Raw genomic sequence first — 540,634 nt, 5'->3', positions numbered from 1 at the left:
AACCTAGACAAGAATCTTACACGCGGTATAAACTTGTCAGAACGAAGAAGGGTCGCCTCTTTTACATCTGAAAAGCCAGGCAGAAACCTAGAGTAAGATACAGGACGAACCCGCTCCGCTGTGCTGCGAGCGCATAGGTAGGAAAGCACACAAAGACACGAATTAATGTGATGGGATCAAATATTTTCCCAAAAATGACAAAGGATAACGTTGGATACATCCAGTGAGATAAGAGGCAGAATCAATAATCGAATCAAGGAAAATAGGTAACGTCCTTTATCCGCGCCCTGAAATCAAGACAACGACATGCCCCCACGGGGTTGAGTGTGACCATGAAATCGACTGTGGCGAATGTGGTCCACTGGCAGGTGACTTGGTCTTTCTCCGATGGCGGAGAGATACGCCTGAAGGTGGGAATGGTACAAAAACAAGAAAACAAGAAAACAAGAAAATGGGAAATGAGAAAATGACGTCGGCAAATACGAAAGTTGAGGTTGAATGATTCAAACATGGCGAGACCTGAGATGGCCCATTACGTTTTAAGACTATGAAACGGATTCAAAAAACTCCAAAGTTCTACTTTCCACCCCGACTACAAAATCGGACATAAAAGGAGAAGTAAATAGTCCATTTGAAATGGGATACGACAAAGAGACGAGAAACTTGCTGGAACGAAGACCACAAAATCCGAGAACGTTGATTCGAATCAAACAAAGACAGTCAACAACTGCGGCGCGTACGATTGGCTTCGTATTCGGGGGACCCTGAAAAAGACCCTGTAAGCAAATTGGGCGGCCGCCAATATGGCGGGTGCCGCTCGGAAAACGGCCCGCGTAAGGTTGCCCGGCACGTCCCTGTGACGTCATATGTTGATTAACACCCTCTAAAAGCAACGACCAACGACCAATGACCAATGACCCAACAGTGAACAATAATCAGAAAAGCACAGCAAAACCAACTCAAAGGGCCAATAATAAACCTGTTTTACTCCATGGAATAATAAGACCGATTATTTGGTCTTGATTCATGCGACGTGCGGAAAACGCAGGGTAACGGAGAACTCGCACCGGCCCAGGAAGCATTCTCCCAATCCATATCCTGCCAGGCCATGTGTTTTCGCCCCTCGGTCAAACTAGGCTCTTTCTTGTGTCCCTTCCTGAGTCTACCTCTAGGCTGCACATCCTATGAGCCTATTTTATACGTCATTTATGGTCCGGGACACAGAGATTGTGACTGGCCCTGCGTGGGGGATATGTTCTCGGAACGAATATCTCCCCGCAAAGCCGCACCTAATCTGATAATCAAAATGAGCCTCATCACGACATTGCCCCGGCAGCTTGGAAATGTAGCAAGACTATTATTGCTTGGTATGGATTTCTCACTCCTGCCGGTCAGCCGACGCCCTGTAAACCTTCAAATCCGGTTTTTGCATCTGTTCATAAGGATACGGAATCAGGCAGTGTCTCCTTGCCGAGTTTCACTTCTACTCATTCCAGGAGATCCTGAGATTCCTCGTCAAGAGGTGCTAGTTCCTTGATTTGGGGTTATTTGTGTTCACCCTGACATATTTTCCTCACAAAAATCGCCGATTACGGAGATTCTCATTGCTTAATGGATCGTGCCTCAGTCAAGTAGGTCATGACAGAAAAGGAACTATCCAATACTCATGGTCGGTGTGAACTCGTGAACTCCATGTCACATCTTTCAACTTTACCAATAGGCAACCGAGTGGACAAGAATAAAGCAAAAGACAGACTAGAATGAGCTGACCCATTATGGCCCCCTTTTTCTATGATATGATCGTATCTCCCATTCATTATAAAAAGGAGCCAATCCTAGGACATAAAGTGCATAGCTTCCCGAGAACTTATTTTTTTTATTAGCAACACTCCTCGCTTTTCTTTCGTTTCATCTCGCCTTTCATCATAATCGTCGGTTTCATATTCTCAATATCGCACAGTCACATTGTTGCAGGGATTTTACTATTTGCACTTCGTCACCCAACGACTAGTCGCAAAACATTACAAGTCTGCTGAGCCTATGACCTTGCATCGGTCACTAGCCACTCACAAGTCACGACCAACAAGTTGCCATATGTCTCCTCACGTCATCTCAAGTCACTGAAGATACCACATTGTCATATTCATCGCGTGGCTTTTCTTCTAGATACGACCGTTTGTGTTGCATCTTCCCGGCTACAATAAAGATGTCTATAACACAACAATCCCAGGGCATCTCACTAATTAAGTATGACAGTCTCCTTTATGTTGTTACACAAGATGAATGTCGATATTTTCTTGGCCGGCAAACATATGTTGTGCCCTGTTGTCCAGTCTCTCGTCACCGTCATTGGTATCTTTCAACTAGCTAGACGAAGAATTGGCGTGCAACGTCCTACTTACACTTCCTGTCTTCTAAAAGCGCACTTCATCCGGCCCCCTCTGCTCTCCCTACAATCGCGACAATTCCAGAGGCCAATGCACTCCAAATCCCCGCTGACTTACAAGAGATCATCCCTACAATTCCTGCAACCCCCAAGCTCACGCGACTCCATTCCTTCTCGGCACCCGTGAATCTCCCTGGGCTGTTTTCAAATGCCCAGCATCTCCCACTGGACTGCGCTCCAGAGACGCTCGGCTGCTTCTTTCCGTCGGTGCCAGTGCCCCTGGACCACGGTTATTGTCTTCGTCGGTTCTTGGAGACCGAGCCTGCACCTATCGGCTTTTGTCCAGCTCGCACGCGTGACGAAGCAGCTGACCAAATGTACGCTAAGCTTAGAGCCTGCCTCGCCGGCCTTGACCGACGCCATACAACACCGAGGGACATCGATGCCAATGCTCAGAGTTGGTGATTTTATGAGTCCTTGCTCGTCCATTTTTTTATATTTTACCTTTTCCGGTCCTTTCTGGTCTATTGCATGTCTCGTTCTTTGTTTCACTGTGTACCGTCCAGAAATATTGCTTCTTTCGAGGTGGATTTTGCATTGTACGATTGGGTTGCTGCACCTGTCTACCAGTACATCATACTTATGAAGCCTTCAAACAAATCATTTTTGTTTAAGAAATCAATACAACTGGCCCACTTACACACCATTTTCATCCTTTGAATCTCGAATCCTTTCCTGCTGAAGCCATCTCGTGTTGCATCTACTGTAATCGCAAGCTCCTCTGTGACCCACACTCATTTTTGTAACGCAGCCGCATGGCACCATGATGACCCATAAATGACGGCTTATTCTCTCAATACTACCCTCTGCTGCCTTTTGCTACTCACTATCCTACGAAAGTCTCGGCGCAGCATTGTCCAGGGATCTTGGTATGCTTTCAACTGCCGTAAAAAGGCCGCTTTGGTACCAATGTTGTGGTGGTCGGTCCGGGAGACCGGAGGCAATTGATGGTTTAGCCGCCCGACGGCAAGTCTGTAGGCGCGCCGCTGTCAGAACTCTACTTTGCTCGTCGCTGACGGCGGAAATTCCTCTGCAGGAACCGTCGTGTCATTGTGGCAAAGCAATGCGAGGGGTGTGTGAAAGGTCATACCTGTACAGATTACGAAAAAGAGAATCCTGATGAGTGCCAATAGAGGGGGAAATGGAATGGATGTGTCATACCGGAGGCCACTGACCTTATCCACCATCCACATTCCAGATAATTTACTATTGCGTCTCTTTTAAATCTGTTTCCTCGTATTGTGTGCATTGAGATTGGCTCTTGTCGCTCATATGATCCTGCCTTTACGTTGGAGCGGAAAGAAAGCGAAAGAAATAGGGTAGATCAGGCAAAAGAATTTAGAAGTACATTTGGAATGGGCACTGTTGTGTGCCTGTATTCCCTGAAAGGGTAAAACGTAGTGTCCTGTTGAGTCCGCTAAATTGCCCTTTACTTTCCTTTTTTTTTTTTTTTTTTTTTTTTTTTTTAATTTACAAACGAACCCCTCATTGTTTCTTTGGCTCTCACAATAAACGCCTCACCGGTTCGCGTCTATTAACCCCCAGAAAGTTCTTTGGTTTCAACAGCTAAAGACAAGTGATAAGGATAAGGAGGCAGGGGTGGTGGCCCTTTTCTTGGCAGAGCTCGTGACAGGACGAAAATCGCAAAGGAACCGAAGCCCCTTAGTTGATCGCCGAGGCAGACTGCCCTGTCGTTTCCCCCTTTTTAAGAATCTGACAGCCAAAGCTGGCCCCATTTCTTCGTTCTTTCGTAATCACTGCGTATGGGAACAATTCTGGGAGCGGAGGAAACAGTGACAACGTACAAAACACAAAATATGACGTAAGAAGATTATGATGGGACTGTTTGATTTCGCCTGCGAGTGAGATACTAGCCAGCCAAAGTAGACCCTTCTAGGCATCATCTGTAGAGCGCACCTTTTTTGCTATTCACATTTGTTTGGTTGAAAAAACAGCCAATGACAGCTGCAGGACGGAAGCTACGGAACGACGTTGCAATTCCTGGCCATGGCCTCGGAACCAAATGGTGCTTCCCTCTTCATCGAATTGGGTGCATGGGTGAAGGTCCTCCATTTGGTCTAGCTCCCAGACTTGCAGATATCTCGCTTGCAGAAAGCACCAGACAATGAAGAGGAAAAAGGACAAACTGCTTGGAGAAAGAGAGGGGTTGGACTTCGAAATGGTGTGAGACATGCGCCGAAAGATTTTCCGTCTTTTTGGAAAGTTTTACCGAGAAATACAGGATTGATGGACTGGTCTGGCCCTCCTACGACGTTCGAAATCGCAGTTGGACAAGGACCCTGACCACCTTTTGTGCCTAGTAAAACAGCGCCCGCCCTCGCCGCCCTCCACTGTCCTGAACAACGGGTGGGAAAAAAGACGCACAGGGTGGCACGGCCTTCACAAAGTGGAAAAAGTCGCTCGGTACAGGATTTTTACTGCATCGTTTGTGCTCTTGCGTTTTGCTGCATGGCCAAGTCATTCTGTGGTTGCTATTTTGTGTTGTTGAGACTGCTCAGAGCCTACTCCCACAAAACTTGGGTAATTTATCACTAACAAATGCCTATACGAGAAAATACGAGAAAATACGAGCGCTTCTCATCCTCTCGCGCAAAACCTCCTCGCCCGGCTCCTCGACCAGGCAAATATAGTCGCTTTGCGCACGACTGACGACGTCGCGCATGATCTGTGCACAGGCAACAAATGCGGAATCCCAGTGGCTTTATCGGTTTGCACCTAACAGGCCCTGTAGGGCTGGACGCCAACGGCGACGGGCGACTTTTTGTGTTTTTCTATTTCCCATTTTTTGTGCCCACCGCGCCAAGACGGGCCAACCCAGTGCTGTTGGTTTCTGTTAGCGATGGCGGGTAACCTGAATGGCGCACTAAACGTGAAGTAAAATATTAAGAAAAAGAACGACAATAATATCGATCGACCTAGCTGGTCGTCGGGTTGCACTGGGCCGACAGTCAGACCACACAGTAAAAGACGCCGTGCTAGGCAATGTTATCGACCGCAATTGACTGCAGCATCGTGGCCCGACACCACATCGACTTACACACTTTTACACCACATTCGATTCATCATCGCCGACTTTGGTAGATTTTTGATCATTGCTTTGTATGACTAATAGCATCTTTTGGTATTTGTATATCAAAAACTATTTGCGGAACTGGCAGTGAGCTATGTCTTTCAATGTTGTGAAGTTCGACATTTGTAGATATCTCCTCCCGCATCTGACTTAACTCCGATCAGAAATTTTGTTGTCTAGATGTACTTTGGATGGCAAAAGCTCGTTGGACGAGTCCATGTCCTCCTTGGCCAGCAGCGTTGGTTGTGGCAGCTGCCGGGCCCATAGCGTCGCATATCTGCCTTGCCGTGTGTCCGTATTTTCATTTGCTACATGGCCATGGAAATATCCCGCGGCTCCGGTCCACGCCGGTGCACAATGGTCCACTCGTCCATCAGAGTAGGGCGTTGCTTGACGCCGAGGGGCAGCTGCTTGATGCTCGTCAGCAGGACGCGGCACGCCTCGAGGCGACCGTAGAGGGCGACATTGTTGCGTCCCTGTCGGCGGCACTGCATATCAAGAATGTCGAGTACACCGCGGCCGGCGGCATCGCGGGCATGCACATTCGCACCGTGGTCGAGAAGCGTAGTCAGCGCGATTTTGCGGCCAAGGCGCGCGGCGACGAGAAGCGCGGTTTCGCCGCGGCGGTTGCGACCTTCGATACGGGCACCTGCCGACAGTAGCGTCTCGAGGATCGCGACAAGGCTCTTGGCCTTATCCTCTTGGTCGTCCGCAATATGCACAACAAAGGCAGTCAGCACGGTCTGCCCGCGGCGGTCGTAGTGGTTCACGTCGACGACGATGGGTGGCGACAGTAGGCCTTGCACGAGGCGAAGGCGCGTTGCCATCTGTGCACCGTCCACTGACGTATGCAGCAGGCTCTGTGTGGACGTCGCTCCACCAAGAGCCGGGTTGCTGACGTAGGGGCTGGTGCTGCTATACGTCGGCCCACCACCAAGACCGTCGCCGACACTTCCGCCTTCGCCGCTGAGGAGCAGGCCATTCATAAAGCTGCTGCTGTTGCTCGTCGCAGCGCTGGGATCCTTCTTATCGAGTGTCTTCTTTTTAGGCACCTTCCGGCCCGCGCTCAGTGCGCTGCGGTGTTCGTCCATAATGCGCTTGTCCACAATCGCCTCGGCCATGCAGTGCAGGCCATTGCGACCTTCAGGGTCCTCTACACTCGGTTGGTTGTCCGATGCCGTGACAGTACGCAGCAACGACTCGTGGTGGCGGATAAAAGCATCTTCGCTAGAGAACACGGTTGGGACGTTGCCGCCAACCAGTGCATGTGTGGCCGTCGGCGAGGGCCATGCGCCGTAGTCGTCAGCGCCGCCACTGCCGCTGGCCCCCATTATAGCCAGCGGTACATGGGCAAAGCCGTCGCGCCGTAAGAGCGCCGCGCGGTCGTAATGCTGGATGATCGTGCTCGTTATAATATGCGGGTCACTGACAAAGGTGCCGAAGCGGTGGAAGAAACTGCGGCCGTAGACATCAGTCGCGTAGATCAGGTGTGCCATGGCGTTGCTGGGCCCTGGGCCGTTCACGTCATCTGCCGCGTCGGACCCAACATTGCCGCCAGCTGGCGGCTGACGCGTACGGCTCCGCAAATGGGCGAGAAGCTGGACCAAGGGTGCGTACGGCTCATGAAGCCCCACAAACCAGCTGGGAGCCAAGACATGCAAAAACGTCTGTCCGGCTGTGTTGGCCGCCAGGAGCGTTGCATCGTCACAGTTCAGGACCATGGCCAGCAGCTGCATCTGCAGACCGTCCCGCGATGCAAACAAGTGCAGCATGGAGTGGCCGAACCGATCGCGGCGTGCCAGTTGATGGCGCTGCTGCGTAGGCTCGCGAACCATCGCTTCGGCCTCGGGCGTGAGCCGGCCGTCACTGAGGACCCAGAACGAGCCGTCTTCGAGTGCCACAGAGCCGACTGCATCTGCAATCGCACACCAGCAGCGCTTTTCGCGCGGGACCTTGGCGTTGGCTCCTCTGGCACCGCTCCGGCCCCGTCTCCGGTCGTTCTGGTCCTCCTCGGCCTGCCGTTGCCGCCTTTCTTGCTCGTCACGCAGAAGTTGCTCCTTGTTGTGGAAGGGACAGTTAGCGTCGTCGCGGTACTGGTACGCGTTGAAAAAGTCACCTGGGAGCACAAGACGCGGGCTTCCGGCGTTGTCACCGCTGGCGCCCAGAATCGTCGTCGCGTGTGCTGTCGTAGCTGTCGTAGCTGTCGTGGTTTTCAAACCGGCTCCAGAGCCACCTGCCCGCCGCATAGCACTACCGCGCACATGCTCATCGACGTGCCCATCCGGGCTTGCACCGGCCACACTGGAATGGTTGCTACCACCGTGGCTGCTCTGGCCGCGCTGTGTAGTGTCGTCATCGTCGCCTGGCTCGCCATACACGTCCACGTCGCTGTCGAAGACGCCAAAACTGCCGTTGCTGCTAGTGCTGCTGACGCTGTTGCTACGAATTTTTTGTGTCCGCTGGCGCCAGGGTTTCCGAATCCGGTGCGAGTCCGCGCTGTTGTCGTTGCTGCCGCTACGAGGGCCCGAGAGAACAACGGACGGCGAAGGAGACGACGGGTCGTCGGATCCGTTGCTAATCGTGAATCTGCGCAGCAAGTTGGCGATTTGGTTTGCGTAATGAGTCGAACAACCCGATAGGCGGTTTTTGAGATCTTGGATCGTCTCCGTGCTGACGTCCGAGGACGCGTCCGAGTCTGTTGAGTACGCCGCGGAGCTCATGCGCCGCTGCCGCTGGTGGTCACTGAGTAGGGGCAAATGGCTGCTCGTGATACCGCCTCCCAGTGTGCCGAGGTTACCGTGTCCATCGATGCTGCTGTGCTCGTTCGGGTGATAGGGTTGATGGGGATGGCCGTGCGCTGCGTGGGGGTGCTGATATTGCTGGTGCTGCTGCGCGTGTTGTGGGTGTTGGTGAAGGTGCTGTTGTGCATGAGCCGCATGTTGCTGCTGTGCATGGAGCGGTGCCATGCTTGTTTGGTGCTGTGCCAGGTCAAACGAGTTGCTCATGGTGAGACGGGAGGCGGGATCTGCAGCCTGACTCTGGTTATCGTACACATGGCCCCAGCTACCGCTCATAAACGGGGGGACGTGATGTGTTGTCATCTGTTGCATGGAGAGGGGGTAGTGCTGATGCGGCTGCGGCTGCGGCAGCGGTGGTGCTGGCTGCTGTGGGTACTGCTGGTGGTAAAAATCATGGTACGGCTGTTGCTGCGGTTGCTGTGGATGGTGCTGGTGGAGGTTTGGGGGCGGCGGGAGATATGTTGCCGACGGCTGGCTCGGATACTGCTGCGGCAAGTGATGAGGCTGCGGAGGCATCTGGTGCTGGGGCTGCTGGTGGTGGTGCTGCGGCTGCTGATGCTGAGCTTGGTACGGGTGCTGCGTATGCGGATGCTGCTGGTGGTGCTGTGGGTGCTGTGGGAGGTGGCCAAGTCCCGGGCCGTGGCCTATCTCGGGCTTGATGCCATGGAGCATTGCGTCTTCGTAGCCCGATGAGTGGCCCATCGGAGGTGGAAGTGGCGGCTGCTGATATTGCGAGTTCAGGTGCTGATGTTGTTGCTGCTGCTGCTGCTGCTGAGCCTCGCCGTGCTTCTTCCACGGCCGGCGCTTGCGCTGGGTCGACCCGGCCAGCAACTTGACGCGCTGGTTCATGTCCTCACGCGACTCGGGGCGTAAATAGCGCGGATCGTGGTCCAGCATGTTGTGAATTGTCTTTTGGGCCGAATTCTTCCTGCAGATAGCAATAGAGTGTGAATAACGCCGTTTTAGGTTTTGTCTTTGAGGCTCTGCCAGCCTTGGTTTGCTCGAGGTTTTTGACAGGGGGCCTATTTCGTTCAAGTATCTGATGCGGCTTTCCTTCGTGCCGTATCTTGCCGGTTTTGTTGGCAGTTCCGTCGTCATGTTTCTTATACTCGGCTCCGTAGGATCAACCCTTTGCGCATTGCATATGATTTTGCTTACCTTGGCTTAAACACGTCGTCTTCCAAGACTTTGAGGATCTTGTCGACGGAGAGTGTTGAGTACATGTACAGCCGCACCAGCTTCCGCGAGCGCGTGCTTGTCCATTGCGGCGGCCGGCCGATGCGGCCCGGAACTGTGCTGCTGCCCTTGCCACCGGCGCCTTTGCCGCTGCTACCACCGCTGCCACCGGAGCCAGCGCCCGCGCCGGAACCGCCGTCCAGCTCGCGAGCCGGAGCGTTCGCTGGCGCCATGACACTGCTCTCACACGCGGAATGCGCGCAGTTCGAGACCGGCCCGAAGCTCTTGTATCACAGCAAGGAAAACGTGAAACCTGGGAAGGTCGAAAATGATTCGAGACACTGCAAGCACAATCACAACAACAAATGAGTAAGAAAAACGAAAACGCAAGAAAAGATAACAACCTCAAGTAACTTGAATAACGCGCATTGCAAGGTAGAATAAAGAAAGCCAAGACTGACCCGTTGACGGGAACGAGAAGGGTATTCGGGAGGACATACACACCCACGCCAGATAATAAAGGGAGAAAATGCAACGAGTGGCTTCAAAAGTTGACAAAAAATGGTGACGACGGCGCTCTGTTGGTTGGAAAAGCCAAGAGCGGGCGGATATGTTCTGTCCGCTGCGATTCCGTGTGCTGTTTGGCCCGGTGTTGGGCGGCTGTTTTGGCGTGGGGAAGACGGATAGGAAGGGAGGGACGTTCAAGAGAGTCGAGGAAGCCAAGGGGAATAAAAGTATAAGAGGGTGCACGTAAGAAAGAAGTAATGCGACAAGGCAAGCAGAAAAAGTCGGGTACAGCAGGCTTAGTTCTGCGGGACGGGGGGCTGGATATGGCAAAACGACAACGAGTAGAAAAAGACGCGGGAGGTCAGGCCTTGGCCGGCGTTGATGTTCGAGACGGTCCCAAGGTCGAAAGTTGAAAGGGATGGTGGAAGAAGAAGTCTAGAGAAGAGGTGGGCGACCGAGAAATAGAAATAGAAATAGAGATGGGACCCTTTAAGGGGGCGAGGGGGGAGATGAACGCAAATACAAGAGAATTGGCAAGAGCGAGAGGACAAGAGCAAGTGCAAAGAATGTGTGGGGGAAGGAAAGAGGAAAAAAGGCACAAACACGAAGGAAAGTGCCGCCCAGTCTCGCAACAGCTCCAAGACCCCAAAGGGTACAACAAAAGAAGGTAAAATGGAACCAGCAACCAACGAGATTTGGTGAAAAAAGAGGTAAAATAAAGCAAGAGCAAAGGACAACGCCGCCAAAGAAGACAATGTGAGCATAATACGGAAGGTGCAGTTGCATCCATCGAAAAGAACCGCCGGTGGCCATGACCAGACCAACCAGGAAAGAGCGAACGATGTTTTGAGGCGAAGGTTGGTTAACAAGGCCCAGAGGGAAGGAGCGGAGGAACAATGGACCAGGCCAGGATGGCCCAAGACAATGCAGGGTAAACCAAGATCGGATAGGTGTGCATGGAGCTACATGTTGAAAGGAAAGCACAAGACAAAAGAGACAGAGAGTTGTTCTAGAGGCCAGGGCCGGTGGAGGCTCCAAGAGATTTGTGTGTGTCGGGCAGGGTGTGTGGAGTCTGCAGGTAAAATACGACACATTTGTCGTTTTTCGGTTGCGGTTTTGGTCTTGTCGTCTTAGTCTCTTAGTCTTTTTTGCCCTATGGACCTTGTGAGTTCTTTTGGCGGCGTTTTTGTTCTTTCTTTTATTTATTTCTCTCTGCGTTATACTTGTTATTTTTTATTTTAGTTTTTGAGTGTTCGGGGTTTGGCTCTTTCCTCGTCGACATACCTTCCCAATTGTCCTGTTTTTGCCCTGGATGGCTGGGCCGTGCCTGGCTTTGTGCCTGCCTTTGTGATTCCTGCGTGTTTGCTGTCGTTCTTCGTTCCTGCCTTAATTGGGCGTATGCTCATTTGGTCGCGCTTGCCTTCCTAGCTATGAAACTGGGGGCACAGCGCAGGCAAGTCGCATTTGGCTTTTTTGTTTTTGCCTGGGACTTGTTAAACTTTAGCCCTCTTTTCAAACTTTCACAGTTCCTTTTCGCCACTCTCTCCTGTCCTTCACCGGTCGGGCAACGAGCTATTTGTTCTGTTAGTCCCCCGTTGTCGAGTTATCAAGCTCTCAAACTATCCAACTATCAAACTAGCTGTGACATGTGCACCCGAAACGTGCGCCTCTTTTTTACTTTGCGCGTCCCTCTGCTTTAGTGGTCGGCGATGACGAAGACAGCTGTGGCGAAGGCAACCGATGCGCCAGAGGCGCCGACAGCAGATGTTCAACGCCAGGTGCCATGTTCTGGCAGTTGCGTTCTCTCACAAAGCCACTTCGGCACAGCACCGAGTACGACATGCACAGGCATCTTTAGTTTCGAAATTTGGACAGGCGCGTGCCCCTCTCAACGGTTCGGGCGCTTATTTGCGAGCAAAGTGAAGTGGAGGCTGTAGCCAAGCCGGCTGCGACAATACAAAATAAAAATAATACTGATAATAAGAAAATACGACGTGAAGAAGAAAAAGAAGCACACTGGGAAATTTAGAAACAATTGGACGGACGGGCGAAGCGGGCAGCGGACAAGGTGGCTGAGGAGGTGGAAGAGAAGAGAGACATGCGCGGGAGAAACAGGTGCGCGGAGAAGAAAGACAAAGCAAAAAGTGGAGTGTGGGCGTACGAAGAATGAACAAAAAGGGAGGGGATAGAAAAAAAGGACGGAGAGAGGGGGGTGTATGGGAAAGAAACAAGCAAATGCGCCCGGCACTCAAATGATAATCATTAAAGAATGGTGGGAAAATAGGGGAATGAGATCGTACGACGTAGGTCGTAAACCGTTGGAACTGGGAAGAAAGAACGAGAGGGGGTCTCGATCGATCTAAAGAATCCATCCACACGGGAGGTCGACGCCCACATACAGACAGGACCTAGAATGGACGTCAGACATGCGAGGACAGCTCAGTACCAGAAATAAGTCGTTGACACGTTCATAAAAGTACGATACATGTAAGAAGCGAAACCACAAAGGTATTCAGCCGCAGAAACACCGCAGGTCGCCGTCTAACCTGTGAGGGCCCAAAAAAGAGAACACGAACTGAGAGCTCGACTCGAATACGACATGACAGCTGCTTGTTTGTACTTTAAAATTGCATCGAATACACAGCACGCACAACTGTACGACTGCACGACTGGAGTGGCAGGCAACGGGTAGCATATGCAGCACCAAGGAGTCAAAGGACAGGGCGAAGATGGAGAGGGGTTAGGTTGCGATGAAGGCGCGTAGTAATCGTAAGTATGAGAGGAGGAGAGCAGCAACATGGAGTGGGAAGGACCGAAATATATCGGGAGCAATTAGATGTGGCAGCAAGACCCGGTCGGGAGCCAGATGGCCAGCCTATCGCAGTTTTTCGTCGGCATGAACAAAAGAACACCACAAAGTGTAGGTAGGATTGCGTTTTTTTGGTTCCTTTTTCTTTATTTTTGTTTCTGTTTCTGCGCCCGCCTTTTAATCCTGCTCCTGCGGGCCCTATGCAGCTCATGCATGTAAGCCTGTGCGGTCAGGCCTGGCTGGGCCAAGACCATAAGACCATGCCAGTCGAGACCCCAAAGAGTGATTGAGTGATGGTCGTTCGATGAGCGACCAAGAAAAAGAAACAAAGCGGAGAAATGACCAACAGGCGGCCAAGCCGATGACAGACGGAACGAACGATGTGCTGTGTATGAGTCCGCGTGAGCGTTTGCGGTGTTTAGCTAACTAGGCGTCAGAGGTGTCGAACTGCAATTACAATGGACAACATATTTCGTACAACGTACGAGTGGGCCAGAAATGGGGAAATTATCCTCAGAGGCCAAATGCAAAGAACCGGCCCCCACAAGAGGACAACGTCGTAGAGTGCCAAAAGCCAAAAGCCAAATCAGGAGGCAGCTGGTAAGGATGCCGAACAGGGCAAGCTCGACAGGGAAGAGGGGTGATGAGACGAGGACAAGAACCCGGAACAAAGCCAAAGTATGGAGGTCGTCGTACCTTAGAAGAAAGGTAGGAAAGGCAAAGACATTGCTCCCCAGAAAGCCCATCGTCCAACTTACGGCGGTTCATCAATAACACAATAGAATGCAATAAAAGCAGTCACGATAAGAGAAATGACGAATGGCATGGGTTTCTCCAGGAGGCTAGGTCGCTGCTTAGTTCAGTCGTAATGCGGTCGGTCGACCTGCCAAGATCAAAAGTTGGAGGAGAGGGGCTAGGTGGGTAACGAGTCAGAACCCTTCTTGTGGTGTTAACATAAAAAAGAGAGGAGAAACCTAGCATGGGACAGCAATGAGAACAGACGAAACAGCCATCAACCTTGCAAATTCTCTATACATAGTATACTCGAATGGGCAGCATTTTCCTTTTGCCGGAAAAATGGCGAACCAATTTCCTCTTCACAGTTTAAACATCGAGCAAGTTTGTTGGCACGAAAGAGAAGGCGTCAGGGCGTCCACCAAAGACACTAACGAAAATCCACAAACCTTCTAGTCCAGAGTGAAACCCGGCACTAGTGGAAAATCAAACTCTGACAAAAGGAAAAAAACGGTCGAAATCGTCCACAACTAACACTGCGGGAAAGCCAGGGCCATCCTGGGTCTTGGCATTCGGGAGAAGCAGAAGATCTGGAAGGCAATGCGTCGCACAAAACATCATTGCCATGCATACACCGTACAGATGTCAGATTTCAAGTTGTATTCTGACCCGGTGTGGTCCTCATGCCACGAGGGCCAGGTGGCAAAAGACGATGGCTACCCCCCCTCCCCCCTTTCCAGCCCGTCAGCACATGTCAACCATCCACCAGCTGGCAGCATCGAAACACACATCGGTACCGCCGTAGAGGCACATCCACCATGACCACGAACCACCATAAAAAGGGGGTGGAAAGGGGGCGAGAGGGTGCAGAAACAGGGAATCAAGTACGAAATACAATAATGGAAATGGACAACCGAGCTGAGGATGGTCAGCCAAGTGTGCATACCTTGCAAAAAAAGGAAACGAAACGAAAGCACACCGGTACTTGTCAGGGGTCACCTTTTCTTTGTCCTTGAATCATTTTGTTTTTTGTTTCTGTTTTTATTTTTGTTTTTGGGGTGTTTTTTTGTTTGGATTTCATGACGCCAGTCTCTTTTGGAGCTGCCCAAACGGGCGAAGTCGTAGCCAGATCGAGATAGGGCGAAGCTAGTTCACGGCAGGAGGATGATCGTGTTTTCTTGTTTTCCTGCGTGTTCTTCCGTTTTGACTTTTCTGTTGTTTCGTCCTAGTTCTTGTCATTCCCTTGCGTTGATTCGCTAGTGCCCCTGCACTGCTTTGTATTTCGTACTTTGGTATCTCTCGCATATGTTTGAAAGTGCCGAACGCCTTTGACGATTTGTCGCCCTGCCTTCTTGCTTTGGCCCCTGAACTCAGCTGTTGTGGTAACAATTGACAGGTGTCGCCTTTTTGCCTCACGTTTTGTCCTGTCCTAATGTCAACATCCCACGTTTTCCATAGCTTTTTTCTACTGCCTAAGAACGGAAATCGGGGCTCACTGGTCGATCCTGTGTGTAGAAAGTGAGCTGCAAGCATAAAAGCAATAGCCTTCATGTGCATCATTTGCGCCACTGATGACCAAGTATGTTGTCAAAGAAAACAAACATTGGCAGCACCGTGGGTGACATTGCGCAGCACAGGATACATAAAGTCTGTGGCCATGTGTCGCACGGAATGAAGTAGTACGTCGTATTACTAGACTGTCATCGTCGAAGAAATGTGGCTTGGGGCCAGACCTGGCCACGCACGGCCAACAGACATTGCGAAAGCCAACAATACAGAATACAACATGGCACCAAACAAAGAGCGCTAGGTCGTAAGAGCGGGGATAAGAGGAACAGGGCAGGCCATGGCAAGGCAGACAGGGCCCAGCACGCCAAGACCCAGTGCGATGGGTCCCGGGAGTTGGGTTAACATGGTGTCGTTTGAAACAAAATTACGGAGGTAATTACTCCAGACTAAGTGATCGTCCAAGGCTGCTACGACGATTCCGTATGGTGTTCCGGGAGGGCGTGTAAATTGGGGACGGCAATTCCAAACATGTCCAGGGAAGTTCCGTCTTGGTGATCTTGCTATGCATTGCCAGTGACGCAGTTTGCGGCTGTGGTCGGGGAAACGTTTAAAAGACAAGCGTGCGAGAGCTGGATGGGCAATACTGGTGAACGGGATTGCATCCCATTGCAAGTAGAAAGGTTGTCTTGCAAACACGCAGAACGTGGAGGACGAAGATTGAGCAGCCAGAAGCATCATAGTGGCGAAAATCGTGACGACACGAGCTGAAATAAATAAAGGAGAGACAAGATGAAGGGCATGCAACCGTTTATCTCGGGTTACATTATTGTATTTGTTTTTCAAATAAGTAAAGAATAAACAGAATAAAATAACATGTTGTAGAATGGTGGTAAATGAATTACATAAATAAAACGTAAAATGGAGCAGACCATCGGTAAATACGCACCCACGATGTAAAAGTCACGTCAGATGGATGGGATTCTGCAGGGCATTGCATACTCAGTCACATGCATATGCATTGAATAATCCTGGCTAGGGGCAGGACCTCAGTAAACACATACAAGTCGGTAGTTAACTGTTGTGCCATTAAAGTGTATCTTGTTTGGCACGTTGAGATCGCTTGAGAGACAACTCCCCAACCGCTTCAAATGTAGCCTTCATTCAAGCCTTCAAAAGGGGGTCAAGGCTACAGGAACAGATTCGGTAGTGTGATGTAATTGCAAGCGGACCTGGACACACACTTGCACAACAAAAAGGAGGTTAAATAAGTAAAGGGGGGGACAATAGCGTCTCAAAGCGTCTCAAATGGGAAAAATAGTTGCTGGTTGGGGGAGGCAATCGGGAAAAAATCACACGCTAGCACAAACTTGTGCATTTTCTTTTCTTTTCTTTACCACCCCTACTTCGGAGACTGGACTGGCCAACCTCTGTCAAAGCATCACGAGAGATGAACAAAGACGTTACTGTCGTGGGTGGAGTTTTTTCTTTCTTTTTCTTTCCTTTTATTGTTTTGTAGTTTATAAACAAGAAAGAAAAGAGGATACGACGAAAAAGAAAATAACGGGAAAGAACCGCCACAAAAAGAAACATTTCGGTGAAAACGGTGCAGGGGAGGACGATAAGCCCAGTAAAACGTGTCAACAGCAGAAGTACAATGTAGATCCGCCTGTCAACCACGACAGAAACCAATTCCACGCTACCGTACAATAGCTTTGTGTGTCAACCAGGAACAAAAGCTTGGCCATCAAAAGTCTAAAGGCCACCGTCTAGCGTCTATCTGGCATAGCCACGGTTGGTCTTGTTTCAGGGTTGTCTACCTCGGTGATAAGACGACCAAAAATAACAAAATTACAAAACTTTAAAAAACAGGATTGAAAACTAGGCTGGAGAGACCCCCGAGACAAGAGCTAGAATATCCCACTCGACATCGGCGACCAGAGACTATGAAGTGCAACCCAATCCGTGGTGCCAATACCTTAGCCGCCCTATTGCGCCACTTCGCCAGGGGGTTTGCGTCCCGTCTCCTCCTTGCGAGCTTGCCATCCCAGTCATTGTATCCTTTCCCCGGGCGGCATGTTGACGATCCCTCTTTCATTCCCATCCCCTCGTACGATGCAATACACCATCACGGCTGCCTCTGTCCGTACAGAGTACAGAACGTGCACTGCCGTGGTACAGAGCTGCAGGGACTCTTGCGCACCCCAAGAGCAAAGGCTACTTTCGGTCCGGTTTCCGCTAGTCGTCTGGTACCGCTCCTTTCCTTGCGTCCTGCAGTTGCATCTGGTACCGTTCACGTGTTTTTGCCCATCTGATCGCGCTTTTGTCTTGGCACGATCGCTCCTTCCTTCCACTTCTCTCTCTTGCCGGCGCTCATTCCCTGGGAGCCTTCCCAATACCTGTAGCCGCGCTAAACACCAAGAAAATCACGTGGGAAACCCTCTATGCTTCAGGGGAGGAAGGTGCGAAGCAGCGCACGGCTTGTTGATTTCTTTTGGTCGGTTTCGTTTTAAGCTTTTTGGAGCTAGTACGTGGCGGCTTCCTTTTTTGTTGACCGCTCCCCTCGACTCCCTTCCCTTTGGAGCACAAATGCGTCCTAAACCGCCGGACCGCACCTTTGAGGATTTCCTTGCCAAAACAGACTTTGACGTCTCGAGCCTTGAGAAGAGGCTGTATCAACGTTCAACCATGGGGGCATTCGTGTATCGACGTTTCGTTGTATTTCGATGGTGTTCCAGCAGTGCGTACTCCTTACCTTTTTGTTTTCTTTTCTTTCTCCGTGGCACCAGGGCGAGCCAGTCAGATAACCGGAACGGAGGTACGCCACATATTGTCTGGGGATTTATTAAATACAGTTCCAATCCGGTAGTGACCGCTTCTAGAATGCAGCCAGAAGCCACTTGGCGCCCCATTGCTCTTCCGCTGTCCTTTTTCTACATCTCTTGCTTCTTCTCACAATAGAGAGTCAATCCAATCTACTTGTTGGCTCGAGCCCTGACATTCGCCGTACTTTTTCAACTCTGTATGTTGTACTTACTTCTGTACCGACGATTGTCCCCCACCTCCGACCATCCATCCACTGTCATCCTCTGGTTCATCCCTTATAATCATTTTCCATCTTTGGCTTCCTTGGGTGCTTGGTCGCCAGCCTTCGGATACCTCAGCATCAAAGAGAAAACAAAAATTATTAATTTTAGAGAAGAAACACGAAAAAGAAAAGGCGCCCGACCCCCTTCAGGTCGAGAAACAGGCCTGTTTACCGACGGCTATCAAGCAGGGCAAAATTCGGGGTGTAAACACGGACTTTTCCATACCCTGTACCTTGTATCCTGCTGTGGTGATCCTCGCCCAACTTTTGTTCCTCGGATGGTCTCCATACAGCTCGCTCCTTTCACTTTAACTTTGAACGTTCCCTGTACAAATGACTGCCGTGGCCAGCACCACGTAATTGTGGAGACGCTGGGATATGAGCTCCAGGTACGGACTACCTTGCACCTTTGTTCTCTATCCTCCGAGCCATGAAATTATTTCGTACTTTGCGTAAAAAAGCCGCTACTTGGCCCAGAATTTTTATGAATTATTTTTTTCACGAAAAAAATAGTGTAAACAAGACAGACCAGAAAAAGCCTGCTTCGAGCCATTTTAGTCTCCTGTCAGTGCACTACATACCAAAGTAGAGCCACCTTTCCGGCAGGGGTGGCGGGGGGGAGAAGGGAGGGGGGGATGGAAGTCAGAAGCCAAAGTCAAGGAGCTTTATTACGTCGTTGTGAATGTCGCACCGCATAAAAACACCACTTTGCGACGCAGGCAGCATTGGCAAACATACAAAGTACACGACATGGCAGCAATGACGTATACTTACTTCTTGTTAAACGTACTTTGTAAACATAGGCCTGGCCGACTCGTACGTTTACAAGGCGCACGCTGTCTGCGGAACAGTACGAATGTATGTTTCTTGGCCTTCCTCTGCCGATTCATGGAGTTGCCCCTCTATTCGTGAAAGCGACCGCGTTTTGGGCGGCGGCATTTTCCGTATGTTTTTACCTAAGCAGTTAAGAGCCGGCGGGGGTCCCTTACGACTACTTTATTTGCTCTTCCAGGGCCCATGCTATTTTACCCTGCAACGTGGTTGAAAGTTTTGCCACACATCGTCGTACAAGCATCCCAGCGAGCCAAGGATCCTTTTGGCACGGGCGACCACGACAGCAAATACCGTCTCGTGCTAAGATTGGGCCGTTAATACGACGAATACAAGTCAACCATTTCAGGAGCAAAATAAACCCAATGATGCGCGAAACCAGGCGCAAGTCGCAGTTCTCGTATGATTGTTCTGCAGTCGATGCTCAAAGAGGCAGCTGGTAACAACAAAGCAAAATAAGAACCTGTTTGTGAGAGCTAACTTTCTCATTCGGCATCATTTGTTTGCGTTTTGAAAGGAGGTTGAAAATGGACATCGAATGGAAACACGGGATGGTGTTGTGATTTTGATTATCACGAGTTTTCGTGCTCGTGTTTTTCTTCTCCTTTCTTTCTGTTCCCATGGCAAAGGATCATCATCATTAAATTCATTTTTAGACCACCTTGTTAGGCACTATCAGGCAGATACTTCGTGTTCGTCATTCATATGATTTTGTTGCCCCATTTCTCATCCGAGTTTCTTTGAAAATGACATTTTGCTGCGTCGTAACTGTCTTCTCTGTGAGGGCGTATCTTGGGAGCAAAAGACTCGCAAAAGCCGCAAAATTAGCCCCATACCCTTTTTGACGTTAGGCCATTATGGGGCTCCAAAGGTCCCCGGTTGGTAGCTAGCTGTTTTGGAGATGTCTTCGCCTCTGTCTCTTCTTGCGGTTCCGCAGCCTGAAGACATTAGCGTGGCCACCTTTCTATGCAGATCAGCCAGTATAGGAAGAGTTGAAGATGGCTTGTTCACCTGCATAGTGGCCCGTATGAACTCTCATTCACAATTGTTTTTCTTCAAAAGGACGTTTGACAAGACACGAACGCAGTAGTTGGCAAGAACAGAACCACTACTGCGCTTTTCATTTTCTCATGGATTAAGCAAACCTTCCTCAACACTCTCGCTATGCCAACTTGGGCATCCCAACACAAGACTACCTGAACACTGTACGATGTAAGGGATGGCCTTCGACCCAACTTTCGTCGCAGTGTAGAACAGCGAGCCTAGGCCACTTGATTTGCTGATTTCGGTGAGACGAAAGCCGTAGTCTTAACCCGGACGATCAATATTCTACAAGCCCATTCACGTATTCCTGATGCTTGGCTGGTGAAAACTTGTCCTGGTACACCTGTGACATCTATTTGAACAATGCTAGACGAGTGTGCCTCATTTGTGAAAACAAGTCAACACCTGTCGTGTACTGAACATATATGATAGATACTCGAGGTACTTTATAAACATGAATCGGATGCATCAAAGGCATCATCACCGTGAACAACGTAAGCGCGAATTCCAATGCAAGCATCTTGATTTTGTCCCAATAACAGTTATCAGTACGGGAACTGGCCTGGCATAGGTCCATTTACTCCACAGTTTCCATTTGGTACCAGTCCTGTCCACAGACGACCATCGAGCCGGTGACGACCAAGTGGGGATGCAGATGGAGCTCAAGGTAGCAGTTGAGCAAGTCACAACCCCACCTGAAGTCCAGAGAGGTACGACATGTACGAATTACAGAATAAAGACAAAGCAGCGCCCTGGCGCCTCCCTGGACTCGGCAAAGGGCTCTCGGCTCTCATGCAAATATGGGGCTGGCGAAACGGCCGTCGAAACGACGGTCGAGGGCATCAACGCAGGGCTGCTGCGGGAGTGATGCGTGATGTGCGATGGAGAGACCCCTCGGAGACCCATCGCCCGGGCTACGCCTCTCACAGGATACTATGTAATTAGGTGCTCATTTCGCTTCCCTTGCTGGGGGACGCCCTGCGTCCTGGCTGCAGGTCAGATGGCCTGTCTTTCGTTCCATCTGGTTCGAACGTCCATTGCTTCATTCGGTGAAGCAACTTTCTCAGTCCGTATTTGTACCCCGTCAGATGCCAAAACGACCTTTTGTCGTTGACTATTAAGTGGCCATCTTGTCCCCCCCCCCCCCCCTCGTCCTGGCCACCGTTCGCAAAAGCCCTCTCGCACGTCCCCGCTGCCTGGTCCAATAGTCACTCTCCCCCTCCCAGTGCATCACTGCATCTCCCGATGCCAAGACTTTTCAATCTGCAACGCCGGCGCTCGTTCTGCATTTCGGTTTTCGCCTTGGCGCGGTCCTGTTTCGGCGACCTGTTTCGTAGTAGCGTCGTTTACGTTTTGCATTCTCTTTTGTTTACTGAGTCTGTGTTTTTGTTCGTCTGCTTCTTTCCTCTGGCGTTGGCGGCGACGTCGATGTTGGCATTATTTTCTAGGGACTTAAACGTCCAGATGACGTGCCGTACGCATTTTTTTTTCTCATATTTCCGTTCACCTCGCCCACGACAATTGACCTCCCCCCAGTCCCGGCAGCGTGGAAAGCGGAACCCTTAGTGTGTGGCAGTGCCGGCCCCTATTTCAGTACAAATCATCTTGTTTGAAGTTTGATGGGCTGGAGATGGTGATCGGTTGGGCTGTTGGTCTTGCTATCTCTTGGCTTCCCATCATTTCCCAGTCAGTCTAAGCTCGACTGGCCTTCTGGTTGCCTCCAATCTCTCGTCTTTTGGACGAGTCGACGGGGGAGACAAGAGCGCAATCTTAGGGACCGTGGAAAACTTGTGACGTTCTTGGACCCTTCCTTGAGACGAAGCACCAGGACACCATCCCATTTTGAAATCGTCCCGAATGGAAACAAACAAGTTTGGCCATACCTCCTCAGCGAAGCTACCCCCCTCCCTTCTCCACCTCCCCTTTGTGCTCTAATACATGCATGTCGTGCACCCTCTCGAGCCTCCCCTGCTAACGGTGGGAATTGTGCCACTAGCATCCAGAATGTGGACAAAGGCTCATAATAAAAGCCATCACGTCTGTGCTTATGGGGCTGGGGTGGTCCATAAACGGCCCTAGTCCATCGCTATGATTTGCGAAGCTTTGCTACTTGGCGTCCCTTAGGACTAGGTCCCTGAGAGTTTTGTTGCCATTGTGTTACTGTGCAGCGTGTGGTCTGGGCTCGACCGCTGGTTGACAGCTTGAAGGAATAGGGGCAGCATGGTTTTCCGAGGGTACCAACAGCCCTGCAACGTTTTCTGAATCCTTCGCGCCCGCCTTGTGTCAGACCAACGATGCAGCATGTGAGCATATGGGGGCATCCAACGTCGCAAGGTAATTAAGCAAGTATCCGGTATGGGGCATGGAATTCGTCTCCCCTCTGCAGTAGGCCTACATGGGAGACATACGTAAGAGGGGTGAGGTAATAACAGTACTTCGTACAAAATGCCCGCAAGGCATCAGTAGAAGGGATTGACACAGAATCGTCAGGTAAAGGAGAGAAAAGTAATGAGGGTTGAAACATACCGAAGCAGGCTATTATCAAAAGTGGCAGGCGCTGAGTTAAAATAAAGTTAAAACAGGGAGGGAAATTCTGGGCAGGTTAATGGCTAACATAATTCCATGCACAAACCTGCTCTCCCGTCACATCATACCACACACTGTTCCTTCATTTGTACAAAACTGGTTCACGGTGCCATATTTTTAGACATAGGGAATAAAAAGAAACACCTAGACAATAATACTACGAGGAGCAAGACAGGGGACAAGGGCAGAGCAGCAAGAGGACAACAATGAGAGGAGACTCGGTGCCATGCCTAATGCGAGCAATCCCTGACTGTACAAACACCAAATCTGGAAGGCGGGAAGCCGACTGAGAGTACGATATAAGACAGCGTAGTCCACCCTTCCGAGCGTCCACGCTCACCCCGTGGCCACGGCACTGATACGTAAGACAAATCCGGGTAAGCAAGTGAAGCCTAGAAGCAGGGAAGCGCATGCTCCGAGAAATCACACTTCGCCGCCTGGCTCCTGTCCCAGGTGTGTATTTTACTTACATCTTACGTCTTACGTCGTATGTTGGAAGCAGGTCTGCGTATCATACCGAAGACACCGAAGCTGATTGTCATGACAGTGACGGCTGCCTGGTCACAATGGAAATGGTGGGTGTGGGTGTGTCTGGACTTGCTCAAAACACCCTGCTGCAGATCAAGACACCAATCCATTCTACCCAGTAGCTTTCCTTCCTGCAGCCCTCACTCTAGTGCTCTTGCGGAAGGCGGACACACCCACACATGTCGTACGGACTACAGAACCTGCACGATTGTAGACAATGGAATATGGGTGGTTATAATTTGCTCATCCGGGTCTAGGTCTGGGGGCTAGTTTCTCCTTTCGAAAGTGTGGGATTTGTTCCGAATTATCACACAAGATTGCCTTCTCGCTGTGCCATTTGTTCATGGTTTGAAGCTCGGTGCTCTTGAGCCCCAGCGTACTGCTGATCATGTAGTAAGACATGCATCACTTTAGTCGTCTCTCGAGCTCTTCTGACTGCCTAGGGCCCCGCGCAGGACGAGAGCCCGGGGACGAAGAGTTACAGGAAGGAGGGAAGAGAACAAGAATAAAAAAGGGATCCGGTGGCTGTACATCGGGCCACGACAGTTGAGCTTGCCGTACCTCGGTGCCAACGCTCTAATACCTCCGAAGTCTCAGCTTGGGCCCCTTTTTAAACCACGCCTTGCGGCTCTTTTCGGGGCTGTTGGCCGTGCGCAGCGCATTTGGAAGGTGTAGACGCCTTTGAGACAACTTGTTATGGCATTCCACAATTCGTGGCCGCCAATGGCTCTGTTTCCCTCGACTTGGTTTTTAAAATGTGCACAAATTCCTCGCTTTCCCCTAATCGGCATCCCGATGCCCCCTAGTCTGGACGGAAGGACGGTTAGTTGCGACCGTTTTTCGGGAGTGGCTACCGGCAACCGAAACGCCACAGAGAAAAGCATCAATGGAGCACGAGCTTGTGGCTGGCCAAACGTTTTCACTGACCAGAAAGGATTTTGGGAGGACAAGGTATGGATAACAAAGAATCTTACAAACAAGCAAAATAGCAAAGAAGAAACAACAGCATCACTCGGAATACCAGATGGCCAGATGGCCTCACTACACGAGCGGCTTGTAGCCAGGCGGCTCAGTGTGCTTGACTTATACAACAGTATGTCTACTGTACGACATGATTACATTTCCTTTTGGCGGGCCAATGCTTTTCATTCTGCCGTCCGTGTGTGGACCGTATACGACAACCCCATATAGGCAAGCCTGCTGCTCCCCTCACGTTTTCAACCCTGTTCTTTCGAGTTGCCGCCTTAAGAAGAAGGAGACGAAACAACACTTGATAAGCTTGACCAGCGGCCTAGTGAATGCCGTGGGGTGGCAGAACAGACAAGAGACAGGCCAAAGTCGTCCAAGGCCAGGTGTAAAACACAGACGACGCGAGTCCAACGACAGACAAGCCACATTTAGCGAATGCAACGGGCAAGCGGCATCGCGATATATCATATCAGATGCTAGCGCACGCAAATTCCGGTCAGTCACGAGCCAAGCTGCGATAGCTTTGCACCTGGTTCAGCCCAGTCGGCCGGATGCGGCTGCTTCGATCATGGCTGAAAATCATGACCTGCAGCCAATACTACAGTCCGGAGATCCAAGTACTACTCGAAACCCTTCAGCTCGCCACTGAAATTGGCTTTGATGTGACGCTAGTTTTTCGAGTGCTTTTTTTTAAAAGAACGCCGTTGTTGCTCCATTTAGAAGTAAATCTTGCTGGATGGGTGCGGAGGATCGTGCGCTTGAGGGTGGGACCGCTCGGCAGATGGCAAAGAAACCATGTGAAGAAGGCAAAACAACGATACGAACGCAATAATCGATTTGTTTGAACCGTCTTGCAATAATGCCATCATGAACAACGTGACAAAAGAAGGGGGGTGGGGGGGAGCGAAATATTTATCGAAAACAGAATGCACACAATATCACGACACAGTGTCAACCCAGGGTTGCATTGGACAATTACGAATATAGTTTGCAGGATGGCGGGCAAACGGAAAACGGCAAACGGGTCACAAATAAATCCAAACAATCTCACCAAAGTTTGCCCTGCCAGGCTGTAAGCTTATTACGTCTGACTGGACCCTGTTTTTCACTCACAACAGGAAAAGCGCTACAGGGAAGGTGCGCGATTCGTGCGAGGCGGGCGGCACGTGCCGATAGAGCGCTGTCGTTATCGCGATTAGATAAGATACAAAAAAGGTCTTGGCAGGAGCGCTAGTCCAAGCAAAATGTGCAGAAAAATGGTCGCAGAAAACGAGGCAAGCACAACCGGCAAACCGCCGACCTCTTGCCCTCGACAGACATCACCGTCGCACCTTCCTCCGAACCCCATCCCGACCCGCCAAGATGGGAAAGCGCAAGGTAGCTGCGCTCGAGAAGCTTGATGCAGATTTGTACGTTGCCCCCTTTCATCCTCTGTTCCCTCCTTTCCCTCTCATCGCCAACCATCAAGACCACCACATCAAGCCATTGCTAACCATCATCAGCGCGAGCCTGCAGTACAAGATCCGGCGAGACCCAAAGCAAGTATTGCCTTATCGATGACAGTGACAGCGGAAATCGCCACCACGGTCCTCTGTCGACGCCCTATGGACCAAATCTAACCTCTCATAGGTCGTACGAAGATGAGTTCCAGAGACAATACGAGCAATATGGTACGTGACGCCTTGCATGCCTAGCTCTGCACGTTGTTCGCTTCCGGGGCACATTTACTAATTTACCCGCCACCTCCCCCCTCGTAAAGTCTCCCAACGGGATCTCTTCTTGACCGCGCCGGCAAACGCCTCGCCGGACCAGATCCGGGCCTTTCACGACCTGATCGACCTGCTCGCCCACATTGCCGACTGCTACCCCGAGGCGCTGCGCAGCTTCCCGGACGACCTGGCCGCCATCCTGACCCAGCACCATGCCGTGCTGCACCCGGAGCTGCGTGACAAGATTGTCGGCAGCTTCGGCCTGTTGCGCCGCAAAGACATCCTGGACTCGCCCGCCTTCGCCCGCACCCTCTTCCCCATCCTCGTCCACACGCCCAGCAAGACACTGCGCACGCTGCTGTTCCGCCGCATCGTCTCGGACCTGCGCAACGCCAACAGCCGCACCAAGAACCACAAGCTCAACCGCACCGTGCAGACCGTCCTGTTCAACCTCGTCACGTCCGACCGCACGTCGGCCCGGCCCATCTGGGCCGTCAAGATCACACGCGAGCTGTGGACCCGCCAGATCTGGGTCGACGAGCGGCCCGTCGAGGTCATGCGCGAGGCCTGCCTGGGCGACAACGAAAAGGTGGTCGTGTCAGCCGTGCGCTTCTTTCTGGGCGGCGACAAGGCGCGCGAGGAGCTCGAGGACGACAGCAGTGACGACGAAAAGGGCAAGAACAAGTACGGCGGTGTGCTGGGCGGCGGCGCAGGCGGACCTGTGGATCTCCAGAAGATGAAGCAGGGCAGTCTGCACAGCAAGAAGACCAAGAAGACGGCCAAGCGCCTGGAGCGGGCCGTCGACAAGGTCAAGAAGATGGAGCGCAAAAAGCAACAGCCACAAATGCTCAACTTTTCTGCTCTGGTGAGTCTTTTTCCTTTCTTTTTTCACCTTGCATCGCTGTCTGCTCCTCACCTTCTTTTTTTATCTTTCTTGTTTTTGTCCCCTTTCTTTCCCTTTTCGTCACTCCTCCGGGCCGGTTCCCATTTTGTCCCCATTTTTGCGCATGTTGTTTTAGGTGGCAGTCCTGCTATTTTCGGAGGAAGAGGGAGGTGCGCTCGGTCGCATGGAGCACAGACAGGGCGAGCACAGGGCAGAAAGAACGGACTACCTGGTGCCCCCACCCCTTCCAGCTCACACTCACTCTGACTCTCTGTCGATCACTCTGATTTACCAGTAACTAATTTTCATTTTCGTGCAGCACCTTCTCCACGCACCGCATGATTTTGCTGAGGCCCTGTTCACGCGCCATCTGCAGTCGTCCAAGTGCAAGTTCTCGCTGGACAGCAAGCTGCAGATTCTCCAGCTCGTAACGCGCTTGCATGGCCTCCACAAGCTCATTATCCTTCCGCTTTTCAGCTGGTTTACCAAGTACTTGACACCTCGTCAAACATCCGTCACAACGTTCTTGGCCTCGCTAGCACAGGCGGTCCACGACCAGGTGCCACCAGATGCCCTGGAACCCTTATTGGCCAAAATTGCCAATGAGTTCGTGTCAGAGGCCTCGGCGGCCGAAGTGGCCTCGGCCGGTCTGACGGCGATCCGCGAAGTCTGTCTGCGGCAGCCGCTCGCCATGAACGAGACCCTGCTACAGGACCTCGTGCTTCTGCGCAAGAGCAAGGACAAGAGCGTCATGATGGCCGCGCGCGGCCTGCTGTCTCTGTTCCGGGTTGTGGGCGCCGAGATGCTGGCGAAAAAGGACCGCGGAAAGGAGGCGACCATGGGCCTGCGGAGCGGTGAGATGCACCTACGCAAGTTCGGTGAGGAGGCCACGGGTGGCGGCATTGAGGGTATTGAACTGCTGGAGGAGTGGAAGAAGGCCGAAAAGAAGCGGAAGCGCGCAGCTGAGCGGGCCGAGAATGGCGAAGAGGACGCGGAAGACGACGACGACGACGACGATGATGACGACGAAGATGAAGACGACTCGGACAACTCCAGCGAGTGGGACATGTCAGACCACAGCGACGACTCGGGCGGCTGGATCGATGTCAGCGAGGACGAGGCCCCTGCTAAGCTGCCGCCGATGAAGAAGCAGCGCAAGGGCAAGAAGAGCGCCGATGCCGACGGCGACGAGGAGGACGCTGAAGAGGTGGGGAGCGGCGAGGAGGATGATGAAGACAATGATGCCGACAGCGAGGAAGACGACGCACCCAAGGAGGCGGCCATTTCCAAGCTCGCTACGACGACGGTGCTGACGCCCGCAGATCTGGCCAAGCTGCGCGAGCTGCGCATGGAGGCCAGCGTGGAGAAGGCGCTGGGCAGCAAGGCGGCGGCGACGGCCAGCCGCTACGCAAAGGCGGTGGCGGCGCGGCACGCAGACGACGGGCTGACGGCCGAGCAGATTGAGCTGGCGTCGACGCTGCGCAAGGCCACCAAGGAGGAGCGCATTGCCAAGGCGCAGGAGGGCAAGCCGTCACGCGAGTCGCACCAGTCGGTGCAGGCGCAGCGCAAGGCCAAGAAGGTGGCCGAGGGCAAGTCGCTGACCAACCAGGAAAAGGCGCGCAAGAAGAACATTTTTATGACCATGGGCAAGGCGCGTGCCAAGAACCGCCGCAGTCTTGTCGAGACGCGCAAGGCACTGCAAGCCCACGTATCACGCTCGAAGCGCGGCGGCCGCCGAGGCAACTTGGGCTAGGCGGCACGAAACGCATGATGGTGCAACTACATGTACACTTAATCAAGGATACCACAAAAATGGGGAGACGTTGGAGAGGGGACTGCCATGCCGCCCTGGATGGATGTGACTATAGAACAGAGCTTATCCCACCACCTCTGTGCAGACAACGTTAGGTGCGCTGGCGACGGCCGCGAATACAAAGCGGCGGGCTTCATTCCGGCGTTTATATCATGAGTTCTTTCCTAGCTGCGTCTGTTTCTTCTTTCATTGTGATTCATTTCTATTTTTGGGGACCTGTGACTTATGTTTCTTATATCTATCTGTGATGTTCCCACGAATGTCTGTTTATCCGTTTGCCTTTGTTGCCGTATTTTTGTTCTTTGCAGTCACAAGGTTGTCATTTGTGCTGGAGCAATTGAATACGAAGACCAACGCCAACATGCGACAGTTGAGAAGAGGGAATGACCAGAAAGTACAACGAACGAGTGCTCCGAGATCGACGGACGCCAAGAGACAGATCAGTCCACATCTTGGGCCGCAAGAAGCGCATCGGCAGCTGCAGAATTAGACCGTGGAAAGGAAAGGATCACGCGGGTCACCAAGAAAAGGGGTCGGTACAATGCAGACTCTGAATGTGACACCATGAAGACACGAGCGACTAAGCCATGGCATCAAGAGTGATAACTGCTGCCCGTTTTGAAGATTATCATCGCCAGTATGTCCCACATCTAGGTTGATACGGAATGGGATGTAAGGCAATAAACAAATACAGACGATGCATATACGGGGATGAGAGACAAGGGGAGATGTACCGGAGACGGGGGCCGGGGCCGGGCCTTGCCCTTATCTTACAACGCCATGTATCCCGCGGTCCTTTCCAAAGGGCAGAAAGCAGGGGCACGCACAAGGAGACGCCAAGTAAGCCAAGACCTCGAGTTCGTCCAAGTTGGTGTGATGCGGACACATGCCGGAGACGCTGTCGCGAGTGAGGGCGACAAATGCATGAATGGAGCGCAGAACAACAGTGGACGACACTGATCCGACGAGAGACCCCGGGAAATGTGATGGCCAATGGACTGTCGATAACAGAGCGGGACGAAAGGCGCAAAACAAGGCTTACCAATGCTTCTAAGTCACTAAACGATGGCCGGCACGAGATTGTGCGAACAGCTGCAGCGAACAGGAGACCACCAGACCATCAGGGGCTGGGTGGTGGCCACCTTTGGGACTTGTGGACTTGCAAAGCCATCCACCCACAATACCAAATGCGACGGGTTCTTCGGTGTCCGATCGTTGCAATATACGCCGAGCTCTTCCTCAGCAAGGAGGCGCCAAGGCCTAAAAGACGGGCCGACAACCAGGTCTGGCCAAGAGAGAGCTCGAGTTAAACGAAATGATGTCGTTTCGAATGGAGAACAGAGCGTGAAGTCAAACGATACAGGTCGTACTGCCGGATTTCATGCAATTCACTGCCGAGCGACTAGATGGCGGCCAGTCCAGGAGACCCTGGCGTGGTTCAACGGTATTGTCCGTGCGGGAGACATTGTTGTCAGAAGTAAAAGGACAAGTCGTGCGCGAAACAGAAAATACAAGGCTAAACACAACTAGACATAAGCCTTGGAGGTCCATAGCATCATAGCGTCCGTTCGTCACCTGCATCGCCGTCCAGATGAGGCCTGTGCTTGGAGTGTTTGACGTACCGAATGCCCTCCTACTGGACGTATTTCGTGTGCAGGAAGTAAGATACAGTCTTTCCTTCGCGTGGGCCCTTTTATATTCTACCTTCTTCGACATACGCCGGTGAAGCCAGATACGTCGTACGGAATACATTTTTCTTTCTCCGTTCCCCGGCTCCCAGAGGCAAGTTCGCTTGGTCTTCAGGACCTTCCAGTACGAGTGGTACGGACTCTAGTCCTGACTCTCGTCCTGCTTGGGCTTGTCATGCCTTTTTCCACTTTGCTGGACGCCGGTCAAACTAAGAGGTAGAGGTCCAATAATTCAGGAGACCACTGGGGCCCCTCTTTGAAAGACGAAATTACGACAGATCGAAGAGACTGGAGAGAGCGAAGTGGGAACGGAAGACGCAAAAGGTGGTCGATTCGCTAGTTGTGGATTCATGTATAGGTAGCCAACATCTGCTTAGCGGTCCTTGGAATCAGAAGGGAGTTCAATCACAAGAGCAGAACCATGCGTTGTATGGCTTTCCTGGTTTAAAAGTGCCTCTGTATCTCCATGGCTCTCGGGAACTGTGGGTTTTGGATTTAGCCCTCTTTCTGAACATGTAGTATTACGCCGATTTTTGCCCAGTTCAGCTGTCTTCCCCTCGCATGCCGAGTGAACACCGCCAAGGTCGTCGTAGGTCCTGTGCTGGTCCTGTGCATGGGAGCGAGAGGTCCGCTATTCATCTCGTTTCGTTTTGGTAGTTTCGCTTATATGTACGTCGTAGTACATTTCAAGTTACTGCGGTCGTGTGCTAATGACCTCTTGGAGGCGCCATATCCGATGTTCTGCCAGACCTCATCACAAACACAGGGGACTTCAGCGAGCAATGGCCCGGGAGGGTTGCTCAGTGCCAGGTGGCATACATGGGGCACGATTGCGGTACCGGAAATGGAGAGAAACAGGCGGGAGTATGGTCGATCCAGAGATTTGCTGATTGTGCGAAACGTGGTGAGTAGGGGCCTGAAGGTGGCTGATGTGCCATTGGGAGAGACGAGGATGATGGGCTCTGCGTGTGAGCTCTGAGAGGCACCAAACGGTCGAGACATTCAGAGACGTGGACATAAATTGATCGGTCAAACAAAGCGACACATAATGGTATCAATCGCAAGGCGGCGGTCAGCGCAGTGTCTCGCATCGCCAGACATTTGAGAAAACAGTCGAATTCGCAACGCCGAGCGAAAATATGTTGATGTATTGGGCCTTCCCGTCGCTCTACTCGAAGCAAAACATCATTATGTAAACCGAAGATCGTCCTATAATCCATGGTGGCAAATTGAATAGACGCGATCCCGGAAACGAGTATCGGAAAACATGCAGGTCGCAAAACCGAAAGGCATACGGATTACGATCAAAGCACCGTCGCGAGTGTCATCGCGCGCGTCTCGCGTGGCTTGTGGCTCCGAAGGCAGCCGTGTTGGTTCGGCAGCGCGGTATACTGCAAGTGGTGAACATCGGCGAACGGCATCAGTATTGGTATTGTGGCGACGAATGGCACTGCTGAGCCTGTCGCTATGTCAGATACGCCGTGTTATTTCTATTCCGATACTTCGCATAATGTCACCATGGCGACAACCAGCCATTCACGACCTGTAGCGATCGAGGATGACGATGGCGGAAAAGGTTGGTAGCTGATGATGGGAACTGGCGAAAACGAGAATCGCCCAGTCTTGCGAAGCATCGGGAATATTGCAAGAGCAACACGGCTAGAAAGCCTCCAATTCACGGTGCAATGCGATGCATTGGGCCATTCCGAAACGTAGTCACCGTCGGGTCTCCAAAAACAATGTGTTGATGCTCGAAGGCGGGAAATGGGTTGGCCGGTGACATATAGGCCAAGTCCGAGGCGGTTTCGCCCTGTGTCGGTCCGCACGTCCATCATTCGAGCTTACATGGTCGTCCCCTGATACTGATAGCCTCAGGGGACGGTCGCGGGTGCATCGCGGCATTTGTTGACATCGCCACACCGCATCCAAATAGCTGCGTGTCGATGATACGTTAGGCGACTGATGGTATTACAAAGTTATACACTCTAGCGCCATTTTCGTGCCACGTAGACGTTCCTATCAAGTAGTGAATCGTAAAGTCATTTCCTTTTCATGACATTCTAATGTCACGTTGTAAAACTTTGATGTGACACAAGTAGAAAGCCGGGATTCCCAAAGTCCAAAATAAGCATTCCATGCTGCTTTTGACGAGAACATCGTCATCCCGTCGCCGTGATCTCGTCCCAGAGACGCGGTCCCAATGACTCAATCCCGCCACTTGCCAGAGAGAAACCTTCCCTGCGGATCCATCCCAAACTAATATGAATATGACATGGACGGAAAGACGAAAGCAAACAGAACAACAAAGGACACGAGTCGTGTCCACAGAATAAATCAGAGAAACCATGCAGTAGACTCCGTCCGAGAAGTGACATGAAGAGAGGACCAAAAAATAAAGAACAGAATGCAACGCCGAGGATATCCCGAAATGACAGCAAATGTAAAATGCGACATGCAATGTGTAGCATGCGATGGGCGCCGTGCGATGTGCCGGGGTGGAGAAATGAGAAATGACGAGACGCACAACGGGTCAAAACAGCCCAGAGTCCGCATCTCAGTTCCACCGGTTCCGCGTCCAGTCGTAGACCGTCTCCAAGTAATCGGACCACGATTCGCCGGACAGCGTGGGCACGTCGGAAATGCGCTTGCCTGTGATCTCGTCCGCGCCCAGGAACGCCAGGTCCATCTCGCCCGCAAATTTGGTGTAGTGCTTGTTTGTGAACTTGAGCGTGCCCCGGTGCTCGCCCGTCTGCATGTTGTTGTCCACAAGGCCCCGGCCGCGCCAGCGCACGTAAAACTTGAGTGGCGGCCGCCCGCTGATCACCGGCATCGGCGTCGTCGGCGTGCTCGGCGTCTCGGGCGCCGTGGCGCTGTGCACCGGTGTACCCTGGTGGCCTGGGTGCTGTCCTCCGGGGCTGCCGTGCATGCCGCCCAGGCCGCCGCCGCCGACAAGAGCACCGAGGCCGCCGAGGTTGCCCGGCATGGTGGGAGGTGGCATCCCAGGCATGCCGGGCATCCCGCCCATGGGCTGCATCCCGGCCATGGGTGCCAGGCCCTGGCCGGGGCCTCCTTGTGGGTGCTGTTGCTGATGTTGTGGATGCTGCGGATGTTGTGGCGTCGCACCGGGACCCATCCGTGCCTTCTTGCCGGATGCCATCTGCTGCTGGACATCGCTGTGTCGGCCCGCGCCGTTCGGGGGCTGCTTGCGCTTGCCCGCCGCCGACAGGTCGTCGCCAGCCCGCCGGTCCGGGTCGTCGCCCGCGTCGAGGCGCCGCACATGGCTCGTCAACTGCTTCTCGTCGGCCGACAGGACCATGACGCCGAGGACAACGCCAAAGTGGAACGTCGCCTTGTAGACGCCCGGGGTCGACGTGGCCGCCACGTCGAGCGTCAGCGTGCCGTTGACCGACCACTGGTCCTGGATCTCCTTGCTCGTGATGACGTAGGCGCCGGCAATCGTGGCCGGCAGCAGGTCTTCGGCCTTGCGCGTGCTGCCTTTGGGCCGGCCACGCGGCCGCTGGGCATTGGGATCCCGGCGCGCGTCCCACTCGGCCACCATTTCGTCGCGCAGGGTCTCGACATCAGGCGTCATCTTCCGGAACTGCACGACAAAAACACAGTCCGTTAGTACAGCTGTGCACTCAGGCGCACACGTACGTCATAGACGCTCGTATGGAAAGCAAAACGGCATCCAACGTGTCACTTACATTCCCAGCTGTCACCTGCTCGCGGAAAATGGCCATCACCTCGTCCGACGACGATTGATACGGCGGGGGAATGCCGTAGAAGCGGAACTGTGCCAGCATAAACTTTCGTGACAGCGTCCGTGCCGCCTCCATGTCCGTGATCTTCTCCATCTTGGGGGGCCGGCCTCGGCCGAGCTTGATCTTCCACTTGTCCGGCTCGCTGGGGTAGCAAAGCCGCAGCAAATGCTGTGGCCGCTCAAAGGCGACGCCGTCAATTGTCGAGAACGTGCCGTCGTACTGGAACCCGTTGCGCCGGATGGGTTCCGGTTTGACCGCGGCCGGTGCCTGCACCGTCGGTGGTGGTATCGGCGTTTCCATGGTGGGCCCTGGAGCTCGAGCTCGAGCTCTCTTCTTGTGTTGTTTTTCTGTTTTCGGCTAAACGTCAAGCTTCCAACCTTTGTCGCGCGTCGGCAGCAACAAACGGGGAGGGGCGACAATTGCAGGATGGGATGTTGACGGGGACGACGTCGGCAGGAGGCTCGAGTCTCCGCGCAGTCAATTGCCGAGCGGAATTGGCGAGGGGCTGCCCAGAACGCGATCAGCAATATCACAATACAACAAAAATAAACTTTCAAGATGCCGAAGCTGTAGAGCTGTAGTTGCTTTTTTCGATTTATTCTTTTTTGTCTTTTTTTTGCTGCAAAAAATAATGACGAAAAAGTCGGGGGCTTCTAGCAAGAACGATGGGGGAGAAAAGGAAAGAGCGTTGGGTGATGGGACTAAAAAAAAAAGTGATAAAAAATTGCGAAAAAGGGCGGGAGAGGAGAAGCTGGAAAAAAAAAATCAAAAAATGGGACCAGCCACCAGGAGCAAGGGGGGGTCGAAGGGAAGGAGCCAACAGCAACCTTACAAAAAGTGGGGCCATTGGAGCTTTGGGTTCACCAAAAGGCTCTCCGAGAGCACCCAATTGTTAAAATTAGCGCACGGCAGATGAGTTTGTATCCCCACGAGTGAGTGAACGAATGGTCCAGCTCGCCGCGGTTTGGCGAGAACGGCAACGAATAGATTGCGTGGAGAGCAATCCGGACAACATACGGACCAAGCAGAGGGCGGATGCCAGCTGAATGGACAGCGGCAAGGTCACACGACTTGCACCTGCCGTTTGCTGTGTTTTCATTTAATCCGTCAGAGTGCGCGTGTCAAGCAGAGAAGGAGCGGATGCGGTAGTGTATGCGACAAAGCAGTCGACAAGGCGGCTCCTTCTCTTGCAGCTCGCATTTGTACATCTCTCCCTTCTTCAGACCGCACCGTTCGATATCACGTGGTGGCCTGCTTCTTCGTCACATACCGGCAACGACAGCTTCAGTCGACATCATTCGTATGGGTAAGAGACAATTTTACTTTTGATGAAATTCTGTATGCCCTTTTGAACGCTTCTCGCGGTGTGTGTGAGTTGCGTATGTGCTTCTAATTCAATTCGTTGATTTTTTGACTTTTTTAATAAATCTGTCATTGTTCTCGAACTTTGGAAAATATTCATGTAACAATTATCCACAACAATACGAAACTTGACATATGTATTTATATATTCGAGAATGAAAATAGGAACAAACTGAAAAGAAACCTTGATCAAAAACACATTGGACAATACCTAATCCCACATCATAAAGTATAGCAGATATCGAAACTAACAAGTCATCTGCTGACAGTCACGTCTCAAAATGGACCGGGAACACAGTTTACCACTGAATTAGCTCATCACATTTCCAACGACATCATACGCTTCTGCTGGGCCGCCTCTTAAACGTGCTCGATATCTCGGCCACTGCGGATATATCCATGTCGAGAATATGCAACTTGAGTCAACATCCCCAAACGAGTTGTTTCTCAATGATACTGATCTTTGCTTGTTTCACCCCATGGCAGACTTGCTAGAGTAGGAGCGCGTTCTCGGAGGCCGCCAGTTTACATCAGCAAGTATATCTTACAAGCATCAGATAACGGCGATGAGGAGCCCCATAAAGGCACGCCAGAGTCTGCCTTGCTGCTACTCATGTTATCCTGGGGGTGTACGAAATAGCAACGCGGGACTCGACTTACGTACTCCTTTCGACGACGACGTTGCAAGGAGCATCCACGCCATTCTCGGGCATAAGCATCTCATTCTACATGTTGGTAGCCCCCCGACATGGGACTGATACTTAACGGGTATGCTTCCGTATACGGAAACAAGCCGGGGACGGGGGTCTTTGTCGCCCTGTTTGACTTTGTGTGCTCACAGAGTGTGGGTGCGTGCCTTGGGTCAACAGTGGTTACGACTGAGCAAAGAAAGGGCGGAGAAAGCCAGGAAGGCTTGGGGATGGGAGGCTTGGATAAAATGGCTTGCACTGCACAAGCTCCAAAATACGACGTGTTACGAATTACGTAGAGGAGTTTTGCTGTGCGTTTCCACCTTCCTTGTTGGGGACGGCTAGGCAGCAGAATTCTCGATTCCATTTCAGCGGGCGTTCCCTCTATTTTTAGAGAGGGGCTTCGGCCATAAGAATGTGCTAGTTCGGACTTGCGACTTTGTCAACAGGGATCAGCAAACAAGGGCCAGGTGCTGAAGGCGCTACCTCACGACGTCAAGTCGTTTGCATTTACGCTGGACCCTTTTCTTCGTGTTTCAAAGGTCATGATGGAGGCAATTCTAAACAAGTAGAATAAAAGGACGAGACGGTTAAAAAAATAGAAACCAAAAACAATGGAATCGGCGAGACACAAGCGGAGTTATTTTCTGCATGACATCCACTGATTAGGTGGGAGGTGAAATAAGCTTGACTCTTTACTCTGGCTCTAGAAGTCGAGAAACGAGAAAATTGGGCACAATTGGCGCCTGTAAGCGTTGTCCCATAGGCGGCGGAAATTGGGCTTATCATACTCTGGGCGTTCTGGGTCTTTAATTGAAGAGAAAGCGAAATCCGGCGCCCAGTCCATTGGACACGGAAATACGTTTAAATATTACATGGGCCCTAGAAGGTCAGAATTCAGGGCGAAACGACTTTGACCAGGGGGAGCAAACTTTGTCGTTTTTGGTGTACGATTCAGACTATTTGTCGGCAGGAGGGACAGGCACCTCCTGACACCCTTCTAGTTTACGCCGATTCACTGTGACTTACAGGCCAGAGGTAGGGACACCTTTTCGCAGGGCATCCTTGGCGTATCTGATCTGTTTCATAATTTTGTTACTCGCTGCTTCGGCGAGGGCAGTATCGAGTCTGTTCGTTTGCTCATGACGAGAATCGATAATGGCCTGCTAAGACGGGCGTGAGGGCATTGGCAACGTGTCCGGTCGTCCGTCACTCGGATTATCTGTAGAGGTCGGAACGAATAGCGTATTACAGCAAGAAAACTCAGCAAAAAAGGACGCGAGGACCATTCCAGCTCCATAGCTACGACGGGCGGTGAGATATTGTAAAGGCAGTGCATTTATGTGCTTGTTGTTGCCAGCACGATTTTGCTGCGAGCGCATTCAATGAGTGGGTTTCCTGAACTGGTCTGGAGTTGCCACCACGGCGATAAAATCCGCGCTAGTGAGGTCTCGCCCTGCTGCTCTTTCCCTTCACTCTCGGAAATACGGAGTACTACTCGGACTAGTGGCCTGGGAGACTCCGCCCTGGTGCGGATCACCCCTGCTTTGGTACGGACTTTACATCGGCATTTACCGCGTGGCTCTGACAGAGGTTTGTTGTTGCGGCAGGAGGGATGGAGGTCAACACCAAGATGAAGAAACGAAAGACACACGCTCAATTGACAAAGAAGGCTCACGAGCTGGCTGTTTCAAACATTGGCAACGCGGTGCCGAGTGCTGATGCCAGACAGACCTGGCATCTCACCTGTCTTACGACGTCGTTGCCCAATCTCTTGTCTGCTGCCAGCGCGGTGGCTGTGCAACACTGCTCATTTTACGTTACGAACGCGTTTGCAATAAACTCCACTGCTTTGCTAGGATGTGGCAGTACTTGACTCAGCTGGATTGCCACAGGTACAAGTATTTCACATTACCATAGTACTTGCCCAGTTTGACAAGCTTTTGCATTTACGGGCGTCGGGCCCTTCCCATTAGCAACTACTTAGCACCGGTATTCTTTGCTTGTCTATATTCGTGGTAATTTACTGGCTCTTTGTTTTGTGTCCTGCTCAGAGTTCCTAGGGGGATTTTGACAATGGTACTCCGTACTGTATGCCGTACATGTTAAATTGCCACCAAGAAACCTTCGGCTGTAATAAAAAATACGGAGCAACAGTCCGGTGGGCGAATTGTAGAAAGGGTACAAACTCACGCAACGAATTCAGGCGCGCCACCGATGTACAAAAGTTATTCATTTGTGCCCGGCAAGGGATGGGGGACAAATTAGACAAACAGCGCGAACGCGTGCCGCCGGTTGGATGGCGAGGTGGCTTAAAAGAGATGACAATAGCAGCAGTCAAGAGGAACGTGACTGCTACGTCTGGGCATATCGCATAACATAGCACGATCGCGGCAGTTTTCTGCCTTTCAGAAACACCGAAACACATACGACGTACATTTAGCTACCCATATGGCTTGACTTTGCCAAACGTTTTATAGTTCTGTTACACTACGTGATGCCCGTGCCGTCTTCTTTTGCAGGGAGAAAAGTAGCATCGCGAAATACAAGCCAAGATTGGCAACCAGGGCTTACTTGACGTAGTCGCTCTCTAAAAAATGAACAGCCCCTGCCGCGATTAATGACATCGAGTTTTGCCAGGTGAACTAATCCACATGCAAGGGATTCAATGATTCGCCCCTCCTGCCCATCTCATAGGATCCTGGTGCAACATCGATAAACAAATCTCGTCCTCGGCATCCATCTTCAAGAAACAGATGAAACAACCTAGAAAAGCGACGACGAAACCAATCAAGCAGGAAGCGGAGCGCGTAGCGAAGAACCAATGCTGGCTTTCCAGGAGCGCATCCCGCACGCATGTAAAAAAGGGGCAGTCTGGCGGATGAGGCCTCGTCATCCCCAGTGTCCCGTTGCTGGTCGCTGTCGTCATTCGCCGACAATGGTTGACCGTTCCGCACGATGCGCCAAATGAGGTTGAGAATGAGGAGGTGGAAAAAGGAACTCGCGAGCGGAACAGGTACATAATTCTGGCGGTACTTCTGTACTCCCCCAAGTACCCCGTATTCTGTCAGCCAGTCTATGTGTCTCGTAAATGGGCACAGTCGGTGCTGGCGCCGATTCTCTCCCGATGCATTCGATTTGTGGTTCTGGGCACTCTCCGCATCTGTGTGTTTCTCTCCTGCCCTACCGGGAAGCGAGAACGACGCGGCAGTGTCGTTGATTGGCTGGATCGACACTGGCTGTACATTTGGCGCCATTTCGTGCATGTACTCTTCTGGTGTATGCTGCGCAAAAAGAGACTTGGCCTTTTAACCGTTGCCTAACGTCCTTGCTGCTATTTGGGGCTGTGAACAAGAAAGAACGATTAGGTGGGGCTCTGGGAGCAGCGAACCAAAGAGGAAAGGGCGCTCGCTGGATAATGAGGAAAGAAGGACGCGTCATCAGCTTGTTTCCTCGCGCCCCTGGTCAGCCTGCATGCTGCACAGAAGGGCTCCTTCCGGTCGAAACTTCCCTGTCTTTCCCTCTCAGCCTTCGCTCCTCCCCTCTTCCCGCTCTTCCCTGCACTTTTTACAGCACTCGCCGCCGCCTGCCGCCGCTGTCGTCCGCTGAAGGACTGCCTGGAACCTTCATTTTCACTGGTTGCGCCTCCTCTGCCAGCCGTCGGCCTTTGGCTATTGTCCGTCGGCGTCAATCTGTTCTTTACTTCCGTTCCTGCCCCAGGCCCAGCCCATTCGTCCTCGTTCCCTCGCCTTCCCCCGACTGCTCCACAGCCTCCGACACACCCCTCTGGCCAAGCCAGGCATCCAGTTCCCCCAAACGACTCTCCTGTTTCTCTTTTTCCTCACAGAATCGCTGCACGGCCTTGTTCGCACCCACTTCCATCCATTTCTGCCGGCCCAACTACTCTTTTGCATTGTCCCGTATCCTCTTTTCATCCTCCATCAACCCATTCTCCTTGTTCTGTTTCTGTTTCGTTACCTTTTCCGTTTCCTTTCATCACTCTCCCATCTACTTTCACCATTTCCATATTCGCATTACGGCGATTCTTACTCTTGTTTTCATCACTGCCGACGACAAGCAGGCTCCGAATCATCGTGGCTTTATCTTCGTACGGCTTCTACCCTCGACGGCAACGCCAGTGATTTTATTTTCGACTTGAGGATCGTTGTGAAACGACCTCGCAGCCTCCCCGATTGACGACGCGCTTTCGCTACCTCCTGTCACCGTCTTCCCTGGTCGTCTTCGCCTGGAGCAACAATGAGCATTAAACAGGAAGCCGACGCACACAGCAACTCGATGGCCGACAACATGTCATCGGCCGCGTCCGCCTCGGGCCAGCAGGGCATGATGGACCCCATCGACTCGCTCCTTGACCTGTCCGAGTACGACAACGCCAACCAGTTCAACTCGCCCGCCCTGTCGACGGCAACGTCCAAGAACTCTTTTGTTCGCACCACCGCGGCCTCGACGCCGTCTTCGATGCTGTCTACCAGCCAGCAGATGACCGGCCCCAGCCATCAGTATGACCAGTACAAGCAGCAGACCGGCTTCGTCCCGGGCGCTCTGGCCAACACGTTTGCCGTGACACAGAACAACAACCCTCAGATGGTTGGTTACAACAACGGCTTCGACATGAACTTTATCAACATGAACAGCGCCGACGACATGTTCGACTTCAACACGGCGCCCAACGGTGCCTCCGTCAGCCCCTCGGACATTGACCTCGAGTTCGAGTCGCCCACCGCCGATCCGTCCTTCTTCTTCGCTGAGCAGCAGATCCCCTCCGCTCCGGCCTCTGTCATCGTCCAGACCCAGGAGATGCAGTCGCCCCCTGTCGTCGCTGCCAACGGCGGTGGCTCGCAGGCTGGCAGCGTCGGCCGTCTGTGGCCTGGCATGCACCAGCAGGCCGCCATGGCCAAGGCCCAGGCCCAGCAACGCCAGCAGCAGCAGGTCATCCAGCAGCAGCAGCAGCGCCAGCGCCAGAGCGTGTCGAGCCAGGGCCAGATGAAGCCCGAACAGCAGCCGATGCCGCAACCTCAGTCCCAGCGGGCCAAGGCTGGCCAGCCGTCGGACCCCATTGTTGAGCAGAAGATCACCCAGCTGCTGAGCTCGATGCGCGCTAAGCCGTCGTCGCCCAACTCGTCGATGGGCGGCATGGGCAACATCTCCCGTCTCAAGAAGGATGAAGAGGACATGGATGAGGACGAGCGCCTGCTCGCGAGTGAGGAGGGCAAGAAGCTGAGTAGCAAGGAGCGCCGCCAGCTCCGCAACAAGGTGTCGGCACGCGCCTTCCGGTCCCGCAGAAAGGGTAAGTTGCACACCCCGACGAATTTCGCGATGCACACGTTTGGATACGATAGGCTAACTGAGCAACAGAATACATCTCGCAGCTTGAGGCGGAGATTGCTGGCAAAGTCACCGAGAACGGCGACCTCCGTGCCCAGAACCGTCTGCTCGCCGAGGAGAACAAGCGCCTGTCGGACCTGACCCGCATGCTGCTTGGCTCGCCCTCGTTCTCCGACTTCCTGGACCGCCTCAGCGCCAACCCCGCCCTTGTCCCGCAGAACCAGGCCCAGGCTCAGTCCCAGGCTGTCCAGGCCCAGGTGTCCTCCCAGGTTTCCTCTCAGGTTTCCACGCAGGTTGCGTCCCAGGGCCAGGAGCGCCAGCCCCCCAAGGATGCCAACCCGTATGCGGCGCAGCAGCAGATCGGTATGGCCATGATCCCGGAGCAGAACATTGACTTCTCGATGCTGCACATGGAGGCCGAGCCCGCCTTTGCCTTCCAGCCCCAGGTGTACGCCGTCCTCGAGACGCCTGACGTCACGATCCCCTCGATCGACACGTCGGTCCTAACGGGCAAGCTGTCCAACTTTGTCGGCTGCCAGGACGAGGAAGAGAAGGTGGAGATGCCCATCATTGCGCACCCCGTCACCGATAAGGTCGCCGAGCCCGTCCCAGCCGTTGCTCCTGCGGCCGCGGACGCCGCGTTCGACAACGACCCGGCCTTTGCACTGTACCACGATGCTGCCGTTTCGACTGCCTCGACCGCTTCTGGCCCCGCCGACGCGCCCGCTGCGGCCAGCAAGCCCCTTTCGCTCAACACCGAGGTGATGTCGGATGTTGACAGCATCTTTGGCGGTGTCGAGACGGAGAAGGCTCTCTCCCGTTACGAGCTCGTCGGTGCCGCGTCCGAGGAGGAGGAGGAGATCATGACTGAAGCCGAGGAGTCCCTGGCCCTGGCCCGGATAGCACGGATCGCCCGCAGCATCCAAACGACCGCATCAAGGCTTGACATGCTGAACGCCGAGTAAACCGAGACTCTTCATTTTTGTGTTTTGTGTTTGCAACGTAACGTTTCTTCGGGTTTGGCATTGTCATGTTTTGCTTTTGCTGTAACGTCAAGCAGCGTCGGCGTTTCGATACTTTTCTTTTGGGTTTCCATCTCCTTGCAACACTCCCTCCTCTGTCGTGGCCTCGGTCACCAAAGTTGAGGTCGACATAGACCGGCTCCGCAGCTCCTATTTTCCTTTGTCTGAGCCCTCCTGCTTTCTTGCATACCGATGGGACGACACGTCCCTCCCCCCACCCCATTTCGTTGTACAAAGTCATTTGGTTTGTTTCTGTTGCCCGGCGTCGTTGATTCAAAGAAATTAGGTCGGATATGATTCTCGGGATAGGCTTTTGCATTTGTGTGTTTTGTTCTTGTATCCTCCGCTGCCGATGCATTTTGTTACGTGTTATCGTTTCTTGCTATTTTATCCTTGCTCATGTTTGTGGTGGCTTGGCTACCAACGGGGAGCTGTCTCCTAATGGCAGAACCTTACCCATTTACTGTTTGAATTGATGATGATGACATTTTTCAAAGACACGATATACTCGAAGTTTGCGTGATGGCAATATACTCCGTACAGTGACAATACAAATCCTTTAGCTATACTGCGCGTAGTTATGTTCATGCGTTGTGAAGGACTATGCATTTATGAAGTTGTCATCTTGATGGAAAGCCATGCTTATGGCTGTGACGTCAATGTGTTGAGATTATAAAATAATCAACTTAAGACGAGCGCTTGAATAATATTAATACACCTTGGCAATGGCAAAGATCAGACGGGCCATGTACTCTTGCAGTACTAATAGCACTAAAAAGGTACATTGGCGATGATAGCCCGCGCCATGCCAGTGTCACCTGTCAGGACAGCGGAGAGACTAACAAAAAACGTGTCGATTGAATTCCAGTCGAACTCATGTCACGCTTCAATGCATCGCGGAAATGCGACGTCCAAATTCGTAAAGATAATGCTCATAGAGTTGCATCGCTTTCATCTTTTGCAGAAACGCATTTTGACGTCTTTTGGGCGGCCCATTGAATGGACGCATTTGGCGAGGGTCCTTCCCTTTCCAATTGGGTGGTGCCATTGACCTGGCAACGGTTGGTGAGGTAAACAATCGCCTGCAACCACCACCAGCGCCACAAAGGCCCCTGTAACTACGAGCCCATGGCCCAGTTTGGAACATTATGCACGAGCCAAAGAAAACAGAACAAGGAAAGAGCGAGAGAGCCTTCTACGTCGTTGGGCTACCTGCCCCCTAAGTGCACCTGAGTTACGTTCGTCCAATTTATTTCTTTGTTACGGCTTCTCATCTCCAGTCTGTTTGTTCTTTGTCCTTGCACCTCACCAGATACCCTTACTGTTTTTTTCGTCAACAACATTTCGCATCCCGTTCTTTGCTTGTTTTGCATTTCCGTTGCCAGAGCGCAAAGACACAGTAAGACACCATAAGAAATCGAAACGACCTTCATCTTGCCTTGACCAGACCAGCGACATAATACCTCTGTTCTTTTCTACCCTCTTTCTCGCCAGCCTGCTGTTTCTTCCCACTTCGATCTGGGCTTCAACTTTTATACCACGTACAGCGCACCATGGCCGACGACATCGTCCTCAACGACGACATTACCGGCCACGAGGCGGGGGTGGCGGAGGACATCATTCTCGACACGCCGGCTGCCGAAGAGACAGCACACGAAGAGGCACAAGAAGACAACGCCAGCTCAGGCAACAACCACGGCGTGGCCAATGTTGTTGCAGCCATCGATGCCTTCCTTGCGGACCCGAACGACTTGGGCGAGGAAAGCCACGAGCCGATCGTTTACCAGAGCCACAGCGACGAGCACGACGCCCACATAGAACACAATGTGCAGGCAAAAGATGATTGCGAGGCTGATGAAGCAACGGCGCCAAATGTCGACGAGGGAGACGTAAACAATGGTGCAGAAGCACACACTGGAGAAGCCACAGAAGATGATGTGGCACAGGAAGCTGAGGAACTGCACGAAGAGGAGCATAACGACATGGAGGAAGAGGAGGAACACGACGAGTTTGATACTATTGACGCTTCAGAAGACACTGCCAGGCCCCTCGGTGAAACATTGTCGCAGCCTACCATAGAGGACTGTGACGCCACAGACCTCGAACGGGAGGAGGACGAGGGCGACGAGGATGCTGAGGCCCCTGGCGTCGTCGAGCATAATGAGGCAGACGTGCCCATCGCGGCATCCGCACTCTCTAACGGCGAGGAGTCAAATGCCGAGTTCCACGATGAAGTTGGGGGCCACGAGGACGAGCACGTGGAGCACAGCACACTCCCTGACGACATGGGCGAAAACGAACATACGTCGCGCCGCAGCTCGGCATTTTCGGCCCGGTCGGCTGTCTCGGACCGGCGTACATCAATGCGCACCGAAGCTCTGATCCAGGCTGCAGCACGGGCTGTTGTGGCCAAAATCAATGAGAAGGATGCCACAGGCGGCCATTTCGACATCGAAAGGGCCATGTCGGAGTCTCACGGTAGCATCATTGAAGACGCCGACCACGACACGACGACGGACGAAGAGGGCGAGAATGACCACGACGGTGATGCTGAACCCGACGACGACGATGTGTTTAGCGACCGCAGTCCACGCAGCTCACTGGGGTCGTTTGAGCACCACAGCGGCGCCAGCAACAACGGCATCGATGAAGGCCCAGAAGCACATCAGAAGATGGACCTTCACAGCACGGTCGAAGACGCCACCGACGTTCACGAGAGCGAGGATGAGTACGCCTACGCAGAGGACACTGGAAGTGTCGCATACCATCGCGGGACCAGTCACTACTCACCGCGTATGTCTGGCGTGTCTGGAATTTCCCGCATGTCCCAGTACGAGCAGCAGCACGAAGACGATGAGGAGTACAAACACGACGACGAATTCGTTCACCACACCATCCGTGGAACGCCTCGGGCTGCCTTCCGTACGCCATCGTCTGTGCGGGCTCTCCAGATGTCATCTCCTTCGCCCTCTGTTATCTACGGAGTATCTCCCCGATCGGCTGCCCGCCGCCGGCGCCTCGGTACAGGTAGTGGCCTGGATGACGGCCAGAGCATGGGCTCAGTTGGCACATATTCGTCACTGCCCGGATCACCGTCTAAAAGTCAGACCCCTACACGCTTTAAGGTGTTCCGCAAGCCGGAACCAGCCCCGCTTGTTCTTCTTCACGCGACGCTCATGCCGACGCGCTGGGTGTGGTCGGATGTCTTACGAACGTTCGACGAGAACATCGGCCACAACAAGAACGACGTGTCTCTCCATGACGGCGATGACTTTGCAACATCGTCGTTTGAGCCAAGTGCCGCGCTCAAGCGACTCCATAGTGCATGGTGTCAACTGCAGGAGTACTCTCTTGGTGCCGACACTGTGGCCGAGCGAGGTGTCTTGCTACCTCACCCGCAGAACGACTACGAGGTGCTCGAAGAGAGACTGTTGGAGGCGCTGGAGCTGCCCGTCCGGCGGCGGGCTCGGATTCTCGAGTGCGGCCATTATCTGGGCCCGGCGGACGACGATGAGGATGACTGCGAGGACGAGGTTGAGGGTGATGAGAGCGATGGCTATTACAACGACCACAAGGACGAAGGCGAGGCCAACAAGCGCCATTGGTGCACGACCTGCCGGTCTGATATCCGTTATGAGTCGCTCGGTGCCGAGCGCGTTTTCCGTGTCAAGGTGTACGCCAGCAATGGCCTGATGGCGGTGGGTGCGTGGGCGGCTTGCTGGAGCGAGATGGAGCGTGTTGATGTGGAGATTGAGCCCATCGTGGCCGACGCAGCGCTTCTCCGCGAGCTTAACCAGCTTCGGAGCCTGCAGCAGCAAGAGGCGCTCCACAAGCAAGAAGAGGCGGATGCCGCGGTCCAAGCAGCCATGGCGGAGAACGAGATCGACGAGGCGGGCATGCACGGCGATGATTTGCTTGACGAGCCCGACGTGCACGACCTACACGAGGATCGTGAAGAGCACCAGCCCTTCGAAGCGCAGAAGGACATCTCGCAGTCCCAGTCCCCAGCCATGGCTGACCATTTCCACCTGTCACCTCCAAGTGCCATGGCCATGTCGCCACCGCTTCGAGATTCGCCGGTCGAGCCACCCGCACTGACCACCACGGACCGCACGTCCGATGCCAACCGCAGACGACGTGAAGCAGAGGATCGCTTGCGTGAGATTTATGGCCGGACGCCGCCGCATACGGCGCTCGCAGGAGCGCAGACGTCGCCGTCACGCCACGTGGAGAGCACGCGATTGTCCGATGTACCCGAAACAATCGAAACCGCGGCCAGTCGAGACATGGGTGCCGGAACGTCTCCGTACGGTCCATCGCCACCATCGCCGAGTGCCGAGGCCTACAGTCGGCGTGAAGAACGCCGGAGCCGTCAATCGTCAACAACCGACCGGGCCTTTGGCAACGACACGGACGGTGCTGCACCCCATGCCAGCCACCCCCATGCGCCGTACGAATCAGCATCGCTGCCGGAGCTTCTGCTTGCAGCTATCCAGGTGTTTTTGCGCGACCGTAAGCACGTCGCCATAACGGTGCTGAGCGTCATTGTCATTGTGCTGGCCACACTGCGGTCACCGGGCGCAGGCGACCAAGGCTTGCAAGCCGTTCAAGCACAGGTTCCTCCGGCTACGGACTTTGGTTTCGCACCGGTGAGAGATGCCGGTGATGCCCGCATTGGCGTTGAACAAAAGGACGTCGAGGCGGCGTTGGCGGCCGAGACGAACTCCGAATCAGCGCTTGCCGAGATGGTTAGCCGTGTCGGGTCGCCGGACATTTTGGTCGAGACAGTCGTGGAGAAGATGACAGTCAAGGTGTACGAGACGGTGACTGAAACCGCAACAGAGACGGCCACGCAGACGACGGTGGCTACTGCTACGTCCGAGGCAACCGTTGATGGCTCGGCGATGGCGGAAACAGCGACGGTTGAGGCCATGGAATCTTCGGTCGAGCCGGCCCAGCTACCACCCGCCACGTTCATGTCAGCCGGTTCGATGTCTGCTAATGCGAACGCAGCATCACTCTTTGCTGCGGCAGATGTATCGACCTCGGCGGCCAACCCGACTGCTGTTGCTGCGGAGGTGTACGACGAGCTGTAAAGCAAGTACAGAATTCACAGGGTGGTGGTCGATGGACAAGACGTTCCGAATAATACGAATTTGAGATGGACGGCCGCAATGATCTAGTTGGTATATGTTGGCCTTTTAGCTCCTTTTGGTTTCTGTTTACTAGTTCCTGTTTGAGTTTTTCCTGTTTTGCTTTCCATTGCCTAGCCAGCTCGCGAGTTTGGGATTTCTTTTTATATAGCAAATGCCAATTTTATATTGCAATTGACACAAAATACACATCTTCGCCAACATTGTAGCTTTATTTAATCAGTTCGCACGAATGTGAATTGCCCAACGCCCAAACGTTCCCGTCGTGGATCCGATACGATGAAATAAAAAGTACATGACCGCTTCCAAAGTAATATACAGTTCATTAAGAGAAGAACGGTGAGGCCCGAGGCTCCTTATCGTCCAATGCCCGCCACGGTTCTTACCACTCTCGGGCCAGCGTCTTGACGGAGCCAATCATGAGGCTGACGACGATGCCCATGCTCACAAACATGCGCCAGCGTGGCGTCCACAGTCCTTCCTCGCGCATCAGCCAGCTCATGCTGCCGAGCGGAAACATGAAGCCAATGACCATGGCGCGCACCATGGTGTCCAGCATGTTGGGCAGGCCCGTGTCCTCGACAGGCGGCATGCCGTCGTCGCCGCCGCCCGCACCGCCGCCGCCACGGCCAAACGCGGGCGCAGCGGCCGTGCCGTTGGCGTTCTGGTCATTGTCCAGCCAGTTGTCCTCCATGGTGCGCAGCGCGTCGGGCGACGGCATGGTGTCGGGCGTGAAGCGATTGGACTGGATGGTGTTGAACTGCAGGCGCAGCTGGTTGACCTCGGCGGCGGTGAAACCGGCTTGCAGCAGGCGCTCGAAGCCGCGCGGGGCCGGCATGGTCGTTGTGCTGCGGCCGGCGTGGCCCGCCTGTGGCGGATGCTGGGTTTCCGAAGACGGTCCAGCATGGTTGCTGCCGTTGCCGGCGTCTCCTCCGCCACCGCCACTCGCGCCCCGGCGGTGGCTGGGTTCGAGGCGCATGGCACCGCCCCGTGGCCCGGGCGTCGAGGCGCCGGATATGCCAGATACGGCGGATGACCCGCCGCGGTTGTGGTGCAAGGCGGCTGCGGATGCAGCTGTGGCAATGGCTGCGGCATCGGCTTCGGCGGCGAGGTCGCTCTCGGGCAAAATGTCGCCGATGCTGCAGTTCACGTAGACCCGGCCCACCACGCCCTCGACCGGTGACGCCGACGGTGGCGTATCCGTCCCTGCCCATGGCGCGGCGGTGCTGGTATTTGTGGACTGATTGCCAACAGGCGTCGAGGCAGCGGAGGTCGACACCGAGGGCGAGCGGCCGGCGCGCGGAGGCGGCGGCACAGGACGCAGGACGTGGCCCAGGATCACGTCGTCGGCCAGGATCTTGCCGGCGTAGATGATGCGCAGGCGTCGGCGGTGGGCATCGTGGAGGGTGGGCGAGGAGGACGGGTGCTCGTTTTCTTTTCCTTTTTCGTTTCCTTTTGTGTCTGCAATCACCTTGTTGTTAGCATCGGCCGCGGCTTGCTCGAGCTGCTTGCGAATCAGCGTCTTGAGGCCAACGACGGTGACGCGGCCGGGGTCGGGTATGTCGATGTGAACGTCAGGGAGGGAGAGGAAGCGGGCGGTCAGGTGCAGTGGTGGCGTGCCGCCGAGACGCTGTGGATGTGGTTGCAATGGAGCGGAGAGAAAAGGAGTCGATAACGATGATGATGATGCGACGGAGGGAAATGGCGACGAGCGGCCCGGCCGGCCAGCGGCTGCGCGGTCGTTGTCGTTCATTGCTGCGGCGGTACGTATGACGGCAGCAGGGCCCGGGATGCGAGGGCAGTCATTGCGTGGGATGGCCGGTGTGTTGATGAAGGCAACGGCTGTTGTGGTGTCTGATGTCGAAAGTGGCTCTTTAGAGTATGGAGAAGCTACGGCGTAGCGGTCGATGAATGGCAGCAGCACGGATAGGGGAGCTGACAATGACAGCTTGGGCCATGTTGATTAGTCATTTGGCATGCCCGGTGGCCCGACTTGCGGAGGCAAATGCAGCCCGCTAAACAGTCCCTGGGATCCAGAAGGCAATGGCGTGCCAAACTGCAGGTACCTTAGCGGCGCTAGGGCCGATGGCGGGGGAAGGAACGAGAAAAAAGTAAAATCCAATGTCGGGCGATCAAACCAGAAAGAGACTCTGACTCAATCGACACAGCTATTTGACGGACCACATCGTACGACGCACGACGAGACGCCAACTCGGTGTACGACTTGAATACAAAAGCCATCGAGCCCACCGTCCTTGTGTCCACACTGTACCCTCTTGACTACTGTCCATCGCCTCAATTCTTTCCATCCTCTCAACTCCCCAATTGCTGCAATGTCGACGTTCGGCGAGTACTTTCGGGTGACGACGTGAGTTGAGCCAGTCTACAAGCTGTCTAAAAGCTGTCTATAAGCTGTTGCGTTGCCAAGTCGCCAGCCTACTAACCGCCGTCTCGTGTCCAGGTATGGCGAGTCGCACTGCCGCTCGGTCGGCTGCATTGTCGACGGCTGCCCGCCGGGCATGCAGCTGACGGAGGACGACATCCAGCCGCAGATGGACCGGCGCCGGCCGGGACAATCGAGCATTACGACGCCGCGCAACGAGGCGGACCGCGTGGAGGTGCAGTCGGGCACGGAGTTTGGGGTGACGCTGGGGACGCCGATTGGGCTGCGCGTGATGAACAAGGACCAGCGGCCCAAGGACTACGGTAACTCGACCATGGACCTGTACCCGCGGCCCAGCCACGCGGACTGGACGTACTTGGAAAAGTACGGCGTCAAGGCGAGCAGCGGCGGCGGCCGCAGTAGCGCGCGCGAGACGATTGGGCGCGTGGCGGCGGGCGCGATTGCCGAAAAGTACCTGCGGCTGGCGTACGGCATCGAGATTGTGGCCTTTGTGTCGTCGGTCGGCAAGGTGCACCTGTTCCCGCCGGGCAGCGAGGACGAGGACGACATGACATCGGCCGCGGCCGGCGCGCGCAACCGGCTGCTGTCGACGATTGACCGCGCGACGGTCGACGCGTTTGCGCCGGTGCGGTGTCCCGACGCCGACGTCTCGGCCGCCATGGCCAGGTACATTGAGGGCTTCAAGGACCGCGAGGACAGCATCGGCGGCACGGTGACGTGCGTGATCCGCAACACGCCGCCCGGGCTGGGCGAGCCGTGCTTCGACAAGCTCGAGGCCGTGCTGGCGCACGCGATGCTGAGCATCCCCGCGACCAAGGCGTTTGAGCTGGGCTCCGGGTTCGCCGGCTGCGAGATCCCGGGCTCCGTCCACAACGACGCCTTTGTGCCCAACCAGCCGCTGCCGGCCGGCACGGCCACGCCGCCGGGCGCGGCGGCCACGCGCTCGCGGCTGACGACCAAGACCAACTACTCGGGCGGCGTGCAGGGCGGCATCTCCAACGGCGCGCCCATCTACTTCCGCGTGGGCTTCAAGCCGCCCGCCACCATCGGCAAGGCGCAGACGACGGCGACGTACGACGGCTCCGCGCAGGGCGTGCTGGCGGCCAAGGGCCGGCACGATCCGTGCGTGGTGCCGCGCGCGGTGCCGATTGTGGAGGCGATGGCGGCGCTGGTGATTATGGACGCGGTGCTGGCGCAGCAGGCGCGGCACACGGCGCGGCAATTCCTGCCGCCGCTGCCGCAGACGCTGCCGGTGGCGCCGCCGGCCGACAACGGCGTGACGGAGGAGGTGAAGCAGTAAGGGCAGGGGAGGGCAGCAAGGTGGGCAGCAAAGAGGACAGCAAACAGCAAAATGAAGAGTGGGGAGGGACAACGCAACCAGATAAAATGGGACAGAGCAATAGACAGTGGCGTTTCTTCTTGTAGCTTCGTGCGGCGCACTGGCCATCCATCCCTGCTTACCGATCGCACTCGCTCATCGTTCTCCTGGGGCCATGCCGGCCAGGACCTGACGGGACAATGCACTCTGCACGTCGTAATGTAGCCGCAGTTCGTGGTGTGCCAATGCTGTCCTATGTGCCTTCTCTGCAGCACTAGTTCCGCCTTTTCCATTCTCTCTTGGAACTTCCTTTTATGGTATTCTTAAACTTACACTTTAACCTCGCGACTCCTTTAAAAAAGAAGAAAAAAAGTCCAAAAAAAAAGAAGTACAAGAAAAGAAAAGAAAAGCACCCACTGGCATACTGGCATCCCATCCATGAAGGGCGTCCGACGGCCACACAGCAAGTCCCGATGGGGCTGCCGTGCGTGCAAACAGCGGCACATTAAGGTGAGTGCACAGTCACCAACGGAACACACGACATGAAGCTTACGACTGACTCTGACTCGCCAGTGCGACGAGAATCGACCAATTTGCGTGAATTGCAGCGTTGCAGGCCGGCCGTGTTCCTTTACGAGCAGTGTGCCGTCGGTGCCGTCAGTGCCGTCGAGAACAGCATCAGAAACAGCAACCTCGTCACGTCGTCCGTCTCCTCTTCCGCCGACAGCAACGGCAGCAGAGTCTACGCCACCGTCAGGTCCCTTTGATCCAACATCCAGAACACAGACAGCGAGTCCGACGGCTGTACCCCCGCCCAGCGACAATGACGGTCCGTCTATCCCACCCGCCAACATGGTCGAGCTGGAGCTGATGCACAACATTTACACGAGCGACCTGAGCCTGATGCCGCGGCTGTCGAGTGCAACGTTCCACCGCCTGGTGCTGAACCTGGCGCCAAAAACGCCCTTCTTGATGAACGAACTGCTCGCGTTCTCGTCGCGCCACCTTGCCGAGACGCGGCCGGCCCAGGCGGCGTACTATCAGCACCAGGCGCTGCAGTACCAGACGCACGCGCTGCGCATCTACAACGAGCAGCGGCACGCGGCGCTCACGTCGCCCGACAGCTGCCTGGCCGTCTTCTTCTTCAGCTGGCTCATCGGCCAGCACATGTTGAGCGACGTGCGCGCAGCGGGCGAGACGGCAGGGGACAGCCACGGGACCCACGGGGCCCACGGGACCGGCGACGCGGCCCACAGAGACACGCTCGACCGGTTCATTGCGTACATGCACACCTACCGCGGGCTGCGCGCCGTCACGTCGGCCACCTTTGCCGTGCTGATGCAGACGGACATGGCCGACCTGATCCAGGACGTCATCCGGCGGCTGGACTTTCTGAGCGACGGCCTGGAGACGGCGCCGCTGCGGGACGCTGTGCGCGCGGCGCTCGCTACGGACGGCACCAGCTCGGCCAGCTCGGCCAGCTCGACCAGCTCGGCCAGCTCGACCAGCTCGGAGCGCGAACGCCGCGGGTTCGACGCGGCCATTGCGCGCTTGCAGTGGGCCATTGACGCGCGCAACGACGCCCGCCGCCCGGTGGCCAGCCGCCAGGAAGACCTCGTCATGGCCATCTCCATGTGGCCGCTGGTCCTCGGCCGGCGCGTGTTTGCGCGCATCGTCGACAAGATGCCGGCCGCGCTGGCCGTGCTGGCCCACTTCGCGGTGCTGCTGTTCTGGTGCCGCGACATCTGGATCTTTGGCGACGTGGGTGCGCTGCTTCTCGAGGACATTGCGCGGACGATGCCGGCGGCATGGCAGGGGCTGCTCGCATGGCCACTGGCGATGATCCAGGGCGCACGGAACGGGCAGCAGGGCCGAGATCGTCGCGGTGGCCACGGCGGGGACGACGACGGAGGTCACGAAGCGTAAGATGAAAAACAACATCGGACGAATATTTCGAGGCCGGTTGCGAGGCGAAAGGGGCAGAAGCACACCTTCTCATCGTTATGGTGCGATATTTTTAGATGGAAAAAGACACAAAGTTCATACTAAAAACGTGGCACGCGTCAGAAGTTAATTATAAAACAAGCCGGAGCTGAAAAGGACAAAGGAACCGAAAGGAGCCGAGAGGGATCGGCAGATAGTTAGAGTTAAATGCTGCTAAGAAAAGATTAGGCAGCGAGTATAACAGAACGGGACGAAGAGCCGATGGCACGAGCCAGTCGGCCAACGCGCAGAGTACAAAAGACCTCGACGCCCTAACCCGAGACGACCCAAACGATGCGAGCGATACGAGACAAAGGGGAAGAGATCTGGCGAAGCTGGCCACATTCTGCCTGGAACTTTGGAGCCAAGAAATAAAAATAAAAATAAAAATAAAAATAAAAATAAAAATAAAAATAAAAATAAAATAAAAACAGAAGAGAAAGACAGGAAGACAACCATGCTTTCCCACAATGTCTCGATGCCAGCCAATCACACCGTGGCGTGTCCGCGGTTGCCAGGCTTCCAGATTACTATTTTGGGTTCTGATGGTCTCTGGACCCCTGTCTCTTTGTGTCAGTTGTAGCGCTGTGGGGCGTTTCCGCTGATGCGTTGTACGAGTATAGGATGTAAATTGATTGGCCAGCTGGCATGTAAGGCGGGTCTCTATTTTGGCTCCGCCGTCGCAGCATCGAATGCCATGTCTCCTGGGCAGTGCTTATCGGAGGGTCTCGCCGGCGCGGCAGACGTTTGTAATACGGGCGAATGTTCAGGGGCATCAATGCAAGCTCACGATGTCTGCGAGTCAGCGATCGCGACGATATATACCTCGGGGCCCAAGCCATGCTGCGGACACCCTTGTTTGAACACTTCAGCATCTCACGCCGACTCCTTTTGTTAACTCCTTTTGTCTTGTTAACGCCTGCGATCCTTCCGCTCCTTCGACTTCGCTTGCTACCTATTTGATAACGATCTGGACGACTCTCCTTCACTACGTTCTTTGATTCTTTCCGTTCAACCGCTTCGTCCCGCCATTCCACCATCATGGCCAAACTCTTGCCTCTCGACGGCGGCGACTACTACGCCTGGAAGTATCTGCCGTCGCTGCCCGCCTCCGTCCTCTTCTGCGTCCTCTACGGCATCCTCACGATTGCCCACTCCTACCGTCTGTACATCAACCGTCTCTGGTTCTGCATCCCCTTTGCCGTCGGCGGTTTTCGTAAGTGATCCCCACTGCCCCGTCTGTCTCCGCGTTTCCTGACACCCATCAGTGGAGGTCGTCGGCTATGCTGTCCGCTCCGCGGCCTACTCCCGCACCAACCTGCTGCCGCCCTATATCGTGCAGAGCCTCTGCCTGCTCCTGCCGCCCGCCTGCTTCGCTGCCTCTGTCTACATGGTCCTCAAGCGCACCATCCTCACCGTAAACGGCGCCCACTACAGCATCATCCCCGTCAAGTGGCTCACCCGCCTCTTTGTCACCGGCGACATCGTGACGTTCTGGGTCCAGGGCGGCGGCGGCGGCCTCATGGCCAGTGACTCGCTCGCCAGCACCGGCGAAAAGATTGTCGTCGGCGGCCTCGTGCTGCAGGTCCTGCTCTTTGGCCTGTTTTGCGCCACCGCCGTCGTCTTCCACCGCCGCTTCAAGACGCAGGCCGTTGGCGCCGTCCGCAGCAGCAGCAGCGGGGCCGGCGCCGACGTGCGCTGGGAGCGCATCCTGTGGATGCTCTACGGCGTGTCCGCCCTCATCATGGTCCGCAGCATCTTCCGCGTCGTGGAGTTCGCCATGGGCCAGGACGGCTACCCGCTGTCGCACGAATGGACCCTCTATGTCTTTGACACCGTCCCCATGTTCGTCGTCATGGTCGTCTTTTACATCTGGTACCCGGGCAGCCTCGACCCGCACCCCAGCAACGGCCGCGGAAAGCACCTGCACAGCCGCGACGTGGAGAGCAACCGCCGCCACGCCAGCAACGGCGCCGAGACGGACTACAGCCAGGGCTCGGTCCAGATGGAGCCCTTCAAGCCCGACGAACGGCGCCGCTAAGTAGCGTAGAGCTACAATGATACGCCCTGACAGGAGAAAGGAAACGAGACTCGTTGCTCCAAAAGCAAGACGGTAATGTGGAGGAAGGGTATCGTAAATGGCGCACTCTTTAGATATGAATTTGCTTACGTTTGTTTACCTTTATTTGTTTCTGCCTGGTCTGCTTGTTGACCTCCCCGTTTGTTACTTAGATAGAAATTGTGTTTTATAGGAGCATGGACTGATTTTGGGAATGGTTCTGCTGGATATATTACGAACGCCGAGAGTTTCTATACGCGTACACATCACGTGCGTCCATAATAATGCAGGCATTTTCTTAGATAGCATCATGTGACCTTAATTAAGTACATCTAGGTCGAATCTCGACAAACTTTGATTTTCTCTAGGATCTCCAAACCTGACAGGGGTGTGCTCCACACATACGGCTCTCGTGCATGTAGACAAGTCCAACGGACATATTCAAGACGTCAACGTACTAGGACGAGGTAAAGACTAGCAGCATATTGAAACCGCTGCACAATGTAAGATCGGGAAAGTAATGACCATATCTCGATCAATATACAACCGTTGACTTGCCGTGCCAGTATTCTGTACTGTTTGCGTTTTGTTGCGGTTTGCGCCTCATGTGCCTTTCACAATACGACACAAAGCACAGATTCTTTCGTTTTACATTTTACAATTTGTACTATGCACCCTCCTCAATGAAGGCCCATCTAGACGTATATGGTACATTCTGCGCACACTCACACCTCGTATCTTTCGAAACCTAATACGACAGGGGACTCATGTCCAATCCCGCAACAGACAGTTTGAAGGAGTCGTTCCTGGAGCACGTTAGTCATTTCTTTCCATGCAGTAACATTCCGCAATCTACAGCATCGACATACCGTGAATAGTGGCCGGCGACATCCAGGCTGAGCCGCCCGCGGATGCAGTCGTCAAAGTCGACGTCGGCCGCAATGATTCCATCCGCGTCGTCCCACTGTGGCCCGGCCAGCACCTCGCCAAAAGGAGACACAATCGCGGAGCCGCCGCGCGTTCCGGGGACATTGGGCGCAGTCTCTTGCGCTTTAGTTTTCTCGCGCGTATCCTGGCCCCCGGTTTCTCGCGTTGGAATGGTCGTCGGGCTAGGCTCAAAAACGGGTTCAAAAACAGGTCTTGCTTCAGGCGCCGTGTCGACAATGGTTTGTTCGGCCCGTGCTGTGTTGGCCGAGTCAGGGGGACGACACAGTACAATCTCGTTGTCGTCTTCGTCAAATACCGACGACCGCCGGCGTTCGTGCTTGTGGCGCTCCCAGGCTTTGTCGACCGGCAGGTGGGGGAAGGGCGGCAGAGGCACGGGCGCGTCGGACGACAGGCCGTGTATGCCATTGGCGTTTTCGTCGGATGCGTCCTCCTCGCTGTCGATACCGTTCGTTACGATGGTCGTTGGCTCCACATCTTCCTCCGCCACTGTCTCGCACGACAAGACAATCTCGTTGCCATACTCGTCGTAGACAAACGACTTCTTGCGGCGTCTGGGCTTGCCCATGGGCGACGACGACGTATAGTCGACAATCTTGGTGTTGATTCCCGAGTTGGATCCGGGTGGCCCCCCACTTGTATTCGTCGTCGCCGTCGCCGTCGATGGGGCGGTCACCGTGTTACCGTTTGCCTGTCTGGTGGGCAGCTGCGTTGTTGCGGATGATGCCGCTGATGCCACTGATGCCGCCGCCGCCAGGGAGCCGCCCGTCTTCGTCGTCATATTGGACGTCACCACAAAACAGCGGCCCTCGATGCCAATGGTGCGGACCAGCGACAGCCACGCGTCGCTCCCGTCGGCCGTCGGCGCCAGGTACAGGTTGACGTTTTGCGCGTACAGAGACTGCCGCACGAGCGGCATGTAGTTCTCCCAGCAGATGGCGGCGGCGAGGTTGACGCGCACGCCCTTGATATGGGCTGTGACGGCACGCAGCGACGCGGGGCCGGCCGCCGACCAGATCAGACGTTCCAAGCCGGTCTTGGAGGGCTGCCGATTAGTACGAGAGCCATACCGGAGAGGAAACGAGACGAAGTGCAGTGGCACGGACAGCAGAGGTGACCTACCGGTTGAACTTTGCGGCGCTTGCCGAGGACGCCTTGGGTCGGACAGACGTAGACCACGGCGCAGTAGAGGCTGCCGCCGGCCCTTTCGATTGCGCCCACGACAAGAAAAACACCCGTCTCGCGGGCAATCCGTTCCAACGTCTCGCGCGTTCCGTCGCCCGGCGCCGTCGTCGACTTCGTCTTGTCGGTTGCCTGCTCCGGATCTGCCGCGGTCTTGTTGACCCAGGCATCGCCACCCCCTGCGCCAGCATCGCCCACGACATCGCCAAAGTCGACGGCGCGCTGAAAGTATTGCAAAAAGGCCTCGCGGCCGTCGGCATTGTCTGCGCCCAGGGTGCTGCCGAAACGGACGCCGCGCGGGTAGCCGCCGCCCAGGAACGCTTCCGGCAGCAGCAGGAGATCGATGCCCTTTGTCGCAGCCCGCTGGGCGAGCGTCTCGAGAAGGGCCAGCGACGCCTGGGGCGAGTCCGCGGGCGTGGGCGAGCAGGTTCCCAGACGAATCTTTGTCATCGTGGAGGAGATTGTCGGAAGGGACAGACGAGAGTCAATGGTGATATGACGTGGAGGTAATGGGCTTGTCTGTTTGACAACAAGGACACAAAAGAAACGAAACGAGAAAGACGAAGAAATGGGAGAGGACGAAGGATCAGCTGCAAAACAGCGAGATCACCTTCCAAGGGGGAAACCCCATGGAGATTCCATGCCTTCCGAGGGCAGGTGCGCACCTGCTACTAATCAGGTTTTTCTGGGTGAGATAACGGGAGCAAGAGGAAGGAGCCAAGCTTGACGAAGCTGACCACCTACGACACAACGTTTTAGCCACTTACACACGCCCTCCAAGTCGACCGGTCGCTCTTACCCCGCCCCTGCTGAGGCTGTCAGATTGGATGTAGTGGACGATTTGGTGTGGCGTGAGACAGGACTGTTGGGGGAGATGGGGGCTACCAGTTTAGCCTAGCGGGCCTAGATTTGCAGTACATGGCTATGGGTGGGTTGCGGAGCCCAGAATCCGGGGGCGACTAGTCCTAAAGAGTGAGAGAGTGGCCCCCATTCAGTGGCGTGTTGCTGAGCGATGACGACAACACCAGCGCCCTGATTGCATCTGTGGAATTCAACCGCGCAGTCACCTTTTCTGCTCGACACCGTCCAGGGGCCTCAAAGGGCAAGTTGTCAGACAAGTGTGAGGACTACTTGGAGGCATAAGTGATTGGCAAAGCTACCATTGTTAGAATGGACGGGTGCACTCTTCCCGGCATGGCCAAGAGAATGTGGTAAATTCAAAACTATGCTGCGTTTTGTTCATATATGCCCCATATCTTTTGTAGACGTGAACCGCCACGTACAATCTTACGCATTCCGTAACCGGGCTCCAAGCACCGCCTTGCCCACGCTGCTGTCGTTGGCCTTGCCAATCTCGCCCGTGATCCAGGCGCCAATGTCGGCCACCGCGTCCAGATCGACGCCCGTGTCCATGCCCAGGCTCTCTAGGAAGTACACCATGTTCTCGGTGGCCACATTGCCCGTCGCTCCGGGGCTGTACGGGCATCCGCCCAAGCCGCCCACCGAGCTGTCAAACGTGCGGATGCCGTGCTCCAGGCCGACGGCCGTGTTCACCAGCGCCTGCCCGTAGGTGTCGTGGAAGTGCAGCGCCACGTCTTCGTTGCGGATGCCCGCGGCCGTGATGCTGCGCAGCAGGTCCTTGGTGCGCGGCGCCGTGCCCATGCCCGTCGTGTCGCCGAGGGCAATTTCGTCGGCGCCCATTTCCAAAAAGTCGGTCGCAATCTCGGCGACGCGGCGCGGGTCCGTGTCCGGGCCCTCAAAGGGGCAGCCCAGCACGGTGGAGATGTAGGCACGCACGCGCAGCGGAACGGGCGTGCCGGATGCGGCGGCGTCGTCGGCGGTGGTCTGCTTGGCGGCGCGGATGACCTCGCGGAAGCGGTCGAGGGACGTGGCAATGTCGCAGTTCAGGTTCTTTTGCGAGAAGCTTTCGGTGGCCGCCGCAAAGACGGCGAGCTCGACGGCCGGTAGAAACGACGACGGCTTGGTCTCGGCACCGGCCGTCGCCTCGTGGCTACCCGGGGATGCGGCCTCGGCATGAGCCTGGGCCTGGGCCACGTCCGCCACGTAGCGGTCGGTGTGCTGCTGCAGGATGGCCGTTGCGTTGGCCAGGCCTTTTGTGTTGGGCACGAGGAATGCGTAGGATATTGGCACGGGCGACGAGAGCCGGTGCTGCAGGATGTGCTCGAGAATCTCCGCCGAGTTGTTCATCTGCGGCACCCATTTCGGCGCCACAAACGAGCCGGCCTCAATGGTCCCCAGGCCCGTCTTGGCCAGCCGCTCAATCAGCTCGATCTTGGTCGCCAGCGGGATCGCCCGCTTCTCGTTCTGGAGGCCGTCGCGCGGGCCGACCTCGACAATGTGCACGTGGTTGTCCGAAGCTGCCGCTGCCGCTGCCGCTGCTTGGGCCTCGCTGGCCGTCGACTGGGCTGTTGCAAATCGCCGCACGCCGGTGCATGCAGCTCTTGAAAACGGTGCAGCCGATGATGCCCGTTTGCAGCTCTGGAGCGCAACAGCGCGTGCAAGCGACTGCGTAGAAAGCCTCATTCTCAGCGATGTGTGTACAGAGTACGTCTGAGAAACGACTGAAAATATAAAAGAAAAGAAAAAAGAATAGGAAACAGTCGTACGTCAGGTATGGTATGGCTGTGAAAAATACAGAGAAGGTTCTCAATACCGCCATGCTATCAGTGTAAAACGCGGGCATCCCACTTTCTCCGTAGGGCAACTATCGGCAACTGGCTCCTCTCGGCTCGCTGTGCTGGAAGGTGCTGTTGCCTCCTCATTTGCCCCACAGCGAGCCCACACGTGATGCCAGCGCATAGAATCGGCAATTTAGGTAAGCAATCGGCTCAGCAATACACTGTAAGATATGCAGCCAGACAGCATCGACCAACAGCCATCTAGGATGCTTCTATGGTGTTTTCTTGTACACAAAAACTATGTGCTAGTGTAGTTTGTTCATTTGATTCTTGTGGTGTATTCTGGCTTGGCCTTGCACCTCTCAACGTCTGTCTTGGTTGATCATGCAGGAAATTAAGCTCCGCTTCCCAGACTGGAGGTAATTGGGACACCTGAAAGCAATTGCAAAGGGCTGTCCGGGGTTGAACTATGCCAGTCTATTCTATAATCGTAAAATTCTCCACGGGCATCATTGTGATTCGTCAACGTCGTGTCGAGTCGTGCCGGGGTGGGAGCGGAGCATGCCGTCGTTGGACAAGCGTAGTGGCCGTCCTTCTGCCGGCGACCACTGTGCTGTCTCTGAAACTGCTCATAAGGCTCTGTTTGCAAGAGTATGACAAACGTCCTTTCATCATGCTTCACCGAGTTGTCTTGCCTTCCCAAACCAGTTAGGGTTCTTGTGTCGATGCAAGCTCAAGGCTCCTTTGCAAAAGTGTTGGCCACAATGAGCGGGAAACATGCAGTGGCTTCCATGTACACCTGTCTGTGTTAGTTGTCATTCAGAAACAAGGCGGAAATCCAGCTCGTGGAAATTCATCCTTCACATGCGAATCCCTAGACACTCACCTTGACTGCATCGGCACCAATCTTAATCTTGCCCCACGACACTGCCTCGTCCGGCCGCGCGCCCGCGTCGCTGCCGTCAAACTCTTGCGCCGTGTTGATGTACACCGCCGACTCGGCACCGTTGCGCATCAGACACGCATTCGCAATGTGATGCTTGACCACGCCGCCGCCCAGGATGATCATGCCGGCCCGCTTCGCCCGCACCGACATCGTGTTGATCTTCCGGATGTCCTCGACAATGTCGATGCGCAGCTGCTGCGGCGACGCCTTGAACGTGTGGAAGTACAGCATGTCGCCCAGGCTGCCGTCCGTCAGCGCCGGACAGAACACGGGGATGTCGTTCTTGTACGCCCAGTAGTACACCGACCGCTCGTCGTTGATCTCCTTGCCGAGCCGGTGGATCACCTTGGAGGGCGTCCAGTGGAATGCCTCGTCGTCGCCGGCCATCTTGGCCGTCTCCTGTTCTTCGAGCATCTTGTCCAGGATCGGCACCACCCAGTCCTCAAACGCGCAGTAGTTGTCGTTGGGCACCACCAGGTTGCCGATTCGGTTGAGGCCCCTGCTGCGCAGCCCGGCGCCGTCCGCGCTAAACGAAGACATGTACGTGTCGCCCAGGCACTTGATAAAGTCCTCCTCGATGCCGCCCGCCGTCGTCACAATCGCCGACACGTGCTTGTGCTCGACCAGGTACCGCAGCACGCCGCGCAGGCCCGACGAGATCAGGTTCGACGTGTACCCCAAAAAAATGGTCGTGCCCTCGCCGGTCTCGGGATCCTTCCACGCGCGCATGCCGTTGATGATGCGGATGGCGTCCGCCACGGCCGACGCCTGGAAGCCCATGAAGCGCATGCCTTGGTACAGGTCCTCGGCCGTGATGGGCCGGCCCTTGAACTTGTTGAAGTCAAGCTCCTCCACCTTTTGCGCGTCGTCCGGCATCTGCGTCGACTTGACGAGAACGGCATCCGTGGCCTGCGACGGCGGCTGGTTGTCCGCCGCTGTGGCGTTGGCGCCTGTCGTGGATTGGGCTGTTGATCCTGTCATGGTTGCGACTCGAGCGACTGCGGTGACTCAGATGGACATAAAGAATGCAAAGACCAAAGATGGGGACCCAAAACGTCGCCCAGATGCAGTCGTCCCAGAGCACATGCAGGTAGTCGTCGTCGTCGATCTGGCAGTGCTACGAGCGATGTCGCCCCAAAACTTTTTTCTTCGCTATTTTTGCAGGTAATTGCCTCTTTGGGTGGTGGCCAGGCCCTCCCTCGCTGCAAGTGCAGGTGCGGCCAGCCTTTGTACCTCCATTCTTTGTATTTCGTACCCATGTACCTTTTCTCGAAATAAGTGGGTCATCTTGACTTCCGCACCTGCCTGGCCAATAGCCTCGCGCCGCCACTCTTCAAGAAGAAAGAATGTTCTTGCCAATTGTGCAGATGTTGAGACTAGCCGACTGGGTAGCCCTTTCCGGATTAGCGCAGATACCACCGCGCGTGAGGGCCACAACAGCCGAAACTGGGGGTGCAGGCCTGTGATTGGCCACCCACGCATTGGATCGCTTCGAACGTGGGAAGGAGCGTTTTTCAGGCCTTGCCCGTCAAGTTTGCTGCCTCACAGCGATTCTCACGGGGCGTTTTTGCATCCTGCAACCTCAAAACGCCGAAACCTTGCCTTTTGCATCACGCGCCCCCTCGCATCCAGGAACATATCGGCCGTGCCGCGAAAGCAGAGCACTTCACCATCCTCTTTTTAAGACCTTATCAGTATCCGTATCACATACTGTTCAGCTGTCAGCACCCAGCCCTCTTGCGAGCGCCACACCGAGAGTACGTCTCCGCCCCCCTTTTGAAGACAGATCTTTCATCAACACACCTCCGACAACGACAACAATATCGCCTGGATATTCGCCCGCGCACCCTACCTGTCGCCACAGACACGCTTACGGCCATCGTGCTTTTTCGACTCGACAACACGACACCCTGCTCCTGGACTGCGCTCCGGCGCCGTGGATGGGAACCTGCCCGTCTACCGCGAATGAGGGCGCAATCCCGGCCGTCCCCTGACTGTCTCGATGTAAGTCTTTCGTTGCTTGCGTGCAATATCCTGTTGTGGCCTCATTTATGCAGAGGTGTGGTGCGGCCGTCGAGATGTGTTGTGTTGGTTCAGCGAGCATTTTCTGGCCTCTCACAGTAGGGCTTCGTTATTCAGCGACATAGGGCATAGACATCGAAGATTTTTTCACGCACAGTTTCATCGCCCGGCAGACGTCCAGTCGTCTCCGCCGCCGTCATGTTCCCAAATCTAACAAAACTCGACAGGTCGAGATATACAGGGCGCTATGACAGCGACCGTCGCTCGAGGTCTCCGCCGCCTATGCGGGATCGAGACCGGTCGCCCTCGGACCGCTACAATGACCGAGGCGGACAGTACAGTGACAACGAACGCCGCCGCCTGTCGGGCGAGACCCGAAACAACCAGCCCCCCTTCCAGTCCAACCGCGACAGCTTCCGCGATGCGAACTCGCGGGACCCACCACGCGGGCCGAAGTCGCTAGGCGACCTCCCTGGCGCGCCCCGTGGCGGCGGTTTTGGGGGCGACTTTCGAGGACGCGGCCGTGGTGCTGGCCCAGGCCGTGGATGGATGCGCGAGGACAGCCGCGATAATAAAGGTCCGCGCGACCGGGACGACTTCCGGGACCGGCGTGACCCGCCGTTTCGAGACGACCGCAGTCGCGAACGCGAACGCGACCGCGACTGGCGAGATCCCCCGTTTCGAGGACGATGGAACTCGCCGCCTACCATGGGTCGCGGCCCACGATCACCACCAGGACGCGGAGATCCGCCCGGTCGCGGCGACCCACCCGCGCGGGGTGACTCTCTTCGTGGCGACTCGCTTCGCGGTGATTCTGTCCGTGACTCTGTCCGCGACAACGTGCGTGATAACGTCCGTGACAACGTCCGTGGCGATGCGCCTCTCCGCGCAGAGGGAAGCAACCGCGATCCACGCGATTTGCACACCCCGTTGCGCGACGCACGCGACATTCTAAGCACACGCGACATCCGCGAGATTCCCCTCGGGGGGTTGTCCGATACCTCTGACCGGCCCATGGGAAGGCGAGGGTCACGCGACGGACCACTGTCGGCTGGCTCGTCGTCGTCTGACCCCGTCTTCAACTCAGCGCAGTCGTACCGTGGCTCCACGCCAGGTCGCGGTCGCCCAGCGCCTGGCAGAGGACGACCCCAGGGTGACTGGGAACAGCGCGGACGCGGTGGCCGCGCTGGGAGTATCTACGATGATCGCGATCGTTTCCCGCGCAGCCGGTCTCAGGAAGGCCGGTGGCCGCGCAACGACCGTGACGACCGCGACAGCTACCGCTACGGCCACGATGACAACCAACGTGCCCGCGACCGCGACGACCGCGACTCGCGCGACTCGCGGGACATGCGCGATCGCGATGGGCCGTGGCCAAAGCAGGACCGCAGCTCCCTGCCCCGCGATACCATCTCCCGCGAGCCTTTGCCGCGCGATTCTGCTTCCCGCGACCCTCCCTCTCGTGAGCCGTCCGCTCGCGAACCTCCAATCACGCGTGATGCAGCACAACCACCGGCATCACCACCACCCGTCGCCCCCTCGGCGCCTGCGTTTGGCTCGATACCTGCGCGGCCGCCGTCCATTGCTGAGGCGTCCACTGGAAAGCCAACATCCGTGGCCACGCCCAAGACAGGAAGCGATGAGAAGCAGGCAACCTCGTCTACGACGCAAACGTCGACAATCGCTTCGTCTTCGGATACGTCGTCAACCGTCCCGGCAAAGCCACCTCCGACGAGCGGTGCCCCAACCGGCCCGCGTCTACAGCAGCCGCTGCCACCCAAGCCCCAGCGCGCATCAAGTGTGCAGTGGGTGAACCCGGGCAAGGATGCAGCAGGTGCTGCGAAATCTACCGGTGCTGATTCTCCCAAACCCGGCCTCTCGCCAAGTGCAGTAGCGGACCAACCACAAGACAAAGACACTGCGTCGCCGTCGTCCAAGGTCGCCACAGAAAAGTCAAACAAGCGCCCGCGCTCTGACGAGAACAGTGCGGCGCTTTCTTCCGACACACCGATGCTCGACGCCGACCAAAGCGAGCCTGGTGAAATTGCCGACGGTACTCCGGCCTCACGTCCAGCTGCGGAGAAGACGGCACGTTCGCCTCTCCCGACTCCCTCCAATATATCCGATACCAAGAGGCCAACCGGAATATTTGCCCGGAACGCCGCTCTTGCACGAGACACTGCCGTCGCCAAAGCATCACAGCCGAAACCAACCAGCCTGGGGTCTAACAAGCAGGAGAAGGAAAAGGAAACAGAGAGAGACGAAACTGTGACGGGCAAGACACCACAGTCGAACACGCAGCCGCAGCCAAGGCCGCCAAAGCCATCCGAGACGAAGCCATCCGAGTCCCCTAAGCCAGCCAACACGCCCATCCTGGCCGAGAAGAGTAAGGAGAGCGTCAAAGCTGGTGCGCCAGCCGTCAAACCAGACGAGCCTGCAGCCAAGCCAGCGCAGCCGGCAGAAGTGAGCAAGGATGCGCCGAAAGAGTTCGTCAAGGTACAGGAAAAGCAAGACAAGGAGAAGAAGGGAGAGAAAGAAACGGACAAGGCGCAGAACAAGGATGGCCCTGTCAAGTCATCTCCGCTGCCTACTGTTTTGGCCCCTGCCTCTTCTGCTGCTTCGGCTACGGCCCCGAAGGCGGAGCCCTCCAAAGTCGCGGTTGACCAAAACCCTGCGGTCGACGTCGACGCACTGATGGTGTCTGTCCGCCGCGGGTCGCTTGCCTCGACAGCTCCCGATCGCACGTCCGACTCCGACGAAGAAGACATGAACGACTACTTTGACGTCGAGATTGAGAAGCACGAGATGCAGCTCAAGAAGCTCCGCGCTCAGGCTGAAGCTATCCCCAAAGAGGGCGTCGCCCGTGCTGCCCTGCTAGAATCGTTTTTGGTCAAGGATATGCTCGAAGCGAACATTGGGCTGCTGGATGTCGTTGGGGCGGTTCCGGAGGACACCCTCGCCGCCTGGCGGAAGGCTGACCAAGCGTCGAAGAAGATTAAGGAGGAACCGGCAGTCTCAGCTCTTCCCACCGCCACCCTTGCCGGTGCCTCGCCGACGGCAGCAGGCAAACCCGCTTCCGATTCAACTGCCGCAAAACCGCCAAAGGCGCCGGCGATCGGCTCCGAATCGGCTGCGGACAAGATGGACGTCGACAATGCTCCTGTGACCGCATCGTCAATGGCCGCCAGTAAACCTCCGATTCTGTCTCCTACCGCCACCACATCACCGACGGCGAGGGCCAAGTCACCAGTCAAGACAGAGAAAAAGCCCGCGGTCAACGCTGCGGAAAGCAGTGCCAGTGCCGTTCCCACACCTGTTCTGCCGACACAGAGCCCTATCCCCGCAGCATCAACCGATGGCCTACCGACCAGCAACGGAGTGCAGCCCCAGCTGCAGTCGTCGACCGACTCGCCCCCGGGTCTCGAGCAAGCACGCCCATCGAGCCCGTCACAGCCCGAGGAGGACGAGGACGCTACCGATGTGGACGAAGTCGACCTGTCGTACCCCGACGTGGCGCGGTTTTATATGAAGACGCCGCCCCTGGAGGACCTGCCCGACTACAGCTGTTCGCCATGGTACGAAAACCGGGCAGCCCTCGACGAAAACGACACGACGCCCGACATGGACGACTTTGTGCTCAAGCATATGCGGCAGCTCGATCTCGTCAAGACCGAAGAGCAACAGCAACAGAGGAATCAATACCACGACAACTATGTCAAGTACCTGCAGTTTACAGAGTCGGACGACATTGTTGCCGTCAAGAGCCGGGATAAGTACATGGGCATTCACGGCATGGCCGAGATCCCCGCGCCGGCCACACCGCCCGCGGAACCCGCGCGGCCCGAAGGCCGTGGCACCGGACGACGCTTTGCCACGGAACGAGACCTCGAACGTGTGCTTCAGGCCTCAATGCGCGAAGAAGACGAGCGTAAGGAGCGCGAGCTTCGCGCACAAAACGAGCGCTACGCCAGCAACAAGGAGGCGACGATCCCCGGCATGTACTGGACAGACGAGGAACGGATGCAGGCGCTGTTTATCGACCGGTCTGGCTTCCTGCCACCCGAGAAGATGGTCACATCCTGGCAAGTCTTGCCACCCGTCATCAACTTTACGCCCGAGGAAGTGGAGCTGTTCGAGAAGGCGTACCTCGAGTTTCCGAAGCAGTGGGGCCGCATTGCCGAGGCGGTGCCGAACCGAGACTTCCATGCCTGCATTCAGTACTATTACACGGTGAAGAAGGAACTGAATCTCAAGGAAAAACTCAAGCGCCAGCCCAAGCGACGCAAGAAGGGCACGCGCGGCAAGCAGCGGTCGAGTGCGCTGGTCTCGGAGCTCGGCAACCCCGACGAAAACGAGGACTCGACGGCCAACGAGACGGGCGAAAACGGCGAACGGCGTCGGCCGCGACGCGCGGCTGCGCCGACATGGGGCTTCGAGACCGCGTCCGCATCCGCTGCCGAGTCGGACAGCGCAACGCCTGCGGCCACACCCGGCCGTCGCCGTGGTGGCGCAGATGGCACCGAGAAGCCCGACGGCCGCAGGAACCGGCGCCGCGCTCCCAAGGACAAGGACAAGGACAAGGAGGCCAAGGACGGCGTCAAGGATGGCAAGGATGGCAAAGACGCCAAGGACGCCAAAGACAGCCCAAAGGACAGCAAAGAGGGCAAAGAGGGCAAGGAGACCAAGGAGGCCAAGCAGCCCAAGACGCCGCAAATCCTTGCACCCACACCGCCCGGCACGGCCGCCGGCTCGGGCAAGTCTGGACGCTCACGGTCCAACTCACGCGTCCAGGGCAGCCCACGGCCGCCAAGCGAGCAGAGCCAGCAGCCGCCGTCGCAGCTGCAGCAGTCGCTCATGCCGCCGAAAGTACAGCATCGCAAGGACGGCGCGCCGGCGACCATCACGCCGATCCCGGCACCCAATGCGCCACCTGCCCCGAGAATGTCGCACTACTACGACGGCCCACCGGGCACTCCCAACAGCGGCATGCACCCTCCTCCTCTTGCAGCGGCGCAGCCGGGCACAACGCCATTGGGCACTGCAGATTCGAAGGCAGCCGGCGACGCGAGCAACGGCCGTCTCGGCTACGGCGCCATGGTCGAAAAGGCCTTGACGCCGGCTGCGCAGAATGGCGACATGCTGGCACCTCCGTCTTTGCGGCCGGAGCAGCCGCCGCCGCCGCTGCAGATTGGCCTCAGCAACTTTGACCCCAACGCGCATACGAAGCCCTTCTACCGGCCCCCGATCCCGCAGACATCGAGCTACTGGAGCGTGTCCGAGTGCAACGACTTCCCGGCTCTTCTTCGGTCATTTGGCACGGACTGGTATGCGATTTCGGTGCATATGCAGTCCAAGACGCCCGTCATGGTACGTAGTCGTGCACGAACTAAATGCACAATGCCAGCGCGCACGCGACATTCGTTTTGCTAATTCGATATCACAGGTCAAAAACTACTATCTTCGGCAGAAGAACGAGAAGAAGGCAGAGTGGGAGGCGATTGCCCACGAGGCCAACTTCAAGAAGCACCGAGGCGAAAAGATGCCATCGCCGCCGCCGCCGCCGCTTGTACCCCGGAAGAGAACCGACACGGGTGGTGTGTCGCGCATTTACACCCCGCCCGGTTCCGCGGCTGGTATTCCGGCCAGCAAGACGGGCGATGCTGTCGAGGACGTCAAGGCAGAGGGCGGTGCCGGACCGTCGCAGTTTGGGCGTCTGATCCCGGCTGTGCCCATCGCACAGGCACCACCGCCAGCACCCCATCTGCCGTCCCAGTCAGGCGGCGGCGCAACCCACCAACCCCCCACGACGTCTACTGTTGCATCGGCAGCGGGTGGTGCCGCAGCACAGGTACCACCCCAGATGGGTCAGCCAACACCGCCGTCCCACGGCAAACGCCAGCCGCAGCCAGCCGCGCCCGTATCGGCGGTGCCTCTGCCCCAGCAGGCACAGGTGCCACCGCCCACTGTCGCGTACCAGCAGCACCAGCAGCACCAGCAGCACCAGCCGCACACACAGCACTCACCACAGTCCATCCTCATGCCGCAGGGTGCGACGGCAGGTAGCCAAGCCATGTCACCGACGGCGCGGCCAATAAGAGGCCCCACGTCGGTCGTTCCGCCACCGTACGGTGCAGCCTACCACGACAGGGATGCCGTGAACGAACAGCAGATGCGCGCAGGATCTGTGGGACCGCCACCGCCAGGCCCGCAGCAGACGCCTGTCGGTGCTTCGTCTGGCAGTGGCGGTGTGCGTATGGCCCCAAAGCAGCCGCCTCCGCCGCCACCTCCACCACCACCCTCGTCTGCAGCCGTTGCCGCCTCCTCAGCAGCAGCCTCGGAACCCCTCGGCCAGCCACGACCCACGACGTCCTGGGCCGATCCGACAAGCGACGCGGTCGACGCGCGCCTCAACTCGCTTGCCCAGCGCCAGCGCCAACAGCAACAGCAGCAGCAGCAGCAAATGCGGCCCGACGATCCTGCGTCGTCTCGCCCGCCCGAGAGTTCTGTCTACGATCCGTACGCGTCATCCACGCCGGGCGGCCGTGCACCTCCTCATTACCGCAGCAACGAACCCGGCCCGCCGCAGTCGATGGGCGGCAGCCGTCCTGCTGACCCGATGCGTGTTGCGCATACGCCGCCGCAGCCGTACGGCCAGTCGCCAGCACCGATTATCCAGCATCAGCAGCCAAGTCGCAGTCTGCTCACCGAGCCGGTGCACCCGCAAGTCATGGGTGGCGGCGACCAGCGCCACGGCCGCCCGATGCACAGCGGCATGCACGATGTGTACTCCAGCAGCGTGCCGCCGCCGGCGTCGACACCTACGCCCACGCCTGCCGCGGCGAGCCGGCCAGCCAAGACGTCGAGCCTGATGGCCCTGTTGAACGATGACCCGCCCGCACCTAAGAGGGTAAGCGATGTATCGTCCAGCGCGCCACAGTCGTCGACACCGCCGCCATCCATGGTGGGTCGCAACCCGCCACCGCCACCGCCAACCACGCACCACGACCCTAGCAATCCTGTGTACTCTCCGTACGGCCGCAACCCGGCGCCGCCGCCGCCTCAGTCTCAGTCGTCCATTCCTCCGCTGAAGCCGTACCCACCTGCCGCGCACAACTCTCCTCAGGTCCACAGCATGGCTGGGCCAGGCGCGCGGTCCAGTGTCTTGTCGCCCGTCGAGTCTGCTACCGCCGCCGACCGCGACTACTACAGCCGACACCCGTACCAATCGCAGCAGCCGCCTCCTCCGTCACAGAGCTATCCGCAGCAGCCATCGCAGCAGCCTGGTGGCTACGGCGTTGGATACGGGTCGCAGCCCCCGCCGCCGCATGCAGCCTCGCCTACACCGCAGTACCCTGGCCACCCTCCGCCGAGTCGCCGCGATCCAGTGCCGCAAGGCAGAGACGGCGGCTGGTCGCAAGGTCCGCCGCCTGCACCCCACTCTCACCACTACGGAGCAGCCGGCGGCCCGTCCCAGGGTCCGCCTCCGGCGACGTCATGGGGCGCGCAACAGCAGCAGTCACAACAGCAACCGCCGTCGCACCACCACCACCTCAGCAGTGGTGGTATGCGGGACGATCGTGGGTCCTACGCACCCCAGGACCCTCGGATGCAGCCGCAACAGCAGCAGCAACAGCCGCCGCCGCCGCCGCAACACGCGCACTCCCACTCCCATTCGCACTCGCACTCGCTGAGCGGTCGCTACCAGCCGTCCCCGGTGCCGCGGTCCGTTGAACCGGCGCCACCTCCGTCGCAACAACAGTCCCCTTACGGGCGGTACGGCGCCGGCCCACCAAGCGGCCCGGGCGGTCCGGGCGGCCCTGGCCAGCCACCGCCACCGTCGCGTGACCCGCGCGATGCCGGTCGCTACACGCCTGTCGGCTATGACAGCCGGGGTCCGCCGCCGCCACCACCCAACGACGGCCAAGGACCACCGCCGGGGCCGTACGACCCGCGCGACCCGCGCAACCGGCACCGGCCGCAGGACGACTACGGGCGGTACCGTTAATTTACAGCCTGGAAAGACTCAAATGTAGTCTTTGTTTTCCCCACTGTCGTATTCTTTAAAATTTTGTGTTTATTTTTGTTTTCCTTGTTTCATACGTTCAGCTCTGCTTTGCTACAACGGCATTTTCATTGCCTTGGTCGACTGGTGGGAACGGTGTTTTGTTTTTCATTTTCTGCCTTTTTGCATTTGGTTCGTGGTTCCTATTGTATGTGTAGCTGTCTCTCGTTTTACCGAGTTTATGTGTTTTGCGAACGGTGTATATAGCTCTTGAAGAACAGCAGATAATTATAAAAAACGATCTCTATTCTTCACCTTCATGGTGTTGGAAGCGCTGCGCTGGTTTGTAATCACAAGCGGTGGCATCTTCGAGCCAAGCCTCGACTAACACACCTCCAACCGAACCGAGTCAAGCTATTTCGCCTCCATTGTCGGCCTTACCCCTCACAGAAGCTTCCCCGAAACGCTCCTCTTTCTCCTCTTCGTTCATTGTTCCGTACCATCCGATGCAACAGCCGGGGCCTGGCCCAACACGATTAAGTACGGCAATTGGAGGAAGCAGAGCAGCCAGATGCAGCCGAAGTAATCCCACAGCCAAGCAACCAGACACAAGACACGAACGGGCAACGGGGTCGTAGCCAGTCATCCTGCCGCGTTTTCAATTGTAATCATTTATACACCCGGGCCCTGCCCTTTATACACCCGGGCCCTGCCCGTATTTTTTTTTTTTTCATCCTGCGCAATGCCATCTCTTGTACAGCAGTTTCGCACCATGGCCGCATCTTTTGAACAAGTCATTGCTGAGGCGGTGGCCAACCGTACAATCCCAGGCGTCGTCCTCCTCGCAGAAAACAAGTCGGGTGGGTAGTCGTCACTTCTTCCAAGGAAGCAAAGCGAAACGGTCTAACAATGCGAAAAGGCTCGCTTCACTATGAAAAGGTTCTCGGCCTGAGCTCGGTCGAGCCCGGCAAGGAACAGGCCCTTGCCATGGACAGCGTCTTCTTGTTCATGTCCATGACCAAGCTCGTCACATGCATCGTCGCGCTGCAGGCCGTTGAGCGTGGTCTGTGGGATCTCGACGCCGACGTCGCGCCGCTGCTTCCAGAGCTGGCGGCGCTGCCGGTCCTCAAGGGCTTCTCGTCCGACGCCGACGATGCCACGCCCATTTTGGAAGCCCGCGCGGCGCCCATCACGCTGCGCCTGCTTTTGACACACAGCTCGGGTGTCGGCTACGATTTTTTGACGGCCGACCTGATCCGCTACCGCGCGTGGCTCGTCAAGCAGCCACCCGCGGCCGGTCTGGAACCGCCGCCCAAGATGAGCCATGCGCCGCCGTCGGTCGAGGAGCGCTTCCGCCTGCCGCTGGCCTTCCAGCCGGGCCAGGGATGGACATACGGGGCAGGCATCGATTGGACAGGCCGGCTGCTGGAGCGTCTTTACGCCAAAGTTGCGGGCCAGACCGCCGGAACGGGTGCTCCCGATTCCGCCGCTCTTTCCGCATCGGGCGAGTCCAAGCTGCCCTTCGTCCCTTTCGAAGACATTGTCATACGCGACATTCTGACGCCGCTCGGCTTGCCAGCCGGTGCTCTGACATTCCATCCCGAGCGCTACCCCGATGTGATGGCGCGCGTGTGGCCGTCGCTGCCCGGGCGCGAGGGTGGGCCCGATAGCCCTGTTGTCCACGGTCCCTCGTTTTACAGCAAAGCGCCCGCCGCTCTCGGTGGCCAGGGCATGTACGGCGACATTCCGTCGTTTTTCGTGTTTCTGCGGTCGCTGCTGCACGACGACGGCAAGCTGCTGCCGTCCAAGTCAGCCACGACCGAGCTGCTGTTCACGCCGCAGCTGCCGTCCGATGCGTCGCGCCAGCAGCTGCTGCGCAAAACAGAAGACTCGGCATGGATCACGGGCGACGTCCCGGATACAAAGGAGTACGACTGGAGCCTGGGCGGCTTGCTGGTCACCGGAACGTCGCACCCGGTGCGGCGCAAGGGTGCCGTGTTCTGGAGCGGGGCGATCAACCTGACGTGGATCCTGGACCGCGAGGCCGGCCTAGCGGCGGTGTTTGCGTCCAACTTCCAGCCGCCGGGCGACCCGCAGGCCAAGGCTCTGATGCGTGCGTGGGAGGCCTTTATCTATCCGCAGGCCGCGAATCTGTAGGGGAGAATCAAGGTGCACGCGAGGTTCTGTCACGATAACGAATAACAGGCAACAGTCAGTAAAACAATTTCATGATACTTGGCATAGCTAATTCAGTCTCGAATGATATTCCAATCATCCCCCTCTCTTCGTCTTGCCACGCAAACCTTCGCAAACTATGCTGCCCGGGGGACTAAAACTATTCCAAAATAAAAAGCATGCGTACAATATGAAATAACAACAACCGTAGAAAGCTGGAAAGAGGGAAAAGACGCTCGCAGTGTGAGGCTATGTAAGAATGCGGCAGTCAGAGGAATACCCGTGGACGACAGGGCGGCAAAACGACTGGAGAGAAATAAGGAAAACTAAAAGAATAAAGGGATAAGGATAAAAACGGGGGTATATGTGCTTTAACGTCCATGGACCGGCGTCGACCATTTCCTTTCTATGCCACGCAATGTCTGGCTGTGAACAAATTCTGACCTAGAAGAATGGACCGCGGGACTGCCTTCGCTCTCATTACACAGCAGCGGCCGCTGTTCCTTCCTGCCCAGGCCCATCGCCATTGGCCGCCTTGCCTTCCGGCTCGCCCTCGTCTCCGCCGACCTCTTCCTTGGCTTCTTCAAACTCTTCTTCTTCTTCCCCCTCCTCATCCTCGTCTTCGTATTCTTCTCCTTCTTCCTCTTCTTCCTCTTCGCCGCCAATGGGACCGTTCATGCGCTCCCACACCTCGCGGCGGATGCGGTCGTCCTTGGCCTTGCGCGCCCGCTCCACCTCCTCGAAGCCGCCCGACTTCTTGAGCTTGCCCTCCTCGACAAAGCCCGTCAGCTCACGCAGTAAGGGGTTGCCGCGCCGGCTCTCGAGCTCCTTTTGGCGCAGCTTCTCGGCGCGCTCAATGGCCTCGAGGCGGTTCTCGTGGTTCGGCTGCAGGGCGCGCACCTCGCCCAGCACGCCCTCCTTGGCGGCATTGGGGTCGACCATGCCAATGCCCTCGCCAATGGTGCGCAGGCCGCGCGACAGCTGCCGCGAGATGAGCGACATGCCGCCGACGAGGCCGCCGTTGGGCGAGCCGTTGACGCCGCCGGGCCCGCCGGTTCCGGGCGCACCGTTGACGCCGGCGTCCTTCATCTGCTCCTTGGTCGCCTGCTCGACGAGCGCAAACGTCTCGGATGCCTTTTCCAGGTCGTCCTGCAGATCGACCAGCAGATCCTCGGCCAGCTGCAGCTCGTCGCGGCCCTTGCAGACTTCCTCGAGCTCCTTCTCCCAGATCTTGGTCCAGATGGGCTTGTCGCGCTTCATGCCCTCCTCCATCTTGGTCAGGTCCTTGGCCAGCTGCGTAATGTCCTTGGTCACGAGCTCGAGCTGGCGCGGCAGCGGCCGCACGCCGCGGTGCACCACGTCCTTGCGCAGGTCCTCGACCAGGTCCTGCAGGTCGTCGACCTTGGTGACCAGCCGGTCCGACTCGGCGCTCAGCTTCTTGCGGCCGGCCGCCACAACGGCCTGGCCCTGGCCGCCCTCAAAGTCGGGAATGGCCGTGTCGGCAATGGCCGTCTTGACATTGGCCGCCTTGTTGCGCAGCGCCGTCATCGAGCTCTCGACGTCCGACTGGAAGTTGGAGTACGTCTGGCGCAGCACGGCCAGGTCGCGCCGCAGGCTCTGCACTTCAGCCATCTGCTGGTTCGAGAAGCGCTTGCCGAGGCTGCCGACGCCGCCGCGGGTTATGGCGGACGACGACGGCGCGCTGCCCAGGCTCGTGGAGCGCGGCGAGTCGGCCGGCGGCGTCATAGGCTGCACCGGTGCGGCCGCCATGCGGGCCATCTCCTTGGACGCCTCTTGCTGGCGGTCCGACACGCGCTGCAGCGCGGCGCCCTGCTCGTCCACGTTCTGCTTGACCTGCTGCACCATGGACTTGAGCGAGCCAAGGCCCTCGTCAATGTGGCGCTTGACCTCGTCCAAGGGCTCGACGTTGAGTGCCAGCACCGTGCGGTCCTTGATGTCGGCCAGGTCGTCCAGCTCGTGGCGCACGCCCGAGATGGGGTCCTGGATGTAGATCTCGGGCAGGTCGGCGCCGTTCTGCTGCGTGTTCCAGGAGAACTTTTCGATAAAGGCGAGCTGCAGCCGGCCAATGGAGAGTTCGCTGTAACCCTCGGGCAGCACGAACTTTTTGACCTTGGACTTGTACTGCAAGAAGAGGGTCAGCTCCTTGCTGGCGGGTTCGGGTTCGGGCTGCGCCGCAGGTGTCGGCATAGGTGGCGGTGAAGCGTCGACGCCCGATGTTGGCGGTGCCTGGCCAACCAGGGCGGCTTGTGCGGCATTGATCGACCGGGCACGTTCCCGCAGCTCGGCTTCGGTCCGAGGCTCGCCGCTGTCGGCACGCCGCCGGACTGGCGATTGCTCGTCGCCTGAGGACGTGACGGGCAGGGCAGGCATGAGGTCGATGGGAGGGCCAGTGAGCGTGGCGCTGGGCAGCGGGTACTTGTCGTCCGGTGTCTTGGCCATGGGGCTGTCGTCGCGGCGCCTCATGTCGGTGGTGATGGCGGTCACGGCGTCTTTACCGTCCGCGCGCGTGTCGCTGCTCAGGACGCTGCGCATGGGCGACGAGTCGTATCCACCGCCGCCGATTCTGCCCATCGACTCGTTGCTGCGGCCGTTGCGGCCCTGCACGGCACGCATCGATTCGCGAACCTCGCCGCGGCCGCGGTTCGGGATGGGCGTGGTCTGCGGTGGCGGCATGAGCGGCACGCTGCTTGATATGCTGCCACCGAGATGTTTTTGAAGGTGGTAGGTCGAGTAGCGTCGAGACGCGCGGCGCTCGAGGTGGTCGCCGTTACGCTGGAGGGCCATGAGCGCGCTCTGCTGCGACTTGGGCGGGGGCGGCGGAGGGAAGGCGTCGATGTTGAGCTCGCCCATAGAGGCGCTGGTGCCGAGCGAGTTGGAACTTCCGTCGGGATACGCCGGGAGAACGGGCATCGACTGCATGGTGGCGCTGGACAAGCTGGACTGCTCGGAGTTGACGGAGCCGCGCGACTGGTCGCGTGGTGGGATGAAGCGGCGGTTCGGGGATGAGGGCTTGACGTCATCACGGCTGGGCGGCAGCTGTGGTGCTGGTTGTTGTTGCTGTTGTTGCTGTTGTTGCGACTGCGGATATCCCTGGGGGTCGCCGTAGCCGCTATCGATGCCCTCATTCAACAGCGTCGTCAGGCCCGACCCGGCGCTCCCGGACGTGCTCAAGCTATTGGCACGGGCTGTCAGTGACTCGGTGGAGCTGGCGGTGGTACTGCTCTCGCGATCGCGGGCCTGCTTTTGGCGCAGCTTCTGCTGCTTGCGCTTGAGGCCGTGCAGAAGGTTGATGATGATGTCGCGGATGCGGGGCAGGTACTTTTCGAGGCTCTCGCTACTGGCCTCTTGGCTGAGGGTGGATTCGAGGATGTTGCGCAGCAGCTCGGGGACGTTGCCGAGATCGGACGTGTCGACGTTGATAGCGGTAAAGGCGCGACAGGCCATGTTGAACTCGTAGCCGAGGCGGACGTAGACGTCTGAGACCTGCGTGTCGGTGGCCTGGCCGCGCGACCATTGCGTCAAAGTCTCGAGCAGCTGTTTTGTGGCGACGAGGAGGTGGGTGACGCTCTTTTCGATTTGGGACAGGGGGACGCTTGCGTTGGAGCCACTGGCGCCGGGGCCAGAGCCGGGGCCAGAGCCGGAGCCAGAGCCGGAGCCAGAGCCACTCGAAGTCTTTCGGGGAGCCATTAGTATCTGTAAGAAGAAGATAAAAGACCAAGTGAACGCGGTGAATGAAATTGTGCGGCGAAGAGTGCATGCCAGCAGCCACGATGCGTACGGAAAATACCGTGGCATCAGCGCCTGCCAAGCACGAGATTCGCTGGCGCGGCAAATAATGAGTCGGTATAGCATGAACGTTTCATGTTCAGGCGAAGGACGAGCAGTGTCCGTCCGCAGGATCGCCACCCAATACCCAATGGGGGGGCTAACAGAGCTCAACAAGCATACCAAAGGCAAACAGAAAAACAAACAGTAACAAACGGCAACAAAGAAAGAAGAAAAACGGCACAAGGTACAAGATAGAACTCACATTTGCTCGTCGTGCGCCGGAAGAACCGGTACCTGGAGCGCTTCCGCTACCCACTGACCGACTCGACGGAGATGGCCGTGGCAGACCAGGGCCACCCATGCCAGCACCGGCCATGGCGGGCGACATGACGCGCGCGGGAATGTTCGATGGCACGCCGCCACCGACGCCGCCTTGGCCGTTCTCGGCGCCCGGCGAGCGCCGATGGATTTGGCGTTGCATCGGGCCGGGACCCTGCATCGGTAGCTGTGTTTTGCGAGTGTAGTACGGGGGGGTGTCCTTTGACTTGGGCCCCGCCGGAGGGCGGTGTGCAGAGATCTGGTCGAAGACGCAACGGCAAAAGGCAAAAGTCAAATGGAAGCGTTGCGGGTGGACAAGGATCGACGGTCTGAAGCAAATCTACGGCTGGCTGTCTGTTGGTTAAGCGTGCGAAAGCGGCCCGAGACGGGGTAGGCTCAGTCGTTGGCAGGACGCGGCTTGAAACGAGGCGAGCAAAGGCTGGTATTTGAAATGCAGCAAGACAACGAAGCGACGCGGAGGGTCGTAAAACAGATAGATGCAGCAATACGAGACGATGTGGCTGTGAGAGTGTCGGAGTTGAGTCTCTGATGAAAGTCGAACAGGGGGGTTCGTCGGGTTGCTGGCTGGTCTGCGATGTCGCTGCAATCGAAGGGACACGAAAGAAACACGAGAGCGAGGCCGACGGGCGCGACGAAGGGAGGGACGAAACAGAGAGTCGTTCGTGTTTGGGACACGCGGGCGGCGACGGATTTGCGAGGGTTGTTGTTGTTGCGGAGAGTCAGACACGAAAAACGAAAGGGGGGCCAGATGGAGGTCGTTTGGACCTGGCCTGCTGCGTTTGGCCTGTTGGCCCCAAAGCGAAGGAGCGTTTGGGGAAACGGTGTGACCCACGGCAGGAGCACCTCCACCACGCCTTCCTTGCTCAGGTTGACTTCAGCCCCTGAAAAGCGGGTCCGTTTGGCCAGTGAAGACCGCCACAGAGGGGTGGCTGGGTTGGGAGCTTGGGCCATGCGGGGATTATGTAATGAATTTGGGGGCCAGAACACGCCGAATGGCCTGTCGTACAGCGTCCTGTCGCTGTGTTTACAGGGGCAGTGGCAGGAAGGGGCAGAGGATGATCTTGAAGAGAGGTGACTGTTTACACGGTGTATATTGCGGTGCAAAAGGGGATATCAGTGTAATGTTGATTAAAGCAGATGAAGGAACATCATACCGGCCTGTTAGTCGTAGGATTTTTTTAAAGAAAAAATTAATAATAGTAAATAAATAATAATGATAAAAAAATATAGTACTGGTATCGAAAATATCACAAAACAAAATCACCAAATATAAATATGAATCTTTAAAAATGAAGGGGAAAGAAATTCAACTGTTTTGTACAGTAACAAAATGCCAGAAAACCTGTCTTCTCGTCAAATAGAGACCAAAATACCAGACACAGCTAATGCAAGACACAACAAATGCGCTCTCTACCAAGCCTCGTCCCAAGTGCAAGTAAACAATGCTATATAGTTCAAACACAACAAGAGAGAAGATTATACAAAAGCGCTCCAAAATACAGTATCATTTCATCATGAAACACACAAGAACACAAGAACACAAGATCAACCGTTGCTCACACCTTGATTTCCTTCTTGAGACACTTCTTGTACAAGAAATAGTAGGCGTGGATGGCAGCCGTGGCAAAGGGCGCCGCAAGGGCGGGCATGTGGAAGCGCACATGGGCGGCCATGACGGAGGCGACCACCGACTCGGGGGCACCGGGCGTGTAGAACCAGGCGAGCAGGAGGTCGTTGGTCAGCTTGGCGACCTTTTGGACGCGGACGTACATTTCGGTCTCAAAGTGGTGAACGGCCGTGTCCAGCTCGGCCGGGTGGCGGACGGCGTTGGAGGCACTGGAGGCACTGGCCACCCCGAGAATGGCGGCGGCCAGCTTGCGCGCGTCGTCCATGGCGACGTTGACGCCCTCGCCGGCAAAGGGCGTCATGAGGTGGGCGGCGTCGCCGATGAGGGTGAGGCCGGGCTGGTGGTCCCACTGGAAGCCGACAGGGAGTGCGTAGAGCGAGCGCGGCACCGTGTCGCCGGCGGCGTACGTGACGCAGTCCTGCAGGCGCGGGTCAAAGTCGGCAATGAGCTCGGGCCGCGACAGCATGGCGGCCTTGACCTCGTCCAAGCTGGTGGGGTCGTAGCCGCACGTCTCGGTCCAGTTGTCGGCGCGCGTGGTGCCGTCCGGTCCACCCAGGAGCGGGACGTTGGGCGTGTCGCTGCGGCGCGTGGCGACGGTGACGTGCAGCGAGCCGTCGCCCATCTGCTGGATAGCGGCCTTGCGGCCGTCGGCCTGCACAAAGATGCTGCCACGGTGCACGAGCTTGGTGAGGGCGGGTGCCGTGTTGGCGGCGTCGGGGATGTGCAGCTCGTTTAGGGCCATGCCCGAAAACAGCGGCTTCTGGTCGCTCAGGGCGGCGCGCACCTTGCTCCAGGCGCCGTCGGCTCCGACAATCAGGTCGAAACCAGAGGCCGTCGTCGCGTCGGAGAAGGTAATCGACGCCTTGGTCGCCGCTGTCGCCGTGGTGATGGACTTGACGTGGCGGCCCCACTGGATCATGCCGGATGGCAGGCTCTCGGAGAGGATTTGGCGCAGGGAAGAGCGGTCGATTTCTGGACGCTGGCCCATGAGATCCGTTTCGCTGGTGGGCTCGTTTCCCTTTGAAAAGAAGCTGTTGAGGTTCTTGTCGCAGACGAGCATGTACTCTCCGTCGTAGCGGGCGTGCTTGAGGAACTCGTCCCAGAGGCCGGCCTCCTTGAGGGCAGCGAGGCCCGTGGCCGTGTGCAGGTCGAGGGTGCCGCCTTGGGAGCGGTAGTTGGGGCTGGCCTCGCCCTCGTAGACAGTGGCATCAATGCCGCCGAGGTGTAGCAGGCGAGCCAGTGTGCAGCCAGCGGGACCAGCGCCGATAATGGCAATTTTGAGAGACATGTTGAAGCGGTGTGCGTGTGAAAGAAAAGAGATGTGATAAGGGATAGGGGTGATAGCTGGGAGAGAGACAACAGAGGTAGTCTTATATGTTGGACTTGGACCAGGTTGTGTTCCTGTGTTCTTTGTTCTCAAGTGAGAGATTGCCGTTGGTGCATGTTGGAGATTCGATTTGGGTCCTTCGTAGTGATAGCTTGAGACGGGTGGCGAGCATACTTATATGCAGTTTTACGACCTCTTCCAATTCCTGTTGAGCAAACACATGTCAGCTTCGACGAGGATGAACATTATGCCAGCGGTCGAATCGTGAAAGACCGGCGACGACGAGGCTGGATTCCGTTTTGATACCCTAGACCCGTAAGGCTGCAGCATTTGCTCGGGGAAACGAGTCAGCCATGCCGCATTGGTGTTTTGGTTGGCGGAATGGCCATCGCTAACGGAAAAAGACTGCAACCATGCGGTCCGTGTCTGGTAGAGTGTTAGTGAAGCTCTCTTTTCCTAACGGTAGTAGTCGAGTGTGGAACGAACGATGCGGAACGATAACGAGGCCCCACTTTTACTGTTAACGCGAGGCTTCATACAAGAGGACAAACCGACCGACGGGAATTACGGGTGATGCCAGGGGTGCTTGTAGGGGCACCAGTGAGCTACGGCGAGCGACTAAAACCCCGCGTCAGTTACTGTGTGGTCACTGTGATGTGAACTACTGGGCAGACCGGACTTTTGGCGCTGGAAGATAAAGTCCGGTCTTCTGTTTGCAACACTTCGGTAGCTATCCGTTGGTGTTAAGCAACTCAGGCAACAGCCTTGTCTTCCTGAAAGCTTGGCACGCTGCTCTGTCGTTTCGTCCCCGAGATGAGCTGACCTTTGAATAGACGTCGCCAACAATACAACGGAGACAGATGCATGCATGAGACAGACCACCAGATGCGTGTAGTATTGCGTCCTGCCCGGACACGCCAAACATACGACAGGATAATGAAACATAAATTCAGGGACCAGAAAGCCAAGATGAAAGCCAAAACCAGATATCCAACAGTAGGCCAAGGCACTGTACATGCTAGTAAAAGAGCAGAAAAAATCACGTAAAGACGACCCGGACGCCATGACCATCCATTACCCGCCCAAGAACCCTCGCTCCTGGTTGCGCGCCAGCTCCGAACTTATGGCATCCAGCTTGACGCCCACCAGGACGCACTCCACCGCACTCTTGCCTTTCTTGACGCTTTGGATCCGCAACCGCCACAAGCCCGTCTTGATCGTCCACGCCGCGCCTGCACCGCCGCCCGCAGCGGCGGAACCACCGCCGCTGAGCGCGGCATAGTCGACACGCTGCCGTTTGCGCGAAGGACCGGGTTCGCCGCCGCCGCTTGGAGACAGGATGGCATCCGCAGCGTCCGTGTCGTCCGCCACCGTCTCCGGCAGCGCAAACGGCCGGCCGTCGAGCGTAATGGCCGTCTCGGGCTCGAGCACGACGCGCACCAGGTCGTCGCTCAGCGGCGTGTTCCCCGGCGAGGGCGGCTGGCTGCTAGCCCCGCCCTTGCGCATCAGCAGGCCGAGCGGCTGCGTGGTGGGCGGGAGGTTGAGCTTTGTGGCGACAACCTCAAACAGGCGCGCGATGCGAATCTTGGTGTCGCGGAAGAACTCGGCGCGGGTGCCACGGCGGCCGCCACCACCACCACCGCCAGGCGCGGGCGAGGCGGCCGCGGGTGACGAGGCCGGCGGGAAAAAGTGCAGTTTGGTGTTTTCGCCGCCAATCTCGAGCACGAGCTCGGCCGGCTTGTCGTCCACAAACGGCCGCGCGTAGTTGACCCAGCCGGCCAGGGGGTCCCCGCGCGTCGGCTCGTTGGCGACGGAGACGCCCGACTTGAGCACGTCCTCGACGCGCAGCGCCATCTCGTAGCGCAGCCGCGCCTGGTTGTAGGTGAGCGCGTGCGGGATCAGCTTCTGCTCGAGGCCCTTGAAATTAAAGTAGCGGCAGTCGCGCAGCAGCGTCTGCCGGTGCGTCTCGTCGCGGATGTGCACGGGGTAGCCGCGCAGCAGGTGCAGCAGCTCCTCAAAGGTGTCGGCCGACCGCCCGGGGACGGCCGGGGGCAGGATCGACGGGGGGCGGATCAGACCCTCCCGGTCGAGACCGGGGAACAGGTCGTCCGGGTTGCTGAAGAAGATGGCGAACCCGAGCGAGAAGTAGTTGGGCAGGTTGCCCGGGTCCTGGAACAGGTCGCGGGGGATCTGGAACTCGCGGTGGCCAATGGACATGAAGATGGACTCGTCGTACAGCTGCGAGATGAGCCGCGGCAGCGAGTAGAACTGCGCGTCCGCAAACAGCCGCACAAAGTGTGTGCCGTCGCGCGGCTGCACGTGGTAGCCCTGCAGGTGCAGCGAGATGTCGCGGAACGTCGCCGGGTCGCGGTCAATGTAGAGCGTGCGGATCGCCGTCCCAATGTCCTCCACGCCGTGCGCCTCGGCCGTCTTGATCTGGCAATCAAAGTACTGCGAGAAGTACGACGGGGCATCCGACGACAGCGACGCGCCCGACAGCTTGAACAACTCGCAGCCGATCTGGATCGGGAACACGCGCTCGTGTGGCAGAATGTTGGGAATCCGCGCCGCCATCTGCATGGATGACTCGCTCAGCCGTGGTGCCGTGACCGGCCGCCCAGAGGGCACGGTTGTCGGTGCGGCGCCGCCGTGTGTAGGAGGGAAGTTGGTGAGCTGGGCCGTCACGGGGTGGCCGCCGTGGCTGCTGTTGCCGCTGTTCATGTTCGGGGTGGTGCCGTTGTTCGTTGGCAGGCCAGGCGTGGCCACGGACCCTGGCGTGGGGTGGCCGGTCGAGACGGACCCGGCCCGAGGCGTCTGGTGCTCGCTGCTGAGGGACGACATGGCGCGGAGAAGGAGTCGACTGAAGAGACGACTGGAGATTCGGGGTTGGGAGATGAGTCGTGGCGATAGACAGTTGACTGGACGTAGAGGCGCCCTAAGAAGCTCGTCGTCCGCGCTGAGGTCTAATTAGGCCGAGACGCGGATCTGCGAGCAGCTGGATGGCGTTCGTGTAATACAAGCATGGCCTGAAGGGCGCAGGCGCACGCGGGCGGCGTCGAGGGCGCACACTGAGAAAGTCGCGCAGTGATACTTTGTACGTGATGTCGTTTCAGCCGCGCGAACTCGAATATTGTTGCATCCTTCCTTCCGTGCCTCGTCTCACGTCCCGTCGATAGAAACGGAAGGCGGTTGGATGGGGCGCGGGAGTGAGGCGCGGGAGTAAGGCGCGATGAGGAAGGCGCCAAGTGCAATCGACGCTAGTACAATTTAGGAATAGCGCATATGTTATACCGGTGGAAGGAACAACCGTGTAAATTGAAGCATCGGAAAGCGGAGTGTTTACAGCACGATGAGCATTCCGCGAGAACCAATGTATTAAATGAGGTCGTACACTGTCCTACTACGCAAGGAAAACGCCGAGAAAGGGCAAAAGAGACGATGAAATCATCTGGAAATACAACCCGATATCCTCCCAATAAACCAACCGTTCGCAGAGTAAACAGAGCAGTAACCAGCGGGGAAGAAGTGCAGCAAGCCAGGGTAAAAGTAAAATACATAAAAGAATGCAAAAGACAAATCGGAAACAAGGTATCGTTGGATCGTCGGATCGTCGGAATCGTCTTCATCACTTCTCCTCATCAGCCTTCGCGGCGGCCTCGCCGTTGACTGCGTCGTCCGTGACGGCAGTCTTGACGGTCGCGACAGACGTAATGAGATCGGTCGATGCCTCTTCTGCCTCTGTCTCGCGCGGACTGGCTAGCGGACTGGCCAGCGGACTCGTCAGGCTGCCACCAATGCTACCGGTGATGCTCTCGGACCGCCCGTGGCCAAGGAACCCGCTGCGTCCACTACGACCACTGCGGATGCTGGCCCCGTCGCCGGCCACACCGCCGCCGCCGCCGCCGCCCAGACTCTGCCGCGCATAAAAGCTATTGCGGTCGCCACCGCCCAGCATGCCTGTCCCCGTGGCGCTGTAGATGCTCGTGCGCTCGGCGGCGGCTGCCACCGCGGCGGGGCTCGCCAGGCCGGCGCTGGCGACGCTCATGCGGCTGTTGGTCGCGTGCAGCGCCACCGGCCCGCCGGGTGCAGGGCCTTGTGCGTTGGCATTGCTGCTGGCCGACGTGCTGGGCATCAGCGCCGACGTCGACGACGGGCCCTCCATGTTGGCCGACAGCACCGACAGCGGCAGACTCTCGCGGCTGCCGCCAAACAGCGACGACGGCGCCAGCGCGCGCACAGACGCGTCGGTGTCAATGGACCGCCGACGGCGGCGCTTGCTGGACGACGCCAGCGTCAAGATGGACGCGTTGTCGGTCAGCAGGTTGTTGGCGGTGGCCGTCGAGTAGGTGGCCGGGTGGCCGGGGCCGGCATTGTGGGGAAGGGGCGTGAGGTGCGAGGGGATGGCCGACGCCGGGGTGCTGGGGAACGGCTGGTGGAACTGGATGGTCTGCGTGCCGTTGCTCTGCTGTGACGCGGTGTGGTGGTGGTGGCTGTGGCCGTGGCCAGACGGCGGTCCGAGGTGGTTGCTAAACGTCATGCCGACGCTGGCGGTGCCGTTGCTAGCGGCACCTCCGCCGCCGCCCCCACCAACACCATTTGCCTGGCCCATAGCAGCTGCGGGAGCCAGCGATTGTATTGTTGTCAATGTCGTCGTCAGCGAGCGTACCGACGGCGCCGGCGACGAAAATGTGCTGTCGCCGCCGCGCCGCGATCCGGGACCGTTAATCGTCCGACTCGTGCCTGTAATCGACGACGCCGCCCCGGCACTGGGTGCCAGCACCGACCGCGGCGTGCCGTGGTCGGTCGATACGGTCGGCGCCACCGACAGAGCGCCCGCCGTGGGTGGTGCCCGGCCGTCGTCGCTGGCCGACTCGATCAGGCTGCTGCGGCGGCTGCGCCCAATGGACATGGAGCTGGGCGTCGCGCCGCTGTGGCCCGCAAACGAGGGTTGGCTGCGGTGCGGCCCGCTGTAGTAGTGCTCGCTGCTCTCGTCATTCTCGTCCTCGCCGTCGCTGGCGAAGCGGTTGGGGTTGTCGATGACGCCGAGGCGGCCAGACAGCGGGTAGGGATTGTTGTTCTTGGACGGGCGCTTCTTGGTGGCTGCCGACGACTTGCCGAGGTGCCGCGCGGCACCCGAGGCGGACGAGGACGAGGACGCGCCGCCCTTGAAGTGTGCGAGCTTCTTGACCCAGGTAGTAAATGGCCGCCGACGAGCCGTGCGGCTGTGTTCTGTTTGCGTCTAGTCAGTATCAAGACAGCTCCGTGAGAGACAGTTGCTCCAGGGTGAAGAGCCGTCTAGGGCCTACCCTGTGAGGTTTCTGTCACCGCCATCCGTCTGGCGCGATGGAGTGTCGCGGAAAGAGACTGGAGGCTGACTTCGACCGTCGTAATGTCGCGATGCCGTGTTGTGATGTCGCGATAGTCGTCGATAAGATCAATCAATCTAGGGTCCTCGAGGTCGCTCTATAGCGTGAAATGGATAAAGGACAGATGCAAACGTTGGCTGGTCGGTCTAGCGGTAGATCTGGGCTGTCGTCGCGCCTCGGAGTCGTGGAGAAACGGGCCAAGTAGGGCGTGAGAGAATGCGTGCCGACGGATGCAGATGTAGAATGCAGGATACACTCTGGAATGCAACTGTGACGCTGCCGCCGGAGAAATGCCTGGTTCAGCCTAAACTAGTTCACAGGGACCGCTGGACAGGCGAATGGGGTGCTGAGTGTTTACTGTCCTTGTGCGGGTTTCAGGGGTTAGGGGCGACGACGTCAGTGGTCTATTAGCGCCACCACGGCCAAGGGCCCAGGCGCGTCGATGAGCTCCCTCCTCCGTTCGGGCCCCGCACGTGACGCATTTTTGGTGTAGTTAAGCGTGCACATGTCGTGGCGATGTTGACAACTCGCAAACGTTGCTACATAACCCCATACCAGCAACGTTCACTCTGTGAAACGACCTCTTCTCCGCTTACAGCAATGTAAACGCACGACATGTCGATCCAGCGGTTGCCAGGAGCTGTTGCGGCACAGATCAAGTCATCGGCCACCGTTGCGTCGCTGAATGCCACAGTTTTGGGACTCCTCCGCAATGCCCTCGATGCAGGTGCCGTTCGGGTGACCGTGTCGGTTGACTATGGCCGCGGAAGCTGTGTTGTCGAGGATGATGGCGCGGGTATACCGCCAGACGAGTTTCGCGTCGACGGCGGCCTTGGCAAGCTCTACTGTTAGTCGGTGCGCGAACTTATTTTTTTTGTTTACTTTGGCAGCTACTGACCGGCCAGATACATCCAAGTATCCACCGTTAAAAGGCGCACACGGCCGATATGGGACCTTCTTGGCATCCGTTGCGGACCTCTCGCTGCTGACGATCGTTTCACGGGGCCGTGGCTGCAGCTCGGAGAGCACATTGACCATACACAACGGCAAACTGCTGCGTCGGCATATAACCGATGTGTCAAGCCAGACTGTTTTTGCGTCACCACATGGGACCCGGGTCACAGTCCGCGATTTGTTTGGATGCATGCCGGTGCGTGCCCGCTTGCGACCGCTTCCTGACTCCGCTGCGTGGAACCGGGACTGGGACGACCTGATTCGGTCCGTGGCGGCCCTTCTTTTGGCATGGCCGGGGAGCATTTCTGCTACGATTCACGACGAGGCCAGCGACGCAAGACGGACTCTACGAGGTGTCCAAGAAAATGAACCTGCTGTTCGAACGGCCCATCTGTTGGCACAAGCCGGCCTTTGTGAGAGAATGGACCCCGAGTCGTGGGTCAGCGTCGGAGCTTCTGTCTCCGGCGTGCATGTCTCGGGTAGCGTTTGTCTGGATCCGGCTGCTTCGAAGCGTGCCCAGTTTCTCCGCATCGGCGTAACACCGCTGTCTGCGGCACACCCAGCCGACCGACTGTACAGCGAAATCAACAAGATCTTTGCCGAGTCGGATTTTGGTGCGACAGACCTGACGAAATCCGACGAACGAACGACACGCGGCCCTATGGATAGTTTTGTGCGTGAGCAGCGGCCTCGAAAGGCCGTCGACCGGTGGCCCATGTTCAGTCTTGGCATCGACCTGGATGGGGATACGACCGCGGATGTCGTGCTGGACGACCAACGACACGATTTGGCAGTTATTGCCAGCTTGCTGCGAACGGTCACTGTCGAATTTTTGAAGACACACGGGTTCTATGCAGACCCTGCGACATGTTATCAATCTGGCAGCACTGGTGGAAGCCCGTCTCGGAGTAGAGAAGGCACGCCGGGCTCACCGACAAAGAAACAAAAGACCGCTGAGGTGCGTGGGAAAAGAGTCCCACCGCTTCTCCCGAAACGAAGCAGAGATGCACAGTCATTGTTCTCATCGTGGCCGCAAACAAAGTCTGCAAGATCCTCAAAGACGAAGTTAACACAGGCACAAGTTATCGCCAATCCCGAAATAGAAACACGTGGCGGAAGCGCTGAAGAACAGAGCATGTTCTTTGTTAAGCCTGATTCGCTCCACGAAGAAGATGAACACACGGGCGAGGCTTGCTGCGATACCTCTAGAGACATGAAAGAATGGGACGAAAGCACATTGACCAGCGGCGACCTCAAGTTCTCGCGGGCCCGTTTGGAGGCGGCCACCATTATTGGCCAGGTCGACCAAAAGTTTATTCTCATACGAGCGCCGCCGGAGACGGACGATTCTGGGCCTCTGCTCATCCTTGTTGACCAGCATGCGGCAGACGAGCGATGTCGCGTCGAAGCCCTTTTACAGGACTACTTTGAAGAGCGCCGACATGAAGGTGCCATTGCGACGGTCCTGTCACGCCCCATGCAGTTTGAACTCTCGACCGACGAACTCTCCCTCTTGGAACGGTCTAAGGCCTATTTTCGGCACTGGGGTGTGGCATATGATATGCTGCCGCCGAACGAGACACGCGAGGCAGATACAACGGTTCTACGAGTGACGGCTCTGCCTTCATGCATCGTTGACCGCTGCACACAAGACCCTCGCCTGGTCGTAGATCTCATCCGCAAAGAGATATGGGAGCGCAAAGAGGCAGACCTGGACTGGAGACCGGCATCGGACAGCAACACACACTGGACCGCCCGATTTTACAGGTGCCCACGAGGCATCCTGGACCTCATCAACTCGAGGGCGTGCCGAAGTAAGTGCCTCTGCTTCCCTGCACCGAATTCAAGTAAGTTGTTTGTCTAACTTCTTAGGTGCTATTAAATTCAACGACGCTCTGACTCGCGACGAGTGTGTCGACTTGACAGATAGGCTTCGTCGCTGCTCGTTTCCATTCCAATGTGCACACGGCCGGCCGTCCATGGTCCCACTGTTGAATCTTGGCCTCGACGAGAGCTCAAACTTGTACTGAGAGCTGACAGAGGCTGAAAATAGCAAGCCGTAGAGGCTGCAACAAACGACGACATAACGATATATACCCACATATAACTAGATAGTTTGAATATTAAAAAACATACAATTTAATTTCCGGATACATTGGGGAGCATTTATTGGCATAAAAGAGACTGCATCTTGTTTATATGAGTTCTTTTCGTAATAACAACAACTGAGTGGAGAGAGTTGGTGTTACTTGATGACTAAGCGTCGCTTTGGACAGGCGGCCTTGTGTGCTGGGTGGGTCTGCTAACGTCACTTTCAGCACCCAAGAGCTAAGCTCCCAACGACAAGGCAACCACAGCCGCCAATTCCAAACGACCTACCGATGACCTCCACAACCACAGCGACAAACAAACACCGAATCGGCATCGCTACAAGATAATGTGACCATGGCCAACTCGGTACGTTGCGAGCGCGAGCCGAGCCCTTGCACAATCCCACAAATGATGGCACGCTAACCCGCACGCAGTGGAAGTCGTTTGACTTCTTCGATGTCAACCAGGCGAGACCCGGCGACGACGAGGCGCGCAGCTTCTTCGAGGGCAACGAGATTGCCAGCGTGTGTTCCGGATCCGACAGCTTGTTCCTCGGCAGCTTCGATGGCTACGTGCGCATTGTCGGCCCGAGCTGGAAGATTGTGCGCAGCTTCCTGGCGCACGACGCCGGCAGCATCACCCACATGCGACAAGTCGAGGGCACGAGCTTGCTGGTGACTGTAGCGGTGCGTCGACGAGAGGGGGCGTGCTATGGAACGAGTGGGACGGGCGGCTAACTCATTTGCAGGAAGACCTGAGCGTTGAGCCCGTGCTCAAGGTGTGGGCGTTGGACAAGCCAACCAAGAAGACAGGACTGCCGACATGTCTGAGCACCATCCAGATCAACAACGGCAAGAAGCAGTTTCCGGTACGTACGCAGCCGCCATGGACTGCATGACACAGCCACTAACCGCCGTTTGACCGTCTGACAGATCTCTGCCTTCACCGCCACCCCCGACGTCTCGCAGCTGGCCGTCGGGTTTGCCAACGGCTCTGTGACGCTCATCCGTGGCGACCTCGTCAACGACACCGGCACGCGCCAGCGCATCATCCACGAATCCGAAGAGCCCATTACGGGCGTCGAGCTCGACGTCGACGAGAAACTCACCACGACTCTCTTTATCGCCACGACCGGCCGCATCCTCAAACTGCCCATCCTCGCCAGGGGCAAGGCCCAGCCGCCCAAGACCGTCGAGGACACGGGCTGTGCGGTCGGGTGCATGACCATCGACCGGCGGACCAACGACATTGTCGTCGCGCGTGACGATGCCATCTACTACTACACAATCGACGGGCGGGGCCCGCCGCGGGCGTACGACGCGCCCAAGAGCATGATCTCGGTGTACGACGACTACGTGGCGCTGGTGTCGCCGGCGTCGGCCTTGGGAAGCAGTGGCGGGAGCGGCGGCGGCGACAAGGGGGGCGGGCATGCAGGCGCAGCAGGCGGAGCAGGCGTTGGTGGCGGCGGTGGACACGCCCTGCGCAGACGCTTGGGCACCTCGGCAGCGGCGGCGGATGTCCTCTTCAACACGTCGACCTTTGCGCTACTCGAGACCGACCTCAAAGTGGTCGCGCACTCCGAGACGCTGCTGTCGCCCGTCAAAGCCATCTTCCAGCTCTGGGGAAGCCTGTGCGTGCTGACGCTCGACGGGAAAGTGCGGCTCTACCGTGCAAAGTCGCTGCAGCAGCGCCTCGACATGCTGTACCAGCGCAACCTGTACCACCTGGCCATTGAGCTGGCGCGCAAGTCGGGGCTCGGCGGCGCCGAGCAGAACATTATTTTTCGCAAGTTTGGCGACTACCTGTACCAAAAGGGCAGCTACGATGAGGCCATGGTGCAGTACATCAAGGCCATCGACAGCACCGAGCCGTCGCAGGTGATCCGCAAGTTCCTGGACACGCAGCGCATTCACAACCTGATTGAGTACCTCGAGGAGCTGCACGAGCACCACCGCGCGACGGCCGACCACACGACGCTGCTGCTCAACTGCTATGCCAAGCTCAAGGACATTGACAAGCTGGAGGCGTTTATCAAGTCGCCGGGCGACCTCAAGTTCGACCTGGACACGGCCATCGCCATGTGCCGCCAGGGCGGCTACTACGAGCAGGCCGTCTACCTGGCGAAGCAGCACAGCGAGAACGAGCTCGTCGTCGACATTCTGGTCGAGGACGCCAAGCAGTACGACGACGCCCTCGACTTTATCTGGCACCTCGACGCCGAGACGGTGGGTGCTCCGTTCCTCCGTTCATCTTTTTCGTATGGTTTTGCTAACAATGACAGGCATATTCGAGTCTCATGAAGTACGCTCGTGTGCTCATTGAACACTGTCCAAAAGACGCGACACAGCTGTTCATCGACTACTACACAGGCAAGTACAGGCCGAAGCTGGATGTGCCGACAGCTGCGGGCGTAGCAGCCGCTGCAGCAGACGCGGGTGGAAGCGGCTTTGCCTACGGCGCGGCCTCGGCCGTCTCCAACCTCGCCGGCCGCATCACATTGCCGTACATCTCGTCGTCGTCTGCAGCCACGCCAGCAGAGGAAGCCAAAGCAGCCACTGCCACGGATGCTGTGGCAGGACCGTCGTCAACCGACGCCGGCAGCACGCAGGCGAAAGCTGCAGCCATGCTCGTCTACAAGGTGCCGAAGCCAAGGACGGCCTTCTCGTCCTTCATCGACCACCCGGACGAGTTTATTGTTTTCCTAGAGTCCTGCCTCAAGGACAAGAAGCCGCTGGCCGACGACGACCGCACCGACTTGTACACCACACTCTTTGAGATGTACCTGCAAAAGTCGTCCGAGAAGAAGGGCGCCCAGCACCGCGAGGCGTGGGAGGCCAAGGCCAAAGCGCTGATCAGCAAGAAAGGCAGTGGGGAAGGTAAAAACGACGGCGACGACGACGGCGACGACGACAGCGACACGCCTGTGCCGATTGAAAAGGCCAACGTGCTGCTCCTGTCGCACCTGTCCAACTTCCGCGACGGCACCACCCTCGTCAAGGAGCAGGCCGGCCTGCTGTTTGACATTTTCCGCTCCTACACCGCCGCCAAGGACACGCGCGGCGCCCTCCACGCGCTGCACAAGTACGGGCCCGAAGAGCCCCAGCTGTACACGGCGGCGCTGGCGTACCTGACGTCGAGCACGCGCGTCCTGGACGAGGCCGGGCCGGACGAGCTGGCCGCCGTGCTGGAGCGCATTCACAGCGACGGCCTCATGGCGCCGCTGCAGGTGGTCCAGACGCTCAGCCAGAACCCCGTCGCCACCATGGGCATGCTCAAGCCCTACCTCCAGGAAACCATTGAGCGCGAGCGCCGCGAGATCGCCGCCAACCAGCGCCGCATCACGTCGTTCCGCCAGGAGACGGAGCAGCGCCGCGCCGAACTGGCCGACCTCGAGGCCAAGCCGGCCGTCTTCCAGGCCACGCGCTGCAGCCAGTGTGCGCTGCCGCTGGAGCTGCCCATGGTGCACTTTTTGTGCAAGCACTCGTTCCACCAGCGGTGCCTCAAGGGCGATGGGCGCGAGAGCAGCAGCAGCAGCACCATGGGTGGTGCCGCCGGCGACTACGGCGCGGGCACCAGCTCGTCGACCGAGTGCCCGCTGTGTGCGCAGGACAATGCGACGGTGCGGGCCATCCGGCGGCAGCAGGAAGAGTACGCAACGCGGCACGACCTGTTCAAGACGGAGCTGGGCAACAGCGACGACCGGTTCGGCACCGTGGCCGACTGGTTCCAGCGGGGCGTTATGGGGCCGGCGGGGGAGTAGCGCGCAGTATTGCCAGCGTGCCTGCGTCTCTGTATAAATATATATATGTGTGTTGTTTCTTTTGTATTACAATGAATGGCCTGTCTATCCTTTCTATGCTTTTAATGCTTGTGATGTTTGTGATGATCCGTATCATACAAGTCGTTTCGTACACGGCCGCCAGAACCTAATAACACTGCACGCCAAACAGCTCGTTCAGCCAGCGGCCAGTGGCCGATGCCCTCGCTGTGTCGAGTGGAACAGGGCTCGCTTCGCCCAGGACGGCCCGCCAGTCACGGATGCCGTACAGGAGACGGTCTTCGAGGGCGGTTGCCGTCGCCTTCTCGATATCCGAGCTATTGCTGACTGCCGCATCGCTGCCAGAGGCATATGGGAGGCCCGTGATAGTCACCTCTTGTAGCCGTCCGTGGCGTGCAGTGAACGCCAGGTCAAAGTGCGGAGGCACATCCAACGGCCGTAGAGGGCGCTCGCGCCGGTCGTCTTCTGTGGCTTGCGTGGAGAACGTAAACTGTGGCGTCTGCCCAAACAACCAGTCGGCGGTCTAAGAACACTCTGTCAGATATGCACGGTCTCATAGCACAAGGGCAGGCGGTATCTCTTACCATCAACTCGTTGTAGCCGCTGGCCAGCTTTGGGTCAAAAGCAAACCCGCCGCGGCCACCACTCTCATCCGCCGCCATGGCGTCGACATTGATGACCGTCTTGCTCGCCGCCGGGCCATACATGCGCTCAAACTCGGCAGCCACCGTCGAGCCAAAATGATCGTGCGGATCATGGGCGCCCTCGACGTCCTCGCCCACCAGCGTCACATTCCGCACGGGCGACCGCACAGACGCCACGCCGCGAGCCTTGAGGTACGGTGCCGCGGGAGGCGCACGCAGCAGGCCCGACACAGCGGCCAAGTCCGCTCCCAGCAAACAGGTGCCGTGGTGCAGAGCCCGTCGGTTCGTCAGCTTGTACGCCGATCCGGAGATCTTGTACTCGCCGACGTCGTCCGCACTACCGGACCCCACCACAATGTCGTGCCGCTCGTTGACCCGTGCGCTGGTGACACCGAGCGTCTGCAGGGCGCGTGCAACCATCAGTGCATGCTGGTCGCGGTCGAAGCCGGCCGCCGGAATGTGCACGCTCCAGTTGGCATTGCCGGCGTCGTGGTACACCGCGCCGCCACCGGAGCGGCGGCGGACCAGCTGCACGTCGCCGAGCGGCGGTGCTTGTGGAACACCTGTGGGCCGTGCCCGTGCCGACAGCTGGTTGAGGTTCACCTCGGCCCAGGGGTTCTGGTTGCGGCCGATGACGACGCACGGCGCATTGCGGTACAGCAGCAGCAGGCGGCTCTGCGGGTGCGCACGCTCAAAGAGCCGGTGCTCAATGGCCAGGTTGGCATACGGATTGCGGCCGACCGAGTGCACAACATGCACAACAGGCTGGGTCTGTTCCTCGTCCGGAGGTTGGCTGACGCGGTCGAGCAGTCTGTCGAGCTCGCCGGCGCCGGTGGTCAGCCATCGTGGTGCTGATGGCTTTGCTGCTGCGGCTGGTGTTGCTATGGATATCGGTATTGGCGCACGCAGCCGTGAGCACACCAGCCAGGGCGCATGCGGTGGCCGTGCCAGCAGGGCCGCCATTGGTGCTGCGATGCAATACTCACAAGAGCCCAAGAGAAAGCGGGGATCCACTCTGGTCGTGGTTCCCGAACCGCCGGAGCATGTCCAGGAAGTCACGGCTGCAGGTGCGGGTTTATTCCTTCCTTCCCAATACCAGCTCCAACAGCACACCTTCATGGACAAAAGAGGAAGGCGGTGTGGACGTCCACTTGGTATTTACGTCGTATCCAGCAGAGCTTTCCCACTGGCACCCCACTTTCGTACCATGTCGTCTGTCCGTCTGTTTACTCACACAATGGGCAAGCGCGTTTTCTGCCATTGACGCGCACGGGCCAAGAGTGGGTCCTCTGTTTACTGACGATGTCTTCCGGTCCACCCTCTTTCGCTCTTTCCCCCTTTTCAGTGGCCAAACGCGCCTTGCCTGGTTGGGCGTGCCACTGTACATCGTTCGCAGTGCAATTTAACGCACCGCACGACGCTGAACGAACGGCACTCCCGTGCCTTCCCACTTCGTCCTCAGGCCGCATGGCAGCTGCCCATAAACAAACACGGCGAAATTAACGCTGTTGCCTGCTAAAAAGTTGCCGCCACAACGTCCCTACCCCACATGTCCACACCCTATTCTCGGGAGCCGCGCTGTCGTCCCTGGGTCGTCAGGGGGTCTCAGCTGCTTGAACAGTGGTCCCAACAGCTGGAACAGCACCCTCCACCCCCCTCCACCACCACATTCCTGCCGCCCCTCTTCCTCCCTTGGAAGCTCCTTCCCCCCCTCCTCCCCTATCTGGCTACACTGGCTACTGGTTCCTTCCCCATCCGAAATCAGTTCCCCTGATAGGTAAATAAACCAGAAAAAGAACGGAGAGGCTGCACTGCAACCGCTCACAACACAAACAAATTTTAAAATCAGGGGACCATAAAAAAATACGGGACGCCATATCCAGACCGACACCACATCTCTCGACAGCCGTCCACCGCCCCAAAACCCAGTCCTCTGCATATTATCTCGTCCTCGTTCCTCTCCAGGTCTCACAATTCCTTCTTCAACACCGACCCCAAGATCCCTACAAATATCCAACCATGCGTGAAATCATCAGCATCAACGGTATGTCGTCTGGCCTCTTTGCCCTCTCTTTCCCTCACCCTCTCTCCGGAGCCTCGTATTCAGCCGTGGCGGCCGTTTGACCGCGCCGGGCGCGCGTTCCTGCGATGCTCATCGGGTTTCGGGCTCGGCTGGATTTGCTGAGGGTTCTGGCATGGGGAGGTGACCGCCTTCACCGCATCTTGGCCGTCCCCGGTCTGCATATCAACCACCATCACAATCTCTCTTGTGTTTGGGCACTTGAGCATCTGTACTGACTGTGTCTTTGCAATCTAGTCGGCCAGGCCGGTTGCCAGATCGCCAATTCCTGCTGGGAGGTACGTGTTCCGCCGACGTTCCGAAAATATCATATCACGTTGAGAAATTTTGTCGACGAAATAACGGTGTGCTGACAAACCCAAACAGCTGTACTGCCTTGAGCACGGCATCCAGGTACGTTTGTTCCCGTTGTGTTGCGCTGTGCTGTGTTGTGTTGACCCTTGCCGCTCGGCATCGTCGCCGTCGACCTCTTACTGACACGTCTCTCGTCTCTCGTCTCTTTAGCCCGATGGCTACCTGACCGAGGAGCGCAAGGCTGCCGAACCCGACCACGGCTTCAGCACATTCTTCACCGAGACCGGTACGTCCTCTGGGTTGAACTGTCGTGTGCCATGTTTGTTGGCATCGCTCGTGTATGCTGACCATATGTTGCTTCCCGTCCAGGCCAGGGCAAGTACGTCCCGCGCACCATCTACTGCGATCTCGAGCCCAATGTCGTGGACGAAGTCCGCACCGGCACCTACCGCAGCCTGTTCCACCCCGAGCAGATGATCACCGGCAAGGAGGATGCCTCCAACAACTACGCTCGTGGCCACTACACCGTCGGCAAGGAGCTGATCGACCAGGTCCTGGACAAGGTCCGCCGCGTCGCCGATGGCTGTGCCGGCCTGCAGGGCTTCCTCGTCTTCCACTCCTTCGGTGGCGGTACCGGCTCGGGTTTCGGCGCCCTACTGATGGAGCGCCTGTCCGTCGACTACGGCAAGAAGAGCAAGCTCGAGTTCTGCGTCTACCCCGCCCCGCAGACCGCCACCTCTGTTGTTGAGCCGTACAACTCCATCCTGACCACGCACACCACCCTCGAGCACGCCGACTGCTCGTTCATGGTGGACAACGAGGCCATCTACGACATCTGCCGCCGCAACCTCGGCCTCGAGCGCCCGACGTACGAGAACCTCAACCGCCTGATTGCCCAGGTCGTCTCGTCCATCACCGCCTCGCTGCGCTTCGACGGCTCGCTCAACGTCGACCTCAACGAGTTCCAGACCAACCTGGTGCCGTACCCGCGTATCCACTTCCCCCTGGTCGCCTACGCCCCCGTCATCTCGGCCGCCAAGGCCGCCCACGAGGCCAACTCCGTCCAGGAGATGACCATGTCGTGCTTCGAGCCTAACAACCAGATGGTCAAGTGCGACCCCCGCAACGGCAAGTACATGGCGACGTGCCTGCTGTACCGCGGCGACGTCGTGCCCAAGGATGCCCACGCCGCCGTGGCCACCCTCAAGACCAAGCGCACCATCCAGTTCGTCGACTGGTGCCCGACGGGCTTCAAGCTCGGCATCTGCTTCCAGCCGCCCCAGCAGGTCCCCAACGGCGACCTGGCCAAGGTCAACCGCGCCGTGTGCATGCTGTCCAACACCACCGCGATTGCCGAGGCCTGGTCGGCCCTGTCGGCCAAGTTCGATCTCATGTACTCCAAGCGTGCGTTCGTCCACTGGTACGTCGGCGAGGGCATGGAGGAGGGCGAGTTCTCCGAGGCCCGCGAGGACCTGGCGGCCCTGGAGCGCGACTACGAGGAGGTTGCCACCGACTCGCTGGAGGCCGAGGAGATCGAGGCCGAGTACTAGACGACGCAATGTGCAAGGGACGGTTGTGGAGCGTCTTTTTATTTTTGACAAGCGGAAAAGAGACGTTGACGTCGACATGACCTTGACGCTGGCCTTTTTTATACAATGTTCGTAATAGCGAAAAGAGGAAGATATATAAACAGATTGGCCTTGGCAGGTGTTCATTTCTTGATTCTTGCCATTTCCCTTTTTTTTCAACTCAACCTCTTTTCATCTTGTTGCGTTTTTTTATCTTCCCTGTTTTCTTTGCTTTTTTGTTTCTACTTTTCCCTCTCTTGTTCTTGATTCCACCATTGAGTCTATACAATTTCTCCGTTGCTCCGTCCGACGCTGTGAAGGTGCATGAACACTCACGCATTATGCCGCTTCTCGGCAAGGCTGGACCCCAACACGTAATCCCCGTCATATTTGCAATCATACGTCGTGTAACCTACATCAGCAAAACCAACCCGCGCCACACCCAGCCTTGTCCACCGTCGCGCCAACCGGCTGTCATTCCATAACCTGCATGCAACAGTCGTTCATCACAGAAGATTCCTTGGTTTTGAAATTGCCTTGAAGTGTCCTTTGAGATGTGAATGGAGAGGTCAAATCGCTCAGCCTCGACCACCGCTGAACTGTGTCTCTGAATGCCTCTTCGGGTACCGTGGCCGAGCTGTGACATCTGCTGTACACCCAACTCCATTGTCGGATGGTGCCTGCTCACTGTACGACGTATACTCGGTTCAGACGCATTTCCTTTGAGGAATCATTTTGACCTCCAGGGCTCTCTCTAAGATACATACCTATTCCACTGTAAGATACCTCCACATTTCGGCCCTCGCGCTAATACAGAGTGCGTGCCTGCTGGAGAGACGCTAGAAACGGCCGAACCGGCTCTAATCTCCTGTCCAATGGACCGCCCCAAACAGGCTTAGGACGCTCTGAGTGGGAAGGAACACACGTCCCCCAGCACCCCAAAACGCCCTGGCGCACCAACCAAGTCCCAACCGGACGCACCTGCTGCCCCTGCGGCGCCCGTGTTTGGCTGCGTCTGCGCGCCTGCCGCACGGCACAATTGACAGGCTGCGACACTAAGGTCAGCAAGCAAGCAGAGGTAAAGAGAGTGGGAAGGCGCCGCCGGCGATCCTTCCTGGATGACCCAGCCATCTCCCAAAGCCACTTCCCTTTTCCGACATCGTGCATTTTCCCACTCCCCCAGTCCTCCATTTCCCTTCCCTCATCTTCCTCATTTCTCTCTCCTTTTGGTCATCGTTCTCAGCCTATCTTTCAACGTGCCCGCCCAACGACCGTTTGCAGAGACGATCGCTTGCCTCTCTGCCAAACCGTTGCTACCCCTGAACGGCAGCTGGCTTAGCTTTGGCGGCCGTTCTGCCAGGCACAGCTTGCCCTCTTCTTCAGCTTCGATCACCATCTCGACGAGGAGATGCCACTTTGAGGACCCGAACCCTCGGCCACTCGTCTCTTGCTCTCTTGGTAGGCCGTCCTCCGAACCGCTCCGGACGGCGATCTTTCGCTTGCTGGCTGGACATCTCCTTCCGACGACCAGCCCGCCTCCCGGAGATACTGGGATACATCAACTGTCAACCCACTGACACTACCAGAGCTTAGCTCACCCAAGGGCACCAACCATTGAGCTTTCGCTGCCTCCTGGCTACCCACTCTTTTTACGTCCTTTCTTCCTCGCTCGCCCGACCGATTCCAACGAACGCACGCTGTGCAATTTCGAACCAACAAGCACCACGAAAGCCAAGCTTCGACACATCCTCCTTTAACGATTCAGAATAATACATTGCGAATCGTTGTACAGCGTCGCCCGATTGGCATCGTTCTCTCGTCACTGAGCTTCGGCGCCCCCTTGCCCGCAAATGGCTTCCGAAGGCTCCGACGAGGTTGGTAAGTGACGTGCACGACGCCCGGAGGCGCTGTGGAAGATCTCTTCTCTCTTTTCGTGCAGTGCCGCTTGGCTAACTCGCTCTCTTCCCTGCAGCTACGAACCTCAACCTCACGATCGAGGAGAAGCAGGTCTATGGCCAGCTCTTTCGCCAGGCCGACCCCGAGAGCGTCGGCATTGTGATGGGCGAGGTCGCCGTCAAGTTCTTTGAGAAGACCCGACTCGACTCGCGCATTCTTGGCGAGGTACGATGAGTCCCTCTGGCTGTTCTTCTTTCGTCGTGTCTCTAACGCATCTAGATTTGGCAAATTGCCGACAGAGAAAACCGCGGCTTCCTGACACCCGCCGGCTTTGGCGTCGCCCTGCGCCTCATCGGCCACGCGCAGGCTGGCCGAGAGCCTTCGCCCAACATCGCTCTGCAGCATGGCCCCCTCCCCCGCTTCGAAGGCGTCGTCACTGCTGCGGGCGCCCTTCCCTCGCAAGGGCAAGGGCCGGCTGCCGGTCCGCTCTCTGCGCAAGGAACAGGAGCGGGCGCGCAGCAGCTGGCAGCACAGGGCACCGGTCCTGGTGCCGCGACCCGCGTGCCGCCACTGTCGCCCGAGAAGGCCGCGCAGTATGCCCGCGTTTTCCAAGACCAGACGCGCGGCGAGTCCGTCATGTCGGGCGACGTGGCCCGGCGTATCTTTGAGAAGTCGGGCCTTGGCATCGAAACGCTCGGCCGCATCTGGCAGCTGGCCGACACGGAGCAGCGCGGCGCGCTCGTCCAGACCGAGTTCGTCGTTGCTATGCACTTGTTGACGTCCACCAAGTCGGGCACGCTGCGCGCCCTGCCTGCCATGCTGCCGGCTGGCCTGTACGAGGCTGCGACACGCGGTGTGGCCGCAGCGTCGCCCGGTCCCGGCGGCACTATTGGTGTTGCTGTCGGCAGCCCTGCGAGCCCTGTCGCCCGCCAGCAGAGCCCTCTGGGCGGCGGTTTCGGCGCTGGCGGGATCCTGCCCCCGCCCCGACCGCCTCCATCTCTCGCCAGCTGACCGGCCAGTTGACGGGCCACGCGCGTCCTGCGCCGCCCAACTTCTCCAACAGCCCACTCGGTCGCGCAGCCGCGCCCGCTGCGGCGCCCGCTGCCACTGGACCCGAGTGGCTCATCACACCCGCTGAGAAGGCGCGTATGGACCCCGTGTTCCAGAGCCTCGACAAGACACGCAAGGGCTACATCACCGGCGAGGAAGCCGTGCCATTCTTGACACGGTCGGGTCTGGACGAGGACACGCTCGCACAGATCTGGGACCTGGCCGACGTGAACTCCGAGGGACATCTGACGAGCGATACGTTCGCCGTGGCTCTGTATCTTATCCAGCAACAGCGCCAGCGGACCGACGGCACAAGCGCCCTGCCTGCCAAGCTGCCCCCCAACCTTGTGCCCCCCAGCCTGCGCAGCAAGGTCGGGACGGCCAGCCCAGCGCCCGCGGTCGCCCCGCCTCCTCCTCCGCCGGCGCAGCCCAAGTCGGCGATGGACGACCTGTTTGGCCTCGACACGGGCGCGTCCTCGACACCTTCTCTGCCGGCTGCCCCGGCAGGTGTGTCCGACCCGTTCGCCACCAGCAGCAGCCCTGTCCCGCCCAGCTCGCCTACACGATCGCCCACCGTCAACACGACCACCTTCAAGCCCTTTGTGCCTTCGTCGTCCTTTGGTCGTTCCCTGACGGCGCAAGTTACGGGCGACTCCAACAGCTCGGCGCCCTCGGCAACCGCCAAATCGGCACCACCTTTGCCCCAGCAGCCGTCGGGTGCGCAGAGCGCGGCCAATGACCTTCTTGGCGGCGACGACGGCGAGGCGAGCCGCAACCTGTCCAATGACACCGCAGAGCTGGCGAACCTGTCGAACCAGATCGGCTCGCTGTCCAAGCACATGCAGGACACGTCCGCGCACCGCTCGACTCTGCAAAACGAGCTGAGCCAGACCAGCACCCAGAAAAAGAACTTTGAGCAGCGCCTGGCCCAGTTGCGGACCCTGTACGAGAAAGAGGCTCGCGACGTGCGTGCCTTGGAGGAGCAGCTGAAGACGTCCCGCAGCGACACCAAGACCCTGCAGACGCAACTGTCCACGCTGCAGGCCTCGTATGCAGATCTTCAGACGCAGCACCAGACGATCTCGTCGGCGCTGCAGGCGGACCAGCAGGAGAACGCGAGCCTGAAGGAGCGCATCCAGGCCGTCAGCGCCGAGGTGAACCAGCTCAAGCCCCAGATCGAAAAGTTAAAATCTGAGGCGCGTCAACAAAAGGGCATCGTGGCCATCAACCGGAAACAGCTGTCCCTCGGCGAAAGCGAGCGCGATAAGCTGAAGACGGAGGCCGACGACGTGACGCGCCAGAACCAAGACCTTGCCCGCCAAATACAAAACGCCAGCGTCGTCTCGAGCGCTGGCTCCGCGGCCGCCAGTCCCTCCGTTGCGTCGGCGTCGGGTAAGAACCCGTTCTTCCGCCGCACCGGCAGCTCCGACATCATGGGCGTATTCTCGTCGCCTACGCAAGGCCAGTCGCCGCAACAGCTTGGTGAGCAGTCATTTGACGACGTCTTCGGCCCCGGCCCGGCTGCTCCCGCTGCTGCTGCTGCTGCCCCTGTGGTCCCTGCTGCCCCTGCCGCCGTGAACGCGGTCAAGCCGCAGTTTACAGGCGCTTCCACCGGATCCTCGTCATTCTCTGCCGTGACGGCGCCGACGTCCGAGACTGCGACACCGGATATCAACCGTCCAGGCACAGATGCCACACCGACCGCCGCTGCCGCCGAACCTACCAGCCAAACGTATTTCCATCCCCTTGCGACCACGACCACCTCGCCTCCACCAGCCACTGAGGCTGCCGTTGCGCCGCCTTCTGCGTCCCCCAACGTCGCGTCCCCGGCCGCCAGTGTGGCGTCGCCTGTCCCGCCTGTCGACAATGCTTCCGCTGCCGCGTCTCCCGCGCCAGTCGTATCCAAGGATGTGCCTTCTAGCACCTCCCATGGTACCGAGGCACAGACGTCTTCGTCGTCGGTCTTTGGTGGCTTCGGTGCCACGGCCGCTGCCGCTGCAGCTGCTGCCGTCACGGCAGCGACGGCCGGCGTTGCGGCTGTTGTTTCCGGCACTGGCGATGCGACGTCTCCCGGGGACGATGCCGACAAAGGCAAGTCTGTATGGAGCCAGGGCCACGTCGCGAACGACAGCCTGTCGGATCCGTTCTCGGCAAAGGACCAGCAACAGGACAAGGCCAAGGAAGACTTTGAGTCTGCCTTTGCCAGCTTTAAGGCAGCCCGTTCTGCCGAGCCGTCTGGCCACGACGACGACGCCTTTGAGGTGAAGTCGCCTGCCGGCGCTGCCGCGCCCAGCACCGCTGCGACCGCGACGAAAGCTGAAGATCCCGTCAACACAGATACCTCCAAGGCCTTTGCCAATTTCAACACGGAGTTCCCGCCGATCTCTGAGCTGCACAACGACGAGTCCGACTCGGATAGCGATGGTGGCGGCTTCGACGACGACTTTGCGCCTGTGTCGCCCAAGAACAACCAGAGCGAGAAGGCACCAGAGACAGCGCCAGCATTGGCAGCCGCTACGGTCCCGGAGGCCGCGCACGGAGACCGTTCAGGCCCCAAGGATGCCTCTCCCGCAGCGGCAGAGTCTACTCCCGCTGCTTCGGACATCTTCTCCACCCCTGCTGCTGCCACGCCCAATGTTTTCAGTGCCCCGGCCCCGAGCGCCAGCTTGGATGATATCTTTAGCGCACCGGCAACTTCGGCTCCGGAACCGGCCCCTGCGGTCGCGTCAACTGCAGCACCCACTGCTGCGGCTACAGCACCGGCAACCATGGCCGCCTCGGACGACGACGCGTTTGATGATCTTGACGACGACTTTGAGGGGCTCGAGGAGGCCCGCGAGGGATCGGCCGACGACGATTTTGCAAACGTCAACCGCTCGGCGCTCGACGACTTCCAATCCACCTTTGAGTCGTCGCCCACGGGCAAGTTCGACTCGCAGAACTCGTTTGGCGGGGACAGCAGCTTTGACTTCTCTACGCTCGGCGCATCCTCCGCGTCGGCCGGCACAGCTGCAGCTGCCGCGCAGGCCGTTAATGGTACCAAGGCGGCAACGGGTGACGCGGGCGACTGGTTCTCGTTTGCGGGTGACGAAGCAAAGCCGGCCGCGGCATCGGCTCACGCTGACTCTGGTCCGTCTGCTGCCACCGACGACGCTGCCCGACCTGCCACCCTCAACCGGCTGGACACGCAGAACAGCACAAACGACGACCCGATCCTGCGGCAGCTGACGGGCATGGGCTACCCGCGTGCCGTGGCCCTGAGCGCGCTGGAGAAATACGACTACAATGTGGACCGGGTACGTCAAGCGAGCGGCGATGGCTCCAGGCATTTTCCATGAAGGCAATCATGCTAACGGTTTTGGTTCACAGGCTGCTAATTTCCTCGCCAACGAGTCCTAGGCCTCTGGCAATTTTCGTTTTCGTTTTCGCTGATCTTACTATTCATTGCCATGCCCGAATCGTCAATGCTTCCGTGCTTATTGACACACGCTCTCTTACCTGATTGTTGTCAACAGTGCTTTTCTCTGCGCGTCCTCGTCACTTTCGAGTTTCATTTTGTTGTTGCGTTTCTGCGTTTCTGCGTTTCTCCATTTCTGCGTTGCACGTATTTCTAGCCAAATATGAGTCTTTTGCTTTTGAAACGTTGCCCATCCTATTCTAATTATCTTTTTTTTTGTATTATTCTCTTGTATTACGCTGCTGTTTGTCTCTGATCTGGATTTCGACGGACACTATGCACCCCGTGTATACTCAGACCGCCTTGCCGTGCCCTCTGTCTTCGCTATGTTGTTTTGGCCTCGACATTTGTTGTTGCAAGTAACTTCTTGTTGTAAATAGCTATTGGACCCCCCAAAATACACATTGTCTCTACTAATAACACCTTTATTTGCTTTGGACATGCCAACAGTTTCTTCTGCATGTATTTTCCTCTCTCTCTTTCATTTCTATTTTTATTTCCATTTCCATTTTCTACGATCGCTTTTTCCAACATCTCGTAGTTTCTTTTGGACGTTTTGCTTCAACCGGATCACTCCATCGTTTTCGGCTGGATCTCACCCTTTCAAACAAATGTCCGTCATTTTGCCCGGAACTATTGGCTGACATTGGCGCGCTATGGTTCTGTTGAAAGAAAGGTCGGCAAAAGGGCCATGTTGGCGCCGTGGCGTCTTGTGTGCCTGTGCCTTGCAACTCCCTGGCTTAAAGGTTCCAACGATCAAGCCAACGAACCAATGCAGACCAATAGTCAATATTTACATCTGGCCAACGCCAATGGCGACAAAGAAACGACACTCAATCTAGCCCGAGCCAGCAAGGTTCGGCCACCACGAGCATCGAACTTTCAATGGAAAGATGAAAACGGGACGGAAATGGACAGGAAAAGGCCGAGACAGACGCGGAGAGGAGGTTCTGATCCCGTTCGGGACAGGCACTCGACTCGACGACGGGAATGACCACTGTCTCTCACCTCCTTCACTGCAGTCGTATCACGGGCTCTCCAGGAGCAAGCCGTCGACTGCCGAGCAGTTTCAACATTCAGGGACGAAATCTGTTTCTTTTCTAGTATCCCCTTCCTGCTCTTTGATGGTCCAGCCCGACTACCATTACTAGAAGAGACAACCAAGGTCCCAACCCGGATTACACGACAAGCCACCGGTAAATGTCACGGACGTTGCCATGTCTGGATTTGTCCATGTATCCGATCCTTTCGGCCACGCGTCACCTTGGCATCGACGGAGTTGGGGGTGCTCGACGTTCCTTGTTTTCTTGTTCTCTTGTTCGCTTCTTCTCCGCTTCTATTGGATGTGCCTCTGGTTGGCTAACTGGGGTTTGTGCCGGTTCCGACCTTCACATCCTCATGGACAAAGGTTGGGCCGCCGGGGGATTTGGCAGGGTATTGAGATTGCCAAATGAATGAGAGGAGACGAGTGCTAGAGGCGTTATGGCCCAACCGCAGTGCCCGATTGAGCGTGATCCGGCATACGGTGTCTTTGTCGTCGTCTAAAACGGGAAGCATTGGCCATCTAGGGCATGATGGAAGGACAGAACGCTGTCGGTGTATAAAGGACGCGCAACCCTCCCGTTATCGATGTTCTCCCTTCGACCATCCTTCCCTTGTCATCCCGGGAAAGGCCCTCTCACCACGTCTACCACCATGAAAGTGTCCGTTCTCTCCCTAGCCGTGGTCGCTGGTCTGGTCCAGCAGTCTACTGCCGGTGGTGGCGACTATGACCACTGCCGTCCCGTATGTCGTCCCGATCTCGTCATTCATATGTTTCCAAAGCACCATACTGACACCTCCAGAACGCCTGCAACAACGCCGTCACCAACCGTGGCAGTCCGCCGCTCAACTCGGCCGCCAAGGACGACTGCCGTTCGTTCTTTGCCTGCAATCCTGTCACCACCACGGACTGTCTCAATACCATCACCGTCTGGGATACCGTCTCCAAGGAGCCCGTCACGAAGACCCTCGCCACCACCACGACGTGGGTCACTCTGGGGACCAACGCCTACACCGACGTCGAGACCAACACCGTCATCGGCGTGACCAAGACCCTCTTCGACACGGTCACGGTCGCCACCGATGTCGTCACCGTCACCAAGTTTACGCCCACCGAGACCAGCAAAGAGACCACGACGGTGTACACAGGCCAGCCACTCGACCGCCGCGACCGCGGCGGCGAGGTGGGGAAGCAGCCACGGCTGAAGAAGCGGAACAACCGGTGCAAACCTTCACTGCCGTCGTCGTCGAGCCAGAGCCCGTCGAGCTCCTCGTCTCCTCCTCCGTCATCAAGCCACAGCCAGTCGAGCCAGTCGTCTACTCCTCCCACGTCGTCGCCATCGCCGCCGTCGTCATCGCCGCCGTCGTCAAGCCAGAGTCTGTCGAGCCCCTCATCTCCTCCTCCTACATCGTCGTCAAGCCACAGCCAGTCGAGCACCTCGTCGCCGCCTCCCACGTCGTCATCACCGCCGTCGACGTGCCCCTTCCCCGTCCCCACATACGCAGCGGCCTGCGGCGACGCTACCCACTACGCCAGCGCCTGCTCCTGCGGTGGCGTCAAGGCCACGACCACGACGATCACGGTCCAGGCCACTACTGTCACACGCACCACAACGGTCACGCCCACTGTCACAGCCACGTCGACCAAGACCAAGACAACATACACCCGCGTGACCACGACCACGTTTGTGACCAAGATTGCGACGACAACGATGTTGAAGGAACAGGACGTCACCAAGACAAGAACCCAGACGATTCGGCAGACCAAGACGGTCACTGCGACCACCACGCTGACGCTGCCCACGTGTACCAACAAGGCGATTACGGCCACAGGCTATACGGGCGGCAGCGGGGGCAAGCCGCCGACCAAGGACACGCTGCCGTTCAACGTCCGCTGTTTCACGCTGATCCAGCCGACCAACTCCGACTGCAGCTCGTCGTGGTCGTCGGAGAACTCGGTCGGCGCGTGCGCGTCCAACTGCGCAAGCAACAGCGGCTGCGATGCCTTCATGTTCCAGATTGCGACACGCCAATGCACGCTCTTCTACAAGCTGAAGACGTACAATCTGGTGGCCAACAACGGCTACGTATCGGGGCTGCAGCCGTGAAGAGGCAGTGGGCTGTGGAGTGTGGGATCTTGGTTCGTGGGGGCGCTGGATGGGTTATAGTATGGGATATCATGTACGGTCGTTTTAATATCGATGTCTTCCAATATACGGTGACTTAATGACGATGCATTTGTCGTTGACTTACATGATAATTGTGGGGCATATACAGTGTACATACAGTATGTGGACTGTATGTGCACATGGCAAGTTTGCCCCACTGAAAAGTTGGGGAAGGCGCCTGTACGATTTACTTTGAACCCAAATTACAAATTAGGCCGTCGCAAACCTTTCACCAACACCGGCTGCCAAAAAAGAGATTCAACTACATCGCAAATCCCACCACATCTCAACACCCCCACATTGCCACAATGAGCGACGACGACGAGCTGGCCATCTACGATGAGGTCGAGATCGAGGACATGACGTTTGACGCGGCGCGCGGGCTGTACCACCACCCGTGCCCGTGCGGCGACCGTTTCGAGATTGCCCTGGAGGACCTGCTGGACGAGTCCAACGACATTGCCGTGTGCCCGAGCTGCAGCCTGATGATTCGGGTGATTTACGACGTGGTAAGTGCAGGCGTGAGGCGTGAGGCGTGCAAGCGTGCAGGCGTGCGGGCGTACATGCAAAGCGGGCAGATATGTCGGGCCTGTAGAGAGTTGCAATCGTCTTGCTAACCAACCCAGGAAAATCTTCCCAAAGGCCCAGGCAACGGACCAGCCAGCGAGACGCTGGTGGTGGCTTGAAAAAGAACAAGTACGGAAAAACAGCGGACGACCAACGAACATACACATGCCGAGCCGCGTGTGAGACAGAGAGACGTGGTGGTAAGGGGGGGCGGTCATGTCAGTGGGTGTCTTAGAAGCAATGGGCCATCCGACTCGACACGCCACCAAATGTCGACGACTGTCGCTCGCTTCCGCCAAAAGCGACACAGCACTGCTCGGCCAAATCGACAAAGAGGCTACGACATATGTTGTGTCTGTAAGATGCGCAGGACATGTGGCGACGTCCAACATCGGACAGCCACCAAAAGCCGTCAGAGTCGACACACTACATCACCCAGGAATGCCGGACGGTTTCTTCACAAGACTACGGGCGGGCATGATCCTGGTCCCGCTTTACGCTCCTCCAATGCGCAACGCCGCTGCCGGGGCCCGTTGTATGCGGTCACCACCGATGGCCCGCGTACGTCAATATTAATTTTGTGCCTCGCATCAAAGTCGTCTGAACCGCGCACAACACACAGAATGTCATGCACAACTCCAGCGACATGAGCAATGGCCATGGCAACACCACGTCATGTTTGGAATGCAGGGCTGCGTGCACGGCGAGAGATGGTGGGACCGTCTTGACGGCAACCGTATTCTAGTGGCGAGACAAACAACAGGCCTCTAACGACTGCTTGCGCGACGGATTGGGAGAGGACAACATGAACAAAATGAATGAGATAGTATTACTTGCATCATTGGGCCAAAACCTGTGTCTCCTTTCATTCCCCTCCCCACTTCGCCTCGTAACACGACGTCTGCCAACTGCCTCTTTGCTGTTACCCAACGTGCGTTTCATTATGCAAAGTCTGCCTGTGCTTTCTGTGCCTCCGTGTTGTCCTCCCTCGATGTCCGTTCAGTATCACACTGTCTGAATGGCAGACGTCACGCACCGTCCGGCACGCCGCCCTGGCCACCGAACCCAATCAACCTACACAACAACCAGTCCCAGCATCGCAAGCAGGACCATCGAGCCCAGGGCCGCCCGGTCCAGCACCATCATGGCATCGGCGCCGGCCGTCGGCACGGTCGCCGGCGAGGTCGTGGTGGCCGTGCCCGAGCTCGTCCGCGTGCCCGTGCCCGGGTACGGTGTCAGCGAGGGCGGCGTCGTTGTCGTCGTCGCCGTTGCCGTTGCTGTTTGGCCCGTCGTCCACGTGGTCGGCCAGGCGGGCAGGACAATGGTGGTGGTGGACGTGGCCGATTCGGTGAGGACGATGGTGGTGTAGCTCTGGGCCGCAGCCGTGGCTGCCATGAGAGTGGCGGCGGTGGCGGCGGTGGCAGCGGCAGCAGAGCAGGGCTTCATTGTGAGAGAGTGTTGCTTTTGTGCCTTTATTGTCTGCTTTGAAGACAATCTTGGTGTGAACGAGAAACAATTGTTCGAAAATCTGTGTATAGCAGTTTGTAAAAGCTTATAAAACGAGTGAAGATTTTCTTTTCGGAGGTGAGGAGAGAAACAAGGTAAAATGAGAACAGAGAGAAGGACAAGAGACGAAATCCACGAGTCGGTATGGAGGCATATATACGTCCAGGATACGATAGTACGCGTCAAGAGTGCTTCCTGGGACCAGAGACGCAGAATGGAAGGCGTCAGAGGCGGCACAAAATAACACAAATTACACGAAGAAAACAACACAAATAACACAAAACTTGTTCGTCAGTCGGCACACGTACGACGGCAAACAAGACGAAACAGGCCGCGTTACCGGGCCTCGGCGGCAAGAGGAGGACCTGCCAGCGATAGGCCTGGTGGAAAGGAGACGAGACACAAACAAGACACACAAAGCACAAACGAAGCACAAATACAAGAGACGGGATGCTTCCAGGTCAAACGTGCACGACGATGGACGATGGACGGTTTATCTTGTCCAATAGTTTCTGTGCACAGGGAGTACGGCAAGCTGCTCAATGAAATGAGCAGAGAAACGAAGGGCGTGTGACTATGTGAATGTGGTGGCTGGTAAAAACAAGCTGGGTGTAGAAAACATTTTTAAGAAAAGAATAAAACAAAGAAATAATACAACTGAAAGTAACGATACAGAACAGGCAGCAAAACACCACAAAACCAGTACCCCTACTTCGTGTCTAAACCGTGCCATTGTCCAGAATTGCAGACAGATGTACCGGGACGGGTTATATTTATGTTCAAAAAGTCAAGACTTTTTTATTATTTTTTGTTTCCATGTATTTACTTTTTAGTTGTACAGTGTATTTCTTGTTCCTCTTCCTTTTACATTGACTGGCGTCAAAAAGTAATATGAAAACCAAAAAAGGTTCTTTTAAAATCGATACAAAACAAAAACAAAACAAAACAACAAAAGAAAGAAACAAAGTCCCAACACTCACCTCGTATTTTCTCATCTCGCTTCTCTGATCAGCACTCGTCCCGCCTGGCAGGTTTGTTTCAGGGCGTTCTTCAGCGGGCCCCGCACCGTGCTCCTGCAATAGCTTGCCGGCACACCCCCACCCAGATCACAGCACGCTAATAATCGTCAGCCTAGCGCCAACATTATGCTTACTTACGACGCCCTCCACCCACTCCAAAACAAGACAATCCGCATCGCCACATTTCCCCAGATTGCATCCCGATTGCACTCCCATTGCACCCCCGTACACACCGATTGCGCCGACTCGGATCCTTTGTTCGCGGTAGTCCATGCGATACGCCTCGTCGGCATCTTCTGCTTCTCTGTTACCAGTTGATAACCTCAGCTGCACGACGACATCCCCTCGAATCTCCTCTGACCTCTCAACGTCTCAACCTTTCGATCTTGCCAGTTCACGTACCACAGCCTCCGCCCGTCGACATTGCCCCCTCTCAATCGTACCCGACTGGCGGTGTACCACGATCACGGTCCTGTCCAATGCGCCACACAATGTGACGGGGTGGCCGTGCCGAGTCGACCGAAGCCATCGCCAGATTGCACGACCTCGACCATCCTCTCTTCGCTCTCTTCGTCCCTAACCAGCATCGCCATCACATCCACCCACCATGCAGCCTGCACGGCCGCCACGAGGCCCTGGAAGCTTCTCGCCGCTGCGGCCGCCATCACCGACGCCAACCTCGGCCGCCCTGGTGGCAGCGACGGCGGCGAACAACTCGTCTCGCGCCAGCCTCTCGCCCACGTTTGACCAACCGTCACGCATGGCACCAACACCGCCGACGCGGCCGCGCCGTGACTCGCCCGTGACCAGCGATGAGAATCCCCGTCTGTCGGCGCTGCCCCCGCCCTTGACGATCAACAAGGTGCGCCAGCAGATGCCGACACAGCAAACACAGCAAACACAAACACAGCCGCTACAACCGGGCATCGCCGGCAGTGCCAGCACATCAACGCCACCGACAGCCGCGCCCCCTGCTCACAGCAACTTCTCCCGCCCGACGCCCGTGACGGCTGCCGTCGCTGCTGCCGCCGCCGCGCGGCAAAATGCAAACGCCAACGCCAACGCCGCCTCCACTGCAGCGGCCGCTTCGGCCGCCTCGGCTGGCGCTGCGGGACTCAACGTTGCTGCCGGCGAGACTCTGCGGGCCGTTTCGCCGCTGCCACTGACGCTGCCGACCGCGAGCAGCTCTTCCAACAATACCAACACGGCAGCAGAAAAGACGGCCACGGCCGCCCCCACGAGCCCCATCGCCTCCTTCAAGCCCTCGCACGCGCGCAAGCACTCCCAAACCGCCGGCCTCTTTGACGTCTCGCTGCCCTCGACCAACGGCGGCGGAAGCCTGTCCCAGGTCATCAATGCACAGCAGCAGGGGCAGGGGCAGCAAAACGCACGGCCGTCGTCCCGTGGTGGTGTCAACACGCCGCCTTTGCAGGAGCGGCGCGAGATGAGTGCGAGCCAAATCGCTGCCCAGGCGGCCGTCCTCCACCACAAACAGGGAACGGCACAAGGCCAAGGCCAAGTTCAAGGCCAGGGCTCGGCCAAGCTGACGCCCCAGCAGCAGCAGCAACTGCAGCAAGCGCAGCAGTCCCACATGGTGCAGCAGCAGCAGCAGATTCAAGGTCACCCTGCCCAGCATGCGCAATACGCCCACTCACAACCGCCCTCTCTCTACCAACAACACTCTCTCCAACATCAGACGGGACCGCCGCAGCATGTGCCGCAACACTCCCGCCAGCGGTCACAGACGGTGCCCGCACCCGGCGAGTCGTACGAAGCCGCTGCGGCCGCTTCGAACACCAGCACCATCAACAAGAACAAGCGGAGCAGTGGTGGACCCCTGGTGCCGCCAACGTTGAGCTTGACCGAGGCCAGCGCCCCGCGCGAGAGCGGCTTCGGCGACCAGACGTACCACAACGGCCTACTCGGCAGCCACACGTCGGCCGCGCAGACGGCCGCCAACGTCGTGTTTTCGCGCGCGGGCGGGCCGCCGTCGCCCAAAATGGCACAGCAGGCACAACATGCACAACATGCACAACATGCACCGCTACCGCCTCCGCCACCGCCCCCGCCCGTCCCCGAGAAAAAGGCCGAAAAGTCCAAGGTCAAGCTCTTCTCGCGGCCCGGCAAGATCTCCACCAAGGGCGATGCAAAGGACAAGCCGCTGCCCAGCCCCAACAAGATGGGCATTTCGTCGGCCCTCGCCTCGCTGCAGCGCGCCAACTTTAGCACCACCAGCCTCGACTCGTCCAGCCAGTCGTCCTTTTACAGCCTGGGCAACTCGTCGGCCGCCACCATCCGCGCCGCCGACAGCGGCATGGGCCCATTGGGCATGGGCTTGGGGCTGGTCGGGTCCAGCAGCAGCGCGACGCTCGGCGGCAGCGGTGGTCTCGGTCTTACGAGCACGGCCGCGGGCGGCGCTCCCACCTTTTATGAAAAGGACAGCACCGCGAGCACGGCCGGCGGGAAAGACGGCAAGGACAAGGACAAAGAGGGCAAAGAGGGCAAGGAGGGCAAGGAAAAGAAGCACCACTTCTTGTCCCGCCAGAAACACAAGCTCAAGGACAAGGACGACTTCCATTTGCCGCTGTCCTCGGCCGCCAGCAACTCGCGGCCCACCGACCCCAACGCCCCGCGCAGCCTCTACAATTTCAGCTTGCCGCCCAACAGCCCCGGGCCGGCGTCCACCACCTTCAAGAGCATGAGCGGTCTGGACCTGCGCCATGGTGCGCGCGCCTTGCGCGACAAGAAGAAGGACAAAGAAGACAAGGCCGCGGCCGCGGCGGCCGCGGCCGCTGCTGCCAGCGCCGTCAACATCGCCGCCAATGGCGACTACACGCGCGCCGCGAGCATCGAGCTCGGCGGCCTGGGCGGCGGCATGGGCGGCGGCGCTGGCAGCGTCCAGGGCGACGTCTGGCCCGGCCCCGGCAGCTATGGGTCGGGCGGCGCGGGCCTGCTGGCCGACTCGGCCGTCGACGCTGCCAAGTACGGCTCGAGCAACCTGAGCTACGACGACGCCTGGCCCTACCTCAAGGCCAAGTTGCAGGTCATCTTTGAGGGCGAGGACCTGCGCATCCCCGTCGAGCTGCTCAACCGTGTCGTCGTCATGCACATCCAGTACTGCATCCAGCGCCGCTCGCCCAACATCATCCTCGAGGACCTGCGCGACCTGCTGACCATGGGCTTCGCCTCCCTCGACCGCACCCTGCGCCAGACCCCCGAGGACCGCCTGATCCCGGCCCTCGTCGAGCTGTGGCTCTTTACATTTACGAGCATTCTGCCGTACATGCAGGCCGTCTTTTTGCCGCTTGATCTCGAGTTTGCCGGCACGGGCACGCTCCTCACGCCTGAACAGGCGCGCGATTTTTGGGGCGGCGTGACGGCGACGTCGGCAACCACGGCGGCTGCAACGGCTGCGACGGCTGCGACGTCCGCGACGACCGCGACGACCGCATCCCCCGCCGTCGCGCCCGTCTCGGCCGTCCTCGATGTCCGCCGCCTCGTGCTCGCGTCCTACCGCGACACGGTCATCCTGCCCCGCTACGACACGCTCAAACCCATCTTTTCGCGTCTCTCGCTCGAGTTCCTGCCCCAGTCGCTCGCCGGCATGGCCATGGCCCGCGCCTCGCCCACCATGATGACGTCGCCCAGCAGCATGAGCATGGGCATGGGCATGAGCCAAACAAAACCCATTCCCATCCAGCAGCGCCCCGGCCGCTCCAACTCGTCCTTGGCCGCCGCCGCCGCGCACAGCTACGGCAGCTTTGGCAGTACCACCACCAGCAACGACCGGCCCGGCACGGCCATGTCGTCGCTGGACCCGAGCGGGACGGCCACCCTCAACCTCAACGGCAGCAACGACACGGGTGGTGGTGGCATGGCCAGCGGCAGCCGGTCCCGCGCCATCAGCAACGTCTCCTTTGCGAGCAGCAACGAGCCGCGGCCGTCGTTTAGCTCGTCCGTCAGCGGGGGCGCCCTCACGACGGTCACGAGCGTGAGTAACAGCAATGGCAACACAAACGGCAATGGCAACGCCAACGCCAACGCCAACGCCAATGGGGGCGGCCCCCCTCCTTCGTCCGGCGGCGCCAGTCTGCTCGGCAGCGTCCGCGAGCAAAACGTCGAGGACAGCAAACAGGTCACGGAAATGGTCGGCCGCATGCTGCAGTGCATGAGCGTGCTGGCCGGTGTGGGCGTGGCGGGCGAGTCCTCCTCCTCGGCTGCAGCGACCAACGCCGCCGCCCCCGACGGCGACGACGGCAACCGCCGCGTCGAGGAGTTGAGCCGTCTGCTGAAGCTCAACTGGCTGGGCCGCGGCCGGACGGGACGGAACCGGCGCGGCATGGTCGGAGGACGGGTGAAGCGAGGCGCGGGGCTGACAGGGGGCGGTGCTGGCGGTGCTGGCGGTGCTGGCAGCGGGGGCGAGTCGTTTGCGACGAGACAAGGCCTGAGTGTGGCCTAGGGAGCCTGGGGCCTGTTTCAGAGACGACGTAGTCCAATCTAGGTGTGGATTCTTTTGATGTACAAACACAATCTGAACAAGAGTGAAGTGGATCGCATGTTCGTAGTTATGGACACGGTCACGAACAAACGTATCTCCTGGTTTGGTATTTGGCGTTGATTGTTTACGGACAGTACGGACATGGAAAATATACAAGATACTGATGTCTGGAGTTTTTGACAAAATTAAGGGTTTTGAATTCATTCTATACTGGAGGTGAATCCCACTGCACTCCATTTCCTTGTCTAATTCTGCTGCCCATTGTCTCATTTTCATTTGCCACATCGAGCTATATCGTATGGCACGTCGTGTCGGGCGTCTCGTCGTTTAATCATGCATTACTTAAGAAATCTATTGCCGAGTGTTAGCAAGCGTGTGTCAGAACAGGATGACACAGACAAACAGCAGCACACCAAACACAACAGAAATGATTGGGTGTGGTTCTTGATCAGACATCCAAGGAAGATGCTTTGCCCTCATTTGCATCCAATAGAAATTGGCTCTTCTATATGTAGGATACTCAAGTGGAAACTGCGAATGTAGGAATAATTTTCATCATAAGAACCGGGAGAGTGTAGATGAGGAGTGAAGGTGAATGTATGTCGACGGGTGACTGCTATTGTCTTGCTCAAATCGCAAAGCATCAAAAACAACTGACCTAGTTTCATACACACGACGGGTTGGCGTTTGTCAACCCGTCGTCTTCACGGCCCAGCCGTGGTCGTACGCCCCTGTTCTAGTGCAATTGTATTCGACACATCTAAAAAGACTATCACTGGTCAGCAACGTTCTCCTCTCCACACGGAAAAAAGATGATGTGCAAAAACGAGCGGCTCAGACGTAACAATACTGGCACGTAACAAGCTACGATCCCGTAGGAACGAGCCCGGAAACAGACAAAATTTCTTCATGGGCGATTCTGTTGGGAAAAGAAGACATGTGTTTTGGAATGTCATCATGGCCAGGGAGGGACAGGGGACATGTGTAGAAGGTGACGAGTGTCGTGATGGATGTCGGAAAGGAACAAGACTCACGATTTGGTGGCAGCCAGAGTCGACACAGCTGCACAATCTCGTTATGCTCGAAGCGGGCAGACAGCTCGTCTGCCACCATACAGCCAGCTGTGCAGCTTGGCGTCAAACTCTGGCCAGTGGTGGTTGTTGTGTTGAGGAAAGTGAAAAGACGAAAGGAAGGAAAAAAGGTACAAGCATATTTGGATGCAGAAAAAATTTATAGCTGGGCCCGCTGGGGTCTCTCGCCAAAGCAAATATGCTGCCCCACTTTCGCTCTTTCTTCCCCTTCAGCATGTCGTACCTTCTGAGCTTCCTTCTTCGCGCCGTTAAATTTGGCCAGACCCGGCAGAGGAAAAATAGTTTAGCCGAAGTAAAGATGACTAATGTTGACCCACTTTTCTCCGTGTGTGGTCTGACCCACGCTGCCACGCTCGCCACGCTTTTGAATTTGGCTTGGAGCATCGGCCCGCTTCCTGCAGGGCCCAATATGCCTGTTCCCAGCCACCCGTATTAGGCCTCAGGGCCTTTGCCTTCTGTGTTGATCCAACAGTGTGTTTTCAATGTCGATGAGTATCACACAGAAAAGGATAGTGAAAATAGAGAGGAGGAAGAAACAGCGGCGTAGACAGTTGAACTAGAAAGGAAAGAGCCTCGGATCACTTTGAAAGATACAATACGCTGTTCGTCGTCTGCAATACGTCTCGAAATGGCAGGTACCCTTTCAACAAGCACATTCATGGCGCCTTCCAAATCAGAGAAACGCGTCATACGGAGTACATAAATCGTACAGTTGTAAAAACGCGCTTGTCGAGGCCGCATCTGGGTTCATTTCCCATTTCCTCCAGAATGGGGCCGTCAGCAGAAACGCAGTACATGAAATACAAATTATGTGCGACGTGCGGAGTACTCCGCAGAGATTAGAATCTCGCAGTGTGAGCGTGTCCAGATTTCGAGTGCGAGCATCCGCTCTTCCCTCTCCATTCGCTGTTCGCACCTTCTCTTCTCGAAACGACGTCTAACCGCATTTCTTTCCCACCTCCACGTTCTTCCGCAATCGCGGAATCCCTCGTCGTGGCCTTTGATTTTGGCTGCTTTCTTCTGCTTTCTCGGTTCTTCCTCATCCTCCGTCTGTTCACATTCTCTGACAGAAACAAACCTCTCGCATCCCCCCTGTTTGTCGCGGATTTCTGCATCCCCCTCCTTGTCCCGTCTGCTCCCCAATTGCGCCTGCCTTGGGTTTGTCCTCCAAAAACAGCTCTGGTGGATCCCGCCTGCCGTTTGTCGTCGCAGCTTTCTGCGGCCCAATCGCTTGTCCGTTGTTCGCTCTTGCCTTCTCCATGCTGCACGAAACCATTCTCCTGCTTCTCGCACAATCGCGACTTCTGTATAACGAGTCTTCGCTCTGTGTCGCAACTGCCATTTCCCCGTAAATCGTACCTGTGGCGTTATATGACATCCTCTGCGCCTTCCTTCAACAAACTCTGGGCGTCGTCGTCAATTGTCACTTACGACAGTTACGCCTGTCAACAAAAGGCAGCGACCAAGAGTAGCGCACATGCGCACAGTCGCCCCTTCCACACGCACTGCCGTTGGCTCGCTATTGTCGACTTCCTTTTTTGCCTCCGCATCGGTTGCACCACGAGAGTGAAAACTTTTTGCTTCCTCTCCATGTCCCGCCTTCCCCCCTTTCCTCTCCTTTTCTTCGGCTTCACAGCTTCACAGCTTCACATTTGATCTCCTTTTCTTCCGCTGCCCTCGCCATACAGTTCCCCAACCTTCCCACGCCTCAGGGTCTGCAAAGAAGCCGTCGTCTCTTGTGGGTGTTACCTACCCTTGCTATTTTTTGTTAGTGGCCGCTGGTGTCGGCTCCTCTAGAACCGAATCGTCGCTGTATCTTTTTACGCCATCAAACTTCCTAGTCAAATTTTGGGACTGGCCAGGCCTCCACCCTTTCTTCTGACCTATCTACTGTCGGCTTCGTTGCCTCCAGACTTTTGTGTTCCTGATCCTCCCTGGTCCGTCTCGTGCGCTTCCTCTCCCGCGCACCCGCAAGGCCCCCCCCCCCAATCTTCCCGCAATCCCATCGCTTGGGCGCTATTCTCCTCCACTCACCTCCCTAATTATCCCTCCTGAAGCTTCTCTTGAGGCCCTCTTTTCTTCACTTCTCTTGCTAAGCTCCTACTAATTCTTCGGTCTTGCGCCCTGAGGCCCTCTCTTTCGCGCTTTCGCGGGCGATCATCGCCTTCCACTGGCCGTTCGATTCCATATCGCCCACACTTTCTTCCAATTTCTTTCCACCCAGCTCCGCTCTTCCCCTTGCATCCTCTTCGCTGACTTGGTTGCTTCTCTTTTGTCGCATGTTTCGTCTTCTATCGCGGGAAACTTGACGGTCGCTTTGACTTCCTTTTTTTGGCGCTCACTGGCAGACCTGATAAAATAGAGAAAGGAGACGAAGAAGCGCCAACGGGCCAGTTACTTTGTTTTCTCTGGCACGATTTTTTTATCTTGAATTCCTGGGCTGCCATTCACTGCTGGACTGAATAGGTCGTCGCGTTCCCTTTCAGCCAGGTCTGGCTCTCAACCCCTACCTACCTTTCCTCTTTCTCTCCCCCCGTCTTTGTTTCTCACGTTTCGAATCCCGCATCACACACAAACTGTACCGCACCCCGTGGCGTGCTTTGGCAGCCATTTTTCTTCTTCGAACGTCGCCGCATTCTTTTCGTTTCGCAAAACCATTGTCGTGACAAAAGTGCGAAGAACCTTTGCGAAGAACCCTTGCAGAGCCAACACGCCCTTTCCTGCGACAAACTGCCGAAAGCTCACTCGGCACCGTTAGCGAAGCTGCAAAACCGCGACATCCTTCGGGTTTCCAGGACACCATCTGGGATCCATTGTCAGCGTCTTCGTCTCTCTTTTCTCTGCCTCCATTGGCGCACTCTGCGAATTTGCATATCGCGAAACGAATTCGATTCCATCTCCGGCTCGGTCCCCTGCTTATTTCCACCGACGACAGAGGTAGCCCGCCCCGTGTTTCGTCCGATCCTCTCGAACCTTCCCAACCCACACCCTCGCATGCGATAAGTCCGACGGCGCGCTGCATCACCACCTGTCTTGTTCTCGTCGCCCACATCGCCTGCCGACATTGCCTCGCTGCCTATTTACCGTTTTGGGGACGATTAGGCCGCGCGCGCGTATACAGCAAAGATGGCGAGTATGGGACCCGCGTTCTCACCACACCCGAACGCGATGCAGCAGCATCCCGGTGTCCCGCAAGGACATCCCGGCCTTGCGCCCGGCATGGCTCATAACCCCAGCCAGCCCGGTCAGCCCGGCGCCATCCCTCAACACCTCGCCGCACAGATGGGCGTCTCGGGCCCGGGAGGACCCCAAATCAACCCAGCCGCGATGATGGCGGCGGGTATGCCGCCGGGCGTCAGCGGACCGGGTGGCCACAATATCCAGCATATGAGTCCTCAGCAACAGGCTATGCTCTTCCAGCAGCAACAAATGAGCCACATGGCATGTACGTTCTCCACTTGTCTCGATGACCAACGTTTTCCGATGATGGCTTTTCCTCATCGCCCCTCTTGCTCCAACGTGTCAGCGTACTGATTGTATTTAGTAGTCAACAACCCAGCGCTTCAGGCACAGCTCCAACAACAGAGACTGCAACAGCTGCAGCAGCAGCAGCAGCAACAGCGCCACACGCAGCAGATGATGATGCAGCAGCAGCACCCCGGCATGTACAACCCGAGCATGATGCAGGCCAGCCAGATCGCGGCTCTCCAGAGACGTATGGGCGCGCAAGGGGGTGCGCAGGACCCGCGTACTCAGGTATGTCGAACCCCATGGATCTGTATCTCGTACAAATACATAAAATACATAAGGCCCATAGCTAACCATGATCCAACTTGGTAACTTGGTAGGCCATGATCGCCCAGCAGAACGCCATTTCGCAACACCAACTCAACAACCAAGCACACAACCCGAATCAGCTCCAGGTCCAGCAAGCCCACCTCGCGGCCATGCAGGCTCACCAACAGGCACAACAGGCCCAGCAAGCCCAGCAAGCCCAGGCTCAGCAGGCTCAACAGGTTCAGCAGGTTCAACAGGCGCAAGCGATTGCTACGGCCCAACAGCAAGCCCAGCAGGTCCAGCAGGCACAGGCCCAGCAGGCGCAGCAGCAAGCACATCACCAGCAGCAGCAGGCTCACCAGCAGGCCCAGCAGCAAGCACAACAGCAAGCACAACAGCAAGCTCAACAGCAGGCCCAGCAGGCACAACAAGCTCAACAAGCCCAGCAGGCCCAGCAGGCAGCACAACAAGGCGGCCCCGGCCAGCCCGGCCAGCCCGGTCAGCCCGGTCCACCCGGTCAACCCGGTCAGCAAGGCCAGCCAGGCCAGCCAGGGCCGTCGGGCCAGCCGGGCCAGCAGGGCCAACCCCAGCAGCAACAACAGCCTAGTCAACCTGGCCAGCCGCAAACACCTCAACAGCCCGGCCAGCAGCCAGGTGGCCCGCCCCCCCAAAACGGCGGACCGCAGGGTATGCAAGTCCAGATGACCCCGCAGATGGCAGGCCAACCCCAACCACAGCAGCAGGGCCCGGGTGGCCCTCAGCCGCCCCAGCAGATGCCGCAACAGATGCCGCAGCATGTCACCCCACAGATGCAGGCACAGATGCAACATCACATGCTGCAGCAGAACCCTCTTGCTCTACAGCAAGCACACCACATGGCCGCTGCCAATGCCGCGCTCCAGCAGAAGCGCGAGCCTATGCGGATGCAGTGTCTGCTGCGGCTGACCCAGTTTAGCGAGTCTCTCGGCTCCTTCCCCGGCTCCAAGGGCAAGGAGGATGTTGCGTACTGGGTCGACTTTGTCAACCGCTTCTTCTCGCCTGTTGGTGTCTTCCGCCACTCGATACACATTGTCGATGGCGAGGAAAAGACCAGCAAGCAGTACGAAATCCCCTGCTCTGCTCTGGCGCGGTACTTCCACACGTACTTTGAGAGCGGTGTCAAGAAGATGCAGTTCGTCATGGACAAGGGCTTCGTCGAGAAACCCATCCAGAGCGACCGCTTCTGTGTCGAAAACTCCAAGGCCAACTTTGTGCAGTGGTTTACCAACGGCTCCCAGGTTGTCTCGAGCGGCTCTGTGCGCGTACAGTTTGATGCCGAGCAAAAGTTTGAGCTGTTCGAGTTCAGCTGCGAGGACCACGAAGAGTTTTTGCCGCGCAAGATGGTCATCCAGGCTGCGCAGCCTGGCCACAAGTGGGTCAAGGAATGGCGGAGTATAAATCTGAGCGACAACAAGCAGTCTCCCGAAATGAGCAAGAAGGGCAAGGTCAAGCAGATGAAGTCGCCCCAGAGCATCCCCCCGGATTTTCAGCTTCCCCACTCGAGCATCAAGGAGAGTGTTGGCATTACCGAGGCCGTCAACCAGTTCCTCGAGGTATGAATTTGCTGTCGCTGCATTCGAGATTGTTGTCGGCACATGGTTATGAACATGCTTATGAATACTGACTTCAATATCTAGGTCGTGGAAGTCATGGGCCACATGACACCCCTCTTCAGTTACAGCCACGAAAACCCCAGCTTGACGGCCTTCAGCACCTTGGACCAGTACGTCCAGAATGTCATCCGGACTCCAGCCAACAACATGAACGTCAACGGCCAAGGCGCATTACCGCAGGGCGGCCCACGGACACCTGGCATGGGTCAGTTCCCTATTGGGGCCAGCCCGCACGCCGCGCACCTCCCCCCGCCGGGCTCACCTCATGTTGTAGGTAGCCCTGCACCCGGCACCATGCCGGCACCAGCCATGCACCCGTCGCAGAGCCAGCAAGGCACCAACTCCAACGGCCCGAGCGCAAACACTTCGCCTGCCGGCACGAAACGGAGACGGCCGTCTGGTGTGAAGACGGAGGACGACGTGAACGGCGGTCCGACGTCGGCGCCGACACCGGCTGGCAACCCGCAAGTCAACGGTCTGCAGGGCAAGGCGAAGCCACCAACACCCCGGATGCCTAAGAAGCAGAAGGTCAACGCGTCATAAATACACCACTGTCGCGAGCTTACTGTGCTGTTCATCTACCTTGCCGGGCTGTCGTGTGCCAGGCGGGTGCTTGTTGTCAGGTCTCTTTTGCTATTTATTTGTTTTATTTTTGGTTGTTACATGTGCTTTTTACTGGGATTTTTACCGGGACTGCAGGTTGTATCTTGTTGCATACATGGTCTTGCGTGACGGTCTTGTTTCGTTTGCACCTCTTATCTGTGATTTTGCATCTTTGTTTCTCTTTCCCTGGTCGAGTTTGTCCTTTGTACCCCATGTTTTCTTCGCGCTTCAGACGATGGCGGGAACAAAAAGGTCGGCGTCGGTGTATCTTTGTTCATTATTGTCATTTTATGGGAATTTCCGGTGGGCTTGCATGACTGGCTTCACTGCTTCTTTTTTCGTCTTCTTCGTCGACTTCCCTTTGCACACGAATGCGACAGGCCTCCCTCCTTTCATTTTCGAATAGGTTGGATATGTGGAGGAGGTCGTTGCCTTGCATTTGGCTGTACGTTGTTTTGTTTCTATGCCAGTTTGATTCATTCTGTTTATTTCTCACTTTGCCTTTGCTCGTTCTGCCATATACTGCTCCCTCGTCTTTTGTGGGGTTCATGGCCTATTCCCTTGCCGTTACTCTATGCTTTTCCTCAGTTTGTTTACAAGGTCGCTTTTTCTCGGGTGGCTGGATCTGATTTCTGTGTCCTAATTGCCTGGTAATGAAAACCGTTGGTCTGTTCTCGCTCTCTCTGATCCCACTTTGAAGTGTTTGCGTCCCTCTTTGTCTCGAACGAGCATGTTTGCTTCCTTTGTGCTCGAATCGGCGATGTATGATGAAAACTTGCGCGCTTATCAATCTAATTAATCAAAAGAATGGTTCTGTGAGGTTTTCTTCGTGATGCTAGTGTCGTTTGCAGACTGAATTTTTCATATGAGATGTTTTAACAAACTGTGACATATCACAGTTTTTGCATGACTTTTTTTTAAAAAAAAATTATGCTTCTGGACAAATAAATACGTCAACTCTGTGGGTATTTTCAACACAGGGGTTAATAAGAAAAAACGGCATATGACTTTTAAAAGTACCTGTCCGACTATTCAAACAATACAAAAGCCTGGTAAACGATAACTGCCACGATCACAGCATGGACAAGGCTGCGGCGCTAATTAGCCCAATATGATCTTCGCGACTGGGAGCTGTTAATCGGTCGTTTTCGCTGTTTGTTACGTTATTGGAGAAACTCTAACCACGTGATTCAAGCTTTTCGCTATTTGGATGCCAGACGACAAAGAAAGCGCGTTAGGATGCGTATTTGTCTAGGAAATGTTGTCATGTGTTGACAGACGTCACGCGGAAGAAAATAACCAAAACATGAGACAGAGAAGGCCAAGGGTCTCTCTCTCCATGTCAATAGAAGGGTTAAGGCCTGCCACTCCCTACTCTTGTTACGGATATTTGGTTGGTAGTTGATACTGAAGATGGAAAAACACAGCATACATTTATAAATATTTAAAACGAAAGGACACAGACACAATAGGCTGCAACAGGAGACCGAGCGTGACAAGGCTGCAAGGGCTAGGCAGCGGCAGCGGCAGTAGAAAATGGATAGTGCAGAAAATAACGGCATCCACCCACTTGGCGGTGTAGCTCACCGGCTTCCGAAAAAAGTCCTGAGGCTGCAAGGCGGCAGCGGTGTCTGCGGCGGTGAGAGGAGAATTCTTCTCGGCGTCGACATTTGCTGGCTCTCCCGATGCCGGATTGTTCGTTGCCGTTAGGCAGATGATATCAAGACATTCTTGCTCTGAAAAGGCTAGTCATTGTTCGAGAGCGAGAATGACACGAAAGCGACGCGAAAGCATCGGAATCACAAAGAAGGTGTGCAGTAGAAGAATAGCGATCAAAGACCAAAAAGCAAATAAATCAAGTAAAAAAATATAGTGTTATTCCTTCAATTTCCCAACGCCAGAGGTGATGGTTCGGCCCATGGGCTCCCCGTCCCTCGTCATAATAATAAGAAAGATAGCATTGCAAACATGAAGAGCCATCAGGTACGTCATCGCGATTCAGCAGATAATAAAACCCAGGTCAAGGCCGTTCGTCGCGATACAAAGACACGGAATGCAGACAAGCTAGAGGGGTAGTATCATGCTCAAATCTCCTCGCCGAAGGTGTTCTCGCCGGAGTACTGGATGTAGAGGAAGCTGGGAATGTGTTAGCATTATGATCACAACCATTTCAAGGCTTTGCAGGGTGGCTGGGGGGGGAAGACATACCCATCCTCGTCCTTGTGTTCCTCGTAGATGCTAGACATCAGCGCAGCGGTGGGCGGCAGGGTCTCGTCGACGAAGATGAAGATGGCCTTCTCGGGCGCCAGCTTGATGCGCTTGCGGATGACGTAGACGAACTGGCCGACGGTTAGGTCTGCGGGCACGAGGTACTTCTTCTTGTCGATGGTCGCAATCTCGCTCTTCTCGATCTTCTCGCAGATAACCTGGCGATGTTAGACAACGGAGCCGATACAATAAAAAAAATAAAACGCGAATACATGGCGACACCGCAAAGGGAACGGGCACTTACGGGAATCCGATCCGCGTACTTCTGGCGGATGCGCTCGGCCTCGGCCTTGCGCTTCTCAAAAGGGTGCTCGTCCTTGAACTTTGAACGCATCTTGACGGGCGACGGGTGCAGTTTTTCGGAAATGGTGACGGTTTGAAAATGGTGGTTGTTGAAAGACGGAGGAAGTGCCCCAGGAGCGAGAAGCGAGGAGCAAATGGCGGGCAGAGAGATGACGAGATAGGCAGCGGACGACAAAGTGGGGTCGGTCCCAGGTGCTAATGGTGTGCGGGTCGCGGGGGTCCAGGTCGGGAGGGTTGTGAGCGGACGACAAAACAAAAAGCCAGGTCGACTCGGTGGTGATGATAAGGATGATGGGGATTGAGATGTGAAATATGATGAAGGAGGAGAAAAAGGGAAGAAAACGAAAGAGAAGAGAGAAAAGGGAAGGAGAGGGAATGGAAAACAGACGGCAGGCGAGCCCCCAGGATGACTCGGTTTTGGACGGTGGCTCCTTCTTCTTGTTAGCCAACAGGGCGGGAAACGGCAGGCGCGGGCCAGGTGATACTGGGAGAATGACGAGTTGGTAGCCTAATCCTAACCACAGGGCTGGTTACAGTGGAATAGCGGACAGAAAGCGGGGGAAGATGACGCGGGCGCGTTATTAACATGCGCCTGCAAGCACGGTTTAGGGGGGGCGAGGCGGCGATGGACAGGCACGCTCGCTCGACCATCCACTGAACGCCCTCTGGCGTTTGCGTGACTGGCGACGACATCCCACGCAGCGGCAAACGCCATTCACGCTGCCTGGTGCCTCTTTGCACAGTGCCAGTCTGCGACCTGTGATTGGCGCATTCATACACGTGACCCACTCGACCTCTGAGAATCACATCGAAGGCAGTTCTGTGCCACCATTTGCTCAGTTGGTCAGCAGCCCAGAGCACTCGACGCGACGTGTCCGGTGACAAATGCATGTACGATTTCGGGCGAGATGCGAAGCATGTACGAGTCGTAGGTCTTGAGTTTTTGAGAATACTGCCAGCCCAGCCTGCCATGACGATGGCCTCGCCATCGAGGATGAGTCTTTGGCCGGCGAGTCATCCACAATCGTGGCTGGACGAGGCGAAGAGGGAAGTCTAGAGCCAAAGAACGCGCAGCCGTCACGACTCTGCACAGAGACCCTCATGAGGCCAAGCCTCATTCTTCACATAGCTAACGCAGTCCTCGGGGAGGGCTGCAGTTTGGGGTGAAAACGCAGACGCATAGATGCATAACAGCTTGAAGCCACATATGTAGCTAAACGGGCGCGGCACTTCAATGCACGCCACGCCGGGACCGTCCACCAACACACCACTCTGACGACCTAAAAGAGTAGCGGCTATTGGCAAATGGCCAGAGCTCAGCTTTTCCGACTCCCATGTCACAAAACATCCGATCCTCAGCAGACGTGGCCCGCTCTCGCCCAGCCTGTACAGGGACGTCTCTGGTATTTCCCCGGACGGACAGACGCATGAGCGCCTGTTGAATTCGGAGAAACAAAGAGAGCACGAAACGAGAAAGGGAACGGCAATTGGTCGACGTACGGACGACGCCATCGTTCGGTTTCTCTGCCCATTTGGGACCTTGGCCGCCGTGGTCTCGCCATTCTTTCTTTCCCCTCAGACTGTCTGTGTCTCTTATAAAAGGAATTGCATCGCCATGGCGTCGACACGGCATGCGCTGCGTCTTGCTGCGCAGAGCAGTAACACCGCTGCTCGACTCGCTGGCACCAAACGGGGAAAAAGCTCGAACTTCTTCACGTTTTCCGCAAACAGCACAGCCCGGCGCGGCTTTACGTCCTCGCCGTCTTCCCTAGCATCCTCTGTCACACCTGCGACCTCGATCGCGGCCGCAGTAGCTGGCCTTGCCCTTGGCGGCGGCCTGCTTGCATACAACATGGTGGGCTCCTGTCTCCGCTTCCTTTCATGCCATCGATGGGATCACACAACCCAGCTAATGTGACCAGGCCGTCGAGGAACCCATCCGCTGCGACACGCCCACGCTGGCCGAGCGTGACGAGCAGACGCGGCGGGACAACAACGGCACCATCAACGAGCAGTCGCCCATGCGCCTGCGCATGGAGAAGTTCATCAAGGAGCAGCAGCAGGCCATCATCAAGGGCCTCGCCGAGATCGAGAACAGCGGCGGCGTGGCCACGGCGGGCGGCGCCGTCGAGGGCCAAAGCGACCGCCCGGCGCGCACGTTCCGCCAGGACGAGTGGCTGCGCAAGGAGGGCGGCGGCGGCATCACGTGTGTGATGCAGGACGGCGTCGTGTTTGAAAAGGCCGGCGTCGGCGTCAGCGTCGTCTACGGCAAGCTGCCCAAGGCCGGCATCCTGCGCATGCGCGCCAACCACCGCAACCTGGGCGGCGCCGGCAGCGACGCCGACCTCCCCGAGTCGCTCGAGTTCTTCGCGGCCGGCCTGAGTCTCGTCGTGCATCCGCGCAACCCCATGGCGCCCACCGTCCACCTCAACTACCGCTATTTCGAGACGGCTAACCCGGACGGCACGCCCTCGGGTGCCGACGGCACGGGCGTCTGGTGGTTTGGTGGCGGCGCCGACCTGACGCCGAGCTACCTCTTTGACGAGGACGCCATCCACTTCCACCGCACGCTCAAGGACGTCTGCGACCGCCACAGCAAAAGCTACTGGCCCCGCTTCAAGAAGTGGTGCGACGAGTACTTTTACAACAAGCACCGCTTCGAGAGCCGCGGCGTCGGCGGCATTTTCTTTGACGACCTCGACGAGGCCTCGGGCGGCGCGCCCGGCGAGGGCCCGGCCGACAAAGAGAGCCTCTTCTCGTTTGTCCAGGACGGCCTGCGCGCGTTCCTGCCGTCCTATGCGCCCATCATCGCGCGCCGCAAGGACATGCCCTTCACGGACGCCGAGAAGGAGTGGCAGCAGATCCGCCGCGGCCGCTACGTCGAGTTCAACCTGGTGCACGACCGCGGCACGGCCTTTGGCCTCAACACGCCCGGCCCGCGTGTCGAGAGCATCCTGATGAGCCTGCCGCTGACGGCGAGCTGGAAGTACATGTACGAGCCGGCGCCCAAGAGCCGGGAGCAGCGTCTGTTGGATGTGCTGCGGAACCCGCGCGAGTGGGTGTAAGGCAAATGGGATGGTTATGAAATAAAAAGCGTATTTATGTCAGGCTAGGCAAATGTTTCAATGAAATTATAAGACAGTGGATATGAGACTGAATTCGTGAGGGTGTTGTGGTTTGTAGAGTTGGTAGGTGTAGCGAATTCGGCGTTGGAGGCGATAGTGGAGCACAACGCCATGCGGCAGAGTTAACCCACCGCGTAAAATAGCAGCCAAATGTACGATCACAACTTACAGCCGTACTCCATGCCCACACCCAACAATAACGTACACGGACGAATGGCAACAGCAACGGCCAACAATACGATGATGCTGCTTTCACGACGACATGGCTGATCGTTCCGACATGGCATTGCCGGTGCCGCGGCAAGTCCTCGCCGAACTCATTCACTCAATCGCCTCGTCCACAATGCCAGGCAGCATGGACGGCCACCTCCCGCTGCTGGCCACGCTGCACGTCCTGTTTCCGTCACTGGTGCTGCCTGCCTTGGACCTGCTCGACCGCCGTCGCGTTGTGCGGTGGGGCGGTCGTCGCGAGCAGCCAAAAGGAGCCGCGCCAACGTCCACCGCAGCCTCCACCGCTGCCTCTGCGTCTTCTACACAACCCTCTCTCTACCAGATCCGCGGCGGCAGCGACCGGCCACACGTGGTCCACCTGCGGTCATGGCACTGCACGTGTGCCTTTTTTGCACTCCAGACCGCGGCATCGACGGCGTTGTCGTCCAAGACGCCAGGCGGCGCCGAGACGAACCAGGCGGCTCAGCATCATCTGAAAGACGCCCTCTCTCACCTCCCGCTGGCGTTTAGCACGCCGCCTTGCAAGCACCTCTTGGCGTGTCTGCTGGCCGAAGAGTGGACTGTCCTGCACGCTTACGTTGTCGCCGGTGAAGACGACACGACAGATACAAAAGACGACTGTGCTTGCTCGCCTGAAACGTTGGCAGGTATTGTGGCGGGCGTTTTATGAGAAAAGGTCGGACAGATACGACCCAAAATGTATACTAGTACTGGACAGATAATTGACGCATGTAAATTGTACAATGGCATTTGGTTTGGTGTAGACGAATCTGATGCGACGACCCTTGTGCACACCAGACACGGCTGTTTATGATATTCCGCATGTCCGATCCCGTGACGCCCGCATCCTGGCAAACGCCTTGCTTCCGCGCCTTCCGCATCTTCCGCATCTTCCGCCTTCTCTTCTCGTCTACTTCTTCTCCTTGTCGCCCTCTTTTGCGTCGCCGTTGACGCCGTTGGCCTTGTCGTCCTTCTTCTCGCCGTCCTTGCCGTCCTTGTTGCTGCCCGACGCCGCCGCGCCGTTGGGCCCGCTGCTCTCGCCGTTGGCCGCTGCCGCCGCCGCATCCTTCTTGGCCGCGTCCTTTTCCTCCTGCTGCTGCCGGTTCTGGATCTTGTTCTCGATCAGGTCGTGGAACGCCGTGATGGCACGGATCAGCGAGCTCAGGTAGATGGCCATCAGCTGGTCGTTGGTCTTGACGCTCATGGCGTAGGCCAGGTCGCCCTCGCCGCCGCCGAGCGTGGTCGTGGACGTGGATGTGGACGCCGCGGCGCCCGCACCAGTACGGGACGAGGGGGCCGCGGCCGTGGTGGACAGGTTGGGCAGCAGGTTGAAGACGTCCTGCAGGTTGCCGAGGATGGCGTGGTTAACGGGCAGCTGGCCGTCGAGCACCTTTTTCAGGTACGTCTGGATGTCGCCGAGGCGGTGGTGCAGGCCCTGGAGCGACTGCAGCTGGCTGGTGACGCGCGTCGACAGCGTGCCGACGGCGACGTCGCGGATGTCCCGCAGCAGGTGCTCGACGCCAATCTCCTCGGCCTCCTCGGCCTCGATGATGGAGGGGGTGTGCACAAACGTCTTGGCCGTGGTCGTGCCGTCCTATATGGGTCAGTCATGGTTCAGGGACGCATTCTGTTAGATTGGCGTGGTGTGTGGTTGTGTGGCTGCGTCCGCCTCACGGCGCGGGTACTCACGTCCTTGATCTCCTCCACGGCAAAGTAGGCGTCTGTGGGCACGCCCGACTCCTTGGGCTGCACGTCGATAATCACCAGCAGCGGATTCGGCGTGTATCGCTTGAACAGCTCGTTGATCTCCAGGTCCGACGCCCGCAGCTTGGGGCCCGAGTGGTACCAGCCTATTAACTTCTCGCGCGCGTTGATTTTCTTGAACATGTCGTTCATCGCCTCGATGTAGTTGTGGTCCAGGTACCACACCGACGGGTCCTTGTCGTCCTCCTCAAACGGCACCGCAAAGCTGTTGGACACCCGCACGTTCTTGCCGTCGTTCTGCCCTAATAACACGCCCACCACCCGCTTGTTTCGTGTCTTGGTGGCCGAACTGCGGTTGAAGTGGTCCACCGCAGACAGCAGCACCAGCGGCGCCACGGAGACATTGCGCGTCACCAGCGACAGCGTCTCGGCGGTCGTCGACGGCATCGTGGATGAAAGGGAGGGAGAGGTTCGTTGAGTGGTGGATGGAGGGGTTGAGCTTCAGGGTGGCTTCAAGGCAGCAGAGTCAGATCAATTGAGGTCAACAGACCAAAAACGAGCCACAGGGGGTATGGATGCAGCAGCCCGTGTGCTCTTGGTCGCCGTGGGTCGGGGTCGTGGGGGTTCGTCGTTGTTTGTAGATTGTCAGGAGTGTGGCGTCAAATCTGGCGATGCTGCAAAATCATGGTCGTGGAAGGCACGAGGCGTCGTACTGCTGAGGCTGCCTTTGGGACAGGGCGGTTGGGAGGTCAGTTCCTGATTCGGACTAGCGCACTTTGACCAACGGATCACACAATGACTAATCATCATAAACACGTGACTATCTGAACAAGCACATCCCATGGATCACGAGGGAACGACCACACGAAGTAATTACGTCGTAGTACGGTGTTGCAAGTTGAAGATGCCGACCGAATAGTACAATGCTCACATACAATGCTTACCGGCCAAGGCTGTGCGACCTGCCCAGGCCTGTATGGTGTAAATTCACAGGCGAATTTGGCGCACGAATCATACTCTTCCATCTGTGCCCGTTTTTGTAGCCGTTTTCTGTCGGTGTCCCTTCACCCGGGGGCCCTAGACCATATGGAACATCGACGGACAGAAACACATACGCATAAGAAGAATGCTCAGGCTTGAAGCTTCTGTAAGATGCCTCGGCCATGAGGGACAGCTGCAAAGTGGGAGAGCTCGGGTAACTGGAGCAGCAAGGTTTAGCCGGAAGTGGCGTGAGGTACCTGTCGTGACCATCCTTGTACCTGTGGCCGGGATCTGCGCGCACAGGTACCCGCAGGCCGGACGCGAGTACCCCCACCTGCCTTCTTAGTTGCTGCGGCGCCTGTAGCGGTTGGCGCCTTCCTGTCGTGCCCTGAGCCAATGCGCTAAAACACTTTTTTCTTCGCTCCTTCCCCCGAGATCGCATTGGCTGTTCCTAGGTGGACTGCTCCTGCCGGTTTGCTGCGAGTGTTGTGTCTCTTTCTCTGTGTGGTGTTTCTCAGCACTCTCCACTTATTCCGTGCTCTCTCCGTCTTTGTTCTTGCCTGCACTTTTGCTTCGTTTTCCGTCTCTCTCTCTCCTTTTCCTTTCTCGATTTCTTCCTCTGCGCTCTTCTTCACATTCACGCCCACGACCAATTCCTAGACTCCTCGCTGGTTTTTTTCTCTTGTCTCGCCTCCGACTTCCCCTCTCCTCCCCTCCCCTCCCTTCGCCACATTTCTCCAACAATGGGTGTCATTGAGGACCAGGTGCAGCACCTGCACGATATTGTCGCCCGTCTCGAGGGCCGCATCAAGGACCTCGAGAGCCGCCACCTGGGCGGCGCCGGTGCCACCAAGACGATTGACGAGGTCCGCATGATCCTCATTGGCCCTCCCGGAGCCGGTACGGCCTTTTCCCCGACCCTTTCCGTGTCTTTTGCGCGCCGCTTGACGAAGCTGGGCAAAGAGCTTACGATCGCTGCGAACGTTGCAAACCGCTGCGACAATGACTGACTGTGCATAGGCAAGGGCACGCAAGCTCCCAAGATCAAGGAGAAGTTCGGCTGCTGCCACCTGGTATGTTTTGGGCCGGCGCTGAGGGCAATTGCGCTCTCGTTGCTGTTTCTGTTGCTGTCCCTGTCGCGTCTTTTGCTAACCATCGTTTTGCTACCTACAGGCCACCGGCGACATGCTCCGCTCGCAGGTCGCAAAGAAGACGCCGCTCGGCCGGGAAGCCAAGAAGATCATGGACCAGGGCGGCCTGGTCAGAGACGACATTGTCATTGGCATGATCAAGGAGGAGCTCAACACGAACCCCGAGTGCAAGGGCGGCTTCATTCTGGACGGCTTCCCGCGCACCGTGCCCCAGGCCGAGGGCCTCGACGCCATGCTCCGGGAGCGCAACCAGACCCTGCAGCACGCCGTCGAGCTGCAGATCGACGACGCCCTGCTCGTGGCCCGCATCACCGGCCGCCTCGTGCACCCGGCGTCCGGCCGCTCGTACCACAAGCTCTTCAACCCGCCCAAGAAGGAGATGACCGACGACGTCACCGGCGAGCCGCTCATCCAGCGCTCTGATGACAACGCCGAGGCCCTCAAGAAGCGCCTGGCCACCTACCACGCGCAGACGGCCCCCGTCGTCGAGTACTACCGCAAGACGGGCATCTGGAAGGCCATTGACGCCTCGCAGAAGCCCGGCCAGGTCTGGGACACGCTCCTGCAAATCTTTGACGGCGATGCCAAGAAGGCCAGCAGCACCGGCAGCTCCATCCTTCGCAGGCTGAAGAACTAGTCGTCTCTAGAGGCATTCAATTTTGACGCGGTTTTTATTTTTTAATTTTTATTTATTTTGGGTCTCACCATCAAAAGCGACATCTACGAGCTCAAGCATACTGGATTCTCTACATTTCCTCTTTCTCTCCTGAATATGGATTTGAATCTTGGGGCGTGAGAGACAAGAGAATGGGACTTCCGATGGCTGTGCAAATAAGCCAACACCACTTACGAACAAAACGATTCATTTGGGCATGGACGGACGGTGAGCGAGGATGGGAACGGTGGAAACGTTTCAACGCATCCATGCGAACAAAACACAATCCTCGAGGCGGTTTGGGCAGGGTGCAGGGACAGGAAGGGAACCGTGGACAGGCTGTCTTTGCAAGATACGGAGCAACTGTTTCCATGTCTCTACGGCTCTGCTGTGTATTTTCTGTAAAAAAGCAAAGCTTCGTCATAAAGGAGCAGCGAACGGAGTGTAAAAACAATATAAACTGCTACTTAACTTAAGTTGCGGGCAGCAACCGTAACTAACACACCGCACGCGACCCGCGAGACGAACCATACACAGCCTTTTATGCGCCCGAGGTTCTGCACCTAAATCGGATGCTGCAGAGCTCGTCCAACCAGACCTGCATGATGATGCCCACTCCTAGCTGGAGAAAGCTCCCACCAATCAGCCCAGGCGGCATCCGCCATCCAACCTCTTTCGCCGACGTGAAATCGTTCCAAGGTAAGAGGCGCATGCTTGCTCGCTGACGTCGGAGAGTGGGTTTCTGATATCAAACGCATTCTCAATTTACGCCGTATTATTCGCACTTCCTTGGCACATATTTTTCTCAACATAATTTCCCTCCAAAAAAAATGACAGAGCCTGCCTCTGCCTCCACACCGGCCCCCGCGTCCCCTCCTGCATCGGGAGGCGCGGCCTCACACTCTCTTTCGACGCTGCCCCCGCTCTTGTCGCGCCTCTCGTTACCACGGGCCGCACCGGCGTCCCTGAGTGCCGTCAATGCCGTCAGTGTGCCAGGCAACAGCAGCGGCGCGCCGGCGACATCGGCCGTCGCTTCGCTGGCGACACGGGATGAGTCGATGTTGCGCGTCGTGAGGCGCGCAGATAGTGTCTCGACCACGACCGCTCCTTCGTCGTCGACAGCGACACCGTCTACCACGTCGACTGCAACAGTCTCTGCTGCGTCGCCTAATGCGGCGCCACCGTCGTCTGTGTCGTCCGTGTCGCCCGTCGCTGGAGGCCCTTTCGGCCCTCTCGTTGCAGGACCAGCAGCGCCCCTGCTTCCACCAGCAACGGGCGCCGCACTCGCAGAGCCCCTGGCCCACCAATTTCCCCCCACGAGTCGCCAAGGTACTGGCCCGGCAAGTGTTGCGACTGCACCGGCCGCCCTGACGTCGGCGCCGCGGTCGATGCAAGCCGCGCCGCCGCCGCCGCCTCCGCCGCCCCTTCAGCGTCTTCAGCCATCCCTCCCCTCTGCCAGCGCCCAGCGCCAAGTCGCCGAGGCTCGCCAGGCCCTCGACGCCAGCATTGCCAACCTGCTCGACTCCCAGCTCCAGAGCCGCGCCGTCCTCATGCACAATAACATGCGCGCCATCGAGGGCCAGCAGCGCGACCTCGGCAAAGCCGTGCTGGGGCTGCGCAAAGCCAACGACGGGCTGGCGCACCTCGTGCACGAGATGACGGGGCCACTCAAGGAGATGGGCGACATGCAGAACTGGACCGAGATGCAGTTCCAGGGGCTGTCGGCCATCGAGGAGACGCTGCGGCTGGTGCGCGAAAAGCGGGAGCGGCGCGAGCGGCGCGAGCGTGCGGCCGTAGAACGAGAAGCACAGCGTGCGGCGCGGCGAGCGGCTCGACAGGAGGCAGGGCCTGAGGCTGGTGATAACGGCGACGGCGACGTCTACAGCGACGGCGGCAGCAGCGACAGCGGAACGTATTGGAGCAGCAGCTACTATAGCGGCAGCAGTCGCAGTCGAAGCCGTAGTGTAAGTCACAGCAGGAGCCGGAGTAGAAGCCGGCAAGCAAGTCCAAGCCGGTCGAAGGCTCTTGACGAAATGCCTCTGGACAAGAAGGGCAAAGGAAAGGCCAAGATTGAGGATATTGTGGAGAATGTTCGTGCTCTCCCATCCTCCAGCAGACGGAAAGAGACTGTGCCCAGAGACGAGCAGCCAAAGACCAGTCCCCTTTTAACAGCAACAACGCAAGACAAGGGAAAAGGCAAGAATATGGAAGTGGACGAGGTTGACGACGTGGCCAATGCTACCACAAATACGGCATGCAGCTCACAAATCCATGAAGCGGTACCCGATGCAGAGCCAAAAGAGCCTCCAGCACCACCTGCTAAGTCAGACGATGGCAACGGCTCGCCGGCTGCTACTGAGAGAAACGAGACGGACTCAACTCAGCACACCCCAGAAAGTGGTGTTCTCAAGACAGATGAAGCCAGCGTACCGACTGCAGACGGAAGCAAGGAAAGCCATGTCGAGGCATCGAACGAAGTACGGTCAAGAGAGGAGCAAAGTCCGGCTGACGAGGCAGCGGCAGACGCCATCGCCGACGAAACGAAAGACAAGGGCCAGGAACTAGAGGAAGTTGCCGGCCGACCAACACAGAAAACAGATATTATGGAGGTGGGGGGAGACGCTGCAACCGAAGCCAATGAGGCGCCAACGGACGGTGTCTCTCTTACAGCACCAGACGCGCAAAGTGCCTCAACGGCCGACGCTGCACCAGAAAACACCCGCGTCAACGACAAGCGATTGGCTGTGGAGAACGCCCCGAGCTTGCCAGAGGAGTCGAACGCGGAGCAAGATGCACACGAGAAGCATGTTGAGCAAGAAGAGGACATACCGAGAGACCATGAGCAAAGCATCTCCGCGGTGACGGAGACAGCACAGTTGAAGGTGACCGAAGAGTCGATGGCATCTGAGACTTTGTCGGTAACAGACGACGCTACGATATGATGAGCAAGATGGATGAGTAGAAATGATCTTCGTGTATTAATAGTAACGCTTATGCACTTCGTTTTCGAATGTATAATGATAAAAGTCTGCTTTGCAGGTGTCTTCCATATTCTCTGCCTTTGGCTTTTTGGCTCCGAATGAACGGCCCCTATTGATGTTATGAATCAAGCACATCAGGTGCAAACCTCTCACAAAAAGCGCCCGTATGCCCCCGGGGAAACTCCATTTTTGGTACCGTAAATCCGACAGTAACGCCATTATCTCTCTGTCCGTTCTCTCAGGCACTGATTCTGGGCCTGGTCCAGTTGCAATGGCCTTTTGTCCGCTTCGCCAACAAAGGGCAACCCTCTGAAGGCCATCGTCGCCACGGCCACTTAGATCAGGCCCGGAAGCATGGTGTACTTCTTCTTCTTGTACTTGTCGGGGAACAGACGGCGCAGCGCCCGCTCCTTGTCCCGCGACCACATGCGCATGTAGAGCATGCCCACGCTGATGAAAATGACCACCACAATGTCCCGCGAAATCAGAATCACACCCAACCACGTCAGAATCTCAAACATGTAGTTGGGCGACGTCACCAGGCTGCTGCCAAACGCGTTGGGGATCTTCTTCTCCGTGCCGCCGGGCGACCGCAGATGCGCCAGGTGCCAGTGCACCGAGAAGTTGGAAATCTGGCCAAACACGTACAGGGCGATGCCGACATAGTCGAGGGGCGACGAACCAAAGCCGGAGCGCGGCGGGGAAGCCGCCGGGAACTGGGACGACACGCGGAACGGCGACAGGGGCGCGTAGAGCGACCAGGCGCAGGCAAAGCCGGCCAGGAGCCAGTAAAACGCCGAGTTGCGGACGATGTTGCGGGCGGGCATGGTGTTGGCGGCGAAGCGATGCAAAAACGCCGTCTCGAGCTCACGCTTGACGAAGTGCAGCTGGAACAGGATGTAAACGAGCCGCTGGATGTCGGTGATCGGGTCACTGCGGGACGCCGTCTGGCCGCGGCTCAAGGCCTGCGGCAGCGGGATGATTGGACGCAGGTAGAACAATAGGGCATGGAAGAGGAGCGGGCCTGCGTATTCGATAAGGTACACCGTCCGCCATCCAACCTGAGCACCTGTTATTTTGTATTTCTGTCAGTAACGGGGGACATACAACTACACAAAACAACATAGTTGCCACCGCAAGGAAGCTCCAGTTCGTACCAAGATCCTGCACCATAACGGCCTTGGAGGCCACGACATTTTCCTGGGCACCCAGCACGGCGCGGCGGTCCCGGATGATCTTGCGCGTCACTGGGTCGAAGATGCCAATGCGGTTGTAGTCCCTGACGCCCGAAGCCTTGGCCAGCTTCTGCTGCAGTTCCTCAATGGTGGTCGACGTCGTGATGTCGATCGATGCTGGTAGCTTCTTGATCGTGCCGGATTTGGCGCGGTTGGATACCGCGAGTGTGAGTTTGTCGGCCATACTGTCTGGACGCTGAATCGGCACACGCACGGTTCGAAGCTCGTGTTGTTGGAGTTGGGGGTGAGATAATGACGTGGTTGTGGAAAACACAGAAAATTAAATGAGAGAAACGGAAGACGAGAAATAGGGGACAAAGCCCCAACAAAGCGTTGCTCTCAGAAGCCGATAAAATTGGGAACCTCGGCGCCTTCCTATTATGTTGGATTCGATTACTGAGCTGTTCAAAGGGGCAGGCACCTGCCATTGAGAGACGTTAATTGGCTGTGCCTGACTTTTCATCTCCGTTCTGTTGAGCAGGAGCAAGCCAAACGGTTAATGGCCGATCGGTCCCAACGGCAAGGGCGATCGTCCCTTGTGCCGGTGCCTGTGAGAACTAAACAGCTACTACGTTGCGGCGTCAGCCACTGAAGTTGCCCGATACGGTGTAAGTCGATTTGTGGTCAGCGCATGATGTCGTGCGCTCTTTCTCTGGCACCTGCGACGCATGTTTTGGCAGGGCCATAGTTAATGTTCATGGCAGAAAGAGCGATCAATTCATTTGCACCATTTCACACCATTTTGTTTAAAGAACACAAGTGGTGCTTTCCCTGAAGATAAAATGGCACAAGTGCGGACAGAGAAGGAGCCACCAAGGCAACAGTTGCACCGGCTTTTAATAAGACGAGAATGGAGATGGCGGTTGCTCAACGGCCATGCAACTGCACTGACACCTTTGTTCACGCCCCAACAGTCGTCAAGACAACTCAAACGCATCGCCAGGTCAAGATGGCTTTGCCCGCGCTGCAGGCTTTGGGCCGCACTCTGTCCATGCGACCAGTTTGTCAGACCGGCGATGGTTTCGAATATGAGATCGACCACATAACTGGCCGATGACTTCCGGCGTCATGGATCACCAAAACAAAGGCGCCCACACGCCCAACCGGTTCCTATCGGTGCGCGGCCAGAGGACAACAAGCTCAGCCGCCAGCAGTGCCGAATCGAGCCCGCACTTTCTGTCTTGGCGACAAGCTACCACGCCCTCTCGGCCCAGCGTGGCTGGCCCTGCAAAGTCGCTGGCCACAGATCTGTCTGGTGGTGCCCGGCTTCCACAGTACTGGCCGTCGTTTGGTGATGCAGTGCGTCAGAAGGAAGCTGACGATGTCGTATTTGGCATCCGCAAACGCACGACGGCTGCTCGTGCCACAGTCATCGATGGCCGACCAATGACACTAGTCACGCGGCCGACATCGCTGGCACGGCGTCTCCTGTCTGAGCCGGGAGCCACGGGCGCCGTCTCGCCAAGCGCGGCTCCCACAACCGAAGCTGCGACCGGCCAGGCGCGGCCAGGGAAACCGACGCGGCTGTCACCCACTGCTCTGGACTGGGCTCCGCGGGCAAACGCCCTCTCGCCGCGGTTGTCGTCCCTTAGCTACGCTGATGTGGCTAGGATTGGAGATCGACGCCCACCGCCCCCGCCGTTTCCCATCTTGCGGAAGCCCAGAAGTCCTCGTGCGAGTTTGGCGAGCACTGGCACGATTGTCCGACCAGGTGCCAGCAGCAGCAACACAACCGGCAGCAGCAACGATAGTGAGATGGACGACGGCCATGATTCAGACAAAGAGAGTAAAACCACTACCCTGGAGATGGAGGCCACCAAGACTGCTGAAACTACCCAAGCTGATGAATTCACTGAGCTCGCTGTGCGTATCACGACTTCAGACGACTGTGAGACGCGCGATACGTCTCCGTCATGCCACGGCTTGGGCAATGCTCTGGGCGACGGCCTCGGCCTTCTAGGGAAGAGTGCAGACGAGAATCTTACCATCGGTACCTCAGACGATCTTTTAGTGAACCGGCATGATGCAAATGCCGTATTTATGAGCGCAGACGGAGGCCGCGGGAGTCGGCCCAAATGCCCCGTAAATATGTCTGCACACAAGGTCACGCCTACTCTCAGGCCTCATCTGCGCACGCAGCCGTTTCCAACGCAGCAAAAGTATCTTCAATACAGGGCCCCGACACACGTACTCGCGAACCACGCACCTGCGCGAGCACGGTGCACGCCTCCCAGAATCACACCCACACGGCACCGACCGTTGACTAACACGCCAACGAGAAGCGCAGCTGCCACTGCCAGGACGACGCCTAGCAGTCATGGGCAGCGCGCACCCAACTCGCCAGGTCCGGTCCTAGCCGCGATGAAGTTTGCGGAACTGCACCATAATGCTCAACGATACGGCTGGGGCGCTTCTCCCTTCTTGCCCAAAACGGACGTCGAGTATGAACAACTTATCCAAGAGCTTCGCGACCGCCAAAAGTGCCACCAAGAAGCGAAGAGATGGCAGGCTGTTGTGATGCAACAGGAGGCGGACACAGAACAGCAAGGTGCAATGACGGTGCAAGGGCGTGCATCTCAGCCCACCCAGCCCAAATCCGCTAAGCAGTTTCACGGTGGCAGAGACGTTCTCGAAGGACAGGCACGTCTCGGTGCGGCCTCGACCATGCAGCCTAGTTTCCAACCAACCGATGGATCAACCACAGTGCTCGGGGTGCACACAACATTCTCCGACAGGCTTGTGCCGTATGAACCAGACAAGGGTCTGTTCTATTCCGAGTGGCACTTTGCACCGTGGCCCACCACAGATGAGTTTTGTTGTGCTGGTCGAGTCAGTCCTCACAGGTTTCCATGGCCGCATGGCCCGGTACCGTCTGGCACCACGAGTTTGCGCGGCGGAAACCAAGGCAACGGCGGTCAGTACTACGAACCAGAAATATACATCCAAAACAGATGGGACTGGATTCCACCTCATGAGATTGTCGGTCTAGTCAATGAGCCGTCAGTCGAGATTGAGGTTGCCGACGTCAACGGCCAGTTGCAAAACCTAATCGCCAACATCGACAAGTTGCTGATATAAACATCCGAAGCGTGACAACGGAGCTCAAGGTCAAAACGGCGTAAGTGAAAATAATTAGAGGGCGGTCGTCCATGTTCCTACGACAAGCCGAGCCGAATCCAAAATCGACTTTGGACAATGCTGGTATGCATTGCGCTCGCGCAGTGGAGGTTATAAGGCTGAATATTGTTAGCACAGTCCACTGTACGGAATACAACTTTACATACGGAATACATTCATACTTGGCACAATTCATCGTAAAGGACCAAAATGGGATCCGCCGTTTTCAGAAATTACATAATCTATCACATGACCAAGTTGCATCGCTAGGTTTCTTGCCCCGCCCGTCTCAAAAAAAATCGAATGTGTTTTGTGCGCACTAGTTTTTGTGAGGGATCCGCAATTTTCGCTGTCCAGCACGGAAAAGTTTCTTGTCAGTTAATTTTCGGCCTTGCAACGTCGCTCCTCTCTTCTCTTTCCCACCCCAACCATCACGACAACACCGCCCATCGACAACCAGGCGTAAGGTACGTCGAATACAGAAAGCCGCAATTGATCTCGAGGACTCGATCGAACGAAAGACGATACCTTCCTGGTCTTTTGTGCTTCGCCCCCGTCTGTTTGCAATTGTCTCTGACAACATCCGCACAAGACGTTTTTGCTAACTTTTGCGTCTTGGTTTTCCTTCTCGACAGACATTCACCATGGGTATCTCCAGAGACTCTCGCCACAAGCGCTCCGCCTCCGGCGCGAAGCGTGCCTACTACCGTGCGTCGAACCCCCGTTGATACCGTTGAAGACTTCGATGGAAGAACAAATATACAAGTGTTGTTTGGACGAGGATGTGATACTTTCTTTCGAAAGCCCGTATCGGACTTGGGAAAAGAAGAGGGGAGAGGCGACGACGAGGAGAGGCACATTTCTTCTGAGACGTGTTTCTTCTCGGCCGTCGTCCCTCCCCGCTACCCTTCATTTCACCGTGGACATACGTTCTGACCTTTGCCAATAGGGAAGAAGCGCGCTTTCGAGGCCGGCCGTCAGCCCGCCAACACCCGTATCGGTGCCAAGCGCATTCACACCGTCCGCACCCGTGGCGGCAACCACAAGTACCGCGCCCTGCGCCTCGACTCCGGCAACTTCGCCTGGGCCTCTGAGGGCTGCACCCGCAAGACCCGTGTCATCGGTGTCGCCTACCACCCGTCCAACAACGAGCTGGTCCGCACCAACACCCTGACCAAGTCGGCCGTCATCCAGATCGATGCCGCTCCCTTCCGTCAGTGGTACGAGGCCCACTATGGCCAGCCTCTGGGCCGCCGGCGGCAGCAGAAGCAGGGCACCGTTGAGGAGCCCGCCAAGAAGTCCAGCTCCGTCGAGAAGAAGCAGGCTGCCCGCTTCGCCGCGTCCGGCAAGGTCGACAACGCCCTCGAGCGCCAGTTCGAGGCCGGTCGCCTGTACGCTGTCGTCTCCAGCCGTCCCGGCCAGTCTGGCCGCTGCGACGGCTACATCCTCGAGGGTGAGGAGCTTGCCTTCTACCAGCGCAAGCTGCACCGGTAAATTCGGCCCGCTCGGCCCGATTTGCTTTTTGCGTTTGAGTTGATATATGGAACGATGGCGTGCGGCGGTGCAAAAGAACCTACGACAACGGCCCAACAAAAAGGAGACAAACCCAGGCGTTTGGGGGAACGGGGATGGGATTCCTTTGGTTATCTGCACACACAGTTGAACTATGACCAGAGCGAACATGTCCGGACACACGAAAACTCATTGAGCAATGCAAGCGGAACAAGAGTGACGGAGGACGACCGACGGCGTCTCGAGAGGAGGTCATCCCAACCGGATGGAATATTTCCGGCCGGCGCCTTTTGTTGCGGACGCTGCGGCGCCTCGTCTTCTTGTGCCCATTGCCCTCTTTACTTTATACCGTATCGTCTCATTGGAGCAATGCAATAACCAAAAAAAATTGCACAAACTACAAACGTCGTTCTTGGACTGATTTGATTGTGATGTCCTCGTTCTTTTGTTTTGCGCCGCTCTCTCTGTAGACGTAGCTGTCCAGCGCTTCAGTGACGTTAAAACTATTTCCAAATAACAGGTTTCTTTCAACTACCCCTACCCTTTGTCTTCCATTCTGTATTTGTTGGCTGCCTGACGGCTGACAGAAATGAAAAAAAGTCGCCCCCCTGTTAAAAGGAGGTTGATCCTTTGCTTGCATAGGATAGACTTTGGTGGAACCACGCTTGCGCACACCGCATGGCCCCTGATTGCATAGGCTACAAAGGCGCAATGAAAAGGACCACAGGCAAACTCCCATTGGCATCCCTTTTGGTGGATGCCGTATGTTGCGGAGGCAATATGATGCAATTTATGCTGCCCACCTTGAGGCCCATGAATAAAAGGCAAGATTGGACGGAAACCTGTTTGGATTGGCACTCAGGTGTCCCTCCGTGCTTCTGGGATCTGAGATCTAAAATCTTCATGTCCAAATGTGTGATGTCGTGCATGGTCTTGATTTACGATGGGATCGATATATCGTGTGTGAAAAGTAAATCCGTTGTTCCTCTGCAGACAGACACAGCACCGAATGAATCACGTGTAGTATTTCTCTTTGTATTCCTCATTCGTACATTGGTCGCAGCTTCCACTTGGAAAGCCTTCTTAAAGTAGAAGGCGTTCCTTCCTTTGTCCTTTGCATGCCAACGCTGGACGGCGGTGCGCCGTTTTCTCTGCTGTAACGTCCTCTCCTGACGGTGGTTTGTTGGCCTTTTCTTTGACCCCTTTAGTTAGGAAGCGGCGACCTGGTAGTGCTGTTTCGTTGTTTCTGGTCCCGCAAAAATGCGACGCTTGCTCCTGAAATGGGTGGGTCGCACTTGCCTGTCCTGCTGTGCAAAAGACACATGCGTAGTCCCTTTGACAGCAAGGGGAAGGAGCACCTGGATCTCATTTTGGTGTGGGAGCAACGGCCCAAGAAAGGAAAGAAGGGCTGTGTCGCGTTTCCCCATTTTGAGAAACAGGAACGAACGACTATTATTATTTGATGATTTTCTGAGGTTGCCAAAAAGCTTCAGCTTTCCTTCCCCCTCCTCCGTTGCTCACGCCGCTCTTTTCTACCCACACAACATCTTTGCCTCTCCCGACCGCGTGCGAGAGCGGTATTGGTGAAATAAGTCACCCATCCAGTCTGTCTCGCTGCAGCCGACATTCGTTTTCCCTTCGCAGCCCTCTCCCGTCTGTCGTCAGTTCGACCGCCTTTTGACCATTTCCGCCGTTTCTCGCCCTTTCGCTACTCTCCCTCAATTGTCAACATACTACTACTGCAACGTTCTGCCATAGATCGTCGAATTTGAATCCCGTCTCGCCCGTCCGTCCCCCTCCCCCGATCGACACCACGCATCCTCTATCCTCCGCCACGGCAGCCATGTCGGACCGCAAAGACGAGCTGGTGTCGCCCGTTGAGGTGACTTCGGTTGATACGTCGCCTGACAGCTCCGACCACGAGACGGTAAGGTCACACTGCTTCGTTCCTTTCCTTCTGAACTGTTTTCGGGCATATCGTGGAGTGGTGGCTGTTGTTGCAGGGGCATTACGTGTCTGCCTGCGTTCTCTCCTTGTCATTTTTTTTGTGTTTCCGCCACCCCCAGCGTCAATCCGACGTGGCCGGCAGCATGATCTGCATTAAATCGTGCACATATAGCCCGGCAGGCCTGTCTACGCGTTTGCATGAACAAGAGCTCAAGAATTCTGTGTTCCATACGTGGCGTTGCTGGCACAACTTGTGGGACAGCCGAAGCCACCATCTCGCTTTTCGTCTTCTCTGTATAGGGCAGCGTCGTCGTTTATCCAACGTCCTGCCCAGCCTCTGTTTGTATTGATCGCTGACGTCGTACACGGCCTTGCCCACAGGACACCTTTGAAGACGCCCAGGATACGTCTTCTGTCCGTTCCCTAACCAACCGCAAAACGTCTCTTTCCACTTCACGACTCGCAAAATCGTCCACGTCCCCAGGCGCGGATCCTGGCAAGTCAGAGCTCGAGAAGGCCTTCCAAAAGATCCGTGGCCGCCAGAACCCACCTCCCGGCGAAGACGACAACAACGCAGCAGACGACAAAGAACGTGGTGTTTCAAAGGCTAGTGAAAACGCGGCCGTCGAGGCTGAAGAAGACACTGCTCCTTCGCCACCTTCAGCCGTCGCACCTGCTGCTGACAGCGTAACAAACGGCCTGGCCAACGGGAATCGACGAAAGTCATCGCCCCTCCCCGATCTTGACGCCGACAACTCTGCAGAGCTTGATAATGTCAATCTTGACGACGACCACACTGCCACCAAATCCCCTCCTGCTGTGCCAGAAAAGGACCTCTCCTCAAAGACGCTGTCTCTTAGCAGCTTCACAAGCGTCATTCCCTCCATCCCGTGGTCTCCATCCAATTCCAGCGAGACAGCCTCCAAACCGCCTCCAATCTCTCCCTCCATCCCCCCGGTCGGCGCCCCGCCCCCAGCCGCGACCCGGAAACTGACCAGTCCCTTTTCGTGGCTGTCGCGAAACACCAGCAAGGACGCACCCGTTATCTCACCGCCTCTCTCCCAAGTGTCGCCGCCCTCTGTGTCCCCGCGGAGGAATACGGCTAGCTCTGTGGCCACCCTTACGAGCAATCCCGAAATGATGCTCAGCAAGCTGGAGGAGGAGTCCGATCCCCGCCGGGGGTCAGGGCGCAGCAGTTTAAAAGATCGGTTCAAGATGATCCGGCAAAGAGAAGAAGCGGGCGCCGGTGGTGCTGGAACATCTTCCGAAGAGGAACGGACCGCAAACACGGCTTCTGCAGAAAGTGCCGGCTCGCCAAAACTGGGCGCTGTCGGCCTCGGCATTCCCGTGTCGTCATCCGGCGACGAGCACGTTCCCGCATCGCCCATGCCAGCCAGCCCCAATCCGAGCCTAGCTCCAGGGACGGTGTCTGGCGCCACAGCCGGCCCGTCCAGCAACGGCGACGTTGCTGTGGACTGGGATCTGTGGCAAGCCGTCATCTACGAAGGCCCTGCCGCGGTCGCACGCTCAAGTGCAGAAGAGCTCAACAAGGCCATTGCCACCGGTATCCCAAACGCGATCCGTGGTGTCGTTTGGCAGGTTCTTGCCCAGAGCAAGAACGGCGAGCTGGAGGCTGTCTACCAGGACATGCTTGCACGCGGCACTGAGCGTGAGAAGGAGCGCCAGAACAGCACACCTGCACCAGCAAAGGACACCACGTCGTCTGCTGCATCGTCGATTCACTCCGGTGACTCCGTGTCGGCCACGAGCGCCAGCAACGGCGCCGCCAGTGGTAGCGCTACTACGGCATCTATTGTGGCGGAAAAGGAGAGTGCCAGCGTCGTGGCTCAACGTAAGAAGAAGGAAAAGGACGACGCGGCGGCTCTGCAGAAGCTCGAAAAGGCGATTCGCCGGGACCTTGGTGCACGCACGAGCTACTCCAAATTTGCCACGGCCCAGGGGCTCCAGGAAGGCCTCTTTGGCGTTTGCAAGGCCTATGCTCTGTTTGACGAGGCAGTGGGCTACGCCCAAGGCATGAACTTCCTCATCATGCCCATCCTCTTCAACATGCCCGAGGAGGAGGCGTTTTGTCTGCTGGTCCGCCTCATGAACCAGTACCACCTGCGCGACCTGTTTATCCAGGACATGCCAGGCCTCCACATGCACCTCTACCTCTTTGACCGTCTCTTGGAGGACCTGGAGCCGGCGCTGTACTGCCACCTGCACCGGCGAAGCATCTCTCCGCACCTGTACGCCACCCAGTGGTTCCTGACGCTCTTTGCCTATCGCTTCCCTCTGCAGCTTGTTCTCCGCATCTACGACCTGATTTTGTCCGAGGGCCTCTCTGCCATCCTCAAGTTTGGCATCGTCCTAATGCAGAAGAATGCGACAACCCTCCTGGGCATGTCGGACATGTCGCAGTTGACGACGTTCCTCAAGGACCGTCTCTTTGACGTGTACATTGATGCGAGCCCCAGCGCTGGCAGCATTCTCGAGAACGGCTTCTTCGGCAGCTCCTCGTCCAGCCTTGACAAGGAGGTGTACCGGGCGGACCAGTTTGTGCGCGATGCGTGCGAGGTCAAACTCACCCCGGAGCTGATCAAGACGTACACGGCCGAGTGGGAGGAGAAGACGCGCGCCGAGAAGGAGCGCGAGGCCGAGCTCGAGAACCTGCGCACGTCCAATGCCAGTCTGACTGTCAAGGTGCGCCGGCTGGAGGAACGCATCCAGACGGTCGATCACGAGCAGGCGGCGCTGGCGACGGAGCTCGTGCATACCAAAGTGGAGAACGAAGAGCTGCGGGACGAAAACGAGAGCCTCAAGGGCCAGGTGCGCGAGCTCAAGGTGGTGATTGAGCAGCAGCCCGACGAGCTCGAGCAGGCATGGAAGGCCGAGCGCGACGATCTCATGAACCGCAACTCCAAGGTGCACGAAGAGAACCAGCGCGTCGAGAAGGAGATGGCCGAGCTGGAGGAGCAGCTGGTGCAGACGAAGATGCAGTACGCCGAGGTCAACGCGCAACATGAGACGTTGTTGCGAAAGTGGTCAGATCTGAAGCGGCAGTTTGCGTAAGGTCGTGCTTCGTTCTCTGTTTGACACTGCTGTTCGACACTGCTGCTCGACACTGCTGTTCGACAGTATCATTCAACACCCTGTCACGCCTCCCACCGTCTACGTTGTCCAGTCCGTCTTCTTCTTCCATTCTGCATTATCATGGACCCGGCGTTTACACGGCTTTTGCGGGTACTGGAACGCATCGCCTCGCCACCGCCGTAGCAGCAAACAAAATACAAACAGCACTGCCCGTGTTTGACACATTGGCCTCCCTTTCTTCTTCTTTTTCTCTGTGTCTATTCTACACTTCAATGTCACGTTGGTGGGCCTTTGTTTGCATGTTCTGGCAACGCATTCACTTCATGACAAGAAACCATTGTACTTGCTTGCCTTGCATTTTTTGGTGTCGACAGTTTCTTGGGCGTATTAACCGTCATTTTCGGGGCCTTTTGTTTTTTCGGTCTTTTTCTGCATTTTCTCTTCTCTCTTCGTTTTCCTCGCGGTGTTTTTCTTATCGTCGTTTGTGACGGAGACACGACTGTTATGTTTTTCTTTTTGTACTTGTATCACAGAGGAAGAAGAAATAACGGGAATTGAAGACAACGTTGGCATGAACCCCATTTCTGAAAGGTGTACCAAATCACAAATTCAGCTCAGACCGAAACGAATACATGATATTGGCACTACAGAGTTGGTCTTTTTGGTCTATTTTTGTTTCGAAGATGAAAGGGGCAACTCCTCACTTTCCCCACATCCGTTATCTTGGCTGCTGAGCACAGGGTCTCGATAACACCTCACACACACGATCGGGTGGCTCCGACGGCCAGCGAGAAACCATCTGGCAAAATGTAGTTTCTTGCTACACGAATGCAAGATGAAGATCCATAACGTCCTATTTCCACAGCCAGACGGCAGTCCCGAGCCGTTGTCGTCGAGACTATGGGACATCGACCTTGTTGACGGTGTTGTCGAATCGATTGAGCCGGCAAGTCGCCCGGCGGATGCGACCAATACAGATGTCACCAAAGACACCGTCGCCAGCCACCTTCTGTTGCCAACACTCTGCCACCCGCATCTGCATCTCGACAAGGCCTATTTATTGACCTCGGGCTGCTGTGGCGCCGATGACAACGACTCCGACGGTGTCGACCACCCCGGCTACGCCGATTACTCCGACCTCCTCCCGCAGACGGGCTCGTTTGCCGAAGCACTCGAGACTACACGCGTGGCCAAGACACGCTTTACAGCCGCCGACCTGCGCCGTCGCGGGCTGCAGCTGCTGGCCACAAGCTTTGCACAGGGCGTGACCGATGCGCGTGTCTTTGTCGAGGTGGATGCGCAAGCGGCCGGCCGCGGTACGGTAGCCGTGGCCGTGGCGCGAGATCTGCAGCAGCTGTTCCGGGGCCAACTCGCGGTGCAGGTGTGCGCGTTTGCACAAGAGGTGCTCTTCACGGGCGCGGCGGGCGCGGCGAACCGGGCGGCCATCGAGGATGTCCTCGCAGCCGACCACAGGGACGGTGCAGCGTCTTTAGCGTCTTTAGCGTCTTCGGCGTCGACAGCGTCGACACCGTCACAACCGATGCAGACGATTGCCGTCCTGGGTGCCACGCCCTATGTCGAGGCAACGCGCGCCCTGTCGCTGCAAAACATCGACTGGGCCGTCACCACAGCGCTGCAGTACGGCCTGCATCTGGACCTGCACTTGGACTACAACCTGAAGGCGTACACAGGCGACGGCAGCCGCGAGGACGCCGCCAACGAGCCCCTTATTTTTGCCTTGCTCGAGGCCCTCATTCGACACAAGTGGACAGAGAGGGCGCGACACACAAGAACCGCGGGACGTGGCGGCAAGACGCAAACGACGACGCGAACGGTCGTTGTCGGCCACATGACACAGCTCACCTGTCTGTCGCCGGCGCAGCTCACACGACTGGCCACCATCATCCGGGACTACCAACTGCCTGTCCATTTTGTCGGCCTGCCCACGAGCGACCTCTACATGATGGGCCGGCCGCCGCCCGGGCCGGCCGCAGCAGCGTCGACTGCGCGGCACACCCTCCCCCGCGGCACGCTTCCCATCCCGGCCCTGATCCGCGACTACGGCTTGCAGGCCTGCCTCGGCGTCAACAACGTGGGCAACGCCTTCACGCCGCACGGCACAGGCGACCCGCTGCAGCTGGCCTGCTGGGGCGTCGGGCTCTACCACGCCGGCACCGGTCCGGACGCGCACCTGCTCTACGGCGCGGTCAGCTGGCGCGCACGCGCGGCCATCGGCATGGAGGCGGGCGACACACTGGTGGATTGGGAGACGTGCAGCCGACATCCGAACGACTGGCTGGGCAAGCGCATCGGCCCGGCCCTGGCCATTGCCAATCCGCGGTATATACCGTTTTCGCCACAGGCAACGGGGCTGTCGGCGACCGCAGCAGCGGTGCTCCATCGCATCCTGTCGCGGCCGCGGCTCGGCTTCCGGGATGTCGTCTGGGACCCTCCCGACGTTTCGCTCCGAAAAGTGGTGTGACCTTGTATATTTCCCGAATGCCCGCATGGGGCTGTGCAAGCGTGTTAATGCAACGAATGCGCATCCATACATTCTGTGGTGGTTGGAGATCGACAGGTCGTTTTCAGCCGCATAAGGCAGCGGGCCACAGAGCGTCTGTTCGCAATTGATTCGCACAGTTTCTTTAGCATGTTCATGCCACGAGTTGTCGTTCAAACATCCTGTCCAAGGTCACCGACATACGCTCAGGTTGATGGCAAACAAACACGTCATATGTGGTTGGTAAACAAGCAACAGATAGACCATTCCCCCATCTACCTTCCAGGTCTGATTAAACAACGAAATAATAGATGCAAAAGCGTACAATAATATGCTGTAAATCATATCTCCATGTCTTCCATATTCTCCATCTTTTGATGCAATTAAAAACTATTCAACAATATGTTGGATCCTGAACTTCCCGCGTGTTTCCCTTTTGAATACAATTGTGTGCCAATGTAGCTTCCGATCCCGGTCCAAGACGTGAAACAAAATCCCAAGACAAGAGAAAAGAGAAAATGAAGAAAAGGAAAAAAGAATAGAAATGCAGACCGAACGCAGAAAGGAATGAACAACGCCCTGGCTATGCGAAAATGAATGTATGCGCTGGCACCATCGTGTGCCGCGTGAGATATGCGCCGGAGAAAAGGCAAGACGCAGATGGAAATAAAAGAAAAAGGTGAACCCCAAGAACACAAAACACAAGAAGACATTAAGGAACCTGGCCTATAAACCTCGTAGAAATCAGGACAATCGACAGATAACCAATATCCAAGATACATGGGGAGTTCCAAAAATATGAGATGATAAGCCAAAAGACAGAGTTTGACTTCGTTGTGCGGGAGAGGAATGAGAGCTGAGACAGCACAAGGGCCAGAAAGTCGACAAGCTGCTCGCTTTAAAAAGCAACTTTGTTGCCGTTGTTAAGGCGGAAAGGTAGAGGTCCGAGAGGACCAGGGCTGAGCATGGAGGACGGAGTCATGCTGCCGTCGGGATGGCCTGACAGAGTACTATTGATGGAGTTGAGCCCCGACGAGCCGGACGTAGATGAAAATGTGCCCGTTCGCGACATGGAGATGCCTCCAGAGGAAATGAGGGTATCGGCTCGTTCAAAGAGGTTGCCGGAGAAGACCTTGTTAAAGGACGCACTCTGAGGTGTGGACGGGACAGTTGCCTGCACGGCAGGGCCGAGAGCGGCACTTTGCGGCGTCATGGGTAGCTGGACGCCCGGTTTTCCATCGGCACCGCCGCTGAGGACGCTACTGCCTCCACTCAGGGGGGTGGTCGTGTTGGCCAGCATGTTCGACTGCCTCAGAGTGTAAGCCCAAGGCGATCGCAGAATGAGTCGTGTCGTATCCTTGATGCACTGGTGCAGTGGGCGAAGACGCGCTCGGGTGTCGACGGGAAGCTGGATGGCGGTCTTGTCGTTGCGGACCATATCGGCAAAGCTGTACCACGCATCAAAGAAGTTCACACACAGGCTCCAGAACGCATCCTGCCAACGGACGCCGGGCTCCTTCAACTTGATGCTCGACAACCGGCTCTTGAGCGTCTCAGTCTGCTGAATGGCCGTTGCACAGCGGCCGAGGAGAATACGCCAGTCGCGTGTGACCTGTTCGGGGGCTCGCTGCGTCATAGCGGCCCGTAGCGAAGACGCATACTGGCTGTTCAAGCCCGGAAGTAGCCGTAGTGCGACATCGCTGGACTTTTGCAACGCCAGGTAGATCTTCTCGAACATGCGGTCTTCTTCCGTGAAGTCAGCTGTCGGTGCACCGCGGCTGCTCGTCGACGCAAAGGACTCGCCCGACCGGGGCGTGGCAGATGTGATGGTCGCAGTTCGGCCGGTGCCGTTGATGAAGGGTACGAGACCGGGCATCGGAACGTCGGTTGCTACGCGTAAGTTGCTCGGGTTGTGTGAGACGCTACCGCCTCGCACTCCGCGCACAGTGGCGAGGCCCGGGCGTTCTGCAGTTGGCGTAGACATCACCGAAGTGTCGCGGGAGTGGGGTAGCGGTGGCGGCATGAGAGGCTTGATCGTGTCTCCCACGGCAATCGCATTCTCGGATTGTGAGGCACGGCTGGACGACGGGCCGGAAGCTGACTTGCGGTATCCCTGCGTCGTGATGGTGCCGGCCGAGGCAACGCGAAGCTCCATGACGCTGTGGTACAGCTGCAACAGCAGCGTACGCATGTATCTGGGGTCACCATTGTCGAGGAACAAATCCACATTGACTTTCAAAAGCGAGCAGATGTGGTCGTAGGCGTGCAAAAGCGTGACGCATGCACTATGCACAATCTCATTTTCCAGATTGTTCTCGCCTGTATCAACGGCAAGCTCGTAGCGCTGGATCTCACGCTCGAGCTGCTGCACGTGCGAGTTTGTGTTGTACACGACAATCTCGAGGCTGGACCGACGCGTTGTTCCGTCGTTGGCGAGACTCATAAGCATCTGGATCATGGGGTGGATCTGGAAAACCGAGTAGAGCACGCCTTTGGCAGCCTCCACAACGGGATCACAGAACTTGGACTCCCGGCGCCGCTCCGGAAGAATGGAGAGACGGCGGACATAGATCGGACGTTGCATGGCAATTTCTGACATGGGGCTTGCCGGGCTCTTTGTGTCAGAAATGGCAGCCGCGGTACTTACAGGGTTGCCTGTCATGGCAGATCCATGGCTAAGACCGCGGTAGTGACTAAAGCGGTTGTTGGCTTCCGTCTCGTCGAGTGTGCCTAGCTCTTGGGCCTTCTTTGATACGATGCCCATCCGCCGGGACCGTTCACCCGGACGCTCGCTACCAGACCGATCGCCACGAGGTGCCGGAAGCAAGGTCGTTTCGCTGTTGCTGCGAACACGTTCATTTACGCTTCCAATCGTTAACGGCATGACACCAGGGCGTCGAACAGCCGTGTTCTGCTGAGACAGTCCCCGGTAATGCGAGCGCGTCGGGATGGGCGGCGGTCGAGCCATGTTGGGTGAGCGAAGGTCGCCAACTTCGGCGCCATTGACCTTGATTGGGAACCGTCCACTTGTGACACGCTTGGCTGGGAGAAGGCGGGGCGGGTCAAGCGGGTCGGACGAGTCGTCCGTCGGCGTATCCGACAAACCGCCCATAGAATATGAGCCACCGTTAGGTGTGGTGCCGTTGCCAGATCCTCCACTGGACGAAGGACCGGAGGCTGGTCCATTTGCCTGGGCGGTGCTCGTGACATAAGAGACAGCTGTGGCAGCAGCTTCGGAACGCCCATTGAGCATGGCCTGCTTCAAGAACTTCTTCACGTGGGAGGTAACGGTGACCTCGGTGACCTCACTCTCCTTGAGGTAGCCTTCATTGGGCGGGCTGCTGGCCTGGACTTGAAACACTTCGGGGGGCGGGAAGCGAATGGGGTTACCGTCGAGCTTGAGCATCTGCAGCGACGCCATGTCGGCTAGGCACAGGGGCAGTTCCTCAATGCGATTTTTCTGGACAGCAAAGACCTTGAGCGAGGTCAATTTGATAATTTCGGGCGGTAGGACGCGGAGCTTATTGCGGCCCAAATCGAGAATTTCGAGGGATCGGAGGTCGCACAGCTGTGGGCACGGCATTAGCCACTGCATGCAGAGAGAGGTACGATCGAGGCGAGGAAGCATAAGAAGCACAAGGAGCATGAGAGGATAGAGAGGGGGCAGAGGAGACGCGGCAGGGTACTCACAGGTAGTGGAAACTCCCGAATGTCGTTATTGCGAACATTGAGATACCGCAGCGAAGAGCACTCGGCGAACCGTGCAGGGAAACCCGTCAGTTTGTTGTGAGACAACGCGAGCCTGCAGAATAAGGGTCAGTTTAGTTTAACAGTCCAACATACAATGTCCGTTTACTCGTGGCCAGGTCGTCTCGAACGATCATGGTGGTGTGATCCGCTGGTGTGGCGGTCACACCAAGTATAAGTCCCAGCTTACCGTTCCAGCTTGTTCATGATGATGTCGACGACCTCGTCAGGCAGCCGCTGTATATTCTTGCGGCTTAAGTCGATGGTGAGACCCGGCTTGAGCTCATTGTTGATGTCGGCGCTGTCACCTGCCTGCTGATCGGTATGCCGCAATGCGTCCTTCATCGCCTCGCGTGCCAGTGCGATGACCTGGCTCGCGGCGATCGGTGCGGATGCAGTCAGCGAGCCAGCACCGCGTGCGGATGGCATTGTCGGCGGTGGCGGCGGTGGTGGCGGCGGCGGTGGTGGTATCGGGATGCTCGCAAGGTTGACATTGCCTCCAGCGGCGGCGGCAATATTGGCTGGTAGGGGGGGGATCGGGATGTTGCTGCCGCTGGAGCCGGGCAACCGGCGGTTCTGTGCTGGGTTTTCGGGTAGTCCGCGACCGGTTGATTGTGTGCCAGCGCCGAGAGGAAGCCCTGGCCGGTCAGAGCGATCTGGCCGGTCCATGGCTGCGTATGTTGTCGAAGAGAGCAGGCGGGGGATGACGGGTAAGGCGGTCGAACCTAGGAGGACAGCTGTGCGGAAAGCTGCAGCTCGTCGGTCGGCAAGTCGTCGAAAGCACGAGGTCGGACGTTCGTATTTGGGGGGAATATCGATGAGAAGGTCGGCGATTGTAAGCGCAGAACAAAGTGACCGAAGATACGTAGCTCGTCCTTCTCAAAGGGGGACTCTTCGATGATGACTATGCCCCTATTTCGTAGATGCAGCCAATACCAGACAGACTGCTGCACCTGGTCTGGTGCTGAACGGCGATCTGGCGTCCCGTTCAATCGCCTGGCTGTGTTCAAAGGCAAAGGGCAGCGAGAAGACGAGAAGAGGCTTGTCTAAGCCTGCAGGCGACTAATGAGGCCCATTCGCGACAAAAGCTGGACTAAGAGACGCATGCGAGTGGATGTTTTTTGTCGATAGTCGGGCGGTGAGTGGGATGGCGTAGGGGAGGGGAGAATGAGGGAGAATGAGAGTGATGCAAGAGGAGAAACGCAGCGATGGGCGATCCGAAAAGAGAAAATGAGGAACAAAGGGGAAAGGGTTAAAGTGCAGAATGTAGGCTGTAGAACGAGGCGGAAGACACCAACAACAGACGAACAAGGGACGGATATTAAGAGAGCACCACTGCCAAACAGCAAAGCCTGATCCGGGAAGGAAAGTGTGCTGCTGGAAGAAAGGACAGAAGGCGCAATGGCAATAAACCAGACCGCTGCAGATTTACCGGCAGGAGCGAGGCGGCCTGGGTGGAAGGGGCAGGAAAGGTATCAGAGTGTAGAAAGAGCAGAGCCAGCGCGTGTCAGCCAAGTAAAGCAACGGCGACCGTTTGAGAGAGCACGTAGAAAACGTCTAGTGCAGAAGGAGCGAGTTCGCTTATGACAGAATACGAATGTACACCAACAAACTGTCGCAAATGGGGCCAGCGCAAAGGCTCGAAAGGAAGGAACGCCAGAGTGGAAAGAGAAAATGCGACCAAAACGGCAGGCAGGCGACGTTTGGGTAGCGTGCTCCCAACCGCAAAAAATGCCCCTGGAAAGGGGCGGGGTGGAGAAAAAAGGAGTTGATGGGTAGGCTGAGAGACAAGAGACAGGGGGACAAACGGGCCCAACAGCGAGTGGACATGCGGCAGAGCTTGCAGGACACTGCATTGGGCTGTTTAGGGGGACGATTTTCGCGCTAGTGCACGTTCTGGCCCATAACGCTGGGAAGGCACGAAGGACAGGACAGGGCAGGACGGACAGGAGTCGACGCGCTCGTGCTTGGTGCAATAGCAGTGCGAACCTGACGGAAGCTCCTTCCCCAGTTTTCTCCATTGTGTTTTCACGTCTTGGCGTCTCTTGGGGGCCTTTCCGGGCTCCGTAGAGCCTGCATTATAAGGAGTAAGTACGACATACAGTGTATCCTTCTAGTGTCCTGCAGGTACAATCGCGCCGCGCCGCTGGCCTGCAGCCTCTACACGCCCTGTATCACGCCGTATTACGCGGTATTACTTCGTAGTCAGTGTTGGGGGCATTCGAAGTGGTGTGAAGGTGTGTGGCTGTGGGTGTCTGGGAATGTGGTTAAAGTGAGCGCTCAGCAGGTGAAGAAAAGGCGGGGCTCTCGTGCTGCAGCGCGGAGCGTTTTCTGAAACGTGAAACTTTAGAGTGGCCCGATGTGGCACACACACTCTGCGTGGACGTGCCCCTGTGACTAGCACGCTGTGGATGCAAACTCTCCTCCGCTCCTTCCTGGAGGTAAACGTGATTCATGCAAGGTAAGGACATGGTGAGGGAAAGAGGCGCTGTCGGCCTATTATCTAAACGGAGAAGGAGCGAACGAACACACTGAGGGTTGTGTGAACAAGGCTGGCTCGGCCACTGGCTGTTTACGTCGTACATCGTAGATTTGAGTGATGCTGTTTTGTTTGGCACGGCGCACGTTTCCTCGTCGTATCGACGTCCCCAGGCCACAAAACGCGTGGGTGGGCGGGGACCAGGCTTCCTTTGTTGTATGCGAAAATGCGACACTGCGGCCCCGCCGGGTTTCGCTACAGTGTGCGTGAAACAATCCCGCGCAACGGACAACGGATTGGAGTAATTTGCAAGCTCTTTCGCTTCGTCTTTCGCTTGTTGACTTTGCCTCTCGCTTGGCCGTGGCGATAACGGCTGCATCCGGGGTTGGGATATTGAACAATTGCGTTGACGACGACCTCGTCACCAAAATCAATACCGCCATCCAAAATGTATGCACGCGAGCGTCGCTGTTGAAAAAGAGCAGCCATGAAGGTAAGGCAGCCACGTCTGTCACGGATGCGGTTTCCGGTTTCAGAATATTCCGAATGCAGGTCACAATGCGCAGGAGCGGCTGGCTGCCAACGGACAAAGCACCATCCCGCAAACTTGTTTTTGCTCTTAGTTGTAGCAGCTGCTCTTTCCTCTTTCGATTGTTCGTATCATAAGCAAAGCAACTCGGAGAGAAAAGGGAAAGCAAGGCTGTGTCCATAGATGAACGCAGTTGCCAGATTAGGAAACCGGCTGATCAATGCGATAAACATGTGAAATCCGCGAGTGATCATCTCAGGTATCGAAACTTGCTAAATTAGGAAACAGCGTGATCGTGCGTCCCTGTTTCCTCCCAAGATCAAAATAAAGTCGAAACATTTTAGTTGTCTCCCTACAAACGAGGAGAAACGTCAAACATTCCCAAGCAGGGTTCTCGGCGAAACATGAACCAGCGAGACACGTCCAACCAACATCAAACCCCGGCTCGTCCTGCAACCCAAGCTCCAGACTCCCTTGCCTCCTGATCATGTCACCCCCACTGCGTCGCATCAGCCCGTTTGTCGATGTTGACTTTGCTCTGCGGCGCCAGTTCAACAAGACGTCCTTCCGGTATGTATGACCACCCGGTACTTTGTTACTTTGTAGCATGTGCTACCATGGACATGCCGCTCGGGCGGACCGTATCCGTCCGTATCGTCGTCGTACAACGGCTACCAACTAACACGCCCACGCTAGCCCGCCGCAGCGCTAGATCATTGTTGCCGCCCTCGAAGGATACGATGTGGTCGTACAAGCGGCAACCGGCTTCGGCAAAAGCCTCTGTTTCCAGCTGCCGGCCGTGATTAACAGCGGAGGTGAGATGGGGACGGCCGGTGGGTCATCGTGGATACCGGCATACTGACATTGCCCTGACAAGTCACCATTGTCGTCGCACCATTATTGAGTTTAATGGTGCGTTGCATCTTCATCATTTGTGTTTACTGGTGGTATCGTGCCGTGGCAACAGGACCACTAACACAAGCAAACCACTGCTGGCAGATCAACCAGGTGGAGGCTCTTCATGCTGCGCGGATCGATGCACGCACACTCAACGGCTGCACCCCGCCCGCGGACAAGGCCGACATCTACCGCGACCTGGGCTCGGCACACCCACGCACACGCCTGCTGTACGTCACGCCCGAGCTGTGCTCCAGCAGCCGGTTCCGCCGGCATATGCAGCTCGTGCACCGGCAGTGTGAGCTGGCCCGTGTGGTGATTGACGAGGCACACTGCATTTCGGAATGGGGCCACGACTTCCGGCGCGATTTTGCGCAGCTGGGCTGGTTCCGCGCATCCTTTCCCAACGTGCCCATCATGTGCCTGACGGCGACGGCCAACGAGCCAGTCCTGCGGGACATTCTCGACACGGTCCGTCTTGCCCGGCGCGATGCACCGCAGGGCCCGCGCTTGAAAATGTTCCGCCTGTCGCCGTTTCGACCCAATCTGCACTTGGCCGTGCGGTTCCTCGCCAGCAATGACGATGGCGACCAACATCGGTTCGCAGACTTTGCCACGTGGTACAAGGACGCGCAAAAGAACGAGCTGGCGCGGCATCAAAGGCGAAAACGAGGCCGGCTGCTTGTGCGCGCGGCAAGCACAGCCAGAGAGCCGCCGGCCACCGTGGTCGTATCTGGCATCATTTACACGTTGTCCAGAAACGAATGCGAGCTGCTCGCGACGGCTCTGCAAAGCGAAGGCATCGGGGCCCGGCCGTTTCATGCACAGCTGTCGCGGGACGCCAAGGAAGAGACAATGGCACGCTGGCTGAGCGACGACCCGGACTGGGCGGTCATTGTCGCGACAACGGCGTTCGGGATGGGCGTCGACAAGCTGACGGTTCGCTTTGTTGTGCACTGGCGACTCTCCAAGTCGTTTGAGGGCTACTGCCAGGAGATTGGGCGTGCTGGGCGCGACGGCCTGCCGGCCAGCTGCATCCTCTACTACAGCCGGGGCGACGGCGAGCGCATCTCCAGTTTTGTGGCTCGAAGCAACACACGAGCGATGGCCAGCAAGCACCACGCCGCCCGGCGAGCGAGCTTGAAGCGGTTGGTCGAGTACTGCGAGGATACGGACGGGTGCCGCCATGCAGCCGTGTGTGCGTACTTTGGTTTTGCGCATGGGGCGGCATGCCGTTATGCCTGCGACTGGCATACCGATGCCAAGGCTCTCAAGGCGCAAAAGAGAAAGCAGCTGGGCGAGGAGGCGTGGGCGTCGGGCGCAGTGTTTAGCCAGGTAGACGAATGCGACGACATTGACGGTTGAACGTTTGGCGTGGTGTCGCAATGTTACAAGGTGCTCCTTGTCATCCTGCCAGTTGCTTCACAGCCAGCAACGCCTCCGCTCCCTTTTCTCGGAGAGTGGTCTTGTTGGCCTCCCACTCGAGCCAGATGAGTCCTTGGGCCACGCAGTCGGCCAGGTCGTCAATCTTGCTGAGTGCTGGTTGTTTGGTAGACGTAAGCGTAGGGGGGGACTTTGGTGTGTCGTCTTCCGCCTTGTTCGTCGCGTCTTTGGATCGGCCACGACCACGACTCTGCTTTGCATCCCACCGTACAAGGTACGCATCTACCATGCCACCAATGCTCTCGTCGTATGCGAGAGTAGGACCTGGTGTGCGGAGTAAGCCCGCCACGAAGGCTTCCTTGACATCCTTGATGTCTTTTTCCTTGGTCTTTCTCGTGGATGGTGGCGGCGGCGAGACGCTGCTGCCGCCCATGCCGCCCTGTAAGAGAAACCGCGATGCTCGCTGTGGGCTGACGGCCTGCACAGCCTGGACCGTGTTTTCAGCCGTCGACCGCCGCCCCAGCTGCCGGTACGCAAAGATGCCGTGCAGCATCGCCTCCAGCGAGTTCACCCGCACCGTCCACTCGAGCACGGCCGCCGCGCCGCCCGACCGGAACCGCTGACGCTCAATGAGCACGTGCGTCGGCGACAAGGGCAGCAGCCGGTCGCGCACGAGGCGCGCGGCCGCAGCGGCGAGAACGGGCGACGAAAAGGCAGAGGTACTTACGACAGTCGTGCTGTCTCCCGCTTCCGTGTTGTCGCCAGCGCCAATCAGGGACAGACGCTCCCATGCCACGAGCGTGGGCCGGGCACGGTGGTCTTGGCCGGGCACCGGCGCCGCGACATGCAGCAGACAATACGCGAGGTTGCGCACGCCCATGTCAATGGAGAGGATGCGGCGGGGCTGCGGCGGTGCTGTCTCTCTTTTCTGTGCCGGCATCGCTTCGTTTATCGCGGCTTCCAGGTCGGCGCGCAAGACCGCGCGTGTTCCAGATGAGTTGCGGCCGCACAGAACGGCCAGGTCGCGGAGCGCCGTCAGGCTGAGCGGTGGCAGGTGCGGGTCTTGGGCGGCTGTGTCATCATGTGGCTCTGTGGTCTGCTTGACCTTCTTCGTGGGAGCACGCTTCTCCTTGGCCTTGGCTGTCGTTACGAAGCATTGCCTTGCAGACGGTGGCGGAGCGATGCGCGAACATCGCGTCACGGCCAACGACGCGTCGCGAAAGGCGCAAATTGGCGGAAACAGCGCCTGCATCGGCCTCCTGCCCCGGCTCAACGAAGCCATGAGCTGTGGCGTGTTGGGTGGCAGGCAACGATGGCGGTCTTTGTCGCAGCCAGGTAGGAATTAATGTGGTGTTGGTTTGTTAGTTGCATGTTGGCGAGCTAGTCCTTGACAGAAGGCAGATCCGGGGCGACCAGCAAACACCGAATTGTGCTTCACTTTTGTTCGAAAAACCAACAGGATATGAATAACACGGCCTAAGCACATGACAACATATGAATATTCTCTTCTATATTGACTTTTTATTTTGCTATTGAATTGGAGTGCAAATATGGTATTTTCGTTATATTTTTTTTTAAAAAAAAACTATAATAATAAATAAAAATATCCACAAATAATGAGATAAAGAGATCGTATAATATGACCAACCAAATTACGAAATATGGAACAAAATAAACACAGTTATAGAATCAGAGAGTAAATATTCTAATAAAGCTCTTTAAATCAGGTTCAAATAATAGAAGAACACAGTTGTTTCCTGCATCGGCCTCTGGATAGATCCCGTCCAACTGTCAACCGACGATCGCGATGGGTACAGGACTCGGCCGGTTTATCGAGATCGACCATTCCAAATACCACGCAGTGGCCTCGTGATGTTCACGTTGTTGTATCGTCGACACTGCACTGCTGTACTTCGACTTGACGTCACATTAGAAAGGTTCCAAATAGCCCCCAGATAGGCTTTTACAGGCACGTTAGTGTCTCGGCGTTTCCGTTCGAGAGCTAAAATGCACTCAATACAGCGGGATCGACCAGATGACAAAGCCATTCGGTTGAGTTCGGCGAACAGCGGACGCCCCAACATCGGCGCCGACCAAAGAGTAGGCATTTTGCGTATTTGAAATTTCTGGTACACACTCGCCAATTGACCCGCCATTGACAACAACAGGGCGTCGGCAGACGGACGATTCATTCCAAATCAGTTGACTGAGGGCTGCGCTCCAAGTAGTACGGCCTCGGCCGTTCCTTCCTCGCTTGCCAATTGCCCACGAGCGTAGCTTCCTTGGCCTTCGATTTGGCTTCGGCCTGTCGTTTTGCTCGATCCCGCCTTCCAGATTAGAAATACAAGCGCCAACTGGCGCAACACGAGCTCGCACGTATAAAGGCCCAGCTAAGGCGACCCCACCATCGCAGATGTCGTCAGCGTCCGTTTGTGCAGCGCAGCGCTTTTATAAGTTCGCCTCGGGCACCCGCATAAGCACCAGCACCAGCACCAGTACCAGCGCAAAGCAATTGTTTACGACCAGCCGGCGACCTTTTGCTTCGTTTTCGTCCACGTCGCCTTCTCCCTCCACTGTCGTGACCACCCGCATGCGGCCCTTTGCGTCGCTGGCTCGAGCTTCAACATCTCGCTCGCTTCTGCCCTCATCCCCGTCCTCTCGCCTCGCCTCCCTCTCCCGGCAGCTCTCCTCGTCTGCCCGCACCATGGCGCCCATCTCCAAGGAGACCGACTACCTGGTCATTGGCGGCGGCAGCGGCGGCCTCGCGTCGGCGCGCATGGCCAGCAGCAAGTTTGGCGTCAAGGCCACCGTCATCGAGGGCGCCCGCCTCGGCGGCACGTGCGTCAACGTCGGCTGCGTGCCCAAGAAGGTGACGTTCAATGCGGCCGCCATTGCCGAGGCGCTGCACGAGGCCAAGGCGTACGGGTTTTCCGTCGCCGAGACCAAGCCCTTTGACTGGCCGACGTTCAAGGCCAAGCGCGACGCCTACGTCAAGCGCCTCAACGGCATCTACGAGCGCAACCTCGGCAACGACAAGGTCGAGTACGTGCGTGGCTGGGCGCGGCTGACGGGCCGCAACGAGGTGACGGTGGCGCTCGACGAGGCCGACGAGGCCGGCCACAAGGAGGTGACGATCCGCGCCAAGAAGATTCTGGTGGCCGTCGGCGGCCGCCCGTCGGATCCGCCGGCGATCCCCGGCGCCGAGCACGGCACCAACTCGGACGGCTTCTTTGAGATTGCCACGCAGCCCAAGAAGGTCGCCATCGTGGGCGCCGGCTACATTGCCGTCGAGTTTGCCGGCATGTTCAACGCGCTGGGCACCGAGACGCACCTCTTCATCCGCGGCAAGACGTTTCTGCGCACCTTTGACCCGCTCATCCAGGAGACCGTGACGGACAACTACGCGAACCTCGGCGTGCACGTGCACCGCGAAACGCAGCTGACGCGCGTCGACAAGGACGCCGCCACGGGCAAGCTGACGCTGACCTACGGCGACGGCCAGACGCTGGCGGACGTCGACCACCTGATCTGGGCCATTGGCCGCACGCCGCTGACCAAGGACATTGGCCTCGAGGAGCACGGCGTCGAGCTGGCCGACAAGGGCTTCATCAAGGTCGACGCGTTCCAGAACACGACTGCCGAGCACATCTACGCCCTCGGCGACGTCACCGGCCCCGTCGAGCTGACCCCCGTCGCCATCGCCGCCGGCCGCAAGCTCGCGCACCGCCTCTTTGGCGGGCCGGAGTTTGCCACCCTGCACCAGGACTACACAAACATTCCCAGCGTCGTCTTTGCGCACCCCGAGGTCGGCTCCATTGGCCTGACGGAGCCCCAGGCCGTTGACAAGTTTGGCAAGGACAACGTCAAGGTCTACAAGACCAACTTTACCGCCATGTACTACGCCATGATGGACCCCGACGAGAAGCGCCCGACAGCCTACAAGCTGGTCACAACCGGCAAGGACGAGAAGGTCGTCGGCCTGCACATTGCCGGCCTCGGCAGCGGCGAGATGCTGCAGGGTTTTGGTGTGGCCATCCGGATGGGCGCCACCAAGAAGGACTTTGACAACGTCGTGGCCATCCACCCGACGAGCGCCGAGGAGCTGGTGACGTTGAAATAGGGCGAGCTGTGAAGGGACGATGAGTTGCATGAATCTAAGAGAAGCATAAAGTAGCAGCAATAGAGAAATATAAAAGAGATATACAATGCGACCTTGACAGGTGAGATGTGAGCTGAGACGCCTAACGAGCGCTATAATTAGTGGATGTTCCGGAACATAACTCGCTGGCAGCTTACCAGTGGACATCACATGAAGTTGAGTTGGCTCATCTCGACCACAATCGGTATTTTGGTTTCAATTTGCATCTTAATTACTCATAACAATAGTTAAGAACGTACAATTCTTTTTCAGAATCAGAACACGCTTTATTTTGACATTGGAGCTCACTTGCTGAGGCGCTGTTGTCTTGCGCCCCGCTATGCAATTACACAGCATGCAGCTTAGTGGTTGACACGCTGTTTCCACTTTCAGCCATCCATCGCGACTGCCAACCTGTCGACCTCTGGCTTCATTCTTCCACGACGACATACAAACATACAAAAACAATACAAGCACGACACACATCCGGTCGGCCCTCGCTGGCGATGGTCTGATTTGACGAAACGACGGCGACGACAACGACAATCTCTTCCATTCGCCCTCCGCCCCCCACCCGCGTCAGCTCCACCATGGACGCACCGCTCGTGAAGCTCGCAGACTTGCTGCGGCATCCCGACGACCTCGACAAGATCGCAACGCTCAAGCTCGACTTTGCGCGGAAGAAGGCGGCCGTCGACAGCCAGCTGCGGGCGGGGCTGCGCGACCAGCTGGAGACGACGCAGAGCGGCATGACGGGGCTGTCGGACGGCCAGAAGGCGGTGCAGCAGATCAAGGACGAGATGATGCAGATCGACAAGCTGTGCTCGGAGAGCCAGAACATGATCAAGGACTTTGCGACCATCAACCAGGTGTCGCAGGCGCACCGCAACTTTGGCGCCGTCGAGGCGATGCGGCGCAACCTCGAGACCTTCAACGACCGCCTCAGCGTCGTCGAGCAGATGCTGCGGGCCGACGACGCCGACCAGGAGAACATGCCCAACCTGCTGCCCATCCACTACGAGCTGACGCAGCTGCGCAACATCCGCGACGACGCCATGGAGCAGATCCAGCGCGCCGACGACACGAGCCTGCAGTCGACGCTCGAGGACTACTTTGAGCGCCTGGACGGCGCCATCGACTGGTTCGACGAGCACGTCGGGCTCGTGGCCACGAGCCTCATCACGCTGGTGACGGCCGAGAACAACAACCTGGTCGTGCGCTTTGCGCTGGTCATTGAGGCCGAGGAGAAGAGCGACCAGCGCGTGCAGGCCCTGCAGGACGCCATGCGCGACCACAAGGAGATTGCCTCGCGCTTCCAGGGCATCACGGACGGCGCCAAGACGGTGCGCGGCTACAAGGGCAAGTTTTTGCAGGCCATCGAGGCGTACGCCGAGGCCCAGTTCGCGCAGACGCGCGAGGCCTTCCTCGACGATCCGTCGCGCCTCGAAAAGGAGCTGCGCTGGTACTTCAACGACCTCAACGCCGTGCGCCTCGGCATGGTGCCGCTGATGCCCAAGAAGTGGAACATTATGCGCACGTACACGCAAATCTACCACCGGATGATGCACGACTTCTTGGTCGCCCTCGTCGACGACCCGGACACGAGCTCCGCGCACACGCTCGAAATCATCAGCTGGCCCGAAAAGTACTACAAGAAGATGGCCAAGCTCGGCTTCCCGCAGGACGACGCCGCGCTGGCGCCGCACGTGCTCGACAACCGCGAGGCCGAGCTCGTGCGCGAGTTCCGCCAGCTCATCATCAAGTTCCTCGACGAGTGGATCGAACGCATCGGCAAGCAGGAGCGCAAGGACTTTGCCGAGCGCGCCGCCGTCGAGGGCGCCAACCTGGACCAGGACGAGTACGGCTACTTCCGCACGCGCAACCTCGTCGACCTGTGGCGCATGCTGCGCGAGCAGATTGACGTCGCCGCCAACTCCCAGCGCACCGACGTCGTCGAGGGCGTCGTCGACGCCATGTTTTTGCGCCTGCGCACGCGCCAGCAGGCCGTCCAGAAGATGCTCGACGACGAGGCGCAGCGCTACGAGGCCGGCCGCGTGCCGGAGCTCGAGGGCTACCAGGCCCTGCAGGACTGGCTGGTGGCGTCGGCCAACGACCAGATTGCCAGCATTGACGACCGCGACGACGACGCCGCGGGTGCGGGTGGTGCAGCCGGTGCAGCCGGTGGTGGCAGCCGCATCTCCTACCTCACCAGCTTCCGCGACAAGATCGAGCCGCTCGTGTCGGCGCAGTACATGGAGCGCGTCGACGCCGAGGTGGCCGCCCTGCGCGACGGCTACGTCGACCTGAGCACCTGGTGCATGACCAAGTTCGCGTCGCTCATCTTCGTGGTCGACTTCAAGGCGGTCATGCCCGACTTCTTCACCCCGCGCTGGTACGGCGCCGCCACGGGCATGAAGCAGATGGTCGCCACCGTCGACGAGTACGTCACCGACTACCGCCAGGTCCTGCACTACTCGCTCGTCGATGTCTTTGTCGAGATTTTTTCGGACGAGCTGCTCGTCCGTTACCTCTCCGCCGTCCGCAACAAGGGCGCCAAGCTCAAGCGCGCCGACCCCTTCCAGGACCAGATCTTTGCCGACGTCGCCGCCGTCTTTGAGCTCTTCGACTCCATGCCCACCGCCGAGGCCGCCGGCAGCCTGAAGCAGACCTGGCGCGTCACCGAGCAGTTCCTGGCGCTGCTGACCGTCGGCAAGGACGGCGTCGCCGAGGCCTTTATTGCCTTCAAGACGGCCTACTGGGACCTGCAGATCAGCTGGGTGGAGGCCGTGCTGCGCGCGCGCGACGACTTTGAGCGCAGCATGCTCAACATTGTCAAGGCACAAGCGGCGCAGATCTACGTCGAGCGGGGCCCCGAGACAATCATGAGCAAGGTGAAGTAGATGGGATGGCCGCACGACGCAGGGCAACGAGGCCACGAAGGCCAACTGTACTTATATACTGGACATGGACACGGAAGCGTTGCTTTTCATATTGATTTTGACTGAATACTATGTCACGTTTGGGATTCCATCTTGCGCACAAACAGATGCATTCATATATGTATTCATGTATTCAAATATGTATAGAGTATACAAATGCGGTGCAGTGAGCACACCATGATGGTAAAACGACCCAACGATGCGATGGTATATACTGGCGTTTTGCATGTGCCAAGAAGTGCAGAGAATCGTAACCAACTCCGGAGAACCGATGATGCGAGCGAAATACACATGTGCAATGCAGGCACAAGCCACAAAAACACGCAATGACAGAACGGCAAGAAGCAAGGGAATGACTGTGAAGAACCGGGGGTATCAGTGAGGTCTAGGCGAGATGAAGGAAAACGACGAATGCGAGGAAACAGCAGAGTACAACAAACACCAAGTAGTAAACCAGCAACAATGCAGCCCAAACAAAAACAGACAACACGACCGCCACGAAACAAGAAAAATAAGACACACAAAAGGACGGTGATTGGGGGACACGCGAAAAATTCTAGTTGGTTGATCCCGCGTCGGCTGGCGTTGTCACTGCCGTCTCCGTAGCCGCGGCCGCCGCCGTGTCGCGGGCAGCCAGCTTTTGCTGCCGCATCGCCTTGGCTTCGGCCACGGCGGCCGCGCGGGCGGCCACGAGTGCGCGCTCGGCGTCCATGGCCACGGCCCGACGGGCCTCGACGTCCTCGCGGCGCACCAGCTTGCGCAGCGCCTCGGACGCCTGGACGAGACCGTCGATGCTGATGGCGTGGTTGGTCATTTGGTGGTTGATGTAGGTGTAGATCTCGGCGGGGGTCTCGCAGCGCAGCAGGGCGGCCTCGTTGAGCTTGAGCAGGGCGAGGGCGACCTGGAAGAGGAAGACGCTGCCGTCATTCAAGCAAAAGACAACGTCCCAGACGCGGAACAGCACCTCGGCGGACAGGCAGTCGGTGAAGACGGACAGGAACCACTGGAAGGTCATGGTCTCGAGGTCAATCGACAGCGCGTCAAAGCGCGCCGACAAGCGCGGCAGCACGTCGGCGACGTACGCGCGCAGGACCTGCTGGTCGGCGCGGCTGGCCGCGAGGGAGTGGTCGTAGTAGCCGACGGGCAGGATGGTCTCGACGATGCTCGCTAGCAGCCAAAAGGCGTCTTCGGCCGAGGGGGTGACGAGCAGCAGGTTGGCCGCAATCAGGTTCATGCCCTGGCAGTAGCCGACGTCCGGGTTGCGCCGGGCATAGGCCAGGAGCACCTCGTTGAGCTTGGCGGTGCCGGGGCCTTCGCGAAAGAAGATGTTGTCGGTCAGCGTGCGGTGGATGTCGGCCTGGATCTGGGCCACGACGTCGGGGTCCTCGGCATCGGTGGCCGGATCACGGCCCGCGACCAAGTCGTCGTAGGCGCCAGGGACGCGCAGGCTGGTGGCGCCCGTGCACTCGGACCAGACCTTGGCGCGCAAAAGGACGGGGATGCCGCCCAGGACCAGCGCTCGGAACTCGTTCCACTTGGCGCGGCCGAGCTTGCCCTTGTTGCCGAGGCCAGCGACGCCGACAATCTCGCCGTCGGCCAGGCGCGTCTCGGGCATGCTGGCCCGGGCCATCGCCATGGTCGCTTTGGCGCCGCCGCCGCCGCCGTTGCTGCTGCTGCCGCTGTGGATGTTCTCGGCGGCGGCCAAGGCCATCATCTCGCCCTCGCGGCGGCGCTCGGCGCGAACTTTGCGCAAGAACTCGTTCCAGCGGACAGTGCGCTCTTTTTGGAGTGTATCGTGCAGATCGCTGAGTTGCTGGAGCAGTAGACGGACGGGCTCGACGTCTTCTTTGGCGGGCGTTGGCGGCTCCGCCTGCGACGACAGTGCAGGCCGTCTCTTTGTGAGCTTCTTTTGATCGGCAGCCGTGTCGGCGGTGTTGGTGCTCGACGCGATGGAGTCCGTGTCGAGGCCGACAGCGGCAGCGCCGGCGGTCGTGCTTGTCGTCGTGGCCGCAGTCGTGGCGGCTGCCATGGCGCCTGTCGACGGCGGTACAAAGCCGCGGCCGTCCGAGGTAATAAAGCCCGGCGACTTGGGCCCGGCCGCGTCACCCGAGACATCGCCAGACAACGTGCTGCTGCCGTCTTCCGTAATGACCTCGATGCGCGTGTCGTTCATGGCGGGCGTGTGAGAGAGAAGCTCAGTCGGGAAGGTGGCGATCTTGAGGTAATCCTGCCAGCGCTTCGGACCACCGCCGGGCGCAGCAGACGTCTGAGAGTCCTTGTCGGGTCCTGGTGTGGAGGCTAAGTTCATACTGGGCGGGCGGTGTGTACTATCTGCGTCGTGGTCATTGATGCTGTCGTTCTTGAGCGAACTGGCGTCGCCCGTGCTGGCCTGGTCATCGTCGGGGACGCGGACCGCCGTGTCCACTGCATCGTCGTCATCACCACCGCCAACGTGTGGTGGTGACGGACGGCCGTTGCGGCTGACACGCCCGCCCGCGGTGTCGAGCATCTCCGAGTGGCGGCTGCCGCGTTTGGCATGGCGCGCCACTTGGGCGACCTGTGCGGCCTCCCGCTGGCGCTTCTTGCGGCGCTGGTCGTAGATGAAGCCGAAGCGGTCAATCAAGTGGCCCGAGCTGTTGTAGCGGTTGTACATGTGGGTCAGAGTGGGCGGCTGGACGTCGAGCGGCAGGATCGTGTCCATCTCGACCGGGAAGTAAGTCGTCCTACGCATAGCGGCCCCGTCGCTGGACGGGCTGGCGTCCATCATCTCACCGCCCCAGCGCTCGTTGGCGGCACCGCTGCCGCCGCCGCCGCCGCCACCACCACTGCCCTGGTGCTTGTGGCCGTTGCCATTGGTCTTGTTTTTGCCGGCACCTGCGCCGCCGACCCCGCGGCTCGGGATCGCCTGAGGCGCGGCGCTGCCATTGAGTGCGGCCACGGCTCCGGCGCCGTTGAGGACGGCGGACGACGTGGAGCGGCGCATGGCCATGAGCGACTTGGACCCGACGCTGCCGCCGTTGTTGTTGCTGTTGTTGTTGTTGCCACTTTGGAGAGTGGAGGCTCGTGTTGAGCGACCAAGAGTGGTGGATGGTGGTCCAGGTCGGCGGTTGGCAGCGCCTGACGCGTTACGCAGAGACGCGGCTGCCGAGGCGGACGTGCTGTCGCCAGAGTCCTGCGGTGTGTCACTGCCGCCGCCCACAAGACGCAGAGCGAGGCTCGCCAAGGACGGCTTGCGTCCCGACTGCGATGTGGCAGCCGAGGCGACACTGGACGCGCGGCTGGTGCTGCGGGTCGGCCGTGTGCTGTCGTCTGTTGTGGCATCTGTGGGAGCCGCTGCATCGGTCGGTGCCGTCGGCGGTTGGAAGAGGTCGTCGCGAATGGTCGGCCGCCGCTCGCCACTTGATGTCACACGAATGGTCGCCGTCCCTCGTTGTGTGCTTGGCTGTGTCGGAGGCGTCTGCGCGCCGCCGCCGCCGCTGCCGCTGCCGGCTTTCTTCGTCGTGCCGCCCCAGAGGTAGTCCATCCAGCCCTTGGTCGTGCCGGCCGACGTGGCCGTCTTGTTGTTTCCATTGCTTTTCGTTTTCAGAGTCGATGACGACGACGCCAACGCCGCCGACGCCGCCCGAATGGTCGCGTCGTTGTAGTAGTAGTCGCTGCTGACTTGCCGCGGGCTGTGGTCGTCGGACATGGCGTCGCCGAGCAGATCGGACACGCGACGGGCGTGCGACGCCGGGATGGACGTGTTGGCGGCCGCCGCAGCCAGGCGCGCCTCCTGCTCCTGCTCGAGCGCGCGGAGGCGCGTGGCCAGGTCCAAACTCGACAGACCGCACTCTAGAATGATTTTGCGCAGGAAGCGTTCGCGGTCGGCGGCGCGGGCGCGCAGGGCGGCCACCTGCGTGTCACGGCGGGCCAGGTCCTCAGCCAGCTGGCGCACGAGAGCGATGGCGCCGTGCTTACCAACGAGGCGGGCGATGTGGGCGTCGTCGGCGAGGTGCAGGTCGCCGTAGTTGATGGCGGGGGCGTCGCTGTCGTCAAAGAGGGCGCTGCGTGCGGCGGCGGACGACGACGACGAGGCGGCTGGTGGGACCGCAGCGGCGACAGACGACGTCGACGCCGTAGACGTGGACGGACCCGTGACAGGGAGGAGCGCCCGGCCGTCGTCGGCCAACAGACTGTCGACAAGCGACGCCGTCGAGGCCGTCGGACCAGCCAGACGAGGCCGTTGTGGCGTTGGCAACAGCGGCGGCGATGCGGTTGACGGCGCTTTGGGCGAAAAGGACGGGAACGACGTCAGCGACTTATTGTCCTCCGAGGTTACGCTGGCCGAGCTGGATCCGGCGTGCGGCTGCGGGTTCTGTGACGACGAGCGCGTGGGTACGCGGCTGCTGGTGCGGCGGCTGCCGCCTCCGCCGCCTCGTCGTATGGAGCGGTGGCTGCGCGTGGACGAGGCCGCCGACGTCTGCGAGACGGAGCGAGCGAGGGGTGCGGCCGTGGCAGCAATGGGTGTGGTAGTGGGCGCCGTTGGCGAGGCAGATGCTGACGCCGGGGGAGGCGATGCGGACGACAATGATGATGTCGAGAGCGAAGACGAGGTCACCGCGCCGCGCGTAGGCTGGGACACGGAGGCGGCGTCGTCGCGGTCCATGGCGGTAGACCCGTCATCGGAGGTGGCCCAGCCGAGGAACAGGTCGAGGCAGACGCAATCTGGGACGGGTGGCCGTGATGAGGGAGCAGAATGCAGGTGGCGAAGATAGGTCGTGATGAAGTTGGCTGACGTTGAGGACGATGTAGGCGATGCAGGGCGTTGTCTGATGATGAGACGAAAGGACGAGATATCGGTCGGCCGTAGGGAGCGTCGGGTGCGCGTGCAAGGGAGATACGCTGGCGTGTGTTCTGTATTTATTGTGTTGGGGTCGAGTGCTTGTGTTTTGTGGTCTTTGGATGGGAGGAATGAAGAAAAGGGCAGACGTCTCGAGGAGGCAATTCAGACAGTTGAGACAGCAGGAGCTTGTCTGCTGCGTCGTAGTTTCGGCCTAAGAAGGCCCCACCATTAGGAAGGACCCAAGCAGGCAAAGGTCCCCACTTTTTACAGTGGAAGCGTACATATTTCAAGGCAGGTGCATAGCAGGAAAGAGCAGCCGACGCACGAACTTTAGGCTGTACGACAAGGCAATTACACAGTATTGGATAGGGCAGGCGCGACCGGGCGGTCTTGTGAGCATGATGACAGAATACGCCGTGCATCACCGAATTTTGGGAAAAGTCGTCATCCCTTGCGTCAAATAATTATTTTCGCCGTCTGTCGTTGCTTTTACTTCTTCTCCCAACGGGTGTCCCTTTTCAAATTTCTGCTTTCATCTCAGTTGCTCCCTGGGATCAAGGGGCTACGGAATGCCTCGCCATTTGCGACGCGCTCGTTAAAAGGAAAAACAATGAGAAAAATACATACGGGGGTTATAAGCACAAGAAAGCAAACGTCTCCCTTGATTACGGTTCTCAGCGACACTGACCAGCTCACTGAAGTGTTTCTCGCGCATCGCAGCGAGACATGTCCAGGTACGGAAGAGCGGGATCAACCGCGCCAGGGAGATTGGTCCTAGATCCACAGTGGTTGCAGGAGGGAGGAGTCGACTTCAGGTGAAGGCTGCAGGTGCATTCCAGGACGGAAGCAAATGCAGGTCTGGCATGTTGAAGACGGTGGAGACGAATTCTGTGCGACCAATACCTCGCATAGCGTGTCGTATTATCATAGCCATAGCCTTTATGGTTGTATGGTACCATACCGAATAGCATCCCTAACGGTCATCGTTCATCTTACATCCAACATACAGTATTTTACCCCCATCACGACGACAGCCATGCCATGTTGAGCAGGTCAAAGTCCGTGTCGAGCATAAACTCGTTGAGATCAATCTCCATCGGGAGGAGCTGTTGTGGCGGCCGTGGAAAGACACTGGCACCTCCATGGCCACCGGGACCACCGCCTGGGCCAGTACCCATGGCCATTGTCATGAGATGCGGATGGGAATGCATATTGCCGGGGTGCGATGGATATCCTTGGACGTATCCAGTTGGTCCTTGGCTCTGGCTCTGGCTCTGGCCCTCGCTCTGGCTCTGCGATTGGCCTTGCATTCGGCTCTCATTTTGAGTATGAGTCTCGTTCGGATTTTGAACGCCATACGGGCCAGCGGGCACCGCATGCCCAGTGTGCGGACCGCCTTGGGGGATGCCGCCGTTGCCTCCCCCACCGCCGAGACTCGGATTGATGGGCACGAGCACGAGCTGCGACAGGTAGCTGACGCACCGTTCGACGACGCGGTTGCCGCGGTCCAGGTTCTCGAGCGCCTCGATGGCCATGCCAAAGTACGGCAACGCGGCCTCGACAAACTCCCAGCGCGGGAGCAGCCTGCTCAGCGTGGCCGACGAGGCCGCCAGGTCCGCGTCGCCGACCTGCCTTTGCACGTCACACCGTGCCACGTGCATGGCGGCAAAGATGGCGAGGGCGGCGTTGAAGGTGTAGAAGAGCGAAAAGTTCCAGGCACCCAGCAAATCGCGCCGGGGTCCGTCGGCCAGGACGATGGTGTGGACGAGGGAGATGATGGCCTGGGCAGAGTGGATGCAGGCCTCGACGCTTCCGAGGCCCATCTGGAGGAGTTTGGACGTGGAAGATGAAAATGAGGAAGAAGAAGAAGAAGACGAAGAAGAAGTGGACGTGGTGGACAACGACGTGTTGGCTCCTGGCTGTGGCCGTTGGCTCTTGCTCCCGCATGTCTCCAGTAGCTTCTCGAGGATGGGCCGGTGGGACAGAATTTGCAGGTTGTGGTACCGCACCGAGAGCACGACGACATACCGTGCCGAGATCTTGTCGTCGGCCTCGATTCCTTCCAAGTCTTTGGGGCCCACGGGCGCGTCGTACACAGACAGCTGGTTGGGCGCCAGCTGGGCCTTCCAGGCCTCGAGTTCGGCCTCGACGCGCAAGACATGCGAAAAGAGCGCCGAGTAGTCGGCATACTGTCGCGAGGAGGGCAAGGAGGGCAAGGTGGGCAACGAGGGCACCGGCTCCTCGAGGCCCAGGTTCTGGCCGTAGCAGGTGTCGATGATGTGGTGCAAAACGTTGTAGAGCTTGATGGTGGCCGTGAAGTACAGGCCGTCCATTTGGGGGGTGGTGGTAGCGGAGGGCGATGCCGACGCGTTCATGGCAGCTGGCTCCGTGTCGGTCTGCATGTCGTCTTGCCCAACAATCTGCATGTCCGTGATGGGCAGCTCCAGCGTCAAGTAGCTCTCGTGGATCATGGCGGGCCGTCCAAAGGTCATGGACAGCGTCCGGTCCAGCAGGATGCACCCGAACCACACGCGCTTGCGGATCTCGCACTCGAGCGGCGGGAAGGCCCGGTTCGTCTTGGGCGACTGCAGGCCCAGCTGCAGCGCCGTCGTAATGGCCAGGCCGTGCACCGTCCAGGCCTGCACCGATTTTTGCGTGCCCTGCAGGTACTGGCCCAGGATCAGCAGGTACTGTACCAGCTCGAGGCTCATGTTGCGGCGGGCCTCCTTGTCGTCGCACAGCGCATTGGCCCGCTGGTAGTACACGTCGGACTCGGCGATGCGGCGCTCGGCCGACACGGACGTGTCGACGTGGAGTGTGGTGGCCATGGCGAGGATGATGTTGAGCAGGCCGAGCCAGGTGCGGCGGGCGCTGGTAAAGTTGCTGGTCTTGAGGGCAAAGTAGGTGGCGCAAAAGGTGGCCTCGTGCACATAGGGCAACAGGCGGCCCGTCTTTTGAAAGTACTCGCGGATCAGGCTCCAGGTGCGCGCCTCCGAGGGCAGTGCATAGATGTTGACGGGGGCCATGGTCGGCGGCGTCGTCGTGCCATGGGCATGCCCACCGCGGCGCGCACCGCCTCCGCCTGCTGGCCGCGACACACTCATTCCGCCGGCGACCTCGTGGGCGCGGCTGGTGGGCGAGGGCATGGCCTGGTGCAGGTCGTCCATGCGGGCCATGGCGAGGGAGATGTGGCGAAGGAACGCAATGTTGCTGCTGGGGCCGAAGTAGCCCCAGTCCTCCTCGTCGGCGAACTTGATGGCGCCCATGCCGTCGATGGAGTCCTCGGCCGTGTCGGGGACGCCATAGGTGCCGTTTGTGGACGCAGCTGTGGTGGAACCGTCAGCGGTTGCGGAAGATGAGTTGTTTGCTGTTGCCGTGGTGGCTGGCGCTGTGGTTGCTGTCGCAGCTTGTGAACTTGCCACGCTGCCCGCTGTGCCATCTTGGCCAACACCGCCTTCCTCGTTGGTATCGCGACCTGGACCATTGTCATGATCGCGGTCGTCGTCGTCGTCGTCATCGCCAATGTCGTTCCGAGACCGTTTGTTACGTCTTGGCGTTGGTGCCTCGGTCTTGTCGGCCTTGACTTGCGCCAGACGCAACTCAATATCCGCCAGTCGCTGCTCCAGTCGCTCGAGATACGACCGGCCCACGGTCAGGTTGTTCGCCACACCCGCCTGCTCATAGACACACTCGCAGCCCAGCTCAGTGCACAGCGAGCAGCGCGGACGGCGGCCATCGCAGCGGGACTTGCGGTGCCGGCAGTTGCCACAGGCGAGTGCCACGCGGCGGCGTTTGTTGGGTGGGGCCGCGGCCGATGACGTCGACTGTGGAGATTGGCCGGCGGCGAGTTGATGTTGCGGATGTGGCAGCAACTGTTGTGCCTGTTGTGACGATGAACTCAATTGCTGTGCCGCTTGTCCCCGTAGACTAGGCCGGGACCCAGGCCGAGCTGTGGACGCCAGGCGCCGGCTTGGGGACGACGCAGGACCCGCCATTGTCAGAAATGGCACGGAGACAAGCACCCGTGCCGTCACTGCTCCCAGTATGTGGCACTGGTCGTGCTGCCGGACAGAGTGCAGAGTGCAGAGTGAAATGGTCTTAGTGAACACAAGTCATGGAGTGGTTTAGGTGAAGCGTAGCATCGGACGACGGATGCGCGTTTCGCATCGGGGAGTGAGGGAAATGTGGAGCGAGAGGAGAACGGGGAGTTTTTAAGGTGATGGGCGAAAGGATGTCGGGTATTGGAGTATGCAAGAGAGGAAAAGGTCAAAAGGATGCAGAGGAATGTCAACTGTGAGATGCTTCCGCCCTACTCCAGAGATGGAAAGAACGTGGTTGCGCACCTTCCTCTCCGCATTTTGCTTCCCCGCAACATGGAGAAACTGGGCATGACGTTGGGGGAAGCTACAGGGTTCGCCGCAGGAAAGTACAGAGTACCACTCGTGGCAAAAGAGAAGGCACGACGCAGGCTTCGATTGCATGGGAATTAGACGGCAATCAGGAGGAAGGCGCAGACGGTGAGCCACCGGGGAGTTAGGAAGCGACGTATGCACCCCAAAACAGGCAAGACCTGGTATTAGTCGGCGAGAGTCGGCAAATACGCCACTTGTTGTCGGATTTGGGTTCTGATGTGCGGGGTTCCGGTTCCTGGCATCCGCTAGCGCTTCCGCAGAGGGCTGAGTGGATTGTGAGAGTGAATGGTGACAAAATGACAAACCGCAGCCCTCAGATCATAATACCTTTCAAGACAATGAGAGAAATAGTTGATGTCAGTCCAGACTGGAACCTGGGGCATGTCGAGTTTGCCATTACGAACTTGCCGCGTGAATTGGCAACAGCAGTACTATTAGACCTGTGGTCTGCTCACGTGACCCGTTGACCACTGTGGTCGGATATTGCAGTACACCATCTTTGTGCGTACCAACGAGGAGCTATGTGACTCTAAAATATTATGTGCAATGATTATGTGCTACGATTGTGTTCAAATTTGTGATAGATTGGCAATACGAAGAGACGATGTGAGCTTTTTGATATGCCTCGTTGAAGTGTATGACTGGACAGCTGGCCTTTGACTCGCCTCTTGATCGTTCTTACTTTTCAAGTGCAGCCTGTTCTTTCTGCTATCGTTGCCCTTGCCGTCTATTCTCTTTCTTAGGCGGCGTGACGTCCAACAAATAGGGATGTGTGTCTCTTAGTTGGGTGGGGGAGGGAGGGGAGACGTTTAAAGAGGTGCGTCTGTTCGGGTGTTTTCACATGTTAACTCGAGCATCTATTGGTGCATTTTGTTTCCATTTATGACACGTCTTCCTGGGTTGTTTTTGTTATTGCGATCAACAGCCCTGCTTAGTAAATAGACGAGACACCGTTGGCCGTCAGTCCCCGCCTGACCAATATTATAAATAATCCCAAAGTCAGAGCTCTATATGCCAAAAAAGTCACCGAAAACAAGCCGCTGCACACCAAGACGGGCCCTTTTATGGCTCAGGTCCATATTTCGATCATGTTCAATGACCTCCTGCGGGTTTGTGGCCATGGCACCACTGTTGTTTGCACGGAGAAAAAGGCGCAACAATGCCGTAGGCCGTGTTCGTTTGGCCGTACGGAGACAAAATCCGGCAGTCTACGACCGAGGACGAGCTGTATGCGCTTTACGAAATGCTTCGTAAGGAAAGAGGGTAGCCAATACAGGAGACGAATACGAGCCATGGCCACTTTCCGTCGTCGCTCTTCCATATCGCGTCTTTTGCGGCGTTTTTTGGCAATTATTGACATCACGGCCTCGCATCAAGGCCTCGCGCCAACCAGGTCAATGCGTCTTTTTCAATTTGACGTGCGGGACAACAATGATACGGTCCATGCGGACGAATAATGGTCGAAAGCAGCCACAATTGTGGATAAAATTAGACTGTATTGTCAAGACGGCGTAGTCGGTGCAGATTGCGCGGCTAGTGCGGACGGAAATCGGACGAAGGACAACAAAAACGATGGGCTGAAAAATCGACTAACAACCAACAGACCGGGATTAGGGGCCGTGACGGACGAAGGCCGAGATGAAACGACGGACGACGCGGACGGACAGCAGGAAAGACGGTCTTTGTGATGGCTTTGAGATGTTTTTTTCCTTTGCGCATTTTTATAGCCATGCCGTCGCCAGGAGAAATGTCGTAATTAGTAATGTGCAATAGCGAAATAGGTACAGCATAGACGGTAGATTACGGCATGGACGAACCTGCAAGCGCTTGGCCGTGAAACTCCGTGACGGCTTGCTCATTTTGCGGCATACGACGATGGAGGTGCTCTGGTCCTGGGCACGGTCTGGAGCGTCGTCTCGAGCGGTGTCTCGCGTAGCGTCCATGGCATAGCGACGACGTATATGATGGCCGCGTTCGAATCTCAACAAAGAGGTCGAGAGAATCCGCCATCACTGCATCCTCCACAGCTCAGCAACGCACTCCACACACATCCCACTTGTCAACCCAAATATCCCTCCACAATGGCCCCTCCGACCAACCTCACCACCGACCAGTGGCTCAGCGCCGCCGCGTACCGCCGCACCGTCTACACCCTCAAAGACACGTCGCACGTCCCCGACGCCCGCATCGAGGAGATTGTCAAGCAGGTGCTGTCCTCCAACCCGTCGCCGTACAACGCCCAGGTCGACCGCGTCACCATCGTCTTGGGCCCCAAGCACAAGCAGCTCTGGCAGATCATCATCGACACGGTCCAGCCCGTCCTCGAACAGGCCGGCCCCGGCGTCTGGGACGCGATGCGGCCTAGGTTCGAGGGCCACAAGAGCGCCTACGGGTCGGTGCTCTTCTGGGTCAGCGACAAGGCCCTGGACGACGCCCGCGAGACACACAAGATGGCCGCCCAGGCGCTGCCCCAGTTCGCGGAGCACGCCAGTGCCATTGCGCAGATTCTCACGTGGACGGCGCTGGAGCTCGAGGGCTTCGGCGCCAACCTACAGCACTTCGGTATCTTCCCCGGCGTGTCGACGGCGCTGCAGGCGTTCTTGGGCCTGCCCGCCGACTACTCGCTGAAGGCGCACATCAACTTTGGCGAGGAGGCGGGCGAGCACCCGGCGAAGCCTGCCAAGCTGCCCCTCAGCGAGACTCTCAAGATTGTCACCTAGATTTAGACTTACGAGTACATACCTAATAGATAGACGTGCACTAATACGCAAGCTCTCTTGGCCTTGGTTTGGTACATGCAATCGATGAATCGTGAGAAGAGAGTATGTGGAGTACACAGTTGAAGAATGCACTGTTCTACTCGTGACGTTTGGTCCAAGGCAGTTGTGTCGTAGTGCTGTTCCTCTGACCAGGAAAACGTACTGTATACGAGTTACTTTCTGCTACAAGTCTTAATTAAGCCTTTGTGTTGTCCATATATTTTGCCGAGCCAATATCCCAGCAAGGATAGCATACTGTAAAGTAATAAGACGGATGGGGCGTATGTGGCTGGTGTGCGCCAATGCCTACCGCTACATAACGTGGCTGAAGTTGCATCGCATCACCTCTCCCCTCTCCCCTGCATCCTCGCTACTGTCCTGTCAACAAACCCTCGCAAATTCTGTTTTAAACGGTCCAGATGAGTGCACCGACGAGAACGGGGCAACAGCCGCCAGACTATGTAGTCGACGACTTCCCAGCGGACAAGGAGGGAGAAGAGGTCTGTTACAATTTCGTTCTGTAGTTTTGTGCGTGCCCAGCAGAAGAAACGAAACAGGTCGTGGCAAAATCTTGAGCTTTTTCTTTTCTTTTCTTTCTTTAGCAGAAACGACTGATAGCAATGACTATAAAACATATGCTCGACAAAAGCTACCCATCATCGCCCACCCTATAACTGCGCCCAGGCCCCGCGCGTCCAGTTGTGCACAAAGGCCAGTAGCTCGCGGTGCAGTACGTCCTTGTGCGTGTGGCTCAGAAAGTGCACGCCGCCGGGGCACGGCACCAGCCGCGCGTCGGCCGCGTTGGCAAAGAGAGGCAGGTCGGCCGCGGCCTGCTGCAGGGAGAAGACGGCGTCGGCCGTGCCCTGCAGCCACAGCACGGGGCAGCGCACGCACGGCAGCCGTGCGCGCAGGCTGTCGCGCGTCGCGAGGGCCACGGCGGCCATGATGATGCGCTGCTTGCCGGCCGCGCCGTGGTAGTTGCGCGCAAGGCTCCTGGACCAGACGCCGCGGATGGCCGGCGTCACGGTCGGGCCAAAGCCAATCTCCATCAAGAAGTCGCAGTAGCCGTCGCCCGGCACAAAGTCCGCGTCGGCGGCCGTGTCGGCAGTGGGCGCGCCGGCCTGCGCCACGAAACCGGCGGTAGCAGCAGGGCCGTCCCAGCAGCCGAGCGCGCGGCTCTCGGCGGACTCGGCATCCATGGACGAGCCGACGGGCACTACACCCAAGACGCGGGTGGGCGCCAGCAGTGCCAGGCGCACAGCGATCCAGCCGCCCTGGGACGTGCCGAGGGCAAAGAACGTGTCGACCCCGAGCGCGTCGAGCAGCTGCAGGGCCATGTGCGCCGAGTCCCAGTAGGTAAACGTGGCGCCGGCGCCCGACCGGGCCATTGTGCGGCCGTGGCCCAAAGGCTCGACGGCGACCAGGTTGGCAGACGCGCACAGGTCCGCATTCTGGAACTCGGGCTCGTAGTAGTCGGCGGTGGCCGTGAACGGGTTGAAGAGCACGACGGTGGGCTTGGCGCGGTCAATGGCCGGCTGCGACAGGCGGTAGCCGACGTCGATGCCGCCGAGGTGCGGGACGAAGAGTGTTTGGGTGGTAGTTGACATGGTGGTGGATACAAATGGGTGAAGACGACAGAAGGAGACGTCGATGATAGTTCAGGGACAGAGGAAGTGAAAACTAGAAGACGAGTACCTGTACCGCGATAGATAAGAAGGCAAATACAGAATGGGACATGCACGGGTCAAAGGAGCAGAGTGTCCATTGGTGAGGAGCTCGGAAGACAGACTCACAGGTAGACAGTGCTCCATAGCTCCGTGTATGTCACAGGTGTTTGGCAAACAGATCAACTGCCAGTTCGGTATCACACGCCACTCTCGTCATCGGCCCGCGTCCAGAAGCCGCAAAGGCGACCCGAACTCCCCGACGGCGCCACACTTGCGACTTACACCAGGCCTCCACTTTTATTTACTGGAAACGGCCGACGCCACCAAAATCGTGCAGCGGAAGCTGTACATGACGACGTGGACGAGGTGGGCGAGTGTTTTATCCAATATTTATTCTTTTTAATAGAGGCAGTCCTGTTCGTTGCCCGTGTCCATCAGTGCTCTTCCCACTTGGGTCTGACTATACAAACAATTCGACGTCTTTCATTCTGTTCACATCTTCCTTCACCGACCTACCGTCCATCCACATCACACCACACACCACACACCTCACATACATCACACAATGCCCCCTCTCAACATTGGCATCGTCGGCGCCGGCATTGGCGGCCTGGCCACGGCCATTGCGCTGGCGCGCGCCGGCGCCCAAGTGACAGTCCTCGAGGCGGCCGTCGAGCTCGGCGAGATTGGCGCCGGCATCCAGATGACGCCCAACGTGTCGGTGCTGCTGCAGCGCTGGGGCGTCGACAAGGAAATCGGCGACAACCTCGTGCGCTTCGAGGAGCTCAACATGCGGCGCAAGGACGGCACGCCCGTCGGCCACACAAAGATTGCCACGCTCGAGCGGGCGCTGAACCGGCCGTGGTGGGTCGTGCACCGCGCGCACCTGCACGCGGGCCTGGTCCAGGTGGCCGAGCGGCTGGGCGTCAGGCTGCTGGTGAACGCGGCGGTCACGGCGCTGGCGTACGCGGACAGCCCGTCGGTGACGGTGGCGTCCCGCGCCGGCACGTTTGTGTTCGACCTGGTCGTCGGCGCGGACGGCGTCAACAGCACCACGCGCAAGGCCCTGTTCCCCGACGCGGCGCCCGAGCCGCCGACGACCAACTGCGCGTACCGCGCCATCGTGCCGTACGAGCAGATCCGCAAGGACCCCGTGGCGCGCGCGCTCGTCGAGAAGCTGACCATGGAGGTCTGGATGGCCGACAACGCCTACATCATCACGTACCCCATCTGCGCCGGCACCATGTTCAACCTGGTGCTGTCGCACCACCGCCCCGAGAAGCTGCGCACGACGCAGCACGACGTGCCCCTTGCCGAGCTGCGTGACGAGTACAAGGACTTTGACCCGCGCATCCGCCGCATCGTCGGCATGATCGACCGCACCGCGCGCTGGCCGCTGCTGGTCGCCGGCCCGCTGCCGTCGTGGTCCTCGCCGCGCAAGAACGTCGTCCTCGCCGGCGACGCCGCCCACGCCATGGTCAACCACATGGCCCAGGGCGCCGCCACCGCCATGGAGGACGGCGCCTTTCTGGGCGCGTGCATCGCCGCCGTCGTCGCGGGCCGGCTGCCGCTCGACGCCGCCGTCGGCCTCTACGAGCGCGAGCGCATGCCCAAGGCCTTTGCCAAGCAGCAGGTGTCCTTTCTCAACGGCGCCATCTGGCACCTGCCCGACGGCCCCGCCCAGCAGGCGCGCGACGCCGTCATGGCGCCCGAGCTGCAGGGCCAGTACTTTGTCAAGAGCAGCAACCTCTACGGCGACCCCAAGACCGTCCTCGACGTGTACGGCTACGACGCCGAGAAGCACGCCGCCACGGCGCTGGCGGCGCTGCTCAACGGCGGCCGCGAGCCCGTGGACGCCAGCACGGGCATTGCGCCGTCGCTCGAGGACGAGTATGTCAACTGGTTCCAGGCCGAGGCGGCCAAGTTGTGAGGCGAGGCGAGCGAGGCGAGTCAAGGCCAAGGCGAAGGCAGTGTGCAAGACATGACAGACTAGGATTCTTGTTGTACCTGTTAGGCAGGCTTTCACACGTAAATTTAATACTACAAAAGTGACACATTTATGATACTCTATAAAGTTTAACAGGTGACAAAGAACGTGTGAGTAGGAATGTGAGTGACGCAAACCCAATACTGACTCTATTCAAACAGCACAAGAGCATGCTTTCCCGTCGATCTTGGCTGTCTTCGCAAAAGAACAGACCCAGTCGCAACATCACAAAGAGAAGTACTAGTTGGGAAAGTTCACTAACGTTATCTCCCCGAATTTGGAGACCTTGGCGGCTGCACGATTAAGCCCCGGTCCTGTCTTTCATATCCAGCAATCACCTGCCCTCACAGCCCTGCATCGTGTGCTTGCCCAGCCTTTTAGACCCGTTTGGTCCTGTCAGCGGTTTGGGCTCGACATCCAACAGGCAATCGGGAGTGCAGCCGAGGAGACAGTTCCACGTCCTATTGTTTCGGCCCAGCTCTGCCGCATCGATGTATACTCTGGTCTGTGCTCTCTACCTGTCGTCGACTCCCACAGACTAAAGACTGCGCATCATGGTTCACGGCCCCAAACCAACCCCAGACCGACCCCAGACCGACCCCAGACTCCTGCACAGTCGGTCATCCCACTTTCCCCGAACCCCAACATATACACCTGCCCCGGTCTCTCTGCCCTGTGCACTCCCATCCAACGCTTCCCTATCGACGCGTGACCAGCCAGGGCATGCCAATCGACACATCCTCCCACACTCATCTCATATAAGAACCATCTCTTTCCCTTTATGGCATCCCCGTTCTGGACTCTAGATCTTGCGCTGCCGCAGCGGCTCCTTTCCTGTTACCGTCTCCATCATCCACCGCCAATCTTGCGCTGTCTCTCTCATTTCGTCCATTGTCCATCGCCCATCATCCTTCGTCCATCGTCTCCCATCCTCCCTACGCTTCCCTGGTCCTACCATGGACGACAAGCAACGGTCGTCGCTCGACGAGCAGGAGCTCGCGAGGACAGGCATCAATGTCGGTGTTGCCGAGACACGGTCCGCTGACGTCGACATTGACCACCAGGCCGAAAAGGCGCTCGTCCGCAAGATGGACCGCTACATTGTGCCCGTCGTCATGATCGCGTATCTCCTCTGCTTCCTGGACCGCACCAACATTGGCAACGCCAAGCTGTTTGGCCTCGAGCGCGATCTGCAGCTCGTCGGTGCCCAGTACAACGTCGCCGTCGCCGTCCTCTTCATCCCCTACGTCCTGGTCGAAGTGCCCAGCAACCTGCTGCTCAAAAGGTTCACGCCGTCCAAATGGCTTGCCATGCTGGCCTTTCTCTGGGGCATCGTGTCGACCCTCATGGGCCTTGTGCAAAACTTTGGCGGGCTCGTGGCCTGCCGTCTGGTCCTTGGCCTGCTCGAAGGCGGCCTGTTCCCCGGCCTCACCGTGTACCTGACGCTCTTCTACACCAAGCGGGAGCTCGCCCTGCGCATCGGCTACCTGTTTGTCAGCTCGGCGCTCGCTGGTGCCTGCGGCGGTCTGCTGGCCTACGGCATCGGCTTTCTCGACGGCACGCGCGGCCTGTCCGGCTGGCGCTGGGTGTTTGTTCTCGAAGGCATCCCCACGGCCCTGTTCGGCGTGGCCATGTGGTTCTTGCTGGCCGACGAGCCCCAGACGGCCTGGTTCCTGCGCGCCGAGGAACGCGCCCTGCTCGTGGCCCGGCTGCGGCGCCAGACGGGCTTCCACCAGGAGCTCGACCGCGCCGACGCCCTCAAGGCCGTCAAGGACTGGAAGGTTTGGCTGTTTGCCGCAGGTCAGTTTGGCGTCAACTCCATGCTGTACAGCTACTCGGTGTTCCTGCCCAGCATCGTGAGCGGTCTCGGCACGTGGACCAAGCCGCAGTCGCAGGCGTTGACGGTGCCCTGCTACGTGCTCGGCGCCGCCAGCTACCTCGTCGTCGCCCGCCTGTCGGACACCCACCAGCTGCGCGGCCCCTACCAGATCGCCGCCGCGTCCCTCTGCATTGTCGGGTACGGCGTGTCCATGGCCCCCGCCAGCTCCGCCGTGCACTATTTTGCCACCTTTCTGATCTCGCTGGGCCTGTTCATCGCTGTCGGCCTGCCCCTGGCCTGGCTGCCCTCCAACACGCCGCGCTACGGCAAGCGCACCACCGCCTCGGCCATCCAGATCATGGTCTGCAACTGCTCCGGCATCGTCTCGCCCTTTCTGTACCCTGCTGCCGACGCGCCCCGCTACGTCATGGGCTACAGTGTGTCGATTGCCCTGCTGGCGTACGGCATCGCCATCTATGGCTTTTTGTCCTACTACTACGACCGCGTCAACAAACGCCGCGCCGCCGGACTGGAGGACCACAAGATCGCAGGCATGTCGGACGACGAGATTGATGCACTTGGTGACGAGAGCCCGCGGTTTGTGTACACAATCTAAGCAAGAGGTAGAATAACAGGTTGATTAATATTGATCATTGCTCATTTGCTCAGCACGTGCTACTCTTGTACTGGCTGTAATCACCGCCCCTTGCCGTGCTATTATGTGTTCAATGCCCCCGGACTGCACGTATGTTCGTATGTTTGCTGGAAGCTGCCCTGCCCCTCCGGGTCTTAGTTTTCCTTGTCGTCCGCATCGACCATAGCCTCGAGGATCTGCTTGCCCTCCTGCGCATCGGCTTCGTCCCATGGCTTGAGACCGTACGACTGCATAAAGCCCGTCCAACCACCGTACGACTTGACAATCGTCCGCTCAGCCGGCGTCAGAGGCGGTTCTCGACGATTGTTAGCTTTTGCCTTTGGTGTGGGGGCGGACTGGACGAGACGATTTCCATTGACTCACGAAGAGCGTCGGATGCAGGCATCGCGTAAAGAGTAGTATCAAGTGATTGGACGACGGGCGTTTCTTAGATAGATTCGAAGATTGCCTCGAGTGGTGCAGATGGCGAGGATGAAGCGGATGTGTGGCTGCTGCGAAAGTTGAGGTCACCAAAATGTTGTTAGGATTTGCGGTGAGAAGGTTTCATTGAAAGTTGGGGATGGCGGTCAAAGTGGATACCGGTAGTCTTGTCTGATCTGCCTTACAACGATACGAAACGGGAAATAACAACAAAAAAGTAAACACGGAAGCGCAGACAACCAATTGAAGAAACTGCGACTGTGATGATAGGACAACATCAGAGTTCAAGCCAATTAGATTCTAGAATGAACAGACTGATTTGCACTTGCCGTAAAGAACCACGAACGACGAAAAGAGAAGGCGCCTGTCACAGCAACAAACGGAAGGAACGGCATGCAGGAAGGGGCAAACTGCGTTACCCCTTCTCAATCACCTTTTGACGTCCATAGAACTGAAAATCCGACTTACTCCCCTACAAGCGACTCTTCACCCTCTCGGCACCCAGTGTGATGGTCTTGACCGTCATGTACTCTTCAATGCCGTACTTGCTGCCCTCCCGACCAAACCCGCTCGACTTGACACCGCCGAACGGCGCCGCCGCATCGCTGATTACGCCCGTGTTAAGGCCAACCATGCCAGCATCCAGGGCCCGAGCCACGCGCCACGCCCGATGCACGTCCTGGCTGAAGACGTACGCGGCCAAGCCAAACTCCGTGCTGTTCGCGAGATCGAGAACCTCGGCCTCGGTCGTGAACCGGAAGAGACCGGCCACGGGACCAAAAGTCTCTTCCGATGCAATCTGCATATCAGAGGTGACGTCGGCCAAGACGGTGGGCTGAACAAAGGAGGCCGTCTTGCCACGGGCCGTACCACCAACCAACACCTTGGCGCCCTTCTTGACGGCATCCAGCACGTGTGCCTCGGCCTTGGCGGCGGCTCGGGCGTGAATCAGCGGACCGTGTGTTGTACCGGCCACCGCGCCGTCTCCGACGACAAATTCGCCGCGGACACGCTCAGCAAGACGTGCAGCAAACCAGTCGTACACGCCCGCCTGGATATACAGCCGGTTGGCGCACACGCATGTCTGACCGGTTGCGCGGAACTTGCTGAACAGCGCGCCTTCCACGGCTGCTTCGAGGTCGGCATCGTCAAACACGATAAACGGCGCATTGCCACCAAGCTCGAGCGACACCTTTTTGAGCGTGCTGCCGGGCGTGTTGCCGGCGCACTGCTGCATCAACAGCTTGCCCACGGCCGTCGACCCGGTGAAGGACACCTTGTGGACACGCGGCGACGATGTCAGCGCTGCGCCGACGGCGGGCGTCTGCGCTGCGCTGGCCGTCACAACATTCAGCACGCCCCGCGGCACACCTGCCCGGCGGGCCAGCTCGACCAGTGCGTTGGCCGTAAAGGGCGTCTCGCCGGCGGGCTTGATGACGGCCGTGCACCCAGCGGCGAGCGCGGCAGCGGCTTTGCGGGTAATCATGGCCGCAGGGAAGTTCCACGGCGTGATGAGCACGCACACCCCGACCGGCTCGCGCACTGTCAGCACCTGGCGCGCACCAGGCCGGTTCGCGGCCGGCACCGTGTCGCCGTAGGCCCGCGGGGCCTCTTCGCTGAACCACTCGAGAAAGCTGGCGGCATAGACGACCTCGCCGCGGGCCTCGGCCAAGGGCTTGCCATTTTCAAGTGTGAGAAGCAGAGCGAGGTCGTCGGCATGGGCCATGACCAGGTCATACCAGCGGCGCAGCAGACGGGCACGCTCGCGCGGCGCCGTGTCACGAAACGCCGGGAAGGCTTTGGCGGCGGCATCAATGGCGCGGTTCGCCTCGGCAACCGAAAAGTCGGGGCAAGCGCCGAGAATCTGGTCGTTGGCTGGATTGACGACGTCAAAGCTGGCGCCCGACGCGGCCGTCACCCAGGTGCCGTCCATGTGGCCCTTCTCGATGAAGAGGGAAGCATCGTTGAGCTGCACGTTGTTGTCAGTGAACAATCACTCATTGACCATAGAGAAATGCCCACATGCCTTGGATAAAATAGGATGTGAAGCCATGGTGTTGAAACGGTCTCGGTCAATTCAGTATGCGTACCCTTTGACGCCGCATCGAGTGCTTCGCGTTCAATATTTACAGTCTAGTATGAACACTAGACACTTACACGGACAAGATGACAAAGGTCGACTCGGAATCACGGGCCCCAAACATCCGGCAACAGCGGCCGTCGGCGGACACCATCGACAATTCTACTGCTCATTTCTTTATTTCCGTCTCCAGCGGGGAGGAGGTTATGGTCACATTTCCCCAATAGTTAGTTGGCGTTGGCGCCGTCTTCCCGTCGGCAACCAAAGCCTCCCGATCTCCCCGATATGGCAGGGCTGGTTTAAGCCGCCATCTCCACAGCCATTGGAGATCAATATCAACTCAGTAAATCGTATAACAACGACAGGGTCACTGTTGACCGAAAAGAGGGAAACAAATCGAGGCTGTTGACCTACGGGACTTCAATGCTCGGTCAAATAGGAGACTGTGAGCAGTTGTGAAGGTCGTGTAACCATGTCGCACACCGCCCTTTCAGCCACCCTCGCATTGTATTCCGTATTAGAACTTCAGGTCGCAAAATCGTACGTACTGGCGCGGGGCAGGCATGTGCTGTTCATGAGTTGTCGGTGCGGACGAAGCCTCGGAGTGGTATAACCATAGGTCGACTTGCACATCGTCGTTCTTGGGACTTGTGTGTTTGTTTCCACTGCACTCTGGGGAGCACTAAATTACGTGACAGGTGGCGACAGGTAGTAATCGACTCCCTGTGGAGTGTTAAAATCGCACTAAAATTATTCCGCTCCACTATTTCATTGTTTTTATGAGACAACTCACAAACATTATAATGAGAAAAGAACTGAGCTGGACACCATTTTCTGTGTGCGAGTCGACTACCGCGTCGACTGTTAAGTCTATCCATAATACATTAGGGAACGACTCTGCCTACCATCTGAGTCATTGCCCTCATTCCATACAATTTCGCCTCACTACCTCTGCAGTGATCATGAATCTCATGTTGTCAGTCGAGTCTGGGGACAATGACGCCTTCTACAGGATACAGCGAGCTGATCGGGGGATCGTCTACGTCGCCGTCTTTGGTGAAGACTTTCTTCCCGGGCACGCCCGTAACCACGGCCCCACGGTCCTGGCTGAACTGGAGAAACTGGACGGGTGGAACACGCCCTGGACGACCCTCACGATCCATGTGGGCAAGGGAACGACGCGCTGCGACCTCGACAAGACCCCTGTCCCCTCCGTTCCCAAGACGTATCTTCTCGACGACTACCCCGTCTACCGCTTTGAAAGCCTCCGCCTTGTTCGCAAGCACAAGTCGCGCACCTCCGAGGTCGAGATCGACGGCAATGTGTACTTTCTCAAGATTGCACGTTTTCCCCACGAGATCCCATAGGTCATCCAAGAACTCCAGAGCTATCATCGCCTGATAGACTGCCCTGTCACCGCCAAGCTCGTCGGCTATGTGTACGAGATACACGCGGACCGCGTCATTGGCTTCTTGACGGGAAAGCTCGAGGGGCGCGTTCCCAATCTCGGCGATCTGGAGGCGTGCAAGACCGCGCTCGATACCCTTCACCACTACCTGATCCATGGCGACCTTGTCAAGTACAACATTGTGGTAACGCAGCAAGGACCCAAATTTATCGATTTTGAGGATTCGGTGCTTCAGGGTACAGATACCTGGAGCAGCAGTGCCCGAGACGCGGAGAGGAAGATTCTAGAAGCTAAACTAGTCGACGAGTCGGGAGCCGGCCGTCCTTGGTAGTTAAAGTCCATGCTGGCCCTTCGCTAACCACGAGAATCATACCCATTCCATGTGTTCGTTAATGATAATAACACTCGGCGCATGCGTACTCGTCTTTTCTTCCACTCTATCGAGAACACTGCACTGGCCTCCCTTTTTTCATGCTCCGGGCACTTTACAAATTCGCTGTTCTTATCATGGCCACAAGTGTAGTGAATATAAAATTGCGTGCAGGTACTGCGCTGGTAGGACATCGTAGACAGAGGCTTTGACTCGTTATGCTTGTGCTGTGTAAATATACACAATCTACAGGTATGTTGTCAGCAAAGGCAAACCCCATGTTACCAGCAGAATCCTACTTACGAGGGTTGTAACAGCAGTATCTAAATTGTATTGCCACGTTGTGGAGATGTGCACTAGTTGGAGACAAAAGCATCTCAACATCAGAAGAAACATGCAGTATGCTCCGGTCCATAGTTGCCTCAAATGCCCCGCGGCTTACCCCGCCCGTGTCGGCCGCCACGGTACACTCGAAGAAGACGAGCATGTCACGTTTGGTTTATGGCCCCCACGATCACGCAAGCTGCACCGAGGCAATGCATGGCCTCGTGGTGGCTGAGATTTCTATATGCCCAGGAAACGATGAACAATTGTGGCTAAGCCACGCGAGACTCGTCGGCAGGTGATGAGCCAATCCCATAACCTCGTATGGCATCCTCCAATGAGGGCATTTGATTGTTGTCTGAAAGACGGATAGGTTGCTGGGCGTAATTCGTCCCGTATGGATTGCAGAGTGATTGGTGCGTATGGGGCGGACTGATACGCCGCATGATCATCCTTCATCAAGAACTGTTCCGTTTTCCTGTGGCTCTGCGTTCGTTACGTACAGTATTTGTTCAAACAGTCTTCAACACGGAGCGGTCTATGAGCAAAAGCCTTGGTTCGTAGCTCAAAATTGGTGAGACCCAAGCACCGACATAAGTAAATCCAACACAAACAGTTCGATACGAAAGCGTCTTGGGACGAAATGATACGAAGGAAGTCGAGGCCATCAGAAAGGAGGCACAGGCGGGTCTGGAGCAGATTCTGGCCGGCTGGGAATATAAGCAGAAATGTGTCAACAATCTAAGCTGTGGCTAGAAGCGAATTCCTGTGTCTTCTACGGTTGCTTCCTATTTTATATCTTTGTTTGTGACCCCCACATTTGTCTTCTCTGGCCGCACCAGGCCGACGGAGACTCCTGGCTCTTTCGCGTACACGCGCAGGCCGACGATGCAGACGGCATTCCACGGCGAGTCGTCGTCGTCGGCGTGGCCGTCCTCGTCACTTTGCTTGTCGCTCTTGTCGCTCTTGTCGTTCTTGTCGTCACCCTTGTCGTCGTCCTCTACAAACGGCCATCCTTTCTTGCCCATGGTCTTGCGCAGGTCGATGGCAGCGGCCTCGCCGTCGCTGTCGTCCAGCAGATCGTCGCTGTCGTCGGCGTCGAGTTCGCTGTCGGAAAAGCTGGGCTCGGGAAAGGCCACTGGCTCGGGGCCGGGGTCGACGTCGGGGAGAGCCTGGCCGTCCTTGTTCTTGTCTTGGTCTTCCTTGTCGTCCTTTTCCGTCTCCTTCACGGCCACGTCGTGCATCTGTTTCTCGCGCCGCAGTCGAAACTCTTCTCGCGCCGCCACCCACGCCACGCGCGCCGCGCGCAGCCGCGTCAGCTCGGCCTTGTGCCACGCTTTGCGCGCCCGCACCCTCGCCACTTTGCGCGCGCGTCGGTCTTCCAGCCGCTGGTCTTCGTCGACGACATCGCCTCCCTTGGCGTGCGCCGCATCGTACTGCTGTCCGACCTGCCGCAGCTTGGCCGGGTTTGTCTCGGCCGTCATGCACACGACGGCCGCCTCTGCCAGCCTGCGCCGGTCCCGTCGGGCCGTGATGTGCGGGCGCACCGTGTACCGCCCAGCGGCGGGCAGGACGACCTCGCAGCTGACGGACCGCGTCTCCTGGGCGTTGGGCGCGTGCGCGCTGGACAGGACCGTGCCGTTGGCCGACTGCAGGACAAAGTGCAGCGTGAACGCGTACTGCCCGCGCAGGCCGCGGTAGTAGCGGTCGTCGAACTGGGACAGGACGACCACCACGAGCCCGGCCGTCTCGACGTCGACAGCAAAGTGCGTGTCCGCGTAGCCGGCGACCCAGCCGACACGCAACGACGTCCACAGCGGCGGCGCCGCCGTCCACGCGTCGTCCAGCAGGCGCGTGCGGTGCAGGTAGCCAAACGTCGCCAGCACGTCCTCAAAGGCCATCCAGAACACGCCGTCGTCACCAAACGTGTGGCCCAGTGTCTTGAGCCAGTACGGCGTCCACTCCTTGGCGCCGTCCGCCCAGGGCCCGTGCCAGGCACCCATGTGCGTGGCTTCGTTGCGGTGGCCCCAGGGGTTGCGGATCTGGACGAGGCGGACCGTCGCGGCGCCGTCCTCCAAGGGGGCCTCGACCGCCCGCAGCACCGAGTAGCAGTGGTTGACGGCAAGGCCGTTGTGGTTGGCCCGGACGCATCCACAGCCCATGACCGACAGGCCAAACACAAAGTCGCTGTTGCGCCCGCCGCCGTCGTCGCCCATCTCGCCTGCCTCGCCCGCCAGCTCCCGCCACAGCCGGTCCTTGTCCAGCACGCGGCTCGCTGGTATTGTCGTGCTGACGCCGCCCGTCAGGTCCTCCATGCCCTCGCTGCACCAGCCGCCCGCCAGCGCGCCGTAGTCGCCGTGCGCTTTGGCAAACGCCTTCTCCAGCAGCGGCAGCCACGTCTCGTTGGCGTCGGCGCATCGCGCAAACGACAGCGCCTCCGACCCGCGCTGGAACCGCTGCCGGTGGTCGCGCGCGCGCTGGCCCGACGCGTCGTACGTCTCGGCGCGGAAGTTCGCGTGGTGCACGTACAGCTGGTCGTCGACCACCACCGGCGTCCACGCGCCGTCGCGCACAAACACAAAGCCGTAGACGCCGCACCGCTCGTCGCGGGCCACGCACACGCGGCGCATCAGGTCCGTGCGGTGCGCCATCGTTGCCACGGCGGCAATCCACCAGCAGTCGCCCACGCGGCCCTGCTGCACGTCGGACGACGAGAAGCCGCTGTCCTCGCTGCGCTCGCTGGTGTCCTCACTCCGTTCGCGTCCGTTCTTGACAAACACTGGCTTCTCAAAGATCCAGTCCACGCGATGCACCGCCGGCGGTGTGTGCAGTGGATGCAGCGCATTCTCTTCCCCGCCGTCCGCCGCGCGCCGCCGCACCAGGCCGCGCAGACAGTTCTGGTTGGGGTCGTCCTCCAAGTTGAACTCGGGGTCGGTGAACTTTTCATTCGTGCGGTGGCATGCGCTGACGATGCGGGCCACGGCGGCACGGCAAGCAGCTGCGGCAGCCTCATAGGAGGTCGTCGGCGTTGGCGAAGGCTCTGTGGGCGTCGACGGAGCCGACACAGCCGCCCATGATGAGACCGACGAGGTCGAGGAAGTCGATGAGGAGGACGAGGCTGCCGGCGTGCTCACACCTGCAACACCCGCCACCGTCGCGGCAGTCCATCCCACGACATCCTGGGCAGGCTGCAGGCCCCACTGCTCGTACAGTCGCCGCGGGAATATCGACGTGATCCTGCCCGGCTTCCGTGCGTGGAAGGCCGACCAGAAATCAGAAATGCCCTTTTGCGGCGACTCGTGCCGGTTCGTCTTGCTGCGGATCGCCGTCGTCGTGAACTTGGTGGCGATGAGTGCCGACGTGGACGAGGGTGTGTTGGTGGGTGTGTCGGAGCGCGTGGCCCCGACGGTGTAATCGTCGACGGCCATTGCAAATGTGCCACTCCAAAACAGAAAGGTAAGAGGCGGACGGTGGAAGATAATGTCACAACAGAAGAGACAGACGCCTCTGTCACGACACGGGGAAAGAGTATTGAGTATCGAGCAGCGAGTATGCCGAGCAACATCTGGGAAGACGCTGGGAAGACGTCAAATATATTGTCGCATGTCCAGAGGTATCAACCACACGTCAGCAAGCGAAATAGCTCTCCCCTTGCAGCTTTGTACCCCTGACTACTCGTTAGCGGCGCATCGACGACTGCCGGCACCATGCAGTACCGAAATGAACACAGAGCAGAGTACAAGCAGGACACATAAAACGGCAATTTCAATACGCGAAATCACCCGTCGTCCCTCATATGCGAGATCGACCATGTCATCAAACGACAGGCAGACTACCAATGACAAACGGCGTCGACCGGGACACAGCATCCAGGATCTGAGATGACAAGCTGTGCAGAGAAGAAAAGCGACTGGTCGACGGGCGTTGGAATCCGCAAAGAGTATGATCAGTGTCACATCCTCACATCCTCACCGCCCACAAACGATCCATACGACGTACTCGCCGTCCCCAAGTCTCGTCTCACCGCTGCCGTGGCCCATCAAGGTCGCCATCAGGGTTCTCGTTTTGCCCTTGTGTCGGTTTATCCTCGTCCCCGTCGCCCTACTGCAGGTCCACAGGCCCGGCTAGGCAGTGATCCGAGCCGTGGTACCCTTTCTAGCCACTCTCTTATTTATTTCTGTCGTCTCGCATCACATCGGACAAATGTGCTGTCTATGGCCCGTGTCAATGTAGTGTATTTCCACATTGTGATGGCCGAGACGGCAGATGTCACGTCTTCAGTGACTTTGGTAATTCGTCATCTGGCAAAGAAATCATGCTATCGTCTTATAAACGTATCCTGCAAAGACAAAATAATAATATTAGATTAATACAGCGAAGAGGACAGCTCGGTCACAGCAAACATCTTACTATCTGGCCTTCCACCGACCGTCACATCCACCCACCAACCTACACACGAACAATCACGCTCAGGACACCGTGTGCCGGGACCGCAGCAGCAGTCACGTCGCCGCGCGCGTCGACCGTCACCGCCACCGGCTCCAAATCCCGCGTCTCGTCCGTCGCCCAGGCCTCGGCCGAGACGGCATTCGCCACGCGGCTGCGCACGCTGATGGACACGTCCACCGCGCCGTCGTTGATGGCCACAACGGACACGCTGCCGTCGGCGTTGTGGAACGCAACCGTGCGCAGCGGCGACGCGCCCTTGGCCACGCAGCCGTCGACGCCCGTCGTCTTGACGGCCACCCGCACGGCGCCCGGCCGCGCCGCTCGGCTGAACTGCGCAAACGCCCACAGCCGCTTGGCCACGGTGTAGGTGCCCGCCGCGAGGTCGACGAGCACGAGCTTCTCGTTGTTGTTGCCGTTTGTCTGCGTGTCCTGCGTGGCCACCCACCACAAGAAGGCGCTCAAATTGCCCGTCGTCAGCCCCGTGTGGAGGTGCTGCGCCCACGTCAGCCCGTCGCCTTTCAGCACGTCGGTGTCGTTGGCAGCGGCCGCGGCGGCGTTGAACCAGGTCGTCGACCAGTTGCCGCCGAGGTCGGCGTACTCGGACATCCACGCGTGCTGCGGCTGCTGTGGCCGCGTCGGCAGCGGCGTGTCGACCTTGGAGGTGTAGAGGTGCGTCGTGAACACGTCGACGAGCGGCGCGGCGTCGGCGTCGCGCAGAATGGCGTCCGACATGTTGCGCTGCGTGGCCCAGCCTGTGGCGTCGCAGCAGGCGATGTGCACCTGCTTCTCGAGGCCGTGCGCGGCCAGCACCGCGTGCAGAATCTTGATGAAATCGGCCGCCATCGCGCCGTCCATCAGCATCGAGGCATAGGCGGTCCTGTGTGATGTGAGACTCGGTGACGCGTTGCCATCGGATGTGGGGAGACAACAGAAAAACTCACGTCAAGTCGGGCTCGTTCAAGAAGCCAAGGTGTGTAATGTTGATGCCGTGCTCCTGTTGGGGTCAGCTCGCGTCGAGCTTGACTGACAAAAAAAAACCAACGCGCACTTTTCCACCCACCTTGTACAGCTGCACGTTCTCCACGAGGTACTCGGCATACGCCTTGCGCCAGTCGCCCGAGGCACACACCGGCGCGCCCGGACTGCCGCACAGGTACCCGCCGCCGGCATCGTCGCTGTTGTTCTTCATGAATCCAGGCGCCGACCACGCGTCCGCGTAAAACGTCTTGACTCCGTACGCCGCCGCCTGCTGCGCCACCCAGAACTGGCCCGAGTCGCGGCCGTCCCACACGTAATGCGGCGCCCCCGCCGGCCCGCCGGCCGGTGCGTCGGGCTCAATCGTGTTCATCCAGTCCTGCGTATTGTTGGGACTGCTGCCGATGCCGTTGCGCAGAATCGAGAAGCCGGCGCCCGACGTTGCGTTGAACAGCAGGTCCACCAGCGCGGCCCGCGTGGCCTCGGGCAGGTCGATGATTTGGTGCGCGCGCTGGAACGCCTCGCTGAACCCGAACCCGTCAATCGTCTGGTACGTCGTGGCCGTGTCGACCGTCAGCCGGAAACCGTCCGCCGGCGCGGGGGCCGCAGAAACTACGGCTGCCAGGCCGGCAACAGCAAGAGTGGACAGCGTGTGCATACTGAAGGTGGGCCGATAGGGCGTGGTGAAAGCAACAGTCATCATAACAATGACGAGCAAGTGGCGGTGATTGTCCGTTTTATTTCACAAGAGTATCCAACACCGTCCGTACTCTCGGATCGTCATTTACTGGGCCCCCTTTTTTCCAGGAAACCAGTTAGCTCCGCGAACCTTTTGTTTATTTTTGTCTGTCGTCCGTCGACCACGCAATTTCTCGTGCGACGGCTAAATTGACGGGCAAAGAAAACAACTGCAATTTACTGCATCCAGACAAACGTGTGCTCGCTACCATTCGTCGGACCCCCGTCAACCCAGGCACAATCATATGTACCTGCAGGCTGTCCCGTCTTGTGTGCCATTTCTGAGTGGCAGTGGTCGCCGGATCAATCCCTTTGGGCGGAGAACGTGCCACTCGTCCCGCCGATCAGCAAACACCAAAATAAACCAAAAAGAACGTGGCAGGATGGCGGTGACGAATGCTCTTGATTGCATGTCTGTTGGATGGATGACAGGAAGCGGCCGAGGACATGTGTTGAGATGAGTCGGGTCGACGTCCACACAATAACAAACCATCATAAGACGTCTCTTCGTTTCCGGGAAGAAGGCTAGACTGCACAGACGTCGCTTGGATCGTCGCATGCTGTCCCGTCTTGCCTTATACAACCAATCTAGATTCGGGTGGAGACCGATAACAAGAGCTGCGTACAACATATAGTCCATGGAAATCCTGATAACGACGGCAATACGCGCCACTTTGCTACATCTCGCACATAGTACCTGCATAACTCAAGATGCACCGTAGCCAATCAATCAGCCAATCCCCATGCGTCTCTCAGGGGACACGCTCCTGCTTACATAAAATCGAATCCACTGTTACATGTATCCTCGTCACAACGTGCACGTACAGAGCGTCGCGAGGTTTACGTTCACCGGCATTCCAACATTCCATTCACAATGTCGCCACTTCCAAGGGCATTCAGCGCGGTGTCTCGTCGCCTCCAGTCGGCGCTTGGGCGTAGCTACCGGTCTTGCGGAACAGGCCGGATGTATGTGTCATTCAGAACCTCGCTCAACAGAGACACCACGCCCAGCATATCCGAAGAAAACATAGCACGATATGCCTCGGGAGGCTTCCACCCGGTCCGCATCGGGACCAAGTTTGACAACGGAAAGTACCGTGTACTAAGAAAACTTGGGTTCGGGGTGTATTCGACTGTTTGGCTGGCTCACAATACACAGTACGTGACCAGATATTGGTAGTGTGACCGGTGGTGATATGCCTGAATTAACACGTTGTTTTGAGGACGAAGCAAATGGTCGCCCTCAAAATCTTGACAGCAGATACGTACGATGGCAAAAAGGACTCATACGAGCTTGCCATATTGGATTGTATCGTCAACAAACAGAAAGCACATCAAGAACAGCAAGAAAAACGGGGAGATCCACAAAGTAAACATGTTCTTGGGCTCCTCGACACTTTCAGGCACGAGGGTCCAAACGGCCAGCACGTATGTTTCGTGTTCAAAGCCATGGGGCCAAACTTGGGCCAGCTCCGAGACTTGTTTCCGCGCCGCCGGCTTCCTGTGCACCTGGCGAAGCAAGTCGCACGGGACCTTGTGACGGCGCTCGCGTTTCTTCATGATGAATGCGGAGTTATCCACACGGGTGTGTCCCATACCAGCTCAAAGGTATATCGTGAGAAATGCGCGTACTAACCCATCAAGACATCAAACCGACAAACATTCTAGTCGAAACACGGCCGAGACAAACGACATGTTCCAGCACGCGCCGCCTGACGTCTTCCAGCAAAAATCAGCGCCACTACCGCCGCCGCACGACTACTACATGGCGTCGGAGCCGGTGGCTTCGGCGCACGAGGATCTGACAGCCGCAGCCGCTGTCTCAGGCATGTCATTCCGCCTCGCTGATTTCGGCACTGGTGCGTCCTGTCAACCCAGAAACCTCCCTCCGTACCATAGCGCATGCACTCACCATCAACAGCCTCGTGGACGACCAAGCTCCTCTCTGAATGGATCCAGCCGGACAAGTTGCGGGCGCCCGAGGTCATTCTCGGTGCTGCCTGGGACAGCAAGGTCGACATTTGGAACTTGGGCCTCGTTGTGCGCATCAATATCACCCACGGACAATCACAAACACGTACTGACACTAAGCGTACTTGCAGATATGGGAGCTGACGACGGGCCAGCTTTGCTTCGACGGACAAGCCACTGCCACAGCCGCGTACTCGTCCGAGGCGCACCTGGCGCAGATGCAGGCGATACTGGGGCGCGTGCCCGACACGCTGCTGTCCCGTGCCAGCCGTCGTGACCGGCTCGAGAGCGGCATATCCTTTCCGTCGCTTGCGCTCGAGAATCTGTGCGCTGGCAGTGGTGCTTTTGGTGAAGGCGACGGACGCAAAGACGACAGAGAGGCATTTGTGGCATTTGTACGAAGCATGTTGGATCTGGAGCCGCACAACAGACCATGCGCACGGGACCTGCTAGAATCCAGTTGGCTAAGAACAACCACGATAGAGTAGCGTTGACGTTGACGTTGACGTCCAACGTTGCATGTTGATAATTCTCTTCCCTCTGTGTGTTTATATAGCAGTGCCGGAAGCAGATGGCCTTTCCCAAGTAGGCAATCTCATGGGCTACGTACTGTCGGAGCCCAAAAGGCACAGCCGGAGCCCCTTGGAATGTCCCATGGGCCTCGTTAGAGGCTGTTCTTGACCTTGCCCACATCGTCGAAAAGGAGGTCATCTCGGGGAGAGGTGACCAGCAAAAGAATCATAAACGCAGCCGTCAAGCGCATCACACGCAACTGCTGTAATGAGGCTTTTGTTGCCTTTTTCTGAGCTTTGTATTCTTTCAGAATCGAGTACGTCTTTTAAATTCATATTTGCGTTGCTTTCCCGCCCTCGTCACAGTGTTCTGGTACATCACCATTTGGCGTCCGCGAAAGTGGGGCATGAAATCCCAAAAGCTTCACATAATATCCCTCACTGGCAACTCAAAACACACATTAACATGCGCAGTCACACACGCCACAATGTCATCCAGTACGTCTAACGTCGTTCAGCACCTGAAAGAGGTCCTGTCCGGCGCCACCAGCGACCGCACAGCCCTCACCACCTCGGTGCTGCCCGCACTCCTCGACAGCATCGCCGCTGTCGCCTCGGCCCTCAGCGATGCGCACCACGTCGCCCTCGCCGGCGGCACCAACGCCTTTGGCGACGACCAGCTGAACGTCGATGTGATGGCCGAGAATCTAATCCGAGAAGCACTCGCTCGCTGCCCCACAGTCGCCACGGCCAGCTCCGAAGAGGACCCGATTGAACGGCCCATCTCGTCCGTGTCCGCGTCTTCGTCCGAGGTCTACACCGTGGCCTTTGATCCACTCGACGGCAGCTCCATCATTGCGCCCAACTGGACCGTCGGCACCATTGCCGGCGTCTGGGACGGGGCCACCGCCATTGGCTCGCGCCCAGCCGACGCCCAGATTGCATCCGTGCTGGGTGTCTACGGGCCGCGCACGACCGCCCTCATCGCCCTGCGCGTTCCGGGCGCGGCCAAGCCCGTGTGCATCGACGTGGGCTATGGGGCGGCTACGGGCGCCTGGGAGCTTGTCCACCCCGAGGTGACGCTCGCCCCCGCTGCCGAGGCCCGCACAAAATACTTTGCCCCCGCCAACATCCGCTGCTCCGCCGAGCTCACCCCGTATGGCGACCTCATCGCCCACTACATCGCCAGCAAGTACACGCTGCGCTACGCCGGCGGGCTCGTCCCCGACCTCGTGCACATTCTCGTCAAGCGCCACGGCATCTACCTGTCGCCCGTCACCGCCGCCAGCACGCCCAAGCTGCGCCGCCTCTACGAACTGTGTCCGGTGGCGCTGGTCCTCGAGACCGTGGGTGGCAAGGCCGTTGATCCCGTTTCGGGCGAGCCGGTGCTGGACACGCCGCTGGCCGACACAGACGAGCGTGGCGGGCTGGTATGCGGCACCGCCGAGGAGGTCGACAAGGCGATGGAGTGGTTGACGCGGTAATTCGTGCAACGGTGTGGCAGAGGTGAACATCAACAACTCTACTAGAAGGATCGGGCACAACAAGGATAATCATATGATATACACCACACACATACACTTGCACGGTTCCTATTTGGGCCGAGCAGATCCTACAGCCATAAATATATATTCGTACTACTGCAAAAAACAACGGGGTAGCAGAAATTGTATCACAGTTTTACGGACCATGTAACGTCTTATGTTCTATTTCGAGGTGCAAATGTTGAATAAGGTTTATTATTATTATTATTATCCGCCTTTCTCAGCCACTCCTGACTATTGGCGACTAGCTAGACAAAACCCTCTGGGGAAAAAACTGTCACAGATCTAGGTGTGTAATCTTTCTAGTTACGGTTGCGTGCGGTTGGCTCGAATAGCTACCGAGGAGGTATAAATAAACAGAATAAAACAAAACAGAATCGAATAAACAGGACAGAAAAGAGCAAGGGAAGCAGATGGCGTAAAGAGTGTAAGGAGAGTCGGTGTATTGTCTAGTGTGTCGTCACTCTAGGCCGGCGACGGCGACCGTTCAAGCTCCCTCGTTAGGCTATACTCCGGGAGCCTGCCGCTCCGGATAAGTTAACGGAGGAGTGGTCGGGCCGTGAGACCCGTTTGAAGTCGGCGGTTTAAGTCTGTTAGTGTTTACGGTTAGTCTGTCGGCCGTGACGGTGCCGCCGTGTAGGATAAAAGGACATGGGCCGGGGTCTCGTCTCTAGCGCCGTATATATATGTTGGTGAGTCGACGGCGTCTCGTCGGTAGAGGTACGCTCGTAGGCCGATGTGGCCGGTGCGGATCTGTGTAAGGAGACTGCTTTCGGCCTTCGTGAGGTGTTTGTGGCGGCGCCGTACAGCCTGTGAGTTGAATAAGGTTTAAATGCCTTTCTATTACTTGAAATTCTTTACTATTCATAATTTAAAAACAATATTACGTATAATGTGTTCGATATGTAAAAATAGATGCGAGCTTTTATAAACCGTAATCTATCCTCAAACGAGAGTCAACTATGCCTAATTAACCCACCGATTGACCAACACATATAACCAAGGACATTATACACCTCTTAAGTAAATGCAACTAGTCAATCCACAGGTTCCTCGTCGACCAAGGCGACGTGTATCTCAACCTCATACTGTCGCGGCATCAGAATCCAATAAGGTCACGTGATCCGCTGTGTCATCTCGGTGACGCAAATGCGATCGCACGGACCAATGAGATGCTCCCGACTACGTCAAACCCAACCAGAGCTCCTGCCTCTGACACGGACATCTGTTCTCAAAGCTCTTTCCCCAACTAGTCACCAGATGCACTTTCCCAACAATTTATGAATATACGGAGCCTCTATCCAAATTATCTATTTGCATCATCTCACCAAAACGCTTTTCTCTTCTATGTCCGTCACCATCACCATCGCATCAACATGACCCACCGCCTGTACGCTGTCCTCTTCATCTTTAGTGGTTAGTCTGTCACGCTTCCCCACAACTCAGGACAGTGTGGCACCCTGTCTCCGCTACAGTTCACCATAGCGAATCATTGGCGCGTTGGTTTCTTTCTTTCGTCCGCTTCTGGCCCCAAAGCCTCGGTGTCAACCCGAACGCCTCCCAACCCACGCCAAGCATTCTTCACAAGAGAAAAGGCCGCCGTCGCATCGAAACGCAAGTCTCTACGCCCCTACACTTGTCACAGATTCTTCACCACCGTCGCGATGCCGCTTTGGCTCCGTGGGACTCACCAGCTCTGACGACTTGACGAGACATTGGGTTCCGACGACCCACACAATCACAAGCAAAAAGCAGCAGACGGAGCCTGCGACGCTTGCCCCTCCATCCTCCACCGCTACATCGTCTCGTCGAACTGCTCAAGGGGGACTGCGACGCCCGCCATCGTTCCGCGCTGTGACGCGCATCCTCTCTCGTACTTCTCTCCTTTGACTCATTCTGCAACAGTCACGATGCCGCCGCCAAACACACCCGAGGAGTTTTTTGCCGACGAGTACCGCACTGCTGTCCACAACGCCGGCCGCAATCGCTCACGGCGCTACCCCAACCTGCCTCCACACGATGAAGACTCTGCCGAGAGCGACGAGGCTGGCGGTGTCCTGGATTTGGACTCACATCCCAATACCAGCCAGAGCGAGAGCCGACGAAACAGCATAGAGCGCCGCATGAGCACCGGCCAGGCTAGCAGCCACAGCCGCGACAGCCAAGACTCGCTGCCGTCCCGACCAAACGTGTTACGCGGACTGATGGGCCACATCGCCCTCTCGCCCTCGCCGAGCACCATTGGCCCCGGACACCCGGGGCGTTCAGGAGACGAAGCCAACACCAGCGCAGCTGCGGCCGACGGCCGACGACTCAACATGGACATGCTGAGCGCGGACGTGCGCAGTGGATATACGAATGACGTGGCGGAGCGCGGCAGGTTTCCAGGCCGTCCATGGAACACCAACTACTCCATCTCGAGTTCGAACACGGAAGACCATACAGAAGAAGGGCTCCCATCGCCGCCCAGCATACCCTGGCCAGCAACGGGAGGAACAGGAACAGGCGAGGCAGGTCGGCCGTTGGAGATGCTGCGACGATTACGCGATGGAGACGGAAGTGGCAGCGGGAGCAGAGCAAGCGGACGGAGCGGTGCACCACAGCTCGAGATACATGCACCTGCTGCACCTGCTGCACCTGCGACACCCGTGACACCCGTGACACCCGTGACGCCCGCGGCACGACTGGAGCGTCGCCGGCCAAAGACGCCCAAGCTCGACTGGCACGCGCTCGAATACATTGGCACATACGACGAGAACCTCGACTGCCCCATTTGCCGCGCGCCACTGGTCAAGCCTCAGATAACAAAGTGCTTCCATATATTTTGCGCCAAGTGCCTGACGCAGTCGCTACGCCATAGCAATCGCTGCCCCATCGACCGCAATCCCATCCCGCGGTTCTCGTCGCGAAACGGCCCCGTAATTGCCCGGCCCGCGCCGCATATCATCTCCAACCAGCTCGACAACCTCCACGTGCGCTGTCCCAACCGGCGCTGCGACCACACGTCGGCTCGCGCGTTCATCAAGGACCACTATAAGACGGAGTGCCCTTTTACCAAGATCCCCTGCCCCGACCCAAACTGCGACAAGCTGGTTACGCGCCGCGACAGCGAGGACGGCCGGTGCCTGCACCAAGCCATCGATTGCGAGTACTGCGGCAAGCCCGTCGAGCTCGCCGCGCTCGACGACCACTACGACGCCGACTGCAACCAAAAGGAGCTCATGTGCGAGCACTGCCTGGCTGCCGTGCCCCGCCACCGCCACGGAACACACGTTATGGAGTGTGGAGAGCGCCGTATCGAGTGCAAGTTCCGCGCGTCCGGCTGTTCCTTTACCAGTAAGAAGAAGGACTTTGGCGACCATGAGCGGACATGCCTGTACGGTATGATTATGCGCATGAACCGCGCCCACCGCGCCGACATGGACAGCATGGAGACGGTGCTGCAGGACTCACAAGACCGGGTGCGCAAACTCGAGGCAGAGATGGCCGCCCGGCCGGCGCAGTCACCGGCACCGGGCCTGGCTGCGACGGTGGCTGTGGCAGGAACTGCAGCACCACAGACCGAACAGCCACCGCCAACAACGTTGTACGAGTACCCGTCACAGCATCCCAACCTGCAAGGGCACGTCTACTCCCAGACACAGCCTACGCTGGAACCACACCAGGACCTCAGCAGCTACTATGACATGGCAGCTGCCGGCGACAACCTCGCGCCGGCGAACAGTAACAACAGTGGCGGCAGCAACGTGCCACATCCCGGCACACCGCCTACGGACGGCGCACTGGTTCCCGCCACGGCAGCCCTTGCGTCCGATGACGCAAACAGCGACGAACGCATGAACCGCATTGTTGCCTACATTGACATCTTCGATGCCAAGGTCGAGAACCTCGAGCGCTACCTCGGCGAAATCGACGCGCGCCAGGCCCAGATGTTCATGAACGAGCTCGGCCCGCTCAAGGAACAGATTTTGGAGATGCGCAACACCATGGGCCATATCAGCATGTACGTGCGCTGGCTGATGGAGTCGTTCCGCCAGACCACGAAACGATCCGTCGGCCTGCGCGGTGGCGGCGCCGCCGCTGGTGACGACGGCGTGTCGAGCGGCGGACCGGCCGCTGTGCCGCCGAGTGCATCGAGTGCTGCAGCCGGTCCGTCTACGAATGGAGCAGCCACCGGCCCCGGCCCGGGCCCACGGGGTCCTCCAACGGTGTTGCGTGCCCCGACCAACAACACGGCCATGCCGCCACGCCGCATGAGTGACCGCGAGAATCCCCCGCGGCTGTAAGATGGGATACGAGACTAACAGGTCTTTTCTCAAGAGCATTGTTACCTTTGTATTTGGTTGCATCATTGTCATTATCATTATCATTGTCTTCATTGCTATGCGGGCAGAAAGCCGGATCATGGGCTCCATAAATATGACCCAGATTGTATGTCGTACTCGGGCCATATGGCACAAATACAAACTACTCATCTTTTACTTTTCAAGTCGTAGACATTCATGTTATTACGGTGATGGTTGGCGTTATGTGCGTCGTTACGCACTGGCGGCTATAAGTGGAGCATTACTAATGCGGACAGCACAACTGTCTTCTGTGAGCTTCTCCGAAGCTCGATTTCAGGTTCCGCGGGCGGGGCGAATTTGGCCCAGGCTAGGTTTGCAGCCACACCGCCTTTACAGGACCCTTTGCGAGCATTAGGCATATTGCCGGCCTAAAACGCCCTATTTCGGCACCAGTAACATCGCTAAATGCTGCCGCTGTGGGCAATGTGAACAGGCCTCAGCACCCTTACAGCTGCCTGCTGAGAGGCAACAAGGCCGCTAAACAGGAAAGGTGCGGGGCACCACCACCACCAACAGCTAGGCTACCCTGCGGCGACATCCCGTTCAACAGTCCTGCCTTTCCGAGAAGGCATCGCGACAGGGAAGCAACAACTGGTCCCAAAGCCAAGGTACCTTCCCTTCTTTCTCTTCACAGGCAACAACCCCCCCTTCCTTCCCGACAGGACACAGGACCCACTATCACCAATTTGCATCGAACAGCGTGATTCATCTCAAAGCAGATTTTTTTTTTTTGACATACACTTGTTCGACGTCTGCCCGTCTGCAGCGGAGAACAACACACGACAACCCCAAACAAGCTGTTCCAGCCTCACACAACAAGCTGTCCGGTCCGACAGACGAGTACTCTTCTTTCGACTTCTTCACTCTCGGGTCTTCCGCATCACGGCCACTGTCTCCAACTCGAACCTCGACGTCGAATAGTCCAGCTGCGAACTGCCGCAAAGGTCCGCATTTCCAGAACGCACCATCGCCCACATGGATCCAAACGAGGGCCAGGAGCCCACGCTCCCCAGTGCCGAACAGGTAGGTTCGAAGTTCCCTGCCAACGGCCCCTCGGGCGGACTCGACTAACATTGTTTTAGATGCGGGCACGGCGTCTGGCCAAGCTCGGCGGCGGTGCCTCGTCGTCCTCTGGCAACGGCGCAGCTTCGTCCTCGTCCACGTCCACGTCCACGTCCGTGCCCCAGGACGGTGCAGCCACCTCCACCTCTCCCAAACCGGCAGCGGCAGCCTCGCCAGCGTCACCAGCCTCGTCCGCCGCCGCCGCATCGACGCCTACACCCGCCCCGGCCACAAGAAAGATCACAATCACACCGAAGCAAACCGCCGCATCAAGTTCATCAGGTAACGACCAAGACCATGCTCGCTCTCGCAGCGCAGGCCGCGAGGCATCCCCTTCCAAGCGCCCCCGGCTTGCCCTTGCCGCTAACACCCCTACGGGCGTGCCACAAAAACAGCAGGCCTCGGCCGCACACCCAATCGCCAGCCCAAAACCCTCCACGCCGGCCGCGAACCCTGTGTCGGCCGCCGACGCCCTCGCCGAGTGGACCGACACCACCATCTCGAACCTCCTCCACGTGACCGTCTCTCCGACCCAGACCAAGAACCGGCACGGCACACCGCTGACACTGCTCAACGACCTGCGGTCCGAGATTCTCGACCGGGCGGGCGGCGAAGAGGCTGTGACGGCCAGTGGCAAGCCGCTGCGGTTGACGGCGGACGACATTGACGCAGCGTTCCAAGAGGCATGCTCGGCCTATACGGACAAGAAGCCGCTGCTGGACTACCTGCTGCCCATCTACAAGACCGTGACAAAGCAAATCAAGACACGCATCACGGTGCCGCAGCGGGTGGCCGTGCTGCAGGAGATCAAGCGGCTGTGCATGAGCAACATTGTGTTTGCCCTGACTATGCCAGAGCTCTTTGGGTGCGTGCCTTTCGGTCCTTTTTTTGTTTCTTCGTTTTTGTTTTTTCGTTTTTGTTTCTTCGTTTTTGTTTTTTCGTTTTTGTTTCTTCGTTTTTGTTTTTTCGTTTTTGTTTTTTCGTTTTTGTTTCTTCGTTTTTGTTTTTTCGTTTTTGTTTCTTCGCTTTTTGTTTCTTCGTTTTTTGTTCTTCGTTTCTTTTCCTCTGACTGTTTAGTCGCGAACCAAATCCGTCCCACGACACACTCATGCCGAACCTCCTCCGCGGCATGCGCTCCGACGACCCGCTCAGCCTGGACATGGACTTCTTGACCGACATTGTGGCGCGGTTCGACGAGGACGAGGACGGCATACTGCAGGGCGTCTTCACCAAGTCCATGATCGACATCAGCGCTAAGCTCGCGACGATGACCATGGACGACGAGTACCCCAGGTACATCGAGGCCATGATGACGTACACGCGCTTCAAGCCGCTGCTGGTCGCCGTCGCCCAGCACCCGTACTTCCAGATGGCCCAGTCGGCGCCCAACATTGAGCGCTACACGATCCTGGGGCCCTTCTTCCGCATCTCGCCGCTGCAGCCCGAGGTGTCCAAGACGTACTTTGGCGGCTCGCACAAGACGGAGCCGACGCGCAAGGAGGCCGTGTACGGCGCGCTGCAGCTCACGCTGAACCAGCACCAGTCCGACCTGCACGCCATTGCCATGGCCTTTGCGCGCGCCGGCGACGGCCCGCGCAACAAGCTGCTCGACTGGTTCGCGTACGCGCTCAACGTCAACCACAAGCGGCGGGCGCTGCAGGTGAACGCCAAGGAGGTGGCCTCGGACGGGTTCATGATGAACGTGGGCGCGGTGCTCGACCGCATGTGCGAGCCGTTTATGGAGGCCAGCTTCTCGCGCATGGAGCGCATCGAGATTGAGTACCTGCGGCGCCAGCCGCGCATCGACATCAGCGACGAGACCAAGCTCAACGCGGACCAAGCGCAGGCGGACGCCTTCTACGCGACGACGGCCGCGGGCGAGTCCAAGTTTGTCAGCGAGCTCTTCTTCCTCAACATGGCGTCGCACCACTACGGCGGGGGCGCGGCGGGCCAGAAGTTCAAGGACATGGACCGCGAGATCAAGCACATGGAGGAGCAGCTGGCGATGCTCCAAGAGGAGAAGCGCAAGCTGGTGGCGGCGGGCGCGCCGGCCACGCACCGGTCCATGGCGCTGGTGGAGCAGCACCTGCAGACGTACACGGCGGCGATTGACCGGCACGTGGCGTACCGGTACTCGCTCGAGGCGGTGCTGCTGGACGAGAAGATGCAGCAGCGGGCGCTCATGTTCATGCGGTACGTGTCGGTGTGGCTGCTGCGCGTGGCCAGCGGGTCCGACTACACGCCGGACAAGGAGCTGCAGATCCCGCTGCCGGCGGCGCAGCCCGAGGCGTTCAGCTGCCTGCCCGAGTACGCGCTGCAGAACGTGGTGGACCACCTCAAGTTTCTGTTCCGGCGCGTGCCGCGCATCCTGCCGTCGGCGGTGGGCGACGAGATGGTGGCGCTGTGCATCACGTTCCTGGAGTCGTCCGAGTACATCCGCAACCCGTACCTCAAGTCGTCGCTGGTGTCGCTGCTGTTCTCGGGGACGTGGCGCATGTACCACCTGGCCAACGGGGTGCTGGGCGACGCGCTGACGAACAGCGCGTTTGCCAACAAGCACCTGCTGCACGCGCTCATGAAGTTTTACATTGAGTGCGAGCAGACCGGGGCGCACACGGCGTTTTACGACAAGTTCAACATCCGCTACGAGATCTTCCAGGTGATCAAGGCGGTGTGGCCCAACGACCTGTACAAGCGGCAGCTGACGCAGCAGAGCAAGACGAACCGGTCCTTTTTCGTGCAGTTTGTCAACCTGCTGCTCAACGACGCGACGTACGTGCTCGACGAGGCGCTGTCGCGGTTCCCCAAGATCCACGAGCTGCAGCGGGAGCTGCAGAGCGCAAGTGCGGCGGGCCTGCGGCCGGACGAGCGGCAGCAAAAGGAGACGGAGCTGAAGCAGGCGGAGAACCAGGCGCAGTCGTACATGCAGCTGGCCAACGAGACGGTGTCGATGATGAAGCTATTTACGGAGGCGCTGAGCGAGGCGTTTACGATGCCGGAGATTGTGTCGCGGCTGGCGGGGATGCTCGACTACAACCTGGTGACGCTGGCGGGGCCGGCGTCGCGCAATCTCAAGGTGGAGAACCCGGAAAAGTACTTTTTCAATCCCAAGGTTCTGCTGCCGCAGATTGTCGAGCTGTACCTCAACCTCGGCGACAAGGCCAGCTTTGTGGAGGCCGTGGCCGACGACGGCCGGTCGTACAAGCCGGCCATCTTTGAGAGCGCGACGCGCATCCTGACCAACAAGGGCCTCATGGACCCGGCGAAGCTGGCCGCGTGGGACGCGCTGCGGGCCAAGTTCGCCACGGCCAAGGCGCTGCTTGACCAGGCCGAGACGGACCTGGGCGAGATCCCGGCCGAGTTTGAGGACCCGATTATGGGCGACCTCATGAAGGACCCGGTCGTCCTGCCGTCGCGGCACATTGTCGACCGGTCGACGATTGTGCAGCACCTGCTGTCGGACCCCAAGGACCCGTTTACGCGGCAGCCGATGACGGCCGACGACGTGGTGCCGGCGACGGAGCTCAAGGAGAAGATTGACGCGTGGAAGGCAGACCGCGTCGCGGCGGCGCTGGCCAAGAACAAGGAGAGCGGCGGCGCGTCGACGGTGACGGAAGCGATTGCCTCGGCTACGAATACGGGGACGGCGTCCACGGCGGCCGTGCCGTCCGGACGCGAGGACGACGGCGACGCCATGGACACGACCGAGTAATGGCACTACCAGGGACGCAAGGGGGGTCGAGGGAAGCCGATGATCGATGATGGGCAGGCCAAGCCCGATTTGTTTTGGTTTTGAATTTGATTTTCATGGGGCACGTAGCCCGGCTCATTTTCTTGGTTTTGCTGTACCTTTCATTTTGGTATTCCTGTTGCACCATGTCACTCCTATGGCAGTTTTTGTGTCGTGTAATATCATCATCGTGCGTCTTCGTCCACCCTGTGACGCGACAAGGACACGGGGTGTGATGCACTGCAAAGTGTTTTGCACGTAGTAGGACGTTTGACGTTGACTTGGACTCGTCACATGGACGGTTTGCCCTGTCGGTGATCCTCTCCGAGGTCCATCTGCTCTCGACGCTCGTTGCCAGTGCATAAGAGTTTGCATCGTGGCATCATAGCATCATGGCATCATGGCATTCCTGGATCGCATCATCAATACGGCGTTTGTGGCGCGCCTTCTTTCCTATTCGAGATCGATGCATGCCTTTGTGAGGTCCAATTTCTACATTTTCTCACGACGTCTTTACGTTTTCGTTGGGGATGAACGGCGTTTGCCATTGCCGACGACAACAGCCGTCGACGACTGCATCGCGCATCGCGCATCCGGGACGCTTCCCCTCTTTCGCCCAGCCGGAGGCGGCCGGTGCCTGGCGAACGAAACGCGCATGTTTTATGCTCGATGCTGCACGATGGCGATGCTGATGGGCGGCCGGCTCCGCGTCTGAGCACGTTTGCTTCGGGTTTTTCTTCCTATTTGGAATGGGTTTGGTTTCGGAGCTCTTTTTCTCGTTACTTTTTTCTTCTTTTTCTATTTTCTTCTCTTCTTCTTTATTCTATTTTCTTTTTTCTCCCTTGTTTTTCTACTTGTGCTTTATTCTTCCGTCTCTGGGCATTGCGCCCTGTGCTCCAAGCATCGAGTGACGATCTGGCTTGTTCCACAATGCTTATCCTCGCCATGTTGGGACCGGCAATTGGGCCGAAAATAGCAAAAAAAATCGATCATGGGGAGAGACTAGGGTAGACCGGTCGACGTCCGGCAAGGCTACGAACGGGTCTAGGCCATGGTCTCTTGGCGTGTCGGCCATTTCTTTCAACAAGGCTATGATTTTGCGGCTAGTTGACGATCTGTTTGAGAAAGGGTCATTGATGCGCAGCCCGTGCAAGAAACGATCAGAGCAGGTTGTCCGTCGAGACACAAAACGTACAATGTCTGACTCTGACACGCCGGGAAGCATCTCCCTTTTCGTCGTCGGACAGAACATCTGGACCGGGCGGCGAGTGGAAAGTGGGGAACGGAGCCGTTGTTTGGCAGTGGATCGTGACGGCGCGAGATGCAGCTCAAACTGGAATTGGCGCTTGTGGTCAATTGGCATTTTGTGTCCCAAGAGCCAAAAGCGATCGGTGTGAGAGTGGTTGGCCGATCAGAGACAGCAAGGCTGCGTTGGCCGAAGCAAACTTGGAGAACTGCCAGGACCATGGCGGCCCAGACCGCAACGGCGATCGGCCGCCATGGAACTCTGGACATTCGGTAACCAAGAAGGTCAAGGTCGACAGCTCGGGCGATGGCAAGGCAACATGAGAGGTGTCGTCAAAAGGCAATGCGGTTGAACTCGGCACTCAGCAGCGAGTGGGTGTAGGAGCTCGGGGTTCCAAGGTCGACCTGCGTGCATTGCGTTCGCTAGCAAGGAATTGATGTAGTCGTTTTTTGTTCCTTTCTTTATTTTTCTTTTTTTGTGTATTTTTCCTTTGTCTTCTTCCTTTCTGTTTGCTTGTCAGGTCCAGCCGTTACTGTCTTGGCTCCATTTCTTAACACGGAATAAAGGAACAAAGTGTTACAGGAACAGCACAGGGACAGAACAGGAACAACTGTTCCTCATGCTGACCACAATGTCACATCGTCTGAGAACGGTATCCCTCGGTTCGTGATGCGGTTTGAGTATACGGCGCACGTAAAAGACACAAAAGCTCCGATAGTAGAAAATCTGTCCGCAGAGGACACAATAGGAGAAAGGGCCCACACAGTCGGACGGGACCTGCAGCATGCGGGACGTTATGCATACGACGTTCTGTGATGAGGTACAACAATGTCGAGGATGTGCCGGGTGCCACCGCCACTGCGGATGCGTAGACGGCTGTGTCTCTGACCTATATTCCGGCGCAATATATCTGCAGGATGTGAACTATGGGGGCACATCTATGGGGAGAAAAAGACAATAGCCATTCCCATGGCGAGTCCCATACGTCCAACGATCCCACTTTGTACGGAGGCTCCCATTCTAGGCGGCTCTGGATATTGCGGCGGGCTTATGTGCGTGTGACAGGAGGTGGTCTGGTAGTGTCGCATCGGATCCTTTGCTTTCTTTTTCCGCAACGGTTTTGGGTTGTTTCCTTTGCGGGTGGTTGTTTTGGTTTCGGTTTCCCTCGGATAAGTTGTTTCTTTTGTTTTGGTGGTTTTCTTGATGTACAGTTATTTCTTTTTGGTCTACGAATGTACGATTCGTTTCATTTTCGTTATTTGTTATTTTTCGTCATTTTGATTTTCGTTTATTCTCGTCTGCCCCGCCTGTCCTCGCCGTTTGCTTGGGACGTGCGCGTGTGACCAAAACGAATAGGGGCAGAACGTCGTAGTCGCAAAAGGCACGTCCGGACAGAGAGGACCACAATGGGGCTTTGTGCAGCATCACGACTCGGTATATGCAGGGGTAAATTGGGAGACGAAGCAGGCTTCTCGGTTGTAGCGGTACTTGTATGAAGCAATATGTCGTCGTTTTTGGGAACGTTTTTATACAAACTTTGGAATAATATCGTCGTAATGGTTGAAAAAAGAGGCATCTACAACGTACGGCAATTTGACAAAACATGCAGGGGTTACCAGAGGAAGACCATGGATAAAAATAGAAGCAAAATCCGAAATGGACGAGGATGAAGGACAACATCACGACGACAACTTAACTTGCTTGCAGCGCATGTCACCTGGTCCACGATGCACAGCCCAAGTCTGCCAGTCGCACGCTGCTGAGATTAAAGGCGTCCTGCGTCGAGACAGAGCCATCGACGATCAAAGCGTGCAGGAACGTGTGGCTCGGGCAGCAGTCCGTCGTCACGCCCACGACGTAACGGGGTCTTTGACGGACGTCGGACATGTGTGCCTGTCACCTGCATGAGCTTGGTCTCCAGTCGATGCTATGTCTTGCGACCGTGCTCTGCAACGCATCCGCTGTATCTCATCTCGTTCGTCAGTTGCCACGGCTCTTACTCAGTATGTCCACTGTCGATGCCAATGGTGTTTGTTTTAGCTTTCGGCTTGCTCCAACGTGAAACGATCCTCACTCTGATGTCCGCCGTCCTTTGCATTTTTCTATTTTGTTTGTCTGCCAAAGAGTATCAACTCCCCGTCCAGCAGCCTCATGCACACAGAGTGTCAATGCACCCATCCTGCATGGCTTCGGATAGACGGCAAAGCGGACGTTCTTCTCTTTGCATGTCGCAAGGCTCAAAGCCCCAAATTGTCAACATCGTGAGGGTGTGGCCGCTGTTTGGACGGCTTGATACGCCTCGTCTCGGTCGAATTCAACTCTCCGGATGCCGGTCATCATTCAAGCAGGTCCAGACGCCAACGAAAACCCGATGAAGATGCGAGGGGCGTGCAAACAAAGCAAGTGGTGTGCTGGTGTGGTGAAACGCACGAGTCTGCCGAAATATTGGATCTGGCTGCAACGACCAGGCGTGCATTTGGTCTACCCCATACACAACTCACGACGTGCTGCACAGTATTTGTGCCATATAGTTTATACTCTGATATAGTTTATACTCTGTAAATAATGTATGCCGCCTCTGCCGATCAACTGTTGAATCTGTCTCTGCTGTCCCTTGACATCCACAAAGCAATGTACCATCTTGGCGATGCATGGTGGTGTCGCCCCAATGGAGGATATGATGTGAAATCTCTCGCATCAGTATTAAAAAATAACGATAAAATAAAAACTTGCGAATAAAATTACTCAAGGACAATCCAAGACTCGACGACCGTTTCACATGGCTCCGCTCGTATCTGGATGTATTGTGACCGGCGGTGCAGTTCAGTTACATCCGTATTGCTTATACTTTGTCCATCATATAATTGTGTGGCTCCGGTATCATCAATACTCTGCCATCATATGCCCTCCTTATTTCCCTTATTGCATAGCCTCACTGGCGACAACGCAGTCTCGTGGCAGCATATCACATATCACGTAAATTGTACAGGCCTCCGGGCAGTGCTGAAGATCCGAAGATCACCATGTCAATGCTTGTCATACTTGATATGACCAGGAACAGAACCAAGCATCGGTCGCTCTTTGTTCCTTTTGTTCGGTATTTATTTTATTCGAATATGCTGGTATCATTAAAATATCATTTTTTGCCATGCTACCGATATCATAAACGAATATGAGTTCTTCGGATCACTCGGTATGCCATCTACGACGTTGGCCAGGTCACGTTTCTCCCTATTATGCCAACGATGTTGTCGCCAGCTCCGTATACCGTCTTGGCCAGGGTGTCTAGGCTACCCATCGACGGACTCCTACCATGACACACCTCGGTGAGAAACAAAACTAGCAAATACGTCGTCTCGGTAGGCACGTAACCGAGGCCATTCAGCGTATGTCGTTGGATACGTAATTCGTACAAAGTACGACGTCCTTCTGTACAGTTTTTATTCAGGGGCATTCCTGGCCCTTGGGACCCCACACCGATTCGAGAGCTGAAAAATTGGTGGGAAGGGCTGCATTCGGTTAGGGGTGAGCGAGGCCGACCGTCACGACAAGGAGATGGTGTGTAATGCCCCTGGCTTGTAACAGGGATTATCGACGACATTCGTCTCTTCGTGCCATCTTTGTTGTCTGCCAATGCTTGACAGAGCCCCGATCCACTGAGCTGAAAGAAGCCCCAGAGAGAGAAAACGCGCGATTGCACAAATTACGCCGAGACAGACCAAACGAGGTGTGGAGGATGCCAAATACTGTCACAGGCTAGGGCGTTTCGGTCAATTGCTGCAGCGTATTTCGTAAGATGCCTGGCGACGGTCCGAGTATCATTGGATCCGTCACCACGGAGGAACGTCGTAGACGAAGTTGGTTTCTTTGTGAGCCAGACCCGATTTCTGGGCCAGGAAACGAGGCCATGTCTTGGCAGGAGAGTGACGACGGACAGTTTGTGGTTTTTGCATTGTCATGGACGGAGGAGACAGAGATGCTTTCTTGGAAAATGACGCGCCGGATTCCTGGAATCCTGGAATGGTGGCAGTCTAGCGAACCCCGTCCGGCCTTGTCCCGAGACCAGCACAATGGGCGCCTGAGGTGAGGCCCGACGGACAGGACCAGATGTAGCTAGCCGCCGCCGCGCCGCTCAACCCCAACGGCCCAGAAAAGGGCTACAACAATGTGTCGGGTTATTCGGGCTGCTGTGGACATGTGTAGAATTCTGGTCGTGGGGTTTCATGAAGTGGCCCGGAGTGGCGTTGACGACAACGGTCGTTTTGCCTTGTTCGGATTTTATTCTACTTTCTCGACAGACGCCGGTGGCGTACGACATACGATGTCCAGCGACGGACGACCTCGTATCCGAAGCTCGGCCGGGCCTGGGAACGACGTAGCCAGTTTTCTTATTCTCTTTTTCTCTTTCTTTTTTTTTCTCCTTTTCTCGGTCCTCTTCTGCTCAGCCCTAGCTCTCTCGCGTCTGCCCAGTTTGTTTCGTCGTTGGACCCTTTCATCTACTTTGTTTTTCTATTTTGCATGGCGAACAAGGCCACCACGTTTCTCAATTCGCCTTGTGCTCAACCCTGTGGCGCTCCTGGTGATCTAGTCGAATTGACCCAGTTTACTGCCCGATTAACGTAAAGGCTAGCCAGGCGAGCCAGGCTAGGCTGTTTTGACGAAGCTGCATGAAGATATAGCAAACGGCATCCAAAGGCCCACGGCACTACGGCGAACTAGTTTCAGCTTCAGCTGTTCAGTCGTTCCATCGTGCATCGCGGCTAGCAAACAGTCTAGGAGACACAAGAACTGAAAAGAGGCAAAAGAAACGACGGAAAGAAAGGGGGTGGTGATGGAGAGCAAGAGAAGAGAACAGAACGACAAGAACACATGATGGATCGACACGACAATAAGAAAGACATCGTTCGCGGCAATGTCTTGTCTTTGGACAGGAAAGCGGCTAAAGTCCCCGATGCATTCCGTCTCAAAACGATCCAGACGGTCGGGACTGTCCAGAACGCTTGTCTCAAAAGTACCTGTCGTCGGCGACCGTGAGGGTGCTTTCGTGTGGAGATTGGCTTGCGTCAATATGATATGGCCGACAGGCTATTGAAAACTACGCATTGCCGCAAACACACAAAGACAATGAAGAGCCCAGATCAACGTCCGACAATGGTCCTTTCCTGCACCTGACGGCGACGTCCTCAACTGAGACAGCAGAGTATCAAGACGGCGTCCAGTACTTTTCGGTGGAGGTCGGGTGTACGAGTAGGGGTGTATCATGAGAAAATAATATGCATAAATATGCGGGCAAAAAATGAATAGAAAAATGAATAAAACAACTCCAAACATCTACCCCTTCTTTCAATTAGTTTGTAAGAGTCTTGGCATGGCGAGAGCCAGAGGGAACAAGGGCGATGGGTGTAAGTCATATGGAATAAAGAAAACAAAGATACAACATCATCGAAATGGATCCCAAACGCATCGCCGACGATCTCATGCCATAACAAGGAAGAGACGAGCAAGAAATGGCATCAGATCTGATGCACAGCCTCTGGCTCGGGCACACTCTGGTTTTAGTCGTTCGTTTGGTCTTCAAAATCAGAGCATGACGGAGATGAATACCAAATATGGTGTCGATTGTCGTTGGCATCGATGGTGTCGATGGTGTCGAAGGTGTCGATGGAATAAATGGCATAATGGCATCGACGCATTCTCTTCTAGCAGGACCACGAAATAGAAAGCGTGTTGGACATGAACATGTATTTAATCCGCAATCAGTATATCCTGCTAACCGGATGCAAAGGGGCGTGTCTTGTCGATGTGTGCTGGATCGACATTTCATGTGAAGACACTGTCACAGAACAGTCACGAATGTTCACTAATGGTTGTTGAAATAAGGGGGAAGAAAAGAAAATAGAAAAAGAAGAAAGAAATAAACGATACGAAAGTACGTCCAAACATAACAATCTAGCCAACGGACGAATCCAGGTGAGCATCGTCTGGCGCCGGCGATGTTGTCGGAGGAGGTGAAAGAAGACTCTTTCCTCCTAACGCATGAATAATTCCGTGCGTAGAATAGCCAACGAGAAGAGACAAAGAGATAAAAGGAATATTGAGGTGGCGTGCAAGTTGTCCGGCCGTCCGTGACAGTAAAGATAACAAAGGCGAGAATGGAGATGCACGACACCCGACGTCTGCAGTTGACCGCAGACGACGGGTCGGCGGACATGGCCCATCACGTTCTTTTTATCGATTCGTATTTGTTCTATTTTCTCATATCATAGCCAAGCGAAACGATGCACCCGTTCATGACAGGCTCCCGAACAAATGAGACGTCGGATGAGGACCACGATCGCTGATCAAAATACGGGACCAAGGCAAATCAATATAGACATACATCGTGTTCGTGCCACCGTGGCGTTTGAGACATTGAGGCACCGGAGACATTGTAACTGCGTGGCAGTCATGCACTCTGAGAAATGTGTGCCCCATCCGAGATACTGTTCCTCAGCCACGTGCCTCGTCAGGCACAAAGATACATAACAGGAACAACGAAAACATTGTTTCACAGCATCGTAGCCAGGAACGCCATGTACGACGTGAGACTGAAGTGCTGTTGTCCTGCCAAACAAAGGTTTTGCAAATGTGGTGCAATTGTGGTCATTGTCGGGAGTATCGTTGCTTGCTTTGTATCTCGAAAACGCCATTGTTTGCTGCCGGTAGCAAATAAAATAAAAATACAAGAGTCCTATTTACCAAAATGAGCCACCATCTTCCTGATTGCCAAACTGCTGCCCAGTCTGTATTCTTTTTCTTTTCTTTCTTTTCTTTCTTTGGAAAACGTGCAACACCAAGTCATTCACACCCTCTTGATGTCCCCCTATTTCATCACACTCACTGACCGCCATTTTCCGCATTCGTATCAATATACTCATGCAGTGTGCATGCTGTAGTGCACATCTGTGCCGTGTGTGCTGAGCGGTGCAGAACGGCAGAACGACGGATTTGAAAGGGGTGTGATGTGTTTTATGGAGGTGCTTCACGTCCTTTGCTTATGCATCCCATGTGCAATCAATTCCCAAGGCAACGACACAATCTCAAGTACGCCTGTACGCTTGAATTCAACTCTAAACACATCTTAATGAGGCTCAATGGACATTGATCAACGGCAGTCAACAAAAAATAAAACAAAAAATAAAATAAAAGACCCGATATGCAGTGATCCGGTCGTGGAGGCATGGCTGCGCGATACAATGTTCGGAGGACGGAGGTCGGCATTGTACGCCGTGTTCTGCTAGCGGATTGTTCGGTGAGAGGACGGACGACTGGGGTGTCTCTCGTATCGGCTCGTTGCGCAAGAAAAGTAAAGGGAAAGATCGCTGTCACCAACACCAACCTCCGTTGCAGAGGACAGCGTCAGCGCCTCTCACTGCTATTTTTTTCCTTTTTTCTTTTCTTTTTCCTTTTTTCTTTTCTTTTTTCTTTTTTCATTTATTTCTTTTTGTCCTTCTCCCTCAATCCTTCGTGGCGTTCGATTCACGTCGTATTCCGGGGAACAGATCCGACCAGGGGGAAAGCCGTCGACGAAACGGAATAAAGAATGCTTGCCAGGATAGAACCTTCGTACTCTGTACATGTACTTGTCCATCACTGGCCGTCCGTAAAGAGAAAAGGTGTGGACAGGGGAGGCATGCGAGCAGGGGTCGAAACGACAGGGCCTGGCCTCGTCTGCCTCTCAACGCACGAGGACATCCAGCGGCTTGTCTCCGAGATGTCCACACACTCGCAGCAGCAACCACCAAATTTAGCAATGAAACGCTGTTGGATCAACGGTCGTGGGAAGAGTGCGCGTTTCGTAGCGGACGATGGACAGAGTTCATACGGAATACTTGACAGAGTAATCGTATTACGACAGACCACTCACCACTCGACCTTTGGATCATGTGCGGGGAAGTGACTGCCGTGCTCGACCTCTGGTTCGGATTCTAGTCATCATCGTGGTCATGTTTGGCTCGAGGTACGTCCTTATAAGTTCCAAGGACTTTGTCTGTTTTATATTAAACGTTTTTTTTTTTTTCAGGTCCTTTCTATTTGTCTCCCTTTTCTCGATCTCACAATTTTGTATATTTTCATTCCATACTTCTGACTGTCTCCAACTACACATCCCCCTCTCGTATTCCTCTGCCTGTCGACCTCGTCGCCGGATAGTGTGCCCACTAGCGGAATCCTCAGAGGCCTGCTGAACATGCCTCACGACTACACAGTATCACTGGGACCAGGCTCCGCCCTCCACCTGCAACTAACGGCATCACTGCATGGCTGCATCACTGCTTCACTGCATCCAACAGCATCCTTTCTTCCTCAGGCCCCCTGTCTGCCCTCCATTGCGACGTTGTCACTCACAATTACCGGCGTCAGACGATGACCAAGAATGACAAAGATGCACAGGGAGATGCTAAGGAGATGCTAAGGTGATGCTTAGGAGATGCTAAAAGGAGACGCCAAAGAGGAGATGCTAAAAACAGCGGAAGCGATGTCTCCCACACGACGCAACCCCCTCACCCCTGCCGGTCTCTTTACAGCATCTGGGGTTGCTTAGTTTGCTGCCATTGCCGCGTTTCACGATTCCTCTTTTAGGATGATGAAGCGCACGAAGGAATTACGAAATCGTTACGACGTGCATATTCACCGTGCAATACTAATGCTCCGAACATCGTGGACTTGACGGGCGCCCCGCGCCTGCTAGCCGACCCTCCACGGCGCGCTGGAATAGGTAAGACGATGATTCGTACAGCATACGGTAGAAGGAATGCTTTCCGGTGTACGCAGTAAGGCGCTTTGGGCTGCTCTCGATCGGGGCAGCCGTCGAGACGAGATTGGCGTGAGAGACATTGGTTCTTGGCGGGAGTCTCCCTTTTTGTGTTCTGTGTGGCGATCGTTGTGGAGGCAGTTTATTGTCGTGACTTAATCACGAAGATAAAACGGGAAAGATGAAGAGGAAAAAGATGGAGACGATGAAGAGAAAGAAGATGGTGTTTTTTATTAAAAAAAAAAAACCAGAAAGAAAGAAAGAAAGAAAAAAGAAGAATAAAAAAGAAAAAAGATTGAGAAAAGATCAGGTGAAAGGGGCAAACAGCCATCAAGAAAAGAAATCACTTCCAAGAACGTCGTACTCGATACACCCACATCACTTCGGTTCATGCGGACAATCACGGGCCTCACACCATGTTGCCCACAGCCCACTTTGACTTCGTCTCATGTTCACCTCGTTGCCAACGTCAATAGTTCCTACAACGTTCCCCTCTCCTCGTCATTAGCAATACCACTGTGCGGAGTCCATCGTACGAGTAATTACGACATATGTCGTCCAAATAGCCACCAAGGCACGCTGTCAGCCACACCAGACTGGCTAGTGTTTAGTATCGTCACTTCGTGTGCTTTTGGGTTGCCTGGTGTCTTGGCCTCGATAGTTTCATCTCCTCTTCGCGGCCTCGTGCCGTTCTAGATCGCAGCAAATGTGTCTTGTGGAGGGTTTTGGATTTTGTTCATCTGGTGTGGCTTGGCCTTCTCGCGCCGATGCGCCGATGCCCTTCGTCAAACAGTAAAATAGTAAAACACGACGCTATCACGTTTTTGCACATATTTTGCATCTGGCGCTCGCCACATTTCCGCAGGTCCACATTGTCCCGTTTTTGGCTCCGCTGTACATGTGGAGAACAGCGACGGTGTGCAATGGCGCGCTATGCTGGGAGCCCATACGGACAGTGTCTGTTTCTGGACTTTTTGAAGCCATCGAAGGGGATGTTGAGAATAGGAGCGTTTGGCAACAAGCTCTGGTTTCGCGCTGGCACAATCCAGGTTGCATCAGCGTCCACAGCGCTCGGTTCACATGTTCGCAAATGTTTGTAACTTGGAGTTTTTTGCTAAAAAAAAAGAATTTCACATTTCTTTCTTGACAACAACATAGGCGACAGGCAGGCAATACTCGAGCATAGGTTGATTGACAACCTGTGACCAGAATGTGACAGACTGCGAGCCCTGGCTGGCCCTGCTTGATGAGGCTTGCCATCGAAGTATGTCGTACGTGTTGTCTTTGTCTTTTACTATCGAAGGCATACTCCATATTCCGTATACTTCGTACATTGATCTTTTGACAACACCTTCGCGCGCTAGGCCAGGGTACCTGACGCGATCTGCGGTCATCCAGGCATGAAGGAAAGGAAAAGAAAAATAGAGAAAGACTTGTAGGACGATACATGAAATCACAAAACTGCCGTGTTCAAGATGTGCACCGTCTGACGATTGAGACTATCTACGAAGTAATGGAATCATACCAAAAGAACACAGGAATGTCGTCACACGTCGTCACAGGATCAGCAGCACATTAGCAACAGACATGCACGATGTATCCCCAAACGACACACCGGTACGGGGCCGTCGCGCATAAACTAGACCAGACGGCAAGGGCAACAAAGTGACCTGTCAAAAAAAAGAGAAACAGCCCCTACCGTTTTGTCAACGGCTGCAGAGCACGGCTAACGGCTTTTTTCTTTTCTTTTCTATCTTTCTTTTTTCTTTTCTTTCGTTCATTCTTTCTTTTTCGTTTTCGTCGTTTATTCTTGGGCATGTTGTCGAACAAGAATACAGTGTTGTCGTCATGCCAGCAGCCAGAGCCAGGGGTCCTTGGTCCTGACATGCCTGTCTGATCCGTACATGTTGCCCAATTCTTCTTCATTTTTCGTTTACAGCGTGTACAAGAGCATTCTCTCCAAACAAAAGAGATACTCGGACGATGCCTGCCGGCGTTCCAGACCATTGTCTGTTGACTATCTTCGTAAAACCAACAATGGCGTGCAGAGTAGACGACAAAAAACAGACCTAAATTGGACCAGAGTCGAAACGGGTCTGGAAATGGTCATAACACAAGCAACCGGAGGGCGACTCTTACGCAATGCCACTGTTGAGTATCTTCCATGCGTACTCGGTTTAATGAGGCGCATCATCGTACAGCGATCGACACGAGTCTATCTCATCCTCACATACGACAAGCGCTGTGCAACATGGGCGCCTTTTGATTCTGTTTTTGGCTTGGTTACCCGCCGCTGTCAGTTGTACGGACGTGGTCAGACTACGAAACCTGGCGGCAGGCACCGTTGCCCGATGGACTGAGATGTCCATGACCGCTCTCTTCGGGTTGTGGGCTCGGGACTGCGGGCGACAGGCCATGGGTTGTGACGATGGCGACGTGCGGTCAGACACGGAGTCGTGTCTTTCTTTCTCTTTTTCTTTTTCTTTTTCTTTTTATTCTTTTTTTTTTTGGTCAGAGCGGCCCTTGCGGATCTGGCCGGCTGATCATCAATCACGTTATTCAAGTGGAGAGGAAGAAGGACGCGAAGGAAGGACGACGACGGGGGAGACATTGTAAGAGCGAGAAAGACAGCGACTGGGTCGCAAAGGGTGGTGGTGTATTAGTTATTAGTCTTTTGTATCATCACCACAAAGGGAGATAATGCGGCTGGCAGGACGAGGAAAGAGGGGAAGACAAGGTCCTTGCGCGGAATTCGCATTGCTGAGCTGAGCGGTTGGGGTTGACTGACAATGAGAGCACTTGAGTGGCCAACCAGAGAGACTGGAAAGGACAGTCTAGATTGCGTGGTGAACGGGTCTACATAGATGCAACCAAACAGTAGCAAACTTTGGTTGCGCACAGAACAAGACTCCGTTTTTGCGCTGGCAACGACAAGAACAGGGTCCAGGCCAGTTTGAGTGGCCATTTTGAGGGGAAGACAACTGGGGAAGGACATATATGGACAGGGGATGGGTAGTAAGATGTGGAGGAGGAGGAGGAGGAAGAATAGAGGGGTTGGGGTTCCAAGATAAGAGGAGGGAGGGGAAGGGATAAATACAGAAAATCAAACAGAAAGCATTGTCACAAAGCAGTGCCGGTGTATGGCTTGCAGCTCGGTGGTTCAGTGCTAAACCTTGGAGGAGATTCCATCAGGTGGCAGTAGGCGGAGGCGCGATGATAACAACAGAGCAACAAGAAGGTTGCAGGTTGAAACTGGCTGCCATGGGAATGTCTCACCAACTGGACAGGGCATTGGACGGGCCTTCTGGACATGGAATAGCAAACGAATGGCAGTCGTTTAAGCCTCGACATGTATTTCTGCGTCTGAGCACAACTTTATGGTTCTAGGAATACCAGGGACAAGGACATTGCAAAATTCGAAAGGATAGAAAGCAGAGCAGATGATACAACGACGACGGAATGAGACTACAACCCCGCGTCGAACTGCAGTCGATGACGGGGACTCTGTGGCAAAAGGCAACGGAGAGATTTCGCATCACGAATGCTCGTCATCACAGAAAGGAGGCCATCACAGCCTCAACAGAGAACAGAGTACGATTTACAGACAACAGACAACAGTGAACAGAGAACAGACCACGAACAGACGCTAACAAAAGAACTACAATGAACCAGCATTCACCAAAGCCTGGGCCAGTCTTGCGACCGGTCAACAATCAACAAGGCCAGCCAACGCTGCAAGGCTTGCGCCAACGGGCCAGACGCACACAACCTGCCACACAAATTGCCATCGCGACCGTCTTCCACCTCCCATGCACTCCCCCTCACCACCCTGGTCCCTTTTCCTTCAGCGGTGTGGAGCAGCGTAACATCGTCTTGATCTCTATTTTGTCACTGTCTCTGGCCGTGCGCAAGCAATGGACGGCACGCCGCGAGCAGGGTACCCCCTTGTCTCCCATACGATGTAATACATGTGTATGTACGAAAAAAAAACGTATGAGCGTACATATACAGAATATCACGCTTGGCTCTATTGGGAGTGTTGCAGAGGAGAAACAGACCCCACCCGTGCCGCTACAACTTAGCTGTGCCCATTTTGTGAGGCGTCGTACGGAGTTCGTTTTAGTGTCTTGACGGTCAAGCCTTTGCTCAGCATCTCCGGGGTCGCACATTTGTTCTTGCTGTTCTTTTTTTTTTTTCCTCTCGTTGTTCAGACTGCCACTAACGTAACAAGCTTGAATTAAGTCGCATCGAGGTCGTGCGCAATTTGTGGAGAAGACCATGCGAACCAGAGAACGGACAGCTCGATAACAAAAAGAAAAAAAGGACGAAACAAAGGAAAATCCTTGCCGCTTTGTGTCCAAACCGGCGGCCTTCGACTCCTTTATCTTCTTCGAGTTGAGCCACTACCGTGTTGGTAGGACACCGAACCAAAACTGGTGAGCGCTGGTTGCTCGATTCGTCATTGCTGTTCCCAACAGACGGGTTAGATGCACAAGGCCTGTCCCGACAGACGTTTATAGAAATAAAAGGAAACGAAAAACGGGCAACAAAGCTCTGCCGCCGCAACGGCACGAGGCGAGCCTCCGGTCGGCAATCGCGTCTGTTGCGTGATGTACGAGGACAAGACGTACAAGAAGAGCGACACAATCAGAAATGAGGATATGTCGGCCGCCATATATCTGCCAAGTGATCGGAAGCCGGCAGACACACACATCGACAATTGGCATCCTGCCTGCTGAACTCTTGTCCATGGGCAGTCAGGCAAAAGCATGACACAGCGACAGCTACACCGTGTACCTGCATAGCTGTCCAACAGACGAGCATACACGCTGCCAGTTGCAGGAACATGTTGCACTCGCCAAGTGCGCCGAGACGATGCAAGCACATCAAGCAGACAGCATGCGACGTAAAACCAGGGCGGTCTGCTCATCCCGCGCGATGCCCCCATCCTTTGCGTTGCCCTCTTTGTCCTTTTGTCTTTTCGTTTTCCATCTGTGCCGTCGTTGCTTTTGCAAACTCTGCTGCAGTAGTGTCTCTTTGCGGGGCAATACATCTTTTGAGACCGCTTGGAGACCGCCTTTTTATTCTTCGTTACTTGCCTCATGGCCAGCTGATCGTTCATTTCGCATCCCTTATTCATACACTCTGTGACTCTGTGCCGCGTCTGCATGCGATCTGCATAAACAGAATTTTCATCCTTTCTCGTGCTTTGTGTTGCGGGAGGGGAATTAAGAAAAATAAGAAAAGGACAAAACCCTGTATAGCATGCTTTATTGTTGATTTTGAACAAAGTCCTAGCTTTGCCAAAAATGGCACTGTCCTGCAAGACTAGGCCCTGTCAATCTCGTTACCCCATTCCTCACCTGCATCGGAGGCTTTTTGCGACTTGCCTCTTTTTGCACCTAGTCTTTGCTTAGACATGCTTTGACATGCTTTTTTCTTGTCGTATTTGTCCTCACTCCCCCGGTCAAGCGACTATCGCGCATGGATATGAAAGAGGGGACTTCAAACGACGAAATCAACTTCTGCCAGTCTCTTCCCCCGTACTCTCTTTCCCCTCAATCCCCCTCTTCCCCCTACTCCCTTGCCTTCTGCCAGTCGGGAAATAGGTTAGGTTTCTTCTTTTCCAGCTTCTCGAAGGTCAAGAGAAACCCTCTCATGGACCCACTCCCCAGTCTGAACAAAACAAGAAACTGTTGTAGCGCACCCTCGAGGCCGAAAATCAAGGCCAGGCCAACCGGCATATCAATGCATGCTTTTGCGTACGTCGTAATTGCACTGTAATGTTCGGACAATCGTCTAGCTCACCTGTGGGCATGTTGTTTAAAAGCACTGTCGTACTGGGCGTTGCCGAATAGTTGAGTATCACCCACCGTGCTTTTTAAACCTTTGCTCACTGGCCTCTGTGGAATTTGGTGTTGGATTTGACGACCATAAATGGACGACGTAGATGGAAGTTCGGGAACAACAGTCGTACGATGTAATTTGGGGTTCGCTGTCAAAGGCTATCCCGTGTGGGTTCCGTTCTTACCGAGTTGACAACCATTATGGCAAGTGAAAAGTACCCGACTATTACTTAATAGAATTCGGATTAAAGCGACTGCTTTCCCCAGATTGACACTGCATCCCGCCTCCCGTCCCAGCCAAGTGCGGAGTGAAGGCACCTGCGAGACGAACGGGCCTATAATGCATCGGATTATATCACGACTGCATGCGTTCGTCGAGATTTTTCGAGTTTCCCTGTTTTCTGGATCGTTTTGTGTTTGGCCATCACGATATTTGCAAGGAACGTGTGGCCGCGTGGTCGCCAGGGTCTGGGACAAAATAGGAGGTGGGCGACCGGCGAGGCCAGCCTTTCGCAGGCCGCAGACGCTCGAGCATATCCGAAAGGAGGCAGGACACAACCCCTCTCCCACCAAGTAAATCGGGACAAGAGAGAGAGAGCGAGTGAGAGCGAGAAAGAAAACGAAAAAGGAGAACAAAAACGTTGGAGGTCAAAGAGGCACCCGTAGTTTGGTTCGTCGAATTTTCAAGGTCTTTGCTGAACCCTGACAGCAACTGCAGATGCTCAGTACTGATTGCCAAAGAAGTGTCTGACAATAATAACCCCACCCCCTTTTCTAGAGAAAACAAATAGACAAAGCGTGTTACATTTTCATCTTTCCTTCCTGCACGTCGTTTACTTCTTCGCCACGCCTCCTCCTTATGCATGTAAATAGAACTCGCGATGGCCAGATTCGCCAGACATTGCATAGACACGGGACACGAATGTGTGCAAAGGCCCCAAGTACCTGGCGTTGCAATTGCCACGGCGGCAGAAGAGGTAGCAAGAGGTATAAGGACGAGGCCGGACAGCTAGTGACAATACCTTTCTAAGTTGTCAAAACTTGTAAGCAAGGCGCTGGCTTAACATGATATTTCGCTGTGGTTGCAAGCAGAGCCGGTGTGAAAGAAGAAACCAGGCGAACGAGACGAAGCAAGGCTCCACAGGCCAGGTCGACTTTGCACAACAGCAACAAATGTTGTCGGAACTTGCCACCCTTCATGTTAGTCTCGCTCCGATGTCGACAGTTTCGGTGCAGTTTCAGATCCAAGGTCTCCCATTCGCAGAAATTCTGTTGCGTTGCAGCATCCACTCACACCACCTGAAGTGACTTGAAAGCGGTGTGATCAGAAAACACAGCAGACGCAGAAAATCCACAGCGTGTGTGGGGTGCCACGGCACAGCGTGCAGAAATGATGGCAGTGTGACCAGAAAGGGACGGGGGGGGGAAGAGTGCGCTAACAGGTTTGTCTGTCTCCAGCACCCATAGGGTTGTAGGTGCGACACTGGAGCAACACATGCGCTTTAACTCGCAGCTGAAGACAAAACAGTGCCCAGCCAACAAGTGTAGAAAAACTACACACACAGTGGCAGCACTGAAATTATTGCAGGCTCGGAAACCGTCGATTACAGAGCGTCTCCACGACCCTGAGAGAAAAACCGGTGAAAACCGCGGAAAGGACGAAAAAATGGAAGAAAATAGATGCAAATGTGGTGAAGAGAATGCATGGACAAAACAAGATAGCGGAGCCAAGCAGACGAACAGCTCGTATGGCGTTCGACGCTGCTCCGCGTGCAGACAGGCCTGCAGGGTGCCATGCAGCGGGTGGCGGTGGTAGGTTACTGGCGGCTGGTGATAAACGGCATTGACCATACTCCTAGAACATATTGCACGGCAAGATGCCGTTTGCGTTGCTGCACTGTTCAAGGGCCGCAGCAGAAGGCCGCAGCAGCAGGCCGCAGCATGTTTCCTCGGCCGCCACAAGCTGCACCCGGTCGGCGGGTGGTAGATAAGAGATGTGGGAGATTTGAGGCAACGGGTCGTGCCATGCGAGGAACAAGTGCACCTCCAACCGAAGGAGGCGCATCCATATTGGGACGAAATGGGAGGACGTCCCGCACAAGTTGGTCCGTTTCGGTTTTGGGTGGACAAAGCAGACCAGGATTCGGCTTCTCCCGTCTCACACGAGGGCGGACCGCTGCTGTCAGGCTTCGGAAGGTCCGGGCCTTTGCACAAACGGCACAGCATAGCCAGAGCACAAGGACAAGAGCGAAACGGGCCTTGGGCCTGTGTCGTTGTTTTCCTATGCCTCTCTGTGTAAAGTGAAAACAAGGGCGCCCACTGAAGCACTTGTATGTTTCTCTGATAAAATTCGAGCTCTCTCGGGCTGCACAAATGCTGTTCAGCACATTTGGCAGTAAAGAGAATAGACAGCGCTAAAATTCTGTGCCATGCGGACGCGTACCTCCGTAGTCATGACACTAAGACTTACTGTGTACATCAGGGAGGAGTCGATGGCGACAGCGACGTGCAAGAACAGCCACTGTTCCTGCAAGAGCGGGAGGATGTCAGTGCTCTGCAGCACAACCTTGTATTTGCGACAGGGGTAGGACGTTTTTGACTGGGCACTCGACAACGCAAAGTGGATGGGCAAACAGATCATCAGACGTCGAAAATAAGAGCCACTTTACCGTCTCCGGCGTGGCAGAAGCCATTTGTGTACATCGTAGGTCTGTGCTTGTTCTGGTGTTTGCGTGGTCCTTCTTCAGTTTGATCAGGAAGTGGCTGGTTGTTCGTCGAGGATGGTCTGGTAGTTGACTCCGCCAGAAAACAAGTCGTGGTACACTAGAGGCTGGGATGGTAAGGCTAAGACGAAATGGCTGTGGATGAAGCATCACAGTAGTCACAAATCAAAGCGGCCTCTGCTGGAAGCAAGTGCGACAGGCAGACTGAAGAACACAAAACGGCGGCACAGCGTGGCGGGCGAGACAAACAACGACCCTTGCCATCCTTGATCCCCCGCATCAACCAAGAAACGTGAGAGTTTGGATAGGGAAAAGTCACGAACTGGCGGAGAAGAACGAAAGAAAACGAGTTTGAAAGGGCAGAGTGCCGCACATGAGTGGCTTGAGAATGGAGGGGGCCCTTCAAAAGCTTTGCCAAGATCTTGCTAGGACTGGACAGAACCACAAAAAAAGGAAAATGACGAGAATCGAGGCAGGTCTAAGCATATCTCTAGCGCTCAATCATTGCGCTATGTAGCCTTCAAGAGTGGTTGTGCTCTGACAATGGTCAGCCACTTTGACATTTGAAGCATGCAGCAAGCTTGATTTGTACTGATAGATATTGTAAGTAGTGGTGGAGAGGAAAGACAAGTAACATGGCAGGGAGGTTGGGTTGAGAACCAAACTCTGGTCAACAAAGGAACGGATGCCCTCGATGTTCTGCACGAGGACGAGCGCAAGTGCAACACAAGGGAACCGAACGAGGTCAGCGCAAGTCGCAAGCGGCGGTAGTTGTGCGTGTCCAGGGGATGTGTACGTGAAAGGGGAGCGTGTTCGAAGATGGTGGAGGCATCAAAATAAAATGGTAAGAAAAGAAGTTGGAGAGTGCAAGCTGGCACTTGGTAAAGATCGACATGAAATGGGCAGAGAAGGACCTGATAGGCAAGCGCGGCCATCAAGTAACAACGGCAGGAAGCATGGGTATCACCTTTGAACCACGCAATAACTGTAACAACCTTCTGGAAGGTGCAATGGAAGATGTGGATACGAAGAGTCGAGCGGGCCTGTCTCTCTATTTGCTCGTTCTTGCCTGGCAGCAGGATTGGGAAAGAGCAGCTGCCAGAGCGTGCCTTCTTCTGGCAAACACCTCACGCGAAGCTTAGTTTGGCTCCAAAACGCGCGGTGGGCTGCTGCCAGATACGGAAGGAAGGACCGGCAATACCACAATTGGAAAGGTCGATGCGGTGACAACCAAACAACAGTATTGGCTGGCCCTTTCCTTACAACGAAAGCCTGATGCGAAGCACAATGGGAACCCCTGCAGAGGCAAGTGCTCCAGAAGTGCAGCGAACAGTGCAGCACTTGTCTCAGCGCCAGGCCGCGCCTTCCCCCAAGTCGACTCTATTTCAATAGTAGTACGACATAAACCTGTGGTCATGTTCCGAAATGTTGATGTTGTTAGTGCTGTCTTTTTCCCCTTCTCTGTTTCTACGATCTGATCATTTCCCGCCTGTCGAAAGTGAGATGCCGGACTCGTCGTGCAAATGCCCCCGTTTCTGCGCTGAGGGGAAGATCCTCGTCTGAGCGCCGGCAGTGGTGACGGCAGAAGCACAGAATGGAACAAAAGGGCGACGATAGCAGAATCTCAGCTCCGCGGATCATTGGCGACCTTGCAGATGGCACCTTGCGCAATCCACGATATCAAGACTGGCTTGGGGACTGGGACACCCTCGACAGCGAGTGGAATGTGATACGGTCCTGCAACACCTGCAAGTCAGCAACTCAACGACGGCACCCTTTACGACAATTACTCTCGACATGAACCATCCACGCCTACTGGCCAATGATGCCCTTGCCGCTCCTGAGTTGTTCAGTGCTTGTCGTCTTTGCGCCTTCTCTCCTCCGTATTTTCCTTCTCGACGCACGGACGCTCCCTCTGTGCCGTTGCTGCATGGCATGGCCTGGCCGCGGGGGTGAAGCCGTCTGCGTCTCTCTGCTGTTGTGGACTTCTTTGCTCTGTTCTCACCGCATGCAAGCGCCGTAGTACTCTATCCACGACGCTGTTCTTTAGCCAGACTCTGCGGAAACGGTGCAATCAAACCGGCTTTGCCTCTCACGCCGGGCTGCATTTCCCGCCTTCAAAGCAATCAATTACAGGCCATTCTTTATATCCAGGCATTTGTCCCGGGCAACCAAAGCAACAAACATTGTCAGCATACAATATACATTGTCAACAAACTCGTCAACAGACGCTTCTGGCCATACAAGGGCGAGCCCATCACTCAACCGCCGCGGTGATAGCAAGGGCGAAAAATTTCAGTGAGAGCACTAATGTTCCGCCACTGCATATTCCCTCCCACCCTACAAACTCTAGTACCATTGGGCCATCAGCGTCCTCTGCAATACTCCATTTTTCTCAGTCTTTTCTTCTCTCTCAGCCAGCACAACTGGTCGAGAAGTGTGTCTTGGCATCAGAACAAGGAGGCCCCAGCATGGTGTGCAGCCAGCCGTAGCTGCAGACGCTCAAACACAAATGGAGTGCATCTACGGAACGCGGAGTCATGAGGAGACAAAAGGAGACAAAAGGAGGCAAGAGGAGGCAAGAGGAATCAAAACAGGCACACACACACACACAAAACATACACCTCCTTCACACACTCAAGTTGCGATGTTTGTCTCAATATGGAAGGCAAGGGGCCTGCATCTTCCTACTTCTTGCATCACCAGCCGTCCCTCCCTGCCACGCAGAATGTACAATCTTGCAAAAAAGAGGCGAGGACGGCTCATTCTCATGCACCCCGCCTTTTGATCCATAAAAAGAAGGCAAATGGAAATGAGAACCGAAGCAGCAGGTGGCATTGAGAGCGGGAAAGAGGACGATCGAAAAGAAGAAGAAATATGAAATGCAGACAAAAAAGGACAAAACGTACGATGTGAGCACATCACCATGACGAGGCTGGTGTTGATCGGCATCCCACTCTGCAGAAAGACCTTGCCACTACCTGCTGAAAGCCTGGTTCGGGGTTGGTCCTGTGGCTCATCTTTTGGTGTAATAAGACAACTGGGCAAAGAAAGACACCAGACTGCAAAATGCAGCCAAAAAATTGAAAACTTACCGGAAGCACGGGATTTGCGACGGGGCTGTTGCGGGCTTTTGGTGGGCAAGACAGGGCCTTTTCGGCTGCCGTTGCGCAATTATCTTACCAGTCAGAGCTATGGAGATCGTCCACCTTAAGTTGCCTTGCCGGCTAGGGGAGACAAACACAGAGTAGTCCTCCGGTCGACCCGTCTCGTCAATGTGTCGCGTTGTCCAATCGAAAAACGAAATATCCGGATGGACAAAGAAAGAGAGTCAACATCACTGTCGGACTGGCTGCCCGGTGTCTATCTGACAACAACAGGCTGTGTTGCAAGATGCGGATACACTCTGTGTGCACGACGTAACCATTACACATACAGCACGCATGTCCATCTCCTGCCGTGTCTCGTTCTTTTCGGTTCACTTGGTTGTGCTTTTCTTCATTTTGTGCCGTCTTTGCAGCCGTCTGCCGCACTTGCAGGTGTCTCCAGCCTGTCTCCAGCCTGTCTCCAATGCTGAATCGGTTTTCAACTCCTGCTTTTCACCGTTTCCGCGTCTACCTTCTCTTTTTTTCCTTCTCGTGACGGTTTTTCATTTCCACACTTGTTCTCAGTTGTCCCGCTCTGCCTTCGGAAGCTTGGACCGCTCTGCACACTGCAAGCTGCACCCCGTACTTTGTGCTGTACTGTACGGAGTACTCTTTGGTGTATGTTTCTGCCGTGTCGGGCACTTCCCGCCTTGCAGTCTGCACTGCTGTCCGCGACCTCCAATATTCACCTCTTGCTCCCGAAAATATTGCTTTAATTTCGGTTGGCTGATTCAAACGCTTTTTCTTTGGTCGCTTTTCTCCGCGTTTTTGTCCTGCAGCCGATTCTTTACACCCCTTGTCTCGACTACGGCATCGTGCCTGAAAGCGGCGCGTGGAGGGGGAAATATTGCTTTTCTTCCGATTTCATGACAAGCCAAATGCATACGCGAGAAGCATTACCCCATCTTTTCTGTGCCGCTTCTGGCTATCCCTTTTTTGACGTCAAAAATAACGACCGTTGTAACGCAACATGACGAAGCAACCACGGGCCTTTTTTTTATCAGACTCGTTTGGGAGAGCCCAATTTCCAGATTCTGTGCCCCAGAGGTGCTGCACGAAATGGGTCATGTGGGCTATGAGGTAAAGGAAAGAAACGAAGAGGGGATACGAATTATGGGCGGAGATCATTCTCACTGTACGTCGTTGAGAACGAAATAAACATGGAATAGCAAAGATTGCACTTTTATGCGGACACAAAGACAGCGGTGGCCCTTGATGTCGGGGTCAATGCCGGCGGCAGTGTCATTCAAACTCAAAAGTTTGATGATCTTTGCTCTATTTGGTATTAACATGAGCCCGCACACAAGTCCCGAAGCATTTGGTGTCTACGACATGGCATATTTTCTAACGGCACGATCCTACTAGTATCTTGGATGGGCGATTTTCTTTTTGTTGTTGATTTTTTCAGCATAGATATTGTTCGTCGACTCATATTTCCTTTCTTCTTTCGGAAGAACAACCGAGAAGAAGAAAAGCACGTCGCTGTTTCATGATTCCTGTTGCAAAGCATTAAAGTCATCAGCCCATCTCTACTTGAAGCAAGATCTCCGGCCGTGGGGCAAGCCGCAAATGCAGGGGGTGCTGCAGTTGTCTGGAAAGGGATAAAGTGTAGCAGCCAAAAAAAAAAAAAAAAAAAAAAAAAAAAAGAGCTGAAGCGCTGAAAAGGCTGAAATCGTCAAAAGGGCGACCAAGTGGAGCCGACTAAGAAGAAGCAGGCCCGAGAAAATAGGGCTGTCAGAGCAAACTGTCGAAGAACTCATGTTTAGGACGAGTAACGGGTAAAGATACTCTCGGTTCAAAGGTCGTAAGGAAATGCATAAAGAGAGAGAGAGAGAGAGAGAGAGAGAGAGAGAATTCATAGAATATAGGAAAGAAGGAGAGGGAGAATGAAAGAAAGCGTATGAATATAAAAAAAAAACTACGAAAACAATATTAAAAATAAATCGGTAGTGATATTAGCAGACCCCGTTTTCTCGGCGTGTTTCCACCAGCTGCCCTGTTCTTGGTTCGTCTTACACCACCCTACAAGGCCACCCTTACTGTTTCTGGGTAGAACAAAAACCTGGGGAAATTAGACACAAGCAAGCGAAATACCTTTGACTACACGTTTCCGTAATTCACCATCCTTAGTTTTGTATGTTATGCGGTCGTATGGGCAAGGGACATGTTTAGGAACGGAAACAAAACAATCTTGCCAGGTCCGTTCTTAAGATGGACGTTATGAACAAATCATGAGAATGGCTTAATTGATGAGCATTGAGACCGGGTAACAAACCGAAAACCCACTTGAGGTAATCATAACCATAATCATAATGTGAGAGACAAATAACTACGACCAACCTTGGTTTCCAACAGACACCCCTTTCTTACGTGAGTGTTTGTCAGTTGCAGCTGCCGGCGCATGACAGAGGCGCAGCTTGCTAATCACGGACCTGTCCAAAGTTTGAAAATCAGCGGAGAACCGGTATTGCCTGCCATGTGGCTGGTTCCAAGAAAAGATGAAAAGTTCAAGATGAAGATCGCTTCTTTAGGGCGAGAGTTTCCCCCCATTTTACTCATATGTCGAACTATATTTCTCCTTTGTGTGATAAGTACAGTAACGTGAGGGGAGAAGCAGAAATTATAATAATAATAATAATTTAAGTACTCGTAAAATAGAAATCATGCCGAAATCATATACGAAGTAAACATCCATCAAACATGGGTGGTCAGAATAAGCCAAATGAACGAGATTGTAAACCAAGTAGACTTTTTACATTTAGCTTAATCCATGTTGTTTGACGGAGTCGATCGAGATGGAGAAACCAAATAGGCGAGTGAACTAAACAAGCTGAAATAAAACACACCCAGCGAGTGCAAATGCAAAGTTCGATGATGTGGAACTGACGAAATGGCCGCCAGAAATCAAAAGAATTTCGGCAATAATGGAGACATAAAAAAAGGTCGGTCGAAAAGGGCGAGAATGTCTCAGGGATCGCGCAGGACAAAGAGGCTAGAAGGCCAAGCACGCAAGCTAGAAGCATCATCGAAGCTTAAAAGGAGAACAGAGAGGCAATTATGATGGCTGTTTGCATGCCTCCATTGGTCTACGTACGCCCTTTTCCTAGCCATCCACGCTTAATCTCGTCAGGAGGGTAGGAGAACAGTCGCTGAAGCAATGGGGCCGGTGAAGACCACGTTGACATGAATAACACTCAGGGGCACTGAAAAAAAAATATCAGGAGAAAAAGATGCACGGAAGAGGAGAAGATACGCGCTCTCTGTCGCCTTAGTGAGGACATGAAAGGATAGAGACGCTTTTTTTTCCTAGGATGTCGGGCATCCAAGAACACGCACATGACGAGCAACCCCCCCCCCCCCCTTGCGCAAACGACCCCAGCCACTGCATCCAACGACGCACTCCAACCCCGCCATCAATTGTCTCTCCCCTCGCCCACGAAAAGGCCCAGGGGGGCAAACGAAGGGACAGTCCAGTCCGAGTTCTGTGAATTGTGACAGGCAGGCAGGACATAGATAATCCAAAAGGGGACGTTGAGCAAGGGGCTTTTGTCGTAGGCGGCGTGGAGGGAAAATTGGGAGCAGCGTCGACCCATTGAAAAGCGTTGCACTGACCAGACACACCTTTTCCTTTTGTTGTACGAAGTACGCCGTAATACTCTGCACTTGCAGGGAGTCCTACTTTGTGTTTTTGTACCCAGTATCCGGAGTGGGGTTCGTTGGATGTGACTAAAGTGATTCAACACAACGGGCGTATTCTCAGGAGTCCCACTGTGTTGAATGTCTGGCACAGAAAGACAAGTCGCGGTGCTGTGGGAGATGATAAATGCGAGGCACCTCTGTTCTCGATTTTACCACAATTTTCATCTCTCACAAGCATTTCCTAGCGGCCGTTCAACAAGATATTCACGTATGCGGCCGTATCTTGCCATTGTTAAATGCACTCGTAATTCGACGTTCTACCCTATTAATAGCCAATGCATCTTTATCTCGGCTCTTTACGGAGAGATCCACACGGACACAAGCAGGAAAGCATCTCCGACGGGTGTGTCAAAAGAGGGGAACGGTGCATTCTGTATCTTGCAGGTACATACACATAGGCTTCGTTGTTGCGTCGTAGATATAGCAGAATCTTGATATATGCAATATGCAATATGCAACTCTACACACCGCAGACTGCCACCATGCGTCGTAATGTAAAGGAACAGCGTTGTAGTGGCTGTCATTCCAAGCCTAGTGACGATTTGCTCATCCTCTTGCGGAATGCTCCGTCCGTTCGTATCTGTTTGCTGTTGTGTTGCACTTCGGAGTATTATTCGCACCGGTAATAAATCAGGGGGGAAAACAACAGAAACAAAAAACGAGGAGTACATCGCAAACGTGGACAGCGAAAATAACGGACGAATAGGGAGGATTCGGCACCGAGCAAACAATGGGGACTGTGACGGGATTTTTGTCTTGAAAAACGGGGTTTACAGTCGAGCACTGTGGATAATACAAATAGCACTATTGTTATGCTAAGAAAGAGTGGAAAATAGGCTGCAAAATTACAGCCGCCGACGGAAACACAATTGTCAAACCTGGAAATCCTCCCCTGTGTTTTGCCAATCCATTAATGGTCTTGGAAATGAATATAACTTCGTTTTCTGTTAACACGGAGTTGGTTTTTGTTTTTGTTTCCCCGCTTGGTATTTGTTCTTCACTTTCCGTACTTTCCATCCCGCGGGATATGTTTCTTTGTTAATATCAATTGAACCGGTCGCAATTGTGTTTCGTTTTGGAGGATCGTGGGTTCTTTCTTAATTACTCTGCTACCTTTTGCTTTTGTTTTGCTTTGTCGCTTGCGGATCGAAGGCAGGTCACCCAGATTCCCGTTTCTTTCCTTTGGCCACCCCTTTGCCGTGATGTGTGATTCTTCCTCTCCGTGTCCCAGTTGCAATATATTTTTCTTGGAAATCTGATCGCCCATTCCCGGGTGATTGATGTTTCCAAAACACAATGAAAAGTTTCACAAAAACACCAAAGTGCAATCTATTCATAGAAAATCACGACCGACTCGTCACGTTAATGGTAAGGGGCTGAAGCTGTCCGTCTTGTTTGATGTATTTTTAATTGAATTTTCCTTTTTTTTCATATTTAGAATCCCCCTTGCTTCCCATGCCTTGTTTCAACGGGTGTCCCTGAATTGAAAACCTCTTGCCGAAGAGCAAAAGTGTGACGAGGTGAACTTGCAGTCACAGTGGCCATGCTCTATCACGCTATTCCTGTCTCGTGTTTCTGCTCTCGTCTTAGTCGTACGTGGTATTCCAATGTGATCAACAGTCTTGGAGGAATGCATTTTCACTGTCACCGTGTTATCCGTTATCCTCACCGCAGTTTGAGACTGCGCAGCACCTTACTCCAGCGACGAATCCATCCAATTGGGGTTTAGCGGCTCAAATACCGACCATTGACGGTTGCAGTTGACCCCGGCTTTGAAACAAATGGCGTGCAACAGGAGGATGTATTGGTATCTTTGGAATAAATACTGGGTACGACGTAGGGTATGTATCTTGCAAGCGAGAGCACCCAAGCGCCAAGTATGTTAGCTGTTGGTGGTTGGACCCTACTGTTTGAAGCAATGATAGTAACCTTTTTATTTTTAGTTTGTTTGCCAGATATCCTCGTGGCAGCTAATCCGTGATATGGGACTGTCGGCCGTGTCCATTCCCCCACTGTTGCATTTCGTGGTCCAGGGAGAAAGGATGTTTATGTAACCAAGAAAAGTAACAAATCTACAAAAGAGTAAGGAAAAGAAAAAGAGTTTAAAACAAAGACTGCTAAACCTGGCCGAAGTATCCCGCAACAAATTGGCACAAATAATCTTTTACCTTTCTTTGTGCTCCTATCGATACCGAAACAATAAAGCCTGGATAGATCACGTCGTACCTTCTCCTGCATTGCCGATCTCATTCACACGTACTTTTGTATCTTACCTCTGTCTCACCACCTCTCTTGTCACCGTACAGAGCGTATCGACAGCCGGAGGATGACGAACCCTATCCATGGTTGGATCGTCTTCCGTTCGCGGTGCCACCCCGAGCTGCCGAGGACCCTGTTAATGTTGGTTGACGGTAGCGTTTTTCTAGTTAGTGACGTGCTAACCGTGACCAGGGCCCGTGACGCTATGGCGTACGGGCGGACAGGAAAAGTTTCACCGAATAAGACTACCGTTGCAGGTGTCAAAGTGTCCCCGTACGGAGTACTCAGTAGCATTGTTATGGTAGCTTGCCATTCTGAGATATCGTCACCGTTGTTAGATAACAAAAGATGTCGTCTCGGGAGTTGCCAGGTCCTGTTTTGTTCTAACTCTCGACTGTTTCGTTTTGACAGCGGTCGGGAACATATCTTACAATACAGGCGTAGATTAATTGAATGGAGAATAGGGTGTCGATGTAACGAAGAGGTGGGCAGAGACAGAAAAGGCTGCTTTCAAAATCTAGACAATAGAATGCGGGACAGAAACAAAAAAAATGGCAGAGACGGCAAAAACCAAAACTCGGTAAAAATTTGAGAAAGTATCAAGACAAAACGCGGCCACGAAGAACGGAACAGAATACAGAATCAAACCCAAAGTCAGAATCAGAGTCAAAATCAGATCTTTTGCCGCTCGCTTGCCGCTTCTATTCTACTTTTACCCCTGAATAAATTGTCTTTTGTTGGTGGGCTGATTATCAACGTTGAGTATCCCCGACGTAAGTGGTACGTTTACTCCATCACACTCGTTGCATGTTGGCCTGCCTTATCACCCATTGATGCCTCAGCTGGCCCCATTTGGCCGTTGTTCAGCCTAGATGGCCCGGTATTTCCTATCCTTCGTTGTTTTGATTTACTTTCTACGTTCCCGGTCTGTCTTTGTTTGATTGTAGTTGACTTATTTTATTTGTTTGGATGTATTTCTGCAATGTACATTGCATTTAAAAATCAATTTTCGTTATTTTATGTTAAAAAATTGATAAAATCAGTCATGGAAATTTTAAATACTGATGTTATTGTTTATTCGCAGAACAATGTTATTGACTTCGTTTTTTTTTTTTCCTTCTTTCATTCTCAAGACATCCTTTGTAGTTCTGGGATATTAGGTCTCTGCCTTCGGGGTTTGCAGCATGTGTAGGCCGCCTTCGTTCGGTTTCTTGATTTAAATTACCATACACAGACCAGACGTTTCCCGTGCGGCTGGCTGATAGTTTGGATGCACCCGGTGATGTTTCCCCTGAAGGTGTTAAGGCCTCGTGTATCGTCGTGCAAAAATGTAGGGTGAAAATGAATGACATTTCCAACGTCTAAAGCACAATGTCTCAATGATTCAGTATTCACATACCACGACACCCTCCAATTTGAAACTTGAGAACCGGTACACACTATCCAACTCTAAATCCACCACACCTTAACACAATCTTCTGCCTTTCTTGCGTCCACTTGAGCTTCTCATGTCATATTCTGACGGTGTTTGTTTCTCCCCTCACTTTTGTTCCGGCTTTCGCGAGCTCCACGAGCCCTTGTGTGCCCTGAGCTTTCCCGCCCGTCCAAAAACCCGTCTTTCTGCCCACTCTCCACTGAGTACTGACACCATTGTGCGCCCCCGTTGCAACGCTTCACCCCTGGCCGGACAGAAGAGCAAGGAACAGTTGGCCCCTGCCTCTCTTGACCTCTTTCGGGCCCTGGTGTCAGCTCTGATGTAGCCTTCGCTTGCGTTTTTGTCCAATACCTGTCACTTGGCGGAAATTTTACGTCCTTACGAATTGCATTTTTTCAGGGCATTTTTAACATTGTCTTTGCGCAATACGGTGTGTTGCAGAGTACGGAGTTCTCTTTCTTTAACCTGGTCATTTTTGCCTGCACGCTGCACACTGCATGCGGTTACGGCTGAGACCTCAGCGCTACTTTTCTCGGCCAGTCTGTGTTTGTAAGGCGCTGTCTTCCTTTCCTGGCCTTCGCCCTGCCCCTTTGGGCCAGAATCGATACTGGCTGCTTACCATCGGCAGAAATCCCCACATCCCGACCTGCCATGCATGCCCTGGACATCCGCTCCGGCAGGTACGGTACATAGTCCTCGCCATGACGTCCCGTAGGTATATCGCCCAGGGCCTATATGACACCAGCGCTCTGGCTTATATAGGTACATCGCGCTGGGAATCTTGCTTTGTGTCCTGTTCCCTCTGTTGCTTTCCGCGTGCTCGTTTCCCAGACACTACTGTTGTCTTCCGTCTGTGTTCCCCTCTTTTTCTCTGTTTTGCGTCTTCTGCCCCCGTGTTGTTTCCCCTTTCTGCTCTTCTCGTCCCACCGTCTGTGCCGTGTCTTGGACCCTACTCCTGCTGCAGCGATGTCATATCGATTCTGCGGACGGTTGATCCCATTTTGTTTCGTCGTCTGCTCTCTACTTGAAAACAGGTCTGTGCAGGCTCGCTCTGTGCTTTGAGTGACCGGAAGGATGCCGGAAACATATCGCTGAAATAGACGAGGCAAAGTCCACGTCCTGTTGCGTAATGATGCATCGGAATGTGGTGCGTTATACGACGTTCAAGATGCAAAATACAAGTTGCATTGTGCTCCCGTCGTACTTTCCCCTGCGCTACGCAATCCTTCGTACTATTCCATACTCAGTGCGAAGATGCGCAGAACGTAGCTTACAGCAGGAACGAACCCCCTATGTCACCGTCGCCTTTTGGGATTTGTACGTTCGTAGACAAGGAAGGAACAATGTGCGTCTTCTCCAACGGCATCAGAAACGCAAATGACAGAAAGAGCGACGCTTCATATCTATCAATCCCCAATTTGAAGTGCGTACCAGCTTTTCGCGTGGCGCTCTTTCCTCCTACGTGCATCTCAGCCTGCCGCACCTTCCCACACCGCGTTGCATCATTCGCCAATTGCACTAGCCAATTTGTGATTCTGCAAACAAGGCAGGAGCACATGCATCTTGCTACCTTGGCCATATCGCAGGCGTGCAATACTCTATTCTTTGCGCCTTGTGGAAAGAACGACCCAGCTAATTTGCTTATCATGAGAAGGAAAGATTGCCCCAACGTAGTCCATCTTTACCGACAGAAAGCACCAAGGAGGAGCCCAAACAACAACAACAACAACAACCACGCAAGAGTCAATCGCTAGGCACCAAGGAAAGCCACATACGGCACCAAACAACGCGGCAGGGACTCTGGACAATACGAAGAAGGATAGGAGGCAGCAACGGCCACAACAGCAACAGCGGCAACTACAGTCATGTACTCGGCCACAATGGCCTGAGCGGCACTGCATACATTGACCAACTTCGGGAAACGAAAAAGCACACGGCAATAGCACGAGGAGAGGTAAAAAAGCAAGAACTAGAGGTAGGACATGCTCTCTTGACAACTACCGCGTCTCCGTTGTGGAAGGAAGTCATTTACAAACAGCAAGGCAAAAGGTGGTGTTGACAGGGTTGATGTGTCGACCGGGGGAGCCTTGGAGAACAAGACCTCACAATCGCCCCAGGTTGCTGCCCGACCTTCTGGCCTGGTTTACTGGGCAGTTCTTTTGTCCCGTCATGCATCGCACTGTCTTTTCTGTTCCAAGCCGCCATATCAACTCTCAACAAACTTAAACAATTGCAAGAATGCAGGGGTCACCTGCCAGAGACAGAATCCGTGACGAAAGACAGCGCCAAACGAAAATGTCAACGACAATAACAGAAAAGGGAACGAAAATGAATCCCCCGCTGCTGTAGGACCCGTCACCGGAACGCTCGCTCCCCATTCCCTTCACAACAAGTGACTTCTTTTGCAGACGACAACAATTGTCCCAGGGTTCAGGGCGGGCAAACAGGCAGGCAAAAGAGAGTAAGAGAGAAAGCCAGGAGGAGGCCAAAACGGCTGCCTCAGAGGGGTGTGTTTGGAAGGGGTGTGGGCAGCTGCAGGGGTGGAGCTCACACTCTCCTCTCTTCAACAACAGCCATACACCCCCAATAGCGGCAAGCTGTTCTCGTTTTGGCCACCTACCCTTGCACCTTACCCGACTCTCCCTTTCCCGCCCAGCCTGCTTTGCCATTTTGAGAAACAACACGGCACGACAAGAGGGGACTACCACGCGGAAAATGGAAAGTAAAAACGGAATTAATTCATCCCCCCCAATCCGATCAGCTGTGGGCGGGGCCAGCCAGACAACACCAGAGACCACGAGAAAGACAACAGAGCCAGAGGACAAGAAAAGGTGAAGCCAGGTGACAGGGATGACCCTGCTCCTGGATGCTTGACCTTTTGTCGCCTCTCCACTCACATAGCGACGGTGGGCTGATTTTTTTTCTTTTCTCTTCTGGCTCTCGACTTAGGTGTGCGTCTGGTTGCTCTCTGGATCTCCTCGTTTGTGGTCTTCGAGGCCCTGTGGACTCTTGCTTTATTGTCCTTTACAGAGGGCCAGACTCGTTGCTCATCCCCTCGCGCACGCCTCAGGCCTCGTGTAGTGCCTCTCTTTTCATATTTCGTCTTGAACCAAATTGGAGGCATCTTTGGTTCTTGACCCGGCCTCCCCAGAGTGAGTTCTTTGCTTGCCCTGATGAGCCGCGATGCCCGCCCCGATTACGTATCTTGTGTCTCCTCCCGGCTGTCTCTTCTGTGCCAGTTCTCGATTCAGACAAAGTCATCTTTCCCCGCTTTTGGCACACTGGCCGGCACGTTTGTTGGGCAAGACACAGTTGCCATTCTGCTCTATGCGTTCAAGTCAAGTTTGGTTGACATGGGATATTCAAAGTGTTGTTGCTTTTGATTTCACAAAGATTTCACAGAGATTTCACATTCGGCTACTGGCGATCTTCTTAGTTTGTTGCAGACCAGCCTCGACTCTCTTTTTGATGCTGATGTTTATTTGAATTTTCACTCCCTGTTTTTGCATTTCAACGCATTCGTCAACGACGACCGTTCAAACAATTTCTTTTGCATCGGCTTGCCTCCTGCAACACGGCACAGAGAATCCATTTCACTAGACCTGCATTCTGCATCCGCCTCCATGCCCTCCTGCCGTCTCTGCATTCTCATCCTTTCCGTGATTCCTGCGGTGGACTTCTGTTTTAGGAAGCCCCAAATGCTTTTGTTCTCTTCGTCTCCTTTGACCACGCCTCTCAATTTCTACCATGCAGGTGTGATGCTTGTGCACCGCTCAGAGATACAGAGTAGAGGTGTGCTCACAGAGCGGAATTGTCTTCTCCACACTGCAACCAAACCCAGATGGTCTTGGCAGATATAACGATACTCATATGTCACTTTGTAACAGGGCCAAACACAAAACAGAAAATATACGATACGAAAACAACCACGACAACCGCAAAAACGCCGTTGTTGGCGCGCTGCTCCCATGCTCCATGCAACTTCTTCGTATATCACAAAACGAAGGACAAATTCGAGATGCATCCTCCTGGTCTTCACACGCAACGCCGTCGCCCGTTCGTACTCGTGCTGCACGAAGTCTTTTGCAGTGCAGCAGCGCGGTCGACGCTCGAGCATTTTGTTGCCTCCTCCAACCCCTCAATCAGGTCTCTCTGGTCTGTGTCTGCTGTTCCTCCATGTTGTGTTGCGCCTCCTCTGTCGCCATCGTTCTCCACCCCAACCAAGAAAAGAGCGTCCGTCTTTCAGACTTTCTCCGGCCAGAACGACGCAGTTTGAAGCTCAAAATAGTCAATAAAACTGCGGCCACGACGTAAAGTCTGATGAAGTCAACAAAACCCAAGGAAATCAAAAGAAAGAAGGACAAGACGAGGAGGTGAGTCTGCTGCATATCGGTTCATCTCTGTTGTATTATATCAAAGAGCTGTCATCAGCGTAATGGTATTGAGTGAGACATGTTTACTTCTGCGTACAGCGCGTTTTCTGTGCCGCAAGGCCAAACACACTTCTTGTGGCTGCTCATTTCCCTTTTGTCCTTTACGTCGCTGTTTCTTATTCTAGTCTACGACGTTCTCTGTTTCTAATATCGATATGTGGTGTGATATAGCTTTGCGAAAGAGGCAACACATCCCCAGAACAGCGTTTACCAAGCATTTCCTCTTCACTTACACCGCCCCCTGGCTCGTGTGGCTAGCATTCGCAACTTTTACCTGGCAGGGAAACATCTCCAACTGCCACCGCGACGTGCCGCCTTTTCCTTCAACGGCACATGCCTGCAAACGACTTACGCAGGCAGGACAATGAGGCATCTTGCAACCTGGCGTCCAGATCCTGGGGCACGGTTTCGTGTCCTCGTGTCTGACTTGACCTCGCAGTATACAATTTTAAAATTTCGACCTGCGTCGTGGACCTTCAGATATCCTGGCTTTGGACGTCGTACGTACACATAGGACACAGACGTCTACGGCGTGCAGAAGCATATGAACAAGCTCTCCCTTTTCATTTGCTTTTCTGCGCACACCCCTCGCATCGTCGTTTTTGGCCCCCTCTCTTTTCCTCCCCACAGTGGCCTCTAAGCTGCGCTTTTGCATTCTGTGGCCTCTTTTCTTGAGGGCCAGACGCAATTCGTCCTTGTCTTTTCGTTCCTGCATCTGATCTCGCTTTGTGTTATCCTCCACCCTCCACAACAGATCGTCTAACACCGATCAGCCTGGAGTTGAAAGAAAGCTAACAAACACGCCCGTGGAAGATGATTTCTTTGTGAGGCGGAACAATGTCGACAACCGGAGCCAAGAAACAAAAAACGATGGCATGCAAGGAAAATGAAAAGTAAAGAAAAACATATCAGGCCAGCAAAAGAAGCCCACAGATTGCAAAGACAAGACAACAAGACAAAAGGTTCGGAAAGCAGTAAGTGCGGCTTGGAACCGCGACAGCCCAAGCCCAAGCAGGGGACCTCTCCACTCTACGATCCTCGCCCGCCCGCTGTCCGCGACTTGCACACAACCATCCACCCCCCCCCCCCCCCACTCATCCTCGTCTCTCTCCGAAGACTCCACTAGATACACTTACCCCTTCAAACTTACAACGGCTACTGGCGATTGTCCCTGGTCTAGCCAGCCTGCTGCAAGTGCCTAACGGCTTTCGATCTGCTACCCTAGCTGCAAAAGCGGCAGGGGAGTGAAGAAAAGGTAAAATGTTCTCCGTACGAATTACAATGGTCAAGAGAATAAAAAGGAACAGGCCGAAAAGGGTAGTGTGTCTGTGCGCCCTGGCAACCTTTCGGGTAAGTGCCTTTTCCCATTTATCGAGTCTTTCTTTCGATTTTTTTTTGTCACCACCCCCCCCCCTCCAATGGTACCTTTTTTATTCAGATTACTTTTCTTTTTACTGTTTCTTTCCATTGCTTGAGCTTGACCCTGAACCTCGTTCCCTGTCCCTCCTCCACTTCTTTCTGTTCCTTGTTGTCCAGCTCCCTTCTTTTTTTATTTTTATTTTTTTTATTTGCACACCTCTGGAGCCCATCTGTTCTTGTCTTTCACCTTTTTCCTTTTCAGTCACCACGTTGTACCTCTTTTCTTTCTTCGACTACCTCTCTCGCTTGTTCGCTGGCTCTCCTTCGTCTCGATGAATTCATAAAGAGACCATCTTCCCTCCTCCCCCGTCTTCATCGATCTCGAACCCGGCACCCTCCACCTCCCGGAGATCGTCTGATTGCCTCTGTCCATTCAACATAAGAACATCAGCTCCCCTCGTCCTTTGGTCCCCTTCACCTTGGGTGTTGTTGTCCACTTTGTTGATTTATTGTTGCACCTTGTTTCCTCTTCACAACTTACTTCACTTCTCCGGACACGCCGTCGTCGCTGCTCGCCAGAGACTTTTTTGATATACTCCCTCGGCGCACGTATTTCTTGTGTCGTTGTCGTTTTGCAATTCTCCTTTCCACTTCCACTTCGGTTCTTTTGGTCTTGTCCTCCTTCTTCACGCTCCCGAGCTGGCCTTCAAAACAAGTCACCCTTGCATCCCCAGTTGATCATCTCGTTTGGACATCTTGCCATCTTCTTTCTCGGTCTTGCCTGGCTTTGCAGATTCTACTGATTCCCGGAACGCGCAAATCGATTCCAGTACGCCCACTTACCCGGAACGGCCGTCGCTTGACACCACTTGGAGCCTGCTGGATCTACTCACCAGAGGCGTTTCTGCTTGGTCGCACTCTGGTCGATCACGCTTCCCAGCCCATCTTGAGCAGTAGTGTTTCGTCTATCCTGCACCAGCCCCTTTCTCTTCCTGGCTCTTCTCAGTTTTACTCTCTGGATTTTGCCATTCCCGGTTTCTCACTTGCCACCACCTGTCGTCGAACGACCCACGAAGTCGCCGTTTCTTCCCTTTTGCTGTTCTTATCGCGCCATCCTGTTCAACATATATAAAACGCCAACGCACACAGTCGTGTTTATATAAAGGCCCATCAAACGCCCTCCACGAACCGTGCCACAGACACTTTAGTCCGTGACCGTCGACTGCTTTTTGATCACTTTGTCACCCAAACTATCAGCAGAAACTCACGTACCGCTTCCTTTCCTCCCGTTCTCACCCAAAGACATGGAACTCATGGAGCTCGTTGATCACGAGCCCGCGCCTCGCCCATTCCGGTGCGACTGGCAGTCTTGCAACAAGGTACGTGAGGTGAGGGAAGAGACTGAGTGCGTGGTGAGAACGTTGCTCGTCGGCCTAACATCCTCGCAGAGCTTCAACCGCAAGTCAGATTTGCAGCGGCACTACCGCATACATACGAATGAGCGGCCATACCAGTGCAACACGCCTGGCTGTGGCAAGAGCTTCATCCAGCGCAGTGCCCTGACTGTGCACATCCGTACTCACACTGGCGAGAAGCCGCACATGTGCCAGCACTCCGGCTGCAACAAGCGTTTTTCAGACGTAGGTCGCCCTGCATGAGTATGACTCTGGAGAATGTAAAACGCCCCGGGGATCGTGTCGCTGACCACCGAGATTAGTCGTCGAGTCTGGCTCGCCATCGGCGAATCCACACCGGCAAGCGGCCGTACAAGTGCGCCCATGACGGCTGCTTGAAGAGCTTCTGCCGCAAGACCACTATGGTCAAACACCAGCGCCGCTCGCACCAGCGCGGCATTCACTCGTCGGAGCTGGACGACTGCACATCCGAGTCGGGCAGCGACGAGTCGCCGTCCACCCCCAAGAGCAGCGCCATGCACTGGCCGGCGGCACCACAGGGCATGGTCGTCAACGGCCTGCCGCACCACGCCCACGGCCTGCATCGCGCCCAGTCCTTTGCCGACTTTGGCCAGAACGTCAGCTACGGCATGCCACAGCACTTCGCCACGGCCGCCCAGCAGCAACAGCCCCACCACCGCCACAGCTTGTCCGGCGGCCAGCATGAATACAGCCACCCGATCCACGACCCGGCCGCTGTCGGCGCGGTTGTTGTCACGACCATGGCGCCACACCACGCGGGCATGCCCATCCTGCACCGCGCCGCCAGCCTGCCGCAGCATCCATACTATGTGACGGATCAGAACAACCCGGGCGTGGCCACCATGAACACCAACTCGCCCATGTCCGCTGCTGCCCCGTTCCACCACCAGATCCCGCGCCAGTCAGTTGAGCGCATTGCCGTGGAAATTCCCTACTCGGCGACGCCCGGTCTGGCGGCGTCGATCCAGAGCAGCCCCAGCAGCTTCTCCACGTCAGGCCGCAGCCCCTCAACACAGGACGGCTTCTATACGCACCAGGCACCGCAGGCAGCTACCTATGCACTGCACACCGCTTCGCCCATCGAACACCATGCGCCCATGGTGCACTATGCCACAGCACCACCCAACCAACAGGCTCCCGTTCCCCAGCCGGCGCCGCAGCACCACGCCGCGCCGACGTCACAGCCGCAGCAGCACGCGGGTGAAGAGCAGTGGTACAACAGCGTGCCGTACCAGTCGCCAGTCGAGGTGTCTGTGCCGCAGATGGCACAGATTCCACCGTATGGCTCGACTGTGTACGACCCGTGGGGTGAGGCAAAGATTGAGTTTGAGACATCTGGCATTCAGATGCCAAGCGCACGCATCGAGCAGATGTAAACCAAACCACCTGTGTCGTCTATTTGTCTGTCAGCAGCAGCAACACACCAATGAGTCTCTTGTTTCTCCATTCCGCATAATATCTTCCCACCTTTTCTCTTGTCGCCTTCCGTCTCCGTTTTTCATCTTCATCGCCTTCTTTGTTATATTTTTGCGCCCCATCACAAATACCCCAGAGGATCTTACCTCGTGTAACATTATTGTTTCTTGTTCGGCCTTGCATCTGCATTTTCCCGCCTTCAATTCGATTTCGTCCTGCTCGCTGTGCTCTGATCGGATAGTCGGCGCTCTTTTGCTGACAACTTTTTTTTCCGTTCCCTTTTCGTGTTTTTGCTTTGTGCCGCTGGCGTTGCTTTGATGTCTTTCCTTTTCGGTAGTTACCCCTATTGCATGGCAATAATGACAGGCGGCCTCCATGACGAATGGCCAAGCGCTTTGATTTTCGTCTTCGCTTTTTCTTTTTCATTGTACTTTTTTTGCTTCCGCTGTTTGCCGCGTATTTTTGCATTTTGCATTGCCCCCACTTCCCACACTATTGCATAATTCTGTCCTTTGGCGAGAGAAGGAGACGGGCCTGGCGTTGCGTGCGTTGTCATTTTGTGTGTGTGTGTGTCGGTGTGTGTCCGTCGACTGTCGGCTGGTTAGGAAGAGGGGATACTGGCGTCCATTCTCTCGACATACGTTTCTTGTTGTATTTTGTTTTGGTCTTGCTATGCGTGTTTTCTCAGTTCTGATGTGACGCCACGAGCTATCCGAAGTTATTTGCTCTGTTATGACGACTTGGAAATTTGACGGCCAGCGATCTGTTTGACATTCCTCCTCTTATCACACCTGTTTTCGTTTCTTGTTTTGTTCGATGTTTTCCTATGTTGTGCTCGACTGGGAGGGAAAACGGTTGGTATCGGCATATGACCTGGAAAGGGGAAACTTGGAGCAACTCGGGATTGCGAAGAATAAAAAAAAAAGAGATCAAAGAGGGAAATCAGGGAACAACAATCATCATTTCGGCCGGCCGGGTCGATGCCATTGGGTTAATGTTAGTGGTGGGAAAGACAGAGACGGCGGTAGCAATAGGTTGAAGGTATTGCGTTTGTCTTTTTTTTTGTTTTTTTGTTTTCGTCGAGATCGCCTCTCGATGTGTATCATTACCATTTTGCTTTTTAGTTGAATATTTTGAATATGTTACATTCTTTTGAATGCCTTGTCGTCTCAACTCTCGCTGTATGTGTTGTTCGTCTGGTGCCTTGCTCTTTTCCAAAGTGAAAAGCAACATCGTTCCAGGCTCTGCTTGCTGTTTCTGTTGCTCGTTAAGTGGATGTGGCTACAAAGTACGCCCGCAATACTTGCGTCATGGTAGTTTTCTTGGTGCATACTGGACAAGCTTTTGAGTCGGCTGTGATGGCGTATATCCAATCTGAGAGGCAGTTCCGGGGACGGGTCCTCGAGCGGTGCCTCTTCACTTTATACAAGTTTGTCTTTTTCCTTTCGTCTTCTCTCTCTGGAATATTTCCACTGTCTTTGTTGTTGTCTTATAGGGGTGTGTCCGTTTTGTGTAAGTGGCGCGCAAGGGCTGTCTGCATTTTCATTTGTCGCTCATGTTGTCTCGCGAAGCGCCTTGCATTTGGCGACTGCCGGGCTGAAACGCCTTGCCTGAGAACACTGATTCGGCGATGGCGCTCTGAGACTTCATTCGTCGTGAAAATAAATATAGAATACAAAACAGCTGACGCACGCGGTTGAACGCAGCCCCGTCCTTAACGAGGGATGCGATATCACACCAAAAAAGAGGCAAGGCATGAATGTGTAAATAGAGGGCGGCTGCGGGGCTGCACCAACAGGAGGACGTGGTAATAACACTACAACCCGCACCGGGAAATCAGTTTGCATGGCATAATGCTCTTGATTAACAGCCCCGGATGAGGAGTGGCATCGAGAACCGCAAGAGACGATACGTATGTAAACAACATGTTTGATTTGATTCTGAGTTCTCACTTCGTAAGCACGTATTTGAAGCAGCGGATGTGGAATAAAAGACAATGGCATGAATATATAGTAAAATACGGATCAAATCATAGAGCCCTCCACCTTGTTCAACCAATAGCGATTTCCAGTTATTGAATCCCATTCGAAAAGGTATCAAAGGTAGTCAATGATAAACACGGCAAACACGACAAATATATCAAGAGGAAACTTCGTTTAGAAACGACAATAACAAATAAAAAGCAAAGGCATCTGGCCCAAACCTAGTTGAAGTGGTAGCAGCCATACCGACCAAATGAAATGCATGGACAGTAGGAAGAAGACGGCGGGGCATAAGAGTGGAAACAATTGAAATGACATTGTCGAATTCTGACAACACAAAGCGTAATGGTACACCATTAGAAATCATCACTGTCCAAGATGGCTCGTGACGGGAACAGACTGTCGTCAGTGCCGCTGTCGTCCGTCGACGGCGTGTTGGTTTTCGTTTGTGAAGCGGATGGCCGTATCGTTAGGCTCGACGAGGCGGTCGATGGCGATGCATACGAGAAGAGCTGCCGCGGAGGCTGCGTCGAGGGCATACTTGTCACGGTAGTGGCCGTGCTGGCCGTCTCTGCCGTGCTGCTGCTGAGAACGCTGGCTGTGCTGGTGCTGACTGTGGACGAAAAGGAGGCCGTTGTTGTGGCGGGTTTGCTGCCGGGCCCTGCTTGCTTGGGGTTGTGGTTGTGGTCGTGGTCGTGGCTGGGGCCGTGTGGAAGAGGACTTGCACATCGCCGCGGAGCCGTCCAGGACCGCAAGGTTGTGCCCCTTTCCTCTTCCTCGTCGTCGTCTCGCATGAGCAGCGGTGGCAGCTCCAGGGACTCGATGCTGTCCACGTCGTCCTGTTGTTTTGGTGGCGACGGTGGTGGTGGAAGGGCCCGCGTCGGCGGTGGTAATGGAGGCAAGATGGCCTCTTCCCTCGTCATACGCGTCGTGGTCTTGGCGCTCCTTTGGCCGGCGGACGGTACCGAAAACGCCGTTGCCGGCATACTAAAACTGCGCCCTCCGGGGCCGTACGAGTGGAACACCGGAGGAGCTGGCGGCGGGTCTGGCTTGACAAGACCCGGGATCTCAAGAGGCCCCTCGTGTGGCCGTTTGGGGCGGACCGGGCTGACAGGACCGCGCATAGTCATATTCGTGCTGGACGTAGCTTCAGAGGAACCTGTACCGCACGACCCTGTGATGCTCGCCAGCGGCATCATTGGCTCGAAGGCGTCGGTCGTCACTGCATTGCCGTACAGACTGGTCGCCGGGATGATGGTCGACGATGCATTAGTCACGGTCGAGTAGCTACCGTAGCTAGAGCGCAGGCCACGGGCTGCATTGCTGCAGCCCAACCCGTCGGCAACACTCGTGGAGAAGATGGAGTGTGGGAGTGGAAGTGGAGGGAGAGGCGGCACGGGCTCTCGATCCGCGTCACCGTCGGCGGCTTTTTGAAAATTGTAGAAGCCGTGCTTCTGGTCCTGCCTCTTCTGCTGTTCTGCTCTCTGCTGTTCCTGCTGCTTCGATGGCCGGATCGTCGGTGTCCGCTCGCGCCGCGGCTCCAGCTTGTTTGTCGTCGGTGCGCAGATGGGCGAGCTGGGGAAGTAGTAGGGCACAAAATTGCCGTTGTAGCCATAGTAGCCGTAGTAGCTGCTGCCACTATTGGCGGCCGATGCACGGTTGCGGCTGTGGCCCGGGCGGAGGTCCTCGTCGGCATCCGTATCTGGCCGACCTCGGGCACTCATCTGCGTTGGGCTTGGCGGCGGCGACAGCGATGTCAACGGCGGTGAGATGCTGCGTTCCCGCTGCTGTCGGGCAAGGAATGTTGGAAGGACACTGCGTGCGACACGCTCGGCTGTCCGAGGCGGCGTGCGAGGGTCGGGATACAACGTTTGCGATGTCCGTGTTTTTCGTGCTTTCCAGAATGCGGCAGAGGAACGCGAGCGTTTTTGTTTTGGCGATGCCTGTGTTGTCGACTGGCCGTCCACCACGGACACACCCCGTACCGAATTGCACGAATTGGCTGCTGAGATGAGCGGCGTCGGCACCTCGTCGCGATGGGTGCCTCGACCGTGGCCGGGATGGAAAAGTGTCGTACGGACACGGGCGGCAAGGCCGATGCTACCGTCGTTGCTGGCACCGTGCGAGGGTCGACGGGACGGGCCGTCCCCGCCGGTCCCATTTCCACATCCCCCTCCGCGGCGATGCTGGTACGACTGTTGGCCGAGCATATTGCTGCGTCGGCGGCGCAAAACGCAATGGACAATGCCGGCGATCAGAAGGACTGCCACGACAATACAAACGACAATAGCGGCCTTGACGCCGGCGGATGGCCCACGAGATAGACTCGAGGGTGATTCCGAAGCGCTGCTGTCGTTGTCGGTGCTGCTATTCGCTCCGGGCGATCCTGTTGCTGCTGGCGCCGAAGCAAGGTACCCCAAGGATAAGGAGGTTGCCGCAACGGGTGTTCCGGCGGCTGTTGTCAGGTGCTGGCTGTTTTGCGGCGTGGCAAGTGCCGTGCCGGCCGCAGCGGGGCTTTTCTGTCCATTAGTGGTGGTGGTCATGGCTGCGGTCGGTGTTGCTGTTTTTGTTTGCGTCTCGGTAGCGACGGCGCGGTTGCGGCAAGGGTTGGCCGACGGGCCGGCTGCGAGCAAGCTGCTGCAGTAGTAGTTGGCAGGCGGTGGGCCTGGGTCGTAGATCAAGGAGAAGCCGATGCTGGCAAGTTAGCGCAGTTGCACATGGACAGTACGTGAGAAAGGAACTCTACCTTTGGCACTGGTTGATGATCATATCGACGTTGGCTAGAATGGTGTCAATAAGTGGTGCTGCCACCCTGTTCAACCACAGTCAACAACTACTTACGATCCTGGCCGGCACCGCCGCGGCTGTCAATCCAGACGCCGCAAAAGGCCGAGTCACACCAGTAAAGCTGCCAGAGCTCCTGTTGGGCAGCCGTATTGGACGAAAGGAGCGAGCAGGTATCAGAGAGCGATGGCGATGACGTCGAGGACGAAGACGAGAGAGAATCAAGGAACCCTTGACGGCACGCGTCGATGCACTTCTGCGCGTCGCCGCCGTCGTAAAAGGTTGTCGACACACACCGGCGGAGGGCTGGGCGGGGAGATGGCGAGATTGGCAGTGAAGATTGTATATTGTCTTGATCAGAATATCGAACGCCGGCCAGGGACTTGCTGTCATCGGCATCGATATCGTGGGCATCATGGACGTTGCGATCGTTGATGCTCTTGCTGCCACTCCCGTTGTTTCCTCCTCGGTCCAGGGGACAAAGACACTGGGCTGGTGTCTCGGGTAGGCCCATTGTTGATGTTCTCGGCCGTTAACCAGGCCGTAGGGGTTGGTGATGAAATAAACAGGACACGAGTAGGTGGAGAGAAGGAAAGGTAAGAGAGGGGGAAGAAGACAAGGGGAGTGACGGGGGCAGGCGAGAGAGGTCAGGAAGCGGACGGAGATGTGAGGGACGCGGGACTCAATCAGCAACAGCAATCACATACAATGGAGCAATGTTTTGAGACAGGAGAGACAGTCAGGCAGGAAAGCATAGAGGCAGACAACAAAGGGGGTGGATTGCAGATAGATTGATCCAGTAGCGAAGGAGGATGAACGTTGGAAAAATGAAGCGAGGGAAAGTGAAGACAGGAGAAAAAACAAGTGACAAAGAAGAGACACAAAAGGGAGCCAAAGCGAGCGAAGAGGTGGATATGTTTTTATTCACGTGTAACGAAAGCCAAAGGGCTGATGAAGGGTGGGAAACGGGGAGAACGGGAAGGCGGACAGTACGACTGGCATGGCCACTGGACCAAACAAGAAACAAGAAACCTACAAACGACACACAAACCGGGAATGACAGCACATGAATGCACACGACGGGAAACATGGGCTGGCCCGAACATGTGTGTTATGAACAGCAGGCAAAGGAAGTCAGTAGAGGCGAGTTCGGCGGAGTGAAAGACTGGCAGGCAAATAGGCAGAGGAATCGATCTGATCGAACGGACAGAAAACAAAACAAAACATGAAAAAAGAAACGACAGAACAGCAACAGAGCAAGCTGAACATGGGACCCTAACAAGTACAGGCGGGCCAAAGACAAGAGCAGAAAGTCAGGCGAAGGAGTAATATAACTACGAGAAGCAGGGAACATGGATCGACCTGTCAGGTCAAGCGGTCAGGCGATATGAAAGCAGAACAAGAAGCATCCAAAGACATGCGAAATCACAGAATCAGAGAAATCAGAGGAAATAAAAAAGTCAGAGACACCAGAGACAAGAGGCGGTGTCTGTCCAAAAGAGGCAGTGTGGAGCGAGAAGGCTATTTCCTAAGCGAGAACCAACACGAGCAAACAACGGGAGAAAACAGGAAACGAAGGGTGGTTTGTCCGGTGTAACGGGCTATGCCGTCAGTGGCAACTGTGGTCCCGGGCCATGTCACCGGCGGTATGTCAGGGGGGACATGGGAGAAACAGGCAGACAGGCAGACAGGCAGATATTGACGTCCGAGACAGCATGAGAGACCGCAGCGTGAGACAGGCAAGAAGAAGTCAGTAGGTGGTGAGAAATCAAGACGAGGAAGCTATATAAGAGGGGGGGAGAGTGACCCTTCACGAGGCCACCTTCAAGGAAGTTTGTGTTATTACAAATGGCCCGGGAGTCAAATGCAAAACGGTATCATGAAAATCGTTTACCGACGCTGTAATCGTTACTGTTTGTGTTTGTAGACGGCACAAAATTAAGTGGAGAGCGAAAGACAAACGGGAATGCAAAGGCAAACCAAACATAAACGCAGACTGTAAACAGCATGAAGGGGACAGAAATGTCTGCATCCGAGCGTTGCGTACAGACTACATCCAGGCAAGCAGAGGCAAGGGAACCGTCCGTGTAACACGGCTCTGTGCGTTTCCGTCTGACGAGGTCGAGAGGAAAGCAGAGACTGGCCGTAAAGTTCATTCAAGGGGGGGGGGGGAGGAACGAGCATTGAAAAATTCACAAATAGGACACAGACAGGACACAAACAGGAAACGATAGTACTGTACGACATACAGCCACTCGATAAATGCATGCTTCCGTTTGCGTTGTCTTTGGCTGACCTCGATACCTGACGTTGGCGGATGTAAACCAGGATAAGCCTAACAAGTCAAGGCGATGACACGGCTGATTTGTTTGTGTAAACAAAGAACAAGCATCTGGACGGTGCCCTTCATCTTCGTTGCTTTTTGTGTACAACAAAGGAAAGGGAGAAACGCCACATCGGCACACAATCGCTGCAAGGTACGAGCTGTACCATTGTCAGCTAGTCGTCGCCCCGTTGCCTCGTTGTGTTGTTCCCCTCGCATTTTCCGATTTTCGCTGCGTTCGTCTTCACCGCACCACGAGAAATCTCCCTTTGAAAAAGCATGCTGTGCAAGACGAGCTATTTCGGCGTGCTGCTGGACGACAACGGGGAATAAAGAATGGGCACTGAAAGGTGACGGGGACAAAAAATGTGTAATTTGGGCTCATCGCGGTGTGTCCAATGATTGTGCCGACTAGGCGACCTGCCACAGAACGGCGGGCACTCTTATTTATCCTGTATCTCCCACTTCTCTTCTTTCCGAAGGGCGCAAGGATATTTCAGCCAGGAAACCTGACAGACCGGGCAGACAAAACAAACAGGGGCTTGCGATCTCGCTGTCAGAAACAGAGGACGGCCAAATGACAGGTATTTTGTTTGTCAGTCTCTCCGACGGTGGCAGATACTGTGCCTCGTTGTGTTGGGTCGTGCATTACTTCGGCCTGGTTGTTCCTGGGCGAGCAGGCCGCACAGATTCTGACAAAGTTCGTGGGACAAACCTAGGTAGGAGTCTTTGCATGCTATGGCAATACAGAGGACACACGTCGCATCCAGAATAGGAGCGTCGAAGGTGTGTGCCCATGCAGGAAGCCTCTTGAAGTCCGGCCGCCGCTGGTCGGGCCCTTTTGGCCGGCTTCTTAATGGGGGTCGCAGGGCGGAACTGGTCTCATGCGAAATATTAATGAAAGGGGCCGTGTGTTAGTCGCACCGACATTCTTTGGAGTCTTGTCCAGATCTCTTTCCCTTCTTTTCTTTTTCGTGACGTTGCTTATCGTAATCTTCTTATTGACCCTATTTCTATTCACGACATGGAAATGTCGCAGTGGAGCGCCGCAGATGATTACGAGTGATTGAAAATGGTCGCGCACGGCGGGTGGATGTCCTTGTCTCTAGATCTAGATGGATCTAGACAGGCTCCATCACAGCCATTGGTTGATACCCGAACCCCTTCGGCCAGGATCCTGCATTGTGTTATACTCACAGTTATTTCGTCGAGGCGACCTTGCTTGGCGATTGGTCTAAAGCAAACGTGAAAGGGCCAGGGCAGACATGCAGTCCTACCAATGTCCACGCTGCCGGGAACCAGCCTCGGGCTTCTTTGGCCCCTGGTCTCTCGCTTTCACTATTTTGGTCTTCTTCTCCCGTATGTGTTAGAATCCTTCCAAACAGAAGAATACAAGAAAAGGCTCAATAATCCTCCCCTCCTCCCCTCCTCCCCTACCCTCAAGCTCGTATCTCTCGTCATACCACACCTCCGGCTGCTTGCTCCTGATGGCTGCCTTTGGTCGCGTTTTGGTGGGTTGACGGGTTGACTGTGTCCAGGGTGATTTCCCTCGTGTGGATGAAAACAGCGGTCAAGAGAGACCTTCTAGAAGGCGACGATCGTTGGCATTGGAAAGCTCCAGACGGCCGTCTCATACCACAATCCGCACGTCAAACACACAGTGCCAAACGCCCGGTGCAAACGTCTTGACCTGCTCGACGTGTTCGACGACGGCCACGCACACACCCGGCACCTCGCTGGCCCACATCGCAACCCGTGCCTGGATCTCCGCCTGCCGGCTGCTCAGCTCCTCCACACCGACATTTTCATGGAGGTGCAGCCAGCCGGTCCTGCTACTGCTGCTTCCTGTTTGTGATGGACGGCCCACGACAGCATCAAATGCTGTCCGCCATGTGTCGCGACTCGTTGGCAAAAGTCCACAATTGGCGTGGACGATGTCGCCGAGCGTCTGGCCTGGCGGTGAGGAAGACGCCTCGGATGCTGCTGTGCGCAATTCGGCAAGCCGCCGTGCTGCATGTACGTTGTCCTCGACAAAGATGACAATCTCGGGCTGCTTGTTGTCGCCATTCATCCTGTCCTTTTCAGTGTCTTCTGTATTACTCGTTTCGTCTGCATCGTCCTCGTTTGCCAGGCTCGAAAACGCCACATCGGCCGCTGGTCGTGCCAGGTCTTCCGCACGCCGTACGACGCGGGCCGACCAGCCGTTGCGCGCCGCTCCTCGCCGTAAGGCCTCCGCACTCCATGGGTTGAGTTCCCACCCGAGCACGCGCAGGCCGCGCTGGGCATACGAGAAAACAAAGTAGCCGATGCCCGCGTAGAGGTCGACGGCCCAGCCGTTGTTGGGGTCGCCATGCTGCCAGTCCAGCAGCCGCGCCTTTTCCTTGATGTTGCCCCGGCTGAACATGGACCACCGAGGCGCCCAGGTCTGGTAGAGGCCGTTCTGTTTGGTGCTGACCCAGAAGGCGCGCCGGAAGTCTGTGGCCGTCGGTGGACCACCGTTTTCCGTGGTGGCCGGGCCAAAGTCACCGTAGAGCAACCGCAGGCCGGTCGGGGACCGTAAAATGTTCTCTGCATCGTCTGTGCCGCTCGTACGAAGCGGGATCCCCTCATTGACGGCCAAGTGTGTCAACTGCGCGCTGTTGACGTCGCCCTCGCCCAATTCCGAGCCGCGCGGTGGCGGTGACAGCGCCAGTAGAATGTCGCGCCACAGTTGGTCCTGCTGTTCGCGCGACACGGCGGCCAGCACGTTCTGCCATAGCGGCGCCGCCGGTGACGTGGGCGAGGCCACGGACGCTGTCGAAGTCGATGCCAACATCGACGTGGAAGTCATTGTTGGTGCAGCACCAGCGTTGAAACCGAAGCTGAAGCTGCCCGTCGGCAGCAGCACCATGGGCTCGTAGACCACCCAGCGCTTGGGCGCCTGCGCCACCAGCGTCTCGATCGACCGCTCTGGCAGTGACACGTCCGCCAACAGGGGCTGCCCGGGCAGAGTCGGCAGCACGCTTGTCAGCCAGCAGCGCACGACGGCTGCGAGTCTGCTTTCGGGCTTGGGCTTCTTGGGCCGGCCGTCCTTGGCATGGGCACGCCCGTTCAGCTGCCTTGCTGGTGTCCCTGGTTCTTCTGTAGGCATAACATCCATGTCGACCTCCATGCCGTTAACGACGCTCTCTTTAAGGGACTGGACAGTATGTATCTCGTCCATGCTATAAAATGCCGTTCCTAGCCAGTAGATGTGGATGAGGGTCAAACTGAGCCGGTGAATAGTCTGGTGATGCTCTCATCTCGTATGGTGTTGGGTTTTTCTTTAAACGGACCTGTTAGTCGCCGCACCGTCTACTCATTCCCTGACGCTCTAAATAGGCGTGTCGTTTGTCATTTGACATCGCATTTCAAGCTTCGACTTTGGGCCCTGGATGTTTAAGCCCGAAAAGTTTGGGCTTTTTGCTTTGAAGCTTAGCGTCATATCAAATGGTAGCGGCGAGTCAGTGAATATTAGTGTGGGGAAGGCGCCGGAGTGTGTCTCCAAGAGAGGGGAAAGACCGACCGACTCCACGACTGAGGCAAGGGAAGGTGCAACTGAACTGAACCAAGCCTCGGCTCGCCGAGTTAGGCAAGAGCTGGTCGCACTCTAAATAAGAACAAAAAGCTGGGGTCGCCTCCGAGTTGCGAGTTGCGGCACTCCAAAATGTAGAAGCGTCCTTTTTGTTTATTGTTTTTATCTGTTCAGCCTTTGCTTTTTCTTTTCCCATCGTCCACCGATACCAATTGTCACAATGGCTCCCAAAGATTACCCGCCCATCCACCAGGTCGCGCAAGACTCCACGGAGCCGCGTGCCAAGGGCAAAGTCGTGATCATCACCGGTATGCAGCTATTTACCCGCCTCTGTGCCTCAACGTGTAGATGAATAGACAGACATTAGTGGTGCTTGTGTACTTGTGTCCCGCGTGTGTATAGCTGTACTGACCCGCAAACTTCCCAGGCGCAAACTCCCTTCTCGGCATTGGCCGGGCTTCGGCGCATCAGTTCGCCCAGAACGGCGCCCTTGCCGTCTACCTCTGCGACTTCGCCGACGACCATCTTGCTGCCCACAAGCAGGACCTCGACCGCCGCTTCCCATCCGTTGATATCCACGTCCGCAAGTTTGACGCAGCCGACGAGGCCGCCGTCCGCGACGTCATCTCCGACGCCCTGCAGCGCTACGGCCGCCTCGACGTCTTTTTTGCGAATGCCGGCATCCTGGGCCCCCAGACCGTGTTCAGCAACGTCGACGCCGACGGCTTCATGCAGACCTTGCGTGTCAACACCCTGGGCCCGTTCCTAGCGGCCAAGTACGCCGCCCCGGCCATGCAAAAGACGTCCGCCGCCAAGCCTGTGGCCGGCGGCAGCATTGTCATGACAGCGTCCGTGGCTGGCATGCGGTCAAACGCCGGGTCGACGCCGTACTCGGCCTCGAAGGCGGCCGTCATCTCGCTGGCCCAGACGCTGGCGTTCCAGCTGGTCGGCACGGGCGTGCGCGTGAACGCCGTTTGCCCCGGGCTGATCGAGACGGGCATGACGTCGGTTGTGTTTGAGGCAGCGAGGGCGCGCGGCACACAGGGCAAGATTGGCCAGCTCAACCCGCTGCGGCGCGGGGGCCACGCCGACGAGATTGCGCGTGCGGTGCTGTTCCTGGGCAGCGACGATGCGAGCTACGTCAACGGCCAGGCATGGGCGGTCGACGGCGGCCTGAGCGCGGGCCACCCCTTTGTGCCAGGTAAGCTGGCGTAGGCCATGGTGTGATATAAAGGACGAAGCATGTTGTGTATTTGTATTTTGGAGTTTGTTCTTCGTCTTTTGGGTTCCTATTCTGGCCTATCTGCAAATGGAAAACGCCGAGACACCCTGCTGTACATATATGACACCGGCAAGACACCGGCACTTCAGCATTATGCGGTACGCATGCGCATTGCACCGTCACACCCATGTCCTCCTCTATCAACACTCTTATAGAGAGTGCTGCCGCGAAGTGGAATTCTCGTCTCGTCGTGTATTTCTCCAATCTCCATCACCGCTACCATCTAAATTAGACCCGGGATCACAGCATAGCGACGGCCCACCTGGTCGGCACCGAAGCGCTGGATATACCACTGCCGGCCTTTGACGGCCCGTGGCAGCATCGCAAACACCTCGTTGACTACAAACATGCGCGCCGGCACACAGCCCCAGCCCGCCGCCATGTAGAAGCCCGTCCACTCCACCCACTCCACAAAGTAGTGCGGGTACAGCATGTACTTGAACAGCCCGGCCTCGGGGATCTGGTAGTGCTTGCCCACCTTTTCAAGCGGCGTGCCGTCCTCCATGGCTTTGCGCGCGCGCCGCTGTTCCTCGCGCCGCCGGATCTCCCGCAGCTCGTCGTCGTGGTAGTAGTTGGCCGCCAGTCCCAGATAGAACACGGCAATGCCGACCACGAACTGGAGCGTGGGCCAGGGCGACAGCTGCGCGTCCCACTCGGCAGCCGTCGTGGGCCCGTAGGCGGCAAGCCAAGAGCCTATGCTGGTCGCGTTGAAGAGCTGGAAGATGAGGCCTGCACACCACACCAGCAGGTGGATGGGCGACATGGACGGCGCCATGAGCGGGTACATGATGGCGCGGTAGCTGTAGTGGATGACAAAGAGGCCGGCGAGCACCTTGTTCTGCCAGGGCAGGTCTGAGATGCCCTGCTCCTTGGTGAGCGTGCCCATAATGTAGACCAGCGTCAGGAAGCCGGGGCTCTCCATCGTCATCCAGGCGATGCGCCCGGGGATGTTGAAGCGGCTGTCAACGGACGTCTTGCCCATGCCGTACCAGCTGATGATCCATTGCAGCGAGGGGAACTGGCGGTCAGCGGGAAATGACAGAATGCGGGTGGGGGGAGGGGGGGAGAGACCGCCAGAGCACTCACAATTGGGTAGAAAGTCCACAGTCTCAAGATGAAATCGTAATGCTCCCGCGTCGGGGGGATCCAGCCCTCGATGAGCGCCATAGTAGGCCGCGGAGTCAGAGAGTCACAGGGCAGGGCCAGCAAGTGGCCAGTGCGTCTCGGCTAGCTGCTGCTCCCGTCGTCGTACACGCGAACGGAAGTGGGAGGTTGAGGAAGTTCTGCTTCTCGTGTAATCTACGAGAAGCCCGGCTGGCCCAAAACAAATCCAGGACACAAAAGCACCGGCAATGTCGAGTAAGCGGTGTCCAAGAAGAGAAAGCAAAGCACGAATATTCAAGAGGTCGTAAACATATACCGGTCAAGACGCCGGTTGTTGCCAAAAGGAGCGTCGCCAATGTCCATGGGAAGATGCGGCCGCAAATATCAATTTTTATGCTCCACGGCGAAACGCACCCAGACGTCAGTGCCTTGTTGCGCCAATCCCAATCGACGACAGAGACTATGTGTAAACATTGTTTTGCGCCTGCCGTCATGGGGCGGCCATGCACTGGAACAAAGTCAGCTAGCGCAGGTCTCGGCAATCGCGGGGTGCTAAGTGGGCTTGCAGTGGTGTCGTAGAAGGCAATCCGGTGCGGTTCCCCCCTGGAAACAGAACCTTCAGGCCTAATTTTGGCCACGCGACCAGCTGCTATCTTATGTTCCTAATTAAAGTACTTCTCTCTGCAGTCCCTCCAGCATTTTCTTCTTCTTTCTACTTGCGGGCTTGGTGAGTGGCCTCGATGACAGTCGCAATCATTATGAAGTCTTGACTGCAGCGTACAAGGCATAAGTGATATATTTTATTCGTTACACTTTATCCACCATAACTCGTGGTTCAACTACAGGAGGACCTTTCGGACCAAAGCACGTGACAGTCCCGGATACGGATCCTGTGACACAGCACGTGAAAGGTACAAAGTACAACGGATGGAAGGTCAAAGAATCCGACCACAAAGACAGCGCAAGGACGGGCCAGCATGCGCTAACGGTCGGAGTATTGGGCGATGCGGATTGGCTGGCGCGATGAATTGGCCAGCATCGTGCCTTCTGCCTGTCCCAACGGTTTCTGGTCTTGTCAGTGCCTGCGTTGCGCCTTCCGCTTCCAATCGATTCCGCCACCAGCGTCAGTGTTTTGGCACTCTCACGAACGCTCTTTCCATAACAAAGGAAATGTCCTGCCTACCTCCTGCCCTTTGCCGGCCCTGGAATCATCGCCAAGTATTTTGCTGTGCGACCACTGAATTTACTGAGTAACAGTTGTCTTTAGCGGACCGGGCACTGCAACTTAGGCCTTCTGTAAGCCATTTATGGGCACTTTGCTGCTGGCTGCACTTGCCCCAGCGGACCTGGCCAGGCCCAGTCACGATTATTACGGAACAGGCAGAGAGCCGAAATCGCGTCTGTGGAGCAACCGCCGCCCCCGGCCTCTGGTTTTTCAGCTTCCTTTGCTGTCCTTCGTCAACCTTCGTCCGATTCTCTTCTCTCCTCTTCTCTCCGTCCTCGTCCCCGGCCGCCAACAACCACCCCAGGACGACCCCGACGAACAATATCCCCTCCCCTCTTTACGCATCGCCATTTTACTTTCCGGTTCATTTCTCATCTTGTATTTTTCATTTGTACTTTTTGGCCGCTACTTCTTTGCATTTTGCGACGCCTTGCATCAACTTTCTTTCGTTCCTTACATTGCCCTCTGGGGACCACTCTTCTCCAACATACGGCCTTCGCTTTGCGACGACGATCTGTACGTTTGCCCGCATCACGCATTCTTTGTGCGCTACCGGCCTGCCTGTGGGCCCCGACAATCCGTTTCCGGGCCGAGCAGCAGATGCTTGCGTGTGCCTGCACCTTGCTTGTCCATGTGACTCTTTGCCTGTTGTTTTCTTGCTAACCATTGTTGCAGAACGGCTCAACTGCAATCGCCAACCTGCTTCCTACCTCAGGCCATACCATTTTCGCTTCGTAGAGTGCCCAAATCTCGGTAGCGTAATCGAGGACAACACGGTCGCCGACATCACCGGCCGCTGAATACGCCGCGCACCGATCGACGACATCGGCCCTTCATTCCGACTGTCCCGAACACAGCAAGGCTATTGCGCGTGTCTACCGAACCAGGCCGAGTCAACCAACGCCCGGTTGTTAGTTCCAGACATGCCGCAGGTTATGGGTGCCAACCCGATCCTGCGTCTCGCCGTTACTGGCGTTGCGCAGGCGGGCGCATCGAGACTCCTCCAGACAAGGACAATATCGACCTCCACCTCCACCGTACACCGTCTTTTCCGCCCCACAACGTCCACTGCCGGTCAACAGATGCGCTTTTACAGCGGTGCCTCTGGTCTGACGTCGTCGTCTCTGCGTGCGTCAACCGGCTCCTCGTTCACGTCAAGCCGGACCGCCGTGCCCTTCACGCAGGCCGCGCAGCACATGATGGCCCGCTTGCAGCAGCAGCGCCGGAGTGTTGTCCTGTCCGGCGGTATCTCCCGCAACCTTCTTGAGAACCGCGAGGCCGCCGCCAACCGCAACCCGAGCAGCGCGTCCGCCCAGAACGCCTTTTACCAGGTCCTCCTGAAGGCGAACATGCCCATGATTGTGATCGAGCGTTATAACTCGGGCCGCTTCGGCTCCAACGAGGCCACCACCGAGGCCTACCACCGCGCCCTGGGCATGATTAGCTCTACGCCCGGCGCTGTTCCATCGTCCGTGGCCGATAGCTCGGCCGTCGTGGGCGGCATGAGCGGCTCCGGCCTGGCTGCCAACAACTCCCAGCTGTCGGCCACCCAGCTGCAGGCCGTGGGCCAGGCGATTGCCGCGCAGCACCGTGGCGCGTCCATTGCTGTGAGCAAGGGCGCGCAGGGAACCGGTGCCAAAGATGCGCCGATCCACGTTGTGGTCGACCAGCCGATTGGCGACGTGCTCTTTCGATGGGTCAAGTTTGTCCTCTGGTTCTGTCTGTTCACGTACTTTAGTTTGGTCATGATAACGATGTTGATCGAGGGGCTGAACACGTTCAAACGTCCAACGGGCCGCTCAGACAACGAGGTCAAGGCCGAGAGCCAAAAGACCCGCTTCACGGATGTCCACGGCTGTGACGAGGCCAAGGAGGAGCTGCAGGAGCTCGTCGACTTCCTCAAGAACCCCGCCGGCTTCTCCACGCTCGGCGGCAAGCTGCCCAAGGGCATCCTGCTGGTGGGCCCGCCCGGTACCGGCAAGACACTTCTGGCGCGTGCGGTGGCCGGCGAGGCCGGTGTTCCCTTCTTCTACATGTCTGGCAGCGAGTTCGACGAGGTGTACGTCGGTGTGGGTGCCAAGCGCGTTCGCGAGCTCTTTTCGAGCGCGCGCTCCAAGTCGCCTGCGATTGTGTTCATCGACGAGCTGGACGCCATTGGCAGCCGTCGCAACTCGCGCGACGCTGCGTACGTGAAGCAGACGCTGAACCAGCTCCTGACGGAGCTCGACGGCTTCGAACAGAACAGCGGCGTTATCATCCTCGCTGCGACCAACTTCCCCGAGCTGCTCGACAAGGCGCTGACGCGCCCTGGCCGTTTCGACCGCCTGGTCAACGTGGATCTGCCCGACGTGCGCGGTCGCCTGGCCATTCTGCAGCACCACGCCACCAAGGTCAAGGCCGCCAAGGACGTCGACCTCAACTCGATTGCGCTGCAGACGTCCGGGCTGTCGGGTGCCGAGCTCGAGAGCATCGTCAACCAGGCGGCGATCCATGCGAGCAAGGCCAAGTCGCAGTCGGTGAGCAAGAAGGACTTTGACTGGGCCAAGGACAAGGTGATTATGGGCGCGGAGCGCAAGAGCATGGTGATCAGCCCCAAGGAGAAGGAGCTGACGGCGTACCACGAGGCGGGTCATGCGCTGGTGAGCTACTTTAGCCCGTCGGCGCCCAACAAGCTGTACAAGGTGACGGTGCTGCCGCGCGGTAGTTCGCTGGGCCACACGTCCATGCTGCCGGAGATGGACAAGTACTCGTACAGCGTCAAGGACTTTTTGGCCATGATCGATGTGTCGCTCGGCGGCAAGCTGGCCGAGGAAATTGTCTACGGCAACGAGATGGTGACGGGCGGCGCGTCGAGTGTGAGTTTTCCGGCTCCTTTTTTTTTTTATTATATCTCTCTCTTCTGCCATCTACTTAACTGACATTCCACCTTTAGGACCTCGAACACGCCACGTCCATTGCATACCGCATGGTTACGCAGCTGGGCATGTCGGAAAAGGTTGGCCCCGTCCAATTCTGGAGCCGCTACAACCAGCTGAGCTCCGAGACCAAGTCGGTCATTGAGGCCGAGGTCCAGAAGACGCTGTTTGAGGCGTACGACCGCTCGCGCAAGCTGCTCGTGTCGAAGCGGAAAGAGCTCGACCTGCTCGCCAAGGCGCTCCTCGAGTACGAGACGCTGGACAAGGACGAAGTCCTCAAGGTCATCTCAGGCCAGAAACTGGCCGACCGCATCCCCGTGCCTATCGGGCCCATGCTGGTGCCCAAGACACCGGGCCCGCTGGACGTGGCCATGCCGCCCGGCCTCGGCCCAGACAGCGATGACAATAAGGCGCCGCCGCCTCCACCGCAGACCGCCACGCCATGATCAAGGGAGTGGTGGCGGTGATGTGAGGCGAGTGCATGGTGGGGGTGGCAGATTTCTATGTTGTTGGAAAGGACACGGCGAGGAGATGGGGTAGAGCGAGTGATGCGCGAAACACGACGGAGGGCTGCGATTGTAAGGCCAGGTCGCTTGGCACGGGCTCGGGCTACGAATCGAGGAGAAGACGGGACACGGGGCACTGGGCCGAAGAAGGCCAACCGTCTCTGTTGTCCAAGCGTCTACACGTGTAATTTGTTCTTGTTCTTGTATCAGCATCCCATCATACAACATCTTTTTTTTGTTTCTTTTTGTTTCTTTTTTATTCTTTTTCTCGTAATTGTTTCGTTCCTGTCTTCAACTCAATCAACCGGTGCCTCTTTCCGGATTTAATGTCATGATACGGCCGTAAAATGCCTTTTTAAAATGTCAGCACGTCAGATTCCAAATAGCGATTGATTGCAAAAGAGTGTTTTGGCGATGTATGTAGGCGCTCTATGTTGTATGCGATTTCGTGACCGGAGTCGAATATCGGACGGCGTTGGCTGTGGGCTGATCACAAAGCCGCCGAGCCGTCGGCTTTAGTGAACGGCTGTGGGTGTCTTTCATTGGTAAAAGCGACAGCAGCACTCTGCAGCACTCTGGATATCGCCGATAGATACGAGCTGCGGCGTTTAGGGGATAAGGCGCTGTGGTGACTCAGTGTGCAACAAGTCCACCGCTGGCTGTTAGTGAAGTATCGTCCGGAACGCTGTCTTAGCAGCTATACGGCAGGAGCGAGCCTTACGTCCAGCCATGCCACCAGAGCAGATGTCTGTCGTCATTCACTTACTTTGCACACCAATTGCGCAAACCGCTCGAATTGGCAGGACCGGATCCGGGCCTTTCCTGTTCCAGACTACGAAGCCCACTGGCGTCAACCTGAGAGGTGCTTCCTGCCCACGGCGACGATCGGGGAGGCGGGGCAAGACAAAGGACCAACAAGTTGCCGCCGATAGAAGGAGCAGCCGCCTCGATTCAGCTTTCCGTAATTAAGAAGCTAAAGACCGCAGCTCTTGCCCGGGAATTGGGACTTGGGACTTCCTGCCTGTAGAAAAAGTATAAGTAGAGACGACGCCGCTTCCGATTGCTACTTGATCTTATAGCTCCAGACATCTCAACAGACATCGTCACATTAACATACCAATCCAATTTCTTCAGTCTCAACCTCTTGTCACCCACCCGCTTGAGCCTCGTCTGATATCGGCCCCGCTCTTGACAGCCAGCCCTTCTCAACACTAATTGCTGACACGTTCCGTCGTAGCCATGACCAAAGTTCTTGTGACTGGTGAGATTATGCTACCCCTGTCAGATTTGCTTTTTACACAATGCGGCCTCCCTCTCGTTACTAGCAACACTAACACGCACTACCAGGCGGCTCCGGCTTCATCGCCGCCCACATCGTCGAGCAGCTCCTCGCCAAGGGCCACTCGGTTGTCACAACCGTCCGCACCCAGGCCAAGGCCGCCAAGATCTACGAGGCGCACCCCGAGCTCGGCAAGGACCGCCTGCAGATTGAGCTGACGCCGGACCTGACGCAAGCCGATGCCTTCGACAAGGTGGTCCAGGTGCCCGGCATCGAGGTGGTCCTGCACACGGCCTCGCCCTTCCACTTCCGCATCACCGACCCCGTCAAGGATCTGATCAACCCGGCCGTCATGGGCACGACGAGCGTCTTGAAGGCCATCCAAAAGTCGGCGCCGCAGGTGCGCCGCGTGGTGGTGACGTCGTCGTTTGCGGCCATTGTCGACGACAACACGGTGAACGACCCGAACCACACGTATACGGAAAAGTCGTGGTGCCCCATCACGCTCGCGGACGTCGGCGCGAACCCTGGCAGGGGCTACCGCGCCTCCAAAAAGCTGGCCGAGAAGGCCGCGTGGGACTATGTGCGCGACAACAAGCCCAACTTTGACCTGGTGACGGTCAACCCGCCCATGGTGTTCGGCCCGATTGTGCACCACCTCGACGACGTGTCCGGCATCAACACGAGCAACGAGCGGTTCGTTGATGCGATCACCGGCAAGTGGAAGGCGGGTGGTGCCGTGCCGAGCCAGGGCCCGATCCGGATCTGGGTGGATGTGCGAGACGTGGCCAAGGCGCATGTCCTGGCCGGTCTCGAGAAGCCCGAGGTGGGCGGCCGCCGGCTGTTCTGCACGCAGGGTTTCTACACGAACAACGACATCTACCAGATTCTGCACAAGAACTTTTCCGAGTACAGCGAGCAGCTGTCAGGCGTCAAGCTCAGCGAGGAGCCCGAGGAACACTTCCAGTATGACAACTCGGAGACGCAGAAGTTGCTGGGCATTGACTGGATCCCTCTGGAGAAGAGCGTGGTCGACTTGGTCAACAGCGTCAAGCCACTGCTGAAGTAGAGGCACAGAGACTCGGGATATAAGGTGTTATGCTCAAAGGAGCGAAAACGGAAATTTGCAAGCAATATATACTGAATACGTAAAACAACAATGATCATTTCTCATAATTTTGGTTTCCGGCATGTATTATCTCATCACTTTCGCCCGTATCCTGTATCCTTCCCTATGAGTCCACCTCCATCGGTTGCGGCTGGTGTTGTGCCTGTTGCAAACCAGATATCTCCTCCAGCATGCCCTTCCGCCATGCCTCATATTCCTGCTGCTTGGCCTCGCTCAGGAAATCATACCGCGTCTGGAACATGCTGTCGGCCCGCCACACCTTGGTCGGAATGCTGACGCCACCGTAGTCTCCATCGTCAACCTCACCGTCTCTGCCCTCCTCATCGCCGACGGCCCCGTCGCCCTCGGCATCGCCATCCCCGCCGCTGGTAGCCACGTGCAGGTTAGCAATGTCCTGGTACCAGTCGCTCTGCAGCCACTGGTGCTTGGACACAACGACCAGCGCGTCGCGGAACGTGCGTTTCTGCAGGTCCTGCCAGCCTTCCCAGGCGCTGTCGTCCCGCGTGCCCACCACGCCGCGCACCTTGTCAAACGCGCCCAGGATCGCCTTTTCGTCGAGCTGGAACTGCCGCTCCTCCAGGCCACTACGACCGGCGCCGCCGGGCTGTGTGCCTGTGTGCTCGCGCCACGAGGTCATGCAGTAGAGGTAGAGTGCCGCCACAAGAGCCGTCAGGCTGTCTTCGAGCCACTCTGTCATGTCTTCTTCGTCGTCGTCGTCGTCGTCTTCTTCTCCTTCGTCGTCACCTTCAAGGCCCCTCCGTGGCCGGTTCTGCTTCTCTTTGGCTTCAATGGCCACGTCCCGGTGAATGGCAGCCAAGCCGGCAGCGATGGTCGGTGCCAGCTGCGGGTGGCCCAGCTCGTGGCAGATGTAGCGCACGGTCGGCCGCACCCACGGCGGAAACTGGGACGCGGCTGCAGCAGGCCGTACGCTCTCTCGTGGCATCGCCTGTCCCGCCGCAGACTTTGAAGGCGTGTTGACCTGATTTGTGGCAGTCGACGCGACCCGCCTAGGTGTATTCGCCCCGCTCGGTGCTGGCGACCGTAGACTGTGGCCCGGATCGATTCGTGTACTCGACGCCGCCGCGCGCGCACCCGGAGCCGGCGCCAGGATCGTGTTGAGGTGTGTATATAAGCGCTTGTAGAGCCGCGGCTGAATGGGGGGACGCGGCTCGATCGGAGGCAAGTTGAGGCTCGTCTTGAGGCTACGACGTGTCAGTACTCCAGACCATGTCTTGGATCGCAACTTGGGTGTGGCTCTTGTTCACCCACCGATCGCATGCAATGTGCGCGCACGCGTAGGACCGCGCAATCTCCTCGTCGGCCTTGAGCGTGCTGGCGCGATGCCGCGACTGCGCGAGCAGCGAGCCGGCGAGGTCCGTCAGCTGGGGCGGGAACGGGCCATTATGTGTCGGCAGCAGCGACCGAAGAGCGGGCTCAGCTGATCGGTTCATCTTGGGTGGTTATGGAGGAGTGGTTGAGCGTGTTAAGGCGGTACGTCGTTGAGGCTTGATCTCGTCTGCTGGCCACATTTTTGCTCCATGCGCGCCTTTTCACACTTGGCATATTCAGGGACGTGTTCCAGCGTCCATTCAGCGCGTCGCGCTATGACGTAGCGTGGGAGGTCCCCTAGATTGGCCCAATCGACAGAGCTCCATTCCGCTAAATGCCACCATCCGGCGCTGTCCTACACCCACACAGCTCACCCAATATGGAAGTCCACACAGGCTGTCGATAAGCAAAGACAACACTAATGGCAATGTGCAAAGGAAAAGGGGGGCCGCCGTTACGTCTTTCCACCTGGTCAATTTATGAGTGCATTTGTTTCCCAGCATCAACAACATCACACAATCCCGCCCACGATGCTACCATTACGACTTCTTGCGGCGGCAAGCTTCTTGGCCGTGGCCATGGCGCACGGCGACCACTCTCCCAGCAAAAAGCCCGAGGTTGGCGAAGACGCAGACTGGATCACAAGGCACATGGCAGGTGAGTCAATGTCAACAAACGATGCGCGGCGATAAAAGGAAACAAAATGACTAACTATTGTATCCCCCGGATAGAGGAACACCACATTGCCGACTTTGACGGCGACTCCTTCTTCACGCTGCACGATTTTGACGGCGACAGCTTCTGGACGCCCTCCGAGATCGAGCGGACCTACGGCCTCAACGACGCATCCAACGACGGCCTGGCACCCGAAAAGCGCGCGGCCGTGGCACCCGCCGTGCTAGCACTCTTTGACACGGACGGCGACGGGCGCATCAGCCGGTCCGAGTGGCGCAAGGGATTCATCGAGGACGGCAAGACGCTGCCAGACGTCGGCACGGGCCCCGGCCACCACGGCGACGACGAGTACGAGTACGAGATCCACCACTGGGAGAAGTACCACGACGAGAACACAAAGATCGAGGACCTGACGCACCCCGAAGACATTGAGCACTTCAAGTACCACGAGGAGCTCGCGGCCAAGGAGGAGGCCGAGGAGGAGGCACGGCGGGCGCGGGAGGCGATGGCCATTGTCTGGAACAATGTGCCGACAATGTTCCGGAAAGCGCGGACGCAGACGTAGTAGCATACAGGATGTTGGCATGGACGGGAGAAGGAGATAGGAGAGTGCCCAGGGAGTAATTTCTTATTTTACAGTTGCGATTGGATATAAAGACGTATAAACAGCGTTCTCATGGATAATAGAAACATGATATTTCGTATGCAAGAGGGCCCCCGGTGAGAGGATGAAACCAGCAGACACAAGACGGTAAGTAATGCAGATGCAGACCAGCGCCCGCCCACGCAAACATACAGGAAGAGAACGGGACGAAAGAAAACCAAGGAAGAAACGTCAAGATGCTACGACTGGCTCCGGCCCAAAAGCCCGCCTACAAAAAGTAGTCGCTCGGCCCCCTACGGTTAAAAGGCGTGTGGCGGAACTCGTCGGGTACGGCCGAGAAAATACGGAACTTGGACTCCAGGTTGTTGTCGACCGTCATGATGGACGCAACATTACCACACCGATAACAGTAGTTAGGTGCTGACCAGACGGTAACGACGGACTTTTCGGCGAAGTGGAACTAGAGTCATTGTTAGCAAGGCGCCATGGTTTTCGGCAGATGTATACCCACACAAAGACAAGTCACAGAAGGACTGAACCCACCTTGTATCCCTCATTGACCAGCTGGTGCGCACGCGCAATAGTCTTGAGCCCGTTGACGTGGTTGAACTCGTGCGCCACCTTGTCGCCAAACAGCCAGCCAGCACCGCGCGGACTGACTGCCCACGCCTCGATATCCTCCGGGTCACTCCACACGAGGTCGCAAAATGCGCCTTCGTGCGGGATCTCCTGGGCACGCGCGACAACACGGATCTGGTCAATGGTGCGGATTTCCGGCGACAGACCGCCGTGCACACACAGCACCGTACCGTCCACAATGGCCGCCAGCACAAGGAAATCAAAGACTTGGCAGCACGCCTTCCATACCGACGCGTTGCCGTACTTTTGCTGGCACTCTTCGTAGAAACCATACACCTGCGTAATCTGGCGCGACTCGTGGTTGCCGCGGACCAGCACGATGCGGTCCGGGTACTTGGCCTTGAGGCACATGAGCAACGTAAACGTCTCGAGACTGAAGTAGCCGCGGTCGACAAAGTCGCCCAAAAACACAAAGCGCGCGTCGGCCGACTGCGATGAGCTCGATGCGCCCTCGGTCGTGTTGCCTGTGCGGCTGTTGTCCGCATCGCCGCCGTTGGCCGCATCGACAGCATCCCCCGCCGCCGCTGATGCGGATGCTGATGCGACACCGTCCGCTCCCTCTGCCTCGCCACCGCTACTGGCTTCGCCGTCGTCGTCGAATGCCGCGTCGTCGCCACCGCCAATCAGGCCCGCGTGCAGTTTCCTCCGTAGCCGCGGGTTGCGGATCTCCGTTGGTGGCTCAATATCCTCCGAGGTGATCACGGCAGTCATCGTCCTAGGTGCCTGCACGTCTGTCTCGCCCGGCATGCCGCCCGCTACGCGAAACAGCTCCAATAGATCGTAGAACTGGCCGTGAATGTCGCCACAGATCGTCACCGGCGTTGAAACAGGCTGAATGTTTGACTCTACGCAGCGTCGTCAGCATTTACCATCTCCCGCAACCAAAGGCACACTGTACGTGCTTCAACACTCACCCTCCATCAGCACTTCCTTCACCATCTCGCAGAGTTGCTTCATGACGGCCTCGGGCAGGTAGTGGCACTGTTTCGCCTCCTCGAGCCACTCGTCCAGGCCAGCGCCCGCAGTCAGCTTCGCCGGCCCTGGTCGTGGAACGTCGGCCATGTTATGTGTGGTGTTCAGAGTATCAAAAAGAGGTGTCGTGGATCCAGTTCCGCATGGGTCGCCGCGGTCCGTGCGTCTCGATGGCTGTCAATATCGTCGTCAACGTTTCGTCGTGATGTCTGAATCGATTACAAACACCGTATCCTTGAGGAATGATAGGGACCTGTAGCGGTACAACACGCAGGTAGCCGTCCAAGATACAAGTATTCCGAGTCTCGTCGTCTTTGTGTAAATAAAACTAATTGCCGTCCGCAGCCAGTCGTTCTTTAAATTAAGGCTCTATACGGCGTTGTCATCGATATGCTGTTTGTTGAAAGAAGTGGAAACCCGCAAAGGCATTGCCACTTTGGGGCCTAAGATTGCTTGTTTTGCTGGCGATCTTGAGCGCTGAAGTGCCTACCGCGCTAGCGCTGAGCGTTGCTCTGGCTCGTGGTCAGGCCTGGCCGAAACACGGGCAGACGGACTCGTCCTCGTGCCTTCCCTGTCAGTACCCTGAAGAGAGTTTTGAGGGGCAGAGGCTGTCGGCGAATCAGTTGATCCGCTCTGAATAGGCAGTAGGCGCTGGGCTCCACTCAGCCTGCTCAATACGTCAATTTAGGCCACTTGCGGCAAGAGCACGTAACTAACAATGGCCAATTTTCACAGTGAACAGCTCCTGCCCAGCTCCGTCGTCGTAGCGGTCGGATCCTGCTATTTCGAGCCTTTCGGAGAACGTCATGCTTCATTCACCGGCTCACGCTATTTTCACAGCCTTTGCACCTCCCGTCTCGTTCCAGTTCCTACGCCAATATATGAGAGCTTGACAACGCAACCTACACGGACTCCCGTGCTCGCCACATATGCTGCTATCACGACCGTGAGCAGCCCCGTCCCCAAATGTCGGCGCCCCAGGTGCTGTCGCGCAAGGCGAACGGCACACAGCCCGTGGCCGCCAGCAAGACAGCAGCCACGACAGCATCACAACCTACAGCCAGGGAAGCAGTGGCAACGACAACAATCTTACCGGCCGACGATGCTGGCAAACCCGCAAAAACCAAACCGGTCCAGGAGGGCGAGAAGGTGGTGATTCGTCGGCTTCCCCCCGGTCTGACCAAGGATGAGTTTCAGTCCATCCTGGGAGACGAGTGGAAAGAAGGCAACGGCAAGATTGGCTGGCTTTCCTTCCATGCCGGCAAGGTGTCCAACGAGTACGTATTGGATCCAGGTGCCTTCTTGTTACAGCGCAAGTAAAGTGTCAATTTACTTACTAGCCCAGTCATTCCAAGCCCTCCAGCCCCGCCTACGCAACCGTCCACGTCCTTGACCGGCAAGACCTCAACGCCCTATCCGACGCCGTGCGCACGGCCTCATGGTTCGACAACCGGGAAGCGTCGACCTTTATTGGTCCCCCGTCGGCCGAGTTCTCCTTGTACAAAAAGGTGCCTAGCGGAAAGCGCCGTCTGGACAGCCGGCAAGGCACTATTGACCAGGACCCGGAATTCATGGCTTTCTTAGAGGCCCTGGCCAACCCGGCTGCTGCGGCCGGTGGCAAGGACGGCGCGTCGGCTGCAGATAACAGCGACCCATCAGCCGCAGGTGGCGGCGACGACGACGGCAAATCGAAGAGCAATGCTCAGTCCACACCCCTCATTGACTTTTTGCGCGAAAAGAAGGCCAACAAAAGCAAGGAGGCAGCCCTGGCCAAGGCCGCTAAGCGCGACGGCAAGGGCAAGGGTGCGGCAGGCGACGATTCAACCAAGAAGGGTCGCGGCTCCAAAGATAAGGATGGTGCCGGTGCCGGCAGTGGGCGCGGCGACCGCAAAGAACGGGAGAGCCGGTCCGGCCGGTCTAAGGGCGGCACATTAAAGATTTTAACAAAGAAAGCCGGAAGTGCATCGGCCGCGCCTAGTGGCCCGACGCCGTCTACGGCCGCCAACAATGCGCTGGCCGCCGCCGCGGCAGCACGCGACGAGGCACCCAGGAGCCGCCGTGCGGGCATTCTGGCTGCTGCCCGCATCCTACAGCGCGACCTGGGCCTCAGTCCGGGTAACGCTCACAGACGAGCACGGGCCGCTGCTGCTGCGCAGGCCACGGCGCAAACTGAAGCCGACTCAAAACCCAGCGGAGCTACCACTGGTAAAGGGGACGGCAAGGGACAGAAGGACGACGGGACCACTACGCCAGGCGCCGCCTCCTCAAATACAACTGCATCGGCCTCCAAGACAGCAACAGCCACAGACGCTTCTGCACAAGCCTCTGGAAATACGAAAGGCGGGTCACGCGACGAGCGGTCCGCTCGCGGGTCGAGAGGCAAGAAGAACGAGTCAGGCAAGGGACGGGGTGGCTCGAATGCGGACAAAGGATCTGATAATACAGCGCCTCCCGCGCCAACACCTACGAAAATTCTCTTGAAAAAGAAAGACGATACTACCACAACAGCACCATCCACGACTGCAAATACGAATGTACCTTCCCCTGCGGCAGCTGCAGGGACAGCGACGTCTTCTCCGGCCGCGACCAAGGCTGGCAGTGGCAGCAAATCTGAGACCAAAGAGAAGGGAGGCAAGGCGGGTGATGGTGAAGGTGGACGGGCCAGAAACAAGAAAGACGGTGGCGCCAAGCCGCAACCGGCACCGTCCGGAACCGGTGGGCCATCGGCGTCGCCCGGTCCCACGCGGGCTTTTGTCAAGCACGCAAATCCGTCGCAGGGCGTGACCGAGGGATTGCTCAAAGAAGCCATGCTCGGGTTCGGCGCCGTGACCTTTGTCGAGATTGACCGCCGCAAAGGTTTCGCCTTTGTCGACTTTGCCGAACCGGCCAGTCTTGCGCGGGCCATGGCCGCATCGCCCATCGCGATTGCGCAGGCCACTGTACAAGTGCTGGAGCGGAAAGACCGCGACGCCAAAAAGAGCGGTGGCAGTGGTGGTGCTGGTGGCGGCGGTGAAAAGGGAGGCGATCAGGGGCCGCCTTCCAAGAAAGCTGCCAACCAGTCATCGGCTGCCGCCGGCGATACGCCTGCCGCAGCTGCTGCTGCCGCTACTGCTTCCACGTCGGATCAGGTGTCCGTCACTGGAAGTGTAGCGGGTGGTGCGGACTCTGCCGGCGCTGATAGCAAACGGCCACCCCGCCGTCGGGGCGGACGCAAGCGCGGAGGAGGAGGAGGTGACGACGGCGATGGGAAAGAAGGCGGCGGCGGTGCCAACGGTGCCAACGGTGCCAACGGTGGTGGTGGTGGTGGTGGCGGCGGCGGCGGCCACCGCAACAGACGCGGTGGAAATAAGGCGTCGGCTGAGGGTAGTGCCCCGAAAGCTTCTAATTGACGGCCTCTGTCTTCAACTCATACAATTAAAGTAAGTCATGCAGCGGCATGAGAAACATCCGTATAAAGTCTGAGATGCGATCATAGAAGGACATAGTCCCTTACGCTTTCCAGCTTCATTATCAAATTCCATGAGCCTAGCAGCAGTGTTACACTTTGCCCACGAGGACGCGTTGCATTTCAAGTCAATTGAAAGAAATCAAAGTCACTGGAGTTGAGGAATGGCATCGTAGGTTTCACTTAATGCATGGCCCCGGTAAGAGCGGGCCGCATTTAGTGAGGGTCTAGTTCAGTTCATCGCTTAGTCATACTTTGTCTTCATCCTTCCTCCATGGAACACCTTACTCGTCAACGAAATGCATCGGCGACGACACAAACGCGCCGAATAATTACTTCAGTACATGCTCGTTGCCACAGAGCCCTGCAGCTGCGTCGCCTGGCGCTTTCAGTGCACTACCGCCGTATGCCCAGCTGTCAACCTGGGTTTCAGTGGCCGCGGGCCTGTTGACCGTCGGCCGTTTTATTGAGGCTTTGATTCGACGGTTTGCGGACGTTTGCGGATGTCTCTTCCAGTGACCTGTTTTATTGGCCAGCCTCGTGACTAAAGACCTTTAGTTTAGTCAACGAATAAGGCTGTGCTACATCAAGCTTGTGTCGCCTTTGATTCAGTGGCCTCGTCGTCCACCGCTCGTGCTCCTACTGGAGGCCTTGTCGTCAACGTCGGTGGAGGAAAGGCGAACAATTGTAGACAGGCAATGACACAGAGGCGTAGTAAATGGTAGTAGTAGAAAAATATAAAAGGAGCTGTCGCCCATGAAAGATGTTCATTTTGCAGACGCAATGCCTCTTTGTGGTCTTCGTCCAAATATCAACCCCTTGCATCGTTTCGACGAGGCCGTTGTTTACATTCTGTCTCTCCCTCGTGCCATCGCTGCAATCAACAGCTGAGAAAGACAAGAGCAGTGAGTATTCGTTACCAGGCCAAGAAGCATGGACAAGCCAATTGTTATGTCGCCTGAAAGAAACTAACAAAGCAGGAAGATTTACAAAGAAAGGAGAGCGAAATCATCAGCCCGACGACCAGGAAGAAAACAAAAAATCCTGCTGCTGCAGATCAGGAGCACAAAGAAATATTGGCTCCCTAGACTTCGCAAATAGCAACATCGCCTCACAACACAGCTCGGCACGGAACAAAGGGTAGCAGCATCCTAGTGCCCGGAATATCTCCCTCGTTGTGCTTCACTTCAAAGACAGCTTCACTTCATTGTCCCTCGCCTCCTATCAACGCCCTTTTCTCTCCCGTCGTGCTTCACTTCGTTTCGAGGGCAAACGATCAGCCAAGGGATATCCAAAATACACTCATCATCCCAAAAACAAGACAAAAAAACCATATACCTCCTCCGTCTTCCGTCCTTCTTTGTGTCTATCGATTCTATAAGACGCGACTTCATTCACCTCGTCGTCCTCTTCCTCGATTGATACAAATATATCTCAACCCAACAACAGTCTTCCAAAGCTACCTTCCCATCGCCTAAAAGAAGCGTCAACAACAACCGACATTGCCTCGAATCTCAGCTTCATCACGCTCGGCATCCCAGTCCTACTTACAATCAAGTTGCTCACTTGGTGTATGTCTGCTTCTCCAAGCAAATTTTGGTCGCTCATCTCCATTTTCAATCTCTCAAACCACCATTATGTCGCGCTGGGCCTTTCCCTCCTCGATGTGGTCGACGTTTGCCGCTTCCCGCGACAGAACCTCAAGCCGCGTCTACTCAAGCAAGCCCTACCGGGCCATCTATGAGGCTCCCACAGCAGCTCCCTACCGCCTCAAATCACGGGTCTCAGTCTACAATGAGCCTTTTGGTTGCGGCAAACCCTACTATAGCCAGCCAGTCAGTTCTCTGTACCCTCCGTACAGTGGAAACTACGGCAGTTTTGCGAGATACGCCGGCTACGGCGCCTCGGCTCGCAAGTCATACGAGCCCACATACACATCCTCCTATCCCAAGCCCTACTACACACTAGCTCGGGAAGTCTCTGATCATGAGCGGTCATATCGCCACTATTCATCTAGCCGCGACAAGAAGCCGTCCACGGCCAGAAGGTCGGTCCGGTGGGACGACGAGACTTACAACGGCCGGCAGTATGATTGGGATCGCCGCTACGACCGCTACGGCGGTGAAAGCAACTATGACTACCGCCAGCGCCACGACCGCTATGGCCAGCCCATCTCAGATGCGCGCGGCACCTCGCCTCGGGTCACGGCCGCTGGTGACACCTACACCTACACCTACGCTTCGGCGGCAGCGGCGACCAAGCCCCGGGGGAGCATGTACTACAAAGACGAGGCGGGGCGCCGCACGCAAAAGGACTTTGAGTACGGCTACAAGCCTCGGTCCTCCCGGCGGTCCAAGTATTGAGTGGCACCGAAAACGGGCTGCTCATTACGACGACTTCCACCGAACGACAACAGCAAGACAGAAACAGAACGACGACATTTGAGATGCAGAAACAACGATAGAACAACAACACCACCGACAACGGTTGATAGACAGCACCAACATATGGGCGACTCCAGAAACGACCAGAAACAACAGGCCATCGATGACTTTGACAGAACACAACGTTGGACGACACAAACGAAACAACACTACGGCAGGCGAGGAAACAGCTATTGGGGGTTCGAATTTGACGCTTTCAATTTGATTCGATTTTTTACGGAATTTGGATCGTCTCCTGAAATTTTGCTTTTTTTGCAACATTTTTGCCTGTCAACGCTGGAACTGTGTCGTATCTCAGTTCATGACTCGCTCCTCACAGGCACAGCCTACCATTTTCGCTCTTAGGTCTAGATGTACTGTATTCTTGTTCAAGCTTTTTATTCTATTTGCATTTCCACCTGTGTTGCCACTTGCAGAAAACTTCACTATTCATGTATCACTCTTATTTCTGCAACCAGATAGATCACCAAAGCAAACAATATTTTGTCGGTTTGAATAATTCAACGCACCCATTGTCAGGAGTGTAAATCTCGATGTAATACGTAATCGAATCTAAAATGATTTTATGACTGTTCAAGTCATGATTACTAGAAGTAAATTTTGCGGCCTAAATATGCGGCTAAGCGTGTCGTTCGACTCTTTTTGGTTACCAAGTTGACAGTATTGTTGATATCCAAAAACCGAAAATCTAGCCACAATAAGTCCCGAAACACAAGCATCCATGGTTAAAATCAGTAGAAGCAGTCAAGTTCGGGCATTGTTAAGACTAGAGTTGAGCACCGATGAATTGACGCCATGGTCTGTCTTATGGCGAACAATTTTGGTGGCTTTATCGTGGCAACGAAGACAATATGCGGCTATTCAACACGTAACAACGGTCCGAGGTAATTTGGTTTTCGTCGGAGCCTGTATCAATGAACAAGCTCTACTTGATCAATTCCGTGTCAACAACGCTACTGTGCATCGTCACCATCGGCTCGTCAGTCTTGCTAGGCTTTTGGTGTTAAACGGCAGCCGGCATCCTCTCTGCACATCGCCAGCACCGTTGAAGTCCTAGTTTGAGCCACGAAAACGAATGAGAACCCCGCGGTCCTGTACAAACAGCCAAGCAGCACTGCATAAGAAGAAGCAGTGCTTCCGGATCGCCTCTAGGAAAACAAGGATCGAACAATGTCATGAACGTAAATAGGGGACAAGACCCCACCTGTTTGGCAGACGGCTACCAGAGCACACCCAGTTCAGATGGCCATACGACGGCATCAAAGAACCTCGGAGGCAATCGTAGCATATGGCGACATCTCGGTAAATGTCATAGTCGACTTTTGTCACATAGAACCGTTGAATTGCGGGTGAATTACGGGCTGGGAAGGGCAGGTCCGATTGCAAATGAACCCCGAGGCACTTTCCCGTTCTTGGACACTCGGAAGAGAAAGGCGAAATCGCGGCACGAGTCGCAGAGTGGGAGCCGAACAAACGCACAGGATGGTGATAAGAGATCGCACGTTTAATTTGCATTTTGCCGTGGATTTTGTCCGATTAGTCTCTTGGGGTGATGTGGTACTTGCACGCTCTTGCATCTCACATTGTTGCCCAGCGTACCGTTCCTTCCTCTTTCGGAGTTCGCATCATTGTGCCTGTATTCATATCGCAACACGAGGTCGTTCGCACCTTCCCCATCTCACATGCAAGTCGCTGCGCTGAATTCTTAAAATAGGGGCTTGAAAGTGAAGGTGCAACGAAGGGGAAGCGAGTTTGTGTTGGCTAAAGCCGTTTATTTCAGCTCCTCCTTGTCGATATAATGCTAGCAAGAGAGCGTCGTAATCAGCGGTGATGCTGCTCTTGTTGCATCGCTCCTTCTTTAATTGAAAGGCGTGTGAGGCGCGAATAGACGGTCGTACTGAGTCATTCACTTACACACCTGAATTGGCAAGTGGGGCATGGCAGCAAGCTTCCTTCCTCGCTGGGTGCCGGTGGACGGAGTAGTGCAAGGCGGGCAGGTGCGACGCACGCAAAACGGTTTGCCCAGGACGGGGTACAGAAATGCAGACACAAAATAGCAAGCAACACAAGTAGCGTCTCAGCCCTGTATGGTGTACCTACGCAGCTACGTCGGTCGACGAACAAGTGTCAAGTATTACTTCGTTAAGCCTTAAGTCTACCCCTCCACACTTTTGCGCCAAATTGGTGCCCGTCCGCCGTTGGTTGGTCCTGTACCTTCGGGAAGGTCCCTTGCACGCCAATCAAGACAAGGACGAGACAGTTCGACCTACAATCCTGTTCCTGCCAAAATATGTACGAGGGGTCGAAGGAAGGTACGATGCTACGGAAGTTTTAGGGAAACGAGGAAGCTGCGTCCCACAAATGGCACAGATTTGGGGACAAGGGGGGAAGAAAACGCACTGCGAAATAAGGAAAGAACGAAGCACCTGTTCTCTTTCTTTTGCAAGGGAGGAAAGAGGGAAGGAGAGAAAGAAAGACACAAAAAAGGGTGACGGAAAGGGAAGAAAAAAGAACACAGCGGAAGCTCCAGGAAAGAGCAAAGGGTGCGTGCAGAGTGCGCAAGGGAATGAACGATGAGGAAAGGACCCGAAAAAAACGTAGATCAAATTACCGAGGGGAAGAAAAAGAGAGACACGCGGAGATGCGCAAAAACAGAAACAGGGGCTGCGGTATCAACAACGAGGAACGCCCGCAAAAGAATAGAAAGAAGACTGCGACATAGAGAAGTGAACGCACGACAAACACGCCCGCAAACGATACAGTGTGAACGGCTGATAGACCCAGGGCCTGCTATCTTGTCACAACAAAGGGTTGTCTTGGTTGACAGGCAAAAAAGAAGGAAAAAGAAGAAGAAGAATGCAGAATGGAACGAGACGTGCACGGACGCGACAGGGGTTGCCGAAACCAACAGAAGAAGAGAGAAAGGCAAAGAGTCAACAGCCTAGAGGCATTTTGTCACAAGCAGACGCTCGAACAAAACCACAGTGAATCAGCAATCCTTCAGAGGACGACATGCAGAGTATAGTAAATAGCGGCACCCCTGCGCCAGTGCACAATTTTTTGGCCAGGCTACTGACCGAGTTCGCTGAGGTGAGCTACAAAGCACAGAGGACATGGAATGGAAAAGGTGGTGGTTGACGGGACTCGTCGACCAAAGGCGAACGGCCAACCCTGAATAGGAAATTTCGAGGGGAAAAAGGCGATCGAGGAGGAGACGACACCGAAGCGACTCTGGCTTGAGAACTGGGATGCTCCGACAGCATCCTTTCTTTCCATGTGCGCGAGCTGTGATAGGTTCACCACGCCCATTTTCCCCAAGGCAGCCGATGGCGCTTCACACCCTCTTCCCTCTTTGCTTCCCCAGGAACCAACCATTTCCTGGCCGTCCGAAGGCACACCGTCCAGGCAGACACGCGAAACTGGCGCCAGGAGCCAAGCATGACGGGGCTCTGATCTTCGACGAAGTGAACACAGAGGGGCAGCAATGCCCTCTGAAGCACAGCAACACAGATTAATAAGAAGCGATGGACAGCCCCCTGGTCAAGGCTCTTGCTTCGCCCCGTACACCGTTGTGAGCCTGGCCAGAACCGACCTCACAAGGCAAACGTTTGGTCGTTGGAACACCTCTGGTCTGCCGGATGCTCGCAAACAGCAAGCCGTTTCTGGTCGAATCGGACCAAATAAAAGGCAGCAGCAGCCGCTCGACCGTTGTTTTCTTTCTTCTCCCTCACCTGTCGTCGACGGTCGTTTGAGCTGTTGACGGTCTCGACTCAAGATCGCAGTGGGACAGCACAAATCCCAACACCTCGCAGCCACCAAAACGCCTATCTCCCACCGCCCATCCCTGTCGCGGGCCCTCCCAGTTCCCTGCAGGTTGCCTCCACTCCTGTGCGGCATCCCGGCCCTTCCCTCTTCCCTCAAAGCCCACCACACCCTGCACAGTCGACTCGCAACACTTTCTCGACTTTGTCTGCCGTGATCCAGTCGCCTTTTTTCCCTTTCCGAGCAGGCTGTCCTGTCCTGACTTCGCCCACACCTCATCCACACTCTCGCGCAATTGTTCCCGCACCCCCCCACCCCGGCTTCCTTTCTCCATCACTTACAGCCAAACTTCTTCTTCCGGAAGAAAGAAAATACAAAGGCGCCGCTCTTTGCTCCTGCGAGCTTGTCGCTTGTCCGCTTGTTCTCCGAGTGACTCGTCTGCCTGGCGGTTTTCCGTCTCAACAATCTTTTATCTCTCGCTCGATTCGCTGACTTTCAATTACTGCTTCAAACCAAATTCATACTATCATCTCCCTTTCTCATCTTCTTTCTTTTTACATGCATTTCTTTTCTCTTTCATCCTCACTTACTTTCAGTCCAAAAGACCCAGAAAAGGGGCTCCCCTGGTCTCCTAATAATACTGATTTTTTTTTCTTCGCCGCATTAGGCTCAATCCCTGTCTTATACGTTGGAGCCCAACCACTTTATCCATTCGCAGCCTTGCCGCGTCTGCACAGCCCAACTGCGCACTATTCGGCGCCCAATTTACCATTTCCCCTGGTCCTGGCCCTCGCACATTTCTTGCTCACCTTCGTGCTGTCCTTATTGGGACCTCGAGAGTGCTTTGAGTGCTTAGAGTACGGACCATCAGTACTTCAAAAATATTCGAGTTCTCGCTACTGTTGTCGCCTTTTTCGTGCATAACCGGCCAATCCCTCCGTCAAGTTGCGCTGGTCAGTTGTTGTCCGTCTGCCCAATTATACACGCTTCTTACAATCTGCCTTTTTTCTTTTTCTACTCACTTTCTTTTCTCTTCCTCTCGTTCTCTGCATGCTTTCCCCACACCTGTTTTTTCTCATTCTATAGAAAACCTTCTTAAACCCTTGGGCATCTTTGCAGCTTGCAGCTTGCCTTTCTCCCACCGAGTTTCTTCTAGTTCTGCATATTTCCTCCCCTCTCTTGGCTGCACTCTTTTTATTCCATTTTTTTTTGGACTCTCTTTCTCTGCTTACGCTCACCAACCATCTGTCTCGCTGCGTTTGTCCGACCATCCAGTAACAGCCACGCCATCTTGCGTCTCGATCTTTCAGTGTGGTCGCCATTTTTTCGCCGCGCACAAACAAACCACACCATTCCCCAAACACACGTGCGACACGACGCATCTGTACATACACACGATCGGCAAGGAGCAAATCCCAGAGAAAGGGCACGCCCTAAACTAGCTCGCACACCCGTTGGACGAGAGACTGAGGAAGATTGAGCGAGAGCTAGAGAGCGAGAGACGGCTACATACGCATCCACCAAGCCGAGCTTCTACAAGATCACAACGACACACCACCAACCCACGCTTGCCTTTGCGGCACACCATATTTAGGATCTGGACTATCCCACTTTCGGACCACTGCCGTCAGGATGTCTGGAAGGAGAGTCAACTTCCGCGAATCGCCGCCGTCGAGCGCCGTGTCGTCTCGCTATACGAGTGACTCGGGCCACGGCTCGACGACCGACACACCCAGCAGCCACCAATGGACCGACCTTCCCTCCCTCCAGAACTACTGCCGCACTCTGCTTGCGGAGAGAGAAGGCTGGAAGAAGCAGGTCAACGAACTGGAAGACAAGCTCGCAGAGGCCGAGGCCAAGTGGCGTGCCGTAGTTGAAGCCAATGACAAACTCGAAGGCGAGAAGAAGACACTGTCCAAGGAGAACGAGGAGAACAAGAAGTACATTGACAAGCTCGAAGACACCATCCATGACCTCAACATGCAGCTCGCGGACTCCAACGCACGCCTCAACGAGATGCAGCACAATCCTGCCTATGCAACACCCGGCACCAGCCCTCACCACCTCTCGGACCACTTGGGGCATGCGGACGCCAAGTCCGTGTCTTCGAGCTCGAGACACGCCAAGGAGGGAAAGACATCGTCGTCGTCCAGCAAGAGCAGCAGCAATGCCGGCAGTGGCACCAGCTCCGGTGGCAGCAGCCACAACAGCTCGCGCGCCAAGGTTGGCAGCAGCAGCAGCACGAGCACGGCCAAGGTGTCACGCTCCAGCAGCAGCCGCCACAACGGCAGCGACCACCAGTCCGCCAAGGACCAAAAGGCCCGCCTCTCACAGCGCTTCGATCCCAAAGACGACGGCCTCGTCGGCAGCAACGCGTCCGCCTCCTCGGCCGCCTCTTCCTCGTCTCAGAAACATCACAAGAGCGGGAGCAGCGGCAATGGCAGCAGCGGTAGCAACGGAAGTAGCACCAGTGCCGAGAGCGGCGGCATGCGGCCGCCGTTGCGAACACGCCGTGGCAGCTATGTCGAAGGATACGGCCCTGGGCCAAGTTCTCTGGCAGCAGCCGGCTTATCGACATCCCAGCGCTCGCCCATCTCGCCCAACAAGGGCGTGCCCCGCTCAGCACAGGCACCCAGCGTCATGACCGTTGCTGGGGGTCCTCCACACGGTGGCTACTACACCCACACTGGCTATGCAGCGCCGCCCCCAGTACATCCGTATGCTGGACCGCCAACATCGTCCTCTGGGCTCATGTCGCCGCGTGGTGAAATGGACAAGGACGGCATGCGGCCAACTGTCCATCTTTTGAACGAGATGACCCTCGACCCGGCCCAGGACCCGAACTACTACAACGCGTATCCTTCCGCCCGCGATCCGCGCTACGATCCCCGCCTTTCGCGCCGGTGACGACGACACTGATAGTCATAGTCCTACGTTTGTTTATACCTGTCACAGTTTACGCATGCAACTACGCGTCGCACTTTTATTCCGCTTGGACCGCTGGAGCTTATGCTTACGCCCTTTTTTTCCTGTTTTACTGTTGTATTTTTTACCTGACTTTTCTTGTGGCTTCTTTTTCGGCTTTTCCATTTCACAACACCCGTTTGCTTGTCATATCCCCCATTTTCGAGTGAGACTCTTTACATTCGGTGCAACGCGAGTGGCCGTTGCATTTCGTACGACGAGGACGACAACGGCAACGTTCAACAACGACAGTGTAACAAAGGCAGGGGTAGGATGTGATGGGGAGAAACAGTGCAGAATTGGTACACAGCGGCGTTTTTTTTTTTTTTGGTCTCGGTTTGCATTTTTCACCATTATAACCTCGATTATAGACTAAGGGGAAGGCATGTACAACAACCATCACAACCATTTTCATGTATTCGGTTTAAGAGGATGGCGAGGTGGAAGGCCCAAAGTGGCAAAGAGAGATACCACGTCATGTCATGTTGCTCCATAAGATGTCAACCATCTACAAAGGGATGCTTCTTTTTTTCCTTTTTTTTCTGTTACAATACCTGTCCGCTACTGACGTTGTTTTCATATTTTTGTACTGATGGTTGTTTTGCTAGAGGATGGACGTCAAGGGAACATACAATTAGATAAGAGGAGGAGCACAGAAGATAGATTATGGGCCTTCAAAGGTCGCATTTTCTTCACAGCGGAAATCTAAGGCCAACGCCATCGCTTGGACAACTTTTATACGGATACCCCACAGGATGATTGTCATGTTGAAAATCGGCACAAAACCTTCAACACTCAATTTTGTGCCCATTCTCACTGACATCAAGTGCCCTTTTTTGGTTCACTCTTCATAGACGCAAAGGCAACTTACACCGAAAATGGCTGCCTTCGTTGGCTTGCCACACCAAAATACAAAACATTGCACTAAATTTGTCATATTCACGGCCCCCGGGCAGCACAAGTGAATTATGCGTATCATTTGATTTTCTTCCGTCGCTGCCCATAGCCTTGTGACTGTTCGTGCAGGACGCCTGCCCAGGCAGCAGTAGCTGGCCCACCCCCCCTCGATAACAAGTTTCCGGCGCCAGCCATATCAACCGCCCCCCCCCCCTTCTCGCATATCCAGACATGTTGAAATCGTCCAAAGAGGGAGTCTTTTGTCGGAATGCAACATTAAATTCCTTCGGACCAAAAAAAACAAGGAGATCCATCGCCAGAGCCTGCCGTTCCCCGCTCAAATCGTGGATTGTTGACATTCTGACCAGCTGGCCAGTCATTGGACAAATGTAAACAAAAACTGCCGTGTCGGACGGGTTCGAGCCGTCTTTTGCGTCTCTCTTGGTAGCGACGCGATGGGTCCGCCTAAAGTGTGCCAGAAACCAAGGAACCATGCCAGGCCCAGCAGTGGCGGGCGCCAACCAGCAGTCCGTCCCCAAGACAGCGTCCGAACATCGGCCGGATTCACATGCCGTAATGCTGTCTTCACGTTGGGACGCGTCAAGGGGACGATCTGTGTTGCATCGGCATGACTTGATAATATTTGATGTGACCATCACAAGATCTTTCGTCGTTGCCTGGTTTGCCGACGACAAAGTGCCACCCGGCATGATGGCATGATGGCATGATGGCATGATGGCTCGTCGTATGTCAAGTCAGTCTGACCAGTCGTTCACCTGGCAAGGTAAACTTGGATTGCACGAGCAAAACAGTTCACCTCTCGCCAGGTGAATGTAACAATGCTTGTATCGTACTGCAACGGAAAGTTTGCACTTTGACCTTTATACCGGTAATAGAGAGATAATGAAGAGCAAAAGACAGCTTTAATTACGCTTTATGGGATATCTAACATTGTCTTCTTAAGCAAAATAACTGCCCTTTGTTTGCGAGCATAAAACTATTGTGCACAATACTGTGTTTTCAGTAAGAAACTCCTCTCCAGATACCGCCTTTCCAGTCGCCGCTGCCAACAACCAAAATAAAACATAGGCCAGAATAAACCACACCAACGCCGATCAAAAGACTGAAAGAATAGTAAACAAGATAGAGGACAAAGTAAAACAGCAAAGCCCCCAAATAATCATCAGTAGACATAATACATGAAACGAAGAAAACGGTACCCAAAAAGTACATAGTCGTAAAGACAGAGAGGCTCGAGGTGCAAACCAGAAAAGAAGAGTAAAAGGCGAAAAGACGATATAACAAGGCTCGACAAAGGTGTGGTAGCCAACGGGATAGGACGAAAGTCAGCGTTTTTCAACTATCCACTTCAGAACCTATGTCGTGCCCCTTTGGTGGACGCCTTTAATAGGCGCGCTAATTAGGAGGCGAGGCCAGCAGCCGACGCAAGACAGATTCTTCCGAGGCGTCTTCCTGTTGCTCCTGCTTTAGATTCTGCTGTTGCAACATCTGCTGCGATATGGGTGTAGGTGCCTTCACAGCAGTGGCGGGAGTAGCATTAGGAGCTACAGCGGGAACAGGTGTCGAGTTGGTAGCGGCAGGGGCGGATGCAGCGGCGTTGGGAGCAGGAGCCGGGGCTGGTGAAGTTTTGTTGACGGCAAGACCGGAAGCACCGTTAGCGGACACTGCAGAGGCGGATGGCGTAACCTTGGGGCCTTCGGTGTGAACATGTTGCTGAAGCATCCAAAGACGATCCTCCGGTTGCTGAGGTGTTGCCTTGGATGTCGCTTGAGAAGGCGTTACGGACGCCACTCCAGAGGAAATAGTTGGTGCCATTGATGGTGGCGCCGTGAGTGGCTTTGCCGCTGTAGATGTGACCGTCGATGGCGTAGTAGCCGGTGCGGCCGATGTCGTCACCGGTACCGTTGTGGGAGCTGCCGTAGAAGGATGAGATTGCGGTTGGGGAGTTGAGGGAGATGTAATCGACTGCGCAGTGGCGTTGGGAGACGGTGTGGAGTGCGCCGGTGCAGGAGATTGCTGGCCGGCGGGCTTTGTTGCTTGCACCGGCCGAGAAGCCTGTGCAACCGCCGGAGACTGAGGCGTCAGATTGCGAATCGGCGAGGGTGAGGACTGCATGGGCCGATGCTGTTGCGCGTGCTGGGGGCCAGGAGAACGGCTAGGACTAGTCGATACCTGTCGACCGGCGGCCAGGCGCTGTGCAGAAGTTAACATTGTCGAGGTCGGCCGCGCTGCTATCGCCGCGTTGTTGATGGCATTGTTGATTGCCGCCGTCATGCCCGCCGTGAGATCTGCGGTAACAGATTTAATCGAGGAGGATGTGGTCGACAAAGAAGAAAGATGCTTGTTGCCGGGTTTCAATGGTGGCCGGTCAGCAACGGAACCGTTGGTCTGTTGCGCGGCGAGAGCCTGTGCCGTGGCCGGGAAGCCACCACGGGCAGCAGCATTGACAACATCGGCAGCTGTCACCGGAGCGCGTTGTGGCACGGCACTACCAGCACCGGCACCCCCAGCCGTAACAGTGGCTGTTCCAGCAGTCTGCCGTGGGGTCAGCTGTGCCTGCTGGGACTGTCTCTGCTGGAGTTGTTGCAGCTGCTGTTGGACGGCCGGCGAAAGCTGCGTTGCACTGGCGAGCCGCGGAGGCAGGTTGCTCGTCTGCGGGTTGGGGGCAATGCTCTGCATAGCCGGCGGAGCTCCAGCACGAGCCGGACTGTTTGTGGCGCCGTTCGGTGCAACAGTGGCTGATCGGGCGCTACTGTTGGCCGCCGGATTGCCATTGGTTGTGCTATTGTGGGCGACACTGCCAGCTCTCACAGGGGTTGCAGCGTGGGAAGCGGCAGGAACAGGTGCGGTGGCAGGCGCCGTTGCAGGCGTCTGCGACGGGACAGACGCGACAGGAGCCTGGTTCTTGTTGTCCTGTAGGCCGCCCGCAAGAGTCATAATGCCCTGCACGCGTGCCTGCTCCTCCTTGTTCGTAGCCCGCGCCCGCTCTTCGGCCTCCTTACGGGCGGCCTGGCTGGGAGCACGCGTTTTCAGCTCGCCGGTCACACACTTCAGGTAGTACGGCATTTCCGTATTGGCCTTGAGGAAGAACAACTTGAGGTTGCGCGCCTTGTCCTTGAGCTGCACTTGGCTGCGATCTTTCAGAATATCTGATATCGTACCGTTGGCGCCAAATAGTTGGAGGATTTGAGACCAATGGGGGCCCTTGACCATATCAAGACCCGCCATGAGCGCCTGTTCCTCGTCGGGAGACCATGGCCGCCGCGTGCTATGCAAGCCTTCACGCCGTGTGTGGCCTTGCGTCTTGGATGCAGCAGCCTGGCGGGCCTGCTGGTAGAGGATGGAGCTCGGAGACGACTGGTTTGGCGGCAGAGACCCGCTGCTGCCGTTGCCGTTGTGGTTGCTCACCGGCGGTTGCGGTGGTGGCAATGGCGGCGCCGGGACCTGCTGGAACGGGAAGGACGGACTGCGGTTGTACATAGCCAGGTTGTTGGCAAACGTGTTTTGCATACTCGATAGGGCGGCTAGAGAAAGAGAAGAGTCAGATATAATGTCCTGAATCTGAATGTAGTTGTGGATGCCGCACGAAGAGATCTGACAAGAAGTTGGCTTACCATTGGCTTGGGCAACAGGAGACTGGGTCTGCTGCGCGTTGTAGGCCGGTGTCGGAACAAGTGCCGGCGCGGGAGCAGGCTGTGGCTGCGCGTTCTGCGCGTCTTGGCCCAGCTTCTCCTTGATGAGCTTCGTCAGACCCGTTAGATCCATTGCGCCGTCGGCCGAGGCGGGCGCAGGAGCCGTCGGTCCGTTTGTCGGCGGTGCGACGGTGTGCGCGCGTACCGATGGGATCGTAGACAGGGCCGCCGGCGTCGAAGCCAGAGGGGGCGCGGCTGGTGTTTGGGATGTCGAACGGGCAGCCGACCGTCGCACGGCTTCTTGGATGAGCCGGCTGACACCCTCCGCCATCGGTGATGCCTCAAGTGCAGGCTGGGCGTTCATGCCGTTGGAGGAGTCGATCACCATCGGCCCGGCACCACTGGCGGCTGCAGGGGCTGTCGATTGTTGCGTGGTTGCCGACGGTGATGCCGTGAGCCCATCTGATGACGCCATAGCAGCCGACAGCATCGAGGCAATGCTGTCGCCCATGGCGGTGAAGTCTTTCCCATTGAGAAGAGATGAATCCACATCGTCGCCCGCAATGTCGGACCCGTCACCGTTGCCATCGTCGTCGGATGGGAACTCGATGCCGTGGGAATCAGCGTAGCGAAGAACGACATCTTCGTTTGCACGTAGGTAGGCGCTCAGCTCGTCACGGAAACCGTCGAGGGTGTACTGTTCCTGGAGTTGTTCTGCGGTGTGTTAGTAGTGTACCAGAAGGCCAGCGAAACTGGGGATGAATGACAATTCAAAAAAAAAAAAAGGAAAAAAAAAGACACGCACGCCTTGATTCATCCGTCTTTGCCGATTCGAGCAGTCGTTCCTTGGCCACCATCATGTCCTTCATAAACTCTCTCTCGTACTCAGTCAACGGCGAGTCGACGTGCATGTTCTGCAACTGTTCTTCGAGGTTAACGGGGAACAGGCGCTCGAGAAACTCGCCCCGCTGCTCCTCGTTAGGCAGCCGAACCAGCTCGGCAGCCAGCGTGCGATATTTGAGGCTGAGAAAGAGCGTGGCCAGGTCCTTGTTAAGGGCGTCGGCTTCGGGCAAGAACGTCGAGAGGAAGTAGTCGTGCGCTTCGATGAGGGGGATGTCGTCAGCTTCAAAGATGCTCGCGGAGATCGTGGCCATGTTGGCCATCAGAATCGTCTCCTGGTCGCCGGCCTCTTTGATGTCCAAGTCCTCGGTGCTCAGAATCGCGGCTGTCTCTGAAAACAGCTTTCTGGTGTTGCGGAAAGCAGACCGCAGCAACTTATACACACGCCGTGTTTCTGTCGCTTCACCATCGTGCGTTGGGTCCAGGCCGGGGTTCTCGCTCAATGCGTACAACAGTTGCACCGCCTAAGGTTGTGTTAGTAAGCCCATGGGGCAAGAGGCATAGGGTGCGGAGATAAAACGAAGTGGAGGTAAACGTACATAACTACCAAGCAATGGCAGGCCCATGGATCGACTGATGTACGTGGGGTTTTGAGCAAAGCGCATCTTCGCCGACTCTCGTGACGGTGCGCCCATATTATTTGCGCTAAACCTGGACTCCCCACCAGGAGACGCGATATCCCTCCTTGAGCTTGCCACATCTTTTGTCGGGGCACTGAGTCCCGGCGTCTTCGAAGCGGCTGCTGTTGACACGATCGGCGCCGCCGCCGGTGGTCGTGGAGGTGACTTGATGGCTGTAGAGGAAGCAGGAAGCGATGGTGTTGAAGTAGCCGGCGTGGTCGTTAAAGAGATTGGAGCGGAAGGTACAGGAAGGGCGGGATTTGGAGCTGCTGGAATGGGCACTGTCGCGGGCACCGCAGGATTCGGGGGAGGTGGGGGTGTAGGAGCTACTGGAGTGAAGGAGACGGAAGCTGCTGGTGCAGAAGGAGCTGGGGTGGGTGACAGTGTGGTGTTCATGGAGCCAAGAGCAGACTTGAGCATCGCTTCGAGGTCCATCGCCGGCGGTGCAGCGGATGGTGCAGCAACAGCAACAGGTGCTGCTTCTGCTTCGGGAGGCACCTCCACCTTGGCCCTCTTGGCCTCGCTGCCTTGGTTGCCATCGTCGCCTTCGTCGGCTCGTGGCCGCTTAATTGCATTCTGAAGAGACTCCAGCAAGCCCGCGCCTAGTACGGTGGACGCCGCAGCGAGGCTGTCATTGGTGGGCTCGGTCTTGACATTGAACGACGGAGCTGGAGCTGGCTCAGGTACAGAAGTAGTAGCAAGTGCAGAGGCAGGAACAGGCGCACCAGGCGGTGCCGGTGGAGCGGGTACTGTCGATGCGACCGGTGGTGTCGAAGAGGACGGTTCGAATGGCGCAATGGATGCGGCCCGGGTATTGGCGGTGACGTCCGATGGTGCTGGTGCTGCCGGTGCTACTGATGCTTCTGTTTTTCCTGTGTCTACCGTGTTTGAAGGAGCATCTGTTGTGGGGAGAACCGGAGTGTTGGAGGCTGGTGCGAAAGCTGGGTCGGGGGTCGGAGCTGACTCGAGAGGTTGCGGCGTCGTCTCGACCGTCGCCACAGGCGGTGAAGCCTCGGGGACGGCAGCGGTGCTGCCGCCACTAAGTTCCGTCATGCGAACAGATATCCAAAGCGCCGCCGAAGACAGCAACCAAGGATGGATACAATAAGATAAACAAAGATGTACGAAGGTGTGCAGTTGGAGTAGGCGAGGAGGACGGGATTGCGACGGAAGCAGTCCCTCTTGCGCCGGCCGCGGAAACTGATGAGATAACGGATTGGGATGCCGGGGACGTGCAGCGCCAGGAAGAACAGATATCGGTGGTTCGGATCCGATAAACGAAGAGAAGGTGGATTGTGCCGAGCCAATGCTGTGGACGGTCAATGTTGTCGTCGGCGACGCGATAACGGGGTGCCGGCAGGAGCGAAGTTGGATGCGCGGCAGAAAAGCAGAAGGCGCCGGAAAATTAAAATTTTAAGGTTTTTCCGTGGTTAATCCGGGATTGCTGCCCTTATTTCTTGCCCCAGCGCTCTCCCCGCCTTCTGATACACATCATGACTTGAGATGAGCGAAAACGACGTAATGACAACTGGTCCCGGCGAAAATTACCCCATACCCCAGATCATTGGTTTCTTTTGGGCGACGGTAAATGGAGACACGAATAAAGCGTCGCTGGCGATGAAAAACTCTGTACATCTAACGAATTGCACCGGTCAAGGAACCAAAAAAGTACAAAGCACTACGAGCAACATACACTCGATGGTATTACGGGACGTAGTTACAACAGTCTAGTACATGTCATTGGCTTTGACAGTGCTGATATTCCAGAGACGTATATAAATGATATGTCAACTCATAGCAATCAGTTAAGCTGAGTTCTGGTCGTCGTTGGTGGTATCGTGTGCTTCATGAACTGTGGCGGTGCATTACAGCCACATCTCAAGTCACTACTAAATACAGTGGCAAATACTATGTACTGTAATATGCACTGTGCTTCACAACACTTACACCAGACTTCCCAAAACAGCAAGGTTGCTCGATGGGGAACTCAGGCGGAACCTGTGGAAGAAGTCGTACATGCGAGGACGCTTAGGCACAGTTGCACACCATCGTCTCGATACGAGCCAGAATTTTGCCGGTTGTGCGGGTTCGTACTTTGTATCGTGCACGACGTCAATACCACGTCTTGCCACAGTGCCCCAGCTTCTCCGGATTTGGAGGTGCTCAGATCGATCCCAGGTGCCTGGAGACTGGAGACACGGAGACTGAAGGGCTGAGATGGGTCCGCCGGTGGAGGCAAGAGGACGAAAGGCATGGGCGGAGAGATGCTTCCTCCTTACGAGACCAAGGTGGATTATGAATGGCCTGCTCGAAATGGAAAAAGGAGCGTGCTGGGACCGGCCAACCCATACGCATGCATGCTGGAAGCTGCCAAAGCTGAAATGGCGTCTGATGATGGACATAAAGTACGGGCAACCTGTCAACAACAACGCAAGCACAGCGGCACGTTCACCTTGTCGACTGAATCCCCGCATCGACGAGCTTCTTGAAATCCGGGGAGCATTCTTAGACAAATGGCTGGGTAACTGGAAAGGAAATGAGATCAGCGACAAGAGCCAGGAGAGAAGACTCAGAATACTTTTTGAGAAACAGGGGAACGTAGACAAATTGGAAAGATAAAACAAGCAAGGTGCCCAGTTAGGCCTGCAGGTAGTAGACGGTATGTGGTTTGAATTTGCAATGCTCAAACAGGTTACACTAAATGGCAAAGCAGGACAAAAAAAAATAAGGAAGACAGCCAGTACCATGATTGACGGCGCCAGCTTTTCCGTTGACCGCAGAACAGTTTCAGTGTTTCGGTGACAAGGAACGTAGCAAGTCCGGTGAGATTCGGGCTTCCGGAGGGGGTGGGTTGGGGAAACTGGGGGACAGAGGAGTGGCCTCATGTATGGCGCGTCGGCAGCGGCCTGTGGACAAATATAAGCGCCAGGGAACAATTACTGTCTGGCAACGATCATGCAGGTTGTGCCATTGCCTAGCCATGGCGTGGTGCCGGTGGGATGATCCGCACTTGGTCGCCGTGGTTTCTTCAAATGGAAAAGATGGAGCCGGTGAAACGGGCATGCAAGAAAATGGGTGCGACTTCTGCGACATACGTCGAGGAGCATACCTTGCAGCACAGCAATCTATGGCCGCCTCGCGTATTTCACCAAACTTCCAGATGGCGTCCCTCGACCGTGCCTTCCATGGCCGTATGCTTACGGTGTCCAGATTATGCGGGTAAGGAATGGGGGAGCAACAGAGCGTTCGTATCGTGAGGTTTGGTACCATGTTAGCCATCACTCCTGCCTTTCCATTGCAAAAGAGCGTCTCCGTGTCTGTGCAGAGATGTTCTGGCGGGCCATGGCGCTAGGCCATGTGCAGGCTGTGCTCATGGCAAAATGGCTGAAGGTAAAACCCTCCCTGTTTTTGCATTTATTTTTGACTTATTTTTAATTCAGACGGAGCACGACATAAAGGACGGGGGATACAAAGCATGCCTCCTCGGCTGTGGGGTAACTTCGCGCTAGGTCTTCTGTGAGTACCTCTTTTGGGCCTAGGAAGCGGCCCAGGGGGTGTGGGCATCCTTCGCGCCCTCGTAGTCGTCAATGTCGGAGCCGCTCTGTACTATGTCGTCGCTGTCTATTGCCCCGAAAGCGTCCCATGACTGCACCGACACCCAAACGGTAGCAAACCAGAACTCGTCCAGCAGCTCACAGTGGCACAGGATGTGCGCCGGGCACACTTCAGGGCACGCGAACATGCGAACAAGAGAACACGAGAACGAAGAACAGGAAGCCGCAATCAAGAGCAAGCAATACTATACGTATTCTCTTCCATTAGTGGGCTTCCAGGCGTGTTCGAGCTGGAATCGAGTAAACAGACACGACGTCGAGGCCGATCAAGGAATATCTCACGATGCTTACCGCCTGCAAGAAGACCAGAGCGGCCAGGTGCACTAGAGATGTAACGATGTGCTTGCTGCAAAATCCCAACATTGTCAGTGTTGACGGATGGAAGGTCATCTCCATCCTTCGCGGAACTAACCAGTGTGCTGCGGAGCCGTTGTAGCTGGTTACCCCCGTTGACCGGACGGGTACCCTTCTAGGGGTTAAGCAGGTCAGCGGTAACGCCGCGGACGTGCTGTGACTGGATTAGAGAGGCTGGGGGGGATGTGATTGCAGGTGCTAGCGGCAGACCAAACGATCGATGACGAGCGAGGGGGGTGTCAGCAAATGGCCCGCACCTTACCAGCAGAGGAGCCAACAGCCAAACTCCCAGACCAGGAAACAAGGGATCTACAGGTGCGGGGAGCAATGGAGCCACGCATCGAAATGGAAAAAGCGCACCACTTGTTTTCCGTGGAGGGCGGAAGGAACCAGTTCATTTCTGTACCAGTCAAATGAGCAGATCTTCGATGGTATCTCGGCCAGCCAAACGGCTTGGACAAGACGGATATTTCACGGAGACGGTGTAGGCCAAGAAACCACCATTACGTTGTTGAGCGGCCCATGCGTCATTGTCGCCAGTGTCGCCCCAGAGCGCTCCAGTGGTTATAGCGAGGAAGATGCTGCCTGCGACAGGAGATGCCAGCGTAGTAGGCGCTATAGGGGCAGTTGGAGGCGACACCCCCCATAGTGCATGCCACAATGTGTGCACTAATCTTACCTGTGGTTGGCGACTGTGGGCAGCTCTCTCGCCCCATTACCCCGAGATGGCCGGAGGGGCGAAACGGTCCCCGGCATTTTGCGGCTTAGAAGCGTGTGTAGCTTGGAGCTGCCCCGCTTCACGCCCAGGCAAGCTTCTGCGACTGCCGCATCTGCATGCTTGCGCTGTCGCACTCTTTGATCCGTGTGGCCTTCATCTGCTTGCTTGGCGTCACCCGCTCGTGCCTGCACCTCCACCTTCCGTTTTTCCTTTTTACCTTTTCTGTCCCTTTTCGTCCTTTTGCCTTCCTGCTTCACATCCAACTCCATCTCCGCTTGCCCCTGGTTCCATCGTGCCCCCAAGTCCGTCTTGCATCGAGCGTATATAAACGACTCGTCTCCTCTCTCGGCTTATTTCCAGATTGTTCCCTCGGTTCTGCTTTCACTCTCCATACTCTCGCTCGCCACTTCCATCTCCACTGTGTTTTCTCCTCATCTCATTTAGCCTTCCTTCTTCATACCCGTCCATAAAGCATCCCAACTCTTTGATACCCCCTTCCCATTCCCTCCTCCTCACTCGCACGCACTTACATACACACATTCACAATGTCGGCTCTTACCGCTCAGCTGAAGACGCCCATCACGGGCGAGCTGACCTTGAACACGGGCTTGTGAGTTCTCGACTTTTACGGTTTGCACCACCATTGCAAACTGCCTGGCAGTGGTTTCTAACCGCAACCCCTAGGTTCATCAACAACGAGTTCGTCCGTGGTGTTGAGGGCAAGACATTCGAGGTCATCAACCCCTCCACCGAGGAGGTCATCACCTCCGTCCATGAGGCCACCGAGAAGGACATTGATATCGCAGTCAGCGCTGCCCGCAAGGCGTTCGACAACACCTGGAAGAAGGTCACCCCCCAGGAACGCGGCAAATTGCTGCTGAAGCTCGCCGACCTTGTCGACAAGAACCTGGATCTTCTTGCTGCCGTTGAGTCGCTTGACAACGGCAAGTCCATCACATATGCCCGCGGCGATGTTGGCTCCGTTGCTGCGTGCCTGCGCTACTACGGCGGCTGGGCCGACAAGATCGAGGGCAAGACCATCGACATCTCCCCCGACATGTTCCACTACACCCGCGCTGAGGCCCTCGGCGTCTGCGGCCAGATCATCCCTTGGAACTTCCCCCTGCTGATGCTGGCCTGGAAGATTGGCCCCGCCCTGGCCACGGGCAACACCGTTGTCCTGAAGACGGCCGAGCAGACGCCTCTGTCCGCCCTCGCTTTCGCTCCCTTGGTCAAGGAGGCCGGCTTCCCCCCTGGTGTCCTGAACATTGTCTCTGGCTTCGGCAAGGTCGCGGGTGCCGCCATCTCCTCGCACATGGACATTGACAAGGTCGCCTTCACTGGCTCCACGGCTGTCGGTCGCACCATCATGAAGGCCGCCGCCGCCTCCAACCTCAAGAAGGTCACCCTTGAGCTGGGCGGCAAGTCCCCCAACATCGTTTTCAACGACGCGGACATTGAGGATACCATCAACTGGGTCAACTTTGGCATCTACTACAACCACGGCCAGTGCTGCTGCGCCGGTTCGCGCGTGTACGTCCAGGAGGGCATCTACGACAAGTTCATCGCTGCGCTCAAGGCCCGCGCCGAGCAGAACAAGGTCGGTGACCCGTTCCTAGAGGAGACCTTCCAGGGCCCGCAGGTGTCCCAGCTTCAGTTCGACCGCATCATGAGCTACGTCAAGTCCGGCAAGGACGAGGGCGCTACCGTTCTTACCGGTGGCGACCGCCACGGCGACAAAGGCTACTTCATCCAGCCCACCATCTTTGCTGATGTCCGCCAGGATATGAAGATTATGCAGGAGGAGATCTTCGGCCCCGTCGTCGCCGTGGCCAAGTTCAAGGATGCTGAAGACGCTATCGCACTGGGCAACGACAGCAACTACGGCCTGGCCGCCGCCGTCCACACCAAGGACCTGAACACGGCCATTCGCGTCTCCAACGCCCTGCGCGCCGGTACTGTCTGGGTCAATGTAAGTTTTATTTTTTTTTCATTCCGTATGGAACTAGACGCCTCCAAGAAAACGAATTACGCTAACATCATCTCTTCCCTAGTGCTACAACGCCCTGCACCACCAGCTGCCATTTGGAGGCTACAAGGAGAGCGGTATCGGCCGCGAGCTGGGCGAGGCCGCGCTGGCAAACTACACCCAGAGCAAGTCGGTTGCCATCAAGCTCGTATAAATGGACGATTTTGGCAAAGAATGGCTTTTTTGTGAAGTGATATGGCATGAATCACGATTACTTCCAAGGTAGTTCATTTTTTACCAATAGTAAGCAAAAAAGAAATTGGCACATGAAACCAAAAGGACAAAAAAAATTACCAGCGCTCATTTCATTTCTGTAATCTTGAACGAAGTCATACCTCGATGCAATATGTAAGTTGGACGTTTTGACACAAAATTGAAAGAACCCAATTTGTTTTCCACGACGAATCGACGTACATGCTCTTGTAACCATGCCTGTCAGATTTTGGCGCATGTTCTAAATGCACCAGTAGCTCCCGCGACAAATTACTACAAACGGAATGGCATGAATTAACTGGAGGAACTGTGCCTTGAAATATCTTTTCGTAGGTATTGGAATATGCAGTGTCCCCAAATGATAACACGGTTCTTGTATGAATGCCATAACGCCGTGATTTTAGGATTTAAGAAAAGTAAACTATTTTCATATCATATTCGCTTTCATTTCGGTTTGTATCCAGCTTATTTTATTGTTTTTCATTTCTTTTCATATGTGTAAAATATTATATTATACGTTTCACATCTTAAAAAAGAGTTTTATTTTTTAAAAGAACCATTTCACTTTTCATGTCACAATGAGAGATATCCCATCCTCGTTTTCTCTTCCTTAAAATGCCAACATTTTGTTCTTGTCTTGCCGCTGCAAGAAAAGGCGATCCGCTTTCGTCTATTTCGTCGCTTTCGTGACAGGTCGAACCGAGGAAGTGGGACCAGTACTCGTCTCGCCCCACCCAAGGGGCCACTGTAAAGTCCCAACCTATGGTTCAAGCCTGAGCGTACTTCACAAGGCGCCCCGCACTTTAACTTCTATGGCGCGTGTCGCGTCATTTGCCAATGGAGGAAACCGCACCACACAGTTGACAGCACGCGATCTATATCTAGCAGACCACCGAGAAACAAGGCAAGGACGACGAGATTGCATTACACAGCTGCCACACGGAGTGCTCGACACAATTCTTGCGTAAATCATTGTCCAACTCTGGATTCCAATCATGTCAAACTCCCGCGCTGCATCCTCAATGGGCGCGTCGCGTTCTGTCGGCGCCGGCGCGTCAACATCGGCCGCTGCCCGCAAGTCCTATTTTGAGCAGCAGCGCGAGCTTCTCATGGGCGAGATTGCCATGGTACGGATGGCCCCCGCTCTCCCGTCTGTTTCGAGTGTGATCCGCTCGTCTAACATTGGCAGTCGTTTGAGCAGGTCCTCGCAAACATCAACAAACTCAACCGGTCGCTCGAGGCCGTGGTGACGGTGTGTTCGAAACACGGTGTCCCTGCATATCGCTCCTCGGCTAACAAAAACGAATAGGTCGGAAACGAGTTCTCGGCAGTCGAGGCATTGTGGTCGCAGTTTGAGAGCGTCATGGCCAAGGACCCAGAACCAGCGGCTGGCGGCGAGGCCGACGAACAGGGCCACGGAGACGGACACGAGCACGAGCACGACCAGCAAGATGCGGAGGCCGAAGAGAATCACAACAACCAAAGCGGTGACGACGAAGGGGAGGCTGCGACACAATTGCACGACGAGGAGGCGTCAGGCGGCCGAGGACGCACACGAGAAGACGATGTGAACTTTGACTATTAGGTCAAAGGCGAAAGGTTGACAATTGTCAGACTACGTTATTTTACTTTGGTCCTTTTTTCTTTTCCTTGGGCAATATCCCTGGTTATAAATGGCGTTTACGGACTTACAGAACGGCAAAGCCACGGCGTAGCCATCCGATATGGGCATGCGATTTGTTATGGTGATCACTTTAGACACGGGGATTTGAAAATCAAAATCAAAATTGTTATATTTCATGCTACAAAGGAAAATAAAGCTGACTCAGGGCAGACCTTCCGTCCACTTAACAGTAAATCTCCCTTCCTCAATTGTACATCACAAGCAATACGGCCATCCAAAATTGTTCCCAACCCCAGAAAACAAAACGAGACGCAGTCGCCGGCAGATGATGCATGAGGAAAGAAGCCAAAAAAAAGTGCTCTTCCATGCGAGCTTGGCATCAAGCAAGCAAAGTGAACGAATAAAAGCCGCGGAGCTCTTCCGTCCCCGTAAAGAAAAGTGACGATGCAAGAGATGAGGAAGAGGTCCGTGTAAAAACAAGAAATGGCTGACTGCAAAATACAGCTAGGAGGTTGGAATGAAAAGAAATATATGGAGTGCTGTTTCGTAGTCATATCATGCTGAAATGTGGATCATTACTTTGGTGCTGGTGCGCGTAGTGGGGATAGTGCCAGTGGTGATTTGTGTGTGTGTGTGTGTGCGTGTGTCTGTTGTTTGATGTGTGTTGGTAGAGTGTTTTTTTGTCAGCAAAACCTCTAACCGCGAACTGTGCCTCGCCGTCTCTCCGTACACGGCAACATGCCTTCGTCTCCGTGTTCGTCGTCGTCGTCATTGACATTGTCGTCCGTGCAGCAACTGCTTCCAACTGTTTTGCCGGTCCGCCATATCTGGGCATGCTGCCAAGCTCGCATATATCCGGTACCCTACAGTGGAATGCAGCGTCTCTTCTTCCGCTTCATCGGCCCACCAATGGGAATGTTGCCGCTGCCACTGCCAAAGGTGACACCACTGCCGCCGGTGTTGGAAGCACCAGTACCACTGGCACCATTTTTGCCGCCCCCGGCCGTCTGCGCCTCGATGTTTCTGCGGTCGTTGGCGACAACAGTCAGAAGTGCCTGCTCAAAGATCTCGTCGACGCCCTTCATCTCTTTGCTGCTGCACTCCATGTACTGGGCACCCATCTTCTTGGCGACGGCGAGACCTTGCTCGGTAGTCACAGGCGTCAGGCCTTGCGTCTTGAGCATGTCGATGCACGTCTTCTTGAACCTCAAGTCAGACTTGAGGCCGACGAGGATCAGGGGCGTGTACGGGCAGAAATGCAACACTTCGGGGTACCACTGGTTTGGTTAGTAGGAGAAACACCAGCAAATAGATTTGTAAATGTAGTAAGCGTTAACTCACTTTGTCCATGACGTTCTCGAGTGAGTTCGGGCAGTCGATAGCAAAGCACACAAAAATGAGGTCGGTTTCCGGGTAAGAGAGTGGCCGGAGCCGGTCATACTCTTCTTGACCGGCTGTATCCCACAGTGCCAGCTCAACCGTCTTGCCGGACGGCGGGTGTGTTGGGTAGGTGATGTAGTTCTCAAAGACGGTGGGGACGTATTTCTGCGCGAGGTTAATGGGTGCCTACGTTCATGCACTCGGATACCGGAGACGTTCGCGACCTACCTCGGGGAAGTAGCCCTGGCTGTAACTGATGAGCAGACATGTCTTGCCACAGCCGCCGTCGCCCACGACGACAATCTTCTTCGAGTACGTCGGCGGCTCGGTCATGTTGGTCATAGCTGTAGCAGACGACTCGCGACCGGAAGACGACGAAGTTGTGCTAATGGTGTTGCTGTCGCTCGTCCGCGCCGTCCGAGACTCAAGGCGGTCCGTAGTCGGCCGCCGCTGGATGCCGTATTCGTATGTGTCGCGCGAAGATTGTTGATAGTAAGAGTTGCGATATTGCGAAGCCATGGTGAGGCGGATGATGGGTTAAGGTGGGTGGATGGAATAGAAAGGAAAATGCGAAACAAAAAGGCGAAAGCGCCACCTCTGCGCAAGACAGGTTAACTGTCCCGGGTCTCTTTCTTGCCCTTTGTCACGCCAGTGTGCGATGAGTGACTGGACTCACAATCGCGTACTCGAACAATCGATAATATAAGTTTCTGTTTGGTGACCTCGGGGTTATTGGCGAGATAAGGAAAAGGGAACGGGGCGAGTCTCGATCATCAGAAAACGGCGACCGAAAAGTCCACAATGCTGAGCTGTAAAGAGATTTTCTCGTCAGGAATGAAGTGGTCTTGGAATTCAGAGAGAAAAGGGAAGGAGTGAAGGAGAAGAGCAACGAAAGGAAAGAGCGAGGTCCACGGCAAGAGCAGCTTAACGTCGCAAAGTTGACTTTTTGCCTGTTTCGTGTGTTGAAACGCACTGTAGCACGCGTTAGCCGGGCAACGGGCTGCCGTTGTTAGGGGGTGATCATTGTCGATTGCCGCCATCCTCCCTTCTGGCCCGTGCACCGCTGCTGACTACATCAATAAATGGACCCGCAAAAATTTAAGTGGTTTTCTCGCGGCACGTGCAAACTTCACCTCGCGTACGACATACATAAATAGAACGCGTCCCGCCGTGAATTTCGCTTTTTCTTCCACCTCCACCACTTCAACCAACGTTAGCTCTCCCGCAAACTCAGCCTTCACAACGTCCGAATTCCAAAACCTGACCATGGCGAGCGAATACGTAACCCTCGTCTCTGCCGAGGGCTTCGAGTTCGTCGTTCTGCGTGCTGCTACCGATGTGAGCCCCATGATCAAGCGGATGCTGGACCCAAAGAGTCCGTTTGCTGAGGCCAGGTCGGGTCGGTGCACGTTTCCTGAGATCAGGTTAGTCCTTTTCCCATTCTACGTTTGTTCTCTCACCTTCATGTCCATTTGCCTCTCTTATGCAGTTCCGTCGCCTTTCGTGATGACACAAGTGGAAACTGTTTGAAAGAGCCATTGACGACATTGTCTGCAAAGCCAGCATTGTCTTTAGGTTCTGTATGACATATTTAACCTACACTTGATCTGAGGCGTTGCCGGACCCGACCCGTTGACAAGCGTAATCCACAACTAAGCAAGACGAACCAACTGCTGACAGCGCCGCACAGTACTCCCATTCTCGAAAAAGTCACCGAGTATTTCCAGTACTGGTACAAGAACCGCGACAAGGAGGACGTGCCCGACCTTGATATTCCAACAGAAATGTGTCTGGAGCTGTTGATGGCAGCTGACTACCTCGGCATGGACAGTGGGTGTTTCCTGGTATATATTGTCCTTTTTATTTCCATTACGAGAAGCTGACATTTTCTCAGAGCTCGGCTGAACGCACAGAAAAGCAATCTCTTACCAACGCCGTAATACGCCACGATACATCGTCACCATACGCTTCTCTTATACTCATGCATGGCGTGTGATACTGGTTAACCCTAACTGAGCCGGCTGTTAAGGACAGGCGACCTCGCTACCTGTTTGCCATCCTCAATCTGCAGTCAAGCCATATGATGCATTGGTTTCCATGGGGTTTCACGCGCCGGGCACAGTACTCCCCGCGATCGTGATTTATGTTCCAGCACAGCTCATCCTGAAACGCTACTTTGTAGACGACGAGCGCGCTTGCCTGTTAGCCGATCGTTCATCGTCACCATCAATCACGCTTTCAACTGTGCAGGCACTTCGGCCGGCGGCTGGCTTTGGCTGGATGTCTGCTTTGGTGTGTCTGCCGCGTGGTTGGTGGGAGAGGAAACATCAGTCCCCCACACTCTGCTTGTCTCCTTTTCCGTGGGGATCTCGCTTTTACGAAAGGGACACATCCGTGTAAGATGTGTAAATTTGAATTCGATGTGAATGACACGTGCTTAGGCGACCCGCTTAGATTTTCTGTTTAGACATTGAATCGATTTCTTCCAAGTTCACGGTCCATCTTGATGCTCTATGTGAAGTTGACCAACACGCTTTTTAAGCAGTAAACCCGTCTTGACCCTTTTATTGTTCATTAACATCCACACACCTAATAATACCCGCCTCTTCCACGACCCCGGCCGCCGCCTCGGGAAAATCCACCACCGCGGCCTCCTCTGCCTCTTCCTCTGTAACCACCACCGCCGTAGCCACCACCGCCGTAGCCACCGCCTCCATAGCCACGGTTGTCATCACCGCCGTACGGGCGCCGGGGCTCCGAGGCCCCTGGCCCCCGCTGCTTCCTCTCGCCCCGTTCCTGCTTGGTTGCGTGCCAAATGTTGGGCACTTGGATCAACTCGCAAAAGGCTGCCGTATGCGGGTTCGTGTACTCGTTTGGCTGACCCTTAGCATACGTCTCCGGCTGACCGGGCTCGGGCGCGTGTACAGGCGCCGTGATAGCAAAGTTGTGGGGTACTGCCAAGAGGCCTTTGGCAACAATGTTCTCGTCTACCCATGCACGTTCCGTGTCGATAAGCGTGCGGTAGTGCGCCTCGCCCTGGTCGAGCGGCACTGGTACGTCCCTCTCACCAACGGTCAGGTCCTTGGCAAAAGCACGTGTAATGGCGAGCCACTCTGGGTCATATTCCAGGCGGAAGCGAGGCCTTGTGCTGGCAGCTGTCTCAGCAGCGTCGATTGCGTCGGCTGCCTCGCCACCCTCGGCTGTGTCGTCTTTCTTTTCAATTGGCAACTCGACGGCCCCGACCGTGACACTAGGGTCCGCAGGACCAATTTCGCACAGCTGCAGGAAATGACGCCCTGGCAAGCACTTGTCCAGGGCCAAGAAGTTGACCTGGGTGTTTGTGATTGTGGGCGGCACTGGCTGGCCTGGCTTCACGTGAGGGCGATTCTGGTATTGCTGCTGTGATGGGAGCGGGCGCTGAAACGAGGCCGGAAGCTGTGCTAAGAGCTCGCTCGAAACGCCATCAATGTTGGGAAGAGCGGCTGACACCTCTTTTTTCTCGTTTTCGTTCAGTTCAGTCGATACTGTAGCGTCCGGCTTCTTCTCGGCTGGTGCCGGGGCACTGTCAGCGCCTTTGTCGTCATCACCATCATTGTCGCCAAGGTCCAGATCGATCTCATCTGGGTTGCCTGCATCGGCAGTTTGTGTCGGTGGTGGGAGTGAGCTTGTTTTGCGTGGCGTAGTCGCTTCATTAGCAGCACTCGCTCTTTCTTCCTTGAGGGCCTGCTGAGTCTGTGCGGCCCGTACGGGGTCTTCCATCTCTGGTGGGTCGAACTGTTTGATAGCTGCAAATTTGCAGTGCATATGCGCCGAGAACCAGAACCGAGGCCGCAGCCGGTCTAGGACGTACTCGGCCGCCGTATTGCCCAGCGTACCCTCCATGGACTCACGGCGGAAGTGAGGCTTCATGCGGTACAGCTGCTCATTGTCGCCGTGCCACTCAATCGCGCGCGGCCAGTCGTGGCTCATGCCAATGTCGACGGGCTCACGGATCTGCAGCAGTTTGCGCACGTCACACTCGCGCACATGGTAAAAGCTCTTGATGTCGTCTTGCCGGAACGGCAGGCGCTCGTGATGTGGCCGGCGGTAGTCTGACCCTTTCCAGATGCCGCTCATGCCTGCCAGCCGCAAAGGACCAAAACGCAGCACGTTGGCCGCGCCCCAGTAGTAGATGTTGGGCGCCACCCAGCCGCCGTAGAACAGTTCCCAGAGGTAGCCGGCAGCCTCGTGGTTGCCACCGATGAAAACGGTCAGGTACGGCGCCTTGCGGGCGCCCGAATAGTAGAGATGGAAGTCGCCCATCGCGCGGTACTTGGGCGGCACAGACATGAGGTTGAGATCTGACGCATTGCGCGTGGCCTGGAAGTCGCCGCCAATGATGACAAGGTCAACACCATCCCAGCCCCGCTCTGCGCACGACGCGTCAATAGCACCGTAAATCGCGTCAAGTGCACCATGACCCTGTGGTGGAAGAGTTAGCGAAGATTCTGCCAAAGATGTGGTGAACCCTGGAAAACATCACGAAAGGACTCACGCAACCCTCAATGGCCACTCGCACCCCACCGACCTCGCGGAGGCCAGGAAATTCAGCCATTTTCAATATTCGAAAGCAATTACTGACGTCAACCTCATATCGTTGTACGTCGTTGAGATGCAGAGGTTGTTCTTAAAAGTGTTTGCGTTGTTGAGCTCTACAATATAGGCACGTGATCTTAAAGTACATGTCCACGTGATGTCCATTTTGGTAACACACGTTCCAAGCATCTGAGTCAACAGTGACTCACGATGCAGCCTAGAATCCAATAAAAGCGAATCACAGAGCGGTATTTTGATTTCATTGATCATATCTTGCGCAAAAAGTCATGGTTTATGTGACCACTTGGTGTGTGGTGATCCTATATGTGTGGCTTGCTTCCGGGTTGAGAGGTTGGCCTCATTTGTGACTCGGTTACGTGAGATGGCTGACTGAACTCGGAGAACACCAAAATACAAATTAAAAAAGAGACCAGTAACTGTCGGAGGAAGCGGGGCCTCTCATCCGCCCTTGTCTTTTGGAAAACGTAAAACTTTGGGGTCCTATCCGATGGTTGAACTTGCAGCTTCATTGGGCACCTTTTGTCGACAATTGCCCTTAGAGGAGTAATGCCATGCATCCAAAGAACGGAGGAGGCAAGAATGGACGAATCAGAATAAGTTTGGATGCAAAAACATGAGCTTAAAGCCCGCAGTCGGGGTCGTGTCCGGAGAGTCGTTACAAGACGTTCTGAAGGCGGAGACTTCCACTGTCGCAGAGTGCGGGGAAGCTGGTCAGACTGGTCCGCTGGCCGCCGGATGCCGCCGCTGCCCTTCTCTAAGTGCAAGCCGTTCTGCCGTATCTTGTACTTCCACAGCCGAAATGCTGCCAAGAGGTACTTCCGAAAGATCACCTGGACGGGCTTCTCAGCACGACACGACAGTGGCTGCTTATCTAGAACCAGTGTGCTGCCAACGGCCACCAACGGATCTGCAGGCGAGCTTTCGCTGTATTGCGGCCAGTGTTTTGGGTACTCCTGCATTTGTACTTTATCTAGCTGTCGGTCGTGATTTCCTCTTCTTGTCTTTGCCACTTTCGAATTCCATTTCAAGAGGAAGCTGCGATTGAGCACGCTCTCCCTGCCCTTCGTTCCTTCTTTGTCGACCTTCATCCCACCAAATCTAGAAGGAACTAACAGCAACATCTCCTCTCTGCTTTCCTTATCGACGGTCATCAATAGGCTGGATCTGAGCGGTGTCCTCAAATCAGTTATCGCGGACCTTCAACTTCGCTGCAATGGCCCCTGGTGCTATATCGCCAGAGCGTGGCCCGACCGAGCCTGTCGGCAGCCTGACGACAACATTCGACGACAGGCTTCGCTTCTATCTCAATGGCACAAAGGTCGTCCTGGACGAGATAGATCCTGAGCTCACACTGCTCGAGTACTTGCGGGGAATTGGGTTGACCGGAACAAAGCTGTACGTGAACAAGGCTGACAGCGAACGTCAGTTATAGCTCCATTCAGCACAGTGGTACGGAGTAACTGACATTTTTTCTCCAGAGGATGTGGCGAGGGCGGCTGCGGTGCATGTACGGTGGTTGTCAGCCAGTACAATCCAACGACGAAAAGCATCTACCATGCCAGCGTCAATGCGTGCCTGGCACCCCTGGCTAGTGTCGACGGGAAACACGTCATCACGATCGAGGGTATCGGCAATGTTAACAAACCGCACCCGGCGCAGGAGCGGGTGGCCCAAGGAAACGGGAGCCAGTGTGGTTTCTGCACACCGGGTATCGTCATGAGTCTGTATGCGCTGCTTCGCAACAACGATACCCCCACGGAGCTGGACATCGAAGAGGCCTTTGACGGCAACCTGTGCCGCTGCACCGGCTACCGCTCGATCCTCGACTCGGCACAGACTTTCAGCATCAATGCCACGTCGGGCTGCATCAAGGCTAAAGCCAACGGTGGCAGTGGTTGCTGCATGGATGGGAAAGAGAACGGGGGCGGCTGCTGCAAAGACAAATCGGAGAGCAAGGGCGATCAGCCCATCAAGCGGTTTACGCCACCAGGGTTCATCGAATACAACCCCGACACGGAGCTTATTTTCCCGCCTGCCTTGAAGAAACACGAGTTCCGACCCCTGTCTTTTGGCAATAAGAGGAAGCGGTGGTTCCGTCCAGTGACCCTAGACCAGCTGCTCGAAATCAAGAGCGTGTTCCCCCAGGCCAAGATCATCGGTGGCAGCTCGGAGACACAGATCGAGATCAAGTTCAAGGCCTTCGACTACCCGGTGTCGGTGTTTGTCGGCGACATTCCCGAGCTGCGAGAGTATGCCTTCAGTGACACTCACCTCACCATCGGCGGCAATGTCGTGCTGACAGACCTCGAGCACCTTGCCGAAAAGTCCGCTCACGAATACGGCCCAGCTCGTGGACAAGTGTTTGCTGCCATCAACAAGCAGCTAAAGTATTTTGCTGGCCGGCAGATTCGCAACGTTGGCACACCTGCTGGTAATCTTGTGACGGCATCGCCCATCTCCGACCTGAACCCTGTCTTTGTGGCAGCGGAGGCCGTCGTTGTCGCCAAGGCTAAGGATGCCTCAGATCCCACCGGCGTGGCGGTGAAGGAGATTGAGATCCCAATGTCTGGTTTCTTCCAGGGATATCGCCGCACAGCTCTGCCGTCTGAGGCGGTTCTTGCATCCATTCGCATTCCAATCACTCCCGCCAAAGGCGAGTACTTCCGAGCTTACAAGCAGGCCAAGCGCAAAGATGACGACATTGCCATTGTGACGACAGCCATGCGCATCCGCATCGATGAAGACGGTGTCGTCCAGCAGTGCAACCTTGTGTACGGTGGTATGGCGCCGACGACGGTGTCGGCCAAAACGGCCAACGCATTCTTGATTGGTCGTCGCTTTGCCGATTTGGAGACGGTTGAGGGTGGTATGAATGCTCTTGAACAAGACTTCAATCTTCCCTTCTCTGTCCCAGGTGGAATGGCGTCTTACCGGAAGGCCCTAGCTCTCAGCTTGTTCTACCGATTTTACAACGAGGTCATGGCTGATCGGCATGGGCACGAAGCTGTTGATGGGCCGAACGGCGTGGATGGAGTGAAGGAGCCGAACGGTGCGAGCGGACACGAAGCGGTTGATGGCGCGAACCCCACGAATGGCGTGGATGGGGTTGAGAAAAACGCACACTTTGACCAACAAGCTGTGGACGAGATCGAGAGAGAAATCTCGACAGGTGTGACCGACAACGACGCGGCTGTTGATTATGCGCAAGAAATTGTAGGCAAAGCCAACCCGCATCTTGCCGCGCTCAAGCAGACGACAGGAGAAGCACAATATACAGATGACATCCCTCCTCTGAGCAATGAGCTACACGGCTGCCTCGTTCTGTCCAAGAAGGCACACGCACGCATCTTGAGCATCGACTACGGAGCCGCGCGCGATGTTCCAGGTGTGGTGGAGATCATTGACCGCCATCACATGCCCAATGAGGCAGCAAACCGCTGGGGCGCACCCCACTTCGACGAAGTGTTCCTCGCGGAAGATGAAGTCTTTACGGTCGGCCAGCCGATTGCAATGGTCTTGGCCACAACGGCAGCACGTGCCGCCGAGGGTGCGCGGCTCGTGAAAATTGACTACGAAGAGCTGCCAGCCATCTTTTCGATGGAAGAAGCCATTGAAAAAGAAAGCTTCTTCGACTTCCACCGTGATCTGAAGCGGGGTGAGGATGTAGACTCGGCTTTCGAACGCTGCGACCATGTGTTTACGGGAACCACGCGCATGGGAGGACAAGAACACTTTTACCTCGAGACAAACGCGACTGTGGCAGTGCCCAAGCCGGAGGATGGCGAGATCGAGATCTTTTCCAGCACCCAGAACGCGAACGAGGCTCAAGATTTTGCTGCACGAGTCTGTGGCGTGCAGGCCAACAAGGTGGTTGTGCGCGTCAAACGCCTTGGTGGTGGCTTCGGTGGCAAAGAGACCCGTTCGATCCAACTCGCTTGCATCGCGGCTCTGGCGGCCAAAACTACACGTCGTCCAGTGCGGTGCATGCTGACCCGCGAAGAGGATATGGTGACGTCCGGACAACGGCACCCTTTCATTAGCAAGTGGAAGGTGGGCGCCAACCGCGACGGCAAGCTGCAAGCCCTGGACCTGCGTCTCTACAACAATGCAGGATGGTCGTGGGATCTGTCTGCTGCCGTGTGCGAGCGGGCGATTACACACAGCGACGGCTGTTACAACATCCCCAGCGTGCGCATCCGCGGGTGGCTGTGCAAGACGAACACGATGTCCAACACGGCTTTCCGCGGATTCGGTGGGCCCCAGGGTCTGTTTGTTGCCGAATGCTACATGTCCGAAATCGCCGACCGGCTAGGCATGCCGGTGGAAACGCTGCGTGCCATCAACATGTACAAGGATGGCGAACTGACACCGTTCAACCAGTCCATCACCGATTGGCACGTCCCGCTCATGTATGAGCAACTGCAGAAGGACACGGACTATGCGAGCCGGCGCACAGCTGTGGAAAAATTCAACAAGGAGAATAAGTGGCACAAGCGCGGCCTTGCGATCGTCCCGACAAAGTTTGGCATTTCCTTTACGGCACTCTGGCTTAACCAAGCCGGCGCGTTGGTGCACATCTACCACGATGGGTCTGTTCTGTTGGCGCATGGCGGCACGGAGATGGGCCAAGGTCTGCACACGAAGATGGTGATGATCGCGGCGCAGGCCTTGCGCGTGCCGCTGGACAGCGTCTTCATTAGCGAAACGGCCACAAACACAGTCGCCAACGCGTCAGCCACAGCGGCATCGGCCTCGTCCGATCTCAATGGGTACGCCGTGTACAACGCATGCGAGCAGATTAACCAGCGTCTAGCACCGTACCGTGAGAAGCTGGGTGAGGGGGCGACGATGAAAGACTTGGCGCATGCAGCCTACTTTGACCGCGTCAACCTGTCGGCCCAGGGCTTCTACAAGACACCCGAGATTGGGTATTCGTGGGACGAGAACAAGGGCAAGATGTTCTACTACTTCACACAGGGCGTGACCGCCGCCGAGGTGGAACTGGATACGTTGACTGGCACCTGGACGTGTCTCCGCGCCGACATCCTGATGGATGTTGGGCGCACGATCAACCCGGCGATTGACTATGGCCAGATCCAGGGTGCGTTTGTGCAGGGCATGGGCCTGTTTACGATGGAGGAGAGTCTCTGGCTGCGCAACGGGCCCATGGCGGGCCACTTGTTCACACGCGGGCCCGGCGCATACAAGATCCCCGGTTTCCGCGACGTGCCGCAAGTGTTCAACGTCCAGCTGCTCAAGGGCGTCGAGTGGAAGGAGCTGCGCACAATCCAGCGCAGCCGTGGTGTGGGCGAGCCGCCGCTGTTCATGGGCAGCGCGGTGTTCTTTGCGATTCGAGATGCGCTCAAGGCCGCCCGGGCCGAGTATGGTGTGGTGGCGAAGACGGTGGACGATGCGGCCAAGGACGACCTCGACAGCGACCAGGGTCTGCTCCGCCTGGAAAGCCCCGCGACGCCGGAGCGCATCCGGCTGGCCTGCGTCGACCCCATTATGGAGCGGGCGCGGGTGACGGCCAAGCCCGGGGAGAAGAGCTTCTTCATCTACATCTAGTTATGTGGCTCCAGGGGACCGGTGGCTGCCGCCTGCCTTTGCAAATATTTTATATTATTGGTCGTACAGAGTGGGCGCAGGTGCATGCGTCGCTTTCCACATGTATGTTGTTTAGGGATACGAAATTGCAAGAGCTATCAATAGGGTCAGAGTTCGGTGGACTCGGCTATGCCGTCGTCTCTTAGAATTGTCGTCTATTGATGTGTTGGATTGAATGTGGTCACTAAAACAGTGCGGGAGTGCGAGTAGGGTCCTTTCACACGGAGCGTATTGAAGGCGAGTTGGTTCCTGCATGCACAATAGCGGATACATCTTCCGTGCTAGTCCGCCATAGCAGTGTCTGGTCTGCTTTGCTCCTCCGCACTCTCCCACATCTCTTGCGAGCGTCTGCGACCACATGCATGGAGCTACGAAGCTGCGGGCTCTGTTCGGGCGAGAGGAGGTATCGAATGTAAGATGATCCAACCAAGTACTGCTGCCACTGCCAACTTATGGCGAGGTAGACAAACCGGCCAAATTAAAGAGAGACGTTTGAAATGTAATTACCAAGCACTCAAGCACTGTGCAGCGGAATAGAAGTATCTAGCTGAGGAGAGCAGATGTAGTCAAAAATGGCCATCAGAACACGCGGTTGCTATTCTGCACACCACTGCGTCCTAAGCAACGAATGCACTTTCCTCCGCAAGATGAACAGCTAAAGGCAGGAGGGGGGTTTGGCTACTTCCTTGTCTGCCCCCTGCCCGCGGCTTCCTTGCTTGTGACTGGCTAGCTCTTTCCTACTTTGCCGCCTTGCGACTTTAATGCCTCCTTCCCAGGGCCGCCAAAGCCCATTCGCTTGTCCTAGCGCCCCGCATACCGATTGCAGTAATACAACAGAGAGCAGTGAAGGGCGTGCAGGTGCGATTCTGTCCTAGCCGGCTGAATTTTTTCCTGCTGCTCACGCGAGGCAATTCCTGCGCCAAATTTCGATGCCGTCGTTTTCCCTCCGCCTCTTTCAGGTGTCAGTTGAGGGATGGACCATTGTTCTTCTTTAGCTTTCTCGGCCTGCCTCGCTCGCTTTCGGCCGTGCTTCCCATCCGACCTACTTGTCACTGTGGACACCAAGTCAATTGGCTTTTCACGAGCAATTTGACCGTTTTTGCGACAGCGACGACAGCAGCCAAAGTGACGTGATAGTCTTTATTTGTGCATTCGCGCATTGCCGGCATTGCACTTCGACAGTCCATATCCGGTATTTCAACGCCCGACAGCTGACATGCGTTTGGCAGCTTGACGTCTGACGCCATCGTGGCTGGTAAGGTCCAGCATCACCGAACCCAATAAGCGCCTCCGGATTAATTCCTCATTTTTATTTTATTCGAACACCTTGACGCGAGTGTGATCGTCACAGGTTTGCCGCGCTCTGTCTTTCCGATTGGATTGCCAGCTGCCTCGCTCGAGCGTTCCTTGTTCGCCCACACCCCTAACCACCTGCAGCCAGCGCACCACGCGTGCGACGGACACAGACACAGACGGCCCGCCACAGCCCACGCGCAGACCAGACGGGCAAGGCGCATTCTGAGTTGTGCATCCCATAATTTTGGGTCTTTTCATTGCATTCTTTGCGTAACCATCCCTCATTGCCTACAGGGCAAGAGACCCAAAGGGAAAGGGAACGCCAGGGAGCACGAGGCAACAGCACTGTGTTGCTGAATCACCCGCAGGACACGGCGCGGCCGCAGAGAGCCCACAACACCAGGCCAGCGAGGGGAGGATCCATGGGAGCCCGGCGGTCTGCGTGGATACACCAGGCACCGAGGACACGAGCCACCGCCAGGCTACGGCCGGTACGATAGAACGGGCGGGGGCATCGAGAAAGGGCTCCGCCGTCGCATCGTCGACGAACGCTACGCAACGCAGAGCATTGCACCGAGCGCCCATACGGCCACACAAAAACACAAGATGGACAGAGATCTTTTGCACAAGACGGCCACGCGCATCGCGCCCGCTGGCGAGACCAAGACCGAGAGTAATGGCAACGGCAATGGCACCGGTAAAGGTAGCGGCAGCAAGGCGGCGTCAAATAACGACCATGCTTCGGAAGCTGCCGCGGCCGACAACAACAACGGCAACGGACGCACGCCAAAGAAGCGCCGCAAGGTTAACCATGGTGAGTAATTGTGCGGCGGGAAAATGTCAGGAGAAGGCGAGGAAAGTGAGCGCGCGTGTGCATCCCGAGCTCAAGACGCAGTCTTCTCAGCCGTGTGCCCTTTCTTCGGCTGCTCACTGACCCCTGGCCTCGTATCCAGGCTCGCCCCCTCTCCACAACATGTCTACTGCTTTACTGGCTAACCCCTGCCTGCAGCTTGTGTATATTGCCGTCGATCTGTAAGTTTATTCTGTCCCAATTTGAAGACTGCGCCAGGGGGGTTGGGACCCAGGACTGGACCTGGGAATGGACATGGTCGCTCCAGTCGAGCCTCCTTGGGCTTTTTCCCATCTCATTCGATCTGAAGGCCCCCCGGACCGCAAGGCGGGAAAATGCCAATGCTGCTGTACCGTAGCTCTCCACTGGCCGCCTCGGCTGTCCCGCAGAGCAGCAGCTCATCCGAAGGCTGGAGCCTGCCGCAGTCATGCCACCTTCGAATCGCCTCATTGCTTCGGTTTTCTGTATTCGGAGACAGCTTGCTAACAGGCATTCTTCCATCTGTAGCATATGACTTGTGACCTGGTACGTGTTTTGCTCAGTATTGGCTTTTGTTTTCTGCACGCTCCGTCGACCCTTGATCCGGGATGTCTACCCGTCGACGCTGCAACTTGTGCTCAAGCATTCGCAGCCTGCAGCCCCCTTCCCTTGCTCCGTTTGTCCTCCCACACCTGTTGCTTGGTCTTCCGACTGCGCTCCATGCGTGGCATTTTGCCTTCTTCCCACTCTGCCATCCCTCGTTGCAAGCCGATTGCTTGCTGGTTGATTCGCAGTGGTCATCTACTAACTTCGCCCAGGAACGGCCATGTACGAGATGCATCAAGCGCAACATCGGCCACCTTTGCCACGATGAGCCGCGCGAATCCGAGTCAAAAAAGTCCAAGAGCACCGTCGGCGACACCTCCGTGGCTGACGAATCTGAGGACTTTACGGATCCTCGCGCCTCGTTGAGCACGGCGACTGGCAATCCGAGTGCCAGCACCAGCGCAAACGCAGCCATGCGGCCGCCGTCTTTCGACACGGGACGCGAGGCGGCCAAGAATGCCTTTGCTGCGGCTAGCGTTCTGGGCCAGGCCAACCCAATGCAGCTTGTGCGACCCAGTGCTGTTTCTGGAATCCAGCCCAATCTCATGTCTTCCAACGACGTGAGCCAGTGTATGTTTTTGCCTTTCTGCCGTAGTGTTTGTAGCATCTCCTGTTCTACCCTGGTCTTCCTTCTCCTTCCGTCAAGTGCACTGTTCTTCCCCGTAGCCACAGCAGGCCCATCGTTTCTCCTCCCGTTCTACACCCCCTTGGACGAATATGTTCCCAATTTTGCTATTTTTTTGCTTATGTTAAACACGTTCTCCCCCGGCGTGTCCTCTCAAGCACCCCCTTTTCTTCGTTCACTGTCGGGTTTGGTGAATGGCCGGGATTTTGTTAGGTGGTCCTACTGCTCCTGTCTTGCTGTGCTCCGTTCCCCGTCCTTTTTATTTTTGACCTTGTTCCGCGCGGTTCCTAACTCTATTTTAGTTGGTGGGTTTTCCGATGCGTGGTTGACTGCACAGAACCATTTCCACGATATGCACGACCATTCGGGCTACATGATTGTTCCCGAGGTCAGCGGCGAGCTGCAGTTCCTCAACGATTTCCTCCAGAGCAGCATGGTCGATGATGCTGCCTATGTATCAGATGACCAGAGCAACCAAATGCTGCGCAGCGCGCCGCCCGACGTTGCCACAAATTTCTTGACCAGCGGCACTGGCAGCAGTGCAACCGCAACCGCAAGCGGAAGTGGAAGCGGAAGCGGAAACGATGGAAAAGCAAACGTACAAAACGACAACAGTGCGGCTCTGGCTGGCAATGTCCTCCTCCCAGCGAGCGCTCTGGGAACCGGCGCCGGCGCAGGGTCTATGCTCCCGCCCGACCGGGCCACGTCCGTTGCTGCTGCCGCTGCCTCGGGTGCCCTCGACATAAGCAGCCTCACAGATGCGCCTTCAACACGCTCTGCCGCTGTGGATAAGGCACGCGAATACTACTTCCAGGCCGCCGACCCATCCGGCAACGACACCCCCGAGCAACGCATGTCCGACCTGCTCAAAGCAAAATACGACGCCGGTCTGTTAAAACCGTTCAACTACGTCAAGGGCTATGCACGCCTGCACACCTACCTCGACAGCCATAAGATCGCGCCAGCGTCGAAGCAAAAGATTCTGCGCCAGCTCGACCGCTTCCGGCCCAAGTTCCGCGAGAAGATGCAGGCCCTGACCGACTTGGAGCTCATCTACGTCGAGATGTGGTTTGAGAAGACGCTCATGGAATACGACCGTGTTTTTGCGAGTATGGCTGTCCCGGCATGCTGCTGGCGCCGGACAGGCGAAATCTTCCGTGGGAACAAGGAAATGGCCGAGCTGATCCACGTGCCTGTGGAGAGTCTGCGTGACGGCAAAATCGCTTTGCACGAGATCCTGACGGAAGAGTCCATGGTCCGCTACTGGGAAGAGTTTGGCACCATTGCGTTTGACTCGGCCCACGATACGCTCCTAACGGCTTGCTCCATCAAGAACCCCAGCGATTCGTCCAAAGATCCAATCATCAAATGCTGCTTCTCACTCAAGATCCGGCGTGACGACCATAAAATGTACGTCTCGTATTGTCCTTGCTCTATTCAGCCAATGTTATCAAATATACTAACTCTTGTTTATCTTAGCCCAAGTTTAATCGTTGGTAACTTTCTACCACACGATCCATTGATTAACTGATCGAGAACGTCCCCCTTGCGGCCTCTTTTCTGTCCACTTTCTGTTTCATTTATTGCATTTGTCGGGTTTATTTCTGTCTTTTCGTTTTGTCGATTCCCCTACAAAATTCTCCCTACTTCACCTTTCCGAGTACATAATCTCATTCTCCGCACTGTGTTCTTTCTCTCTTCCTTTCGTGCAAAGGGCTTGGAGTCCACGGGCTTTGGCCAGGTATAATTTAGGGCGGCTGGTTCTGCACTCTTTGTATATCCCCGTTTTAAAATGACTTCGTTGTCATATGTTATGCTTTCCTTTGTGCTTTGCCTCATTCGCATCAAAAAGAATCCACTATACCTTTCAGGATTTATATACTTTCACTCTCCGTCATTTTCTCCACTGTCTATGTTACCTTACTGTGTTCTCTTCCGTCTCGCTGGCTTCAACATTCTGGCTCACGCACCTCTTATATGAATCTCTGTAGAACCTAGAAAGGGGTGTAGCAGCCTCGCCCTACAATTAAAGGAAGTTTCATTGCCTTTTTTATCCTTTAGCTGCTCCACATTCAGTGCGATAGCTCACGTGTTCAAAAGTTTGTGCTAAGGAAACCGCGATCAACCCGAGACGGCATTAACGAGACTCGCGACTGCCACTTCGGACCTTGACCACAGTCGCTGCTTCCTCATGGCTCGTATTTTTAAAACCGAATTTGCATAGCCTTTGTCCAACCCCCTTTTTTTGTTCCACGATATAAATTCGGTAGTTTTTCTCGAGAAACCTACTTCATGACCTGAAGCCTTATCAACGCCGATCGGGGACGTCTCGCGATCATGACAGAAACGGCAGTCGGCGCAAACGTCGTGCAAACCGCCGGCTCTAAACGCAAAAGGAGTCACATTCTAGGTATGGCTGCCAGTTTGAGATCTTCTTTCATTGAGGACTTTTCTGCCACGCTGACTGACCGCCCCTGCTAGGCGTCATATCTGACCTCGAGCGCCGCCTCCCCTCAATCAAAGGTGATACAGTAGCGGCGGCGGCGCTTGCCGACTCTGTTCGCCGCCAGATTCTCCAGAAAGATTCGAATCAGTTCAACGGTGACGAATCGGCTCATAGATCTGCCGTTCTCCTGTGGAACCTTGTTATTCGACTCGAACGCGACGCAGAAAAGACCGCAGTCCCTACTGAGTACAAGAATCTCCTTCTCCACAGCCGAGTGCTCTCTTTTGTAGTCATTGACAAAAGAACGAGCTCTGATGCAGCCGGTTCCGTGGGGAAGGAAGAGCCATCCGTTGCGTCACTTGTACTGTATGCTCTCAACGTCGCAGTACGGGCAGCAAAGGCGTGCATCGGTAAGTTCATGTCTCCTCGAACAGTTGGTGCTTCAGACAATTTTAACTAGGCTCAGATGGAGAAGACACGGAACTTGGCCATATGGTCCTCGAGAGGGTTACAAAGTACAGGCAAAGATTGGCCAAGCTTCTTGCCAGTTGTGATGATGACAACTCCAAACGTCTCAAGCCAAAAGCCGACAAGCTTGGGATCAGTCACCTGGCTCTGCAGCTGACGCAGGTAATGGCTTCTGCTGCTTATTTCCCGGAATACGATACTGTCTCCTATGCTGACTCAATAGTTATGGAGAGAAAATCGTCCCGTAGATGCCGACCGACTGTACACAGAAGAGATGAGCAACTTGAGAGAAGACTCATTTAACACCGAATCTCTAGAATTCATGGCTGCGGCACTCTTCCGCATCGGAAAGTCGCTCCTCTCCAAGAGGGATTTTGCGTCTTCCGTCACATGGCTAGACCGAGCCAGAGAATCACTTTCCAAAATGGACGAGACTACGTTGTCTTCAGGCACGAAGGAGCTCCGTCTCTCCGTCACATATTCGCTTGCTATTGCATGTCTCGGTCTGCAAACACCACCCGGAAACATGCGCGCCAGGGAGCTCACGCATGGCCTACGAACTGTCGTCACGAGAGACAACGATAGCCGGGTACAACTGATCCAGCTGGAGCTCCATGCGTCATCACTATCAGAAAGCTTCGATGCTACTGGCTATGCCGACATCCTCCTCCAAATGATCGGTGCCTTTAAGTCGTCTTTGGATGAATTTAAGCTGCTACACTTTCACATTCAAAAACTGCACAGTAAAAGCCCGGGCCTCGGATGCAAGGTCCTCGATGAGTTCATGCTATCTTTGCGCCATAGGGACGATGTCATGGAATGGATCGAAAAGTTGATCATTACGCGTGTCTGGTTACTTGCACACCAACGTGAAACAAAAGAGGAACTCGATGCAGTTCAGAGCGTTCTGTCCAAATTACGAATATCGATTGGAGCCGACACGGCCTCTGCAGCTCAGACGGTAGGTTCTCAATGATCACTCCAGAAGTCAAAATGATACTAACGTGATTGTGCAGTTGATATGGAAGCGCATAGAGCAAGGGTACCAGGAGAGACTTTTTGCAACGGCTATTCAATGGTGTCGCCTTGCCCTGTGCCATATTTTTGAGGCGAGTGGGCGGGCCAATAGGACTCTAATCGAAAGGTTAGATCTTCTCGACTATTGAAACTTACTGAGGAGACCTTTTCTAAATCCTGGCTTTGTTTTAGGAAACTTCTCCTGTGTTGTATTGAGATTGGCGACATAGACACAGCCAAATCTGTGTTTGTCAGCATGCCAGAAGCGTCCCGAGACGAGCCAATGACAAAATACTTTTTGTTCAAGCTGGCCATCAAAGCGGACGACTTAGAGATGGCGACCGACTGCTTGAGAGGAATAACCATCTCCGCAGAACGGATGAAGCTTCTTCACGCATGTGTTCTCTGTGCAAGGCACGAAAAAGCACCGCAATTTATGGTTCAAGCAATGAAAAGGCTGGCAGATACAATCAACCACGAGCCTTCGAATCAAGTTCACGCACCGGCTCTTTTCCGCTGCACGATCCTCATGCTTCGGGACATGGTAGATGGTGCAAACAAAGATGGATGCAACCTGGTCCGGGATGGCGAATCTACGAAAACATCACAAGCAACCCAAGACCTCGCCGACATTTTCAACGGTGGCACGTCATCCAGCCCAGAAACTCAAACTTTTTTAAATAGTAAGCTAACAGTATTTCACAGTCGTCTATGCCGTGGAAAGTGATCGGAGTGCTCACACCGAGGTGGGTAAGGCCCAGTTTACTATGGATGAGCTTGAATGGTTTTGCAGAGCGGCGTACAACCTGGGCCTGAAATATTCGGGGACATTGGACCTGCGGCACACTGTGGCCATCCTGGAAGCGTGCGTAAAGATCACCACGCTGTTCCCAGATGACCAGGAGATATGTGCAACTACCGATATATCATCCAAACGACTCATATGTCGATTCCTGATCGCATCTGCATTAGCTGCTCTGGTGAGGCGACCATCTATTTCGGAGTCAGAAGAACAAAGTCTCAAAGATTGTCAAGCCATGCGCGAGCATATTCGGGCATTCCATACTCAGCTCAAAAAACAAGGGATTGGCGGAAGCGCTCGTTCATCAGACCTTTTGAGAAAGTCGTCCGTACTAGTTGTGTTTGATTTTGAAGGTGCCATCCGTCTTGGCGACTGGGACGATTTGGAGGATATCTGCGAAACAGCCGCCTCCTGCCTTGACTTGGACACGCTCCGCGTTCTTGGAGACTCTCTTCTCCGGTCCCAAGTTCATGTACCAGGTGAAAGTGGGTGGCATATAAGCTTTGCAATTCCCAACATTCCCTTTATAATTTTCCTTGGTCCTGATGTTGTCGCTTTACTGACAGTATATTATAGAATTCGTCTCAACAATGCGCCTCATAATCGGCAAACTACACAAGGCGGGTAGCTTCAACGGTGACAAACTCGTCAAATACTACCGTTGCCTGTTCCAGGCGATTCTTTACCGTGGCCATGATGCTGCCTTCCAGGTAATAGAAGAGGTCAAGGAGATGATCCGAGCCGGCTTGAATTCCGAGGTAAGATAGCTTGCATTGGGCGCATGTTTACAGCGTACTTCCCTAAATAAAATTGAACAGTTGGCTCTCAGACAACCTTGTGCTAACCACAGATACCCAGGGTGCAACAAGTTGGCCAGAGGATGAGCTTCAGTTTCTTGCGGCGATATCGTTCAACGAAGGCATCGACTGGTTCGCTGTTGGCCGCGAAGACCTTGCCCGACAGTGGGTTCTTTCAGCAGCCAGTTTGGCGGACCAGTGCCACGACGGGGGCGCACTCAAGACTTTGATCAGCGCCAGGTTCGGACTTCTCAATATCGGTGACTTGGAGATCAAGGAGTCCATCGAGCGAGACATTCACGAGACTGCTGATACAAACGGCACAGCGCCTGATGACGACTCGACTTTTTGATTTTGGCGTTTCTGAGGTCGGAATTCAAGACTGGACGACCTACTCCGTTTATTCGAGCCTGTCAATTTCATATTAGCACTCTTAAATCAGACACCGACGTCTCACTGCTTGTCTAAAAAGGAAATTGCTCGTGTGAAGACTCTGCGGTCAACTTAGCAGCTCGACAAGGGTACGGCTCGGCCGGCAGAGCGGGTGCAGCCGCAAGCAATCACACGATCAAAAGGTCCTGCTTCTCCAGTATGTGGTAGTCGCAAAGTATGTCGTTTTCCCTCAACGCAATAATTTCGATTCGCGCCCCGTGAAAATATGCGACGCTCGCTGCACAAGCCAGGATCCAAAACCGGGAACCCCACCTAAGAAGGATCGCTGCCGCTGCCGTTTCCGTTGACCGAATGCTGCCGGGTGGGGGCGCATGCATTGGCTGACAACCCTGCAGACTCAAGACACAGGAGAGAAGCGTACCTCGAGTGGCTGTGAGTGGCTGCAAAGGCATCCAGCGTGTCTCGGTACTCTGCGCTCACCCCCACGGCAGCCCCTCTGAGGCGCGCAACAGCCACTTGCTTACACGATGCATGTTTCCCGGTTCGACACCACGGCCGCCTGGGTGAATCCGGAATTTAACGAAAGGATCAGAAACGGCTGACAGTATGTCTGGCCAGGTTGCTCCTAAACATTTTCGTTGTTGTCTTTTTGTTATGTAAGAGGCATTCTGTGGAGCGTTTGCAGTGTACTTTCGCCGTGATGTCTCATCCACCATCAACGCGTCGACATCGGTTCCGCTTGTGTGTTACACGTCGTCCCAGTCAAGGTGCCAGTTGTCTCCTCTCGCCCCATTCCCCACGCCAACGGGTTTTACATCTGAATCGTTTGACCGACCAGGTTCGAGGAAATTGAGACAATTATGCCGCACAGAGTGCGTTGTTCAGGTTTGCTCTGCTTTCTTCCTTTAGTTTTACGCGCATGGTCGGAATCGAAGCGCATGTATTCTGTAGTTGTAGTTATCTTACGTCAGTTCTTTGTTTCCAAGTTTCTTCAGTGAGCGACAAAATATGACTCCCCAGCTTGCAGCAAACGTACACAGTAGGACAAACATTACCCCATCTACAAGCTTTCCAAATTTAGCAGCTGCCGAAAAGGCACCGGCCAGGCCACCACAGTGAAACGCAGTGAGCGGAATTAACGCCCTGCAGGCCAAGCTGCACCTTTGCCAGCTCAGATCTCCCGCTGAGAATGTGACGCGACGGCATGGGCGGGATGTCATTACGACGTATTACACGGTACGACGCAAGTACATCTGGGGTCGATTGACTATGCTTTCTTTTGTTTCCCGGCTCAAGCCCGGATAACTGTCATATTTTACATCTTGCTCTGTGGGGGTGGTTCAAATAGAACGTGATTTTGGCCGCACACCCGACGTCCAAAGCGGTTGCTGCTCACGTGTTGTACTGCCTGGTACTTGCCATGACGAAGCATTTTTGCCCCTTGCTCACTTTCTTGCCAATGATGCTATTGGTTTGATCGCGCCTGCCCTGGCATGGATCTCACTCTGCGTACGACGTACATGTACGGCTTAATTTGTGCTCCTCCCTCGGCATGCCCAAGTTACTGGAACACGGTGCCGGTCGCCTTGTTTGTGGTGTGGTGGCAGCAGGTAATCTCCATGCTGCATTACGCAGCCTCCTCTTTCCGTGTTGTGTTCTCGTAAAATACTTTCTCATGTCGATGTTGCACTTTTTCACGGTTAACCAACGTCCGTCTCCCTCCTCGGATCCTTTCCTTCATGACAACTATAATACATAAAATAGATATGTAAAAAAAAGACAGGGAGGAGGGAAGAGCCGGTGAAAACCCTACTGAATCGTCACGAGACCTCGTCTGGTCAGTAAAAGAACTTGATCACTAAATACAGAACATTTTGTGGCCCGCCTAGGTCCGGCCGAACGCCACCACGCACTATGGGATACTAGTCGAGTTCATCCATTCACCTTTGTACTCGCCTTGTCTTTTTGCAGACTTGACGGTCCAGCTCAGGACTGACAATCCGTCCACTCCGAAACACGCGCTTGTGCTTGTAAATGTTTTTCGCGCCTTTTACGACAGACGTGAGGGTCACGCTTGCCAAAATAGTTCAAGTCCGAGAGTATTACAGAGCGAGACTGCGATCGAAAAAATGCACTATTAGCAAGAACAGATCTAAGGAAGGCGCAACTAGCAGCCATCTAAACTCTTAACCTTGGAAGGCGCAGAAAATAGTAGGAACCAAGGAAAACCCTCCGTCCCTCGTTCTTCCTTTGTCTTTCATCTTTTTCCAATCCTTTCTTCCTTCTCACACATCTCCTCTCTGATCAACGTCTCCCATCCTCCCATCCTGCCACTTCTCACAGGATCAGCTAAGCCATTTCCTCTCTCTTCGCACCCTTTCTCTGGACCCTGGCCAGAGCCCCCGCTTTCTCGCCCCTGCCCTGTCTCCTCCCACGCCCACATCCCACGTTCTAGGCAAGCTGTCTTGCGACCATGCATTAACACAAAAGCCATTTCCGCTTTCTTCACCGACCGCTAAGGACCGCCTGTAGAAAAAAACATACAGCGACAAACAGCGATCTTTAAACCCAAATTTTCCCACCTCAACGGTCAACGGCTGCCCATCTCTCTCACTCATCACAAACCACCACACATCGTCTCGTTCGAATCCTTCTCGCTGTCGAAAAGCTGAGATCGGTCACCTTTTCGTTCATACTTTCCATTTATACCTCCTTTATCCCTTCGATTCTGGACAAATTCAACACGATGCTGCTCCAAATCTCTTCGCAGTGTCCTCTTTCCTAGGGGCGAGCAGATGCTCGACTTTTCAAGCTGCTCTCGCTTTGTTCTCAGAAAACTCGACTCTGGTTCAAAGCGTTGTCCCCAAACTGAACATCTCCATCTCGATCTTCGCTACATTGCGTTGGTTTCTGTTCGTCTTCTGAAAGGCTTGCCGTCCAACTCGTCATCGTCCGACCAACTCCGACCGTCTTCCGCCTTCCATATTGTCTGCTCACCCCCAGATCTCCGGCTGTGAACGTTTCGCCTTTCCACCTCACTTGTTCTGTCTGATCCTCTCTGCGCCATCTCTCATTTCAACACATGGCGACCAACGCCGACGACCTGCAACAGTCCTCTGTCTTCGACCCAATGGAGCATCACGACATGACCATGCTCACGCGACGGAGCACGCGATCATTTGTTGAAGACGAACTCGAAGCCGACGTACGAGAGCTCCGGCAATCATCCACAGAATCCGCCAAGAGTTTGGAAAGCCAGATCAGCCAGCCATATCCATCCAGTCAAACGAGTCAAACGAGTCAGACGAGTCCGTCGAGTCAGTCGAGTCAGTCGAGTCAGTCGAGTCAATCCAGCCAGTATCTAGACTTGATCTCGAGCGCAGGACAGCACGGACTGTCAGTACGCACTTACATGGACTCGAGCACGGGCGCGTTCAGTAGCGTCGCCAGCAGTCGTGCCAGCACCGTCTCCTCCTCCTACTCCTCACTGTCAACACCTTCCAGTGTAGGTGGCGACGCGACCCCGGTCGAACTTGACGAAGGTAAGCAAAAAGAAATGAAACGACTGATGGTCAACGTTCCTTCTGTCGACCTGTGCCCACTAACACGATAAATCAGATGCGTTCCAGAATCTTGACCTTGACATCCCAGAGGTATCGCCGGGAGCGCCAGCCAATTTTGGCTTTGTGATGCCGGGCCTGTTCCGGGGTAGCTACCCAAAACCAGAGAATTACGACTTTCTCGAAACACTGAACCTGAAAACCATTGTGTATGTGTACCCAGCCATCTCCAAGACATGCTCCTTGTCAAGCGGGCCGTAACTAATCATGCATGCAGCACTTTGGTGGATAAGAACTACACAGATGAGTACCGGGACTTTATCGACCGGAATCACATCACCCACCACATGTTTGCAATGAAGGGCACGAAGAAGGAGGATATCCCACTGGCGACGATGGAAGCCATCCTGAACAGTGTCCTTGACCGTCGAAACTATCCGCTCCTAATCCACTGCAATCAAGGCAGACACCGGACAGGCTGCGTGATTGCCGTTTTGCGCAAGATTGCTGGCTGGGACCGCACCGCCGTGACAGACGAATACCGCGCCTACGCAGGCAGCAAGGTGCGCGAGTGTGACGTGAACTACATCCAATCGTTCGCCTTGTCCAGTATCGAGAAATTGCTCGCCAGAGACGACCTCGACATCGACGAGCTCATTGTCAACAGCCGAATTGGCGGATCCTTGGTCGGCCGGCCCCCTCCGACCACGGTTGGATTTCGTGTGCCCAACTTTTTTCGCGCCAGTTTCTTTTCAATGACGGTGCTGCTCATCTGGATGCTGTCGGGATCCAAAATGTCACCGCCAGCACGGGCATGAGCGCTCAAATGCAAGCCGACACGGATCGAGGATTCAGGTCACAGAATCGAACAATCCCCGCGGCTTTCTGTATACCTATTCGGGAACGAAAGAAAGAAGCACGGAGTTTCCTGCCTCAGCCCAATATTTAGAGGGGTTGTCCTTCATTATGCTCTTCTCTATCCCTTTGCTTTGTTTCAGCTTTCCTTTCTGTTTTTTTATGTTTCATTTGCTTTCTTTCTGTCTTCACCCGTTCGGATCTGATCACAGTTCAGCATCAGAGACGGTTTGTATCAACGAGGAACCTGAGAAGACGTATCAAGAGCTGAGCAGTCTTCCTTCCGTGAAACTTGGAGCAATACGACAAGAAGAAAAGGCGGTTTTAGTTATCTAAGCATCCTACGGCGTTGGTGTGGTTAGATTAACGCGCAATGCGTGCCACTATTTTGTTTTTGTTTCTTATTCTCTAGAGTTAACACTTTCTTTTTCCTTTTTGTATTCTTGTATTTTATACCCAAACAGTCCATGTGACATTTTCTTTTGTGATTTCCATTTTGTCCTGGGACGTGAATATAAAGTGTACGATATACATCACTGGAGCATGGCATGCGCTCAATTTTTTTTTTTTTTATTTATTTTTTTTTTCAAATTTCAATGCGTCACATAGGTGTGCGCCGAGCGTTTTCAAAGTGGGTTTTTTTTTTTTTTTTTAAAAAAAAAAATTGTATTCCTACATCTTTACACTTGATATACACGCATTGCCCGTATATGTGGCATGCCTTTCTTCTTTCCTTCAATGACATGTATCCTGTAGTTTTTAAATGTGCCGTCCAGTTCCTATGATGTCCCATATCCTGTCCTGAATTCCCAAAGATGTCCATCTCCTGTGCCGCGAAGGTATAGTTCCCGCCGTCGTCTAGCCACTTGCAGCCGAACATCGCATGTCGCCGCGGCTCGATTTCTTTCCGACTGTGTCAGTTTCCCCACCGATTCCGCTCGACACGCGCCTGAGCCTCCTTCACCCGGTCACCTGTGATGCCGTATTTCACTCCCCCAGCCACACAGTTGACGGCACCAAGGCCCATGGCCACCGCGCTCACGGCACGGCGCGCGGGCGTGTTGGTCCGCCGCGTCGACGTTCGCAGAGACGCAGGCGTCCAGGCCCGGCTCAGGAAGCCCGAGCCAGACGACCGCCGCCCCCGCAGCGACAGCAGAACGTACATTCCGCTCCAGGCAGCCGCCATACCCGCGGCGTCAATGGCGTAGCCGGCCACGTTGACATAGCTGGAGAACATCAAGGCGGGGGCAAACATGAGCGGGAACGGCTGAAGGGGCCGTGCATGCAGAGCAATGATCAGAGTCGCCAGGCCCATCGACGGGATCGACGACGCTGTCCCAAATGTCAGTTCAGAGCCCAAAAGGGAACGGAAGAAAGGCGGACACGAAAAGGTACTTACATCCCCAGGCATCGAGCTTCTCGGTGAGTGAGCTCGACTTGACGGCTTCCACCGCTTTCTCGGCTTCTTGGATAACCGACCCGGATTCTTTGGGAGCCATTCTGCCCCTTCTATACAATTTGTAGCTTTGAGTTGAGAACCAATTGTGATGAGAAAGGTGCAATCACGGTCTCGTGCGGCGGAAATCTTTGTATCTTGGAATGGACGGGACGAGTGACGTCGGTTTCCAGAGGCACATGAAAATCCACGCTCTCGGCTGAGTAATCGGCCCCTCTCAGAGTTGGTTGCACGGCTCGTCTCTATTGGCTACTCGGCCGACCCAGGCCACAGCGCAAAGCCCACTGTAAGACATTCGGACGACAAGCGCATGTTTTGTCTGCGCAGGTCTTGTCTCTTAATTTGATTAATATCATATTATGGACTAGAGACTGCGACTGCGAAGCACTCGATATGATTTTCGAAGGGTTTACCAAGACAGTGCGGAGTATTTCAGGCCAGGGCCTGTCAAACAGGGCTGTATTTTAAGTCAAGCACAGGCCTATCGTTTCCGTCCAGGCCACTGGTCACCTCATTTCAGGGTCAGCGCAGCACGACTTATCGCTCCACTGTTCCGTTCATACGGGACTAGCTGGCATAATTAAAAATATTCGCAACTAAATTGGGAAAAAACTAAGATATGGCGAGCCGTGTCCTCTTCTAGCGCACCCAACCAAAAACACCAAACGCCTCTCAACCGACAGCCCTTTTCCGCGAAGCACAGAAGCCCAGGAGTCCAGGAAGTCCAGGAGCCCAGACAGAGACGCAGCGGGATCGATTGTCGCCTTTTTCCCTACTCTGGTTGTCTTTTCACCTATCAGGTCCATTCATGCCGCACCACGACGACACGACAACAAACCGACGACAGCGAAACCCCTATTCCTATTTATGATCACCAAACGACGCCAGATAAACGAGCGACATACGACCGGGTGCCATCATCGTCGACGCGGAGAGGGAGGCAAAGGCCGCAGGAACAAAGACCGGTCCGCTGTAACGCGCCGATCGCTACTTGGTATTCGCCAGCCCTTCCCGCTTTTCGTTATCTCCCATCTCGTGTCACAACGATCCTCGGCCCACAAACGGTTTACCCTCTTCCATTCTTGCCCCCCTCAATCCTCCGCTGCCATGCCCAGTGCATCAGCGTCCGGGGCGGACGCCTCTAACGGCGGCGAAAAGGCGCGCCACCGCGAACACAACCAGGGCAACCAGGAGCGCAAACACACACCTGAGCAGGCAGCCGCCGTCTTGCGCATCCGCCGCTGCCAGGCCACGGCCTTTTACGAGATCCTCGACATTCAAAAGACTGTCACCGACGGCGAGGTGAAGAAGGCCTACCGCAAGCAGAGTCTGCTCACCCACCCGGACAAAAACGGCCACCCAAACGCCGATGAGGCCTTCAAGATGGTCTCGCGCGCGTTCAGCGTGCTTGGCGACAAGGACAAGCGGGCCAAGTACGACCGGTTCGGCACGGACCCAGACTCACGGTTTGGCGGCATGGGCGGCGGCGGTGGTGGTGGCGGCGGTGGTGCGGGCATGCAGAATCCTTTTGCGCAGGCTGGTGGTATGGGCGGCGGCATGGGCGGCATGGGTGGCGGCTGGGACGAGGAAATCAGCCCCGAGGAGATGTTCCGGCGGTTCTTTGGCGGCGGTGGCGGGTTCGGCGGCCCATTTGGAGGTAAGCCAGGCGAGAAAAAACACATGGCCCAGCGGGCCAGTCGTATGATTAGGCACAGCATGCTAACCAAACACAACACAGGCTTCGACACCGGCCCCCAATTTGTCTTCAACATGGGCGGCGGCCCCGGCTTCCGCGTGCACCAGTTTGGCGGCGCACGGCCACGGACGCGGCCGCGGCAGGCCAACGGCCAGGCCGGCCAGGCCGGCCAGACGCAAGAACAGGAGACAAACCTCTTCTCGACCCTCATGGGCATGCTGCCGATCCTGATTCTCTTCATCCTGCCGCTGCTGTCGTCGATTTTCACGGGCGACGGCACTGGCTCGCAGCCGGCCATGCCACAAATGGTCTTCGACGCGCCCGAGCCGCCGTGGACGCTGGGCCGTCGCACCAAGAGCAACGTCAAATACTTTGTCGACCCCAAGGACAAGGCGTTCGCGCCCTACAAAGACAACGCGCAGAAGTTGGCGCAGCTCGACAACTACGCCGATGTGACGCTGGTACGCACCCTGCGGCAACAGTGCGAGAACGAGATGCGGCAGCGGCAGCGGCTGGTCGACGAGGCACAGGGCTGGCTGTTTCAGGACGCCGACAAGATGCAGATTGCCAATTCCTACGAGATGAAGTCGTGCCGGCGGCTGGAGAAGATGAATTATGTGGTGCGGTAGCGGTAGCAGAAACAATGGTCTGAATGGCTAGAGTGACAGCGAGAGCGAAAGCGAGAGCCATTGAGCAAGGGCATTTTCCGTCGTCGGTTTGCAGGCATTTGGCGTTTTGTTTTGATTTTCCTTTTCCTCTTCCTCTGTTTTTGTTTCAAACGACTTTTAAAACAACCTGTTGTAATTTCTTACCACATTCACGAGCTGTCTCCCCATGGCATCTGCAATTCCCCCTCCACCTCCCAAGGCCCTTGGCCTCTGCTTCTGTCTCCCACGTCTACTGCTTTTCTTCCATTGCCTTCTCGGACAGCGTTCATGTATGCTCCTCTTGTCATTGCTAACTTTGTGTCCATTATGATCCTTAACCACTTGGCCTTGTCCTTTCGTACGTCGTTTACCGACTGCCATGGTTGACAGATATTCTTACGCTACGAGATATTAATAGACCACCGCATTTTCCTCGGCGTCTTTCGAGCAACTGGTACTCTGTACTCCAAACACGCGGCGTGTGGATAGGTAGCCATCTGGTCGGAACATGCAGCCAAAAGAAATGTCGTCTCCACGTCTCAGCACCTGTCAAGAGACTGACAGGAGGCATGCATGCCAGCAACAGAGTTCCCAAAAATAGGCCCAACCTAAACCCAAACGATCCAGATACAATTTAACTCAAAATAAACCTCACGGCTCTGATCGTACTCCGTTTCCGGGTAGGCCCCGTCTTACGTCGCCGTGTTTTCCTTATTTTCCTACTTCGCTGTCCACGTTCTCTGCGAGTCTTGAACCCGCACTAGCATGCGCTATTTGCACAGCCAATTGTGCGGTGGTGTGTATAAGTCACTATCGCGCCAGTATCCTTTTTCTGTTTTGCTGCTGCCTAAAACGGAAGAAACGTCAGCCAACGAAACTTTGGCCACAAAGGCAGCAGCAATTGTGCAGTCCCGCAAGTTGAGACACTCGCACAATCATAAATCTGAAGCAGCGCCTCATTTCGTGCGTCGTTCAGCTTGCGTCTCTCCCAATTGACGATTTATCTGTTCTGACCAACTGGGCATCCGGGCATCCCATCTCTGGGTTTATCCGCCACAGCCAGCTCCTGCCACTTCTCCCTGCAGAGGGGTCGCTCTTTCCCCTGGCAAGGAGGGCGCCGAGAGGCAAATTCGACAAGCAACTGCCCAGCCTCGCGCCTTCCCGCTCCTAACCCAAAAATCGCCCCCAATTGCGAGGCATTAAATACAGTGCACGAGACGTACTGGGAGCAGTTTGGGAAAACGCCTACTCGCCCGGAATTGTCACTCTATGTGGCTTGAACGGTGCAGTTTACCCAACGTACCTTTCCTTCTTCCCCACAACCCTCGAGCTTCCGCCGCTAGTCGCAGCTGCCAAACCCGCGCCGCCAGCGGTAACTAACACCTGTTTCGCGCTCCTGCCTCGAGCCCTCCATTGTCCATTCCAAACATTCCTCGGCCTCTAGGAGTCGTTCCTCTTTCTCTCTTCCTCTCTTCCATCATCTCAACTTCTCGGCATTCGAATACTTTCAAGCTTCCACCCCGGCCTCCATCTGTTGCTTTGCGACGCAGCCGTGCGGGTCTGACATCCAATCGTGCCGTCATACCGATCACCTGTACCCTGCACACCATCCCCACTCACAGCCGCCAGCATTGGCTGCTTTGGCGGCGGTGACGCAATCAGGACGTCTTCCATTTGACGCTGTTTCGCACTCTCGAAAGCCACTCCCTGGCAACCAGCACAGCCATATACGGCTCGGTTTCAGTCGCAGAGCGACTACGTATCTGCCGTGGAACACTTCAGAGAGCTATTTTGGAAACAACGACGCATGCGACCGGGAACGTTTTTCGTCCGGCAAAACACCACCACCCACTCTGCAATCCCCTCTTCCTTCCCGCCATCCACGCCCCAACAAATGCCCAACATGGTAGTCCGAAAGCCATTACCACAAACATATGATGGCACCGGCTCCGGCTCGCCTGGCGGTGTGAACAGCGACAGCGTGCCGGACGTTCTGCGGCCTGGTCGGAATCCGCATCCCAACGCATACAGCCCAGCTCCGCCTAGTCCATACTCCAACTTTCAAACGGACGAACAGTCGGCCTGGGCTCAGCCGGCACCGCCAGCAATGCCGCAGGGCATCACGAGTCAGAACGACAGCTCGCAGCAACCAACACCGCAGCAACAGCCGCCGCCGATCCCGACTGCGGTCCCAACGATTCTCTTGCAGAGCGCCACCGGCAGCAGCACGGCGTCCGGCTTCTCTGAAACGAACCCCTTTAAGCGGAAGGCGGTGATGTCCGCGGAAAGCCCAGTTCAGAGTCCTGCTGTAGCCGTCCCTCCATTGCCTTCCGCGCCTGCGCCGCCGCCGCCGCCGCCAGCATCCCAACCTCTCCCGCCGACAACAAGCTTCTCTCAGTTAAGCATGGACGACCAAACCGGAAACCCGTGGCAACCCACGCCAATCGACAGCAGGCGCGGCTCCCAGGCCCCAATACCCGTGATCCCTGAAAACGAGGCCGTAGGGGGAGGCGAGAATGCGTGGGCATCACAGAATGCAACTGAGTCGCCATTCAGGCGACCCTCGCCAAATCCAGCAGCTTCGAACCGGGACTCGAATCTGATCAGCTTCCCTCCCGACGAAGACGCCGACATTGCTGGCTGGGACGAAGTGGCCTCACCAGTCGCAGCACCAGGAGCCGGTGCAGCAAGCTTGCCTCCGCCCCGGCCACCATTTACGCCTCTGAATGGCAAAGAGACCGCTAGCGACAGCAACCCTGTCTTCGAAGACAGAAATGCGTGGGACGACCTCGGTGCTCGGAGCGGCCAACCCCAGCCGTTGCCAACCAACCTCGTCACCGAGCCAGCGGGGGAAGGCTGGAACCTGGTCGACAACGAGCCGGTGCCTGGCCAGCTCTCCCGGCAGAGCACCTGGGAGAACTTTACGGATGATGAAGAGGACGTCGAACAGCCAAACAGCAGCCAAGCCAAGCCAGCCAAACCCCCCCTCAAGCCCAAGCCCAAGAACAAGAACAAGCTCAAGGAGAAGAATGTCGTCCCCTCAGTGCCAGTGGGTGCAGTAGACACCTCTGCGCCTCTGATCTCAATCGACTCACCACCACCAACAAGCAAACCGGATGAGCCAGTCCCGGCCGCAGCGCCAACTGACAGCCTGCAAGCAGTCTCCCAAGAAGCCGAAGAACCAGCTCCTCTTCTGCCTCCGAGGAGCATGCTGGATGTCGATGGCGATACACCGCCACGACAGCCGCCGCGTCCCTCGCAATCGGCAAAGGCCGAGACGTACCAGGTCAAAAATATTTCGTGGTACGACGTCAGTGCAAGCCAGAACCCCCGGGTATCGCCCATCCTCGTACAAAACGCCAATGGCCCTTGTCCATTGGTCGCCCTGGTCAACGCCCTCACTCTCACCACCCCGGCCGACATCTCCACGGCTCTTGTCGAGACATTACGGTCACGGGAGCAGGTCAGCCTGTCGTTTCTCCTTGACGCCGTGTTTGATGAGTTGATGTCGTCCCGGAGAAGCAGCCGCAACAGCGACCTTCCTGACGTTGATGAGCTCTACAAGTTCCTCAAGGGCCTCCATACGGGCATGAATGTGAACCCACGCTTTATCCCGACACAGCAAGTCATCACTGCTTTCCGCCGTACGTCTCTCACCCACCTGCACCCGACAGAGCGCGACGATATGATCCCTGGCACGTTTGAGGATACCCGCGAAATGCAACTGTACGCGACTTTCAGCATTCCGCTCATCCACGGCTGGCTCCCAAAAAAAGGAGACGGTGCCTATGAGGCGCTGAGTCGCCAGGCAGCGTCATATGAGGACGTCCAAAATCTGCTATTTCGCGAGGAGGAGCTGGAGGAAAAGCTCAGTAGCCCAAGCGGCGACGGCTTGACAGAGGACGAACAGCAAGTCTTCCAGGACATTCTGGAGATCAAGAATTTCTTGCACGGCTCCGCCACTCAGCTAACACCATTCGGTCTCGACATTGTTGCCAAGGCTATGCGCCCAGGCACATTTGCCATTCTTTTCCGGAACGACCATTTTTCAACGCTTTACCGCCACCCGCAGACGATGCAGCTTCTGTCGCTGGTGACCGATGCTGGCTATGCAAGCCACGACGAGGTCATCTGGGAGACGCTCGTCGACGTGAATGGGGAGCACGCCGAGTTCTACTCGGGCGACTTCCGTCTCGTGGGTAACAGTATGCAGCAAAATGCTTCGTCTGGGACAGCAGGATCCGGTAGCCGACATGGTGGGAGTGCATCCAACAACCAAAACGGCTGGACAACGGTGCGCGGCCGTCGCCAGAACCAAAGCGAGCAACACGAGAGCCATTCTCCGCTGCTCTCCAACGATGAGCTGTCGAGACACGAGCAGGAAGATCGTGATCTTGCACTGGCGCTTCAGCTCCAGGAGGAGGAGGAGGAGCAACAGCGCGCTGATGAAGCACACCGCAACAGTCGACTGTCGGAGCAGTTTATCGAACAGAATGCTCGGCCGGCCAACCAGTCGCGCCGTCCTAGCAACGCAGCGGGTGGCGGGCGGTACAACAGCTCACAACCCGTTCCGGTTTCGTCCCGGCGCAGCTCTGCTGGCTTCCCCCCCGGCAGCCTCCTTGACAGCAACCCCAACCACCGTCGCACTTCGTCGTCCTCCGCGTCCGGATCGGCACTCGGGTCCACCATGTCAAATGGCCAGCGGATCGGCCAGTACAGCAGTGGGCGCACGCCGTCACGATCCCCGTCCCATCAGCAAGTCGTCCGCCCACTTGTGCCTCCCACCTCCACGTCACGCGTAAACACACGCCCCGCGGTCAACCGCCCAGCCGACAACGACGAGAACGACGAAGCACCGCCATCATACGAGCAAGCTGCGAAGCTGGCTCCGTACCATCCGCCGCCCGGCGCTCCCGGCTCAGAATCCGCAGCGGGCGGCAGAAACAGCGCGGCTGGAAGCAGCAGCAATCTTGGCGGCAGCAGTCGCGCGTCCATCTCGACACCGTCGCCTCGACCGCTTGGGGGCTATGCTACAACCTCGGGACGACAGAATTTCGCTCCAGGTACCTACAGTGCGTACCAGCAGCAGCAAGCTGCGAGAAGCGACCGCGACTGCACGATTATGTGATTTGCTACGAGAGCCAATGACGAGCGTTCTATTTTCTACATATACCTTTTTTATTTGTTTCATATGTTTTTCATTTTCTTTTTTGCATTGATGCCGTCGAGAACCCACTGACACTGCCATTCATCATTCATCAAGCTTTTTTGCATACTACAAAATACAATTCACCCATCTTGTTATGAATTCACTTTTTCGTGTCCAAAGATTTGACCAACGTGACATGCGTGTTTTATTCCTGTTACCGTTTGCGTCATCTAAACCATAAAATACATGAAAGAAAGTTGGGGTACGAAGAAAAAGATGAAAAACAGAACGCCAAAACCATCAGACGGAAATTTTTCAAAACCGAAAACAGGCGCAGGGCGCAAAAGGTATGTCGGAACGTCCTGTTCAATGTTCGCCAAGATGAAAAGAAAGAAAGAAAAACGTCATAAAAAGGGTGTGAAGAAGTGAAAGTTTAGGATGACAAAAAGCATCAGTCCTTATTCATGATGGGCAACATACTACTCGGCGGTTCGCTGTCCGCGGCGGCGGAGCTTCCGCAGGTGCGCACGCGACGCGATGGACGGCGAGCTAGCGGCTTCAATCTCAAACTTGCCCTGAGTCCCGCTGTGGCACACGGTCCCGGGAGCCATAGCCTGGACAACACTCCACTGGCCCGAGGCGCAGCGCTGGAACGACCTGCCGTCATGGATGCACGCCCACTGGCCCTCTTCTGAGCAGGGTGTACCGGCAGTGGTGGCACCATTTGTTGACGTCGACGATGACGACGACGATGAAGACGAGCCATCGGCGACGGCGGCGGCGGCGGCTGCGGACGAACCAGCGTTGCTAGCAGCAGCAGACGGCGACACAACCTCGCCAGCAATGGCCTGGGGAGAAGCCTTGGCGGCGGGCACAACGGCAGCCTGCGACGTGGAGGCAGGGGCTGGGGTGGCAGCAGCCGATGGAGGCACCGTGACGAACACACCATCCGAGTTTCTACAGGGTCAGCGGAGGTCCAAACACGGCATACATATATATGCAGAAAAGGTGCGCGAGAAGTGTGCGACTCACTGTGGCTTGGAAGCTTGTGCGGCAGAAGGCACAACATAGCCCTGGTTGCCGGACAAGCCGCTCTCGGAGGCGCTGCTCTGGCAGCCGGCGCCCTTGGGGGGGATGACACCCTGGGTCGACCTCACGTCCAGGTCCGGACCGGGCTGCGGGAACTGCACGTCACGGCTGTCGACGGTGCTGCAGCCGTTGCCGACATTGGCGACAAACAGCTTCGGCCGGGAGCTCAAGGGAGCGTGTGCGCCGCGCTTCGGCTTGGCGGCAGCGCCTGCTGCGCCGGTAATCGTCACGGCAGCGCAGTTCATGTACATCTCGCGGTTGCCCAGGTTGTTGAACCACGTCCACGCCAGCAGCGCGTCGCCCTGCGGCGCATCGTACGGGATGGCAAAGTCCAGGGTCGTCGTCCCCGCGCTCGCAGGGCACCCGCCCTCGATGGACTGCACCACGGTAAACGACTGCCCGCGGTCGTACGACACGCTGACCTGGCAGGACCCCCCACCGTGCGGTGCGCCGCCGCCAATGGTGAGGTTGGCGCTCTGGCCGGCGGCAAAGCTGGCCGTGGGACGGCCCTGCGGCGTGCCGAGGTCGGCCACCTGGTAGTGTTTGCACGGGTAGTTGGAGCCGTCGGCGAGCAGGGGCGCGGTCATGGTGTAGTCGATGGAGCCGGGGTTCGAGTAGGGGTTGTACTTGGAGCGGAGCGGCGGGGGCCAGGTCATCTCCATGTGGGCGGCGGCGATGGAGGCCGAGGCCAGGACGACGGTCAACGAGGACAGCATTTTTGCAGGTTGTTGAGATAGACAGGACCGGACGGCGGTTTGTTTTTGTTTGTTTTGTTTTGTTTTGTCTTGTTGTACAAATCTGTGCAGACAATCTTGGAAAGGGAGTGTGGATGTTCGCTGAGCCCGGCTCGGCGAGGTGAACAACGGTATTGAAGTGGACGTCTTTGGCGGCCTTGCTTCTTTTAAAGGAGTGAACGAAGAGTGCAGCTCGTCAAAATAGAGAGTCGAAGAAGCAAAGGAGTGTGTGGTGGAAGCTGAAGAGCTAGAAGCAGTCTTGGGTCTACCAGGATCGATGCAAAGGACTCTTCAAGGGGAAAGAAGAGAAGAAGAAGAGAAGAGAAAGAAGGACCGGAGAGAGAAGGACACCGGCGAGAATGGTGGAGAGGCACAGGATCAAGGCCTTTTTGTATCTCTGGGCATGGACTGGACAACAACCTCCCGAGCCTCTCTATAAGGAAAGGACGGTGAGTTTGCTCGTTATTGCATCGGCATATATGCAGTTGTCTTGTACACCTCTCCCTTCTCACTCTTTTTCTGTCTTTATCTGCCCGGACCCGGGCCTTCTTCCACCTACGCTTTGAGCCCTCTCGCATGTTTCTACACCTGCCATGCCTCAATTCCCCGATGGGAAAATGGGAGGTCAGGGGTCTGAGGGTGTCGGAAACAGGCGCGGGATACGTTCGTCGTATTCATTCATCGGCGATTGCGCCGCTCGTACCTGAAGGTGGCCTTTTATCCGGCCACGAGACATGTGTAAAGTGGCAAACGCCAAAGCCCTTCGGGAACAGGAATCACAGTAGACGACGATAAAATACAATCAGCTGGGTGGGCGGCATCGGGCGGTTGAGGTGGACAATGAGGCAAATAATACGGCATCCCAATTAGTTGGTCAATGGGCGGAAAGATGGGACGGGAAGAAGGAGATCTGCAAGCTACCGGAAGATTGACGGCGATTAACAGGGGAGAGGGGCAAAGAAAAGAAAACACTTCTGCCTGCTCAATTGATTTCTGGTCGCGTCCCGAGAGGCCGTCTTTCCATCTGTGCCCTAAGCCTCCATTTCGAAATTCATGCTTCGGGCCATTGTCCCACACAAGGACAAGGACATGCACGCGGTGCTTACACGGCAACTGGCACATAACACCGACAGTGTGGTGCTACAAGAAGCAAATAAGAGTCAGAGACGCTCCCAAGAGATACAGCCGTGGTGTAAACAGACATGCATGTTGTAACAAATGCAAATCCTAACCTTGAATATGAGAGTGTTTTTTGTTAGGTTCGCGTTTTGGTTCTCGGTTTTGCTCTTTCGAAGAAAAGACGCACTCCGAAATTATGTGCGTGATGACAGTGAATAAATGGTCGAAAAGAAACGTGACAGTATTGAAACAAGGACAATGAGACAGACATGCCGACAAACGCATGTGCTGGTATACCCCGTTTGTTTTGCTACGCTTCTCGAGCATATTATAGCCACCAGGAAACTCACCTTTACCCGGGGGTGCGTGCGCGGGCGACGGGCGACGTCCTATTTACAGTCAGAGCCAAAAACAGGCAAACGAAAGAGACACATGTAAGTCGAGCGGCTTGCCGACTTTCGTTTACGAGTTGTCAGCAGACGGCTACTTGGAGGAGAGAAGCCGTTTGAGGTTCTGGCAGCCGGAAAAAAGGAATGATGCCAGGACTGTGACTGGTGAGCCGACTCATTTTGGCTACGGGCTACGTGTACCTGACTAGACCTGGTCTTATTGCTTAATTATGTCTGTACCTTTTTGCTCTTCTCTATTTCATCGCCTTCTTTCATCTATTTTCGGAGACAAGGTGCATTCGGCCCAACAAGACACGGCATCCAGATGAGCAGAATCAACACGACACTGTCGACAATCAAGAACGATACATGGGATCGAATGGACACGCGTCATCTTAGCACCGGCCTGGTAAGGAACAATGTTCGGGACGCAATAGCCAAGACAAAAGAAGCAAAGCAAGAAGCGTTGTCGAAGCTCTTTGTTGCAGCACTTTGTCGAGGCTCTTTCGATCCCTGCGTGAGATCCGATCTCAGGACGCAAGGCCGCCCACGACAGCAAACAGATTACAAGCTTCTGAGCCAAGTCCATCGTTCTAGGCCCAGACACACGCCCCGTGCCCGTGTCGGCTTGTCCTTAAGTGCTTGCAGACGGATATCACACATCCGTCCGAGAAAGTTGGCGGGATATATGAGGGAACGGGAGGCCTGGTCAGCGACCTTGCATCTGCATCCCGACGAACACGTCTAGGATAAACGAGACTCCTGCGGCACTGCAAAGAAAATGTGTCTGTGTGAAGGCTGCTGTGCCTCTGTTTGGACAGCCGCGGCGATCTCAACCTGACAGCCCACTGCGACTTCAAGACACAGCGGCAGGAGGGGCACGGGCGACAGCTAATCTAAGTGTTGCACCTCCGGGGAGACGGCGCCTCGCCGGTTCGTATTTTGGCTGTGTGAAGTGTGAGTATGTGAGGGTGTGTTTGTCATCTCCAAACGCCATCACCATGTGGCGATGTCGTCAACTCCCGAGCAACATGAAACGAACAGTTTCTTTGTCGACTTTACGTCCTGAAACTATCATCCGTTGGTCAGCCTCGCATAGGCAAAGCATCTTTCACCCGCGAAAAATACCATGGGATAAAAAGAGCAAGGAAAAGAAAAATTAAATAAAAAAATAAAAACAAAAAGAAAAGCACAAAAAACGTACAGCAGCGGGTATTCGCTGGTCGTCACCGACCCAACTACTAATCCGCCGATTATTGGTTTGACTAGGGGAGAGCGGACGGGATCCCGTATTTTCCAATATCTATGGCCGTACGTAAAAGATGAAGCTTTGAATTGGGATTTTAAAGTGTCGTGATCGTTGAGTGAAAGGTTAGAACTACGTAGGATCTGTTATACAGCGAGTTTTGCTGATGTGGTGAAGGCCTTAAGTGTGTAGTTACTCGTAAAAAATAAACCATAATAGATTTAGCAAGAAAAAAAAGATGTATTATATGGTATTTATAATTAAGTTTTTTAAGAAAAACAAAAGAAAACAAAACAAGAAAAACAAAATGGATCGGAGAAACGAAACCTTTTTGGAAAAGTAAATGGATTATACAACCGTTGCTACGAGAGAGTCCAGCAGCAAAATAAAACGGCTCAGGCATGTCATGTTATTCTCTCGGTTGCCTTTTCCATTCATTCATAGTCCTCTTTCGACTATTTCGTACTTTGCCAACGTTACGTATTTGGCACAAAACGAATGATATGGCCCGATCCTTCTCACACGCGACAAGTCGCTGCTCTGCGATTCCAGCTCTCAACAGCTCAGCTCAATGTGGCTGGTCCCTGAATCCTGGCACACGCGGCAGTATGGATGGATCCCCGTTCTGTGCTAGTTCCCGCGGCCGGCGCCTGATCCGCCTTGCCCGTCTTCGCCCTTTGCCTATTGTGGCTGTCAGCGAGCATCTGCACCAAACGGCCTGTTTCGTGACTTGGGATGAAGTGACGCGTCAGTTCGTTTGGAAGGTCTCCTCGGGCGTGTTTGATCGAGAACGGCGTTCGACAGAGGGAGTATTTCGTAATCTGCGAGAAATACGCGTTTTGGTAGCACCGCCCGTCAATCCCAACCGCACAGATCGACCGGTTGTTTCACCAAAGCTGGGGATATGAATACCAGAGAACACTTCTCGGAACAAACTCAAACAAGTGGACCCAGGCAGCCTTCGTGCCCAGCGAGCGCGCCCTGTCGCGTTGAGGCTCACCAACACACCCACTAGCTGCAAGCACTTTCAGGGCGAATGCCAGGGGGGCTTTGGCGTCTGTGTGTGCTAGCCTTTTCTCGACCGTTTGGGTGATTTTGACATGGATTTGCGACGGGTACATCGCAGCCCTGCAATTTCCTCAACGACAGAGTGGGATCGCCAGACACAACATATACCTGAGACTCAACAGGCAGCAGCACAATGAGAGACCGGTGCGCAGCAAAGTCCTGTGTCCATGTTCCGAATAGGTGCCGGTGAGGCTGTCCGTGGCGAAATGAATATGCCACTGGTAGGCGGAGGACGGGAGACGGGAGGCGGGCCACGGAAGGCGGAAGGCCATACGCGTGAACAGCCACAGCTTTTCGGCCATGAGCGAACATGGAGTGAATGTGCACAAACATTGTGCGCCTATCGAAAAGCGATGCCGTAGCTATTTGGTACGAGGCGAGCAAAGTGCAAAAACAATGCACTCCTACGGCTTGGGCCAGATCTTGGATAGGCACTTCTTCCCTCATCCAGGCTTTTGTCGTCGTGTCTGGTTACTGTGTAGCTCCTTCCAGATTGGTGGGCAACTCGGGGTCGCTCCTCTCGAATCTGGATTTCCTGCTAATTGCTGCCGTGCCCCAGATAAACGATAACCACACAGCTCTTGCCCTGCCGGAGGACCCCGAATTCTGCTTCTCCGCGTTTTGATCGCACCTTCCAACCCAAAATACCACGCGGGACGACGAACAAAGGGAGGTAGGAGGGACGACGGTACTCCGTACGCCGTATAGAAAATACATCTCCGTACACTGTTGATTGACTTGTACCTGCATTGCCTCGTACGCTGTACATTTCCTTCACTTCTTTGTGTGCACAGCCCGTTGGGCTCCAACCCTTTTTTGGCCATCTTGTACCGGGTTTCAGTGGTCTTGGATAGCTCTTCACACAAGCAGAGCTCAACCGACCGACTAACCGTTCGACGAGCCCCGCGTTTTGCAAGTGACTGCCTTTTGTCTTGCTCGTCCCTGTTGATGCGGTACTACTAACAGCAGGAACGACCGAGAAGCGAGTGTAGATGCAGGGGAAGTAGCAAAAGAAACAAGGACCTACAAAATGCTGCCCGGTGAAATTGGAATCGGGAAAGAGCCAGATGGAGAAACAACGATCCGTGGCCCGCGCCAAATCCCAGGACAACGGTTGGTCGCACCTGCGTTTGTGTTCGTTGCATAGCGAATAGCTTCCCTGCGGGCAGGTACAGGTCTTTCCGTTGTAGGCTTTTGTAGTGCACTTTCCTCGTTTTCAATGCTGGTTGCACCTTCTATCTGTTGCGACTGTAGCGCATTTTGTATGTTGAATGGTGATGCTCCTCCTCCTCTGTCCCGTTGCTCTGCTTGTTGTTCGAAAGCCCCACTTTTTTCCTTGGTGAGACACGAGACTCTCTTTCCCGGTCGGCTCCCAAAAAGTTTTTTGCACTGCTCTCCCCTTCCCATATTTTGCTCTTTCCTTCGCTGTGGACCCACCCTTAACTCACCCCCAGTCGACTGCCCCTTCCTTTCTTTTACTTTGTCCCTTGTGAGTCGTCAGGCGCCATCGCCCTCGTCGTTCTGTACCTCCCCCTGTGTGCGCTGTCTGTCCACTCCAAACGGCTAGTTTTCCCTCCACCTTTTTTCCTTCCCTCTGTGTCGACAAAATAAAAATAAAATATAACGAAAACACACACTCCACCTTGCCAGGACCTCATTTCTCACCACCTCCCCTTTTCCCTCCTCGTCCTCTTTTCCCTTTTCATCGTCGCGGTTTGTTTGGTTCTTACTTCTTTCCTCCTTCGGCTGCCTCTTCGCCGTCTTCTCCTTGTTCTCCAGCTCGACTGATTCGCCTCAGTGGCAGCAACTGCAGTTCGCAGCACGACATTAAAGCCCGAGCCTCCCGTTCTTTCTTGTCTTTTCCCTGGCCTCGACCTCTTCCTCCCTCCTCGTCTTCGCCCATCGTCGCCAATCCGCTTTCTCGCCGTCGACTCCATCTATTCCTCGACCCCCTCGCAGACATCGCTCTCCTGTCTCGGCGCATACGCTCCTCCCTCCCCTAGCGTCTATCCCGACGACGCTTTTCGGCCTCGACTTCCTGCATCTGGTCAAATCACGCCCCAGCCACACCTTGTCCGCCCCCCGTCGACATCTTTCGCATTCGTCTGCACCGGACAGCTCTGGACCCTCCAAAAGCGTACCGTGCGACTTTCCGTTCATTTACCCTTGTCGTCCTTGGCGCTAGATTCTTCTCTTTCGCGCATTGTTGCTTGCAGGGAAGCTTCTCGTCGGTTTTACCACCACGTGCTCTGGGTTTCGAACATGGACATATCCATCGAGACGCTCTCTTCGCCCGAATATTAAGCTAATTGCATCTGCTCTGACTTGGCGGAACCTGTTCATTGTTGCAATTGACACCCTTTCCTTCACGTCTTTCTCTCGATATCGTTCTCCCCGGAGATTTACTTTTTGTATTTCACCGGTGCTCTTTTCTTTTGAGCTCCTTTCTTGCGGCGACGGATCTCCTGATCACGGGGATCGATACCGTCTCGACATTCCTCCTTGACTGTTTAGAGCACCGCGTTGCTCTCGCGACCGGTTGGACTTTACAGTTTCTCGAGAAACGACGCTTCTCTTTTCGTCACGACTCTGGTTTTGACTTGACTCATCTTCCGTTGAGAAAAGCTCTCTGCGACCAAGAGCCTCTTATTTGAGGTAATTGTTTTGTTTTATTTTCATTTTCAGGCCAGCCTAATCGCAATGGGCCATTGGGCACGAGTCCCCAGCAAAGGCTGACGGCATGCTTGTCTAGGTTTGATCAATCGCCAGGACCACTGTGCTTTGGTTCCACCGAAACGTCCGGAGATACCAACAGCAGCTACAAACGCGACTCGTCCAGCATGCCTCCCCAGCGCAAAGATGGCCCAGGAGGTGGCCCCAGTGGTGGACCCGTTAGAACACCCAATGGTGAGTACCGTTTGACTCCGTTCTTCTAGAGGGCGGTAGTGAATTTTCCCCTTCGACGACTAACCAGGTTCGCTGCTTTTATTAGGTGCGCGATCGGGATTTCGGACGGACACAGCCATCTCAAACAACCGCGCAGGAGCCGAACGCAACCTGACTCGGTGGGTTGCCGATAGCCCTGCAGCCCTAGATGGTGCCCTCGAGAGTTCCTCAAACGCAGGTGGAAAGTGGGACCAGTTTGCCGCGAACGAGCGCCTCTTTGGCCTGAAGACGGACTACAACGAGAACTACTACACAACGGCCATTGATCGCAGCCATCCCCAGTACTCGGAGCGCCTAGCCGTCGCAGAGCGTGCCGCCCGCGAAATCGAGGGATCGTCGGCAACTACTGCTCACGTGGCTGAAGAGCGTGTCATGGATTTTGTTGCCGGTGAAGGCCAAGGTGACGGTGATGAGGAAGACAAATACAGTGGTGTACGCAGACAGCAAGACTTCCCCCCTCTGTCGGCGTCTGCACGGGGAGAGGCCAAGTACACGCCTCCCGCACGTCGTGCCCCGACAGCCCACTCGACTGTGGTTGGCGCGCCAGTCGATCCGGCCATCATCTCATCGCAGATCAAGGGTGGCTCTTCGCGGAAGCAGCAGCAGCAGCAGCAGCAACCGCCGCCGCCGCCAGCTGCCCCCAAGGGCGAAGAGAACAAGGCATCCACAGCTAATGCACCGCGTCCGGCACCCCCTGCCGTAGCGTTGCCGCAACAGTCAAAGACGCCCGAGCCGAAGGCTGCTGATAAGGTCGCCGATGGAAAGCAGCAGACTGCTCCCAAGGTCGCAGACAACACATCCGAGCAAACCAAGTCTGCAACGACCTCAAAGCCCAACAGCAAGCCGTCGACACCAGCAATTTCATCTGGAACTTCTTCGCTGCGTGCTACTGCGACACCGAATCGTACATCGCTTTCTCCTAGTGCCAAGGCTTCCGCGTTCGCGCCCTCGACTTCGGCTGTGAACAGCCCCGCGCCTCCCAACGTTGCTGACAATGTCGAGAGTGCTCTTCTGAAAGATTTCAAGGACTTTGCTTCGCAGCAGCGTCAGCACGCAGAGAAGGCTCGGCACAACAAGATCAAGGCCGATGCTCAGGTTAAGCTCCAGGAACTGAGAAGATTCGCAGATAGCTTCAAGTTGTCGACCCCCGTGCCTAACGATCTCATCTCCATTATTGCCAAGGATCCCGAGAAGCAACGCCAGATCCAGGAGAAGGCGCTACAGAACGCCGAACAGCTTGCAAAGTCCAAGACAGAATCTGCTGATGGCCAGCGCGGTTCAGCTTCGTCTGCCGGTTCCTCCAAGCCCCCAGCCGCTCCCTCGAGCTCTGCAGCCTCTGCCGCGGCGTCGACAGCCTCTAACAATGCGTCGAACGCTACCACCAATACCTCAACCACGCCCAACCTCGTGCCTCCGTCCGGCCCAGGTGCGGCTGCTGGCGGTGCTTCTGCTGCAGACAATGCTCGGCCGCCTGTCAACAACAGTGGTCGCCCACAGGGTCCTCCCCACTCTTCGCACAGCATGTCAAACCGCCACCCCAACTCGCGGGGTGGATACATGCAGCAGAACTTCCGCCCGCAGTCGCAGCCCTATCGCGGCGATCGCTCTGGTCCGCAACATATGTCGCAAGGTCACAACACTGGCCACTTGGCCGAGCGGATTAGAAATTCTGAACAAAACCAGAACCGGTACAACAAGAACTTGAACAACCATGGCCCCTCTCATTTTGGCCCTTCTGGGGATGCCCGCATGCCGCCCACTGGGCCTGCAAACCCAGCTGACAGCAACTATTCCCGCCGCCTAAGTGCGCAGCCGTCCGGAGCACACACACCCCAGAAGCTGAACCCTACTACGCACGAGTTCCGCCCGAGTCCTTTTGCTGCGTCGTTCAACCCGACTGGCCCTAGTGCGGGATCCAGCCCGCGTTCAACGATCAACCCCATCACAACCGACCATTCAATCCCGATGTCTTCGACGGCGACATCAGTGCCGACCATCCCGTCTCCTCGGGTCCTTGGCACCGTCCTTATTCGCCGTAAGACTCAGAACGTGAGTGCGGACAAATGCGACATCTTGACCATGGTTCGGTCCATCAAGCCGCCGCCGGGACGCAACTGGGACGAGAATAATGGCCTACGCCCGTCATTTGATACTCCCCTTCTTTGGCGCCAGATTCAAGATGACGAGAAGCAGGACTCGACAATGCATCTCAAGTACACCGAGTACCTTGAGCGCGTTGCCTTTAGTGCGGCTTCCAGAGCGACACCCGTCCAAGGACACGTGGTGCCACATAACATGTCTCAAATGCCGCACCAGCATCAGCTTCCGGCACACATGCAGCATCACGGCGGCCACATGGGCCCGCGCCCCAACCAACACATGCCACCGATGCCAATCCACGGTGGTGGCGGACCTCACGGGCACATCCCCCAAGTGTCGTTTAACGGGAGCGATGACCATCGGATGATGGCATCGAACTCGGCGCAGTCGTATGCTTCACCGCGCATGTCACAGGCCCCGATGTACCCGCAGCATGCAACCCCACAGATGGGCTATAACCAGCCGGCTATGCCATTCATGCAGAACGGACCCCAGATGAACCAGTTCCGGAACTACTCGAACAATCCCCAAGGGTTCATGCCACCGCAGTCTGGACCGATGATGCCGATGATGCCTCCACAGCACTTCGTTGCTGTTCCGGGAGCTATGATGGGTGGTCAACAGCAGATGGGCATGTATCCTGGTGGCGCCCAGTTCATGGGACCTCCTGGCGCTGGCGGTGCTGGAGGTGCACCTCCACCGCATCAAATGGGCGCATCCAACGGATATCCCAGCCCCGGGCGGCCTGTCGCGCCGATGATGGGCCAACAAGGATCCCAACAGGGACAACCAATGTACGGACAGAGCCCCAACACACAGTACCAGCAACCTGCCTTTAACCCCCAACACCAGGGACAAGGTGGTAAGCTTTTTTGATTATTTGATTGTTGTCTTCCTTATCTCTCTTTCTGGGACGACACAAGGACGCAAAGATGCACTTGCTAACATGCCAGGAAAACCAGCCATGCGAGGAGGATATAATAACCCCGGCGCACAGCATTATGGGAGCAGCCCTCAAGGTTTACACCAGCACGGGCCGCCCCATCGCAACGGCAGCGGCCACTTTTCGAGCAAGAATTACCAAGGGCACAACATCCACAATAATTCTTACCATCACAATGGCGTGTCTCAACCCCAAGTCAATCATACCAATGGCCCACCGGCTGCGCATCAGAATCGCCCGACCGGCGACGTCCCGGAAGAAGCCAAATGAGGCGCGTTGCATCCAACCCAATGAGGCCTTTATTTTCTTTTAAACTTATCTCGCCTCCAACTGGCGAGTTTTTTGGCTTTTTTGATGTTGGTACCGCATACTAGCTTCAACTAGATGTCCGCGTATCTCCTTGAGAACTTTATGGATTTTTAGTCTCCAGTACGCAGCAAGTCAGCGGGGCAGGACAACATGTGTCGCTCCCTGTAGCATTGGACAGACGGCCAGTGAACGACCACAAGCGAATTATCCGCGTCGTCGAAATTTGGGCCGCTGGTTACCCTGACCTCGCCGTCGTCTGAAGCCTTGGAGGGCGGACTCTCAAGGACTTCCCAATGCGCCTGCTAAGATGGCATGCAATACAGACAAGACACCTCTTCTGCAATGTTATCGACACAACAATATTTTGGCCGGCGTTGCTGAGTTACTATTGAAAGTCACATTATTCTGTCCAACCGCCTGGACATATTGGCATTTGCGAACTGCAGCTTCTGTACTTCGCAGGCATTTCAACCAACGCTACTGGCATTGCCCAGGATGCCCTTTCACAGCCATTCGGCACACGTTTTTTTATCCAGTTGGAGAGGCGGTTATTGAAGGCTTGTAAGAAGGAGATGCTGAAAAACATCGAAAAGTGGGAAACATGATTCATCTGTTGCCTGCGCAAAAACACTAAGAAAATGCAAATCACAAAAACAGGAGGTAGGAATGCGGAATAGAGGCGATTCGGAACGATGGGCAGGACCAAGTACAGGTGCTACGGCGGTTCAAAAGCGGGAGTCCGGTACGAGAATGAAGGGAGGGATGTGGGTGGGATTCTCGGCGCCAGGCTTGCGTGTCGTCGGAGTGGTATATGCAGCTGAGCGGCATTTGTGTCTCTACGGCATGTCTTTATTGACTTTCGTTGAGGGAGTTCTGCTGTTGCTTCATGACTAGAGGGGAGTCAAGGAGAAAGGAAAGAAGAAGAGATTAAGCGGACAAACCCGACAATGAAAAAAAGTATGATATGGAGATGGCGGTAAACGACATGCTTAACGTGTCATTACTTGTTCTCGCTCCGTATCTAAATTTAACCACTCCTATATTTATAAGAGTCGACAGCTGGCCGCCGTTTCTGCTTGCCAGTCCTCTTGATGTCTGTCGCTTATGTTTCCTCTGCCCTATTGAAGCCTAGTTGCAGCTAAGCAGAAATGGAATGGACAGTGCCTCAGTGCATTCCCAAGCCACGTGGGGATCGTCGATGCCGCTCTACGCCATGAGGATGGCTAAAAGTAGTCAAGCTCAACTTGATTTTGTGCCTGTGAGCTACAGTTGTTGAAGTGCTGCGACTATCCTCATTCGACGAGCACATCCATTGCATCCAAAGTCATGTCTATCATGCGGGGTACGTAAAACAAACTTGACACCTGGTTGCAAGAAAAAACAAGTTGAGTAAACCAGCAGACCCTCCCGTTCGTGGGACTCTTTCGCCTACCCCTCATGAATTTTACTGGACGACGTCATTCCACGCTGTGATACAGCGAAGTGGACCTGTATCCTGTTTGGTGATGCAAGGAAGAATTGTCCCATCATTAGTTAGTGAGGTCATGAAATCCGCCCTCCCCAGGTTTTGTTCCGTGCCAATATGTGCCTGGTGACGAGGAGACGAGGTAACCTACCATGTACGTTGCCCGAAGTTCTGTTGTTGAAAGACAGCATCGTCATTAGCCAGCCTCGTGCCAAAACAAGTCACGTATAATTGGTGCAGACGCGTCTGCTACGTCAGAGTAATCTATCAATCCACAGGATAGTGAAGACTTTGGCGTGTGCTTTGCTTCCTGCTTTCCTTGCAGAAAATGATGTAAGAAACAAACACTGACCGACTCGATTTTGTTTTTGTCAGATGCCAAACATCTTCCCACTTAGTTTAATTCTTTGGATACAGTCCTACATCACCACATCTCGCCAAGTCCCAAAAACTCCAAAACTAAAACATCAAACAAAACCAAACATCCTGTACAATGTAAGTTCGCTAAAAGGACAGAAAAACCTCTTCCTGTATAGGACAGAGTGATCCACTCATCTAACACATACAGGGGCCTCTTCAACCACAAAAGCCATCCCGACTCGGCCACTACCGACGCCAAACCCGTCGAGACGTCACGCTTCAACACACAAGATCCTTCGGTCCGCACCACCGGCAACCCGATGCACCTCGATATGAACAACAATACGGCCGTTGCCAGCGGTGCCGCGGACTACAGCAACCGCGACAGCAACGTGACGCGCAACGACGCGAACTTTACTGACACGCGCCACCACATCGGCCCGACCCACGGCCACGGCGGCGACCACAACAGCAACCATCATTCCAAGGCCGGGATGGGCTTGGGCGCTGCCGTTGGTGGCGTCGCTGGTGCGGCGGTTGGCAACCACATGCACGACCACCACCACAATCACAACGAGCAAGGCCTGCACCATAACCGCGGCGGAACCATCCCCGGTGGTCCCGGCATGGACGCTGGCATGACCGGTGCTGGTGTCGGCGGAGCTGGAGTGGGCACGGTGGACCCGACCACGATGATCGCTGAGGAGCACAACAACTTCCCCGGCACCAATCCGCATCCGGACCACTCGGCTCTCAGTGGCCGCGGTACAGGCAGCGGGCTGGCGTTCCCTGGTCGCGAGTAATCACGGCTGGGTTTGCAGTCTTGAATGATGAGAAATGATTGTATGATAGTGCGACATGCTTCAAGGAGAGATTCTGAAGAGGCGACGGCCAAATTCAGAGGCACTGTACGGATAGCTTCAATGGATAATGTCAAAGAACAGTTATAATGAAATGCCTTTCAATATTGGAAACCAAAAGTGTAACCCGAGTTACATGGCCAAGCGCTGATGAATAATAGTAGTAATAAAGTGTGAGCTTGTCAGCTTCGTTGGATCCTCCAACCATAATAACGCCTCGCTAAATGTTGACTCGTTTTTGAGACCGATACATTGATATAATATAGCAGAAATTGTAAACGTAAAACAAACAAAACAGCAGTGCCACACAAAGAGTCGGGAAATGTACACACTACGGCGCCACCGGTGAACTGATGTCGATTTCGACATCCGCAGCGGCCCGCGTCTGGCCAGCTACTGCGTTGATCGGCCCATAATGGCCGTGCATGTGCTCGGCTGCCTCTGAGACGACATCGAGTTTGGGTGCTTGGGTTGGCTGTGGCTGGAATGGTTGCGGATGCTGTATTGACTGGTGATGCACCTGCTGGTAGATGTTGCTGCGGTCACGGCTGTGGCTCGGGGTATGACCTGGCGACTGACCGGGCGAATGAGCTGGCGTGTGACTTGGCGTGCCATTGTTGCTGTCGTCGCTCCAACTGCGCTGGTGACCCGACATGAGTGGTTGTTGCTGCTGCTGGTGTTGGTGCTGCTGAAGCTGTGTGCCGGCGCCAAAGTTACCCATACCGCTGAGGGCGCTGATGTTGCTAAAAGGCCGCGCTCTCTGGGGTATTTGGCCTTGATTTTGGTAGTGAGACGCTGCACCCGCGTCTTCTTCTGGTGAATGCAAAACACTGGGCAGCTCTGGGATGAACCCGCCGTCCACGCCGAGTTCTGCCGGCTGTAGGGGTGAGCCGACGACGACACTATCCCGCGCTGATCGTTCGCTTGCATCACTGACGATGCGTGGGCGGTGATATTGCTGACGTTGCTGGCTCCATACTAATGCCGGCGGCAGCTGGCCCTGAGAGTCTACGCTTGTCCGGGGATCTGAGCTCATCGAATACCGACCGGGCCGGTTCTGCACGCGGCCTGGGATATCGAAATAGCCCGTGACAGGCTCCCTGTCAACGCCGGCATTCGGCGACGAAAAGTCTAGGCTGGCTTTTGGAAAACCTGTATTGTCCGGCATCGGCGGGGTCGACCCGGAAAGGTTGCTCATCCCGGGTGGCTGACTAAACGCCGAGTTCCTGCCGCCATCCAAGTGTGTCTCGGCCGCTTGGTTCTCCAGAAGATCATCGTACTCCATTTGATTTATCTCGGACGGCGTGGGAAGGTGGGCCGCCATCCTTTGCTTGGAGTTTCGTGTGCCACTCTCGCCGCTGCCGCTGGCACCACCAGCGTCGATGCCACCACCACTCAGATTGGGACCACCGCGCCGTCCACCCCGTCTGCCTGCTGAGCTAGAACCGCTGCCTCGTTCCGCCTTCTTCACGGCCTCGGCGGTCTTGCGAAGGTTCCGGATAATAAAGAAGGCAGCCACTAGGACGACGAGCAAGAGGCCAACAAGGCCACCAACCAAGCCGCCAATCTGAGCACCTGTGAGGCCGGACGAAGAATTGTCCGTGGTTGTTGCATTGTCGGCGACAGCCACTTCTGAGGCTTTTGCTTGTATAGCAGGAATGAATTTGGGTAGGAAGACGTTTGTATCGGTCGGGAGGTCGGTCGGGGCTGTTGGGATTTCGACCGTAGTCGAGGTGACGGTGGTGACAGCCGCCTTTCCATTTGCGCTCGTGGACGTCGTGAAGGTAGCCGTGAATACAAATGTCGCCGGGGTCGTCGCATAGCACGCGTTTAATGCACAGCCCATGGTAGTCTCGCAACATCCGAAATTGTATGATGCCGGGCAGAGGTAGTAGCCTGTTGGACATTGTTGGGTGCTGGATACGCCGGTCGGTGCCGTGCAGTCGTTGACGCCGCAGATGTAGCCTGGTAAAACATGGGTTAGAATTCCTAGCCCATTCCGTGAAAGCTTGCGCATTGTTGACATACCGGAGGGGCAACAACCGCCCGCAGCCTCAATGCCGCAGTTCATGTACCCAGCACGGCCGCATGCAGAGGCTGTCAAAGCTAGAGCCGTTTGCACACATGAGCTGACTTCGCAGGCATAGTCAGTAGGACAGCACCCGCCACTTAGTGATCCTGGGCAGAGCGAATAGCTTGTTGGACAAGTTGACGTCGCGGCGGCCCGTATTCGGAACTGCAACTCCGTCGTAACGTGGATCTTTTCGACCCGGCGCACAACCTCAGTGTCCCATAACTTTTCGACCACATTGGAAGCAGACGCTGCTGGCGCAAGATCGGTGACAAATAACCATATGCCAAGCCATGCTGGCCATGAGGTTCTCCCCCTCGACATGGTTGCGAGGGACAGGATCGGTGTGAGGTACAAATCGTATTTTGTTTGCGGAACCCAGTCGTTTAAAAGGGAGTTTCCCTCGGTTGGTGATTAACTGAAATCATAGGTTACTGCCGGTGCACAAGCCCGCCGTTGCGAGGATAGGAAAGCGAAAGTGTCTAGCTGGGACCAAGACGGTTTCTAGGCTGAGAGCTGCAATGACCCGAGTTATAAGTGCAGACGAGAATCGAGCAGCGACAATGAAACGTATGCGACGAATGCGACAAATGCGACAAATATGATGAAAATGGTCGAGACAAATGGGCAAGAAAGGGTAACAGGAACCCCCCAACTGTTAAGAAGACAAGATGAGAAATGGGTCCCAAAGACCCAAAGAAAAATATACCAGGCTGGCAGACAAACCAAAGAGCCGCAAAGTGGGTGATGGATCAGCCCGACCGCAGCAGGGAAGCCCACAGTAGTAGGGCAGAACAGCGTGCAAGATGCGTGGAAATGTATGGAAGGGAGCCAGAGGGAGTCTGAGAGAACGTGAAACGGCACAGCAAAGCCACGTCTTTAATTCGTACCGACAAATGCACCATCGGCAGCTGCAGCGCAAAGGACAAGGGAATGGAAAAGAATCAGAAGGCCAAGCATGTCCCGGAGACCCAGTCAAGAGGCTGCGTGCTGGCAATGAAACGGAGGCGAAGGATCTGGTCCGTTAAACTAGTAAGAAAAAAGAAGTGAGATATGTAGGAAGTCCCTGAAAAGAAAGGACGGGCCTTGTCCCTTGTCTCCACTGCCACTGTGGCTGGGAGGGAAAGAAGGGGACCGGGGGGGGGGGGGGGGGGAGGAGGAGTGGCGGGCTGGCTTATGACTGAACGGGAAGGAGTGGCCGTCAGCGAAAGGAGTTGGCCAAAGATACACTGTTGTGATGGTGGCTGAGGAAGGAGCGCACCGTTTTCGTTCCTTCTTCTTCTTGCTATCCTGTAAGTCCGGTCGGCCGTCTTGTGCCAACGTCGCTCTTCCCTTTTGTTTCTCGTGTCCTACCACACCTTCTGTTCGAAGTTGATCTCGAGTCGCGGCTGCCAAATTGCTGGCCCTCGTGGGTTGTAGCTGGCCTTCCTTCCTGTCTCGGTTTTGCAATGCGGCCCACAGCAATGGAAGGAAGGTGCCATCCAACGGGGATCACTTGTTTTTCTTTGCGTTCATAGGGCTGTCCCTATTTAGGCAGTATTGCCGGAGACCCTGGGGAGAAGTAGCGGGGGACTTGCGAATATTGTAATGAAGCTGTACGAAGTAGGACGACGTGCGAGTACAGAGTAGTACTCCGTTAGAAATACGACAGATACGGCGAGAGACAGAGCCATTGAAGAACGCCTAGCCAGCACGAAAAAAGGAAAAGTGTTAGAAGCAGCGAAGGTGATCATAAATAAATAGTACCTGCAAACAGCGACCAAGACGAAGGCCGGACATAGCGTCCAGCAAGCCATCGCATTTTTCTTATCTCCTTTTCTTTTCCTACTCCGTCGCAAGTCAACAGGGGGAGAGTCGGCGCAAGCCGCGCATTTCTCAAAATGGTTTGTCGGAAGGGTGTTCCAACAGGTGTTGCGCCGAGCGCATCACAAATGACGATGGGGGCGGCACCAACGGACACAAAGCCGTGCGCGGCACCCACGAGCAACGCGCACAAGACTTGGTACAAGACGATGCAGAAAGTGGTATTTAAGGGACCAGTTGCAGCGACTCCATTCCCACTCAGCGACGTTGATTCGCCTCGACTTTTTGCGAGAAAGAGACTACAACATACAGCCGCATAAGTTGCAACAAAGGTAAAGCGGAATGCAGATGACGGACACGGAGTACTCCGTACGAATAATACGACGAGGCCTCAAAACCTGCTCGCCTCCCTCTGTCCAGTATGGTGCGGCGGCTGCATCTGCGATTGGACGTCTGACAGCGACCTTAATCCAACCTACAGAAGCCTAGGCATATTTTACACACCTTCTGTATTTTCCCGCATTTTCTGCCCATCCTTTTTACCGTTGTCCCCGCTTTGTATCCTCTACTCCTTGCTTTTCGTGAGGCTCTGTTGGTTTGCGATTCGTAGTCTTCCCGCGTCTCTTCCCTTCCGCTGCCCGGAGTAAACGTCGACCGAGTTTGCCTTTGCCGGGCCCATGTCGACTGTGAGAGCCCCTAAGGCAAGGCCGGGCATAGACCAAACTGACCACAGCTCGTCGCAAAAAGGCTAGTCTGCATCCGCCCAGCTTCCATCACCTGTCTCCCTTGAGCCCATTGTTTTATCTTGTAGGCAAGGGAATCAGAAACGTCCAGAAAAACCCACGCTGCGCGTCGAATGGAGTTCCCTATGTGCCTGGATGTCGTAATACTTGTTTGTGTCAAAACTCCCTTGCCATACTACGGCCAATAGCGAGCCTCGGGGCGCCACGGCGCGGTCGGCAACGGACGCTAGAACGGAAAAAGCCGAAGTTTTGCGGGCTCGTGCGAGCTTTCTTGGGTTTTGTCAACAGCCACCGATAACGCGGGTTAAGTAGTTGTCTTTTAGCCCCCTTGACCATGGCCAGTTCACGGGCCAGAAACACATCGGTCCTTCCCCAACCCTGCCAACAGATGCTTTCATAAACAGGCCAAGTACAAGGCAAACGCACCGAATGTAGACATTGAAGGGCACCCAGGACGCGCCGTCACATTGACTAATTGCCATGGCCATATATTGACTTGGGAGGTCTTGTCTATTTCTATGTTCAAAGTGTAATTTGCCACAAAATCTCTTGCACCTTGAGGTTACAATGTACGTATTTGCGTATTTGCGTCAAGAGAATGAGATCAGCCTGCAGAGACTGACGGGTGGTCATCACTTAAACGCCTGATAGCTTTGGATCGCTAAGGGTTTTGACTTGATCGGAATAGGTGTGGAGATGCCCGGTGTCGCCCTTGTTCTTGAAATTGCAATTCTAAAAGCGAAAGATGCGTGGGGGCTTCTTATCAGTCTCACAATAGCACGTGTAAAATATTTTACCATATAAACTGCTCGGCTGCTGAGAAAACATGGCCTGTCAAGTAACCTATGGGATCATCAATGAAGAATATGATGAAAGTCTGTGCTGCGTTTTAATATTGATGATGGCCAAGAGGTTGTTTAGACAAATAGCCGGGAGACAGCAAAAGCCGATACCATTGTCTGACACGCCCCGTCGAAGCTCGACTAGCTGGAGAAAAGATCTGAAAGATCACGTTCTCATGGCTATTGGTGAAAAGAATGACTTGGATCACCAGGTATGTCATTGTCTGCCCCCACAAATTACCGAAACATACCACGGCCCATATCAGGTTTCATTTCAAAGTATGAAATGGCAAAATATGTGGTCGAATCTCGATGTGGATGAGATGCTGGGGGGAAAAGCAGGCCCATCGACACCACTCAACTTCCGACCGTCACGACACGGATAGAACCAATGCCATCAGGTGAAGACAAGTGCTTGGCGTTGGGTTATCGAAACACTGTAACAGAACTACGGTTCCATGCTCGGGCGATCATTTGTGGGCAGCCACGAATCAGTATGATGTTGGCGTGTGCAAACAGTTAAAGCCACAGCCCGTGCCATATTTCTGGGATCTCATGGTGCTTGAGCGGGTGCGACGTTTGTATGTACATAAGCAGATATGTTTTTCCGAATACTTGCACAGTAATGACGTTGAAAATCCTCTCGCCGCACGTCGTATTCCAGAACACCGTTGCATTCTTTGCGTACAACCGTTTTTGGTTGATATGGAGTACGGCATGTTGAATCATCCGATAAATAGGCCGTGTATGTTGTAGAAGTAAGATACAATGAGGCCCGGGCACCTTCGCTTGCAGCAGGTGGCAGGGCAGCATTCGGAAGGACAAATGCCGAGCTGGACGGACAGAAGTGACAGAAGACGTATCGCCAACTATGACATGGGGGGCTATGGTTCGAGCCGTAATGGCCAGGGTATTACCAAATTATAAAATGAGACGCTGCTTCTTGACATAAACCCTCTTTATGTGTTGATGTCGCATCTCATTCGTCGCTCATTCGACGAGAACACTCAAAAGAGCCGGGTGCCATGCTGTTCGCAGAGCACATATTTCGTCACACGCGGCACTGCATCAAAACGCCTGCTTTTGCATCTGGGTAAAGACAGCGGGTGCATGCTCCTGCGCCGTTGGCTCTTTCACGGCGGTGTGCAATGCACTCATCGTCCTGTCATATTTTTACCTGCTTCCCGCCATCTCAAGTTTTCTTAAGAGTGTAGATTAATTCCTGCACCGTCTGCGCTATTTCTACACAGCTTCTTGTTTCAGGAGACTCCATTGTCGGGCTATCAGGCATAAATCGTTATTGTGTGGTTTATTGTTTCTTATACTATTTCAGATGCAAACCCTTTGTGAAGACGCGATCATTTCCACACCGCCCGCTGTGCCCAGTGTGCACATACCCCTGGTTAGGCTCGCGCCTTCCCTACTTCGAACACCCGCCGTCCCGCAACCCTTACGTCTTCCTTCCAACCCTGTATTTATCCTGCTCTCGTAAGCTGAGAAAGTAGGTGCATTGTCTGGTTGTATGCAGACATCGTGCGTACCTTCCCCACACTCGAGTCTTTCACCCTCTTCCTACAATCGAGTACAAGTACAGGAATGTTCCGAGTTATGTCCCTTTCCCTCATTTGCCTCCCCTGCCTCGTTCTCCAAGGGCCGTTCAGACGTCCCGCGACAGCTTGAACCTTTCCGTCTCTTCGGTTCTTCTTGTGCATCTGTCCTGCTTCTACCGTCGTTTTTGTTTTTTGTCGTCGGTACAGTGGGTCTATTGAAGAGAGGGTTGCTCTTGCCTTTTTTGTTACTCCCTCTTGCCTCCTGCTGGTTTTTCTTATGACTTCTCTGTTGCTCCTTCCCTCTCACACAAACTACGCTATTCCGTACATCATTCTTTCAGCCTGGCCAAGCCTCATCTCTCTCGTCGACTTCTCCTCCAGTCTAACATCGCCGTCGCCGTCCACTTTACTGGATTCAAAGGGTACGAAGGTGGCGTGCTAATCAGTCCCAGATGCGGCATTTTCTTCTGCTCGTATCCTCATCCTCGTCCTTCGTGCACACCGACAGCCGAAAGCCTTGTTGATCGTTTCTCGTTGCCATCTCTATATCCACCGAGTTGCCTCCATCCCCAAGGATCCCTCCATCCCCAAAAAATCCGAACTACCGCGTTGCCCACTCGCCAAGCTAGGTTTTGGGACCGTTTGGTGCTTGCCTCGCTTGCACTCACCTTCTCACTAAACAGGCCTCCTCTTGATCCCCATTATTTCACTCCTCTCTCCACATCGCCAACATTAGTGAGGGCCCAAGACCAGACGTTCTTTTCTCAGTCCGCCTCCTCCGGATATGATCGCCTCTCATTGTTCTTCTTACGCCATTTCTAGAACTCCTCCATTTCAAATCCTATGTGCCCTGCTTTTCTCCTCCAATCACCCTTACTCCCTTCCCCGGATTTTATCTACTCCGCACCGTGGCTCCAGGGGATCATCATAGCCCTGGCCCCGCGCGACAACCATTTCCGCATCTCCACCACGTCACCGATCGTTTTCGAACTGTCACACTTGCTTCTCCATTTCCACAATTTTGTGCATCCGCTCGTACCATTGAAGTGCATCTGGCTTTCTTCCCGCAAGACCCACCATGGTCTTGTCATGACTGGGAACGCCGAATAGTTCGCGATGAGCACCCTTCTCAAACCCTTACCGGCGCCCAAACAGATACGCTTTGTCAACAATCAGGGACAGCCGCCATCGAAGCGCCGACGCGTTAATGCAGCGTGAGTCCACAGCCCCGTGTCTTGGTGTCTTGGAGACAAATGAGCGTACCAAAACCAGACAGAGAGGCGTGAGAACAACGTCCATGCTGACCACTTTCCTTGCGTTGCCCCAATACAGATGCCTGACGTGCCGTAAGCGCAAGACGCGCTGCGCCGGAGAGCGCCCGACTTGTTCAACCTGTGCGAGCAACGGTCATGAATGCCTTGGCTATACAGACTTCGCCGAGAAGAAAAAGGAAATAGTCGGCGCCGCCAGGACCGGTTCCTTTGAAGCCGGATCCCGAGAGCGTGGCTCAGCAACAGACGCCAAAAGTGAAATTGACGACGACGATAACGACTATGACGATGAGAACGATCCAGCCGAGCCGAACAATGACCGACAAGGCGCCACACCGAGTTTCATCTCTGCTGGCGACAGCAATCCCATGTGTGATGGTGGCGGCGATGACGAGGCCGTCAGCGATGGTGACGCAAACTACAACCAGGCTAGTCCGAAGCGGCGACGGAAATCCTCGTGCAAATCTTCGCGGTCGGATCCTAGCCAGCGCGTCGAATGGGAGTCCACTGTGCGGCAGTCGTTCCAATCACAGCAATCGCAGCAGACGCAGGCAGCACATTCACAACAGCGACGTAATGCACAGACACATGCCAGTAGTCAGCGGTCACAGCCGAATCCACGGTCTGTATCGTTTCATGATACAGACCAAAAAAGCTCTGCACGACCGTCGCCTCCTCAAGCACAGCAACACTCACATCAACGCCAGCACCAACACCAACACCAACATCAACATCAACACCACAATGAAAGCCACCGAGTCCCCTATTTTCGCTACTTTGGCCCGACTGCTATTGTACCTGGCTACAAGCAGATGGTTGTCGACGTGTCCGTTCGCGACCGCCGCCGTAGTCGTGGCAGCAGCTTTTCAACAGTCTCCCCAAGCACTACTTTAACGGATGGCGCAAGTAGCCACCGTGGTCAGCACGGACAGAACCGCCATTCACGCTTTGACCCCGTGTTCGAAAGCCTGGAAGACTTACCTGTCTACGACCGCAATGACACTGCTCCCGTCCATCCGGTCATTATCAACCTCCTCAAGACCTTCTTCGTTCATCTCGGGTGCAACTACCCCTTTCTACGCGAGGATCGAGTTTTGAAGATGGTACGTGAGAAACGCGTGGAGGCCATCCTTGTTGATGCCATGTGTGCTCTTGCCGCACGCTTTTCTGACCTTCCTGTGTTTACGAACGGCGTTGATACGGACAGTGGTGGCGCCAGCAACAGTAACGGTGCTGGGCAAACCACCGCCGATGGTCAAATGGCCCGCTCAGAATATGGCCACGTATTTGCACAGCGCGCCAAGGCGGCCACCGTCGACACCTTCCCTTGCCCCTCTGTGGCCGCTGTCCAAGCCTGCCTCCTTATGGCCTACGAAGGCTTCGGTGCTGACCAGGATAGTGCGTTATGGATGTATCTGGGACTCGCTATCCGCATGGCGGTGGATTTGGGCCTTCAGAAGAAGGTGGGCGTCACTCCACAGGGTGAAAAGGATCCTTGGTTTATGCGTACCTGGAACGGCAAAGGCGGCGACAACGACGATAGCGAGGACAGCGACGACGTTGAACCGACGTACAATATTGACTCTGGAAGGAAACCGGCACACAACAGCGATGCCATGCACGACGGCGAAAGTGTGTACGCTTCTGCAGAGCTACATGCAGCAGAGCAAGAGCGTGCCGATACATTTTGGGCCGTTTTCTTCTTGGACCGCGTCATCTCGTCAGGTACGGGACGTCCCGTCACATTTCGAGACGACGATTTTGAGCTCGCACTGCCTGAGCCCACCTTAGATCCACTTACCGATTGGCCCGCACCGTTCCCCATTCTGGCACAAATTATCCATCTATATGGTCGCGTGTCCGACGTTTTGAACAACATCCATAGTGCCGACGATCTCACACACGAAAAGATGCAACGGCTCGGCCATATGGAAAACGACCTGACGCAATTGTACCAGAGACAAGACCCGCGGCTCAACTTCAACGCGTCCAACTTCCAGGCGTATGTGCGCGCCGGACAGGGCACAACGTTTATCTTGCTCCATTTTTGGTTCCACACTCTCATTATCATTCTACATCAGCCTACCCTCTTGGCTCCATTTGGAGGCCTTCAGCGCACACACCAGCTCTTGCCGAATAGCCACGAGCTCTCTATGTCCAGCGCCAAAACTATTGCCGATATCCTCGCGTTTGCAGAGCTCATCGACCCGAAGAGCTTCATAGGAAATCCCTTTACGTCACAACCAATGTACATTGCCGCTTGTGCCTTTTTGATGGAATCCGTTGCGAATGCCTCCCAACCGGCGTCTCGGGGTACTACACCACCGGTTGCGGATGCCCAAACTCGAGGCGCTGGATACTCTAGTGGCGACACTCGGACTGGAATCTCGTCAAAGCACTCGCTTCTTGCATCGAATGCGAACCAGAATTACCAACGTTGCTACAAATCACTACAACAACTGCACCTTTATTGGGGCGGCGTAAGGTATATTTTGACGGCACTGGATCAGAAGTCCAAGGGCATCTGGGATTGCGAGACATTCACTACTGAAGAGCTTGAGAGCACAAAACAGCCCGCCCGCCGTGGCTCCTTTAGCCAGATGCCGCGCTTCGACAATCCCTCCTCGCCAAATGCACCACCCATAGCTTGGTCATTGACAGGAACATCGAACTCTGCAAATCCTAGCTTGACCTTGCTATTTCAGAGCCACACAAATGCTGCTGGACCTGGCGCTTCCAGCTCCAAGGCCCAGGACACGACACCGCGGCCGAAAGAAAATCAAAAGCAACGCAAACAAGCAATTCAACAAGCCCAGCAGAGTCAACAAGCTGGACAGTCGAGCAGTCAAAAGCGTTACCATTCGCCTCAGCTTGCTTCCGCTGCCACTCCACCGGGAAACATGATATACGATCCGATCCGACAGAGTATTCCTGAGGCCCCGCCTATGTATCCGCCAGCCTACCCGCAAACCAACATTTCGGCTCTACGGTACTCGACGGACCAGTCTGCACATCAACAAACGCAGCAATTCCAGCAGCAAAGCTCCACACATCCTGTACCCCCAACATTCACCGATAGTCAACTGGCGGAACAAGGCCATGATCGCAGCGCGTTCAAGTTTGGCGATCTGGACTCACCTAGCCCAGGGTCGGGGCAAAATGGACCGCATGGACTGTATGCTGCTGGTAGCAATATGGTGTATTCTGGGCAGCATCAACCACAGTTCCAGGTACCGCAACAGCTGCAACCGAGTCAGCAGCAATTCAACCACCAGCAACAGCAGCATGGCCAGGATCAGCATATACACCAACAAGACTTCTTGCACCAAGCATCGCATCAATCACAGCAGCCTCTGCCTGCCCCTGTGCAATCGTACAACACGCCCTCGTCACACCATTCGTCTGGTTATGAGGGCGCCATCCTGCAAGGCACGTCCCCGTCCAACAACGGGCTTGCACACTTTGACCAGGCGAATGCGAGCGCGAGCGGGAACAGTCCTCGCACGACGACCGCTCTTGGTCCCCTTGACGGCAGCGGGATGTACCAACCTGACCTCAGCCAAGGCGGCCTCATGGGCGGTGGCCTGTACTCGTACCTCGAGGCGGGGCCTATTACCGACATCATCACGTTTGACAGCCAGGAAATCGACATTAGCTCCCTAACACTGCCGACGGAGTTGATGCCCCAGTGGCTTGAGTACCTCCCAAGCAATGTGGTAAATCTCTTTGATGACGGTACAAACAGGAGCAGCCAATAAATAACACCTTTTGGGCTTCTCGTTCTTGCAATGGAGCACTTTTTCTAATAAGTTACTATTTCTGGATCACTTTTTGTTTGGTTTTCTTTCCAATTTTGCTTTAATATTTGCTTGTTACGCAACAGGATTGGGTGTTATGGATGGGATGGGATAAAAGTATCAGATACCTCACTTGCATTTGTTCAGCGGGCCATTTTTTTAAACTTTTCTTGAAAATAATATTTCTTCTACTCTTTTCACGGCAGTCTTGAACACTGCATCAGTTCTATCACGCAACACCAGATCACAATTCGGATGCAAATTTCGAAAACAAAGGGGCCAGTTAATTTGAGTAGCTTGGTATACATCATACAATATTCATTACAGCGATCCGGCGAACTGCGGTTCTCTGCCTCCTCATCTGTCCGTTACGCCTCTTCCCACTCGGCATCCAGGTCCAGATCAATCTCATCTCGCAGCAGGTCATTCAGCGCCGAGCCGTCCTTGAGGTAAATCCACTGGCCGCTAGTACTGTCCCCGCTGGTCCCTGCATCGAGCACCCAGTCGTACCGCTTCGGCCCGGATATGGGCGACGACAGCCAGATTTGCTTGTTGGGCGGCTGCTTGTTGATCACATATGTCCGCGAACGTGCGCCAGGCTCGCTCGGCGAAAAGGACAGCGTCAGCACCCCCGAAGCGTACTCCACATCGACATCTTCACGGGCATCCTGCATGTCCTCCAGGCGCACAAGCAGGCGATCAAGGTACTCGTCGGCAAGAGCATGGTACTCGGACTCGGTCATGCCGGCAGGCTCGGCGGCGGACTGGGGTGTGTAGGCGGACAGGAAGGGTGCTGCGGCCTGGGGCGGTTGTGCGAAACGAACGGCCGTTGGGCGGATGGGAGCAGGCGACGTGGACGAAACGAACCGCCGCGAGGCAACCGAGAGCAAGGCCAACGGCGCATGTCGGCTCTGTCTGCAAGCACAGTGGGAAACGAGAGGCCGCGTGGAGGCAGGCGTTGGGGCCGCCGAGGCAAGTCGACGGACGATTCGAGACGACGCCGAGTGTGCAGGACGCGGCATTTTGCTAGATCTCTGTGTGTCGTGCCTAGGAAGGAGGAGTTGAAGTTGCAGTCATGCGTCCAAGGCGGGAGACGCAATTTTGTGTCTAGGAGTTTCAGCGTCGGAGCGGTGTGGTTTGTCGAGCTCGCGTGAGGTTTTCAGAAGTGGTACGTTTTTTTGCAGCTCTTTTGCATGATATGAAAGCAAAACTGATGGGAAGCACCTTGCTGGGTGAGCCTAGCTGACAGACCCACTTTTTCCAGGCACAGCGCACTTTTCGGTATGAGAGCCCCGCGCCTGCCCTCGATTGCGACATGTCACACCTGCATTTCAACTTGCCCGCGCCTGCTAAACACGACATTCGACCACAGCCCGATACGCGATCCCTGATGCACCGAGCCGCCATTCATCGAGGCTCTACCTGTGCGCGCCAGTTTCCTACGGCGCAGCTTCGTGCACCATGATCAACGCTTTCCTGGTCTTCAATGGTCAAGGCCAACCCCGCCTGACCAAGTTCTATACACAGCTGGTAAGCTTCACGACGTTGCCCGACAGAGTTTGCCGTACCGTTCTAACTCGGCTGTCCTCGCTCCCCCGATTGCTCTTGTTCAGGACACCAGCATACAGCAGCGCCTGATATCCGAGATCTTCTCCCTCGTTGCCAACCGCCCACCCGGATCGTGCAATTTCCTGCCGTTGCCGCCGTTGCTGGCGCCGCCATCAGGCTCGACCGGCGGCAGCGAAGCGTCCGACTCACCCTCCCTCGTCACGTACCGCCACTATGCCACGCTGTACTTTATCGTCATCTCCACGGCCACCGAGTCGCCGCTCGCCCTCATCGACCTCATCCAGGTGTACGTCGAGTCGCTCGACCGCCTGTTTGAAAACGTCTGCGAGCTCGACCTCATCTTCAACTTTGAGTCGATGCACGCGACCCTGGCCGAGATGATTATTGGTGGCGTCGTCATCGAGACAAATCTGGACCGCATTGTGGCGGGCGTGCGCGCCCAGGGCGCCGTCGCGAAGCGGCCTGTCAACAGCGGCAACAGCCTGACCAGCAACGGCAGCAGTGGCACGGGGATTGGCGCAACACTCGGCATGGGCGGCAACTTTGTGTGGCACGGCCGGTGAGGTCGGGCGAACCAGAAATGGGACGCAAATAAGTCATTGTCACTATAATACATACAGCCATACAGGATCGGAAGTCAGGTGGGCTGGACACGCCCCGTTTCATGCAAAGAGATGGGAAGTGGGAAGCCGGATATGATCCAATAGCGAACACAAAACATTACCGCCGCGAGAGCCTAGGAAAACAAAAAGCGCCAGAATGCCAACGAACTATGATATGCAAAAGGGGAAAGAGGAGGAAGACGAAAGAAATCGCAGTTCACTTCCCAGCAGCTGCATTTCCCCGTGCGCTCTCATCGGCCTTGCGGACGGCACTGTTCTGCCCTCCGCCCTTCATCAGACCCAGCGTATTCCAGAACCACTCGCGCACCTGGCATTGGATCGGTTAGCTTGATATGCATGTATGCATGGGAATGAAACTGGACACGTCAAGCAAGGGACAGCAATGTCCGGTCTGGAGTGTCGAATTGAGAGGAAAGGGAATCCTATCCCAGATGTAAAGAAGAATAGAACATACCCCGGCGAACGGCTGAGGGCCGTACTCCCACTCCATGAATAGGACGCAATAGATGACTACGACTTGACACATGTTAGCTGACATACGACACGGTGACGCTCCGTCTTCCCACCAGACGACGTACAGGTCACGCTGAACAGCTGCGCCAGCTTGATAAACTTGACCCAGCGAGGCCGTGCCGAGGCCAGTGCCACCCGCCGCTTGAACCGCTTCTCAAACCGCAGCTGCTCCTGCGGCGACAGCCGCGTAAAGTCGGGCGGCCAGACCTTTTTGTTCTTGTACTTTTGCTGCGCCAGAGGCGGCCGCACATCGTCGTCATCGAGACTCGAGTCATTGGGGTTCCGGTATGTCGAAGCACGGCGGAGTGCCAGAGCTGTGGGCACTGTCCGCACTGTCCGCGCGGTCGGCCGGAGCTGGGCCGGGCGCAGAGCTGGGCAGAGTGTCGACCGTGCCGCCAGGCGGCCCGACTGGGGCCCTGCACGGACAATGGCCTGTTGCAAGGCTGCCGACATTGTTGGAGGCAGAAGTTGTCTCGTATAAACCGAGCGCAGGCGTGCGTATGCAAATCGGTCTACTAGGACGTCGGAGCACCAAGGCGAAACTGGTGTCCATAGGCTGGTCATCAAATGCGCCGAATACAAATATTTGGAGATGTGCCAATAGCGTACTTTGCATATAATATGCACTATATGCACAGGGTCCCCGCACCCAAAGGACCCAAAAGGAACTAGAAAAGCTTGGAGCCTTTTGGCCTTTTGGCCTTTTGACCTTTGCTCTCTCAGACGCCAAAGCATCACTTGTACGAGACAATCACACCCCTTGGCCTCAGACCACACGCGACCTCTGCACCTCACAATGCCGAATCCCGTACTCAAAGCTGCCTACAGCGCGCCGGACCACAAGTCCTTTACCGCGAGCCAGGAGCTGTCAGCGGCACCTGCGGCAAGCCCGACCTTGTCCACGGCGGACAAGACGGCGTACCTGGCGGCTCTCCGCGGTGCCGTCACCGCCGTCCAGGACAACGTCAACCGTGAACTGACTGCGCGCATGGTCATTGACGCGCAGGCAGCCAACCAGGCCGCCGTCGACCAGGCCGCCGAGAAGGAAGAGCAAAACTACGGCGAAGAGGTCATGGACGAGGACGAATAGTTTTTGCTGCATTTAACAACCAAAAAAAAAAAAGGAAGGCGAACATTTATGCCAATGGCTCGTCATTTATATTGATATATACATCTACACGCCGCCACATACACGCGCAACCACGTACGTATACATACATTTGTACGGCAAGACTATCACCATCGCGACACAGGCACTCGATCAACGCCACGACGGCGTCCGATGGCTGCTGTTCTGTCCCGCCCGGTTCAGGCAGCCGTAGTGCACCACTGTGTTGTCGGGCAACACGGCCACCACGCTGCCGCCAATCCGCTTGTGGCAGACACCGCACGCACGCTCTTCGCTGATGGCCACGCGACGGTTGCGTCCACCGGGTGCCACCTGCCCACCCACCCCGCCCGTGGCATAGTCGTCCCGACCGAGCAATAAGCTCGCCTGTGCTGCCAGCACGGCCGTCTGCCGCAGACCCTTTTCGATCCGGCCTTCGTTGACGACGCTGTTGGCCGCCCGCATGCGGCCTCGGAAGTACGAAGCTAGCTCTGCCACGGGCAGGCTGTCCGGGATGAGCTGTAGAGTCGATGAGGCTGGGAGCCGCGAGCCATGCCGGGACAGGAGGTCGAGTGCCGGTGCCAGTTGCCGCTGCTGTTGTGGTGGCGGCGTAAGGTACAGCGACAGCAGAGTGTGGTAAATCGACGGTGCCGCTGCCTTGTCTTGATTGTCGCCAGACACACCGTCGTTTGCGTCGTCTCCCTTTGACGCGGACACGCGCCGTGACTGGTTGTTGTTGGAAGACAGGAGCAGAGGACCAGGGGAGGACATCGGCACCGGTTGCGCTAGCTCTTGTGCCTTGTGGACTTGATTGCAGTATCTGATTATGTTAGTTCAGAGCCCAGCTTGAATCAATCGCCACGGCGAGAATCAACGAAAAACGTACTCTTCCGCCTTTGCAAAGTCTTTCATTTTGAAGACATAGATTTCGAGTGCTTGCTTGTGCTGGTCCATGTTGCTCAGCACTGTCGCCTGGGCTTCGTAGAATGCCGCGTCTAGGGAATGTCAGTAAAGAAGTAGGCCACAGAGACGGTTATTGCGAGGTATTCGGGCATCAACTCACCATCTCGGGGTATCAGGCCAAACGCCCGCAATAGACTGTACTGCTTGCTCTCTTTGAGGAACACAACGAGCCGCGCCATGCTTTCCTCCCACGTTTCCTCTTTGCTGCCTTCACCATCCATGTCACTGTCCGATGGGTCTTCCTTCGCGCTGTTCTTCCCCTGGTTCGTCTCCGCTCTTTCTTCACTGTCTTTGAGCAATTTGATCCACTGCTCGATCAGCCTGTTATGAAAATCGGGCGTCAGGTCGTTGAGCTCACTGATGATGTGCTCCAGGTATCGCAGCTCGAGCCGCGCATCGATTCCCGCAAGGAATCGCACTACACGGTCGCGTGGCAATGTCTCGGCGTTTTCCGAGTCCGCTAAGAACACGTCCATGCCGTGCACCGGGTCGGCCCGCAGTGTCCACGCGGAAAACTCAAGGATCAGATCAATCATCGCAGGCGGCAGGCTCTGCAGGTATGCGATGGTGCGCTGTGGCCCTCGTAAGGTGGGAGGCACAGACACGGTCGCATCAGACGCGTCACCCGACGCCGACGTCTTCACATTCTCGCCATACACCTTCTTGTCTTCATCGGTCTGGCCGCCAACATCGCCAAACCGCTTGAGCAGCTCGAGAGCTGGCCGGTGCAGCCGTTTTCCGTAAAAGAAGTCGACGAGCTCGTTGAAGCGGTTGTTTTCCAGCAACCGCTCATTGACAACATCCGGGTCACAAAAATTGGGAATGCGGAACAGAGAGCTGGCCAACTTGGGCCGGATCAGCATCAATACGCGGAACATGGTCGTGTCAACAAGCGTAAATATGGTACGGAGTCGAGATTCACGGGCCGTGTCATCGTCCACGTCGGCTCCCCAGTCGCTGTCGTATTGCGGCGGGGCAGAGCCCTCTCGCCGATTTTCCGTGCCCCGCGGCTTCTTGAGCTTGCCCGTGGCCGGATCAATAACTCGCTGCAGTCGGGCACGCGTGCCGGCAAGGTAGCTGTTCAAGGCTTCGGCGGCACTGATGAGCTCCTTGCCTTCGAGTGGAACGTATCCGTTGGCATGGACAACTGGTGGCTGCGTTTCAGCTTCGTCTGATCCCGGCACTGCCTGCTTTCCCTTGACACTTGCGCCGTCCGAGTCTGTGCTTCCTTTGGGTGCCGAAGCTACAGAAGCTGTTTCGGAGTTGACTTTCAGGGATCCCCAGAACGCCTTCGTGAAACCACCACCTAGTGGCAGCGAAGAGGATGCTTCAGGCTGCGGTGCCGACGTACTCGCGTCCGTGTGGCCTGTTTTGCCGTTCGTCTGGTGGTTGCTATCACTGTTGGGAGGGGCAGTGTTAGTGTCGTCGGCATCGTCCTCTTTCACTGTGCCGTTCTTTGCTGGGCCGTTATTGCCCCCTTCGCCGTCTTCATCTGCGTCGGTCTCGTTGACCACGGCAGTCTTATCGTCGGACATGTCACCAACGATGGACCGCGGGAAGAACCGAAACACCCGTTCAGGTGGCGCATGTACGTCTTCCTCGTTAAACAAATCCATTGCGGCAAGGTATTTTTTCTGGCGGAATAGCTTTTCTGCCTTTTGCATCTTGATGTCGCGTAACGTCTTTGACTTGTTGCGCAACAACGCATCTTCAAGCAAGCCCAGCAGGCTGATAGCCTCGTCAAGGTGGCCTTGCGCCACAAGCGCATCGATCTGGCTATCGTACCCCGTTGCGTCCATTTTCCAAATCCCACGCTCCGAGGATACGTGGAAGCCCTTGCCTGCATGGGCGAGACTGACAGAAGGTGGTGGCACATGCAATTGTGTGGCATTTGGCACGGCGATTGTCTGTAGGAGGCTGAGTGTGCTCGGGTTGCGCACCTCGAGCGAACCCTTGGTTGGTGGCTGGAGTGCGAGAATGTACGGATAGCTGTAGCCAACGCTCTCCGGTGCCACTGGCCAGGGTATTCCTCTCCGATCGACAGGCTTGCCAGAATCTGTGATGAACAGCGTGTGTACGTCTTTGGCCAGGAGCATCTCACCGTCCGCTAGCTTCGCGGCCAGAGGTTTGGGCATGTAGTTGCCAAGGCCCATATAGCCCATGCTGGCGCTGCCGAGTGCGCCAAATCGGCTAACCGCCGAGACACCACCAGAGTCGCCGCCGCTGCCTCCATTGGCCCCAGAGGGTGTGTTGCCGACAATCTCCTCGACGTTTCGGCTCACCACATCGACGAGCACGTACCCGGCGTTCATTCCAACAACCAGCTTCGTAGCACTCGCCCACGTGAGGGACCGGATGGTCTCCGAGAGGGTGATTTCTGCAGGCGCCATAGAATCGCCACCTCCGTCGGCAGACACGATCCCGTCCTGGGCTCCCCCGCCACTGACGCCGACACCGCTTCCGCTGAGCTCGCTCGCATACCAGCTCCAAAGCAGCAGACGCCGCTTAACAGCAACAGCCAACCGCGAGACGATTTCCGGGATACCCGTTGCCGGGTCCTTTATGATGTTGCTCGTGACAGCAAAAGCCGAGGCATTTTTGGTTCCGGGCAGCGGCGCGGCACCTGGCAGAGGCGTGAACGTCTGGAGGTCGTGGAGCGAGACGGCGTAGTTGGAGAGTGATATAAGGGTGTTGGCCTCCTTGATAATGGCGAGCTGCTCAATGGCACGAGGAGAGAACTTTTCGAGTTCGCGCAGGAGGTGGGTAGGCTCGTTGGCGGTTGTGGGGGACGTATTCGCAGCTGCAAAAGGAGCATTGTTGTTTGTGTTGTGATTGGCGTCGCCGCCACCTGCCGCGCCTCCCACTGGCAGTGCGTCCGCTGGTGCGCCCGACTGCTCGTTGACGCGGTATATGCGCAGGACGCCAGTGTTTAGACCGACCAATAGCCGGTCACCGTACGCGACGAGCGAGTCGATCTTGGCTTTGTTGCGCGCCTTCAGCTCGACAATTGGGCGGGCGGTGAATGCAGAGAGCATGACGGCGAGTCGTGGCGAACGGCGAGCACGCCGATGCCGGGTATCAATAGGGGAGGAGCGGAGGCTGTGATATGAAGTCGACGTCCAACGCGGGCGTGTTCAAGGCCGAGTGGTCGAAGAACGAGAGAGGAAGCCGAAGAGGGACAGCCCACGAGTTGTTGTTCGGTGGGTCTATCAGCCAGACGCGGCCGATGCGGCCATGTCGCGCACGTGCGCAGTGAGGTGGATATGCGATCGCAAAAGTGATCCAAAGCGTATTTGATACAGGATAGGCAAGTCGCTGCAGGGCCGCTGGTGAAAGAGAGCGATGTTTTGAAGAACAAAGCCTCGCAGTTGTTTGGAGGGAATTGTTGGGAGGTGAAGTGAATGGGAAGGCTAGGCGGCTAGAGTGGAGGCAGGAGGTTGAGCAGCTATTGGGCGGAAGGTGCACTGGGATGCTCCTCTGTAAATTGGGTACTGAGTGGTGGTTACTGCCGAAGTGCGACCAAAGTGCCTTAAAGGGCAACACACGTCATTGCTTAGGTGAGCCTAAGAGCGCTGGAGCTCGGAGCCAAAACAAAGCTCTGCCATCATCCACCATCACGAAGGACTGACAACGTGAATGTTGAAATTTATAATGTTAATATGAAAGCGCTGCAATTCAGGTACAAAAGAGAAAATACAGAAAATGCGAGCTCCAGACTCATGAAGCCGCCGGATATGGGCCAATTCTATCAGCGACCTCAATGCGCTCTGGGTAATCAAGCTTATGCTAAAACATCTACATGTAAATCAAAATCCGAAAGCTGTCAAGGTACGTACCCAGACTTCTCGCTTGGGTCTCTCTCGTGGACAAAGGAAAATTGCTTCCTGTCGTCGCCTACATGCCAGTGATGCGCATCGCTGCGTAACCCAGTGTCAAAACAACAAGAAGCGTGAGGATGCTACTGGGGATGCCTCGCGTGATAAAGTGCTTGACCTGCAGGTAGCGCTGGCCAGCAGGGTCCTCCTTCATGATCGCCGTCATGTTGGGGAAGCCGCTGGTCGGCAGACCCATGGCTGCGCTGCACATGAACACACCAGCCATGACCAGGAGATTCGGATGCGGCTCGTCCATGTCGGCACCGACGTTGTTGACCAAGGGAAGCAGAATCAAAGCGGCTACCGTGTGGCTAATGAATGTCGCAATCACCAAGATCAGTGTCGAGAAGACGACCAGCACGCCATACAGGCTCATGCCCTGCACCAATTCAGTGATGGAGGCAGCAACCGTGTCCAGCAGGCCAGACGCCTTGACAGCCTTGCCCAAGGCGAGGCCACCGGCGGCGAGGATAATGATGGTCCAGGGGAAGTTGTTGAAGTCCTCCTTGGTGAGTATGCCGATACCGAAGAACAGCACGATGGGCAAGATGGCCACGACGCCCATGTCGCCAAACGAGTCCTCGAGCTGGTGGCTGGCACACCACAGGCCAATTGTCACAATCGTCACAATCGTCACGAACCACTGCACGCCGTTGAACCGCTCGCGCACGGGGCGGATGGCCACGATCGTGGTGCCGCGGCCCGGCCGGAACGAGACGAGCAGCAGCAGCCAAATGAGCAGAATCGACACGACGCCCACAGGAATCGAAATGAAGAACCACTGAAGCCATGGGGGCTCGGGCTTCATGATACCGATCGCGACAATGTTCTGCGGCGAGGCAATCGGCGACAGCATACCGCCGATGTTGCTGGCCAGGGCGATGCCCATGATCACGGCCTTGGACATGTTCGAGTCGGACGGCAGGTTGCGCAGCATGGGCTCGATGATCGAGAAACACAAGACCGGCGCAGCCACGTTGCTAATCAGCATACTGGCAAAGGCAGCAACGAGCATATTGGCCAGCAGGACTGTGCGCGGCTGGGTGCCGGCCTTGCTCAGCACAAAGGTAGCAATGCGCTTGTCGATGCGGCACTTGGAGATGGCGGCGGCCAGCGTGAAGCCGCCCAGCAACAGCATGATCACAGGCGTCCACATAGAGGCAAAAATGAACGACGCGGCGTCCTTGGAGCTCAGGCGCTCGTATGGCTTGTGGTCCGTACGAGCCACTCGCAGCACCACGCACAGGAAGGGCACCATCAGCGACGTCACGAAGAGCGGGATCGCCTCGGTGGCCCACAGTAAGCTGACAAACACCAGCATGGCCAGGCAGTTTTGCTGCTCGGGCTCGCCAGGCAGGATTGGCGAATACAGCAAGACGAAGAAGATGCCCACAATGGCCAACAGCGTGAGCATGGTGCTACTGAGGAGCCATGCCGGCAGCGTAATGACGCGGCCAAATGGCGTGCGGATGCGGCGGGTGGGAGCAGCTTGGCGCTCCTCGTCGCCCTGCAGCAAGAGGTTGCCTGCCGCATCCTTGGCATCATCGCCGCCGGCTGCCATGAAGCCGAAGCCACCACCAATGCCGCCGCCGCCGCCAAGAAGCGTACGGCCAAGACTGGCAGCTTCGGCACGGCGCTCGATACCAATCATGTCACGCCACACCGTATTGCGCTCCCACACAACGTGTTCGCGGAGATGGGAACGAAGGTCGCGCTTGGCCGTGTCGGCATCGCCGCCCGTGACCACCGTCGTGTACGCAGCCTCCATCTTCATGATGTTGTCGACAAGCAGGTTCCAGGCCTCGGGTCGGAAGGGATAGGCAGACTCGACGACAGTGGTCATGTAGCGGGCACGCAAATTGGTGTCGATAATCTTATCAAACTTCTTCAGCACCTTCTGGAAGCCCGTCTTGTTCAGCTGCAAGTACGATTTGAGCTCGCACAGCTGCACATAGATGCTGATAATGCGTTTCTTCAGCATGATGCCCGATGAGAAGAGCACGGCATCTTCGGGGTGGTCCTCGAACGTTGTGCTATACCGGCGCGACCGTGTAAACTCGGTAGACGCAGTCATGTCGGTCGATGCGATCAGGTTGGATATCGGCCGTCGGCGGCGGCGATTGGAGGCGCCAAAGCTGAAACGGCGACGGTGTTGCTGCGCCTGCTGCTGGGCCTCCTGCAGACGGCGCTCCGTTAATGCTGTGTTCTCATCGGCGTCATTGTCGTTGTCGTCAGCCGCATCCGAGGCATCTCCATCGTCGGTGGAGCGTCGGCTGTAGAAGCTATTGCGGTCCGCAGATGTTGGGCGGGCCGACGACGGCCCAGCAGCCGCGCCGGAGCTGGACGCTGCGCCAATCTCGGTCTCGGACGTGCCGTTTTCGCCGACCTCGCCATTCTTCTGCTGCTGCAATTGTTGCTCCTCTTCGTCGAACGCACCGATGTCTTGCAACAGTTGATCAGCCTCATCGAGTAGCTCGCGCTCCTTGAGTGTGTAGAACGAGCAGATCTTTTCGAGTTCGACATCAAGGGCGCGGGAAAAGACGGTCTCGGGTTCGGTTTCGTCGACAATCAGGGGGCGCGACTCCGCGTCATCGGTAGCCGGGTGGGTGTCGGCCTGGTTGACCGACCGTTCCAGCTGATAAATTCTGTGCATTCGTTAGTACAGGTCTCTAATAGTCCCCGCTCCATTCTTTTCTTCGGTCACGTAAATCCGGGTTAACATACAACTTCTTAAGATTGCTGTACGCAATGTAGTGCGTGCTCCAGTCAGGGACGGCATTGAACTGAATGCTGTGGGAGAACTTCATGGCGTCGTCGTCGTCGGGCCGGTACGTTGCACGGCGAGAGGGCGGTAGGCGTTGTCGACGGCTGCGACGGCGTCTTCGTCCGTCGCGTGAGAGTTCGTCGAGTTCGAGGCTGCCAGCGAACGTGCTACCGCCTTCGTTGTCGAAAGGAGACGGCCCTGTCCTCGTATTCGTCTTCGAATCCTCCGTCTCGTCGCGTCGATCGGCAGGGTTGGCGGTGGTATCAGCAATCAGTACGCTGCTGTGAACAAGCGTCATCGATAGAAAGGAGACGAAAAGGAAGAGAGGAAGAAATGGCGAAAATGGCGGGAAAGCGGAGCGACGTTAAGGAAAAGACTAGACCACCGGTAGGCCAAAAGCTAGACAATGAGGGGGTGACCAAATCGGCGAGGATTTACTTCCTCTAGCTCCGCCGACAAGCTCAAGATGTGTCCAAAGATAGTCGTGGTCTCCGCCAGTAACTGTGTCACAAGTTGGGTTGACACAATTTTTGGCTTGCGAGGGCCATTGTGCCGTGATCCTACTTAATATACGCCGTTCTCACAGCACACCCTCTTTCTGCACCTCTGGATCCGGAGGCGTTAGGCGTATGCTTGGCTGCGTCCAAACAGGGGTTCGGTCTTGCTGGTTTCCCCAAGATAGCGTGGGCCCGTGGGGCAATACCCGTGGGAGATTCGCTGGCGATGAACTGTGGCTTGACAGCAACAAGTCGTATGACTCGGTGTGTCAGGCTGAGGGTGTCAGTTAGGTACGCGAAAAGCAACACAGCCCGGTCGCTTGGCGTGGAATGGGCCGCTAGTCGACATGTTGAGCGACGCACGAGAAATTGAGGAGGCACGCTGTGCCACAGAGGCTGAAATAGGCAAACAGATGCGTGCCATTTACCAATGTGCATTTGTGATTTTGTGTCAAGATATATTACTATTATTTTCGTTCAATCAAAGTGACGTATTAAATGAGCAAACGTAACCAAAAAAAGAGCAGAAGATGACGAGACCAAAAACACATGGACAGGCACAGCTACATAGCGACGTCAATGTATAAAAATGGGTATATATGGCGTTTGGAACTGGGTAGGAGACAAACAAAGCAAACGACAGGAAAATACCCAAAATGGCGTCCCAGGCCCGAACTGAAATCAAAGAAAAAAGGGGTATCTGTTCCAGTTCCGGGTACAGTGTAAAAATGCACTGGCAAAATAAACAGCGCTGCAAAGAAGCATATATGGCGGCATATATGGCGGCATATATGGCGTTAGATCTGCTTTGTGGACTGCCCGACGGAGCCGACGGACAGCGAGTGGCCGTGGCCGCCAATGCTCGCATTCGTGTTTCCACCTCCGCCGTGAGCCACATAACCCAGGCCAAGCACACGCTGGAGGCTGCGGCGAATGCCACGCTGGCCATTGATGCCGGCGTCGTCTTTCTCGTCAATGGGAGGCGAGGTAGGCCCGGCACCAGCAAGTGTTGCAGTTGTCGCCGGTAGGATAATGTTACCGGACGACGGCTTGCCACCGAGAAAGTTGGACATGCGGCGAGTGAGGCCGGGCGACGGAAGGCCACCGCTCCCAGCATCACCAACGTGGTTCGCCGTGTCTCGCTTGTCTTTCTGGATTTCTCGCTGCTCATCACGGCGCTTCTTGCGCAGTGCCACAGACATGGCAGCAACAGCTGGTGCCGACATCTCGGTGGGGCGAGGAGGCCACTCGTCGTCGCGTTTCCATCCAGAGACACATGAGCGGATCATGTCACTCAGGTTGATAGGGCACGATGGCTGCAACGAGCTCGAGACAAGCTTGTCGTAGAGGCTAAGGTAGATAGCGGGCGTAATTGACGCACGCATAGGATTGCCAGGTGGTAGCAAAGGGGGGGCCACAGGAATGATAGTTTCGACAGAATAATCAGGGTGAGTCCGGCTGGCACGTGAGGCACGACTACGCGTGAGCCCAAGTTGCGCCGAGGCGACGCTGGTACGCGAGGCCGACTGCTGCAGCATAGCACCGTCCACGCCACCGCCGCCACCGCAGTCTGACGTCATCGGAGTGGTAGCGACCGTCTCCTGGCCAGCAGATTGCTGAGATTGATGAGAATGCTGGGAGTGCTGGGAGTGCCGCGAGTTGGATGTGACGGGGGACAATGGCATGGTGCTCGACGCTCTTCCCGGAGGGCTGTTCGACTGGGCCGGTGCCGTTGGCGTTGTAGACGCAGAATGCGAATCCTGGCCGTTGGTCTTCCCACCAGCAGCGACGGCAACAGCATTGGTGTGGACGGCGGCAACCGGTGCAGGCTCGGATTTTGTATGGCTGTGGAAGCGGAAGAGCCCGCGCCGAGGTGACACAGGCGACGTGGGTGCAATTGGCTTTGCGGGCTTCAGGTGCACGGTGCGGGCACCGGTCCATGCATCACGGCGGGCAGTGAAACAGGCGAGTCCCTCGTTCCACACAATCTCTGCTCGCAGGTCGCGGCGGGCCTTTGCCTTCCGTTCGTCGGCCGGTATGTTGACCGCTGTGCCCACTGCGTCGGGCGAGTCGAAGCGGAAGGGCGAATGTACATATGTCGGCATTCTCTGGTAGTAGGCTCCAGGCTTCTCGTCCTCGGACAGATCCGACGTCCACTCCGCGCGTGGCCGGAAGTGGATCGCATCCTCAGAGACTGTACTGTAGACAGACTCGGCGTCCGAGTCGAACTCGTCAAAATTTGGTTCGTCCCCGGCTCCAGCTTCAGCGGCAGCGTCTGCAGCCACAGCTGCCGACACAGCAGCCAGGGACAACGGTGCGTTGCCATCCACGGGCGAAAGTGGGCTGGCGAACGTCTCGGACGGGTCAAGAAGCCCGACCTGCTCAGATCGTACCAACCGCTTCTGTATGGCCCGGGCCCGTGCCTTGGCCGCCCCTGTGTAGGCACTGCTCACGTCCGCGGATGGCCATGCAAAGTCCCAGTCATTTAGAATCTTCTCCGCGAGGTACCGGCGAACGGCCTCCTTCTGCTTCGCCTTATCGCGGCTCAAAAGGTCCGGGTCACCATAGTCCAGAAGCTCACTGGGTTGCTGATCTTCGGCCAGGTGGGCGCTCTGTTGCTGGCTACTAGAGTGGAGTTGACGAAACTTGGCGAACGGGGACTTTGGTGACTTATACAAGTCGGAAAAGACCATCTTCGGCATGGAAGCGAGTTGCGTGGTGTGTCCGAGATGATCTGGAGGCGGAGAGGGCGACGACAACGGAGGTTGAGATGAAGGAAAATGATGAAAAGGAGGAAGTGACGAGGAGATCACACGCAAAGCTTGGTGCGAGGTAGGAGGGAGGTAGGGGGAAGATAGAGGCGGCGAGGAGGAGAGGGCTGGAGAACAAAAGTGGTTTATTATTGGTTGCGCCAGGAGTATGGGAGGTTGTGCAGTTGGAGGTTGTTCTTGAGGTGGCCCCAAGAGTGGTCCTTGTGGTGCGGCTGCTGCAGCTGCGACTGGTTCTTGACGTGACGCTAACACTTGTGCGGGGTTCCGGTGGTGCTGGTGTGTCGAATAGTGGATTGCGTCCGGTGCAGACGCCAACAATGGGGCCCGTGCAGGGGCGGGCTGGTCCAGGTATTTGAGCGAAGGCTGTCGTGGGTTTTGTGGGTTCTGTGGGTTTGGTGGGTTCCGTTGGTGTGCAGGTTCGAAAGCATGTGGTGGTGTGACTCTGGCAGCTAGGAACGGAAAACGACGAAGAAAGCAGAGACGGCTAGATTAGCGACGTGCCAAAAAAAGGAAGTGAAAAAGGCGACAGTGACAGAGGCCAAAAAGAGATAGTAAAACAAATATTAAAAAGATGCCAAAACCAGAAAAAAAGAGCAAAAACGGAACGACGATGTTTTCCCGACGACTGCAAGACCAAGTGGCCACGAGACCAGAGCGTCACAATTGACAGGCGGAATGTGATATTGCCTGGCAGACAATACGCAACGCAATCTATGTCGTTCGCCCAGTGCTTGGTCGCGCGCAGATTGATCCACAGGACGGGAGCGTCAAGCTGCGCAGCTGGCTGGGGTGTTGTGGCTGATTCAGGGCGAACAGTTGGAGAGGGGATGTCTTGGCGAAGGGATAAAGACGGTGAATTGTGTGTACTTGTGTGTACTTTGTGTGGGAAGAGAGGTAGGGTAACGTGAACGATGGGAGGAAAAGAATTGCGATCCAAGGGACGACGGGACCAAGAAGACGAAAAGAAAAACAGACGCAAGTGGGGATGTGAAAGAAGAGCCAAAAAGGAAGGGGAAAACGATGGGCGAGGCCCAAACTGGCGTCGCCAAGTTCGAGACCCTAGCCACCATGCCGGTATGCGGAAGGAGGGGGAGACTTAACGACGAAAAAGGGAACGAACCAACCACAAGTGTGCATTGGACTGAAAGGAAAAAGAAGAGGCCGTAAAGAATACGAGGGCAAGAACGCTACGCTGAACGACAATGGGAAGGAAACGGCAACAAGAAGACGAGAGGCCAAGATGGGAAAGAGCAAGGCAGCAAGAAAATTAAAGCATTGAACAAGTCACGTACGCATACGGAGGACAGACACGAGACACAAAAGAAGCAAGCAAGAACGAAAGAATGCTGTAACAGAAACTTACACGCATCAGCCAAGCCATTGCCCAGGCGTGTTATGCCCTCGCCAAGTCCGGCGCCGTCCATTGCGTCGATATCATCATAGACGGCGTCCACGCCAGAGTCGCCTTCCTCGGCGTCAGGGGACAGCATGATGATGGGCCCAGTGTCAGTGGGCTGTTGTGGCGGTTGGTTGTCTGGCAGGCAAGGTTTTTTTGTGTGGCAAATGAAAGGACAAAAGGGACGATAGGGGCGAGGGACGGACACCGACAACGCAAGCCGTCTCTGTGCACAACAGGAGGGGGAATGGGGCGATGCACGACAATACGGAGTACTATACGGCGTCAGCAGGAGCGAGAACAAAGGAACAAACGTTGGGTTGAGAGGTTTGGTTTGTTATTTGAGACACTGACGCCTGGGGTTAGTAGGTCCGTGATGTTTCTTCTCGCTTTTCTCTCACTCGTTTTTTTTGTCTCTGCTTTCGTTAGTGGGTGAAAAATTCGGGTGATCAAATGGTCTGGCCCAAGCGGCCCGCCCACTATTATAGGGGAATGAGCAACGGAGAAAGCCGACCCAGACAAACTCCAACTCCGAATGCCTCTCCAAGCACGACAGGACTGTAATGAAAATAAAAAGGCAACACAAGACCAACTCACTGCCTGACCCTGTCAGAACCATAAACAGCGGAGAAGAGCCTGGCCAAAAGCCCGTTCTCGTCTGCAGTTTTTCTTACGTCGGCTGACGGCCAGAGTTATCAAGTTGGAGAAGTCAGCCCCAAGCACCGTGGACGAATGGGAACTGTAGGCTGACTTGCATACATCTGTCATTGCCTGTTCACTTAGTAGCGATTGTTTACGAACTGCGTCTGGATTACCATTGTGCGGCGAAAGCTCGTTCTACTCCATATTGCTCCCAAGTGTCGACTCCAACCACAAGTCTGCCTCATTGCGTCTCTTTTGGTGTGCGATGCAACTGTAGAATACGACTACCCCTGTCTATTTTTGCCTAGTGTCACACTTGCAGATGAGGTGCCAACTGGTCTGCCGCCGGTAAGAATTCGAACCTTGCGGACGGGGGAGCATTACTAAGGAAACTCCGTGCAATGTTCGCTGAAAACCAAAACGTGCCAGGTCCGATTCGAAGATCGCGACACTACGGCTAACAAAAGTTGCATATGGAAAATGACCAGATACGCATGTGTCAATGCCCTGTATATTATGCCAAAAAGTACTCCATCGCAATACAATAAAACCAGTAGAACAATGGAAAGAAGTGCCCAAAGTAGTGACCTGCAGTGCCGTCGAAACTGAGTCGAGTCTGGTATTCTCACGCGCAAGCCAATACTGGCCCCGTCGTAATCAGCTATGACACCTCCTCGACCATCTTCTGCGGTACCGCCCTGCTGCCGGCCGGCGGGGGGCCAAACAGCGCTCCCACGGGCCCGTCCAAGACCTCATTCTTAACACCCACGCGGTTGCCCTGCTTGTTGCTGGTCCACCGGATGAACATCGCTGCGGAACGCCCAGATCCATCGGCCGCGCCCTCTTCGTCGTCGGCCTGTGCGTTCTTCTTCGTTGTCTTTGGCGCCTGACGCTTGAGCAGCTTATTGATCGTCTCGGCCTTGACTTCTTCGTTGCGCTTGTCGCTGAGGTTGCGACGTCTCCGCGCCATCTCCTGCCGCCGCATACTTAGTTCCTCCGCTGTAAATACCTTCTTCACTTGGACCTCTGCACAGAACTTCCGTTAGCTTCTGGCCGACAGAGGGGGTGGGGGGTATAAAAATAATAAAATAAAATAAAAAGGCCATTCCTGGGGCTGGCACTTGTGGTGTACGATGCAACTTACCATCGGACAGCTTCATATATTCCTGTGGTGTCTCCTCGAAACGAGCACGTTGCCGGCGCGTCATTTTGGTCAGGTCGGGGGTTCCATCGCGGCTCCCATCACCGTCTTCGCCGTCGCTTTCGCCCTCGGCATCCTGCTGATCGTCGTCGTCGTCGTCGTCGTCGTCTTCGTCGTCTTCGTCTTCATCATCCTCATCGCCCTCAGCATCCTCTTCATCACCTGCCACCATCTCTGTCTCGCCTTCGACATTGCCCTCGTCATCGTCTTCACCTTCGGCGTCCTCGTCGCCCGCTACCTCGACAGAATCGTTAATCTCGCCTTCAGGCACGCTCTCACTTTCGCTGAGCTCTTCGTCATCGTCATCATCGTCCTCTTCTTCCTCCTCTTCTTCTTCGTCCTCGTCATCGTTTGCACGGCCCCTCTTTCTGCCGGAGCCGCTTGCTGCCGATACCCGCTTGTTGATGGCAGGCTTAGCCTTGGCCGCTGCAACTTCTGCCTTTGCCTTTGTGCTTCCCGGCGTTAGCGGCTTCGACACCGTAATTGCAGGGATAGAGTCCATATCAACATCGCCTTCGGCGTCCTCGTCGCGCAAGTCATCTGCGTCGCCTTCGGCGTCGATGTCCATGTCTTCCGCCTCGCCCTCGGCATCCATCTCGACATCGCTTGCGCCAACGCGAATCTCATCCTTCTGCTCTTCTTCCTCATCCTCCTCCTCCTCGTCATCGTCGTCGCTCGACTCGGACTCGATGTAGCGCTTCTTCGGTCCGCGGGTCGGCCGGCGGCTATGAATGACATCGTGGCTTTCGGATCGATCACGGTGGTCTGTCACGCCATTGCTCTTCTTGAGCCGCTTCGCAGTACTGGAGACGCGAACAGACGAAAGGTTGGATTCGGCCGAAGGCGCGCGCGCGGTGGCCCGGCTATCGCCTCCCCTCCTTGATCGTGACGGCATTGTGGTGTCTCTATCGGCCATGTCAGTAATTGCCACAGACGCGAGTCGGGCCGCAGTTCTTCGCGGTCGGGATGCCATAGTATGCGAATTGATATGAACACGCAAAAAAATGTCAACCGGGCAGTGTAGATGAGAGAATCTGCTAAGGAAGCCGCCTTTTCGACATTGGGTGGAAGGTTATGGTGCAGGGCAAGAACGGCTACTATAGAAACCGGAAGGAAAAGGCAGTGAGGCCAGAAAGGGGATCAAATGCATGCCCAGGTGAAAACGACAAAAGAGCAAACTGCGACTCCGAGTTGGAGGGGTGGGGCAACGGCCGTGAGATAGGCGTAACTGCCGCTGGTTGTAAAGCAATATGATAGGGGCCAAATGAAGGAGCAACGACGAGGGAACAGGCACAGAATAATACGTCCGATATGTCCCAATATTCCACAAAATGGATAAGAGCATAAGAGGGCGGTCTGTTTCCAAGACGGGCCCCAGTGGAACGCCAGTTCAGTGCACTCGTTCGTTTGTGCAACGACGCGCTGGTAGTGAGAGCATTCGTGCATCGACATTCAGCCAATTGCTCATTTCTCCCTCAACACGCCTGGCTCTTTGATGTCCTGCCGTACGTCGCAAGCCATTTCGAAACAACGAAGATCCGCATCACATTGCATACGTACGACCATGGGATACAGGAGAGCCATACAGCCCGAACAGACGTAGGAAAGGAAAGGTAGAGGGAAAGCGAAAATAACGTGACCGAAGGTGCAAAGGTAAAAGCATCTGGCTGTGACACTGTCACCAACCGTCGTTACTAGTACAGGCGAAATTGGAGTACAGAGCGAGACTTGAACAGCAATGGGATGGACGTCTCACCAGAAAGAATGAAAAGGAGCGAGTCTGTTCCGTAGGTATCAACCCAGAGTCGACAGTTCACCAAGGCAGGTAAACTTGGGTTTGCGCTTACCCCTGCTTGATTTCAACCGTTCATAAGAGGCCTGTAAACGTCTAGAGGCAGTACCGGAGTGACCGCAGGGCTCTGAATGGTCCAATGGCAGTCTAACTGTTCAATTGACGGAAATATAACATCAATGGCTTGGTTATCGACGTATGAAGCTGGATGCACGCATGCGTTGCTTGGCTTGATTTGAATGGCCCAGATGGTGGTAATATCGCTTGTGCCGTTAGACTGCCCCGATTGGGATTTCTTTGGGATATGCGCTGGTTGGATTTGCTCTTCTGACGTGTGACGCGCAATGTGTTTTTCGAGACTTGAGCGTGTTCGATTTCGAGATTCGGGCTGTTGGAGACCTGCTCCTCATCCAAAGCCCACGTCGTCCAGAAAGCTAAACTAGCACAGGGCATTTTGGGACCTTCTTAACACCTAAGATATCAGGCAGAAACTGCGCGCCTTCCCCAAACTTTCGACTTTCGGGAACGCCCCACAACCAATGGGGCCCAGTCTGCATCCCAGCACAGCACAAGCCTCCGCAAGCCGAGGCTACAGCTGCAGCCAAAATACAATCATCTCGGCCGTGCCCCTGCCAAATAAAGCACCGCGTGCCAAACAAATACTTCGCATCTTCCTTTCATCTCTAGCAACACAAATTCTACCTCAGACACGTCGCAATCGACAGCCATGGCCGACTCCGATCCAAAAGACCGCCCCATACCGTCGGCGCCCCAGGAAAGCATTGCAGAGTCGGCAAACGATGTTTCCGCGACACATCCTGAAACGGCACCATCTCAAGAGGAATCGCCGTCCTTCGACGCAGCCAGTCATGTGAGCGCTGATGGCGAATCCGAAGCGAATCCAGCCTCCCCGCTGACTGAACCGTCACCGCCGACCCTAGAGCAAGCCCGCATCTTCCTTCGCGATAAGACCGTGCAACACGAATCGCGACCACGTAAAGCCGCCTTCCTAGCCAGCAAAGGCCTGGCATCCAAAGAAATCGACCAGCTGTTGGCCGAAGAGGATGGGCCGGCTGCCACGACAGAAGTTGCGGTGACGCCGCAAGAAAGCAGGGGCCCTTCGGCCGAACAGACGCCCTCTCGGCCCCCGATTGTCACATACCCAGAGTTCATGGCACGTCCGCCACAGCCACCACCACTCGTAACCCCCAAAGTCTTCCTCGGTGCTCTCTACGGCAGTGCCGCGGTCTCGTCGCTTCTCTATGTGACAGCGCGCCTCGTCCTTGCGCCCATGGTTGACACTCTTACCGAAGCGCGCGCCGAGCTGCACGATACTGCTGCAACCAATCTGACCCGCCTTCTCGGCCAGCTCGAGACGGTCGTGTCTCGAGTGCCCGAGGCCGCCAAGGCCAGCAGAGACAGCGGTGCGCCAGCTCGGTCTTCTCTTGCTACTGCCTCTACACTAGCAGACGACGACGGTGCTTCTACCGCCGAAACCAGCGGCTCATATGATGACCCGACGGAAGTGTTCCACCGTGACATTGGCGTGCAGACGTCGCTGCCTCCAAGCCCGAACTTGGCACCAAAGGTCACTATGGACTCTACCGTGCCATCGACGTCCACATCGTTGAATGCACCGGCCGCGGACTCTGCAAACGAACCCTCGCAGAGCTACTACCAAGCCGAGCGACTATCTAACTTGGTAGTGTCGGTTCGTAGCTTGAGTCAGGGATGGGCCGGTCCTTCGGATGTGCTTTCTGAGATTCAGACGACGGTTGATGTGTTCCGCGAAGACGTTGATAAGCTGTCACGCCCTCCTGCATATGCGTATGGAGGCGGCTTTGGCAGTAGTATATACGGCTACGGAAGCAGTATTTCCACAATCGGCAGTTCCAGCAAATACCCTGGCTACGTGACTACGACGCGGAACGAGCCCGATGACGAGATTCGCAAGGCCAAGGAGAATATCCGGCGGGTGAAGGGCGCGTTGCTTACGACACGAACATTCCCAACCGCACGGTGAAGTTTCCTCCAGTTAAGGGTTCACGACCGGGGCCCATCAAACAGCAGCAGTCTTAAAATTGTACAATAATACTGGGCAACTGGGCCAGCCTTGATTGCCCCCAGATAGTGCATATTACCATTCCTATATTATTTTCGGTAGTCATTCAGTGGTACCAACTTTGAACGTTTTGAAGAAGCCTTCCCAGCTGTCAACGCGAATGTGGTCGTATCCACGACCCTCATCGACTTGTTCACGATACCACTCTGTTGTAGGACGATACTCAAACTCCATCTTTGTCGCTCGTGGATTTTTCATCCTCGCTTGCCGTGTAGCATCGTAAAAGCGGTTGCGACATTTGGAAGATCCGATATGCCGCATCCGCTCACCTCTCGGTGCATGAAAAACAATGTTCGTATTGTCTCTTTTCCCCTTCGCGTCCGTCATGTCCTTGACGTTCTCACTTTCAACGAATCCTTCCTCCCTTGGATCGTCAACCATCAGCACCTCTCTATAGCCTTTAGCTTCGAGATACTTATGGGCCGAGGGCACGACGTTCTTAATATCGCGTGCCATGTGATCCAGATACTCCATAGTCGCGTCGAGCTCGTTCATGGGCGAAGAAATGAGCTTCTTGTATTCTTTTCGTCTGCAGGGCTCGCCCCCGATGTATATGCGACTAAGTGGTAATTCTTTGTTTTTTTGAGGACCGAACTCTCGGACGTAATCAACCACCGCGCGTTGTCCAGCAGTCAAATCCCTTGTCTCGTGGAGCATATCTCGGCCTTGAAACTTGTCCTTCGCTCGGGGATCCCAGAAAATCAGCTCCGTTTTTTTGAAAGGCTGCAAGTGCGGTAGTTGAGGGCGGTATATGACCAAAAACGGATGTCTTGGCAATGAGGAATTGTCTCTGTGCCCCATATGTAGCTTGTCGCTCGAGTCGTCGGTCAAGTAAAAGAATCCAATGTAAGTTCGAACCTTGGAGTTGATGAACGGCCACGTAAAAGAAAACCAGTCACGTATCGTGTGTAGTCTTGCATGCAAAGAACCAGATCGGAAGGCCTCGTCTGAATTCTTCCACCAAACGGCAAAGCCGTATAATTTCCAAAAACTGCCATCTATGTTGGAATTCATCAAATGATCAGTAAAGGCACCCGGAGAGTCATTGGGAAATCGTCGGCTTCGGAGGGCCTGCAGCGACAGCTGCGGCTGGTCCTCGGATAAAATTGAATGTGGCGAGTTCCCTGTATCGGAGGGTCGGGCTACCGATTCCACCTTCTCATTTATTCGCTGTTTCGCAACATCCGGGTCAGCAACCGTTTCTGGGTCGAAGTTGGGCAACGTAATCGTGCGTATTGCGAGTCCCGAATGATTGTACTTCAGTGCCATATCAGTGCCCACAACTTGAAATAGTCGGTACTGGTCAAGACGCGATAATGGCCACCACCCAAACCAGTTGACAAGACTTTGTTCGTCGTTCCAATCAATGGCATTGTCAGCGAAAGCAATAGGAAGAAAAAATTCTGTCTCGGGAGTTTCGCAAATCTCATCGGCCAGAAGGCACGTTTCATAGCGAAGGTGGCAATCCACTTCTTTATCAACATCTCCTGTTGAAGCGGAAACCTCTCTGCGATTCGAGCCCCCCTTTTTAGCCCTGTCGCCGAGACGTTCGTTCCGCTCCCGGTCCTTTTCCTCCGCAACGGAGCGGAGGAAAGCACATATATCCCATGCAGTTACCAGTGTCACGAGTATGTCGCCGGCTCGGTGAGCATTGGAAACCCATCGAAAGAGGTCATATGTGCGGCGTGGTTCAGACACAATAAAGCTTGGTGTAATGAAAATAGCCAGCCCGTGAGGAAATAGCTGCGTCCAGTTAAATTTCCCAAAATTCATCAGCTTTTCGCCCCGTCCATTAGCATCTGGCTCGTCGAGGTCATATTGTCCTCCAGAGGAAAATACCGGTGGTGAGAGAACAGACTGAGACAGTGCCCAAAATTTACAGGCCCTGTTCTCTGCAGAAACAAGACTATAGAGATCGGGAAACCGGCGGATAGCGTCTAGAACTAGTTCGTGAACAACGACCGCTCCGTCATCCGAATCCAAGATGATTTTGTCACGGAACGCCATCCAAGCTCCTGCAATCGAGCTATCGAAGATTGCACAGTTGGGATCCCTGGCACGTACCCAGAGAGCCAGTTGTCGCATGTTGGGAGACAGCGAGGGTGGGAATGCCAGAAAAATATTTTTTCTGATCTTTTCTGATTCCTTGCGGCGAGGAAATAGGCGAGAATATAAGCCAGGGTCCAACCCACTGAACACTTTCATAAGATGCTCCCTCTCGCCCACATTCGGTGAAATGTTAACTCCACAAGCAGCAACATTGGGAGGTCGCAGAAAACATGATCCGTCGAAATATGTTTTGAACACGACATATCGAAGAGGCGCAGCTGTTTGTCCGGCCTCGGGAATAGGGAAGCCGAACTTTTCCTCATTCCAATACTGGCATCGTGTGGGATACAGCAAAATTGCAAACATGGGCCTGAGAAGAAAGAGGCCGGAATTCATCACCATCAGCCTCTGACCTATATTGTCCAAGCTCTCGCTGCTGGGTGTTGTCTGCGAGCTTGCGTTGACGTCACCGGAAAACATGTTTCTTTCTCGAATGCCCCCCAGTTGCTGTAGGAGCGTATCTGCTAGGCAAGAATAATCGAAACGTAAAACATTGTTCCCAAACACCTCGTCTAGAAGAAGTTCAGAGCTCTGAGGTTCTGCCATAACACTGAAGACAGCTTCCACGGGTACTTTTTGCGACCCTGATAGAAGTTTCACGGGTCGGTCGGGCATTGGTATCGCTACCTTCCCGAGTCCAGCGTCCACAGCTACGCTGCCGTCGTCGTCGTCGTCATTATGGTCTGTAGTAACAAAAGCTACTGCTGGTGGTGATGTTAACCGGGTGCGGTTGGGGGACGGCGAATTGCCGTCGCCGCTTGGATCAGAAAAGTGAACGGACTTTTTCGGTTTGGGCACAGCTCCTTGGGGCCGATTTGTGGTAAGGATAGATCGTGATGCACCTTTTCCCGGCTCCACAATCGAGATGGGATCCAAACCTGGACTAAATGGAGGAGGTTCATCAGTCACATTGCCTTCGCGGGTCACTACTTTCGCTGAAGAAGTAGTTGCGATAGGGGGTCCCTGGGAGATGGGGAAGAGACCAGACAGCAGCGATGGTTTTATGATACCATCCACTTTGTCTCTCTCAAGTATCTCGGCTTGGCGAAGCGTGCGTCGCTTCGTAAAGAGTTGTTGGGGCTTCGAGGGATCAGACATGGCGGTAGCGAGATTGGCCCGGGTGCGGATCTTTTTGCCGCTGATGAAAGCATTACCTGCCGCTTGGGGTGTCGTTGCAGATCTCCGCGCCGAAAAAGATTTTGGGTTTGGGGGAGCTGTTTCCAAGGTCTCCGTCACTTTACTTGAGGAGATCGTCCCTTTGTTTGTCGGTACCCTGGACTCTTTTAGAGTCCGCCCCGAGGGCCGTGGGTTGGATATGCGATGAACGGCTTCCGACAGCCCCGTAGTGACTTTCGCGGTATCTGGCGTACTGGCTTTCGTTTCACCGTCTATGGACTTCCGCTTATCGTTTCGTTTCGACTTTCCTTCAAGGATAACCGACGCTGCCAGAGATGTAGTAACCCGGTTTGTTGGACGCGATGGGCCAGCCTCAACAGCATTTTTGTGTTTGGAGTGCAATTTCGGAGAAGTGTCAGCTTTGTCCTTTGTTAAAACGGTCTCCTTCGTTTTCTTCTTCTTTTTCTTCGTTGACTTTAACGCAGCCGGGGTTGAGATGTCGTTTAGTACAACAAGATCGTCGTCATAATCGTTGGTAAGTTCTGTAAGCTGCAAATAAACACCATTCACGATTTCCGTTTCCGTTGTGCTGGGTGCATCCGCAACAGAGGAGAGTGCGGCTTCAGCCGTAGCAGTACCTGCAATACCTGCATCGACTTGATCCGCAGCAGACTCTCTCAGAGTCGCCTCGTCCCTTTCCAGAAACGGATATGTCTCAGGCAAGCCACGTCTTATCCGCTTCATATTTCGGCGACGATGCCTGTTGTTTCTTTTTGCGAGAGCCCCGAAATACAAGTCGAGATCAAAAGGCTCGTAGTCCGGCCGCTTCCTTTTCTCCTCCCACATATCGGTAAGCAATTCAGGACCCATGTTCTCCTCGGGCTCCCATGTACACTTCTCAAGTGGATAATTGGCCCATCTCACGAGATACTTCGTGCCGCCATCCATGTTGTCATCCTGTGCCAGAATGTCCTCCACAGTATACTCTGCGTCCGGGTCTTCCGAGTCATATGGAGTCGACGTGACTGAGATACTGTCGTCGCTGTCGTCTGTTGTGACACTGACAGATTGCTCGGCTTTTGTGCTTGTTTCGGTACCCGAGTCTGCCAAGTTGTATTTGATAGCCGTGTCGCGTGCCATTGTTGATTTGGATTCGGCTTTGCCCCCCAGCAATGCTAGTCCGCTCATGGAAGCTTATAAGCTGCCTCAAATTCTAGGAAATTGATGCAGTGAAAGTTAAATATTGACCAGATGTCTTTGGGCCACAGTAGCTCTACACGTAATATGGACGAGATTCTAACCCTCTGTTGATTTTTGTCCGGTGTCGTGCATAAAACAAAACGACAATAAAACACACAATGAGATTTTGCACCTCATGAAATGGCAGGAGGAATGATTGTTTTGACTTGATCTTGACGGTGCACGTGCTTGAGCAAAGCGTGTATGGGCTTAACGCAAAAGAGAAATACGTATCGTACTAAAGGAGCAAAAAATGAAACTGCAGCCTTGCTGAGGAGGCAGCTTTGAGCATCCCAGCGTATTACGGCATATCAAGAGATCGCCCCGGCATCAAAATTTCCGAAAATACGAACGAATGAGCAACGGAAGATAAAGTCGCCGGCTATGATTAAAGTATCAAATTACTTTGGCCAGTAAATTTCGAAGACCTTCGGTCTCGTTTCGAAAAGGAACAGCTGTTATTTACTTAAGCGATCGTTAACTTGACGCCCCACCAGAACTATCGTTCGTGGTGGGGCGTATCAAGCGACTGACATCCCCTCGTGAACAAGGGGTGTTTTGGCTGCCCACTATCTCATCTAACTAGTCCAGCGACCCCTAATTCAGCGACAAAGTGGCCCATAAATGTTCCCCGGAGTGCGTGGCATAGAATTCTGTTGCCTGCAGGCTGCTGATTATATAGCATTAGCACTGAAGCGCCTTGTAAAATAGCACCCTTCAGCTTTGCGTTCTGGAGCCACCCAGCCCTGCCGAAAGCAACAGCAAACAAGCCCTTGCGGTCCAAACCTCTATTTCTCCTGCAAAGAAGCCGAACCTCACCACCGCTGGAACATCCACAATCCGCAATCTACCATTGCATTTTCAACCGCACTCCCTCCAACCCACCCTTCGCTTCATTCACGACCACGCCCGCGCGACCAACGTTGACGACCTTTGATCTCATCAAACTGCTTTACGAATAACAGCGACCATGGCCAACGACGAATATGATGTGAGCAGCACAACCCCTCCCTTTGCTTCCCCTAGATCCCTCGGTTTGCTCCACGCTTCGAAGGCGCCCCTTTTCCTACACTCCCACCGCCTTCCCTACTCCAACACGCGGTCAATGCATGTCGCGGTTGCATTCCAGGCTGCCGGCCATGTACGACCATACGACATTACGACGTGACGATTTTTGTTCGCTTTTGCTAACTCTGGATCGTGCAGTTCCTTTTCAAAGGTGAACCTACTTACCCCCAGACTGTTACATACAAAACGAGAACCATGACGAACCCATCTGATGACGTCGGATACATCGGCAGAGGACGGCGGGGCTGTGTCTAGAACTCGCGTCACGGCCTGCCATGACAGTTTGCCGTCCTGTGGACCTGGCGCTAACATTCTTTCTTCATACTCTTCCAGTCGTCCTAATCGGAGACTCAGGCGTCGGCAAGTCCAACCTGTTGAGCCGTTTCACTCGCAACGAGTTCAACCTGGACTCCAAGTCCACGATCGGCGTCGAATTTGCCACCCGCTCCATTCAGGTTGATTCCAAGACAATCAAGGCGCAAATCTGGGATACCGCTGGCCAGGAGAGGTACCGTGCCATCACCTCTGCTTACTACCGTGGCGCTGTTGGTGCGCTGCTTGTCTACGATATCAGCAAGCACCAGACCTACGAGAACGTCACACGGTGGCTAAAAGAGCTGCGAGACCATGCCGACGCAAACATTGTTATCATGCTGGTGGGAAACAAGAGCGATTTGCGGCACCTGCGTGCCGTTCCCACAGAGGAAGCAAAGGCTTTCGCAAGTATGTTATATCCTGAGCTCAAACGTGATGGGCTTCCCAGCGTTCGGTACTAACCGTAGCAGGCGAAAATCACCTGTCGTTTATTGAGACCTCGGCCCTTGACGCCAGCAATGTTGAGCTCGCGTTCCAGAACATCCTGACGGGTAAGTTACCACCTCTCTTTCCTTGCCCTGCCCTATGTTTGCCAATACTAATCCTGCCGCACACTTTCAGAGATCTACCGCATTGTTTCCAGCAAGGCTCTCGACAGCGGCGATGGTGCCCAGGCCACGATCGGCGCCGGCACCAACATTTCACTCAGCAAGCCTGCCGAGGACGCCTCAGGAAAGGGCGGCAAGTGCTGTTAAGCCCTTTCCTGATATTTACGGCGAGGGCGCACAGTGCTCACGGTCGACAATTTACGCCGGTCATGTTGGAAATTGGGCAACTGGGCATAGGAATGAGAATTTGATCCGTGGCGTACTGCGAGTTATCTGCTGGAGATGACGTGCATCCTATTATCTACCGTCTCTACCGAGCGGTTGGATTGGCTGACGAGAAAAGACAGCGCAGGGGCGTGTGTGGCCGCAACAAGCTGCCCGTTATGAGAGCGGTCTCGGTTGTCGCCATTTTTATGTCTGGTATTTTTTTTAAAACTCTTTCCGTTCATGTTTTTCTGTCTTTCCCTTCGCTTTTGACGTTCATTTCTCTTGTCAGGTTGGCTTCTGTTTTTGTTCCCTCTTTACATGCATACTGTTCTTTCGTGTCCGCTCTTCCAGTAATGGGGTAGAAAGTCAAAGCATCGGTTTATGATGAAATAGCCGTTAAAATATTAAGTTGCCAAGGATGTGACAAGGTTTTTCAAGGGTGACACTTTGTAATATGTAATCCCCGGTATGCAATTAAACCATGCACGTATATGGGAATAGTCTTGCTGACCGCTTTCCTTTAATGTACTAGCGTACTTTAGTCCTGCCGCCAAAAAGAAAAAAAGTTTAGCAGTAAAAAAAAACGGCGACAAAATACTACAGCACTGTACGACTCTGGAGCCTTGTTTCTGTCACTGGTAGACAAAATCGAAATACTTCCCAAACAACAGCCCTCTGACCTCCCACCCAGATAGTCGACCAAAATGGCTGCCGTGTACAAATCTTTGGCCAAGGTCAATGGCGAGAAAAACGACGCTCAGAGCGACGCTCGCAAGAAGAACCGCCAGCGCGTGCTGATTCTGTCTTCACGAGGCGTGACATACAGGTTCGTATTCCCAGAGAGGCCGAGAGGAGAGGCCGGTCGCATAGAGGAGCCAAAATGAAATACAGTCTAACCTGAGAAGACACCGTCACCTCATGAACGACCTCGCCGCAATGATGCCCCATGGCCGCAAAGACGTCAAATTCGACTCGAAGTCGAAGCTGTTCCAACTCAACGAACTAGCCGAGCTCTACAACTGCAAAAACACGCTGTTTTTCGAGGCGCGCAAGGGGAAGGATCTTTATATGTGGATGAGCAAGGTTCCCAACGGCCCGACGGTGAAGATGCATGTACAGAACCGTGAGTACTCAGACGCCATACCCTCCTGCCTCCTCAGCTAATTCCGACCGATGCTAACCGTCTGGCGTAGTGCACACAATGGAAGAGCTTCACTTCACCGGAAACTGTCTCAAGGGCTCTCGCCCGGTTCTTTCTTTCGACACTGCTTTCGACCAAGAGCCACACCTGCAACTCCTCAAGGAGCTCTTCCTTCACATCTTTGGCGTCCCACAAGGAGCGCGGCGCTCGAAGCCGTTTATCGACCACGTCATGGGCTTCACAATCACCGACGGAAAGGTGTGGGTGCGCAACTACCAGATCAACGAGGTAGAGGCCAGCAGAGTAGCAGCGGGTGCTGATTCTGATGAGGACGCGGCCAGCAGCAAGTCCAAGTCGAAGGATTCCAAGGACAGCAATATTGACCTTGTCGAGATTGGCCCCCGCTTTGTTCTGACGCCCATCGTCATCCAGGAAGGTTCGTTTGGTGGCCCAATCATCTACGAAAACAAGCAGTTTGTCTCGCCCAACCAGGTGCGCTCCGACCTGCGGAAGCAGAAATCTGAGCGACACAGCGACCGCACAGACCGGGAGCGCGAGCTTTTGGTCAAAAGAGATAACCTGGGCCTCCGGACAAACAATGAGGCAAAGATCAAGCGAAATAGTTTTGACGCCAAGTCCCTCTTTGCATGAGAGAATAGCTATGAAATAGAGGGCTGGGAAGTGGATGTCGGAGGTGGTGACATGTTGCAATGATAATTTTCTTCATGGCGTTTCCGAGGTTTATTGGCTTTAATTTTAAGATTTTCTGGTTGCTTTTCCCAGATAGAGGTTTAAAACAGCATACCCGGGTAGCAAATAATTTTGTCATTCAACGTGAAAGCCATACGCATGGGCGAAAGGCCCACGACACTCATACTTAATTTCATCCCATACGTGTCACGTGTACTATTTCGACTGAAGTGGTTCCGTCGGTTTCCTTAGGCAGCCCGCCGTAATTTAGTGTTCCCGTAGACGGCCGGACCCACACGACCCCAGCCAGAGCTCGTTTCGCCTCCAGCTCCAACGCGTGCTTTCCCCTTTCTCGCACAGCCGCCCTCGGCCCTTACTTCTTGTTTACCAAACAACTCTTGTAGTTATCCCATCACTCGTTTCTTTCAGCCATCTCTGCATCACTTCGTTTCGCCTCGTTCGAGACGGAGACCATCGTCCATCCACGCAACCGACTACCGCCTAGTTCTACCGCCTCGCTCCACAAACAATTCACATTCACGAATATGGCAGCCGCGCCTTTGCGCAACGTAGCCTTAACGGCATCACAAACAACAACAATTCCGACCTCAGTCAATATGACGAGCGTCAAGAAAACCAAACAAATCAACGACTTCAACACCGGCATCGTGTGCTTCCTAGATAGCCCCAACGGCGGGGTGCGCAATCTTTGAGTTGCAACACGAAGAAGACGGGTCGGACCTCTCGATTCACATACATCGAGACAAGCTCCGAACCGTGGGCGGCTTTTCCATCCCAGTTGCTCCTTGTCCCCTCGATCTACAATCGTGGGGAGAAACAATAATTCTGTTCCATTATCATCCGTCTATTGCTTTTAAACCCGACCTTTTACACATTGTTTCCCCCCATTTTATCTTTCAATTCATTTTACAGCCTCATCGCAACTTCCAACACGTTCAATCGACAATCCCGCACTGTGTGTTTCTTTCCGCGACTACCAAACTAGACATATTTTGGGTGGTTAGCATCGCTGCTATCTTGCAATTGGTGTCTTTCTCTTGTCTGTGACCACCACGGTAAATTGGGAGAACACTCCAGAAGAGCAAAGCGGAAACGGCATCCAACAACCGGCATCGAAGCACGCGACCAAGACGCCTAAGACTATATCACCAGTACGGTTCCGTGTGAATAATCTCATTTTTTTGTAAGACAATCCCTCTGTTTTCACAGGAGTTTTGCCACATCATTCAACTCTTGCCGGGCACAATGTCGCTCGCAGTTTGCATGTCGCCAAACCGGGCGGCACACTGCGCATCCGAAAGTCCATTTGGGAATCCTGCTGGCATAGGGAGCATTGGGTGTCTTCCACCTACGTCAGTCCCAACTGGCGCGGCGCAAGAGACAAAAACTGTCCTCGACAGGACACCGGTCGAGGTTTTAGTGGAAGTGTTTCAGCATCTGGACATGACGTCCGCCTTCAGCCTGGCTGCTACGAACAAGCGGTTCTCCGGTATATTTGCAGAAAATCGAACCTCAATCGTGCTACGGATAGCTCAGGAGGAATTCAGCCCATTCGACAGTCTACTTCAGGTTGTCAAGGCATCACCCGCCGATCTGATGATCCCGTGGGGTACGTGGCTGGACAAACGTATTCGCCGCCAAAACACAGTTCTCAGTCCGGGTGGCACGCTTCCGAGGCACTGCCCAGGCCATACCGCCGCCATAAAAATCTCGTGCGCAGAAGCAAGGGTTGAGAAGTCTGACATCAATCGACTTCTTTCGATTTGCCGTACCGTGCGAGGCTGGGAACGCATTTTCCCACAGCACCGCTTCAATGCGTCGCCGCTGATGACACGGAGCCTGACATCGCGGGAAAATTTTCGCCTGCGCCGGGCCCTCTATCACTGGATGCGCTACGCATATTATTTCCACGGGGACCTGGTGCGCCCCAACGTCTTCGTCCCGTCGGGAAGAGACATCCGTATCAACCAGCTCCGTTCATTGTCAAACAGCGAACTAGGCGAACTCAAGGATCTTTGGCGTACAGTTGAGGATATCATTGAGCTGACGATGTGTCCGTCGATTGCGAATGTACGCATCGGTGCTGTAAGTACTCATTCCACCAGCGCGACAAATTCCTCCTTTGTAAAGGGCTATCGCAGCTGACAATGTTGCAGGATTTTGAGCTCTCCGAGAAGGATGCCGCGCGTATTGGCTGGGGTGAGCAGCGCGAGAACCGCATCGTCGTTGCTACTATGAGCAAGTTGTCTCCCGATGAGCTGCTCTACTACATGGAGAATAGTCACAAGTTTACCAAGCTACGCCTGATCCAAGATATCCGTCAACGCCACCCGCATTTTGAGTTTGACACGGAGAGCCTCACTATTGCTCTGTCCTGTGTGATCCACGAACGCTGGCGCAGAATGCAGACGGAGTTTCCCGCAATGACGCAGCCATCGAGCGGCACCCTTTGCCTGCCAGTGTACACGCGGATGATGGGCCAGTGCCACGGCGGCATTCTCGACTGGGATGATCCGGCAATGGAGGCCTACTGCGCGCGTATCGGTGAAATGATAGGTCTCAACCTCGACTGGCGCCCAGAAGAGTCCTTCTTTCGTTCACGTCCCGAGATCCCTACAGGCCTCCTGAATCCATAAGATCACGAAAAATGATGAAGGATCCTCGTCAATGCGATGGCCCTGACTCGTGAGAGACCTCAATTAGAGGTTCCCATATTTACGCAGTCTTGTCAACGTTCCTGTATGCGGGAGCCTTCTGTGCCTTTTTTTATTTTTTATTTTTTTTTGCTACTTGGTCCGCAATACATAGAAGAAGATGTATAAACGTAAATAAAAATACTAGACCGATAAACCAATTGTGGACTCTTGTTATACAGCTCAGTGTTATATGTGCTTTCATCTGGCTTCCGGGGGCGATCTGAGAAAATATGTGTTTAGCGGCTCAGGATTGGCTACAGTGGCGTGCATCAGCATGGCCACTAACTCCCAACCTCACCAGGCTGTCTGGATACCCCAGCCAATTTAGGCCTGGGTTGCCGCCAGCCTTCCCACGCGCCTTCCCACTCCGACAGCACTCGTTGGTTTCCACTCGTCGCCAATTTCTAACGGAATTGCACAGGATCTAATCACCATCCCCAATCGGCCTTTGTTGGTTCAGCACAACAACCACAGTTCACCAGACCCCACACCTCTTGACGGCGGTCTGTGAAAAAGACACCCTTTCCGGACGCAATCTTTTGTCCACTGCTGTCTTACAATAACCAGACAGACCGTGTGCATTCGGCGCAGGAAGCATATATGAAAAGGCGAATGGCGGCCGCTTTCCCGTGTTCAAATTTCAAAGACTTCAAAGACTTCAAAGGCTTGATCCGCTTCGTCTCAACAAAAGACCTCGGTATGTTGCCCTTTCTTATTTTTGTGACGGGCTGTCAGTGGGTTTTAGCCCTTGACCGGCAGGCCTTCTCGTTGTTCTTTGGGACCAAGTAGGAGAGTTCTGCGTTCGCGAGAGGAGTTGCATCTCTCGCAGCCGGTGCTGCTTGTCGCAAGCGTGTCTTGCAAACAAAATGCTTTCCTCGATTTGAACCTCAGTTCTTTTTCAGATTCAATCAGCCATGAAAGCAGCCCCCGAGACACAAACTGCTCAATAGATGCTGACCTTCACAGCCCCGGAACGCGCACTGTCTTCGGCAGGTTTTTTTTGGCGCCCTCTTTGTGACCGATATTCACAAGAGGTAGAAGGCGAAATTCGTCTTCTGACGCTCTATAGTCCGTTAGAATTTCCTTGACGCGGGTCCCACAGGCACGCTGGGATCTTAGCTATCACAGGACTTCTTGTTTCCAGGGAGAGACTGGGCGTCTCTCCCTCATTTCCCTATCCTTCTCTGCTCGATACCTCTGGCGCAATGGCTGGTGCAGACAATGACGTACTGATGGATGGCATGGACCTGCCGCAGCCTCATCGTCCTATTTTCGGGCTGGCCGGTGCTGACACAAACGGGTTTGTGACCAAGTCGAATGGTAACAGCAATGGAAGCAGCAACGGCAACAACGGCGGGAGCAACGGCCGATCAGCCGCCGACGACGAGGATGAGGATGATGACCTAAACGATGAGGAAGACGATCCTATGGGCTACCCCGTTGACTTTAAGCGGCGCGGCCTTCTGCCAACGGGTTGCTGCTACGATGACCGCATGAAACTGCACGCCAATGCCGATTTTGGTGCAGGTCCTCACCACCCGGAGGATCCGGCACGTATTTCAGAGATCATGGGTGCCTTCAAGCGTGCTGGTCTTGTCTTCAGCGGATCTGATGCTGACCTCATCAAAATCATCCGCAACTGCCCGACAAAATACATGTGGCGCATTGCTGCGCGAGACGCGATAGAAGAGGAGATCCTGCTGGCACACCATCCCCGCCACTTCCACTGGGTTAAGGAATTATCTGAAAAGCCCACGTATGAGCTGCGCATGATTAGCAAAGTCATGGATGAGGGACGCGACTCCCTCTATGTCGGCTCCATGACGTACGAAGCATCGTTGCTGTCGGCCGGTGGTGCCATCGAAACGTGCAAGTCTGTTGTGCGTGGAGATGTCAAAAACGCATTTGCAATCATCCGACCTCCTGGCCATCATGCCGAGTATGACCAGCCCATGGGCTTCTGTTTGTTCAACAACGTGCCAATTGCCACCCGTGTCTGCCAGAAAGAATACCCCGACCTTTGTCGCAAAGTCCTCATCCTGGACTGGGATGTCCACCACGGAAATGGCATCCAGAACATGTTCTACAACGATCCAAATGTCCTGTACATCTCCTTACACGTCTATTTAGATGGCCAGTTTTATCCGGGCGCACCCAGCGACCCTTCCACACCCGACGGTAACATCGACAAATGCGGTGCCGACGCAGGCCTGGGCCGCAACATCAATATTGGCTGGGACCAGCAGGGAATGGGTGACGGCGAGTACATGGCAGCTTTCCAAAAGATTGTGATGCCTATCGCCAACGAGTTCAACCCTGACCTTGTCATTATCTCGGCTGGTTTTGATGCTGCTGCTGGAGACGAGCTGGGCGGTTGCTTTGTCACGCCAGAATGCTACGCGCACATGACGCACATGCTGATGTCTCTTGCATCTGGAAAGGTTGCTGTCTGCCTTGAAGGTGGCTACAATCTCGCGGCCATCTCGGCATCGGCCCTTGCGGTGGCCCGCACACTCATGGGCGAGCCGCCACCGAAGTTCGAGATCCCAAAGCTGCGCAAAGATGCCGCTAGACTTCTTGCCCGTGTCCAGGCTCACCAGGCCCCGTACTGGGAATGTATGCGACCGGGCGTCGTTGATGTGCCCGATCTACAGTCCCAGGGTGCGCTACGTCTACACGATGTCGTCCGCTCTTTCCAACGCCACATGTTGTCGGTAAAGCATGGCATGTTTCCACTCTTTATTCAGCGCAGCTCCATCTACAAGTCTTTCGAAGACCAGGTTCTTGTCACGCGCAGTTTAAGCACTACCAAAAAGATCATCGTCATAATACACGATCCGTATGTTCGGCAAAAGCATATATACTCATCCCAATCGAAACCCCAATCACTAATTCCTCTACAGGCCAGAACTCGTTGCACAACCCGATGTCTTGGACAACTCACTTGACTCCCACAACTCATGGATGGTATGTATATCCTCAGCCCAAATCTAGCTACTTTGTTGATTTCAAGCCACTAACTTGACTGCTTGAAGAACGATGGCGTTATGCCGTATATTGACTGGGCCATTGAGCAAGGCTTCGGTGTCATTGACATCAACGTCCCACACTACAGTAACCAACCGGAGGTGAGTTTTAACCGCTGCGATACAATTCACTATATCAGCATGGATACGGTGTACGCAGAATGGCTAACATCGAACCAGGACAACGAGTCTTTCATCCCACGGATAAATGAGGAAGTCATGCAGTCTCAGATCCAGGAGCTGGTTTGTTACATCTGGGATAACTACCTCCAAATCTCCGAGACTGCCCAGCAGATCTTCCTTCTTGGAGTTGGCAATGCCTATCTGGGCGTCAAGGTCCTCTTAGTCAACCGCGGTATGTACCTACTCAAACCCCGGCGTCGATCACGTCCCTTCCATTCCTACTTTGTGGCTGTTTCTAACCAACTCCAGACTGCAAATCTCGCATTGACGGTGTCGTTAACTTTGTCAACGGCAGCCTTCGGGCTGTCAAGAGCGACGCGGACCCAGACCTGACTCAATGGTACAAAACCCACTCACGCGTCTACGTTGGTGCCGATCATGCTTGCTGGCAGACCAGTGAGTTCACACGTAAGATCAGCAAACGCCGCTTTGGTGATGTTGTCCGCAGCCCGTTCATGGGCCTCAACCGCATGCTGAAGGAGCACGCCGACGATGCTCACGAGTGGATACTTGAGCGCCTGCCCGGAACCGAAGGCAACACTACCGAGGACGAGAGCTAGAGTCTCCAACGTAACGGGAAGCTTCGTGTTCGCCGTAAAGGCAAAACTCGTACTCGGCGTGGCAGAAAGGTCCAGCGCAATTAAATCAGGATTGTTTTTTGTTTTTTTCTGGTGTTACTTTAACTCTACTAGCTGTCTTCGCCTTTTTTTGGTCTTTTTTTTCTATTTTACACATAGTTGGACTGTTTCCGGACTTTTTATTATATGCGCTGTTTCAAAACAGGTCATTATTTTCTTGTTCTTTCGTGTCAATGATTCTACTTTAGTTCACGAGTTACAAGTACGGTACCTTACATAGGATACAAATATGTTACCTTCACAAACCACGAAACATACATCGCAAAAACAATACATACCGCAGCATCGAAAAGAAACGGATAATGCGCCCCCCCCCCCCCCCCAAAAAAAGTATCAGGTCGATATCGTTTGAGGGTACGGCATAGTAGTAAATAGTGCAATCACGTGACTAACTGCCGCATTACATAATTTTTGCGGCGATTCCAGTTTTGCTAACTTTGCCATCACTATCGCGATAAAACCTTTCCGCGTCACACCTTTGGACTAAAGTTGCGGCATCTTGCGTTTGCATTTTTGATCTTCTCCCTACGCGTCATTCAACTGATATCACCCCTGGATACCCTAAGCTTTTCATCATTATATTTTGAATCACCGATAATATTTTAATCGACACCGTTATTCGAGCCTACGACGACATATCCTTTCGAGCGCCATTGGCGCGACTGGCCCCTTTCTTTTTTTTGCAAGGGCATCACCACCCACCGAATAACCCAATATGGATAGGGATAGAAATAACGGACGAAGGTAAGTCGTTATACTGTCCCGTTTGTATGCTCTTTTGCGTGCAAGTGCATTAATGTTTCTATTAATGCTAACCGCGAGTCCTTGCAGATTCGACGACGGCGAGGTCACGCGCTACGGCGCAGGCGAATCATGGCGACCGTCTGCGAGAGAACGATCGCCCTGGCGAGAGAGGAGTCCAATTAGGGACCGGGAGCGCATACGTGACTGGGACGGCCGCGACAGCCGAGACCGGCGAGCATCGCCACCTCCCAGCAGCGATAGCTACATCCCTGGGAGATCGCCGCGACGGCCACGATCGCGTAGCATCGACCAATATAGGATATCAGAGCGTGCGCGAGAGTCTGAGAGATGGCGGCCAGTCGAGCGAAGCCGCAGCCGCCCCAGGAGCCCCGGTATGCGGCACATTGGCAATGGTAACGACATACGGCGAAGCCCGCCGCGACGGTTGTCCCCCAGATATGTCTCGCCACGTCGTGGCGGCGACGACCGCGGCAGGATACTGGACCGTGACCGCGGACGGTCTCCACCGCGAAGGGATGCACCCCCTCTGCGAGATATGAGGTATGTCCCATGCAGCTGCTAAGTACTTACCTGGCGCTTCTTATACTGACTGGCACTCAAGACGGCGGTCTCGAACACCTGACCGTGGCCCTAGGAACAGATCCACAACTAGACGCTCGCCGCCCCGATTTCGACCGCGCTCGCGTTCGTCAGAGCGACCGCTTGGTGACGACCGCATGGGCGGGCCTGTGCGACGCACCTCTCCTACAAGAGATTTCGGAATCTTTGCTGGCCAGCCACTTTCGGCTATTGGCTCGCGTTCTGGGTCTCGTCCCAGCTCGCCCCGGAGAAGCCCAGTGGGGCGGCAGCGCAACGATCGTTCCCGGCAGGCGTCGCAGACGCCTCGTTCACCTCATATGGGAGGCCTGGCAGGCGGCGGGCCCAATGCCCCGACTGGGTCTTCTTACAGCGTAGGTGGCGGCCGAGATGGCTATTTTGACTCACCCATGTCCCATTCTCAATTTGCGACGCCGGCTGTTCGATCTCCACCATCTGGTCCGGCCTCTCTCCGTCATCCGCAGAGCGGCCCCAACCAGAGCCGGAAAATGGCCCCCTCCCCAGGCCCGTCTACGCCGTTGGCTGGCCGCCCAGCCCAAGGACATGGCCGCGGCGAAGTGTCTCCTCTCTCAGCTTCAGGCCCGCCGACAGGTCCTCGAGGCTACGGCCAAGGTCGTTCTGGTGGTGCAGGCGCCGAGCGAAGCACCGGCAACAGCGGAAATTCCGGGATCGGCCCAGGTGGCCCGAATGGCCCATTCACGCCTCGCCAAGGAGGTCGCGGGAATGGACCATGGGTTCTTTCGGCCGGGTCTGGGCGCCGAATGAGCTCCGCAGGCCCGTCGCCAACTACGGGAGGGCCTAGTGGCGGCGGAGGCGGGGGCGGAGGCATCCCTACCGGGCCCCGTGCGGGACCGGGTGGCCCGCCTGGGTCATCTGCCAACGGGCCTGAAAGGCCCAGCGGCCGCCGTAGCCGCGGGGGCTCGCCATCCCTAGGTGGCGGATCGCGGCCATTCAACCCGCCCACAGGGCCAGCATCACAACAGCAGGGTAGTCAGCAGCAGTCCTCTGGCGCAGCGATGAATGGTGATCGAAACAACTACCACCGTGATCTGCGGGATCGTGACCGGGAACGGGACCGTGACCGGTCTGGTCGTGGGTCGTTGGCCATGTCTTCGTCGACACAATCGGTTGCGCAACAAGCCATGGCCAACATGCCGGTGCTTATACCGGGTGGAAAACTAGACCCGTTGTTGCACATGGGCATCCTGCCTGAGATCGTACCCCACTACCAGAGATTACGAGAGGAAGAGGAACGGCTTCGGTCGGAGTTGGACGTGAAACAGGACCGCCTCCGCAAACAACTGCGCTCATGGGATAAGATGGAACGTGAAGCGCGAGCATTTGAGCTGAAGAGTGAACTCAGCGAGAAGAGCCTCAAAACGATTGCGGGCGAAAGCATGGGTGGTGCTGCATTTTAAAGATACCTGTTACTTTTGGTTTCATTATCCCTGGTCAGAGGGTGAAGGGAGCTGTAATCTTTACATGTACCATAGTAATGTGCACGGCTTTTGAGACCACCAACCTGTCTAAATTACGAAAGGCTTTCTTGTCACAGTAGGTATCGCGAAGTTGGTCACCGAGTTTAGGCTGTTTGCGGCAACGGGTCTTTTTTGGTATTTTTCTATGTGCTCACATCTCGAGTACACACCTGTTGTGCGAGTCGTAAAAAAGAAAAGAAAAAAAAAGTTAAAAAGTAAAAAAAAAAAGAGAGAAATATGGAATCTAAGCTACCGGGAAACAGTGCTGCCAATCACCGCAGCACACGCACATTTCGCGTTTAGGATGACCTTTTTAACTCGTTTATGTTTCAAAACCAGAAAGTTGTTGTTTCCCGTTCCTCGTTGCGTGTCCTGTCTCTACGACCATGGTTGACTGAGAAACCTTAGATCCGTGGGCTGATCCGGCCATGTAGCTAATGCGAACTATCGACCTTGGCTACGTAGCTGATAAGGTCAACAACGCGACGGCTGTAGCCCCACTCGTTGTCATACCAGCTGACGAGCTTGACGAAGTTGGGGTTCAGGGAGATACCAGCCTTGGCGTCGAAGATGGACGAGTTCAAGTTGCCGTTCAGATCGCTGGAGACCACATCGTCCTCGGTGTAGCCGAGAATGCCCTTCAGGGGGCCCTCGGAAGCCTCCTTAATAGCGGCCTTGATCTCGTCGTAGGAGGCACCCTTTTCCAGGCGGGCTGTCAGGTCGACCACGGAGACGTTGGCAGTGGGGACACGCAGGGACATGCCGGTCAGCTTGCCGTTCAGCTCAGGGATGACCTTGCCGACGGCCTTGGCGGCACCTGTGCTGGAGGGGATGATGTTCTGGGCGGCGCCACGGCCACCGCGCCAGTCCTTGGCGGAGGGACCGTCGACGGTCTTCTGGGTGGCGGTGTAGGAGTGGACGGTGGTCATGAGACCCTCAACGATGCCGAACTTATCGTTGATGACCTTCGCCAGGGGAGCCAGGCAGTTGGTGGTGCACGAGGCGTTGGAAATGACGTCGGCCTTGCCGTCGTAGGTCTTCTCGTTGACGCCAATGACGTACATGGGGGCATCGGCGGAGGGGGCCGAGATGATGACCTTCTTGGCACCGCCAGCCAGATGGGCCTTGGCCTTGTCGGTGGTGGTGAAGACACCGGTGGACTCGACGACGTACTCGGCACCGGTGTCCTTCCAAGGGATAGCGGCCGGGTCGCGCTCTTGGTAGAAGCGAACGGACTTGCCGTTGACGTTCAGGCCGTTGGCCTCGACCTTGATTTCACCCTTGAAGGCGCCGTGGGTAGAGTCGTACTTGAGCATGTAGGCCTAGAGAGGAAAGCGATTGGGTCAGGACGCTGTCCATCTCACTCATGAAAGGGTTGATTTAGGCGGGGAAAGGGGAAACGTCTTTCCCCCCTATTGCTACCGTCGATTCGCAGCGGGCAAAAAGAAGCGGAAGGTCGCGACTTACAGCGTAGTTGGTATCAATGAAAGGGTCGTTGACAGCAACAACCTCGACGTCACCGTGCTCGATGGCATTGCGGAAAACGATACGACCAATGCGGCCGAAACCGTTGATACCAGCCTTGACAACCATTTTGACTTTGGAATTAAGTTAGCTAAAGAAGCTTTGATGTGTACGAGATCAAAAGAAACCGAAAAGAGAAAAGACGGGAGAACAATGAGCTTTTGGAAATGAAGGTGTTTTGCAGATGGGAGATGAAAAAGAAGGCGAGGTAAAATTAAAATTAAAAAGAAGACCAAAAGTCTCACGAATCAAGCGTAGGAAAGTCCAGGAAAAAGCAACAGCCTAGCCAGTCGTCACCAGGTCAGACACAATGTGACGAAAACACAGACGACAAGAAATAGGAATGCTAATGTTGTTGGAGTCGCCGTTACCAGGTATTTTCGGGTTGAAGCTGAGCCATTCACGGGTGCCTCCGGACGAAATAGCCGCAAAAAGGACTGGCCAGGTCTTCGAGCTCGGCTAAGAAACGAAGACTGGATCTGGGACCAACGGAGAAGGAGGGGAAAGGGAAGAACGGTTCCTGGGCCAGGCTGTATTTGGCGCTGGCAACGGTCCCGGAAGTGGGGAGGTCAAGAAAACCATCATGTATAAAGATGGGGTGCGCTGCTGCTCGGTTGCACCCATGCCTGACTGCTCTAAAGCCGAGCGAAACTCGAATCGGAGCCGTCAAGAAGGTTGGCTGCGATGCGAGCTCCAGCAAAAAGCTGTACGTCGGTATGGTCGCCCGGCCGTCTTTTGATCGCGCGTCTCAATACGTGAAGTAATAGTGGAAGCTGATCGATCGATGGCGGGGTAGCAACGTACAGGGGGAACACGCCAAATAGCAACAACGCGCGACGAGGGGCCAAAAAAAAAAACAGCCGTAGCAATAGCCAGCACGAACAGGTGCTGGCTATGATATGTAGAACGTACCTTGAGTTGGTGCGAGATCTTCAAAGAGCTCAATTGAATATAGTGATGGGATACAGGACAGAAGAGTTGATGGAGAAGAAGAAAAGCAAGAGAAGAGAGCAAAAGAAAGGAGAGGAAAAAGGAGAAAGAGAAAGGGGGAAAAAGAAAAGGAAAAGGAAGGAGCGAGGAGTGGCATGAGGGTCATGAAATAATATACCTCGCCGTGGTGCGGACCTGGTGCGTACCTGCCTGTCTCGCAACAAGCAATGGGTCGTCATGGGCTGCAGACGTTTCTGTGGTGGAAGTCGGCATGGTGGGGTTTGTCTTGCCCCCAGGAGAGCTGTCCCGCAACTCGCCACTTGGGACAGGAGGGGCAACACGACGAGTCAGATGCTACAGGCGCCTTTCACTGCCTTGCGAGCTGCTGCGCATGGCGCTCGTTGTATCTGCATCCCTTCGGCGCTCCTACCGGACTACGGACTCTTTGTCTCCCCTGACTTACTCACCACACGCTCCGCGGCAGGAGTCAAGAGACATCCCGATCCAAGCGTCCCTTGACAAGCTTGTGGAATGAGACCTTGTCGGACTGGTGCTTCTGCATGCTTCTCCGTCTGCCATATACACCGTCCGTAATTACGCTGTCAGTCGCAGACGGGGAAACAAGAGCACTCCAAGACGAGCGAGGCCGACGCTCGTTGCCACGCTTGTCGTGGCTTCCAGACTGGAAACATGCGTAGGACGTATTACCACATACACTCCGTAATCTTTCCCATACCTTTCGTTGCACACAAAAGAACGAGAAATATAGCGAGTAAGGCCCGGATTGGCCTGACTAGAAACAGAAACAGCGCATCCGGGGAACAGTGCAGTGCCCCTCCTGACCTTTGGCAAACGCGTCAAAATCGAACGGTGCCTCCCAACAGCTCCAAAAGCGGCAACAGCGTGCAAATGCATGACGCCGGCAGCACGGTATGGGCTGCCACCGAAGAATACGACGCAGAGGATCTATGAGACGATCATGGCCCAGCGGCCAGGCCAGGGCGACAGTAGAGCAGAAAGTAATGCCGCAGGAAGTGGGATGGACAGCAAAAAGTCGCGCTAGACGGGGTAGCTTGGCAGCTTGCGAGCTTTGAGAAGAAGGTTGCTAAAATAGGGCCGCGGCGGTTGGCCCGCAAGCGATGCGCCTTTTTCCCATTGAGCTGTCTTCTTTTTTTTTTTTTTTTTTTCTTTTTCTTTCCTTCGACGTGATGTGTGACGTGGGTGTGCACAAGTCAAATGACACGGGATGGACCACAATAACACGGAATTCCATCCACCAAGTCGCTGCGACAGAACTCTTGAGATGGTTGCCCAAAATAAACATACTCTGAACGCTCAAGTTGCCTGGTCAAGCGACCTTCAAATTTTTCGCTGCGGACGACGGCATGCTACTGACACATGGTGGATGGCAACAACGGAGGCGTGTGGATTACAAACGTGCTAAAGTGAGCGAAAATGATGCAGCGTCTGATTGTTAACAGACAGTATCCGGCGCGCCACACCGCTGTGACTCAACCATCCAGCCGCAAGCCATCCCGGTTTTCCCGCTGCGAGAATCGGGGCTGTCAGTACCAGCGAGGCAGCGTATGAGCGACGTCGGTGGCTGGTGATGTGCCGCGCTTTGTGTGCAGCGTCGTCTCTCCATATTTTCCTACCTTGGCCATGTCCATCTGTTCGCCTCACCGTCGCATTGCGGCTTTTGCTATTGCTACTAATTGGCTTTTATAAATTCCAAATTGCTCGTACTGGCAGGCTGCAAATCCCGCCGGAGGCTCTCCCGTGCCTTCGCCAATGTGTCTTACGTTGTGGAAGATGCGATTTGCGATTTGTGCCACAACGCCTGCCCCCGTAACCACGTGCGGTAGGATACGCTCGCCCTCGCTCTTCAAACACCGAGACGCGTTTGTTGGTCATACTGAATTGGGGACCCATATAACGGCTGCAGCGAGGCTGTGACCAGGACAATGCCAGCCCGGTGGCGTTGTCAGGTAAGGTAGAACCGTTTGGGTTCTTACGAACCGGTTTATCGTATCTTACCATGTTTGTTGCGGTGTACATACCAAGCTTGGACCTGGTCGTCAAGCCATGACCGGAGCCATGACCTGCGTCTCGTGTCGTCGGGAAATGATTGACGGCATTAGGGATAGTCTTGTCTTTTCAAAGTAGCGATATATAGCCGGTATAATAGCGTGCCTGTTAAGTCCCGGGTGGTAACACGATATTGGATTGCGTTTTTTTGTTTGTCGATGTCTCTTGTACCTGGATGAAGCTTTAATGTGACCTCATCACTCATTCCATCCATATCCTCCTTTGCCTAGCTGTTACAGCGGCGGGTATGCGCTTCCCGTACCACAGTCTTATTTTAGTCATCTTCTTTCACTTTTCGAAGCCATCGGTTTAGAAACTTGGCCTGAAAATCTTGCTGTCTCCAATTTCCCCAGTGGCAGCCTGTCGGAAACACCCACTTTTTGGTCATGTTTCTGGTTGGTACAATAGCCCCTCCTCACCGTCCTAGGATGCGTTATCAGGCTTTCCACCAACGTTTATCAGCGCGAGCCAATGGAGCTTCTACCCCACACTGGCCTGACGGATAAGAAAACGGCCACCACCGATATACAGTCTGCATGCTCCGACAACCGTATTTGAACAAAACCCCATAAACTGGTCCTTGCATCCGTCGCTTGTTTTGCACCGGAACTCGCCATCTACCAACCGTCGCCATGTCTCATATGCACTCCCATGATGGTGGCATCACCATGCACGCCAGCCATGGCCACGACTTTTCCGTATCGGCCGCTGAGCACGGACACAGCCACGAGATCCTGGACGGTCCCGGTAGCTTCCTGGGGCGGGAAATGCCCATCGTCGAGGGCCGGAACTGGGAGGACCGCGCGTTCACTATTGGCATTGGCGGGTAAGAGATACGCCCCTGGTTTTTGAGCGCCTGCTTTCGTGCTCCTGGTTTATGCTCCCCAACTTTCTTATTGACACCCTCTTTGCGCCCTCCAGGCCCGTTGGCTCTGGCAAGACGGCTTTGATGCTGGTCCTCTGTAATGCTCTTCGCGAAAAGTACAATATCGCTGCGGTGACAAACGACATCTTCACCCGCGAAGATGCCGAGTTTCTGACAAAAAACCGTGCTCTGCCGGCAGAGCGCATCAAGGCAATCGAGACTGGCGGGTGCCCCCATGCGGCCGTTCGCGAGGACATCAGCGCCAACCTGGCAGCCCTCGAAGATCTGCATGCCGTGTTCGGAACGGACCTGCTGCTCATCGAGTCCGGGGGCGACAACCTGGCTGCTAATTACAGCCGAGAGCTGGCCGATTTCATCATTTATGTGATTGACGTGAGCGGCGGCGATAAGGTACCGCGCAAGGGCGGCCCGGGCATCACACAGAGCGATCTTCTTGTCGTCAACAAGACCGATTTGGCCGAGGCGGTCGGTGCTGACCTGGGTGTTATGGAGCGCGATGCCCGCAAGATGCGCGAGGGTGGTCCGACTGTGTTCGCACAGGTGAAGAAGAACGTCGGTGTCGACCACATCGTGAACCTCATCCTGAGTGCATGGCGCGCCAGCGGCGCCGAGACTGTTGCCAAGGCTCGCGGTGGCCCGCGGCCAACTGAAGGCCTTGAGGCGCTGAAGACTTAGACGCAGACGCAGAAATCACGATACGCTTTACTTTTTACAATATTTCTTTTGGATTCACAGTAATCGCCGCTCTGTAGTTTTATTGGGAAATGCGAAATTTGGAGGTTCATTATTGTGCGTTAAAACTTTTTTTGTCCACCGTCTATGCCTATTCCTGAAATGTATGCCAAATCATCTTCCTTTCCGCCCTTTTATGCCATGTCTTCGTCCATCTCATCGCCGTCCGGCTGCACTAGATTGTCGGATGGTGTGGTGGAGGCCCACTCTTGGAAAGGTATAGCCTTCCGTGGCCACACCCGCTTGTACAGACTGACACCAACACTGTCCTGCGGGTTGATGCGGCCATCGAACGTCGCCTTGAAATAACCGTGCGTGCCGAGAGGCTCCTTAATGTAACCACTCCGGCCTCTCTTCGTCCACAACGGCAAGGCCTTGAACCACTCAACGTCCTCCCGGTTGAAGAACATGTACCGGATGGTCACGATTTTCTTGTGGATGTGGTAAGGGTGGCCGGTAAGGACCACACGCTTTGCGACCACGCGCGACGTTGAAGGCGGGAGGGCCGTGCCGGTACCAATCAGTCTCATGTTTGGGGGGGCGAAAACGCCTGGCAACAAGGGAACGGTGCTGTTCTTCACACGCTTGAAAAAAAGTGTGGGCACGGAGCCCCAGGTGACGGGACCGACAAAGCTGGCCACGGCCGACTGGCCCGGGTGCAGGAACCGGGAGAACTTGTGTACATCGTTGGGTGTAACTCCGCTCTGCGAATAAAGAGGGTTGACGACCAGGCGCCGAGGACCGCATTGGACAATGATCTCCTCTTTGGACTTGATCGACCGCGGCTCTTCCGCACTGAGGTTGATGAGGAAGTTGACAACGGTCTGCTTGTTCTCGTGCCGGAACAGAGAAAACAGCGTCACAGGTTTACTGGGGCTGTAGGCTGCCTGAATCGTCTCTGGGAGGACGCCTTTTGCAAGATGCACACTCACACGCGTACCTGGAGCAACGCCGCCAATCAGAGCCTCACGAGTCGACCGGATACGGGACGCACGGTAGTCGGGAATGCGCAGTAAGCGCCGCCAATCTTCGGGCTCATGTGGGCGGTCCTCCTTCTCGTTCCATCGGCTGGAGCGAAGACTCTTTAGGCCACGGTATCGGGCCAACCGCTGGTGCGCCAGAACATTCGGGTGGAGCTCAATTTCGTCAGGGTACTCCAGATCGTCCTCCGCCTCCGATCTCTTCTGCGATCTGTAGAGCGCGAGCTGCTCAGCTTCTTTCTCGTCATCCTGTTCAATGTACGCCTCCGATTGTGGGTACTCGGACGGTCCAGCGCCCGGTTCGGTCGGTGCATACTGGGCAATGCCCTCCATGCCGTCGGCTGGGTGCGCCTTCTCTCCATTGTCGCCCTCATTCCCAGCCATGGCCTCATCTTCGTCGTCGTCCATGTCGGAGCCCGACTCGGATGTCGCATCGTCGAGAATCCAGGCAGACTGGTACTCCGACGTGCCCTTGGGAAGTCGTCTGGCAGGCAAGGTCTTTTCATCTTCTTCCTCCGAAAAGTAGTGGTGATCGTCGAGCAGCACACCTTTACGACTCGCAGTAGCGGCTGACCGACCGTCCATGTCGTCGGCGTCCATTTCATCATCTTCGCTATCACTGAGCACAGCGCCCTCTGGAGCCAGCTCGGCCAGATCATCGCGGTCCTCGCTGGCGACATCTAGCACGCCCTCTTCGCCTTCCAGGCCATCCACAGACATGGGCTCGGCAGCGGCAGCCTTGGGCTTCCTGTGGTCGAGGTTTGCCGCTGTGATCTTGTCGATTTGGAAAGTACCCCAGTCACCAACCTGCACCAGGCGGTCGGCCTTGAGACCGCGGCCGCGAATGACGCCCGTCAGCACGGCTGCCGCATCGTCGTCCGTTGAGCCGAACTGAACTTCCTCCACAAACATCCAGCTGCGCTCGTCGCGCCAGTGGATTCCTTTTGGTGTGGAGCTGCACAGTGACCGGATCAGGTTGGAGCAATCTTGCCGGTTGTCGAGTGCAAAAAGCTTCTCTTGGTCGGGATGGAAGTGCCGCATAAATGACTTGAGTGAATCGAGCGTGCCCGAGCGCTGCTTTGCAGATTCGATACTGTTCAGGCCGTGCACTGTGGTGAACAGTGTCGATAGGCCCTGGCTCTCCACACTGCGCAGAATTAGCTCGCCGCGCTCGTCAACCTCTTCAGTGGCAGAAATTATGAGCACAACAAAGTCCGCAGCACGCGCAGCGTCAATGCTCGCAAGTATATCGCGGTCGGATGGAACGACGATGTACTGAAGTTGTTGCTTGAAACGCTCAAATGGAACACGCAGTGCGCCCCCCGTCGAGTTGATCGCTGTCTCGATATCGAGGCTGCTGTTCAGAGCCTGAACAGCGGCAGCAGCGTCACAGTCACCGCACAGGGGAATAACAGCAACATTTCGCGGGGCGGCATCACGCCCCGAGAAAATAGAGGACTCGAAGCGATGCTCCTTCTGCTTCTCGAGTTGACGCTGGCGATTCTGGTTACGACGGTCCAGCTTGGACATGACTTGTTGGTGGGGAGTTCTCGGTCTCTCGTCGGCAGTTTTGCCTATATATTTGTATGTTCATATTAGACAAAATTTCTCCTTATTTTCTTCTTGGTTTGCTTTCTCGTTACTAACCCTTATGACGGCGGCCCTTGCCAGCAGCCTTGAATGGCTTGTGACTGACTTTCGTCGTCGACTTGTGGCTGTGACCAGCCATAGAGGATGGCATTTTGTTCGAATCCCGACCTTTCTAGTATGTTTGAGTTTGTCGTTCTAAGTATATTCCTCAAAAGTTCGACGGATATCTCCCGAAAGGCTATTTAAATTTGTATTTGCCGACTGCGTGTTATGATAACGTTCCTCCTCGGCGACCTGCCTTTTTTTTTCGCTCTTTAAAAAAATATACCAGTAAAGTGGCAGAATTTTTGGCTGGTAATAGTTGATGTTTTGGTGGGGTGGTATTGGTTATCGATAAGCCGATAACATGAATTGCTGATAAGAATTTTTTTATGGGGCGGAACTGTTTCCCAAACTTTTCAAGCAAGTCGCCATGCTCTGCCGCTCTTTTTGCCCATCACAACCACACTTGACACCGTCAGCACGATGGACGAATCTGCAAACCGGTCACAATCGCCGGCAAAAAAGACGATGGCGACCATTTCGGGCACGGGACGGGTGACAAAGACGGGTACTGTAGCGCGCTACGACAATGGAGCCGAAAAAGTGTATGATTTGAGACTCGACCTCCGGTCCAAAGACGAGCATGAACGAATACGGCGACACAAGCAGGCACAGAAAGAATACGGCCGAGGACGACAGATCGACATCAAGAACATCAAAGACAAGAAGCTCAAGCGGAACCTTGGCAACCTGGAGACGCGATTTCAACGCGCAGCTGACCAAGCGAAGGACTCGGAACTCCTTCTCGAACACGAGGGTGGATTCCTAGAGCCCGAAACCGAGTTGGAGCGCACATACCGGGTGCGGCAGGATGAGGTGGCCCGAAGCGTGGCAGTGGCGGCGGCACAGAAGCGGTTTGACCTCAAGCTTGACCAGTTGGGCCCCTACCTCTGCGAATTCACGCGGACGGGCCGTGAGCTTTTGCTTGCTGGACGTAAGGGCCATGTTGCAACGATGGACTGGCGTGAGGGCAAACTGGGCTGCGAGCTGCAACTGGGCGAGACGGTGCGCGACATTCGGTGGCTGCACAACAACCAATACTTTGCGGTGGCGCAAAAGCGCTATACCTACATATACGACCGCAATGGCGTGGAGCTCCACTGCTTGCGGAAACATGTCGAGGTATCGCACATGGAGTTCCTGCCGTACCATTTCCTTCTGGCAACGATGGGCATGTCCGGTCATCTCAAGTACCAGGACGTGTCGACGGGACAGCTCGTCTCCGAGATCTTTACCAAGTCAGGCACTCCTGTGTCTCTGACGCAAAACCCGCACAACGCTATTCTCCATACCGGCCACCAGAATGGCACCGTCACACTTTGGTCACCGAACTCGTCCGAACCCCTGGTCAAGATGCTGGCACATCGTGGGCCAGTGCGCTCCCTCGCGATCGATCGCGAGGGTCGATACATGGTCTCGGCAGGCCAGGACTGCCGTATGAACGTATGGGATATTCGCATGTTCAAGGGCGAGATAAATTCCTACTTTACAAACGGTCCCGCAACGTCGCTCGCCATATCCGACAAGGGTCTTACGGCCGTAGGCCACGGAACACGGGCGACGGTGTGGAAGGGCATTCTTTCGGGCCCCGGCGCGACTGCTGAAAAGGTGCAAAGCCCTTACATGGCCTGGGGTGGCGATGGCAAGACAATTGAACGCGTGCGCTTCTGTCCTTTTGAGGATGTGCTCGGCGTGAGCCATAACGCCGGCTTCTCCTCGTTGATCATTCCTGGAGCCGGTGAGGCCAACTTCGACGCTTTGGAGGTGAATCCCTACGAGACGGCCAAGCAGCGGCAGGAGGCCGAAGTCAAGGGCCTGCTGAACAAGTTGCAGCCGGAGATGATCGCATTGGATCCCAACTTTATCGGCAAGCTGGATCTCCGCTCGGAGAAGCAGCGGCGGGCAGAGCAAGACCTCGACGCGGTACCTGTGGACATTGCGGCGGAGATTCGGAATAAGGCGCGAGGCAAAAGCACGGCTCTGAAGAAGTACCTGCGGAAGCAACGGAAGAAGAATGTCATCGACGAGAAGCGCATGAAAGTAGATGAGATCTGGAAGGAGACCCAAGCTCGCAAGGACGACAAGCTGAAGGAGGCCAAGGCCGAATTGGGCCCGGCTCTGAGGCGGTTCGTCCGCAAAGAGTAATGTGTACAGAAGCCTGCGGCTGTTGCTCTGTGTTGCTTTATAGCTTTGTCTTTCTGGCGTTCTTGGAGGGGCCGCAAAAATAGACTTATGTGCTATTTAGTCATAACATACCCATTTTAAATGTAAAAAGTAGTGGTGCAAAGCAAGATACTCCTAACGCTATAATACGGCGGACGTAGTATTCATTTTTGTGACTTGAGTTGGCTTTTAGCATTGTATCTTGTCAATTCCACATGCTGCCCCAAGTGGCAAGTGATAACGATCATTTTCACGTGGGTAGCGCGTCACAGAGGCGCTGGCAACCGAGCGATAGCCCCCCTGGAAACGCCACTAATTGGTGTCCAAGCCCCTGGGCCTGGCCCTGCTCCTTTCGCGCCAGACAATCTGGGCTTGCCAATGTTCCTGGCCGCTATTGCTTTGCGTTGGTGTTTGGAAAATGGCACAAAAGTTGTTATAGTCGACGCACATACTAACCACAATACCTCAACCACGACACTCATTTTCCACTTTCCCACTCTAAAACGCTCTCCTGGACGGCCGCATTTCCAGAAGACCTAATACCCGGACGATTCGCTCTCGACAATGGCTGCGTGGGCTGACCGAACCATGGCTAACCCGACGGCGGTGGCCATCAGCACGAGTGCTGTCGCGTTTGTGACAGGTCTCCTCTTTGGCATCTACTCGACCCGCGGCTACCTGATCTCGCCCGAGTTAGCCGAGGAGCGGCGGCGGAACCTGACCGATCCGTTTGAGAGTGAGGCCTCGGACGTGGACGACGGTATCCTGCTGGACCATGCGCCAAACTGGGCCAATGGCGACGAGGCTGATGTACGGGACGGCTTGCGGGCATCCAGTGTAGCGGGCAGCAGCACGAGCAGCAAGAAGAAGAAGAAGAGCAGCAAGGACAAGGAGAAGGAGAAAGCGCGCCATACCCACAGCCACTCGGGCGACGAGGAGTGCAAACTGGTGCTTGTTGTGCGGACAGATCTGGGTATGACAAAAGGTGAGTTGTGGGAGGGTGGCTGTCCTCCTTTTTCCAAGTCTAAATATTAAATATACGACACACAGAGGCTAACAAAACCAGGAAAAATTGCTGCCCAATGCGGCCATGCCACGCTGGCTTGCTACAAGATCCTCCGCCGTGCTGCCGGACGCGACCCGACATCGAGTGCCGCCCGTCTGCTACAGCGCTGGGAGCGCCGTGGGCAGGCCAAGATTGCTGTGCAGGCCAAGGGCGAGGATACGCTTGTGACACTCATGGGTATTGCACATAGCCTAGGCGTGACGGCCGAGGTAATTGCCGACGCAGGGCGTACACAGATCGAGTCTGGGAGTCTGACCGTGCTCGGTGTCGGCCCGGCGCCGAAGAGTCTGGTTGACAAGATTACGGGCCACCTGAAGCTTCTGTGAGAAAAGGTCGTGGGCAGGACAATGGAGAGGATGCTGCGCAGGCGCTCGTACGGCGTCTCGATATGTCGACGGGTCACGCAGAGCGCGTTTCCCATGCCTTGGAGGCGGCGGACTGTTTGTGGTATGCACACGTGACCGCCATTTTTCAACGACAGTCCATCGGAGGTGCAGGTTAGCCACCTGCCGATCTTGGCCACTGGCCTCGAGCCAGAGTGCCTAGCACCCCGCTATTTGCAGGTGGAAACGCCCACCCTAGGCAGTGATAGTGGGCGCAATGCCCGTAGCAGATAGCTTCGGGGGAGACGATGTGTTACTGGGTGTCCAGAGTCATTACATCTTCTATTCCCCGTTTAAATACGTAGAAACCAATCTGACGTATCTGCTTCACTTTTACTTCCGTGACAAAGTGAGCGTTTGCCACCCAAATCCTCCCGCTGTCCGCACATTTCCCACCATGGCCACTGTCGACCATAGGGCCATAGTTGTTGGCATCAGCGGCTGCTCGTCCAGCGGCAAGACGACGCTGGCAAGGCTGCTCCGCGATGTCTTCCCAAACTCATTTATTCTCCACGAAGACGACTTCTACAAGAATGACAAGGAGTGAGTGGCCTCGGCTGTGACTGTATGCCGCCCCAGGCTCAGATTCAGCCTTTCTTGTCAAATCACGTTCTAACGCCCGCCGTGCAGCATTCCCATATCAGTCGATGGTCTTGCCGACTGGGACTGTGCAGAGGCACTCTCACTCCCCGATATGGAGAAGGCGCTCCTCCACATCCGCACGCAGGGTGCTCTGCCGGTCAGTCGCAACTCTCATTTGTCATGCCGCACAGATCATGGCGACCGGCCATGTCGAATCTCGACGCCCCCTCTTCCTCCACCCCACCCCTCCCCTCCATCTTGTATACAAAGCTCTCCGCTCACACCATCGCATCCGCAGCCCTCTCTTTTCTCTAAGGAAGACCAGAACTCTGTCGGCAACTGCCCTGTTCCCGATGCTACAATTGAGGCGCAGAAGGCCAAAGTCCAAGCCTGGCTCCAACCGGGCCAGCCAGGCAACAAGCTCGTAAGGGGCGGCGAAGGCGGCAACACTCCACGGATTTGCTTTTTCGATGGCTTCCTGTTGTATTCAGAGAAAACACGAACGTCCATGGAGCTGATCGACGTGCGTCTGTTCCTCCGGGTAAGCCACGCAAAGGCGACGCAGCGTCGTGAGGCGCGGGACGGCTATGTGACCCTCGAGGGCTTCTGGAAGGACCCGCCAGGTTACGTTGACAAAATTGTATGGCCTAACTATGTCGAGGCGCACAAGTGGCTGTTTGACAATGGCGATGTGGAAGGCACCCCGAACAAAGCAACGCTCGAGGCAAACCGCATTTTGACCCAGCTGGACAAGAGCATCGACATCGATATGGTAACGACGCTGGAGTGGGCTGTGGACACACTGATACGCGAGCTGGAGAACAAGTACTTGTGAGACGTGGAGGTACGATGCATCTAACGTGCGCGTTTGTGTCCGGAGACTGTTACTGTCCCCAGACAGCGGGGGATAAATGGAGGTGCGTAGAAGGAAAATAGGGTAGGCCCGAACATCGCATGTAGACGTGAGATACGACCAATGTGAGCGCTACCGACACAGCGCTGTACTTACGTGCTCCCACTCATCAGTGACAGTGACATGGTCAAAACATGCGAGCAAAGCGCAAACACGGTACAAGTGCGACGTGCGATACTTAAGACAACCGGCAACTCGGCGTGAGAGCGTTGAAATGGACAAACCATCAATCGTTGTTGACAATTATCCGCAGAAATGTGTAAATATTTGTGACCAGAGTCATGGTTTTCCCCTAACCTCATGGATCGACGATCGTCGGAAAACGGCTTGGAATATGACGGTCTCGAGCCTTCCTAGTCCGCGTCGCTCAGCTTGTTACGGCGAACTCAGCATCTCTCCAGGACGACTCGATTGCTCTGGGACCTGTCGATAGGAACTTGACACCATACCGCCGCCGCGAGGCAGAAGAATGCGATGTCTCCATAGGATGTATCGAACTGCCGCAGTCATCGACTCTGAACTCGCAGGCCCGAAAGCGCGGCAAGCAGAGGACGGCTGGGCACAGGTCCGTGATTGAAGAAGAAGGAGAAGAAAGAGGGAAAAGAAGCTCAGGAAAATTTGCGGCGCAATATTTATGATGGAGCTCTAGACCCATATTAATTTTTTTTTCATAGTGATTACGAAAGACGATTTGTTTACCGCATCACGTGTAACGAACGCTAACCAGCCATTTCGTTATCTTATCGGTCGGCTCTTGTAAACAGCTTCTGATGGGGCGAATCTACAGCGGATCTTTAGGCATACAGCGAGGCAAAGTATCAATATAGTGACGACCTCTCCTCTCGACAACCGTGACGACTATAATAAAACCTTCTTTGCAAGGACTTCAACGGCCTCGTTCAACGCGAAGCTTGCATCTACCCGATCAATAGAAGTTCGATACAATATCATTATCATTTAGTCCAACACAGCTGCCACCGCTATGGATCTCGCAACGCTCGAAGAGGCAAACCGCCTTCGAGAGTCTATGGGCCTCAAGCCTTTGCCCATTCCAGGACAGGAGCCACAGTCGAGAAACAGCGATGAGGATGACGACGATGATGACGACAATGACGATGGCGAAGAAGACGACCCCATGGCAACACTTGAGGGCCGCCACGCGGCAGCCTTTGACAACTTCAAGCAGGTGCAGGATGCCCAGTTGGCCAAGCGCCGGCGCGAAGAGAAGGCAGCTGCCGTGAAGCGTGCACGCGAGAAAGCACAACGACACGCACTTCTCGAGGGCAAGACGCTGGGTGACCTGGATGATGAAGACGGTGTCGATGCTGACGGTGACGCCAAGGCGTGGCTGCGCGGACAAAAAAAGCGCCAAAAGAAAATTGGCAAGGTTGAAGAGCAGCAAAAGGCCAGCGAAGCTGCGACGGCCGAGGAGGAACGGCGGAGGCGACGGCGAGCTGCAGGTGCGTCGAGCGAGGGCGAGGGCGATGACGACCTTCCGACAGGTGTAAAGGTGGGACATGACATGGCGTCGCTCCTGGACGGCGACGACCAAATCCTCACGCTCAAGGACGCGACAGTATTGGACAACGAGGATGAGGGCGATGAGCTGGAAAACCTTGGTTTACGCGAGGAAGAGCAACTTCAAGAGCGTCTGGCATTGAAGAAAAAGCGTCTTAATTATGACCCTCTGAATGATGACGAAGGCTCACACACGATACTTGGCCATTACGACGAGGAGATCTACGGCAAAAAGCGAAAGCATTTTACGCTTGACCCAAATGCGATCCTGGGTCTAGGTAGCGGGAGCAAAGGTGCTACACCGGGCGCCTCCAACACAGGCGCGGCCGCTACCAATGGCCAGGCTGCAGAGCAACAACACCTGGCTATCGATGACATTCTGTCTGGCATGCCTTCATCTGACTACCTCGACGCGTCTGAAATAAAGATGAAGAAACCAAAGAAGAAGACGTCCAAGACCAAAAAGACACGAACGCGAGGTGGAGATGATGACGAAGGCCTCTTTCCGGCTTCCGCCGCCGACAATGAAGGCAACAGTAGCGGCGCTGTCGATTATGCGGAGATGGACCTTGACGATGGGATAGAGCTAGCGGCCAAGAGGCGAAAGCGCCGGGCCATGGATGCAGAGGAGCTTTTCCGCGATGACGACGAACTGCAAGCCTCACTGGCCCTGCAACGACGTGAAGCTCTGAAAAAACGGAAGCGAACTCGACCAGAAGACGTTGCCAAACAACTACGAGAGGAGCCTGCAGCGCCTGCAGAAAATGGCGAGAATGGCGATGATGGTGACGCCACCCCTGCAACTGGCGGCCTTGTCATTGACGAGACGGCTGAATTCATCAACAACTTGAAGCGGCGAGAGGACCGTGAAGATGATGCCCCACGGCCCAGAAAACAAGCCCTAGCATCGTCAGTGACAACCATGGAAGAGAGCGATTACGAGGATGTTGCGATGAAGGATGGCGGCGCGGACGAAGAAGACGCACGCAATGAACGGGAGGGCAGCAGTGCAGCCCACCACGACAACGGCGGCGGTCTTGAGGAGGAGAAGAAGATTAGTGAAGGCTTGGGCGCGACGCTGTCGATCTTACGGGGACGCGGCATTCTAGATGACGAAGGCGGGGACGACGGTGTGGGTGCCTCCGAGAGGAACGCGCGCATGCGGGCGCACCAAAAGTTCGTCACAGAAAAACGGGTACAGCTCGCACGGTTGGAAGACGAAGCACGTCGCAAGCGCGAGCATGACCGGACGTCCGGCCCCATGTCGCGTATGTCTGTGCGTGAGCGCGAAGAGTATGCCCGGAAACAGAACGCACAGCGGGAGTTCCAGACGTCGCGCATGCTGCAAGACATGTTCAACAAGAGCTACACGCCGAACTTTAACCTAGAATACGTTGACGAGCACGGCCGAGAGTTGAACCAGAAGGAGGCTTTCCGAGGTGCGTTTTTACCTTATCCCGCTTTCATCGCCACCCCCCCCCCCCCCCCTTTTTTTTTCTGGCAAGATTCAAATGCTAACATGCACATAGCTCTGAGTCACGGATTTCATGGCAAGACCAGTGGCCGTGGCAAAACGGACAAGATGTTGAAAAAGATTGAGGTTGAGAAGCGTCACATGGCGGAGGGCATCTTGGACGCCAGCCAGAATGTCGGCATGAGCTCTGCAACGGCACAGCAACTCAAAAAGCGCAAGGAGGCGGGCATTCGACTAGACTAAGGGGTTACGTTCTGGTCACGGTCTTCCTTTTTCTATCAAATTCTACTAGTCTTCTTGTAGGCAGTACGTAGTGTATATTGATCAAACCCATTCTGTTTTTCATTTCCACAGTCTCTTTGTTTGTGACTCTTCAAGTTTTTGTGCCTTTTTCCCCTGCCTACCAATTTAAATATTGATATATCGCATCTTGCGCAAAATGACACTAGAAGTAAAAGAAAATATATAAAACATAGCCGAAGAAGACTAAAAGATTGCTAAATGTTTACACCTCTGTCTCGATGTCCGGTGCACGCCCGGTAAGCTTGCCGACGTTCAGCACCCGGCGGACGGCAAATGTCGCCTCGTCCTTGGCAAACTGCATATTGCGCATGGGTTTCCTGTTTCATGTTAGTGCCCAAGACTCTTATGTATGGACTGGTGGTCGCTGACAAGATTGTATGATTCTTACCATTGCATTAACCCTCGGTGGCGGCGATGCAGGTCACGGTTTCGGGACTTGTAATCCTTGTACTGCTTGATGGGGTTGCTGATGCTGCTGATGCTCTTTCGGCGCGATCCTGACACACTTGTCCCATCTACGCTCTTGGAGCTATTCTGTCCATTGCTGCTGCCAGCGCCATCGCTGATCCCCGACGACAAGACACCGCCCGAAGGTCCACTGTTGGTACGACCGTGCCTGGCACTATTCGCCGTGGACGAGGCGTCGTTGATGCCCAGATCGACAGAATCGCCTGAGGGCTGAGATTGGTGGCCACTGCTTCGAGCGCCGCGCATACTTCTGTGCCGGCTACTCCGACTAGCGGCGTCAGCTGCGCTGCGACTACGCAGCTCGCCATCTTCGTCCTCTTCGATTTCGTCCTCGTCGAAGTCGTCCTCATCGAAGTCGTCGTCGTCGTCGTAGTCGTACGCATCCTCGTCTTCGTCATTGCCGACGTATCCAGTAGCACCGAGACCGCCGAAATTGTTCGTTTCCTGACGGTTTGGTCCGCTTGGTACGCCATCGACATAGGCGCCGGTCATATTTGCGGCGGCAGTATCCCCGGCAGTGGCACCTTCGGGGCGGTCTGCACTTGTGCCAAAAGCATCTGACCAATCAGTGCCGTCTTTGGCCAGCCATTTTTGCTGGTCACCCTTGGAAGCCGACGCAATCACATCCCGGCTCTTTAACAGGGACTCGTTGTGCATCTTCTGTACGTGCTTGGGGATCTCGGCCTTGACCACCTCACCACGGACGCCTTCAGCAAAGCATGCCTCCCAAGTCTCGACGGTCTCACGCGAGTCGTTGTCGCTGATGAACTTGAGGTGCTCGAGGTCCATACCGGGCTTGAAGCGACCGCGGAACTGCAAGCGGCCGACCTCTTCAATGTCGATGTCTGGGATGGAGCGGTAGTTCTCCTCGGTTATATAATTTTGAGAGAGGCGCAGTGGGTTGTCGCATTTCCAGATGGGAATGTCGAAGCTGGTTTCTTCGTTATCGACAACGTCTTGCAGCCAGATGCTAGCATAGGCAACCTTACCGCGGCGACCGACGGGATGAAGCTCAAAGAAAATAGGCGACCGGTAACGGTACTGAACGGGCAGGCGCACACGATTGTCGCTCCTGGCCGCGTGGTCCTTGCCCTCCTCGTCGATGCCGCTAATGTCCCAGCGCAGACCGTGGCCGGTCTCGGTGCGGCTGCTCTTATCGCTACGGATGTTGGCAGAGCTGCCTCCGGTGCGCAGACGCACCTTGACGCGAGACGACGGCGCATACTGTGTGGATGTAATGGAGTCGGAGAGGAATTCGAAGGTGCCGACCTCGCCGAAGCCGACTTGGGAGGGCGGCAGCGTCAGCTCGACGGAGCGGAAGAGCAGGCTGATACGGATGCGCCCGAAGCCAATGCCGCCATCGAGAGGATACCAGCGTGTGCTTTGGCTGCCGGTCAACAGTACCTCGGATAACTTCAACGGCACGACGCCAATGATTGGGTCGTGCTGGCGGTGGCGCGAGTCGCGGACGGTGACGGTGGCAATAGCAGAGCGCCAATCGCGGATGAAGCGCTCAGTACCGGCCTCAAAAATAGGCTTGGACGACACGACCTTGGTGCGCGTCTTGTACACGAGCTCGTCGTTGATGATGATGGTGCAGTAGGCACTCGGCAGCCTCTTTCCCTGCTCCTCTTTCAGTTCACCAGCCTCGGGCCGCGCAGGCTCGTACTCACGGCCCTTGCGCTTGCCGTTGGATCCTTTGACATTCTCGAGCTCTAGACCGACCACCTGGTGTACAACGACACTGAGGACGCCGCTAGGCCACAGAGGGTCAGGCGGTGTGTGGACGACTGCATCCTCCTCAGGGCTGGTGATGACGCCATGATCGTCCTGGAACTTGGGGTCATCGCGCAGCTCCTTCGGCAGTGACGGGTTCTTTCCGTCGGTGCGCAGTGCGCGACGGAACTGGGTCTTGCTGAAGTAGCCCACCTCCCAATGCAGGTCACCCGGCATACTGCTCTCGGCCTTGACACCACGCAGACCCGAGACTTGTGGGAACATCTTGCCGGGATGGGAAATCAATTTCTGGATGCTCAGCTCGACCTTGCCAACAACATCATCAGCAGACGAGCGGTCGCTGTCCCATAGCTCGATCGACAGCTGCTCATCCGCGCGGATAATGTCGGGTGTGACGATCAGGGCAGCACACTCCTCAAAGACGGGGTTGAGATCGTCCTGGATGACACGCGTGCAGTACTGCGGCTTACCAAACTTGGAGAAGGCCACGCAGATGTACGGGTCGGAGCCGCCGCCCTTCGACCCGCGGGCATCCTGCTTACTGAGATCGGTGGCCTTGTGGATGCGAATGAACAGTACGCCGAGCGCGGTTGTGTCCTTTTGGATGCCGTCGCCCTGAAGCATCTTACCAATGTCCAGCGTCATGGATTTGGGCGCGACATACATATTGGCAGCCGTGGCAATGGTCCAGTTGACAAAGTTGGAGATCAGGGGCAGGTTGAGCACATTGGCCCCCTTCTCTACCAACGGAATGCAGCTGGCCTCGATCTTGGGAAGACCCATCAGCGTGAAGCTGAGCGTTTTGACAAAAGGCGGCTCGGGCGAGAAGGCCACACGCAAGCGAACCGTGCAAACCAGGCCGTTGAGCTCAACCCAGATTGGGAAAGGGACGCCAAAGAGGCCCCGGATACCCAGGTAGAAAACCAGCTGCATGCCCATGTTCTTGGCCTTTGAGGCAACGTCGCTGCCTGAGGGCAGCGAGTGGTAGGCGACGGTGGCCTCAAGGTTGTAGAACTCGCCACCCTCCTCCTCAGCTGCGGCCTCCTGCGGGTCCTTGTTCTGCTGGTTCTCCTTGCGGATCTCTTCCTTGAGGTCGCTGACATGAGAGTCGGGAAGAGCACGCAAACTCAGCACGCGGATGGGATTAGAGCCTTGCGAGATGTCGTTGACCTTTACGTTATCCACGACTCCCGGCACACTGGCCTGCATGACATCCTCGAGCGTGTCGGCGACGCCGGCAAACATTTCCGGGTTAATCAGGCCCCAGATGAGCGCGAGGGCCGAGTTAAGCCACTCGACCGACTCAGGGATCAAATTAATGACAGCCGTCTCGCCCCGCTTCTGCTCGCTGGACCACTCCATGTCGCGGCCCTGGCGAATGAGGTCTTTGAACCAGAGAAAGATGCCAGAGGCCACACATATGGCTAGTGGAATCAAGCCCAGCAGGCGTCCGCCAAAGAGCTTGCCGACGAGCACAATGGCCATGAAGATGGTGGCGCACAGCACATTGGCACGCGCCTCGAGTGCGACGTACATGGGCTCGAAGCTCACGGAGGGCGTCGGGTGGAAGAGCACATTGGTCTTCTCGCCGTGGATGGGAACATCACTCGTCGAGCCAGGTTCTACCGGATCGGGCGGTGCTGTGATGTCCTGGTTGCGGCGGTACTCCTCGCCAGACTGCGTGGCTTCGGTTTTGACCGTGGTCTCCTTATCGAGGTTGGCATTGGGCACCGAAAGCACGGGATTCTGAATGGACTTGAGCAGCTTGCCATCCATGTCGTCAATCTCGACCTCACGCCCGGTGACCGGGTCGGTGACAACACGGCGTCGCTTGCCGCTGACATCGTTTGCCGTGTGGTCAACCGTCTCACCACCTGGCTGGCCAGCTTGTTGTTTCTGCAGCCGAGCATCGATTTGGGCATCTCGTTGTTTTTTCTCTTGGTCGAGGTTATCCATAAACTGCTTGATGTTGGGGATGCGGTTGGCCCCCGAGTAGTGCTGGCCCGAAGGCACTATCTTCTCCTGCGTGTTCGACATTGTGTCTCAGAATCGGCGGATGGCAGAATGCCTGGCAAGGGCTTTGTGAAAAAAAGAAAGGACGAAGAAAACATAAAAACGAGGGGGAATGGCAAGTTTTGTACAGGCGCCGGCAATTGGCACCAAGTTAGATACAAAAGCAAGAGGCCCCAAAGAAGGAAGGAGCAAGTCGAGGGGTGATGAGTACGAAACTTGGCATGTCCCCGTGCTGCCACGCAAAAGAGCGACCAATGATTTCATAATTTCGGCTGCCGCCGATGACGAACTTAGCTTGCTTCGCCAGGGAGCTTCCTAGCCTCCTTGGAACGCTTCGTACCAACTGCAGAAAATGCCCGGGCTTGTGCATGCAATAATACTTTTCTTTCAGGCTCCGTCATGATAGCAAGCGCTAATTGGCAAAACTTGCAAAGATTGGCTGCACGTCGAAAGTTCAGTTGGGAAATATTCGTACGAAGTAGGCATCGGACTGTTTCCTTGCACTGTTTCTCAAATGCTACAGCGTTTGAGAGACAGTGCAAATGCTGGTATGTACATACATATTGTGGGCTATTAGTGAGTCGTCGCCGATCGGTTGCCGTTCTAAGCATGAAAGTCTAGCTCGTCCATGACGTCACTGCCACTTTTATGTGGGACAAAAACTATGGGAATTATTGAACCACCACTATATCACTACAGTGCGACACTGTGTGAAACTGGCTTCAGTAGCACTCGGCTTGCAAAACAAGCCATCCATCAGCTTGACATTGACATCTCGGCTAAGTAATAGACTAGCAGATCGCTTCCTAAGATCTTTGCCAAGCGACAGAACTCGATCGCGATACAATTGAAGCCTGGACCTGGCTCACTAGGCACTAGGTAGGCACTAACCGCTGACAGGTTTGCCCCGTCAAGTACTACTTCCAGGGGCAGCCTTGCGCTTTGCTGGACAGCATCGGAGCAGTTCGTTCGGCCAGTGTTCTCTATTCATTGCATTTACGTCGCACAAGTTTTGTTGCAACGCAAGAAAGCTGCCCCCGCCGTCTTGTCATGTCAGTCTCACCCACTAGCAATATTTATGTAACAACGGCCGCAAGGTAGCGAGTGATCTCGTACTTTTTTAACGTGCTCATAGCAAATATAAATCAATAGATGTAGCTCTTAAAAATCAAGCAAAACCCTTCAAAACAAAACGCCTGCGCTGTGAACAATGCAAAGTGGCAAGAAAATCAGCGCCTCGCTAAATAACAAAGGGATGGTCGGCCTGGCCCCCCATGCCTCCTCTCGAACTCCATATCTTCGCTTTCCATCTCACACGACGTTGCACGCGTTCCTTATCCCGACAAATCCCATGGTGCCGTTCTTACGCGCCCAGCTGTGGCGGCTGCTGCCCGAAACCAAGCACCTTGCAATTGGTTGCCAAGTATGGTGGTGGGCGTCTGCATGTCCATGTCGGTATCAGCAGCGTGGGCTTGGTTATGGTCGATGTCGTCAAACGTGCTGCCATCAAGGCCGAAATCGTCGCCGTCGCCGTCGCAGCCGGACTCGCCCTCGCTGTCCGTGGCATACGGGGTAGGTGTGCTCTTTCGTTTGCGTGCATCTTTGGGTTTAGACGGCCCAGAGGGCACAACCACCTTGTCCGCTTCCGCAGCTGCGGAGGCCGCATCGCCTGTGACAGGCATTGTACTCGGCTCCGCTGCGGAGGCGTCTGAGTCTTGCATGTCGACATCCTCATTGGAAGCATTGGCAACGACCGATACAGGGTTAAGGCTGTGTGCAAAAGCGGTCGTCTGTAGTGCCAACGGTGTCTTCAAATCCGCATCGGCGTCGGCTTCCGATGGTGTTGCCAGCGCGTCAGCTTGCGACGTCGTTGGTGTTGCCGTAGATAAGGCGGCTGCTTCGGCCATCTGAGCAGCTTTGAGTGCTATCATAGCACCGCTCAGCGTTGCCTCTTCCTCCTCGTCGTGGCCCAGGGTCCAAACCCAACGGCGTTTCTTGTCCCTCCGTGGTTGTTTCCGTTTGCGGATGCCGCCTGGCGATATGGGTGTTGTTGCCGTGCTCGTGCTTGCACTGCTCGTGCCAAGACCCGCCATGCGCCGACGCATTTCTTCAAACGGCCCTGGCGTCGTGCCACCATCACGGATCTCGTTGCCAGTGTAGGCCAGAGTTAAATCCAGCACGGTGTCGGCGTCGTTCCCTGCAGGCGTGGATGTCATTGGCGAGGAAAACGGCGAGGAAAACGGCGAGGCTTCTTCACACAGCAGGTCAATGTGCGATTTCGTGTATAAGTTGGTCGTGATGGTCTGTGTGAGGGGCGAATTATACATGACGCGCCGAGAAGCCTTCTCGATAAGCCGCTGCGACTGCCGGCGGGCAGATGTGGGTGACAAGGCCGTAAAAGGTGGCAACGGCGAGTTCCGCAGGATGCTGTGAAGCGTTCGCGGGTGCACATATGGTGCCGGGCGTCTGGGCATCGAAATAGCTGGCACTATGACCCGACCGTTTGCCGTGGCGGCCGCTCCCGTTGTAGATTGTGAGTGGGGCGGTGACGAATGCAGGTTAGAAGGAAATGGAGTATCAACTCCTGTCTCGGAACCGGTAAAGCTGCTCTCGCTGCAACTATCTGTGATCGCCGTGTCGGCATCTCCATCCACCGGGCAGCCCTCTTCAGATCTGATAAGGAAGCTTGCATTGCCTGTGTTTCCGTCACTTTGACTATGCCGCCGTACGTCGTCTGGTGAAAAGCAGAACACTTGCGGCTGGGCACTTGTCTGGTCAATAGGCCCGGCAGAGAGAGGCGGCGTAGCCGTCATCATTGTACTTGGAAAGGCAACATCCTTCGCCACTGCAGGAGACATTGGCCGTGCGGTCAGGGGCGTCTCTGGAAACTGAGTTGTCACATAAGGCGTGTGCGCACTGTGGTCCAGTCCACTTTGGCCAGGCATTTGCAAACGCGGCAGTTGAGGCAGACTCTTAGCGGTCATGTTGATGGCCGTGACGGGCTCCGCCGTGACTGGTGCCGGTGTCGATGCTGATCGATCGATGGCCGTGGAGTACACATTGGATAGTGTGTTGAAAGATGTCGGCGACCGTGGATTGACAACGGCCGCAAGTGTTCGTGAGGTCCGAATGCTTGGGCCGGTAGATAGAGCCTTGATCTGGAGAGAAAGTCGCGGCCTCTTGGGGGGGCTATAGCTCGACATTGCGAAGAAGTAAACCGGGAGTCGAGGAATCGCGTTGGGTTGCAAATACGGCAAGGCAATGTGCGAAACTAAGAAATTTGAGGAAGAAGACTGCTCAAACCGACGAGGAAGTCTGACCAGTCTAGAAATCGAAACTTGGACGACGACTGCTTCCACGTTAAGAAGCCGTAAGAGACCGTCTGATCAGTAACGGGCCAAAACGAAACATTAACAAGTGCGCATGAAAAAGAAAAGAAAGAACAAAAAATGGTTCGGCAGTGAGGCTTGGGCGGTTCAGTAATCGGCCAACGGACGCAAGTAATAATATTCCGTACAAAGCGGCAGCAAACATCAGAGTTACTGCGATGGTTTGTCCCTAACGACCAAGAGCCAGGTAGCAAACCTGCGGCGCCAGCTAGGCCCAAGGGTTATGGGAGGCAGTGTGCGGCGCTGGGAGATATCCTTGAACTCAAAAGAAGGGGAAATGAAAGGGGAAAGAGAGGCAACATAAAACAGCAGAAAAACCAGCCGGGCGGGGAAGAAATCATACAATATAATAAATCAGAGAGGAAGGAAGAAACCAGCGAGAGCGGAAAGACGTCGTTCAGATAAGACTGGGCGAGACATGCAGGGACAGAGTGGCACATACATGGAGACAGAGAAATAGAGAGACGTCCGGCAATATAAGAAAGGTTGGGGCAAGCAGAGAATATGTAGGTGGGAGTCATATGCTGTGGATGTGTTGGGACAGGTGCAGCGGCTATGTAGGATGCAGAGGCCAGATGCAGCTTGGGCACATTGGATGTAAAGTAACCGTGCAAAAAGTGGCTGTCAGCCCCCCGTCCACCGAAAGAAAAAAGGAAAATCTGGGAAAATCTGGGAGAACTTACGAAAATCGAAGAAAATCAAAGAACACACCGCAACGCCGGGACCAGCGTGATCAAATTCCAAAGAGAGTGAAGGAAGACAAGGAAGAGAAGGAATATTGGAGATGGCCGGGTCCCCAAAGAGGCATGTCACCCGCGTCTAAGATGGCCCTATCACTAAACCCTTGTCGACTAAACAACGACCAACGTCCAAACAACAGACGGGGGACGAAGCCAAGCGCCAGGCCAGGAGCCCATGGACGCACGTCTATTTGCACCACTGGAGCGCATGGTTTAGACGCGTTCCGCAGGGGCCAAACGACCTGGCCGGGAATCGACCAAGAAGAAAGACAGGAAGAGTGGGGAAAATAAAGAATTGGAAGAGCACAGACCCCAGAAGGAAGAGGCGCGAAGGATTCGAGAACGGCGGGTATGCGTGCTAGGAAAGGAGGAGGTGGAGAGCCTGACGAAGGCCGGCGAACGATTGGATATTCAAGAGCGAGACGAGAAGCGAGGTGTGGGGAGCGTACGATGTACATAAAGGGCGCACTCCATACAGATACGGAGTATATGCAAGTATGTTTGTGTATGCAAAGGAGGAGAGTGCTGCGAGAAACGACAGATATGGGCGGCTGGATAGGACGGAAGAGAGAGGCAAGTCTGTATCCAGGCAGCCAGGTCATCCTTGACATCAGAAGCACGGCCTCCTTCGTTATTTGTTGTCCTCCGATTCTGTCCACATTTTCCATCACAGGGCCTGCATGTCATCAAAATCAAAATACCTCGTTCGAAACACACGACACTCCATACATCGTATTTTGAAGAGGGATTGCTGGTCATGCCACCCAAGGTCTCGAAGCGCCCAACCCTTGCACGCTGCCCCGTCCTGTCTGATTTTCGTCTTCCTTTTCCGTCCCTTTCTCCTATCACTTTTGCCCTTCCTTGCACACCAAATGAACACTGGATACATGGGGGGCCTTGTGTTTTTTGGGGCATGTTGGGGTGAGCTGGGGCCACCAGGATGACATTTGAGCCAACGAGGGTGGCAGATACGACGCACTAAGCTAGCCACTCAAACGCCAGCGTCTAAATTCGCGTTCCATGAACACCGTACGTCGGACGTCGCAGCGGCTGCTTTGCTTGGATGCAGCAAGTTTCTTGTTTCGTTCCTTCTGCGTTGATTTGGGTTGAATCTCTCTGCTTGCTCGTTGAGTTTCCCCCGGCCTAAGCTGCCTATCGCGCTCTCGACCCTTTGCCACAATGACCTTGTTGCCGCATGCTGGCTGGGTCTACCTTACAGGCATATGTTGTGATCACCCATCGGGTTTGTATCTTGGTCCCTCGTCCCAGCTCTCAGACGGCTGCGGCGTGAGTTTTGTCCCTGTTGCTTCGGCTTGGGAGAGTTCCTTTCGACTGGTTCTCGGGATTTTTGTCGACCCCGCCCCTTTCCCAGCACCCATGTTGGGCACAAATCAAGACGACGATTCTGTCTCAAGAGCTGCGGCCATTTCGGCGACCGTCCACACCTTTCGCCTCTCCTCTATTCTTCTGTGTTTTGACATCGATTCTCAGTCCAATCCGATGGGTCGCTTTCGACACTAAAACATTAACCGCCGTCTGAAAGTACATGAGACACAGCCAGAAGGATCGGAGCGGAGCATGGCGTTGCTCTCGTCACACTCCATTCGTTGCATCGTTTCTCGTCACATCACCTATCGTTTCGTCTAGCCAATCCGCGTGCGCCTGCAGCGCGAGAAGCGCCGTGGCGGCAAAGGATTCGCTTGGAATGGAGTGAATGGCTACAGTCGCCGGCTTACGTCGTATTGGGTCTAGTGTCCCCTTTCCCCTGCAGTCGCACCAGCCAATTGTAAGCGGCCTTGCTTGTTGCCAAACCCAAAGTGGATGTACTTCTGTAGAGAATATTGCTCCGCAGTACGTCGTACACTCGCTGACTCGGTCCTGTCTCTGCAAACCCCATCAATCTTGTGTGTTCGTCCTTTGCTTGTTCTCTACCGTCCCATCCCAAACAACTGCAATTGGCTGGTAGACGACTGGGCAGACTCTGCGGCTACAAACTATGGAAAGACCCACACAGCCTTCATTGCGGCGTCGTTTCGAGGTGAACAATTACCGACTTTCGGCTGGCCCCGGTGGACCGCCATTTTGGCCGATTGTCTTCACGATATGGCGGATGCCAATTCGAAGTGGCCCTGCCTGGCCCCCACAAACGCTCTTCAGGCTCCGCCTCGCCGCAACGACGGCCGCGTCATTTTGCACTTTGACTATGACTGCTTCTACGCGCAGGTTGTGCAGAATCGCGCGCCCAGCGGTGCTCTGATCGGTCGGTGCGTCGGCGTCACGCAGAAAAGTATTCTAGCAACAGCAAACTACGAAGCGCGACGGCGCGGCGTGAAGAAGCTCATGCGCATTGCCGAAGCTCGCCGCATCTGTCCGGACATTGTTCTCGTCGATGGTGAGGATTTATCGCCGTTTCGCGACGTGTCTAAACAATTGTACCGACTAGTGAGGGATGCCGTTGGCCCCACGTCCCCCGTGGAGCGGCTCGGTCTGGATGAAATGTTTGTGGATGCCACTGCTCTCGTGGATGCGAACCTCGAACGTATCCTGGCTCATCCTGACAAATTTCGTCCACGAAATGACTTGTTTGTCATGTCCGACGGCGCCGACGGACCTCAAGGATTCATGTTTGATACGAGCTCGTTTGCCGGCTGTATCGTCGGAGACAAGGATAAAGGTCTGAAAGCTCACGTCGCGCCGTCAAAGGAAGGTTGTGCGAAGATGGACCTCCGTCCTAATACACGCATGCGGTTGCTTTTGGGCTCGCACCTTGCTGCGCATTTGCGCCATCGCCTCGAGCATGATGCCGGCTACACAGCGTCAGCCGGCATTGCCACCAGCAAGCTATTAAGCAAACTCGCGGGAAAAGTAAACAAACCGGCAAACCAAACGACCCTATTAAGTGCTGGATGGACTGGTGATGTGGAAGCCAGTGTCGATACCAGTGCCGACACAGATGTGGAGGCGAATACCGTGGTATGGCAGTTCATGGATCCACTTCCGCTGCGCAGCGTGCCTGGTATTGGTTTCAAGACAAGCAGTTTACTCAGCAGCTATTTCATCTCTTCCCAACAAGACGTACGTAAAGGAGAGACGGACCAAATGGCCCATCTAGGAGAAGACGGCGACGAGCGACGGCGGGGAGGAGACGACGCCACAGATGAAGATGACTTTTCTGTGGTAACCGTTATGGATATCCGAACGTCCCCCGGCATGTCCCCTCGCCTTCTCGATTCCATCTTGGGTGGCAACAGCAACGAGCATCGCCACAGCACTGCGAGCACAATATTGGCCTCAACCGGTAACATTCCTACGGGGTTGCGCGTATGGCAACTTTTACATGGCGTTGATGAGGCTCCCGTCCGAGGCGGTCGCGATTTGCCCAGTCAGATCAGCATCGAAGACACCTACACTGGTCCCCGCCAAGGGGCACTGCGGCCGGATGCTGCCACAGCCGTTGCCAGTGAGCTTCACAAGCTGGCCACATCACTGCTACGGCGCATGTATGTGGATCTTCTCGAGCCCGCGCCGGCAGGTGAAGTCAGCTCGAGAGGCACACAAAATGTCACATATAGCATGGCTGATGGTATCCGTAGCCCTCACTCATCCTGGTTGGTTCGGCCACGAACATTACGCTTAACGCTACGACCCCAGGTGCCACAATCGAGCGACAACAAAGAGCCAGGCAATTATTTTACGCGAATGAGCCATAGCCAACCGCTGCCCGGTTTCATGCTCAGTCTCACTTCAACACCCAAGCAAATCGTGGACCGCCTAGTAGCGGGGAACCTCGTACCAATGTTTCGAAAGCTGGCCGCATCAGTTCAGATGGGAAAACGGACCAGTTCCGGGTCTACCTCCGGACAGAGTAGCGCGGCCTGGACCGTTAGCTTATTGAATGTTTGCGTCACCAATATGACCCCAGTCGCTGGTCGCGGAGGCGATATTGCTGCAATGTTCAAGCGGCAACATAACGGCTCAAACAATGGTGATAGTCTTGATAATAGCCTGGGAAACCACGACGGCCATCGATTCGAGTACAACGACGACCGCATCACTGCTGGTGACAATAGTAGCGAAGGCGACGCTAATGATGGAGATGACGATGGCTGGGGTGTAGAAGAAGATGCTGGGGAGAGCCCTTTTGAGAGATGCGAGAAATGTGGCCGTTTTTTGCCCTTGTTTGCTCAGGCAGCACATGCTCGGTACCACATTTTAGGAAACTGAAGAGCAATGGTGTCTTTAGAGCTACCCTTTACTTCAAAGAACCTAGTCAGATAAACAGTGTAAGGAACCACTAAAGCAAGAAGCGAAAATAATAATGTAAATTTCCACATCGAGCACAAAGCCCATCGGATCATATTTATACTACACAGAATCGGTACCTCAAACATCTGTAGCAGTTCACCGATCCATAAATTCCTTGTCTCCAAATTCCCTTGCCATAAAGATCATTAAGTTAAACGGAGTACCCAAAAAAGTAAGAAAGAGCCAAAAAGGAAGAAAAGAAAAAGGCAGGAGATATGAAATCAATGGCCGGTTGTCCTGTCAACTAACTATGCGTTCTATCTTGCAAAGGCAGTGTTTGGCATGGAACGGAGCTGGTGTTCCAGCCTTTTATTTCCCTCCAGGAGATCCGATAACCAACCGGCAGCCGTTGTCAAAACAAGACTCTTGCTCAAGTTACCGCCCTGCAGTCCCGGCACAAGAATGCACAAATCTTCAAAGCCAGTTTTGATGAGGGTACGGCGCTTCTGTTCGCTCTTGATATGGTTTTCGCGCTTCTGTTCCTCGGTCAAGTTCTCGCGAGGTGGTTTGGTGGGGGCAGCTGATCGTCGGCGCTTGCTTGGTGTAGAGCCCGCGCCACCGCCATTGGCGCCGGTGTCGTCCACAGATGTTGGGTCGGCGGCAGCCGGGAGCAGGTTTGGCGGGGATGCAGAAGCTTGGGATGGAGGATGGCCGTTTGTAGCAGTCTTTGCTTTGCGTTTTCGCAGTTTTCCGTTCTTCGTAAACCCGGCGCCAAAATCCGCAGAGTCACCGTCACCTTCCCCTGCAACACCGTTGGCCGACAGCGTACTCTTGTCGTCGATGTCCTGATCGGCCTCATCACTCTTTGTGCCTTTTCCCTTCCGTCGCTTACGCGGCGGTGCCATGGCAAGTTGTCCGTTTGCATCGACGTCACCCAAAGATGATGCTGTTCGTGTCTTCAAATTCAATGCTGTAAATGAAGATTCATACGTTGGAGACGACGGCCGAGTTGCGCCTGTACTGTGGTTTGGCTCCAAACACTCCATAGACTTAAAATGAACGCTCATTAAAGCCTCAGTCGTCTCCTTGTCAGACCGAGGTGTAAATTGTTTCTGTGCAAAACTTTGATCTGTGCCCCATAGCAGCCCTTGCCGGTGCACTGTTGGCGCCATGGGTGAGAGGGCCACTTGTTGAGCGGCAGTTCCGTCGGCCGAGAAGATCAGACTGGAAGTTTGCAAAGAGCCTAGGTCACTGCCCGCGCGGGTTGGTGCTCTTGGGGAGGTTGACAAGCGCCCCGCACCAAGTTGTGAGCCACCAAGTTGTGAGCCACCAAGTTGTGAGCCACCAATGTGGCCAACGGGCGGTAGCAATGCCGATGGCGATGCGGCAGATGTTGCAATCGATTGCGACGAGTCCGGTGCTAGCGCAAAGTCGCTGATACTCTGGTGTGGTTGGGACATATGGAGGCGCTGGCCGTAGTTAAAGCTAGAATGGCGTGTGCCGTGTTGCCCATTCAGTAAGAGTGTATTGGCAGCTGCAACGACATCATCGGATGGAGACTGGTCGACACCAACGTTTGCCCCCGGTAACACAAACGACTGCCCCGAGCCGGAAGCAATATGAAGAGGGAGGGCGGGTGAAGAGTTGGATCGAGAAGCGGATGCCATCGCCGCTTGGTGGGGCGCCAGGCGCGAAGAAGACATTTGCCCAGACCCAGACCCAAACATTGGTAGGTTGTCGAAAACATCTTGGGGCAAGACATGGTTGCCCAGAGACGCGTGCTGAAGGTCCTGGGGTTGGCCAAACGACGAAGACGATCCTACGAATTGGGGGATGTCAATCCAGTTTTCTGAGTGAATGGCATTGCCTGTGACGTTGTCGTTTATGCGGTCGTCGGACTTCATAATCTCGAACCAATTATTGAGGTCATTTTGCTCGGTGTCGGAGAGGAGCGGGGCGCCGGGTGCTGGTTCGGGGGCGTTCTGGAGGAAAGGAAAGTCGTCGCCAAACGAGTCTGTAGGTGTCAGATGAGCGTATGTAAGACGACAAGGCAATGAGGGTACAGAACAAAAGGTGACCTACACCCAAAAAACATAGGCGACTCTGAGTCTATATGCCGCCCGGAGGCCATGGCTTGGGGCGGTTGCTGTATGCTAAGCATGGGTTTGACGTCTCTCAAGACTGAGGCGGCTAGAAGGTGAAAAAGTGGCGATTGTGCCCCGGATTAGCAATAGTGACAGGACAACAGGCGCGATTGGAACCACGGTGACGTGACCTACAGCGTATGTTGAAACGATAGGAATGAAATTTGTGTTATCCTGGCAGCCCACGCAGTCTCGGCGATGACTGAGGGCTGAACTGTCCGGCAGGGCCGTACAACGCAGGGGCCAGAACGACAATGCTATGGCATAAATCCCCGGGTCGTTGGACAACGGTGTTGAAATTGTGTGTCGCAGATGATGCGGCGCGAATAATGCAGGTTACGTCGCAGGGAGGATGCAGCGTCTGCGAAGAAACGCTCAGTGCACAGTCAAGGATGGCGAAAGAATCTGGCAGTCGTCGGTGTATGTTTGTCGAGTGTCAGGCGCAGAGGCAACAGCAAACGGCGCTATGAAAGATCCAAAACCAATCCCGTCAAAGAACCAGCCCGATGATATGTCGCTGGCGTTGTCTGAAGCCGGTGCGTATCGTCGTTGATGTAGAGAGATCGTGAACTCGCGCAGGTGGTGGTTCGTCTTTTTGATCAAATGGATTCCATAAAGAATGGGGGCATGGACGACTGGGGCGGACGGGTTGCGAGCTAAAAGAGGGATAACGTCGTCTCGGGGATGAAGATGGCGATGGTATTCAAAGAACTACCAGCAAGCATAGGTTGGTATTGATAGCACAGTCGAGCCACGAGAGTTGGAAGGTGAAGAAACGTGAAGTGCAAACGCTGTCGCGGGGCGAGGAAAATTGTGCGCATGTGAAAGGTGAACGGGAGGTGGGCAAGACCGAAAAGATGGGGACGAAGACCACACTTGCTTTGTCGTGCGGGTTTTGCGGGTGTGGAGAGGGCGCGGCAAGCGAATGGGGGGCGGTCTATTAACACACGGAGTGGCACATACTCTGAGAGGCCTGAGCAATGGCAAGCACCTAATGTGCTGTAGTACGGCCAAATTAGTTGGTAATTACGACAAAGTCGTCCTTGTTTTGCTTTTGGGGAAGGCACTGGGAAATGGAGAAAACCGGGGGCAGGTGGGGGCTGACAACACGGAACTGTGGGTGGGCAGCCAGCAGTGGTCGAAAGGCCGTTTCCAACTAGGGAACCAAGCGCATCGCAAAGTCTAGCACGCTTCGGGCTAGCCTCATCCGCAGGCCTAAGAATAATATGGAGCACTTTATGGGGAACCAGCACGCGGTATGTTTGAAAAAGGACCCTAAAGTAAAACAGCCCAGACAAAGACGTGCTACAAAGACGTGCTAAACGCAGCCCCGGACTTGAAGTGGGCAAAGGCCAGCCAGCGAGCCGATAAGACACACGACGATATTCTCGTTGCGATCGCGGGTACTTTTGTCTATTAGCTTCGTAGGGAGACACCGTGTAACGAACCAAGACGTACGGAGAAGGACGGGGAGGAGAGTGGAGGAAGGCGGCAGGCGGCTCGCAAGCCCAGACTGGACTGCAGATCGTGCGGGAAGGGAGGGCGGGGCGATGGCAGAGTGTTACGTGCGCCTGGGGAACGAAAAGGCAAAGGCGCATTAAAGATCTGGCGTTCTCCGCACCATACTCGCTAAGGCACGGATTCCCGGTACAGGGAAGGTCAAGGCCAGATCAAGAAAAAGAAACGGAATGCACTCGAAAAAGCACACGACAACGAAAGGGCGGCAAGGATGACGAACGGACGAGCCCAAGAGGACCAGGCAAGGGCAATATCAGCTAATGTTGCAGCACGCAGGGGTTGATGCACGGACAGACCAAGCCGGCAGGGCAGAGTCTTGTCGACCAACAGCCTGCGAACGGGCAATAAGAGAATCGAAGGAGAAAGACGACAAGGACGGTCCCTCGATCGTCGAGGTTGCAAGAAAAAGGTAAGAGGCGCGTCGAGGACGTATGAGTGTCTGGGCAATATGGCAAGTAAAGGCCAACGCAATACTTGATGTACGAATTGTAAGAGCACGTCCATCTCATCCGAAGTATTTTGTCAGATATGTCTTGGTAAGGCGGTTCGTAGGACGTTTCTTCAAGGGGCCTACTGTCATCTGTGGATATTGCGGGGAAGCAACAGATCCTCTGCCCATGGGGCATGGACTGGTAGGGCACAAAAGTCACTTGGGGAGACGACACTTTCATCCCGCTTTCTCCCCACGCCAAAGCATGCATGAAAGGCGGCGGCATTACCTCGCACACTTGAAGGCGAGCGTGGCCTTAGCGGCCCTTGTCACCAGGCTTCACATGCTTTCGGCTCGCCTCCCTTTTGACTCCATGTCCCCGGACACCGATTCATACAATACACCGGGTACGCGTCGTTCTCCAGGCACGGTGGTCGCACAGCTCCCTCCCCAAGACATATGTTTTTTTTGTCATTTTTTTTTGGTTCATAATATCCAACTGATTTAAAACAGACGGGTTGGCTCTGGCGTATGTGGCGAATTCAAGCACTGTTTTGCAGAGCCCCTCGCTGGCTCTCAATGTTCCCGTTTTCACATGCCACCGAGAGGAAACAACCGCTGAGCCGACGCTTGCCGAATTAGGGAATGGCGTCTGTGTGTAATAATACCCGTCAAATGCGACTGTTTCTTCAGCTGCGGAAGTATGAGCTACTTTGGTCCCATTTTATTTGCATGTACTAGAGACAGAAAGAGTTCCAATTCGTCGACGCGCTCAATGCTGACATGGGGTTGTGGCCACAGCTCCTACGACGTAATTACTCCATGCTCCTTCATACGTTGGAGTTCAAACGACGAACACTGTCAATATTGGTTTGGCAAATTATGCCGCGGGAGGACTCCTCCTTGCTCGGAGTAACTTTTTCGACAACGAAGCGCATGATCCACTTCTCCCGTAGACAACGACAGGAGAGCTCCTTGTCAAGCCGGTGCCCGCCGTTAAGTCCCGAAACACCACAACCTGCCGGGCCTGCTTATTGGAACCCGTCCCCACGCCTAGACGCGACGCAGCTACGAAGTAGTGCCCCCAAATGATGGAACTGGCGCTTTCTTTCACGTGCCAGCCGTGACGGAAAGACGACCCAGTCCTCGACGAGCATCATGAACACGGGACCACAACCGTAAACCACACTCATACGGCAAACGAACTACGACGAGCATTACGCTATCCGGCATTGAGGCCGCTTCGAACGCTCTCCCAGGTCACGGCGTGTCTTGCTGCCACAATTGCTATTGCTGCCGTGGCACTTCCCTGCGAACTTCAATGTGAGTTGCACACATACACGTACATTACGCGTGTGCGCACTTGACGCCACAGTTTGCTCGTGAACGCGTCCACGGTCCCCCCCCCCCCCGCCCGCCTGCCCTGGCCTTGCTTGGTACATCGGGTCGGCCCCGAGAGCGCCATATATCAACCTGGGGAAAAGGGGCGGCGTAACACTGGATGGCCGCATTGGGTACATGTGAGCATGCCCGTACGGGGTCAGACCCAGTACCGACCGCCCCTCGATGCTACTCTAGTCCGAACTGTGGTTTCTTGCATCTTTGGGGTTGTTGTTGTTTTTTTTTAAATAAAAAAAAATTGGCTCTGTTTACGAAACTAACTGCTACACAGACTTTCTTTCCCCTTTTTGCTTTACCCTCACCCTCCTCCCACGATACGGGAAACATGTCTCTAGCGGCCCATCCGGCCGCACCCTTTGCGGCCTACCGGTCATCGCAAGGGCCGCGAATACTTGATCCTCCACCATGGTCCAACGCAGCATCAGTCCCGCAGCATGGCCGCTCCAGAGCAGGCCTAGACGCAATCATCCCGCCTCAGCTTCATCCCCTCGTGAGGGCCTATCTACTTGGCTATGCATCTAGTGTCGCCCCGCGTCTTCTCACCGTATTCCTTACATACTTCACCGCGCACCGCCGCCGGCGTCGGGGTCTCCCCCCAGTTCAGTCTGAAAAGGCGTCCTTTGCATATCTGCGTGACTCGGTGCGGCATATTCTAGGTGCTGGGCTAGAATGGCGGCGCTTCCCGGCATTTTGTGCCACACTTGTTGGCGGCAGCACACTTCTCGAGGTACACCACAGCTCTGCTTCTCTAGCCCCGTTGAGTTTCAACTCTTTCCCGTAAACAAGCCCTATCTGGCTTGATGCACATGCTAACTCGGGCCCTACAGGTCCCTTTTTGTAAATTGCTGGCACGGTCTGCCCCGGGTCTCTCCATTGCCGCGCGCACACGGCTCTCTCGTTGGCTTGCCTCGTTTGTCGCTGCCTATGGCGGGCTACGTCTCCTACAACTGGGGCAAAGGCCAGGACTCACGAGAACTGTTGTTGTTAATTCCGACGTTACTTCTACAGCTCAGTCAGACAAAGCCGATGGCACCAAGACAACGGCTACGGCCGGTGCTGCCACACCGGCCACCCCATCTACCAACGCTACCATACCATATGCAGGTCGCACCCTTGATCTGACGCTCTTCGCTGTCACGCGCGCGGTCGATGTCATTGTGGGGGAACTATGGGCACGCCACAAGGCTCGGCGAGTTGCCGCAGGGTCATGGTCAAGTCTGGAGGTTTTGATTGGCCGCCTCGTCGATCCAGCAATTTTCTCCATGTCGTCTGGGCTGGTTATGTGGGCATGGTTCTATGCTCCGTCAAGGCTACCACATGCATACAACAAGTGGATCACATCCGCTGCTGCTGTCGATGCTCGCCTCATTAACGCTCTCCGCCTCTGCCGTAACAACCAGCTGCAGTATGGTAAGGATTTGGGGCCCGATGCTCGTGTTCTTGAAGGCATGTCGCAGGACTACGGTTGGCCGCTCTCCTGGGGCGATCCGGCAGTAACCGTACCTTTTCCGTGCACTATGGTCCACATGGATTGCGGTCCATCGTGTGAGTATCACGCATTGATGCGCATGTGGCGGTCGTGGCGTTGGTCCATGGCCACATATCTACCACTGAGTTTGCTGCTCGTCCTTCGCAAGCCAAACAGGAATCCTCGCGGTGTCTTAAAAGCCATTCTGTCAGCCATACGCTCATCAGCCTTTCTTGGAACATTTATCACGCTCTTCTTCTACGGGGTCTGCTTGGCCCGTACTCGCGTCGGACCACTCATTCTCGGCACGTCTGTCGCGGCTCGCCAGACCATTGACTCCGGCCTCTGCACCGCTGTCGGTTGTGGCCTATGTGGCTGGAGCATTTTAATTGAGCGTGCCAGTCGGCGCAAGGACATTGGTCTCTTTGTGGTACCACGCGCCTTAGCTACTATGTTGCCTCGTCGCTATCCCCTGGACAAGCAGTGGCGCGAAACATTGGTGTTTGCAGCAAGCACTGCCGTTGTGTTCACGGCCATCCAAGAAAACCCCAAACGTGTGCGCGGCGTCATGGGCGAGGTCCTCAAGACCGTTCTTGTGCCGTAAGTTCATGCATGTTGCCCTTCGGCTCCCCGATTTCCCATATATCAGTCCTTTGTTTCTTCCGTTTCTTTCTCTTGCGTCTTCTTTATGGACGGTTTATTCTTGCATGGTTTTCTCTCATCTTTTATATTTTATTCGGCGTTGTTCTTAATATATCCCTACCAAGATACACGCACAGTTCTAGAATAGATGGTAACTTGACGGTGAGGACCTGAGGTTTTCAAGGCATCGTGATGCATCAAGTCTAGGCCGAATGGCTGATTAGGCAAATCGATATGGAAAACTTGCACAGTATTGTATAAAGTAATAAAACGCTGTTCGGTTTCTTTTCATTTTCTTATTTTTTCTCTCGTTTTTTGACGGGTCTACAACGGCACAAGCTCTGCCATTTACGACCGTAGCCATGAGCAGACGCCCAAGACAAACACGCACACCAACAGATCAGATCGCACGGTACCAAATATCTGCCAATACCGCATAGCAATCTCCACATTACGCTTGACGGCAGGCGGCAGAAATCCCATAGCCATAGCAACGATGCCACCGGCAAAGGTACTCCCCGCACCGCCGCTATTGGCATCTCGTTCTAAGAAAAGACGACTCGTTAAAAGGATTGTCTCTGCGGAGGCGAATGCGTAGAAAAAGTAGCGCTTGTGGAGAGCAAAATTGTCGGCTGCAGGGCCGTGAACAACTCCGACAGATCCTACAGCATGTTCTGCAGAGGCAGCATCACGCTCAATTCGCGTACCGGTAAATGGTGTAGCAAGTGCGACGTAAAGACCAAGGGCAACGGCAACGGCAAAGTGGACAAGACGCCACAGTGCTGCCGACTTGCTTGGCTTTGCCAGAGCCTGCTGTTGCTGGCCTGGGGCCCCCATTCCTGGAAACGCAGGGAATCCGGGAAAGCCGGGTCCCATGCCCGGCATACCAGGCATACCAGGGAATCCAGAACCCGGTCCGCCTTGTCCACCTGGCCCGCTTGCGGCTCCGCCCATAGACTGCATCATCTGGGACAGCATAGCAGTGAGCGGATCACCATCAACACCTTCGCGGCCGTTGCCACCAAGGCCCGGGCCGGCCATTCCTCCAACCCCGAAAGAATCGCCGCCGCCACCTGGACCATCACCAAAGGGAAAGGGGTTCGTTGGTTGTTGCCCTCGTTGCTGCTGCGCAAGCAGCAACTGCCGCAGACGTGCGTCGGCAGCGGTGGCATCAGGTGGTGATGGGGTGTTGGTCGACCGTGGCGTGATAGTAGGTTGGTAGAAGTGGTCAGAAATGTCAACCTCGTCTGGGTCGTCATGCTCCTGAGAGCTGGTTTGAGTCGCACTCGGGAGCGTTGATGGAGGATCTAGTCCACTATGTTAGCCCACTCAGTGGTGTTCGCAGCTCTCTGAAACCACCCTGTCATCTCCAAAATCCCCGTGCCGTGACTTTGAGTGCTCACCCCGTTGTATTCCCCCGCCAAGACCGGAAATCTTGTTCAGTCTCGTTGAGCCACCGGCCTTGATCTTTGCCTCGCGGCGTTCTTTGCGACGGCGCGCTTGTGCGGCGGCTACATCTTCGGGGTTTGGTGATAAGGACGCGTTTTCTACCATGGCGAAGAAGGACTGTCGATTTGTGCCACAGGTCTACTTTCGGAATAAAACCTAGTCTTGGGACGTTGAAGTGAAAGTCGGTAGTCTTCGAAATTTGGCTACCTAAGAGGATTGATGCCAATAGTAGGTAATATCTGCAGTGGGTGGGTTGTGGGTTAAGCGCTGTCACGTGGCGCGCCACTGTGCTACTCACCTATGTTTTGATGTAATAGCTGGACTCATTTTCTTCATGTTTTTACGACATACGACATACGACGTAAAACCACACACTCCACATTGGTGTCTTAATTAATCCCATCAGCCTATCAAGACGCACTTCGAGTACGTCTAATCCAGACCCGCAAACTAAACCTTCTTACAGCTTTCCTACCCTCGACCGTTCCAAAACATACTGCTCACCAGCAGAAGCGTATTCAGTTGTCAATTTTCCACAGCGGGTTTACGACTTTCCTTTCATCAGGCTAATAATAAAGCGTCGTGAATTTGTAAGTTATGAAAGTCAGCGGGCGTCTCAACGTACGATGTGCTTGCCATCGCATTAGATGCACTCAACGGTTGAATATCTCGGTCCATCAAAAGTCGGGCATACGACCGTGGCTCTTTGGCAACATCTGTATCAGTGTATGCCCAGGCACCGTCCTGCGGCCTGCAGCCGCGTAAGTTCTCCCAATATTCGAGAAGAATCCTCATGGGGCTGCCAGCATTGCGAAGCACATCTAAGATTAACGACGTCCTTCGTGCACAGATAACCCAACTACCGCACAAACAGGAGGAGCCGTAGAATCATCGCCGTGAAATACCGGTCTGTCCGGTCCCAAGCGGCACCTGGCACGCCCTCGGACCAACTACTATTAAATGATGCGAGTAGGGATCTCTGTAATTGGACAAGTTTGGCTGTAAGCGCGTGCTAAAGCTAACAATAGTGAGGCGCGACCAGCCTGCGGCCCAGGGACCTTTCCTTAGTACAGCGGTTACCGACACGCTCTACGGACGTCGGGAGAGACGGACAGGATGTCATTTCCAGCGGCCATACGTCGATTTTTGCCTCGCGCAGATCGGCCGCAGCAGGCTCTCTTGGACAGGGTCCGAACGGTGATGACAAGCTGCTAAGGCTTGAGGGACAGCAAATACCCGGTTGTATGAAAACCAATGCAGTTTGCGCCAGTAATGACCACTTTTCCCGAAAGAACCCAATTAAACTGAACGGCGATAAACACAAACTTATCTCGCAGCCACGCTATGCAAGATAATATCACTGGCAAGGGAAAGACCTCGATTAGGACAGGAGTGCTTAGGCGTCGGGCTTGCTGGCGTCCTCGGAGGGCCGTGTCCGACGACGCGGTGTCTCCCGTATAGCCCTTTGCCAAGCCAAATCTCTCGGTATTCTAAACAAGACCGAGCAATTTGATCATCGCGGGACTAGCACGTTGAATGTGAGCATAGTTTGCTTATTCTGCTCTCTATGGTCGTGTGACTTACTGATGTTACAGCCATTGCTGTCATGAAGCAGGCCATATCCCCTGTCGAGCTTTTCTTCGGCGCCGGATCTGACGAGCCAGAGTGATGTCTTGACACTTCACTATTGGGCGATGCCGCCTACCAGCACGTCGATCATATTCCACCCTAGCTTCCTTCGATACAAAACGCCTCTGTACACCGGGTAGGCAGAACGGTCACAATGCCCTTCTGCGCATGACCGAAAGCAGGCGGCTTTTGCTAAAACTAATCCGGCTTCAGGATCTAGTATCAACAAACCCCACCGTCTACTCGTCCCAGCCCTCGCAGTCGCGCTTTACAAGGGCAAGCAACCTCGACTCTTGTCTGACGGATCGACAGCCTGCTTCCAGAGATTGGTCCCTTACAGATAATTCAAGTGTCGTATACGACAGCTTCTATGGTGCGCTTCAATTTAGCTGGTGCTCACGTTGCAGGCAATCGACTTACCAGGGTATTACAATTCCCTCATATGTATGTCGCAACTATCAATCTCATTCAAACAAACCCACGCGGAAATAGCTTCCAAGTTCTATCAGCATACGCTTGTCGAAGCGCGTTACACGTTACGCGGACTCTCGCGCATGATGGGCAACCTGGGTGAAACTCCGCACGAATTCCATCAAACTTTTCTGTACAGCCGTCTTTCTCGAGACATATGAGGGCAGACTTCGCTTTTTGGCTTTTGCATTCCAATGTAAAGAATCCTTACAGGCGTGGAACACTTCGGAAGTCTCGGTTTGTCCCCCAAAGGGGCCACCAGAAAACGACAGCTCCACAAGTTTGACTTGCGGGCTAGATTCGTCGTCGCCGCAACTGTATTGCGAACGAACGCATTAACATCACGAATGGCTACGGATTGAGCTCCCGGACACAACCCAGATCGTCCATTGTCAAGCTGGGACACTGTGTATACTATCCTGTATTGTTTTCAAAGGGTGGCACCAGTACTCAATGACGAGCATGTCTAAGCCGTAAACATGACACTCACTACCCCGTCCCTCTCTCTTTATCGTTACACAATACCAAACCACTTCAGGTCTTCTTGCGGGTGCACTGGCACCGTGTGTCCAACGCCCTCGGCGGAGTACGCCACAAACTTTGTTCCGTCTCCAAATACCATTTCAGTGTAACCGGCCTGCGGTGTCGCCGTCAAGTTTTTCACGTACGTCACATCAAGCAAAGTACTCCATTCCTTGATCTGCTCCTGGAGATTTAGGTAGCTCACGAACGTGTCGGCATGTCCGTGCCACGTGGCCAACCGAGGGTAGCTGCCATTCCATCCTGGATACATTCCGCGAACTTCGGCAGCCCACTCGGCGCCACTCTTGACAATACGGCCAGATGCACAGTTGGGATTTGCCGTAGACGGGCTCGACCCTGGGCTCCCTGCGAGGCATCCTGCTGCAACTCCCGAATAGCAGGTAGCAGCTGCGATTATGTCCGGATAAACGGCCATCATGACATTGGTCATCATGCAACCAGATGATGAGCCGGTAGCGAAGACCTTGGCCGGATCAGCGCCGTATTTTGAGATTGTATAGCGGATCATGTTGGCGAGAGTCTGGCTGTCACCACCGCCCTCGTGCGTGAGAGATTTCTTGCTGGCGACATCCCAGCACTTCCAGAGTTAGAAAGGCATTTCCAAAGCCATCGCTAAATAGGCTAACTCAGTAGCCATTAGATGTGTCCTTACATTATTATCGTGCGTTGTCGTCGGGTATATAACAAGAAATCCCTTAGCGTCGGCCAGTGTGGTATATCCAGACATCTGTAAGTACTGCTGTCCTGTTCCACCACAGGTGTGCATCTGTGTAGGTTAGCAAAGTATGCAACAGAACCAATTCTTTCACGTATTATACATACTGCAAGTATGACAGCTGGCTTAGTGGCTAACTTGTTGGGGACGTATATCGACATCTGCAGCCCTGTCGGGTTATCACCGAAGTTGCTCACAGACACAAGAGCCGCTTGCGTGCTGGCAACGAGCGCGGCCGTGGCCAGTGACAGGTGCTTCATAGTTTTCATAGAGATGAAATAGTAATATGACACTCTGAATAGAGGGGTTGGTAATGGGACATTGAAAAGGGAACATTGAATTTTCGCTTTTCATACCCTCGCTTCGACATATGCACCTCGTAGCAGGGGGGCAGGGGGAGCAAGTGTTATTTTATACACAAAATATGCGAGCCTCTTTGTAATAAATTTCTGTCTTAATATTCCGTCGTCACATTTTTCTGTTTCCAATTACTTTACTCGCCCTTCCCTTCTCCTATGGATCTCTTTTGATTTGCTATATAATTTTCCTTGCGTCTCGATATTGATTTGTATTTTTATTATATTTCTTTGATCAAGTTCATTTACACTATTCCTTTATACCTTTTTTTCTCTGCCCTTATCCCCCTTCTATAGTACCAATTACGTCTAAACAAATTTCACCAACAAAATATCCCTCCCACAGCCCCGAAAATGAGCATATTTTACAAGCGACCACAGCAGCGTAAGCGATAAGATGGATGGTGGGGCCCCGACGGTCCGAGGACATACTGCAAACAAAACCAAGCCGGAGAGCGTTCGACAAGCCGCGGGATTCGGGATCGATGTTCGGAATTGATAGAAACTTCATCGGTGGCAGGTATCGAGATTCGGCATCTATGGCTAATTTGTCCTCCTCTATCTACAAGAGCATGCTTGCACCCATTTTCCTTGGTCAGTAGAAGGCCCCTTATATTCCCGTTGATATACCTGCCAGCCGTCTATATTAAGCAAAATAAGCAAAATAGATACATAAGTAATATTTGGTGGCCCGGCTATTCACCAATTTGGCAAAGCAATAACAGTCAATTTCCACGGGATGACACCGGAGCTTGGGCTTTAAGCGGCAACCCTGTCAACTAAATATGTAGAAAATATACAGGTCAATACTGGTGACCCAGGAAACGGGCATCCATATGGAGCATACTGCATGGCTTTAAGGGGGGTTGTAAGACCATGCTTCGATTGGCTTATTCTATTTAGGGCACCTCTACATACAATCTGCTATTGATCATGGGACATTTGCATTCCTTGCAAACTACAGACCTAAACTGGATTGACTGTCGGAGTAGTTCCTTGCCGCGTCAACGGCTGAGATGACATCTACGGGGTAGCCTTACTCATTGCAATCAGGCGCTTGACTCCGACCTATGCAAATAAAACCATTAGTTCATAGCACGTTATAGAAAGGAGAGTTATTAAATGTGTAACATACCATCCAGTGACCGCACTCTTCCGACTTTTCACGGTGGATGTCGACCTGGAGCTTTTGGGCCGAGTCATAGGCCTTGCTTTCAAGGGCAATAGCGAGATCGTGAAGCTGCTGGATCGTATCATCCTTGACGAGCTCTGCGTTGTTGAGGTGATCGAAAAGAAGGTTTAGACGTTTCCGGGTGTCATTCACCTGCGGCTTAAAAGTTTCTGGAGCCCGAGCCGCGACTCGCTGTAGGTCGGATTCCAAAACCTGCACAAGCTTTTGGGCCTTCGGCGGGATGTGAGATCGATCGCCGGCAGGATATTTACTCTTTCGTAGTGGCGGACCAGTGGTCTGCGGCGGCGGGGGCGTGGCAGTTGCAGCAGCTGAAGGCGTAGCACGAGGGGGTCCACCAGCGGACAGATGAGATCCAACGGGTGGCGGACCGGACGTGCCAAGACCTGTATCAAAGGCTGGAGGTGCGTACTGGCCTAGTGCTGCTGCTGGCGGTGGAGCATATTGGCCGGATGGTGTACGAGCAGAGCCAGGAAAGGGTTCGATTGATGCCCCGTTTTGCGTAAGTCCTGCCGGGGAGCCTTGTTGTGCAGATGGAGCGGGGGCATATCGACTCGGCGGTGGTGCTCCTGTTGGAGGCGTATTGTAAGGGGAGTCTGTCCGAGGAGCTGGGCGGTTCATACTAAGACTCGGAGTACTGCCGGTGGCAGGGGGCGGTGGTGCGTACGCATTTGCGACTGAAGACGGAGGACGAGGCGGCGCATTGATCGTATTTGATGGCAGGCCAACAAGAGGGGAACTCACACGGGGGGGTGCTGGACCCTTGGGGGGAGGGGGAGGCGTGGAGCCACCTCGGGAGCCAGCACCATAGGGGCTGTTAGGCGGCGGCGGGCCCGAGAAGGTCTGCGACCCGAACGGTGCTGTAATAGGTGCCACGCTCGGTGTTGTCTTTCGTATAGGTGCCTTTGTGACCATGGGAACATCATTCCAACTACCTACATCCTTTGCCTTAGGCGGGGGAGGCAGACTTGTAGGGGTTGCATTGCGTGGAGGGGCACCGTATGGGTTAGCAGACGGTGCTCCGTACGCGCCGAGTGGAGGAGCATATGTGGAGGTCTGCTGTGGCGGAGCATAACTTTGGCTACTATACGATGGGGCTGCCACAGACGGGTAGGGTCCATGTTGAGGGATACCGGCCGGTGCATAGGGGCTGGATGACGCCAGAGGAGCTGGGGCGCTATATAGATTCGTCGGGGTGACGCCGCCTTGGACCTGGTTTGTCAAGGGCGGTGGCGCGGGGTAACCAACACCTACAAGCGGCGTTCGAGTCGCTGGAGTCCTGCTTTGTCCTGCCGTGGTAGCACGTTGTACCGGGGCGGATTTCTGAATCGCAAGTTTGACACGGCTGCGCGCCAGTTCAGCCGCCTCGTAAGTTGTCGGGACGAGATCTAGGTAATGCTGTGCAACAGACATGAGCCCGGTGGACGCCATGATATCGGCGTACTCGATGTACTTGTCGTATAGCGATGCAAGCTTCCAGCCAGAAGCGAGAGTGGCTTCTGGTTCACTGAACTTTGTAACATATCGGAAGACAGTGACCTTCTCGATGAACTGCTGCAGCGACTTGGCATGTACTGCGAAAGATGAGTCCTCCATATTGTCCTTGACTCCAGCTTTTTCAGCCTCTTCCAGCTCTGTAATCCAAATTTCCACCACCTTTTCTAACTTTGAGCCGATCAGGTAGCAAAGCGAGGCGTCTTTGCGCGAGCCAGCCTCAAGAATGCGATCGCCAAGACCTTCGCAAAAGTTAGGAAATTCGGTTGGTTTTGCAAATGTGCAGAGTGTCGCCAATGCCTCTTTCCAGTTCGCCAAATCAGCGTTGTGGACGATATCCCAGAGGTCCTCGGAAATGACTGAGCCAAGCAGCCGAAGGTAGCTTGGCGAGCCACTGGCCTCAGCTAGGTATGCTGTCTGGACCTTCTGAACCAGGTCCTTGCCACCACAGTTGGCAATAACGAATGCGTCGGCGATGCGATTTTCCCGCAGGCAGATGTCAACAGCACGCGTAAAGTTGCCGAGCATAACCGCCTTTGTTATGACGTCTTCCAGAGCAGTGTTACCCTGACCGAGCAGATGGAATGGCTGCGATAGCTTGACACCACCCTTTTCGCGAGACAGACCAGCCAGAAATTCGTCATCACCGTCAGCATCTTCTCCATCCCCAAAGAGATTGGACATATGGTTATCCTTTTTCTTTTCGCCAATCGCGTCTTTCGATGGCCCACTCTCTGATTTTGTAGCTGCTTGCCTTTTGTCGCCATCGGTGTCAGGAGCGTCTGTTTCGGCATCGTCTTGCGTAAAACCGAGCCGGCGAATGACCTTATGACGAGGGTTTTCGTCGATAAGAGTTTCAAGCACCTCCCAGTCCGCCTTTTCTTCGTCGGTTTTGGCACCTTCGATGTGCGAATCGCAAATAGATTTCACATCACCCGATTGAAGAGCTTTTTCAAATTTTTCGGTGGTCGGGGCAACGTCAGAGTCAGCCGAAAACCGCTCAATATGAACTGTGGATGATTGGGGCTGCCCAGCGGGCGTGTCGTTCAGGGTAAAGTAAACAACTTTGCCTCCAAAACCAAACGCAGCGCCGATAGGCTTCAAGTACCAGTTTGGGGGGGTTGGCAGAGAGAAGTTCACAACCGAAGGAGATGCATGAGCAGTTGCAAAAAAATCTTCGGCATCCATACTGCTCTGCGCTGCCACCTGTGCATCGGCCGAGTTGTTCGTGGTCTGTATCGTCTGTATGGATATCTTCCCGTCGAAAGCGGCGGTGGCGCTCAGATTTGGGTTTTCGGGGTTGAAACGCGTCAAAAAAGCCCAATTGGTCCCCTCTTGAAGCTCACCAAACATGTCACCGGTGTTTGGATTCCACACTAAGGTACGGTTGTCTTTTCCACAGGAGATCATTATATTCGGGTCCTGTGTACACCACGAAAGAGACAGTACGCCTTGCTCATGGCCTGTTAGGGTCTTTTCCGGGGCATTGGAATTGCGCAGGTTCCAGAGATAGATCACAGGCGTGTTGTCGTCGGGGGACGCAGTGATGAGCTTTGTCGAGTTCGTTGGATCCCACGCAATGGCACTGACAGCCTTACGGTTGTTATTCAGTGTCAAAGACGCCTTCTTCGTCTTGACGTCCCACACAGTTACCAGTCCACCAGAACTACCACTTGCTAGTATGTGGGACACCTTCTTGTTCCAGGCCAGACATTCGATGTCGTCCACACGGGAGGCAGCGGCGTTACCGAGCCGGAACGGGTTCTGGATATCCTCAACATTATAAATGAAGAGCTCGCCGTTTGCGCCAGCCGTCGCTAGGATCTGGGGCTTCAATGGGTTGAACTGGACAGCCCTAATCGCGCCGCTATGCTTTGTAGCACGCTCAATATGCGCATCGGAAGCCCCGGTCGCAAGCTTTTCGGCATCCCAGAGGTCGAGCGAACCGTTCTCCAAGGCACCAGCTATGATACCGCGCGGATGGTCGGCATCCGGCGGGCCCCAAGCAATGTCGTAGAACCTGTTATGAGTAATTAGCGCAACATTACAGGTATAAGAAGAGCACTCCGCACTAAGAAAGCCCCATAGTGATGGCGATGAGACTTACCTCGAGTCCGTGGTGATGCTGTGGATGGGTTGCAGCTCGACTGCGTGGCCCAAACTGTCCAGGCTCAGATCCCAGATTTCGAGCTTTGTCTCATCGGAGAAGTCAGCATCGACAGCGCCGGCGCGAGTCCCGCTGACGAGAAACGGCTTGCCAGTGCCAGGCGACCATGCAAAAACCGCCGTCCGCGGGATCTCCCTGAGATGCACCATTCTGAAACGAGGAAAAGAGGTCGGGTTGATGGATACAAAAGGAGGTCGAGTTGCCGGGGTGGTAGCTTTGAGTAGGGCGGGCTGGAGGTAACTGTGGAGGAGAGAGGAAGAAGTGTGATGGGTAGACGAGAGGTAAGGAGCTGGGCTTCGAGACGATGCGAAAAAAATCTACGACGTAGTCTCCCAGGGAGTCGACGACAAAAGGGGGGGTACGACCGTGAGCAAGCTTCGAGAAAGAGCCAACCTTGTCGATTGCGGGATGAAGTAAGCTAGACGGGATAAGAAGTATGTCGTAGAGTAAACTCCAGACCTTGTCTCGATTTTGGAAGTAAAGGTGTGTGTGTCCTGTTCTCTTGGCCCGGTCGTGGGTTGCCAAGGCCGTTGTGGGAATGATTGAGTTGTCTGCTGTGTTGGCCTTTCTGGCATGTTGTCAGGGGCTAACGGCCAATCGCACGTGACAGCACAGCCACCAAGTATGGCTGTAGCTTTGCCCCGCAACTCCAGCACACTTGGATAGTTCTGATAAAAACATATATTACTGGACGTTGGAGCTTAGTTCGTGCCTGGCGTGGCCATTGTGATGTTTTAATTCTGAAATTTCGTTAACTTGCACTTCCTGTCAGTTGCTCCAGCGTGTATTACCTGCCCCCTAGATAATTGGACCCGAAACCTACGTTGGAGGGAAACCAAGAACTCTTTTGACGGCCGTTTGAGCATGACGGACACACCCCGGTGGAAGGCCACGATCTATGTGGGCGGTCTTGGGCCGCAGGTGACCTTGGCCAATTTGCACGACGCCTTTATACCATTTGGCGACATTGCTGATGTTTCGCTCCCTAAAAACGATAGGCATGGTAAAATCGACCGAGTGAATGGCACGAACGAAGACAGCTCTGTCGCAGACGCAGACGCAGACACTAGTAGCCACCGTGGGTTCGCATACGTCGAGTTTGAGGATGCCGACGATGCTACAGAGGCCATTGACAACATGGACAAGTCCGAGTTTTTCGGTCGGAATATCAAGGTCATGGCTGCCAAGGCACCTAAGACATCAAGCGAGGGTTTAGGAAGCAGAACGGCTCTCTGGAACCAGGTAGGTGCATTCCTAACCACACCCCCGATGGCCATTCCATTTGCGTTTTGCTGCATCGACGACTAACTGTCTATTAGGAGGCTTGGATCGCACAAAGTACTGCCGCTGAGGATGGACAATTAGCTACCAAGCTGGGCTCTGGTAATGACCCCGAGGCAACAGAGGACTCGATGCAAGGGCTTGAGGGCCTGGATGTTGCTGGACCGAGACCAGAATGAACGGGCGAGGAAAAGGATGGCAGATAGGATGCGGTCAGGATACGCTTGCAACATGGTTTTGTCGCGATTTGCATTACGGGACCGAGTCGGGACTAAATACGCTGCTTGGCTATTAGCAGCATCGGAGGAGGATAATGTTAGACCGTGGTCAATTGGGCCTGATGTAATTCGGGGTAGCCTAAGTGATATATACGCGTACAAGAGAGTGAGCAGACGGCCAATATTCAGTCTTCGTCACGCCCAAACCCCTACCCCTTCTAAACACAATGCAATTCGACTCCCATAATCTCCTTCCTCAGGAAACACCCGCCAAACGAAAGCTACCGGCTGCCGCAGCTAGCTTTAGTGGTGTTCGGCCTCTGCAACGTGATCGGCGGCACGGTTCTGGCGCTTCAGGCGGATGGTGCCGTCAACAAAGAAATGGCGGACGGACGAGTAACCGGCAGCAAAGACGGCAAAACCGACGACGACACCTGGCGCATTGTTAGAAATTCGTTCGAAATCCGGACTCCTTAAGTGCTGATGCGGCAACAGTCGCAAGGAACATACCAAGGGGAATAAGCTCAGCAGGTATCTTGCGCAGCCGGCGCAGTCTCTGCGTGATGGTATGTGCTACATGACATAACAGTTAGCTGTGCCTTCATACTTCCATTGCCATCTTGGTTTTTTTGTCCTGCGGTATTGTTGCTCCGTTTCCACCAAAAGGGCAATTCAATCAATGCACCGTGCCGGCCGTTTTCGTTATCATATGTAGCATTGTTTCGATCTTCACATACCGGCTTGTTCTTCCTTCTGCGTATTGGTAGTCAGCATCACATGAGCGGTGGCCTCGGCTGTGGAGAGGCAAGTTGAGAGAATTGGTGACAAGAGTGAAAACTTACAGGAACAGGTCGCATCAGGCGAAGTGTAGGCCGGAAGGCCTGGAGAGCCCGGGTAGCATACATACTGATGTATGAAGCAAACAAAAGACAATGGAAATTTGGTTTAGATGCAGTTGTCGCGAACAGGCGGCGATGTTGATGGCGGTGATGGCGAACAGCAAGAAAAAGGGAAAAGTGAGGTCACCTTGGAGCTGGCTGACTGGCTGTAGATTCCGAATCAAATGCGTCAAATTGGGGCGGGACTGCCTCAGCGCACCTGGTTTGCCAATTCCTGGAGCCAGCGCTACGGCTTTTACTGAGTTTCAATTCGTCGGCCACAAAGTCTGCCAATTCTCTGGCGGGGAACGAATAAAAAAAAGTAAAATGGTATGCGAAATACTGAAAGAAGAAAATGGGCAAACAATATCAGCCGACCGCCCGCTGCGGCCTGAAAAGCAAGGCCGAATTCACCCGCTACCTGCCCATTATTCCGAGCGAACGAATCGAACCATTCCAATCCCAAGCTGCATTGCTCGCAAACAACAGCTCGCTCACGTTCTTTTGTTACTTCCCACGATCGCTTTCTCCCCGACCTCTCAGACCGACTCTACCCAAGCAAACGCACCAATTGACATTACTTTGCCGTTCAAGATGTCTGACGACGAGCGTGTTACCAAGCCCTTTAAGTTCGTCACTGGTAAGTCAACCAATTTCCAGTCGCAGATGCTCTTTCGCATCTGGATAAAAATTAATGAGATTCGTCGTATGACACATTTGCTAACGATTTTACCTCTAGCTGGTATGTTAACACCCCGACCGCATCTGCTCAAACCGTCCTACAATCGCACTTTTGCTGCGATCGGCGACCGAGGGCATCGACATGCTACTGCCTGCCCCGACTTTATGCAAACCACTGCCGGGAGCATGCGACGATCTTCCAAACAACTGACGCGCTCTCTCTAGGTGTCGATGCGCGGTTCCCCAACACGAACCAAACCAAGCACTGCTGGCAGAACTACGTCGATTACCATAAGTGCATCCTGGCCAAGGGCGAGGAGTTCGCCCCCTGCCGTCAGGTTCGCTCACCCCACTCTGCGTTGACATGACCGGGCTACACTTTTGCTTGGATTTGCTTGATTTCCCCACATACTTACATATTCGCAGTTCTGGCTTGCATACCGGTCGCTGTGCCCCAGTGGTTGGGTAAGTTGTTTATATATACACTCCTGTTTTGCCTCGGTGGCTCAGATGTGCTCATCACCGGCACTGTTTTTAACAATGCTAATGTGTAACTCTACAGTACAAGCGCTGGGATGACCAGAGAGAAGCCGGAACGTTCCCGGTCCGCCTTGAGTAGGAAGCTGGGAAGGCACATAGTTTGAATGTGGCAGCGCGCGTTGGTAGATACGTGGTAAAGGGAACATCATCAAGTAGAAGCATTGGTTCGTATTGTATCAATACACTGAATTTAACCTCTTTCGCCCGAGCCTTTGTCATAGTAGAAATGTACGGGGTCCAATCTGAAATCTGTTATGAATATACCACTATTACGCCCAGACTCTCACACTATCCCGGGCAAGGGTCAGTTATCGACGGGTTTATGTGGACAGAGTCAAGCTACGCTGGCCGACATATCCGGTTCAAGGTTACTGCGTCGGCTGAGCAGATGCTGACCGCATCTGCTCACCTATTCTCGGTGCCTTCTCGACAGACCATCGTGAAGTTGAACTCAGAAAGAAACTCTGCCCACCTCGTTTGACGTTTATTAAGGGCTTCCGTGGTCCACGTGGACCTTGACAAGGTGTTTCGTTCCTGTGAGGTAGTGCTTCCATTTTATGAAGGCTTCGCACCAGTTCTAGGTGGTGAATTTTGCAATTAAGCTCGGGTCCGTCGAGTTTCTTCTAGTAGAAGTTGCCAGGCTAGAGTCGTCCTTCTCGTCTCGGTTCCAAGTTGTCCTCCTAGAGCGAATTTTCAAGCATCAGTTACGACTTCGAAAAGTCTTTCTGGGCCTAGAATTTAAGGATAGGTTCATAGAGAATCAACTCCTTAAGCTTATCGAAGGCCTTCGCTGAGGTTTCTTCCATCTGAAGACTTGATCCTTCTTCGTGAGCTGTGTGAAGGTGTCGCTACTTGACTGTATCCATTCATAAATCGCAGGTCTAAAATTCATGAGTCCAGAGACGCTTTGTGCGTCCTTGACGTTCTACGTCAAGGCCAATCTCGTATGGCTCGTATCTTATTTTGTGATATATAGTAATGCTACTGACCAAAAAAATTTAAGTATGCCAAATATAAAATTAAAAATAAAATAGATATGGAATTATTGCTTTAGGCATTAGCTAGCCCTTGTTGACCGTCGCTCAAAGAATCATCCTCGTCAGAGCTCAAAAACTCGTCATCTTCGTCGTCAAAGGCAAAAAATACTTTTGCCTTTTCCTTGCCTTTCGAGGTTGCCGCGGGTATTGTTGCCGCAGACGTGGCAACAATGGGCTTTCGACCGGACAAATCAGGGCTACTACTGCTTGAGCTGTCATCTGCACTCTCACCTTCTTCCTTGAAGATAACACTGGGATCACCAGAAGTGACAGACGTGTTCGATCCTGCAGATGTACCGAGCTGCAGGTTGTCGATAAACTGATGGCTAGTCATGGCCGAGAGAACAGCCGCACGGGTCCGGTCACTGGCTTCTTCTTTGTCCTCAACCCACTGGCCATCAAGACGCCCTTTCCCTCCATTTCTTATGTCGTTCTCCTTCTTTTCAGCCATTTCGATAATGTCTCCCCATCGCTGGCGCCTCTTTTCCTTTTCTTTCCGGTCCATTTCGGGTTTAACGGCCAAGTACTCGGCGAGAGACTTGGCTTCTGTTACGGTTCGAAGCCGACGGCCGTCTAGATTTCGGCTGGAACCATTGTCATCTGCTTGGTTGTTTTTGCGTTTTGACGACATACGCCCGCCGGCAGCACGTAGTTGTGAGCCAAAGCCGCCCTTTCCACCCAAGACGGGTATGGAAAGGCGAAGGCAAATGAAGTCAGCTTCCGCTGTCGATAGGAGTTCGCCAACATTTTTTGAAGCATCCCGGAGAAGATGTCGGTTTCCAAGTGTGGTAAGAATAAGGCGAGACTGGATAGGAGGTAGGCGGTCGTCGAGATTGTTCCATAGTTCGCTGAAGGAAGTCGAACGAACTACTGGAAGAGAATATGTAGTTGGCAAGCCATCGCCCGGGATACCAGTAACGAGGACGTTGACTACTCTCTCCGCCATGTTCGCTTTGTCTTCCAGATAAAATGACGTGCCTTCGACCTGGCGAATTTGTTTCGGTGTTTGTTCTTATAAGAGCAAGTGGAAGATGTGGGTGGACCATAAGTCGTGGAAGTGGGTATGATATGAGTGCTGAACTTTCGCCACGGAAAAGAAGCATGTGTCTACGGAAGGAAATATCACGTGATTAATTACTAATAGTAATCGCATATGACAATGACTGAAGCTTGGTAAGTAATTACGTAAGATTCCTTAAGCCCTACCTGGTCCGTGCACAAAGGGAAACTTCACAAAAAATTCATTCTAACATTAGGACCCTAGTGGATGTGGGCAGAACTTTACGTGCATGGTTTTTCGCCCTCGCGGTTTTCCTGACTCTCGACAGAACAATATTGAACTTCACCTTCCAATACCATATTTCACCAATACCATCCAAGGGAAAGCGATTCAAAATGTTGATTCCCAAGGCCGACCGCAAGAAGATCCACGAGTCCCTCTTCCGTGAGGGAGTTCTCGTGGCGCCGAAGAAGTACGTTACCGACGACGTCCCGTCTCATAAAGCCACGATTGCTACGAACTCGGAACCTCGACCGATGCGCAAAACGTCTCAACGCTTTCATCATCTACGATACTAACTTTTCTTACAGCTTCGAGATTCCTCACCCGGAGATCGACACCAAGAACCTCTATGTGATTAAAGTGCGGATGCCTTGACTCGATAAATACACCAAACTAAGCAGGAGACATACTTCTTTTCTGAACAATAAACTGACTGTTGTGAAAACAGGCCTGCCAGTCTCTGACCTCGAAGGGCTTTGTCAAGACTCAGTTTTCTTGGCAGTGGTACTACTACACTCTCACTCCCGAGGTACGCATCTTCCGAAAAACGCTGTGGCAACAAGCGCACATTACATGCTGAGACGCAGGTGGTGGATATACGAATAAATGGGTTAACTAACCGTATTTCAGGGCCTCGACTACCTTCGTGAGTGGCTCCACCTCCCTGCTGAGATTGTGCCTTCCACCCACATCAAGCAGCAGCGGTCTCATGCGCCGCCCCGTGGAATGATGGGCGGCGAAGAGCGCGAGCGGCGGCCGTTCGGCGGCCGTGGCCGTGGTGACCGTGGGGAACGTGAAGGTGGTTACCGGAGACGCGATGCTGGCGAGGGAAAGGAGGGTGGTGCACCTGGCGAGTTTGCTCCTCAGTTCCGCGGTGGCTTCGGCAGGGGCCGTGGTGCCCCTCCGTCGTAAGGTTCGTCGCAGTAGTGGTTCGACAACGGTGACGTGATACCGACACCTTTCTCTACGACCGAATTCACACATTATGCAACGGCGCCGGATGTATTGAAAAAAATACGACGGGTTTACGAAAAACAAAATTCACAGCCCATTGGAAGTCTATTGTTTGCTTAGGAGCGGTTTATGGCCGTCGGACTATTGTTTTGTATTGTAGGGCAGGAGACATCTTACAAAAGCAAACCAAAAAAAATATAGAAAACGCCTTCTACCGATTGTTTTGTCTTAGTGATATGAGATACGTCAACCGAGATGCGATATTGTCCAATTCCTATATGTCCTCAAACGAATTTGAATTCCAAAGGCAATAGAGAAGTCACTGTAAAAAAAAAGAGAGAACAAAAAGCCCATCTCCCGTCGTAAATTATTCATTTCTAAAGGACAATCACCTTTGCCCAATTGATATCAAACAACCTGTACGCTGTTGTTTCACTCCGTAGTAACAGTGAAAAATGAAAGTAAAATCGAAAGACGGTGTATCGGAGAAAAAAAGCTTACAGAAGAAAAACAATCTAAAGCATATGCAGAACAAAAATCGCAAGGCTATGGCCGAATATGGGCGCCGATTCCAGCACCTTCGTACCAGATCCTTTGCCGCCATTGTCCAATATTGACGGCAACCTCAGCTTTCGCATCTAACTTCAATACGCCCCCTAAAGCTTTTCGTAGCTTATCAAAGCCGATAGAATTTGGGGACCAACCCACGGGTAACTTAGGTGTCTCCGAAAGCCCAGGGGGTGCACCGAAAAGATTATCGGACACGATAGTGCCAACAAGTTCGGTATGATTGTAATATGCCGTCGCATTAACAGACTCGATGTAAAGCGTGTCTTTGGCAAGTGGAGAGGCAAGAATAAATGATGCCGTTGAGGAGAATATGTGGAACGTGGCATCGCGAATGAAGCTGTGTTCGGCTGTATTCTCATTCTCTTCGCCGCCATTCCTACCGCCGCCATCTCCTCGACCAGGCAGTGACAATCTAGGAGTAGGGACGGTAAAATTGAACTTCGAGAGAGCATCTCCGAGTACAGGTTGCAACGGGATACTTTCACGATATGCACGCACTGTGAGTGAAGTATTGAAGCCGGAAATGAACTCGGAGAGTAAGTTACGACCAATCTCGAGGCCACGTTCGCCGTCAAGGGATGGATCCCAAGTTGCGGTCATAGCTAAGTTTGTGTTGTTTCCTGCGATGACATTGAGGTGTTCAGCTCTCACTGTGCCGATTAAGCTGCCATTGCAAAGAATGTGAAGGCTGATTAGAGGGATGCGTGCTGCATATTCAGTTGGGTTGGTAATGTTCGCAATAGCCTCTATGGTAAGTGATGTTGGCGTAGTGGCTAGGATTTTGATGTTTTCGACACGCGGAGATAATTCGTTAAATGAACCGGCAGCAATCGCTGATAAAGAAAAAAATTATAAGACACGTCAGTGAAAACTATCAACTTAAGCCAACTGACTCTCGCACCGTATATAGTTTCACTGACATATTCAAATATGGAAACAAACCTAGTACGGACGTTTTACAGGAATCTTCCCTTCGGCAGGTACGTCCTTGAGCGTAAGTTGCCCAAGAATGGTGTCAACACGGATATCGACAAGAGCTTTGACTTCCAAATCGACAGGCTCGCCACCGAATAGTAACTTCTGTATAACTTCTGTAAGGACATCGCCATTCGTGACATTGAGAGGAGCATTGGCAATTCTGGACTCGATTTCGAGTATCGCCTCGTTGTTTGGAGTTGCTCTTGTCATTGTCGAATTAGCGTCCTGCCATTTGTGCAAATTCAATTCACCGAGCTTATCGTCGATATAGAAGACATCGGCATTTGCGCGGACGCTTGTCACGTTGATGGCAAAGTTCATCTGTGAGGGTAAGCCGGCCGTTACTAAAATAGTGCCCGAAACAGTGGGATTTGACTCCGGTGCGTCCGGGTCGGCTAACGGATCGGGCAGGGAGAATTGGACGTCTGTCAGAGAGAAGTCTCTTATCAGATTGTCAAATGTTCTACCGGGGAATGGAATGGGAACATTGATGCTTGACAGGATATCGCTGATCCATCCTGGAGTGCTGTCTAGAGGCTGCCTTTTCCCTCGCACGAAGACTACTGCGTCACCACCGTTCAGGTATTGCTTCAAAAACATATCCAGGGGCGAGGATTCGGAGTTGGGGCAATGTGCTGTCAGCGAGTCTGGAAGCTCTTGCAACGTGCCGTTCACGTCAATAATGACGCTGGCCTTTGGCCGTAAGACGACCGGTGCAGTGATGGCATCGGCGACTTGAATGGCGGGATCGAGTAGGTTGCAGTTTGGAACAAAGACCTCGAAAGCAAGTGGGGGTATGTCGATCTGTACAGGATAGTCGTTGAATGCAGAGATTGAGAGCTCAGCGCCCATTGCTTGGTTACTTCCACCAGGAATACTGGTTTCTTGGAAGATGATACGATCGATGTGGTACTTTGGAAGGCGGGGAAGTTCTTCAGCTGTATAATAGACCAGTTAGAAAATCGAAATTGAAAAAATAGCTGCAACGCAAGTCAATGTGGTTATTGGGAACAAATTTAAGAAGAAAACATCTTCTTTGCTCTACATGATAAATTTCTCTCCGAAATACAACGACGCAAAAGAGCGGTAGAGGTATTGACCTTCGAAAACAAGTGACTCGGACACAGTATGAGTGCCTAGGGGGATGAACCCTGTCCTCAATGCAAGGCTGGCGTGTCCTGTAAGGCGGACAGAATCGAGGCGGCCTTCCAACCACTGGTTCGCGATGCCGCGAATGGCTTCGGCATCACCTGGAGCCAAATCGGCGACAAAGTCGATTGCCGTTGTGTGCCCATCAACCAAGTCGACGGCCAATGGCGGGATACGAGCCGACCCCAAAAGCACATTCGAAAACTCGGGGAGGTAAACGCTGACAACGGTTTGGTCGGTGCCCAACCGACGGACAATCCATGTTGTGGTTTTGCCAATTCGCCTAACTTGCTCGTTTTTGACCCTCGAACCATCGAGACGGAAATTTGCTTGGATGCGCGCGCGTACTCCGTCGGCGGTGATCGATTCGAGTGACAAGTTTGTTGGCTCAATAACAACGCCCTGCTTAGCGTATTCCTCGACCGCAGCGGGAACGAAATAAGCCACAAAAATAATAAACAAGGATGCCAACGCGAGAAAGACAATGGCCATAATGGATGGCCATCGCTTGCTTGACTTTTTGTTGGTATGGACAGACACCTGGTCGCTGTTCGAGGCTTCAGTGATGTGAGAAGCGGCGTCGTCATTCAGTGACAAGCCATCGTACCGCACGGATGAGCCACCGGTGACCTCTGTAAGAAGAGGCGTTGTCTCGACTGGAGGGGTCGTCGCTCTGGCGGAGGCGGAGGCGGAGGCGGAGGCGGAGGCGGTCGCGGAAAGTTCGCGTTCGGACCCGGAACCGAAAAGAGGCGAGCGGTTGTCTCCATGGTTGGCCATTACGCCCAGCAATTTTGGCGCACCACTAATTAGTGGAGTGCCTTTCTTCACTGCGGGCCGATGTTGGTGTTGAACTCTAGGAGTAATGGCACGGATGGTAAAGGGAGAGAAGTACGCGTATACGTATTGTGACACTGGATAAGTAGAAGACGAGAGAGAATGCAGACCTTTATTTGTTTTCGCGATTATGGGAAGTGTGGCGTCTTGGGGTAACGTGGATGACGGAGAGGAGAGGGAGGACAGGATCAACCAACTGTTGCAGATAAGTTAATGGCACGTGATGAACATTGCGTCATGCCTTCGCCGACGATTTTTTCGTACTCCGAAATAGGACCCGTCACTACTAGTAGGTGTACTGTGCGAGCACCATATTCTTACCGTGCTAACGTAAACAAATCCGTAAAATATTTTTGACCATATCCGGACTGTTTTGACCCCCATATCGACCAAATGAGTCAACGGGGTTATAAAAATCATACATCCCTAGTGGCATCTGTCTCGCGCTTGTGAGTTAACCAGAATTGTTTATTTGGTTGCCCGTTTTAGGGAGCACAAAGCCGAACAGGAAACAAAACAAACAGTATTCTCGGCAACAGACAGGCTTGTCGAAGAACTTTATCCCAATACAAATCATGAGCAACTCGCTCTTCCAGGCCGCGAAGACGGCCACCCGGCATGTACAAACCCGGGCTTACTCTACCCCCCGCCATCTGATGTCAATTGCGGACCTTTCATCGACAGAGTTTGCCCGTCTTGTTCTAAATGGGGCCGAACATAAAAGGGCATTCAAGGCAGGCACCGCTTCCGAAAAGCTCAAGAGCAGTCTTGCCGGCCCCGCAGTGGCCTTGTTGTTTAGCAAACGAAGCACGCGGACGCGAGTTTCAACAGAGTCTGCGATAGCCATGATGGGTGGCCGTCCTATGTTTCTAGGCAAGGATGACATTCAACTTGGTGTAAGCTTAGCCGTGAATATGAAGGTTACGAAATACAGTTCATCCTAACTAACCCCAATCCATGTCAGGTCAATGAGACTCTCCTTGATACGTCTAAAGTCATCTCCTCTATGACTTCGTGTATTGTTGCACGTGTTGATCAGCACTCTGATGTGACCGGCTTGGCTGAGCACTCCTCAGTCCCTGTCATCAATGGCCTGTCGGCCGATTTCCACCCGTTGCAGACGATTGCTGACTTCTTGACAATCCACGAGGCGTTCCCTGCATCTAATTTGAGTAAAGGTAGCCTTGGTCTCGAAGGCAGGAAAGTCGCATGGATCGGTGATTCAAACAACGTGCTTTTTGACCTGGCTATCGGTTGCTTTAAAATGGGCGTTGATATCGCGGTTGCCTCACCGAAAGGTTACGGTATCCCCGACCGCATGCGATCCCTCATCTTGTCCTCTGGCACCAGCAGCAAATTGGTTGAGACGACCGTTCCAGAGGTTGCTATCAAGGATGCTGACATTCTGGTGACGGACACTTGGGTGTCTATGGGTCAAGAGGAAGAGGTAAAAAAGAGGCTTCAAGCTTTCGACGGATACCAGATCACAAGTGAACTGGCGAAGCGTGGCGGGGCAAAGGAAGATTGGAAGTTTATGCACTGTCTTCCACGGCACCCCGAGGAGGTGACGGACGAGGTTTTTTACAATTCCCGCTCGCTGGTTTTCCAAGAGGCAGAGAACAGGCTTTGGGCAGCTATCGGTCAGTACAGCCCTCTACTTGCATTTGGTTGACAAGACAACAAGGACTGACATGCTATTTAGCTGCATTGGAGGCTTTCGTTGTTAACAAGGGCAACATTGCTTAATACAGCGACTAGTTGCATTGATCAAAATCTACGTATGGCTGTCGTTTTGGGCAGAGCTTTTCATTAAAGGACTAGTTGTTTCGTATCTGCTAGCAGGGTTTGTGGCCAGTGGTGAGAAAAGAAGGACGATGCCGGGGGAAAGGCCACAAACCGAAGTTGAGATGGTCATGGCCCGAAAATAAGGAAGAATTAGGCACGCAAATACGGACATATGTCGTCTTCCCTCTGTTCCAAGCAATCTTTTAACCGGGTGGAAGCTGACTAGCATCAACCACCTCGTCTGCCTCCTTGGTTGGCGTGTCGTCGTCAGGACCATGAAGAGGCGATCGCGGTAAAGCCATCAAGCCCGTACGAGCCGACTCCAGAATGCCAAAGGGAGCAACTAACTTAAGAAACGAGTCAATTCTAGAGGGTTTGGCAGATCTGGTGGCTATGTTAGCATTGGCGCCTCGTAGAACAACCAGGGCGAATTGTGCAGCACAAAGATGTGTCCGCAGATGTTCCCTGTCATGGGACACTTACACCTCAACAATGCAGCTGTTGGTGCTGATATCCAATACCTTGCCACCGAACTGGTGAGTAAAGTATGTGATGCTTTTCAGATGCTCGTGCTTATGGCGAAGGGCCTCGCTTGCGGCGAGGCGACTGGGGTGGAAATCCTCTCCGGCGTTGGCAAGCGACACATCAAAAACCTCGCCATCTTGCCCACCGTTGGCATCAACGGGGGCCGTGATCTCGCGGTGGTGAGCCAACAACTCCTCAAAGTATTCGGGGCCAAGAATATTGACCTTGGCTAGAAGTAGTTCGCGTTGAACCAGGGCCGCATTGGTGTAGTCCAGGACAGCCCAGACAGGGACCAGGTCTTCAAGTTGCCTTCGCGCCTGCTCCACGACACCATCCTGGCCTGTCAGCACGATCGTCATGCGCGACAGGTCCTCGACCTCAGTGCTGCACACAACGAGGGAGTCAATGTTGAAGCCACGGGCGGCAAGGATTCCGGACACACGAGAGAGGACACCCGGCTCGTTCTGGACAAGGCAGTTGAGAATGTGGCGTGTAGATGGGGCTAGCGACGGAGTTGGGGTCTCGTATAGGATGTTGGAGACGGCAGCTTGCGCAGACCACGACGGCGGCGCATCGCTCACCGGGAGAGGCGCCTGGCGGCGCCGAAGGGCCTTGTAGGCGATAGCGGACGTGGAACTGCTTGTGTTGGAGCTGTGCCGTATGCTAACGGTGGAGGTAGGGAAAGTCGCCTGACAACCCTTGGCCGAGTGGAGGCCGGAGGGCAACACTAGACGCCATGGCGACGAAAGCAAGAGGTGGCGAGAAGCCATGATGCAAATGGCGATGTGGGAATTTAGATCAAGCCCTATCGCCAAAGGGCATTGTCCCCGAAAATTATTTCAAAAAGGACAATTGGAGGTGAAAAAGGCACGTATAAGAAGCGGCCTAGGCAGCCAATTGGGCGTGTTTGAGGTGCCTTTTCGTTCGTCGTGAGTCAGAAGATGAGAGAAGGAGGCGGAGGAGGGAAAAACGAGACGAAATACGGAATAGTGTCAGCGGACCAGCCAGACCAGACGAAAAAAGAAACCCGACTTAGCACAATTAGTTCATTGAATGCAAAAAACACTACTGTGACAGAACAGCTTATAATCAAATCGTTGGTGGAGCCCAATACAAAGACGTTATCGGAACCGGGACAAAATTTTCACGAGCTCAATGTCCTGCGGGAGTAATGCTCCAGTAAAATTGAGAGCGGAGGACGTATTTGGTTTATTTTCTGTCAGGCTGGCATTTCTGATTTCTGGAACCTTTGCACACCCCGCCTGCCCATTCATTGGCTCAGCCGGCAGGACAATCCCCCAATGCGTTCAGCCTCACATGAACCAGTTAACCTCAAGCCTACCAAAAGGCGTACGACGGTACAAAAGCAATCTGACCAGCATTCTTGAATACCCTGACAACCCTCACCGTTCACTACGGCCTCCACTCATGTACAGCATCGCAGTGAGCGTTCTGTGCCCGGATTACATCGAGCTTTCCAATTGTCCCTCTTTTGTGCTCCATATTTCGTCAGAGGTGTCCTGTCTCACTTGTTTCCTTGTCAGCGATCGCGCCTCGTGGGCCCCGTTGATGTCCGTGGATCATGGACTCTAGCGAACGCAAGACTACAAAACGGTCGCGTTTTGATCAGACTGAACCGGAACCCAAACGCATATCCCGTTTCGATCGGCGCTCTCGCTCCCCCACTGCCCGACGGGTCGATGCGGCGCGCGAGCATCCTCTGCCGTCACGCGAGCCAGGTACGCCCGGCGACCAGGAGCCCAAACGCCATGACCCTGCTGCCGCCGCTGGTACGTTGACAAGACCCCTTTTATCCACCCTTACAACTTTACCTCTAGAGATCATTCGTTTATTCCTTTCTTTCTACCCTGTGTACCTATTTGAGGGATGGCCATTAGCTAACTGTCCTTTCCGAAACAGCGGCAATCGCAGCCAGAATCAGTGAACAGCTGCAGACTCGGAAAAGCAGCAGCCGGGATGTTGATGAGTCTGTAGCAACACCGGTCGCGCCCACGAGCACAAAGGCCACGGCCTTGGCGTCTGCTGCTAATATCAATGGCGAAATTTACATCTCCGACGGAGACTACATAAAGGATGTTGAGGTCAATGATCAAAGAAACCGATACATTGTTACAAAGGCTTCAACACAAAAATTGGTAAACTCCCCGGACATTGCGCCGCAAACCTCGGGCAGCCCCGTTTTCTGTTTCTGGCTAAATTTCTTGGCCAAATGCGCTCTTTTTCGTACATCTGAGATGGCCTCACCTTCTTTCGTCTTGGATGGTTAGGCTCAACTTCCCCTTTGGCAACTGCTGACATCGATGTTACTTTTAACACAGATCAAAGATGAAACTGGCGCAGGTACGCCTACTCCTTTTATTTGTTCTAGTGGCAAGCCGGATCCTGTTGTGTGGAATGATCACTGTTGACGTATTGCCTGCTGTGCCTTGGTTTAGATGTCACGACTCGCGGAAGCTATCTTCCAGATAAAAGCATGGCTTCGGCATCAGTAAGACCTTGGCACTTTTTATTAAATCGGTCGGGAACTGGGAAGATTCTATTTGATACTGATATCGTCGCAGAACCCCCCTTTATATCTACATATTACCAGTACAACCAAGGAGGGCCTGGAAAAAGCCATCGACAAAGTCAACGAGTTACTTCACTCAGAGCTACCGGCCCTCGTAGACGAGAGGCGATTTCGACGTCGCGAAAGAGAGGAACAGCCGACAGGCGAACGAGATGAGTTTGGTCGGGTATGTTTTGTATCATTTTGCTTTTCTTGCCGTACGATTGTCGTTGCTGACACGCCAAACTGAAGAGAAAATGGCCAGATAAGCAAATTCCCGTAAACCTCGACCCCATTCCCGGATTCAACCTGCGAGCACAGGTTGTTGGCCATGGCGGTGCGTACGTGAAGCACATCCAGCAGGAAACAGGTTGTCGAGTACAGATCAAAGGCCGAGGCTCCGGGTTCATTGAGTCTTCGACGGGCAGAGAAAGCGACGAGCCTATGTACTTGCATGTGACGTAAGTCTTTATACTCATTTCTTCTATCTCATCCCCCTTGTTTCATTTTTCCCCATTTACATTTGATCCAGTTTGTCATGCATGGATACGGGGCATGGTTTCACTAACATCGCCAAGCGCCCCAGATCCAGACATGGTCGAAAAAGCTAAAGATCTTTGCGAAGACTTGTTAGCAAACGTGAAAGACCAATATGAGTCTTTCAAGAGCCGCCCCCAACGCCCATATGGTGGACAAGGTAGCTATGTCGACCGCCATGGAAATGGCAGCCAATACAGCCATTACCAAAGCTACTCTGGAAGTCGCGAGGGCTACAACGGGCGCGGGGGACGCGGGGGCTACAACGGGTATGGTGGGCACGGTACCTATGGCAGACAAGATCGTGACAGAAATGAGCAAAGTGGCTACAACTCGCCAAATTCTGCCACGGGCAATAGTAGCAGCGTTGTCCCTGGTCATGCAAACCGGAACCCAGCCCCCAATGCCGCACCAGTCGTCCCTACTGCCCCACCTTCGACCAACACCGAAACTGCTTTACCAACTGGTAGTGCGGACTATGCGGCTCAGTATGCACAGTATTACGGGAGTAATGATCCTTATGCGCCGTATGGCGGCTATGCTGCGTAAGTTTACTTTAGTTGCGGTGCTTGAAGCGATACTTAGCTTACAACGGGAATGCCATTTTTTCTCGATTTAGTTACGTCCAATACTACCAGCAGTACTACGCAGCGGCACAACAAGCCCAGCAGCAACAGCAAGCAGCACCATCTACGCCGCCTGGTGTTGGCCAGACATCGACAACCTCGTCGCCGCCTCCACCCCCGCCGCCGCCTGGGGACGCTCCTCCTCTACCTCCACCGCCCCCGAATTCTGACGGCGTCTCACCAGTAAGCAAATGTGCCTCTGAAATATGCCCTTAATATCTGACAAGTTTTGTATTTATTAACAATACGAAGGTGCTACCACCACCAGGGCTTTAAGGTGAAGTGCAGGCTTATAAGCTTCTATACCTGATGGATTTTCGACTCCCCTGTGGACCGATCGACTTTGGCTCGTTTCCCGCCAAAAAACAAAGTTCTAGGAATTAAATTGTAGCAAAGTTCACTAGACTCGATTAGAACCGAGACATGTTAAATCTGGGTTATTTTGGTATGTACCAATCGCCAATATTAAGCAGCGTCAATCGATATGCAAGTAAGCGGGTTCAGAGGCCAGCCCTATTAGGTACATAATAAGCTCATACCATAGATTGGGTGTGTTGACTTTCAGTATTGCACCACGTTCTTTCACTTGTGTCTTTCACGTTCCCAGAATGCTCCATTTCACGAAAGGCCAAATATCCACAACAACAAAGCACTCTATATCGCCCTTTGCACATAAGCGGTCTTTCTCACAATGATCCACCAACGTTTTCCATCCCAGGATGTAATCAAGGAGCCACATCCCATTTCACTTAAAGTTCTCAGGCAAGATGAATACTATCCCGACTGAGCTGAACGGTGTTTTAGGCACCTATGTTCTATGCTAATACAAGACATTCTCAGACTATCACGGCCCGCCCTCGTGTCCCAGTACCCTGTAGCTGCACCACTTTCATCGGAGGTGTCACCTCTGACCGCACAGGCTTCGCTGGCCTTTCGGGGACATAATTCGGATTACCTTGCATCCAGCACCAATCCAGACCCATTCCTGTTAAGCCCCATACTGAATTTTCCACCGTCCTTCGGGTCCGCATATGTCGGCGAATCTTTTGCTTGCACATTATGTGTGAATTACGACATGGTAAAGGCTGCCGATGCCGAAGCCACCAACTCTGCAGCACCCAGTACTGGGTCAACGAAAACGATACGCGATGTGCGCATTGAGGCCGAAATGAAAACACCATCAACTGCTGGGGTGGTGAAACTTGACCTCATCCAGGACGAAAACTTCGTCCGTGGCCATGCTGTCCGCGACCAAAATAGTGCACCCGTAGTAGCTAGTGGCACCGGGGGCGTTGATCTTAAATACGGGCAGACGCTTCAGAATGTGGTTCGCTTCGATCTTAAAGAGGAGGGCAACCATGTACTCGCCGTGACGGTCAGTTACTATGAGGCTACGGAAACCAGTGGACGCACGCGAACGTTTCGGAAGCTGTACCAGTTCATCTGCAAGTCATGTCTTATTGTGCGAACGAAGTCCGGGCCATATGCTGCATCAATGTCAACGCGGCGGCTCCACAAGGCCGGTGGGGATGCAACGCTCCGGCGCTGGATATTGGAGGCACAGCTGGAAAACTGTGGTGAAGATGTCTTACAGCTGGGCCTCGTGGCGCTCCAACTTGAACCGGCACTTACCTACGAGAGCTGCAATGACTGGAACGATGATGTCAAAATGCCATCATCAGCGACCGGCTACGGCAGTAAACGACCCATTCTTCACCCCGGAGAGGTAGAACAAGTGACTTTTTTGATACAGGAGACAGTTCCCGGGTTGCTAGAGGAAGATAGCGGCCGCATAGTGTTTGGTGTGCTTGGGATTGGATGGCGAGGCGAGATGGGGGGCCGGGGCTACTTGTCTACGGGCAAACTGGGCACCCGCGCAAGCCGATAATCAGCCATCAAACACCTCGCTCACAGGGTCGGACTGTGAGAATCGCGTTTGCCCATTACATACAGAAACACAACGCCTCTTGCCATGGCCAATGGCAGAGCCATGGTTGTAAAGCATTACCACCGAAAGTGGGCGCTTTCTTTAAACCAAAATGGTACAGATACATCCTATTTATTCACGAGACGGCCAAAGGCACAGTTACTGCTGGTAGTCATACTTTGAACCTAACATGCGTTGGCGGCACCATATCGAGCTCAGCACTCCCGGCCTACACACCCTAACCATTGATTTCGTCAAGGCCGCTTAGAGTCTTGGTCAAAGTGCTCCGTACGACAGTAATTGCAGCATAAAACATCGCGATTTGCACTGCTGTGCTAACGAATAAGAAAACCCAACCCGCCGGACTGTGTAGAGCTCGATCGGAAACTGGCGCTCTGAGTGTGTGAGAAGGACGACTAGTAGTCTGTGGAAACTCAGTGATAGTTCCAAAGAAGAAAGAGGAAGGACTGGGCGCCGATACAAATGGGCCACTAGTGACTTGCGAGTATCATTTAATATGTGTATGATATTATTTCTCGTGAAGGCTAGAATGAGAGTTTCCGTGCTGTTCTTCGACAAAGAGCAAGGGACCCTTGTCTACCTGGAAACACGTCCGTACAAGCAGCTATGTGCGGTGGCATTTTCGAATACTCCATATAACACGCAGGGAATTATAGATAGACTAAATACCCGACTGGGTCTTGATGCGACAGAATGCGGTGACCGGGAACGGGAAGCAAAGACGACAAAGATCGCACTTCTGTGCCTCTCGGCCAGCTGGCCCGAGAGTGCGGATGTAAACCCTGTTTTGATGAACGTTATCAGATTCGTATACGGATCGTAGCTCGTTTGTGAGTTTGTCGTATGTGGTATTTCTCTATTCGTCTTGTCCCTTATGAGATGCTTCGACGTCGCACAAGTGGTACGACGCATTTCAATTCGAGATGTAAAGTAATAATGCCTGTTTATATGGGAGTCTCTACCCGTAAAGTACGCCATCTCTAGTGGGCTTAAGATTACAAGAAGGGAGTCTCATTTTAAAAAATATTGCATGCGTAAAAGGTCGTAAGTCACTGCGATGTACGACGACATATGTTCCTATATGTCTAACTCCTTGGCCGTTGCCCCTACGTGCATTTTGTTGCAAGACGGGCACTAGTGACGCTCGTCCGCCTTACTATCGAATTCTAACCGGTAGACGTGACGGAATACCTCATTTACGCTATGGATTTTCACCGCGATGCTCCCTCCGAGTGCCATGCCTTGTAATTAAATTACGGTGTAAAAATGTGCACTGCTAGTCATTTCTTCAGCGGAGTTTGTTTCTCCCTTAATTCTATGTGGTAGATTTGGTCTAGCAGTAATCTACATTGTCTTATTGCGGGGCAAACTCCCCGTTTCAGTGTTTGTTTGCCCCAGAGCCGCCGTATTCTCTTCTGACGTGGCCACCAATTCTCACCCCCCCCCGGGCCTGGTGGGGCCTGACAGCTTCCCTCGTGTTTGCTTTCTATCCCATACTTTTTTCCCATCCCTTTGCCAATTTTCCCGTCCTCCCCACCTTTTATCTGCCCGCCCCAAGTCACGGGCATTGGTGTCACCCCTCGTAACCAATCCCATTTTTCCAGGGCTTTTCACCAGAGCATGCTTGTTTCTTTGTCTTTGGCTTTCACCCGCCGACTTTTGTACCCCTTGACCTACAGTGTCTGGGTTCTTTTTTTATTTTTATTTTTTTATTTTATTTTTTCACAGTAACGGCGATCACCACTCCAATGTTGCGATCGGGAGGCCCGAGACCTGACAGCGACCGACCCGTTGTTAATTATATCGCGGCCCCTGATAGCCGTACTCCGCCTTCCGATATACCGATATACTGATATCTATCCTCCTCCTTACGGTTCACCACCGGCCACTCGCCTCCTGAATCTTAGCCTCTCTTCTCAGCGCAGCGCATACGAGTTTCTCTCATATGCCGTCATGGATTCGTCCGCGTCTACACCCTTGGCGGACTACTTCTGGATCGCCGGTGTCGAGTCAATTTCTTATCAGGACCCCTTATTACCTACCCAGTCCTCTCAGCAGGTCAATGAGACCATAGATGAACATGGCGAACCTGAGCTGGCTGACGCCTCTCAGGGCCCGGCAGCATACCGAACGAACACGCGTCACTCCCGCCAGAGTTCTGCGAACCGCCTTTCCAAGCTATCTTTCGAAAACCGCTTTTCGATGCAAACACTTGAGGATCTCGACGACAATACACGCAGCAACCGCAGCAGCACAACCATCAAAGCGCCCTTGCAGACAAGGGCGAGTGCGACAAGCCTTTCAAGCTCCACGAAAGCGACACTGGAAGGCAATCCAAACGGTGCTACAAGTGCTAACGGAACAGTCAGCCAGGCTGATGTCGACTTTGATCAAATGCTACTTAAATTCGCTGTGGAGCGGGAGAACTTTCTTGAGGATCTTAGTTTCAGTGCGGGCGCGAAATTACACACAAGACCGCCGATGATCAGCCCACGTCCTGAAAAAATAAAGGTCGACGACGGCGAGCACACTGGCCGTCGTAGCCCACTCCGCGGCATCAAGGGTAGCATTCGCCGAAAGTTAAGTTTCCGAGACATGAACAGCGTTCGAAAACCTCACAATACAGCGCGAACAGGTGAGAGGAGAGCCAAGGTGGCAGCAAGATTACCCCGGAAAACCTTGTACCAAACTGACCTTTTCTCTCTTCCTTCTTTCCCCCTTGATACCAGCCTCCGTACGTACGAGCAAACGATTGAGCAACTACAACTCTGTCATCCCACCTCCTGAGCCCTTGAATTCCGATACGGACATGCACCCTCTGAAACGGCGGTTTGAGCCTATTCTACTAGACCGATACCCTCCTCGGGATGCCACAGAGGAAATCCTTCGCAGGGGCAAATTCCCCGACTATGTACCCATGTTTGCTTTCCCTAACGACATTCAAATTGTTTCGTCTGACGACCGCCCTCGGTCTACCTGGCACGGGTTTACTATGACGTCTGACGACAACTCCAAAATGTACGGCATTTGCATTACAATATGGACTGTCCTGAAAGCAGACACCGCCGAAGAAGTCGAAAAGCGATGTGAGCAGTGGCGCCAAAGCCACATGTTGGATGAGGAGCGAGAACTAGCTGCTAGTTTGGGCATGCGCCTTGCCGCAGAAAGAGCAAATCTTTCCCAATTGCTCGCCAAGTTGCCTGGAATACCGTCTGGCTCACCAGCGCGAGAAGTATTGGATGACCAGATCAGCACAGTCGAGGAAAAGATCAGCCTGATGGCCGAGATGCTTCGGCCTCTCCGGCACGGTGCCGCCTCCAAAATCGATGGACTGACTTCGGGCGAAACGGGCCTTTGGATACCCAGAGCCTATGGCATTCTGGGACGCGACCATACACGGATGTCTTTTTGGAAGGAGTGGCTGAGGGCGGTCATTGTTCCCATGACTGATGGGGCTGTCTTGCGCATTCCTCCCAGCTCGCCAAAGGTTGGCCGGTGGCAGCCCCTAGAGCGTTATGTGGTCAACCTGTGCACTGAGGCTTTCAGCCCACTTAGCTCCAAAACGCAGGTTGAGCTAGGGGTACGCGAGCTCCGACTATATGCACGGAAAGAAGCGGCCAACGAACTCCCGGGCAGTCGGAATGTGGATTTGTTTGCACTTTTCCGCTGCCTATCACTGGAGAATATTGTCACGCTGTTCGAATATGTCATGGTCGAGTCGCGCATCATCTTCATTTCCTCTCATTCGGCCATGCTATATCTTGCATGCCACGCCATTGCGAATCTGCTATACCCGCTAAAGTGGGCGAGTATATTCATCCCATTGCTACCTGCACGCCTTTTGTCGGTCGTAGATGCCCCATGTCCCTACATTGTTGGCATAGAACGACGCTATGAACGTATCGATCTTCCAGAGGACGATTTTGTTCTAGTTGACCTTGATAAAAACACAATCGAGGCCACGTCCTCTCCTACACACATGCCGCGCCAACACCGTCGCAAGTTGCTGTCCCTTCTACAAATGGCCGCTCCGCATCAACTACGCTATGGTGTACCTCCAGGGCCGCCTCCATATGCTATGGAGACGTTCCCATACGATTCCTTTTCCGCCGAAAATGAGTCTCTGTTGAACCCCATAGCGCCTCCAGCCACTCTTGGCAAATGGGTGACGCAAAATTCGACTAGCTTTGGAGAGCCGGAGGCCTCGGGTGCGTTGCGAATCCCTATCTTTAACGCATTTGTTCAACTCAGAAACGAGTTTGCCCGTGCCGACCGACCTCATACGGCGAGATCCAACAAAACTAGCCCACCTGCTTCACTGTCTCCCATATCTACAAGCTTTCCACAAGTTCCATTGACTCCCGTATCACGAAGCGACTCTGGTTTTGCTGTTACCCAGACGTTACGCGAGAAAAGGTCTGGGCATTTTGACGAAAAGTCAAGGCGAAGCTCGTCATTTGGCGTTGCAGATCCGAACCATCCTCTACACAGGCCCAGCCTGCAGTATCTCAACGGCCACAGTCACACACAGAGTATGTCCATCTCAGCAGTTTCAGTTGATTCTCAATCTTCGTACGGCGGGTATGCCCCCTCGACGTATGCACAATCTACGCTTGCAGCGTCTACTGTGATGCCAAACATGATAGTCCAACCCGTGCGCAACACGGAGACGACAATGTGGGTCGAAGGGCATTGCTTTACTTGGAGCCGTGAGGATGCATCGGGGACATGCGGCATCTGCGAGGAGCGTTCAGATGGTGATGGCCTTTATCGATGTGTAGGGTGCAAGTGCCTTTCTCACAATAGGTGCCTGGGTTTCGCTTCTTTGGTGTGCCCTGAGGCGTTCAGCGCCGACAAGGTTCGAGCTGCTTTTGTTCGTTGTCTCGCCAGCATCTTCTACACATACCGAAAGCACCTCACCCGCCCAACGAAAGAGCAAAGGTCAAACGGGCAAGTATTTGCTTTTGATACCGACGGATTCATCAAGAGCTTGCCCTATGACCAGCAAGAATACGTGTCTATGCTGAGAAATACGCAAGGTAATTAATATTCACTCAACTCCCATTATTAATTCCCACTACACAGTATTTTTGTTCCTTGCATAAACCCGACGGCCATTGTTACGTTCGTATTGCTAACGGTACTTTAGCATTTAACGAGTTCATCTACGAACGCGAAAGGTCCCCCCCGGGACACTCTTCGACAAGGTTATTTGACGAGATCATCCTTGCAAAGAAGGCCCGCGGCCGACCAGTGTTAGGCGGATTTGGTGGCCTGTCACGTCTGTCCACTATTAAGGCTTCGCATGGCGTCTCCTCCGGGACGGTGTCCGGCTCTAAGCAAGCTCGCATACCCCCTTATCTAAGTGACACGTCGGATCATATTTGGCGAACTGCTTCCGTTCCGGTACCGAGCGCGAAGTTTCCCGGTGAATACCGAGCAGTGACAACTAGAGTTCCATCAAAGCTAGATCCGTCGCTAATGAAAGAGCCAAGGGCCATTCAGGGGGTGCCGCGACCGGACCAGCGTGGATCTAGAAATCTGATAAGGAAACAGGTTGCCAGTATGCTTGGCCCACCCGCACCCAACAACGATTTCATCTAAAAGTTGAGGTTTGAGGGTCTTGCTGCAAAATATAAACACTGAAGTGTAACTTATTACAATGATGCTCTGAGAGGTGAAATATACGAAAATTGGTGTCTTTTCCCCCCATGTACATCGTCACCGCATTATTCAGGTTTACAGTTTCCCTCCTTCCTGAATGAAATAAACCAAGCACAGAAGGCGCTGATCGTATTCCCACGGTTCGTGCCATGTATTGATTATCGTGATATCCAAACCGCAAACTTTCATGTGTTACTAAAAGTCAAAGGCAAACAAGAAGCACGCTCTAGCTATAATACAAATGCCGTATAACCGGCCCCTAGACGCCTGTCGTGGATGGTTTCCTATATGGCGGTATCTTCTCATATGCATTAGGGCTGGGCTTTCGTTTTCCTTTTCCTTTCCCTCCATTGCCGTTACCACGCCGAACACGGAAATTACGCGAGTCGGCCTCATCACCACTGGTGCTATAAGCACGTTGCACATTGTCAGGGCGATCGGGTAGGTGCCGATTGTGGCCTGTCAGCCCATTGTTGTTACCTGCGACGCCGGCCAGGCCCCGAAACGCCTGATCCGCATCACTACGCGCCGACAAACCATTGTCGGAATCATCATCCGAGGACGAACTAGAATCGGATTCGGAGGACGATGAAGAGTCGTCACTGGATTCATCAACAGCACGAGGTCGGTGATATATGCAGCAAACTCAGCGTGTTAGAAATTGATAAAATAGACCTGCATGTATCACGGGCACACGCTTCACTAGTCCCCTCCTCTTGAGTTTCCTGTTCCACCCTGGTCCTTCGAGACGTCCAGGTCTAACCCGGTTAGGATTCAAACGCACCTTTTGACTTCTTCCGGTTCATCCCCTCGTTGTCGACAACGCCTTCAGCCCACTGGACGTTCTGACTATCTCGGCTACTGGTTCCTTGTAAACGTAAGATGGCAGGTGATGATTGCTGCTGCTGCTGTTGTTGTTGGTTCGTATCGAATGAAACATCAGGGCCACGAGGTGGGCCACGAATAGTCGTGATAGTTTGGCTGCCTGATGCACCAGTTTGTGGCTGACAGGACAGAAGTTGCCGAGGCGCTATCGGGGTCATCGTGAAAGTAAGGAGGGCTCCGCAGGTAGTTCTTATGTGTATATCGCTGGTTACGACTTGATAGTAAGGATAGTGTGGTTGGCCAGGTCTGCAGCAGTGTTTACCGTGACAAAAACTGAAGTACTGTCACCGAAAATATACCAAAGTGCAAACAACGGTCGTCGGGCGTGCCATTGCAGTGTTGCCACCATTAGCCGCCCCACACTTGGGATGGCTATCCGCCCAAGGACTAGACATTAGTCATGTCAATTTTGTCAATTGGGGCAGGACGGAAATTTGCATGCGCATATCAAAAATCAACTACATTAATTTCACTTCTTATATTCCAATTTTGTCTTTTACAGCAGCAAACTTGATTATTTCCTAATCTACGTGTATAAATAGTAGTTGAGATGATATCAGTATTGTCCATTTTGTCGTCCATGTCCTTGGCGCCATCCTCACTGACCTAATGCACGCATCGAAGCCTTATCTCGCTTTTTTGCACCCTTGAGGCTCATTTTCGGTCGAGCGCGCGTTCTCTTTCTTTTGGTTGATGCTTTCGGCTGAGCTAGGAGCCATGCATTAAGTGGCCTTCGTGATCCGACGAACTTCCCACCGGGACTGTAGACATCGATGATGGGCCATTGAATTTGACCATGGTGACCCCCAGCCTTTCTTTCCTTTTCGCCGACTGTCTCGCCTGTGTCCATTATGGTGTCGGTGTGCTCGGCCACTTCGGGTTCGGAGAGATCAAGCGTCTGAAGTATCTCAGTCGTATTGGTTGCCTGTGTCTCGGCCATCGCCTCCGGCCGTCTACTCGTTCTTTCAGAGAACAAATCCTGGGTGCGCACCTGCGCTACAATTTCGACCCAGCCACAGCCTTCGATTAAGAGGTCAAGGGATACGACCCGGTATGGAAGGCGTTCGACACGGATATTAGCCGCATCTTTTCGTGTGATTGGGCCAGCACGAAGCTTGGTAACGTCGTATTTTAGCTGGAAGGACCCGGCGAGTGAGATATTTTCCGCTGCGTTAGCAACAGCAATGTTTTCCACATTCAGCTCGCTTGTCTGTGTCTGGATGGCTATGGCCTTTTCAGTCATCGTCTTGTGCTCTCGCAAGGGGGAAAAGTTGTACGCCAAAAAAACGAGATTCGGAGTTCGCGGGGTAATGCGGATGAATCCTCCGAGTAAGAGTGACTGCCAGGGGCCCTTAAGAACGATCTGTTTTGGCTTTGCATAAGTCTTCATGACAAGAGAGTTCTTGTGACTTTCTTCCACATAGTCAAATAGAGCTGTTCGTTCCAGGCCAGGAAGATCGATCAGTTCGCCTTTCCCGCTTCCAAATGGGATGCGAATGGGCGACGCTGTCGTGCCAGGTAGCGTAGAAACCACTGGCATTTGCGGATAGTTGGTCTCGGGCGGTCTTGGGGGTAGTAATGTTTCCTCGTTAGTGCTGCTATCAAGGTCCGTATCGCGACTTGCATCGTAAAGTCCAGCCTCGCCTGTATGACCAGAATATAAATCATACCGACCAGTGTTTGACTTCCGCATGAGGAGAAGCGGCTTCTTGTCTTCCACAGCGTCCATGCGGCCCTTTGGGAAAACGTGATGTACCAAATAGCTCTTACCAACGTTCGCTTTCCCAACAAGCCAGTTCGCGCCGCCTCGTTTCCATATTTCTTCTCTGAGCTCGCTTGTCCACCAGTTGCGTCGGGCGCTAACGCAATGCACGTTGCCAAGGCGCACCCTGCGGCCAAGACGACCAAGTGCATCTCGCAAAGTGTCCCGGATCCAAGGCATTAACCTGTCTACCTGGTCTCGCCGTGGTGCAAAAAGGTCTGACCGTGTAATGACAAAACTGAGTTCCGTTAGACGGCTGCCAAAGAACTTGCCAGATTGCGACCGGCGGTTGCGTGAACGTAATGGCATAGTGTCAAGAAGGTTATTTATCCGTGGCAAGAGTGACATGGGGAAGTCGGCGGCGTCAAGAACGTGGTATACATGATTATACTTGTAATGGGATTCGGCAATAGTTTCGCGAATGGCATTGATATCTGGGTGGTGAATTGGAGTACCAGAGCCGTGGTGGAGTAGATCATGGCAGCGGACACACAGAATCGTTGTATTCTCATCTTGACGGGCAGCTGCTGGGGATGTGTAATTAAGCGGTTAGTAATGTCTTTCAACGGGAATATGATTGACAGCAGGCACTTATAACAGTCGCGTCATACTAATACCGGTATGTTTCGATCCCCCTTCTTGTTGGCGCAAGAGGTTGTTGAAGCGGGCATCCTCGTATCCGTTTTCGACTTCCAACCAGCGCAGTGCTTCCTGGACTACCACATCTTCTTTGCGTACGCGTGGAGTATTCCTGGGATGAAGTCCTAGGTATACCATTGTCGATTGCCGTCCAAGGTCATAAAACCCTGGCTGGTCGGCGTGTGTCGTTTGTGAAAATGCACCACACCCCGGGCACTGACTGGGCAACCGTTTTGGCACTCTGGTTCCCGATGAACCTTCCTCCGGTGTTGCGCCCGATGAGATGTCTCCAAGAGTTTTTGGTATAGTGTCGACAGCCGCAGCGGATAACCCGGATATGTATCGACGTCCGCGTAAAGCCCGTGGCCAATTCCCAGATTGTCGTGGCGGCTGCGTTAATGCTGCTATAGTCGAGGTTCGCAACACCAATGGGCAAAGAAAAACAGGCGGCGGACCAGGTAGAGTGGAGAGGACCTTATTGTCAATAGCGAAGACTGTTCTAAGCCAAGCCCGTGAGGCTCCTCCAACGGGAGGCATTGTGTGCAATCGTACAGATCCGTTGCAAACAGCGGGTAAAAGTCGTCTGGAACAGTTTTCAGAATCAATCCAAGAATCTCGATTTGTATCTAGAACACGCGATAAGAAATTTGCCTAGGCTCCATGTTATGGAGTTTAGCCTTTTGAAGACCGTTATCAGCACGTGATCTTAATTGCTACATTGGTCTGTGCGTAAAAAGTTATCAGATAATACGTCGTAAAAACCAACCTGTTTGTAACATTTTCTCGCGATGTGGGGATTCATGAAGCAGGGCAAAATAAAAACGAAACGACGACTTACGACGTGATCAGCAATCCAATCTGTTTACACAACACAGCGCGATAACTAGGGATACCACACGGGATTTCGGCCCACAGCATCTGACGGGTCTACTTGCGGCGGCTTTTCTGTGACCTATCAATATGGTTGGCGTCGTCCGTCGCATGAATAAATTGAAGACTGTAAGTTACATTTCGCGGATGCCGCACCCGTGCATAGCTTTCCGTTGCAACGCCCTACTGACTTATGGCAACGCTTCTCCATATACAGGAGGTACATAAGACTTGAATTTTCAAAATATGTTGAGAGGCTACTGACGCAGTCGACAGCTCCTCCGCCTCCGTCACGGTCCCGGTGCCGCCATACTCCCAAATGAGGTCACAAGATTACACTTGGAATTTGCAAATCGGTGGAACGATGGGCAGTACGGCCCACGGTGAGTACCCTACCAGTGGGAGTTGTGGAAACCATGAGACAAGCGTGGTATTCTGAATTAATGTCGGCATGTAGCTGATACGGTGGCCTTGCAGGAAGTTTTGGCAGACCTGTCTTCCTCGCTTAAAATACTGGAACCCGGCCACCCCCATGATTGTTAACCGGACTACCGATACTACTGGACCAGCGACATTGACAATCTACTTTCGGGAGAAACATGGCAACTCGTCGGCTTCCGCATTTCCTGTAACTCCGGACATGCAACCGGGCTCATCTTTCACCGGGTCGTCAAAGGCACCCGAACCCACTGCCGTAGAAAGCACAGTCAAGATTGACATGAAAGGACTTCACTCCGATGCAATTCTACAAGATTTCCTGGCTAAGTCAGGTGCTATCACCGTGTCTCCAACTCCCCAAGAGGTGGCAGAAATGCGCGACGTGGAAGAACGTGCTGAGCGCGCCAAGGTGGATCGTGAGGTCATGGCTAGGTACATATTTACAAAGCGGAGGGAGGCCTCGATTATTGCACAGGCGAAGAGTGAGGCAGCCGCTATGAAACAAGCCCTGTAAGGGGCAACTTACATTCACATTGTTCGATAGAAGGTCACGACAATGCCTTATTATGGAGAATACGAACTACATTCATTACACTGATACGGTTTGCAACGTCAGCACTGCCTAATTGGTACGACAGCCTGGCATGGGGCGGATGTTCTGTTCATCTATACTTGGTCTCTGGGCCTGGCCGCCAGAATCCCCCTGCCGCACGAGCCACACACCAACCATTCACTCAAACATGCATAAAGCTACGACTTATTTCAAGCCAAAACCTTCACTGCCATACACAGCCCCCCAAAGCATCGCCTGCATGGTCTCTCTTGACGTGTATCGGTAGAGCGTGAGGACGTTGAAACATGTCCTGGCCGTTGGGAAGCGACCGGTATTGTCACCAAGACAGAGTATTCGAATCGATAGCGATGCTGGCCCAGTAACGGGAATGCGGTCGCTCCCCGTGATGAAGATTAAAAGTTTCCGTTGGTCTTCTGAAGATGCTTCTTCAAACATATCCCAAAACCACTTAACTGTCGGTTCTGTATCGGCGGGGTTTGTAGAAGGCCAGTTTTCATAACTTGCAGCAAGCCGTAGTTCAGCGACGTCAAGGGGCTCAGCTGAGCCACGAACGAGAAGGTCAATCTCATCTGGTTGAAACAAACCCAGTGCATTGCAGCCACACACCGTGAAGAACCCACGCTTGAAAGGTTCAAATTGGCGGGAAACGGCGGTGTCAAGCAAATATCGGGTGTATAGACGGACGTATTCCTCCCGATTTGATTTATTCACTGCCCGAGATTCTCCTCCGGGACAAAGAGGTATCGCATCTACCTGGCCAAACCTCTCGATAGACACAGTGAATTCAAGGCCGAAGGTAGACTCAACGTCGCCGTTATAGTCGAGTAATTGCTGCAAACCTTTGGCCAGTAGTGGCCGAAATTCTGCAAGATCGGCCAATGTGTACGCCATATGAGGGCGTGGCGAAGTCGTCTGTCCCCCGGCTGTTGATGTCGGCGCGGCAAACAGCAGTTTCCTGAAGGCAAATGGAGGTAGTGCCACATCCAGAATAGTCGAATTATAGATGGCCAGCCCCAAGACAACGCCGACAAGGAAAAATTGGTCTGATGTTTCAAATGAAGCAGGATTGAAGTAGCAGTAATGCGAATCTTCATCGTATACAAACATGCCTAGATTTGTCAGGCTAGGGTCAAGAATTTTGAGGGTAAAGAAACGCTGTTGTAAGAGTTACCATGATCAGGGTTGAACAACTCTCTCACCAATAAAAGAAACCATTCTTTCCGTAGCCCCCCAGCATCGATTCCTTCTTCACCGCTAAAGATGATGCGCAGGCCTTTCTTGATGTCATCCGTGCCACTTCCAATGGCTGCGCTGACACCCTTGAGGCTGTCTTCGACGAGACAATCCCGGCGAACAGTCAGAACGAGGTGCTGGTCGAAATTTCTTCGCGTCATGATGCTGTCGAAAAAGGCATCGCGAGCTTTGTTTTTCATTTGGCGACGAGCCTCATGCTCGAGAATTTGTATTTTAGCCCAAATGCTCAGCAAAAAAGGGTATTGACAGAAGGCAAACTGGCTGGTCTTTTGTTCCCATCCCTCAAAATCAGCTACAAGGTCACAGTCATCCAGCAATGTTATATAGAAGTCAGATGTCGGCACAATCTGTCGTTTCTGGTGGCCAGTAAGTTCTGAACTGTTGACATTCGTTACCTTGCCAGGAACCCGGACTAAGTTCTGGTATGCTTCCGAAATATTGTTGGCAGCGAAGAGAAGCCTCAACACGCGGACAGCCGCCTTTACTTGCCAGTCATCGCCGTGTACCAACTTCTTTTTTGTGGAATTCTTGTTAGCTTTTGCCGAACTGATGTTTTGGTTCAAAGCAGCGTGGAAGGATGCCGCTGTTGCGCCTTCTGGAACCTTCGGTACCAGCGGATCAGAAGTTTCTGTTGTCTTGTTCTTGTCCCTTTTCTCGTTATATCGCGCGAGGCGATACGCCAGGAACCCACTGACGAGGTCCTTAAGTTGCAAAAACCTGTCTACTGGAAGGTGCGCAAAAAAGGCAATTATTTGGCCATGCCACTTTTCAGGAGAGTTTGAAAGAAGGCCAAGAATACGTTTGATGATGACCGAGTGTTGGCCTGATGCAGGTCCTGTCCCCCAAGTTGATCCAAGCCTTGCCTCGGGCCGTTGTTTTCGGTCATCCACAGTATGTTGTAGTACCCCAGTGAAGAAACTGCTCTGCGCATGCAGGAGAGGATTTGCAAGGGCGATAATAAGAAAGCGGTAATCGCCCACTTCACCAATGCGACGACCCGGCCGTTTCAGCACAGTCTCTGTGGCTTTGAGCAAGACGCGCTGGGTATGCTGCTGCCCCTTCAAGATGCATGACTCGACTTCGCTGAGCAAAACAGGCGATTGGGGATGGTATCTCCCATTGCCAACAAGCTCGTTGTAAACTGACTCCCATGATGCGCCGGAATTGATCACAGCGTTGTACCATTCGTCGACCGAACCCCAATCAACATCACTCGTCATCGGGGCATCAGTGCCTCTATTAGTTCTGACTTCGCTACCCCGGCGGCGAGAAAAGCCTCGGATCGGTTGCATACAGTGTTGAATATCAGGTCGCCAGGAGCTGTTTTCGGAGATTATTGTAGAAGAAGAAGAGTCATGGCGCTTGTCAGACTCGAACGGTACTGTCGTGACGGGCGATTTTATTTCCTGGCCCGCTTTTTTTTGGTTTGCGTAAAGACCTTCGCATTTGTCTTTGAAGTCAGAAATATTTGTCGTGGGCACAAAAGAACCATCCAAGCTGTTTATGGAAACGATATGTCGAATGACATAATCTTCCAAAGCCTGAAATATTCTCTTCGCCTCAATTTCCTCTCGCTTGTCTCCTCTTACAGACAACACGTGCGAGGCGTTCGAAATCGGCGATGCCTGCTGAGAGACTCTAGATGAAAAAAACATGGCTCCATCAAGCTTCGAATGCCGATGCTGGCCGGAGATACGGGATTTTGGAGGAGTGCGTGGTCCAACCGGCGCGTCATTGGGAATTGTCTGCCGAGAATTTCGTCTGGGGCGCGAAGGGTGCATATCCACGACGGTCAAAACGGTCTCAAGATAATCACGAATACACTCCGAGACTATGTGTTGGGTTTGCTTGACGGAGATAGGGTACGAAGATGTGGCCTGTGGCTTCCAAGTGGTGGCGAGATTTGCGTTAACAGGTATGAGGTCGTTCACGGTCAGACATATACCACACCGGAATGCTTCCGCTCCACGAGCCCATCGCATGAGTGATCCGCATGTAATACAGGGACCGCTTGCAAAGCTGGGTCTTTCGCTTCGGCCAACGCCAAAGAGCGTTGGAGAATGGGCCGCATCCTGCTGTTCACGTCGAGTCCTTGTTGAAAGCATTTCGCCATCTGTGCCGGATGTAGAACCGCCAGATCCGAACGACGACTCGGTATGAGCAGCCTTTTTCTTCTTCGGTGAGAACAGGGAGGGAAATGGGTTGCTCAACGAGCGTGAGTGACTGGATCCTGCAGTAGTTCGTCGCGTGGCTTGATAGCCGGGGTCAGACGAGTCCGTTTCAAAATGCAATTGAGAAATGGTCAGGTTCGGAAGTGCAAGGTCAGGTACGGCGACAGACGCATCCTGCGTATGCTGTGTACGGCGAGTTTTTCCGGATTTCGGTTGTGCGCCGCTTGATTGAGATAATGAAACAACCGCCGAGATGTGTGATGTCGATGTCGAAGTCGAAACCGACGCAGGTGCACATTCGCGAGAGCCAGCCTCGTCATGAACACCGCCATATGATGCTACATTTGGCGGGCGGATCGGTTCCCTTGTCATGTCGGTGGGTTGAATGCACAGTCAGATAATAGACCTGTGGAACGTCGAGCCGTGAAATAGGCCATTCAGTGTTAAGGAAACGATGCAAAAATGGTCAGCTTTCGAAAGTTAAGAACGCCCTGTTGAATCGCAAACCAGCTATTTGCTTGATTCACCAAAGTGGCAACATTCAAGCAGGGCTTATCTCTCGTCCGTCGACTGGCCAACCAGGGAGCAGTGGCTGTTATTAGACTCTGGCAGGTCGAAACCCAAAAAGACAGCTGCGTCACTGTCCACAGTGCCGTGGGGACATATACATTTAATTGGTGGCATGTCTTTTTTCGAGAACGACGGCGAAGTACGGAATACAGTATTACGCATCCGCCGAGCGTGGCTCGACCGGCTTAGCCGTGGGAGCTTAGCGTCCAAATGCAAGGATAACGAAACGACACCAGTCCCACTTTTACCGATTGGTCCTCAGTACAGTTGTATCTTATTTTGTATTCACGGGGCATGTTCGACGGTATCGTGACCAGGGTGCAGAACATAGAGAACGGAGGCTGGAGACTGCAACCATGATTAGCCCCAGCCTTCAAAACTCCGTGACTAGCATCTGCACCAGCTTGATATTTATATCAACGCGACCAACTCCGCTTTGCCGAGAAAGTGTGGCATTCGCTACCTATCTCTCAACAAGAGCAAGATGGTCCAACGGCCACGTCTTCTAAATCCAATACTACAGCAATTGCTCTGATCAATAGCCACATATGTCCTTCCTCTGCTAGACTCCAAGCGCAAGGGTAACCTAATGTTGCCGTATGCGTGCGGCACCGCCAAATAAGTGCAGACCCAAGCAGGCCTCTCTAACTCTCCCGTCAAGCAATGCCCCTGTTTCTAAAATATGTTTATAGATAAAAATAAGGCCCTGATTAGGCCACTCTTCCATGTGCTACGGTGCCGCTGGCAGTTTATACGTGCCAACCCATGAAAATCCATACCTACTATCTCTTTACAGGTACACTTGGTGCATCCCAAATATGAACCACTATTACCACCTCACAGGATGTCTCGGCCCAACTCATTCGCTTCATTATAGTAGACTGTTCGGTCATCGTACACCTTGCTGCCTCCTTGCGTAATTTCAATTTCAATGCTGTGTATGGTAACACCAATTAAGTGTTCAGATTTTCCTGTCCTACCGCGACCGACCCAGCATATCATGCAATGCCAAACCCCGAGTATGGCAAGCAATATTTTCTGTCACCAGATACAAGTTTAAATTTACGTTGGCAGAATCAGTATGGTCCGCCATACGCATCCATTGCCAGCGGTTGACTGTAGTGGCACAGTGATACGAGAAGGAGAGACTGTAGAATCTGAAGAAGTGAAGGAACAATCACTATGGTAAGAATGGGGTTCCTGAATACACAGAGTAATACATGGCCGGGCCAACCCCAGGACAAACATATAACAAACCAGAAGTAGAAGGTGCAGGTCGGTGCAGACCCCACGCGATGCTCATTCTCTAACAAACTCGTTCGTTCCTTCCTTCCTCGTAAGTGTTCCTCGTTTCTTTAGCCAATTGAAAGGCATCATATTCACTTTGTTCCTCTGCTTTTGGCAGTCGCAACGCGGTCCCTCATAGCAACACTTCACATATCAATTGTTATGGTGGTGGCCAAGTGGCCGGTGGCTCCTTCCTCGTTGGTATTGTTTATTTTGCCCTGGCGACCAGTCGCCCGTCAAATGACCATGGCGTCACCCTCAAACTCTCCCACATCCGCTCTTTTATCCTCAATACATAACAAAGAGAGCGTCAGAGAGGAGAAGTCAACACTATCAGAAGAAGAAGCACAGCACATTTCCTCCTTTACTGCCGACACCTCGCAAAGGGTGGATCAACCTGGGGAAAATATGGCACCGCGAAGCTCCCAACGCGGCGGTGGCAGATCAACAAACATCCAACGTCGTGAGGCAGATCTCAGTGGGATCATCTCCACCGCACAAAAGACTGAGCTAGTACTTTTGGTTGCCTCTATTACGAGCGAAATGCAGGAACACGTTTGTAAAGTCTTCGATCACCAGCCTTCATCCACATTCTTCCGGCCCGTGCATTATTCCAGCAACTCACACGCGAAATCACCACCGCTCATGTCCAGTGGTCGCAATGTCGTTGTAAATCAAATCCATGGTCAATATCCGCATGCTATGGGGTTCGACGGTGCACAGGGAGAATTGAAGAGAGAGGCCCTGTCATCATTCCAGAAATGGCAGGCAGCCGTCACAAAGCGAGTGTCTGAGATCCGTGCTTCAGGCGACCAAATGCAACAAGCGCCTCAAACCCAGGGGAAAACATTCAACAACAAACAATCCGGTAGGGCGGCCGGTACGGGATTTGATAGAAATGGCGGAATCAACACTGGAAGGGCAACACCAAACGGTGAGTTGACAACAGTACAGAAAAACACTGAATGAACGGCTAATAAACGAAGCAGACGCAAGACCAACTCTCGCTGTTGAAGTGGTTCAACGTGGTAATGTGTTAAAAGCACCCGGAGTTTCAAATGGCTCAATTACACAGTTGAATATGGAGAGACGGCAGCATCTCCTCCACGTTCTTATTCTGCTGATTGTATCTTTGGAAACATACCAAGCTTACTCGCGTACTTTTATGTCCCGCATTGCCGCTCATCTCCGAATTCCCCAAGACGTTATGGCAGAGGAGGAATACCGCATCGCCCTGGGTCTTTCGCATGCTGCAAGCAATGCTTTCAACGAAGAAGCTGTTTTTAAGAAAAGTGACGAGGGGCGGAGAGAGAGGAAGGGACGGGCTGCCGGCCCAAACAGATCATCCACAACATTGAAGCTGGCACATTCCCTCGATGTCGCTAAAGTTGGATCACTTGCAGGAGGTCATGGGCTCGGATCTACTGCCACAGCATCAGTGCTTGGAACCATGGGAACCCTATTGGATGGCGGACTTGCAGTCTGCGTGTTCTTCGGAATGTGTGGACCGCGTGGTTCTTCTGCAAAAACACTGGATGCATTCACGAAAGATGTGCAAGATGTGGCTTTGCTGCCACTCTATGGCGCGCAAAAGTTGCAGATTCACGAGAGCATTATGGTCATGCCTACCGAAAGGCGCCTCCGTCTCACGATTGGTATCAACGGGTGGCTATCCAGTAGGGAAGACACCAGTGGTCCATGGAGCATGTTGGGCAATAAGAGTGAGGCATATACTCTCAACTGGGAGCAAGAAACCCTCTTCAAAATCGGTGCTTCGATAAACTCAGTCGCTAGCAGTGTGGCATGGCAAAACGCCAAAAGAAACCTTGAAACCCGAAATTGTGCGTTGCCCTGCTAGCTGCGACTTCTCTTGAATCGCCTCCTCAGAACAAATCACAAAGCTAACCAGACACTGTGAGCAGTCCTCGCCAGCCTGGAAACATTAAGATGGCCCAGCAGTCTTTTGAAGATCAGCAAGATTGTCGACAATCCTTGGAGCGTGGGAATGGTGCGCGCAGATAAGGTCGGAATCGCCCTCGCCGACGCCATCACTAACAAAGTTCATGGAGAGCGGGGCGTGTCTATGATCGGGTATGGCCTTGGCGCGCGGGTCATCTATACATGTCTGATGAGCCTATCTGAGCGGCGTATTTTTGGCCAGGTTGAGAATGTGCTAGTTATGGGTACGCCGGCGCCTTCTTCCGGTTGTGTTTGGACGGCTCTTCGAAGTGTTGTCTCTGGCCGACTCGTCAACGTTTTTTCGGAAAACGACTTCATTCTCGGATTCCTGCATCGCACCGGCTGCATTCAATTTGGTGTCGCAGGTCTGCAACGTATCCAGGGCGTATACGGTATCGAGAATGTCGATGCATCGAAACCAATCACGAACCACCTCAGATACCCCAGCCTAGTTGGGAGGATACTCAAAGACGTCGGCTGGGAGGATTTGAACGCGAACGATGACAGGACAATCGAGAGCCTAAACCATGGCAGCTGCGAGCCAGAGTCTTACATGGAGACTAAAACAGTCCAAACAAAAGGAGCATCAACGCAGCACCTGGTGGCGAAAGAAGGAAAGAAAAGGGCAGGAAGGAGAAAAACGGATGCTCCGCTTCACGCCATGAGCAATGTTCGTTGAGTGAAATGTGACAAACAACCGAACCTGTTGCAGCCACTTGCATCGCGTTGAGAGCAGGAAGCTAGATACTACTCGTTAGTTAGCATCGTTACACGCTTTGTCTAATAACGTTCCTATCACTGTTGGCACGAGGAGGCTAGATTATATCCCTCGGTAGGTTGACTTAGCCATAATTGATAGCTTTCATGATGTTAGAATATTGTTACGTGTTACCTACAACGATATACTTCCCCTCCTTCCGGGATGCCGTGTCCGAAATGGTCCAGGCTCCGGACTTCATCGCATCTGCAATGTCTCTACGCCTCCGAGGCCGTCTATGGCGGCCAAAGTATTGCTCCTGCACCAAAAATTTCGCAACCCCATTCACGCCTATTGTCCGCTCCTTCAAAGAACATTGTGTCTCGTCACAAATAGCTTGCAATGGAAGGCTTCCGGTCGCATCGAAATTTTGAATGTCGTGTACAAAATTTAATTGCGTTCGCAGTGCTTTCAGCTTGGCTGCTTGCTCTTGAGGGGAAGAAGTAACTGGAAGAGCGGAGAGCCGGAGGAGACGGCGAAGATTTGAGAGAGTGACTTCAGAAACTAGCCCGTCTGGCGCACCTTTACCCTCAGCTGAAAAATCGAAGAGAGACCATGTCGGCAGTTGCAAGAGTCTTGTCACGTTCAAGTTGTTGTTCGCGGACGTTCGGTCATTGCTGGATTCACTTGACACGGCTCGTATCGAAACGGACAAAAAGTCGCAAGTTTCTCGTGTCTTACTTCGCATTTTCGAAGCGATTGGCGTCGATATAGTGTGAATGGAAAACATTGTGGGTGGGCGGCGTGTAGAAAGGAATAAAAAATATCGCAGTCCAATCGAGTTCAAATTTAAATACAAGATTCATGGTCTGCACGACATAATCTAAACGCGCCCCAAACTTCGTCGGATCATAAAAGTCTTCAATGTGCACAATGTCGTGTTTTGGCGCACTAGGGACTTATTATATAATCCGATGCAACGCACTGTACTTGCACTGTCTCCCCTCTAAACGAGGAGCCCCGCCTTATTGAGGGAGGGCCATGGCTGCTGGTGTTACTCGTCATATTTTAGAGGCCAACATTCGACTCTTCCTTCACAACATAAATGTTGTGTCTAGACGCTCGACGCGAAGCTTCCTTTCCATAACGACTCACCGCAATCGGATCCTTCAACATAGTAGCAACTCAGCCATCACCATGTCACAAGATGCCAATGCCATTCTCCAAAAGGTCCGTATACACCACTGACAAGTCATTCGATACCTTGACAGCCAGCAGCAGCATTGTCGTTTCGAGATGAGAAAAAGTGGCCTAACAGAAATGTAATACGGTAGGCCGACAAGATGTTGGCCAGCGCAGGTACCGGATTCGGGTTCTTCGGCAGTCGCGAACAGAAATACAGGGACGCCGCAGACCTGTATGTCCAAGCCGCCAACGCCTTTCGCATGCAAAATTTGAGTACGTACTTTTGCCGCTCACTGCATTCCGAAATCATTGATAAGCTGCAACAGAATGGTCAACTCTGCCAATCAACATCGTGCCCTGCTAACTGAGCGGTTGTGCTAGATCGCGAAGCTGGGAAAGCTTTTGAAGCTGCCGTTCCCATCCAAAGACAAAAGTTAGACGAGCCAGATGAAGCGGCAAACTCGCTGCTCAGTGCTTTCAAGGTGTATCGGGAGAAGAATCCGGAGGATGCTGCCAGATGCCTTGAAGACGCCATCCAATACTACACCTCCCACGGCAATTTCCGGCGGGCCGCAAAGCAGAAAGAAGATCTAGGTGAACTCTACGAGGAACTCCAGATGTCAGAACGCGCACTTCACAGCTACGAAAAGGCAGCTGCTTGGTACGAAACTGATGGCGCTCAAGCGTAAGTTTTTATCGCATTTGGCTCAAGGATGACTTATATGCTAACCCTTACGGAACTGATAGGCTGGCAAACAAAAACTGGCTCAAGGTGGCCGAACTTTCCGCTGTCACAGAGAAGCACGACTACTACAAATCCATCGAGATCTTTGAACGGGTCGCCCAAAAATCCATTTCAAGCAACCTCATGCGCTACTCCGTGAAGGAGTATTTTCTGAAGGCCGGCCTCTGCCACCTAGCCACTGGCGACATCATCGCTACCCAACGTGGGCTCGAAAAGTACCGTGATATTGACCCGAGCTTCGCTACGACCCGGGAACACCAACTTCTTGTCGATTTATCAGAGGCTGTCGAAGGCGGCGATGCGGACAGGTTCTCCGAGAAACTGTTTCAATACGATCAGATGAGCAAATTGGATAAATGGAAAACAGCAGTACTTTTGCAGATAAAATCGAAGATTGAGGAGGCGGATAACGAGTTTTCATAAGTTGCTATAGGCAAGCACTGCAAGACTTTTATATTGATATACGGATTTTGTACGACTTACTGTTTGCTTCCCTTATTCTTGTACATTGTTATGTGTTTGTTGTCTGTCTTAAATTGACTGATGTGAAAAGGTGGAATGTCTCATTGCATAAGAAGTCATTCGTAATTTGACACGCATCCGATGCTTCTTAGTATCACCATTGCAAACAACCATCTCATACCTCATTATCCGGAGACTTTCGAACCACCACAGTGTTCCGGTTTTCCTTATCTTGCATAGGTGAGCAACATTCAAGTCAAAATTGTACCAGGTAATTTCTTTCTGTATCTTCCTGACCATAATTTATGTGTGAAATTAGCAATCCTTGAATCCTATGATATTGTCCTTCCGTTCAGATAATTTTGTGTTTTCCAGTGTTGATTCTAGTGGTCGTCCTGGGACTTGAAAACAGTCTTTCGGAGTGCTAACGAGAGGTAGTTGGCAGGGGTTCATGGCTGATCAGTTCAGAACATTGTTTGGCTAGGTTAGGCTCTCGAATCATGGCCAAATGGTCTGTATTGAATTAGCGGGATAGTCATGATTAGTCATTTTTGTATAAATTTTACGGATTTGCTAATTGTAGATAAGATAAGAGCCAGAAAAAAGTTCGTTTGCATTTCACGCCGGCGGGCGGACATCGTTTTTTTTTTTCTCTTCTTTTTTTGTCTCAAGCACAATACCTTGACCATCACGATTTTACAACATGGCAGACATCACATTAGAAGAGAGATTGAACAAAATACGCTCTCCAAATCTTGAAAGCCAAAAACAGGTGCCCTTACATTTATCTTCCCTCGTTGCCCCTCTGACCGCCACAGCAAATAACTAATGTTCTACGCATAGACCGCTATCATACTTCAGGCTGTCGAATCGACTCTTAAAGAGCAACATGAGGAGACTACACCAACAGCGTACTTCGCTGCCCTTCTCGGACTTCTTAACCAATCCATCGACCAGGATGCATCCACGAAGAGCCTCAACACTCCCATCATCTACCTGCTTGACCTAGTGACTCCCTACACGCCGCATGGTATTCTACGAGCCAAGTTCACGCAAATTCTTTCGGCATTGGCCCCGATACTTATACAGCGAGGTACAGATGCACCGCTACTTCGCCCGTGTATTGGATGTTTAGAATCGATTTTGCTAGCACAAAACTCCACTGCCTGGGAACTTCCAGCCACCGAGATTAGCCCTCGTCGGGCTATGGTCGGCCTCCTAATCCTGTCTGTCGATCAACGTCCGAAGGTGAGGAAGAGGGCGCTAGAGGCTCTTCGCAAAGTCTTGGATACTCCTCCGCCCGGTCCGACTTTGGACCATCCAGCCAGTGGCATGTGCGCCGAGGCCGCATTGGCAGGCCTGAAAGACCTTGACCAACACACCAGCCAGGAAAAGAAAGACATACGCGACGACAGCCAAGCCACCAACAACCCGAATTTGTTTCGCTCCCTGCAACTTGTTCGTACGATTGCCTCGTCAAGCTCTGGTTGGCCCGGAAAGAAGATCGATACCCTTTGCGAACTTCTCCTCGGAATTGCCCGGTATGGCAATGATCACATGTCTGTTGCGGTCCTCGAGGTCTTCGAAATCATTTTCAAGGGCATGAGCAATGAAATTACTAAATCAAAGCTTGGTCGTCTCCTGGATATCATTTCAGAACTCCGCCCAGCTCCCAACGATACACGGCTGCTACCCCCGTGGATAGCCATTGTTTCCCGCGGATATGACGTGTCGGCTCAAGTAGAACCTGAGGATACATTTTATAAACTCCCAGAGCTGTTCGATTTGGTCGCCCCTTATCTCGAATCCCCGTCCAGCAACATTCGCATCTCAGCCTCTGAGTGTTTAATCTCATTTTTGGCCAACTGCGTACCAAAACAAGTCATCTTACAGCCGTCGGTCTACGATGAAAAGGTTTTGGCGAAGCTCGCCAAGTCTGGAGAGGAATTTCTCGGTGTCCAATATCAACTGGCAACGCAAGAGGTCTATAATGTCCTTTCGGCCATGTTTGATACCTTCCGGTGGCAGGCAGATCCGTTTCTTTCAGATATGACCAAAATCCTTGGTGATATAAGAGGAAGAGAGTCATTTACGGCAAAAAAGGAGGTCGATAAGATTATTGGGCATGCCATTCGAGCCATGGGTCCAGCCTCTGTCCTCAAGATCCTACCGCACAACCTCCTTCAGCCCTCAGCACGACACCCTGGCCGCGCATGGCTTCTCCCTCTTTTTAGAGAATATACGACAAACACAAATTTGGCAGACTTCAAGTCGGAATTTGTTCCCCTCAGCAATGCCATGTTCCAGCATGTTCTTGACAATGGCGACGCCGAAAAAACAACAGAAATCAAAATTTTCGAAACGATTGTACAGCAAATTTGGTCCATATTTCCCGGCTTTTGTGACCTGCCTCTGGATTTAGTGGCTTCTTTTGATGGCAGTTTTGGCGAGCTTCTGGCGAATATTCTGTATCAACAAGTTGGACTACGATTTGACATCTGCCGGGCTCTGAAACTGCTGATTGAATCCAACCAGGCTATTGCGTCTATCGAAGACGAAGAAGACCTATTTTCTCAGTGCAGGGTTACCAAAGCAGAGGCTGTCGCTAACCTCGACTACTTGGGCTCATTTGCCAGTCAATACCTTGCTGTTCTTTTCAATGTCTACGGACAAACCCTGGCACAGTCCCGTGGTCCGATTTTGCAAACAATCAACGCATTCCTCAGCATTACTCCCAGGGCAGACTTGGTCAAATCTTTTGATGAGGTTTGTAAACTCCTTGCCTCGACACTTCGGAAAGCTGACGGAATGCTTTCTACACCGATGAATGCGGATGGCCAAAATGCAACAGCACAGGTCCCATCTACAAGCCATACCTTGATTGACCTCGTGATAACAATGGCTTTACATCTTCCAAGAGAAAGCTATTCAACGTTATTCGAAATTGCCGCGCTGGCCATTGTCAAGGAAGACGATCCGCAACTCCAGAAGAAAGCCTACAAGCTCATTCCACGACTTGCCGAATCTGAGGTTGGCAGAGTAGCCCTTGCAGAACGCCACGAGGAGCTTCAGAATTTAATGCTGGCCAGCGCTGAGAATGTGTCTGCCCCTGCTCGACGGGAGCGCCTCGCAGCACTTGCCGCTCTTCTCTCTCTCAGCCCCAACGACACCCTACACTTTATCCCTTCTACACTCTCTGAAGTTGTTATCAGTTGCAAGGAACATAATGAGCGCGCCAGAACTGCAGCGTTCGATCTACTTGTTATTATGGGAGAGAAAATGAAGGCGGCAAGCGGAGTAATGATTGACAACAGCAAAATACCAAGCATGGCCAACGATGCACCATCAGTCGTTGCTAGCATTGAAGAATTTTTCACCATGGTGAGCGCTGGTCTTGCTGGTTCGACACCACACATGATTTCTGCATCTATCACGGCCATCACTCGCATTTTGTACGAATTTCACAGCTTGCTCGACAAACAGGCGCTTGGCGATCTGGTTCAAACCGTCGACTTATTTTTGACATCGAACAACCGAGAAATTGTTAGTAGTGTCCTCGGATTTGCGAAGGTGTGCACCATCAGCCTCCCAGTCGAGATGGTCGGCGTTCGGCTTCCGACCCTTATTCCCAACCTCATGCGCTGGAGCCATGAACACAAAGGACACTTTCGTGCGAAGGTGAAGCACATTCTCGACCGAATGGTCCGACGTTTCGGATTCGATATTGTCAACAAATACTGCCCTGAGGAAGATCGTAAGCTGATCAACAACATCCGAAAGACAAAAGAGCGCAACAAGAGGAAGAAGCGGGTCGCAGATGAGGCAGGTGATGAGAGTGAGGATGAAGAGGGGGACGATGAGGACGAGAGAAAGCCTCAAGGCAACCGTTTTGACAGTGGGTTCGATGCGGCACTCTATAGCAGCGACTCTGACAATTCAGGCGACGAGGGCGGCGACGCCAGTGCGGAACACCCGGCTAAAGAGAGAAAGAAGCGTGGAAATAATGGCGGGCAGGCGTTCATCTTAGAGGAAGAGGGCGAACCCTTAGATCTACTTGATCGTAAGGCAATTGCCAGCATCTCATCTACGCGGCCAATGAAGATGCGGAAGCCAGGGCTCGGCAAGGCAAAATTCAACGCGGATGGGAAGCTTGTTTTGGGTGAAAATGACTCTGGGAATGGCAACGGGGATTTCGACATGGATATTGACCAGGAAGATGGCGGAGCGGAGAGTGGCGTCAATGCTTACCTGTCCGCCGTTTCGGGAAAAGACGTCGCCAAGAGAGGCTATCGCGGCAAACTCAAGTGGACCAACAAAAGAGGCCATGGCGGTGATGATGACGATGTGATGGATGAGGATGAGGCCGCAGCCATCAAAGCAAAGCTTGACAAGGGTCCAAGTGGCGGCCGCATTTCTCCTCGTGGTAGCGGTCGCAATGGAAGAGGTAGCCGTGGTGGAAATAATGGACGCGGCCACAGTCGTTCCGGAAGCGGTCGTGTTATGTTTGGAAGAAGGGGGCTTGGCGAAGATAAGCGAATGGGCGGATCGTCGGGAGGTGGACGAGTAGCGAAATCATGGCCTCAGAAGCGATAAAAATGTGCAACCCGATACCATAGTTTTAGTCCATTCTAGTCTAGCATATTGCGGTAAATTGCTAGACTGATCACAGGCACTCGTTGAAGGAAGATCTCAAACATGTGACTTGTACAAGTAAATAGTCTCCTGTTGTTCGCTGTAGCCAAATATACAAAGTGCCTGCAAGGTAAACTGGGACAGCTGATTGCAAAACCAGAACTAAATACATCGTCTATCACCAAGAAGTAAGGGAATGGGGCTACAAAATGAGAAAAGACGTCGGAAATGACAGCCAGAAAAGGGTACAGAATGAAAACTAAACGATACGGACAGTACTAAACTCATGCACTCCATGCAGCTCACGTACTGGCTGTGCTGCTCGTTGGAATAATGGTAAAAACCGACAATCATCTGAACTTGCTAACGATGACCGCGAGAATGAGAAGAACAAGAACCGTGATTATGGCGATGGTGATCACCCGATTCGTAGCCATCCTAAAATAGCACAGACATATGTATTAGATATAATGTCGTATAGGGCCAGATTGCCCATAAGGCTGGGAAGGTCAGGGTCACAGTACCTACGCGCCATGCCACGGAGCGTCTTGACACTCCGGTCAACGTATCCTTCACTCTCAAGCAGCATGTCCGTTGTGTGTTGGATAACGTTGCGCTGGCGTTCTAAATCGGCGAGAGTGCTCGCGCCAATCGCCTCTGTATCGTTGGCAAGGGCTTGGCTGTTCTTAAGGCGTTGTGTGCTTCGGTCTAGACGGTCGGTACCAGACAAAAGTTGCTGGCGTTGCTCCAGCTGCATATCCGAGCCGCTCGGATTGTCGGAGTAACGGCTGCCAAAGAGGGCAGCACGGTCGTCGGCTAGCCCACGCAGCTTGCGTTTGTATCCGTCCACATCTGATTCGTAGTTGCGGAAACGTTGGTTAACGCGGATGCGGCTGGACGACGGAATGTTCTGCTTTTCGAGCTTCATTTGGCCGATCTAACAAAACGCAAATGTTAATAACCGTCTTTCTTTAACGGACTGCACCATCAGGCATTAGGACTCCAGAGCCCGGTATCAAAAACAAGTGCGCAAGCCATTACCAGCTCATCGGCTTCTTCCACGGCACGCTCAGCCTGCGCAATGGCTGCCTTCCTAGGTTCGCTGGACAGGTCGGGTATCTGGTCGAGCTTCTGCAAAATATCCGCCTGCACAAGTCGGAATTCAGCCTCGTAGCTGCTGAAGAGCTCGGTTCCAGCATCCGTGTCGAGCGGGCTGGCCATTTTGGACGTCGAGTATATTTGCGAAGGTTAGACAGAGGATAGAGAATCGGGGATAGGGAGTGATTGATAACGGATGGACGGTTGTTAGTTGCAAGTTCAAGATTAACGCGAAATTAGTTGAAGTTATGAAACTTGTATGTCGCTTCGAAAATGCCCTTCAAACAGCACGGCGCGAGGCTCATCTGGTGAGAAGGAGGTTGAGTTTCGGAGGCGTCTATGGGGAGAGAACCAAGCGCCACATCCTCCTGCTGACGACATTCATGCGAGGTTTGGAGGATCATGTGGCACGTGAGTCACGTGATGATAACGAACTGATTGACATACTCCGATAGCTTCATTTGCTGACAAAGAGGCTTTCCGTGGCGTACGGTCGCTGTGTTACAAATATGATGCACTGGTAGGTTGAAGGCGATTGCTAATTTGCTAACCCTCTTTACTCTGTATTACTGGCGAAAATTTTTGACAGCGTTGCGAACCCTACACCTGGCAAAAGCGCCCATCAGATCGCGTTCATATGGGACATATTCTTGCCTGACAAGTTCTGCGCTTTACTTAAAACGCATACGACTTAAACCAGAGGCCATTGTTGTTATGGCGTTGGTATGCAGTGCTGCTGCACCGGTCACGCGATAACTGGCAGATCGGCGACGCTGGTATGTTCATACTAGACAGCTTTGGGCGTTTCTTGGGCCCGGAATGGGCCCATTGGCTCGAATCGCCGTTCGCAATGCTCCATAGCGGCCTATACTTAATGCGAGATAACTAGCCGCACATACAAGGAGAGCTGTCTTGATGAATTGATAGCTGTCTGTTCACCAAGATATATCCGACGTGCCAAAACTCGTGATAGAACTAGTCTTCTGAGGATAAAATATAAAAACACGTCTTAAATTCAACATCACCGCGGCCGTCTTTCACTGGTGTATGTGCCAGCACCCAAATACGCCGGTTAGGGGCTATGTACTACGGTAGGGTCATCTCTATGATTTATACATTGCCAGCACTATTATCCCATCAGGTCCCTGTACCTAGTGGCTATATTATCACCCTCCTACCCACCCAGGACGAGTGGTCAGTACCTAGGTGCTTAATTTGAAGTTGCCGGGGACGTCTGGTAGCGACCTTGACTTGGTAGGCAAAGTACGAGCGGGCCGTTTATGTAAACATTACCACGGTACCTATTCAGTGAGGAGAGGATCTGGCAGGTTCGTCTCCTCGGCGTTGGCACTCGGTCGTGGAAAGCACATCGTATCTTAACAAAAAAGAGACGTCAAACGAAAATCTTACAAACAGCAACGGCGATCTTCCTCATTCTTTTGCGGCAAATAAATCGAGTCACCATACGGGGCCACTATGTATTGTATGGGAACTAGACCGCTCCCACTCAGCCAAATGGCAAAATAGAGAGCTCTTTAACACCAAGGCTAGATAACAGGTCTAAAGAACCGTAATCTGCTATACTATGTATATATGCAGTATTATATAATCAGTGGTAAACTGGCGGCTCCCAATAGGTGCACACATGTGTGTAAATAAGAAAAGGCTTATATAATCGTTTTCATAAGCGAAATCGCCAAAAGCATCGCGAAAAGCATCAAAAGAGACAAAAACACACTGTGAAATCGCTGTATAAATTGTGTGCCCTTTTGATATTTTGTCGGACGTTTTATTTGAGCCCATGTGCGTGGACCAATCAGAAAACGTATTTCATATTATATAAGCTTTTTCTTATTTGCACACATTTGTGCACCTATGGGGGCCTAAAGTGGCACTAGTACCTTGTTTTTCTCTCTGGAACCGGCCTTCTTTTTTTTGTTTCTTTCTCCTTTTCCCCCTCAAAGTTGATACACCCTGGAATGCAGATAACAGGCTCGCTGCGCACCTATGACTTCTTCTGACATTTTGCAAGCACAGCGAGTTGTATGACAAGGGGAGATTGATCTACGAAATGAATTTTTTGTGGCGGTGCTTTTAAAGAATTGGATATGGCAATTGAGAGCCATTTCGCTTTCACATCGGTGCCTATCCAGTCCCGTTGAGCTTCGACAGCCTAATCGCAATTCATACTAAATGCAATGCGACCACGAATACGGTGTTCAATTTGTTGATGGCTCTGGCCTCATTTTGAGGTCTTTGACTCGCGTTGATGGCCGTGCCAATAATGTAGCATAAATAAACCACGACATGGCAGCTAATACACGGCTTGGTGCTCTGTGCACTGAACAAATGACTGTTCTACTTTCCTACCGGCCTCTTTGGTTTTCGATGTTTTGAAGCCATCTAGTAACCCGTCATCCCGTGACCTACCTTTTGGGTGAGTTCTGGCTGGTCCGTGCCGACGAAAGCACCCCCCAAGACGTTTCAAGATTGGTCTCCGATCGCAACTTGCCGCGTATGCGTCGGAATCCAGTTGCTAACATAAGTACGGGGCGAGGTTGTCACCTGCTGCACCGTTCGCTTCATCTCTCTTACTGCCAATCGTCAATTGCATCGACCTACTATCCTCCCACCATTTTCCAAGTTGAGTCTCGATATCGTTTGCCTTGAATCGTTCGACCTGGACAAGCTGCCATGGCAAACCAAACACCGTAAGTCGGAGTCGTCGCACGTGTCACATTCTTCATTCTCGGCCAGGACGGTTTTATTGTCATTGAACGGACACCAGGTGACGACCACCCGCTTTCGTTCTGCTGGCCGTGGCCTACTAGTCATCATTAAAAAAAATCCATAGCCCTTCGCCGGCCAACGGCCCGGCAGGTCATCCAGTACCAAAGGACGTACTCGGTATTACAAATGTACACCCAATCCAATTACGGGACGAATACGGCCCTGCAGAGCCCGTTGGTTTTATACAACCCCTTGGCCAAGGATGTTACTCTGGTCATCATATTGATCGCATTGCCTCTTTATTTGCAGACAAAACTCAGTCTACAATACTAGGCAGACATGCACTACCTTTCTAATATGTTGATACTGTCGTCTCTTAGTCACGCCAACTAACCCCATGTCCAGGAAGCGGGTGGCCATCGTCGGTTCTGGCTGCTCAGGCATTGCTGCACTGTGGGCCCTGAACTCAACAGCTCACGACGTATACCTCTACGAAGCCACCGACCGTTTCGGAGGACACACCAACACAGTGGACTGGCGACGTGGTAAATATACTACCAAGGTTGACACTGGTTTTATTGTCATGAATACCGCGACATATCGTGAGACACAACCCCGCCTCCCCAGCATGCCCTCGAATAAGGCTCGTGGGTGTATACACCTACTGCAATGCTAAACTCAACGCTGACATAGCTCTATTCCCTTACCAGCCAACTTTCTGAATTTTCTCAGTGACGTTGGTGTGGCCACTGTACCTACGCAGATGACTTTCAGCGTCTGCCGCGATCGGGGGTCTTTTGAGTGGTCTGGTAGCAACTTGGATGCGCTCTTCTGCCAGCGCCGCAATCTATTCTCTCCACGTATGTGGCGTCTCGTATTTGATGTCTTCCGTTTCAACCAGTTCGCACTGGATCTCATCAGAGACGACTACGACTCGCCACATGGGGCCGCATCCGACGAATCCATTGGAGAGTATCTTATACGCGAGGGCTACTCAGAAGCCTTCCGAGATGACTACCTCATTCCCATGACCGCCGCTGTGTGGAGCACCAGCCCGGATAAGTGTTCACTTGAGTTTCCAGCCACGACTCTGGTTCGTTTCTTGTACGTACTTGGCGCTAGCTCCAACGCCGGTTTGGCCCATTGCTTTGGTCTGGTAGGCATCAGGCATTAACCTAGTCTGCACAGGTGGAATCACCATCTTCTGTCGACCGTGGCCCGCCGCCCTGATTGGCTCACGATCGGCATTGGCTCCAAGGCGTATATCGATGCTGTCTTGAAAGACTTCCCTACAAGCCATCTCTTCCTCAACACACCTGTGCGGTCCGTTGAAAATGAGCCAGATGGCCGTGTCCGCATGCGTCTAAGTAACGGACAGTCTGAGGTCTATGACCACGTCATTTTGGCCACGCACGGAGACGAGGCTTTCGCTATTATCAAAGGTTCGGCCACCGACGAAGAGAAAGACATCATGTCTTGTTTTCACACCTCCCAAAACAACGTTGTGTTGCACTCGGACACATCCCTGCTCCCGGTGTCCCGTAAAGCCTGGGCAAGTTGGAACTATCTTTCCCACACCTCACCAACAAGGCAGGAAAACACTGTCGTTGACCGCGTGTCCTTAACATACAATATGAATGTCTTACAACACATCCCAAGAGAAATTTTTGGCCACGTCCTTGTGACGCTCAATCCGCCATCGGAGCCAGACAGCAGCACCGTACAGGGTCGTTACAGATACAAGCACCCACTATTCACTGTGGCAGCCGTGCGCGCCCAGAGGCTTCTGCCGCGTATTCAAAACACGCGCGGCATCAGCTACGCTGGAGCATGGACCAAGTACGGCTTTCACGAAGATGGTTTCAGTAGTGGTTTGGCTGTAGCAGCTCAGCATTTGGGCGCGACGGTTCCTTTTGATTTTGTTGACTCTACATACAGCCGTGGGCGCAGTCCAGCACCCGGGCTTGTTGACAGGTTACTGCGCATCGTGCTGTGGACTGTGCAGATGTGTTTGGTCGTAACGTTCGAAAGGCTGTTTGGCGTCTCGCGGGCATACCAACGCAATTACAAACCCGACCAGGGGGATCGCAGCATTGCACGTAATGCGAGAGCCAAGAAGTTTGCGTGAGGTATGCGATGGGAGGGATGTTCAGAACGATAGGCTTGCGTAGAGTTGCACCCCAACAACCAGCTAAAATTACAGCACTCAGTTCGACTCCGATTAAATCATTTGATGGTTGTATTTTGTGCTGCTTTCTGTTGCCGTCGCCGTGCCCGTTCTTCTATACATCCATGATTGCAGTGAAATTGGAAACGTGAAAGAATGGGCGGTGCCTATCGTCTTTTACCCTTGACAAATTTAAAGAAAGTATGTAGGAATAAGTAGGATTATAAATAGTACAATTTATTTATTTATTATTATTATTATTATTATTATTATTATTATTATTATTAGTTAACTATTCTCATTCAAAAAAAGGCCCAGAAAGCTGGCTAACATGGTATCCGCATAGTCCAAGTTGAATCTGTTGCTGGCCATTTATGGATTACCGGTACAACTATTGGAAATTTGCAGAGTCTTTGGGCCCGAAAGAGCGAGGAGTTTTTACTCTAATTATGAAGTAATTACGGAGAGGTCTGTGGAGCACGACAAGGCCCCGCTAACTCAGCCTTGAAAGCCTTTTAGGGCCTGAACTCATTCCAATCAGGCTTACAGCGTACCTGCCACAAATCCGCCAGGGCAACTAATCCGGAGTAATACTCCGTTGGCTGCAGCTGTCCGAAAACCCCGTACTGCCCTGTAGTCGAACATGCATACGGACTATTGTTACAAAAAAGAAATATCGCTCGATGTGCATAAATTTTGACGCTGTATTGCTCCGAACGCACGCACCAAAGCGCAATCCCCATCTGACACCACTCGTAGCAAGGACAACCGGAGCTGCAAGACTTTGCTCATCTGCACAAAACACAATGGAGATTGTATTTCGGGCCGTGCGGCCATCGCGGTGGACTGCACCCCAGCATTGCTTACGGTGCTGGAGATACAGTTGTTTTTTGCCATCCAACCGTCGGCCGTTCGCCACCGCAAACATTCAAGATCATGCCCAGCGCCAAACTCCCAGAAGCAATAGTGCCCCCCCGAACATGGACCGCGTGCGGGCGGTCTACAAGATACGGAACAGGACGACCATGTAGGATATCCTGGGCACTCCTCCTACTTCCGTCAAGGCCTTCTACCATCCGGGCCCCCGGTGCAAATTGCGTGTCAACAAGCGTTCTGACGGCCGACATATCTAGGTACTACGCCGTGAGCGTTATTCTTGGAACCGTGGCATTGTCATACGGCTCTGTACCCATGTACAAGATGGTGAATCTATCCCCCATATCAACCACGTGCGCAGTCTCTCACATGCTAACACTTTTGCGTCGAAAGATATGCCAAACCACGGGCTGGGGCGGTCAGCCAGTTCGTGCACCTGGACACGGGGCTATCGGAGGTGATGGAAATGGTGATCTTGCAAACCGTCTCCAACCAGTTACAAATGCCAAGCGCATGCGGGTGACATTCAATGCCTCCGTCTCAGACATCCTCCCTTGGAAATTCGTCCCACAGCAGCGCGAAGTACGCGTGCTGCCGGGTGAGACGGCTCTGGCGTTTTACACGGCAACCAACAAAAGTGACAAAGACATCATTGGTGTTGCCACATACAGCGTCACACCGGCCCAGGTGGCACCGTACTTTAGCAAGATACAATGCTTTTGTTTCGAAGAACAGCGTTTAAGCGCGGGCGAGACGGTGGATATGCCCGTGTTTTTCTACCTTGACCCTGACATGCTAAACGACCTGAACATGAAGGGCATAGAAACGGTAACGCTATCGTACACATTTTTTAGTGAGTTCCTACTGTCGCATATGACCCCGGAATGTCGATTCGCACTGCCGCACCCTTCCCGAGAGGCAGTGAGCTGACTCTCTGCAGAAGCAAAGTATGATGACAACGGGGCGGCCGCCGGCATTACTCAGAAGGAGGCTTGACATTGCGGCCTATTTGTTTCCCATCGGCCGGCAAGAGTCGCTGCACCATGTAAGATTTGTTTAGTTTCATCATGTCGAGTGAAAACACAATTTTCTGTATCGCAATGCGAAGCAACTCGCTTTGTCCAGTGCTCTGTCCAGTGCTCTGTTATCCTATGGTACTATGCCGCTCCATTTGTCGTACATGTTTTGCCAGGCAAGCGGCGCCGGCTTATCGCGGTTCAGGCAAGTCGCTAATTAGCTGGTTGCTCTCCACTCCAATTTCTCCGTAAGTTGTGTAACCCCATACGCTGTGTGTCGTGGCTCATATTTCGACGGGCTGGTGACATACCAGAACTGGAAATACGTTAAAAAAGTGTCCTTATAAAATAGGGTATTCTATGCCGTAGTTACAGACTGAATATGAACGAGTCGGGGGTGCCCCACACTACCTCATATGGAGAACACTGTCCACCAATGACATGCTTTTAGAGCGTTTGGGTTTCCGCCCTCGTGTCGAGCTGCGTATTATGTAGTAATATTTCGGTATTATTCCCTCGTGCCACGATTACCTGTCTTCAGCTCCGTTGACTTCCAACCTACCAAACCGACCGTATCTGCCACTGTACCGCCCAACACTCCGGCGATTGATCGATAGCTGTCGTCTAGCTTCCTTACAACATCCAACCTCTATTAAAACCAGCACAGTGCTGTGTGCCGTCTGGAAGCTTCATGTGCTACCAACCTCTGCCGTTGTTCCAGAGGTCTCCTCTCGCAAGAGTTCGAACGTTCTGCACCATCTACCCTCCGACAGACAGAATGCCCGTACCGCACTTTTCCCGGGAACAATGAAGGCTGTTCTTCCGGGTAAGCCAGAGCCCCGACTCCAAGCTCTCGCAAGCGGCTTATGGCGTTCCCAGCGGGTCATAGTTAGTTTTCCCACAGCCCCTTCCGGTCCAGAGGGATTACTTCCTGTCACATTCAAGAGCCTCTCGGTTTAACTCACGTGTGGCATAGGTATATATCACAGGAAACGCAGTGGCAATTCTTAGCGACCATAACACTCTACAGCAGACTATTTACGACGATGATGTCACCCCCCTCGAAGCCGTGGCCTTTGACGAAACCTCAGGCCGGATTGCCACATGCACCGACACAACTGTTCGTGTATATCAGCCTGCAGGCGTGCCAGAGGAACCTCTTCGGGTATGAACACCTTCCTGCGTCCACTTCTTCCAGTTCCCGGTCTTGGGTGTTGGAAATGACTTGAGCTAACATGGATCTTCTACCGCCAGTGGGTTCTGCAGTGTACCTTCGTTCCCAGTATCCGACCATTGGACAGCAGCCACAGAGACAGTGCAAAAATCGACCGCTTTCCAATGGTTCTATCGTGGGGGGCTTCAAGGGAACTGATTGTTGGACATCGTACGCTGGCACTTTATCATACCGGGCCGTCCCCTGTTTGCTTATGGCGCAAGCCACTTGGAAACGTCGTTCAGCGAGTCTGCTTTTCGTACGACTCATCATACATTGCCTGTGTTGGCTATACAGATCGTCTTATTAAAGTCTGGAGGCGCCTAAACTTTGGCTCGGACAATGTAGGGTTCGACTTTTTTTACCTTCGGCACCCAGAGCCAGTTACCAACTTGCAATGGCGTGCGCCCTACCATGTTGGTCATACCATTGACCATGTCCTGTACACATTTTGCGTTGACAATATTCTGCGCATCTGGACCAAAGCCGATGTACACAGTACGACGCAACAGCAGCTATTTCTTAGGGGTGAAGTAGATTTGGCCGCATCGCTACATTTCGCTGCGCTTGACAACAGTGCTTTCGCTGGCGAGGTTCAGTGGGCCTTCATCATTCCGGGACGAGATCTGTCTGCTGCTACAGAAAGAGCAGTCCAAGAGCGCGATGAGACCAGTGAGAAAAACACGGGTGCCCTCCAGCACCTTGTCGACATAGCCAACCGAAGTTCCGAAGTCTGTATTGTTCTCGATGCTCGGGGCGCATTAGCTGCGATATCCCTAGAAAACCCTGACTCAAAGTCTCCGAAAACAAACGACACTTATACTATCACCCACCTAACTTCGCCTGATCTTGACTTCTCTCATAGTCTCGGATCACCACCAACATTGCACACCAATCATGTCGAGATTTACACCTTTTGTGACAACTCAAAGGGCCATCTCCATCTTCTTCTACATTACTTCACAGGAACGATCGACATCTATGAGGCAAATGTGGCCCTTGTCTTTAACGAGACATCTTCAGGTCCACGATTGTGGCACAAGAGCACTTGGTCCGGACACTCGGGGCCTATTCGCAAAATGGTTCGCAACTTTAGTGGGGGCGCTGTTGTTTCAAGAACACACAACGGTGAAGGCACGGTGTGGAGCCATACTCACGGCAACAAAGGCACTCCACTGTCACCGAATGCTGTGCTTATGGAAGAAAAGCCAATACGCAGAATCTGTGTCCTGCGGAAAGGCCGGTTTGTTGTGTTTCTCTTCGATTCCAGTTTAGCCGTCTGGGACTGCCGCAGCGGTGTCCCAACGCTCTTGGGCCATTGTGATTACACTATCTCGGGAAAGCCCCTTTGCCTACTGGTTCTGCCACGTGAGAGGGCACAAGATGGCTCAGTTGCCCATATTGCTACAGTGACCTCCGAGAACCACGGTGTCGTTTGGGAAGTTGTTCTTCCGAAACCTACCACTGAGATCCCACCACACCAGCAAAATGTTGAGGTAAAAGGGCAAAACCTCTCTTCCGTCAGCGAGTATTGCAGGTTTGACCTGGGGGATGCTGGGAAATTGGCATACATGCTGCCAGTCGACCCTGCTGGCGCAAATCCTATCATATCTGGTTTCCTGGACGTGTTTGCTCGCGATGTTGCCATCTCATACACAGAAACAGGTCGGATCGAGTTCTGGACTGCCCGTCTCAACCACAGCAGTAAAAGAGTTGAGTGGTTGTCGACGTCGTCGATGGAGACGGGCATCCGTAGCCCATCTCTTGTGAGTGGTAGCACGCGAAAGAAGGCAGCGTTGGTCAATGATCGCCGCTCTGTTGTCACGATCTGGGATATTCAGGGAGCCCAGCTTGAATATGAGAGCAGCTTCGAAAGTCACGATACCGTACAAGATCTGGACTGGACATCAACACCGGACTCGCAATCTATTCTGGCTGTTGGGTTTCCACACCGTGTTCTCCTCTTATCACAACTACGGTACGACTATCTAAACAAGGGCCCTGCATGGGCAGTTGTCCGAGTGATTGATATACGCGGACAAACGCCACACCCTATAGGCGATTCTACCTGGCTTGGCGACGGTGATTTTGTCATTGGAGCTGGAAATCAACTTCTTGTACATGATAGAATGTACAGTATCCCCAATGCCCTTGTCGCTGGCCTCCGTCTTCCACAATCTCGAACACGCAACGACCTCTTCGATGTTGTCCAAAGGCTTAATGGGCCGCTTCCTGTTTTTCATCCCCAGTTCTTGAGCCAGTGCATGCTGGCTGGTAAAAACGAACTTGTGCAGCAAATCCTAATGTCTCTGCACAACGTCCTCAAGCTTTCTGTGCAAGGCGATGCGGTCGATGACTACCTTGGGATAGAACTCGAACAGTTTTACAAAGGCGGACAGGTGTGTATACCCCCGGGTTGTTTTATCGCATCAAATACCTTCTCCTCTCTTTATCGATAGATGACTAACAAAAGCGACTGCAGAAAACAATGTCCCGTGAAAAGGAGAAGAACTCCAAGGCATCTCTCATCACGCGTGACCTGTCTATTGACGATGATAGTGATGTCTTCACAGAAAGTGTCGCGCAAGCAATCAGTGAAAAACTCACGACTTTTCCCCTTCCCCAATTATCTGGTCATGAGCAGATTCAACTCATGGATATAGTAGAGTGCGCCGGCTTATTGGAAAAGCAACGCCGGTCTATGGACGGAAACGGAGCTCGATATATGCTGTTTTTCCGGCAGCACGCTCTCCGTAAAGGACGCACAAATGAAATCCACATCGGTTGGAGAGAATTCTGCTGGGCGTTCCACTCAACGAGCCAGGATATTCTTGTCGACTTCGTATCTCGGCAACATCACGGGTCTTTAGTATGGGAGCATGCGCGGGAGAGCGGCATGTTTATGTGGCTAACAGATAATTCTGCGGTGGTGAGAGAGTCCTGTTTACATCTCTTGTCTATCATCCATTTCCTGAAGCTTCTCGCTGCTAACCAATTGTGCCATAGAAAACACAGTTCGAGGTCATTGCTCGCAACGAATACGCGAAAAGCGAGCTGAAGAACCCAGTCGACTGCAGTTTGTTTTATCTAGCGCTCAAGAAGAAGGCGGTGTTGCAGGGCCTCTGGCGAATGGCTTCGTGGAACCGGGAACAGGGGGCTACACAACGGCTTCTCTCGAATAATTTTGAGGAGCGAAAGTGGAAGACCACAGCTTTGAAAAACGCCTATGCCTTGATGAGCAAGAGACGATTCGGTGCGCTTCTCCACGTTTTGGTTTTTTGCTATATTTTCCTCTTACTTTATGCTAATACCTGTACCTTCTAGAATACGCCGCGGCCTTCTTCCTTCTCGCAGATCGGCTCCAAGACGCAATGAATGTCTGCTTTAACCAACTCCAGGATCTACAGCTAGCTGTCAGCATTGCCCGCGTCTATGAGGGCGATCAGGGTCCCGTTCTGATGCGATTCCTGGAAGAAGTGGTCCTTAATGTGGCTGCACAAGAAGGAAATCGGTGGCTCGCATCGTGGGCATTTTGGATGCTCCGCCGGAAAGACATGTCCGTTCGTGCCCTGATTGTGAGTCTCACAGCCGGTATTGTTATCGAAGTGGCTGCGCCTTTTGCACGCACTTATACTCATATCAAAATTGCTGACTTATGTGATGCGCCTTACAGACTCCCGTTTATACGCTCATCGAAACACCATGCTCTCCCGATATCAAGTCCAAGTTGTTTCTCACGGACGATCCTGCGCTTGTTGTCCTTTATGGCCAATTGCGGCAAAAAACTTTACAAACGCTACGGGGTGTTTCCAAGGTGACGCCGAGGGCGGAATGGGAGCTCGTTTTACACAGCGCACGCCTATACGGTCGCATGGGCTGCGACTTGCTGGGAGTTGACTTGGTGCGCAACTGGGAGTTCCTCCTCGCCGGACCGTCTTCCTCGATGGTACAGAACGACGTACGCCCCCTTCAAATGCTTCGCCGTCGGAGCTCGTTGGTCGTTGCCGACCTGCCTTTGTCGCATATAGCAGAGCAACTGCCGGCAGACCTCAATAGCGACGGGGCACCGAAGATGGCGCCGAGTGTATTTGAAGAGCCAGACCCAAACTCGCTCCTTGACAGTTTCGGATTCTAGTACACGCGGATAACGTCAGCTACAACCAGCATTGATTGGCAAACGCATGGCAAGATTCCATCCCGGGACCCGATGCAATTCTCAAATTATATCCGCATCCCCGGTATAATTGGTGTACGAATTCTTCGTACTATAATACATAATTAGTGATTTCTGTACCCTTTATCAAAACCCACAGCGGCGTGTTGACTCTGTGCACTAAAGTTCCATGTAATCTTTTGTCTCTTGTGGTATTATTGGATATTCTGTCGCAGCTGTATTCGTGGTCAGCCAATCACACTACGCCAAGCGGCTCCAGATTTTGGACAGGCTTGTCGTTAGCTAAGAAACAAAAAACGTCATCGTCAGCAAGCCATGAGCGACAGTAGGCTTTCTAAGTCTTCATCCTTGCTCGATCTCGTCACACTTGCCAGTCCACTACATCCCCGTTACCTTCATCTTTACGCTAGTGTCATCGCCTCGTTTAATTTTCAGATGCCCATTCCTTCTAGTATCCTCCGATTTGTGTCGCTGGTTCAGGGCGTCTTGTTAACATTTACCCAGTAGCCACAATCCCAAGGAGCTCTCATCAACGGTGTACCTAGCAACTGCGCCTGCAACTCCGTCATCGTCACGGCATCTTCCTCTTCAGAAGAGTTCTTTTGCTGTTGAGTACTCTTCAATCAAATGTCCGCGCTACCGAACACCGTACGGCCCGTCCAGCCTGTGAGCTCTTCTCCCTGCATGCACAATCTCGGGCCCGGATGCCACCTTGCGCCAATACCTCAACCACAAACCGATTCATGGCTTAATGGTATCCCGCCGAGCAATGCACAATTTTTTTATTCGTCCACAGTACCCATCGATGACCCAATATTGATCCCTTCCAATGATTCCACATCCCCGAAACGGCCTCTACGACCTTTCTCCCAAGCAGATAGCAACCGGCTTGAAAGAGCGTGGTTGCAACTTTTCTCCGAAGACGCCAGGGAAAATCATCTTTCAGCACGGCTTCGTCACAACCCTAGCCCACCAGTCATACAGTCAAACGAAGACACATTAGATATTGTCGTGCGCAATCTAACGGCAAGGCACCGCTTAAAGCACTTGCAGGATAGAGGTACCGGGCACGATGCCGCCACAACGGTTAGAATCACCGTGCAGGGAGCGGCAACTTCCATTCCAGTTTGTTGCGAAGACCTGCTTGTCGACGCCAGAGGAGAGTTACGAACCCTGTTTTGCCCACTCGCTGTTCAGCGCCGTGCTGAGCTGGGTGTTGACGCCGTGACGAGGAGCGTCATGGTGGCCCTCAACCGTACCAAGAATGACCTCAGCAACACCAATACTTCGACAGCGTCGTCTTCTATGCATCTTGCAGCGGCTCCACCTATAGAGTCAAACTCTTCCGTACCACGAACACGGCGACCTTCATCACAAGAGACAACAAGTCCGGCTCTTGACCCTTTTCTCCTTCGCGACCAGGTCACTTTGCCTACAAGAAGGGGCACAACTGACGGTCCTGACGAGGCCGTTTCGCACCTACCTGCACTACCTAGCCCCATTGCTCCTCTGTCCAGACTACCTATCCCGGATGATGGCATTTCTGGGAAACCATTTTTGCGACCGGGTATACCAAGCGAATTCGTACGAAGCTCAGCATCTCCTTCTCCACCGTTTCGTGTAAACGAAGTTGAACGCATGGACCCAGAAAGTGCACTAGAAACTGCCGGCGGCGATACTGAAATGCATCACCCGTACTCTTCGTCGCCCCTTCATCAACAGTGTCAATCTGTACATGGGCCCGGTGTTAACTGGGAGGAAACGGAGACCTTGAGACGCGAGATACAGTCTTCTTCGTTGTCGCTAGATCGCATGAGGAAATCCTTTGAAGTTGCTGTTGGTATCTCGCGCTTATACACAGTCGACTTGCCTGCCCTTCAAATGAAACCAATTTATTGGTCCCCGGTGCATGATATAAGTGCCGTCCAAAGGGCCACTTGGTTTTATAGAGATACAATGATGCCGCTTGAAGCCGATGTATCCAACCAGCTGGAATCGCTGTTCAGGGAACTGCGACCATGGACGGAAACATGGAAAATAGAGTTACGCTGTGCGGTCGACATTGGCCCTATCGGCGAGGAGAAAGTGTCCCAGCCATTGTGGCCATCTTCTACGCAGGATAAAACCAGAACAAGGACAGGTCGAGCCCACCCAGTGCCCAAGATATCGAGTGATCCGTTTTGCGCCTCTCACTGCTTTCAAGGCACCGCAGCAGCTGTGGGCACCGTGGGATCTCCTCCTGCTTCATATTCCGATCGGACAACTGCAGGTGACTCAGGCAATTGTGCTTCACCATCCGCCTCCGGCGAAAAGTGCTTTGCAAATTACGATGCGATATTCAAGGATGGCACACAGGCTTTCCTCCTAAAGCCAAGCCTGAGACCCTCGGCCTACTACCGCCGGCAGCCTGTTGCAAAAATTTGCAAGGGAGCGACGGTCGGGATTCCTATTGTCAGAGGCTTTGATAGAGATGCTTGGAATCGTATCCACAATCAGTCACCACGTGGCCTTGTGGCCAAAAGTTTTCCGGCTGCGCCCAGTTTCGACTCGGCCGCTATTGCAGGGAATGTTCACGGTCATCAAGAAGGTGTTGAAGACTGTCCGGGCTGCAGAGCCGAGAAGTTAGGCTGTCAAGTTTCTGACCTCGTACTGGTCATACACGGCGTTGGGCAAAAGCTAGCAGAGAGGGTGGAAAGCTTTCACTTTACGCATGCCGTTAACGGATTACGGCGGGCGGTGAGTGCGGAGCTTAAAACCCCCGTTGTACAGTCGGTTCTCCGCGACGGTCACAGTGGCATCATGGTTTTGCCAGTCAACTGGCGGCACACGCTGTCGTTCGAAGACGGTGGGTTCTCAGAACCCCGAGGCGAGGAAGGGCACGCTACTACAAGTGGCTTCGAACTCAAGGATATTGAGCAAACTAGCATTCCAGCCGTCCGGAGTATGATATCAGACGTTATGTTTGACATACCCTTCTACATGTCGAATCACAAGCCGAAGATGATCACTTCACTGGTGCGCGAAGCCAACCGCGTCTATCGCCTTTGGTGCCAAAACAATCCGGGCTTTTCTCAAACAGGCCGAGTACATCTCATAGGCCACTCTCTCGGGAGTGCAATGGCCGTCGAGGTGCTATCCAAGCAACCGACGAAAATACCTCGCGTTGAACCTATTCCTACACCAGCCGTATCAAACTTTTTTGAATTCGACACTACGAATCTCTTCCTCCTTGGAAGTCCCGCCGCCTTTTTCCTACTGTTGGAGCGCGGCGCACTCGTTCCACGCCGCGGTCGACAAAAGCCAGGCATGGTTACCCGTAACAACATTGACCGCCGTGTTTTTGGGGAGGCTGGCACATTTGGCTGCCTCGCCGTTGACAACATATATAACGTACTCGCAAAGGAAGATCCTATTGCATATCTACTTAACGGGACCATCGACTCAGCCTATGCATCCGGTCTCAAAACAGCGTATGTACCTTCGGCGTCCGTAAGTCTTTTCGCCTCTATCAGCCAGTCTCTTAGGGGTGTTTTCCCGGGAATGCCTACAACTCCTCATCAGGTAGATAACTCTCTCTCTACCACTGCTCTTCCAGCCATCGTACGGCTCCCGTCCCAGGTTGAACTTGAAGTTCATGATTTTACTCGGGAAGAGATTGCCGAGCACAAAGCTTATCTTCTCAACGACAATGGGCAAGTCGACTACTTCCTTCAATCCGGCGGCGGCCCCCTCGAAATCCAATACCTGAATATGCTTAGCGCCCACACGAGTTACTGGACTAACCAAGATCTCATCCGGATGCTCTGTGTCGAAATTGGCCGCCGCCCAGGTACAGATCATACGATGCCAACAATGCGTGCTGTCAAGTCCTTTCAGAGGCCGTTCCAACCGTCGGCCAGGCGTAAATAGTCCAAGTCTAAGAAAATATGAATCAATAGTAAACAACTTATGTGTATACAATCTCTCGAGTGTCATATTCATAAATAGCTATAGTCCTGTATACGAGGCCACCCGATGAGCTCATTGAACCATTTTTACAATACCTCGATACCTCATGCGCCATCCAATTCCATCATGACCGCGGTCATATCCTCGTCTTCATAGACGTCTCTGTCTGCTTGTGTGCTGCCTGAACCAAGATAACGTGCCATTCCCGCTCCGCTAACCTGCTCCTGGAGCTCCGTTATACGATCAAAATCGGCCTTCTCTTGGTGTTTCTTTAGATCTGCGGGACTCCATGTACTAATACCCTCTTGGTCTTTCGCGTGGAAAGGCTGCGCCATATCCCGCAAAAATTTCTTAGCGTTGCTGACAGCCATGTCAGTACTGAGGTTGGCATCAGCTTCCAACAGAGCCTGGTTGATCCACTTCGGAAGCTGGTTCCGTTTCTTTTGGTACCGCCTGTCAGCGAGAACCATGATCCCATAATCGTCCTTCCCACGCAGGACACGGCCCAGACATTGCGCTGCATGCCGCATAGCGTCAAAGGAAAGAAAGTCGTTTTCACGAATGCGGTATGTTTCGCGCAAAAACTCAAGCCGCGCCTTGAGGATTCGCGACTCGGTATACTGGAACGGAACACCGATAGATAGCACAGTTCGGCCATATTGGTGGTCAAAATCGATCCCTTCGGACACCTTGCCACGGGCGACGCAAAGTAACACAGCGCCCCTCCCGTTGCAGCATGCTGTTCGATACGTCTCCAGAGCCAGTGAAGTCTCCTGTGCATCAGGAGTCTCGACCAGGATAAGTTTGTACTTCCAAACCTCGTCCAAGATACCCATGCCTTGCCACATGCTGATGATTGACTCCATGTATAGGTATGAGGGGAAAAAAACTACCATACCGTCCGGAGTTATCTTGGCAAACTCGGTTAGAAGGTTGCCATAATTTCGCACGACGCTTGGCTCGTTTCTGACTTGGAAACTAGTGGACATCGATGCCTGGTCACTTCCTCTGGTGACAATCATAGGCAAGAAAGAACGCCGGGCGAGAGTCATACTATACGACTCTTGTACAACCGTTGTAAAGTCAAGCATCTTCGGGTACATCTCCAGCGGAGAGATTGTCCCGGACGTTATGATGACGCTGCTGAAACGTTCGAAGACAGGTTTGATAGCAATCGCGGCGTCTAAACATGTGAAGTGGAGTACAGGGTTGGGGACTTCCGCCGTATCCGATTCAAAAGGCTCGAGGATAAGCAAGAAGCCCTTTTCATATGTCGCAACTAGGGTTGCAAAGGTTGCCACCTCTCGCAAAGGCTGGTAATCCTCGATGTTCGTGAGTTCCAGCGTGCGGACAAGAGACGCCAGTCGCTCCGCACAAAAGCGCAACGGTTTCTTTTCGATGAAAGTGTATTCCTTCAAATGGGCAAGGAATGACGGTGGTGTCTCCGAAATGACTTGCCGCACCTTCATTCGCGTCTATTTTAGCAACCCACGTCAGCCTCATGAAACATTTAGATTTCCTACTGCGGATACATCAAAAACCTTCACATCTTCAGCAAACCTGAGCGCTGAAATACAGGTCGTGTACTTGCCTTCAGGTATTCAATAAACCTTTTGAGGAAAGCGACAAAATGTTCGGCCCGTCGGATGTTGCCAGGAACAGCTTCGGTAAGGAGATCTTCGGGTAGTGCTTTAAGGTCAACAAAGTTAGAAAAGACGCTCGTCGTCGCCTGATATCACCTTCTTGTTTGAAGTTGCGTGTACTTACTTGGATTTGTCATAAAAGCGTCTTCTTGGCGTGCCTCGTCTGCTTCTCTCAACCCCTGAACTAGTTTTTGATACTCATTTTCCAACTGCTTTTGGTCCGTTTCACGCATCTCATTTATTCTCCGTTCCAGGTTCTGTGCCCCTCTTGTAGCCTTGCGAAGGGAATCCTCCGTAATGTCGGTGCTTAGGGATTCAATGCAAACATTGTCAATGTTGTGGGCTTCGTCAAAAACCACAATGCAGTCTTTCGAGAGCTCTTTCGAGACCCTCTCTGCGATTTTAGGATCGAGTAGGTAGTGGTACGAGTAAATGATAACGTTGCAAAATTGCATCTGCATGCGTTAGAGGATTGGCTGTATAACATGGCTACAGGATAATTGGATAACTCACCATACGACGAGACGTAAAATACGGGCACTGCTTGTGTTCTTTACCATAACGCAGAAGACCATCAAGCGTCCAAACGCCGTTGGGAATCAAGTTGTGAGGTTCAAGTTTGTCGAGATTCTAAACGGTTCAGTTAGTATTGAAGTGCTTATAAATATCGAAGGCTACAAGGAAAGCCGTGGTAAACAAAACGTACGTCGTGGTAAATGCAGACATCGACGTCGTCACCGCGTTCCTTTTTTTCCCTGACAAAACCAGCAGTGAGGCTGCGGCATCGCGCATCAACAACTGCGCCGCTTTTTTCGCGCTTCACGGATGGGTGAAGGCAAAGGTTCTTGCGACTGGTCAGCCCGAGTCCTCGAAATTCTTCTTCACTACCAAGCACCTGCGCTCGGTATTTCATCAATGCTTTGAGCTCAACGAGGGCTTTCTCGATCTCGGACATAGTGCCTGTATATGGCGGGGCGCGTCAGCCAACAAACCGTAACCACCATAACTCCCCAAAGGATGTTCGTCAATGGGCACATGGAAACTGACGGGAGCAATAAATAAGCTTTCGTTGTGTTGGATAATACTGCTGGTATGCAACAATGAGCGACAGCAGAGACACGGTCTTTCCGGTGCCAGATGGCATTTCCAACACGCAGTTACCACCCGCATCAAGAGTCTCTGTGTAATGTAGTTAGAAAAGTGCATGTCTTTTAAGGAGATGTCACATAGAGAAAGTGTCATTATACTCTTGAGGTCACACATGTAGCTTCATATCAGTGTACACCCTGCGTTAGCCCAAGTCACAACCGGGTGCAAAGTAGACGGCGAATGGCCAGAGTAGGAAATTAAGGTTCACGATTGCTCACGCATATTGCTCTGCCACGTCATGGTCAGTATATCGGTGCAGCAAATGTGCACGCGGCGAAGACAAAAGAAATAAATTTACCTGGGTATATCCGTGGATACGGAAACAATACCGGCAAGTCACTAAGAATCATGCCGTGCGTTAGTTTATTTAGTTCATAATGCAGCAAGCGCAGATGTGGTAGAGGTAGCATATGTCGGTGAAGGTCTCTAGGCAAGATAATAGAGGGCGGCCGAGCACACACTCGATATTGAACTTCATCGTACGCGAGGCGACACTGACGAGTCCGCATATGTCTCTGGCAGGTGTCGTCAAATTAGGCCGCGAGCTTGATTAAGTTTGTGAAACAGCCAGGGAGGCAAGGATTTGATATCCAGTTGCTAGCAAGGGACAGGTCTGCACCAAAGTCCGTCAAGAAAGTCCACAAAGACTTCTTCGAGACTCAGTGCACGGTGAACTTGTAACTAGGGTAGTTGAGCGCAGATTGAGAACAGTCAAGTCGAGGTCGTACAGCCTTGGTAGTTGCAAGAAGAGAAAAGGCAGCAAATGATGGACACGAATTGCGTTACGTTCTTCACTCCATCCTAGTCGCGGTATCACGTGCCGTTATTTTCGCGTCATGCTGTGGGATAATATGCATGTCATAATACAGAAAATGGCAGGCGGGGCCTCTCAAGGCAGTATCTAGGGGCCAGCACGTGACCTGTTGGGCCGGTTGGTCTATTACGTGCGCTGTCAAAAAAAAGCATCACGCAGCTAAAATAATCGATCACAATGGTTGAGTTCGTTTGTTGCATTTTGGAAGCAACTAATTATTAAAGGGGTCCCCAGACTAATCGCTATAAGATAGAGCCGTGCTACTACACGTCTCGAATGCAAACTTCTCGTGTGATTGCCCCCAAAGCACATCTGTTGCCTCATTCAATCTCAAACGAGCACCGTGCCTTATGTCAATAAGAAATCATTAAGGGACTTACAAGTTCGCATTTCACACGCTGTTAAATATACAGAGTATCGCGGGTTTTTATTATAACGCAATCCAGCCTTTGAAGTTAAGCTACATTTGCCCCAGTCACCCACCAAAATCAATACTGAATACGGGGGAATTCCTGCTACAGTGATACTTTCTTCGTCTGCTTGACGGTCAAGGCCGTTTCATAGCAAGACCTCCGGATTTCGTGTAACTGTGCCCAATTCCCACCCATGTCCAGGCTCGAAATTGGCTGGTAGCAACGGCTGCCCAGTTTAGATAGAGATTCACTCCGGATAACTCCGCATTATGTTCACTTTTACGACGAAACATAACCAGGCGGCTAAGAAAATAGCCCGCTAGAAAACTGTGTTCATAATGGATGAGCCGACAATCGTCTCCCACACCCAAATACGAGTTCATCTTATGAATACCTACATCGTACACAACGGAGTTTGTTGCCGCATGACGTTGTGGCGACAACAAAAAAATAGATGGGTTTTCATCGTCATTATGGGTAGCTTTATCACAGGACAAACAAACCACGCCGCACGGTTGTACCCTGTGGTGCTAACGAGGTGGATCCTCCCTGCTGTTCATGGATCTGTAAAAACCGCGCGCGCCGTACGACCGTACGCTTTGCGGAAGGTCTTAAGAACGAGCAGTTCCTTGCATCTTGCAGCCCTAGGCTCCCACCGGCCGAGCTGGCTAGCGATGAACACCAGAGGGTTCTCCAAAACCTACAATGATCTTCGCTTTAAGGGTGGTCCTTGCCAGGCAAAGCTATCAAGGGCTAGATACGCAGATCCGCCAGGCAGTCGTTGGCACGGCACCTTTTTAGGGTATAAAGAATCGGCCTGTAGCATGCCTCCATGCTTCTTTTTCAATGCCCATCGCGTCCCTAGTCTTAGACATCTTCGGGCCCAACCCGGGTCCAACCCCCGAGAGCCCAATACGCCATTGCGGCCGTTGCGCCTTGCTGCCTCGAAAATAAAGCATAGGAGGTAAAGGTGCTGGTATTAGTGCCCATGAGCCCTTCAGGAAACGGGTCATCCAATAATATACAATGCTAGCCACTCGTACCCCGTCGGTTGTTGGTTGTTGTGGGCCATTTGTTACCAAGGCAGGGCTGTGACAGAGCAAAGTATCGTGGCGAGCGTGGCTCAGCCGTGTTGCTTCGGTAGCTCATTTACCGATTCACTCCTATGTATCGGCCTTCCCCGTTTTTTGCGCACGGGTGCAGCAGTGCCCATTTTCAATACCCCATTCCCAACCTCATTTCCTCGATTGCTGTGCTCTTTTGGCGGGTGTTTTTTAACTTTGATAAAGGACGGCCTGAGAAATTCACCACCTTCCAAAATCGGCCGCCACTCATGACATGTTCTATATTGCGGACAGGGATTCGCTTCTACGCTGCCAAATCCTCCTCTGCACCCAGGCTCCTGCGCCCTAGGTTTTAATTTAAAAACAGTGTCTTCTCGGCGGCCTACAGGAGGTCCTTTAGCCAACCCGACTCAGGCAACACTGCGATTGTGTGTGGGATCGTTCGCCAAGGCCTGTCGTAAGCAACACAAGGCAAGTCATGGTGCAAGGCCGCCGTTGGACCATCCAACACAAACTGCGGTAGAATTCGGAGTGCGCATCTTGTTTTATCTGGCACAGTTTTAGCCAATTTGTCGCCAATCGCTAGGCAGCTGCCTCCCCTCTCAGTGTAAGTCGTGGGTAACATATGTCGTTATCACTGTCAGATACGCCGGACAGGCCATTCGTAGAAACCAGACGTCCAATTGCTTTCAAGGGTGGCCGGTCCGGTTACTTCATTGGAGCCCCGCGTCAACCAACAACAGGAAAATGCTGCGGCTCGACGAGGCTCGCCGTTGGACTTGTACGATGCTGCCGCTTGATCACCACATACAAATCATCGAATACCTTCCAATACACAAACGAAAATGGGCGACGCCGAGCCCACCTGCACGTCATGTGTCATATCCACGAAAATGGTGGGCGAAAAGGACATACAGGGGGGTGCACGAAGTTGCGGGCTAGACAGTCCGCGTCAAGGGACCTCTTCTCTCGATCAGTCTAGCAAAGACAAAAAACAGCAATGGTGCATTGACTTGAATCTCCATCGTTCCTGCACACCGGGATACAACATGAAATGGGAGCCACAACGGAAATGTGCCAGGGCATCTGGCTGAAGTACGTCTGCTAGACACTCGTTTTCTGAACTCTCAAAAGCACTGAGGATTCCGTGAGACAACCGCCCAAAGGCCAATCCCGCGCTGCAAACCGGCATGCAATACTGCACTGAAAACAGTATAAGCCCGACTTCATCACACATACCTTGTGCACGAGCGTCTGGAAGCTCGTCCCTTTTGGCAGGGGGTCATTATGCAAGTGCAAGGTCTGTTATAATGCGTGACCTCGCAACCGCTCTCTCTCTCTGTGCCGTCCCGCGTCCAGTTCCTCTCTCTCTCCCTCTCCCCTCGATCTCCCTTTCTGACTGGATCCCCGTCACCAACCTGTCCGTCAGAACCAAGTCGGCCATCACTGCTAGCCCTCAAAATCCTACACAGGCAGTCAGCGCTTCATATGGTGTGAGATTATGTGCTATTAGCTCATGGGCGTCAGTCTATATTTGGTGGTGGCTCTCTGTATATATCTTGATGTATATATCTTTACATATTACCGTTGGCGACGCTCCAACAGCCATTGCCTTATTCGTACCAAATAATGTGGATTTACCCCCCCCCCCCCCTCAACCCCCTGTTCCGACTTCCACACATACACACACATCCTCTCTGTCAAGTCTGTCATCCAGGCTCCCATGTCATTGGGGTTCTAAATATACGCATCCTCCAAGTATTGGCGCAGTGGTATATCGGTATGTCTGTGGCGATGCAGCCCTTAGTATTACCCGGTACATGACTTTCCTCTCAACTCCTGCTGCTTTCAGCACCAGCGGTCTCTTCAATGAATACACACAGTGCACCCGCATTTATCAGCCATGTCTACGCCAGTGTATGTGCACATCCTGCCTTGTTTACTGGTTTTCAGTCACTGGGTGCGTATGGCCTAATTTTCCTTTGGACTTTATTCTGGGTCCTTCACCACTTTCGTGAAAGATCGAAATATCGCCTGCGTGCATGTATAAGATCATGTATTAGGTAGTGGTCGCAGCTCAGGCTCCCTTCCAACCCGTTGGTTGCAGCCTCGCTACTCCCGTTGGCTATGCGTATCTGCATATTCCTCCTGATCGATTCGATCACTGCCACCATCGAGTGCTAGCAATCACGAACAGCCATAGAGCATTGGTAGCAACACGATGTTTAATCCTCCCCCCCCCTTTTTTTTTAATCCTTCCTTGTTCGTCCCACTAGATGTCACTTTATTTCTCATATACATATTCTCTCTTCTCCTCATTTCGTAGTCCCTTCACCATCTCAATTCTTTTTCGTTGCTTTCATGTTGTTTGGTTTGTATACGCGGTTTCATTCCCCCCTTCTCAACTGCGCCGGTTGCCTCCTTTCTCGATTTACGGGAGGCCCTCGTATCTGCGTTCTCATTCCTTAAACTTCTACATCCATATTTTTATGTTCATCTCCCGTGGCTTCTCCCTGTCCGGGCCTACCCTGCCTGGTTGTAATACATATGCTTAGCACACACGAGACTGGGTCTTATATAAAAAGGTCGATGGCCGCATTTTCCAGCTCTATGCAATACTCTCCTTTTCTGTCCGCATCAATACCACCACCCCAGCACCCCTCGCCATGGACCGCACACCCTCGTTAAGTCATTCTCCCAACTCCTCGCCAAAGTCAAACTGCCCCTCTGGGACCTCGTCTCTAGGGCATCCTTCTCCTGACACTTTTACTCGACACCACAGTGTCTCGTCACTATATGGAGTTGACCTGTTTTGTTCCATGGCGCCAACCCAGGACTCAGATATTCCCCTGTTCACCCTTGACACAACAAGCCAGCCAGACTGGAATCCTAGGTCAACAGCACACGTACCAGGTACATCATCTGGTCCCTCTACTGCCTTGCCCATAGAGTACGATTCCTTTGGTTGCCCTGGCATATACCACGGAGTACAACAGACACGCAGGACTATGCCAATAACTCTCTCGCTATCGCGTGCGGTTGCCACTGTACAGTCTCCTTTAAGGCCCGCATCCGCGTTGCATGTCTCATTCCCGTCTACATTGACAACTACGCCACGTCCTGTGACACAGACGAGTCTCCGCGACGAAATTGAAGTTGCTTTTCCAGCTCGTGCTAGTGTGACGAGCGCATCATCTTTTTCACAACGGCACAGCGGTCATCTACCGTACCAAATCGAGTCGGCCGAAGTCCACGGTACCAGTAGTAACACCGACGACCCATGCGGATTTGTTTCCGGCGACCCCATCGCCGTTTGGAACCAGAACACACCGACAACGGGCCGGCTACATGACACTTCGGACAGTTACCCACATCGGCCACAAAGTGCTGTGGCGGTGCAACAAAGAGACGTTGTTCGGACCCACCGGCAGCCCAGGCGGCTCACGACAAGGGAGGAGGCAAATTTTCAATGTGGAGTGAAGGGCTGTGGGAAGTTGTTCAGTCGAAGTTACAACTACAAAGCACACATGGAGACGCACAATGAAAAACGAGAGTATCCCTTTCCCTGTCAAGTGCCCGACTGCGGCAAGAGGTTCGTACGGAAGACGGACCTTCAGCGGCACCACCAGAGTGTCCACATGAAAGAACGAAATCACAGGTGTGACTACTGCGGTCGTCTCTTCTCCCGGAAGGACACCCTTCGAAGGTGAGCAAGATAAACGTCTCTTGACCTCGCTACCCGGGAAACTATCACACATCCTACACCACGCCGCCATTGGGGAATAGTGAGGCATATGATACTAGAAGGCTGTCCGGTAATGCCACATATATGACATTGGCGAGCTAACACTTGAACTGTAGGCATATGGATGATGGTTGTTCTAAACGATTCGACATTGGTACACTCGACTTGCACACGGAAATACTCAGTAATGCAAGTCGTGGCGAGGTGTGGCCTGCTCGGTAGCTGCCGCTCGAGTATCGGGGCGCATCCATCGACTGGACGTTGGTTTGCCGTATCCAGGCATGTATTCTATGTAGTTGATATTCAAGTTGTTGTCCCCTGTCACTCGTTCATATTCGTTTTTTTTTTTTTTTCTTCTTTTTTCGTTTACTCTTGTTTTGGGGGAGGGGGTAAAGAATAATGCAGTGTTCTTTTCACGGTGTGAGGACAAAAGCCACAGCCAGTCAGAATATCGACAGCGGCAGTAATGACCGCCGTGAAGCACGATTGCGAGCCGTCGCAATACCGGGTGGCCCAATCTCCGTCTCCGTCCCTCTCTGTATCCCTCCTGAATCACCCAGGCAGAGTCGACATCTTCCGCGTCAGATTGGCACGGAAGAACCAGTATTGCCAGCAGGGGGCCATCCCGGAGCAAATGACACAGTCCGGGTGAAACCCGAAAAGAAGGCGAGAAGGAAGCGACAAAGACAAATAAATAGATAAGGTTCTTCAGTTAAATCAGAACCTAATTGAAAATAAAACTGCGATTAAACCGGTCCGCCTGCTTCAGAACACAGGAGCCTGGATTACAAACTGTACCTGTACCGAACGCTGCGCTCACTTTGCGTTGCTCTGTCAAAGTTAACCGTCCGACAGAGTACGTTGTGCCAACGTCGCATGGCAGTCATGTGGGCCTGCGGGGAGGGTGGGACTCGGCGAGTTATGACCTCAAGCCGGACCCGAACGCCCAGACATATTACCGAGCCAGTTACACCGAGAGTCAGGTTAACAATAGGAGATGCAAGGGTGTTCGCTGTAGGGATACGTCTTTCGCCGGCGTTTCACGTCCTAGATAACAGTAAGAACTGTATGTCGTAGTGTACGACATAACATGTGTGCGTGGATCCGTAAATCACATTAAAGCTGTGCCCAGCGACCAATGACCAGGCAATTATGTAATGCAAGTCCTATACACGCCACAGTGCGTCTTGTAATATAGTACGTGTTGGAATATATCGACTACAGAATCCTACAGCATGATCCTCGCGGCTCGTCATCCTGTATGGTCGCGCCATCCGTTGAGACGGAAGATGAACGGACACCGTCTGTTTCTCCAACCATAACAAGATAGTAATTGATCGATGCGGAGTTATCCGGGCCAAACACGGTTTAAGTTGGTCTGGCCGTGCCCCATAATTCATTAGATTTCCACTGGGTAGAAAACTACTAAAGTTACAAAATTCTGCCGACGGCCACCGCTAAAATTTTTATTTATGGAGACTGCTAGGAAAATATCAAAGGAGTTGTAGAAAACGAAGAAAAGCAACCGACAAACAGCACAACTAAAATCACCTCGCCCCCGAGTTACCTGATTCACCAACCACAGATCCCTCAATTTCTTCTCACTTGACCCTCTTCTAAAGTCGATAATTCTTTGAACTCACCACAATTCCCGTCTGTCCGCCAGCACTGGAAGGCGCGACACGATGAACGTCTCGCAACCTGTCGCCTCATCGGTAGAAAGTGTCGAGTTCACTTTCCTCCCAACCGACGAGATTCGAGCAGCCTCTGTCCGAAGAATAGAAAACGACAGCACTTTTGATACACTTCTAAACCCCGTACCCGGGGGCCTTTATGACCCTGCTCTAGGCTCTTGGGGTGACTCCCTGTTTGTGCTCCTCGGAATTTATCCATAGCTCCATGTTGCTTCTGCTAACCATGATATATCCGCAGGTGTACGACATGCAACCTTGGTCAGTCCATGTGTCCCGGCCATGCGGGCCATATCGATCTTCCGGTCCCTGTCTACCACCCAGTCTTCATGGACCAGGTCTTACGACTACTCCGCGCTGAGTGTATCTACTGTCACCACTTCCGATTGCCACCAAAGGAAATCAACCGATATGCCTGTAAACTCCGGCTGCTTCAATACAGTCTTATACCGGAAGCGATGAAAATCGATGCTATTGGAGAGGACTTCCATAGCCTAGCATTACCCGGTCTCCCACGGGTCGACATGGAGTGCGACGACGACGGCAAGTCTGCGATCGACAATGTGTCTCGAGCGAGAAGCATCTACGTACAGCAGGCACTGCAAAACCAAAGAGTTCTGACCGGCGATATCCGCAAGGGTAAACACGAGGGTGCTTCCGAGCTTCGCCGAGAACTAGTTCAGCAATTTTTAAAGGATATTGTTGTTGGAAGACAGTGTGCTCGCTGCAAAGGCATCTCGCCTAGCTACCGAAAAGACCGCTCTGTTAAAATATTTGAAAAACCACTGAACTCCAAGGAGCAGGCAAAGATGGCGGCAGGACAATTTAAGGCTCGCGATGCCCTGACGCTTCGACCAAAGAGCCAACGGTCTAACGATACCACCGTTTCTGACGAAGGTATTGCCGACATCAGTCTCGATTCTGGTAGCGAGGATGGCAGCGACGTGCACGCGGACGCATTGGATGAATATGGCAACGTTGTTCACAAACCGGTTACAAACAAGCCGACATCTCCACAGCTCCAGCAACGCTACATTAGCACCCAGGAGGTTCTTGAGCGGCTACGCCTTCTCTTCGCCAATGAACAGGACGTTCTGCAACTCATCTACAACTCCAGGCCGCGTGGTCGTCACGCGCAGTCCACACCGGATATGTTTTTCATTCAAGCCCTGCTTGTCCCCCCGAACAAGTATCGGCCAGAGGCGCGCACCGGCGATGCACAAGTCACCGAAGCCCAGCAAAATTCCCTTTACAAAGCGATCCTTGGAGCATCTTTTCGCGTGGCTGAGATCCACCGCGAGATATCTGACGCAGCAACAAAGACCCCAGGTCGTTTCTCAAGGGATATTTTGTCTCTCCACGAGGCCTGGTCAGAACTCCAGAATTCTGTCAACTCCCTTATAGACAGTACCAAAAACCCAGCCCAAGGTCAAAACGCCAAGCGGATCGAGGACGGCATCAAACAAAAATTGGAAAAGAAAGAGGGGCTCTTCCGAAAGAACATGATGGGTAAACGCGTCAATTTCGCAGCCCGCAGCGTCATCTCACCTGACCCAAACATCGAAACAAACGAGATTGGTGTCCCGCCCGTTTTTGCACGCAAGCTTACATACCCCGAACCCGTAACAAGTCACAACTTCAAGGAACTTCAACAGGCCGTTATCAATGGCACAGACACTTGGCCTGGGGCGTCTGCGATCGAAAATGACAATGGGCAGGTGGTCAATCTGAGAGGGAAATCTTTGGAAGACAGAATGGCTCTCGCAAACCAGCTCCTAGCGCCTTCCAACAGCGGAAGTTCCACCATGAGGGGAAAGAAAGTTTATCGGCACCTTAGCAACGGTGATGTGGTTCTTATGAACCGCCAGCCCACCCTTCATAAGCCGTCCATTATGGGTCACCGAGTCAGAGTTTTACCCGGTGAGAAAACCATCCGTATGCATTATGCAAATTGCAACACATACAACGCGGATTTTGACGGTGATGAGATGAACATGCATTTCCCACAAAACGAAATCGCACGTGTTGAGGCATTACAGCTTGCGGACACAGATCACCAATATTTGTCTGGCACACAAGGCAAACCACTGCGAGGTCTCATCCAGGATCACATTTCCATCTCAGTCTCACTCTGCGGCAAGGACACCTTTTTCCACAGAGGGACATACCAGGATCTTGTCTATAGCGCACTGCGCCCTGAGAGCGGTCACATTTTGGGGGACCGCATTGAACTTGTCAGTCCTGCCGTCTTAAAGCCTGTGCCTAGATGGACTGGTAAACAGGTGATCACAACGATCCTAAAGAACGTCAAGCCGCCAAACTGTGCTCATCTTTGGATGAGCGGCAAGAGTCAAGTTCCCGAAAACAGGTGGGGTTCACATACGGAAGAGGGTTATATTGAGTTCCGAGACAGCGTCTTAATCTCCGGTATTCTCGATAAAGCTCACCTTGGACCGAGCTCTGGTGGTTTCATTCATGCCGTCCATGAAGTTTACGGCGCCTCGGTTGCTGGGAAGGTTTTGAGCTGCATGGGTCGTTTGTTAACACGACTACTCAACATGCGGGCCTTCACTTGCGGAATTGACGACCTGCGGTTGACACCGGAAGGCGAGGCCAACCGTAGTCGGGAGCTGAATGGAGCTCAAGATGCTGGGCTAGGAGTTGCTGCAGCCTATGTCAGCCTCAAAGACCAAGCGCCGACAGATAAAGATCCCGAACTTCTTCGCCGTCTTGAGGATGTCATGCGAGACGACAGCAAGCAGGAAGGCCTCGACTTGTTAATGAACAAGATGAGTGCTAGCGTTTCAAGCAACGTGACCAAGGCATGTCTCCCGGTTGGCCTTGAAAAGCCGTTTCCCCACAACCACATGCAAGCCATGACCATCTCTGGTGCCAAGGGAGGCAATGTGAACGCAAACTTGATTTCTTGCAATCTTGGCCAGCAGGTTCTGGAAGGCCGACGGGTCCCACTCATGGTTAGCGGGAAGTCTCTACCATGCTTTCCCGAATTTGACACAAGTTTGAGAGCCGGTGGCTATATTGTCAATCGCTTTCTTACCGGTATTCGTCCGCAAGAATACTATTTTCATCATATGGCTGGTCGTGAGGGTCTCATTGATACAGCAGTAAAGACATCGCGGTCGGGCTATCTTCAACGATGCCTGATCAAAGGAATGGAGGGTCTCGAAGTGGCTTACGACTCATCCGTTCGTGACTCCGACGGTAGCCTGGTTCAATTCCTCTATGGCGAAGATGGGCTTGACGTTACCAAGCAGAAATATCTCACCGACTTCAGCTTTGTGCTGCATAACCTCGAATCCGAAATGTCTGATTTTAAGTTTTCCGACCCTCGGACAGCGGGGTTATTTGAGCACAAGGACGAATTTTTCAAGCAGAGTAAACGCATGCTGAAGAGATCGAACGTGAACGCAGGTTTCGCTGACGAACCGGTCAATGCTTTGGTCAACCCTGCCAAGCACGCTTTTGCGATGTCGGAGAAATTTTTCGGCTTGATGTCAACCTATGTCCGCGAGAACAAGGACCGCCTCATTAAGGACAAGGAATCAAGAGGCGATGACCAGTCTACTTCACGTCTGCCGTTCGATCAAGCCTCGATGGGGAAACGATCGGTAGAGAGGGTGTTTGCTGCGAAGTACCTCCGGTCGCAGGTCGAGCCTGGCGAGGCTGTTGGCATTGTCGCCGGGCAATCTGTCGGTGAACCCTCGACGCAAATGACCTTGAACACATTTCATTTGGCAGGGCATTCCGCAAAGAATGTCACACTGGGTATTCCTCGTCTCAGAGAAATTTTGATGACTGCCAGTGCCAACATTTCAACACCGGCGATGACCCTAGTTCTTCGACCGGACTTGACACATCAGGAAGGTGAACATTTTGCGAAAACTATTGGTATGCTTCCACTCTCGCATATTCTCGACAAGATAGCAGTCAAAGAGCGTGTCGCCAGAGGCATTGGCCATCCATATTCAAAGATATTCGACGTTCGGCTCGATTTTTTCGCCTCGGACGAATATGAGGCAATATATGCTGTTCAAGCGTCCGATGTTTTGGATACGGTTGAAAAGAGGCTTCTACCGGTGCTGCGAAAGCTCATCACCAAGGCGACGAAGCAGAATGAGAAAGGTCAATCTAGCGCCAGCATACCTGACGTCGGTGTCAAGGCAGGCGTGATCGAAGTCTCTCGCACCGGTAACGAAGATAGCCATGGCAACGATGCACAAAGGGACGACGGCAGCGATGATGACAATGACGATGGTGACAACGATGCAACGAGTGCTAAGCAGCGCGGGAACCGAAACGAGGCTGTTTCATACGGACCAAACGACGAGGAGGATGATGACATTCGTATTCGCATGGAGCGGGATGCCACGACGGAAGAAGATCTCCCCGACGACGAAGGCTACGTGGGGAGCCCGCGGTCTGTGATGACTCACAATGCTCAGGCAGGCGAAAATGAACGTGCAAATGATAGCGAGGCAAGCGACGAAGAAGATAGTGCGCAACCAGGCGGAGATGTGCAAGGCGACACGGAACAGGGTGGTTCGGAGGCTCGCCAAGCCAGGGTCAAAAGTGGCAACACCAATATCACACGTTTCCGTGCGGACGAAAATGCTGGTGAATGGTGTGAGTTTACGCTTGAACTACCTGCCGACTCTCCCAAAATACTGATGCTCAGTGTCGTGGAAGATGCGGTACGACGATCGGTAGTACGCCAAATCCCTGGGGTGAAGTCTTGCACATATGTTGCCGACGAGGTTGTGAAGGACTCGCGTACTGGGATAGAAGTTAAGGTCCCGGTCGTGCACACGGAGGGCGCCAATATCCGAACCATACAACAATTTAGCGATTTCTTCGACCCTAACAAGTTGGCCACGAACGACATTGTGGCCATGTTAGAAGTTTACGGTGTTGAAGCCTGCCGGAACACCATCATTCGAGAATTGAGCACAGTTTTCGTCTCTCACGGTATCGGTGTGGACAACCGCCATCTCAATCTAATTGGCGATTTCATGACCCGTGGTGGTGGCTTTATGCCGTTTAACCGCTACGGTTTGAAAGGAAATGTGAGCCCTTTTACGAAGATGAGCTTTGAGACTACACTTGCGTTTTTGAAGGATGCATTGGTTGACGGTGACTGGGACGGCCTCGTTACCCCGAGTAGCCGCATTGTGATGGGCAGACTGGGCAAGACAGGAACAGGCTCATTTGATGTCTTGACCAGTGTTCCAATACAGCACTTTGACCCGATGCAAGGGCTTCGGACGAGCTAGGTTAAAAGAAATGGCGAAAGAACGGAGATATTGGGATGGGGAAGGTTGGTTTAGTAACCAAAGGACGTTGTACAAGACTGAAGATTGACATCCTGTTCTTCGGTTTTCAATTGTGAGAGATGGTGCGATGTATGGTACAAAATTTTGTTTCAACTACGCCAGTTTCGAACCGTCTAATTGTATATGCATGGCCGTTTACAGCACCATTGTGGACGGTCGGAGTTTCGTGTGAAGATAGAGACTTAAAACACAAGTGTAATGAAAATGGGTGCGAACTGTGCGGCCATTGGCTGCTTACCTCTGTATCTATCTTCTTTTGTCCTCCAGTTTACCGGCAACAGTACTTTAACCCCACGCTACATCTAGGACACTGTCAGTCAAAGGGCACATACAATTAATATATGTACATACATGTATTCATATACCTTACCCATTCCGTGCACCGCGGCAAAACTTATAAAACATATAATCATCAATGAATCACACTTTAAATCGACCTTTGAACGATGTCTTCGTAGAAACAAAACTGGCATCACGTCCCCGGATAACGCTTTACGTCGACAAAGTGAGCCTATTCGCCTACGAGGCATACTACATTCTCCGAGTAAGTCGTCAAGCTGGCCTTGGGGTGTAGAGGATTTTGTGTTTATGCAATAAACTAACAACAAGCAACCATCCGCTTCTGCTATCCCATAGAACGACAGCACGTTCAAAGAATGCTCTATCCAGTATGTCCCGATCCTACTGGGCGGGCTTATGAAAACGGTACACAATCCGCCGCTTTAATCATTGAAGCAGTCACATGTGCAACTCTCCTACAACAGACGCCAGGCTGACCGTCTATAATAGTGTGGTAATACCGCGCCGATATATATAAAAAGTGAGTAGTAGTCTAGGAAGCCACTCACTAATAGCATTATGCATTTACCGAGAGGGTACATGTAGACAAAGATAGTTGGATTGGCACTGAAAGGCTTCGCTGGGCTCGCATATTCGGTATACCGATGAAGGACGATTCACCTCCTGGGTCCTCCCCCCCCCGACACTAATGGCCATGCGAACAGCCAGTGCCATCGCAATAATGGATAGAGATAGCGGACAGGGTCGGCTCATAAGGGTGCTTGATGCGCTGTTTCACAGGCTCTGGGTCGAACACCAGCTAGTTCATGATGCTGAGGTACTTCAAGGCATTTTACGGAGTTTGCTTGGAGAAATCGGTTCAAAGCGCGGTAAGCTGGACATTCGGAACAATAGCGACTTTTTGCGTAGCTCGAATAAGACTAACGATAAAAACAGTTCTCGACAATGTCAACACTGAGGGTAAAGCCATCTTATTAAACAACACTAATAAAGCCTTTGTCGACGGTGCATTTAGTCTGCCGTGGATGGTCTGCACAAATCCAAAGGGTGAGAAAGAGGGCTTCTGGGGTGTCGACCATCTTGGCCAAGTAACACAGTTTCTAGGACTAAAACGACCTGGCGAAGGTGGCTGACGAGCGGTGCTGTAAACAGTGTAAGATGGAAGGGCCAATAAAAATCCCAGTGGCTACGCCGAGGCCTAGTAGCCTTCGCAGAAATCTATCTGCCCATTGTCAAATGTCATAATGCTCTAGGCGGAGAAACAACGCATATACGCTTACAGGGAGTTCTCGCGTCCATACACATCTGACACGTTTTGATTACGAAATCTCCGCCCAAGCCATTTACATCTCTGAAATCGCTTGAGCACATACTGACAGGTATTTCCCCTCCTTTCACGTCTCACTCCTACCATTCGTAACACAGTGGCAATTGAATCCGGATCGATAGTCTTGTCATAAATCAATAATTGTCTGGGCCGCCGACCCAGCTGCAATCCGGCTATTATACAGCCCTCGAGAATAAAACCAGAAATAAACCAACGCAAACATTAACGCCTTGTGATATTAACCCCGTCCGAATGTGAACCAATCATCACGAAAGCACAATCTGAAACCACGTCGCTTGATGGCCTAGTTGCGCTCGCCGCGCAGGCGGCGGGCCAGCTGAATGTCCTTCTATACGGATTATCAGCAAATAGCTCCACACATTATAGATAATTTAACACCGCGCCAACTTACCGACTGGATCGTGACGCGCTTGGCGTGGATGGCGCACAGGTTGGTGTCCTCGAAAAGAGAAACAAGGTAAGACTCGACCGACTCCTGAAGGGCGCCAATGGCAGACGACTGGAAGCGCAGATCGGACTTGAAGTCCTGTGCAATCTCACGGACCTGGTGCTCGTCAGTGATGATGTACAGTGTTGAGCAAAATACACGTGTGCTTGCTTACCAGGCGCTGGAACGGAAGCTTGCGAATGAGAAGCTCGGTCGACTTCTGGTAGCGGCGGATCTCACGGAGAGCGACGGTACCGGGCTTGTAACGATGGGGCTTCTTGACACCGCCGGTAGAGGGGGCACTCTTGCGGGCAGCCTTGGAAGCAAGCTGCTTACGAGGAGCCTTGCCACCAGTGGACTTCCGAGCGGTCTGCTTGGTGCGAGCCATTGTAGACGTTGATGATTTGTGTGGTACAAGAAAAGAAATTGACAAAACCGATGAAAGTTTTGCTGTTGCTGATGATTGGTGGCGGATTGATAATGTTGTAAGAGGAAAGATTGGGTGTAGTGGGGGGTGGGCGACCAAAGACTTAAGTAGGCCGCGTTTGTGAAGATTGTAGCGCAGGCTGATTTGGCAAAGTGGGTCCTTGGTCTTTCATTTTTATTGGGAGACTTGTGACTTGGCGTACATTTATATTTTTCGTGTTTTGATTGCCCGATTTGCACTAGCGTTAAATATTAGTGCCTTGTCTTCTTTTGGCCTATTTTCACAAATGGCAGGGAACCTTGGCGCACAGGTGGCCAAGCTTGGCTCTCCCAACGTCACAGATTTGGACGTAGCTAAGGATTCACTCCAGGGGCTATGTAGACGAGAACGCGATTTACCGAACGTGACGCCAGGCGCGGTTTGGCAGTAAATGTATACCGTGAAGCACTGTTTCTTGATTGTTCATTTTGATTTCTTTTTCTGTGTAGTTGTATTTCCTAGTTACAGACGAGGTATAACTATAGATTCCCCATTGGGACTATTAGACAGTGACACTTATTTCTCCGTTCTGTTGACGCCTTGCCACTGATGCGATCCAAACCGACGTGTGCAACATACTGTTGAATAGGCCGTGATGAGCAGTACTTAGTAATATAATGAAAGTAATTCTACATAGTAATGCAAAACGTCCACTATTAAACTTTTACTCAGTACTCGCATCCCTCACATCTGCGATCTTGGCTACCGCAATCCCTGCTTCAATATTGCGGCACAGCGAAACGCCTAAAATAATAACGTATGAACAAATTCCAATATTTATGTGCTCTGATTTCTGATTGGTCTGATTCCCAAGACTTGCGGCCTTCTTTTGTGTATTGTTTGTCGACCCCACTGTCGCCCCAGACGCGTGTTTGTGTCTCTTTGGTTTTGGTTTGTTTATTCGTGTCATTGTGGGTCCGTGTATTACAGGCAACAACGTCGAATCAGCCACTGATTCGGCCCCGCTCAGATCAACCGTGTCCTCAGCATATCACACATTTAAAGACAATCCGTCCGCCTGCACCGACTATTCACATAGCCACAAGTTACATCTTATTTATCCTCAGCATCCTTCAACTCTCGTTAGTTGCCTTTCTTTTCTTTTTTTAGCACGTCCAAAACATCAATATGACTGGTCGTAAGTACAATATCTTAGTATTCGGGATTTCGTGTCTTACTTGGGCGATACTAACATAAGATAGGCGGTAAGGGCGGTAAGGGCCTCGGCAAGGGTGGTGCGAAACGTCACCGGAAAATTCTCCGTGACAACATTCAGGGTATCACGAAACCCGCCATTAGACGTCTCGCCCGCCGTGGTGGTGTGAAGCGGATTTCTGCTAGTAAGTTCTCTCGAGGCAAAAACGTGATGTGTCCATTTACTGACTTTATACAGTGATTTACGAGGAGACACGCGGCGTTCTGAAGTCATTCCTTGAGGGTGTTATCCGCGACGCTGTCACGTACACCGAGCACGCGAAGCGAAAGACTGTTACTTCTCTTGATGTGGTCTACGCTCTGAAGCGGCAAGGTCGTACCCTGTACGGGTTTGGTGGTTAGGGTTATGACTTTTTTGTTGCGTTTCGGTTTATGCGGTAATATATCGGATTCGATGGTTATGTGTTTTTGTTATGGCGATTGTAACATACGGGTATCTTGGTGTGGCGACGATATACAGCGTAGCAAGCTGCGTTACTTATATGACGTATCTAATGATATTAAAGACGTTTAACTTCACTTTTTCAGTCTGATACAACTGTTGACCAGTCTCACACGTGTCAAAAATATTAGTATCGTCAATTCTAGATTACGTTGCGTTATTCGAATGTAAACATAAAAAGAAAGATTCGACGAGTAATCGTCTGATGACCTTACTATTAGTAATCACGTAACATCGGGACCCGATTAAAAACGTACCGGCCTTTTACGAGATAAAAAGTATGGTCCTAGTAACGGTCGATGGTCATCTACTGTTATAAGTAGTTGTAGGATAGGTCTTCCCGATAAATTAGTTAACAAAAAGTACTAGTTTCGAGGGCGAAGGTAGGTGTGTATTATAACAGAGACTAGTTGTTATCCCTTCTTCCTTAAGGAAGAAGGGAGTCTTATTATTTAAGGAGAAAGATTTTTTACTAACGTGTTATTATAATCGATTCGTGGCCGAACGCCACGAATTAAGTGACTAGACTTATATAATAAAACGAGGTGTGACTAGTCCTTAACCACATGCCAACACCACGTTAACTAAAAGCCTTTCTCCTTAAATACTAGGTCTCCCTTCTTCCTTCAAGAAGAAGGGGTAAGAATTAGTCTTTGTGTTACGACTACGACCCCCGTGGGGGTTAAAAGGAGAACCTAAGACGGTCGGGACCGGTAAAATAAATAAGTACAGGTTAAGCCACACTAAGAAACCATAGGTAGGAGACATAAAGGGGAGCTAGGAACGACGGGCTTTTAAGGACACTAAGTAAGGATATTTTATATTAAGAATAAAGTAACTAGATAAGATACGTATAAAATAAGGGTTATTTTATACGAGGAGTAAGATAAACGGATAAAATATATATAAAACAAGTTAAATATATAAAGAATTAAGATTTTTTTTTATAAAAAAAAGGAAGACTTAATCCTTATTAATTATATAAATATTATCACACACAAACTCCCTTTACGGGAGTCTAATATTACACCAAGTCACACGTTACTTAGTAAAACCGTGTAACGACTACTCAAAACCTTTTCTCCGACCTTTAATTTAAGTAAATAACTTACAGAATTAATAATCATTTATTATATATTATTTTATATTATTATTTAAGACTTACGTAATAGTCCGGTATTTTAAATCGTGATATTTGTAAGACTTTATTTTTTATTCCGTTACTTAGTATTTTAAAGTTAGTAACGTATTACGTTTATATTTAATAAATATATATTTATATAAACTTATATTTTTATATTAGTATTATATATAGTTATTATTATTATTATATATTAGTTTATTATTTAATCGTTATACTTTATTATTATTATATTTAAAGTATTAACTTTCTTAATTTAATTAATTAATAAAGTTATTTATTTAAAAAAGTGTTTTTATAGTAATAATAACGACTTTTTGTAAAGGAATAAGTACCTAGGGCCAAAATAAGGTGACCGTAGGTATAGCTCAGCGAAGGAAAAGAATATAAAAGATAAGAATTTAGGTATGCTTAAGTTCTTAAGACTTTCGTTTAGACGACCATTCTACGATATATGGCCGTTTACGAAAGGATTCTTATATATTCCTTTTAAGTGGAGAAGTTTGTAGAGTTTTTATAGAGTTTTTGTAGAGTTTTCTTAGTTCCGTCGCTCGTCGTTTTAAGGCGCGCTGACGACAATAAAACTTGTTAGAATCTTTCTTCTCGTTTTATGTACGATCGGAACTCTGATTAAGCTTTTAACCTTCCTCGGTTACTTGGGTAAGTTTGATAGGCGATTACTTACCGAATCTCTTTCTTTTTACATTATCCCCCCTTTTAATAATATCGTCTTAATATTTAAAAAAGGTTAAGGTTTTATTTGTCTTTGAGTCTGTGACGGGACTAAGACTAAGAGTCTATACATTTATATTAAAGTAGTGGTGTAACTTATATATTAGAGTTATCGTGTAGTAGTTATAAGGTTTTACGTAGAGAAAACCTTAGTAAGAAAAAACTTTATTTAATATAACGGTAACGTACGGTCGTAACACGTTCATTAACGGAGTTTAGTTATTTAAGGTCTCTTTTTAATTTAAAGACTTAATATTACGGTCCGTTTTTATAGTTAATAATTTTAAATTTATATATAATAATCGTTAATTATTTTATAATTAATCGATATATAGTAGTTTTTTTTATAAAGTAACGGTGGTTTATACGATATTAATTAAGATTTAATTTTTTAATTAAAACGTTTTTATTTAATTAATTAATTATTAAATTTATAAGTTATTCGTTAACGACTTATAAACTATTATACTATTAAATATAATCGTCGTTTACGAATTAAGTTAATTTTAATTAAACTATAAAAGTAAAAAGGTAGTTTTTTTAAAAGATTTTTAAAAGTACGTATACCCTTCCCTTTATAGTCGACGACCCGACGACTTAAAGTCGTAAATAAATCGTAGTTAATATAAAGGATTTATTTTAAATATACTAAATACGGTAGTATTTAAAAGTAATTATAAGGTTAAACGAGAGTAAAGTTAAAGAACGACGAAGGTTAAACGAAGGTTTTACGACCGGTTAAACGATAAGTATAAATACTTTTTACGTCTTTTTACTTTACTTTTATTAACTCTCTCTTTTATATACTACGTATCGATAATTCGGTGTCGGTATAACGTCTTTTTTAACCTTATTAAATTATAATAATACTATTTTCGTCGTTTTTTACTTATTAATAGTACTTATATCCGTCGTAGTTATAACCCCGGGTGTTTTTTTTATTAACGGGAAGTTTAATAAAAAAAAAGTTACCGTTACCGTCGTTTTTAATAAAGTTACGGGTTAATAGTTAAAGTTCGACCGTAATAATAAAAGTATAAGTATTAAAAATAGTCTTTAAGTTAGTAATAAGTTAACGAAAAGTAAACGTCGTATTTTCGTTACGTGGCTCGGTCCGGTTAGAATATCGTAGTTAAGTACTCGTACGTACGGGTTATTAAAAAAAGAGATTTACGTTAAGTGTTCGGTAAAAAGTAAGAGTTATTACCCGGTAAGTTTTAAACCCGTCTTTAATTATTTACTATTATACTAACCTTTTTTTATTAAATTTTAAACGACTTACGTAAATTATATTAACTCGTATAAAACTCTTAGTAAAATTTACGAATAAAGTACGATATATATAAGAATTAAAAGGGGATTATTATTAACGAAGTTAAAACGAAAGAGTTTATTTTACTTTAAGATTTTATTAACGTTAAATACGTTTAAATATATTACCGACGTTTCGTCGGTTTCCGTCTTTAAAATAAAGAATAAAGTTATTTATAAAACGGTCGAGTTTACCGTTTCCGACGTCGTAACGAATAATAAGTTATTACGTTTATAGTACTTTTTTACGTTATCGTTAACTAGTCTTAACTTATTCTTCGATAAGTATAAGTCGGAGATTAAAGACCTCTTTAAATAAACTCGTCTCGTTAATAAGTTTACTTTTACTTAAAAGTAAACCGACGTAAAAAAAACTATTATTCGTTTTATAAGTTCCGTCTCTTTATCTCCGATCGGTTTACGACTCGTTTTTAATTATATATAAAAGAATAACGGTGTTTTATACGATAATATATTACCGTGGTTTATATAAAAGTTTATAAACGGTACTTTTAATATTTATAACGTTATAAAGGTAATTAAACGATTAGTCGTAATATATAATTATATTAAAACTAGTTTTACGTTTACTTTATAGTTTTTCGTTTCTTTTATTTTTAACGGTAAAAAAACCCGGGTCGTTCGGTTTAATTAAATTATATTATCCCGTCGTAAGTCTTAAGTTTATAAAAGATTAATCGGTATTAAATAAGTAATTAACGAAAAAGTTTTTAATGTTTAAAGTTTAAGTTTTTAAAAAGGATTAAAGTATTACTTAGTAACGGTAATAAATTAACGATAAGTAATCGATTAAAGTAAACCGTAAAGTTTAATTATAATATATTTACGATAATTTTATTATTTATTTTAAAGATTTTACTTATAGTTTAAATTAAAGTCGTCTCGTTATTAATTATTCGTCGTTACGTAGTCTTTTTACTTTTTATATTTATATATAACTTTTTTAAAGTAATAAAAAAGAATAACCTTTATATTTTTAAAATATTACGTTAACTTTTACGTATTATACTTAACCGGTTAACCTTTTTATTTTATAAAGTATTCGATTATAAATCGATCGTTTTTATAAGTAATAATATCTTTTACTTTTTATTCTTTTTACTTTTTAATAAGTTTAAGTAGTAGTATTAAAGACTAGTAAGTAACTTTATTATAATTCGATTATAGTTTTATAAGTAAAATTAAAAATACGTTGTAAAAACGTACGTACTTTATAAATAATTAAAACTTATACGTTTAAGTTCCGATTCTTTTTATAACCTTAACTTTAATAAACGTAGGACCGATCTTACGACCGGTGACGAATAAAAAATTCTTCGTCGATAAGTTTACGACGTTACTTATAATATACTCTTAATACTTACAACGTTTATTATAGTGTTTTTATTAAGTAACGATTTATTAATCCTAATACTTTTTTATTTTTTAACGAGTAACGTTTAATTACCGTAACCTCTCCGTAACTCCGGTGACTTTTACGTTATTATTTTTAACTTTAACTTATTTAAGTATACGTGAGTGAAACTTATATAGTGTAACGAAAGGAGAGGTTTTAATAGTGACGTGTCGGTGATTATTATACGAAAAAGTAACGTTTAATAAAATATACGATTAATTTTAAGGGTTTTTTAAATAGTAATTACGTAAGAACTTCTTTAATAATTAATTAATACGTTCCGTTTAACTATCCGTTTACGGGTAATAAACGATAAATAAACGTAAAACCGTACTTTTAAGTTTATTTAATTCTCGTTAAAATTAGTTTATAATTAAATAGTCTTTATTTAAAACTATCCTTTAAAGTATATTAAATTTCGTTTTTATATACTCGTAAATTAATCGTGTAAACTTTAACGTATTAATAACCTTTTACGTTATAATGTAAATTACGAACTTAATATAACGGTTAATAATAATTAAGATTAAGTCGTATATAACGTCGTTTAAACGAACGTTCGACGGTAAATTTAAGATAAAATCTATACTTAATTTTTAAAAAGGGTGTTTTAAATACGGTAATAAAACTAACTTATTATACGACTTATAACGTAAAACTTATATACTTTAATACGTCGGATAACTTACGACGTATTAACGAACGTCTTTAACTAAATTAACCTAATAAAACATACGTATAAATAACTTTATTATATTATTATAATTAAAGTAATTAACACGTTTATTATCGTAATATAAGACTATTAAAACGTATTATAATTCGTTATCTTTAAAAACAACGATCCGTCCCCGAAAAAAGAGTATTTCGTTACTATTAATATTATACCCCCCTTTTACTTCGGATTAACGAATACTATTCGTTTATAACGTAATTTTTACGTCGTAACGTTATAAGTAAGTTAAATACTCTTTAAACGGGACTAAAGTCTCTTTACGTATCACCGCTTTATTAAATAGTACTTTTTTTACTATTAAATTAAAGGATATAAAATAGTCTTTAATTCGGTCGTTTTTAATAATAAACGTTATAAAAGACGGTGACGTCGTCGACTACTTAATATTATTTCGTCGAACAGGTTACTTTTTAAACTTAATCGAAGACCGGGTTTTAATAATAATTATACGGGTATATAACATTTAATTTAAATAAAGATAACTAAAATCGTATATAGTCGTAAAAGTACGGTCGAGTCGTTTACGAACGATAAACGACTTAATTACTTAAATTATAATAATTAGTTATAGTTAAGAAATCTTACGAAGACCTTCCCTTTTTCCGGAGTTACGATCTCTTTTAATCGGGTCAGTGTCGGTAAACGATAAAATTTCGTATAACGACGGAAGGACGTCTTAAAAAGGTATATCTTTTATTATATAGTCCGATTACCGTAAAATCGTAACGGTAGTATTAGTTATATTAAAACGATATTAAATATTAATATTATATAGGGTAAACCGTAAAATATAACGGGTAAATCGGTCTTAAAAGGTCTTTTACCGGGGTATTAACGACGTTTTTAAAAGTTTAATAGTCCGTAAAGATTAAAATTTTATTCGGTACGTTATTTAAAAAGTGTTACTAATATTTAAGACTTTCGATAATTATTAAAAGTTTTTATTAACCGGTACTTTAACGTGTCTTATAATTTAAAAACTTTCGGGAATAGTATACTATTAAATACTAGTAACCGTTAAAGTGTAATTAGTTAAGGATTCCGGCGACTACCTTTTTTAAAGTATTCGTTTTTACTCTCGTCGGTAATTATACGTCGAAGTGTTATAAAATAAGGGTTTTTTAAAATGTTTATTTAATTAAGATACGAATACGGTTATTTTTATAAAGGTTTATTTAAAAAAGACGTCCGTAATAATTTTTATTAAGTCTATTAATAGGTAAATAATACGTAAATAGTCGGTGATAAATCTTTTATAAAAGTTAATAAAGTTTAAAAAGGATTATACATCTTTAATATTTTTTAATATGAGTTAATCGATTATAAATTAAATACGGGTAAGGTTTATATTAATTTTATATCTTTTTATTACGAACTTAAAGAAAGTAACCTTTTTTTTTAAAAGAAACGTATTTTAACCGTTTAATATATAATTTATTTTCTTTAAGTCGTTTAAAAACTTATCGAAGATAAGTCGTATACTTTTTAATAGTACGAGAGTAGATTAAAATATTATTTATATAAACGACGTAATAAGTATTAATTAAACTTATAAGTATATATTATATATATAATTTAACGTTATAAAAGTGTTAATTAACCCGAAAAGTATTACTACGTACTCGAAAAGGTTATATTTAATTCGAAAGGTTATTTTTTATTCGTCACCGAAGGTTATATAAATATAGTAGTATATTTTACTTAAGTCGATCTTAAATAAATAATAAACTCTTTAAAGAGTACTTAAAACTTTATTAATTAAAAGGAGTGGATACTAATTCTTAATCGTAATTTTATTTAACGATCGGTAGTCGACGTATAAACGAAGACTTTCGTTAGTTTTTAAAACGAATAAAATAAGTAAACTTAGTAAAGTTAAAGTTTAACTTAATACGTTTATTTACTAGTTTTTCTTTAATATATTTTTAAAAAACTTTAGTTTAAACCGATAAAAGGTAATAGATCGGTCTTAAAGAAGGTTAAACTTTATTCTTTAATTTGATAAAATATTAAACTTTTAATAAAATAAAAACCTTTTTAGTTACTTTTTTATTAAAAACGTTAACGAAGTCGTATAAGGTTTTTAGTAACTTATCGGTTACCGGTATAAGTTTAAACTTTAATTAATCGACCTAGTCGATAATAATTATATTCTTACTTTTTTAATTAAATGTTACTAATATATATAATTTTTATAAGTTCGTCGTTAAGTAATCGGTAATAAAACGTCGATAGTGTTTTACGAATAACTAGTAATATATATTAAAAGAGATTTTAAGTATTAAGAACGATATTAAAGTGTTTTATTTCTTTTAATTTAAAAAGTATAAATAACTCGTTTACGTCTTTATTTATTATAACGAAGACTTTTTAGTTTTTTTTAATAAATCCGAATAAGTCCCTAAGTTTTACTTTAATAAAGTAAGAGTCGTAATTTTTAACCGGTCGTCGATCGACCGTTATAAAGTTAGTTTTAAATAGTAATTTTTTAAAACGATAACGTTTTATAAAATCTTTATAAATAACGTTAGTGTTAATTACCGTATTTAGTTATATATTTATAATTAAAGATCGGTAATTAATCGTCGTATAAGTAGTGTTAATAATATACCGTAAAAACGTAACACTTTAACTTTATTTAAGTGGAAGAAATTTAGTCGAAGGAATTAAAGTCTCGTTCTTTAACCGGATTAGTTTTCCGTTTTATTATCGGTAACGGATTAATTATCGAGTTTTTATAAAAGGGTAGTTATAATAGTTTATACCCGTATTTTTCGATTTTTTTAGTTTTTCTTCGTAAAATAGTCTTTTTCGAAATATAATCCTTTTTTATATAAAGGGTAAAAGGGAAGTGAAGAGTTAAGTTTAATTTAATTTATAGTCGGTCGTTATTTTAACGACGTTATAATTAATAGTCTTTTTTATTCTTTTTATTTTTTTTTATAAATCGAGTCTTTTTATTCTTATATTAATCGTTATCCGGTCGGTTATTATTTGGTTCGTATAATCTTTTAAGTTTCTTTTAATCGTAACGTTATTAATAAGTTATTAAAATATCGTATATTAATCCGAACGAATTCCCGATTTATTACTATTAGTATTAGTCTTTAATATCGTCGTTTAATCGACGTTAGTATTATTATACGAAGTAGTCTTTATAGTTTTATTACTAGGATTATAATTTACGTATAAATATAAACTATTAAAATACGACTAATATTATTATAGTATATATATACCCTGTTATAACGAATAAAGTTCTTCGAATAAACGATGTTTTTACGTTATAACGTTATACAGGGTTGGGAATTAATATTATAGTATTTGAAAATATTAATATTACATGTAATATTTGTGATATTTTATTACATGTAATAATATTACATGTAATAAAATATTACAAAAACTATATGTAATAATATTATATGTAATATTAATATTATTACATATTATATAAACTGTTACTACTATTATATTTTATATAAATAGTATTAATATATTATAATAATAATAATTTAATAAGTATAGTTAAGGTTTTTATATATTTTTAAAATTAAATAATAGAAGTATTTTAAATACTTTTATTTAAAGACTTTACTTTTAAAATTTTATTAAACTTTTACGTAGTTAAATTTAAAAAGTTATATATAATTATTAATCGTTTAAAAGAATTAAAATAAAACGTAATTAATTAGTTTAAAAAACTATAAAATTATTAAAAAGGTATTTATTATTCTAATACGTCCTCTTCTTCTAAAAGACTATTATAACCGTTTAAGTCCGGTATTTTCCAATATTTTAATAACATGATTTATTTTACCGTATTAAGTAAAAGTCTATTTCTTAACTTCGTAACCACGTTATTACTTACTGAAAAAACACGCTTAATAGTACTAGAAGACGCCGGAATAGTTAAATACCGTCTAGTTAAAACACTTAAAATTAGAAATTTAATTAAATTAACCTTCTAATAGTTAAGTGGTAAAATCTGTTAATTAAAGTTAATAATAATTATTATATTATAATTAAAATAAAAATAAAATAAAAACATACCTCTGTAACTTCGTATTATTTAAAAAAATAAACATCGACTTCATTTAACCGATTCGATGATCTAATAAATAAATCATCGTCACTGTTATTTTCGTTGTCTTCGTTTTCTTTTAAATTAGTTAATTCATTAAAAGATAAATTCGAATTAATATTATTAATATTAATTTGTAATTCATTTTTTAACCTATTGAAATTAATAAAAGTTAAAAAATTAATAAAAAATAATAAAAGTAATTAAAACGAATAATTAAAAAAACGTAATATAATAAAGTTAATAAAACTTACGAATTATACTCTTTTAAAAGAATACTTTTTGTCGTAGTTATAGAATTCGAATCGAAAGATAAACGGTTAAACGAAAAGTGACGAAGTTTTATCCTAAGATTTAAAATAAAACCTATAACGAAAGCTTTATAATCACATAATCGTGTAACCGTAAAACGTCATAGATAATATTTTAAAAACTTTTTAAGACCTTTAGAAACAGCCTCGTAAAAATATTCTGAATAATTATTCTATTAAAGAATCATAAAAAGTTAATATAAAATATAATTTAAATAAAGTAAAATAATAAAACAAATATAAAAACATACCGTTTTAAAAGCGTAGTTATTCTTTAAAACGGTTAATTTATTAGATACATTATGTATATTTAATAAAGCGTTAGAAAGTGTGATATACACCTCTTCTTAGAGACGAATCGAAGGTTTATAAAAAACCTGTAAAATCCGTATAACCTTTATAACGAAAAACTATTCGTCGTTGTGTAAAAACAAATCCTTAAATTCGGTATTATTGGTATTAATATTTACGAATATTAATATATATTTTAATACGTAGAAAGAGTGTAGTATTAAAAACGTTGAATTCTAGTGTGTTTTCGAATCTAGGGTTTTTTAATTAAATAATAATAATTAGTTTTAAATATATAATAATTTAAAAGATAAAATTAATAAAAACGTACTTATAGGGATAACTTTTTGATTAAAGTCGTATGGGAGAGTCGAATTTTATTTGTAATAATTAATACTTTAGTGAAATAAGACTTTAATTCGTTTTATATATTTTGTTAAATTAATAAACCGTCGAATTCGGGTTAATAACGTTGTATAAGTTAATAAATTAATAAATATTATAATAAAATAATAATAAGATAATAAAATTAAAATTAAAAAAACACGTATAAAGAGATTCGTTGTTATCGGTAACGTTTAAAAGTACGGTTAAAATATTATTAATAATAATATTAAAAACGTGGTAAACGTATTTAATATTATTATTAAAAATAATATTAAACTGACTTTCGTAACTTTCTTTAAATAAAGTTACTATAGAGTCGTTATTTTTAGTATTATCGTGTGTAATACTATTAATACGTTAATAAAATAAATAATATATTAAAAAACGGTTTATTAAATTAATAAAAAAAGAATAAAATAAAAAAAACGAACCTAAAAATATTTATCGGGTTTAAATAATCGTATTGTTCGAAAACCGAAATAATATAATCGTAAATATTTTCACCGGTATGATTAACGTTTTAATAGTCGAATCTTAAATATAAATAATAAAATTTAGTATTAATTAATAGATAATAAAAAACGTTTATAATTAATAAAAATAATAACTTACCGATTAACTTATAAATAAGTTCGAATTCTAGGTTAATATACGTGATAATAACACTAATGTACGAATTATTCGTATTCGATGACTATAAATCGAAGGTAATAGAAATAGAGTTATTGTGTATAATATTTCGACGAATTTCGTTATTAATTTCGTTTTTTCGGATTAAAAAAGTAGAAGATAAAATATCTTTTAACTTTTTTCGATTAATAACCGGTGTGGACTTAATTAAAAAGTTAATAAAAATATTTAATAATAGTAAATAAAATATAATAACTGATAAAAAAGGATTAAAACTTAGTGGTTAAAATACGAAAGTAGACCTTTAAACGAATTAGAATCGACGGTATTAAAAGATAGATTATTATTAATAATAAAATTTAAAATTTTATTATACGCTTCGTTTTCGTTAAATACGTCGTTTAAATTCGTATTCGTTTGATTTCGTTTTCTTAACGGTAATATAAAAAGACTTGTATTCGAATTATAAAGAATTTCGTCGAATAAAAATAAGTTAATAAAATAAGTTAAAAACTTTAAATAATCTTAAAAGACGATTAAAAAAACATACTTGTAAAAAGCGTTGCCTCTATTGTTTTATTATAAGTTATTAAAGGGTGATGCTTTTTATAATGAACCGTAAAATTCGAGGCTTGAAATCGATTTAATAATAAGTCTTTATTATAATTACACCTGTTAAAAAATAAGTTAATAATTAATAAAGTTTTAAAATAAATCTTTAAAATTCGTTACATAATTAATAAAACAACTTACTAGGTACATTCAACGTAAACGTAACGATCGTGACCTTCCGTAAGTGGTGGTAATAAAGTCCGTCGAATTAAACCATTCGAAATCAAATAAATAAACGAATTCGAATAGTTTAAAACGTAATCTAGGTCCTATACCGGTTTTTTAAACGTTTGTGAGGTAAAAAGACGTCGAATAAGTAAGGACTCTTTAAAAGATTCGGTTATTACTAACGAATCGTCGTCAGGTAAAAAACTAACTTCAGAATCCATGTTTTTTATTAGTTTTACGCTTTCCCGGACGTTGAAAGTAATAAAGAAAAATATTAATAAAAAGGATTTTATAAAAGGTAAAAGTAGAAAAGGTAGTTAAAGTGGTTAAAGTAGTTAAAAGTAATTTTTTAAATATTTATATACGAGGGGGTGATTACTGTATTTATAAAACGTTTTTAAATTATTATTTTAAAATTATTATTAATTTTTGATTAAAATTAAAGAAGATAACTTATTGTATTACTATTCGTTGTTTTTTATTTAAAAAGATAAAGAAAATAAAAAAAGATAACTTATTTTATTATTATTCGTTAGTTTTTTTCGAAAAGATAAAGAAGATAAAACAAAGATTACTTATTTTATTATTATTTATTAGGGTTTTTTTTTTAAAAAGATTAAGAAGATAAAATAAAGATAAATTGTATTATTATTATTTATTATTATATTTTAAAAAGATAAAAAAGAAAATAAAATAAAATAAAAATAAGTTATATTATTATTATTAGTTAAAGGTTTTTTAAAAAGATAAGGAAGATAAAAAAAAGATAAGTCGTATTATTATTATTAGTTGAAGGTTTTTTTAAAAAGATAAGGAAGATAAGGATAAGTTATATTATTACTATTAGTTAAAGGTTTTTTTAAATAGATAAGTTTGTTTATTATAATAGGTTATTTGTAAATTTTATAATAAAGTAAGATAAGTTAAATTAATATGACTGGTCGAAACTTTTAAGAAATAAAACTTAAATTAAAATATATTTATATAGTCTAATAATATATATTAAAGTAAAACTAAAATAATAAGTTAATAAAATATTTACAAGTAAATTAAATTATTTTTATAGTTTTGTAATGATTGTAATAATATTACATGTAATAAAATATTACAGTTACTATATGTTAATATTATTACATGTAGTTTTTATAATAAAATATTATATATAATATTATTACATGTAATAATTTATCCATGTAATAATATTATATGTAATAAAATATTATAAATATTATAAAATATTACATGTAATAATATTAATTCCCAACCCTGACGTTATAATATTTACGTTTATAAAAGGTAAGAAGGGTCTTTTATTCCGGGATAAAATCGTCCTTTTACCGTTAAAGAGTAGTAACGTGTTTTCGTTACTCTGTAACGTAAACGGGGTATAAGTAACTAATCGTTTAATATATGTGTATAGTTTTAAAGTGTCTTTTTTAACCGTACTCGTATAAACTTATTCGATAACCGAGATTTAGTCTTCGACTTCGATTACCGACGATTCGGTTTTTAATTTAATTATATTATACGTCGGAGGTTTATTATTCCGTTAACTAGGTCCTTATAAAGAGTTTTTCCTACGGTCGAATATTAATCGAAGAATAATCTTCGAATAGTCGGGGTGATCCTATATAACTCGAAGAAGGACTTCGACTTCTTTTTCTCGTTACTCTTACGAACTAAGAAAGGACTCTCGTAAAAGGATAGTCGTCGTAACCGTAATCTCTTCTAGTTCGTTTTAAAAGGTTTGTCGGGGAGACGTACGACCGGTAATCGATCGGTTACTAGTCGTCACCGGGGTTGTCTCTTTAAATCCTCCTTCTATCATTTTTTCCCGGACCGAGATTCCGTTATAGATTAAAAACGAAAGAATGTAAAGGAATAAGTACCTAGGGTTAAAATAAGGTAACCGTAGGTATGACTCAGTAAAGGAAAAGAATATAAAAGATAAGAATTTAAGTATGTTTAAGTTCTCAAGACTTTCACTTAAACGACGATTTTATAATATATGGCCGCCTACGAAAGGATTCTTATATATTCCTTTTAAGTGGAGAAGTTTACAGAGTTTTTACAGAGTTTTTATAGAGTTTTCTTAGTTCTGTCGCTCGTCGCTCTAAGACGCGTTGGCGACAATGGAACTTGCCAGAATCTTCCTTTTCGCCTTATGTACGATCGGAACTCTGATTGAGCTTTTGACCTTCCTCGGTTACTTAGGTAAGTAAGTTTAATAGGCGATTACTTGCCGAATCTCTTTCTCCTTACACTTTTATTTAAACTTTAATTATATTTTAATTAAATAATATATTAATATTATATTAATAACTTTAAAAAGTATTATTATTTTACTTAATTAACTATTAAAATATAACTTTTATAATAAAAAATTAAAAAACTTAAAAATTTCAATAAATAAAATATAAATTAAGTTTTAATATTATTAACTATCACACACAGACTCCCTTTACGGGAGTCTAGCATTACGCCAAGTCACGTGTCGTTTAACAAGACCGTGTGACGGCCACTTAAGACCTTTTCTCCGACCTTTAGTTCAAGTAGATAGTTTACAGAATCAACAATCATTCATCACATATTATATCATACTATTATTCAGGACCTACGCAACAGTACGGCATTCTGAATCGTGATACATGTGAGACCTTATTTCTTGTTCCGCTACCTGGCATCTCGAAGCCAGTAACGTACTACGTATTGCGCGTAATAAGTAGATTATATAAGAATTAAAATAATTAATAGTTTATAATAAAATTAAAATAAAAAATATCTTATATAAATTCTTATATAATTAAAAACTGACTATTCTTCGTTATTATATTCTTCGTTAATTAACCTATTTAATTTATTAATATTTATAACCTTTTAATATTTTAATAAGACTAATTATTCTACCGTTTTAAGTAATAATTTATTACAGTTTTTTATAATTATATTCAAAGTAATAAAAAATACCCTTTCGATAAAAACAAACGTTACTAATATAATTAAATAACGTTCGGTTAAAATACCTAAAATAAAATATTTTTATATATTTAACTTCTAGTATTTTAAAGGATTAACCAATTAAACTATTAATATAAAATATAAGTTAAATGATAAGTATAAATAGTAATAATATAAACTTATTCATTATTATTACTTATTATTAATTCAATAATAAAATAAAAACATACCTCTTTTACTTTTAATCCTTCCGTTAAATATAATAAATATTCATCCTTTTTAATAGTACGTAAAGTAACGTATAAATCGTCGTCACTATCTTCGTTTTCATTATTATTTTGGTTTAAATTAAAAGATAATGGTGAATAATTATTATCTTGTGTTAATTCGTCGAAAGATTCGTTTAACGGGTTATTATCGGTCGGATTTATTTCTTGCTTTAAACTATTATAATAATAATTATAATTAATAAACGAATAATAATAATAATAATAATAGTAATAATAATAATAATAATTACTTTTTATACTTTTCTTTTAATATACAAAAATTAATTTTAATATAAGACTATACTAATTTTAGT

General features: G+C 53.8%; 171 protein-coding genes across 171 annotated transcripts; 106 read left to right on the top strand and 65 right to left on the bottom strand.

Annotated features, from left to right (window-relative positions):
• Positions 1-5,845: 5,845 nt before the first annotated feature.
• On the bottom strand, positions 5,846-9,232 carry SPSK_00217 (uncharacterized protein; the record flags this gene model as incomplete). Its single annotated transcript, XM_016727195.1, has 1 exon — positions 5,846-9,232. The coding sequence occupies one exon, from the start codon at positions 9,230-9,232 to the stop codon at positions 5,846-5,848; it is 3,387 nt and encodes a 1,128-aa protein (XP_016586729.1).
• Positions 9,233-9,489: 257 nt separating this feature from the next.
• On the bottom strand, positions 9,490-9,744 carry SPSK_00356 (uncharacterized protein; the record flags this gene model as incomplete). The annotated part of the gene is made up of 1 exon (XM_016727329.1): positions 9,490-9,744. One exon carries the CDS (start codon positions 9,742-9,744, stop codon positions 9,490-9,492), a length of 255 nt encoding a protein of 84 aa, XP_016586728.1.
• Positions 9,745-25,476: 15,732 nt separating this feature from the next.
• Positions 25,477-28,459, top strand: SPSK_00223 (protein SDA1; the record flags this gene model as incomplete). Its single annotated transcript, XM_016727201.1, has 4 exons — positions 25,477-25,523; positions 25,630-25,784; positions 25,874-26,688; positions 27,026-28,459. The coding sequence occupies 4 exons, from the start codon at positions 25,477-25,479 to the stop codon at positions 28,457-28,459; spliced, it is 2,451 nt and encodes an 816-aa protein (XP_016586727.1).
• Positions 28,460-32,761: 4,302 nt separating this feature from the next.
• On the bottom strand, positions 32,762-34,271 carry SPSK_00269 (uncharacterized protein; the record flags this gene model as incomplete). The annotated part of the gene is made up of 2 exons (XM_016727243.1): positions 32,762-33,808; positions 33,915-34,271. 2 exons carry the CDS (start codon positions 34,269-34,271, stop codon positions 32,762-32,764), a joined length of 1,404 nt encoding a protein of 467 aa, XP_016586726.1.
• Positions 34,272-40,279: 6,008 nt separating this feature from the next.
• Positions 40,280-42,333, top strand: SPSK_00243 (bZIP transcription factor; the record flags this gene model as incomplete). Its single annotated transcript, XM_016727220.1, has 2 exons — positions 40,280-41,330; positions 41,399-42,333. 2 exons carry the CDS (start codon positions 40,280-40,282, stop codon positions 42,331-42,333), a joined length of 1,986 nt encoding a protein of 661 aa, XP_016586725.1.
• Positions 42,334-43,943: 1,610 nt separating this feature from the next.
• Positions 43,944-47,486, top strand: SPSK_00214 (uncharacterized protein; the record flags this gene model as incomplete). The annotated part of the gene is made up of 1 exon (XM_016727192.1): positions 43,944-47,486. The coding sequence occupies one exon, from the start codon at positions 43,944-43,946 to the stop codon at positions 47,484-47,486; it is 3,543 nt and encodes a 1,180-aa protein (XP_016586724.1).
• Positions 47,487-47,925: 439 nt separating this feature from the next.
• Positions 47,926-49,296, bottom strand: SPSK_10297 (uncharacterized protein; the record flags this gene model as incomplete). The annotated part of the gene is made up of 1 exon (XM_016736774.1): positions 47,926-49,296. One exon carries the CDS (start codon positions 49,294-49,296, stop codon positions 47,926-47,928), a length of 1,371 nt encoding a protein of 456 aa, XP_016586723.1.
• Positions 49,297-49,876: 580 nt separating this feature from the next.
• Positions 49,877-51,247, top strand: SPSK_00279 (chorismate synthase; the record flags this gene model as incomplete). Its single annotated transcript, XM_016727253.1, has 2 exons — positions 49,877-49,911; positions 50,005-51,247. The coding sequence occupies 2 exons, from the start codon at positions 49,877-49,879 to the stop codon at positions 51,245-51,247; spliced, it is 1,278 nt and encodes a 425-aa protein (XP_016586722.1).
• Positions 51,248-51,807: 560 nt separating this feature from the next.
• Positions 51,808-52,032, top strand: SPSK_00362 (uncharacterized protein; the record flags this gene model as incomplete). The annotated part of the gene is made up of 1 exon (XM_016727333.1): positions 51,808-52,032. The coding sequence occupies one exon, from the start codon at positions 51,808-51,810 to the stop codon at positions 52,030-52,032; it is 225 nt and encodes a 74-aa protein (XP_016586721.1).
• Positions 52,033-52,117: 85 nt separating this feature from the next.
• Positions 52,118-53,191, top strand: SPSK_00300 (uncharacterized protein; the record flags this gene model as incomplete). The annotated part of the gene is made up of 1 exon (XM_016727274.1): positions 52,118-53,191. One exon carries the CDS (start codon positions 52,118-52,120, stop codon positions 53,189-53,191), a length of 1,074 nt encoding a protein of 357 aa, XP_016586720.1.
• Positions 53,192-54,289: 1,098 nt separating this feature from the next.
• SPSK_00307 (RTA1 domain protein) lies at positions 54,290-55,289 on the top strand (the record flags this gene model as incomplete). The annotated part of the gene is made up of 2 exons (XM_016727281.1): positions 54,290-54,464; positions 54,517-55,289. The coding sequence occupies 2 exons, from the start codon at positions 54,290-54,292 to the stop codon at positions 55,287-55,289; spliced, it is 948 nt and encodes a 315-aa protein (XP_016586719.1).
• A 766-nt stretch (positions 55,290-56,055) lies between these two features.
• Positions 56,056-57,884, bottom strand: SPSK_00250 (nitrilase; the record flags this gene model as incomplete). The annotated part of the gene is made up of 3 exons (XM_016727226.1): positions 56,056-56,113; positions 56,177-57,297; positions 57,375-57,884. 3 exons carry the CDS (start codon positions 57,882-57,884, stop codon positions 56,056-56,058), a joined length of 1,689 nt encoding a protein of 562 aa, XP_016586718.1.
• Positions 57,885-58,721: 837 nt separating this feature from the next.
• On the bottom strand, positions 58,722-59,978 carry SPSK_00289 (hydroxymethylglutaryl-CoA lyase; the record flags this gene model as incomplete). Its single annotated transcript, XM_016727263.1, has 1 exon — positions 58,722-59,978. The coding sequence occupies one exon, from the start codon at positions 59,976-59,978 to the stop codon at positions 58,722-58,724; it is 1,257 nt and encodes a 418-aa protein (XP_016586717.1).
• Positions 59,979-60,806: 828 nt separating this feature from the next.
• On the bottom strand, positions 60,807-62,000 carry SPSK_00293 (deoxyhypusine synthase; the record flags this gene model as incomplete). Its single annotated transcript, XM_016727267.1, has 2 exons — positions 60,807-60,872; positions 60,960-62,000. The coding sequence occupies 2 exons, from the start codon at positions 61,998-62,000 to the stop codon at positions 60,807-60,809; spliced, it is 1,107 nt and encodes a 368-aa protein (XP_016586716.1).
• Positions 62,001-63,239: 1,239 nt separating this feature from the next.
• Positions 63,240-71,046, top strand: SPSK_00195 (uncharacterized protein; the record flags this gene model as incomplete). The annotated part of the gene is made up of 2 exons (XM_016727173.1): positions 63,240-68,408; positions 68,485-71,046. 2 exons carry the CDS (start codon positions 63,240-63,242, stop codon positions 71,044-71,046), a joined length of 7,731 nt encoding a protein of 2,576 aa, XP_016586715.1.
• A 406-nt stretch (positions 71,047-71,452) lies between these two features.
• SPSK_00361 (uncharacterized protein) lies at positions 71,453-71,689 on the bottom strand (the record flags this gene model as incomplete). Its single annotated transcript, XM_016727332.1, has 1 exon — positions 71,453-71,689. One exon carries the CDS (start codon positions 71,687-71,689, stop codon positions 71,453-71,455), a length of 237 nt encoding a protein of 78 aa, XP_016586714.1.
• A 126-nt stretch (positions 71,690-71,815) lies between these two features.
• SPSK_00278 (transesterase) lies at positions 71,816-73,200 on the top strand (the record flags this gene model as incomplete). Its single annotated transcript, XM_016727252.1, has 2 exons — positions 71,816-71,903; positions 71,963-73,200. 2 exons carry the CDS (start codon positions 71,816-71,818, stop codon positions 73,198-73,200), a joined length of 1,326 nt encoding a protein of 441 aa, XP_016586713.1.
• Positions 73,201-73,698: 498 nt separating this feature from the next.
• Positions 73,699-77,506, bottom strand: SPSK_00209 (Actin interacting protein 3 containing protein; the record flags this gene model as incomplete). The annotated part of the gene is made up of 2 exons (XM_016727187.1): positions 73,699-77,164; positions 77,328-77,506. 2 exons carry the CDS (start codon positions 77,504-77,506, stop codon positions 73,699-73,701), a joined length of 3,645 nt encoding a protein of 1,214 aa, XP_016586712.1.
• A 215-nt stretch (positions 77,507-77,721) lies between these two features.
• SPSK_00339 (uncharacterized protein) lies at positions 77,722-78,297 on the bottom strand (the record flags this gene model as incomplete). The annotated part of the gene is made up of 1 exon (XM_016727313.1): positions 77,722-78,297. The coding sequence occupies one exon, from the start codon at positions 78,295-78,297 to the stop codon at positions 77,722-77,724; it is 576 nt and encodes a 191-aa protein (XP_016586711.1).
• Positions 78,298-78,902: 605 nt separating this feature from the next.
• SPSK_00282 (monooxygenase) lies at positions 78,903-80,261 on the bottom strand (the record flags this gene model as incomplete). Its single annotated transcript, XM_016727256.1, has 1 exon — positions 78,903-80,261. One exon carries the CDS (start codon positions 80,259-80,261, stop codon positions 78,903-78,905), a length of 1,359 nt encoding a protein of 452 aa, XP_016586710.1.
• Positions 80,262-81,374: 1,113 nt separating this feature from the next.
• Positions 81,375-83,141, bottom strand: SPSK_00253 (K+ channel tetramerization domain containing protein; the record flags this gene model as incomplete). The annotated part of the gene is made up of 1 exon (XM_016727229.1): positions 81,375-83,141. One exon carries the CDS (start codon positions 83,139-83,141, stop codon positions 81,375-81,377), a length of 1,767 nt encoding a protein of 588 aa, XP_016586709.1.
• A 784-nt stretch (positions 83,142-83,925) lies between these two features.
• Positions 83,926-85,631, bottom strand: SPSK_00258 (uncharacterized protein; the record flags this gene model as incomplete). The annotated part of the gene is made up of 2 exons (XM_016727234.1): positions 83,926-85,529; positions 85,607-85,631. 2 exons carry the CDS (start codon positions 85,629-85,631, stop codon positions 83,926-83,928), a joined length of 1,629 nt encoding a protein of 542 aa, XP_016586708.1.
• A 650-nt stretch (positions 85,632-86,281) lies between these two features.
• On the top strand, positions 86,282-88,650 carry SPSK_10291 (DNA mismatch repair protein MLH3; the record flags this gene model as incomplete). The annotated part of the gene is made up of 3 exons (XM_016736770.1): positions 86,282-86,513; positions 86,572-88,434; positions 88,493-88,650. The coding sequence occupies 3 exons, from the start codon at positions 86,282-86,284 to the stop codon at positions 88,648-88,650; spliced, it is 2,253 nt and encodes a 750-aa protein (XP_016586707.1).
• Positions 88,651-89,065: 415 nt separating this feature from the next.
• SPSK_00216 (tethering complex subunit PEP5) lies at positions 89,066-92,471 on the top strand (the record flags this gene model as incomplete). The annotated part of the gene is made up of 5 exons (XM_016727194.1): positions 89,066-89,077; positions 89,146-89,397; positions 89,460-89,579; positions 89,644-90,936; positions 90,993-92,471. The coding sequence occupies 5 exons, from the start codon at positions 89,066-89,068 to the stop codon at positions 92,469-92,471; spliced, it is 3,156 nt and encodes a 1,051-aa protein (XP_016586706.1).
• Positions 92,472-93,229: 758 nt separating this feature from the next.
• Positions 93,230-93,988, top strand: SPSK_00325 (uncharacterized protein; the record flags this gene model as incomplete). The annotated part of the gene is made up of 1 exon (XM_016727299.1): positions 93,230-93,988. The coding sequence occupies one exon, from the start codon at positions 93,230-93,232 to the stop codon at positions 93,986-93,988; it is 759 nt and encodes a 252-aa protein (XP_016586705.1).
• Positions 93,989-94,016: 28 nt separating this feature from the next.
• SPSK_10302 (uncharacterized protein) lies at positions 94,017-94,397 on the top strand (the record flags this gene model as incomplete). The annotated part of the gene is made up of 1 exon (XM_016736777.1): positions 94,017-94,397. The coding sequence occupies one exon, from the start codon at positions 94,017-94,019 to the stop codon at positions 94,395-94,397; it is 381 nt and encodes a 126-aa protein (XP_016586704.1).
• A 755-nt stretch (positions 94,398-95,152) lies between these two features.
• Positions 95,153-97,057, top strand: SPSK_00247 (tubulin alpha-1 subunit; the record flags this gene model as incomplete). The annotated part of the gene is made up of 5 exons (XM_016727224.1): positions 95,153-95,177; positions 95,451-95,491; positions 95,580-95,606; positions 95,718-95,793; positions 95,877-97,057. 5 exons carry the CDS (start codon positions 95,153-95,155, stop codon positions 97,055-97,057), a joined length of 1,350 nt encoding a protein of 449 aa, XP_016586703.1.
• A 1,868-nt stretch (positions 97,058-98,925) lies between these two features.
• Positions 98,926-103,420, top strand: SPSK_00200 (UBA/TS-N domain protein; the record flags this gene model as incomplete). Its single annotated transcript, XM_016727178.1, has 5 exons — positions 98,926-98,953; positions 99,048-99,196; positions 99,251-99,863; positions 99,908-103,317; positions 103,391-103,420. The coding sequence occupies 5 exons, from the start codon at positions 98,926-98,928 to the stop codon at positions 103,418-103,420; spliced, it is 4,230 nt and encodes a 1,409-aa protein (XP_016586702.1).
• A 1,753-nt stretch (positions 103,421-105,173) lies between these two features.
• SPSK_00273 (uncharacterized protein) lies at positions 105,174-106,627 on the top strand (the record flags this gene model as incomplete). Its single annotated transcript, XM_016727247.1, has 2 exons — positions 105,174-105,263; positions 105,323-106,627. The coding sequence occupies 2 exons, from the start codon at positions 105,174-105,176 to the stop codon at positions 106,625-106,627; spliced, it is 1,395 nt and encodes a 464-aa protein (XP_016586701.1).
• A 368-nt stretch (positions 106,628-106,995) lies between these two features.
• Positions 106,996-107,373, top strand: SPSK_00348 (diphthamide biosynthesis protein 3; the record flags this gene model as incomplete). Its single annotated transcript, XM_016727321.1, has 2 exons — positions 106,996-107,196; positions 107,314-107,373. 2 exons carry the CDS (start codon positions 106,996-106,998, stop codon positions 107,371-107,373), a joined length of 261 nt encoding a protein of 86 aa, XP_016586700.1.
• Positions 107,374-107,494: 121 nt separating this feature from the next.
• Positions 107,495-108,025, top strand: SPSK_00341 (uncharacterized protein; the record flags this gene model as incomplete). Its single annotated transcript, XM_016727315.1, has 2 exons — positions 107,495-107,815; positions 107,897-108,025. 2 exons carry the CDS (start codon positions 107,495-107,497, stop codon positions 108,023-108,025), a joined length of 450 nt encoding a protein of 149 aa, XP_016586699.1.
• A 303-nt stretch (positions 108,026-108,328) lies between these two features.
• On the bottom strand, positions 108,329-108,700 carry SPSK_00349 (uncharacterized protein; the record flags this gene model as incomplete). Its single annotated transcript, XM_016727322.1, has 1 exon — positions 108,329-108,700. One exon carries the CDS (start codon positions 108,698-108,700, stop codon positions 108,329-108,331), a length of 372 nt encoding a protein of 123 aa, XP_016586698.1.
• Positions 108,701-108,860: 160 nt separating this feature from the next.
• On the top strand, positions 108,861-109,269 carry SPSK_00347 (uncharacterized protein; the record flags this gene model as incomplete). Its single annotated transcript, XM_016727320.1, has 2 exons — positions 108,861-108,902; positions 108,937-109,269. The coding sequence occupies 2 exons, from the start codon at positions 108,861-108,863 to the stop codon at positions 109,267-109,269; spliced, it is 375 nt and encodes a 124-aa protein (XP_016586697.1).
• Positions 109,270-109,876: 607 nt separating this feature from the next.
• Positions 109,877-110,203, bottom strand: SPSK_10304 (uncharacterized protein; the record flags this gene model as incomplete). The annotated part of the gene is made up of 3 exons (XM_016736778.1): positions 109,877-109,891; positions 109,918-110,135; positions 110,182-110,203. 3 exons carry the CDS (start codon positions 110,201-110,203, stop codon positions 109,877-109,879), a joined length of 255 nt encoding a protein of 84 aa, XP_016586696.1.
• Positions 110,204-110,386: 183 nt separating this feature from the next.
• SPSK_00207 (uncharacterized protein) lies at positions 110,387-114,238 on the top strand (the record flags this gene model as incomplete). The annotated part of the gene is made up of 1 exon (XM_016727185.1): positions 110,387-114,238. One exon carries the CDS (start codon positions 110,387-110,389, stop codon positions 114,236-114,238), a length of 3,852 nt encoding a protein of 1,283 aa, XP_016586695.1.
• Positions 114,239-116,175: 1,937 nt separating this feature from the next.
• SPSK_10301 (uncharacterized protein) lies at positions 116,176-116,629 on the bottom strand (the record flags this gene model as incomplete). The annotated part of the gene is made up of 2 exons (XM_016736776.1): positions 116,176-116,418; positions 116,447-116,629. 2 exons carry the CDS (start codon positions 116,627-116,629, stop codon positions 116,176-116,178), a joined length of 426 nt encoding a protein of 141 aa, XP_016586694.1.
• A 1,555-nt stretch (positions 116,630-118,184) lies between these two features.
• Positions 118,185-118,433, bottom strand: SPSK_10306 (uncharacterized protein; the record flags this gene model as incomplete). Its single annotated transcript, XM_016736780.1, has 1 exon — positions 118,185-118,433. The coding sequence occupies one exon, from the start codon at positions 118,431-118,433 to the stop codon at positions 118,185-118,187; it is 249 nt and encodes an 82-aa protein (XP_016586693.1).
• A 61-nt stretch (positions 118,434-118,494) lies between these two features.
• Positions 118,495-121,340, top strand: SPSK_00227 (uncharacterized protein; the record flags this gene model as incomplete). Its single annotated transcript, XM_016727205.1, has 4 exons — positions 118,495-118,813; positions 118,913-119,124; positions 119,217-120,737; positions 120,822-121,340. 4 exons carry the CDS (start codon positions 118,495-118,497, stop codon positions 121,338-121,340), a joined length of 2,571 nt encoding a protein of 856 aa, XP_016586692.1.
• A 2,144-nt stretch (positions 121,341-123,484) lies between these two features.
• On the bottom strand, positions 123,485-124,002 carry SPSK_00342 (ubiquitin-like protein ATG8; the record flags this gene model as incomplete). Its single annotated transcript, XM_016727316.1, has 3 exons — positions 123,485-123,536; positions 123,609-123,826; positions 123,913-124,002. 3 exons carry the CDS (start codon positions 124,000-124,002, stop codon positions 123,485-123,487), a joined length of 360 nt encoding a protein of 119 aa, XP_016586691.1.
• Positions 124,003-125,586: 1,584 nt separating this feature from the next.
• On the top strand, positions 125,587-127,036 carry SPSK_00274 (coproporphyrinogen III oxidase; the record flags this gene model as incomplete). Its single annotated transcript, XM_016727248.1, has 2 exons — positions 125,587-125,826; positions 125,894-127,036. The coding sequence occupies 2 exons, from the start codon at positions 125,587-125,589 to the stop codon at positions 127,034-127,036; spliced, it is 1,383 nt and encodes a 460-aa protein (XP_016586690.1).
• A 322-nt stretch (positions 127,037-127,358) lies between these two features.
• On the top strand, positions 127,359-127,997 carry SPSK_00334 (uncharacterized protein; the record flags this gene model as incomplete). The annotated part of the gene is made up of 1 exon (XM_016727308.1): positions 127,359-127,997. One exon carries the CDS (start codon positions 127,359-127,361, stop codon positions 127,995-127,997), a length of 639 nt encoding a protein of 212 aa, XP_016586689.1.
• Positions 127,998-128,237: 240 nt separating this feature from the next.
• Positions 128,238-129,478, bottom strand: SPSK_00290 (26S proteasome regulatory subunit N8; the record flags this gene model as incomplete). The annotated part of the gene is made up of 2 exons (XM_016727264.1): positions 128,238-128,921; positions 129,017-129,478. 2 exons carry the CDS (start codon positions 129,476-129,478, stop codon positions 128,238-128,240), a joined length of 1,146 nt encoding a protein of 381 aa, XP_016586688.1.
• A 1,277-nt stretch (positions 129,479-130,755) lies between these two features.
• SPSK_00302 (adenylate kinase) lies at positions 130,756-131,800 on the top strand (the record flags this gene model as incomplete). Its single annotated transcript, XM_016727276.1, has 3 exons — positions 130,756-130,912; positions 131,033-131,085; positions 131,186-131,800. 3 exons carry the CDS (start codon positions 130,756-130,758, stop codon positions 131,798-131,800), a joined length of 825 nt encoding a protein of 274 aa, XP_016586687.1.
• Positions 131,801-132,648: 848 nt separating this feature from the next.
• On the top strand, positions 132,649-134,760 carry SPSK_00240 (uncharacterized protein; the record flags this gene model as incomplete). Its single annotated transcript, XM_016727217.1, has 1 exon — positions 132,649-134,760. The coding sequence occupies one exon, from the start codon at positions 132,649-132,651 to the stop codon at positions 134,758-134,760; it is 2,112 nt and encodes a 703-aa protein (XP_016586686.1).
• A 374-nt stretch (positions 134,761-135,134) lies between these two features.
• Positions 135,135-136,218, bottom strand: SPSK_00299 (enoyl reductase; the record flags this gene model as incomplete). The annotated part of the gene is made up of 2 exons (XM_016727273.1): positions 135,135-135,868; positions 135,957-136,218. 2 exons carry the CDS (start codon positions 136,216-136,218, stop codon positions 135,135-135,137), a joined length of 996 nt encoding a protein of 331 aa, XP_016586685.1.
• An 884-nt stretch (positions 136,219-137,102) lies between these two features.
• SPSK_00244 (uncharacterized protein) lies at positions 137,103-139,112 on the top strand (the record flags this gene model as incomplete). The annotated part of the gene is made up of 1 exon (XM_016727221.1): positions 137,103-139,112. The coding sequence occupies one exon, from the start codon at positions 137,103-137,105 to the stop codon at positions 139,110-139,112; it is 2,010 nt and encodes a 669-aa protein (XP_016586684.1).
• A 683-nt stretch (positions 139,113-139,795) lies between these two features.
• On the top strand, positions 139,796-140,645 carry SPSK_00315 (small subunit ribosomal protein S8e; the record flags this gene model as incomplete). The annotated part of the gene is made up of 2 exons (XM_016727289.1): positions 139,796-139,859; positions 140,101-140,645. 2 exons carry the CDS (start codon positions 139,796-139,798, stop codon positions 140,643-140,645), a joined length of 609 nt encoding a protein of 202 aa, XP_016586683.1.
• A 1,861-nt stretch (positions 140,646-142,506) lies between these two features.
• SPSK_00220 (GTPase activating protein (Gyp5)) lies at positions 142,507-145,682 on the top strand (the record flags this gene model as incomplete). Its single annotated transcript, XM_016727198.1, has 2 exons — positions 142,507-142,590; positions 142,992-145,682. 2 exons carry the CDS (start codon positions 142,507-142,509, stop codon positions 145,680-145,682), a joined length of 2,775 nt encoding a protein of 924 aa, XP_016586682.1.
• An 856-nt stretch (positions 145,683-146,538) lies between these two features.
• On the top strand, positions 146,539-148,185 carry SPSK_00261 (zinc metallopeptidase; the record flags this gene model as incomplete). Its single annotated transcript, XM_016727237.1, has 1 exon — positions 146,539-148,185. The coding sequence occupies one exon, from the start codon at positions 146,539-146,541 to the stop codon at positions 148,183-148,185; it is 1,647 nt and encodes a 548-aa protein (XP_016586681.1).
• A 916-nt stretch (positions 148,186-149,101) lies between these two features.
• Positions 149,102-152,619, bottom strand: SPSK_00215 (cell morphogenesis protein Sog2; the record flags this gene model as incomplete). Its single annotated transcript, XM_016727193.1, has 3 exons — positions 149,102-151,771; positions 151,894-152,005; positions 152,141-152,619. 3 exons carry the CDS (start codon positions 152,617-152,619, stop codon positions 149,102-149,104), a joined length of 3,261 nt encoding a protein of 1,086 aa, XP_016586680.1.
• Positions 152,620-155,445: 2,826 nt separating this feature from the next.
• SPSK_00252 (recQ family helicase RecQ) lies at positions 155,446-157,220 on the top strand (the record flags this gene model as incomplete). The annotated part of the gene is made up of 3 exons (XM_016727228.1): positions 155,446-155,532; positions 155,671-155,791; positions 155,926-157,220. 3 exons carry the CDS (start codon positions 155,446-155,448, stop codon positions 157,218-157,220), a joined length of 1,503 nt encoding a protein of 500 aa, XP_016586679.1.
• A 40-nt stretch (positions 157,221-157,260) lies between these two features.
• Positions 157,261-158,520, bottom strand: SPSK_00288 (uncharacterized protein; the record flags this gene model as incomplete). Its single annotated transcript, XM_016727262.1, has 1 exon — positions 157,261-158,520. One exon carries the CDS (start codon positions 158,518-158,520, stop codon positions 157,261-157,263), a length of 1,260 nt encoding a protein of 419 aa, XP_016586678.1.
• Positions 158,521-159,651: 1,131 nt separating this feature from the next.
• SPSK_00257 (glutathione reductase (NADPH)) lies at positions 159,652-161,358 on the top strand (the record flags this gene model as incomplete). Its single annotated transcript, XM_016727233.1, has 1 exon — positions 159,652-161,358. The coding sequence occupies one exon, from the start codon at positions 159,652-159,654 to the stop codon at positions 161,356-161,358; it is 1,707 nt and encodes a 568-aa protein (XP_016586677.1).
• A 608-nt stretch (positions 161,359-161,966) lies between these two features.
• On the top strand, positions 161,967-164,276 carry SPSK_00236 (exocyst complex component Sec6; the record flags this gene model as incomplete). The annotated part of the gene is made up of 1 exon (XM_016727214.1): positions 161,967-164,276. One exon carries the CDS (start codon positions 161,967-161,969, stop codon positions 164,274-164,276), a length of 2,310 nt encoding a protein of 769 aa, XP_016586676.1.
• Positions 164,277-164,871: 595 nt separating this feature from the next.
• On the bottom strand, positions 164,872-168,960 carry SPSK_00203 (TBC domain protein; the record flags this gene model as incomplete). The annotated part of the gene is made up of 1 exon (XM_016727181.1): positions 164,872-168,960. The coding sequence occupies one exon, from the start codon at positions 168,958-168,960 to the stop codon at positions 164,872-164,874; it is 4,089 nt and encodes a 1,362-aa protein (XP_016586675.1).
• Positions 168,961-170,159: 1,199 nt separating this feature from the next.
• On the bottom strand, positions 170,160-173,132 carry SPSK_00224 (C6 transcription factor; the record flags this gene model as incomplete). The annotated part of the gene is made up of 1 exon (XM_016727202.1): positions 170,160-173,132. The coding sequence occupies one exon, from the start codon at positions 173,130-173,132 to the stop codon at positions 170,160-170,162; it is 2,973 nt and encodes a 990-aa protein (XP_016586674.1).
• Positions 173,133-173,411: 279 nt separating this feature from the next.
• SPSK_00363 (uncharacterized protein) lies at positions 173,412-173,627 on the top strand (the record flags this gene model as incomplete). The annotated part of the gene is made up of 1 exon (XM_016727334.1): positions 173,412-173,627. One exon carries the CDS (start codon positions 173,412-173,414, stop codon positions 173,625-173,627), a length of 216 nt encoding a protein of 71 aa, XP_016586673.1.
• A 2,003-nt stretch (positions 173,628-175,630) lies between these two features.
• SPSK_00333 (nitroreductase family protein) lies at positions 175,631-176,269 on the top strand (the record flags this gene model as incomplete). The annotated part of the gene is made up of 1 exon (XM_016727307.1): positions 175,631-176,269. One exon carries the CDS (start codon positions 175,631-175,633, stop codon positions 176,267-176,269), a length of 639 nt encoding a protein of 212 aa, XP_016586672.1.
• A 707-nt stretch (positions 176,270-176,976) lies between these two features.
• On the bottom strand, positions 176,977-177,915 carry SPSK_00311 (microsomal epoxide hydrolase; the record flags this gene model as incomplete). Its single annotated transcript, XM_016727285.1, has 1 exon — positions 176,977-177,915. One exon carries the CDS (start codon positions 177,913-177,915, stop codon positions 176,977-176,979), a length of 939 nt encoding a protein of 312 aa, XP_016586671.1.
• A 625-nt stretch (positions 177,916-178,540) lies between these two features.
• SPSK_00281 (salicylate hydroxylase) lies at positions 178,541-179,905 on the top strand (the record flags this gene model as incomplete). The annotated part of the gene is made up of 1 exon (XM_016727255.1): positions 178,541-179,905. One exon carries the CDS (start codon positions 178,541-178,543, stop codon positions 179,903-179,905), a length of 1,365 nt encoding a protein of 454 aa, XP_016586670.1.
• A 1,013-nt stretch (positions 179,906-180,918) lies between these two features.
• Positions 180,919-182,397, top strand: SPSK_00271 (MFS transporter; the record flags this gene model as incomplete). Its single annotated transcript, XM_016727245.1, has 1 exon — positions 180,919-182,397. The coding sequence occupies one exon, from the start codon at positions 180,919-180,921 to the stop codon at positions 182,395-182,397; it is 1,479 nt and encodes a 492-aa protein (XP_016586669.1).
• Positions 182,398-182,570: 173 nt separating this feature from the next.
• Positions 182,571-182,821, bottom strand: SPSK_10305 (uncharacterized protein; the record flags this gene model as incomplete). Its single annotated transcript, XM_016736779.1, has 2 exons — positions 182,571-182,731; positions 182,800-182,821. 2 exons carry the CDS (start codon positions 182,819-182,821, stop codon positions 182,571-182,573), a joined length of 183 nt encoding a protein of 60 aa, XP_016586668.1.
• Positions 182,822-183,328: 507 nt separating this feature from the next.
• Positions 183,329-184,909, bottom strand: SPSK_00265 (succinate-semialdehyde dehydrogenase (NADP+); the record flags this gene model as incomplete). The annotated part of the gene is made up of 2 exons (XM_016727240.1): positions 183,329-184,825; positions 184,862-184,909. The coding sequence occupies 2 exons, from the start codon at positions 184,907-184,909 to the stop codon at positions 183,329-183,331; spliced, it is 1,545 nt and encodes a 514-aa protein (XP_016586667.1).
• A 989-nt stretch (positions 184,910-185,898) lies between these two features.
• On the top strand, positions 185,899-186,675 carry SPSK_00323 (uncharacterized protein; the record flags this gene model as incomplete). Its single annotated transcript, XM_016727297.1, has 2 exons — positions 185,899-186,280; positions 186,341-186,675. 2 exons carry the CDS (start codon positions 185,899-185,901, stop codon positions 186,673-186,675), a joined length of 717 nt encoding a protein of 238 aa, XP_016586666.1.
• A 1,091-nt stretch (positions 186,676-187,766) lies between these two features.
• SPSK_00228 (uncharacterized protein) lies at positions 187,767-190,452 on the top strand (the record flags this gene model as incomplete). Its single annotated transcript, XM_016727206.1, has 2 exons — positions 187,767-189,968; positions 190,054-190,452. 2 exons carry the CDS (start codon positions 187,767-187,769, stop codon positions 190,450-190,452), a joined length of 2,601 nt encoding a protein of 866 aa, XP_016586665.1.
• Positions 190,453-191,487: 1,035 nt separating this feature from the next.
• Positions 191,488-193,162, bottom strand: SPSK_10296 (glycoside hydrolase family 30 protein; the record flags this gene model as incomplete). Its single annotated transcript, XM_016736773.1, has 3 exons — positions 191,488-192,364; positions 192,429-192,481; positions 192,548-193,162. The coding sequence occupies 3 exons, from the start codon at positions 193,160-193,162 to the stop codon at positions 191,488-191,490; spliced, it is 1,545 nt and encodes a 514-aa protein (XP_016586664.1).
• Positions 193,163-194,074: 912 nt separating this feature from the next.
• Positions 194,075-195,659, top strand: SPSK_00264 (MAP kinase; the record flags this gene model as incomplete). The annotated part of the gene is made up of 5 exons (XM_016727239.1): positions 194,075-194,358; positions 194,424-194,828; positions 194,869-195,059; positions 195,122-195,240; positions 195,303-195,659. 5 exons carry the CDS (start codon positions 194,075-194,077, stop codon positions 195,657-195,659), a joined length of 1,356 nt encoding a protein of 451 aa, XP_016586663.1.
• Positions 195,660-196,171: 512 nt separating this feature from the next.
• On the top strand, positions 196,172-197,167 carry SPSK_00308 (sedoheptulose-bisphosphatase; the record flags this gene model as incomplete). Its single annotated transcript, XM_016727282.1, has 1 exon — positions 196,172-197,167. One exon carries the CDS (start codon positions 196,172-196,174, stop codon positions 197,165-197,167), a length of 996 nt encoding a protein of 331 aa, XP_016586662.1.
• Positions 197,168-198,603: 1,436 nt separating this feature from the next.
• Positions 198,604-198,935, top strand: SPSK_00351 (uncharacterized protein; the record flags this gene model as incomplete). The annotated part of the gene is made up of 2 exons (XM_016727324.1): positions 198,604-198,643; positions 198,679-198,935. The coding sequence occupies 2 exons, from the start codon at positions 198,604-198,606 to the stop codon at positions 198,933-198,935; spliced, it is 297 nt and encodes a 98-aa protein (XP_016586661.1).
• Positions 198,936-199,137: 202 nt separating this feature from the next.
• SPSK_00234 (traf-like signal protein) lies at positions 199,138-201,513 on the top strand (the record flags this gene model as incomplete). Its single annotated transcript, XM_016727212.1, has 1 exon — positions 199,138-201,513. The coding sequence occupies one exon, from the start codon at positions 199,138-199,140 to the stop codon at positions 201,511-201,513; it is 2,376 nt and encodes a 791-aa protein (XP_016586660.1).
• Positions 201,514-202,548: 1,035 nt separating this feature from the next.
• On the top strand, positions 202,549-206,347 carry SPSK_00210 (ubiquitin conjugation factor E4 B; the record flags this gene model as incomplete). Its single annotated transcript, XM_016727188.1, has 3 exons — positions 202,549-202,596; positions 202,656-203,500; positions 203,713-206,347. The coding sequence occupies 3 exons, from the start codon at positions 202,549-202,551 to the stop codon at positions 206,345-206,347; spliced, it is 3,528 nt and encodes a 1,175-aa protein (XP_016586659.1).
• A 418-nt stretch (positions 206,348-206,765) lies between these two features.
• SPSK_00352 (uncharacterized protein) lies at positions 206,766-207,080 on the top strand (the record flags this gene model as incomplete). The annotated part of the gene is made up of 1 exon (XM_016727325.1): positions 206,766-207,080. The coding sequence occupies one exon, from the start codon at positions 206,766-206,768 to the stop codon at positions 207,078-207,080; it is 315 nt and encodes a 104-aa protein (XP_016586658.1).
• Positions 207,081-207,456: 376 nt separating this feature from the next.
• On the top strand, positions 207,457-207,934 carry SPSK_00343 (uncharacterized protein; the record flags this gene model as incomplete). The annotated part of the gene is made up of 2 exons (XM_016727317.1): positions 207,457-207,563; positions 207,613-207,934. 2 exons carry the CDS (start codon positions 207,457-207,459, stop codon positions 207,932-207,934), a joined length of 429 nt encoding a protein of 142 aa, XP_016586657.1.
• Positions 207,935-209,267: 1,333 nt separating this feature from the next.
• Positions 209,268-209,519, top strand: SPSK_00357 (uncharacterized protein; the record flags this gene model as incomplete). The annotated part of the gene is made up of 1 exon (XM_016727330.1): positions 209,268-209,519. The coding sequence occupies one exon, from the start codon at positions 209,268-209,270 to the stop codon at positions 209,517-209,519; it is 252 nt and encodes an 83-aa protein (XP_016586656.1).
• Positions 209,520-211,407: 1,888 nt separating this feature from the next.
• SPSK_00354 (uncharacterized protein) lies at positions 211,408-211,698 on the top strand (the record flags this gene model as incomplete). Its single annotated transcript, XM_016727327.1, has 1 exon — positions 211,408-211,698. One exon carries the CDS (start codon positions 211,408-211,410, stop codon positions 211,696-211,698), a length of 291 nt encoding a protein of 96 aa, XP_016586655.1.
• An 8,367-nt stretch (positions 211,699-220,065) lies between these two features.
• On the top strand, positions 220,066-220,533 carry SPSK_00344 (uncharacterized protein; the record flags this gene model as incomplete). Its single annotated transcript, XM_016727318.1, has 2 exons — positions 220,066-220,374; positions 220,414-220,533. 2 exons carry the CDS (start codon positions 220,066-220,068, stop codon positions 220,531-220,533), a joined length of 429 nt encoding a protein of 142 aa, XP_016586654.1.
• Positions 220,534-225,864: 5,331 nt separating this feature from the next.
• SPSK_00358 (uncharacterized protein) lies at positions 225,865-226,113 on the top strand (the record flags this gene model as incomplete). Its single annotated transcript, XM_016727331.1, has 1 exon — positions 225,865-226,113. The coding sequence occupies one exon, from the start codon at positions 225,865-225,867 to the stop codon at positions 226,111-226,113; it is 249 nt and encodes an 82-aa protein (XP_016586653.1).
• Positions 226,114-242,606: 16,493 nt separating this feature from the next.
• SPSK_00270 (c2h2 finger domain containing protein) lies at positions 242,607-244,114 on the top strand (the record flags this gene model as incomplete). The annotated part of the gene is made up of 3 exons (XM_016727244.1): positions 242,607-242,681; positions 242,751-242,942; positions 243,020-244,114. The coding sequence occupies 3 exons, from the start codon at positions 242,607-242,609 to the stop codon at positions 244,112-244,114; spliced, it is 1,362 nt and encodes a 453-aa protein (XP_016586652.1).
• A 2,378-nt stretch (positions 244,115-246,492) lies between these two features.
• SPSK_00225 (uncharacterized protein) lies at positions 246,493-249,434 on the bottom strand (the record flags this gene model as incomplete). The annotated part of the gene is made up of 2 exons (XM_016727203.1): positions 246,493-248,801; positions 248,978-249,434. The coding sequence occupies 2 exons, from the start codon at positions 249,432-249,434 to the stop codon at positions 246,493-246,495; spliced, it is 2,766 nt and encodes a 921-aa protein (XP_016586651.1).
• A 3,439-nt stretch (positions 249,435-252,873) lies between these two features.
• On the bottom strand, positions 252,874-254,445 carry SPSK_00267 (tRNA wybutosine-synthesizing protein 2; the record flags this gene model as incomplete). The annotated part of the gene is made up of 1 exon (XM_016727241.1): positions 252,874-254,445. One exon carries the CDS (start codon positions 254,443-254,445, stop codon positions 252,874-252,876), a length of 1,572 nt encoding a protein of 523 aa, XP_016586650.1.
• A 571-nt stretch (positions 254,446-255,016) lies between these two features.
• On the top strand, positions 255,017-256,011 carry SPSK_00309 (uncharacterized protein; the record flags this gene model as incomplete). Its single annotated transcript, XM_016727283.1, has 2 exons — positions 255,017-255,104; positions 255,224-256,011. 2 exons carry the CDS (start codon positions 255,017-255,019, stop codon positions 256,009-256,011), a joined length of 876 nt encoding a protein of 291 aa, XP_016586649.1.
• Positions 256,012-256,301: 290 nt separating this feature from the next.
• Positions 256,302-257,245, bottom strand: SPSK_00310 (3-oxo-5-alpha-steroid 4-dehydrogenase 1; the record flags this gene model as incomplete). Its single annotated transcript, XM_016727284.1, has 2 exons — positions 256,302-257,096; positions 257,165-257,245. 2 exons carry the CDS (start codon positions 257,243-257,245, stop codon positions 256,302-256,304), a joined length of 876 nt encoding a protein of 291 aa, XP_016586648.1.
• Positions 257,246-259,330: 2,085 nt separating this feature from the next.
• SPSK_00231 (ATP-dependent metalloprotease) lies at positions 259,331-261,768 on the top strand (the record flags this gene model as incomplete). The annotated part of the gene is made up of 2 exons (XM_016727209.1): positions 259,331-261,262; positions 261,340-261,768. The coding sequence occupies 2 exons, from the start codon at positions 259,331-259,333 to the stop codon at positions 261,766-261,768; spliced, it is 2,361 nt and encodes a 786-aa protein (XP_016586647.1).
• Positions 261,769-263,067: 1,299 nt separating this feature from the next.
• Positions 263,068-264,176, top strand: SPSK_00295 (uncharacterized protein; the record flags this gene model as incomplete). The annotated part of the gene is made up of 2 exons (XM_016727269.1): positions 263,068-263,089; positions 263,176-264,176. 2 exons carry the CDS (start codon positions 263,068-263,070, stop codon positions 264,174-264,176), a joined length of 1,023 nt encoding a protein of 340 aa, XP_016586646.1.
• Positions 264,177-264,339: 163 nt separating this feature from the next.
• SPSK_00283 (origin recognition complex subunit 6) lies at positions 264,340-265,687 on the bottom strand (the record flags this gene model as incomplete). The annotated part of the gene is made up of 2 exons (XM_016727257.1): positions 264,340-265,438; positions 265,506-265,687. 2 exons carry the CDS (start codon positions 265,685-265,687, stop codon positions 264,340-264,342), a joined length of 1,281 nt encoding a protein of 426 aa, XP_016586645.1.
• A 408-nt stretch (positions 265,688-266,095) lies between these two features.
• SPSK_00328 (uncharacterized protein) lies at positions 266,096-266,805 on the top strand (the record flags this gene model as incomplete). The annotated part of the gene is made up of 2 exons (XM_016727302.1): positions 266,096-266,222; positions 266,297-266,805. The coding sequence occupies 2 exons, from the start codon at positions 266,096-266,098 to the stop codon at positions 266,803-266,805; spliced, it is 636 nt and encodes a 211-aa protein (XP_016586644.1).
• A 307-nt stretch (positions 266,806-267,112) lies between these two features.
• Positions 267,113-268,545, bottom strand: SPSK_00275 (serine/threonineeeee-protein phosphatase PP1-1; the record flags this gene model as incomplete). Its single annotated transcript, XM_016727249.1, has 3 exons — positions 267,113-267,304; positions 267,388-268,328; positions 268,398-268,545. The coding sequence occupies 3 exons, from the start codon at positions 268,543-268,545 to the stop codon at positions 267,113-267,115; spliced, it is 1,281 nt and encodes a 426-aa protein (XP_016586643.1).
• An 876-nt stretch (positions 268,546-269,421) lies between these two features.
• On the top strand, positions 269,422-271,844 carry SPSK_00232 (regulator of nonsense transcripts 3; the record flags this gene model as incomplete). Its single annotated transcript, XM_016727210.1, has 2 exons — positions 269,422-269,732; positions 269,801-271,844. The coding sequence occupies 2 exons, from the start codon at positions 269,422-269,424 to the stop codon at positions 271,842-271,844; spliced, it is 2,355 nt and encodes a 784-aa protein (XP_016586642.1).
• Positions 271,845-273,537: 1,693 nt separating this feature from the next.
• On the top strand, positions 273,538-274,263 carry SPSK_00327 (uncharacterized protein; the record flags this gene model as incomplete). The annotated part of the gene is made up of 1 exon (XM_016727301.1): positions 273,538-274,263. One exon carries the CDS (start codon positions 273,538-273,540, stop codon positions 274,261-274,263), a length of 726 nt encoding a protein of 241 aa, XP_016586641.1.
• Positions 274,264-279,738: 5,475 nt separating this feature from the next.
• SPSK_00287 (uncharacterized protein) lies at positions 279,739-281,013 on the top strand (the record flags this gene model as incomplete). Its single annotated transcript, XM_016727261.1, has 1 exon — positions 279,739-281,013. The coding sequence occupies one exon, from the start codon at positions 279,739-279,741 to the stop codon at positions 281,011-281,013; it is 1,275 nt and encodes a 424-aa protein (XP_016586640.1).
• A 2,370-nt stretch (positions 281,014-283,383) lies between these two features.
• Positions 283,384-288,193, bottom strand: SPSK_00197 (uncharacterized protein; the record flags this gene model as incomplete). The annotated part of the gene is made up of 3 exons (XM_016727175.1): positions 283,384-286,334; positions 286,426-286,984; positions 287,060-288,193. 3 exons carry the CDS (start codon positions 288,191-288,193, stop codon positions 283,384-283,386), a joined length of 4,644 nt encoding a protein of 1,547 aa, XP_016586639.1.
• A 2,555-nt stretch (positions 288,194-290,748) lies between these two features.
• On the top strand, positions 290,749-291,081 carry SPSK_00350 (uncharacterized protein; the record flags this gene model as incomplete). The annotated part of the gene is made up of 1 exon (XM_016727323.1): positions 290,749-291,081. One exon carries the CDS (start codon positions 290,749-290,751, stop codon positions 291,079-291,081), a length of 333 nt encoding a protein of 110 aa, XP_016586638.1.
• Positions 291,082-292,371: 1,290 nt separating this feature from the next.
• Positions 292,372-294,009, top strand: SPSK_00262 (aldehyde dehydrogenase (NAD+); the record flags this gene model as incomplete). The annotated part of the gene is made up of 3 exons (XM_016727238.1): positions 292,372-292,436; positions 292,511-293,798; positions 293,881-294,009. The coding sequence occupies 3 exons, from the start codon at positions 292,372-292,374 to the stop codon at positions 294,007-294,009; spliced, it is 1,482 nt and encodes a 493-aa protein (XP_016586637.1).
• Positions 294,010-295,063: 1,054 nt separating this feature from the next.
• SPSK_00337 (DASH complex subunit DAD1) lies at positions 295,064-295,653 on the top strand (the record flags this gene model as incomplete). The annotated part of the gene is made up of 3 exons (XM_016727311.1): positions 295,064-295,195; positions 295,258-295,320; positions 295,378-295,653. 3 exons carry the CDS (start codon positions 295,064-295,066, stop codon positions 295,651-295,653), a joined length of 471 nt encoding a protein of 156 aa, XP_016586636.1.
• A 902-nt stretch (positions 295,654-296,555) lies between these two features.
• Positions 296,556-297,591, bottom strand: SPSK_00303 (RHO4 protein; the record flags this gene model as incomplete). Its single annotated transcript, XM_016727277.1, has 3 exons — positions 296,556-296,969; positions 297,034-297,237; positions 297,301-297,591. The coding sequence occupies 3 exons, from the start codon at positions 297,589-297,591 to the stop codon at positions 296,556-296,558; spliced, it is 909 nt and encodes a 302-aa protein (XP_016586635.1).
• A 747-nt stretch (positions 297,592-298,338) lies between these two features.
• On the top strand, positions 298,339-299,068 carry SPSK_00326 (transcription elongation factor B, polypeptide 1; the record flags this gene model as incomplete). Its single annotated transcript, XM_016727300.1, has 3 exons — positions 298,339-298,496; positions 298,763-298,916; positions 298,967-299,068. The coding sequence occupies 3 exons, from the start codon at positions 298,339-298,341 to the stop codon at positions 299,066-299,068; spliced, it is 414 nt and encodes a 137-aa protein (XP_016586634.1).
• A 593-nt stretch (positions 299,069-299,661) lies between these two features.
• SPSK_00245 (RNA lariat debranching protein) lies at positions 299,662-301,666 on the bottom strand (the record flags this gene model as incomplete). Its single annotated transcript, XM_016727222.1, has 2 exons — positions 299,662-301,533; positions 301,607-301,666. The coding sequence occupies 2 exons, from the start codon at positions 301,664-301,666 to the stop codon at positions 299,662-299,664; spliced, it is 1,932 nt and encodes a 643-aa protein (XP_016586633.1).
• A 1,215-nt stretch (positions 301,667-302,881) lies between these two features.
• SPSK_00201 (xanthine dehydrogenase/oxidase) lies at positions 302,882-307,236 on the top strand (the record flags this gene model as incomplete). Its single annotated transcript, XM_016727179.1, has 2 exons — positions 302,882-303,063; positions 303,147-307,236. 2 exons carry the CDS (start codon positions 302,882-302,884, stop codon positions 307,234-307,236), a joined length of 4,272 nt encoding a protein of 1,423 aa, XP_016586632.1.
• Positions 307,237-308,204: 968 nt separating this feature from the next.
• Positions 308,205-309,607, top strand: SPSK_00276 (uncharacterized protein; the record flags this gene model as incomplete). Its single annotated transcript, XM_016727250.1, has 3 exons — positions 308,205-308,236; positions 308,940-309,385; positions 309,525-309,607. The coding sequence occupies 3 exons, from the start codon at positions 308,205-308,207 to the stop codon at positions 309,605-309,607; spliced, it is 561 nt and encodes a 186-aa protein (XP_016586631.1).
• A 401-nt stretch (positions 309,608-310,008) lies between these two features.
• SPSK_10292 (zn cluster transcription factor) lies at positions 310,009-312,094 on the top strand (the record flags this gene model as incomplete). Its single annotated transcript, XM_016736771.1, has 3 exons — positions 310,009-310,576; positions 310,934-312,041; positions 312,073-312,094. The coding sequence occupies 3 exons, from the start codon at positions 310,009-310,011 to the stop codon at positions 312,092-312,094; spliced, it is 1,698 nt and encodes a 565-aa protein (XP_016586630.1).
• Positions 312,095-312,968: 874 nt separating this feature from the next.
• Positions 312,969-314,711, top strand: SPSK_00255 (uncharacterized protein; the record flags this gene model as incomplete). The annotated part of the gene is made up of 5 exons (XM_016727231.1): positions 312,969-313,041; positions 313,113-313,487; positions 313,538-313,707; positions 313,769-314,506; positions 314,562-314,711. 5 exons carry the CDS (start codon positions 312,969-312,971, stop codon positions 314,709-314,711), a joined length of 1,506 nt encoding a protein of 501 aa, XP_016586629.1.
• A 107-nt stretch (positions 314,712-314,818) lies between these two features.
• SPSK_00259 (uncharacterized protein) lies at positions 314,819-316,513 on the top strand (the record flags this gene model as incomplete). Its single annotated transcript, XM_016727235.1, has 4 exons — positions 314,819-315,245; positions 315,268-315,849; positions 315,941-316,122; positions 316,223-316,513. 4 exons carry the CDS (start codon positions 314,819-314,821, stop codon positions 316,511-316,513), a joined length of 1,482 nt encoding a protein of 493 aa, XP_016586628.1.
• Positions 316,514-319,636: 3,123 nt separating this feature from the next.
• On the top strand, positions 319,637-320,932 carry SPSK_00286 (tyrosine phosphatase family protein; the record flags this gene model as incomplete). Its single annotated transcript, XM_016727260.1, has 3 exons — positions 319,637-320,096; positions 320,173-320,323; positions 320,392-320,932. 3 exons carry the CDS (start codon positions 319,637-319,639, stop codon positions 320,930-320,932), a joined length of 1,152 nt encoding a protein of 383 aa, XP_016586627.1.
• A 953-nt stretch (positions 320,933-321,885) lies between these two features.
• SPSK_00338 (uncharacterized protein) lies at positions 321,886-322,468 on the bottom strand (the record flags this gene model as incomplete). The annotated part of the gene is made up of 2 exons (XM_016727312.1): positions 321,886-322,301; positions 322,369-322,468. The coding sequence occupies 2 exons, from the start codon at positions 322,466-322,468 to the stop codon at positions 321,886-321,888; spliced, it is 516 nt and encodes a 171-aa protein (XP_016586626.1).
• A 1,064-nt stretch (positions 322,469-323,532) lies between these two features.
• SPSK_00291 (uncharacterized protein) lies at positions 323,533-324,750 on the top strand (the record flags this gene model as incomplete). Its single annotated transcript, XM_016727265.1, has 2 exons — positions 323,533-324,082; positions 324,164-324,750. 2 exons carry the CDS (start codon positions 323,533-323,535, stop codon positions 324,748-324,750), a joined length of 1,137 nt encoding a protein of 378 aa, XP_016586625.1.
• A 1,912-nt stretch (positions 324,751-326,662) lies between these two features.
• SPSK_00219 (uncharacterized protein) lies at positions 326,663-329,896 on the top strand (the record flags this gene model as incomplete). The annotated part of the gene is made up of 1 exon (XM_016727197.1): positions 326,663-329,896. The coding sequence occupies one exon, from the start codon at positions 326,663-326,665 to the stop codon at positions 329,894-329,896; it is 3,234 nt and encodes a 1,077-aa protein (XP_016586624.1).
• Positions 329,897-330,396: 500 nt separating this feature from the next.
• On the bottom strand, positions 330,397-331,722 carry SPSK_00284 (uncharacterized protein; the record flags this gene model as incomplete). The annotated part of the gene is made up of 2 exons (XM_016727258.1): positions 330,397-330,874; positions 330,950-331,722. 2 exons carry the CDS (start codon positions 331,720-331,722, stop codon positions 330,397-330,399), a joined length of 1,251 nt encoding a protein of 416 aa, XP_016586623.1.
• A 6,680-nt stretch (positions 331,723-338,402) lies between these two features.
• On the top strand, positions 338,403-341,484 carry SPSK_00221 (pab1-binding protein; the record flags this gene model as incomplete). The annotated part of the gene is made up of 2 exons (XM_016727199.1): positions 338,403-338,469; positions 338,555-341,484. 2 exons carry the CDS (start codon positions 338,403-338,405, stop codon positions 341,482-341,484), a joined length of 2,997 nt encoding a protein of 998 aa, XP_016586622.1.
• Positions 341,485-341,554: 70 nt separating this feature from the next.
• SPSK_00355 (uncharacterized protein) lies at positions 341,555-341,821 on the top strand (the record flags this gene model as incomplete). The annotated part of the gene is made up of 1 exon (XM_016727328.1): positions 341,555-341,821. One exon carries the CDS (start codon positions 341,555-341,557, stop codon positions 341,819-341,821), a length of 267 nt encoding a protein of 88 aa, XP_016586621.1.
• Positions 341,822-343,653: 1,832 nt separating this feature from the next.
• Positions 343,654-344,488, top strand: SPSK_00316 (uncharacterized protein; the record flags this gene model as incomplete). The annotated part of the gene is made up of 2 exons (XM_016727290.1): positions 343,654-343,658; positions 343,894-344,488. 2 exons carry the CDS (start codon positions 343,654-343,656, stop codon positions 344,486-344,488), a joined length of 600 nt encoding a protein of 199 aa, XP_016586620.1.
• A 388-nt stretch (positions 344,489-344,876) lies between these two features.
• Positions 344,877-346,940, bottom strand: SPSK_00242 (uncharacterized protein; the record flags this gene model as incomplete). The annotated part of the gene is made up of 2 exons (XM_016727219.1): positions 344,877-346,510; positions 346,574-346,940. The coding sequence occupies 2 exons, from the start codon at positions 346,938-346,940 to the stop codon at positions 344,877-344,879; spliced, it is 2,001 nt and encodes a 666-aa protein (XP_016586619.1).
• A 5,911-nt stretch (positions 346,941-352,851) lies between these two features.
• Positions 352,852-356,583, top strand: SPSK_00211 (C6 transcription factor; the record flags this gene model as incomplete). Its single annotated transcript, XM_016727189.1, has 1 exon — positions 352,852-356,583. One exon carries the CDS (start codon positions 352,852-352,854, stop codon positions 356,581-356,583), a length of 3,732 nt encoding a protein of 1,243 aa, XP_016586618.1.
• Positions 356,584-356,990: 407 nt separating this feature from the next.
• SPSK_00332 (mitochondrial chaperone Frataxin) lies at positions 356,991-357,644 on the bottom strand (the record flags this gene model as incomplete). The annotated part of the gene is made up of 1 exon (XM_016727306.1): positions 356,991-357,644. One exon carries the CDS (start codon positions 357,642-357,644, stop codon positions 356,991-356,993), a length of 654 nt encoding a protein of 217 aa, XP_016586617.1.
• Positions 357,645-358,083: 439 nt separating this feature from the next.
• SPSK_00331 (AP-3 complex subunit sigma) lies at positions 358,084-358,754 on the top strand (the record flags this gene model as incomplete). Its single annotated transcript, XM_016727305.1, has 2 exons — positions 358,084-358,152; positions 358,179-358,754. 2 exons carry the CDS (start codon positions 358,084-358,086, stop codon positions 358,752-358,754), a joined length of 645 nt encoding a protein of 214 aa, XP_016586616.1.
• Positions 358,755-359,010: 256 nt separating this feature from the next.
• SPSK_00324 (uncharacterized protein) lies at positions 359,011-359,780 on the bottom strand (the record flags this gene model as incomplete). Its single annotated transcript, XM_016727298.1, has 3 exons — positions 359,011-359,121; positions 359,269-359,324; positions 359,393-359,780. The coding sequence occupies 3 exons, from the start codon at positions 359,778-359,780 to the stop codon at positions 359,011-359,013; spliced, it is 555 nt and encodes a 184-aa protein (XP_016586615.1).
• Positions 359,781-360,123: 343 nt separating this feature from the next.
• SPSK_00353 (uncharacterized protein) lies at positions 360,124-360,417 on the top strand (the record flags this gene model as incomplete). The annotated part of the gene is made up of 1 exon (XM_016727326.1): positions 360,124-360,417. One exon carries the CDS (start codon positions 360,124-360,126, stop codon positions 360,415-360,417), a length of 294 nt encoding a protein of 97 aa, XP_016586614.1.
• Positions 360,418-360,588: 171 nt separating this feature from the next.
• Positions 360,589-364,433, bottom strand: SPSK_00208 (AvaB protein; the record flags this gene model as incomplete). Its single annotated transcript, XM_016727186.1, has 3 exons — positions 360,589-361,255; positions 361,322-361,430; positions 361,499-364,433. The coding sequence occupies 3 exons, from the start codon at positions 364,431-364,433 to the stop codon at positions 360,589-360,591; spliced, it is 3,711 nt and encodes a 1,236-aa protein (XP_016586613.1).
• An 859-nt stretch (positions 364,434-365,292) lies between these two features.
• Positions 365,293-368,335, bottom strand: SPSK_00222 (phosphate transporter; the record flags this gene model as incomplete). Its single annotated transcript, XM_016727200.1, has 2 exons — positions 365,293-367,918; positions 367,998-368,335. 2 exons carry the CDS (start codon positions 368,333-368,335, stop codon positions 365,293-365,295), a joined length of 2,964 nt encoding a protein of 987 aa, XP_016586612.1.
• Positions 368,336-369,331: 996 nt separating this feature from the next.
• On the bottom strand, positions 369,332-371,236 carry SPSK_00246 (uncharacterized protein; the record flags this gene model as incomplete). Its single annotated transcript, XM_016727223.1, has 1 exon — positions 369,332-371,236. The coding sequence occupies one exon, from the start codon at positions 371,234-371,236 to the stop codon at positions 369,332-369,334; it is 1,905 nt and encodes a 634-aa protein (XP_016586611.1).
• A 2,768-nt stretch (positions 371,237-374,004) lies between these two features.
• Positions 374,005-375,517, bottom strand: SPSK_00268 (Ino eighty subunit 2; the record flags this gene model as incomplete). Its single annotated transcript, XM_016727242.1, has 2 exons — positions 374,005-374,369; positions 374,488-375,517. The coding sequence occupies 2 exons, from the start codon at positions 375,515-375,517 to the stop codon at positions 374,005-374,007; spliced, it is 1,395 nt and encodes a 464-aa protein (XP_016586610.1).
• Positions 375,518-377,063: 1,546 nt separating this feature from the next.
• SPSK_00285 (peroxisomal membrane anchor) lies at positions 377,064-378,359 on the top strand (the record flags this gene model as incomplete). The annotated part of the gene is made up of 1 exon (XM_016727259.1): positions 377,064-378,359. One exon carries the CDS (start codon positions 377,064-377,066, stop codon positions 378,357-378,359), a length of 1,296 nt encoding a protein of 431 aa, XP_016586609.1.
• A 141-nt stretch (positions 378,360-378,500) lies between these two features.
• On the bottom strand, positions 378,501-382,823 carry SPSK_00202 (uncharacterized protein; the record flags this gene model as incomplete). The annotated part of the gene is made up of 1 exon (XM_016727180.1): positions 378,501-382,823. One exon carries the CDS (start codon positions 382,821-382,823, stop codon positions 378,501-378,503), a length of 4,323 nt encoding a protein of 1,440 aa, XP_016586608.1.
• Positions 382,824-384,265: 1,442 nt separating this feature from the next.
• SPSK_00321 (Rab family, other) lies at positions 384,266-385,060 on the top strand (the record flags this gene model as incomplete). The annotated part of the gene is made up of 3 exons (XM_016727295.1): positions 384,266-384,713; positions 384,776-384,856; positions 384,927-385,060. The coding sequence occupies 3 exons, from the start codon at positions 384,266-384,268 to the stop codon at positions 385,058-385,060; spliced, it is 663 nt and encodes a 220-aa protein (XP_016586607.1).
• Positions 385,061-385,824: 764 nt separating this feature from the next.
• Positions 385,825-386,912, top strand: SPSK_00298 (ribosome biogenesis protein BRX1; the record flags this gene model as incomplete). The annotated part of the gene is made up of 3 exons (XM_016727272.1): positions 385,825-385,946; positions 386,026-386,243; positions 386,314-386,912. 3 exons carry the CDS (start codon positions 385,825-385,827, stop codon positions 386,910-386,912), a joined length of 939 nt encoding a protein of 312 aa, XP_016586606.1.
• A 1,305-nt stretch (positions 386,913-388,217) lies between these two features.
• On the top strand, positions 388,218-389,608 carry SPSK_00277 (uncharacterized protein; the record flags this gene model as incomplete). Its single annotated transcript, XM_016727251.1, has 2 exons — positions 388,218-389,057; positions 389,129-389,608. The coding sequence occupies 2 exons, from the start codon at positions 388,218-388,220 to the stop codon at positions 389,606-389,608; spliced, it is 1,320 nt and encodes a 439-aa protein (XP_016586605.1).
• Positions 389,609-390,873: 1,265 nt separating this feature from the next.
• On the top strand, positions 390,874-393,437 carry SPSK_00230 (histone deacetylase 6/10; the record flags this gene model as incomplete). The annotated part of the gene is made up of 4 exons (XM_016727208.1): positions 390,874-392,507; positions 392,572-392,635; positions 392,704-393,049; positions 393,127-393,437. The coding sequence occupies 4 exons, from the start codon at positions 390,874-390,876 to the stop codon at positions 393,435-393,437; spliced, it is 2,355 nt and encodes a 784-aa protein (XP_016586604.1).
• Positions 393,438-394,230: 793 nt separating this feature from the next.
• Positions 394,231-396,295, top strand: SPSK_00241 (uncharacterized protein; the record flags this gene model as incomplete). The annotated part of the gene is made up of 3 exons (XM_016727218.1): positions 394,231-394,259; positions 394,347-394,820; positions 394,933-396,295. 3 exons carry the CDS (start codon positions 394,231-394,233, stop codon positions 396,293-396,295), a joined length of 1,866 nt encoding a protein of 621 aa, XP_016586603.1.
• A 494-nt stretch (positions 396,296-396,789) lies between these two features.
• Positions 396,790-397,948, bottom strand: SPSK_00294 (glyceraldehyde 3-phosphate dehydrogenase; the record flags this gene model as incomplete). Its single annotated transcript, XM_016727268.1, has 2 exons — positions 396,790-397,677; positions 397,823-397,948. The coding sequence occupies 2 exons, from the start codon at positions 397,946-397,948 to the stop codon at positions 396,790-396,792; spliced, it is 1,014 nt and encodes a 337-aa protein (XP_016586602.1).
• Positions 397,949-401,529: 3,581 nt separating this feature from the next.
• On the top strand, positions 401,530-402,458 carry SPSK_00313 (urease accessory protein; the record flags this gene model as incomplete). The annotated part of the gene is made up of 2 exons (XM_016727287.1): positions 401,530-401,723; positions 401,819-402,458. The coding sequence occupies 2 exons, from the start codon at positions 401,530-401,532 to the stop codon at positions 402,456-402,458; spliced, it is 834 nt and encodes a 277-aa protein (XP_016586601.1).
• Positions 402,459-402,649: 191 nt separating this feature from the next.
• SPSK_00229 (pre-rRNA-processing protein TSR1) lies at positions 402,650-405,236 on the bottom strand (the record flags this gene model as incomplete). The annotated part of the gene is made up of 2 exons (XM_016727207.1): positions 402,650-405,069; positions 405,143-405,236. The coding sequence occupies 2 exons, from the start codon at positions 405,234-405,236 to the stop codon at positions 402,650-402,652; spliced, it is 2,514 nt and encodes an 837-aa protein (XP_016586600.1).
• A 419-nt stretch (positions 405,237-405,655) lies between these two features.
• Positions 405,656-407,332, top strand: SPSK_00260 (U3 small nucleolar RNA-associated protein 7; the record flags this gene model as incomplete). Its single annotated transcript, XM_016727236.1, has 1 exon — positions 405,656-407,332. One exon carries the CDS (start codon positions 405,656-405,658, stop codon positions 407,330-407,332), a length of 1,677 nt encoding a protein of 558 aa, XP_016586599.1.
• A 582-nt stretch (positions 407,333-407,914) lies between these two features.
• On the top strand, positions 407,915-408,742 carry SPSK_00317 (peptidyl-tRNA hydrolase, PTH2 family; the record flags this gene model as incomplete). The annotated part of the gene is made up of 2 exons (XM_016727291.1): positions 407,915-408,335; positions 408,417-408,742. The coding sequence occupies 2 exons, from the start codon at positions 407,915-407,917 to the stop codon at positions 408,740-408,742; spliced, it is 747 nt and encodes a 248-aa protein (XP_016586598.1).
• Positions 408,743-409,196: 454 nt separating this feature from the next.
• SPSK_00304 (nicotinamide riboside kinase) lies at positions 409,197-410,216 on the top strand (the record flags this gene model as incomplete). The annotated part of the gene is made up of 2 exons (XM_016727278.1): positions 409,197-409,342; positions 409,430-410,216. 2 exons carry the CDS (start codon positions 409,197-409,199, stop codon positions 410,214-410,216), a joined length of 933 nt encoding a protein of 310 aa, XP_016586597.1.
• Positions 410,217-411,276: 1,060 nt separating this feature from the next.
• Positions 411,277-413,529, top strand: SPSK_00237 (U4/U6.U5 tri-snRNP-associated protein 1; the record flags this gene model as incomplete). The annotated part of the gene is made up of 2 exons (XM_016727215.1): positions 411,277-413,251; positions 413,342-413,529. The coding sequence occupies 2 exons, from the start codon at positions 411,277-411,279 to the stop codon at positions 413,527-413,529; spliced, it is 2,163 nt and encodes a 720-aa protein (XP_016586596.1).
• A 262-nt stretch (positions 413,530-413,791) lies between these two features.
• SPSK_00204 (uncharacterized protein) lies at positions 413,792-417,831 on the bottom strand (the record flags this gene model as incomplete). The annotated part of the gene is made up of 2 exons (XM_016727182.1): positions 413,792-413,906; positions 413,978-417,831. The coding sequence occupies 2 exons, from the start codon at positions 417,829-417,831 to the stop codon at positions 413,792-413,794; spliced, it is 3,969 nt and encodes a 1,322-aa protein (XP_016586595.1).
• A 1,310-nt stretch (positions 417,832-419,141) lies between these two features.
• SPSK_00248 (uncharacterized protein) lies at positions 419,142-421,010 on the bottom strand (the record flags this gene model as incomplete). The annotated part of the gene is made up of 1 exon (XM_016727225.1): positions 419,142-421,010. The coding sequence occupies one exon, from the start codon at positions 421,008-421,010 to the stop codon at positions 419,142-419,144; it is 1,869 nt and encodes a 622-aa protein (XP_016586594.1).
• A 3,029-nt stretch (positions 421,011-424,039) lies between these two features.
• SPSK_00239 (DNA polymerase iota subunit) lies at positions 424,040-426,160 on the top strand (the record flags this gene model as incomplete). Its single annotated transcript, XM_016727216.1, has 1 exon — positions 424,040-426,160. One exon carries the CDS (start codon positions 424,040-424,042, stop codon positions 426,158-426,160), a length of 2,121 nt encoding a protein of 706 aa, XP_016586593.1.
• A 338-nt stretch (positions 426,161-426,498) lies between these two features.
• Positions 426,499-428,312, bottom strand: SPSK_00251 (uncharacterized protein; the record flags this gene model as incomplete). The annotated part of the gene is made up of 2 exons (XM_016727227.1): positions 426,499-428,195; positions 428,264-428,312. 2 exons carry the CDS (start codon positions 428,310-428,312, stop codon positions 426,499-426,501), a joined length of 1,746 nt encoding a protein of 581 aa, XP_016586592.1.
• Positions 428,313-431,999: 3,687 nt separating this feature from the next.
• Positions 432,000-433,746, top strand: SPSK_00254 (uncharacterized protein; the record flags this gene model as incomplete). The annotated part of the gene is made up of 2 exons (XM_016727230.1): positions 432,000-432,401; positions 432,502-433,746. The coding sequence occupies 2 exons, from the start codon at positions 432,000-432,002 to the stop codon at positions 433,744-433,746; spliced, it is 1,647 nt and encodes a 548-aa protein (XP_016586591.1).
• A 386-nt stretch (positions 433,747-434,132) lies between these two features.
• On the bottom strand, positions 434,133-435,338 carry SPSK_00292 (uncharacterized protein; the record flags this gene model as incomplete). The annotated part of the gene is made up of 2 exons (XM_016727266.1): positions 434,133-435,091; positions 435,188-435,338. 2 exons carry the CDS (start codon positions 435,336-435,338, stop codon positions 434,133-434,135), a joined length of 1,110 nt encoding a protein of 369 aa, XP_016586590.1.
• A 2,509-nt stretch (positions 435,339-437,847) lies between these two features.
• On the bottom strand, positions 437,848-438,851 carry SPSK_00306 (acetylxylan esterase; the record flags this gene model as incomplete). Its single annotated transcript, XM_016727280.1, has 3 exons — positions 437,848-438,453; positions 438,529-438,642; positions 438,699-438,851. 3 exons carry the CDS (start codon positions 438,849-438,851, stop codon positions 437,848-437,850), a joined length of 873 nt encoding a protein of 290 aa, XP_016586589.1.
• Positions 438,852-439,970: 1,119 nt separating this feature from the next.
• Positions 439,971-443,946, bottom strand: SPSK_00205 (protein transport protein SEC31; the record flags this gene model as incomplete). Its single annotated transcript, XM_016727183.1, has 3 exons — positions 439,971-440,015; positions 440,083-443,650; positions 443,738-443,946. The coding sequence occupies 3 exons, from the start codon at positions 443,944-443,946 to the stop codon at positions 439,971-439,973; spliced, it is 3,822 nt and encodes a 1,273-aa protein (XP_016586588.1).
• Positions 443,947-444,661: 715 nt separating this feature from the next.
• On the top strand, positions 444,662-445,257 carry SPSK_00336 (apoptosis regulation protein; the record flags this gene model as incomplete). Its single annotated transcript, XM_016727310.1, has 2 exons — positions 444,662-445,039; positions 445,117-445,257. 2 exons carry the CDS (start codon positions 444,662-444,664, stop codon positions 445,255-445,257), a joined length of 519 nt encoding a protein of 172 aa, XP_016586587.1.
• A 342-nt stretch (positions 445,258-445,599) lies between these two features.
• Positions 445,600-446,201, bottom strand: SPSK_00335 (uncharacterized protein; the record flags this gene model as incomplete). The annotated part of the gene is made up of 4 exons (XM_016727309.1): positions 445,600-445,730; positions 445,807-445,869; positions 446,034-446,049; positions 446,139-446,201. The coding sequence occupies 4 exons, from the start codon at positions 446,199-446,201 to the stop codon at positions 445,600-445,602; spliced, it is 273 nt and encodes a 90-aa protein (XP_016586586.1).
• A 567-nt stretch (positions 446,202-446,768) lies between these two features.
• On the top strand, positions 446,769-447,474 carry SPSK_00330 (cytochrome c oxidase subunit 6b; the record flags this gene model as incomplete). The annotated part of the gene is made up of 4 exons (XM_016727304.1): positions 446,769-446,814; positions 447,081-447,193; positions 447,282-447,320; positions 447,418-447,474. The coding sequence occupies 4 exons, from the start codon at positions 446,769-446,771 to the stop codon at positions 447,472-447,474; spliced, it is 255 nt and encodes an 84-aa protein (XP_016586585.1).
• Positions 447,475-448,445: 971 nt separating this feature from the next.
• SPSK_00312 (uncharacterized protein) lies at positions 448,446-449,378 on the bottom strand (the record flags this gene model as incomplete). Its single annotated transcript, XM_016727286.1, has 1 exon — positions 448,446-449,378. One exon carries the CDS (start codon positions 449,376-449,378, stop codon positions 448,446-448,448), a length of 933 nt encoding a protein of 310 aa, XP_016586584.1.
• A 449-nt stretch (positions 449,379-449,827) lies between these two features.
• SPSK_00320 (small subunit ribosomal protein S10e) lies at positions 449,828-450,626 on the top strand (the record flags this gene model as incomplete). Its single annotated transcript, XM_016727294.1, has 4 exons — positions 449,828-449,979; positions 450,023-450,074; positions 450,163-450,243; positions 450,345-450,626. The coding sequence occupies 4 exons, from the start codon at positions 449,828-449,830 to the stop codon at positions 450,624-450,626; spliced, it is 567 nt and encodes a 188-aa protein (XP_016586583.1).
• Positions 450,627-451,214: 588 nt separating this feature from the next.
• Positions 451,215-454,142, bottom strand: SPSK_00226 (uncharacterized protein; the record flags this gene model as incomplete). The annotated part of the gene is made up of 3 exons (XM_016727204.1): positions 451,215-452,071; positions 452,192-453,154; positions 453,317-454,142. 3 exons carry the CDS (start codon positions 454,140-454,142, stop codon positions 451,215-451,217), a joined length of 2,646 nt encoding a protein of 881 aa, XP_016586582.1.
• Positions 454,143-454,774: 632 nt separating this feature from the next.
• SPSK_00296 (ornithine carbamoyltransferase) lies at positions 454,775-455,871 on the top strand (the record flags this gene model as incomplete). Its single annotated transcript, XM_016727270.1, has 2 exons — positions 454,775-455,095; positions 455,164-455,871. 2 exons carry the CDS (start codon positions 454,775-454,777, stop codon positions 455,869-455,871), a joined length of 1,029 nt encoding a protein of 342 aa, XP_016586581.1.
• A 316-nt stretch (positions 455,872-456,187) lies between these two features.
• SPSK_00297 (acetolactate synthase I/III small subunit) lies at positions 456,188-457,279 on the bottom strand (the record flags this gene model as incomplete). Its single annotated transcript, XM_016727271.1, has 2 exons — positions 456,188-456,368; positions 456,468-457,279. 2 exons carry the CDS (start codon positions 457,277-457,279, stop codon positions 456,188-456,190), a joined length of 993 nt encoding a protein of 330 aa, XP_016586580.1.
• An 812-nt stretch (positions 457,280-458,091) lies between these two features.
• SPSK_00329 (uncharacterized protein) lies at positions 458,092-458,797 on the top strand (the record flags this gene model as incomplete). The annotated part of the gene is made up of 2 exons (XM_016727303.1): positions 458,092-458,299; positions 458,430-458,797. The coding sequence occupies 2 exons, from the start codon at positions 458,092-458,094 to the stop codon at positions 458,795-458,797; spliced, it is 576 nt and encodes a 191-aa protein (XP_016586579.1).
• Positions 458,798-459,003: 206 nt separating this feature from the next.
• Positions 459,004-460,457, top strand: SPSK_00272 (KH domain containing protein; the record flags this gene model as incomplete). The annotated part of the gene is made up of 5 exons (XM_016727246.1): positions 459,004-459,018; positions 459,092-459,265; positions 459,331-459,539; positions 459,657-460,160; positions 460,235-460,457. 5 exons carry the CDS (start codon positions 459,004-459,006, stop codon positions 460,455-460,457), a joined length of 1,125 nt encoding a protein of 374 aa, XP_016586578.1.
• Positions 460,458-461,316: 859 nt separating this feature from the next.
• On the top strand, positions 461,317-462,129 carry SPSK_00318 (uncharacterized protein; the record flags this gene model as incomplete). Its single annotated transcript, XM_016727292.1, has 1 exon — positions 461,317-462,129. One exon carries the CDS (start codon positions 461,317-461,319, stop codon positions 462,127-462,129), a length of 813 nt encoding a protein of 270 aa, XP_016586577.1.
• Positions 462,130-464,142: 2,013 nt separating this feature from the next.
• SPSK_00212 (uncharacterized protein) lies at positions 464,143-467,793 on the top strand (the record flags this gene model as incomplete). Its single annotated transcript, XM_016727190.1, has 3 exons — positions 464,143-464,824; positions 464,919-467,228; positions 467,339-467,793. 3 exons carry the CDS (start codon positions 464,143-464,145, stop codon positions 467,791-467,793), a joined length of 3,447 nt encoding a protein of 1,148 aa, XP_016586576.1.
• Positions 467,794-468,112: 319 nt separating this feature from the next.
• SPSK_00322 (type 1 protein phosphatase-activating protein YPI1) lies at positions 468,113-468,896 on the bottom strand (the record flags this gene model as incomplete). Its single annotated transcript, XM_016727296.1, has 2 exons — positions 468,113-468,498; positions 468,638-468,896. The coding sequence occupies 2 exons, from the start codon at positions 468,894-468,896 to the stop codon at positions 468,113-468,115; spliced, it is 645 nt and encodes a 214-aa protein (XP_016586575.1).
• Positions 468,897-469,336: 440 nt separating this feature from the next.
• SPSK_00235 (uncharacterized protein) lies at positions 469,337-471,676 on the bottom strand (the record flags this gene model as incomplete). Its single annotated transcript, XM_016727213.1, has 2 exons — positions 469,337-471,027; positions 471,112-471,676. The coding sequence occupies 2 exons, from the start codon at positions 471,674-471,676 to the stop codon at positions 469,337-469,339; spliced, it is 2,256 nt and encodes a 751-aa protein (XP_016586574.1).
• Positions 471,677-472,099: 423 nt separating this feature from the next.
• On the top strand, positions 472,100-472,961 carry SPSK_10300 (Mitochondrial ribosomal protein L51/S25/CI-B8 domain containing protein; the record flags this gene model as incomplete). The annotated part of the gene is made up of 3 exons (XM_016736775.1): positions 472,100-472,138; positions 472,286-472,392; positions 472,487-472,961. The coding sequence occupies 3 exons, from the start codon at positions 472,100-472,102 to the stop codon at positions 472,959-472,961; spliced, it is 621 nt and encodes a 206-aa protein (XP_016586573.1).
• A 243-nt stretch (positions 472,962-473,204) lies between these two features.
• On the bottom strand, positions 473,205-476,818 carry SPSK_00213 (E3 ubiquitin-protein ligase HECTD2; the record flags this gene model as incomplete). Its single annotated transcript, XM_016727191.1, has 2 exons — positions 473,205-474,176; positions 474,221-476,818. 2 exons carry the CDS (start codon positions 476,816-476,818, stop codon positions 473,205-473,207), a joined length of 3,570 nt encoding a protein of 1,189 aa, XP_016586572.1.
• A 1,731-nt stretch (positions 476,819-478,549) lies between these two features.
• On the top strand, positions 478,550-480,941 carry SPSK_00233 (uncharacterized protein; the record flags this gene model as incomplete). Its single annotated transcript, XM_016727211.1, has 3 exons — positions 478,550-479,237; positions 479,293-480,144; positions 480,226-480,941. 3 exons carry the CDS (start codon positions 478,550-478,552, stop codon positions 480,939-480,941), a joined length of 2,256 nt encoding a protein of 751 aa, XP_016586571.1.
• Positions 480,942-482,302: 1,361 nt separating this feature from the next.
• On the top strand, positions 482,303-483,312 carry SPSK_00305 (alpha-soluble NSF attachment protein; the record flags this gene model as incomplete). The annotated part of the gene is made up of 3 exons (XM_016727279.1): positions 482,303-482,417; positions 482,526-482,829; positions 482,892-483,312. 3 exons carry the CDS (start codon positions 482,303-482,305, stop codon positions 483,310-483,312), a joined length of 840 nt encoding a protein of 279 aa, XP_016586570.1.
• A 742-nt stretch (positions 483,313-484,054) lies between these two features.
• On the top strand, positions 484,055-487,944 carry SPSK_00206 (ribosomal rRNA-processing protein 12; the record flags this gene model as incomplete). The annotated part of the gene is made up of 2 exons (XM_016727184.1): positions 484,055-484,123; positions 484,195-487,944. 2 exons carry the CDS (start codon positions 484,055-484,057, stop codon positions 487,942-487,944), a joined length of 3,819 nt encoding a protein of 1,272 aa, XP_016586569.1.
• A 457-nt stretch (positions 487,945-488,401) lies between these two features.
• SPSK_00319 (vesicle transport through interaction with t-SNARE 1) lies at positions 488,402-489,204 on the bottom strand (the record flags this gene model as incomplete). The annotated part of the gene is made up of 2 exons (XM_016727293.1): positions 488,402-488,920; positions 489,025-489,204. The coding sequence occupies 2 exons, from the start codon at positions 489,202-489,204 to the stop codon at positions 488,402-488,404; spliced, it is 699 nt and encodes a 232-aa protein (XP_016586568.1).
• Positions 489,205-492,208: 3,004 nt separating this feature from the next.
• Positions 492,209-493,939, top strand: SPSK_00256 (uncharacterized protein; the record flags this gene model as incomplete). The annotated part of the gene is made up of 3 exons (XM_016727232.1): positions 492,209-492,458; positions 492,522-492,915; positions 493,000-493,939. The coding sequence occupies 3 exons, from the start codon at positions 492,209-492,211 to the stop codon at positions 493,937-493,939; spliced, it is 1,584 nt and encodes a 527-aa protein (XP_016586567.1).
• Positions 493,940-494,958: 1,019 nt separating this feature from the next.
• Positions 494,959-495,850, top strand: SPSK_00314 (cytochrome c oxidase assembly protein subunit 11; the record flags this gene model as incomplete). Its single annotated transcript, XM_016727288.1, has 4 exons — positions 494,959-495,005; positions 495,043-495,181; positions 495,248-495,707; positions 495,795-495,850. The coding sequence occupies 4 exons, from the start codon at positions 494,959-494,961 to the stop codon at positions 495,848-495,850; spliced, it is 702 nt and encodes a 233-aa protein (XP_016586566.1).
• An 827-nt stretch (positions 495,851-496,677) lies between these two features.
• SPSK_00199 (uncharacterized protein) lies at positions 496,678-501,218 on the top strand (the record flags this gene model as incomplete). The annotated part of the gene is made up of 7 exons (XM_016727177.1): positions 496,678-496,758; positions 496,901-497,035; positions 497,125-499,482; positions 499,566-500,012; positions 500,090-500,336; positions 500,408-500,658; positions 500,757-501,218. The coding sequence occupies 7 exons, from the start codon at positions 496,678-496,680 to the stop codon at positions 501,216-501,218; spliced, it is 3,981 nt and encodes a 1,326-aa protein (XP_016586565.1).
• A 666-nt stretch (positions 501,219-501,884) lies between these two features.
• Positions 501,885-505,166, top strand: SPSK_00218 (DDHD domain protein; the record flags this gene model as incomplete). The annotated part of the gene is made up of 1 exon (XM_016727196.1): positions 501,885-505,166. The coding sequence occupies one exon, from the start codon at positions 501,885-501,887 to the stop codon at positions 505,164-505,166; it is 3,282 nt and encodes a 1,093-aa protein (XP_016586564.1).
• Positions 505,167-505,309: 143 nt separating this feature from the next.
• Positions 505,310-506,674, bottom strand: SPSK_00280 (DNA excision repair protein ERCC-2; the record flags this gene model as incomplete). The annotated part of the gene is made up of 1 exon (XM_016727254.1): positions 505,310-506,674. The coding sequence occupies one exon, from the start codon at positions 506,672-506,674 to the stop codon at positions 505,310-505,312; it is 1,365 nt and encodes a 454-aa protein (XP_016586563.1).
• Positions 506,675-506,748: 74 nt separating this feature from the next.
• Positions 506,749-507,803, bottom strand: SPSK_00301 (uncharacterized protein; the record flags this gene model as incomplete). The annotated part of the gene is made up of 4 exons (XM_016727275.1): positions 506,749-506,894; positions 506,973-507,303; positions 507,362-507,478; positions 507,555-507,803. The coding sequence occupies 4 exons, from the start codon at positions 507,801-507,803 to the stop codon at positions 506,749-506,751; spliced, it is 843 nt and encodes a 280-aa protein (XP_016586562.1).
• Positions 507,804-515,718: 7,915 nt separating this feature from the next.
• On the top strand, positions 515,719-521,015 carry SPSK_00196 (DNA-directed RNA polymerase I subunit RPA1; the record flags this gene model as incomplete). The annotated part of the gene is made up of 2 exons (XM_016727174.1): positions 515,719-515,900; positions 515,966-521,015. The coding sequence occupies 2 exons, from the start codon at positions 515,719-515,721 to the stop codon at positions 521,013-521,015; spliced, it is 5,232 nt and encodes a 1,743-aa protein (XP_016586561.1).
• A 1,991-nt stretch (positions 521,016-523,006) lies between these two features.
• SPSK_00340 (histone H3) lies at positions 523,007-523,538 on the bottom strand (the record flags this gene model as incomplete). Its single annotated transcript, XM_016727314.1, has 3 exons — positions 523,007-523,051; positions 523,115-523,267; positions 523,326-523,538. The coding sequence occupies 3 exons, from the start codon at positions 523,536-523,538 to the stop codon at positions 523,007-523,009; spliced, it is 411 nt and encodes a 136-aa protein (XP_016586560.1).
• Positions 523,539-524,744: 1,206 nt separating this feature from the next.
• SPSK_00345 (histone H4) lies at positions 524,745-525,173 on the top strand (the record flags this gene model as incomplete). The annotated part of the gene is made up of 3 exons (XM_016727319.1): positions 524,745-524,754; positions 524,819-524,956; positions 525,010-525,173. The coding sequence occupies 3 exons, from the start codon at positions 524,745-524,747 to the stop codon at positions 525,171-525,173; spliced, it is 312 nt and encodes a 103-aa protein (XP_016586559.1).
• Positions 525,174-540,634: the final 15,461 nt, after the last annotated feature.

This window comes from Sporothrix schenckii (genome assembly GCF_000961545.1).
Source record: "Sporothrix schenckii 1099-18 chromosome Unknown Cont45, whole genome shotgun sequence".
NCBI lineage: Eukaryota > Fungi > Ascomycota > Sordariomycetes > Ophiostomatales > Ophiostomataceae > Sporothrix > Sporothrix schenckii.
This window is presented reverse-complemented; position numbering and strand designations above follow the sequence as displayed.